Raw genomic sequence first — 576,716 nt, forward strand, 5'->3', positions numbered from 1 at the left:
TGTGATAGGTGGGGTGGGGTTACCTATTTGTTGGTAATTGTTTCCTCTACTGATGTAATCTGTCTTTCAATGTCACCAACTGCCCCTTTTAAATAGTTTAGCAACGTCATGTTAACTTTTTTATGTTTGCTTGGGACTTTAGAAACATCACTCAAAGCCTGCTTCCTTTTCCCCACTTTAACTTTCTCCTGAAGAGTGTAATTCACTGGGCTTCAAGTTGGGTACACACAGCACCTGTACACTAGCCAAATCGCTGTGTGCCCACTTGGTAGGAAGTGCTTAAGTGTAAAAGAGCCCTTACCACGACAGGTACAGCAAAAGTTACAGAACAATTAAAATAAATATATAATTAAAATAGAACAATGCCATTAAACTCACATGGGACCAAGCAAACGCATGCAAAATAATGCAAGTTAAAAAAGTGCAATTTGCAAAATCCCTATTAATTTGTAACGTAAGTCCACCTGAGGTACAGACTGTAGTTCAAATCCAGGCTTCAATAGATGTCCACTGGTATCAAAACATTCTATCAATTCAATTGGAATACCTAGAATATTTGCAGTGTCACAGTACCTTGCTCATGAGTCCCCAATATGACGCCTGAATAGAAAACCTAAGGGTGTGGTTCAGCCCAGCCTCAACCGGCCTCTGACAGGCCTGCCCTTGGCCCGTGCCAGTCCTGCACCGCGGGGTGGAAGCGGAAGTTTTAAAGGCCACAGGGCATGCCTCTCAGTCAGCTGCGGGTGGTTAGACTCCCTTGGTGCACTCTGGGACTGGTATTCCCACCAGAGTGTGGCACAGCCTCGCAGGTGACGGGGAGAACAGAGGACACACCCCTGGGGCAGTAGGTGTAAGTGGGAGCACAAGAGGCCCCACAGTCTCCCTCAGAAGACCAGCAATACTCTGACAGCAATTTGCCCTCAGTGTTGATCCAGCAATTTTTAAATATTGGTGATTGGTGCCTTCTTTTTACCTTCTCCCGCTCGCCGAAAAATTTATGATGTGAAGAGGCAGACAGCAGTCGATCCGATAAGTAGATTTATTACAGGAAAACAAGACACCAGAAACAGCCACCAACAGGAGCAGAAAGCAAGGTAACCGTCTTTTCCAGCACCGTGTATAAAACGCCGCAAGGTTCCCCTCATGACAGCTCTACATTCTAACATTACATACTTAGATTCTAGTAGAATTACATGCTAACATTCTACAATGACTTACATTGGAACACTACACAGAGCACATGACTTTACAGCAATGAGCTCCTGGTTTCATCCACAAGTCTTGAGACTGGTAGGGGTAAGTATTTCGCTTCCCACTCCCTATATTGTATAAACGCAAACTAACAAACTAACACTACTTCCACAGGTATGCTACAGCACCCAGAGCACATCACTTTACAGCAATGAGCTCACAATTTAGGCTCACAGTTTAATCCCCGAGTCTTCACACCAGTAGTGAGTAGTTCACTTCCCAATCCCTATATACTATAAACGCATACTAACACTACTTACACAATTATACTACAGCAGCTAGTATCCTACAGCACCTAGAGCCCATCACTTTACAGCAATCAGCTCGGTTTGATCCCTGAGTCTTCACACCAGTAGGCGTGAGTACTTCGCTTCCCACTTCCCTTATAGTATAAACGCACATTACCGGTCAGTAGTTCGCTACCAACTCCCTGTATGGTATGAACGCCTAATAACACTACTTGCACATGTATACTACAGCTCCCAGGGCCGATCCTTTTACAGCAATCACCTTAGTTTCATCCCCAAGTCTTCACACCGGTAGGCATAAGTACTTCACTTCCCACATACTATCAACACACAGTAGCGGTCAGTAGTTCGCTTCCCACTCCCTGTATGGTATAAACACCTACTAACACTACTTGAACACGTATGCTACAAACACCAGACCACATCACTTAGGAGCATCAACCTCACGGTTTAGGCTCTTGGTTTCATACCCGAGTGTAGCACCATATCATCACCATGTCACTCTGAGCAACATAGCAATATCAGACCGTTAACAGTGACTACTTCACTTCGCACTCCCCCACAAAGCTTACGGTGCTCCTACCCTCCTTTCCTACTTTTTTGGCACTTTTTTCCCCTTACTCGCTTCAACTGAATCACAAAATGGCAACCAACACTTCCTAGTTGCAACAGCATCGCAGCCAATAAGCCGCAAGCTCCTGCTCGTAACGCCTCAAACAATCAGATGGCAGAATTCCAAAATATTGATATCTGTAAATTTCGATATTTCTCAAAAACTACTGAACGGATTTACACCAAATAAACAAAGGCGTGCTTTCTACACCAAGACCCTTCTCCCTGCCAAATGTGGGGTACTTCCGTTCACCCGTTCGACCTGTAGCCGTGTCTAAACTTTCCTATGGAAATTAACATAGAGAAAACACGTTTTGGGACCCCCCCTTTTATCTCAGCCCCCCCTTGATGAATCAACCCCAAACTTTCAACATAGGAGCTGATATGAAGAAAGAATTTGTTTTCGCAATTTCATGAAGATTCATCAAATGACGCCACAGTTATAAGCAAAACAAAAAATGTTCTTCCTATGGAAACTCAGTGTGTTCTATCAACACACTTTCTAGAACATTTTACAACACGTGGCGGTTAAAAGTTCATAAATTATTTTAAACCTAATGATATTTGTTTGCAACATTTTCTCAAACATTTAAAGGCATGTGCAGGCTAAAAGTTCACTATTGTTTTAAGTTTGAACACTGCATTCCAATTGCAAGTAGCAGGTGTGGTTGAGTTGATCAAATGTTAACCTATAATATGTACTCCACGTTCAAACTGCTTTTTCTTAAGCAATCACAAAGATGCTTTTCCACAAAACGAATGTGCACCCTACTTTTAAAAAACAATGCTTTTCATCGCCAATCAGGTACCGTTTTGTATGAGAAAAGAAACTAGTTCCCCATCTTTAAACATATCTTTTATTCTATGAAGGAATTGCATGAGCTACAGACATCTTTCCATACCATCCAGCCATACCTTCATATGCTAGTGTGGACCGTAGGACATATCTATGTTTTGTGGTGCAAGAGGTATGCAGAATAGAGACGTATTGACTTACAGCCAGATTCATGAACGAAAAATCGGCTTGCAAGGGGCCAGATTCTCAGAATCTGGCCCTTTGCGAGCGCAAATTTTGCATTTGAAATTCATCATCCCAAATGCAAAAATCGCTATTTGCGAAATCGCATATTTGCGAGGAATTGCATTTAAGTAATCTCTATTAGAGATTCCTTAAATGCAATTCATTAGCCAATTTTAAATTGCGAATTCGCTATATTTGGCCACTATTTACCACGAAGTCTGACTACGTGGTAAATAGCAAAAAAATAGAAAAAAGCACTTTAGTGCATTTTTCTCAGTTGCATGTTACACACACACATGTCCTTTGGACATGTGTGTGCGCAACACCTGTGTAAATTTGCATGCATTTCAGGGGTGCTACAGGGTGTCCTTTGGACACCCCTGTCCCCCTTGAAATCGCTATCTTATTTGCGATTAGCTCATTGCTAATCGCAAATAAGGAATACTCCCCATTCATTCCTAAGGGGCTTTTAGGCCCATAGGAATGAATGGGGAGTATTCCTTATTTGCGATTAGCAATTAGCTAATCGCAAATAAGGAATGTGTAGGAATCGCAATTTATTTAGCGATTCCTACATGAATCCCGTTTTGCAAGTCCTTAATAGTGATTCCTTAATAATCACTATTAAGGACTCGCAAAACGGCTCTTTCATGAATCTAGCTGTTCGGCCTAGGTTTACATCTCCAGCAACCTGACCTCCTGATTGTGCACTGTGGTAGAAACGACCTAGTCACATTGACTGGGGTAGGTTAGGAAATGCTTATGAAGGGCACCTTTGGGCAATTGATGTTACTTTTGTCTCAAACTGTCTTTGTATATTCCGATATATACCAAAGACAGAAGTGAAAATGGTCCAAACTATTTTGTCCACAGATTGAAAAATCTCGGAAGAAAGTCAACAAAGTTTTGTCTGCATACCTCAGAGACCACAAAATGGGCTCCATCTACAACAACAACATACGTTTTGATATGGCGGATATATACAGAAGTGATAGAGTACACTTCACAGATCAGGGAAACTGAGTTTTACTGAATAACTTGAGGCTGTGCATGTGCACTTACATGTAGCTCCAACTAATGAACACAAGGGCTCTTTTTAGAGCCACCCTATAACTTAGGCCCGCTATTTTAGGGCCAGATAATTGCAACTCTTGGACCCTCGCCAAAATGGATTCTCCACACAGCTGTGGCACAGCGGCAAGACCATCTCACTTTGCACCACAGACCTCTCACTTTGATCCCCGTCTCTACTAACCCATAGGGGTGAGTAGTTTTCACTTTACAAATACCATATTGATTTACCTTTGCACTCCCTATACAACATCACCTAATCACCATATACGAGTGGAACACGTGTGGCACAGCGCCCAGAGCACATGACTTCACAGTATAGAACACACAGTTTAGGCTCACTGTTTCATCCCCGAGTCCAGCTGCAGCTTAATTCAACAGCAGGATACTCTACGTAATACCTCACTTAATTTGCATACCCAGCACTTTCAGACCGGTAGGGGCCAGTAGTTCAACGGCTTTACCCCGAGTCTGTCAGCAGCTCAGCGTACGCCCCCTGTGCCATCAGACCCGTAGGAGTGAGTAGTTAGCACTTCACAAATACCGAATTGATTTGATACACGCAAATTTATCTTCGCACTCGCTATATAACACCCCCTAAGCACCATACACAAGCTACAATGGTCGAAACAAAAGTTCATCCAAGTAGCTATAACTACATGCTCACACTTCTTGGACAGGTATGGCACAGCGCCTAGAGCATATACCTTCACAGCATAGCACACACAGTTTAGGCTCAGGCTTTCATCCCTGAGTCCGGCAGCAGCTGAGGTTCTATAAAATCTGCCTTGTCCTGTTATGTTATGGTTCCGTCACGATTTTGGTGATGTTGTACCGTATTTAGCAAGTACGGCTAATATGGAGTGAATTCGTCATGTTAACTAGCGAGGTCATTACGTATTCATAGACTTTGTCTCGAATATGGGTTCCATTTTGTTCGTGCCTCCATTTTGGTGTTGCCATCACGTAGGCCGATGGAGGTAACTAGATGAACGGCTTAGTTGTTCATGCACTTATTAACTAAGCCTTTTCTTGACTCTAAGGTGCATTGTAAGTAGGCATGGGCGGATTTTGCGGATTGGCAATCCGCGAATTTGCGGATTTGCGAATTTGCAGATTGCGAAAATCCGCAAAATCCGCGAATCCTCGCGGATTTTTTTTTTTGTGTGTTCGCACGGGTTTCTGCAAGTTCGCGAGGGTTTTGTACAATGTCGCAAATTGCGAAATTGTACAAAACGCTCGCGAACTTGCAGAAACCCGTGCGAACACAATGTACCTACTCATGTATGTGCCTCTTGTGTGTATAAAAGGTCAGAGAAAGATCAGTTCAGCAGATGAAGAGAAAGAAGCTCCTGGTCACAGGAACAGCCCGGGCATTGCGCTCGTGAAAGTCAAGGATGCAAAGTCTATCCAGCATCACAGCTGATTTTCCACGGTAGATTTGGGAAGAAGGCACACCTGTCCAGCCTCGACGACGCTCACAATTGTTTTTGGGCTAATGAATAAGTCACTGAATTTGAGCATCAACTAGTTCGAGCGACCATGTGTGTGTTACTATGCAATCGCCCCGAAGGGCGCAGGGGTCCCTTGAGTGAACTGTAACTATTTTACAATGGCGCCAGCAAGCTGCCAGCGCCGTTGTAAAATAGTTACAAAGTTAGCTTGCACAGGAAGCACTTAGGTAAAATAAAGCAGCACCTGCTTCATTTTATCTAGTGGTTCCTGTGCAAGCTAACTTTGTAACTATTTTACAACGGCGCTGGCAGCTTGCTGGCGCCATTTTAAAATAGTTACATGAGTGGGGGTTCAACTTTTGAACCTGTTACGTCCGCGGACTTTTTTTTGCGGATTTTGCGGGAAATCTGCAAAATTCGCGGATTGCGGATTTCCCAAAAATCCGCAAAATCCGCGGGCGTAACGGATTTCCCGCTCACCCCTAATTGTAAGGAACTGACCTCTTTATCTGAAACTGACCCTTTGCGAGGCCAATTTCCTTGGTTGATTGCTATCTGAGATTGCAAGTCAAAGTTCAGGACATCGTTAGTTTTTAGCTTTTCTAGACATGTCTTATCTTGCTCGTTATCTATCATTGTTTCCTTTTTATGTTCCTTCGTTACATACATGTGCTTTCAATTATGGGTTTGTCCGGCTTGTGGAGATTGAATTTGGGACATCCTAATAATTAACTTGTGGGGTTGGTACAATGTAAAGTGAGCCTTTTTGGAATGTGATAATGTATAGAAATGTGTTTCTATTGGTCAGAATTTGCTGCAGTAGGTGTCCATTTTTTAATGTGAATATTGTGTATAAATACTGATGTCTTGCTCTACAAAATTGAACAGTTTCTTGAGTTGTACACCTTGTTGTGTTGCTGGGATTACTGCTACTAGCTGCAGCTAATAAATTTGATCTCTGACGCCACCTAGAAGTATTCCGTGTCTCTGTTTGCCAAGACAGGAGAACCCGAAGACTTTGGGCGTGTCCCTGGCGCCGCTCGGTTCTAAAAACCCGGTTCTTCAGTTGGCGCCCAACGTGTTGGCGACTTCAGCGGTACCGGTCCAAGCCCGAGGATCGTGAGGAGCCACGTGAGGAACTTCTGGAGGAAGGCCGCCACTTCATCGACCCCTGCATGTCGACGTGGACCGAAAGTATTTTCTGCGAGGCTACCTGCTTTCCGATGGCTACGAAGGACTGCTGCCCTGACTGTCGCCCTGTCTTGGACCCTCAATAGATGCTTTGTAGAGCGAGACGATAGACGGTCTTCTGGTGGCGTGACAGATATTTTGGTTAAGTATAAGTGGGTCGCTCCTACGACTTTATTTGGTTCTTTGTTTGGTTCTTGGTTTGATTCTTGGTTTGGTTTGATTCGGCTACTGCAGTAATCGAAGTGGAGGGGCTCGTATATTTGCGAGAGTATCGATAGTTGATAACCCCTTGAAGTTTGAAGTTAGATTAGTGAGTTATAAGATGCCTGGTCTTAGCAAAATTAGGAAATGGTTTACTTGTGGTTGCAACACGGATTCCCGATTGGAGGACTCGTGTCCGATACCTCCGGTTGGAACTCCAACTTATGAGCTGTATTCAAAACACGGAGTGGGTCCTATCACCTATAATGAGGTATGGATCCGCTATACTAGGAAAGATGGTGTCTTACGATGGCCCCAACATGGTAGTTTCGAATCAAATATTTTAGATAACCTAGAAATTGTGCTGTTCAAGAAGAAAGCCCGGCCAGCAATGTTTGACTCTTTCCGCCTTTGACGAAAGGAAGCCAAACAGAGAGAAATTAAACAAGCAAAAAGAGATAGGAAAGATAAAAATATGTCAGTATGACAAGCTGCTATGCAGTTTAAGGAAGATGGAGAAGAACGTATGAGTGAAGTCTCAGATAGACAGCGTTGCATGGCTATCAATAAATGTTATCCGGCCTTGCCGCCTTCCCTTCCAAAAGTGAATGAAGACCCTGAAAAAGATCCGTTGATCTCTCATTTACTGAGATTGCCACCCCCCTAAGTGCAGGGTGCTACTGCACCTCCATTACCCCCGGTTGTTCCACCCTTTGTTGTTCAACCTCCTGCTGTTGTTCAGCCAACCGGTGCTCCACAGATGGTTTTGCCTCCTCCTGCGCAACCCATTCTAGGGTCGCCAGCTTTGCTACCAGCTTTGCCTCAAACTCCTTTGCCTTCTGCTTCTGCATCTTTGACTTCTACTGTTCTTGTCCCTACACCTTCTTTGCCTCAGTGGGAACCGCCTAAGCAAAGGTATGTTTTTGATGTTTTGATGTAATGTGTACTTTTCTGGGAAGATAATGAGTTGGGTCCGATTCCGCAGGATGTGCTTGATGTACAGTCAGAGTTTGCTAAAGGGATGATAGTGGAATCTGATGTTACAGATGCCGTAGAGACGATACTTGCTTTCAGATCTAGACTTTCGCCTCAGACATTGTATGAACCTGATTCCTCTGTTAGGAGGAGAGTGAAACAGTACCCTATGAGAGAAGTTTCTCCTGTATGGAAAGATGCAGTTCAGGCTAATGTAAATCAGGGTATTGTTGCCGCTCCGGCTCATTTTCAGCGAGTATGGGTACATGTCCCTTGGAAGAGAGCAGAGGTCTTGGCTCTTAAGCAGACCTTACCTGACCCTCGTAAGAATCCTGCTGGTTATTACAAGGAGTTGTCCCAGACAGTTGAAGCGTGTATTATGAATTTAGCTGACATCGATATGTTGATGAGTAATGTAGTCCCCCAACCTTTGTGGGCGAAGATTCGTCATGAGAATCATGCTGCTGAATTAGGTGATACCTGGGTGAATATTGTTGCTGCAGATGGTAGACAGGAGGGAGGTGCTAAACCTGAACCTTTAGTTTCAGAATTACCAGGTAGAATTATTAATTTGATGAAAACGATGATGCCCACTTTACGAGTGAATTGGGATAAGTTAGCAGCATGTAAGCAGAAGAAAGACGAGAGTGTATCTGATTTCTTCACTAGGTTTGAAGAGACGTTTATTGATCATAGTGGTCAGGATATTAGTACGGAAGATGGCCAAAGGTTGTTTGTGGATAAATTTGTCTTTAATTTGCTTTCCGAACTTTCTAATAAGTTAAAGGACTCTGAGAGTTCATTGGCTGTTTCTTCGTCGGCCCAGATATTGGCTACTGCGCAATATTACGAGAATAGGGATAACGATGAGAAGGATAAAGTAGAGAGGAAAACTAAGGATCTAAAGACGAAAGTTCTTTTGCAGCAAGCTTATCCACCTCATCAGAATCAGCCTCAGTTTCAGCAACCTCCACAATTTCAGAGATTGTTACAGAAGCCTGAGCCCTATGCTCAGCGATTTTTTCCTGTCCCTAATCAGTGTGCTTATTGCAGGAGGAGGTCATTACAAGAATAGTTGCCCGGCTTTGTTACAGCGTGCGAATGGTGTACCTAGTCAGAGAAGTCGTGGTAGTTTTCAGCAAGCTCCTAGGGGTAGGGGACGTGGTGTGATCCCCCGAAATGAGCGTTCCTCTTCCCTACAGAATTCTGCGAATTATTTTGACAGACAGAATGTTCCGAGTGGTCAGTCTGCCCAGTATTATGTTGAGGATTACTATGTCGAAGTTGAGAGTTCTGGAAATAATGATAACTAGGACAGCCAAGGACAAAGTGAGGGAGTAGTGTCAGTTCCAGTAGATCAGAGTGGACCTTATAATGAAGTGATTACATCAGGTGTGGTAGAACCTTTTCTTTTGGATACTGGTGCGACGAAGAGTTCTATTATGCACTCTAAACTTCCTGGCGCACCTTTGTCTGGCTTTACCAATGTTTCAGTAGGATTTTCAGGCGCCCCAGTTCGTAATACGGTTTCTAGTCCTTTGTCCCTTTCCATTGGCCCTTGTGAATTGGAAGCTCCGCTTATTCTAACAACTGGTTGTGATGAGAATCTGGTGGGTTTGGACTTGCTGAAAAGATTGTATGCGACCTTGCATTGTTCTCCTTCAGGAGTACAACTTACCCTTGATAAGAAAGTGATTTCTCAAATGTATTTGTCTAAGGATTGTTTGCCACTAGAATTGCGTTCGTTTCCTGATACACTTTGGGCCACAGGTCCAAATGATGTTGGTCTTTTGCAGATTCCTCCGTATGTTGTTACCCTTAAATCAAAGGCTAGGCTGCCTCGTATTCCACAATACAGGATTTTGAGCGATGGTGAGAGAGCTCTTTTAGCGATTGTCTATGATCTGGTTGAGAAGGGTGTAGTTCAGGAAACGAGAGGTAATGTGTCTAACAGTCCTGTTTTGCCTGTCCTTAAACGTACTGATGCTTCTCAGCCACCTGTGTACCGGTTTGTGATTGACCTTTGAGAGGTCAACAAGATTGTCGTGCCACAGTTTCCTGTGGAACGCAATGTTATCCCGTGCACTCAAAGTTTCGTGAATGTTCTCAAATCTTTCAAGTTCATGGAGTGGCACTCTAGTCGACGCACGTAGTCAAAGCGTGCCTTTAGAAATATGAAAGTGTTGAGGGTAGAATCCCTATCCAGCACTCCGAACCCATTGAGGCGCGATCTTGTCCTACTACTCACCCCTGACGAAGGGTCATGTTTCTCCAGACCCGAAATGCATTGGGTGTAAAGAACAAGTGGATAATTGTTAAAAGACTGGGATACATAAGAAGTGAATTATGTCAGCTAGGATAATCATTTAGTCTCACAGAATCGACTAACTTGAACTTTTGATGAATTGAATAACATTTATGAACTGTGATTAGAAACTTGTTTTCGTTGTTAAATTGGCGCTCAGCCTTGAGGATAGGGATTCTACCCTCAACACTTTCACAGTTTCCTGTGGTACCTGATATCACTGCTTTGTTGACTCTGATTCCTGCTTCGGCAGCTTGGTTTTCAGTCATCGATTTGAAGAATGCTTTCTTCAGTATTCCTATTGCTGAGGAGAGCATGGATATTTTTGGCTTCTCATTAGGAGGATGAAGCTTCCGGTTTAAGAGAGCTCCCCAAGGTTATTGTGAAAGTCCCTCCATCTATAGTCAAGCGTTGAAAACTCAGCTTGACGGTTTTGTATTACCTGTAGGTGCTACTCTTATTCAGTACGTCGATGATTTGTTGATTACTGCTGATGATGAGAAGATTTGTAAAGAGGCTACTCTTTCTTTGTTGCGGTATTTGTGTGACCTTCATCATAAAGCGTCACCTGCAAAGTTGCAATATTGTCGCCAAGAAGTGACCTACTTAGGTCATCTCTTGTCGAAGGAGGGAAGGAGATTGACCCCAGAACGAATTCAAGCAATTGCGCAAATGAGTGTGCCATCCACACAGAGAGAAGTGCGTGCCTTTTTAGGTATTACATATATTTAGAATACAACAAGGGACCCCAAGTTTAGTCAGCACAACACCTCAGGGAGCAATCATTATAAAAACAACAGTGGTCCCATGCAATATAGGGTACGGCATACAAATGAATACAGACACAATTGATTCTGTATTTGTCTGACTTGTCCAGCCGGACAGAGGCCAGAATGTATTTACTTATAACAACAAATAAAGGGAGAATATCCTTTGACAGTCTCACGTTGTGGGGCACAAACCTGTACCTCATTTAAACACAAAACACTTTAGTACAGTCAAAGTGAAAAGAAAGGGAGTAAGGGCTTTTAGGCAATAAAGCTCAAGTTGTTCTACAAATCACAATATGAACAAATATTTTCAATTGCGCCTTTACATCAACATTAGTACACTATATACACACTGTATAAGGCACATCAATTGGTTGACGGCATTTCGATCCCACTTTTAAATCAAAGGGATCATCATCAGGACATTAGATACATGCCTAATAATTGTAAGCCTCTAAAACCTAAAAAGGAGAATGGAAAAAGGAGAATTCCAAAACATTATAATCAGGGCAACTGTGAATAGGATTCAAGTCGTGGTGATAAGTGCCAAAAGGTGTCAAATATAAGCAGCCAGTGATTGACTCGAGTTGCGAGAGACTGTGAGATGGTAAGAAGTGACTCGGCATTTGACTACAGTGACTAACACTGGTTCCCGTGGGTGGGAATCTAATGTTATGGTTGCAATAGAGGTTGATAAAAAGTTTCCATTTCCACATGATTGAGGAATTAACGTGATTGTAACCTTAACAGAGTCAGGGGGCTGCCCATAGTGATATTGTAAGTTGCGGCAGCCACTAGGGCAATTTCCACGGTGATCGTACCACGTGCTGGTCAACGGCTCAAGACCGTGCAAAACGACGAGCGAATGATTCGTGAAATTACGGCACAGTGAGATAAAAACGGCACAATGGAGAGGGAAGGCTCATCATGAATTTTCAGGGCTGGAGGTTCAGAAGGGGTACGGTTACCTATAAACATTAAAGTGGTAAACAATGAGGAGGGGGTGGAAAGATGCGTACGTGCCGCATGAAGGTAAGGGTAGGAGTGGGGAGAATCTTACCCGAATCAGGACCGGCCAGGCGGAGTCGGGGATCCGATCACGTGCAAGTTGCAGGGGTACCTGGAGTGGGTTCAGGAGAGGATGTTGGGGATTAGGGCATAAGGGCAAGGGGGAGAGAAACTAAAGAGTCTCATGGGTGGGAAGTGACTTACCGGGTCAGTCGGTATCGCTTCCCGCTCGATAATACGGTCTGCAGTTTGCTGGTGCTGGGGCCTTAGCAGGGCACACTGTTATTGGTCCAGGAGGACGCAATGGAAATAGAAGAGGGCTCAAGGATAGGGTGGATAGATGAGGATTTGGGCGGTCATATTGGAACGGGGAAAGTGCCAAGAAGTAAGAATAGAACAAAGTGGGAGGGGTTGAGAGTGGTGCCCGTGAAGTGAATAGTGGTGTTAAAATACAGTGAAAAGAGGAATATTTATAGGAACACAACAACGAATAAAGAGTCCATAAGGTTTCTCTTCCATATATTTTCTTACTAGTGCAATACAATCATTAATATTTTCAAGTTTGGAAATTAAAACATTTCTGTTGAAGCATCGGTTAGACCAGATTTGTCCAGTCTTCCTGAAGTTTGGAAATTAAAACAGTTCTGTAGAAGCATCGGTTAGACCAGATTTGTCCAGTCTTCCTGAAGGTTAAGTCCAGTGTTTAGGCTGTCCGTTCTCAGGATCCATTTTAGCTCTTCTTTATTGAGCATTCTTATGAGATCACCTCCTCTCGGTGGAAGGGTGACTTTTGTGATCACTGTCCAGCGGACATCGTTCTCATTGTGCCCTTTCTCAGAAAAATGTTCAACGAGTGGGGCATTTGCTGTTTTACAACGGATCCTACTGCAATGCTGTGAAATTCGTAGCTTTATCTTCTGTGTTGTCTGCCCCACATAGATCTTATTACAGGGGCACAAAATAGCATAGATCACATTGCAGCTATTACAAGTAGTGAAGGTTTTTCGCTCATTCTTTACATTCTCAAAGACGAATTCTTTACCCTCAATGCATGATACACAGACGATACATGAACCACATTTATGGTGACCCTTAACAGGTGGAAGAGACCAATGGTCATTGAGAGTGGTATTTGGGGTTGTAGTAATGGGCAAGGCTGCCCTGACAAGTTGGTCCCTCAGGCTTTTATTTTTCTTGAACGCAAACATGGGTGTTTCTAGATTTAATGGGCCAGAATTCAGAATGTGCCAGTTCTTTTTAATTGATTTACGTACTTTATTAGAGATTGTAGAGAAGGTGGTGACACACACAAGTTTTTCAGTAGATTTTTTGGGTTTGGGTTCTAACAGTGTTTCACGGGGGCAGTACCAAGCCCTCTTCATTGCATTTTTCACCAAACGGAGAGGGTAGCCCCTTTGTTGTAGTTTGTCTGACAAAGTATTTGCTTCTCCGAAGTAGTCGATTTTCTGAAAGCAATTCCTTCTCAGCCTAAGAAATTGTGAATATGGAAGGCTGTCTCTAAGCGCCCTCGGGAGGCAGCTTTGGTAGCTGAGTAAAGTATTTCTCTCGGTCGGTTTACGGGAGAGGTATACAAGAGACCATCTTTATGTTGAATGCAAAGGTCAAGAAATGGTATACTGATTTTGCTATGAGAAATGGTAAAGGTAAGGCCGCTGCAATTGTTATTTAGCCAATGTAGAAAGGGATTGAGGTTCTCCACAGGGCCTTCCCAAATGAGAAAAATATCATCAATATAGCGTTTCCACTTTGAAATGCCTTGATTGAAGGGGTTACTAGGGAGAAGTATAGTGTTGCACTCTAGCCAATCCATGTAGAGGATTGCCAGGGTCGGGGCAAAAATCGCACCCATCAAAGAACCCCTCACTTGCTGATAGTATTGGGAGTCAAAGGTGAAAACGTTTTGTGTTAAACAAATTTCTAGGAGTTGAATGATAAATAGAGTGGGTACTGTATGGGGACGGGTTCTGTTATTCAGAATGTTTTCCATGACCAGAAGTGACTCTCGTTGTGGAATATTAGTGTAAAGAGACTCTACGTCTAATGTGCATAGAGTCTCTTTGGAAGGGTCAAATGGGTGATTTTCGATTAGATTGATCATAAACATGCTGTCTTGAATAAAGCAGCGTGTTGCAGGCACAAAATCTTTAACAAAGAAATTCACATAATGGCCAAGTGGTTCAAGTATCGACCCACAACCAGATACTATAGGTCGACCAGGTGGTGAATCAAGCCTTTTATGAATTTTCGGTAGGGTATAAATTACCGGTGTTCTGGGATTTGTGACGTTAAGGAAATTCAATTCATGTTTACTTAGGAAACCGGTGTCAAAAGCCTCCTGTGTTGTTTGTCTCATCAGTTTTTGGAGTTCTTTGGTAGGATTCGTTGGCAGTCTACAGTAATGATCTGTATTCGAGAGGTGGCATAAGATTTATGTTTTATAATCATTGACCCCTGCAACACAATCCCTCCCCCCTTGCCAGCTGGTTTTATAACAAGGTGGTTGTTGTCACGAAGGGTTGAGATAGCCAATTTCTCATCCAGCGAAATATTGTACGGGATGAACAGGTGGCTTTTAGCTAATTCATTGGTTTCCTTGAGGATCACTTTTTCAAATGTAAGTATTTCTTTTGGAATCATATTAGAGGATGGAGAGAAGGTCGATTGGGGTCTGAAAGGAGTGGTGGCTGCTCTGGGTAGGGGGGGTTTGAGGTCAAAGAAAGCTCGGAGTCTAATCTTTCTAAAGAAACCCAGCAATTCTGATTGTAGATCCAAGAAGTTAGGGTAAGTGGAAGGGACAAAGGATAGTCCTTTGCTAAGAATCGAAATCTCTGCACTAGAGAGGACATGGTCAGAGAGATTGAATTGGGGAATGGACATGGTTTCAGGGTTAACTACCACTGGTAAAACTTCTGGCGAGTTTGTCTCTCCCCTGGAGGGTTGCGCCACCTTGGTTGACGTTTTACCTTGCCCCTTTTCCCTTGTTCTGTATTGCCTCTCCCTAAAAAATGGGGGTTCGGGTTATGTGTTGAAGAGTTAGCACCTTCTCCAGGGTCGGGGCTATTAGAGGAATCAGCAGAGGAGTCTGTGAAACCCACAAAGGTGTTTCTTCTGTTGAAACTCCCCCATGGTCTAGGGTTTTGCGGGGTTTGGTTGAAGTTTCGGTTCGTATAAAAATCTTTATGAAGATAGGGGTAGGCACGCTCAACTGTGAATGATTTAATATCTTTTTTTACTTTATTAGATTTTTTATTTTGTTCAATACAGTGGAATTCTAGTACTGTTTTCTCTACTTTATCCAAAAGTCTTTTTGCATCAGGAACAGTGTTGTTATCATTAATCTGTTTCTCAATGTCCTTGATAAGTAACTCTAATTTCTTCAATTCCTCGGTTGCTATTTCTATGCCAAGGACCAGCCAATGGCGGGAACAAGTGGCGCCTATCTGGCTAAACCCAGTAATGTATTTTGGGTTATCTGTGAATACTCCGGGAATATTCCTAACTTGTAAGCCCAAGGGTATAGTATTGGATCTTAAGTAATCGGTGAGCATTAGTATCATGAGTTCTAAATGAACATATTTCTTTTTTTGTTTCTCAAGGTCCTCAAGGGGTATTAGAGTCTGAGTCTGTAAATAGTGAGGGACCTTCACAGATCTTTTGGATATACTCAATGGAGTATAATGAAGCTTGATCGGACATATAAGTTGAACTGTGTTCGTGAGTAGAAAAATTGTACACAAAATGAAAGTGAATAAAGAGGAGGAGGGGGAAGTGAACCACTAGTGAAAGTGGAAGGCCAAGTAATTACTCTTGCAATCCAGCGATTGCACAACATATATTTAGAAAACAACAAGGGACCCCAAGTTTAGTCAGCACAGGACCTCAGGGAGCAATTATTATAAAAACAACAGTGGTCCCATGCAATATAGGATACGGCATACAAATGAATACAGACACAATGGATTCTGTATTTGTCTGACTTGTCCAGCCGGACAGAGGTCAGAATGTATTTACTTATAACAACAAATAAAGGGAGAATATCCTTCGACCGTCTCACGTTGTGGGGCACAAGCCTGTACCTCATTTAAACACAAAACACTTTAGTACAGTAAAAGTGAAAAGAAAGGGAGAAAGGGCTTTTAGGCAATAAAGCTCAAGTTGTTCTACAAATCACAATATGAACAAATATTTTCAATTGCGCCTTTACATCAACATTAGTACACTATATACACACTGTATAAGGCACATAAATTGGTCGACGGCGTTTCGATCCCACTTTTAAATCAAAGGGATCATCATCAGGACATTAGATACATGCCTAATAATTGTAAGCCTCTAAAACCTAAAAAGGAGAATGGAAAAAGGAGAATTCCAAAACATTATAATCAGGGCAACTGTGAATAGGATTCAAGTCGTGGTGATAAGTGCTAAAAGGTGTCAAATATAAGCAGCCAGTGATTGACTCGAGTTGCGAGAGACTGTGAGATGGTAAGAAGTGACTCGGCATTTGACTACAGTGACTAACACTGGTTCCCGTGGGTGGGAATCTAATGTTATGGTTGCAATAGAGGTTGATAAAAAGTTGCCAATTCCACGTGATCGAGGAATTAACGTGATTGTAACCTTAACAGAGTCAGGGGGCTGCCCATAGTGGTATTGTAAGTTGCGGCAGCCACGAAGGCAATTTCCACGGTGATCGCACTGCGTGCTGGTCAACGGCTCAAGACCGTGCAAAACGACGAGCGAATGATTCGTGAAGTTACGGCTCAGTGAGATCAAAACGGCGCAGTGGAGAGGGAAGGCTCACCATTAATGTTCAGGGCTGGGGGTTCAGAAGGGGTACGGTCACCTATAAACATTAAAGTGGGAAACAATGAGGAGGGGGTGGAATGATGCGTATGTGCCGCATGAAGGTAAGGGTAGGAGTGGGGAGAATCTTACCCGATTCTTACCCGAATCAGGACCAGCCAGGCGGAGTCGGGGATCCGATCACATGCAAGTTGCAGGGGTACCTGGAGTGGGTTCAGGAGAGGATGTTGGGGATTAGGTATTACAACGTATTGTAGACAGTGGATTCCCAATTTTTCACTGTTGGCGAAACCTTTGTTAGCATTGACTCTGAAAGATACTCCGCATACTCTTCCTTGGTCTGACAAATGTCAGACAAGTTTTTATGGACTACGCGATGCATTGTGTTCGGCTCCCGTGTTGGGTACCCCAGACTATAGTAAGCCTTTCACGTTGTACGTGCACGAGAGAGAAGGTTGTGCGTTGTCAGTGTTGACACAACCATTTGGGGACAAGCAGTGTCCATGTGCGTATTTTTCAGCAACGTTAGACCCAGTTGCTAAGGCATTGCCGAGGTGTCTGAGAGCAACAGCTGCAGCGGCTGTTTCTATCTGACAGTCTGCCAGTTTGGTATTGGATAATACATTGATTGTGATGGTCCCACATGCAGTGGATACCTTATTGAATAGGACCAAGACACAGCACCTTACTAGTGCTCGTTTGTCAGGTTACGAGTTGACGCTTTTGGCTAGCCATGTTCACATTAAAAGATGTAATGTGTTGAATCCAGCTACATTGTTACCGATCTCTACAGAGACGGATCCTCAGGAACAGCATAATTGTTTTCTTCGTACAGAGGAAGAAACGAAAGCTAGAGTTGACCTAAGGGATACTCCCCTTACGGATGTTGATGGTACGCTGTGGGTAGATGGGTTCGTGTTTAAAGCTTCTGAATGGTGAGACGACAGCAGCGTATGCTATCACAACCTTACATACAGTTGTTGAGACAGCACGCATACCACAGAATTCTGCGCAAGCAGCAGAGTTGATTGCACTGACTAGAGCGTGCGTGTTGTCAGAAGGAAAGCGAGTGAATGTTTACACCGATAGCCAGTATGCGTTTGGTGTTGCCCATAGTTTTGGCCGTTTGTGGAGAGAGCGTGGGTTCCTTACTTCCCATGGAACAAAAATTCAGCATGGACCGTTGGTGAATGAACTTTTGGAATCTCTCACTCTCCCAAAGCAGATTGCAATTGTGAAGTGTAGTGCGCATAAGAAAGTTGTGGACGATATTGGTCGAGGGAATGCGTTTGCGGATGAAGTTGCGAAGGAAACGGCGAAAGACATGATGAGCCATATGTATGTTGCAGGCCCAGCTAATTGGGTTATGGCTGGTGGAATGTGTGAAGACACAATAGAAAGTGTGAAAATGATTCAGGCTGAAGCGAGTGAGAAGGAAGTAAGTACGTGGAGAGAGACTACGGGTATGTTGGATCCTACAGGTTACTGGGTTGAGTTGTCAGAACACCAGCGATGGTTGTTGCCAGACGGGTATGTGCTCCCAGTGGTTACTATGGCTCATGGAATGGCTCACATCAGTTCAAAGGGAATATGCAAGTTGTTGGCTCCAGTTTGGCAGAATGCTGGTATTCCGAAATGTGCAGAGAATGTGGTGAAACATTGTATGATTTGTCTGAAGTATAATCCTGGTAAGGGAACTCCAACTCTAGCTGGTCATTTTGCTCCTACAATGTATCCGTTTTAAGTGATACAGTTAGATTACATTCACATGGAGAGTTGCAATAATTTGAAGTTTGACCTTGTGGTTGTTTGCGCCTTTTCCAGGTGGATAGAGGCTTACCCCCTAAAGGATAATACTGCCTTGTCTACAGCCAAGGTCTTGCTCAAAGAATATTTCCCTAGGTATGGTTTGCCCAGAATTGTATGGTCGGACAATGGGAGTGAATTTGTGGGCCAGATCATGAAGAGAGTGTGTGCGGGATTGGGTATCAATCAAAAGTTCCACGCTACAAATCACCCCCAGTCTGCTGGACTTGTTGAATGCTCCAAAGGTACCTTGAAGCTGAAAATAGCTAAGGTACAAGCGAGCACTGGTCTTACATGGCCGGATGCCTTGCCGTTGGCTCTTTTGTCAACAAGGACGACAGTGCATTCTCGTGTGGGACTTAGCCCATACGAAATAGTTTTTGTGGTCGTCCAGCGAATGTTTGGGGTGTGCCTCGTCCTAAAGAATACAGCAGTATTGAATACCCTATGTTGGTGGATTACTTACATGACTTGACTGCTAAATTACGTGTTCTCCACCAACAGGTCTATGACAGTTTGCCAACAGCTACTACAGATCCAGGACATTCAATCCGACCTGGTCACTACGTCCCAGTGCTTAATTTGTAAAATATGAAGTGCAGGTGCTCACCTACTTTTTTCTGGCTCCACCCACTTCCTCCACTGGCTCCACCCACTTCCTATATTAGCTCCTCCCACATCCTCAAATGGAACTGCAAAAAGTCAAATGAATTTCAACAAGGGAGCCTTCCTTCCTCATAGGAAGGTTTTGATAGGAGGTTCCCCTGCCCTGTGAACATTTTGAAAAATATGAAATCAAAATTGCATTTAAAGCACAATTTTTGAATACATTTGCTAAAATCACTAATGCATTGAAAAGGGACGATTCCAGTGCTCTATGTGCAATGTCTGATACTTCTATGTTTCTCTCGTCTTCATTGCTTGATTTTGCTTGCCAGAAAGTTTCATTCATAGTTGTTGAAATGCCACTCATAATTACACTAAATTGACTGAAGCCCATCTCTTGCTACGTCATCTCTCTCTTGGTATCTGACCTCTCCTCTCTTTACCTCTGTCTTTCTCTCTGCTTCCTACCTTTCCTCCTTACCCTCTTCTAACTTAAGTTATTCTTCACCTCACCTCCGACCTCTTGCTACCATGCTTCTGTGGCTTGTACCCTTTCTTCTCATTTCTACCGGGCTGGTAGTAATAATAAAGTGAAGAAAGTAGAGGAATAAATAAACTTAATTAAGCCCCAGGTTTTTCTGATGCAAAAGAGAGGTGTAAATCTGGCCCTAAAGAATATTCCAGAGATTTGATAATTATAGTGTGTGGATCAAGCAGGGTATTGAAACGGAGATCACACCCAGTGGCAGAGAACATGAGGACACAAGCAGGATAGGCAAATCACATAGCATGCATAGGGGCAATAAAACAGAGGTACAAACAGTGGAAGTAAAACAAACGATAAGCAGGACTACTAACACTAGCAGAAGGAGCAAATCAGAGAGCACATGCATGGAAAGTGAAACAGAATAATAGTATTGGCAGTGAAACTGAAGTTCACAAGTTGGAGAACAGAAAGAGAGTACCGAGGAAGAGTGGGTGAAAGAGAGATCACAGGCAGGTGTGGCGTAACAGAGAATAGAGGTAGGGATAAGGAAACAGGTAATATGAGGACAGTGAGGAAAAGACAGAGCACAGGCAGGCAGGAGCAGAAGAAAGAGCATATTCAGTGGAAGTGAAAAAGAGCACAGACAAGGGGAGAGGAACAGTACACAGATATAAGAGAAATAGCACAATCAGGAGAAGAGAAGTAGAAAGCACGGTTAGGGGCAGCAAAAAGAAGAGCACATGTATTGGCAGTGAAATAAAGAGGCTAAACGTGCCAGTGAAATAGGACACAAGTGGGAGAATTGTGACAGATTAACAGGCAAGATCAGTGAAACACAAAACGATCTAGGGCAGTGAAACAGAATAGTCAAATGTATTGAGAGAGAAAACAGACACAGGCAATGAACCAGAGAGCAAAAGGTGTGACTAGAAAGCACTGGCAAAGGTGAGAAACACATGGCACGGGCAAGAGGCAGTGGGTCAGTAAATTCATGTAAGAGGGGGCAGTGGAACCCAGAACACAGTTCGAGGAAGTGAAATAGATTGCACGGGTAGGGGCAGTGAAACAATTGGCGTAGAGAAGGTCAGGGGAGAAGAGGGGCATGTCAGTGCCACCCCTATCACACGCATCACACCCATCAGATGACAACATTACAAAGGGGCAGACCACCTGCAGCACTCCGTTTCATGCAGACAAATGTGCCGGCCAAGCTCTGTGAGTGAAGGGCACTCACAAAAGAGATATAGTTTCGATCTGCCACGTTTATCTAATATTCAAGACAATATCATACAAGAACTTTTCATGCCTGACTTATACACACGCATAGTACCTACATATGAGTGTTGATATTGTAAAATCAGGGGCCTTCTCTCGTCACGGATAGACAATATGCATCATTTAATGAACAATAAGATGTCTTTCAACACGTATCCTTTATTAATGAATAGGCCATTAGCAAACAAAAAGCAGCATTTGTTGGGAATGGGCATGAAATGACCTGCTTAGTTAGTAAAGTAGAATATTACTTCTCATGGTATGGTGGCCGGGCGTCCGGGGCTCTGCCTTATTTATTACACTGACTGAGAGGATTATATAGCAAGGTAAGCCTGCCTGGTGCTGCTGCCTGCCTGCCTGGCCTGCCCCACGTCGTGGGGATGATGATGGCTTGTGGGGAGCGGCCGGGGGTGACAGCAGGGCGAGGCAATCAGAAAAAATCTGTGCGCACAGCGCAGCCTGCCCTACAGAACATCCTGCTTTTCATGTCATTATTTAGTAAAAGCGGAGCCACTGTTAAGCACTGAGGGAGGATATCATAATCATACTAAGTTCAAACAAGGCAGAGCCTCTCTGCCTTTTACTTTAAACCCGCAAACTCGGCCGACCACCGTACTACCGTGGGGAAGCTGCAGGCCAAGCACACAGTGGTGCGTCATCGAATGTTGCCCGAGTCCGACACGCCACCACGCTAAAATAAAACAATATGGAGACATGGCATGATGATGACTGATGCTTATGGAGGGTGTATTACTTACGGTTATGCTCCTGGGAACTGGCTTTATTAACTACTGGGCCCACCGCCTGGTTCTACTGCTGCGCTACAGCCTGCCTCCAACGTGGTCGTGCTGATGACTCGTGGGGGTGATGGGGTGACTCCAGGGCGTTGGAAAAAAAATGTGCGTGCAGCACGCACAACCAAATCCAGCCTATGCCCAGCCCAAATTGACCAATCAGTGTCTGACTCCCGCCCACCACCCGGCAACACTAAACTAACGCCCACCATCACTATGACGCGCCGCCATCACACATTTAGGATTGATGCACTGACTGTCTAAAGTATGCAGTAATATTTGCTCAATCAGTCTCCGGGACTTGGGAAAGATCGAGAAGTTACAACAGCAGTCTGCGCCGAGTCAGTAAGCTCTAACACCATGCAAAATGTGACATCCTCTCATGCAGACTCGTTACCTAGTGTAGACCCGGCCCTGAAAAGTAAGTGCCGGTGCTAAGCACCGGCTAGCCCCGGCACAAATTAAGCACTGCTACGTCCTGGTCAAGAACTTCCAGCGTACCAAGAATTAGGAGCCCAGATGGACTGGTCCTTACTTAGTCCTTTTGGTTACTAGAACCGCTGTTAGAGTTGTCGGCAAAAAGAACTGGGTGCATGCCACCCACTGTAAAAAAGTTCCTTTGCCTTTACCGTATGATCAGTGGGTGAGGGATGGTATAGCTGATACAGATTGCGAGAGAGTTCCCACATTCGTGCCTTTTAGTGATGCTCATTTGACATGGACACGGTCAGAACGCGAAGATGATGATGTTCTGCAAGCTGCTGTGCCTCCTCATCTAAAGATTGACACCAACAATCCGGAACTTTTATTTAAGGATCCAACTGTACCTGATAAAGAAGGTTACGATTTGAGGCCAAGAAAGCCTGTTGCTATGGACAAATAAAACCGAATTTTTTTATATAGTGAATTACACCTTGTCAGATCAAGAGACTTTTTTACTTTTTACTTTTTCGAGTCACCATCCGGACTCAGCTGCAGGGTTGCGGTACAGCCTTAAGGGGTGAGCCACGTATTGACACAAGGTCTGTGGTTCAGGGTCGTTAGTGCGATCTTGGCGCACACTTAAGTGAAGAAGGTAATAGCCGTGAGCAGCAAGTTAGAGGATGGAGTTTTTTGAGTCTGATAAGGGTGTTAGGAAAGTGAATTCTGAAGTCCGAATATGTATATTGATTCGTAGCAAATGTTTTTTAATAATGTGTTTTCTTATGCTTGTGAATATTACGTTAGCTTGTGTGGGTTGGATTTTCTATATCACACAATTGCCGCTTACATCTACATCCCAACCTACTCTTTCTTTTTCTACTGTTTCTCCACATGAGTTTCATACGTTACCTGAACATGAGCAGACACGAAGATCAGAATTTGTGAACAATTCATTTATACAGATGTTGCATCAGCATCAGCTAGTCATAAATATCACAAATTGTTGGGTGTGTGGTCTTATGCCACATACTACAGATAAGGGAATGCCATATTTGGTTTTGCCTTTTTCTCCTAATGGGTCAGTTTGGGCACTCCAATCAATGTTTATCTATGCGAATGAAGCCTCTTCTGTACGTTCTGTCAAAGACAATGCGAGTAATAATGCCTTGATACGGAAAATAGTTGATATGATTAGAGATATCGATGTGTATAGCGCTATCCCTAAAGATGAGGTACGAGCATATGTCGGTTGGAATAAGACAACATATAGTGTTAGCTTGACGGAGAAAGAAAGACAGCGAAGGTCTCCTCCTATTTGGATTGTACCCCACCGAGGTCATCTTTGTTTGCAAGGTAATGGTCAGAATCTGAGAGCTCAGCTCGGTAAGAGTGTGTGTGTTCACACATACGTTTATACGTCCCAGAAATCTCCTCCATTTGTGCCAGCTAAAGGCACGTATTTTGCTTGTCAAGACAGAGCCTACACATGGTTGCCATCTGATTTTTCTGGCACATGTTATGTGGCATTTCTGCTTCCCCCTACATACACTGCTGCTTTCAATTACTATAAGACAAGATATGGTAGAGGTGTTATCGATGCGAAAGATACTGTCGCACAAGAAGCTGGAGACTTCTTTAAGGGTTTCCTGCCCTTTTGGGGTCCTATGGCTAATAGTAGGAATATTCATCAGCTTACGAGAGTGGTTGAGGCCACTATAAATGAGACTGCAGGTGCCCTTAGCAATATTACAGCTGAGCTTCAAGTGGATCGCCTTATGACATTACAGAATCGCTTTGTTTTAGATATTATACTTGCAGATAGAGGTGGGGTATACAAATTGATTAGATCTAGTTGCTGCGTTTTCATACCAGATAATGCCCGACAGTGTACCAAGCCATCTTTAGGTTACGTAAGTCTGCTGAATCTATACATGTAGACGAAGGTAATTGGTCGTTGATGGGATGGTTATGGGAATTGCTTCCAAATGGGGATGGAAGATTCTGATGTTCCTTGGTACGGCGTTAGCTATCCTTTTCTCGTGTTGCCTATGCATCCAGTGTGGTCCCACCATTTGTAGTCTTTGTGCTACAATCTGTGTGAGAAGACCCGTCCCGAGAGAAGTGAAGGCTAATAAGATAATGTTACAGCAACACCTTGATGACCTGATGAGAATAGACATAGACTTGGATTCAGATTGACGTGAGTTTAGGTTCTTGCCTACGTAATGGCAAAAGGAGGGTCTGAGGTTCTGTAAAATCTGCTTTGTCCTATTATGTTATAGCCCAATGGACCCCACGTGAAACACTTCTGGAGCGTAAATCCAAACCTGCCTTAGAAAAGCAAGTATGTGTTACAACCTACTGCCCCAACGCCAACCGTCTAAAAAGGGTGATCAAACAGAACTGGCACTTGGTCAAGAATCTCGATGCTAGTCTAGCAAATGAACCACTATTTGCCTTCAAGAAAGAAAATAATATTGCAAACCATATTGTTCGAGCTGCCATGCCCATTGCCAAACCACAAACGTTACGCCAAATGATGGGGATGCCACCCATTCTTGGACACCACAAATGTGGAAACTGCTTATGCTGTGAATCAACTATGGAAGGTTCTTTGTTCCAGCATAACGGAGTGTCATGGAAACATGACACGATGAGTAACTGTAAGAGCAAATATGTGGTATATGGTATTATATGCCCATGTCAATTGCTATATATTGGCAAAACCAATCAAGAGATCCGGCAATGGATCTCGCAACATAAATCAAGGATCAACAGGAAAGTTGAAAATGCCCCCTTGGTGCAACATTGGACGCGATTGCAGCACACTGTGAGTGACCTCAAGTGGACAGTAATCTCCAAAATAGAGCGAAATCCCAGAGGTGGCGATTTAAATTTGACACTATCAAAACGTGAAGATTTCCTTATCGTGAAGTTTGATACAGCAGTATCTGGACTTAATGAATTAAGTGAAATCTTCAAATTGTAAATGACCTGCATTAAACCCATTCCCCAGTCCTGCAACGAAATGTATTCAGGCAAACACTTGTGTTGTTCGCGCATTTGTGAAACTCCGATCCATAGCTCATCTTGGATCCAGTCCAGTATTCCCATGTAACCCTGGCCCTTCTGCTCATCAGCCAGGTATATAGGCAGAGCAGTTTAACCATAGTCTGCTACTGCGCAGGAGCCGCCGGATAGTGCATGCTTGGACGCTGCCTTTTTGAAGACTCGCCCTGATTAAAATTAGTAAGTACTCTAAACTGCTAAACCGCTAAGTCACGCTCTGTTTAGACAGTTAAAATTAGTTTCTTACCCTGGCTTCTATTCATTTTTCCCTAGTTTAATATCTACCGCTGACCGCGTTGAACAAAGATGTGCCGGTAAGCCCTGAGTTGTACTAATCTTTTATGCCACGCCATGACTGAGCATAAACTAACTAACGCGTCCCACGTGTTTGCCTTCTGCGGCTCCGTTAATGTAATTGACTCTCACACGCTTCATTTTCCACTCTAGCCCACAGGCGTCTTGAACTCAAAACAACCGTGTGCTTTACCTACCATGGTCACACGTAGCTGACTTGTTATGCCGGTAAGCTGCTGTCCCCATTTTAACTTACTTCTTCAAGGAGAATGTGTGCTGGCGGGTAATGGTGTCCACTGTTTTTTTTAGATGAGCAACGCGTTGAAAGTCCCCCCTTTTTTCAGACGGTTTCCGCGAACAAGTGCTACTTTATCTCTTCGCAGAACAACGCATTTTGGTAATGAGTTATTTCAGTTGTGTTTTTTGACCATGCATACGCTTTATAAGGCTATACTGAGTGTTGTGTTCTTCCATTTTCCCAAGACACGTCCAGTGACGAAAAACGGACAGCCTTTATAGACACGGTCTCCTACTCTTTTTTTCACTAGGTGAGACTCTCTCTTAAAACTGGCAGCACTTCAAATTTAATATATAATCCCCCCCTTCCTTAATAAATTCCAATTCCCCCTTACAGGTCTACCACCATCCAACTGTGTCAACCAATCCCCACCTTGAGATTATTAATTCTTCAAAAATACAGAATGTGAGTAAAGCCTTGCTACCTTCGATGTATTACTCCGCTTGCGGTATTTTTAAGACTCATTAAAACAACCTGTGCTAGTCAGTTGTAATTGTACAGCCTAGCGGTTAGTCTGAGGAATTCTGTGTGGCCACTGAGTGTAGGTGACTGATGTTGATCTTGTGACTAAATTTAATCTTGCCTGTCTGAGTTGTTTCTAATTCTTTTTTCCCCTTTCCCTTTCTCTTTTCACTTTTGTAGAGAACCCTAAAGGCCCTGAAGAGAATCCCTACAAGTCATTGGGATTCGAAACGCGTAGGCCCCAGCCACCTTACTGTCTGCTCTAGTGATAAGCGTGAATGCTATGATAATTGTTGCTTATCACTAATTTTTGTACATTATCCTTTTTCTAAAGATCTAAGAAGTATTTTTATATACCTAACTATAGGATTGTACGTTAAAATTGATTGTGTATCAAAAGAAAGTATGATCTAAGTGTTTTGCAGACACTGGCTTTTTTTGTCTTATGTATGGTATTGCATTATATTGTAAATATTGTATGTTTTGATAAATGTTGTAGCTCTCTTATTTAGTGCTCCCCTTCTCCCCATGAATGATTGTTTATTGTATGGTTGTGATATGAGTGACATGATGAATGAGTACCCCCAGTTTTGATTTTGGTCAGTAAATTGTTTTTTACATGTTCGTTTTCACAAAATGAAAAAGTACCTTTTGATAAAATCAGAAATAAGAATAAAAGCTATTAACTAGCATTCAGTCTTGAATATTTTCTCAAGTACTGTGTTTGAATTTATGTTACTGTGGTGTTATCAGTACTGGCAATTTCTCTTTTGTTATGTTCCATTTTGGTGTTGCCATCACGTAGGCCCATGGAGGTAACTAGATGAACGAAGTTGCATGGGCTTAGTTGTTCATGCACTTATTAAGTAAGCCTTTTCTTGACTCTAAGTTGCATTGTAAGGAACTGACCTCTTTATCTGAAACTGACCCTTTACAAGGCCAATTTCCTTGGTTGATTGCTATCTGAGATTGCAAGTCAAAGTTCAGGACATCGTTAGTTTTTAGCTTTTCTACACATGTCTTATCTTGCTCGTTATCTATCATTGTTTCCTTTTTATGTTCCTTCATTACATGCATTGTGCTTTCAATTATGGGTTTGTCCGGCTTGTGGAGATTGAATTTGGGACATCCTAATAATTAACTTGTGGGGTTGGTACAATGTAAAGTGAGCCTTTTTGGAATGTGATAATGTATAGAAATGTGTTTCTATTGGTCAGAATTTGCTGCAGTAGGTGTCCTTTTTTTAATGTGAATATTGTGTATAAATACTGATGTCTTGCTCTACAAAATTGAGCAGTTTTTTGAGTTGTACACCGTGTTGTGTTGCTGGGATTACTGCTACTAGCTGCAGCTAATAAATTTGATCTCTGACACCACCTAGAAGTATTCTGTGTCTGTTTGCCAAGACAGGAGAACCTGAAGACTTTGGGCGTGTCCCTGGCGCCGCTGGGTTCTAAAAACCCGGTTCTTCACAGCTCAGCTTAGCACCATGAGACTCTAGACAATACCTCATACTTTTTCTGTACCCCAGGACTTTCAGACCAGAACGGGTCAGTAGTTTGTCATAGTAGGTATAAACACATGCTGACACTACTTCCACAGGTGTAGTACAGCAGCCACGGCACATGACTTCACAGCATAAGACACACAATTTCAGCGCACGCTGTAATACCCGGGTCCCGTACCAGCTCACCTTAGCAGCAACAGATTCTAGCCAATACCTCACTTAATTTCCATAACCCACCACTTTCACACCGGTAGGGGTGAATACTTCGCTTCGTACCCACTCTATAGCAAACCCTAAACACCCCACAGAGGTTACAGTGCTCCTACCCTCAAATTTCCCACTTTTTTTGCCCTTTTTTCCCCTTATTCACTTCAATGGAATCACAAAATGGTGGCCAACACTTCCTAGTTGCAACCGCTTGCACTGCTTGCAGCCAATAAGCAGCAAGCTTGTGCTCGTAATGCCTCAGCCAATGAGAATTCCCAAATATAGAAATATGTAAATTTCGATATTTCTCAAAAACTACTGAACGGATTAACACCAAATAAACAAAAGTGTGCTTTCTACACCACAACCATTCTCCCTGCCAAATGTGGGGTAAGTCTGTTCACCCGTTCGACCTGTAGCCTTGTCTAAAGTTTCCTATGGAAATTAACATGGAGAAAACACATTTTGGGACCCCCCTTTTTTCTCGGCCCCCCTTGATGAAACTCTCCAAAACTTTCAACATAGGAGTTGATATCAACAAAGAACTAATTTTGAAAATTTTGCAAAGATTCATCAATCGGCGCAAAAGATATTGGGAATAGAATGTTGCAATTTTCCTATGGTAACTAGGTCCTAACTATAACTACCTACTGGCGACTGCCAGTAGGTAATATGAATGTGAGAATATCATGTAATTTCTTAGACAGACTGTTATCCTATTGTGGCTTACTGTCATGAACCTGGGCCCACTGTATTTCCTGGTTCAGACCTTATTTTAAAGTGTCAATGGCAAATATCCAGTATATTTCCTGTTTTTTTCAAATGGGCTCACTGCTTTGATTCTGTCTCTATAGGATCCAGAATAAACCACTTTATGTCATCTTCAGAATGGTTCATTTTGACAAAATGTTCTACCAGTGGTGCAGACATCTTTTTGGTTCGGATCGCAGTGTGATGCTCTGTGAGTCGAGTATTGAAATTGCGCAATGTTTCACCAATATATCCTACGGCGCATGGGCAGAGTAAAAGGTAAATAAAATTTTTGGTCTTGCAGTTAGTCATGTGTGTGGCTTTAACAGTTTGTCCATTTAACTATATACTGTCTTGTTCTATAGCCAACGGGCAACTTTTACAGGTGCCACACCTAAAATTTCCTATTATTGGCGTATTCCCCACAATACTTCTCTGTACTGGTTGGTTGGCAGGGGGCATCCATTATTTTACAATTAGGTCTTTCAGATTCTTGTTCTTGCGGTAAGCAAATAAAGGTTTAGGAATTTTCTCTCCAGGGTCCTTACCAGCATTCAGAATCGACCTACTGGACGAGATGCTCTGTCTTATTTTGGCATTTATCATGGAATTTCTTGTGACAAATACTGGCATCGATGTTTCCTGTTTTCTTTTTCCTGTTAGAAGATGCTGTCTATCATAAAATGAAGCTCTTTTATAAGAGTTTCTAACTAGTCTGCGTGGATATCCTGGAGCTAAGAATTTTTCCTTCGTTTCATTGGCTCGTATGTCAAAATCTGCAATTGTACTACAATTTCTGCGAACACTTAGAAACTGTCCAAAAGGGATACTGTTAATCTGTGACTTCAGGCAAAAATCATTGTTATGTAACAGCGTGTTTCGCGCAGTTAGTTTTGTAAATAAATCTACTCATAGTTTTCCATCAACATGTTTAATAAAAATATACAGAAATTCAATTTGGTTGCTACTCATGGCAGATGTAAATTCTAAATTTTGGTCACAGAGATTAACCATGTGAGAAACTCATGGAAACTTTCTACACTGTCTGACCATATAAAGAAAATATCATCAATGAAGAGCGACCATTTCCAAATTGATTCGAAAAATAGTGCAATTTCATTGTAGATATGTATGTGTTCCAATTTTGCCAAGTATGTGTTTTCCACCGTTGGGGCACAAGACGCGCCCATACTTACCCCCTTTGCTTGCTAAGAAAAGTTATCCGTTAAACTCAAAAACATTGTCTTCAAGAACTATCCTAAGACATTTGATGATAAAGTTTTTGTTACAGTCAATGTTCATGAGTTCAATGAACCATTCCTCGGTTTGTATTGCCCCCTCAATTGGTATATTACTGTAAAGACTTTCTACATCAAGCGTTACTAACCATTGCTGATGTGAATTGAAGCACAAATGAGTTAGGTCCTTAGTCGGGACTGAGAGCGGGCTGGACCGTTATAATTATCTAGGTGCGGGAACAGTTACTCCCCATCTAAAACAGGCCACACAAGAGGTATGTGACACTTTTTGGTCTATGGCAAAACGTTCAGTGATTTCACATTGTAGCCAGGCAGTAAAATATTGTGTACGCATTTTTATTTTAAATAGGCTTATTAAAATAGTGGCCAAGCCTTCACCCCCCCCCCCCCCCCTCCAGCGGCGCCGGTTGGTGTACACGGAGGTATGTTTTTTTTTTTTTTGGTTTTTTTTTTGCATTTGTATCGCGCAACTATGCCCAATGGGCGTCAAGGCGCCTAACTCAAAACAACTAGCTGACAGCAGCCAGATACAGGAGCTTACTGATATGCTTTAGTGAAAAACCAGGTTTTCAACGCTTTCCTGAAGAGATCAAGTGAAGGCAGTGATTTGATCTCCAGGGGAAGTGTGTTCCATAACTGGGGTGCCAGAATGGCAGCGACGGCTCGTGGAGGGAGTTACGGTGGGGCAGGAGGGTGGGGAGGGGGAGGGGCAGGGCGGAGGTTGCTAAAAACCGGCATATGGATAATTGCAGGTAAGTAAACAATTTAATTAATAAAACGAATTTCGTAGCTCGCACTGCATTGCATTTTGCGATGCAAGGCGCACTACGAAATTCGTTTTATTAATTAAATTGTTTACTTACCTGCAATTATCCATATGCCGGTTTTTAGCAACCTCCGCCCTGCCCCTCCCCCTCCCCACCCTCCTGCCCTACCGTAACTCCCTCCACGAGCCGTCGCTGCAGAATGGAGAAGGCCTTGCTCCCCCATCTAGCCTTCTTAGCGCGTGGGATTACCAGTTGGTTTAGCTCTAACGAGCGTAAACATCTGTTCGGGACATACCTGGTGAGCAAGGATCCAAGGGCATCAGCCGGGCCTGACATCAGGGCACTATACGTGAGGCAGAGAAGTTTGAACAAAACTCTGGAGGGAATAGGGAGCCAATGGAGATTCTTCCTAGCCAAGGTCACAGAGGACAGCCAAGGCAGGGCCAGAACAAAACGCGCCGCCGCATTCTGTACAACCTGCAGGTGCTGTAGAAGGCCCTTGTTGGCCCCGGCGTAGAGTGAATTACAATAGTCGAGCCTTGAGCCAACAAGAGCGATCACAACCTGCTTACGTGCCATTGGGGAAAGATAGTGGACGATTCTTTTCAGAGTCCTGATGACACCCCAACAGGTGGCCACCGTCCTATTGACCTGGAGTTCCATGGAGAGCCGGGTGTCAAAGATGACACCTAGGTTCCTAGCAGATTGTGTAGGAGTGGGGCAAACGCCTAAAGATGGGGGCCACCACTCACCTGACCACATGCCCTGGTCTTTGCCAAAGACCAGGACCTCTGTCTTGTCACCGTTCAACTTTAGGGAGTTGAAAATCATCCACTCTGCAACAAGTTGCATGCAGGACCTAAAGTTGGACGCGGTGACATTCACAGAGTGGGTCAGGGACACCATAATCTGCGTGTCGTCGGCCTACGACACTACCTCCATCCCCTGAGATCTTACTAGTCTTGCAAGGGGGGCCACGTAGATATTAAACAGGGTCGGACTCAATGCCGACCCCTGTGGCACCCCGCATTGCAAAGACTTAGCAGGGGAGAGGTACTCTCCTAGCATTACACGCTGCTCTTGTTGATGTAGGAAGGAGCTCAGGAGACTGAGGGCCGGTCCTGCTACCCCTGCCTCCTTTAACCTAGATGTTAAAGTGCAGGGAGACAGGGTATCAAATGCTGCTGTAAGGTCCAGCAGTACAAGCACAGTGGTTTGACCCAGATCTACTTCCTGCAGATATTATCCGTGACTTTAATCAAAGCAGACTCCGTGCTATGAAGCTTTCTAAAGCCATGTTGGGACCCATCCAGAAACCCTGAAGCATCAAGGAAATTGGAAAGATGAGAATTCAAGTGGGCCTCCAGCATCTTAGCAGGGGCCGGCAGAAGGGATATTGGTCTGAAGTTCTTCAATATGCCGAGCTCCAGGGTAGACTTTTTAAGAAGAGGCTTTACAATAGCTCTTTTCCATGCTACCGGGAAAATACCTTGTTCCATGGCTCCATTCATTATTTCCAACATAGGAGGAAGAATGCTGTCCCTACAGTCCTTTAGTATTTTCAAAGGAACCGGGTCCAGAGGAGAAGCTGATTTCGTTTTATCTAGGAGGAGATTGAGTCCCTCCAGGGAGAGCGCCGGGAAATGGTTAAGAACCTGAGGAGTATCCGCATCCCAAGATTCCAGAAGTTTAACTCGAGAGGAGTCCTCCTCACTCAAAGAGTTCCTCTGTGATTGTAGAGCTAGATAGATATCATCTATTTTTTTATAGAAGAAGTCTGAGATGTTGTTACATAGCTCCTGTGAAACAACCACGGGATCGGGTGCCTGGAGAGAGCATAGAGAGTCCATGATCTTAAAGAGCTCTTTAGATGACGTGAGAGAACAGGTCAAGTTGGTAAAGTAATCCTGTTTTTCCTTAATCACTCTGCTTTTGTATTCTCGTAACATGCCCTTGTAAACTACTCGATCTTTAGGATCCCAGGATTTGCGCCATCCCCGTTCCTTCTTTCTGCATTTTTGTCTAAGAAGCCTCAATGCATCCGTAAACCAAGGGGCTGTAGGCTTCTGTCGTGCTACAAATTTAAGAGAGGAGGGGGCTAGCTCATCTACGGCTTTGGTAATAGAGTCAGTGAGTTCTTGTGCCGCCTCATCCACCATCCGCTGGGATGTGATATTAGTGTGTTGGATAAAAGGGGCCAGAGCCTCATTCGTAAGATTCCTGAAGCTTCTTTTGAGACATTTCTTGTTAGTACCCAAATTACCCTCCAGACAGGGAATGTCTAGGGACAGTAGGACTGCTAGATGATCAGACCAGATTATCGGTACAGGCATGCCTACAGTTAATCTAGAGTCATTGGAAAATATCCCATCAAGGGTGTGACCAGCCTTGTGGGTCGGGTGGAGAACCCTTTGGACAAAGTCGCATGCCTCCAGGGAGTTAACCAGGGAGGATGTGTCTTTCGATGCCATATCCTCTAGGTGAAAATTCATATCACCCAGGATGGTAAAATGAGATCTACCGAAGTAAGGTTCCAAAATTCTAAAAAGCTCGGGACAGAAATTGGTTCAGGAGCCTGGAGGTCTGTATACGTGAATTCCAGTGAAGGAACTCGACGGGGCACTCACAATACAAAAATATAGGGCCTCAAATGGGTCCGAGGGGACCGATAAAGATTTTACAGTGCAAGAGAGTGTGGACTTAAAAAGGATAGCCAATCCACCACCTCTACAACGCACTCTATCCAACCTCTGAATTGCATATCCTTCCGGTATAGCCAAAAGAAGGTCATGACCAGAGGAATCAGAGGCCCATGTCTCGGTAACAAAGACCCAGTCCGGTTGCCTCATACTTACGAAGTCGTGAAATTCTATACCATGTTTGATCAGAGACCGCGCATTGATCAGAAAGCCCTGTTTAGGTTGAGAGATGGGCCGACCAGGGAGAGGGGAAGCAGGACTCCTTGTAGCATGTGTAGAAAAATTAAGAGATTTTTTACACGAGGGGCAAGCCCGCGCCTGATGTAGAACCTCCGGCAGGAGCCGATGATGGCAAAGGTGCACAGGGGGTCTCAGAGACAGCAAATCGCGTAACAGGTCGTCCCTGAAAGAAGAAGCGGACGTATCGGGAATCCCAGGGTCCAGCCCGTCCTGCAGTGCGTCCTCAGCGCGGACGGGCGCAGACGGGCTGAACTCTGGCGTAACTCCGGCGTCAATCTGGCGTCCCCGCTGCGCGTAACCGCTGCGCGTCAGCATGACTCACTTATATACCCACCTAGCGTCCTACTGACGACTAGAGCGTGAAACCTACCTGTTAGCGCTGAAAAGCGGCACCATCTACTTCCAAGATGGCGCTACTGCGAGGAGCTACGCCGGGAAGCGGACCCGCCCAACAGCGGTGTGTTTCCCAAAATTTAAAGTGCAGGTGAGGGCCAGGCGCAGTTAAAAGCAGGGAAGAATAACCCAAAACGCAAATAAAATGGACAACGAGGTAAATTTAAAAACAAGCAGCAGCTCGGGTCCTGAAGCGCACAGAGCGCAGGCACCGGTCAGAAAGCAGCTAGAAAGCCTAGAAGTATGTAATTTGCAGACATAAGAATTTGAACACCATGAGATATTGTGCTCAACTTGTACTTTGACATAGTTTGCACTTTAATTTTAGAAACAAAGGTGCATTGCCAGAGGCCCACTAAAATAGTGCGCCCCCAGTAAGACACATGAAAATATCCCCTGCCTGATCAGAAACATACAGGTACATTTTTGATGAATCGATAAATAATAAATGGTAGACATGAGGGGTACAGGTTGTCAATAAAACTTTATTGTTTTCTTGCATCCTATACAGAAAAATAACAAAGCCCTGATGAGGGTTTGGAGACTGGTTACCCGAACCTGAAACGCGTCGGCACAACTACAAGAGCGAAAACATTACATCAAGCCCCTTCTCATTAAATTGCACTGGCTCCCCGTCACCTCGAGGGCAGCCTTTAAGATTTGCTGCCTCACCTTCAAATCTCTATCTGGCTCTTGCCCCGCTTTTCTGAAATCCCTCATTAGGCCCTACTGTCCCTCACGTAATCTTAGATCATCCTATCTTCACCTTCTGGTTGTCCCTTCCATCAAACTCTGTAGATCTGGAGGTCGGAGATTTGCATATCTGGCTCCTAAACTTTGGAACTCCCTTCCCTCCTCTGTTAAAACCTCTAACTCTCTTATCCAATTCCGCAAATCTTTAAAAACCTGGCTCTTCCCCCAACCCAGCTAAGTCCCTTTGTTCCCTCAGTATCTGATCAGCGCCAGGAAACCCATGGTGACAGTGCGCTTTACAAGCACTCCTTAACATAACATAACATAACATAACAAAGAAAAATAGACATATGTTTCATTGCTCTTGTCACTTGACGTTGCTTTGTATGATTTATGAATAAGAATTGATTTTGAAATATTGAAAAACTGAAATTTCAATGTCCATTGTTACTTGGATGTCTTTTGCTTTATTTGTAATTTTCGTAATGTTTGCCTTGTCCAATATGTAATAGTTTTATATGTGTAAATAAGTAATTTATGTGGTTCATGTATATGTATTCCCCCCTTTTTGCCAAAAAGTAAACTTCAAAAAAGGTTTTGCTACAAAAAACATAAGTGAAAGGTATAAATAAAAGTACCAGACCAGATTTAATTAATCTTTCTATTTGGTCTATATAATAACTGTATTACAAACAAAGAGAGTGTGGGCATTTGTTTTTTTTTATGCTGTGAATTGAAGGGCACATCTTCTATGAGATTGATTATATGTCCAGTATCATGGACAAATGCCGGGGTCTTACTCACATGAGGGCGCAGAATGGCATCCAAATATTTCGATAACTGTTCTATAACAGAACCTATCGTCGAAACGATTGGTCTGTATGGTGGGTCTTTCTCATTTTTATGGATTTTTGGGGTACCGTACAGACAAGCCATTTTCGGGTTCTGAACATTAAGTTAGTCATATTTCTTGTCACAGATATCCCCATCTCTAAGTGCTTTGTCTGTAATACATTGAATTTTTCTCTTTATTCTCTCAGTTGGGTTTCTACTGATTTTCAGGTAAAAATTAGTGTCCTGTAACGTCATCTATTTTCCTCACGTTATCTGATGTATTTAAAATTGCAATTCCCCCCACCCTTATCACAACTTTTTATTGTGATGTCTGAGTTGTTTTTAAGGTTAGCTAGAGCTTGATGTTCTTCCAATGGAATATTATAGGGGGTTTTGGTACATATTTAGTTGCTGCAATCATCTTTTGGTGAACTACTTGCTCAAATACAATGGCCTACGGTGGAACTTGTTCTCCCGTAGGTGTGAAACAAGACTTAGGTTTTAGGCCTGATTTATTCACTTGTGTAGAACAAGTTCCATGTTCAGTGAAGAACAGTTTTAATCGTATTTTACGAAACAACGATGTCAGATCATTAAAAAGTTAATTGCTGTTCGCAATGATTGTGAGAGAGCGCAATTTGAATGCAAAGTATATAGTAACCATATCTAGACGTATATGTTATAAACGTAGGAATGAAACGCATATCGTAATGTAAAGTTGGCGACTATAGCATAAAAGCCAATGAATGTGATAACATGGTATAGGAAATGTAAATGTATTCACATGTTAAAATGCATTAGATTTAGAAGACCCGTATACATGATGGGTAAATATATAGAAATGTGTAGAAATGCTTAGGAAATATCGAACGTGCACAATAGAATTCATGTACGTGTGTAACTTTAAATTGGGGAGAAGCGGCGAGAAATAACGTGGAAAGACGTAAACGTGGAGAAACGTGGATGAATGTATAAGCAAGGAAAATGCATAAGTTATATTCTATGCAGTCGTATTCTATGTATTTCATATATTTGATGTAGAATGTATTTAAGTATAACTAGGGCTTTTGCTGAAGTACGAATATAAATGTATGCCAAAGGTTATACTGTGTAGAGGGCTTTTGTAGGAATGCTGGAAGAGTTTAGGTCATTTGTGTTTGTAACCTAACTGGTCAAGAGTTCGAAGGAGCATAGTCAAATGTATGTAATTTAGAGGGCTTGTGAAGGTCGTAAATAGCTTGAAGTGGACATGAGAGCCAAGAAGTCTAGCACTTGTTAGATTTAAGGTGACAATGCCGGACGGAGCTTATTGCTCGAACGTGAGGAGCGACACTTTGAATGTAGACTATGTTTTGACAAGACCATTCACAGGACCTAGCAGGGTCAAGTTAAGAGACATAGAGTTAAGGCCTTGTCTAAATTCATATGTTACACGATCTGAAAGAATCAATAAAAGTCGACGATGAGATGATGAAGATGACATCCAAAGGAGAAGGGTCAACTTAACGAACGACGCAAGGAGTGGACCAATGGAAGAAGCAGGAAGTTGACATCATCGGGGAAAGTCCGTGGTGGGCGTCAAGGGGCGTTCCACCCACACTGTGATTGTGTATTTTAGGGACAGCACCCCGGGGAGGAGAGCAGAACCATCAGCGTAGCAATTGGGAGATTAGGAACAGCGAGACGAATTGCTCAGAGCAAGGGCGAAAGGTAGATGCCTTGAGCAGATGCGCTGAGACATCAGAGCGCAAGGGAGCAGTAGGCCGAGGACCCTTAGAGAGCGAATGGGTAGGCAGATAGGGTACTGCTTCTGAAACTTAAGATTTCCTTTAGAGGCTAAAGAGAGTTTGAACTTCTTTGGAAGTCAAACTGCTGACACCTTTTTAGGGAAGTAACTTGCGAAGTAGGATTGTCACATAGCATAGAGTAGGGACAGATTAACTTGATGATATTTTTTATCTTACTGCAGATGACGCAGAAGGAACCACTTCACACCGAAGCTTAAGCGGCTGATATTGTAATTGATTTTGTATTTTGTATACTTTGAGATTATCCTGAGTGGATTGTATCGCATTCAAATTCAACCTTATATAAACTCTTAAAACTTTATCAGTTGTAAGTGGTTCTTCAGAGTGGCGTCAGTTAATGGGGTTTGTCTAACCAATGCGGGGGTGGTCCTTTCCTCAATGACAGATACAAGCGGTCCAAAACAGATGAATGGGATTCTTTATTAAATTTATCATAATCATAAATTGATATCAAAATCTCATTCCCCGCAGTTGGTAGCAGAGAAATGATGGTTATCTTCTTGAGGAAGACGACCTAGGCCAGGTTAGTTTACCCCAAGGTCCCTAGTCATCGTCGACCAGAAGAAAAATTGCAGCCGAAGACGGTGCTGACGGTGCGTCGAGAGAAAAGCAGCAGAGTCGGTCGAGAGTGAGTATAAGGGTCATGCGTTGGAAGATTGCGGTGTTTTATGTTGTTCCTGTGTTGTAATGTCAAGCGGAGTTGAATGCCTGTAGTGTGATTGGGGGAAGGTTGTGAGCGCGCGCAACCGGATGAAATCTTATGTCCAGAGGACTTAAGTGGTTCGGGTGTATCGAACACCCAGAGTAATTTGTCTACCATTGAAAGGGGGTCATGAGGTACCATTGATTTCCCGACAGACCGATGATAGGGGGAGCGTATGTGTGAGTGAATGAGTAACGGACGCTGGTCGTACGTTTACTGTGTGTAAGTAACCTATCAGTTAAGGCAAGTGTCCGACCGTAAGAGGAAAGACGCTGTGCCAGTTGGGGTAGCAATTACAGTTAGACTGTGGCCGTACAGTCAGAGAAAAGTGATCGCTTGGACGGAAGTAGTCATTTTTCAATGTATGAATGAAAACGCATGTGAGATCGTGAGACGAGTTGAGAAACGAGGGAAGCTGCTGAGGAAGGGAGAAGTGACGTCAGCGTAGAGCCGCGCTGAGATTGGTCGGTTAGCGTAGAACAGTGCTGAGATAGGCTGATTAGCGAGAGTCGTACAAGGACTGGTGGTTGTTATCAAGACGCAAATAAGTAAGAAATATCGTACGTGATCAAAATGAAGTGTTTCAAGGGTTTAGGAAAAATCTTTAAAAAGAAAAAGAGAAATCTATATGCCGGAGAAGAAGCTCCACCAGAAGGCACACCAGCATATCATATGGCAGTAAATGTAGGCCTACACTCGATATTATGGATTTCCGAGTGGCACAGGCTAACCGAAGGGCAAAAAGAACTAACGTTTCCAAGATTTGGAACGTTTAAATTAGAAGTGTTGAATCAACTGAAGGCGACGATGCTTTCAATGAGACCTCTACCGAGGCCAACACAATTTGAAGCTCTTGGTGTGTGGTTTAGAACAGCACACGAAAGGGGCGTAAAGAGGCGACAAGAAAGAGTGAGAAGATCGGTAAAAGCAGTGCAGGATGCTAAATGGGACGATGAAGCTAAGAAATGCTTCCATTTCTAACGATAATGGCATTACTCCTAGTCCTACTCCCTCGCCTTCCTTCCATACAATTGAGGCTCCGCCTCCCACCCAGACCCACCCCCAGCATAAAAACTCTGCCCGCCCCCTCCTCCACCTGTACGTAAACAAGCCGAGCTAGCACTCAGTTGAACCGCACCGGGAGGGAGGGAGGGTCCTCGAAGGAAGGCGAGGGAGTAGGACTAGGAGTAATGCCATTATCGTTAGAAATGGAAGCATTACCTCCCGTCCCTCCCTCGCCTTCCTTCCATACAATTGAGGACATAGCAAGCAGAATAAAACAGAGACGGACAACTGAGTGATAAAGAACACCAAATTTAATACAGTGCCCAAAACACAGCAGATCAACATCCCTGGCCCTGCATAGAGGACAAGACCCTGTGGCCCAGAACATTATCCAAACGTTCCAGACTCGCAATTCGATAGTGGCGGACAAAAGTAGACGGAGAAGACCAAGTCGCCGCCCTACAAATCTCCACCACAGAAGCCCCATGCAACTCAGCCACCGTAGCAGCCATACTGCGAGTGGAACGCCCCTGAACCCCCACAGGAGGAACCACACCCTTAAGATGGTAAGCCAGCAAGACCGTGGACCTAATCCAACGACTCAAAGAGGCCGTGGAAGGCTTAACCCCTTTCCGAGCCGGACCAAAGGTAACAAACAAAGAGTCCCCCACCCGGAAGGACTCAACAACATGGAGGTACCACAGCAAGGCCCGTCGGACATCCAAACAATGCAAGCGAGAATCCTCAGCCGAGGAAGGAGCAGGACAGAACTCAGGCAAAATCACCTCCTGACTGAGGTGAAAAACCGAATTGACCTTAGGGACAAAAGACGGAACGGGAACCAGAACCACCCGATCCGAAAAGACTTTACAAAAAGGAAACTTGCAAGACAAGGCCCCCAACTCCCCCAAGCGCCTCGCAGAGGTGATAGCGACCAAAAAGCAAGTTTTAAAAGTCAAGAGACGCAACTCGAGACCCTCAAGGGGCTCAAAGGGAGGACCAGACAGGACATCCAACACCAGATGCAAATCCCACGAAGGGAAGGACCGAACAGGGCGGGGAAACAAGTTCAACAGACCCCGAAAAAAACGAGGCATCAGAGCCCCCTCATCCTGCAAATTACGCCAGGAGCCCCTAAACGCCTGAATAGCCGCCCACTGCACCCGCAGAGAAGCCACCGACAGCCCCAGAAGAGCCCCATCCTGAAGGAACTGCATCACCAAAAAGAGGTCAGCAAGCGTGGGGTCAACACCCTTACCAGCACACCAGACCGAAAAGACCCGCCAATGCCTGGCATAGGACAGCAGAGTGGAGGACCTACGCGACGCCTGCAAAGTAACCGCCAACTGGGCAGGAACCCCCAACCCAGCTAAGCCCTGCCGCTCAACAGCCAGGCCGTCAGGTGCAGCCTCCGGAGAGAATCCAGGGGAAGGGCCGGAAACTCCAACGGGGACGGAACCACCGGAAGGACCCACTCCCGGTCGCAACACAACTCGGTCAGGAGAGGAAACCAATTCGCCCGAGGCCAATAGGGAGCCACCAACAACACCCGAGCACAATCCCTCCGGACCCGCACCAGAAAGGACCGAAGCAGCGGAAAGGGAGGGAAGGCATACAGCAGACCCCGAGGCCAAGGACAGGTCAAGCCGTCGACCCCCAGAGAACCGGGACACCTGCCCAGAGAACAGAACTGCACCACCTTGGCATTCCCCAGATCCGCAAACAGGTCCACCACAGGGAGGCCCCAACGACCCACCAACTGGAGGAACACACCGGGAAGGAGAGAGAAATCCCGAGACGACGGAATGGCCCTGCTCAACAGATCCGCCCTCACATTGTCCACCCCCCGAATGTAGAGAGCCGACAGACCCAGCACCCAGACCTGAGCCCACCGAAAGAGGACGCTGGCAATCAAGTTCAAGGACCTGGACCGGGTCCCCCCTTGACGGTTGACATAGGACTTCGCCACCAGATTGTCCGTCTGAACCAACACCCAATGCCCCCTCAAAGAGTCCTGAAAGTGCACCAGGGCAAGCACAATCGCCCTCAGCTCCCGCCAGTTCGAGGACCTCCGGGAATCCAGCAGAGACCAGAACCCCCGAACCTGCTCCGACCCCAGCCAAGCACCCCACCCGGACAGGCTGGCGTCCGTAGTCACCACAAGCGGAGCCGGGGGAGTCAGAGAAACCCCTGCCAGGAGGTGTTGGCGGCAGAGCCACCAGGAAAGCTCCTTCCGGATCCGGTCCGTCATGGGCAGCAGGGACAACAGACTCTGAGACCCAGGAGACCAACCCAACAGGATCCAATTGGCCAGGCGGAGGAGATGAAAACGAGCCCATGGAACCAAAAACACCACGGAAGCCATGTGTCCCTGCACCCGCAGCCACTGGACCGCCGGAGAAGCCTCCCGGGACATCAAGGCCCGAACCTGCGACTGAAGAGACACCAGGCGCTTGTCGGACAAGGTAACATGGCCGAGCAAAGTCTGAAAACGAGCCCCGATGAACACCAAGTCCTGAGACGGGACCAAAGAAGACTTTCCCCAGTTCACCAAAAATCCGTGTCCCTGAAGAACCTCCAAGGCCCTCCCGATGTGAGAGAGCAAAAGAGACTCCCCCGCAGCATGCAGCAAGAGGTCGTCGAGATATGGATGAATGAAAACCCCTTCTGCATGAAGGAGAGCCACGAGAGGCGCCAGGACCTTCGTGAAAACCCTGGGCGCAGACCTGAGGCCGAAGGGAAGTACGCAAAACTGAAAATGGGCGTCTCCCACAGCGAACCTCAGGAAACGCTGAGAAGCAGCGGCAACCGGGACGTGGAGATAAGCGTCCTCGAGATCCATGGATGCCAGGAAGTCGCCAGGCTGAACCAAAGGAATGATGGCCTGAAGGGTCAACATACGGAAGTGTACGGGCCGAACCCAGGCGTTGACCCACTTGAGATTGAGGACGGGCCGAAAGCCCCCGGTCACCTTCCGAACCAGAAACAGAATGGAGTAGGTCCCCGTCCCCACCTCCTCGACAGGAACCCGGCAGATGGCAGCCTTGGCAAGCAAACAGGACACCCCGTCCAGCAGAGCCACCCTGCGGGGACCGGAGACAGGCAGAGGAGTCAGCCGAACCCCAGAATCCGGCGGAACCTGCAGGAAGTCTATCACGTACCCACGACCCACAGTGTCCAGGACCCAGCCATCCGAAACGTCCTGCTGCCAACGAGGAAGAAACTGCCGAAGACGACCCCCCACCGGCAGGGAACCGGCCAGACAGTAGTTGTCAGGGACCCTTCTTGGCAGGGCCCTTAGGAGCGGAGGCAGCGTGCCTGGGAGAAAAACGGGGCTGAAAGCGCCGCCTGCGGAAAGAATGACGAGAATCACGCTTCGGGGAAGACCGAGGTGCCCTACTCCAAGGCTTACCAGATGGAGCCGCCCCGCCCTTATACGGCAAGGCATGCTTCCGCTCCTTGAAAGCCTTCGAAATCATGGCAGGCAATTGGTCCCCAAACAGAGCCAGTCCATCAAAAGGCAATTTCAACAGAGCCGCCTTCTCCCCAGGATCAGCCTTCCAGGACCGGAGCCAGAGGGAACGACGAGCCGCCACCAAAGCCCCAGTGGACATAGCCGAAGACTTTATAACATCTGATGAAATGTCCGCCAATAGCCTAGCCTGCTGTTCCATAGCAGCCAGGAGGTCAGAGCACTCAGAGCCCTCCTGAACTGCCGCAGCCAATTTCTCGAAATCCTGAACCAAAGACTGCGCAGAGTAGGCAGAGAAAAGGCTAGCCCTCAGCGCCAGGTTCCCAGCAGCAAAGGAGCGTTTAAGGCCAGAATCCACCTTCTTATCAGTAGCATCCGCCGGGGTACAGTCCTCAGGCTGAATAGCAGTCTTGCCAATCAGAGTGGCCAGGATAGAGTCCAGCTTCAAATTGTGAGGCAAGGGGTCCTCCCCCTCCAAAAGGTAAAGTTTCTGAAGGAAGCGAGGGACCTGCAACTTATCAACCTCACGCCACTCCCTCAGCACCATGTCCTTGACCGGACCCTGAAAAGGCATGCCCAACCTGGATGGAGAAGCATACTGAGGAAAAAGATTCCCATCCGCCTCCAGCTGGAAAGGAGGGAACCCCAAATTGTCCCGCACATGAGCCAGAATATCCCATCTCTCCTCCCTGGAGATAAACTTCCCACCCGAGGAGGTAGAAGGACCATCATCATCCGACAAGGAAACCTCCCTCGCAGGATCCAGTGAGCGTGGACGAGAAGAAGCCGCAGGCACCGGACGAGCCTGGAGAGCCTTAGACACAGCCGCCTCAATCATGCCCTGCACCTCCTCTTTGGACATGAGAGGCACATCACCCCCAGAAAGGCCCCGACCCCAAGGGCGCTTGGAGGGAACAGGAGAGACCTCAGGCGAGGAGGAAGAGGAAGAAGACACCACATGGTTCCGCTTAAACGCCCGCTTGCGACCCATGGCAGAAGCACAAAGGAGCAGAAAACCCCACGCTGCCAAATGAAGGAAAAAATCACAACCGGGAACCAATGACAGCCCCGGCCAGAAAACCCGCCAAAAACGGGCCCTACCCTCATTACATTTCTTTTCATTTACCAGTAAATGTAAAAAAGAAAAACAAAAAACGGGCAGCAACCCGTCCTACCAGGTCTTCCAGAAGAGTGTAGTCCGGGAGGAGGCATCCATGACAGCCCGACCCGGAAACACAGCCCCAGCCACAGGAGGACCGCCCAACAACACTGCGGCTTCCCGAGTCACCGCTCCGCCCCCAAACCACGAGGGAGACGAGGAGAGGAGACACAGCCAGGAGAACGCTGCAGAGGACACCGTCGCCGCAGAGAACCAGCACGAAGACTCCCCGGCACCGCCACAGGGAGGAACTGAAGGTAAGTCCCACTAGGGAGACAAAAAAAAACAGGTGGAGGAGGGGGCGGGCAGAGTTTTTATGCTGGGGGTGGGTCTGGGTGGGAGGCGGAGCCTCAATTGTATGGAAGGAAGGCGAGGGAGGGACGGGAGGTAATGGAGGGTACAAAAGATAGAAGCGGACAAACTGTTCACCATGATAGAGGCTACGGGAGAAAGGAAACCTCTAGAACAAGATGATGAGGAAAGCGAGTCGGAGGAGGATCTAATAGAAAGGTTGTTAACAGATAGACCACCTCCATACAGCGGTGAACTTGCGAGTCCCATATTACCGCAAACAGACGGAGCTAGGTGGGGGGAGTATAAGTCGATCCCAGTAACAGAGTGGGACGCTAATAAGACTGAGGAAATACCCCAAACCAGTTCTGAACAGAGAGTAGTGGGAAGATTTGTGGTCCAGAAGGTGCCGGAGGCGCAATGCGCTAGGTCATACCAAATGCCGGACGCCTTGCAGGTTCCGGTCACCATAGGCCCTATTGTGTCAATCTATAACCCAGAAGGGGTCCAGCAGGAGGAACAGGCACGATGGGACAATGAAAGAGCAGAAGAGGAGAATAGGAATGCCACAATGAATCCCCACAGGCAAATACGAGCACCAATAAGTCGGAGTACCCCATTAGATTCCGCAACGGGTCCCAGGGTAGAACAGGGAGGTCGAAGAGGACCGATGGATTTGAGGGGTCCTAAACCAAAAACCCATAAGGAATTAAGGGAATACCTGAGAGAATGGGACGCTGCCGAAGAGGCTCGGAATAAAAGTTTAGAAACGGGATCCGAGTGGAGAGAGCAGGATAACAGGATTCTCTCTCATTGTGGAGCTGGCGAAAGCAGTCCCGAGTGGGAGAGAGGAAGCCAAGAGAGCAGAAGGGATACTTATCCTGCTGATAACAGCAACAGGCTAATGTGCGAAGACAGAAGTGCAGGGTGTGGCGAAGTGCCTCGTGTCACCTTCAGTGAAGGGGAACATAGGACACAGGAGTACCGGAATACCTTCAGGTGCACACACCATGCCCCAGGTGAGAACGTGAGACATTGGAGTCACGGAAACATGGAGAGTCGCGAAGCGTCTCGACATGCATCCGGGGATAGTGGAAGGAGTCATGAGAATTTAGGGAGTCGCGAAACGTCTCGCCATGCATCCGGTGATCACGAAAGAGATCACGGGAACACGGAAGACCGGCGAGGGCCTTTCATTTTATTAAGTGACACCAGACAACAAGCAAGTTATAATGGGTTAGAACCGAACGGTGGATCCTATCTCACATCTGGAGAAACCGAGCCGAAAAATCGGAACGTAGGGTTGGGGGAAGGAGCCTTATTCCACCATACCCCACGGGACGATGGAAAGGCTTGGGATCTAGAAGGGTGGGAACGAAAAGATGGAAGGAAGACTCCTCATAACTCACCTGTGCTCAGGCGTAGGGCGCATAGTGGAGGTGAGAGAGATATGAGAGAAGAACATAGAACTGAAATGCTGAAAGCTGAAATAAAAGCAAAACGGCTTGACGTGATGAGTTTGAAGGCAGATCTGGATGAATTGATTGATGGCACAGTGCCATTAGAGAGATTAGCCTCGTATACACCAGATGAGATACTGTTCCTATCCAAGGATATTACTCGGAGGGCGAGGTCAGCTCATGAGAACTTATCTAATTTAGCAAACAGGTACATGGTAGACCTGTCACGAACTAAGGCTTTACAGAGTAACCATAGGCTAACTTGCACGGATCAGGATTTGGATGATCGCAGAACGATCGCGCTGAAAGTACACATAAGGGAATTGATCGTAAGTATCAGAATATGGAGAGATCTAGATAGATGGGAGGAAAGATGGTCCAGAAAGGGCTCTGTTAGACGGAGTGTACTTGAGGGCTCCCAGGACACAGGCTTGATGCGTATGGAAGCCTTCCCTTTGCGAGAAATCGCGAATGGAAGCTACGTTCATGTGCCCTGGAGTAGGGGGGATTTGGCGGCATTCACCAATTCCTTCCCAAAGCTTAGGGATAATCCCGTCGAGTGGTATAAGCAGGTAGAAAGATTTGTGAAGATCTCGAAGGTACTGTGGATCGATTTGAACACACTGTTCGATATCGTAGTACCCGGAGACTTATGGACGGCGTGCAAGCTTAGTGTTGAATGGCCCACTTGCGAGCCTCCGAGAGATACCCGGACGAATGGTCCATCAGTCAGAGTCATGGAAAAATACGAGAGAGTAATAACATGGCTAAAAGAGAAAGTGCCGGTGCAAGACATAGACTGGGTAAAGATAGATCGAACTACTCAGGAGCCGAAAGAGACAGTTCATGAGTTCTATGAGAGATTACTGAAAGCGTTCAAGCAATACAGCGGGTTAGATGTGATGGATCCCAAGGACATAGGACAGTTTGTTTCGAAGTTTGTCCTCGGATTAAGACCAGAAATATGTCTAATGATCCAGCAGCATCTGATCTGTTGGCAGAACAAGCCTTTGGATGAAATTCTGAGGTATGCAAGGTACTGTAGTGACGAGATAGACTCTAAGGCAAAGAAGCTTAAAGAAAAGTTAATGCTAGTGCAAATGCAAGCTGCTGGAAAGGATAAACCGCGGCAGCAGGGAACAGGAACGCAGGCAAAGAAACAGAATAATCAGAGCAGAGACGAGGAAGAAAGACCGAGACCGAGAATGGATATCGCGACACTGAAAAAGACGACGAGATGCCATCAGTGTAATGAGGTGGGACACTGGCGACGCGAGTGTCCTTACAATGTTGAGTCAGGGGAATTAGAGCAGGAGGAGGAAGAGGTCCAGAACAACGTGGTTAAGGGAGCCATAGTCCCGAAGGGCAGGTTTGTCAAAGGGGGGACTCAGACTCCTCGAGCCCCGTTTCCTCAACCACCTCGCATCTCAAACGGAGGGAAGACCTACAGACAGATGCCATTGTTTGTAGGAGGAGAGGAATGCTACTACGTTGATCCTCTTACAGGGCAGCGGGCGAATAGGGAGGAAGATTGTACTCTAGGAGCCGCTTTGGAAGTAGATCAGAGGGGACCATACGTAGAGGCGGAAATAGCGGGATGTCCTACGACCTTTTTGGTGGATACGGGGGCCACTCGATCCACGTTGAGATCGGCGGTAGTCCCGGGTCTGCCAATATCAGGAGAAACGGTTCAGGTGGTAGGAGTTGCGAACAAAAGGATGACGAATTCCTTGACCGAACCAGTGTCAGTAAGGATAGGGAATTACAGTGACGAACATCAGTTTGTGATCTGCGACTCTAGTCCTGTGTGCTTATTAGGGAGAGATTTGCTGTGCAAACTAAATTGCACGATACATTGCACACCTGAGGGAGTAGAAGTGCAGACCAATGATGAGGACGCTGATTTTAAAGTTGTAAACTCAAGGGAATGTGTGGAACTTTATCCTACCTTAACAGTGGAGGAGCTTCCACAAGATTTGAGAGAGAAAGTCTCAGCTGAGGTATGGGATTTTACTGGGGAAGAAATAGGATTGATCAAAGGAGTGGAACCGGTAAAAATCTTGGTTAGACCCCATGCTGAGTATCCAAGAACACCACAGTATAAGCTAACGCCAGAGACGATTGCAGGGATCAGGCCTGTGATCGAATCCATGATTAAGCAGGGAATATTGAAGGAGATCGTGGGAAGTCCATGTAACTCCCCGATCATGGGTTTGCAGAAACCTAGTGGAAAATACAGAATAGTGCAGGATCTTCGAAAGATTAATAACATTGTTGTCTCATGTTGTCCGGTGGTACCGAATCCATCAGTCATATTGTTTCAGATACCGTTCCAAGCTGAATGGTTTACCGTGATAGATTTGTGCCAGGCTTTCTTTTCGATACCATTAGACGAAGAGAGTCAGTATCTTTTCGCTTTCAAGCTGGAAGATCGCGTTTTAACATGGTGTCGTATCCCTCAGGGGTATACAGAAAGCCCATCGATCTTTAACCAGCTATTGAAGAAAAATCTTGAGAGTCTAGTACTGCCCAAGAATTCAGTTCTGGTCCAGTACATAGACGACCTCCTAGTTGCGTCAGAAACTGAGGAAGCTTGCAGAGAAGACACCATCACTTTGTTAAATCACTTGGCCGAGAACGGACACAAGGTGTCTCCAAGTAAATTGCAATATTGTAAGACTGAAGTGCAATACTTGGGCCACAGGATTGAAAAGGGAAAGCGGAAGGTGTCTCCAGACAGAATAGAGGCGATTATGAAAATGAACGCGCCTACGACACAAAGAGAAGTCAGGATGTTTCTAGGCATGGTCGGTTACTGTCGACAGTGGATAGCCAACTTCTCACTGAAGGCAAAACCGTTATTACAACTGACGCACAAGGGAGTAAGTGATCCGGTACCATGGGACAAAGATTGTTTGATGGCGTTTTTGCAGCTGAGGGAGGACTTATGTCGTGCCCCGGCTTTAGGAATGCCAGATTACACTAAACCTTTTTTGCTTTACTGCTGCGAGAGAGAGGGATGCGCTTTAGCGGTATTAGCACAGGTCCATGGAGATGCGCGCAGGCCAGTGGCGTATTTTTCGGCTACATTAGATCCAGTAGCCGCAGCGTTGCCCGGATGTCTCAAATCCGTAGCTGCAACGGGTGTCAGCATTGAACGATCTGAAAGCGTAGTCATGGGTCATCAGTTAGAAGTGTATGTACCACATTCTGTAGAACTGTTAATGACCAGGACTAAGACTCAGCATCTGACGAATAGCAGGCTCACACGCTACGAGCAGGTCATACTGGCTGCCGAGAATGTGACCCTAAAGAGATGCTCTGTCTTGAATCCTGCAACCTTGATGCCACTTCCGAATGAAGTGGACGACGACAATTGTACAGAACATGACTGCCTCGATGTGACTGAACTATGTACCAAACCAAGACCCGATATCGTAGATGAGCCATTGACAGACCCAGACGAAATTTTCTTCGTCGATGGTTCATGCGTAAGAAGCGATGTCGGTCAGCTGAGAGCAGCTTATGCAGTATGCACGATTACCAGAGTTATAGAAGCCGCTTGCCTGGAAGGAGTACACTCCGCACAGGTAGCTGAAATTGTGGCTTTGACTCGTGCTTGCTTAGCAGGCGATAGACTTCGAGTCACTATATACACTGATAGTCAGTATGGTTTCGGCGTAGTTCATGATTACGGGCAGTTATGGTCTCAAAGAGGTTACATGACCTCCTCGGGTTCTCCTATTAGGAATGGAGAATTCGTGAAACTACTGTTAGAGGCTTTGCAAAAACCTATGGCTATAGCTGTGGTCAAATGTGTAGCACATACAAAAAATACGGACTTTGTATCACTAGGAAACAAATACGCAGATGAAGTAGCGCGTTACTGCGCAGAGCAGGGATATTCTCACACTGATGCCAAAGTGGGGGGAGTCCAGGAGAGAACTGAATTAACCATGTTGTTAGACACAGTGGATACGTGGGATGAATTGAGAGCTGTACAGGAAAATGCACCAAATGATGAGAAAAAGAGCTGGGAAACAGCAGGGTGTGAAAAAAGTGAGATGCATTTCTGGGTTTCTGCCGACGGAAATGAACTTGTTAGTCCAATGGCAAGGAAATTGCATGGATCAGCACACATAGGAAGAGATGCTATGGTGAGAGTATTCAGACAAACGTGGTTTAACCCTAAATTTAGAGTAGCGGCAGAAGCAGTGTGTCAGCGATGTACGATCTGTCAGCAACTAAATGTGGGAAAGAGAACACCAGTTACCTTGAGTCACATAGGAAGGTCTGGGGGGCCTTTCAATAGGATGCAGATTGACTTCATAGAAATGCCTCCATGCAACAGACTCAGATACGTGTTAGTGATTGTCTGCATATTTTCTAGATGGGTTGAGGCTTACCCTACACGTAGGTGCGATACACTTACAGTAGCAAAATTGTTACTTAGAGAGTTGATACCGAGATTTGGGGTGCCATCCTCTTTGGAATCGGACAGAGGAACTCATTTTAATAGCGAAGTGGTGAAGATGCTGTGTTCAGCTTTGAATATCGATCAGAAGTTACACTGCAGCTATCGACCAGAAGCTTCAGGGATCGTAGAGCAAATTAACAGTACTATCAAGTCCAGACTGGCTAAAGTTTGTTCATCGACATCCCTGAGTTGGCCAGACGCACTTCCAGTAGTTCTTATGAGCATACGTAGCACACCTGATAGAAGAACAGGCCTCTCTCCACATGAAGTGCTAATGGGGAGAGCTATGAGATTGCCATCGGTTCCGACTGCAGCGCTAGTGAACATCACAGACGATTTGATCTTGGACTACTGCAAGGGACTATCTGATGCCGTTAATTCTGTGTCCCTCCAGGTCCAGGCTGCAGAGGTTCCATCAGTACAAGACTTGTGCCATGACCTGAGTCCAGGAGACTGGGTCCTGGTGAAGAAGCATGTCAGGAAGAACTGCTTAGACGTGCGTTGGCGAGGACCGTTTCAAGTCATACTTGTAACGAATACCGCAGTGAAGTGTGGGGGTCTGCCAAACTGGATACATGCCTCACACACCCGAAGAGTGCCAACACCTCCAGAAGACACAGCTCCTCTCTCGGATGAGAATCCGGCGGGAAGCGGAGAAGCCATAGAGGGGGAAAGCCAAGCTGTGGAGGTGATCGAAGAAGCTGAAACTGTGTTGGAACAGGACGACGGAGGTCAGGACACAAGTGGGACCGAAGTCGCCTCAGGAGAGGAAAGTAATTGGGATTCCGACACAGATATCGAGCAAACTGGGAGTGACCAAGAGACGGGTCCTGGAACGAGGAGCGGAAAGACGGAAAGTAACGAAGCCAGTTGGCCGGAGAGAAGGAAAAGGCCAAGTTCGGAAAGGAAAAAGGAAAGAACTCTTGCCCCGATCGCTGAAGAATCGGATCAGGAGGAAGAAACAACAGACTCAGGAACTGAGAGTCCACGAAGATCAAGAAGGGTACGTGTGCCCTGCAGAAGGTACGCCACCCCAGAGTGGACTTATCTAGCAGATGTATTGGGGACAGAAATCTGGGAGAGTGAAGAGCGTGAAAGTAATCGATCTCGATCCATTTGTGGCAGTGGAGATATGGATGTTGGCGCCTGGACTCGAGACTGAGGGGTTACTGACTTTCACACTTCCCATACCCCCACGTTTGAGTAAAATTCAAGATCTAGTGCTAAAAAGATTACAGTTTCCAACAGCTGGTCAGCAAATGTCAGGAGAAGAAGAAAAAGTTATTCGCTTTGAACTATTAATAATTGTTGTGAAAGCTGCAGGTCCGAAAATAATTGTTGATGCATAAAGACTTTGTACGTATGTTATAAAGAAGAAGATAACCTAGCGCCGAGTGGAAAGAAGAATAAAATTAGGGATTACATTTAGAGGACGGAGAAGGGCTAGGGTTGTCTGCTGCTAAGAAGAAAAAAGACATTGTGGTGAAAAGATACCTGTTGATAAAAAGCACTTTAAAGACTGTGAAAGCAAACAAGCAACCAAAGACTGGAAAGAGAATTTTTCGCTAGAGAACGAGGTACGCTGTTTTTGATGACATGGAGAACGGCAACCCAAACCGAAAAGCTAGATGTATAGTAGGTACACTTATAGCAATAGTGATATTTCTCATAATCATAGTAGTAACGATATCTTACATGACAGGACATGAGAATGATAAAAGAATAGCAAATGTAAAAATTGTAACGACTTTGAAACCTGCTCTCGTGGGGAAGAAGGAGGAGAGCAATGTTATACGTGAAAAGGCGTTACTTGCAGATGAAACTCGTAGATTACACATAGACGAGTCACAAGGAAACTTTAGGTCAAATGCATATGCCAAATTATTGTACGAATATATCGATGCCATGGAGGCCAAAGATTGCTACGTTTGTATGCAATTGCCGGCTTCTGTAGACGAAGGCATTAGATATCACCATCTCCCATTGACTTATGGGATAACATGTAGTTTACTGCTTAGTATATTTTATGGTAGAGAAGGATTTGAGTACTACTTTTCAAATTATGATTCGGTACTGCCTGAAGTTCCGAATTATAAGCAAATGAATAAGTGGGACTACTACAAAAAGGAAGATAGACTGGCTAAATTCTTTCTTCCTTGGGACACATTAGATACATCATATGCACGTAGAAATAATCTGACTTGCAAGGTATCAGAAGTAGAGAAAAGGTTTATAGCACAAGTAGATGATCGATGCAGACGGCAGAAGATTCTAAAAATGTCAGGACAATGGAAAATAGATTGGACAGAAGAAGAGAAGGCACATAAAAAGAAAGGTAGCAATGGTCCAATAGCATTGGATAGAACGCAGAAAGGAAAGTTATGTTTAACTCGAAGCAAAACGTATTATGAGAGTGAATTTGTAGGTGAAGTTAGTTGCGAGCACTCTTTTAGACTAGAGTACTACACAAAAGATTTTATGAAAGGGATGCAAGCTATTCCGAATGTGTATTTTGTATGTGGGAGAAATGCCTATGTAAAACTTCCAGACAATTGGTATGGTTCGTGTTACTTGGCAATTGTCTTCCCCAAAATATATCATGCAAAGGATTTAGCGATCATAGAAGGAAAGGCTTCGAGGAGAACGAAAAGGGAAGTAGGAGATGCAGAAGTAGTAGGAGATGTATTTGGAGCGATGTTTCCATTGTTAGGTTTGATTCTTAACGATGTTAAGATTAGAAGGTTAGCGACAGTCGTGGATAGATTGTCTGCCAGCACTGCAAGATCATTAATGTTAGTAGAGGGTGAGATGCAGTCGATTAGAGCAATGGTTTTACAGAACAGACTTGCTTTAGATGTGATATTAGCAAAGGAAGGCGGAGTTTGTAAAGCTTTGAAAGTTCAGGAATGTTGTACTTATATTCCTGATAATTCAAAACCACTTGAGAAAGTCATACAGAACATTACACAGATTCATCAAGAAATTGAAGATTTATCAAAAATAAATGTTTGGGAAAAAGTAGGAAATGGAGTGGGAAAGGTTGGAAGTTGGTTTGCTAATCTAGGCAAAAGTATAGTTTGGTATATTTTAAAGCCTGTATTAATAGTATTAATTTGTATAATTACATTATTAGGATTAGTAAAATTGTATAAATGGTATAGGTCGAACCAGTTACAAAGATCGATGAGAGATCAGGAAAGGAGACTAGCTGTTCTACAAGATCAACAGTATAAAAGTCTGAGAACACTTGAATCGATAAAAAGAGGAACTGATGTAACTAGTTCGGTATAAGAGATGTATTCAAATTGCTTTTAGTGATGACTCCTAAAAGTCATCAAAGGGGGGAACTGAGAGAGCGCAATTTGAATGCAAAGTATATAGTAACCATATCTAGACGTATATGTTATAAACGTAGGAATGAAACGCATATCGTAATGTAAAGTTGGCGACTATAGCATAAAAGCCAATGAATGTGATAACATGGTATAGGAAATGTAAATGTATTCACATGTTAAAATGCATTAGATTTAGAAGACCCGTATACATGATGGGTAAATATATAGAAATGTGTAGAAATGCTTAGGAAATATCGAACGTGCACAATAGAATTCATGTACGTGTGTAACTTTAAATTGGGGAGAAGCGGCGAGAAATAACGTGGAAAGACGTAAACGTGGAGAAACGTGGATGAATGTATAAGCAAGGAAAATGCATAAGTTATATTCTATGCAGTCGTATTCTATGTATTTCATATATTTGATGTAGAATGTATTTAAGTATAACTAGGGCTTTTGCTGAAGTACGAATATAAATGTATGCCAAAGGTTATACTGTGTAGAGGGCTTTTGTAGGAATGCTGGAAGAGTTTAGGTCATTTGTGTTTGTAACCTAACTGGTCAAGAGTTCGAAGGAGCATAGTCAAATGTATGTAATTTAGAGGGCTTGTGAAGGTCGTAAATAGCTTGAAGTGGACATGAGAGCCAAGAAGTCTAGCACTTGTTAGATTTAAGGTGACAATGCCGGTCGGAGCTTATTGCTCGAACGTGAGGAGCGACACTTTGAATGTAGACTATGTTTTGACAAGACCATTCACAGGACCTAGCAGGGTCAAGTTAAGAGACATAGAGTTAAGGCCTTGTCTAAATTCATATGTTACACGATCTGAAAGAATCAATAAAAGTCGACGATGAGATGATGAAGATGACATCCAAAGGAGAAGGGTCAACTTAACGAACGACGCAAGGAGTGGACCAATGGAAGAAGCAGGAAGTTGACATCATCGGGGAAAGTCCGTGGTGGGCGTCAAGGGGCGTTCCACCCACACTGTGATTGTGTATTTTAGGGACAGCACCCCGGGGAGGAGAGCAGAACCATCAGCGTAGCAATTGGGAGATTAGGAACAGCGAGACGAATTGCTCAGAGCAAGGGCGAAAGGTAGATGCCTTGAGCAGATGCGCTGAGATATCAGAGCGCAAGGGAGCAGTAGGCCGAGGACCCTTAGAGAGCGAATGGGTAGGCAGATAGGGTACTGCTTCTGAAACTTAAGATTTCCTTTAGAGGCTAAAGAGAGTTTGAACTTCTTTGGAAGTCAAACTGCTGACACCTTTTTAGGGAAGTAACTTGCGAAGTAGGATTGTCACATAGCATAGAGTAGGGACAGATTAACTTGATGATATTTTTTATCTTACTGCAGATGACGCAGAAGGAACCACTTCACACCGAAGCTTAAGCGGCTGATATTGTAATTGATTTTGTATTTTGTATACTTTGAGATTATCCTGAGTGGATTGTATCGCATTCAAATTCAACCTTATATAAACTCTTAAAACTTTATCAGTTGTAAGTGGTTCTTCAGAGTGGCGTCAGTTAATGGGGTTTGTCTAACCAATGCGGGGGTGGTCCTTTCCTCAATGACAGATACAAGCGGTCCAAAACAGATGAATGGGATTCTTTATTAAATTTATCATAATCATAAATTGATATCAAAATCTCATTCCCCGCAATTGCACAGTGCGGACAAGCATCCGGCACTGTGCAATCACCACAACTGCATTTTTCTACCGAACTCCACCACTTGGGGAGCTCCGCGTAGGGCACAGGGCTTATTTTGCACTTAGCATAGTGCAACTTCGCGAACTCTGCCCAGGGTTATTCAAAATTGGAATCATGTTCCAAAACGAAGCTGATACTATTTGCAAATAGTGATACACAGGGTGTTTTGCCTTTGATTCTCAAACAAGACGTGGATGGAGGGCCTATGTCTCTGGTTTGCCTCTCACAGACATTATTGTGTCAATAAAAAGACTGAACATTGGATGTATCCCCCACTTTCTGAAAGAAAAGAACCTTTTGGCTTTTATAAATATCACAAAAGCTCTTTCAGTTCTGTTGTGAGTGGGAGATTTAGGCAAGCTGGACAGTTTCAAAAGGTATCCTTTGCCGGACCCATGAATACATAATGGAGATATGCGGGGAGCTAGCTGGCTGACAGGAATGTGGAAGAGCCCTTGTGGGTTTCGTGTGAGTCAGATCAGGTTCTCCTGAAGAGTCCCATTCTCTTCAGAGCCCTGCTTAACCCCTCCCTTGCTGGCCATAAGTGTAACAAAGGCCCATCTGTGTACACAGGAGACGGGCGTGCAGTGACCACATTTCCAATCTCATAATCCGGGCATTGCTAATATACCAGGACAAGGAATTTGCTGCAAGCCATAACACGGTTTGCAGTGACTCCTTTACAGAGCGTGCAAGGACACTGGGGCCGTTAGTGCGTCAGGGGGTTACGGCAAGCCAAAGGGACAACCGAGGCTGTGACGCACATACATTGTACTTCAAATTCGGTGCCTGCAACAACCACATACAAGAAAGCCTGCTGCACCACGTGCTTGCTTATTTACTGTTGCTCCGCTCATAACACAGGCGTGTGAAAGTACTCACGGGATTAATTATATTAATGGGAATGGTCCTTAAAGTCGCATGCGCTTTCGCAATCTAGGAACACCCACAAGGCATGCGGTGCAGTAAACTTTCTAAAAGTCATCAGCGTCGTCCTCGATGGTTCATTTATTTGTTTTGACAGGACAACTCCAGATCTGGTACCTGTGTGTAAAAGCACACTGCGCCCAGTGTCTACAGACTCCTGCTAGCGCCTCTGCTCGAGAGCTGCACCTAAATATCAAAAAGAGAAATTATGATTAGGTATTAGTAGAGGAATATTCACACTGTAAATTAGTATCATCCCCCTCTCAGTCACACAGGGTAAGATGAAATGTCTACATGACAATAACGACCAGGGATGCACAGGAGTACACAAGTCACCGTCCGTGCAGCCAGGAGCTGACATCTGGAAGAAAAGCCATTTGTCTCCGCCTCACACTCTCCTGCCATCCCTTTCATTCCCCGAGTGCTGTGCGGTGCTGTCTGGGGACTGCTTTTGGGGAGGGGGCGGGGGCTGGGCTCGCTACTCGAGGTAGGGGGCTCGGCTGCAGTCCTGGGGAGGGTCTTGCCATGGCAGGGGAGTGTCTTTGCAGGGCTGGCGGGCGCTGCCCTTGCAGTCGGTGAGGGTCCTGCCTGGGCTAGAAGTCTCCTCCGGGGGAGGGGCCGGGTTGTCACTCTTCTCTAGGGCGGGGGGCTTCTGTTCGCCCTGGGCCGGCCCTCTGACGGTGGGGCTCTAAGGAGGACCAAAGACACTTTTGCCTTTTGATTAAATCCGGCAACCCTCCTTCAGTCTGAAGCCAGGGCACCAGGGAGGACGCATCGCGCCGGGGCCTGCAGCGGCTGGCACCACCGACACGAGAGAGCAGCGGATCCCAGGCTCGAGCTCCCCCCTCCACCCTGTCAGCGCAACTTTCCTCCTCACCTATGGAAGTCTAGACCTGGAACTTGGATTGTTGACGGGCACGAGCCGGTGCTGCGCGCTTCCCTTCACAGTTGTGGGCTTTCACCATGGAGATGCAGCGGTGGTCCACAAGGTGGAAAACGAAAAGGTGGCCCTGGGACTCGGCTCTCACTGCACTTCTCATCACCCTTCCCTTGTTGCTGCTGCAGGCTGCAGAGGTCAGAGGAGGTAAGAGAGTAGGACGCACGCAGCAGACTCATCTGGTGGATGGGCTAGCGAAAGCCCAAAGAGGCTGAGAGCAAACACAGTGCAGACGCTGTCAGTGTCAGACATCCGACTGAAGTCTGGGCTTCACCAGCCTTTCAAAGAGTCGCTACTACTGCGTAAGTGCCCGGATCCGGCCAGCCGCCCACTCTCGGCACTGTGTTCTGTGGCGCTAGGCGCTAGGGTGCCTAGGAGTCCTCTCGGTCCACACATCCTGCAGAGAAAGGAAGTAGTATTTAGGATAAAGGTGCGACTGTACTTGCCTTATCTCCAATCTGTGGCTGTGCTGCCTATTCAATTATGCGCAGTTCCCCTCTATGCATGGGTAAAACATGGGGCATATCTAGCAATAGTGCACCAGGTGCAGTGGCACCGGGACCCTAAGCTATGAGGGGCTGACTGAAACTTAATCAAATCTGTATTCTGATCCCAAATGAGTCCATTCTCCTTGCTTTCATCGGGGCCCAAGGCACCCGTGCTACGCTACTGGACAGCCCAAGTAAGACCGCCCGGCAACCTGTGGAATGGTCTTTAATTTGCATTATACGGAGATACTTGTCGGAAGTAATGTATGAGTACGTCTCACAGAGCAGGTGGCCTCTTAAGAGCGTCTAAGTAGAAGCACACCGGGCAGGGCCCATGGGGACGTGCCGCAGACCCGCAGCCCGGCTGAGTTGGCTCAGAGCTGCACGCGCAGGTGGCGGCGGCATTTTTTAACAGCGCCTTTAGAGCTGGGGATGAATCGGATGATTGTGGAAGCAGTGAGGGACACGGGAGGCTGGTACGTGGCAGTCGAGGTAACTTGATGCAACCAGCAGAGCACAGCACCAGATGATTTGTCCAGAGGAAAAAAAAAGTTGAACTCTTTTTTTCCCTCTCTCTCCAGAGCACTGCCCTCTGGGACCAGTGGTCCGTTAGGTGTCTGTGGACACGGTTACCAGGATGGCATTCCTAGGAGTTTAACGATCGCCCTCATAGGCGGATTCCTGCCCTGCAGGGGAGTGGGCTGTCACATTCAGACGTGTCTGTGGGAAGGGAGGGGGCAGGGGAGTAACTACCTCAGCAGTCTCAGCCCAGGGCTAAATCCGTCCACTCAGGCTGCCCAAGAGGACCGAGCGGTTAGCTCCGGAGCAAGGAGCAGCGAGCTCCGTGCCCATCTCATCTCAGTCCCGGCACGTGCACCGGCGTTAGAGCCGGCACTGTACGGATCACAATCGGTTGCAACCAATCTGCCCCTCCTCCCCACTCTCCAGCAGTGGAACGTGCGGATTCAGGTCACGTGGAAACGGGTTGGCACACGCAATGTGCTCTCCGACACCACTTTAAAACATATTGTGCTTGTGGCTTCACAGCATGTGCTGCTGTGTGAGCACACCACAGTCAGGGCCATTGCAATTATGCGGCAGAGGAGGGCTACATTATTGGGCAAGAAAGGGCAATCTATGCGGCATAATGCGGCACATTTTGTGATACTATTACTTCATTATTTTGTCATTTTTACACCTGGTAACAGTGTTTGAGGAAAGAGTTCACCTTAAATAGTACCAATTTAACACCCCAGTACAACAATTTGCAACTGAAAGATGATCAGTCAACCTTTGCAAATAAAACTTTGGGGCGCAGGAACTCAAATTGCCATATTTTTTGTAACTTTTGATCCCTTTTAGCAGAAACACATTTTTGGGGGGTTAAAATGTGCTCATTACTTGGCAGATGTTGGATGATGTGCAAATGCGGCAACCATAATTATGCGGCAATTGCCACGGTCGCAGAATCGCACGGTTCCTTTGGCCCTGATTTTAGTGTGGGCACTGCCACTTTAAGGGAGAGTATTTACAGCTTTAGAGAATACACTTATTTAAGCCCCGCAATGCGCGTGCCCATGACCGGTTTCCTGAAAAGCGAAAACAGAGAAGATACGGCTCCCTGATAAATTGTTGCATTTCTTGGCTGTGTGAGGAAAGCCTGGTGATTTGAGACATGCTGGACCTGTAGTCACAGGCTGCCGCCTCTGCGAGGGTGGAGAGTTAGATTTGGGAATGGGTTCTCGATGGTGGAGGCACTGGAGGAGTAGGCATTTCCCGATAATGCCAGCTTTCTAAGCAGCAGCATCAGTGCCCTCACACAGAAGACGAGGCTGTGCCCAGTACCGGACCGTTCCCTGAATCCCCTGTCTGGTTACAACGTTAGGTTGGAAAACCCAGGCATCACCAAGAGGTGGGAGCTACACCTGGTCACGTAGCTGCCTAGGACTTATATTGTCCAATCGTGATCTAATTACACGCAGCTTGCCACCGGTTCGAAGAGGGGTGGGGGCGGGGGCCGGCTCAGCCTTTCATCATTCCAGGTCAATTAAGTTGTTCCCTGGGCTGGGTTATAGTAACACTCAGTCTTTGCAGCGCTATAAAATGCCAGGATTGAGGTAGCAAGCACTATCTAACACGGGCTATCGAGTTATCAATTTTTACTTTTAGTACGTTTTGTTAATTTTCACATTTCGGACAGCCAGGCGAGAATGCGACTTTAACAACCAAGGTTTGGAGGTGGAAGGGGTGGGGCTGGCTTCTTGGAGGCTGCAAGTACCACTTCTCATTGTTCAATTGGATAATTTTCCTATAAAACACATCGCCTTTCTCCTCAGACAGGATGCTCAGGGTGATGATTTCGCACAGCCGGTGATAGCTACTAATTTAAACGCCCTTTGCGCGCAGCCCCTGTCATTAAGGCGTCAGGCCTTCAAAGGGTATGATAAAAGGCTGAGCACCGAAGGGGCACCATACGGTAGCTGAAAATCGTGGATGCGAATAGCTCGCAACGAACTCCACAAACTTGGTGAAAGCTAGATGTTGATATAGGGAAAGGTGAGGCTCCCTATCTGCGGAACGCAGGAGTAAGGCGTGTATCTCCGGATCTTCACAGCGCACTGCATCCGCGAGATTCAGAGCATAGGAGGCACGGTGGCTTCTAGGCGCCGAAAGGGAGCCTAAGCGCACCCCACTGCAAATTGCAACGACAAAGTCCGTTGATGAATGAGAGACAAACTTGGCTCCAAACGTTGCCCGGGTCAGTGCATTGGTGCTGCCCCCTCAGAACACACCACTGTTCATTGTTTGCACACTAGGCTGTCCCCCGCACGAGCCCCCACCCACCTCACCACATACCAAAGGTACCAAGAGAGGATGGGAAAGAATGTCTCATCGTACTCCGAGGCCCCTCGGGTTCCCCACCCGGTGGGAGAGGCAGCATTTCAATATATCTGGACCGGCGGACTTTCAGGGGAGGGGACCTGCCACACTGCTGTACAATTTACGTCTTTACCAACACAAAAAATAGCCCGTGCACTGTTCTAGTTTCTATTTTTTTTAGCACAAATAATACTTTAATAACTCTCAGAGTCAATAGGACAACATATTTATATTTTTAGAATTGACTTAGAAATCGGTTCCTCGTAAAAGATGCGTTTTATATAAAATCAGGCTCAAAAGTGCTACGGAAATAAAGTGAATCAAATTCGTGAAAGTACTGTACAAAAGAAGGAAGCGGGTCATCTATGTGTGTTGGTGGGAGATGTGCCTCATAAGCTTTCTTGTCTTAAATACTCCCCCTTAACTCCGCCTCTTCCCGCCTTATTAATGATGCTGTAATGTCCGATACGATTATTGGGCAAAACTGGCTTCTGCTGTTTACGTTAATCTAAATAGTTATTTTAGAAGCCAGACGGTGTTACGTCATCCTTCAAACCTACCACAATCTGATGACATTTCATCTTTACTGTAACGCAAGTGTTCCTCTTCCCGTTAAAAGAAGTAAAGCTTTTGTTAAAATAGAGAGCTTAAAATAATCGCTAGTGGTTGAGCGGGAGGCCCGCGCGCCCGGAGAGCTGCCGGTGGTCCCTGCTGAGGAGCGTGCCTGAGTCCCAGGGAGCAGCAGGTGAAAGGGTTCTGTCTGCAAGGCACATTCTCCGCGGGCTGCAGAGACAGTAGCGCGAACAGGGCGTCTTATTTAAGAGATTATTGCCGCCCTTTGTAGAAGGGCCGTGCTAAAGACAGGCCGTGGTATACATCTGACACTGAACTATGACTGGTATGCGGCAGGGAGCATCTACATTTCATTCTGAGAGGAGACGCGAAGAGCCACACAAAGGCTGCAGGCAGAGCAGGCTGGTCCGCCCTGCCGCAGAACAAACACTGCTGCTGCCAGAGCGAAGGCAGTGCAGTCAGAGAGGAGGCCACCAGGCAGCCCGGCACTCAGGGATGACTGGGAGCTAGGACGGGAATCAGACAGGCAACGCTCAGGGAAGGCAGGCATTAAGCAGGCACACTAGCAAGTGAAGAAGAAGGCAGTTCGACAGGCTCTGAGGGAAGAAAGCCCAAAAGCAGGCAGGAATAGAACAGGAAGCGAGGACGCAGGGCAGGAGGGAGGGTAGACGGGGATGAAAGCAGACATGCAGGTAGGGAGGGAAGGCAGTCAAGCAGGAAGGAAGGTAAAACAGTGATGCAGACAGGGAATCAGGCAGACTAGCAGGCAGGTAGGGTAGACAGGCATACTGGATGCAGACAGGTACGAATAGCAGGCAAGCTGATATGTAGACAAGGACAAAAGCAGGCAGTCTGACAAGGATATTTGAGATGTTCAAGTAGAGAGGTAGGTGTCCAGGTGTACATCTACACGTTTAGATCACAAGGCAGACATTAGCAGGCATGCGAAAGACTCAGGGCCCAACGAAGTGTAAAGTTACTAGTGCGGAATCTCCGCACTGAGATAGCCCCCTAACCCCCTGCAGCGGAACTCCGTACTCGTAACTTTACGACACGTAAGCCCCTTCATGAAGCGGGCCCAAAGTAAACAGGGACAAAACAAACACTGGCTCCCACTGATGAAACCTCCTCTCGCCAGGCTCATTATTCTATCTTCTTACTCAACCATGACTGGCTACTGAATGGCTTCCAAGTCTTAGTTCAGTCAGTGTACTGTTGCTTGCCAGCACACCCTACTGCTGTCAGCTACTGTGCACTGCAAGCCACAGATGTGGAGCAGCGTTACACTTGGCAAAGGGCTATTGGTTTCATTGACTTATGGCCAGAATACTTCAACAGGCTTTCGAAGCAACAGAGCCAAGGCCTGATACCGAACAATGATGTCAGGGGTGGGGTGTGTTGAGTGATAACTGCTTCCGCCTGCATGTTGCATAGAGAGGTGCGGACAGCTTCTGCATGTAGAACTGGTAAAACCAAAGTGAGGTTGACCCATCAGTGACCACAGACGTGGTCTACTACAAATCTCACCGTGGTTTGCGAATTAGTGGGTTTGCGTTCAGTGTGGTAAAAAAAATAAGCAATGTATGTTGCGCTGATTGTAGTGGTCTGTGGTCAATCAGTTTGGTGTAATACGCAACCACCCTCACTTGCTTTAGCAGTTTTAGTTGTTTTTATTTAACTTCTCCTGTATTTATCAATAAACCCCAGCAATTCATCAAAGGACCTTCTTATGAATTTGGTGATAATACCCCAAGGTTGACATAGATCAGACAAGGAATTTATTTACAATAGATTCCCTGGAGTTCACATAAGTTGAACGCCTTTGTGCATCATAGTGGTGTGAATTAAATTGTCTCCTATACATATTAAGATATCTCTGTGCATTGATTCAGAGACTTTGTCACATAAGCACATTTAATAAATTTGCTTTATGATTTCACGGTGATCTGCGTACAAAGTACTACATGCATTATGGTTCCATTAATGCCAGATAACATCACATCATCTACTGCAAGTAAGACATAACTTCACTTTTCTGTACACAAACTCATACATTATTTCCATTTCTATTCACACTCTTGGATTTTCCATACCCTTACCTGTATATTTCTTACTGATTTATTATTAAAATAGTGATCTATTTTTAGTTTTAATTGCTGAGCTATTATGGATTTAAAACCTGGGCCACTGGAAAGATTTTGACTCATTGCACATTCCAGACAGTCTGAGACCACCCACCCCTCCTCCCGGAAGGAACTGAGTAAGAGTCACAAAAGAGCTTTACAGATGTTACACGAAAGTCTAGAGACGAATGTATGGAAAGTGTGGTGCAGACATATGTTCATGATTTTTCTCAATTTGTCTCCCCGCTGGCAATTGTTCCTCTATGAGACTACTGGTTTTGAGTTTGATGTCAAAGTTTATGACTTTCCCTGCAATTCAGTAGTTTGTGTGTGGCAATCTATGCCATCTTCAAGATTGTTTAGGATTTTGTTCCACAACTCATTTGATAATCCTTTGGTCAATACTTGGGCATTCTCTAAAATCTGTAAGTGAGAGAGAGTATGGCAAAATAATAAACATAGATGCCAAAGAAGAGCAAGCTACATTGAGAGACAGTAAAAACATCCATTAACATGCATCATCCTATATTTGTGTTATTCTCACTCATACCCTGACTGTAGTTATGGATAAACGGAACACTCATATAACATTATGTTGGTTGTGTTTATTAATAGCCTAGCCAACCATTACCAATTCATTACGCAAAAATGAGATCACATTGGGATTGGCCAATAGGATTGTGAATATTGTTTCACAAATTTCAACTGGGTTTGCATTAATCTCTATCCCCTCCTCAACTCTACTTTTCATCACACTTCATTGACAGCCACAAATTTCTTTGAGGAGATGCTGTGTTGCAAATAGTGAGAACTGGTGAGTGACATTTTGTGAAAGATAGGCCCTCTAGTGGATTTGCATCCATTATTTATACTGCATCATCGCAAGGAATCTGGAAAATGGTCTGAAAGCATAGCTGGTGATTCGCTTGTGATTGTAATTCAGAATTGTATAGGTGGTGTGTGATAATATGGTGTTATAGCATTTAATTCAATAACTAAAATCAATGGCTATTTTATATTATTACGGTTGCCTGTGGAGAGGAAATTGAATTGTACAATGGAGCATGCTGTGGCAGAAATGGGAGACTGCCAACAATATAAAGTAACATAGATACGTGGATGTTCTTCACTGAAATTTCATGAAGAAGAAGCCCACAGCTGACCTGAACCAAATGAGCAACTTCCGGCTCATCTCCCTTTTCCCCTATCCAGCCAAAGAGATTGAGAAGGCCACCACAAGCAGCTCACAACCCACCTCATACTTCACCATCTCTTAGACAACACTCAATCAGGTTTCAGAAAGAACCAAAGCACTAAAACAACACTCATCGCGTTCACTGACAGCATTTGAATCATCCTGAACTAAGGAGAAACAGTGGCCCTCATACTGCTCGGCCACCTCCCCATGGCCTTCAACACTATCGCCTATAAAACCTTCTTCAGAAGAATCCATGAGATTGGCATACAAGGATCTGCTCTCAAAGGAATCTCTTCCTTCCTCACAGGAAGAACCCAAAGGGTCAGGCTGTCACTCTTCATATTAGAGACCAACAGACTCTTTTCAACATGTACATGACGCCACTTGCCTACATATTCAAATCACAAGACATCACCGTCATCTCCTACGCCGATGACATCGAAGTTATCCTCTCCCGGACGGACAAGACAGCCACCATCACTACCAACTCCACCAACTCCACCAACTGCATGACCATTGTACCAGACTTGATGTGAATGAACTCCCTTTAGCTCAACTCCAACAAGATGGAAGTACTGGCCTTTGGCAATAAGATATCCTAATGGGACTCCATCTGGTGGCTGTCAGAGCTAGGGCCAACACCCACACCAACAGACCATGCAAGAAATCTAGGGATCATCCTAGACCACAAGCTCAACAAGATGGCTCATGTCAATGTGGTGTGCACCTCCTATGTTCACATCCTGCACACACTACTAAAGATCTTGAAATGGTTTCCTCAGAACACCAGACGGACCATCATGTAAGCACTTGTCACCAGAAGATTGGCAACAGTCTCCACGACACAATCTCCAAACAGCTCCTACATAGTCTCCAGATCACATAGAACACCACTGAAAGACTATTACACGACCTCCCAGGCAGCACCCACATCACACCACACATCAAGAAGCTTTGCTGGCTCCCAATTTATGAGCACAGTCAATTCAAAATTCTAAAACACATATACAAAGCCCTCACAACACAGGACCAGACTACCTGAACAACTGCATACACTTTCACCAACCCACTGTAGCCCTCTGCTCTGCTTCACTCTCACTCACACACATTCGCTGCATTAAATCAAAACTGGATGTCGCTCATTCTCCTACATCACACCTAAGACATGGAAAAACCTCTGTGAACACCTCAAATCATCCTCCTCTCTTCTTCAATTCCACAAGAAGCTCAAGATCTGGCTCTTCGTATACGCACCGTAGGGATCACACACCTACCCACCTATCCAAGTGCCTGGATACCCTCTTGGGTGATTAGTGTACTATACAAATCAATGTAACATAACATGGGGTTGAGCACAGATATGAATTTTTCAGTTCAGCAGAAATATTGCCATGTCATTGGCAAGATTATGAGAAAGATTGACCACAGCACCACCACAGCAATGACTGATTAGCAGAGTTTGCCTGCAGGATAGCCATAGTTATTCCTTCTGGGTCTAACCTTTCATATGTTAAAACATATTCTCCTGTTGTCCTTAAAAAACGATTAAAGCCATCAATGTAGTGCAAAATATAGTCTGGATCTAGCAAAGTGTGGGGCAACAAAGAAAACAATCATACCTCGAAAACATTATCCAAGTCAAAGTTTCTCAATTTTGTGGTAAACATACTTAAAGATGTATAAACAAATGTAGAAGGAAGCAGTATTCTCACACTCTTCCTACCTGGACATGGTATATCAAGTTACATCCTACTCACCCAATACTACTCATTTTATGGTACTGATAACTATACTTGTGCACTGAATTTTGACATGTTTTAGAAAGTTCTGCCTGTTATGACGACTAAAATGTCTCCAAAGGTGCATTAATGTCCTTGAGTATGTACATTAATAATCACCCATTGTCCTCAATATGTCATATTTGTGATGATAACCTTCTCCAATTCATATCAGTCCAGCTAGTGCAATTCATCTCACTGTATTTGACTAAATTAATTTTACGTAAATGTGCTGTTGAGAAATGTCTTCTTTTAGTGATGGGTAAGACATGATGAGTGAACTAATATTAAGTGTGGGTCTTTTGAGAGCTAGACTCCGGATTACCAAACATTAATGCCCGTTTGGAAAATCTTCAACAGATAGTAATATTATAAGTGTGAGTTTGGAAGAAACACACTATCAGAGACCAAAAAGAAATATTATGGCAAAGATAATTTACTAAAGACCTGATGAGACTTGGGTTGCTGTATTTTATGTTATCATATCGGACCTAAAAAAACTGTACTCCATAGTTAAGAAAAGAACTACTTTTATCACAGAAGGGAGATTTAGAACTTTCAATAAACGTGTCCTTAAAGAGAGAAGGGGAAGGAAGTCTATACCAGCAAATTCAAATAAAGAATCACTAAGAGATACAACATATGAAACAAGCAAAACAAACATAGTTAGACCCCGTACCCCTTAATATCCTGAAACTAGTGATGCCAACTATTACCCCATCGGCCACAAACCTAATTAATGCCTCACTTTCTCACGGCACTGTCCCGCCAAACTGGAAAAGATCCATAGTAAGAGCTCTATTAAAAAAACCATCTCGACCCCCTGGAGATGACCAACTACCGGCCTATCTCTCTACTACCAGGAATTAGCAAGGTCGCGGAAAAAGTTGTTAATCAACAACTATCCGCTTTCCTAGAGGCCGATTAACTTCTACGCTGCTCTCAGACAGGCTTCCACCTCGGCCAAGGCACAGACACCGCCCTGATAGCAGTGATAGAGGAGGCAAGGCAGATCTTGGACTCAGGAGGCTCAACAGCTGTGATCCTCCTGGACCTAAGCGCAGCCTTTGATACGGTTGATCACCGAATCTTCATTCAGTGTCTCGGCAGCCTAGGAGTCACAGGGTCAGCCCTCACATGGCTAAAATCATTAATAGAAAATAGAACCCATCAGGTCTCCGAAGGCAGTGTACGCTCCAGGGCAGTCCCTCTCCAATGCGGAGTGCCGCAGGGCTCATCTTTTAGCCCTACACTTTTTAATGCATACATGTCCCCTCTGGAGGATATCATCGCCCCTTTCGGGATCAAACTTATCACGTACGCAGACGAGACACAATTGGTCATCTCACTAAACCAGTCAGACCACTCCCCTGAAAACTTACGGTCCTGCCTCTCAAAAATCTTCAGATGGATGAACAAATCCTTCCTCAAACTCAACCAAGATAAAACGGAGCTACTGTTGCTGGGCTTTAAAGCTACAGTCATCCCCAATTCCATGTGGCTGATATGCATGGGACCAGCCTCCCTTCCAAAAAGAGAAATAAAAAGTCTTGGCGTCCGGCTTGACCAGGACCTCACCTTTCAAACCCAAGCCAAGAAAACTGATGGTGTGTGCTTTGGACTGCTTTGCACCGCACGGAAAATCCTCCCTCTTTTACCACCCCACTCTGGAAATCTTCTCATTCAGGACCTCATCCTCTCCAGGTTAGATTACGGCAATGCCCTATACTTAGGTGCCCCGGAGTCTGTCATAAACAAACTTCCAATCATCCAGAACTCGGCAGCCAGACTTCTCACAGCAGCAAAAAAGCGATTTTCAGCTAAACCCACCCTGAGATCCCTCCACTGGCTCCCAATCCGAGTAAGAATCAAATTTAAGTCCCTATGTATATTGCACACAATTCTCCAGGGCAAAGGCCCCCCCATTCTGAGAGACTTGATCACCCCCTAAAAAGCCAACAGAGCGTTAAGATCTGATCATCTCTTCCTGGCAAACACTCCTAGAATAAAGAAGGCACGAACAGGTGGACATCTCTTCTCCCACAACGCCGCAAAGCTCTGGAATTCCCTCCCCCTCAACATACGTAAAGAGACCAATCTTCTTAAATTCCGCAAACTCCTAAAAACCTTCCTCTTTCCCTAGGCTACCTTTGATCCTTAGTCATGTCCATACACTCAGTGCTGGGACACCCACAGGTAGCCACGCGTTCTACAAATCCATATCCATTCCATAGTTAAGGCTTGCAATGTTCTATCAGGATTATGGGGCTTTACCCCAACAAAGAAAAAAGTGGAACAAGTCATATAATGGCAAACAAAATAGCAGAATGCAAAACACAGACGGTTGTGAACCACAATACTTAAAAAAAATGTATGTGATAGTTACAATTGATTATATAGTTCAAAATACCTGACCACTTACGTGATAATAGGGGCTATAAAATACCAGAGCACAAGAAATTTGTGTGAAGTGAAGATTGTAAGCATAGTAAAAATTGATCTCAGTCTTGCATTCATAACCTCAACTATTAGTTGATATTTGGAAGTTGATACATTCAATTGAAGACTAACATCCATTGCACCCTACAAACCTCACCTCCCCCATCCCTGCAGAATCCATAGGCGGGTGGTCATCCTGTGTCCTGCTCCATTATAAGCACCTATGCTGAGGTAATAAGGCAACAATCAAAGCTGTCTCCTGACCCACTTACTCCTTCACTTAGAACCGAGTTAGAACTAGATAAAAGGAGGAAGGTATATTCACTACTTCTGTGCTATTCCTATTACTTTGGTTAGCATGTGCAGACGTTATGCAGCAGATTTTATAATCGACCAACTATATAGCGAAGTACAGATGATAAATGTCATCAAGGCATCGTTCCTCTGATGCTATCATCAACAATGTCCAGAAGGGAGAGACCATAGTTTGGCACAGAGCCCAGTCATTGCAATTAATATGTGCCTGTCCTGAGATCTATGATGTGTCCAGAGCTCCAAGGGGCCCCCTCAGCATAGTATCCTGGTGTGACAGCTCCTGACTGAGTTCAGAGGGGGGGGGGGGGGGCCCTCCATGTAGTTTGCAAGGGGGGCCCTCAAGTTTTGTTACGCTAGTGGAACACAATAGTAGTTGGCAAGAGGACCCTTAATGGCCCTCTGCTGCTTGTATTAAAAAAACACTTCAAACATTAAGGAGCATACGGAAGAGGTTATGCGGGGGTCTCTTTCCCCCACATTTCCAGTTCCTAATGTGCACATACGTATGGCCACAAATTGGATTTTGTGATGTGGCTGCAAGACTCCTAAGGCACAGATGGCTGAACACACACTCGCCTCTTCATTCACTGTACTGCAAAGAGGAAAGCTAGAAATGTGCTAACTTGCTAACCTCATCTTGCCATGGGTTCAGAGACTTTCTATTTCCTTTCAGTCTCTTTGATTTTGCCTGGAGTGACTAAACACACATATTTACTCCTAGTGATTTCAACTTTTTTGTTTAAAATGTGATGTATAATACTGCAACACGTTTCACTTTCTTTATTTAATGTAACATTAACATGAAAGAGAAATCTAAAAACGGAGTATGCCACAGAAAATTGTAGGGAAAATAAGCTAGAGCAAATTTAGCAATTGGAATTTGGCAAATGCATCTCAGAGCATAGTAGACAGAATAACAATATTTCAGGAAAAGTATGTGAAAAAAAGTTCAAATCTAAAATCAAATATGTTGCGCAGAGATGGTCACATAGCACAAGTCTCTCTTGACTATATATTGCATTGCTGAAGGCATCCCACGTGACATTGTAAATTACACATCAAATTAGATTGTTAATTTAATCACATATGGTTTTCCTTGCTTCCTAGTTGGCAGCATCAGTGTATTCCCAGGGCAGCAATTATTATTGGCACCTGGGCATGTCCAGAGGTCACCATATGTGCTGTGGCGATGAGAATGTCTGTTGTGAGTCCATGTAGCAAATTCTCACACGGGCATCTTTCCCTGTCTAGGAATATCACAGAAACGAACACATGTACCTAATTTCCTGCGTAACCACACTTGAAAGTTACACCGGAAAGGACTTATGTTGTGTGAGTTGTACTGGTGGTGAAGTTCAAACACAAACTAATGTTGTGTTTAATTCAAACCAGTATTACACATATCCCTGACATTTTATGCTTCAAATGGACAGGTAGAAGTACTGGTACTCACTATCCAGAGGACATATTTACTTCAGGTACTCAATATCGGAGAGTGCAGGTACTCAGTACAGGAGAGAACCTGGCCAATTAAAACACTGATTACACATGAACTGCAAAATGAGTGCCACACGTTTTTTCAGGCACAGTAACTGCTTTGTACAGTATTTTAGTACATTTTTTTTATGTTTTACGTTAAATATATCTATGACAGTACATGCAAAATTTGAAACCTATTATAGCGAGAAAATGTCTAAATTAATACACTTTTTGCCACACAGCCAATAGTTATGGTTAAGCAAAGGCGAACCCCCTTGAACAATATTGATCCTCACTTGAATCAACATTTTGAAAGTAACATTAAAATAAGTTTAAATAAAATTAAGTTTCGGTTTCTTGTATTGGACTAGACCGACGTCAATTTATGGCTAACGTTTCCATTTCAGCTCAGAGTGAATCCATTTTTCAGAGGTATTTTTCAGTGTGACTTTTGGAATTCGCACTCAAGAGTTTGAGCAACCACTAAAATAAATTCAGTTTGCATTTTAAGTCTCAAAATGTTATTTAAGGTCTAAGAATGCTAAGTACGAGCAATTTCTTCAGCATTTGAAGAATGGCACACCTTCTCAAACTATCTCCAGATGTAGTATATCTTAGATATTGTCTCCACTCTCCTTTAAATGAGTGAGTGCTGTATACCAATCTCTTATGTGTGGACTCAAAATTATCTGAATTAGATTGGAAGAAAAACATTCGAATGTCCAATTTCTCTGATTTCCAATATCTCAAACTTGGCTTTGCGGTACCTTTGGTGGGTTGGACAGGCCCTTTCCATAATGCCATTTGTAGTGAAAAAAACTGTTAATTTCTGCTCACTATTTCTTTCAACGTCCGCATCATTCTTAGAGGGCAAACAACACATTTTCAATCATCACGTTAAGTGTATTAGAAAGATATAATATCCGTCCACATAGGCTTAGAAACACAGGCACTGATTAAACTCCTAAAAATGAGTGTAGCTGTTATTAACCAAGAAGATAAAAAAGTCTCTAAATATTTCTGGGGCAAATATTTCTGGGCCATGTCCAGGGAACACAAGGATCCCTGGACATGGCCCAGAAGGCTCTATTACTCTTCCAGCCTAGTAGCCATCGACTTTCATGACATTGCTCAATAGCTTTTAGGCAAAGTTGTTTATATGGTAGGTGGGTATGCTTCATTAGTTTAAAACCCTCCTTCTTCATCAAACGTCAAAGCAAATATCTAAGGATGCTTAATCAAGCTTGTAGAGAAACTAGTCAGGAGTCTTCTGTCTTATTATTTGAAGCTCTCTGAAGTTATAGCTGTATGTTAGAATCTGGATATATTGGAGAAATGGGCAATACATTTCCCTGATTTTAAAGAAACAACCTCTTCAGTATCTTGACTGACTCTGACAGCTCCTGCTCCATCCCTACTGGTGTTATGATTTTGTTGGTGCTGAGGATTTTGACCAACGTCCTTAGTTGCTCTGGTTATTCGTAACTCAATGTAGGCAGTTGATGATTGTTAGTCAGAAGTCAACAGCGTGGTTTGTGTTTATTTGTGGTGTACTGCAATGTCCCTACACTCACCGATGCATTGTGTTATGCAATGGAAGCCTGTCTCACCTACTGTGAGTTTATCAGTGTATTCTAATGCTGGAGACCAGGAACAAATATTTCTGTAGTGTTTTATAGAGTTATGAAAAACAAAGACTGAATCCAAAAATGATTCATTGGCAACCGCATTGAGTGATTAACATTAATTATCTAGAGATCTAATCTCGAGTGCCCTCCTTTCCAACTGAAAGCAAAAAGCTACACGATTAGCATCTCTATTTTAGCTGTAATAATTGAGATTACTATTCTACATATCCTACTTATATATGTGAAGCTGTGCAAATGCTGGTCTTGCGTGTTTAGTTCTCTTTTTTTGGCCAACTGCTGTTCCTGTCTGATTTATTCTACATATCACACTTATAAATTCGAACCTGATCAGTTGCTGTCTTTTCCAATTATGCCTTTCTTTTAATAGTTTATTCCACGTATTCCACCCTTTTAATGGCATTGCACTTGTCTCGCCTGGGTCTTCTAGAAGCGCCACCTAAAATGTCTTCCATACATGTAAAGTTCCCCTCCTATCACCATCGTTACCATCCACACTCAGTTTACTAATCCTGTACCCCATTCTACGTAATATGCCATGAACTTGGTTCGCATTTTGATGTGCAAAGACCTGTTAAGCATATCCTCACCTCTCACACTCAGTCGTGCATATTTATGACCAATTGTTGCTTATTTTCAATCAACAACTCCATTTGAAACTTCCACAAGTGTTTGGATGGGGCCAGGCTAAGAAGCCAAATTGTAACTCATTTCTTTCCAAAATTCCGAAGCTTGTCATTGATAACCTCTTCTAAGAAGGACAAGAGACAAAAATTAATTTGGATGTAGTAGATCAGATAAAGCTAACTAGAACATGGATGGTAATGAGTAAAATGATAGTCTAGGCAGGTTTTCATTTCCATTTTTCTGGATAAAATAATCTTTGGTCCCTTAAAGGGACTATTTTTTTCATGAGTATCACCACTCACCAATCTTGAATACCTCATGACCTCTATCAGAAAACATCTAGTTATCAGACAACATACTCGGTCTCTCAAACAGCTATAGGCCATGATGTTGTGTTGTCCATAGGCGTACCAATGAGAGTGAGTCTGACCAAATTTACAGTTTCAGCTAGCAAAGTCATTGTGCCCACACATTACATTGGGCTAGCATTTTGATGGTAAAATCTGCAAGAAGTATTTATCATACATGAGAAAAAACACACAATCACTACCCACAAACGTATAGTAAGTGATCTAACAAAAGGCATCATTTTTACTGTGTAGAGTTCATAGCAAGCAACAGACGTTCTTGTAAATATTGAGATAGGATTTCCATCAAAACACTTCCATGTAGAGTGTCAAAGCAAACCAAAAAGAATCCTATAATGCATCAGCCATGAATGCCTTTCATTGCCACATCAACAACTCTGGCGAACTATAATAAATCAATCAATCAATCGAAAGGACTTTATTTTCGATCACTGTGGATCATAAAAGTACACCATATAATTACGTACTTACAGACACACAGTATGTGTAAAACAGCTCATTATTAATAACTATTTACAATCAATATAAAATGAATCAGTCAAAGTGCATCAGTGTATGTACAAAAAAGGGAGTTCACTATGACAATAGCAGTAAATAAGATGACTAGTTATTTACAATTGCAAAACCTCATCAATGTGTATTAGGGGAGAGAATGGGACATGTTTAAAACTAGGCTTTTTTTAAAACTCAGAACATAGTATAATTAAAAGACCTTCATGGCCTATTTACAGTACAGCAATATAAGTTGACCAAAATACATATTAAAGTGCTATGTGCTTGTACGATGAACGGGAACCCCCGATAGAAACTTTACAGCGCCATAGTAATTGGTGCACCCTAAGTCCAAGATCCTAGAAACTGACAGGGGAGTACTTTTTGCGCCTGACACACACAGCCATTAAAAACTTTGATATTTCAGAATACAATCATATGTGTTGTGTTCGTCTTCAATATTCTGTACGCCTCCTTATATCTCCTGACTCCCAGATTTCTGCAAAGGGGGGCAATTCATTTCAAACGTGATCGGGAGTACATAGGACAAAAAAATAAAACATGTTCAGGTGACTCGGTAACCCCTAGGCAACAGGGACAGTCATCTTCGATGTTCTTTCCTGTTTTACACCAGTTACTTTTAAAGTGATTTAGGGGTAGGCAGCCGTACCTAAACTGTAGGTATAATTTCCTTGCTATTGGGGGATCGATTTCATCCAGTGTGGGCTCAAATAACGGGGTCTGTTTAAAATTCATTAAATCATTTAGAAGTGATCAATTACAATTCATTATCAAATCTGTTTCACTAAAACCCCAATACACTTTTTTAAGACTATACTTATTAATCTGACAGAGAGTTTCTGGTTCTTGCCAATAAGCAACCAATCCTAGTTTAACTCGCAAATTCTTAACCGCAAGCATCCCGGGTATCTTATCCACACAAGATGCTATCATCAGCTCACGAAGGCCAACCCTATAAGGGTGAGTGATGTAGCGGTCCACAATCGATGCCAAAACAAAAGTGACCACAATCAAATGTTATGCAAAATCCTCTTCTGACCAAGATCTAAATAGAGAGGGATCAACGGAGTAGACAACGGAAGATTTACTAGGGATCTTAGAAATTTCAGCTCAGTAAATTAGAGGTTATTACCAATAGAACAACCCCAGAGCTCATGCATGGATATAAAGAAGGCAATAAACTAAACTATCAGTACCTAAATTGATAAAATACTTATATCTCGAGGTGCAGTCATTGGACACAGGTCTACCAATTGCACATTTACATTTACAGACACCAAATGCATACAACCTGATCCAGATCTCCCTGCTCCCCATAAACAACTGGAGTGTCCCAAGTTTCAGTGTTATCAGCACATTGTTCAATATCTACATGGATCAACTGAGAGACATGTTGGCTGTGATGGGCTTTTCACATCACCAGCATGCTGATGGTTCTCAATTACATCAATGAGAATCATTGTAAGAGGGTACCAGGGGTTTTCTCAGGGAAATCAAGGATATCATCTCTATCGCTAACTCTGTTGATACTCAGATTTGTAGTCTGTTCTTTTTTCTCCTTCTCCTTCAGATTATCTTTCAGCTCTCTCCATTCGTGGAACTTCCCCATCTTTGTTCTGCTCCGCAAGATTACTGGATTTCTTTCCTGACTGGAATCCTAATTTCAATTTGCATGTTTTTTTCTTTTTTAAGAGTGTTTTTCTCTCAGCTGTTCTTGCTGCAGAAGACAAAAAAATATATATATAATAACTCAACTAACAGAAGAGGAGGGTTGGCATCCTTATTTGCTGATCAACTGAAGGTCAAACCTAACAGACAAAGTGGCAAAAATTATTCAAGGAAAAAGCTGGTAGCGAGCTAATTACCCAAAGTTCTCCTGTGCATTCATTGACATACACACACCGTCCAGATTCATCCAATTTGAAGGTAACACTTTTAGTTTAAAGTCCTTGTTCATGCATAAATGCAACTTCAACATATAACATCATTAGGGGATTTCTAGAGGCGAGCAAATGACCTAAAACTAGAGAGGGCATGGAGAATGGATGACATACAGGCACTGCCCACTGGTAAAAGAATCAGATATCCCACTCAAATATTAGGCTTTGCTCCTGAATTTGTTTTAAAATGATAATCCGAAATCTTGCTGTCATCACATTCAACGGACAAGCAAGCATTTAAAAAAGCTGTTATAGTGCTTCAGACTACACATCTACAATTTTAAAATACTGTAAATCACGTGTTAGTGTTATCCAATTGGATATTACTCAGTTTATTAACTGGAAAGGGAAGAAGACTGATTTGGCCTTTGTAGTAATTGAACTTGAAGATGTTATCAGATGTCCCTGGTTGGCACTTGGTGGAACTAATCTGTACATGAGCAACTGATTATAGCATTCTCACAGACAAGAAGTCTTGGACTGTGGTTTGGATCTGAGATAGATCTGTTTCCATAAGTCTCTGCAGAAAATGAAGGCGATCTTAAATGTGATCTTAGTTCAGACAGAAGTAACAATAGCTTGTTTTACAAAAGTGAATGTGTTCTCAGCTTGTTGATTGTTAAATAAACCCAGTTGTGTGGTGCTAGACAATTTGAACAATGGCATTGCCGTAATGCAACCTGGGCATTGAGCTAGATGCCTTGAATAACAATTAAACATTCAGACTGGCTATTAATATTTGATGTTGAGTACTTTAATGACATCTTTCATTTGACAAATAAGTGGCAGGCTGTTATTATACATAACATCTTGTTTTTTTTTAATGAAACAGTGAAAATGTTGACTAGCCAGTGGCCATGAATTTGGGGCAGTTGAGTAGAGGTTTTTGTTTAACCTCCATGTCTTTGTGGAGAATTTCAGATTTTGAGTAACTTTCTTCCACATTTGTTATATTTACAAATTGGGTATTATCAGCATATATGTGTTCTACACCTAGACACACAAGGGCTAGGTAGACAAGAGTTCTCATTTAGGCATTAGGCATGACTGGGTTAATGTAAATCATTTGTGATTAAGGGTTTGATGATTTGACCTAAACAATTTGGGCAACATGACCATAGTCCGTTTTGGAGGAGTTTAACCTAATGCTGGGATCATCACACTCTAAGTGCTGGAATACATACCATGGACTGAGAGAGACAGTGGTGCTAGCTCAGAGGGCAGTAGCTTACCTTTGAGCCCAAGGAATTTAAATGCGTGTTACCTGCTGACCATTTAGCCAGTGTTAGCTATCTGGTAAAAGAAAAGCACTGTTGACCGAACAAACACATTTTTAACTCTACCTCTTTTGACTTGGAGATGCCAATAAGGGCTTCTCTATTCATTCCCAGGGACCTACTAGACAATGTGGCTCCATTCAATATAAGGGAGAAAACCAGTTTTGACTCTGTCAGATGGGAGGTGATCTCATCTAAATAGAGGAGTGTTGTAGAAGCTTAAAACAGGCCTGCCTAGTGGTGTCTGGGTTCTGACAATTTGAAAAGGGGGCTCCAATGTAATTTCACATTATGGTAAGGGGGAAGTGTTGCACAAGGAGGTGGGAGACTGCAAGAAAACATTTAGGATTGGGGTAGATTATTTCCAAGCACTGGCTGGTGCACAGGAAAAATCTGCCACCTCAACCACCACCTCCTCAGTACGTTCCTAGATCAGGAAAGACTCCATTTGAAGCAGAAGTCCCTAGTGGAAGAAAACTCCTCACTCCTGTTGGAAGAAGAGGACTCACTCAACAAGGACTCATTAACTCATGAATCCTCCTGGAACCCACAGAATGGAACCTCTCTTCAAGGGTAAAGAGTCTGGCCTCCAGTTTTCTTGCTTTAGGGATACTAAATATGCAGTATTCTTCTCTCCAAGAAGGCCCTGCCAACCACAGAGTCCTGGAACCTGCACATGTCCAGGATGAAGAGAGACATTGGCCCCATAAGCATGCTTTGAGGTGCTAGTGGGTGAAGGACTGTCCAGAAAAGACATTTCCAGCACTTGAAAAAGTTGGATTTAGTAATTGTTTTCTAAGGCTGGCGGACACCGCTTGAGTGCTGAAGCTTGCCCAGAGAAGTTGAACTTAAGGTGGACAAGAAAACCAGTTTTGTTCTGCGTGGATCTTTTTGTAGTGCTGACAACTGATTCAGCAAGACATCACGGCAAAGGTATCCAGGTTCATGGAGAATTGCCTGGCCATGGCTTACAGCTTGTCGAACTGGAGAATTTTAACTTCCACAAAAGAGACTAAGTCTGAATTTAAAAGATTGGAGTGAGGTGAGGCACCAAAGCTATGCAACCGCCAAACTAACCTCGATGGCTACAAAATCCAGATTTGACCAACTCGAAGCTCCTGGTACCAAAATCAGTGGCTTCAGCAAGAGCTTGATAATGGTATATCCAGCTTTGTAGGACCCTTGCCAGCCACAGTCTTGGACCTTGCCCGACTTCAAAATAGTGGCTTGCATTTCAGAAACGAAGTCCCAAGGTAAAACCAGGACAACCCACTTAGTGTAACTGACCTCCGCTGCATCATAGACAACCTGAAACCATGGATAGAGGGTCTGATTTAGAATTTGGATGATGGGTTACTGTGTCACAACATGTAAAATATAGCATCCACCATATTTAAGATTCAATAAGAAATAATGCATTAGTAATAAGGTGGATGTGATATCCATCATGTATAGGACAGAGCAACCCATCCGCCAGACTCTAAATCAGTCCTTAAATGCCATCCAACCACGAAATGTTCTTTTTTTAATTTGGTTTACTTTGTCTTGGCTCTTTTTCCCCTATAAATGTTACAATACATATATCTAGTTCCGCGTGTCCTATTTTAATGTTCTAGGTGTCTTTTTGCTCATTAAATGTTTCTCTTTTTGTCTAAAGTGGTCAAGGAATTAATCTGTTGGCCTAAAAGCTAGGGCGGTCGACCTATAATCTGGGGAACCGGGTTCGAGTCTCTGCAATGACACTGAACATCCTGAGATACTGGGCTAATCACATAATCTCCCAGTGCCTAACAACAAAAAATAAATAAATAAATAAATGAACGTGTCCTAATGTAACACAACTGGTGCTATGTAAAGCGCTCTGATACCCGTTTCGGGTCAAGTTCGCGCTATATAAAACTCTGTATAATAAATAAAATAAAATAAATACTATGAAATATTTTATGCTAGTTGAGCTTAATTTGCACTTCCCTGGGGATTCCCTACTGCGTTTGCCATAGCTACCAGGGGCTGGGTAAAGATTTTCTCAGAACAGTATTTTGACTTAACAAGAGTGGGTTTATTGAATTGGTATTGGTAGCTAGTCCCAAATTAACAATCCCATTTCTGACTCCCACCCTTCTTACTTTATTACTATACAAGTTATTCAGTATAAATGTCCTTGAAATCTAAATTTTTCTGCAGATGTTTAGCAGTGTCATACATTCACTTCTACCACTTTGCCAATCAAAAGAGACCAATGAATTTCTATCCATTACATGGCATGTTTATAGAGTAGCACAAGTACGTCCTGCTGTCCTCATTACATTTGTGCACAAGATGTTATTGGTGGGGGTCATGAAGCCTCTCTTCTCTCTCACCAATGGTAGTAAAAACCACATTTGTTGCATCAGCATTCATAGTATAGGCGATGTTGTTTTTTCAAGTTTAGAAGTTATAAATAAAATTATTAACCCAGAACCAAGAAGAAAAAGGTTTCAACCCCACAAAGTGAGATGAGATTACATTAAAAATGCCATCTTAATTTGGGAAACGGACCCAGATATATTAACATCAATGCAATACATGCTGCATGAACATCTTCAATTGTTCCATGTGTTATTAATGGAAATTTAGTAGGTCTTGACTTGATTCACTTAGGGTGATGCTAAGCGTTGCACTATAGCCTTAAGGTGAGGCACCCGCATCCAGTGTGAGATGTGTACTTGAGATATAAGGTCCAGTACACACTTCTATGTTATGATAGGTAATAAAGGTTACATTAAGTAATGTGCAATTTTGCCATAATTACACATCTTAGCAGACAGTATTCTGCTTGTCCCTTGTGTGCATCAGGTCAGTTCATGCAAATTTTGAAGATCTTTCATTGTGGAAAAACCTATTGGTGTTTACACAGATAGAGATTCATAACGCCCCCTGTGCAAAGAAGTGAAGGGGTTGATTCTTTGCGGATTTTGTTGTGCCTGCATCACCATTTCAGTGAAAATATATTTTGAGCATGAAAAATGATTGGCACCTCAGTTTGTGATTCTTTGCATCTCAAAGAATCGCTTAGCATTATGTGAAAATCTATGCTTAATAATACTAAGAGCCAGATTTAGATATTGGCGGAGGGGTTACTCCATCACATCAATGGCGGATATCCCGTCCCCCAAAATATAAATCCCAAAAGATATAATGGGATTTATATTTTGGCGGGCGGGATCCGTCACTGTTGTGATGGAGTAACCCATCCACCAAGATCTAAATCAGGTCTTCAATCTGGGCCACCAGTGTTTTTCTCTGCAAAATGTTTGTAGCTAGGGGTGGGATAAACTTCACAGTCGCAAGTTGTACATTTGTATCTGTTCCTGCACTGTGAATCACAAAGCTGGCAGAGTTTGAAAATAAATAATATATCAAGATTTAAAAAGAGGCTTTGCTTTGCAGCAGGAACATTACTGCTGCCATTGGGCCTAAAAAGGATCTTTGCTTTGCCGCCATGTACTGCTGGTAGTAGCAGCCGCTTATCTTTATTTCTGGTGGCAGAGCGCTCCATCTCCTTTCCCTGTTCAAGAGGGACTGGAGTGGAACCTTCAGGAGTAAGGAAGGAAGGTGCGGCAGCCAAGTGAAAGCAATTGCATCCCCCCACTGCCACTATGGTGACAACAGGAAAACACAATTATTTTGAGCCTGATGCCCTGTCCATGTTGGGCAGGATATTGAGCTATAGGGATTGTCCTAGTTAGACTGTGCTTGCCTTAGCCAATTTCATGAAATTTTGTACTTTCTTGCAAAGTGCAGAATTCCCCAAATTCACAATTAAAACTTCGCTCTCACCTAACTGTAACATGGAATTTGAGGGTAGTATAGCACCGGTTTCTCTAATTAGGTACTCTGCACTATAGTAATAAAGCTGAATTACCTTTGGACTCCCGTAATAAATATGTGATCCCAGGTTTAAAAGTACATCTTTTTTAATAACAAGGACACATACACACACTAAGACACACATTTAAATACATATTCATACATATATATTGGTAAAAATACAGATGAAGTTCTGATTTTAAATTAAGTTTTCTTCCACTAGGATGCTGATTTTGGGTCCCAATAGTCAATTGATTAAGAAAAAAAGTACAGGCAGTCGTGAATACTTGGCCAGCTTACTATTTAGTAAAGCATAGTATACTGAACTTACATTTTTGCATACTTGCATAAATGGCTCCCGACAATTTAGAATCTCATTATGGGGAAACAAAACAAACATCTAGGACCACATTCTGTCAATACTTTCATGCACTAATTAGTTCATTTTATTAAAATTGATCAGTTAATGTCATAACATTAACTGGTAATTAGAGAGAACTATATTTCAAAGGGCTGAACCATTGCTGTCCTGTCAAAACCTCACTTTCTACAAGATGCACAGGGCAACACCTTCAGAGGGCCATATGGATACATTTTAGGAAGCACTGAATAAATAGAATTTGTGGATATTCTGGTACCCCACACTTGTATTTTGCCGAACAAAGGTAAAAAAGAGCACATAGAAGCAATTTTATAAAGTGGATCATGAATCCCCTGCGCAAAAGAGACGTTGTCTGTGACTCCAGAAAAATATTTATAGTCGAAGGAAGCGTGACCTCAACTTTGACCTTTCCTCTTTGTAGGATGGCAGGGAAAGGGTCATTCCTTTAAACCAATAAGCGCTTTTGTTCAGACGTTTTATTACACAACTGTTTTAACGGGAGTCCCATAATGACCAATGGAATGCACGAATTACCATGGCAACTGAAACCGTTTACAGCTCGTGACACATAGGCAAAGATGTTTGTCTATCCTGCTACAAAAATACCGGGAATGTGAACATTGTAGTTCAGTGGAAAACCTGTGACACAGATGTAAAGTGGCAGAACGATCCCACTCACACAATGAAAGTTTTGTACTTTCTTGAACTTGAAGAAGAAGTTTGAGCAACAGTAGAAGATAAAATACTAAAATGTTTTCTTCTGCTACATACGTATACATATAATAGTATCAGTCTCAAATTTTACATTTAAAATTTAAAACAAGATCTAAATATTTACATGTATTTTGTCCTGTGGTAAATATTGTTAAGGACTACATGAATCATTGTATTGTAGAAACATAAACATTCCACTTTAATCTCCTTTAGACTGCATTTGCATGTCATTGTGCAGCAAAAGTGCCACGAGGCAACGTGTTGGCACTATGTTAAATATCTAAACAAATATTTTCTTCATGACCATTGTGCAACGCTTAGACATCTAAAATGGCCTAGTCTATATTCCACAAAGCCAATTATTACTTACAGTAATATCATATAATTGTCTTTGATGAATAGTTCTTTTTTACGCTGTGCAATGTTTGCCTTAAACAGTGCTTAATTTATGTTTTTGATAGTAGATGGAGAGGTCGACCACTTATTTTTGGGGCTAGGACTTAATTTTCATCATCAGATCTTTCCCCAGCTCAAGACAGACAAAAGCAGAAAAGGGTGAAGTAGAAATTCAAACAAAGGAACAGAGTGATAGATAAGAACCTGTAAGAGTGAAATCAAGTGGACGGAATTGAAGAGACGAGAAACAGGTGTGGGACAGAATCATGATAGGCAGCCTTAGCTTTCGGCAACACTGGCCTTGGGCAGCACCAACTGTTGGGTCCTAAGAAAAACTTTGGACCCTGCGCTAATTCATATTTCTAAATTAAATACTGGCTACAAAGCAGTGACCCATTCTGTTGGAACATTGCTTTTTCAAGGGTTAGGTGGTAAACAAATACATGTTTCTGTCTCTCTCTCTCTCTGTACCTTCACCCCTTCTTTCTATCAATCAATCAATCAATCAATCAATCACTTACGAAGCGCAGCATATCACCCGTGAGGGTCTCGACGTGCTGGATGCAGGAAAATCACTTACCTGAACAGCGGGTTTGAGGCGAGCTCTAGATCTGTGTCACCTTCACAGTTCCTCTGCGCTAACAGGAGCATCAGCTGGGGAGCGACATGCTTGACCAAGGAGGCCAATGGCTACCTCCCACCTTAACCTTCCTGCCTCCTTCCTTTCTTCCTTCTTCGCTCTGCATCTTTGTCACTTCTTTCCCATCTCTTAAGTCTCCTTTTAAATCTAATATCCAATTGCAGGTGCTGCCTAGGGAGAGAAAGCGAGAGCGAGAGAGAGGGCCTTGGCGTTCTCTGGTCTGTATACTTAAAAATATATCTCACCTGCTTTCTCACCAACCTAACAAATGAATAAAACATAATTTGGAATTCATATATGTTGTAAAACACATTGCGTCTCTCTTAACTACAGTGTTACTTGCAGCAGCGGCTCCTCCGCTGTGGCAGAGGAGCGTCACCACTCGCTGAGTGCCTCGCTGCAGACAGAAATGGGAAAATAAAATGATAATAAAACCATTTTATTATCATTTTATTTTTCTTTCTGCTGCAGGCAGGCAAGTCTGGGTGGGGCGGGGCCATGATGAGTGCAGCGGGGAGGAGTAGTGCACACTGTACAGTGCGCATGACAGTTTGGTCTAAGGCTGTCCAAACCGTCATGCGCTTTTTGATCTCTCTTCACCCGAGCTGTGCTGTGGAGCTCGGTGGAGTAGAGGCACAGGCTCCTAGGACCTGAGCGAGCGTTAAACAAGCATGCTCAGGCCAATCATGGAGCTGCTCTCATGAGAGCAGAATCATTATTGGAGTCTAGGAGCCTGCGCAGTGTGCAGGGACCCCGTGCAGAAGTGTTTCTTATTTTTATTTATTATATTCCCATACCCCTCACACCTCCCCCCTTCTCCCCACCCACCACTTGTTATGAAAGGGAGCCAGCCGCAACTGGTTAATTGCTTCTTGTAATGCACATTCATGTAGGCCCTCTGAATTTCAGGAATTATTTAAGAACTTCAAACAGGGGCCTAACAAAGACCTCCAGCATATCCTTTAATTGCGCATATCCAACTACATTCCCAGTGACCCAGCTCAACTCAAATCCTATGTAAATCTGGGAGGCCTTGTTAACACTGCTCTGCTGGTAGAGGCCTAATTACTCCTCAGGAGACAGCAATCTCATAGTCCCTTAAACCATTTTTAGGAATGTTCATCATAATGCAATGCCATTGATGATGATATTTGTGATACAGTATATGTTTTTTTTAGTTTTGCGGTCCGGAGCAATGAGTTAGGAAGAGGAAGTTATGGTTACTCATAACTGGCAGATTAAGCGATTTTTTTGTCTGAAAATAGATTTAGAATGCTTAAAATATCACTTTTTGTCAATGAATGTATCTCTACATACATGTTTCTGTTGTTGATTGGTGATACAATGTCACTATGCATAATAGCGATACCAGTTCCTAATATTCTAGTAGTGCTCCAATAGTGCTCTCTGTGAAAATAGTAAGCTCTCCCCTAAATGTGCGTGCTGTGTGGTGTTTGGGAGTCAAGAGCTGTGTTAAACAGGTTACCACCTACCCACATGCAAGCAATGCAATCTTGTTTAAATTACAGTCTTCTTATTTGACCCAATTTCTCAAACACACTTCAATAGCTAGATAAAAGGGAACTTAATAGTTTTCAATGTATGACACAAATGTTGTAGTGTCAATTATTAAGAGGGAGCCATTGGATAGCTGTATGGACCAAACAAGCAAGCAGGAAGTGTTGCATGTACTTTTATCTTTACAATACTCAACATAATATTAATAGTCTCATTCATTTCTTTAGTAAATCATAGAGCACAACAAAAAACACTAACATTTTCAAATCTCATAGTACGTTCGACCAATGACCATTTAATGAATTATATTGAATGAACTTCCTTTTCCAGAGTGTCAGATGCATATGATGTAGTAAATGATACTTAATAGAAAGTGACCTTTTTCCATAAGGAAGTGAAAAGACAAACACAGCTAATGGCCAGATTCCTAATTTATTGTGGAATGAGGGCAAATTATGCCAATTCAAATTAGAGTCGGGTGTTAAATACATCTAGTAAAAGTTAGTCTGTAGAATTTTTGCTGGATAAAATAGACTTGGTTAGCAAGGTGAAAATAAGTAAATCAGGGAAGGATTTAAATAGGAGAAAAAACTATGATAGTAAAGAACGTAGGCTCGGAAATTTAAGGTAAAAGAGGATGGAGAGAATTTTATATTTAAAAAGATATACAACTAAAACAGGTGATATGGAAAAGAAGCCAAGAGTGATTACTATAGAAATTAGTTGCTTTGAGAAGCAGCTATACATCAGAACCTATGTGGAAAGATTAACAGAAGTAAATATAGTGCCAGCACTTTCCAAGTGTTGTAAATAAGTATGTTAGAGGTAGAAAGGTAAACTATTGAAGAACTGTGAGCCAACATCCATCTAAGACTAGGAGTGGAGAAAGAGGGGGTTTAAAAGTAGAATATGTTGAGGTTTTAAATGGAAACGAATACAAAAATAGTAGAAACCTAAGCTTGAAGGCAAAACAGTAGGGGATCAATATATGCTCGAAATACACCCCTTTATGAACAGTAACAGGAGTTAGTGATTTTGAAAATAAAATGTTCAATAAGATAGCTGAACTACAGATTTGCCTCATCTATCACTTCACAAGCAAAAATAGTGTACAGCATCAAAGGTGATTAGTGAGGGCAAATGGGGTGTATAAGGGGCCGTAGTGTATAAGAATAAAGGAATTATTCATGGTTTCATCTTTTCTAGAGAATGCTGGAATAAAAAATACTAAAAATGCGGGGTGAAGAATAAATAAGCTCTTGAATAGAGCAAGAAGCTGTTAATGTGTAAGACCCATTAAAAGGGAATAGTCTTAACAACTATATGCCAAAGAAAAATACCAAGATGTAGGTTGTTAGAAGATGCTGATAGAGGGTTTTTTGAACAGAGGACAATTATGCTTTATACCTCCATAAATCACGAGACAGTAGAAAAATTACCAGCGCACTTTACATCTCTAAAAATAAAGCAAAACGTGAGAAAGTAAGAAGGGAAAAGGAGGCAGCCGCTGCAGGTAAGAGCGGTGGGGCGGTGGATCCGGGTGGGGGATTTTGAGAGACGACTACGAGGGACAATTTAATAAATAATTAATTTTCTCTTGTGGTCGTCTCTCGAAATCCCTCCCACCCAGCCCCACCTCCCCACCACTCTAACGTGAAGCGGCCACAGCTGAAGGGAGGTCTCATATAGAAGAGTATAAGTCGACTGATTGTAAGATAATGAAGCAATGCATGATTTGCATGTCAAAACAGTGCTAGCCAGTGTCCAAAGAATATCACTAAGAACGGAGTAATAGTGAAAGTGCTGCCATTTCAAGACCCATTAGAAATGACATTTGGTGTAAATGAGTGAATGTGTACAAGGAAGCAATACAAAACTCCGAGGCATTTAATAATACAAATAAATAGATCATTATTGGATGGGAAAGAAAAACAAGCATTGAAAATGTAATAGGTCTCGCCTTTCATTAAGTTAAAACCATTTGCTTTGCTAATGGTATTGCACAGCAAAGAAAATGGCTTTAACTTAATGAAAGGTGAGAACTATTGCATTTTTAATCCTTGTTTCAATACGCCAAGGTGTCTACATGGCACGAGAGGTCTGGATAGATTTTTCTGTGGAGCCGGCTGAAACAGAGACGTGCGGCTACTGCTGGACCCGGATTCCTTAATGTCTGATATCCCGCGTTTATAAGGCCTTGAAGGCTGACAGTAGGATAGAGAGGTCAGTGATAGATAGATGGGTGATTTGCCTGAACAACTCGGGGAGGGAGAGTGGAAGTGAGCCTGCGCCGAAGTCAGGGACGTGGATAGTAATGCACAGTTCAAATTCACCCAATTTTATCATTTACACTGCACCTACTTAACAACTCTATGGTTACATAGGTTTAAAGCAGCACGATCGGCTGTGTGTGCCCGGTGCAGGGTAGAGCAATGTTTCTGCATATGGCGCTGGAGTGCAGTAGGCTACATAGTTACTGGGGGGAGTTACAGCGAGGAATTATGCATGTTGAAGGCCTCGATCAAACATAGCCTACTGGGTGTACTTCCAAACCCCTAAAATGAAGCATAGATTTGCCCTGTTGGGATTGGTGCTGGCTAAATGACGCCTCGCCATTCATTCACTGAACATGGCCCATGCCCCCACACCCGATGTGCAAGTGTGGGGAATAGCAGGTATTGACAAAGGTCGGTTAACAATGACGTCTGCTCCCGGGCTCATCTCAATCAATCTGCCGCAAGCGATTGAGTCCAATCCGCAAAAATCAATCAGACCAAGCGCATCATCTGCCGCCGAACCAAAACTCAGCATTTCTTCCTCTGGTCTGCAGACCCCCTTCCACCTGCACAGAAATATAACACCTTACGCTTTACCCATCAGTTCTTGGGCCTATTAAAGCGTCAGTCCGCGAGGACCCGGCTACAGCGGAACCCTTGACGGGAACCACAGCAAGGAGAACAGGGCCTCAGACCTCTCCAACGCCGGCCCCCACCCTGAGGGAGAATAGACCCTTTACCGCTGAATCACCATGTAGGAGAACAGGGCCTCTCCTGCTCTACAAATGGATCCCGACCGAAACCAGAAGAACGGTGACCCAAGCCCTCGTCAGCAGCCAAACACCTGCAACAACTACAACGCATCCAAAACGCCTCCGCCTGACTGATCCTCAACGTCCCCTGCTGCAGCCACATCACTTCCCACCTTAGATACCTGCACTGGCTCCCCGTCAACAAGAGGATCACCTTCAAGCTTCTCACCCACGCACACAAAGCACTTCACAACACCGGACCAGCCTACCTGAACAACAGACTCAACTTCTACATTCCCGTCCGCCAGCTCCGCTCCGCCAGCCTCACCCTCGCTGCTGTCTCCTGCATCCAACGAACGACCTCCGGCGGCAGATCCTTCTCCTTCCTCGCTGCCAAGACCTGGAACACTCTCCCCACCCATCTACGGCAGACCCAAGACCTGCTCTCCTTCAGAAGGCTCCTAAAGACCTGGCTCTTCGAGCAGTAGCTGCACCCCTCCCCCTCAGCGCCTTGAGACCCTCACGGGTAAGTAGCGTGCTTTACAAATTCACTGATTGATTGATTGGTCCCGCCAGGTAGGGAGAATAGACCCTCTACTGACCTGTGTCAGCATGTGGGAGAACAGGGCCTCTCCACCGCCGCCCCCGCGAGGAGGTAGAACAGGGCCTCTCAACCGCAAGTCCTACCAGGTGGGAGATTGGGAGAACAAACCTTCTTCTATTTGGTTTCGCCATTTGCGAGAACAGGGCCATTACTCAGCCAGGTGTCACCATGCGTGAGGATCTTCCGCCATCTGGCCTATCATAAATACTGGCGCACTTGAGACGGGCCCCGCTTATGATGGAGAACTGGGCCTCTCGGCCACTGGGTCTCACCATGTGGGGGTGCACAGGGACTCTCAGGGGACACAGGACCTCTCGGGGTGCACAATGTGGGGGTGCACAGGGCCTCTCTTCTGCTTGGTCCCACCATGTGGGAGAATAGGGCCTCTACGGCTTGTCATTACATGTGCACCGGAAAAAAATCCAGGCCTGCGCGAATCGTTGTAAATATAAGCATTTATACTCGTGTTTCTTAGTTACTACCAGTCTTCACAGGTGAATTTCACACAGCAGCGGTGCCTCTTATCCACACCGCAACAGTTAACTTTCGTATATATTAGCCACTACATCTCCCCATTTTGCCACCATCACTGTTCTTTTGTGCAACATTTCTTCCCCAGATATGGCTGATAAATAAATATTTAATAAGGCAGCATGATAGCACAGAGGACTCATGTAAGTACTGCATTTGTGTGTGTTGAAAGAGGAGTGCTGGAATGCAACGGAGTCGACTCTGCCGTTCATCTTTTCGGTGCTAATATGAGTACCATTAGGAAAGGAGATCTAAGGATCCTCACTTACATAGCCAAAGGCGGCAAAAGCATGCCAACATACACTATACACAATCTATTAGGCATTATAGACTAGTTGCGGGTGCCAAACCAGTCTCGTCTGGGGATTCTAGTGTGTGCGTCAAAGGCAATTTACAGAAAAGTCTCCACGCCCATTTAAATACAAACTATAACCAGGATAGCATGCCTACATGTTCTATGTCACGGAGGAAAGCCATAAATGCCCATTTCAAATAAACAAAATGCAAGAATTACGTAAGTGATAAAAGATCTAAACTACATAACAAGGAAGTCGGCAAAGGAAAAAAAACTAAGAAACAATGCATTGGTTGTTGCCGCTGAGAGGTGTGCGGCGTGAAGGAGAGTGGTACGCCTCACCGGGGTGGCAGGAAGCGTATCCTGGCTCCCGTGTAGCAGGCGGCAGTGGAAGCGGCGTCGCCACCCACCAGCACACAGCGAGAAGTTAAGGAGGCCATGAGTCGGAAGGGCTGCGAGTTGCTCCGTGCATCGGCGGAGGCAGCGAAGGGGGTGGCCTGAAGGAGGTGTTGTGTGTGAGGAGTAGTAACTTAGGAGAGTGTGTGAGGCCTAGGGGGCCAGGGAGGCACTGCCAGGGCCCCTGAGCGGTCTAGAAGTGTGTGCGCGTGACCGCACACAGTTAAGGAGGAGTGCTGGGCAGAAGAGCTCGAGGGGACACAGAAGGGAAAAAAACAAGATGGCGTCAGACTGTCCACTGTCCATACATACGCCTGCATGTTTAGCTTTGGCTGAATGGCAAGAGCAGGCATCTGTGTCCATCCGTATGTGTGCATGTTCAGCTATGGCTGAATCGATCGCAAAAGGCCCTCACATGGCGAGTGCAGCGCATTTGCATTGCTAACGCCAGGCGAGACCTGAAAAGAACACTAACCAATAGGATAGCAGTCTATAGATTAGGAGTGAGATACACGAGCAAGCCTAACTAATTGTGAATATTCCAAATTTACTGAAGGAGAAACTGTAAATAAGAAGACAAGAATGCACTATTTACTCCAGAGTCTTTGTGTTGGGCTACCAGATTTGCAAATTTGAAGTGCTGCCTAGAAAAAAGCACTTTACTAATGTATTTTATGTATGGGTTCACATAAGCAAAGATGAGAAAGCATTGTTGGGGGAAGGCATTTGTGGGTGGTTCTACAGCGAATTATACTACAAATCAGAAGAATGTTGTGTGATTGTTTTTTTTTTACTTAGAAAGAGATCTGGAGGTATGCTTCTTTGTTCCAAAGTTTCAAAGTGAAAAAAAATCAAGCAAGTATTGGCAAAGACAACAGATATGCCGCGCACTTCAAGTCTTGACTAAAAAATAAAAAAAATGGCCAATGGAGTGAGAAAGTGATTGATTCTGTGTCCAGGACTATGGGTTAAAAAATGAGTATGCGATTAATCAGTGTACATTTGAGATGTACAATAGTCCCTCATGCATTGCAATCTAAGAACCCCATAGAGGGCTGAATGATACTCCAAACAACAAACAACATGAGTTGGGAGAAAAATACTCCTCCGGATGGAGCCAAAGCTCTCTCTGTGTATATTTTAAAGAAGTGTTACAATACGTTCTAAAGACATCTGCGCTGTAAAGCCAGATCTAAAAAGAAAGGGGAGCCAACAATGTGGAATGAAAGGAAACAAGAAAGTTAAGTATGAATATCATAACATAAAAATGAGGTAAATATTATTAAACAGACAAAGAGGGCCGAAAATGTATTTAAAGAATGCTTCAATGAATGATACTTTGATGAATAAAATCAGCAATAAGCTGAGTACCATTCAGTATGTCAAAAGTGTGCTTTTTAGTTAATCTAGTTTTAGATTACTAGATACATGCAAAAACACTGTCAAAATATTATATTGTCTGCCTCAGTTGACATGCATAAGGTAACTTTAAAAAAACAGAACATAGCTCTAATCAACATGAAATAAGTGTTCAAATATATCGATGGGTGAATCTGGGTCAAAGACCTTACTTAGCCCAGGATGCCCTTACGTGCTCCTTTCACAGTTTGATCTTTTAGTTCTGTGCTGACATTGACATGATGTTTTCTCATACACCAGTATCATCTTTCAACCAATAGCGTGGAATGCATTGCCTCTTTCCCCCGGGTTGGCTGTTGCATTTACATGTTGATTCATGATTTGACTGGGGATTTATGACAGCATTAATCTCCGTGATTTATGTCAAACCATCTCTAAAAGAACTGCTAAGAGTTTTTTCTGTTCAACTTCAAAATATTCCTCGAGAACTGAAAAACCCACTTGCATAATTTTGCTATTGCATATTTGCAGATCTATGAAGAGCCTATAAGACGGAATACACATGACAATTATTTTGATCACTATGAGTTATCCTTCTACTAAATTTCCTATTGCTTATTGTTCGGATCATGTCTTTATAGGGAGCTTTGAAAATACTGCCTAGCTTAGGGCGCAGTAGATTGAGGAGCTCAGCAGACTTGTAAATCCCAAGACATTTCCATAGTTCCTCACAAGATTCTTTCAGTAGTTGTATTTGCACCCTATATTATGGGCAGTGACACAGCCAATGTATCAACTAGGTTGGAGCATTTCTTCCTAATGCCTCAAATGTTATGTGTTTCTGTGATATAGACACATTTATGTGTGGTTCTTGTCTATTTTAAAATGTCATTCCCATTCATTCATCCCAAGTCAAGTGTGCATTTATGCTTCCCGTTCCCTAATGGAGAGGAGCTCAATAAATATTATGACCATAGTAGTCCGCTCTTTTATATGTCAATAAACAAGCACTGCTATATTTCCAATCAGAGATTTTAACTTATGGGTGAAAGGCATGGCCTCCTAAAGGAAAATTCATGTATTAAATATTTGATTGCAAATAACATGATTCATATTCAGCAAACTCACACACATTCTTGTGGTATTGTATTTCATATTCAGTACCATGAAATGTCTGAAAGGTCTTAGTTTATCTGGGTTTCCTGTAACACTGTGTTTTTATTTTCTCCAGCAGGACCAGTTGATGTACTAAAAGCATTAGAATTCCACACGTCTCCGGAAGGAGTATCGAAAACAACAGGATTTTGCACAAACAGGAAAGACACACGAGGATCGGATATTGCCTACAAAGTGAACAAACTTGCACAACTGAGTGCTCCAACAAATCAGTTATATCCAGGTGAGTTGCATGTGGCTACACTAAATATATTACTACATCATATCATATGTATAAATAATGCCGTGGATGTTGTGGACCAGGTCAACAGCAGACTTTGAACTGCAGAAAGACTTCACAAGTGCACTTACATATGTGGGTTTCACCAAATTCTTGCCCTTCACATAACAAGGAAGCATTCCCTGATTAAATCTTGTGAACTTCAGTTTGCTGGGTTAACCTTGCTTTCGCCCATGCAAAGATTTTCTGCACTTTACAAGAAAAATTTCCCTGCAAAGAGAAAAAACTTTCACACTATTTGAACTCAGCCAAGAACAGGTCTTACAAACACCAGTGCAGTCCAGCCAGATCTAAAATGTAGCTAAATAGCATGAACGTAATGTAGCTGATTCTATAACACAGGCTTAGGTGTTACAACTAAAAAAAAAGGCTGAAAAAAACATGTCTAAACATCACCAGTGCTCTACCTAAGGCCTCATTCCGAATATTCTTTACTTTTGTAAGTGATGTAATGGTGGTAGGACATCCTCTATGTAGACTATTACCCTTTATGGTCCGCGATTATTCTAGCGCTGTGCAGCAGGAAGTAGTCAATTGTGCTACTTTGTAAATAATGAATCTTTCTTTAAGCCCACTAGAATATCATTGTTGAGGGACATTAGATATCACTGTATGTGCAGCACTTTGTAGCAGGTGGAGGTGAAAATCCACCCCCATTGACTGCTGCAGAGTCCTACTATGCACCCTATTAGGAACCCGTGCCCTGACACATAGCACAGAGATGCACTCAATGTGAGCCTACGATTTGAATGGATGCAAAATAATTGCAACTATAAATACTAGGTTTTTCGAATGTAAGTGTAGTTTTATGCGACCTAAAGTCTGCCTGGTGAACCTGCAGGGGTCCCTCGCAGTGGGGTTTCTTACTGACCTGCCCGGCTGCCACATGGCATGTTTGCAGGGAAGTTCAAACCCTGGGTCCAAGAAAAGTCCAAGCGTGAGCGGAGGTGTGCATTCCATTTCTGCACAGTGTTCAGGATCTGCCTCAACTCATTTGTGCCCCTCGGGGAATTTTTGACGAGGCTGGATGGATGCCTTCCTCTGCTGCTGAGGGGCTTTGAACCAAGCGAGGAGCACTGGAATTATTGCAATAAACTTGCATTTAGTGCTTCGCCTGACATGGTCAATCATGAGTGTGGGCCTGATGTCTCCTCTTCAAGACACAGCATGCATTGTGTACCTAACCTTATTCTAACTTCACTTCTAAAGAAGGTGGATAATTCCAATTCCCTAAACTGATATAACATTGGAAACTATATACACTGCACTTATAATGGAGAAACACTTGCATGTGATCATTTCATCAGTCTGTTTCACCGGGGAAAGATGAGCACTGGAAAACACATTCTGTAAATAAATTGTCAATCTCTGGAAATCATAGTCGTTGTTTCTGTGCATTACATGGTTGATGCAGGCATATTGAGTTCTGAAATCCATTGGGCCTCATTCAAAAAGGTATCTTCAGCTCTAAACCTGTGTTTAGGCTTGAAAAGTGGCTTCTTTCACACCTGACAACAAATCACATAAGATGTCTGGATAGATATAAACAGTTTTAATGGTACATCACATAATTCCACAGTAGTCAGCTGGATGAAAAGGAAAGAGGGTGTGTGGAAGAGTGAGTTGCTAGCCATGTAAGCTTGTGAACACCCACAAATGGGCATTTATGAGCATTAACAACCTCGTATCCTGTGCAACCCCATTGTTGAAGTGGTCGGAGCTGTACTCCAGCAAACGATGAGGTAACAATCTTTCCCAGGTTTGAAGGTGGGCGAGTCACTTCCAAACTCAAAGGTAATGAGGGAAATATGTTTTTCGATCGGGAAAATACACCCTACCCCACCCCCGGAGAAAAAACAAAACAAAAGAAAAATAGTTAATTTATATATACAGCTGAATTTCCTCAGAGCGCAATTGTATACAGACTGTGTAGCCATCGTCACACAAATCTAGCAATATGTGTATTAACTCAATAAGCCCGTAGGAGCGATGGACAAAAAGATGGCAAATGGACAGAAAGATGGACAGGCTGGCAGGATTAAAAATGAGTAAGCAGACAGACAGGCATATAGGTAGGTAAGTAGTTCCCTCGCTTGCAGTTCCACACATTCTTACACTGTAGCTCATTGATAAAGGCCAACAAGTCAGAGGCACTTCTGGAAATACATGTGATCCTTTCAGCAGGGTGTTACCAGCTTGTGGTGGACTGTCCCCCTACAGATGGGGGCAAGGCTGGTCTACATACTATTTAAGTGTGTTTGCAAAGTGGAGAAAGGGCTTCGACGTCATAATGAAGGTGGCTAGCGCTATGCAGATCGTGAATAACAACATAACGAGAAAGGGAGGAAAACACTAATTTGATGAAATCCCTCTCCCATGGTAACCAGTGGATGGAAGTGGATCGAGCACTTCCAGGCATCACTTATTTGCTATCTGTGACAGAGAGGAGAGGGAGAGGAGTTGGCCCAATGGCTAGGGGGAACACCTCCAATCTGGGGAACTGGGTTCGAGTCTCGGCAATGACGCTGAACATCCTGTGATTCTGTGAAAATCACTAAATCTCCCTGTACCTAACCAAAACACAAGTGTGTCCTCGTGTAATGTAACTAGTGCTTGTAAAGCTCTCTGATACCCGATTGGGGTCTAGTTAGCGCTATATAACACTCTGTAAAATAAAAAATAAGAGAGACAGACGTAAAGTCTCAAAGAGACTGCTTGAGACACACGGATAAACACAAGAAGACAGGCAAACTGACGCACGGATAGACAGACACAGTTGGTGACAAGTTTTTCTGAAGTTATTTCCACAATTCGTCACATCATTGTGATGCCATTCCTTTCATTGGTTAACAAGCATCAGTCACGTGGCAGTTGCTTGTCGGTTCTTGAACGCAGGGCGGCCTTACATAAACAGTTTCTGACACGTGCTCTCCAAATCGTTTTTCCCAAAGGCCCTTTTTCGGTGCGCTGCATTTTATAGTTTCGCAGTTCTTTTATTAACGCAATGTTTGCATTTTTGCAAGCTATCCAGGAAGCAATGTCTGCATACATACAGATTCAGATTTCACCATCAATGTAAACTAAGACTACAGTAAGGGAGAAACAAATGAAATTCACTGAAAAGTTAACCAGCAAACCGTCTGCGACCTTTTGCAGAAAGCAGACATGGTGTATTTTTCAGAGTCTCTTATCTGATGAAGGAGATGGAAACCCTGCAAGCACAGACTAGAAGAGGACGGGCCATGCGCATTCGCCTTAAGCCTTTCAGACATATCTCTCAGGTTCAGACATGGCAGGTGTTCGGTTCCTAATCCATCACTCCTCCCAGGCCTCCATGCCGCCATTGACAAGTTCAGAGGAGCAGCATTTGTATATACTTCTGATCGGCAGCAACCTGCCGTTAAGACTGTTCTATTGTTGCCCTCGGCATGCAAAGCAACGAGGCACACCGGAGGCATGACAAATTATAGATGAAAGAGCTGGCTTTGTGTGCAAAGAAAAGGTCTCTCTTAAAGTCGAAGCGCCTGATTTTAGAAGGAGGGGAAAATGTGGGCATGGGTGTATTCACTAACTTTCTAATAAATATATGTTTTTATTTCCAGTGTTTCATCGGTCTAGAAAAAATATATTAACATTACATCAATCACTGCGTAGATAAAAAAAAAAAACAACAAGTGCCAGGGTTCTCTTCATGAGGTCTCTGCAGCTTGCATCACACACTGCCATGGTGCCAATGATAGTAGCAACACAACTACTAACCATCCCAAGTGTGACAATTTGGACTATTTCAGGCCCCCAAAGCTATAAGAATGCTTTGTGTGAGTGTCTGTGGCGAGGGGGTGGGAGGCCAGGGGGGGGCAAGTAAGATCATAGTCAGTTTCTATGTATATTGAATTAGTAATTAACTGTTGTTGTGGTTATCTCGAAATTAGCCAGACAGTGCCACCCTGTGGCAGACTGTCACAAGCTCTGGTGGTGTCAATTAAGTACTGGTGCCCACCACGGAAACCACTGGCTTAAATTAAGTACTCACATCAATACATTAAAAAAATAACATAATGTCCTAGAAATCATGAAACTCTACAATACTATAAAGAGACATACACACATAAAGATAAAATAATTGTGTGAACCATCATGCCGATAATCATTTAAAATATTTGGCCCCTAACAGAATATTTTTTAGTTATTGTGAGTGCCTCCTTTAAAAATATTGTGCTGAAATTACAAAATCCTTCATCGCTATCAAGTTTTCAGATACATCAACAACTGGTTGCCCACCATCATTAAGAAACACTCCGGGGGTGCATAATCAATAAATATATTATTTATCCGCAGATTATACATTCTGTTCGGGTTAGCTGGGGGGGGGTGGATCCACCCCAGGCGGCACTATTTTGAAGGCGGCGGCTGCGTGGGACTGGCATCCTTTCTAATTTATTTGGGGACACTGACTTACACTACTGTCAGTCAGTGTACCCAAATAAATGCGAAAGGCCGCCGCCACGGGCCAGTGATGCGCGCCCGCCATTTGAAGTGCAAGCGCTGTGCACCTGCTTGCAAAAAAGCATCAAATGCTGCCTGCAGTGCACGCACCACCACCTAGCTAAGCGGTGGTGCGGTTCACGACATAACTCTGCTTTTGTGGTTGTCTGTGGGTCTGTGACGTCCGTCCCAGGGCACCAATCTTGTAGCGTGCGAACACTACCAATGACGGCCCTGGGCATCTTTTTTGGCCAGCCCTTGCGCCTGATAAAGTAGCAGCGATGCGTCACGGCCCGTGAGGGACTTTCACTTCTTGCCGCGGGATGATAACATCACTTCAACTGTTGAAGTCTAGGTACTCTAGTAGGAAATGTGTGGTAGTGTTTGGGGTGAATGAGCACTTGGCATCCAGAGGAGCATGTTCTCTTTTGTGAATAATGACTGGTTAGATACAAAGACTTAGGATTGCGTGTGCCCAGGATGCAGGCGGTTTGGTATCACAGTTTATAGGTGAAGGCTGTTTGATGTCATGAAAAGGAACGGTTTGGTTTCCAGAGCAGCAGGGTTTTCAGGTTGGAGATTTTGTTTTTCCAGAAACAGTGTCCTGTTGTAGTCCTTAATGGGACAAGATTTGGTGCCTGCGTCTGTTTGATACCGGATTGGGGGTTATTTTCTTCCAGGAGTGTATGGCTAAAGTTGTCTGTGGGAGGAGTAGTCTTATTTTCATGTTTGTGATGAGACAACAGGACAACAAAAATGTATTTTACTTGTGACAGTATTTTAGTCAGGCAGTTTTTCTGCCTCAAACTATTATACACAATATCTTAAGGGTATATTAAGCCAATACAAACTAAGTGCAGGCGTGGAAAAATACCCTTTAGTTATAGAAAGATAGGCATTTCATGATGATAATGTTGTTATTCATCCACGTCTTATAATTAGTCAAGATTTGCTTTAGCCTTTCATTCAACTATTTGAAAAATGTTTATGCTTCAAGGAGAAACAAGATACGCACCCTTTTGTCTGGCTGCTCTAATTGTCTTACAGAACCTCTTCTTTGAGCAGACACATCCATGGAGTTTGAAAAGAGTTCAGACTTTGTTTGGGTGATAGTGGGGCAATCAGTTTTTCCATACAACCCACAATCTTTTTCTTGCACCAATTAGGTGTTGGTGTTGAATGTGCAACTAGTTATCTGAGAGCCTAATATCGGTGCAAGTATAGAAGCATCTCTCCGACCAACAAGATGGTCAGGGTGACTTTTCTAGTGAGATCTTTTAAATTTAACCATATCAGCACACCCTAAAACCAGTTCTGTTTAATCACAGTTTATGCCTAGAGGAGTAGGTGTTCATGCCGCAGAAGCTGGGCACGTGATGGGGTAGGTGGTTTGAATATTACCAGAGGACAGGGGTCCTGCACTAGCTGTGATGTTATGGATGAGATGTCATGGATGGGATAGGTAAGTGCCAGCGGTCCTGCACGTGCTGTGATGTAATGAGTGAGATGTCACAAACAGAGTAGGCAGAACTGAGTTTTGAGTTTCCTTCTGCTTTTCCTTCAGTGGCGCAGCTAGGTGGGGGTGGTCTGCCCAGGCGGCACTATTTTGGGGACCTCTTTCAAGTGCTCGCCGTTCATTTTTCCCCAGCAGCCATAGGCCCCCCCAGTCCCCCCCCCCCCCCGGGCAGCGTGACACTTTTCTGTGTATTCTCTGCCATGAACTGCTAGTGTGTAAGAATGCCAGCATACCCAGCCTGAAAAACATAGATGATTTTCAAACAGTAGGTGATGATGTCATTTTTAGACAAGAATGTAAAATGTATTTTCTTCAGTTTATAAAATGTTTTATATAGAAGGTTTTCTTTGGCATCAACACTTTTTCTGTACTTGCAGAAGAAGCAACACAATGGGAATGTTCCACAGCTTAAAGCTGAGCCTGAGGTGCATCCAAATAAGAGCGTTCTACAGTTTTCTTAGCAGCCCACCTACCAATCACTCTCTAACTCTGATGTGCTCTTCCGCTGTTATGTCAAAGAGAGCCAAGGTGATCTGATGTTGTCAATTCAATTAGGCACCTAGGGCAGCACCCATCCGAATTCGAGAGAGCATTCCAGGTGCATAGCTTGGGATGGTTTGAAAGCTCCTGAACAGAGGACCACCCCCAATACAGACCTCCAGGTTTGCCAAATTCCAACATTTATACACCTGCCTCAGGTGCCAGTACTTGTGAGGACCTTTGCCTCATAAGCCTACTGAATGGGCAACATTGTGTTGTTAGGCCCAGAGTTGTTATAAAAGTCTGCACCTTTAGGCAGCAACTAATGGGCTTCAGGTAAATTTATGATTGATCATGATGCCTGAATAACAATTAGGCCCAGTGGTTATTTCCAACTTTCTTCCTTTCAAATACGAATTGCAAGTCACTCTTTACATTCCAGAAAAGATTATTTTTGTGTTGCTTATGTCATCCAGTTGATTATTTATTTAGTTAGACATAAGGCTGCATAGCCCAATCCAAGCAGCAGCCCCATCTGGATGACAATGAGCAATATCATGCCATTGCCAAAGAACACAGCTGGAACAAGCTTGCTCTCTAATGTTGGAGGAAAGCTTCACGCCTCTTCTTCCGTAGCTAAACTGCTGCTATAAATTGAAGAGGGGAGGGACATGCACACAGCTCTGTCTCACGCCAAAGTTGCCATAGATGGACCTATTAAAAGGTCGTGTCAAGCGGGTACATAATGCAATTCTCTGTCTCTCTGTGAAGCTCTCTCGGAATGTGGGCAAGCAGTGGAGCACTTTGGACCAGAGCCAAGTCTGAGCCACCCTCTCAAAATCTGTGCAGCAGTCGATATGCAAACATTTTTACATTTTTTTAATTTTCATTAAATGCCATGACTTTTTTGAATTTTCAAATAAGTGAAGCTTTCCATGAGCATTCATATTCATAGTATTTTATGCATGGATAAACCGAGCTGGCAAATGAATAGCAACAGTGCATGTTTGCTTTGAACTCTTTTTTTGTTTGTTATTCACATTTAGAGAAAATTATTTACTTCATGGGGAGCACCTCATCCTGTGCCCACCCCACTTTGAGATATATTCATCCCTTTTCCTTCCAAGGATAGATACGTACTACTGCATTTGGCAGGAGCGAAACCTGGACCCTATTCTGGGAGGGAATTATCCTTAGAAACGTAGTGAATTCCCAAAAACTTGTAGGTATGTTTGTGCCCCCCCCCCAGATTTTGAAGGCATTTTTGTGCTTAAGCACAGACTCCTGTCCTGGTAAAGTTTGCTCACACATAAGATTACACCACACTGGTAGAATTTGATATTTGAGTAAATCCATTTCTGGAGGTACCTTCACGTTTTGTGAAAACAAATTAAGAATTGACAGTTATAAAACAGGCCATTTGTACATATGTACAAATGGCCAATTATTATTATAATTATGGACTATTTATTATATTAATTAGATCCAGGAAGACCCTAAGAGTAAAAATGGTAAGTTTCAAATATAATATATTTTAAACTAGAAATCAAATCGATATCCCCTATCGAAATATGGCCTTTGTACCTTCTTTTAGACATGCAATAAAGAGTTGTTTGAAAGGTAACGTCAGAATAGGATGCAAAGGTAGAAAGAAGAACATCTTAATTGTCTCTGAATTGCCTTTTGTACAGTATCTGGAAGTATATCTGATTACAGCAAAGTATCAACGGAGTCATTGTTGATCATGAAATTATTAAAGTGGAGTTAACATTCTCTGCAGAAAACATCAACGAAGGGTCATCCTCAAGTTGGAAAATAGCTCAGTTTTGCGGGCAGTTGTTGGCGCTACTTCCCATTGTCAAAGTTGGATGAAGTCAGAAATCTTTAGCCCAGTTTTGGAAAGTGGATTTTCTAAATTTGTCTGACTTTGCATGCGAAGACTATTCCCTCCAGCTTTATAGCTGGGGATACATTTCATGCCACAGGCTTATGCAGTGTCCACATAGCATAATGGTTAAACGACCCTGTACACCTGCAGGAAATAGCACCTCACTTTGCCCCACTGTTGCCAATGTCCACTCTCTAGATAAACCAACGTTGATTGAAGAGGATAAAGTATGGAGAAAGGTCATAGGGCGTTCTAGGACCTAGACTATGACATTCTCTCAGTTTGCTCTTGAGATACAAACTTAGCAGCATGCGGTCCGGAAAAGACTGATTATTGAACTATTCAGACTTGCCTTTAACTGACTGCGAACTAGATTAGGATTTGCGATCAAGCAATTTTAGACACGGTTAATCAACTTTAGTCTGGACTATACCCTAGCTATACTGTGGTAGTTTTCACCCAACTGTTAAATGTTGTAAAGTGACAAGAAATAACGATGTGGCGCATTACAAGACTCCCAATTATTTATATAAACCCTGAAATGGATATCTAATCTCTCGAGAAAACAAATGCCCAATGTTCTTGTGCATCTGAGAACATCCTGTTTCTGAAACAAGGCGAACTTTGAAATTGTTGCTGAAGTGACTCGAATTAAAGCAAGTTGACAAACAGCTGGACGCTAAACATGGTTTAAAGTGCTGTGCCTTTATGGGGTGTGATGCTTTCCCAAGTTCTGGTGTACAGCTCAAGTTTTCTAAGGCGCTGTTTATTTGAAAGAAATATGACACTCTTTTCGTTTGAAAAGAAAATGGTATCTGTCAAGTTTTCAGAAGAATAAAATACAGATATGAATCCCTCTGGCGTTAGGTCGCCTCCTAAGGTTTCATTCTTAACCCTTTGTAATTAATAACCCACCAACACATGACACAATGTGTTTTGTTTGCTTTACCTATGTTGCCTTAGGGTCGTCTGCAGTGCTAAATCATTAATGACTGCTATGCTATTTGGAAATAAATGCTGGCGTTGGAGGCTCCAGGCACCCAGAGGTATGCAATGCCGGAAATATTTAACTGAGATCTTGTTCAACATATTAGCAAAAATAACATGCACCCTGTCAACAGGTGGCTAGAGGCACTATCTTTTTAGAAAAAACTCTTTTGTATAGTATTAATTGGTAAAGGCATTTGGGGTACTCCTTTTGAGGTGCAAGAATATTTTGTAGGAATTACACAGAAACAAGCAGTGGACTTCTACTAAGGTGGTGTCATTTTAATGGCCATGACTTTCTTGTTGAGTGTTCTCATGGTTTATAACACTGCCTCAATCAATCCCAAAGCCCCCAATGAAATGCAATGTGACAGAGCTGGGTTATTCTGAGTTTCAAGGTCATAAACATCTCAGATAAGCTCGACTCTTAATAGTACATCCTCTAGATGGGTTAATGGCCAGACCATAGGACATGCCACGCAGGAAGGCCAGATATATAAGCATGGTGGCATTCTACCAAAGGACTCTCTGTTGTCTATCCAATGTAACCCTCAAGGTGGCTAAGAAGTAATAACTTAATAAACCAAAGGACATCATGGCCGTTTTATCCTTCTCTTGACATTTTTTCACACACCCCCAATAAAATGATACCAAAAAATGGAACAGGAAAAATACTCCATGGTAAGGAGATATTATTTATAAAAGTTCACACTTATGAATATATCCCTCCTTTCCTTATCGAATAATTTGACATAAAAATGAAAATACAGCTGTTTATCCAGAGAATCATCACTCAAAATCTCAAACCCTTGCCACATCTACAGTCTGTGTCACTTGTGTTATAGTATAAAGAAAATTGGTCCTTGACTATGAATTACATAGGCACTTAAATGAATTTCGTTTGTTTCTCACGTATGCAGTTAAATTCGCATATATTGATTTAATCAAAACAATGGGAGAGATATATTCAGTAGTAAACAAAACCCAAAGGGGTTTGACATAAATGATTTTAGAAAAACCCAGGGATTGCAATTGCAATTGAAACATAACCACACATTGTGTATTTGTTATATCAAAAGTTCAATTATTTATTTACAGTTAAATAAAACAGTTGACTAAACGGCGCAATAGACTTTCAAGAGTATAGTCAGTGAAGAAAGTAAAGGGGTGCTCAAGTGAAAAGGAAATATGGAGGGAAAGAGACAAAAGCTAATAAACAGTTGTATTATTTACACAGAACAAAGCGGGATAACCTCCGCTGTCTCATATGCCTGTCCCCTATGGTTTTCAATTGGGGGGTATGGGGGGGGGGTCGGGGGGGGGGGGGAGGAACCTGGGAGGGATACAGGCAGATCAATTGGTAAGCGTCGACGTTTCGACCCTGATGCTCTTGGGGTATTGAGGACCTCAGCTGCGGGTCTTCTTCAGGACAATAGGGGGGGGGTTGCGGGTTGAGCAGCGGTATAGCTGGGCCGTTATCCAACAGATCATCTGGATTAAACACCTAGGGTACACGAATGAAATAGGATTTAGAAACTAATTATAACATATTTACATGTGTGGTTAATGGTGGGTATTAAGTACATTACCAATGAAGTGGCAAGAGTATGGACCTCCATCTACGATTCTGTAGGAATGGGTCACCTAATAGGCAGAAAAAGAGTACTGAGTCAGGACCCCTCTCCCAAGGGTAGTGACTCCAAGTAGTTCTTTGATCTACATGTTAATAGACTCACCTAGTGTCTTGTGGTGGTCAAGGGCTGTAATGGCTTAAATTCAGGCTGATGTTCTGAGTTGGGCCTGTAGATGATTGGAAAATGATAATGAGCTCCCCCATTAATGTGTAGACTGAAGCATGTCTATTGGGTAAATTAGCTGGGGGCTTACCACTATCAGTGCTTTCAGGGCGTCCTACCGGCGCCCCCTCGGGCGTTCCGGTGTTAAAGTTATCCGTACTTTGTCCGGTATTAAGAAATGATCTTGGGTACACCTAGTAAATCGAAAAATAGATCACAGTAAGGGAATATTCCATTTGCGTGATGTACTGTTACTTGTGATATTTATTAAAGGGGCGGCTACGGAGGAACTAATGTCGAGTTCTTACCTCGAATGTTCGTTTAAATGAGCCGGGTACCACGGGGGGATTCAAAGGATTAAGCCCGGTCCCTCAGGAACGCTGGTGCAGAGAAGTAGTCTCAATCGGCGTTTGTCCGAAAACAAGCACCGCGTTCGAACTGCACGGATACTTCCGTGTTGGACTGGTCACGTGTCAGGGTATCAGCCAATCAGGAAGGATCGGGTGAAACGTTAAAGATTGAGGAAGGACTCAATTGTTATGAAGCACTCGAGTCTGGATCTGTAGTTCCCTTGTTCGAGTGAGATATTATAACTAGTTAAAAGAAAACACACTTCCATTTCGATATTATAGTGCACTCATGTTCCACACAAACGTGTTCATCTGGATGAGGTTGATCACTTGTGTTATAGCTTTCTCAGTCGAATGCAGAAGTCGCGGAACAATGTTCAAGAATCACAAAACGGTTGTGTTATGTTTGACACTCATTTCTTCAGCATAGATGAGATGCGTTGGGTGTAAACGAGATTGCAAAAGCCACTATTTCAACTACAGCTACAAACAAAATCAGCAGTACTACTTCTGTGAAGTAGTCAAAACAATAGTAGTCTCTCTAGGGGATAGATTTCTAGTGCACCTTCCCGAAACACCTATAGACCCACAAAGTATAAAAAGCAAAAATCAGTGAGACTCATTAAAGGATCCAAAAAATTTCGACTACATCATACCAATCTTCATAAGAAATATACTTTCTTATAATAAAGTTGAGACTAACCTTCAAAATACTATGGTACACATTCAAAGCATATGCTCGAGGTGAAAATATTGTATCTGCAAGAAACAAGAAGGGGTTCAAACAAAACATGAAGTAAATGCTGCCTAATTCTAAAAGCACCCAGAGCTTTAAAAAAAGTAAAAACTATGGCTAAAGCAATCACTGGTCTAGATCCCATCCTCTGGAATGCTATACTGGATACATTTGAATCTCCTCATCTGATCAAAATATTTTTGACTCCCGATTCAAGCAAGAGTGTCCCAACACCACTATCCTTCCTTTCTGTCCACTCACACCTTCTCTCAACCATTGAATTATCAAGAAACAATGTGTTGCTATAATCATGACAGAATGAATAAGCTGTTATAATGTACAGCACACTGATACCGCCTACTATGGTTACACAATATAAATACAATATAAATAGTCATCATGAATTTTTTATCATATGGAAGTAACAAAAACAGAAAATGTCTTTAATCTGGTTCAAGGTTAAAGAGATTAGTTAAACTCCTAATGTGTGAAATACTTTATTAGTGTTTTAAGTACAGAGGTATTGATTGTGCATGACTGCGTGTAATCCGGCTTGCACTGGCCATACCAAGCATTGGATGTTTTACCTGAGGCTTGCTGGGAGGGGGTCTTTTTTTACTGAAGGCCTGTTCACTTTTCTTGTTGGGATCCAGGCAGCTCACTTTTCCAGCCTGCAGCGCTTTACACACAAACAGTGCTAATCAAATGGATTTAAAGTGTGCATTCTACAAAATAATTTATTTTGCATCAGTTTGGCTCCTGATTGCTGCAGGGTCGCCCTGAGCAGCACTGACTTTCAAGGGGAAGGGGGTTAGGGGTCTGCTGATGCTTTGCTCCAGGAGTCCAGAGCATATATGACTATGACACTTCAAAGTTCAAAGCAGTGAGTTTTGACAATGTAGCCATCGAAACACATTTCAGTCTGTATTTTTACTATTATTTTCTCCTCTTTTGACGAGCTTTCTTGCAGATGCTATGTCTAAAGTCAAATTGGGTTTATTAGCTGGCCTACGTCCACTGAGTAGGAAAACATCTTTACCCTGCATCTATAGAACCACCCAGATAACTAATTATTCTCTGTATATTGCATTGTACTCTTTCACACTAGTTCATATTTGTCTAAGTTGGTCCTCCTCCTAAAATACCTGGTGCTCATCTGGCAATCCCGGGGAACCACCACCCAAACAATCTTCTTCCTGCAGCAGCTAAAGTTCTAGTGGGCAATGTTTCCCAGTTTCCAAAGACCTCTGCTCACTTGAACCATGCATCATTCTAGACCGTGTACATGCTGGATTCCACTCCGACCATTACACAGAGACAGGCCTCCATGCTGCCCCTGGGACTTAAGTATGGATGTAATGATTGATGCTTATCTCTGCACAGTGTCAGTGCTCAGTTTTTAATTGATCCCTCTGTGGCATTTGACAACATCTATTCCTCCATTCTGTTGGAACCGATTTATGCAGCGGGGTTCTCAGGATAGGCTTTCTTATTCTTCAGCTCATTCTTTCTCCACAACTTTCAAGCAGCATCCGAACGCCTCTTCTTCCACCTCTGATCTTAAGTGTGGAGTCTCCCTAAACTTCTCCAACTCAGAATACATCGACTACTCCAGGTTCGGCTACTACTTGAATGTTGATGACACTCAACTCACCATTTATCTTGACTGTAAAGTGAGAAGGCAAACTTCATGAACTTTTAAAAGCATGAAAGGAATACAACCCCATCTTTATCAAAAAATGCAAAGCAATTTTCACTCTAGGTACAGAACAAACGTCTAAACACAACTTTTTAACTAGTTATATTTTTTATGCTTGCCTCTCTCATAACCCTCATTATTTCGACCATTGTATCCACCTGCACTTTTCATTTCTACTACTTGCCATTTCCTAAGGAGACTCGCTGCTAATACTGGCTCTTGACCTCTTTATGTTAACAAGCTCTACCTGGTTCTCTATATGTTCCTCCCTCAGGTCCTCCCAGTGGCACCAAACCACAGTGCCTGCCAGGGCCGAACTGGCCATAGCGGGCACCGGGCGTTTCCCCGGTAGGCCGCAAGGGTAGGGGCTGGGTTTGGGCCCCTGGGGGGCCGTTTTTGTTACCGGGGTTCGGCAATGCCGGCTCCCGGTAACAAAATCGGCCGAAACCGGCCGTCGCAAACTCCTTACCTGCACTCCCCCTGACCCCAGGGGGGGGCAGCTGAGCAGTTTGTCAGGGCCGGTTTCTGTTCTCAGTCCGGCCCTGGTGCCTGCCGATACAGCAGGGCAATTATTTTTGCCTTACTCACCTCTTTTTCTATACCCCGCTGTGGCTCCCCATTATGTACTGTCTGACAATCAAGGGGCTCTTTATAGTTCACCAGGCCTTGTATAGACACTCACCACTTTTCATTAGTAGCGGTTATTGAGCCCTTGCACCCTGCCAATTCCTTAGATCTTACAGTTACTCTTCTTATTGTCATGTGTAAATTCCATTGGGCCCACTTTGGAGGCCACAATCAATCCACACCCGTTTCTTCAGAATAGAACCCTAGTGTTTTTCAACTTTAATCTGATACATTCCCCTTGCCATTCTTTAAAGGACCTTACAACCTGGATTTCCTCCTAAGTCTCAAATGTTTTCTGCTTCTTGTCAACTTCTTCATAATGCAGTGATACTGGTCCAATATATGTTCCCCTACAAATAAAACAGATGGGAGTGCATCTGGACTCCCTAAGCATGATTTACATTTCTAGACCCTTATATTTTGGGATAGGGCATCCCAAGTGGATCTTGTAAAAAGGTGCAAGAAGCTCCTTCTCATGTCTTCTGGGATCACTTTGGTCTGCTGCCAGGAGGAAGAGGGAGCTCAAGGCAGTGAGTAATTATGATGTTGTCTTATGCAGGGAGCAAGAGAATGTTTGCACATTTTGGGACAATGTGTGGTGCTCCGTTTGTGCTCTCACAAAGTGTGTATACTTTTCATGTCGCATATATGTGCCACCCACAAGGAGTTTCTGAGACTGACCTTTTCCAACTGGCCTTCTCTATATTTATTCTAAACATGCAGCTAGATGCGATTTTTGCTCTGATTGTCAGAGCACAGGCAAGTAGTAAAACGATGCCAAACAGAGCAGCCACCTTTCTTTTTCTTTTCTCACAAATGGAGCTTGATTTTACTAGGCTCTGCATTATTTCCATGCCACTTCTTTTCATAAATGAAACCTTATATGACGTTGTTAGTCCCTGCCTCACAGTCTGCACTCTGGTCTCAGTTTCACAGTACTGCATTTCATCCGATACACAGCACAGTCAGGATGATCATTTAAGTGCCTTTCTCGGTTCCTACTCTGTCAGAAATAGCTTGTATTATGTTTTTTTCAATAAACACTTCACCTTTACACAATCACAACTAGCAAAGCACTTCCAACATCTCCTGGTTCCCATCTCTAATAATGTTGATGTCCAGACTTTTAGATTTGAAATTCTTTTGAACTTGAATTTCATCTAATGGTCAGCCTAGATTACAGAAACGGGAAACATGGCAGGCAAGAACAAAAGGGCAACTTTAGAGGGGGGATCAGAACGACCCTTCTGCCTTAAGCATGAACCCAGAAGCAAGGCATGTGGGTCGAATGTCTGTTTATTATTAAAAAGCCTGACCTCCAAAGGTCTGCCCGACTGCACGTTTCAAGTTTCTTTCTTAAGTAGCTACAGCCTGTCTCCCAATTGCTGCATGTTCCTCTGTTTCATTTGCCCTTCTTCAGGCCATGACTACTTGACTTGTGCATACCCCTCCCGCATCAGGATTTTTTAAATGGAATTCTATATGTTGATGGTGACTAGAGCCCTCTGAAGTATGTCTTGTTCTCTCTTAGCGTCTTTCTCTCAGGCATCCACATAGGAAGATGTTCCTTGTTGACTGTTCCAACCTCAAATTTGTCCTGGCCTTCAAATCACATTTGAAATGACGCAGCACATTGCCTAGTTCTGCCACATTCACAGGAACATTTTAGCATATGAGCGTGGAAACAACGCAAACGACCGGAACATGAGTGGCTGTTGTCCACAGTCCTGCGCTATTGACGTTTTTTCAGGGCAATATGTTTTTTCCTACCAAGATTGGAAACAAAACAGAATTTCCTGGTGAAAAATAGTGCTAACTGAAAGAATATCATTTTGCGAATTAATCATAATTTTGCATAAATTTACTACAATTCGAATACTTATCTGGAAGCAAATTAACAGCTACGGCCAGGAGTCCAGGCCGACAGTGTACCTGTGTTTGCCTACACTCCACAGCACAGAGCACCACCAGAAAGTAGTGGTCTTGCCCTCCACTCTAAGTCCCTTTATAGATGAATTGATTTGTGGGTTTCCTTTCGATACATCTGCAAATAGTGCTGTTCATTCCCCTGTGCCTTTGGCACACACAGACACTGTATAAACAAAGACACTAAGCAAAGGTTTGCAAAGGGAAGATCACTGATGCAGGTCTATTTGTGGTATTTAACTAAACCGTTTGTGAATGGTTGGATGTAGTTTTGAAGGACATATTGGGTTCGTTCAACGGCAGTAACTTTAATTGCTTTCGCCTCTTGAGCGTGTGAGCAATATGACAAGGTTTACAGAGTCATAGGTTGCAGACAGACTGCAGAAGTGGCAGGCCGAAGGAAGAAAAAACATTAGGATAGTTCATGCTTATCCTTTATGACCTACCAACATTTCCTACTTTGGATAATAAATCATTTCGCATAACTTTTTTATTCGATTCTCTGTGTCCTCAGAAAACAATCGCAGTTTGCTTTGACTGTTCATCTACTTTGTTGGCACGATTGAAGTATGTATTCAGCGCCATAACGTGACCGCATCACTAGTGAACTGAGGTTCATTGTTCTTGACTGTCCTTGGCAGATTGCTGAGCTTTTTTTGTGAACAATTTGTCATAGTTTGAGTTCTTTTTTTCTTTTAGGGAGGAAATGGTAGGTCGAGTGTGTGAGTAATTTTGTAGTGAAGTACTTTCATAGATCAAAAGTGTGGGTTGCGTCTTTTGGTATTAGTGTGACTGGATTGCAGTTATCATGGAAATTGCTTTTACTTACCTTTTTGATCTGGTTGCAGGGGATGTAGATATTTTGTGGCTCGACAGAATGTTGAAAATGGTTTTGATTGAGGAGGTGGGGTGACTAATAAATAATGTGGCATATAAATGATCGAACATATAAAATGCTACATGCATTGTGTCTTTTGCAAATTATTTGAAGCACACTTCTTTCATATTATATGTTAGGTTTGATGCTCACCTATACATAAGACCGCCATACATTTATGTCAATTTCAAACAACCGATGAATGAGAAATATTCAAAGAGCTTTCCTTGATCAAATTGATGTGATTTGTTGTGTCTGCATACCAATGAAATCTTATTTTGAAGACTATTAAACGTATTTATTTTACAATGACTCTTTAGTTGATTTACAGTGATGTCAAAGCTATCACTCTAAGGTGGTCATTATGATGGCGGATTCCCCGCATACTCCGGGCCGGCGGAAGCCACCGCCGGCCCGGAGTATGCAGGGAATCCGCCGAGGAGGCCTGAAAGACCCACCGCCAAATTAGGATGGCTGGTGGGTCTCACAATCTGTCCTCCACTTTCCCGCCGCGGTCGGAAGGCGACCACAGCGGAAAAGCACTAACATGGCTGGCAGTGTCTATTAGACACCGCCAGCCATATTAGGATGTAGGGAAAGTAATGCTTTTCCGCGGCGGCTTTTCCGCCGTGGAAAAGCATACGGACATTCACTTTGGGGGCCCGTTGTGGGCCCCCTGGGTGAAGGTTGCGTGGAGGGTGCACATGGGGGGTACCTATGGTACCCCCCTGCCTTTGTGTGCACGAAGCGGCAGGCACCGCGCGGTGCCTGCCGCTTTGTGCATGCAAATGCACTGCTTTCATTTTTTACATTGCGGCGGGTGCTGCTTCAAGCAGCACCAGTCGCAATGTAAAACATACAGGATGTGACCGCCAGGGTGGCGGTCACATCCTAATTGCCATGGAGGGACCGCCGCTGCCCATGCGGACGGTCCCTCCTACTCAGGGGTGGCGGACGGACGCAAGTCCGTCCGCCATCCTAATCGACCCCTTAATCTGTCAGAAAGTAACTGCTGTTGAAAGAAACTATACTTAAACCACTGTGTAGACTTTTTTACACGTGTGCACAGTAGACCTTTTCAATCCAGCAATTAAATTAAGCCCTTACCCTTAATTCTACCATTGCAGAGCCAAGAATTCTTCCTTACTATGTATTATGTCCACGCCTACAACATTAAGGGTTTGATTCGCACATCTTCTCTTGCACATTTTCAGTCAACTATCTGTTTTTTGACGTTGTATGAGTGCATATTAACCAGGCACGCAACGCCCATGGGGCTTGAAGGGCTCCAGCCCCTCCGATCATGTGTTACAGCCCGGGCTGAGACAGTTTCCCGGGCACACACACAGACAGTTTCTGAGCTGCTGTAGGCTGGCTGGTCTGGCGTCCGTCTTATTGCAGCCGCACCCGAGTACCTCATAGGTCTTTAAAAGACCATTTACTTGTTAACGAGGCTTTGTTGCTTTTCACTCCTTCTTAGAGTCCCTGCATCTCCACTCTGCCTTTTGCTAAAAGAATTAGCCCCCCCCAAAATATTTATAAGCGCCCCCCTTGAAAATGTTCTCTAGTTGCGCCTCTGATGTTAACTGAGCAGAAGTCCCCATTCACCAACAGAACCTGTGTGCAAGTCGCATGCTGGTCTTGCAACTCAAGTGCTGATCAATGCTCATTCCTCTGTAAATAATAAAACGCTGGATGTGTGCGCTCAGCTTGAACACTGGTCACCCCATGATCCATGTAGGCTGAGTTCAGCAATCACACATTCCTGGAGAGGCCTTAGTAGCTCATTCCAGGGAATGTAAAAGGTTTCATTCCCTACTCTGCTTTAAGGGTAGGAATGAAAATCTACACCCGTGTCCATGACTTGCATACACGTTGACTTTATGGTGGCCACCTCATGTGAGGGCATTGCGAACACTGTCTCCAGTCCTCATCTTTCACCTACAAACCAATGATTTCAGGTGCTTTACTCTAGTTATTTCAATTGTAAATAAAAAAGATTACAACACCCAGATTGGTTTGGGATACGAGACAAAAGTGTGCAATAACCTGGAAGGAGGTAGTCATGCGCATTGATGTGAAGGGGCCACAATACCTTTTGACCGGCTATCATTGCAACTTTACCTGTACGGGTCCTATTGTAGAAGAAAACCACAGAGTGGAGGCAATCCAGGTACGGCACAACATGTGGCCTGTTTTTCCACAGAACAGTGATGGACCTCCCTCTGCACTGTCCACATTTCTTGTGGTGTGCTTATGTGTATATTTTCCAGTCATCCTGACTACCTGTGAGTTAATGAATTTAAGCACAGTTTGCAGGCACATTTATATTTTCTGAACACAGAAAATATTCAATGTGTGAGCAGCAATCAGATAAAAAGCTTTGCAAATATTGCCCTAAGCATCACATACCATGTATCCCCAGGAGTGCACACAATTGTTTTTCTACCGCATTGAATTGAACGAAGTTACATTTGCTGAGCCTTTCACAAGCATAGCGTATTTTTGAAAGTGTTTTTTTCTCACAGAGAAAGAAACTTCATGAATGTTGCAGATGTAAATTCATCGCCCTTCACTTACCCTTACATGCCCCTTTGACTTGCCTTGTGCCTTGAACTGCCATATCTTTGGCCTGGTGCAACTATCATATAACTCCCTTTTTAGGGTCAAGCCTCATCAATGAGATGCTCCTGTGGAGTACAGAGAGAAAGAATACTATATGCATTGGGGTTTTGCAGAAACAGCGAAAAATGGATAAACCAAATCGGTTATATAAAGTTAATGAACTATCATTCGACTATGATTGTCCTATTTCTATGAAGCAACCGAGCATTTGACACAGGAGACACTTCCAATGTTAACCTACACTTTATCAAAATGGGAGATGCATACACATGCTTGCACGTAGCCACCTTTATAGTGAGCATATATCGCTCAAATGACCACTTAGCTTCTGAAATGGCTATCTATCAAACCAACATGGATGCACCCTGCTTGGCCTATTCGCTTTATGAGACTATGTTGCACCTATCCTTAATGTCTTATTGATTATGCATTGGAACTAAAATAAAACCAAATAATTAGGTTATTGTAGCAACTGGAATTTATTAAATCTGTTGTGTTCTGTGACACCTTCAATCCATCCAAGAGAGGGCTTAAGTCAAATTTAAGTCAGTTAGAAAGGATAGCAATCAGCCGCGGCCCGTGTAGGGAGTTGCAGTGGTGTGGGGGAGGGGCAGGTTGGGGGGTGCTAAAAACGGTTTTTAGCACCCCCCTCCTTACCCCTCCACTACCCTGCCTATCTGACCCATCGCAACTCCCTACACGGGCCACGGCTGATAGCAATAAAAAGCCAGTGCACATTATTCGCATTGCAAATTTATACAGTATCTTCGAGTGAGTTTGCATCTCAATTGACACAATTTGACTGCAGAGAAAATCTAATGCAGATAATTAACAATATAAGGAATTTCGCTACAATAACTGTTTAAACCCATCCCATAACCTTTATAAGATTATATGTTTAAATGTTCCCCACATTATTTGCATGTTTATTCTAATTGGTTTCTACAGTATATGTTTATGGGGAAATGAAGTGAGACAAGAATTGCATTATGGGTTTGTGGGCTTTGTTGTGACGTTGAGTTATTCACTAAGTGCTGCTATGACAGACCAAAGACATACACCATTTGTCATAGGTGGCACTTAAAGTGGGTCTGCTTGCCCTATGGTGACCAGAAGGTAAGTGCATAAATTAAGTTTCTCGATTTCCTCCCTCCTCATGTTGGAGATGTCCATCTTGGTTCATTCACATCCAGCCATCTATTTTTGGTTGAGGTAAATAAATGAACAAAGGCCATACAATTATTCTCAAATCCTTAATTAAAATTCAATGTTCTGTAACAAATATCACACTTTATTTTGTGTTGTTTCAGGTGGCGTTTTTCCTGAGGATTTTTCCATCTTGTTTACGGTAAAGCCTAAGAAGGGAATCCAATCCTTCCTCCTCTCTATTTATGATGAAAAAGGGACTCAGCAGTTGGGCGTTGAGGTTGGTAGATCCCCAGTGTTCTTATATGAAGATCAAAATGGAAAACCCACCCCAGAAGAATATCCTCTTTTTATGACGGTCAACATAGCTGATGGCAAGTAAGTACAAAGAAGCCTGTGATGGCAACAAGCAGCTATAGATACATTGTCAGAAGAATAGTCTGTTCCATGAATGTTGTAGATACTCGTATGAATGGAAACACAGTAGCCTGTGCAAAATATGCAAGCATCCAAAAATTATTTTCTCCTTTAGAATACATAGCATGTGCAAAGACAATGCTTTAATATTGTTTATCAGAACATGGCCTTTTAGCACAATTTCATTTTCAGTTATGATATTTGACTTAACGTACAGAGTTTATCACTTTAGTTATCCTGGTGTTTGCTAAAGTTAAGCATTTATGATTCTTTTCTACTGGACCAGCTACTGATGTGTTTTTCAGTGGATGTTGTTAGGCCTGGGCGGTGAACTCCACTCCGTTCACAGAGTTTTCCCCTTTCTGCGCTCCATGGAGCATGCAGAGTTCCGAAAAACTCTGCTCCATCATTCAGGGTATTTTTCCTAGCTTATTCTCGCCAATGTTAAGTTTGCGAGTGTGAGGGAGGATAATCCAACGCTAGACTACCTCCCAGTGAGATTTCTGGGTGCAGCGAAGTCACGGATGGTTGCGACTGCTCGCGTTGAGAAACCATCCGTTCGCCTGGAGGAAGTTGCCATTCGAGTAGAACATTTACTCGAGCAGCCGAAAGAAACAGCGCCCTCTTGTGCTGCTCTTGAGCTGCACATGGTGCAGTTCGCACTGATTTTCCAGAGCTTAGTTCTGCATGTGTTACTGAGTGGGACTAATTAAACACACGCAGCTTCTATGCACTTGAAAACACTGCTCACTGGACTACCATGAGTGGGATGCATTTAGATAAAGTAGTTTATTAGCCACACTCTCAAGTAGAGATGGCTAGAATCATACTGGAGGACTCAGACGGGAGCATCAGAGAAAGATGCCCCATTCATTGAAAGCAGCTTTTTTTTAACACTAAAATAATGTGTTCTTATTCTTTGATTAATACGTAGCTGAATATCCAAAAACGCATGTGCTACAACTGTATTCTGTAGAAAACATTTTATCATCTTTAAATGGACAAATGAAATTCAACTTTGATAGTTCAAAAACAAAAATATAATTTTAAACATTTAGGGGGAAGAGCAGTGAAGTCAGAAGAATGATAGAGAGAAATGAAAGTTTTGAAAATTATTTGGTAAAAAGACAATCAAGATTCCACTTTACCATACAGAACATCAACGTTTTTACAGCATTATTAGCATATAGAATAATAGCACAAAGGCTTACAACAGCATCCTCACTGTCACTCTTTTTCTTAACACCAGGCCAGCTTTAGCATGCTTTTGGAGGGCGCTATGGACCCCCTTGGTAATTAGTAATGCCCTGAGTTTTTGAATGTTCATGCTACCACTGACATTTTAGTGAAAGCAAATGTATGTCTCTTCCATTTGTAAATGGCTACCATTCACCTTACTTGTCTGTAGCTAGAAAACCGTTAGCGATCACCATCTGTGAATATGGAACAAATTTATATTCACATTTTGATAAAATTTACCTGAGGCAAATTGAGATTTTAAGCCCAATCCTTGCTACCTCTAAAGCATTTTTCACAAATAAATTAAAGGTCTACACCAATTATGCACAGTAGTAAGTTTAAACAAAGTACAATGTATTGATGCAACATATATAAATATTTCACATTATATTTCAAGAACATATTCCTGTGCCAACTAGAAGAATAAATCAGACTTGAAGTCCCATGCCTTACTTTCTCTTCCAATGACACTGTTTACCTTGTGCAATGTGACAATGATGGTGCTATGAACACCCTCAATCAAATATTATTCGAGGTAATTTACAATATAATGATGCTCCTCTTTTGCACTTTAGAAATGTCAAAATTGCATCTTTTCATGATCTACACATATGATCTTGTCACTATTACTACTTCATAAACAAAGCCAAGAACGTGTGGTAAACTATTGTGTCCTTAAGATCATCTACACATATATCTCCCCAATGGCGATAATAAATGTAAATCTACACCCATATAACAATATTTTCGTAAATTATATTTAGGATACGATATTTGTGTCAGGCAGTATTTCTGAGTTTGATATTCTGAAAAACAGGTATTTTAATACCACTTATCCACTAAATACAACATTAATAGTTATAGTGCCAAAGAGTCAAGCATGAAAACATACGACATCCCATTCAACCACTGCTTGCATGTTTTCCTAAAATAAAAGTGAATATGTATGGTTACAGAAGAGTATTTTGCTAGCATTCTATGTATATAAAAGTAGCGTGCTAAAGATGAGTTGGGTTGTACCCAGTAATTAGTTTCAAGTTGTGGGTAAACATTGCAACTTCAGTAAACACAGTAATTGCACTGATTACATATACTTGTCTATAAAAGGTAAAGCTCAAATCAAGTGGTTACACACACTTCCTCTGTCGCATATGTATGCTTGGAATTAACTGTGAAAGGGCGTCAAATGACACAATATAACTTTTTTTCAACGTAGTAAACGACTTTCCAAATTACAATTGATGATCAGCTCATATGCATGCTGTGATATGAGAATAGGTTTTCAGATATGTAATAATCCTATGCAAAGGTAATCTGACAAAATTATTTAAAATGCATCACTATTTTCACTATCATAGCAAATGTGCTCCACATTACTTACTATTTCATTAAAAAAGACCATCTTGTGATTAGCCATAGGCAGCCACAAGTAAGTGTCTTACCTGCTGGTGGGGCCATGGTCGAGATGACCGCCACTGCGGACACTTCCTTCTGATCTCTGTGATGCACACTGTGTAAACCCTACACATCCTTGACTAAGCAGTGATGCCCGCTGCATCACGTTTGTGGTGGTGTTGGCATTCTCTCCATGATGGTGAAGCCCCTTCTTTAAGGACATTATGGACTACATGGACCTGACAATGCAGAGTGGGAGCCAACTTAGACAGCTGGAAACCACCTTGGGGCAACACTCGGAGCAATTTGACAAAATACTGCAGGTAATACAAGACACCAAAACTACATTGGAGACCAAGATGAACGTTGATGTTACGTTGGAAGTGTCCATGTTACGTGCTGACAACAGGAAGTTCTTCAAGATGGTTGAGGACACAGAATCTGCTATTACGATGATGCACCCCACGTGAAAAAGCTGCGCTCCCAGATGCAACTCATGAGGTCTAACATTGCGTGCCTGCAGCTGAGATCTGGGGACACCGTGGGACGCTTACAATGCAATCATGTTCATTCGTAGGGCCTCCCTGAGCGACCTCAGGGCCCAAATATGTAACTGTTTCTGAAACAATGTCTGATGAACACTCTCCTGTGTGGGAAGGCTCCTGAATTCTTCTCCATTGAGAGGGCCCTCTGGGTGCCGGGGAGGCCCCGCTGCCTGAAGCGTCCCCTCGCCCCGTGGTCATGTGCCTTCTCAATTATAGAGACAGAGCTTTAATCCTGCAAACATACTGAGCCAAGGGACAATGGTACTATGAGGGGGCCATGATTACCGCCTACCTGAATTACACCGTAGTGGGGAGCAGGGTTTCAGTTACTATGTAGCAGTAAAACAGCAATTGCATCAATTGGGATTGAAATATGCTCTCCTCTTCCCCACTAAATTATGAGGGATTGAGAGAGACATGTCGCATGTCCCAGATGCAGCTCAAGAGGTCTAACATCGCACGGAGCCATGATAACAGCCTACCCATATTACACAGCAGCAGTGTAGCAGCGACTAAGTTCCTACATGACGGTCAAACAGCAATTGCGCCAGTTGGACTTGAAATATGCTCTCCTCTTCCCCGCTAAATTGTGAGTGATTGAAAGAACCTTTGTTGCATTTCTTCACAACATCCGAGAAGGCATGAAACTGGATATACACAAAAGGATGGATGGTTCATGCAAATGGCAAATCTCTTCCAGAGAGCTGGGAAACACAAAGACCGGTCACATGCCTGGAAACTCCCGTCCCGGCCAGTGACTAAACAGGCATCTTAGGAGAGGGCACAAGTGGTCGCAGATGTAGTGCTTCATGGTAAACCCCCCTTGTCCGTTTTGTTGTCGGATCATGGCTCAGACACTGAGATTGGCACAAACAGATCCAGCATGTCAGGTGAGGGGGCCGAGGGACTGGTCCTCACTCTTCGCCCAGCCGATGATATAGTCTGAAGTGTTCTGCCCCAGGGGCTGTTTTAAATGGGTGGGTACAGGTATATTTTTCAATATGCCGATGTAGGGGGGGAGCACAGTGGGAATGTGGGACCTGCTGATGTTAAAGGGGCATGACAGCCCATTCCACAGCCCCTACCACTCACCCATTGATTCTGAACTGGATATGTTCAAACTGTTAATGTATGTTTGCCTAAAAAGGTGCTTCATAGATTTTGATGACTGGATGCCCACTGGATGTCTAACCTTGTGCAGGAAATTGGGAAAACTGTTTAATTTGCTGTTTTTATACTTGAGTTTATACAGTGTGGTATAACGTATAACATGTTCTATGAGTCATGCATGGGGATGTCATAGGAGGACACGGAACAAAGTACAAGCACACACAACACATAATAGATGGGTGACAGCTATAAGGTAGTGGCCTCAACATGCAGCCTCCCAACAGGGAATGTGCAAGGCATGGCAACACCCAGGAAACAGCTTGCAATTAAGCATGGGCGAATTTTGCGAATCTGGCGTTCGCGAATTTTGCGAATTTGCGAACTCGCAATCTGAATTTTGCGAATTTGCGTTTTTTTTTTGTGTTCGCAAGGATTTCTGCCAGTTCGCAAGGATTTCTGCCAGTTCGCGAGGGTTTTGTACCAGTTCGCAATTGCGAACTTACATGTCGGCTCGCAACGGTCACGACTATGTTGTTTCTACATCTGGTTCATCATCACAGGTTCCCAGCACCCTCTGTTTCACCCCTGCCACCCTCTGTTTCACCCATGCCACCCTCTGGTACATCAATGCCACCCTCTGGTTCATCATCACTGTAGATTATGGGGGGGAAAAAGCAAGCACACCTGCCTGCTTCAACTGACATGAATTAATTTGGGGTTGATTTATTAATGTGTCACTGTTTTAAAATTCCAGTCTGGCGCCTGCTTCCTTATCTGTAATTTGCTTTCTGTTGCAGTGCAATTTTTTTTCCAGGACCTTTGTGGCTTACTTGTAGCTATTCTATGAGCCTGCTGTGAGGGTCAGAGCAGGGTCATACAATTGTTGCAACTAGCAACTGAACTCTGGAGGGGCCCTTGTCAGGAAGCACTACAGGGAATGGTTACTAATGATGAGTTTGAACTTTTGAACCTGCTGAATGCTTTTTTTGTGTTCGCAAGGATTTCTGCCAGTTCGCAAGGATTTCTGCCAGTTCGCGAGGGTTTTGTACCAGTTCGCAATTGCGAACTTACATGTCGGCTCGCAAAGGTCACGATTATGTTGTTTCTACGTCTGGTTCATCATCACAGGTTCCCAGCACCCTCTGTTTCACCCCTGCCACCCTCTGTTTCACCCATGCCACCCTCTGGTACATCAATGCCACCCTCTGGTTCATCATCACTGTAGATTATGGGGGGAAAAAGCAAGCACACCTGCCTGCTTCAACTGACATGAAATAATTTGGGGTTGATTTATTAATGTGTCACTGTTTTAAAATTCCAGTCTGGCACCTGCTTCCTTATCTGTAATTTGCTTTCTGTTGCAGTGCAATTTTTTTCCCAAGACCTTTGTGGCTTACTTGTAGCTATTCTATGAGCCTGCTGTGAGGGTCAGAGCAGGGTCATACAATTGTTGCAACTAGCAACTGAACTCTGGAGGGGCCCTTGTCAGGAAGCACTACAGGGAATGGTTACTAATGATGAGTTTGAACTTTTGAACCTGCTGAATGCTTTTTTTGTGTTCGCAAGGATTTCTGCCAGTTCGCAAGGATTTCTGCCAGTTCGCGAGGGTTTTGTACCAGTTCGCAATTGCGAACTTACACCGCACGCCGCAAAATTGTATCACCAAGAAAAAAAAATCCGCTGCGTGCGAATTTGCGGATTTTCGGTAAATTCGCGAGCGTTCGCGGATTGCGAATTTACCGAAAATCCGCAAAATCCGCGAGCGTAACGGATTTTCCGCCCATGCTTACTTGCAATACACGCCTTACTTAAGCGTCAACACATTCATATAGCCATACTACAGGAAACACCCTTACTAACTAAGGAATTGCAGAAGTTGTGGGTGAGGTGGAGGGGACAAGTATATGGCACGTCCTTTTCCGCCTTCACCAAAGTGGTGTCGATTTGGACCTCACAGGGGTCCCTTATGTGGGGTCATCACATAGAATAGATCGGGAGGGCAGGCTTATGGCCCTGGGTGGGGGTTTATTGGTTTGGGACCCACTCACACTTATAGCGATCTGCGTACCCAATGCAAATCAATCTGACTTTTAGACATATTGAACGTCGCTATCCTCCACCACCCAAGTGCACCAACTCTCTGCACAGACAACAGCAATTGAGAGCTGGGCATAAAACTGGATGTGTCCCCCCTCCTCTTGGCGGAACAGTGAGCCACAGGTTGATGCAGCAATTCCATCAATGGGTGGAACACATGAGAATACACGATGTGTGGATACTGATGCATCTAACAACACAGGAATACTCGTTCTACTCTCCCGTGCATGACGTGCACATGTGACTGGGCCTGTTCCTTTGTAGTGACATGGTGTGTGACCACATGTCAAGTTCAGGTTACCTTGCATGCACCATTTCTGACCACTGTCCACTGCTACTTACATTACATTTTGGAAATGACCAGGCAAAGACACCAACCTGTCGGTTGCGAACAGAGGCGTTAGGATGTGCCCTACCAGGACATCATGGTGTCACACATTGCACAGTATTTGACACTAACGCAGGCTTCATCTCTGTTAGGTACACTGAATGAGAGGCCTATTAAGTTGTCATAAATGGCCACTGCATTAATACGACCTGGGGGGTAATGCAGACCCTATGCTGTCAATTACCAGAGGCGGAGCGTAGGTTGTATGAAATGGAAAGTGAAACGCCGGCCCAGCAGCTTCGGGTGCCTACAGGTTCTTAGACAAACTAGAGGTGAACTGGCATTTTGCCTATTGTGCCTCGACTATAGGGAGCACCTAGTGGACAAACATGGGGAGGCAGGACTGCTAGTGCTGTGCTCCATGGTTACTATGTGTCGAACAGCAGCACAACCATATAGAAGCTGCTGATAGGGTAATATGCAATACCTAAACAGCTATTACCTCTGCTTTTGTCAATTATTACCATAGCTTATACACACAACAGATGATGCAACCACAGATCAGATAGGGACTTTCTATGAAAGACCACCCTTACCCGCCTCAGTCCGCTCCCTCGAGCGCTACTGGAAGAACCTATGCAGAAGGCCATACAACAGATAGCACAAAACAAGACATCGAGTTCAGACAGCTTCCCTGTAGAATATTATACAGCCTATGGCACACTCTCTACCCCACACTAACTAAAAGTATAAGAGAAGGTGAAGGCTAGAGGAGAACTTTCCGAATCCCTCAGAGAAGCCCTGATAGTTTTGCTCTCATTGCCGGGGTGTGACACTATGGACGCACAATTGCATCACCCACATTTGCTCCTAAACCTGGATTATAAAACATTCTGGAATATCCTGGCAAATAGATTGCTGCCAGTAGTAGGACAACTGCTCCATGCAAACCCAAATGTTTTTATCTCTGGGCACAACACATTCCTGAATATTCATCAAATGTGATGTGGACCAACCCCGGGGAACCTAAGTCCTGTCAGGTGGTGTCACTAGACATAGAAAAAGCATTTGACACCCTAGGGTGGGCATATATTTTTGCAGTGCTGGAGAGTCTGGGAGTGGGACCATCCTACTTGTACTGTACACTGTCCAGAAAACCAATGGCGATGGTCAAGGCTGACCAGACAGATTCAGTCAGGTTGGAAATTCACAGGGGCACTATGCAGGGATGCCCATTATCTCAGCTCATTTTAGTGCTAGTGATGGAGCCCCTGGCAAGCTGGCTCTGTACCAAAGCCCAGATATGGGGTGTGCAGGCATTCAATGAATGGCATATAGTATCTTTCTATGCAGATGATGCTCTGGTATATTTATGCGATGCCCAGACATCCCTAATTTTTATGATGGAGATGCTCAACAAGTTTGTGAAGTTGTCAGACCTCAAACTTATTTGTGCCAAGTCCTGCCTGTTGCCACTCCAGCGGGTAGTGCATCATCAGAGGGAGTCTGTGATGGCCACCAGTCTTGTGTGTCAATTTGATACCTTTAAACATCAGAGGGTTAATATTTACACTCCAATGCCAACCTAATAGAGGGTAAACTGGACAGAATGATAACAACAGCGTGTCACTTTTTTCCCTTCTGGATCTTGTTGCCCCTGTTTACTGATGAGCCGGGTGGCTGTGGCCAAGATGTTGGTGCTACCCTGACTACTGTACCTTTTTACAGCATTGCCATTAATTGTTTTCAAACATTTTTTTAATGGCCTTCAGGGACAGGGAAAAAAAGGGTTGCCCTGAAGGTGGCCCAATGACACTTCCTAGATGAGTACAGGAGGCAGTGGTGGGGAGTAAACACCCACTTGGAACAGAAAGGATCAGGCAGATGAAGTAACTGAGCCAATTCATTGAATGAAGAGACATTTGTATGAAATGCTGATGTCTCTTTTCAAAGACACTAGTCTACTTGGAGAGATACTGCTAGGAAAATGCTTTGACAGCAATACTCCGTGCTACACATTTTGAAGAATGTAAATGTTCTTCTGACCTGCACAGTGCATAGGGTCTGTTAGCCCTCCAGTCCTTTTACTCTGTCCAGAATTAATTCCTGCTTACACAGATGAATTAGATTCCCAGTCACAGTGGAGTGAGGAAGCTTCACATTCTGACCTTAAGATCCACCCATGCAAATTCAATATTTTGGTTACTCTACCCAGAATGCTCTGGGGCAGTTTCCAACACACGTGTTTAAGGCACATTACAAGCACAATACATAAATAACAACCCTACCTTCCCAATGGATCACATGGCTAATACCTGTATCCCCACAAAGAGTGGCAAGAAGGGGCATAGCTCCCAAGTGTCCCATGTCCATGCATAAATGGATAGGCCAGTCCCAGTTTTTTCTTAGAATCCTGTGACTTGTAGTCCTGATTTTATATTAGGTTCAAGTCACAGAATTGTAAACAAAACGGACTGGCCAAATTATTCACGCATGGACCTGGGGAAATAGAAAATGTCACAGTAAGCAAGCCTCATAAGCGATCAGCTCCTAGATGAATACTGCCTTTTCTACACAGAGCAAAGACCGCCACGTTCCAATGATTGGTAAAACAGAACCTTCGTATCTTTAAATAAAAGTCCAGTTTTACAAATTGCTTAATATGCCTATCTCAAGCGGTGTGTGAGAAAACTGATGCGGGATGCAGAAAGTTAGCTAAGTCGCCAATAACACCACAAGATATTATTTTCAGATACTTTCACCTTGATGACTTTTTGTCAAGCAGTTCACATGCGTGTTGTAATACTAGCAGCACTTCTTTTACTTTTTAATACTGTTGGTTTCTGCAGCACTTTGAGGAGGAGCGAGTGGCAAGGCAGGCACTGGCGTAACAGGGACTCGCAGTCGAAGCCGTCTTGGGCGACGGGGCCGATGATTGGAACCAGTCTGCTGCCGTAACCAGTCATTCATGTGACGAGGCAGCCTATTGTGAACTCCACCCCTTACCATCTCATCACTGGGGATGGTGGGGTCAATCAGACTTGCTGTTCCCACACTGTGACCAGGTTTGGAAAGGGAGATCAGAAAACCCACTGATTGACAACTGCCTGGTGAAGCAGAAAGCTGAAGTTTAATACGCCCAGCATGTGCTCAGGTGGCGAGCTCACATCAAGCAGTGTGGCCCTACAGCTTGGAAGACCTTTGAGGGCCAGAGCTGACAAAAGGGAAGCCCGATAAAAATTGTGACGACAGGCACATGCGCAGTAGCGTATGTGCCTGTTAAAAGTGCCTGACTACCTTGGTCAATAGGAGACGAGGCTGCCACTAACGTTAGGGGAATATTACTATCGAGAGGCGGGCCCAAATGCTAATGCTAATGAACCACCCCTGCTGAAAGAAATATTTATTCATGCCAACCCATGTCCAGTATCCAAAATAACAAAGCATGAGTCGTCACAACCATGGACTGACATTAACTTCTCAATCTGGCCAGAGCCTCTGAGGAAGGTCTGATGTAAACCAAAACCACCAGCCACATATTGCACCATAGTCTAATAGAAACTGTTGAAATTATCCGGATATCTGAGCAATGTCTGATGTACACTATTGAGACATGTTACACCCTTGTACATTGTCTAATGTAAACTCAATAAATGAGCCATAACCCTGAGCATGGTATGATATAAACTCCAGAAATAAGTAATTCATCTGTCTCTGAGCAATGTCTGAAGTAAGCTAGACAAATAAGCCAGACCTCTGAGCATGGCTTTATATACACTACAGAGAATGTCAGAACTTTGAGCATATTGGTATATACACGATACAGAGAGGTGGAACTCTGAGCATGGCCGTATATAAACTACAAGAAATGTCAGACCTCTGTATCTGGTCGTATAAACACACTAGAGACAATGTCAGACCTTTGAGCATGGCCGTATATACAATGAATGTTGACATTCTGAGCATGGGGTGTATACACTACAAAGAATGTCAAAACTTTGAGAATGGTCGTATATGCACTAGAGAAAATGTCAGACCTCTGAGCATGGTTGTATGTACACGATAGAGACAAGCGGACCTCTGAACATGGCCATATGTACACTACAATGAATGTCAGACCTCTGAGCATGGTCCTATATACACGACCAGAAATGTCAGACCTCTGTATCTGCTGGTATATACACTAGAGAAAATGTCAGACCTCTGTATCTTGTCGTACATACACTAGAGAAAATGTCAGACCTCTGAGCATGGCCTTATATACACTGAATGTTGACATTCTGAGCATGGTCTTACATACACTACAAAGAATGTCAGAACTTTGAGAATGGTCGTATATGCACTAGAGACAATGTCAGACCTCTGAGCATGGTCATATATACATGATAGAAAACAGCGGACCTCTGAGCATGGCCGTATAAACACTACAAAGAATGTCAGACCTCTGAGCATGGTCGTATATACACGATAGAGAATGGCGGACCTCTGAGCATGGTCGTAAATACACTACAAAGAATGTCAAAACTCTGAAAATGGTTGTATATGCACTAGAGACAATGTCAGACCTCTTAGCATGGTCGTATATACTTGATAGAGAACGGCGGACCTCTGAGCATGGCAGTATATACACTACAAAGAATATCAGATCTCTGAGCATGGTGGTGTATACACTACAAAGAATGTTGACGCTCTGAGCATGGTATTATATACACTACAAAGAACGTCGGAACTTTAAGCATGGTCGTAAATACACTACAAAAAAAATGTCAGACCTCTGTGTCTAGTCGTATATACAGTAGAGACAATGTCAGACCTGTGAGCATGGCAGTATATACACTACAAAGAATGTTGATGCTCTGAACATTCTTTGTCTCAAACTTCTGACAAAGAAAGTCATAACTTTGAGAATGGTTGTATATGCTCTAGAGACAATGTCAGACCTCTGAGCATGGTCATATATATACTACAAAGAATGTCTGACCTCTGAGCATGGTCCTATATACACTACAGAGAACAGCAGACCTCTAAGCATGGTTGTATATAGAATATGACAAAAACAGACCTCTGAGAATATGTTGATCTAACCTTCTGAAACAAGGCTCAAATCTGAGCGTTGTCCCATACAAACTCTGAAACAAGCCACGCTTCTGAGCATGGTCTGATAAGAGATAAGTCACACCTCTCAGCATGATCTAATATGAACTCCGAAACTCGTCACACCTCTGAGTGTGGTCTGCTTCAAACTTTGGAATAAGCCAATCCACCCATCTTGAGCATGGTGTTCTATAAAATGCTTAAACAGACACAAATTGGCATACTGTTGAGCCTCTTAGCGGTATAAACCAATGAAACAAGCCACACGTCTCGAGAGGTGTGATATAAACTACTGAAATAAGTCACCCGTTGTCTGTTTTCTAATTTAAATGAATTAAAGAAGTTACAGGTCGACCGTACGCTGAAATAAAAATTCAGATGCAAATCACAACTCTGAACATAATATACAAATACAGAAACAAGTTGCACCTCTTGCATAATATGACATGAAACACCGAGGTATACACCTGTTACAACGCAACTTTTACAACTACCTACTATTACAACGCAACTTTTACAACGCATACCATTACAACTCATTGCGCTGGGGGGCGCTCTAGGATAGGGAATAAGTATAATTTACTATCCAACACCTTCCCTAGTGTCCACGGGGACTGGAGTTAGAATAGTAAATTATACTTACCACTATCCAGCACCTCAAAGCGCTACGCGTTGTAATGGTATGCGTTGTAATGGTCGCGTTGTAATAGTAGGTAGTTGTAATGGTATGCGTTGTAACATGGTACATCCAACACCGAGGGAGGCCGCCCTGTTGGACATTGTCTGGTTCAAGTTAAAGAAAAAACGTGGGCGCAGCACCTGACCTTACCCAAACTACTGAAACATGCCACATGTCTTGGTGCAGACCTCAATTCGCTATTAAAAAGACACAGTGGCCACGGCATGGTCATCAGTAAACCGCTAAAACAGTCCACAGTGCTAAGCATCGTCTTCCATAATCTGGTAGCACAAGCCTCAAGTCTGGACACAACCCAAAATAATCACGGAAAGACGCCACACCTTCTGCCTTTGTCTGAAAAACCACACGCACAAACCACAGCTCTGTGCACGCCTCGATGAAACGACGTAGACAAGCCACATCTGAGTACAGTCTGAAAGAGACGGAAATATGCTACACCCATATATACTGCCTGAAATAGAACAGCAGCTTTATTTAGGTGAAATAAAACCATGTGATGTTAACTTTCCTGCTGCCGAAGAAGCATATCCATGGTGAGTTCCAACTATTTGCAGCCACGTTCAATATATTTCCATACATAATGCTAGCGCTTTGTTGTTACCAAACAGCCATACAAACCCCAACAATATCAGAGCAGAAAAAAATCTTGTTTTAAACTAAAACACAACATGTAGAAATTTACCAGAAGATTTCTTGCTATGATGCCCACGAATTATTTTCACCAGAAAATATTCTAAGAAAATCTGACATGAGCTTTCAGGATTCAACATATCTGCCTGATACTGTGGATAGGAATTCCCCAATAAGCTAATGAGACTAACATCGTGTTCATGAATCGGTTTCACATGATATATATTATCCTGCCATCTAGTGGGTAAATCCATAATTTTCCTTACGAGATTTTGAAATTATTTTACAAGGCGCAAGGATTTTTCACTAAAATGGAAAATAAATTCGTATTAGTTTAAAGTTTACGGGCCTAAACAAGCTGTCCGGAACAAAGATGCTTTGTATAAATATTTATACAACATAGGGGTTATGCCCACTGACAGGAACCAGGTCCTAGAATACAAATTACAAAACAGAGTACCTGGGTTCCCACTTTTTGAATTTCAGAAAACCACATTATATTCTTTTAGTGGTTGGGTTTTATTATTCAACCTCTTATTTTCTTCAATTTGAATATTTTCTGAATAGGAAATCTCTTCTATTCTCAGAAACACATACAATACAATACCAACACCTTAAATACACATATATACAATTACTCTTCGACGAAGTCAATTTGACAACATTAACACACTTATGTACAACAGTTGCTCCAACTTTTCAATTCAACAGAACCTGCTACTTGATATAATTCATCAATACAAGCAGCATGTCAAATATTTGCCTATTTATCAAATACCATATCACGATATAATTAATTCTTTCAATCTGTGAGGATGTCTTAGTTAATCATGAAAAAAAGGCCGACGCGTTTCCAGCCACGTATATATTCTTCACGGGCTTTCATCAGGGCTTATTATTATAGGCAAAAGATGGATAATCTATGAAGCAACAAAATAAGAATACACTAATCAGCACTATTATTTCTATCCTTTCTCACACTTTTATCAATCCCAGAAGGTCACTTCACATACCTTCTAGGTGATTCCTAAGTTGTAGATGTTTAATAGTTTCCACAGTGTGGGTGGCAGCCAGCGGTAATTATTCTGCAAGAAACAAAGTTCTAGTTCACTCATCGTATGTACTACGCTACATTTCATGTTTCAGACAGAGAACACTGGCACAGCGCCTACCTTGTATCTACTTCTGGTTCGTGCACGCAAATAGTATTTCGCACTGCGTGGTGGTACAGAGGTTCAGGGGCTGGGGTCAGCTCTGTGGAAAAGAGAGTATATGGCATTGCGATTTTCTCCCATCGGTTTACATTCAGAACGTTTGGCTAAGCCTTCAGTTCAGCGTACCTGTGTAAAATTATGATGACATTCTGGACGCGGCTATCTTCTTTTCTTCTGCTGATCCTGTCACAAGAAATTCCAATGCACACATTAATGTGTGTTCTCTCCCTTTAACTACAACAATTTCCCACAGCAACTACCAAACATTCTCACCTCAATCGTTCGACACGCCACAGGAGCCGGTCCCCACGATTTTTTATCCCTGAGGTTTTCCTCAATCACGAGCGGTTTCCTCACTACAAAACACCGAAGCCCCAGTTACTCTCCATTCAGCTATAAGAATTCCGGTATTTAAGATTTATAGTTAGATCTTTTCATACCTATTCCTCTTCATGTCTAACAGACCATCTGGCGTCCTCCCTGCCGGCAACAGCTACTTCGTTTACCCGGAAGAGGTACCTTTTGAACCTTTACAAGGCACCTCTAAGGATGCTGGGAGCTGTAGTTCGATTGCAGTCCCTGATATCTTCACGCGATTTCGTCTCAAATGCCGCCTGCCTTATTATGCAAGCACCGTTGTGGGCATTATATTTCTTGCCACAATTTTAAAATGAGAGGAGGTGGGGGAGAGGGGGGGGGGGTTAAAAACTCCTCTTGTACATCCTCAATTAGAGAATTATTTCGTAGACTGTGCTTAAGGGTTGCTGTATACTCAGTTGTATATTATAAACAACAAAAGAGTGTCACCAAAGGAAAATTTGCACAAAGCACAGGATTGAGAAGAAGGATATGAAATCAACCTATGAGAAAAGTCACTTAGAGATTTCTTGAGAAGCCCTCACTCACCACCCTGGGTGGTGACATGCTTCATCATCGGGCCCACCAGGAGAAGCCAAATGCCTCCCTGGTGTGCTGCAACGCCAGATTACTGCGGAGCTGTTTTTTTTTGTGACAATAGTGTGAAAAAATGTGGGTTAAAAAATGCCAACAAGCTATACCAGACAAAAAACTTTATTCTGTGGTTAGCCAGGCATTAGTTAAAATGTATGTGTTGGGAAATTTACCAACTAATGTGTTGGGTATTTTCCACTTAAAGTGGGGTCGACATGTTTCTGCCCATATGTGTATTAATTTTACTGGGCTTTCATCAAGACCATGTAGTTGTGTACCTCGGTGGTATGGGCACGCTAAGGCCCACCCTTGCCATAGGACGTGAAAGTTAAAAGTAAGGTGTAAAATTAAGTGCAAAAACAAACCAGAAAAAGTGGTGGTTCCTTCGAAATGTGAGGAACCTGTGGTTTGTTAGTTAAAAGATCCACACCCCATGGGTCTCGGGAGGGGTGTGGTGGCGACAATGGCACACCGCCCGCAACGCCAAACACCCGCTCAACACCTAGCGATCTCCTCAAACCGGACATGTGAGACCTATTGCATTGCAAATGTTTGTATAGAGCATGCTTTGAAGTCTCTTGGTTACTGCAATGAGTGGCACATTTCACAAATGTATTAAAAAACATGCAATAACTGAGAATCATTGATTTGTTTTTGCTTTTACTCCATGAAGTGTTTCCTAGAAACACATAATTGAAATGCAATCCATAGAAGCAAAAATGCTTGAGAGAAACTCCAAACGACTTGTTCAGTGTTATATACATAGAGGATTTAATTCAGCATGTTGTTGAAGACAGACATTTCAATGCATGGCTCAATACATTTATTGCAGAGGAGCCATTTCACAAAGTTTTTAGTTCTAGAAGTCAGTTACTTAGTTCTCAATTCCAGGATGAAACCCTGAGTTCTCTTGTCTTACTCCAAGATTTTTCCTCGATTAAGGAACACACTAGTACAACAATCTTTGTGAATCAGCCAGCTGTGTTTACACCACAATCATTTAAGTTTGAACATCACCAGTCGGTTTTACATTCTTAACTGCAATCTTCGGTCTTCATTTTCAGGTGGCATCGGGTGGCTATCAGTGTGGAGAAAAAAACTGTGACCATGATTGTCGACTGCAAAAAGAAGATCACGAAAGAGCTCCTCAGAAGTGACAAACCTGTAATTAACACCTACGGCATTTCCGTCTTTGGCAAACGAATTCTGGAGGAGGACGTGTATGAGGTAAACATCACACGCGTTGTTTAATACTAGTCATAACAGATCCACGACAGTTCAATGAGGTTTTACCGAACTCGCATCAGCAAAACAGAGAGCGGTGTATTGGCAACAGCTTTCCTTAGGCAATACGTTGTATTTCATCCATTGTTTCCCTATGGTTTTCAGTTCATAACTTTGGCGAGCTACATGGGGGAGATGGGCATATATGCGCAGTTGTAGACATAACCCTATGTTGCATGACTGTTTTTTCTCTGATCTTATCTGGTGCTTGTTTATGTTTTTATTTTTCTCTGCTCTCATCTGGTGCATGTTTTGAGATCCATACACAAACGTCACAGCTCCCTAGAATTGTGTTTTTCCAGGTTTGACCAGTTGAGAACGTGGACAATAATAGTGGCCCTTGGTAAATAAATAAACAAAACCGGAGCTCCTCTTTGGAGAGTGTCCTATAATTAAGAACTGTACTAGGAGCACATACTAATCGCTGGTTTTCTGATACATTGTTTCCAAATTACCTTATAATCTTGGTCAGAAATAATAGTTTATGGTCTGCTAATGAATTTAGAGTCAAAATGTTTCATCCCTTTATTTGTATAAAGCAGAGCTTAAATTGAGCCAGTGCTTGCTGATGCTCGGTACCCTACATCACAGCCCACCACATGACAGAGCTGTTTGTCCAGTAATGATGCGAGAGAACAATGTATTTAATAATTTAATATTTGCAAACAATTCATGATACCAACCATACAGTCCATTATTAAAGCTTTGTGTGGCCTAGATTTAATTGTTACACTTGCAAGACTGTGATGCGCTGGCAGGGGCAATGGGTAGAGCAAGCTGCAGTGACCTGAACCTAGCACTTACTTTTTTGCAAATTAAGCACAGGTATAACTCCTTACTAAGTGGGTTGTGACTTTTTGTCCTATTTACCATCATTTTTAAGATCAATGGGACACTTCATATCCCCCAGTCAAAATGCTCCTTACAGCATATGTTCTGAAGGTAAATACATCAAATGCATTATATAATTCACTGTGATCAAAAAGTCCAATTTTTATAGTATCTTTTTGATATGATAAACTTTTTCCTATAATAGTGAAAATAGTGACCCAGAGAATGAAATATTAAACATTCCAGGAAATGTTTTCCTAAATATGGCTAATGTAAATTACATGAGAAAATGACACTGGAAGTCACGAGTATCGGTTTTGCTAACATCACAGTAGACAAGAATGAAGAAACAGGGTCTTATAGAGTATAACTTGGTGTTAGAAATTGGGTTTCTGGTTGGCTGGGGTATGCCCCTAAGACAGCAGAACCCACCACTCTAGTCAGGGTAAGGGAGTTACACACCCAAGACAATCCCTGCTGACTTCCTTGGTAGCTTGGAAGAGAAGTTAGGCTAATCCAGTGACAATGTGTAAAGTTTTTGCGCAACACACATACACCAGTGACACACTACACACACCACAAAAGAGACACCACACAAGGTTATATAAATATATCACTTATATTGTATATAAACACAGGCGCATCTGCTCAACTCCCTCTGCGTAGGCCTTATTTGGGATCGCCAACATTCGGCCCTCCTGCGCCTTGCTCTTTTTTTGGGGTCTTCTCCTGTTGCAGGGCCCCATCCCCTGGAGCTTAGCAGCACGGGGGCTCCGGCACAGGGTTTCCTTTTTCTTTGGCTCCTTTGGCAGCTTCCAATCATGGCCATCAGCATCGCACTGCCTCGAGGAGGGCCAAACAGTACAGCGGTGCCTGCAACACGGTCTCCGTTGCAAGGACCATAGCCGTGAAAGGCAGAGACAGGCAAGCACAGCTTTCCTCACCGGGCCCTGTCCGCCTTGGGCACGCAGAGATCATCAGCTTTTTCCGGAGTCGGACCTCTGCAGCTTCTCCTTCACTATGCAGAAAAGAAATGCAAAGGAATGGAATCACTCACCACGTGCTAGTATTTAACAAATACGCTGAGGATCAGTCACTCGCTGACCCTTTCCTCAAGAATAGCACTCACCACGTTCTGGGCACTTCCAGGGCCAGGGAGCTGAGATACTGCTTCCCACGCAGTGAAATATAAAGTAAAGCACTTTTCATGCACCTTTTTTACAAGGAAAGGTAAAGAACAGTCCAATCCTACTCCTGCTCAAGACAGGACAAGCAACTGCAGGCCAACCTACCCCACACACATCAAGGGTAGTGCTCCTCACACAGCTTTTCAGCTATCCTTTTAAACAGGTTTCCTTTGGGATCCAGCGGGGATCTTTCCTGAAGTCTTTGATTTCCTTGGGACTTCCAACAGGAGACAAGCACACACATGCCCTTAGAGATTCTTCACAAACGGGATACCACAGCAGGGCATAGTCAGCCCTTTTCCTCCACCACAGACAGAAGCAGCAACTGCAGGACAAACCACCCCTCACACAGGAAAGGCAGAGCTTCTCACACAACGCTTCTCCTTGGCAGGGTCCTCTTGTTTCCATATGTAGTTTAAAGTCCCGGGATTTAAGGTCCCATACTTATATACAATTATCTCATTGCTCTCTTTGCTTCAGAGAATCTGAGCTCAGTCCATACTGGTTTTGTCCTCCCTGGTCCAACTTGAGCACCGGGCATGGAGACAAGCATTTTGCAAATGAGACACAGCCCATTTAGGTACTAGCGAAACTCCTCCTACCACTCTAAATGCAGACCAGGTCTATTCAGCCTAGGGATGAGTCTCCCAGGCAAGGCAGGACACACTTCCACCTCCCTTATGACTATCTAGAGTAAATGCACATCCCCAGCTCTTGTTACTCCTAAACCAGACAGTGAATACACAAAGAGTCAGAGGCACACAGAATACTAAAGCAAGAAAAAGCCCACTTTCTAAAAGTGACTTTTTCAAACACGCAATTCAGAAAACACCTTTACCAAAAGGTGTGTTATTAAATTCTGAGTTTAGAGAGCCTAAACTCCATTTCCCTAGCTTATCCCAATTGAAAGCTACTCATGTAAAATGTTTTAGTGCAGCTCCAATTATAGCCTATGGGGCAGACAGCCTTTCAACAGTGAAAAACGCAATACACAGTATTTCACTATCAGGACATGAAAACCACACCAGCACATGTCCTCCCTTTCACATACACTGCTCCCTGCCCACAGGGGTACATTGGGCCTACCGAAGGGGTGCCTTACATGTAAGAAATGGGAAGGTTAGGGCCTGTCAGTGACAGCACTAGCCAGGTCAACATGGCAGTTAAAAACTGTGTGCACAGACAATGCAGTGGCAGGTCTAAGATACATTTACAGGGCTACTCATGTGGGTGGCACAACCGATGCTTCAAGCCCACTTGGAGCATTTGAAATACAGATGCTGGCACTCACCGTGCAATTTACTAGGGACTTATCAGTAAATCAAATATGCCACTCATGGATAACCAATCATAATCGCAATTTACACAGAGAGCATAGGCACTTTAGCACTGAACAGCAGTGGTAAAGTACCCAGAGATCTATAGCCAACAAAAACAGGGTTAGAAAAAGAGGAAAAAAGCAAAATGTTTGGGGATAAACCTGTAAAATGGGCCAAGTCTAACACTTGGGTTTCTCCTGGTTAAATCTGGCACAGAACATACCTATATTGAGAATAGCAGTTATTATGGGGATGTGGAGCATTGACAGGGTATCACGAGTGGGGCCCTGGGGTTCCACTGAGAAAGTGGGATTATAGCATCTGATTTTCCTTACAATTTCTCTTTGGATATTTTCCAGGATATTTTGCCTGCTTTAAGCAGAGGAAATCTCATGGGCAAAAATGTTGCAAGCACAGTTAATCTAAAGACTTTGTAATTTCACATGGGGTTGATAACTCTGATCCATCGGGAATTTCATGGACATTCATACAGAGCTCTTAGTAATAGTTAGGTTATCAGGGTAGCAGCATGGAAGAGGAGGGTACTGAGGGATATCATGAGCAGTTTATGAATGACAGCAGCCAAGTTTGCTGGAGCACACCTATCCTATTGTCTTCCAGTTTGTATTAATATAAAAGATGTGATATAAGGAAGATAATGCTGGAGTATATGGGATTCCAGGTGATATATCATATACAACATCATCACTGCAGAAAGCCAATCTGTTCCTTTGTCACCAATGAACACAAAAGAAATGTATATGTTCAATCTAAGCAACAGCTGCCACTCAACCACATTTGTGTAAGCCACTGATTTAAGTGTCTCCATTTTGGAATTTTAATGCCCTTCAATCTGGGATGCAAATAACACACTCCAGTGATAAATGGATGCACCTTTAGAAAATGATCTTTGACATGTTCTTGACGAATGATTAAGGGAGTTCTAGTTTTCTGAAACAGGCTGTTTGAATATTTTAGGTGCAAAATAAAATATGCCTGCTTTTGGGTGCACGTTGATTGTACAAAGTAACAATTTTGGAGAGGAACACTTCTGCGATGAGTTCAGGGTGCACTGGACCATCCTTTCAAGAGAGTTAAATGTTATTCCTATCAGAATGTGTTAAATTGCGTGGATACTTTTGACATTTTCGAATCTAATATGCCATTTTGAGGTAGATTTTGAGTGAAATTAGATATTTGTGATGCCTGGAAAAAAGTTCTGTATGTTCTACGATATGTTACATTTACTTTTATAAGTAGCTCTGTTAGATCATGTAATCCTTCACATATGCTTAAGATAAAGATCAAAGAAGACTCAGGTATAGCATTGTTTATTTTGCACATTTTACTGAATAGTGGTGTATACTTTTGTACTATCACACTTTGTTTCAATACGTCAATTACTCAAAAATTACATGTGATATTATTTCTTGTATATCTCTTTTTTTTATTGAAAATTCATTGGTACAAAACAAATACAGCTTAATACGAAAAGATCCATTATCTCATAGTAATTTTCGATAAGCATAAAAGCATCATAGATAAAACCAGACATTCAATAAGAAATAGATGGGTGGTTACATATAAGAATAGATATACATATAAGATACTCATCACCGATTAATTATAACTGCCTCTCCCTCCAATTTTTAAAGGGGTCCCATATCTTATTTCCAAAATCACGCTTTTTCTTACCCTTATAAAAATATTTGTATATCTCAGTGAGCAGGTAGTGACTTCAAGGGTATTTAGAATTTGAGCGAATAAGAAAATACTTAAAAAATGGATATCCTATTCCTAGGGCAGATAGGACATCAACCAGTTTTTGCCAGTCATCCTGTATCCACAAAGCTCTATAGAGTCCCCTCGGTTTGATGGAAAAATGACGAGACGGTCCCTGGAATATCACTGGGAGTATCCATCGAAGAATCAGACATTTGGTGTAAAATCCCCCAAAAATGTCTCCACAGGTGCCGGCCTTAACTACAGCCCTCAAATGATGGGTGGGATTTAAGAAGTGCAGAGTCCTAAGCCACTCTCTTTCAAATACCACAGGTTCGAGTAGTATAAACGCATATTTCTAAAAAGCAAGATGTTGGCTCTCTGGAAAGAAATACAGAAAAGAGAGAAAAAACTTATTGCACATATTAAATAGGTTTGGAAAGTGAAGTAAATCGGGGGCATATACAGTGAAAGAAAGGCATAATCATTCAAATTAGAAAACAACCTATCCGCAGACGCAACAGAGTGGAACAATTTTAACAAGCTTTTGCAATGCAATAGGTCTCGCATTACGCGAGTTTGAGCTATTAACATTGCAAATAACAATGCCTTTTATTTTTGTTTTTAAAACATTAATAAAAGGCAGTGTCATTTACAATGTAAATAGCTTAAACAGTGCGATCTACGGAAGAACAGCAATCGAGCTGAAGCAATCAGTACTTGGTCTTTACTCAAGCCGAAAGAAAAGAAAAGAAGCCCGCCTCCACTGGCCAATTAGAAGGCCACAAATAAGAGTGACAATGAAGCCAGATAATGTTAAGCAATGGGCAGGCTGTTAGCCCCTTATTTTTTACAATATCTCATGCAAACAAGATGCATGTAGAGCAGGTGTGCTGTCGCAGAGACCTAATGAGGAAACAGTTGGTCCAACCCTACAGATCACAAGTAAAGTCGAGACTCTCTCATAGTCAAGGTCAGAAATAGGCCTCAAACTAGTGTTACAGAAGGGCTAAATATAAAAAGCCAAGACACCAGATACACACAGTCAGGCACCCAGGGCAGGGAAACAGGAATATGTTCAAAGTAAGGGAGAGAAGGACATTTCAGTTCCAGCATCTTCAACTCAGCAAAAATCTTATTTGGCTTCTACATCAGCTGAGTATCTGCAATAGGGCAGACCACCCAAATGCAGTACAACCCTCCAAAGAGGAGGACATCTAGCCATTCTAGCATAAAGATAGAGCAGAATCCAGAAGTACAAGTTGTTTCTGTCACTGTTGAGAAAGGCTTGTCGTCTACATGAAGAGCACCTATCTCTGTGCTTAAGACTGGTCTGAAAATGGATTGGTAGTTCTATGGAGATTGTTGGAGACCTGCTCCTCTATATGGGTGCTTTCTCTGCAATTCATTCTATGAAGGGTAGAAGGATGAAAAGAGCAGAAGTTGGCGAGGTCTTTAGGATCCATGATTTGTTTTCCAGTAGGGGTGGAATCTGCTCTTTCTAGATTTAGGACCTCTGGGTAGTGGTCTAGGTTGAGAGGTAGATTGGTAATGTTCAGAGGTGTTAGGAGAGAAGTACTATTTTTCAAGGTGAAAGTTCAGATGGCAGCTGGCTGGTTTTGAAGTAGTAACTATTCTTTTAAGTGCATATATATTGAAAGCAAAGAATGAGAATATACACAAGCGAAGTTCCGTGGAGTATGCATCAAGCAAAAATAAGGACAGCCCCACTACGATTGTGCAAGGGCATTTTCACAACACTTTCAATAATACAGAAGGAGCACTGCAGACAAGTCTGCCCATTTCAGCAATGCACTAAGAGAATTTAGAACCCTCAGCTTTTACAATGCTTAATTTGAGCTGGTGGTACAGGTGGAACCCACCAGCACTCATTTTTGGGGACCAGCACTAATGTTTCCATATCAGACTTTGACCCAGTGGAAGAAAAGGAAAAACATGCAAGGAGGATGAGAAACAAGGAAAAATCATAACAAATGGAGAAGGGTAGGACGAAAAAGAAACTACAAAAGTAAGACTGAGGGGTAGGGATTGTCTGGAGGTGAATTAAAGAGGCATGAGGTAAAAACAAAACTACATAATCTTTGTATTCAGCACTAGTATGTTCAAACGGGTATGCAGCATTCTTCTGGCTAAAACGTGTGCCCCAGCACTTATTCAAATTAAGCACTGTCAAATAAACAAATGTTTGTGATCCTATGCAAATCCATTTTTCTTAGTTGTCAAAAATATAAGAACATAGAAAGCAATATGTAGTAAACAAAAGGTAGACATCCTGAATACATGTAAGGGGTACTCATGATTTACTGTAAGCGCAAGAGATTTTAAAATGAAGCAAGATGCATGCCTAAAACGATAAAAACACTGACATGTTATGTACATGCAACAGTACTCACCCATGTTGTAGCCATTGGGTGACTCCGTGGCTCCACCTTGCAAGCTGGCCAAAATCTCCCCTTTGCCCACATCACTGTCTCCAACCAGCAGAAACTTGAGCAAGAAATTGTAAGGTTTCACGGGGCTTCCGCGGTTGGTCATACTCTCCAGGGAAAAAGTAATAAAAAATGCAAATAGTCTGCCTTTTTAGCCCACTGTGCAAAGTGACGTAAGTTGCACCGCCATACTGAATCCAGGGGATGTATGAACAAGAATGGGCATGTTTCACATATGACCCGATCAGACTTTGAAAGTAATATGGCATGTTCGATGCGAACCAGCTAGTATTTTCCCAGATATTCGCTTCGATTAGTCTGGATGTTTTGAATTATACAAATGTTCATGATCCTCTCTCTAAAAATGAGGCATGCGTTTTTAATGACAATCACTGCGTCGTCAACGTCAGATGTTCGTTCTCTAAGCCCACAAACCTAGAAAAAGTTGGAAGCGAAAAACCACTGCCTTACTGAGGTCCAGTATTGTTGCTAGTAGTAGATTGTAGATCACACACAACACCGGCACCGCTGCTGCCCATCCTTTTCACCTTTCAGCGTTCAGGCCAGAAAATAACCACATCCAAGGAAGTGTATTTATCAAAGGTGTTTTGTATTGCGCCACTTGCCGCAGGCTGCTATCATGAAAATCTAGATTTTGAATCCAGTTTGACGAAGTTCTAAAACAAAATGAGTGGTGCGCACGCCAGAGCGAGATGCGTGGTTTCAATTATCGCTCCTCTGTCTGGGCACGATAATTGAAACCACATGGCAGCAGTGCCAGTAACCTACACCAATAGGCCAGGGGCGGAGCAATGCACCTGCCTTTGGCCAATTGGGTGCTGTCTTTGTTAAAAAGATGCACGCAAAGGCCAATAGCGTGGGGCAAAACGAAAAGCACATGCACAAGCATGTGCAATCCATAGGTCAGTTTTGAAACTCCCTACATGAGGTCTCTCGTTGCACGAGCAATGATGCGCACTGCAACACTAGGCACAAGTCCTAAAAAGTACAAGTCCAAAGTTATCACCAAGTGGTTTGCCAGGAAGTTTCCTGAAAATAGCTATTTGAAAAAACAACTTACAATGTAACAAAATAATATGAGAACCAACAGGTATGAGTGGTATTACAGAAAGAAAAGTTCAGATTTGATGATATTCGAAATAAATTTGAATCAATCCAGACAGACATTAGAGCGAAGAAGGACAGGATGCAACAGGAGATGCTTATTAACAAAATGGGCTAAAGAAACATGATTGGGCACCGTGTTGATTACATTTGCATAAAGTTTTATGATGCAGAGCCTAGATTGTAAGGGGCCATGTGCCTGCTTTCTGCTCTCTGAGCATCCTTCTGTATTCAGGAGCAGTCCTCACAATTGCGCTAGTGCACATTCTATGCTTGTGCAATGTGAAAAAGGCATTCTATCATTGGCAAGGGATTGTAGCCAATGCAGATCGATGAATGCATTAGCTTTGAACCTCAACCATATTACAGATTCAAGGGCATGAAGAAACAGGTGATTTGTACTCGAGGGGACACCTTTGGAGGTATCCCGAAGGACTTCATGGGCTGTCAAAACTCCGTCACTTTGATATGTCATAATTAACAGCACCGAATTCCTTGCACTCACTACAATGGCAGACCGTGGCCACGTGAATTAACTAACTTAGAGAATTTGGACATGTGTAGCAAAGAGTGCACATTTCTTTGTTAACAAGTACTTGGAAATAAATCATTGCTTGATGCACCTGGTGAGGGTGTGTGCCAGCCTAAACCGAGACCATGAACCTGGACTTTGATGTTAATGATATATGATATATCAAGTCCCCCTTGGGTATTTGTTTGCAATTTTTGATCTATAGGAAACTTCTAGGCATAACAGTAGTTGGACCATTTTTATATCGTAATAGTGAATGACCAGTATGTCGCTAATTATTCTGTGCTTATGGAACATTCAGCCCCAGTCATATAATCAGTAACAATTCTTTTTGAATAGTAAAATTGGAACCAGCACTGGTGGTGTGCATGCCAAGTTCTGAATGAGAATCCAAGAAACAAACCTCTGAAAAATGCTAAACACTTGCTTAGTACTTATATTTTAATCCCAGACATTGTGATTTCTTGAGTACAACAGCACTGTCTCAGATCTGAATGGTGTGGACTTATTCATAACAGTTGCAGTCTGTTTGCAATTCACCAGTGATCATCTTGTAAAATTCATGTCACACCAAATACACAACATTCTAGTCCTGCTGCCATATGTTTCCAGATGCTGAGTACAGAAACATGAGGCATTATCTTTAAACATATACCATTTTGAAAAGAGGAATTCTATTTTTTTCATTTTTTAATAATACAATTTTTTTCATTTTGTTTTCTTTTTATGATAAACTCATGCGTTCACTGTTCTTCTCATAAGCACATAGGGCCTGATACACAAATAAAAGGCATTTTCGAGAAGGTAAAGTCGTACTCTAGTCGTACTAATTCGGTACTATATTATGCAATTAAAGCTAGGCTTTAGGGATGAATATGGTAATACAAAACACACACTCCCATAAGATTAAGACAGTTGATTTTTATAAAATACACTTTTAATTCTACTACAGCCATAATGGTGAAAAAACAAGTTTACATGTACTCCAGCCCAGCTTTGAAATAAGTCAAATTCACAAACAACACGCACACACATTCACACCCCCCACACACATACTCATACATACCCAAACCTGTGCATTTCATTCATTTTATTCTCTTTCCTACAATGGAAAGCACAGATGTAAGGACTTTTGCATGCCTAGGAGTAAAACTTGGGCGTCCGTAAGTCCTGAACTGTGTGCCATCTTTACCAATTTACCAGTTTGAGTTTTGCAGATTTGAATGTGAGGACCTGACATCCTCAGCACACACTACTACCGTCAGTGTTGTATGGGGAAAATAAGTTAATGAATAATTTGCGGTGCTGCTGAAAGCTGTTCATTTGCTGACCTGGGAAGGGGCAGAGTTTGGGGATATGTTTCCCCTTTGTTCTTCTTCATAAGAGTAAGCCATTAAAATATGCCACACAGATTCAGCTTATATGTGAGGATAATTTGAAAAATCTAAAAACAGATATTTGTGATCAAAATGAGTAAATTTCTTGAAAATGACGGTGGGTAAAATAGTTCCCTTTCACAAAGTAGCAAGCTGATGTTTGTGGACAGTAAGACACTAGCATGTGTGGATTATATAGCCTCTTTCAAATAACAGTTTCCAGAAAAAGCTGTCCACAGAGGGTAGACAGAGATATGACTCCAAAAACATTTTTATATAGTGCTATCTCATGTCTTTAGTAGTAGGTTAAGGCACTGCTTGTTCTAAACAACTTTTACTGTTGCATTATTAAAACAAAACTAGGAAGATGGTTATGTGAGGCAAACATGTGCATATTTTTTGTTTAGCATCTTGTGGTGGTTTTGTGTTCTGTTGTTTTCTATGATGCTGTGTTATTGTGCTGCATTATTGCTACGTCATTTTGTTTTGTTGTGTTGTGTTGCACTCTATTTTTAATGTTTTGTTGTGATTTCCCATATTAGTTTTTAAATTTTTTTGATATGATGCTTGGTGTTATTATGCAATGGTCTACTGTTTATTTGAGGAATGTCAAAAACTGTGACTGCAGTTCCATCTGAAAGCAGCAGATACCTTGAAAATTCCTTTGACAAGCAAACAATTGCCACTGTATATGGTGACATAATAGCACTGCTCTAGCTCTTCCACATATTTAAAACATGAGCAGCCAAAACTTTGTCAGAGACTGAGTTTACCATAGCATTCTCAGTTCTTCCTTGATGGGATTTGCCCCAGAATGTCCACAGCTGATATGGGCCTCAAAGTTCCTAGAAGTGCAGTTAAATAGATTAACTTTTTAAAACTCTGGTAGTAGTCCTTATCAACAGAAGAATTGAAGCTTGAGCGACTTACATGTCGCAAAGGACCTGATTCACAAAGGTAAACTTACACTTTTATGTAAGTTGCATTGCATTACTTGAATTTTACGACTAGTAAATTTACAACTGCAAAAAGTCTGCACTCATAGCGGAGACTCCACATATAAAAATATGGGTCTGCCCTACCTTTTTATGTGCAGAGTTCTTCGCCACAACTGTGCAAGTGTCATTTTACCTTAGTAAATCGGGTCCAGTGTGTTATCCCCACAAGTGTTTTTTCTTTTTAGTCCTCATACATGTCATCAGAACAAATGAACTCTAGGTGGGATCCCTCTGCGCCTTCCACACAAGCATATTCAATAACCGCCCTGGAAGCGTGTGCTGGGCAGACAAAGTTCACCCAGAGGCTAGGCTGTCTCCTGGTACCACTCCCGTTCACCAGACTTGACAAACCACAAGTTACTAGGGAGTACCGGACATCAATCCTCTGGCATAATCATAGGACCAATCTTAGTTCTTCCTCCAGGTCTCTAGAGCTCCCCAGATCTTATTGGTGCTGGATTCATCGCAGGCCATATCCGACTTACTTATCATAATGATGTTTTTAAGACAATCTGCGAATGAGGGTGGAGCCTTCGATTTCCATACTCTACAAATTTCCCTTCTGGCAATAACTATTACGTAAAATACAAATTTCGAAGCAGGAATACTCATACAGTAGTCCGGCAATAGACCAAAAAAAATTAATCTTGGGCTTACTTCAATCCGCCTTAATAAAATCTCCTCCAAAAAGCCACATACCTCAGTCCAGTATGAAGCAATCTTCGGGCAACCCGCAAACATATGTTGGCCGTCTGCAGATGGGTACTTACATCTGGGGCAGTGGTATGTCCTTGAGGTCACCTTAGATAATTTACCCAGAATCTAGTACACTCTATAGGCAGTGTAGAGATGGTTCCTCCTGAGAGTTGCTGGTTTAATCACTGTCTGGGACATAAAAAAGGAATCACACCAGATTTTCCGCACCCCCTCTCTATTATCCGGAAAGACATTGCCCCAAAGGTTCTCCAACTCAGAGTCCAAACAATCACCTGCTCCGATGAGGGCCCTATACCAGAAAGAGACCTCACGTTTCCATGGACCCACTCTAGAGATAGAATCGATAAACATACTGGCATCCTCGTTACCCCAAGAGTGTGTTGCCCACCATGCAGAAAGCTGGTAAAACTTAAATCTTGTTAAAGTCCCATTTGTCAGGTTGAAAAAAGACTCCCAACTCATAAGCTGTGAGTTTTTACAGAGATCACCTCAGACAGTGATACCAGCTAGTTTAAGCAGCGGACACAATTGTTCCCGGAGACAGTCAGGAGTGCCCGGGGAGTCCCAAATCGGAGCCTGTGGAGTATAATACGGTATTCCCAAAACTCTCCTGATATATCCCCAGTTCTTAAGAGCAGCAAACAGGGTCTTAAGCCGGACTTTTTTGTAAAATTTGGGGTCACCAAATTTAAAAAGAAAAAATTCCTGTCCCTGCGGCACATCGTATAGCATTGCCCGAAATAATAGGCCCTGAGAAGAAGAATCTAATTTATTGGCAAGTATTCTAAAATTCTTAAAATGGAAGACATGGCAGTAGGAATGAAATTTGGGTAGGGCCAAACCCCCTAGCTTCAACCCTCTCCTTAATTTTTTCCAAGCTACTCTGGGGTTTTTTGTAGCCCATATGAAGGAACCGAGTTTTCCTTGGCGAATAGCAAGATCCTTAGAGTTAAAAGGAAATGGAATTGTGTTGAACAAAAAGGTTATTTTGGGCAAAATCGTCATCTTTACAAGATTGACTCTCCCATATATGTTCAGTGGCAGATTCCCCCATCTCAGTAATAACTTGCAGACCTCCTTAGATACCTTCTCCCAACTGATCTTGGGTATGTCCATCAGTTTCTGAGCTAGGTGAATCCCCAAGTATCTCATCTGCTCCCTTGCCCTCTGTATAGTGCCCGTGCTGTTCCACCCCATTATATTTTTTTTTTCTATGTTGATCTTATAACCAGAGATTTTACCGAATTCCTCCGCCAGTTCGAAAAGCCGAGGAATCGTATGTATATGATTGGAGGTGTACAAAAGAAGATCATCTGCATATAGGGCGGTCTTAAGTTCCAAGTCTGCAATTCTAAAAGGTCTAATAATATGATCCGCTCTTAGTGCACATACAAAGGGCTCAATGTATACAATAAACAACAGGGGGCAACCCTACCTTGTGCCTCTAAGAATGCTAAACCAATCCGTTAGGGCACCGTTGACTAAAGCTTTTGCCCTAGGATTCAAATAAAGAGATTTAACAGCTTCAATAAAATTAAATTGAAAGCCAAACTTATTCATGGTCTCCCAAATATACTCTATAGAAAAAGAGAGGAACCCCTTATGAAAGTCAGGGGAAATAGGGTACTAAACCAAAGAAAAAACACATCTCCCGTAACTTTTAAATAGAAATATCTATACAGTAGTCAAACTAATAACATCGTAATTACAAATTAGAATATTCATTTGTATTTATTCAAAAAAGTAAAAAATTAAAGATACACATCTTTCTACATAAAACAAAAAAACAATTCATTAAAAGTACATTAAAAAACAATTCAAATCAATACAACAGATTATAACAATTCATAAGTCTTGTAATTTATACATGCAAAAGCTCTACCACACTAGTTATCCTATTTCTTCTCATGACCCGCATAAAAAGAGACAGTTTAGTAGTTGACCTAACCCCTTGTCAAATACTTGTACACATTCTGGAACCTTGAATATAAAAAACCCAACAATCAATATTACAATAACTTCAACATTTGATCATAAAGGGTTGTTCCTTGAATTGTGTGATCCCAGCGTCGACGCGTTTTGATGGTATATGAGTTATTCTCCCATCTTTATCAAGACTCTTAATTTTTTTTTGTCTCTTTATCTTCTATTTGTGTCGGTTTTTCTGTTACCCCTCCTTTATAGGGGTTTTATTTGGCTATATCACTTCCTGTGTTTTGTGCTTTACCAGGGTTGCGCTCTATTAAAGCTGCTGCTTCCCTAGTTGCATCAATCTGTTTTGTGGTTGTGCCTAATGTTCCCTCCTTCAAGCTGTGATCAGAAATGTTTCTTCCCTTTCGATTTATTTTTACGGTGTCCTTATGTTTCTTATAACCGTTGCAAAACTTGAAGCAGTATTTAAGTTGGACTCGATGTTTGGGCACGCGGCGTTAAATCAAAATGCTGTTGTTGTTCCAAAACCCCTCAAATTCAGGGAAACTGTTCCTTCCGCTTCACCTAAACCTCGGTTGAAACGCCGTTTTGGGAACCCTCCATAGGGCAGCACAACATCATCACCAAAAAAAAATAATTTTTGTGTCAAATATTATTCATTGGCCCTTTTTTTCCCTTTCTTTCTTTTTTCTTTTTCCTCCTTCCACCCTTTCCCCCTTTTCTCCTTTTTCTTCCTTTTTCTCTTCTTTTTTTTTCTTTCCCCCTTCCCTTCATTTCCTCTATTTCACTCCTTTTTTTCCTATCCAAAACACCAAGTTCTCACATTCACCCCTGAGCCCCCTACACACAAAAAAATAAAAAAGGGGGATAGCCTCCGTACGGTCTCAGTATAGTCTCAATACAATCTCCAGTACAAAACCCAACACAACCTTTAAGCTTCTAACTATCCTCTCATCTGAGACAAAATGATATCTACATCTTCGGGTTGGCTGAAGTTGTACATCTTGTTTTTCCACATTATTTCTAAGAATGCAGGAAACTTCATTTGAACCTCCGCACCCAGATTTCTTAATTCAGGCATTCTGGAGCCTAACTCCCACTGCTTTTGCGCTGTTCTACCCCCCTATGTCCGAACAGATTAGGTTGGGCCCAGCCTGATGGTGCAGTACCGACCCTGCTAGAGACCTCCCCAAAATCCGCTCTTTTATGCTATAAGTCAGAAAATTAACCAGAATATACCTGGGGGCTTTCCTATCCGGGTGCAACCTTAAAGGCTCCCTATGCACTCTCTGTATCTCAGCTTCTAGATTGATGTCTGGTCGATCTTTTATCACCCCCTCCCTCAGCAGCTTACATACAAACCCCTTAATGTCCCCTATCTCAGCCCCCTCCGGTATCTTGAGAATCCTATGGTTATTCCTTCGGGCTTGCATTTCTAACCTCTCCATATCCATCTGTAAGGATCGGTTCTGGGCTTTTAAGGTGCCTATATCTTTGGAGTTGCCTTGGACAGATTCCGATAATGATGAAACTTTAAGTTCGAGTGATTCAGTACGTGTGCATATATCATCTAGTTTTGATTCGAGGGCATCGCACTTATCATGAATTCCTTTCTGATTTGCTTCAGATATCTCGAATTTGGTCAGGAGGTCCCCCCTTAATGCCTGTAACAGAGAACTCAGGCCATCACTGTCAATATTCGTGCCACCTGATGCCTGTGCAGCGATGTCCATATGATATTTTTTCCTTTGGACTGTTTCCAATACTGTCATGCCTGGGGAACTGTTTCCAGTATTGCCCTCAACAGCTGCTAATTCTTGTAGGGCTTGTGGGGCTGAACTGGCCACAAAAGAAGGAGGGGCAGTTGTAGTATCAATACTAGCGATGGCATTGCTAGGACAACTAATAGGATCCAAGTGGGAAGGCATCAATAAGTTCATGGTGCTATCCCCATTTGCCACACTTGTACTCTTCTCTAAACCCTCCGTGTTTTCAAGAGGTGAAAAATGGTTTTCAAGCGTGATAGGAGGAACACTACATTGCAAGAGCGAGACTGACTCCATGGTCCGAACCGACCCCACTGCCTGCTCCATTATTTTAAAGTAGGTCTTAAGGGTTGGGGTACTTTTTTGGGAGGGGCGAATCACCTTGGGGCCTTTCGATTTTTTGGTGTCCCCAGTCTTTGCCGCTTTCTTTTTGCGTGGAGTTGTTGGGGTCTCCCCTCCTTGCCCCTCCGTAGTTGGTATCTATTCTTACTAGAGAGAGGTGGTCCCCTCTGAGGACCCTGCGTGAGCGGCCCTGCTCTACCTTTGCCACCGCTCCCTCTGAACCCAGACTGCTGACCAGGGCCTCCCACTTCTTCTGAGAGACTTTGTGTGGCTAACTCCCCCCTCCTCCCTCTCCCTCGCTCCTCGAGGGAATAGTTGAATTGTAATAGGGGGAATCCGGATCCATACAATCCCACTCCCAGCCTACCTGTGACCACCTTACTGGATCAATACAGAATGAGGATGGGTGCTAAAAAGATAAGGTGACCACCACTCGCTGCAAGTAATCTCTACATTCCAGCCCCCGAAACCTAGTTTTCGCTGTTGCAGTCCGAGCTCTAATCCAGAGTCTGGACCGGTGCACGCTGGGTCCGTTGAGCACCGTGGGCCCAGCTGCCTGCTCCGCCTCCTGGCCCTTCCGTGACTTTCCCAGGTCCTAGAGTCCTCGAGTCCTCCGCAGCAGCCCATGATTTTGGCCGACCTAGCCGCCGTCGGAAACCGGAGAAAAAAAAAAGAAAGTGAGACAACTCAGCTCCCGCGAACCGCAGACACTAAAATCAAGATCCCTGCTCTTACCAGGTTAAGTTTCTAAGTTTAGCTGAAATCATTAACGCCGTATTGCCATACAAGTGCTGTGCTGCCCACTGAGCTCCCGCGACCGGCGTCAGCCGCCGCCATGTTCCTCCGTCCATCTCCTCCCGAAATTCTGGTCACACTTGTGTTATCCCCACAAGTGTGACCAGAATTTCTTCAAAGAGGCCCCTATTTGTAAAGTCTTGAGATAACTGAATAGTGGCTGTGCTGAACTATTTTAGCACCCAACAAAGGAAATGTATCTCACAAAAATACACCTTGACAGTAAAATGATATACATCTAGCATTGTGGGATTTAAACTCTTGCTGGCTAAATCCCTCTAAGATGCATTTGAAAATTGCAAGTGGTAAATGGCTTCCTCTTTGAAAAGACCAGTTTTAAAAATTAAAAAAATCCTGTAAGTTAAATGTTCCCTCCAAAAAATTCGAAAGCGATTCTTGTTCGTTGTTATAGCAACCATATCTAAAAGTTAGATTTACACAAGAAGAATTCGAATTTGGGAATAATATTAAATGTTAATTTCACATAACTCTTTACTAGACTATGGAAGTCAATCTCTGATTTTTTTTTAATGATTCATTACATTCACAACCACCAAAACTGAATGAAGTGTCAATATGAATGAATCATTTTTTATTAGCAAAGGAGCTGTCCGTTACCCTGGCTGTCAACACAGGGTAACTTTGTTCCTAGCAGTCAGCTTTTTCTAGTTTGAGAATAATACATAATATTTACACATACATGCATACATTTCTTACTCCTCGTGTAAATATGCTGCAGCACAGAAACCTCTAAACATGCAGTTATTTAACAAACTTGAAGAACAGCAGCTTTTCTTGCAGCTTCAGGACAGACAAAGAACACTTCGAATAGACAAATGTCTATAATCTTTTTGTTTACCCTTCAGGCTTTTTATGTGGAAGCGCAAGCCTGGCAGACTTTGTAAACACATATTAATTGACCTCTTCAAAGTCTGGGCTGGTGTGTAGTCATACAGTAAGGGCTTTACACATGGCACACATCCAAAGAATTTAACATATGCAATTTATTATGACTGTTTGATGTAATTAAGTGTGGTATATTGTTCTGATGTTTCCAATTATGTAAATAATGTTCAAAGTTGTACGCTGATCTGAATTATGTACTGGCTTTCATGCTTTGTTTCATAGCTTGGTTCCCTTTGAACTGGTGCTTTTTTTATTTACTGGTGTGCTGTATTGAGTAGTGGGGATTACTTCCATAGTTATTTATTGTGTCATTTTAGTTCTAATCACAGGGACAGTATCTCTCACAAGGCATCATCAATCATCGGCTGTATGTTTGTGATCTATAGAACCGGAACTGTGTACACATGTTGGAGCATAACATGGTGCATTGAAATCCCAGTACTGCAGTATGATATGAAATATATTTTTTTATAGAAACTTTTTATGTTGTTAAATGTTATTGCTCCCCACATGTTCCTTGAGTAAATGGTCAGTTTTTGTGCACTGTCCCACACAAGGATGTTGACGCACCATTTTGTTTAGCACAGAAGTGTGTAAAAGGGTGCCACAACACAGCATATGTCATGATTGTTTAAGGGAAGAGAGGCTTCAATAGGAACATTTTTTTTTTTTGATGAAAAAACAAAACGTATACATTTGTGGCAACCCTATCTTTTCACATTTTGGACAATGTACAGTAGTAGAAGCCTTAAAAGTTATTTATTTGTAACTTTGCCTGCAATGTGTCTTATGCCTTTGTGAATTAAATTTTTTGTTGTAAATATCTGCAACAGTACGGGTTGCCCTGCTCAAGTGAAAATATACAATTTCTTAGTAAGTTTGCCCCGTATTGCATAAAAAAACTGGGCAACATCTCTATTATATTATATGTCCTGGACATAAATTCTGTATTGTTTTTCTGTGTTTGGGGCTATTTCACAATTTTCTTCTTATCTATTTTGAGAGCATGAACTCTGAAGTTTGGTAGTTAATCTTATTTTTAGATAATTCTTCCTCCAATAAGAATAACTATTGATAGGTATAAATGTGTCGGAGTCTAGTACAGACTTAGTGATCTTTCAAATTTTAGAGCTGTTTTACACATGTTGAAAAACGCACAAATAATTACGAATGACTTTTGGAGATTATGCATCGATCAGGTGTTTTGAAGGAAGGATATTTAACTAAAACATGTGAAGAGTCATGACACAATGACCCATTTAATCATGCATGGAATCTCTCACATTGTAATCCATTCAAGGCAATACTATATTTTTTGGATCCAATGAGTGCTGTTGATATTGGTTTACACAACAAGTCCTGATGTTTCAAGCCTTTTTAGATTAGTTTTACTTTTCAAATTATTTGATTTTACTATTGCCTAATACAGGTGAAAACTGCCATTTTTTAGCTGTCACAATATTACACTTACCAAGAAAGGCGATAAAAGGCCCCATACCTCCCTCTAATCCCATAATTTCTATCAGGGTTTTCTCTCACTGCTCTTTTTTAATTCTCAGACACGATTAAACTATTTCTAGCATCATGTAGACAATACTATGAATCTCATTGTAGGAGATACTTGGCATATTTCTGGAATCACTCTGTCATGGTAAATTTGAGAGAACTCATAGAGGAAAATATACGAATGACCTCTGACATTTCAAGCATTGGCCATTCTTTTTAGTCTAATTCAGAAACATATTTATCGGTGGTATTATTCCTTTCTGTATAGCATTCCTGGCACCCGTAGGCCATTTAAAAGGACATTTCTAAGGTGGAGGAGAAAGGAGGGCTTCTCGAATTAGTGTGGTAGCTTCACATTCTCAGAGTTTGAATCTTCTTCTGGAGGATTGATGCTCCAGGGAACAGTGAGGGAGTGTAATGCAAAGGCCTGTCAGAGCAGATACATTTTCAGGGCTTTGCCGAATCTTCATGCCAGATGATTTGTGGCAGTAACAAATGAAGCAGCATTGCACATAGAACATTCTAACCGTAAAATTCTTACATCTCTCTGGATGCAGGTGACTCTCTTTTGGGAGGCTAATTGTTGTAGTCTGGTCAGACAGTAAAGGTTTGCCTGATTGGAAAGTTAAGAAGAAGCATATATGAGAACAGCCATATGCCCAAAACGTATAACATTTTAAATTCAACTAGTTCAGGGGTTATTAGAACGACAGCAGAATCAGTGAAGTGTTATGTAAATCAAGGTTAATAGTGGAGTTAGTGACATGGTTTCCCACCCATGGAAGCTTGACTCTCCACTTGTGTGATAGCCCTCTTTAGATTCTATTTTTTTGTGTAAATCTTTTTATTAACTTCGCTCAGTGACTCTTCAAATACATAACAATGTATACATGGCATGTGCAAGGATAACAACACCAGCATTTGAAAGCATACGATACAGTGCCATAGAACAACAATGCTTATCATACCTGTCCCGCACCCCCGCTATAGGCTCTGTATTTGCGCCAGGGACTCCAAACCTTCCTCCATTTCTTCACACAGCCCCATGCCTTGTAAACTGTCTCCTCCGCCCTCTGACGCCAGTCCAAGCCTCGCTGCCACTGGTCCCATTGTGGAGGCGCCTTCCCCCCCATGAACTAGCAATATTCCTCTTAGCCACTCCAGCCGCCAGTGCCAACCAAATCTCAGCATATCTTGACAAGTCAGTCGGTCCCTGGATCATAAGCAGAAGCCACCTAGCATCCACCGGGACCAGTGAGCCTACTACGGTTGCCATTGTATGTGCCACCCTGGTCCAGAACGGCACAATGTACAGGCAGTCCAAAAGAATATGAAAAAAGGAGCCCTCCCAGTGACACCCCCTTGCACGCAGCGGGGGCAGACTCCTACCTCAAGCAAACAGTTGAGTGCGTGGGTAATACACCCGATGCAGGATTTTTAGTTGAACCAGGCAGAACCTAATCTGAATCGCCACTTGGTGGGGGCTCTGCAGGGCGTCCTGCCAGTCGTCGTCTTCCAGGTCTCCAAAATCTTCCGCCCATCTTGCCCTCAGAGACACCAGGGGATCAGGCATATTATTTATGAGTTTGCGGTAAATAGTGGCCGTGGGTTTCTCTAACAAGGATTTAGCAGGAGCCTGTCTTCCATGGGCGAGTACTCTGGGAACGAGGTGTCAGTGCATATATGCGTGCGCAGGGCATGCACTCGGTGGAGGTAATGGTAGTGCTGGCAATCGCGCATTTAATACTAGTTTTTGAGATAGGCGAAGGATCTAGGGGCATTCCCCTTCCAGACATCCCCAAGGTAGTCTATCCTGATCAGCTTCCAACCCTTAAAACCGGCTAGCCATTTCACCTCTGTCAGCAGAGCTCCGGTCTAAAGCGGGGTCCTTCCCGTTATAGGGCCCACCCACCCCAAGTATTTATTAGCCTCTCTCCAACATTAAAGCACCACCCCAGTATGTGAGGGCAGATCTTTTTGCTGCTTCCCCGAGTGCAACAGGGGCTCGCAGTTGCCCTCTGGCATGACATACCTATCAACCCTGTAGGCCGGTTCCAACCTCTCCCTGTAAGTCCAATCGTTGATGACCAGCAACTGAGATGCCAATTAATACAACTGCACATCCGGGAGGGCCATCCCCTCCGTCGTACACCCCCCTTGTGAGCTTACGTAGTGAAATTCTCGGGTTTCTCCCATTCCATAGCAGCGTTCTCAAGGCCCAAGATACCCGTTTAAACACCCCCCCCCCGGGACCGGATATGGTATGTTTTGAAGGACATAGAGGAGTCGCAGCAGCGCCAACATTTTGAAGAGAGCTGCTCACCCCATTAGGGAAAGAGGCAAGGATCTCCAGTGGGCGACATCTGATGCCAACCATGTCAGGTGCAGCTCGAGATTCTTCGCGAAGAACTCCGACCTGTCCCTAGTGACTACAACCCCAGATATTTAAATCCATTTGTGACCATCGATGCTGGACACCCCGACGGAACTCTTGGGGGGGGGACCCGACAATGGGTAAATCAGGGATTTGGCCCAATTGATCGTGTAGCCAGAGTAACTGCCAAAGAGTTAAAAAAGATGTAGCGCCTGAGCCATTTAATGGTATGGTCTGGCCATGTAGAGGACGATGTCATCGGCGTATAGGGATATATGCTCCTCCCACTCATCAGTCATGGCCAAGCCCCAAAAAGACCTTTCCCTCTTGATCCAATGGGCCAATGGCTCCGGGGTCAAGGCAAAAAGGAGCGGGGATAGTGGGCAACCCTGCCTGGTGTCCCGCCCCAGGGGGAACGTCCGAGACATCGCCCCATTTACTCTCACCCTTGCCACTGGTTATGCGCAGGACCATGAATAGGTATGGCCATTTGATACTATCGAAGGCCATGGAGGTGTCCAGCGCCATTAGGGCTGTTTGGGTGTCGCCGACGTCTCCGTCATGTATAAGATCCATAAAGTCGGCGCAGGTTGTGCCTAGTACTCCTGTGGGGCATGAATCCTGACTGATCTACATGAATCAGATCCAGTAGTACCGAGAGCAGTCTCATCGCTAAGGCTTTGGCCAACATCTTGGCCTCAACATTAAGGAGCGAAATAGGGCGGTAGGACGACCATCGATCCGACGGTTTCCCGTGCCTTGTGTATAACCACAATCATGGCCTCTCGCTGATCTGTCAGGAGTCTCCCTACATCCCTCGGTTCAAGGAACATTCATCTGAGGGGTTCAAGCCCAACACTGGCTTGCCTCTTGTATATTTCAACTGGGTGCCCATTGGGCCCCTGCACTTTCCCGGCCTGGAGTGCATTGAGGGCCTCCCCGAGTACCAGCGTAGGCAAAGCAAAGGTACTCCTCGCAATCCATTTCTGATGACGCAAAGGCCTCTGCTATTTCAGTCCCGGTGGACACCAAGAATCCCGACTCCCCCCTCACCTCCACAACCCAGGATCGCTCTCGGTCCCTGCGCTCGAGCCATGCCAATAAGTTCATGCTTTTATCCCCGGCATCGTATATCCGATGCTGGGAGACTAAGGAATAGGCCCGCACCTCACTCTCCGCCAGCACGTGAAGTTCCCGCTGTATGAGGGCAAGCTTGTGGCTATGCTCAACAAGGGGGCCCCACTCATCTCCTGTTTTAGCGCTTCGATTTCCCGCTCCAACTGCGCCACTTGAAGTGCCTCCTCCTTTTTCTGGGACCCAATCAGCGCCTGAGCCTGTCCCCTCTAGACTGTTTTAAAAACCTCCCACAGGGTTAACTGGGAATTGACCGATCCCTGATTCTCGGCGAAATACAGTTGGGAACCTTCACGTATCTTATCAGCTATGGAGTCGTCTTTGAGGCGCCATGAGGCAATTCTAGGGAAGGCCGCCTTAGCCGTTGCTGCCCCTTTAAGAGTAACCCCCACTGGTGAATGATCCAAGATCCCCCAGGCCATGATACAAGAGTCTACAAAGTCGCCCAATTGGTTCCCCCGGGTCCAAAGATGATCTATTCTGGCGAAGGATTCGTGTGGAGTAGAAAGTGTAGTGTCTTTGTGAGGGGTGGTGTATGCGCCAAATATCGCTGAGGCCCAGTGCTGCGACAAAGCCACTCAAGCCCGCTTCCCCCCTGTGCCCCTGCCTCTCCACAGAATGGTCCAGTTCCACATCCATGACCGCCTTGGCATCTCCCCCCAATATAAGAGTGCCCCAAGGAAGGGCCGCCAAGTGGGTCCCTATTTTAACATAGGTCTGTGCATGTAACCCACGCGGGATGTAACAGGAGCTAAACACCAACATGCGACCCTCCCACCTGATCACCACAGCCACCACACACCGCAAGATCTCTGCCCATGTACCCATGACCACCATCAGGAGAGCCTTACGTACAAGGATTCCCACCCCCCTAGAGCCAGACGTGAACCCCGAGTGAGCCACCATCTTGTAGCCAAACCGGTCCAGAGCCCTGCACGTGTTGCCCCATAGGTGAGTCTCTTGTAAGAGCACTACGTGAGGGGCATGGCATTTTAGATACTGCAGGACAAGTATCTACTTAATCTTGTTACCCAACCCGTTGACATTCCATGACCAAATCCTGATATGCGTTTGATCACCCATTGAGGCACAACAAATTAGACTGTCCCAGATCCTCCCCCTGCACATGCCCACCCATAGAAAATGTCATGTAAACATAGGAAGTAGAGTCTCCATGAGCTAAACATAAACATTCCCCCATATTCCTACTGCCCCCCAACATGTACCCCCCTCCCTGCTAAGTGGGTCCCCAACCACCCACCTCTTAAACATGCAGAGTGCCTGTCGCCCCTTCAACCCCATAACAACAGTAAGAGGGAAACGTCAGCCTGCAATCGCAGAAGAAGACATACTTAAATAGCGGAGTGCACCACTTTACACAGTTTATCTTTTCTCGGTCCTGAAGAAACGCTACTGATCAATAAGACACCACTAGCGTGAAACATGTCGACCTTGTGACTAGTTACACTGGCACATTATAGCCCCACGTAACTCACCAACCTTTCGTTTTTTTAACCTACCAAGAACACCACGAGAAAAAATAACCCGAGATTGGATGCCCATAGGTAGTTTTAAAATTCACTTGCACGCATCACATCTCTCCTTAAAGAATCCCATACCTATCTTGCCCCGCCCCCATACCTGCACACACTTTACGGCGTATTCTCTTTTAAAATATCTCCGTTAAAGAGACCCTACGGGGGCCCATCAGACATTGCAGCTCGGTCTAACGAGGAGCACCAAAAAGCCAGATGGTGAAGCATGACATTCTTCTGGGTGTGTGAGGGTGAAAAAGATGCTAGACTTGGCCTTCCCCTTCGGGATAGGATCCTTGAAACTGGGGATATACATCTGCCTCTTCCCTTCTCTCTTCTAGTCTCTTCCTCTCTCTTCTCTATCTTCTATCCTCCTCTCCTCTTTATGTGGGTGACATGCATGCACCCATAGCCACGGAACAGTGTCCTTTTTGATATAGTCATTAGCTCATGAAACCCAGAATCGCATTTTATTCCTGAAGTTGTCTAATGTGATTGACATTTTTAATAATCAAATGAAAAAGTAAGTCCTATGGCACATATTGTGTTGTGGGCCAAGAACTACCGCGATGACTAAATAACAGTTTTACATTTGCAGAGTTTGGTACTTTGAGCCTTGCCACATTAATGAGGGATGCTTTTCGTTAGCCCAGAGGCACATCCTGTGCAAGTAGATGATGCCATTTCAAAATGTCAAAGGAGGGTTCTAGAAGCTGCACGCCCTGAACATCGACACCAAATACCAGAAGTATTAAGTACTATTCCTGGCTTGCCTTTGGTGTGCCTGGCACTAACCTTGCCATCCTGAGTCTCAGGGCCATGAAAGCAGGGGCTGGACCTTCTGTTGTTTCCATTTCTGTGCTCGCTACTCGCTCCTCAAAAGAAAATATAAAGCAGTTTAGGGACTTAGCATGGATCAAGAGGTTAACCCTGCAATCAATTAATTAATCAATCAGGGGTTGGTAAAGTGCGCTACTTACCCGTGAGGGTCTCAAGGCGCGGAGGGAGGGAAAAAAGCTGGGCTGCTCCGGTCAGTCGAAAAGCCAGGTCTTGAGAGCCCGTCTGAAGGTCTGCAGGGTTGGTGAGCGTCTTATTTCTACTGTGAGGGTGTTCCATGCTGTGGCTGCTGTGTAGGAGAAAGCTCTCCTTCCAGCTCTGCTTCGGTGGATACGGGGGACCTCTGCTAGGGCGAGGTCGGCTAAGTGGAGGTTTCTCTTGGGTGCGTGGAAGCTCATTTGGTCATTGAGGTACTTAGCTCCACTGTTGTTGAGGGATTTGTAGGCGTGGGTGAGTAGTTTGTAGGGGACCCTCTTTTCGAAGGGGATCCAGTGGAGTTCTTGCAGGTGTTGGGTCATGTGTTTGTGGCGTGGGATCCCTAGGATGAGTCGGGTGGCTGTGTTTTTGATAGTTTGGAGTTTGCGCAGTAGGGATTTGTTGATTCCAGTGCTGAGGGCATTGCCGTAGTCGAGCCTGCTGGTGATGAGTGCGTGGATGGCGGTCTTTCTGAAGTCTTGGTGGATCCACTTGAAAGTCTTGCTTAGGACCCGGAGGCAGTTGAAACTGGTGGAGGAGATGGCGTTGATTTGGCGGTTCATGGAGAGGGAGGCGTTGAGGATTATGCCAAGTTTCCGAACGTGGTCCGTAGGGGGTGGTGGGGGTTTGAGGGTGGAAGGCCACCAGGAGTCGTTCCATGCAGAGAGGCATGGTCCGAAGATGAGAACCTCGGTTTTGTCGGAGTTGAGTATGAGGCAGCTGTCTTTCATCCATGCGGCCACGTCTTTCATTTCTTCCTGGAATCTGAGACTAGTGACCTCTGGGTTGCTGGTGAGGGAGAGGATAAGCTGGGTGTCGTCAGCGCAGGACACGATGATGAGGCCGTGCTGTCTGACGATGGTGGCGATGGGGGCCATGTAAATGTTGAATAGAGTAGGGCTCAGAGAAGATCCTTGTGGGACTCCGCAGATGATATTGGTGGGTTCGGAGAGGAAGAGGGGGAGCATGACCCTCTGTGTTCTCTCGGAGAGGAAGTATCAAATCCAGTTGAAGGTGTCTCCCTGAATTCCTGTGTCGTGGAGCTTGGTGGTTAGTGTGCGGTGAGAGACGGTGTCGAAAGCTGTGGAGCACCAGGAGGATGAGGGCTGCGGTGTGGCCCTGGTCGAGTAGCATGCAGATGTCATCGGTGGTGGCGATCAGGGCTGTCTCTGTACTGTGGTTGCTGCGGAATCCAGATTGGGAGTTGTCCAGGATCCAGTTATCTTCGATGAAGGTTGTCAGCTGGGCGTTCACGAGCCTTTCTGTGACCTTGGCAGCGAAGGGGAGGAGGGAGATGGGCCAGTAGTTCTTGAGGTCGGTAGGATCAGCTGAAGGTTTTTTGAGGAGGGGATTCACTTCTGCCCGTTTCCAGACCATGGGGCAGGTGCCAGAGGGCAGGGAAGAGTTGATAGTGCAGGCTAGCTCGGGAGCGATGGCCGTGGAGGCTCTGTGGAAGATGTGATGGGGCAGGGGTCAGTGGGGGCTCCTGAATGGGTTTTCTTCATGATGGTGGCGACAAGTTCGATGGATGCGGGGTTCCAGATGGTGATAGTGGGTTTGGCAGTGGTAGTGGCCGTCGGTGTGAAGGCAGACGTTGGTTCGTTGAAGTTGTCGTAAAGGGTCATGATCTTCTGGTGGAAGAAAGTGCTGAGCTTGTTGCAGAGATCTTGGGAGGGTGTGATGTCAGAGGCTTCGCATGGGGGTTTGGGGAGATGCTTGATGACGTTGAAGAGTTCCCTTGTGTTGGCTGCGTTGGCGTTGATTTTTTTCCCTGATGAAGATTCTTTTGGTGTCCCTTATCAGTTGGTGGTACTCCTTCATGGCGACTTTGTGGTCGGTGTGGGCTTCAGTGATCTTCTGGTTCTCTCACGTTTTCTAGAGGCGCCTGCAGGTGCGCCTGGCCTCTAGGGGTTCGGTGGTGAACCAGGCAGTCTTAGGAGGGCGTTTGGTGCTTGTCTGTCGGAGAGGGGCTAGTGTGTTGGCGCAACTGCCGAACCACCAATGGAGTCTTTGGCAGCGGCGTTGGTGTCGGCGGTGGCTTAGGGGGAGTCGTGGAGGAGGGTGGCATTGAGGAGGTCTTCGGTGACCTTACTCCAGTTCCGTTGAGGTGGGTGCAGGGCTTGTTTGATTGCGGTGCTGGATGCGAAAGAGAAATGGATGCAGTGGTGGTCTGTCCAGGAGTGCCGGGTGGTGTTGGTAACCCGGATGTTTGACCCTCCAGTGAAGATGGGGTCCAGGGTGTGTCCTGCAATGTGGGTGGGAGTGTTTACCAGTTGCTTGAGTCCAGGGTTGGTGAGATTTTCAAGTAGCGTGTTGGAGTCGGGGTCATGGCGGTTCTCGAGGTGGAAATTTAGGTCTCCGAGCAGAATGTAGTTCGTAGAGGTGATGGTGTGGGAAGTGGCATGTTCTGTGATGGTGGTAGTGGGTTGAGGGCGAGGTCATGGTGGTCTGTAGATGAGCGTACCCGTAGCGTAGTTCTGGGGTTAGGGTGGATCTGGAATGTCATCAGTGGTGCAATTTATCCAACTACCCCAGTCATTTTGATCACTCTAACTCCAAGTCACATGCCGGGCCATTTATTTTACTTCCTCAGTTCTACCCAGGGGATGCAGTTACTGACAAAATGTGAGTGTACGCCAACTGCACATGTAACCTTCCACAGTCTGCAGAGTGGTAAATATAAAGACAGCCGCAAGCCACAATCAATGTTGTCCCTACCATCCAACAGCAACCACTTCTTATGCACACTGTGCTTAATGCATTGAGTGCAGGTATGATGCAGTAAGCATGGAGCATTAATATTTGGTACACTTTTCAAATAATTCTTGCCAATATCAGTCCACAGATTGCCGTGTTGGATTCCTGTAAAATTGTTAAAATAATTCCTACTTAAATGTACTCCCTCCTTCTATCACCTTCTGAAATAAGTCACTGGTGTACAATTTAGGATACATTACTAAAATAATGGTCTATCAAATATCAAGTGACAGTGAATGCTTTACTATATTATTCCCTGTGGAGACGTTTTACTTCAAGCAGTAATTTCCTCTAGCAACTGATTGTTAAGTATGCTATTGCAGTGTTTAGGGCACCAAGAAGTACTCTGCAGAGAGAATGGGATAATGACTATTCATTAGATTATAATTATTGCCTTTGTGACATCATAATTCATGGTTAAAGATATTACTTTTTTCTTTTCATTTTTAAATAATATATGTCTACAGTGTCAGCGACAGTGACTGTGAAGGTATGACAGAGTTTCAATTACATAGGAAAAACAAAATTACTTGATTGATAATATCTTTTGTTCAAATTGAATCTTTGTCAAACACTGTTTATTTACCATAAAAAAAGTTTTACTAAATGTTGTTGTAGGAATCTGACTAACTTGAACTTGACCATTAGTAGTATAGAAGAAACTTTATTCATGCACAGATCAAAAACCTGTGCAATATAATAAAAGCAAACGAGTAGGTAAAGAAGGGTTTTACCCCATTGAATTATCATTTTGTGGCTCGTTGCAAATCTGTTGACCCGTTTCTAAGAAATGTAAAGCATGATGAGTGTTCATATAGGACTTTTGAACGCATTACTTATAGTACTACCTGTATAATTTGGTTAATGATCCAGTTTGAGAACCATATTATTTCAAACCTTCTTGGCCAAGATGGTTTTGCTGTTCAGAAATCAGTATTGCTGGTTTGATAACCTCTCCTTATTAGTCAAAATAAAATCAGATTTTTCCATGAAGATGCTATTAGAAGTTTTTCAAATTGGAGACTCGGATTTAAGACCATCATTCTCTAAAAAGAGTTGATGGGACCATCAAAATATGGAATATTTTGTATTGAAGGAGTTATCTGTTAGGAAAGCAATAACTTTCTTATTTGAATCATAACATGCAAAGTTGACAATGAGTATGGTCAAAAATTGTATTCAATTTGAAAATAAAATTGGCTAATGCCCTAAGGGTCACTTTAACTGTTGCTGACTTTAATGAACTAGCATCTACTCCAGGCTCATCACATTCTGCATGATTTGTGTTAAGCATGTGTGATTTCTGGACAAAATAAGGCAACTTGCACATTATTGTGAAGACAATAAGACAATTGTGAATCAGACCCTATGTATAAACTGTGCCTTGACCTATTCAGTGTAACCAATACACTTTTTCAATAATGAAAATATAAAACATTGCATTTTCTCAGTAACCCACCGGCTATCCTTAATTAGAGGTCTGTATGGTTAACGCGACCAACTCATGGGTAACTCTAAAATGGTCTGCTTCAAGTAATTTTCAGGAGCTGCTGTGAATTATTTACTCTGAAAGTAGTTGCTTTTGCCAGGATTTCCCTGTGAGCGTAGGGAAGTTAGGAAATTAAAATGCAACTCTTGATCTCGAAGAGTATGCTGTACTGTACCACACCCCTTTTCACAGCATGTGAGGCATAGAACAGCTGTATATTGACATTGGTACCTTCTCAGCTTAAACAACTTTAGCACATTATTTACCTTCAGTTAGATACTGAATGTAATACTATCTGTACTTAATAACAGAATCATATTCTATGTAGCCAGAAATCACCTTCACTGTGTGAATCTATATTAAAAAACGTAGAATAAAGGCAAAATGTTTTTTTCCTATTTGATTTTAATAGTGTGATTAAATATGTTATGTGCACATTGAAGTTGTTTGATATCTCTCCAAAGTATCTTGGTTATGGGGCCGGATCATAAAACCATTTTTCACATTACCTGGATATATACTGTAGCTGAATCTTTTAGTCTAAAGCGGTCATTCTTAACCTAAGGTCCACAGACTCCCTGGGGTCAGTGACACTACCTAGAACGATTGCTACTGTGTAGAAAATTAAATAGTAGGAGACTTTTAATGAAGTGTATTTACATTAAAAATTATCATTTCAAATTTTAAAATGCTCTGAATGGTAAAGAAAGTGAAACTGGAGGTTAAAAATTAAGTTGTTATCCATGTGGGAGCAGAGCAAGTATGCAAAATATAACCTAGTATGGATAATTACTGGCCTGAATTGAAGCACTAATATGTGCCGATAAAAAGAGTAAATGCATTCAAAGCAAAATAAACAGTGATATACTAAAATTCTAGTTTTTATTTTTGTATTTTTTTGGGTTGTGAATTAAAATATTTCATAATTTGTTTGTTTGTTGAAGTTATACCTGTTTCTGTATTCTGTGTTAAAAAAGTTAATATCCATTGGTCTGAAAATCATGCTGTGTACAATGTATACACCCAATTGACTCAGTAGCCAGCAGGCTTAGTCCATGAGTGATAGGAAACAAACATCAGAACCATGGACCAGTGATAACCACTCTATTTTGCCTCTTCTATCTGTAGCATGCACTAACTTGTCTTAGTATATGTGTTGTAGATAGCCTAATTTAGTTGAAAATAGATACATCATCCCTGCTACACATATGCACAGGATATAATTATTGATACAACACATGTATTTGTTTGCAAGCCCGTAGTGTCTCAGAAAAAAAATTGGAGTTTCAGCTGAAATTGATGTCTGGTGACCCTTCTTGCAAAGTGACAAAAGCTGTGTTCCTGCTTCCTCATTGCTGGCATCCCTTCTCCGAAGTTTTTAGATATTCAGGATATTGACCATTTCTGTCTTAAAGAAGAATAGACATCTAGATTTGCCCCAATAAAAGATAAAAATGTTTTGCTCAAGTTTGGCTTAGCATGCTACCATCACTAGATATTTCCATGACGTGTTGTGCTCTGGGTGGTTAGTCTAAGCATCAAAATAAATATAAGTACTGTTTGTAGACTGACATAGCATAGCATCCCTTTCTGAATTACTAACATGCAGGTGCACTTATTTATGTCATGGTATTACCAATTTAAAGATCGCATTTGAGGTTGCAAACCCTGCGAATTTGTGAATTCCAATATGGTTCAGGATCTCTAATGAGCATTGTACACCTGTCCCCTAATTCCCCATGCACTGGATTAAAGTTGTTCTTACTACTATGGATAGCAGCAGAGATTATGTTAAGGCTGTTTGGGAGTGGAGTTTTTTTGCATGGCTGTGGACAGCATGCTTCCCTGTCCTATGTTGATCTCATGGCAAGGTTATTTGAAAGTACTCTTTCTTGATGTCTACCTCAGGGAACATAACAAACAGACATGTCCACTGAGGGTTTTCCTGTTTACATGGATCGAGACCCTAGAACTTGGCTCTGAGGTTAAGAGGGCATGTATAGTGCATCCCTCTTTTGAGGACAATGGCACTGTCCTCTTTACCCAGGCTGTGGTAAACTGACAGTGGTGGCACTATGAATCTATACTCTAGGGGTCTTTACCCTTTAGGAGGGGCTGTCTACCAGTTCCCTCCTGGTGAAGGCTGTGCAGTGTCCATAACCTGGGTTCTGTATGCCTCTATGCTATCTGAAATGTATATATTGAGAGATAATGGGTTGACTGATTGGGGATGATGAGCCATTATGTTTAATGTGAGACAAGCTTGTATCTCTTCTGCTGGACATTCCAGCTCCTGATGCCCCTGCACGTTCTTTGCTTAGTAGAAGCTTGGTGGGTTAAGTTAGGAACTTGCTCTCATCTGTATTTAGCTAAGACTCCTTCTGCAGGGACAACCCCTTCCATTTCTGCTGGGTGATGATCAGGGCCTCCTGGCTTGGAATTATCTAAGATTCCTCTCTGGGGATAGGACAGAGACTGGGAGAGCTCTACCCAAAGGAATTGATCATGCAGTAAATATGTAGGAAATATGGCCTGGAACTAGAGAGGCACTCATGATTAAAGACCTTTTGATTGGATGAGCCTGTCACACAGGGAATGATAAAAGTCTAACCCATCGGTCAGTTGGTTGTTCAAGGCTGTTCTCTTTTCTGATGAGGCACTCATAAGGGGTCACTGAGGATGCTGCAATCCAGAAAGATAGTCAGAAAATTAGATTGCCTTTCTCCTTTAAGACCCGGGGATAGGGTTTGAACTTGGAGAATCTGTGACAGATTAGCAATGAAAGGAATTTGACAGTCTGACAGAAGGAGCTGGGTTCCAGCTTTTCTGTTGGGGCTTCAGAGCAGAGAAAGAGCTGTCAGGTTTGTGGAGACTATTTTGTCCTTCGGAATACGAGGAGACTTCCAACAGCTGCTCAATATAAGGAAACATGCTGCACATCAACATTGAGGTTCATGTTATTAATTGAAGGTGAGAATGCTTTGCTCCTGCCCCTTTCCTTGTTCTGTGGGAACCTGTAGGTGCCTTGCGCTACTTCTGTAATTGGGGGAAGAGTGCCCGGTCGAAGAACTTACCATTTAAGTTCTTGGTCACTTGCGTAGTCTCCAGCTTTGTCCTTGCTTGTACTGCACTAGTGGTTTATATATAAGTGGGTTACCCAAACATAGTCACTGGGACCTGGGTTCAGTAAGTACTAGGAAGAAGGGGTCCCAGTGTGGACAAGGAACAATTTACACAATTCAAAGAATTAATCAAAAAACAACAATTAGATCCACAGAGTTTTATTCACTGAGGGATCAAATGTAATGAATACACATAGCAAATAGTCAACTGTATTTAAGGTCATACAGTGCCCCGGGGAGGAAGGAAGGAAGTGATCAAGGTGAGGATAAGGGAGTGGTAGGAATGTGTGACAGTAAAATCAAACATTTAGAAACAAATTTGGCTGTGAGTTATATAGCCAAAACAGCCACAATAATAATTGAGTGAATTGGAGAGCTCAGTGCAAAGGCTCGCGTTGTCGCCCTTGCACGGATATCTCCGATTCATTCGGCTTTAACGGACGGCGGATTCACCTCCAACCCTTCCGACGCTGCTTTAAATTTTGCCCAGCACCGTACGAGTGTTCTTCCTGTGTATCGGTGCCGTCTGGCTTTTGATAACGCCATAATAAATGACCATACTGAGGACTCTTACCCAGAGACACTTCCCATAGGATATTCTCTACCGAACTCCACCTATCCAGTTCCAACGTTTAATCAATCCCAGGTTACCTGCCCCCACCCCTTGGTCCTGATGAAGACCCCGCAGCAAGGATACAAACATTCCCTGCACTGATAAGAGGGTCGAAACGTCGACTGTTGTTCTTCTTGTGGCAACTTCACGCCAACATTGTGTAGATTAATTGTACTTTGTGAAGTATGCCTTTTTAAGTGATGGTCACCATTATTATTATTGTGGCTGTTTTGGCTATATAACTCACAGCCAAATTTGTTTCTAAATGTTTGATTTTACTGTCACACATTCCTACCACTCCCTTATCCTCACCTTGATCACTTCCTTCCTTCCTCCCCGGGGCACTGTATGACCTTGAATACAGTTGACTGTTTGCTATGTGTATTCATTACATTTGATCCCTCAGTGAATAAAACTCTGTGGATCTAATTGTTGTTTTTTGATTAATTCTTTGAATTGTGTAAATTGTTCCTTGTCCATATTGGGACCCCTTCTTCCTAGTATGTACTGCACTAGTAGCAATTAGCACTGGCTTCAAGAGTGTCCTGCAATTAGAAAATCTAGACTGTGAGCAGTGACCTCTGTGGTACAGGCCACCACCTATTTTGTGATCTGAGGGCATCAGGGTGGTCTGGCACCCTGACCACCCACTACAATCCTACAGCCAGTCCAGTGGCTAATGGACTAGTGGGACTTCAGTAACTGTGCAAAGAGACCAGGCACCCCTAGCTGAACCTCTGACACTAACAGAGAAGTTTCCTCACCGAGGAAAGATGGCCACTTCTAGTGCTTTGCGTGATGGGACTGTGGGTGGACCTGGAACCTTTGACTTGATATCAACTGATGAAACCCTAACAATGCAATACAAGTATTGGTACTAATATGTCTAGCGTTGTAGAGAACCCCTGTGCAACATGGTCTGTTTGATGCAATGTTAACTGTGTTTTATAGTGCTTAGTGTCTAGGTGCTGTATATTACTTGTTGGGGTCAGAACTTTAGCCAAGAGGGTTGTGGAGACTTCTGGTTTTCACTGTGCATCTTATGTTTATGTGTAGTATAATTTTTATTGTGTGTATCAAAATACTTGCACATTGATCTTATTATCTGGCATAATGATGTTAACTGTATTGTGAATGTCTAACCCATCTCACCTCCTTGAGTAAGCCTTGGACAACTCTGTCTGGCTACCCTGAGAGAGTCAAGTGCTGGAGAGGAGTACTTTGTTTTCCAGTTTTGGGTTCAGTAGTAGTGTATCCTTAGGACACCTCTGGTGAACAACTGCAATTTATATAACTGGGGCCCAGTAACTCCCGACTGCACTGGTGACCCAGGAACCTGATTGTCACAAAGACAAAATATTTTTGGCATGGTATGTGTACTTTACGATCTCAAGTAAATTATTAAGTTGGCATTTCAATGTGCCTTATGTATAGAATTGAACACTAATACATTGATTCATTTTCCTCAACATAAATATAGTGTACTTTAAAGTGTTTTTTCTTTCAAGCAGTACATTATTGAAAACTGTAATCACTTTAACCTAATGTTTTCCAGAGTCAGCAGAGTTTTAACTACAAAACAATGTTTTTGGACTTACAAAAAGTACAACATTCGTTTAACAATTCATAATTTTTCTGAGTAGGACCAGTTCTCTCAGACATAAAATATCCAATTTAATTATATCACAGATAAACTATCAGACATTTTGTAATGCATAGATTTTCATGTGGTTATGCATGATTTTGGTGTTAGACTGTTCTTTGTCTAAATTCATACCTACGAGTTCCACAGTGTACATAGCTCTTTGAATGAAATATTTATCCAGTTGAATACTTCAGTTTGGTTTGAGTGTCTTCATAAAATCAAGAGGGCAGATTTTGGCAAACAGCTGATAATACGGGAACTAGTCAGTATAACCCTGTACAGAAGAAAGCACGCATAACAGCCATGAAGTGCTTCAAAATACAGTTAGTTATAGATTTACTGAGGACACAAATAAAAAACCCTATTAACTATTAAAATGTAAGCACTTTTGTATTTGTATTCTGCATTTGTATTTGCATTGTCTGAAGAACAATACCATGTATATAAGTTCTGTTGTACATAGTAAACCAATGAGGCATAAGGACACAGTAAGCCAGGTGGTTAATTGCTGTAATGCGATAAATGGCCACTAGAAGAATGAGTTGCGAAATATGAGAAGAGATCAAGTTTAAGGGCATTTAATTTACTTCAAACACTTGAGATTGAATACTATGCCACCACATAAGTAGAAACAAATTGGTCAGCACATTATGGAGATCTGTCAGTTTGCATGTAGTCATGCTTGAAGAGGTGATATTTGAATATCTAGTTTTAGAACATGTAGAAACAATCCAGAGGACGGGGCAAGTAGATTGAATACACAAAAGTGAGAATTGACACAGGGGGTTTCAAAACTGTAGGGAAGTGAAGATTAGCGGAGACTAGTATTTGGAAAGGTGGTTTTTGGCCAGGTACAGCAAGGATATGATATGGATTAACATAAAGGTGAAGCCATGGAGCTTCCACCTAGCTCTCCTTTAAGCAGAATATCGGCTAGTCTGTTGTTGAAACAGAGCACTGCAGCACACATTTAAATGATTTAAGTTCATATTTGGTTACTTTTTAATTATCCATTTTGAGCAGAATCAAAAAACATAATTTATTTGCAGATTAGACATGTTCCATGTTTGGCAATTTTTGTTGCAAACAGAACCTTTTTGGTCCAGATCACTTAATATGTGCTCCACTCACAAACCAGCAGAATCTTCCAACTGTGCTGTTGTTTGCACACATGACACACTTTAGCATTGCAGAAGGAGACAAATGACCCCAACTTTCAGCAGCACACTCTCTGATGCTGAGGATGATCTGGTGTCAATGCTTCTCACTCTGGAGGCATACTTTATAGAACAGAGGCAGTCTATGTCACTGGCACCCTGGTGGAGGCGTTTCTCATTATGTCTTAAAAGTCCTCTCTTACTCTGGCTGCCCTCCACAGAGCCAGCATTGTCTGCACCCTTCTAGCATGTCTGAGCATGAACACGCACACACACATGCATGTGCATGCAAGCACACACACACACACACACACACACTGCAGTGTTAGGGAATCTGCTCTATAGGATGATAGCATGAGGCATCACACCCACTTCCAGCATATGTTGATGTGAGTTAGGCAGGGTGAAGAATCAGGAAAGCAACAACAGAGATGTGTGTGCATACCTGATTCAAGTTCACATTAAAACATATGGTACATTAAGGCACCAAGAACACTTTTCATGCCCTGCATCCAATGCAGTAACATTCACTTAGACTCATCTAAGTACTGAGGTTGATGCATGCAACTTGTCAGAGATCCCTTGCAAGATCTATTATTCTACATGCAGGCAAAGGACATACCTCATTAACAGAAAATAGCTAATCTATCCACGTGAATGTCATGATGCAGTTGTGAGTAGACTTTATAATCAATGTGATAAGCAAAACATATTACAGCAAATTCAACTGCTTACAGTACTATTTATGCCTACACTAGTAGGCCTGAAAAGGAGTCTTGACTCTGAGCTAAACATTACACACTTATAAAGAGATTCTTTGTCTTTCCTGATCTTTGCATTTGCCTACTCTTCATCATTACATTGCTTTAAACTCATCTCCATATCTTTAAAATTCTACTTTCTCAACCATGTGCTGCCATATTTCCTATCACCATCCAGTTCCCTGGCCAACCTGGACAGGACACCACAATAAGTTGATCAAAATCATTATGCTTCACTGCTATGACTGAAATTCCTTAGTGACCTGAACATCTGATGGGTGATCTATATATCTGATGGATTGATCCTACTGAGACAATCACTTAAAACATTTACTTTATTCATTATCTAATTAAGTTGACTGACTTCCCAATCCACAAATTAAACATAAAACGTAATCTTATTTTAGACACTACAGGCATCCTAACTGCCAATAAACCCATGCAGTTTGATGAGACGAACATCTTTGCTGTCCCTTAAATTCATTACATCAGAACCGATTTAGAGTTTGGCAGCTGGGATACTCATTCAAAACATGACCTTAGTCAGTCTAAACAAAAACATTTCTCAAAGGAGAATACAATGATATTAATCTTGAAGATATCTCAGTTGTTCTTTTAAATTTGAAACAAAGTGGACAGCAATCTATATGTCATAAGCATTGTTGATTCACTGTGCTTATTTAAGTGGAGTTCCCTGGCTGCTCTCCGTGATTTGGAACTAGTCAAGTTGAAAGGCTACAAACTATACCTATATGCAAGATAATACAGAAATATACAGAAGTGAGCTGGTAATACATACCATATAAAAATGCCTATAAATCTATTGTGATGTTCTGGAATTTGTCCTATCCTTAAAATGTCTAACAATCCCATACATGGATGCACAACATATTGAAAACAAGTCACTTTCAAATCAAGTTTTTTGTCCCCCTAGGGCACACTTCTCCAAGATCAAAGGCAGTACAAACCATTAAGCCCTACACTTGCTCATTCAGAGGAAATCAGTTCCAATATTATTTGCTAAAGATTGAAGAAACCTCTTCACAAACATCCCCACAAGGGAAAGCATAATATAACCACATATGAGTCTTATTTCAGTGGACTTGATATCTGGAAAAAGTGTCTTTGAAATTGAAAAGCTTAATCTGCTCTCCAAGAGTCTTGATCATTTCATTCATACTACCAAACACAGCCTACAGAACACCTTTCAGTCTGGCCCCAAACTCATGAAAGAGCTGTTACTCTTAAAGAGCATAATTATGGCTTCAAATCTCAAATTATTGGAGATGCTCATCTATTAATTCTGATAGATCTCTCAGCACTGATTGTCAAAGAGGGCAAATGTGTTTGGTGTTATGTCTTGTCTCTTGGGATGGTGTAAGGCAAAGGCTCTCTAGTAAATCTACTTTTTTGGGAGCTCTGAAATATTGACTCCAATAATGTGTGGCTCCATTGTAAAGCTTATCATGTCGATATCATACCTACTGTTATATCCATTATATATAGAAGGATTTGAAGCAAAGTAGATGCATGTTCATCCTGGTTTAGCTAGTAGACACCTCTTCTTTAAAACCTCCTTTGGACTCTATTGAAAAATAGATTATCTATTATCTAAAACAAAAACAACAAAAACCGTTTCTCTTTGTTGTCTTCTTTATTTTCTTATCATATTTGATAATTCCTGAACAATCTAACTTCTCTGACCTTCACTTTCATGTGATAAGAGTTCACCAAACAAAGTCATAAGGTTTCACTTTAGGCTCTAAGGTATTGATGGAGAGGTGATATCAGGGCAATAACATGATTTCCGTCATATGAAGAAGATTTCTAGCAATGTAATTCAAACAGTGGTTCTATCACCGAAGGACATCCCAATAACTAAGTCTTTAAAATAAACTCACCAATCCACAATCCAGGGGGCTGGAGGCTAATCAAAGAAAACTTCTAGCTTGCCCTGATTAAATTAAAAAGCAAAGGCATATATCCAGAAACAGACCTTCCTGTTCTCCTCCACAGAGTCTGGGACAACGTACCCACAGTCTTTCAAATAATTTGTGATCTGCCCGCCTTCCATAAAGTCTTCAACACCTACCTCTTCTGAATCCTTTTGACTTGACTAGGCAACATTAGACCTGCAGCCTCATATTCATCATTGATCCTACTCCAAGAAAATAAGGTATTCTGTATTTAGTGATGCATTTCTACTATATTTGCTGCTCCTCATCAGGTCTTTGGCAGTGAATGACAGGCTGTTAATATGATAAGATCTGTACTACATAAATTATAAAAATAGATAAAGTATGCACATTTTCTTCATTTGTTGGTGTGGCTCAGTACTTTTATTGAATATGAGATTGCCATGTTCACTAATAAATACATAAATAGATGTTCTTGAGCTGAGGCATGGGATATCTCTTTTAAAATCTAATGAGTTTATTGTTGAGTGGCTAATTTGAGGAGCAGTTGGTAGAAGTCCATGACTTTATATCATTTCTCATTGGGATTCATTTTATTTCCATCGGTGTTGGTTGTTCTACCCTCACTCTCTTCCCATCCCCTCATTGCATATCTCTTTGCTATACCTGTGCAGTACCAGAATTTATCAAGCAACAAAAATTCTAAAACATTAGACATGCACTGATTTTCTTCAAATCAAATGATACATTTTTCTCTCGCATTGCACTAACCGTAAGTTCAATTACATACATTTGCATCAGACAACCCCTAGGAGATCTCTGCTTTGTGGTTATAGTGCATTTTCTTGGTGGTGAAGATACAGCTCTTTTGCTTTGTAGATAACATTCTGCAAAGTAATGAAATATAATATTCTATATATAAATGCATATTTCCACAGTTTCATGACAGAGAACAGTTATTTCTGGAATGTTTCAATCCAACCAATGAGGTAACTAAATTAGAGTGGTCCTCTCACAAACGTTACAATGAACAGTACACTGAAATCCAAGTACTCTCTTTGATGACATTTCCACAATTTGATGCTAAATATTTCTCCTTGCTTTTGCTTTTCTATAGATGTTTCTGTCCTCTGTACAGAAGAGCTGTAAAACATAATAGTCTATACATTTTCAGAAAGCAAAATTAATAATTTGCTACTATTTCTCTTTGAGCTTTTACAATGTTTACTAATTTGACAATAAGCTCAGTGCAGACTGAATCTCCATGAATGCCACAGTATAATGTACTGTTAGGGTTTGAAGACAAATGCACCTAAGTATAAGCTATGAAAAAAGCCATTTGCCATGGTATAAAGCTACACTATATATGTAAAGAATGTAACGTTCTGCAATGTATACTGGGGTAATAGATTTTCTTACTAAATGTTGATGCCTAATATATTATTTCCTTTTACAACAGACCCTGTACTAGCTGTATAAAGTGATACCTACAAGCCACAAATCCAGTTTATGGTTTTCCTTGAAGTTTAGGAAAAATGCATTCTAGAGTACACTTTATATATTTCAGTTAATTTGTGATGTAGTGCACAAGTACTGGTGAATATTGTTTCCAACTGCACCATATGTGTTTTTCTTCATTGAAACAGCCACACTTACAATATAATGGCATAGCTAAAACTTTTGACATTGTGTGCATATTTCAGCACTGAAATATATTTAAATGAAGAGGATTCTGTACTATTACAAACATCTTTATGCACAATAGTTGCTTTCTTACTAGACAAACTAGCTATTGGGAAAACAAATATTCAGAGAAATAGATGATCTAAAATGTCTACATGCTGGACACACAAAAATAAGCAATTATATTAAACAACTAAATATGAATTGTAAATCCTAGAATGATAAATCATGAGAATTGAATCTGTAGTTTTTCTTAGACATGTAATATTGATTGTCATTGTTCCCAAGTTAATTCTGTTAGTTCACTTTGATGATTAGCTGTGTCGCTGCTCACAACTGGATCTCCGTTTTTGCTGTATTGCCCAAAATAACCAATTAATCTGGGGAGATTGAGTTATCCACCTTAATAGTTTAGTGTCTAAAATATGTTCCTATAAAATTCCATTTACAATGCATTTTACCGTAATTTGTATGCAAAATTACTTGTTTGGGTGCTGTAAGTTATCTAAAGAAACATACATTTCTGTGAGTAAGTCTGTTTCATAGCATGGCCCTGTTACTATAAAATTCCATTTACCACGCATTTTACCATAATTTGCATACAAAATAGGTTATTTCGGTGCTTGTAAGTTATCTAAAGAATTTTTGTGAGTAGGTCTGGTTCATATCATGGACTTGTTATTTAGTGAGTTGCTCCAGATACTACAATAGATTTAACTCTGGAAACAACTTTCTTATATTATTTCGTGTTACTAATTCTCAACATGTGTCCTTTCAAATTAAACCTTTTACTGCTACATGCATCAAAAGTAGGATTTGTAATTCCTAAATAGCGATTTTCAAGGAATCGCTATTTGGGAATCGCAAATACTCATGTATGTAGGAGTCGCAAAATTAATTGTAATTCTGGAACATTTCCTATTAACGATTTGCAAATTGTGAATCGCTATTAGATAACGTCACTCCATTCGTTTTCTTGAGCCTATAGGCCCGTAGGAATTAATGGCAATGCATTTGCATATTGTGATTACCAAATTAGTAATTGCAAATTGTGAATGCAAGTCTAAGGGTGCCAGGGGGCCTAAGGCCCACCCTGATGCACCCCACAAAAAGGTAAGTGTTCACATGTGGTGCACACACATGCTTGCGCCACATATCACTTTGAAAAATTCACTTTTGTGCATTTTTCAAAGAATGCCCTTATTACCATCAACTTGAAGTTGATGGTAGTTAGAGTTTCCTAAATGCATTCACAAAAAAATTGTGTTTACCTAATTTGCAAATCTAAATGGGTTCATGTATCGGAAAAGGGCTTTTTCCAGTTTCAAATCGGAAGATTCTGCGAATCGACTTGTTTGCGACCTGAAAAAATCTTGATGTATGTGGCCCTTAGACCCTGATTATGAGTGTGTCAGACTATGGCGAATACCGAACACACAGGTATGGTGATTACCGGGTGAAGTAAATACCTCATAATGCATGTAATCACCTAACAAATGAGACATACCATTTAAATGACATATTTAAGACAACAAATTCCATGTTTTTACACTTTTCTTGGTATATGTGCAATGGAAAATTCTGGGAAGTTGTACCTACTGAAATATATCATGAGAAATTTGGGTGGCAGGGCAATTAACACATGCAGAAACTATGGCAGCCCTGGACAAATACCCCATATGGTAATTTCAGCATTACTTATAGTTCTGATCTCTGCACAGTAATCATGATTTTGCCATGAACTAATAATACGGTCTTTAGATGCAATTTTCCATAAACAGTCAGAAGCAAGTCTACTGTATCAATTGAGCACCACCACATTGCCTATTTGAGATTACTTGGTGCTTTCTCCTCTTCTATCTCATTATATGTAATCTTTGCAAACTAAGCTGACCCTTTCATTCTATTAGTACCAATAATGCCATTAGGACTAGAATATGTTGAGGAAACCTTAAACATTCAGGGCCGGATTTCTCACAGTCTTGCCATGCCCTTGTTTCACACAAGGTAGCATAAGGGCTACACAACATTAAAGTCCCATTTTCCAAGCAACGAAAGATCACGTTGTGTGGTCCTGTGGTGCTTGGTAAATATGGAGTAACGCAAGGCAGCACTGCCTTGAGGTACTCTGCCCGTGAGAGTCATTCCATGGGTGGAATGTGGGTGTTCCCTTGCATCTACCCATGGATTTTGGCGCATTCCCAGATTTACCATGAGTGGTAGCCATGAGAATGCATAAAAATTCCACGCCTTCCCAGGGGAGGTGTAACAAGGAGAAAAAGTTTATTTCTCATAAATTCTTCTTCTTTCTATGTGCATTCCGCACCACATGAAGACAGAGAAAAAGCCTCAAATGATTGTTTTTGAGTAGGGCAGTGTCCCTTCCTGTATGAAAGTGTCCCACTTTTTGCCCTAGTACTGATGCTTTTCAACTAAAAGTGCACTGGGTTGCCTCGGAGCAGGCCCCCAGTGCCAGCGCTCTTTCCCTTAAAACAGGTAAATGCCTAATTGTAACCCAAGTGACAAAGACTTTGGCACCCATGTAAGTCCCCAGTAAATGGTACCTCTGCTAAACAGGGCATGGGCACTCAAAACGGTGCCTATGGGCTGCTGCATGTAATATGCCACCCACAGGGGACCCACACAAAAACTGCATGCAGCCTGCCATTACAGGATGTATGAAATGGTGCAAACCGTTTTAAAAACACAATATGACACACTCCCTGTGTGCCATGCTCATGCACGCTGCATATTCTATATGTACATCACCCCTACAGCAGGCCTTAGAGCCCTAAGGCAGGGCGCATTACATTACATGTGATGACATATGTGCTTGAGGAGATATGCCCCTGTGATGTCTGGTTCCATTGCCACAACATTTGAAGTGATCAGGTCACAATTTTAAGCATATGTACTGGGCACTGGTCAGTGCGAATTACATAATGCTACATAATGGTTTAACTGAAAAATCCTGATGTTTGGTATCGAACATCTCATTTTAATGAATCCACACTAATGCCAGTGTTGTATTTATTCTGACATGCCCCCAGAAGGCACCCAGAAGGCACCTTAGAAGTACCCCCTGAAACCCACCAGTCATTTTGTGATCTGGCTGACTGGACTTTTCCAGCCTACCACCACAGGGGAGTTTCTGACTCTCTGCTCAAGAGATTCAATGCTTCCACAGGTCAGAAACAATGTCTGTTCTTTCAGGATGGCTAATGGCTTAGCATATCAAGGCTAGAGGTTTTAAAGCCTCTACCACCTCAGATATGTGACACTGGTTTCCTCTAGACCTGGAGAATGCCACCCCCTTCCCCCTTGGCACCAGAGCAGGTGGGGAAATTAGCTAGTCAGTAGGTGTGCTGCACTATCAGGCTAGGCACAGCACTAACATGGGCCACCTGAAGTGGACACTCGAAGAAGGGGTTCACCATCTTGTTTTTGGTGAAACTAGGGACTCTGGGTCAGGTTTATGCAAGGAGTGGTCAAATGGGGGTGTAGTCCCCTCCCCCCGGGTATGTAGCCTATTGGTTACTACCTTATACTCCCCTAAATGTCCCTAAATTCAGTATTTAGGTGGCTCCCTGACACCACAAATTCATATTTGTCTACTGTGAACCGGTCAAAGAAAAGTAGTCACCATGAGTAATGCGGACTTTACCACTACTTGGTGCCAAGTCATGGCTTGCTGCTGGAACCTCTGCAATTGCACCTACCTGACTCATCCAGAAGCTGTTCACCCACCCAAAGCTGTGGAGGACCATCCAGCAACTTCAACAACCAAGCAGTAGCTACCTTGGGGTGTAGGAGCCACCCCCTGCATCTACATGCACCGAAAGCATCTACTCGGTACCTCGTGTTGTTAGCCATTGGTCCCATCGAAGGAGCAGTGCAACAGGAGGTGGTCCCTGAGGCTCTAGTAGGTCATCCCTGTCAAGTTTCAAGACACCAGACCCTCCAGGAGCTGCCCTGCACCAATATCCAAACTACCAGGGCACCAACACACACCAAGGTTTGTTTGTGTTCAATTTGAAAACCAGTGCCGCACAAACGTACCTGTGCATCGAAGGATCTCAGGAGAGAGGAGCTCCACACTGAGAGTGGCCCTGCTGTGTTTGCTTTCCCTCCTCTGCAGGTACCCCAAGAACAGTGAAAGCCTCCAATGCTATGTGGCCAGGCAGCCAGCACCTCTGCATCTGAGCCCCATAGCCCAAGTACTCGACTTCTGCCTCCATCCCTTTGGCCTGGGGGTCACTGTGAACAGAGCCCTACTTTGGGTTCTACCGGACTTGTCCCCATGTCCCCCTTGCATACTCTGTTCTCTTGGCAGGTCCCTTTAAACTTTACCTCATAGCACTCGAGGCTCCCAACACAACCTGCACCTCTGCACCTGGACACACCAGGGTAGTACAACCCAAACCACTGGTGGTGTCGTGGACCCAGTGCCCTAAGTACATTAAACCCTAAAGGGTACCTTCTACAATCATTTGCTAGTTTAATAATGCAGTGCATGTCTTTTCCTCCCATAGGATAACATCAACCCATTCGAGGCTCATGCCTCCAATCTGACAGCCGTGCCTATCTACTGTTTTACCTGTAGAAATTTATAACGTCTAAAGTACTTACCTGATCCTGAAGATTTTTATGTCTAAAACTACATGCAAATCTGTATTATTTTTCTAAATTGGTCTCTAGTTTCTACTTGAGTGTGTCTCATTTATTGACTTTGTGTGTACAACAAATGCTTAACCCCACCCTTTGATAAGCATAAGCTTCTTGACCACATTACCACAAATAGAGCACTTGAGATGATTAATTTAAGCCCTGTGGACCAATAAGGGTTGTCTTTACTTTTTGCATGGTGTGTCCTTACATTGGGACTATCACACAAATATGCCAGCTTCCTACACTTACTGCACATAAACTATCCTCCCATTCAAACAGAGGCCCAAAAGTGCCTCTGTTGATGCAAGCAAGCTCATTGTGTTTCAGCGCAAGGAGAGGATAGGAATGTGGCTTATAATGATAAATATAGCGCATTCCTGTTCTCAACTTTTCACGAAGCCAACAAGGTTTCTTGCTGCGTTGTGATGCGTTAAAGTTTGATAAATCTGGGCATCAGTGATATGGCCATTTTTGATTGACATTTGTGAGAGGTTATGATTTTTAAGTCAATATGCCAGGTGACAGTGTCAGTTCAACATGCTTCCTTTCTTTGTATTTCAACAGGGTGATATCCAGCAGCTTCTGATCGTAGATGACCCCAGAGCAGCCCATGACTACTGTGAGCATTATATCCGAGACTGTGATTCCCCTGTCGTTCATACTGCTCAGGCCCAAGAACCTGAAGTGGATGAAGTGAGTAGATATTAATGTATTTTTGCATTTGCAGCCCAATGGTGAGTACCATGCAGTGATCATCCAAAAAACATTTAACGTTTCTTCTGCATTCCACAGATTTATGTTTTGTACATTCTGACTACTGCAATATGCATTATTTGTAAGTAAAATTAAACCAAGGGCACTATGTTCTCATACCCTATTTATAACTATTCTTCATTCTCCACTTGTGCCTTCCGGTAACACTTCCATCAGAAATCTGACCCAAATTGGTTTGGCTCAATGAAAGCAATGTTTTGCAGTGGCTAAATTTAGGTGACAATAAACTAAATATAATTAGTTGGTACTTGCTAGCCATTTCAGGGCAGTGTAGCTTGTGCAACTTTGATCATCAGAGCAGTTAATGATGAAGCGTGTGAAAAATAGACAGATATCGATTTGTAAACCAAAGCAAATATATAAGACAACACATGAAAAGTAGAATTTGTGTAGGGTTTAAGAAAACAAAGATATTATAATAATATGAATGGTAATAATATGAATGAGAAATATTATATTAAGTTTATATCACCAGAATAGAATTAAAATCACCATCCCGCCTTCTGGATATATTGTTTTATTCTTCTTTTCTCAAAAGGTTGCAGACTGTGCCTTGGGTATTAGAAGGTCTTTTCACAATATTAATCCTCAGCACAGACCTGCCTCTTGTATATACAGTGTTCTTTGCCTGTTCATGCTCATCCATTCAAATCTATATCCTTTATATCATGTGATCTTTCACTCACATTAATTCTCCTGTTCTTGTTTTTCCACCATGCACACTCTACCATAGTGTACTTACTACATGTCCTGTGACCTATTCACATAGGGCTTCTCCTCAATTCTATATTGCATTTCTGTTCATATCCCTCTCCACAGACTGTGGATATTCCATCGTTATTCTCCATTCATATTCCCCCTCCTGGATATTAAACAGCTTCCCCAGTCACAGTTCTATACACAGACTTGCCTTCTGGTCATTCTACATTTCCCCTATTCATAGTCCTCTTGACATCCATTTCTTACATGTAGTGCCCCTCTACATACCATGCGCTTTACCTTTTCATACTATGTGTTACCTACTGCTCTCTCCATAGTCCATGTTCTTTCCCCATTTATAATACACTTGACACACTACCCCAAATATTCAATGCTGCCTCATCTTCCAGTCATCCTCACATATTTATGTTCATATTACATGCCCTTTTCCCAAAATGCTTCTCTCCACATATTACACCTTCATATTTCATGCTTTTTCACCATTCAAACTCGTCTAAACATTCTACCCTCTCAATACTCCATATTCCTTCTACCTTCATTCTCCGATCCAGATACAACCCCTTGAAAGACAACTCTCCTTCATCATCAGTACTTATCCTCAAATATGTTTACTTAACATTTTAGGCTCTTTCTCATTAATTCTTCTTACCAAATCCGGCCCTTTCATATTCCATGTTCTTTCCCATTCATTCTCCACTCCAAGTACCACACTCTTCAAATTCCATTCACTTTCCATATGTATACTCCTTTGCAGATGCTACCCCTTCAAAGGCCATGTTCCTTCCTATTCCAAAGGCATCATCACATACATCCCTCCACATTCTATGCGCTTTCACGCTTTATACTAAAAGTCCTGCCCCTCTGTATTCATTGACGTTTGTTATTTATACTACTTTTTACATACTGGACTCTTTACGAGCCATGCTGTATCCCAATTTGTACTCCTCATGACATTCTTCACCTGCTAACTATTCCATCTTCTTAGATGCTATGTTCTCAATGCTCGAGAGGTAAGTTCAGAAATCTGTTGAGGTAAGGTGGGCTCCCACCCCTATTTATCAGGTAACAGGCATTACACATATTTAACACCATCCTATGTAAATTTGGTAGAATTCTTCTTCAAGGTGTGTGTAATTAATCCAGGCCAAAAAAACAGTGTGTCCTGCATAACAAATAGTTTCTTTTCCTACGGTGGACTTTAGAAACAAAGAAAAGACCTTTGTGAGAAATTCAAAACTAGGCCTGGGCAGAGCTCGTGGAGTTTCACTCTGTGACATTCCACTGAGTGATATAAGTACTCCCACAGATTCCGCAGAGTTCCACCCATGGGCGGAGCTACGGAATTGAAATAGTCTGTTTCGCAGAAATATCGATCTATGCAGACGGCTGTAGGCTTTGAGACAAAGCACCCCTGAAGAGACTTAAAACATGCAGCTGGTCTCATGTTGTTTAAGGCCCATCGCATTGATTGGACATGGCAGGTGTCTCTAACAGAAAAATTATGAGAGTGATATAAAGGAGAAATATATCAATCAGAGGAGTTATTTCAGGTATTTGAAGAAAGCAGCATAAGACCTCATCCAGCACTGATAACTTTGGTTAATAAAAATATTAATTAATAATAATGGTGTACGTAAGTTGACAAGATATAAAGAGGATTACTCGTGGATATAATTCAAGCTAATATATAAATTAACGATTTACCCTGATGAAAAACATTCTCCTGGTGTGCATGGTAAATGCTCACTCAAACTTTCATAAATAGAGAATACCTAAAAGGCTCCAGCATGCAGAAATAAAGCTATTGTGACTGGCTGGCTCAAGAAGAAAGTTTAATTAACTAACCCATTTCAGGCCGTGGTTACTGGAAATCTCAGGAACCGACCGCGGTATGACTGCAGCTTATAGAAAGACTGAAAATGGTGCAATGCAAGTTACTACACCTTGAAAAGCCGAAGCGTGCTATGCAGACCAGTCCTAGCCAATCAACTGTAAATCATTTCTAGGTAAAGCTTGCATTGAGTATCAGCAGCATATTGTATATAATATAATATCCCCAATGAGGTATTATGAAACTATGGATTATAGCTTCAAATACTGAAGCAGCCACTATGATGCCGAATGACTTAAATTAACACATAACCTTGGAAGCACATATGAAGCAATCTTCATGTCCAGACAGTGTGCGGTGCTTCTTTCCTCTTCTAGACTGTCAGCCAAGCCGAGCCCTGCAAGCTTCTCCACCTGCTGCAAGCCCTGGCTGAGCACCCTGACACTCATAAACACTCCGACAAACCACAGCGTCTGAATGCTATAAGGGGGACGACAGAAAAGTGGGTAGTCACTAGCAACATGAGCAGTAGCCCTTTTCACTCTACAGCACTCAGTCCAGCAGTGCCTGAAAGGAGACATAATGCTGCTGTCACATCTGAGCATGCATGCGCACCACCACAGCGACCAGCAGCTAAATAGGCGTGCCAGGCGATGGCATGCCCTGAATCGTAGTTCTCTTCCGGTATTCTTTGCTTTGTGATACTTAGACATGGAAATGCAAATAAATACCAGAATAAGGCTGTGCACTGTGATAGGGTTTGTAAAAAGGGAGGGAAAAAGTAGTGGGTCCCGGTAAACTCCGCTACGCGGCACCTGGCAGAGTTTTTGCCAAACTCTGCGCTCCATCCTGCGAAAACAAATGATGCACACAATGCTAAACAAATCAAACATTCACCCCCCAGTCAAGAGATCTGGGTTAAATCCATCGTTCCTTTGCTCATAATGCCACCCCAGCTTGGCACCAGCCATAAATAAATTAGTCTTGACCTTGCTCCTCTTGGGAACAGTCCAGCCTGAACTGCCAAACCAGGACCTCCCTGGACTGGAAACACGCATCCTGGGACAGTCACAGGGGTTCACCCCTCATCAGCCAGGCGAGCTTGAATCCAGTGGCACAGAGAGCAAGGGACCCACGTCTGGGCATACCCATCCCAATTAGGGCAAAAAAAGCAGTGCAAACAAATGATGGATGGAATGCTCAACAAATCAAACATTCACCCCCAGTTAAGAGATCTGGGTTAAATCTATTGTTCTTTTGCTCACCATGCCTCCCCAGCTGAGACCCAGGGATATGCGCAGTGCAACTCCACACGCCAAGCAGAGGGGGGAGTGTTAAAATTATGTGAACTCCGCTGTCAAAACAGTTTGCCACCCACCTTTATTCAAAACATTACTTGTTCATATGTTAAATAAAACTTGCTCAATGCAAATTTTCTGGTTAACCCTATGTCTTTTTTGTATTTAAAACAGTTCTACGAAACAGTCATTTATTACCCATATATGGCATATGCCTTAGAGCATCATCTTGAGACACAGGTCCACTGTGTGAGAAACACACTTTATGAAGATAATTTGTTCGGCTTTTGTGTAGTTTAAACTTCCATGGAGCCAAGCAGAGTACATTTTACTACAACCAGGTGCAATTTATGCTACGCTGGAGCAATCGAATTTATTTTCAGTTCATCCATCATGTAAACCCCCTAGAGCTTTTCCATAGCTGCCTCTCGATACCTATCAGCAGTTAGCGCGGGGACACACTGTTTTTTGTGTAGCCAGGCGCTCTACAAATGATTTATTATTATTAATATTAATAGTAGTGGTAGTATTTAATTCAATCAATATATGATCATATGTACACACATAAAACAAAATAAACACATTAACCAATAAAAGAAATACAATAAAATATATTACGAAATACATTATACAAACGTTTCCACAATTTATAAAATGTACAGGCATTCAAGGCTACTTCTGATAACCCACCAACTTAAAGAGGCACAGAGGTCTATCTTTACATGGATTAGTGTAATTGATGCAGATACCTTGGGCAACAGTAAACCATTCTTCTTAAGGTGAACAATCAGAGTTAAAAATAATAGTATTTACTGACAGTATTGATCTAGTTGCTATCAATCAATGGTTAGTTCATGTTATTGATTAAATTAAGTAAACATAAATGTAACCAGTTTCTAAAATATCTTTATCAGTAAACTGCAGTACATAAAATGGCAACCTATTTAAGATTTTTCTTTTGAAATGAAACATGGAAACAAGGCGAAGGTGTGTTGTCAGCAAGCTGGTAAGCATCAGCAAATGACAACAAATGCACTGTGTGCACATTACATAACTTGATACTGAGAACACAAGACATTCAGATTTATATGATCTTAAGACACGAATGGCATCAACATGTTGGAAAACAGATAGTAACTGACATACTGGAAATATCCCCTTTCTCATTTGCCTTTATTAGGTGCAGAGTGCTAACAGTTTGCTTTTTACGGGCCAGATCTTCGATATTAATATATTCTGATGATAGTGGGGGGTGAGTTATACTTAAACAGGATTTAAGAACCCCCTTGGTGGACAATTACAAACATACCTGTTCACTAGTCCTATTGCATACTCCAATCTACTTAAATCTAAGGCTATGTAGTCAAACTGTGATTTCTGCAGTGATCCACGTTTCACTTCCCATAAATCATCTCTAATCAGGGAATATCAATGTCTGTAATTCCTCACCCAATGGATCACTTGGTTTTGAGGGACTCACTATTTTCTTTTATTCCTACGGGAAGTTTGTGGACTGTTGATTTTGTACAACCTCCTCAATGTATTCACATTGAAACCGGCCTGAGTTGACAAGTTTTCTCCACTTCTTGATAACCCGATGATCAAATTCCAACTTTGGCCATGGGGTCTTAGTAAACTTGTACTGTCATCAATGATCGGAGATTTCTTGGGCACAATTCTGGGGTTTATGTGAAAGACTATCGGAGCGCCAGGCTACATTATCTCCCTTATGTTTATCTCATTTTGCATAACACTCTTGTACCCTGCCATGAATAGTTATGTGATCCTTATCAGAAAGGGTGTTCCCCTGCTGGCTTGGTCCCCCCGGTTGAGCTCCTGTTGGGGACCTATTTTGCTCCCTTCTGATACCTGGACCTAATCCGAGCATTCTCATTACCTAGCTTGGTAGCCGTACCCATCCTCTCTAATCTACATTGTATTGACATTGTATTAGAAATACTTGTGATCTCAGGCTATTAATTTCATCCCTTAGTTGCTAAATACATTCTCTAATTTCTCGTATGGATTCAACCTCTCTTGCTATATAAATCCGTTATTCCCATGGGCCCCTTCATCTTGTTTACTTTTTTCATCATTATCACTAGCCCTACTAGCAATTAGACTATATTGATTTGTGCAGGAGAGCTCCAAAATATTATTAGTTCCAGGTTCATTTTGTCTTTCCATACTGGTTATAACCTGTCTCTCCATATTAACAGCACTGGGTGTTTAGTTTAGCTGGGTGGAAAATTCACTCGCTTTGTCATGCTTGGTCTGCTCCATATTTCCCGTCTTGGGTTTAACAGACTTCTGCCCCTTTTTAAATATCCTTGTAATTTTTGGTCTGCTACTTTTACAATGCGACTTTTTCCCCTCGCTAAGATAGTTTCTACTTCTTCGATAAGATGATCAATTTCATCAATTACACAGTTTCCAACTGTGTGTTGGGCAGCCCTTTTGCTTTTTACTGTTCCTTGTGGGCTGTTCCAAACTTTCCTTTCCCCATTGTTCCATCAATTAACCAAACAAAATATGGAGACAATAATCAGATGGATTAAAGGGAAATGCACGTAGAGCAAACAACAAGATACTGCTTAATGTTGTCTGCTAAGCCCAAGCATACTTATGGAGTTCTACGCCTGCTCAGTCCACAGAGAGCTAGAGCTCTCTGTTAAAATCAAGATTCTCAACGTACTCACCAGCGTTAACACCACCAATTTGATACAGGGATCTAGAGGGTTGCCCTATCCTCCCTCTTTGTGGTGTTTACGGGCCCAGGACGGGCCTGCCCTTGGCCTGGGCTTTACCGAGCGTGGCCCTCACACATGAAGCGGTAGGTGGATGGGCTATTTCACAGTGTGGGGGAATCAGTGACAGCCCCTCCCTTTTAGCTGCAATGAGTTTTGGGACAGTGAGTCCCTCTGGGCAAAGACCAACACACCAAACATCCATTGCCGGGGTAGATGGACAGGTGGTTTTCAGCACATGGCACAGGACATGTTTTAGAGGGACAGGTAGTTTTCAGCACATGACAGTCCCTCCTCCTGTTGTGGGACTGTGAGTCCCTCGGGTCAGAAACCAGTGACTAGCACACCAAATGTAATTTCTGTCAATTTGTGTTACGTTTGTTGTACACAATTCCCAAAAGTACGCTATTATGCCACACTTCATAACTAAATGCACATTTAATGCAGGTGTACAATAAAAAAGCAAATATTGTGAATCCTAAATGTAGTGAACTTACAGAAAAATTGAATCATTTATCATGTCCACACATTCACCCATGTATGGGTACAGTTTAAAGGTCAGATTGTAGTTGTATAGAGTACATCTGTCAAGGGTTTCACATCACTGACAGTTGAGGCATGAATAAAAACTAGTTCTTTCCCCCAAATGTTAATGAATTATAGCATTCTGCTATTTTTTCAAGGGAAGTAATGGTCACTTTAAGTTTAGTTTTGAAATCATTGTATGTTTTTATTGCCATTATCGATTACCCAAATTAAGAAACGTTTGTTAGCCATCTTGTCTTTAAAATGTGCAAGGATGTAATTTTAATTGCAACACAATGTATCTTGCAGTAGTCAGTAATGTCATCCTCTCGTATTATTTCTACATTTACTGGTCCTTCTATTAACCTTAACGCTGTTTTTATGTACCCAAACGTTGAAATATTAAAGTTTAACAACAAAGAATGTGGATTACTCCTTTTGCTGTCATGAAATAGTTTCAAAGTTCAGGATTCTTTCTTATTGATCAAACTTCTTTTTACTTTGCATAAATAACCCATCTCTCTTGACAAACCTCATGGTTTGAAAAGCAAAGCATTTGTATGTGTTTTCTGATTTTCATGGAAACATACAAAATATAATACATGTGGCTTTCTCAATAAGCGACATGCCAAGAGAGCATCATACCTTCCATTAAGGTATGCTACTTCTGCCCTCAGGCTATATACCCTTTCTGCAAGTTATTAGTTACATATGTTTTCTACCCTAGCCAGCTGTGATAAATGCATGTTGTTGTACTGGTTTCAACAAATCATATTAGGGAAATGCTCATTACAGTCCATGCATATGATTATTATTGGGCATGCTGGTGGCTAGATGTGCATTAGAATGCAGATGCACCCCTTGCTATTGTAGAAACATCTCAAAGTGCAAGGTGTGAAATGCCTAATGAGAATTACAATACTAGAACAAACATTACAATAAAACCTGGCAATTAGGTAGAAGTTTTGTTGAGTACCTTTCAGTTAAGTAGAGTAAAGAATACATCCAGATGAAGTAGGCTGGCCTATGTCGATCAGCATTTTTGTCATCTGATGGACATGAGCCACCCCTCGCATGGCAAATGGGGCACTATGACACTGGCTCCAGGTTTCAAATGACCTGACTCCCGCAGATTTTTAGAGAGTAAAATGTATTTAGAGCTTACCTGCACAGAGGTAGAGTACCAATGAAATGTTTATTAGCTATGCAATAATAGCTTCTGAAATCAATTAGCACAAATTAAGTTCCCATAAAGATAATTAATAAGCACTAATAATTGGACTCACGTCCATGGCAGAACAGTGAAGATAATAATATTCACCAGCCTTCAAAGGGATCCAACCACTATATTACTGAACTGGGCAACTGGAAGTTTCTAGCTTCAGTCAGTATTGAGTTCTTTGCTTATCAGCATTACTCCGTCCACGGAGTTTAAAATAATGAACTAAATTATCAATGGAAAGCCTACTTTTCTAATTAGGTCAATTATTACTGGAGACATTAGGATCATAGTATTGGTATAGTGGGAGCCCTGTTAATTTAAATCAGGGTTTCCACTCAACCAAACTCTAAAAAAAGCTCTGAAGATCTTTTTAAGAGAGAGGAGGGAAACCCCTCCATAGGAATATGCCTCTTTTTTCCTCATTCCGTCACCCTGCATGTTGTTATAACGCGGTTGTAACAACACATACCATTACCCTGCAAGTCGTAATGATGACTTGCGGAGGGGGGTGCTGGATGTTGGTATAATATCATTTACTATTTCAACTCCAGTCTGTGGGGAGAGTAGGGAAGGTGTTGGATTTTGAATCCAACACCTTCTCCCCCCTTCGCAAGTCATTCTAACGCCTTGCGGGGTAATGGTATGCATTGTTACAACGCAGTTGTTGTAAAGACCACGTTGTAACAACTTGCGTGGTGACGGATGCATAGTAAGGGGTGTTTACCCTCCATATGTAGTGCAATTTATATTTATATGAATTGCATTTCCGTTTTAATGTTTTATGAATATACTTTATATCTAATTGTTATAGTACAGCATCCACTGAAGTTAATAATGTTCTATCTTTGTGCATGACATTATAAAAATTCTGTGTGATTTATTTTCTTCCAGAATAAGTCAATCACACATAAATATTTTGCTTTAATTCTAGGCAAATCTATATGCATAGCTTCAAGGGATCTATAATATACATTTGTGCTGTGGAATATTAGTTTTTGAAATAACTGCACTGATTAAAGTTCACCACAGAACAAATCTAAACTGCTGAAAACTATAATAACACTCCTTGCTTTTCAATTCTTAAGCACTGTTTAACATAGAAAAATAGAACATTCCCATAGATGAATGTTTCATGCTTTTCTTATGAATGACAATCAATATGTCATTATGTATTTTGCCTTATTTCCTTTAACATTTACTGACATGTAAATGTTGGAAATAAGGGTTCCAAAGATACTACTTTCATTTGCAGCTACTAACATAGAAATGCCTGGTATTTCTCTATTGTTGTATAGTATGTACCGGAGGAATTAATCGAATATGACTATGAATATGGTGAAGCAGATTATAAAGAGACTGACCTTATAACAGAGGGACCCACACAAACTGAAGAGGTTATACCAACAACAGAGGTAAAATGAGCCTGTCCTGTGTGTTGCGTGGTGTTCTTTTGTTACTGTTTGCATGGCCTGTCAAACGCTCATCATCTCATCTCTTTCCCTGTGCTTAGTCCTGTTCTGTGAATCCATGTTCATTTAGTAGTGGAGCAAGTGAAGGTAGATTACCTTCATTTTGACCATGCTCTCGATTCTTCAATCATACTTTCTGCATTTTCCTTTCCTTACATTCATGTCTTCCATTCCATCTTTCAACGCATTTTTCAGAAGAAGAAAGCCAATTCCAAAAAGAAGAAGAAGGCAGTGTCAGCTAGCACAAAGGACAAACCCAAAAAGGTCACAGCCAAAAAATCTGAATCATTTGCAGCTAAGAAGAAGAAAAGCGTGGCCACTAATCGAGCTACAGCACGAGCCAGACTAGGGGTAAAAGTAGCACAAAGCAATCAAGATCTTTCTCAGCCCATGAGCGGAAGATCTCTGATCTTGAGATATCTATAGCCCTAACCTCGCTAGACTTGCACCTCTCTGGCTAATTCTATAACCCTACTCTACGTTGATCTGCTACGTTATTTTGCTTCTTATTTTACACTCATTAATAGAACATTACTGTTTTGATTGATATTAGGCCAACATTGTTGAAGACATCCAGGAAGAGTATAATGTAGATGAGACTGAGTATGGGATTTCAGAAGCTTATCAGACAGAGACTCCCCGTTTGACCACTGGACCAAATGAGGTAAGGAATAAGAATGCATTTCTCCAAATCCCGGTGAATTACTTTTCAAAACCTCTAAGTCATCATACTAGTCAAATTTATTGACGTTTGACTTATAGATTTATTAAGTCTTTTTAGATGTTGTTTGAATTTGAGATCTTAAAATTATCTTGCTTCTCATTACTGTTGCTAGCTACAAAACAAGGTAGATGCTAAATGTTCCTTTTTTCAAGAGGAATGAAACACTCATTTGCAAGTGCTTTGAAACATTGCTTCCTGCCTACATCATATACTTCAGGCCTTGAAATGCAGAGCTGTGCATATTTAATACAATGACTGCTTCTGACTGTCATAGTTGCCTTCAATAGATTCAAGTTAAAAGGTATAAATAAATTAGTAGTCTGAAATTGGAAAGGAATCGACCAGAAAGTAACATGCTTCTGATACTTCCAGTTTTGTAAAAAGTAGTGCATGTTTGCAAAAAATAAAGTACATTTTTATATTTTAAGTAATGTTCATCATATGATATGAGGTGAACAAGCGCTTCCTAAGCGCGAAACGCGTCACAAGGTTTATGAATTAATAAACCCTTTTTGCTCTGGAACCTTGTCCTGACCTCTGTGATTGCTCGTCTGAGTGCTCACTGGTACGCCGTTTTCGTTTGAATATTGACTCCGGCTGCTCCGCCGGATACGAGCCACTTCTTAAAGCGGTTGGATTGCCAGCAGGAGCTCCTCTGTAAAAGTATATATATATATATATATGTATATATATATATATATATATATATATATATATATATATATATATATATATATATATATAAAATATTAATAATGACAAGATAATTCAGCATATGAATGACCTTGCGATGTTGGATGTTTCAAAAACGCAATTAAAGGTTGAAATTATCTGGGGTTGTGTTATTCATAAGCATTACACCTATTATGCTAACCAAAATGGAACAACCCCTAGTAGCTCCTAAATAGAAACAAAAAAAGTTGGAAAAAAACAACTAAAGGTTGGTTAATATTTTACATATTAATGACATTTTTAAAACTCACATTTAATAGCTGAAGGACAGATTCATATATAGACTTTAAAAATGTATTCCTGCAAGGGCCCTGGAGTACATTTCTGTGGATTCCAAAAATACAATATAACAGCTTGTTTTACATGACTACACCTCATGGCTAATATGTATTCAGGTGCATTTTCCACTGGCCTAATAATCTGCAGGAGTAAATTTGGCATAAATGTGCATTTACACATACAATGTTGTTTTCTCTGCAGAATCTCTACCAGTACACTATTTGAAAAAACAGAAGAACTTTTCCAACCCATTTACCTTACAATTTACTGGAGGTCTTTGGTATGTTAATAAGGTACAAGCCTAGTTGGAAAAGTGCCTGAATATTCTAAACACCACAAAGTTACAACTTGGCTGGTGTTTACAATATTTCAAATAGTCACTAATGTGCCTCTTCTATGCAAACACCCATGTACTGAACCTTAACTTAAATCTAAGAAAGTGAAAGTTCTGCCCTGTTAACACATGTTCCTCCACCCCAGCTGCATCTTAGTATTCTAAAATTCCACTTATCTCAGGTTTGAAAACCTTGATGTGGAATTTAGAAACGAATGGGTTATTTAAACAATACGGTATCCAGTACTGTTTGTGGAACAAGCTCACACTATTTTGTGTGGAACCAGTACAAGACTATCAAATGCATCTGTTCATTTTGATTGTTTGTGAATAAATATCATGAAAATATTTATTCATCACTATGCATGCACATCCCAATCTATTAATATATTTGAAGGACTGAACAATCAGTATTTCAGAATATTATTAAAAGATGATGTGCTTTAAAGATGCTTTTCTTTTTAATTACAGACCATGGTACGCTTACATTGCTTTGACTAACATTAATGCTCATATTCCTCCCATGCACCAAACCTTTGCTGCTTATGTGATAGCAAAACCCAGTTGAAGAAACCTTTGCCGAAGAATATGTTACTGGCGAGGACTATGATTCTGGGAAAACAAACGTTGAGGAAGCTGAATATGGAAGCAAAGTGATAGACCCCACAGAGGCTGATCCTTTGGTAGATGGAGAGTTAGGAGAATATAATTTTTATGACTACAAAGAGTATGAAGAAAAACCAACCAATCCCACTAAGGAGGAGTTTGGCCCTGGTGTGCCGGCTGAAACGGATATCACAGAAACAAACGTAAGTGCGTGAATCCTACACTGTGTGCTTTAAAACAAAATTATTGTTTGTCAGTTCTTTAACAATAACTTTGTATTTCTTTCTGCATTGCCTATGTAAGGGAGTAAATTCTTCAAAATTATACTCATGTGCATTCAGGACATACATGCACATGTTCATTTCAATTTACAGTAACTAATATAAATAATTACTTTCTTCACTACAGTCTGAGTAAACAAAATACAATAATTTGTTTTGAAATAATTGCGGAGAAATACCTAGACTCGTTTTACACTCTGGATTTTAGTGACTCACAAACCAGTAATCCTCTCCAAATCATGAATGTCAAACCCCTTGATCTCTAGCCTCTGTATTTTTGTATGTAGTCTATTTGTTACCCTTAACATAGGGTAATATTTGAATATTTATATTGTATAATATAATGTGTTAAATTGTATATTATGACTATGACATGTAGCTGGCATTTACAACTGTGTATATGCAAGGATTTTAAAATAATTTCTTTCAACTTAATGAGAAAAAGAATGCAGTTATACCAGCCCATACACAAAGATTCCCACTTATCTGAGTGACTAAATGAGGTGAGCAATTGGGTTAGATAGTGAAGGAATGAGCAAGTGCACATATCTTCATGTGTGAAACTGAGGGATGGAGTCAGACAGTCAAGAAGAGAATGAATAAAGAATGTGATTAGCATGGGTATGGCACTACAAAAGTAAAGGAAGCTTAAGGATGTCCATAGTTTGATGAAGAGGCTTCAATTTGTATGGACAGGGTGTGTACTTGCACCAAGACATCAAATATATGAATAATCTGATCCAGATGGGCTGTACCCCATGCAAGGCAGTGAATATCAGCTTAGTCTAGTGCGTGTTTCCATAGGACATTCACTGCTGAACAGCCATCTGAGGACAGAAATATGCAGCAGTAGTCCTCTCAAAGTAAGCCTATGGTCACATTAGGGTAGGTATGCTGCGTGGCCAGCACTGTGAACCCTGGCTTGATCAGGGAGCACATCAGGGAGCACACCAGCAAATGGAAGGGGACCCAAAGCACAGTGATGCAGTCAAGAATAGCTCTCACCCTCGCCGATAAATTGTGCTGACGGCTCTTTGAATTTAATTAATTTGCATTTTATATAGCAGGTCACCATTTTATGCTCAATTCAGAGCATAGTCAGTGGCTGGGGGGAGGATATTGGCTTTCAGAGGACACAGTTTGTTTAAACAGAACTCAGTAGCCCAGCTATTAAGAATATAAATAATGTCCACACACTGGGTATAGTAAAAATATTTTAAAATCACTCTATCTAGCCATTTCCTCAAGAAAGACCTATAGATGACTAATCATTTTCCGATATAAAATTCAAAAGCAATGAACTGGCTTTTTCTTTAAGGCCAATGATGTACAAATCATTTCATGATATGTACGTTGGAGTACAGTCTAGTCTGTGTAAGGAAGTCACAGGAAGAGCAGAGGTGTAACAGGAACTATTGGTTTACTGTGCTGCTAAACATCCACTTCACCCGACATGCATCTATACATTGATATTTTGTCACCCAATGGCAAGTTAAATCTTTGATATCTCTAAATAAATGGCTTAGCCATGCACAAGTGGTGGCCTTGGTACAGTTGCTAGGTGGTGCTAGAATCAATAAGCACGATTCGATACAGTCAAGGGTTGAAGAATATAATCATCAGTATAAGATAGTTCCAAAAAAGAAAAAATGCACTAATTAGATACTAAATATTTTAAAGCTGGACATATGAGGAAATTGGGCAAATAAGGCAGTACTGCTTTGTACGGTTAGGATCAAACTACAGCATATGCTAAGAAGCAGACCTCAGTCTGTCAGAGAAAGTGGTCTAGTCTATTCTAATAAGAGAGATATGGTAATGATTTGTGCCGGTGCTCATTCAATGCAAAGTGATGCAAAGAGCACAAACTAAAGCAATGATCAGATTTCACATGGAATAAACATTTGTGCCAAGAGATAACCCTTTTTGTAGCACTAAACCTGCTTTTGTGCCATCTTCGTAATTTATGTCACGCAGGGGTGGAACAGATCAAAATATACAGGCTTTGGCACATATCCAGATGTACTAAAGTACATTGATCTGGATGATCAGATGCAACCAATGAATCAAGCAGTATATTGGTTGCCAAAGCCAAATGTAACATATGTGCTTCAAAATAAAAACATGTTGCACATTTCCCCCTGTTCGGATGACTACAGTTAGGAATTGGTACTTGATGCTGTATCACAATTAGAAATCCTTGAATAGACACTGCTGGCTTACCTTTACGGCAGTGTGCAGAGTGTGAGGAAAGAATCTTCATGCAGAATAACCATTTTCTGTGACAACAATGGCATTATCAGCTTTCTCACTATTTGTTGTCCTTCACACAATGCAGTGCTGCAATGCTTCATGCAACACTCTAATGCGTGGAGCATAGTAAATCTTGATCTTAGTGTTATGTAGTTAAAGAAGGACCAGTACTTTCAATTAAAATCATGTGTATGTTCATAATGCAGACTTGTAGGCAAACAACCTATAGTGTACAAAAATATATTAATTCACAGGTTCATAAGCATTTTAGCTGTGGTCAATGACTATAAAATATACAGTAGTAAATTAAATGTGTTCAGACAAATGTCTTTCTAGGTTGCTCACTCTCTGAAATCAGTCATGAAGAGACCTCTTCCTATAATTTGGACAATTCATAATTTTGATCCATTATAGAATGTATTTTAAACATTCTCAGTGGTTAACAAATTGTATTACCTAATAAAGAAACAAGCATTTGCAATGCAGTAGGTCTCACACTTGCAAGAGTTTAAGCTATTGGAATTACAAATGACAATACCTTTTATTTATCTGATTTGATAATTAACACATAAATAAAAGGCATTGTCATTTACAATTCCAATAGCTCAAACTCTTGTAAGTGTGAGACCTTTGCCACCATTGTCTCGGGCTGCTTGGAAAGTGAAAGCACTCATGGCATGCTGAATATTGCAGGAAAGCATGTCATGCCAGCAGAAGGAGAAATGCATTAAAGAAAATAGTGCTTACAGACTAAATAATTTAGAAAAGGGGGTGGTGATGAACAGAGTGTCTGAGTTAAACAGACCACTCTTACCCAGTCCAAAGATCAGGGCTTGATCCATCACCGTTATTTATCTCACTGCCCCATCCCAGCTCAGAACCTGGCTATATGCAAATCAGTCTGTCCCTGGCCCAGTGCATCATGGGAACAGGGCAGACTAAACTACCAAGCCAATTCTTCACCAGAAAGGAGACAAGCTACCGGGGACCGGTCTCTGGCATTTCAGCCTTCTTCGGTCCGGCTTGCTTGAATCCTGATGGAGCAGTGAGAAAGGGACTCATGTCTGAGTATACCCTGCCACACCTATAGTGGCCAAAAACGATTTAGAAAAGGGGGTGGTGATGAACAGAGTGTCTGAGTTAAACAGACCACTCTTACCCAGTCCAAAGATCAGGGCTTGATCCATCACCGTTATTTATCTCACTGCCCCATCCCAGCTCAGAACCTGGCTATATGCAAATCAGTCTGTCCCTGGCCCAGTGCATCATGGGAACAGGGCAGACTAAACTACCAAGCCAATTCTTCACCAGAAAGGAGACAAGCTACCGGGGACCGGTTTCTGGCATTTCAGCCTTCTTCGGCCCGGCTTGCTTGAATCCTGATGGAGCAGTGAGAAAGGGACTCATGTCTGAGTATACCCTGCCACACCTATAGTGGCCAAAAACGATTTAGAAAAGGGGGTGGTGATGAACAGAGTGTCTGAGTTAAACAGACCACTCTTACCCAGTCCAAAGATCAGGGCTTGATCCATCACCGTTATTTATCTCACTGCCCCATCCCAGCTCAGAACCTGGCTATATGCAAATCAGTCTGTCCCTGGCCCAGTGCATCATGGGAACAGGGCAGACTAAACTACCAAGCCAATTCTTCACCAGAAAGGAGACAAGCTACCGGGGACCGGTTTCTGGCATTTCAGCCTTCTTCGGCCCGGCTTGCTTGAATCCTGATGGAGCAGTGAGAAAGGGACTCATGTCTGAGTATACCCTGCCACACCTATAGTGGCCAAAAACGATTTAGAAAAGGGGGTGGTGATGAACAGAGTGTCTGAGTTAAACAGACCACTCTTACCCAGTCCAAAGATCAGGGCTTGATCCATCACTGTTATTTATCTCACTGCCCCATCCCAGCTCAGAACCTGGCTATATGCAAATCAGTCTGTCCCTGGCCCAGTGCATCATGGGAACAGGGCAGACTAAACTACCAAGCCAATTCTTCACCAGAAAGGAGACAAGCTACCGGGGACCGGTTTCTGGCATTTCAGCCTTCTTCGGCCCGGCTTGCTTGAATCCTGATGGAGCAGTGAGAAAGGGACTCATGTCTGAGTATACCCTGCCACACCTATAGTGGCCAAAAACGATTTAGAAAAGGGGGTGGTGATGAACAGAGTGTCTGAGTTAAACAGACCACTCTTACCCAGTCCAAAGATCAGGGCTTTATCCATCACCGTTATTTATCTCACTGCCCCATCCCAGCTCAGAACCTGGCTATATGCAAATCAGTCTGTCCCTGGCCCAGTGCATCATGGAAACAGGGCAGACTAAACTACCAAGCCAATTCTTCACCAGAAAGGAGACAAGCTACCGGGGACCGGTTTCTGGCATTTCAGCCTTCTTCGGCCCGGCTTGCTTGAATCCTGATGGAGCAGTGAGAAAGGGACTCATGTCTGAGTATACCCTGCCACACCTATAGTGGCCAAAAACGATTTAGAAAAGGGGGTGGTGATGAACAGAGTGTCTGAGTTAAACAGACCACTCTTACCCAGTCCAAAGATCAGGGCTTGATCCATCACCGTTATTTATCTCACTGCCCCATCCCAGCTCAGAACCTGGCTATATGCAAATCAGTCTGTCAAGCAAACCGGGCCGAAGACGGCTGTAATGCCAGAAATCGGTCCCCGGGAGCTTGTTTCCTTCCCAGTGTAAGAATTGGCTTCTGTAGTTTGGTTTGCCCTGCTCCCATCATGCACTGGGACGGGAACAGACTAATTTGCATACAGCCAGGTTCTGAAACTGGGATGGTGCAGTGAGCTAAAAAACGGTGTTGGATCTAGCCCTGATCTCTTGACTGGGTGAGAGCTTTCTGCTTAATTCAGAGACTCTGTCCCTCACCACCCCTTGTTGTAAATACAGACTAAATAAAACATACTGTGTAACAACAAAGTAAAAGGGCCTGCCCTCACGGAAGGTTAAAAATGAAGACAAGGCAGTACAAAAGAGGGACTAACAAGCCTCTTAACGTATCAGAAGTCAGCATTTGCAAAGAACAATGACAAACGGCAATAAAATATATGGGTGGAGATGGGGCGGAGCTTCAAGTCCATACTCAAATACAGCATGCCTCGCAGAGCATAGCATGTGCTGCCATTCTAGACCTAAAAACCCTGTCCTACCATATTATATTCATGCATTAGGTCAAACAACTATTTGTGCTCAGGAAAGCTGATTCTTTACATATCACTTTTATTTATTGATTCAGTTTGTCTCAAAATAAACTCCCTATATATACATAATAGTAATCTGCAGATCACATTACAACAAATGTGTTTCTTATAAACTACTACATCACACTCACTACCATTCATCCAACATACCAACTACCCCTCCCTTTCATTACATCCTTTCACTTTCATAAAAACATACATCTTATGTAAACACCTTTCTCATTTGGCAGGAATCAATGTGGTTATAATATACAATTACATCAATATGTTCTTTCTCAATGTATAACTCGTGTACATTTTCCTTAACCTCTCCTTTCATGACTGTAAACAATATACATTTGTTCAGTGGCTATAGAGTTTATTCTACTCTACATGGCCCATTAATTAATTAATGTATTTATTTATTTATTATTGCATGATTAATAAAAATCTTTGCAATTACTCTTTGTAAAAGAAACTTGAAAAGATACATAATCAAAAATTTTACAAAAAACAGTTAAAAACAATAAAAGAAAGTTAAGAATATGGATAAAAGATCCAAGTAAACTGGTACAATATGTTGAATTTGTAATAAAAGAGAAGAAAAAAAGGCATTCAACATTTGCTGAGTCTTTGTTAGTTAAAAAAGAGGTATCTTAAAGTGCAAAAGCGGATGGTTTTTAAGTTCAAGTTCAGTCTCTGGCCTCTAAGTTCTTGATCATGGATCTTTGGTAGTAAAAAAAGGGTTTTCTTAAAGTGCAAAAGCGGTTCTTTTTGAGACAAGTTCAATCACTGGCCTCTAAGTTTTGAAGCGTGTTGACTGATTTCATGAAACGCACTAGTCTACAGGCTAATTGGATATCTTCTCCCTTAAAGCTGATCAACAGGGTTTGTCTGCGAGTTCGCACGCCATGTTGATTCCAGAGCTGAGTTAGTTGGCCCCTTTGGGTACTATCTAGAGCTTTACAGCTGCATAACAAGTGTAAAACATTCTCCTTTGGATTGTCGTAAAGCCTGCATTTGAGATTAAATTCCACGTGTTTCCATAGGGGAAGATGTACTTTTGATGGGATTATCCCCATCCTCAGCCGCAGGATCTCTTCCTTCACCTTCCTTGAAAAGCTGGTACTGAGGTATGGCTGCGGTGAGGCGCTAGTGTAGCCTTGGATTACGAACCACCCATGTGATCTCCTAGTAAATGCTGCTTTGTCTTCTTCCATGGAAAGAATTTTCACTGACTTGTTGACCAGGCGTTTGAAGCATTTTTGTGAACAGCTCGAGTCCCAGGGATCTTTTAGTACAAGGGATTTTATGGCTACTTGGAGATACACCATTGCAGGGGATCCCTTGTTTGTCTACAGCTCTTTCCAAAGGTTGGCGTTCAGGGAGTCTGTTACATCGTTCTTTACTATGTACCAGCATTTTGCATACGCGCCCTTGCGCGCAATTTGCTGCTTCTGTAAACCAAACACCAGCCTTAAATGTGCTGGGGAGGTATACGGAAGGAGTGAGAAAATTATTCGAAGTGTTTTGCTGACCACGTTATCTAAAATGTCTTCATCTCTCCCTCTCATGCATTCGCTGCCATATGTTATTGATGGTAACAGTTTTGCGTGAAATATGTCCAGCAGGGGGATTAAGTTTGGGCCCGCTATTTTATTCTTGATATTTTTTAAAGCGATGGCCAGTGAAGTCCCTCTGTTTTTTATTGTTGCTGCATGTCGCTTGAAAGAGCCGTTGGAATCAAAGGTTATCCCCAAGTATTTGTATTCTTTAACTGTTTCAATTTTGTAGTCATGCAGAGACCATTGAAATGTTTGCTTTTTTAATTTTTGATTAAAGACCATCACCTTTGTTTTTTCCGTATTTATGGTCAGGCCGTTTGTTTCAGAAAATGTGCTAGTTGTGTTAATAAGTTGTTGCATGCCTACTGGGGTGAGGCTGATTAGTATCAGGTCATCTGCATATAATAAATTCGACAGTGTAAGACCTCCTAGCTTTGGGGCATGATGGTTGCGATTGTCCAAATCTTTAGAGAGGTCAGACATAAAAAGGTTGAACAGGGTCGGTGCGAGGACGCACCCCTGTTTCAACCCTCTTGAGGTTGGAATTTCTTTGGATAAACAATTGCCGGACCCCAATTTTATTTGGACCCAGGTGTCTGAATGCAGTAAAATCAATAAGTTGAGTAGTTTGGAGTCCACCTCCCACTTTGAGAGTTTTGACCACAGTTTCCCTCTGTTGATGCTGTCAAAAGCGGCTGAGAAGTCGATATAGCACGCGTATAGTGTTTTTTTGCGTTTAATGGCGGCATCTATCAGCAGGGAAAGGGCTAGAATGTTAGTCGAGGTCCCTAGATTCTTTTGAAATCCAGTCTGGTTGATGGGGATTAATTTTTTGTTTGATGCCCAGGAGGTTAGTTCTTCCAAGAGTAGCCCAGAAAAATATTTAGCATCTATATCTATAAGAGCTATGAGTCTGTAGTTCTTAGGCTCGTTCTTATTGCCTTTTTTATAGATTGGATCTATTATTGAACCCCTCCAGGATGACGGAAGTTGTTCAGCCTTCCAGATATCGATGAAGATCGGGAGCACTTGTTCAGCCCAGTAGGTTGGATCTTGTTTATAGATAATAGAAGGGATGCCATTTGGGCCTGGGGCTCCCTCCTTCCGTCCTTTCGCAATTCGTCCCTTCAACTGCTCAATCGTACCTGGGAAGTTGGTGACCGCAACTGAGGGTTTTTGAGTCGTCGCGAACAGCTTGCAGAATTCAGAATTTCTATGGCCCATGCTTGGCATTTCATCGTTAAAGTGTTTGAACAGGTAGTTTACCCAGCTTGCCTCTGTAGTATGGGAGTTCACTACGGGGACATTCGGATTATCTATTTTATTAACAGTGTTCCAAAATCTTGAACTGTTGTTGTTTTTTGAATCGCAAAGTAGTTTTACCCAAGTTTTTTCAGCGGCTTCTTGTTTGATTCGCCACAGGATTTTATTCTTTTTGCATTTTGGTGTTCTCAATTTGGAGACTAAGCCGTTGACTCTTCCATCTTTCCTCAGTCCACGAAGGGTGCTGTTGATCGCTGTTTTTATTGCTCTTAAATCAGGCGTTAAGGAGGATTGGGGGTAATTTTTTGGCTTGCTGATCGAGCAGTGCGATGTTATTTTTTGGCATGTCCGTTTGTCACTTTCTTTAATGAAATTGGGCTTGGTGTTCATTAGGCCAAAGGATTTCAAGAAGGATTCCCAGGCGAGTATTTTGTTGTCGATCTGCTCGACGGTTCTTTCCCAGCTCCTCTTTGCTTCTTGCGTTAATCGATCCGGATCACTGATGTTGCACTTAATTCTATTGCATTTTGCAGAGGTCAGTAGCTTTGCGCCATTTGCTGGAAGTGTTATCACTGTCCCTTGGGCTCTTAGTGTTAGTTCTTGCGGAAGGTGGTCACTGCAGTCAGATATTCCGATTTTAAAATTTTGTACTAATACGAAAGTGAGAAAGACAGGAAGGTATAGTCAATTGCTGTTGATGTCGTCGAGTTGTGGAAAGTTGCTGCTTGGGGACGGTCCCCGGCATTCGGCCATTTACCGAAATCAGACCCAAGTTGGTTAGATCCTCTGATAAGCTCTTTGATACATTTGTTTGTTTGCCCCAAGGGCACACTTCCAGAGGTGGAATCCCCCTAACATGCAAATAATCTTCCATTGGGTAGTTCTTTCCTGTTGATTTCGAAAGGAACATATTAAAGTCTCCCGAGACAATTAGGTTCGGCTTGTCCACTTCCGTTGCTAGTTTGTTCAGTTCTGTCACCAGGGTAGTAGCAGCGTTTTTTTTCTTTCCTTTGGGTGCAGATAGGTATTAACCACGATTAGTTCTTGCCTACTGGATCCCGGTGTTAATATTTCCAACTGGACTGCAATGATCCCGTTTTCAGATCCCGAAATATTTTTATTTAGCAGTTCTTTTACGTGGTTTATTGATTGAATCGAAGTGTATATTGTTAAACCACCTTTCTCGTGACCGTATTTTGAGGTTTTCCTTACTGGGAGGTGAAATGATTTGAAGCCCTGAAGATGAAGCGGCTCTGCTGACCAAGTTTCTTGTAGCAGTATTAAGTCATACTGCTGAAAATATAGCAATAGATCTTTGTTGGTCATTTTAGCTCCTAGACCGTTTATATTCCAAGAACACAATTTAAGTGACCGATTTATATTTGAAGCATTGTCAGATTGCTCTGCAGACTGTCATTGGCTGGGCTGTCTAGAGTTAATTGTTATTGCGATCCAGTCCCAGTCTTGATTTTGGGTCGGAAGATCGTTGATTTTTTGTAGAAGGGGTATACCGGGTTTTCGTTCAATTGAGCTTACTCGTGCTCCTCTCAGTATAGATTTTATGGGAATATCCAGCGGGCGTTTGCTCAGACTCGAGTTAACGTTTTCTTGAGGATTGCCAAGTAATGGAGCTGGGTAGCCTGGATTGAAGAACGGTTTAATTCGAATCCCCCATGCTTTTAATTGATTTTCCTCTCTTAAGATTTTTTTTGCTAATTCTCCAGAGTTCCAAATTGATTTTGTTATTTCCTGCTCTGATAGATGTTTGAGTGTGATAAATTCGATAGCCTCTAAGTCGTGAGTAGTTAGCTTAGCTAAAGATGTAATTGAGTTCAGGACTCGTAAGATATTACTTCGGTTTAAAATATATTCGCGGACTTTGGATCTATAGTCCGGAATGAAGGGTATTGTTTTAGGCTCTTCATGGTTGGTGGCCTTCTGTAGCTAGTCAATGTTTGATGCCCGTTCTGTGGTCTTGCAATTATTATATACTTGTGAGCTTTGGTCCCTTTCGGTCGGCGGACCCGAATTGGCAATTAGTGCCCATGCTATGCTGTTGCAGTTCCTGTAGTCTAGAGGTGGTTGATCTCTTTGCGTCGGTTGTCCCAAGTTGACAGTTGGGTCACGGGGATCATACTTGTTGCTGTCCTGTTTTTCGCCCGATGTTAGTTCAAGGGTTGTGCTTTGGGATGGCCCTGGGCATTGCTTTCTTAGGGTCAGAGATTCCTTGTCAAAAATTACATTAGGTTCGTTTTTCGTTGCTGTTGAGGTGATACTGATCACAGTATCCCAAGGATTCATTCCTCCAGTGGGTTGTGCCTGGGATGGCCCTGGGCATTGCTTTCTCAGGGTCAGAGATTACTTGTCGAAAATTACATTAGGTTTGTTTTTCATTGCTGTTGAGGTAATACTGGTGGCAGTATCCCAAGGATTCATTCCTCCAGTGGATTGTACCACCGGGTTGACCGCAGTTTGTTGACCCGTTGATTTGATGTAAAGGGGGTTTTCTGTACTAATGCTTGTTGCCCCAAAGTCATCTTGTTCACCAATTACCGCCAAAGTCATCTTGTTCACCAGTTACATGAGTTTCGGTCGAAAATGCCTTCACCAGTACAGATGCTTTTAGGTGGACAAGAATTGGCCTCCAAACGACCGGGAGTCAATGAAATGGACTCTCAATCACAATCTGTGGTAGTATTGCACCATATGCATTATTTGTCTTTACAGCTTTGGTGTCTCATCTGCTCATGCCAACATAAAATGACCTACTGATATTTGCACCGAACTTCAATGATATAATCCAACCATCCACATCACAGCTTTTTAGCTTTATCTTAATATTCATTTAGTTCCAGTACTTATCATTTTTACTTATGTGTTCCTCTACTGAACCCATGTGGCCTGCTTTGCTCTCCAATTGAGGATCATAAAGAAATTCTTTAACATCCTCAATTGGAGCAGTGCAGGTATACATGGATTCAGAAGAGGGAAGTTATTTCCCATTCTCTGTGATCCTTGTCATTTATTGAGTATGTTTTATTGAAACTCATTCGTTTGGAAGCCAATTCTGGTTCAACGAAAAGTGGCTGTCATGATTGAGGCATTTTCTGCGGGCACACAAAATTGTCCAAAATGCTTAAATCATATAGAAATGCCACTTCGCAGAATGTATTTAAGTGCCTTGGTTTAAGCTTAAATTAATCAATTGAAATATTTCTTCGCCAAATAAACCTCTTTTATGTGACTTCTTGTAACTTTTTTTCCTCTTACTGGCTGCACCCAGTCTTAGTATATCAATTAAAATGAATTGTTGCTATTAAAGATTGGTATTTCTTAAACCTCTTCAAGTGCGTGTAGCATCCTGGGCTTGTAATCTGATTTGAAACATATATCTTGGATAGTCTTATAGCAGTATTATGTAGAATGAAGGTTTGTATATGGACATCTTCATAAAACTTGAGATAGGACTGATATGTTGAGACAATTTTTTGTTTACGAAAAGAAACACATTAAGCACAAAATATAGTTATAATGAAAGATTCCCACTTTGACAAGTGCTAGTCACTACAATTCAAACTCTGAAAAACATTAGATTATGAGATTATTGTATCAAAATATTTAGAAGCATGGTCTAGCATTAGGTTAGGTTCCATTTTATTGAGTTTCGGCAGCACTGGAACACTTTGAAATGAAGAGCAAATTTTCTTTGATTCTGGGGCATTTTGACAAATGTTTCATCACGAAAGAGAAGAACACAAATGATAATGATTTACCCGTAAAAGGAGTTTTTTTACTATAATCAGAGTTTACATATATGAGACCCATACTATTTTTTTACAGTATTTGCAATAAAATAACCACATACATCTACCAATATTGTTCTCTTGATAAGAGAGCCACCAAGCTTTAGGATGTATTATCAGCAAGTTACTTACAGATATTTAATAACATTAAAAAAATAGCATGGCTAATGTATACAAAACATTGACATATTTAACAGCAGATATTCAGAACCAATTGGCAAATATGGATTCTTTCTAAAGTTAAAAAAGATAAAGCTAGGAGCTAAACGTTTTGATGGCACTACATCCTTTTTTTCAACAAAAAAAACCATAAACTCAGTGTTTGTTGATACTGCTAAAATTTGAAACATGCTGGTACAGTGATTGTAATATTGAGAGTATTTTTGAAGACCAGGAAGTGGCTCAGGGCTAATAATCACTGATGTAAGCCTTCTGCTCAAACATTCCAATGTTTGTCTTTCCATTTCTCCTTTTATAATTTGGAACATTCTAGCATGAGTGGGTGGAATGGTCTACTAGCCTTATAGTCTTCTGCCCAGGCTATACTAGTTGTTGAAATCCCTCTCTCTCTTTTATAGCCTTAACCACACCTTTTTACCGTTGCATAATAATTGGCAGGGAGCTATAAGGCTATGGTGGAATTCTCACGCAAGAGACACAAACACTGTAGTCTTGAAGGTCTCAAGATAAAAACATCTAGTTAAGACTAATTTCGGAATGGCAAGTGTTCTGAAGCAAACACCCAATTGGCACAACTTGTTCTTCTTGAGCAAATGTTGATAATGGGAACAGCCTTGGGATTGTTTTTTTGACACACAGTCCTCGCTAGCTTATTCTACTCACCTCAGTTACAGTGGATTTGTATTACAAGAACTGAATAGTCTGCTGGGTCAGAGCGAATGCCCACATACTTTTGTTAGAGTGAAGGCTCCGTGACATAGAACAAAAACATCTGGTGCGGACAGAAGGAGACAGAATGCTAGTTTACAAGTCAATAGTTACAGAAAAACGTATTTTTCACTCAGAAGGATTGTTTAGCTTTAATTACAATCTTCAATAGATTGTTAGTGGAGTAATTGGTTGTGTATGCCATGTACCAGAATATAGGGTCATAATATAAAGAAACATCATGATTCAAATAATTGAGTACTATGGCATGGGAACAACTAATTAGTATGTTACAAATTACATTTTCCTTTTCAAACCGCAAAATGATAAAAACAAAATAGAGAAAGTGTATGAAATACTACAATTACTCGTTATGTAAAAACCATACATTTAGTTTTCAAATTAACCCCTTCGATGCTGATGACGAGCTCAGCTCGTCATCACCCACGGGTGGCGTGTGCTGATGACGAGCTGAGCTCGTCATGTAACGCTGTATTTTAAAAATTGCCGCGCAGCCCAAAAATCGCTGCAGCAGCGATGCGGTTAAAAGCACCATATCTAGTCACTGTAGATTATTTATTTGTATGTTTAGCTCTGCAAACTCCGCCAATTTAGCAGAATTCGCTGCCCAGGTCTAGGTATAGCATTGAATTCCAGACAAGAATTAAAGCACAATGCACAACAGACATTACTCTGACTCTGGAATCAAAACAGGTTTGAAAGAGATCGGACAACAGAAGTAGATGCTCTTGATTCATCATCCATTGCCTTTTTATTGAGATTTAATGTCATAAAAAGTGGCTACTGGTATAGTTAATTTTCATGAATGGATGGGTAGGACTTTCAAATACACTGCCAAATTTAGACTCAAAATTATATCTCCAGGGCATAATTTATGCACTTATCTTATTAAGTTTGCATGCAGAATGAACAGATGGTTTAAGGAATGCTTTCTTCTGCTAGTCAAAGTGCAACAATATGCAATGCTACAAAAAAAGTCCTTCTACTTTAAAGTTCAAACAATGTAATTTTGCATTGTTTAATTGTGTCACTTAAGCTGTTCTCCAGGAGCTCCAAACATTAAAAAAGAATGTGAATTAAATGTAGAGCCTATGTGGCAATGTACATTCAAGTGCATCCCCAATTTTTTTTATCTTGTTCAAATTTCCTCAGATGTAGGATACAATAGTTTAATGAAGTATAAGATAAGTTGTGAAAAGAATGGGGTAAATCCAATGTATAGTAGTTTTCCCTGTAAATAGGATCATCAAGATCCCACAGTCCTTACAGTACACACATTATGTAATCTGTTCCATTGTCAGAAAAGATGGTTCCAACATCGTACTATATTTAAAATGAAAGATTACACACTTGCTTCCAAACATGCATTTTCTTTATGTTTCAAGACATGAACAGTATAATCATGTATCACATAAATGTGTCTAAAACAAGATCACATCTACATCATAATTTATTCACAAGACACATTTTAACCCAATACTTTCATAAACTGCGGAAGTTTAATGCATTATTTTGAGAGCATAATTTGACTTCAACATTTCAACATATTATGTATTGATTATATAACTGTTGTTCCTTTAAAAATGGATGTGGTTACATACACCATGAAAGGAAGATTTGCGGGTAAAGTGTTATTTTTTATGACTCCAGGTGAATGGTTACGGCGCATATGGCGAGAAGGGAGAGAAAGGAGAACCAGCAGTTATTGAGCCAGTAAGTAAATATGTAATTTGCAAGGATCTGAAAAACAGTACGTTTTACAGAACATTTAATCTAATACCATTTTTAAGGGTTAATGAAATGGTTAATGAAAGCAATAAAATTAATTCAGATTGAAAATGATATACAAAGTGCATCTTTTTGCTGTGTATGCTGTGCAAAACAGTTGTGTTATTTGAGATTGAATTATTGTAACCTGTTTTTTACCATATATCAGTTATGAAGATGCATCACATACAAATAGATGCAAGACTACATCCGCGCAGGATTGAGAGTTATCAACTTGTCCTGGTTGAGCTCTAGTTTAGCATTTCAGCGGTATTTTCTCATTATGTGTAGCTGTAGATATTAGGGTTGCTAGGCAGCGTTATAAACAAATTCTTTGGGTGGCCAAGAGGGATTGGGACGACTCTCACTGGCTCGCTCTTCTTAGGGCCTGTGAGTCCTCCAATCCAACTGAATTTTGGCTGATTGTGAGGAGGGGAAGGGCTTCAGTCGCCCAAACACCCAATAATCACGTGTCAGCGCAATCTTGGGTTAAATTCTTTGCAGCACAATTTAATGACCCAAATATAGCCCTAGATCACACAATAGCAACCATCCCACAGAGTCCTCTATATTTGCCAGGAGATAGACTTATCTTTCTGGAAACTGATGCCTCACAAGCCTTGGAGTCAGTCCAGTCGGGAAAAGCCCCTGGCCTCGATGTCATTCCCGCTGATCTTTTTAAGCTAAATCCTGGTTTATGGGTCCCTTATATCACGCAATTGGCTAATTACATAGCCGCAGGCGCAGAGATCCCAAAATCCTGGAAAGGTGCGGAAATCCTGCCAGTATATAAGAAGGGTGATCGCTCCATCCCAAATAATTATCGGCCAATCAGTCTGATCGATGCACTTCAGAAGATTGTGTCTAGGATGATTTTAGTAAGAATCCAGGAATGGATCGACACCAATAACATACTTTCTCCTATGCAGGCAGGTTTCAGGTTTGGCATTAGTACTATTGACCAGGTTCTGCGGTTCTCACTTCTTTTCTGGAAAGTGGTCTTGCTGGGTGGTGGCGTAATTTACGCCGCGTTTGTCGACCTTAAGTCGGCTTTTGACTTAGTTCCAAGGAAGAAGCTATGGGAAGCTCTTAGATCAATGGGTCTTCCCTTAGAGCTTTTGAGTTTCGTTCAGCGCTTACACGAGGATAATTTCGCCCAGGTAAGATGGGGCAGCCAGGGCCAGGTAACAGAGTGTTTCCCTGTACAACGTGGGGTGCGACAAGGTTGTGTCCTGGCTCCCACCCTGTTCCTCTTGTTTATTAATCAGGTCATCGATTATTTTAACAATATCCAGTCCGATGCACCAATGTTGGGTGGTCGCAAATATCCTATGCTTATATTTGCTGACGACACCCTCCTTCTTTCTAAAACAAGAGGAGGGCTCCAGGTTGCCCTGAATAGATTTTCGGAGTTTTGTAATGCAAACGACCTACAAATAAATGTTGAAAAGACCAAATTTATGGTCTTTTGTAAGAAAACCCCCCCAACCTGTACGGTGTCTCTAAACGGGGTCCAACTTGAGCAGGTCAAAGTTATGACTTATCTTGGTGTGACTCTTGATCAGCATCTTGATTGGAACTCCCAACTGGAGACATCTAAATTAAAATTTAATAGGCTGGCCGGTTGTTTGGTTCTTGAGCAAAAGAACTCGTTTACAAAACGTATCACCCCCGCCCTTAAGATCTATGAGGCAAAAGTCCTTTCCGCAACCCTATATGGAGCCGAAGTCTGGGGTCATAAAGACCTATCAGGTTTGGCTGTGGCACAAAATAGGTTCCTACGGAACCTGGTTGGTCTTCCACAGTCTGCACCTATAAAACCTTTGCTACTAGACCTAGGTTGTAGACCAATTAATGATCTGGCCCAGTATCGTATAGTGTCACTTTGGCGTCGCCTTTGGTCCACTCCCGAGCTTAGTCTCTTTGCCCGGGAACTGGACGAGGTTAAATCACTATGGGGCGCGCAAAAATTACACTGGTTTAGGGAAGTTAGAATCACCCTACATATGATGGGCCTTCCAGAGCTCTGGTCAAATCCAGGGGGGTCCACATTTCCATCCAAATCTGAGTTTAAAGCTCTTTTTTGGGCATGGAAAAAATCTATTTTGGTATCCCAATCCCTGGACACTAATCTAACAGGAATATTTCTGTCGCACAAGGTCACTCCTGCACTAGAGCAGTATTGGGATTTGATACCCAAGGTGTTAGATCGTAAGCTTTATCATCAGTTTCGTACTGGCACCTTGCCAGTCAACTCGTTTACTGCTAAATGGGATTCGAAGTCAGGAAGCAAATGTCCTTGGTGTTTGGACCAGGAAGAAAGCATTGGTCATTTCTTCTTTGGTTGCCCTGTTTATCGTGATCCTAGGAATAAGTGGCTAAAACCCATCTGTGCATCCCTGAATTGTAGTGGTTCTCGTGATGCACTTAGGAAAATGCAAGTAATAAGATCTGAAATAGTGGTGATTTGTGTTGCAAGATTCCTGGGATGGTCTTGGCTGATTCGAATTAAGAAACTGAACGCACCCTTGCATTGATCGTTCCATTTTGATGTATTTTATGTATACTGTCATGCTTGTGCTTTTTTAGTACAAGGGACTGCTAGTGAATTTTATAGTGTATATGATTGTGTATTGTCTTTTATGAATTTTTACCATTCGAAATAAAGACTAATCGAATCGAATCGTGTAGCTGTAGCTATACAGAACATTTCATCATTAGACATCATTAGTGCAATCATGATATCTTCATTGGTGCTTTTATAAAAGTTCTGAGGTTCAAAAAGTGAGGAAAGTGAAAGGTTTTCATTAAAACCAAACTGTAGCACTGTTATGCCAGCACTGGTTTATGGCTTTAGATGGCCACTATGTTTGATTAATTTAGCTTATCTTATTTTCATACTTAACAAGGACTGTACATGCTACTTGCTTTTTCCCAATATTGCATATAACAGCTTTCCCTTGCAAATTCAATGTAATTAATTACAATAATTTCTCTTCATCAACCAAGGTCAATCCTTTGGGGCAGCCATCATAAATCCCGTAGTACCAATAGCTGTTTTTTTGATGATCTACTCTGGACAAAGAAATATAAGAATTTTACCATAAACCTCTCCATTGTTGATGGTGTTTTAGTTTAGCTTTTAATGTCACTAAATCTATTGTTTTTTTCTTGCAGGGAATGCTTATAGAAGGCCCTCCGGGAGCGCCAGGACCTGTTGTACGTGCACATTAACTAAGTTTAACTTATATTTGGTTGTCAGATATGTATGTCATCGATGATCATATACCAATCACTTGGCTGAGCCATTAAAGGTCATGTCAGATACAAATTCTAATAATGCCAATGTAGAAAAATATAACTAAGTTTATACAGCTGCAGTCCCATCTGTGAGGGGAAGGCCATCAGGGGGCCTTTTAATATGGGTCAAAGTGGACCTTAACATTCTTGTCACCCAATTAGCTATCGATTCACTAGATATCCTTGGAATTAAAATAGTAACAGAAGATAGAAGAACAGTACACTTATACAATATTTATAATAGACCAAGCCCACATAGAGTCTCCAACAATAGAAAAATTGGACTTTATTTTGAATGCTCTAGATCCGACCATAAGCATTATAATACGTGGTGATTTTAATTGTAATTGCGAACTTATTACAGGGCTTGGAGAAATCTTATATGAGGGAGATAGTGCCAACAAGATTCCTATAGTGAATTATATAGAGATGGTTCCATGTACTAAACTAGCGCTGCAAATTATGAGAGTTATGGTAGGGCATGGCTTGAGACCGTGTAATGGACGTTTATCGTCCGATGCACAACATGCGCCCACATTTTTTTAGAAGTAAATGCCAGAGAAAAATTGATTATATAATTTTATCTACTGACATCTGGTCGTATGCTATGGATTTTGAGATCATGCCAAGAATAGAAAGTGATCATCGCCCGCGTGAGCTCCGGTTTGAGAGCAGGTTACTGCATAGTACAACTGCGAATGAAAGTATGACCTATAATAGTGTGGACAATACTGTAATTAGTCATAATCGGCACTCTGTCAAGTGGCCATATTTGCTGGAGCATGACAAACTATTGGCCAACTTTTACAGTATCTTTGCAGAAACCTTTGGTTCACAAGAGATTGTATTAGACAAAGGTAATACATTCCTAGACCTGCACAAGGGGTTCGTTAAAAAACTGATACCTTTGTTAACAAAAAAAATGAAAAAGATTGGTATAAATGGAACCCCCCCAGATACTAGGGGAACCTTGGTATAACAAGGAATGTCGTACTGCAAAGGCCGAATTAGTCCATGCTATTAAAAATAAAAATATGGTGGAAGTTAAGGAGGCAAGGCGAAAATATAAGAGAACCCAAGAGAAGGCAAAAGCCGCGTGGGATGAAGAAGTTTGGTCTACCATGATAGCAGCCGCAAAGAATAGTGACCAAATGTTATTTTGGAAAGTAGTGGCCAAAGGAAACAAGAGAGAAAAAAGATCTAGGGAGGTTTTCTTAGGTGAGATGACATGGACAGAGCATTTTTCCAAATTGTATGAAATTCCCCCTAATGAAAAGTCTCCTTTGGAGGATGAATTATTGCCAATCTTAAATGGTGACAAATTAGACTTTGATCTACAGGAAACTGTGTTGGCCATTCACTCAGTAAAAAATGGGAAGGCCCCTGGTCTAGATAAAATTCCTGGCGATCTTTACAAACACGAAATAAATGTTTGAGCCCCTTATATTAATTGTATATGTAATGCTATAGCGGCCGGAGCTGATTTACCGGAGACATGGAGGGTGGCAGAAATCATCAAAAGTTTTAAAAAGGGCGATAGAAGCGATCCTGCTAACTATCGCCCAATTAGTTTAATGGATATTCTACAGAAAATATATTCAAGGCATATTTTAAATCGTGTAAACATTTGGATGGAGGAAAGCACAATACTATCAAAATATCAAGCAGGGTTTAGGGCCAAAATAAGTACTATCGATCAGGTTTTGCTGTTTGTGTTGGAAATATGTGAACATAAGAAAGGGCTATTGATATGTAGCATTTGTGGACCTTCGGGCTGCTTTTGACTTGATCCCACGAACATTGTTATGGGGGACACTTAATCATCATGGGCTACCTCCTAACCTCTTAGAGCGGATCATCAAGCTGCATGAAAACAACTATGCAAAGGTTAGGTGGGGCCCACAGGGGAGTTAACAAGCCAAATCCCTATTAAGAGAGGGGTCCGTCAAGGTTGTGTGTTGGCACTTAGCTTATTTTCATTGTTCATTAATGATCTACCTTCCTTCCTAGAAGGCTGTATAAATGATGCTCCAAAATTGGGGGGAGAAAGGGTCTCATCCCTACTTTTTGCTGACGACACCATACTTATATCACAAACGCCCAAGGGTTTACAATGTCTTTTAAATACATTTCAAACTTATTGTAGTAATAAAGGCCTTGAAATCAACACTAACAAAACAAAGCATATGGCTATAAATCCACATAAAACTTTTAGGGAACAAATGTTTTTAAATGACCAAAAACTGGAACATGTTCAGAACTTCGTCTATCTAGGGGTTTCATTAGACGCTAGTCTTTTGTGGAAAACACAGATAGAAAAAAGTAAAATAACTCTAACTCAAAATATGTTACCAATAATGAAAAAACATGGTAATAGTTACAGTAAAGCGGTCTTGTAGGGGCCATTATTTTACAGAATCGGAAAATTTACCGAATCTGTAAATTTATCGATTCTGTAAAATACCGAATCTGTAATTTGACCGGCTCAGTAAATTCCAGATGTAAGTAGCACTGTTTACAGTGCTACAGGCCTTCAGAATTCGGTATTTTACCACCCAATCCAATTGGGTGGTAAAATACTGAATTCAGGTGTACATGCACATCTGTGCATGTACACCTGTGCAATGTGACACACAGACATGCCCTTAGGGCATGTATGTGTGCCACATGTCACACAAGCCTGTACTTGGGGTACTAGAGGGTATCAAAGTGACACCCCCTGCACCCTTGCAGGATTCGGTATTTACCGATTCGGTAAATACCGAATCGGTATTGCCCATTGATTTCTATGGGCTTCAAGGCCCATAGGAATCAATGGGCAATACCGATTCGGTATTTACCGAATCGGTAAATACCGAATCATACAGATTCGGTAATTCTAAAATAAGAATTACCTACATCTGCCCCCTTCCGATTTACCGACTCTTAAATACCAAATTGGTATGATTCAGTATTTAAGAGTCGGTAATTCGGAATTACCTACATCTGGCCCTAGATTTGAAGTGTAGATATGGTATTTTGATGACAAATTCATGTGTAGCAAGGTGGTCTAAGGATAGGGATGATTCATGCATTCTATGCTCAGGTGAGAGTAATGAGGATGATTTCCATATCTTATTCTTCTGTCCGGCATATGTCGCTCCCAAAAAAAGATGGATCAGACCACTCTGTTTAAATATACGTGTAAGAATGTGTAAAGAGGAAGGCAGAATTTTGAAAGCTAATACTACCCAAGTCATTATATTTGGAGTTAGTAGATTCTTGTTAGCCACTTATTTTATAAGAGCTAAACTTGGCCTGAAACTTTAGATTCCTCCAGGATGTTATATGCTTATTATTTATTTATTTATTACATGCCTTTTTAAATTATTTAATGAATAGTTTTTAATGAGATGATACTTCCCCCAAAAAATGTCCCCATATAACTGCACTTTATATTTCTTTGTCTGACATGTGATAATTGGTAATAATGTCATTCTTGTTTACTGTTTATGTCTATGTATGTTTTTTTTCATGCATCTTTTATGGTAAATATGTATCGAAATAAAGATTATGAATGAACTAAGTTTCAAAATATATAAGAGTTGTGCACATTAAAAGTAGTAGGAACAATTTGTCTGCAGCATATAAGCGCACCATACATTTACAACCGGTATTTGCCTCAAAACTAAACACACCCAGAATGGATAGACCCTTGATCCAGACAGTGGATATCTACCCTTCCTCTACAGGATCTCTACTCCAAAGTAGAAAGTACACATGATCGGCAACGATGTGTTGTGCATTTGTTTGCATAAATATTACCAAATGTTTGCTACATATATATTGTAGCGGCATTTTCATTCACTGCAATTCTCAATTGACCAACAGGGCCTGTGATAAGGGGATTCTTGACTATCCATCTACTCAAAATATACCCTCTTCTCTGTTAGGAATTGCCTCCCATGAGCAAATTGGACATGGTAAAGCTAGCCTGATGAAATAAGCAAGCTTTCAATCCAATATTGACATTGCCCACAGCTGTAGAATTATTAGCTAAAGGATTTAAAGGGCTCTTCCCACTAATGCTTAGATTTAAATTTCCATGACTTTTTTAGGGGTGGGAATGTAAGTCAGTATGGCATCTCTCTCACAGTTAGAGAAGTAACATCTATAGTGCACTTGTGAGCCATTTATTTCCACTGCCTCCCTTGTGCTTTTTCTAGAGAAAGCGCTGCGAAATGCAAGGACTGCCACAGGGAATACTTGAATTGCTAGATGCATAGTCCAACACATCTCTCATTGAATTAAACATGTCCTGAAAATTGCACATGCCTTTGTATATCTCATAGGTGCAACATAGGTGCATCCAGAACATAAGTACATGCAAACCAATTAGTGCACAGGCATCACATTTTGTTCAAGCTCATGTTCTCCTTAGAATGTGTACAATGTTCAAAAGGTGCTGGAGAATCTGGTCCATAATATTGTTTTGTAATGTAAATAACTTCTAAGTGGCCTTCAAAAACAATAATGACACTAAATAAACCACATGGAATAAATAACATAAATAAATATGTAATGCTAAAATATTTGGCAGACCAAAGGCAGACAACGTCCATAAGATTTATCAAAGCAATAGTCTTATGACTCAAATTCAGCCACCAGTGATCTTGTTAAATTGTATTATTGGGGCAATAGGACAGCCTCATTGTTATGGTGATGGATTACATTCGGGTGCAGATACTTTATGTTGACAAAAAGGTACCATAATTGAAGTGAAACATTTAGATAAGTCATTTTCTACAGCCCATATGCTATGTATTGCTGAGTGAGACTATTCAGTGCTTAGTATGTCTGGTAAGCTTTTGTGAATTCATGGGAAAATGAATGTATGGATTTTCTTCATGTCTCTTCTTCCTAGGGTCTTACGGGACCTCCAGGTTTACAAGGACCCGCTGGCATTTCTGGTGACCCTGGTGAAAGGGTAAGTGGAAAACTAATATTTATTTCACATATAAGTGCAATTTTCTGTAATGCAAAAAGCATAACTTCAGAATATATAACTAAATATACCTTAAGACCAGCATGCGATAACACACTTTTTCAGCTCTCTTTTAGCAAAATGCCAGAAGTTATTACTTTTAAAAACACAAACATGCAATATAATTTAAGGTATAGCATTTAAACCTCCCTTCACTTCCAATATCAAACCATTGTATCCTTTGTAATTTGTTCATAAACATGTTTGAATAACTGTCTGGACTTAGCCGTGTAGTGGTTGCAAATAGTATGGTAAGCATTTCCCATCCATGTAGTCTGAGGAATGTTGCAAGCGTTTCAGCTTTCATATATCCAGTGAAGTATTTCATTTTCAATCTTACAAATCCTCAACAAACTGTCAACACTCAGATGTGTACCTTCTGTACAATTCCCAAAACCAACACTTAATTAACCCTTTGTGCATTGCCCTGTATGCCTAGCTGTGTAAATGCTACACTGTATTTCTGTCACATTGCATCACTGGTAACCCTAGCTTTAGAGTCCGATAAATGGTGATTATCTACATCTTGATTTATAGACAACACGATTTAGAGATATCTAGGAATAAGTGTCCATTGTGATAGAGTATGCTTACTACCAAGATGTTAATGTTCCCCTTAGTTGTTTTTGTACTCCTATTGCTCCACAGGCAAAATTAGAAAAGGGGTGAATTTTATTGATTTTGAGTTTATTAAATTAAATGTCTTTTATTAAATTATTCCACCCACCCCTACTTATATAAAATATTTTTACCTTTTTAGTGGAATTTAGTAATTTGTTTAGTTTTAGAAGGAGATTGAAATTGGGCATGACCACACAGGCTTTATGGGTAAAACAGAAGAATAGGACTTAAAGAGAAGTACTACAACACTATGAATTTCAGCTGGGGGAACCACAGCAAAAAAGATTTAGAAAGGTCAAGCATGACACCAAGGAACTCATGAGTGGCCGCCCCCCAGTGAACCTGATCTAGGCTTAAATAGAAGTTTGTGCCAAAATCGAGATTATTATTTGTGTGTAAACTTTGAGGTAATCTGGAATTTTTTTCCTTGTGAAAACATTGACAGATATATTCTGGAAAAACTTGTACATGAAAATACCAATATTCTTAACATTACAGCTCAGAGTTTGGCAAAAATGCAGTATTACTGCAGTATCCTCCATTCTGTCCTGTAGGACGCATAGTGCTGCTGCAATACTGCACTTGGGAAAAACCAATCCCTGTGGAGTTGATCTTTTCAAATGTGTCATTATAACACCATTTTACTTAGTCAATTAGAATGATTCCATAAGACATTTGGGAGGAAAGGAAGGTAACACCCTTTGACAACACTCACTTCAGTACTGCCAAAAGTATAAACATAGAAAATATAGTTGTCTTTCACTGTACGAATCTTAAGTAATTTCAAGACTCACCTCAGATCAGTGAGTGGCAGATAGACACAGACTTTGCGCGTCCCTCTTTGAATCAGATATATGCCTGGATCTCAGTGTGCCCCATCCCTAGGCTTACTGGCGATCATATTTTTGCAATTTTGTGACAAGTGTGTATTTGCAATTGGTTTACTACCATAGCTAGCCCTTTTGATGAATTTTAAAGTGATTAAGCCAAGGAATTTTACCAGCTCATTTTAATGTTAACCAAACATTTGTGTTGTTTTAAGGGCTACAAGAAGTTAATGCTTTGTGATAGCACACCCTAAAGACTTAAAGATGTAATCAGAAGAAAATTTTTATATTTCAAATTTACTACAGTGACTTGTAAGCTGGTGATGAACTGTAGTGTGCCTCGGTCAAGGGATTCTGCAAAAGCATTTTAATGGGCACTAAAAAAAGTGACCATTTGTAGCTTATTCATATTTGCCTACAATAAATCTTTCTAATAACAGTAAATAATATAAGTATGTTTATTTTTCATAGCATTGGATTCTTGTCTAAACATATTTTTTTCTCATTTCTAGGGTCCACCAGGGCGTTCTGGTCTTCCAGGTGCTGATGGATTGCCCGGTCCACCCGGTACCATGCTTATGTTACCTGTAAGTAATATTTCTACAATACTATAGTTGCTCACAATATTTGCTATCAGATTTCCTTGTCCTTTAAAGAGATTATAATCTTTAAAATAGGACAGAGAAACAAAGAAAAAAATTATAAAGCATTATACAGGTGGTGAATTTTTAATACATCTTTTCCTCTGTCTTAATCTTATACACAATTTTCGTAAGGCAAAGAAACTTAGGGTTCGTTTGAACTGCTGAGTTTCTTTTGTCTCGGCTAACCATCTACACTTAAAGAAGTTAACAGAGATCAGAAAAATATCTACATAATGTGGAACTTGAATCATATGGCTGAAAACTGCAAACATCGTAAGAGTTTGATAGTATGGCAAAGTGGGCAATACGCTTAAAGTGGTCTGAAGTTCCCCTAGTAAAGCTTTTGCCTTACCAATGTGCACACCACCTTTTATACAACACTCACAAACTGGAGTCATACCCCATAAAATAAACTAGCTATATGCCACAGTCTCTCAAAACTAAATATGAACCTTAAATGTAATACTTCTATGGAAAGTATTAAAGGAATGAGAATGACGGGGAGACTGAATTACTTAAGGATGATTTCAATACATGGAAATATTTTTATTTGCTTTAAGGACAGTCTTTTTCAGTTAATTAAGGAAATATCAATTGTTGTCTAGCCATTGTTATGATTATTGTATCATATAATAGTTGATGATTATATTGTAATTTATATGGTTATCATTCTTGTCTAATTGTGCATTCTAGATAGTGATGCTAATTTTAACAATGAAAAACCTTTAAACCCAGCTAACAAAAGACCTATCTCAAACCTACCATTTGTCTTGGAGTGAGTAGTTAAGGATGAAGGTTGAAAACTGATACAATTGAACTCCTCACTTGATCTATTTCGTACTGCCTTCAGGTTAGATGAATACATTGGTGAATTATGTCACCACTGCTTCCACCCATGGTATTGTTAGATGTGCTTGTACAAATTGACAGTGTCAACACTGTGCCATTTGGAGATGGTTAATTTTTTAGAAGGGATAGTGGGGCATATTAACAAGATGTGTGTTAATAAAAGCACATCGCACATTTCCATATCGCCTGATCTAATCACCGTGATAGCGCGTAATTATCAATGCGCAACACGTAGGCGAAATTAAATCCGGCAAAAGTCGGCAATAGGGAACATTAGCACATGAAAACAAGCGTTGTTTTCACGCGCTAATGTGTGCCTTGATAATATGGGGGGGTGGATTCAGCTTTATGATCACACCCCCATGTTATCAATGCCTAACACCTGATCAAAGCAGGCGTTGGGAGACCTGCGATAAACGAGTTTATCGCAGGTCTTCTTCTCCCAAAGCCTGCCTTGATAATAGGGTGTTAACACTTCCAACCACATTTTACATGTGGTTGGACGTGGGAATGCCTACCCTGCATCCCATTAGCGTTATCTATCGCCCCCAGCGCGGGGCGATAGATGACGTCAAGAATACGTCTCTAACTCAGGTTAGAGACGTATTGGGAATAGTGCGTTAAAAAAAATGCATTAGCGACTTTAAAAAGTCGCTAACGCATTTATCGCGGGCTTGGTAATATGCCCCAGTATTCTTTAAGCTGATCAATTACTTTTTAAAAGATAGAGGTTATCATCTGGTTTGCCACCTTTATCATCCAAACCTAGTGCTCCCACTTGTGAAGTTTAAAAGGGCAATCAAGTTGCCAATTTTGTATACTTTCCGTTCAAATCCTTTAGCAGCAATCTTTATTGGACAGTTGTATGAAACATTGAATGCAAACCAATATTTTTGTGACCAGTGTGAAATTTTGCAAACCGACCTGTACTAACAGATACACAATTCCAAATCATAGTGGATCACAATCTAGCCTACCTTATGTTATATATGGGGCAGTTCACAAATTGCAACTCGGTATGATTGGCAGCCATCACAGGGATGATGGCCATGCCTATGGGCACTTTTTAACTGCATCGCTGCGGCGGCTTTTCCCGCTGTGTGCGGCAAATTACCAAAAGCCGCGTTAGATGACGAGCTCAGCTCGTCATCTGCACTCGACCACCGTGGCTGATGACGAGCTGAGCTCGTCATCAGCAGCGAAGGGGTTAAAATGGCCCATTTTTCTTAAAGGAAATGGGGATTTATTTTTATTAAAGTCTGAACCCTTATAAAAATGTATTTGAGAGTAGACAGTGGTTGCAAGAAAAGGTGTTACTTTACATTTGTGGAAGGAAAGCGCTCCAAGGGGACCCCTTCCATTTTGTGAACAAGTTTTCTGTCTGGATTTTGGTTGTAAAAACTTGATACGCACTATAACCAATATTTATTTGGAAGGAACTCCATAAACAAGCCTCTTACAAATAGCGATTTGTTAGGCCCTTCTGAACTCATTTTGTGATTCAAATCACATAGTTTGTGACTGGTTAATGGCACCATGCATCTTGTTCTAAAAAAATTCTACTATTTATGTGTAAGCTGACAGTAACCAGGGTCTCCTGATATATGTCAGTGATAATGTTCAAGTTATGATTGAGATGTTAAAATGCCAGACAAATGATTGCTGTCCCCGATTTATTGACTAATGCTTTCCCCCTTCCACCTCACTGGAATCTGAACAATCTGGAGTTCTTGTTAAATAACTCTCTCTCTCTTTGCCCTCCACCCAAAATATAGATGGTTTGATGAGTTGGAGCTTCTGTCATCTTAAGTTATTTTCTCTCCTTCTCAATTATCGAAGTTTGTGTTCTAATTTAATATTGGTTTCTCTACTACCATAATCTCCAACCAAAATTGTAATTTTATTTGTTTTCATTAACTCTACTAATGGGTCCAAAATAATGTGTTCCATTGATCACAATATTTTCCCAGTTGTTGTCTACCCACTCTGGATATTAATGGTGACATGGGTGATAATTTCAGAATTTTGCACTGACTGGAATTCTTTAAATTCAGCAAATTAATTTTTGTATTTGAAAGTCAATTTTCATATCAATTAATTTCTAGATAACGCTAAGGGAAACTCCTGTACATTATTATTCTAAAGACCCGATTAAAAACAGCATGCATCACTCAAATTGTTTTAAATCTCAAATTAAAAAAAGACACCAGTGACACTTCAGTAAATGACAGTTGTTTTTTGTTTTTCTTTGGCCTAGAGTGTAAGCATCATTCTACTGTCCAAAATCAGTAATTCAGTCTACAATTATTTATAAGGAAATAATTTCATGCTATGGTTATAACTCACCTTTTCTCTTACATAATATTTTCCACATGGCAGGGTTTATTTATTTTTATGCTTTCAGAATTCATGTGCTTTTCTAAAACTGCCAGTTTTTTTTGTTTTATTGACACTGAATCACTGGAAAATAAATTAATCTACTTCTGCCCAATGTCTTCCTACTGAATGTGTGGAATAAGGAAGAGTGAATGTAATGTCTGCCATGCTTTGCCAGACTCATCACTCAACATAAATCTGTTTTTAAAAGCAAAACAGACTAACTTTTTCAAAATCTATAGTTGTAGCTGTATTGCATCTCAAGCAAACTGTTGGAAACGGCACAGAGGTTTTCTTAAATGCATAAATTCTATGTGACTGCATGGGTATGTAGAAAGTTTCTTTGTGAGATACACATAACTTCAATTAAACAACTGTGAGGTATATCTTCCTCATCTTAAGTGTGAGTACTGGTGAAGTGTATACACAACAATATTCAAAAGAATAATACCTAATCATCTTTTGTGTTATGTTTATCTTAAGATTTAGTCTATCAAAATAAGTAAAAAAAGGTTTTGTGCATCAATCTAGATACTTTGTGAATTCAAAATGTAATTGATTGTTTTTATTTATAGTTCCGCTTTGGAGGTGATGGTGAAAAAGGTCCAGTTGTTTCTGCTCAAGAAGCTCAGGCCCAGGCTATCCTTCAACAGGCCCGGGTAAGAATAACCCGTAAATAATATTTATGACATCATTCAATTAACATTATAGGGAAGTAGGACATTTATTGTCAAAAATACCAGGATTCATGTTGTGCCTTGATACTGTATAACAAATTTAGGTATTTAGCAGTAGGACAATGGTATATTGTTTTCAGGATTTGGGTTGGTAAAACGTTCTTGCCTTTTCTGTGAACCTCATGTGAGTAGGTTGGGGTAAAATTTCAAAGTGATTTCATATGGTTTTTTACTGTCATCCGTTGAATTTGGTGAATATGAATTGTAATTATATACATTTTATTTTAGTCAGCCTTTTACCTATTCTGATTTGTTACGAATTTAATTTAACTCATCTTATATCAACTAATCTTTTGTCTCTTACACAATGCTTAAAAATCAAAGGGACATAATTCAGAACTACCCTGATTTCTGATATATACTGTCAGAATCCAACTTCAAAATATGCCCTATTTATGAGCATGACTAGCATTAAAATGTAACATAATTCAAAGAAAGATCAACTGATTCATGATTTCAGAATACTTAAAAATATTAAATTCTAAGTAAGCATTACAAAATAAATGTATGATTTTCATTGTCCCACATAAAATGTAGCATGTGATAATAATTAATGCACTGTTTATCCTGTAAAAGAGAAAGAGTAGTTTGCTTTCCAAAAACCCTCCAGAAAACACTCTTCATTGGCATTTACTTTCATTATCTCACCTTGAAGGACTGGGTTCTTTTGGACCCAGCGGTGCCAGGGCACAACACCTGAAACCTTCGTGGGTAACCTGCTCCGGCGTACAAGTCACAGAGACACGGGACACTTCCTTCGGCGTCAAAGAGTCAAGGTTTATTTACTGCAGGGAACACAGAAGTCACAGGAAGTACATCGAGTGTAGTTCGGGGAGACTGCTTCAAATTGTATTTGTGGATCGCTCCTTTTATACAGTTTTTACCCATAGGATAACATGATACACAATAGTTTACAACCTGGTTCCCACAAGTTGCTCTCAGAGGGGTCGCTTTGGTCACTTTGAAACACACAAGGTCCGGAACATAAGTGCGGAAACATTTGGCGGTTCCCAACTGTAAAAACCCATCTTCCCACCATTAGCAAATTCCAATCAGCAGTAAAGTAGATCGAAATAGGAACGAAGACAGGTGCAGAGGAAGACGGAAACAGTAGGGAGATCGGAAAGGGTGAAAAAAGGGAGGTATCGAGAAGCACGAGATACAGGCATCAAAGGGACGTGCCTAATGAGATGCACGGCTGAGACAATGAGTCCGTGCGGCAAGATGAGCCTCGAGCGGCGTCATCTGCCTTACAGCAGCAACCCCCTCGTCATAAAGACACTTTCAAAGAACATGTGTCTTCCGCTTGGGAGTCCCAGGGTCGCGAAGCGGACAGCGTCCGTTCGCTGGCTACTTGAGGGCAAGAGACAAAATGGATGCCGTATCTAAGATGGAACCCGTGGGTACAGATGAAAAACCCACGTAACAAACGAACGGTTTAAGTTAGCACAGCGAAACTGCGCACACTTACTAAACTCGTCATTTGCGGTTCATAGATACTAGACTCGCCCATATTCGTGCGAGTCGAAAACACCACTTACAATTGTCACGGAACCTCAGACGCTCCTTTTGCCCTCATGTAGGCAAGCACTAGTCGGAATCATATTCGATATTCATCAGACCATCAAGATGTCGTTGTAGCATAGCTCTGTCCGATCGAGTCCCCTTGGTAACAGATGGTTGTCTCATACACGTTGTAGCACAGAGGCCACATAAGGCAGGACCACACTGCACACAAAGGCAACACGTGAACAGGAACACTACCACAACCCCGATGATCGTCAGAATCTTCCAACCCCAAGCCGACACCAGGCCCCAAAACCAACCAAGTAGCGTCCAATCCCCTACATCCACGTGTATGGATTCGGAGATCTTATGCAACTTCGAGATGGCTTGATAGACAGTAGGAGCATTATCTGGAATGAAAATGCAACAGCTCGAATGGATCACTTTACACACCCCACCACGATCTGCTAGGACAACATCTAAAACCATACGGTTTTGTAATGTCATAAGTCTCTCCGCCTGAAGTTCTGTGGTGATATTACCAAGGGCACTGGCAGTAATATTAGCTGTCGATTCTACCACTCGAGTCAAATGTCTCAGGTTCCTACTATTAACCATAGGTCCCCAAAACACGATCATGACAGATAAAGTATGTACCCTTGGCAGCCAGAAACACAGGGGACGGGGACATTGGCAGAACGTAACTTTCAGTGCAAGCACTTACTCCAAGTGAGGCTTGCGAGCCACGACCCACAAGACAAAGATTACCAGTGTGGGGTACGACCCATATTGGAGACGAGCTTTTAAGCTGCTTTTCATTAGTGAACATACTATATTCCCCTCTACTTAGGACCCTATAGGCTTGTACCTCTTCTCTAGGGATAAGAAAAGGATCATGGATCTCATCTTCCATATCCTCTATAGCCATCGATAGCAGCCTCTGATACGAGGTAGGACCAAAGTTGGGGGAACGTTGTTCTTGCGTGGGGTGGGAACCCAGTGCGCTTCGAAACATTGTTTGGAATGCTCGAGCTGACCCTTGGGAACTATACGGTAACACCAGATATGGAATTCCCTTACCCGTAGTATGTGGCATCAACCCACACACCCAACAATTAGTAGTGTTAACCACTAACTGATGCTGATGGAGGAGCTGGATAAAGGAATTATTGCGGAATTCTACACGTCTAGCCTGTTCGTGTTCTGGTAACATATGAAAGGAATGAGGAGAAGCAGTAGAAGTAAGGTTAGGGTAAGGAGTAGGAGTAGGAGGAGCAAGGAAAACGTAAGACATAGTGTAATACACCCCACCCGCCAAAAATGCAGAAGCAGTTAAAAACAAAACAAACAATTGGGATACAAAACATTTCGTACGACTAAGTTTCTGCAGCTTGACTCTATACGCCTGAGCTCCTTCCAAATCATTCAGCTTCGAAAATGCCATTTCCCTACGACCGTCCGCAACGTTTCTTGACACACTTCGTTCTGTGCAGCAATAGTCAATCCCCAGGAGTTCCTAGGAACCGACGGTCTTTAACCTAGCGTCAAGACCTACTGTCCAGAAGGAAGTACGCGCGCGGCCCTACGGCCCTCAATACACAACATGTATTTATTTAGCACAATATTTCTCAGCTGTGGAAGGAAAAAGATACAAGGAAGAAGCTTGATATATATATACAAAAACTTTCAATGATATGAATGTTCAAAATTGATCATGGGAAACGAGGATATTGCAGTTATCAATCTCAGCAAAGCAAGCAAATTTATTTGTCCTTAGTGTGAGATCGCAAAGAATATCGATGTTTCCCTGGACGTGTCTGCTCGTCGAACAAAGGATCTGTTGAAGAGACAGCGTCCTGCTGATCAGTTCGTTGATCTGGTCTTGAGTCTTTTGCTGACAAATGTTCAACAGTGGCTTTCTGCTGCGCTGAGGGTTCTCCAACAAGCTGTGCGTCGCTAAAAGGTACAAACGCCGGCAATGTTTCTGTTTCTGTTGACGCGATGCCTTTCCTTATCCACGGGTCTGCCGGCAAAGGAATAGGGACTCGCTTACAATGGGTAGCATGTACCCAATTTTTCCGCCCCTCAAGACGAACGGCAGTCCTCGTGGCCAGGAGCACCTGGTAAGGTCCGGTGAATCGGGGGTCCAGATTGTTTTTTCGTGAAAAGTTACGAGTAACCACCCAGTTCCCGGGATGGAGCTGGTGGCCTGGACCCTCCGTCTGCGTCGGCAAGGCGTCGTAAACCTGTTGATGAATTAACCTCAGTTTAGCAGTCAAGTCATGTAAGTAATCGATCAACATCGGAAACTCAAGATCAGAGAATATTCCTGGCCTAGGAACCCCCCACACATTCGCAGGACGGCCGAACACTATTTCATAGGGACTAAGCCCTATTCGGGAGTGCACAGTCGCCCTAGTTGACAGTAATGCTAGGGGCAAAGCATCAGGCCACGAAAGTCCAGTCGTAGCTTGAATCTTCGCTAATTTTAGTTTAAGGGTGCCATTGTACCCTTCAACCAATCCAGCTGACTGAGGATGATTGGCGCTATGGAATTTCTGATTGATTCCAAGGCCCTTACACACACTCTTCATCACACTTCCAACAAACTCACTTCCGTTATCTGACCACACGACTCTAGGCATTCCATACCGAGGAAAGTATTCCTTCAGTAGGATTTTCGCAGTAGACAAAGCAGTATTGTCTTTGAGGGGATAGGCCTCAATCCATCGGGAGAATGCGCAAACCACAACCAAAACGTATTTCAGGTTATTGCATCGCTCCATATGGACGAAGTCCAATTGGATCACCTCAAAGGGATACGAAGGAGGAGCAAAACTGCCAGGAGGAGTTGGGGTTCCTTTGCCAGGATTGTACATTATACACACCATACAATTCTTCACCAAACGTTCAGCACACTTAGTAATTCCATCATTCTTCCACACATCAGCCAGCAACTTGCAAATACCTTTCGCGCTAATATGTGCTAACCCATGTGCCATTTGCACAACGGCCAGTACATACGCGTCAGGCAACATCCATCTTTTCTGATCCGACAAATCAATCCAGCAACCATTCACATCCAACCTTCCCGTACTTTCTTTCCACTTCATCTTTTCAGTGTCGGTGGCCTCATTCTGAATAGCTTTCACACTCTCTATGGTATTTTCACACATACTTGATTCTGTAGGCCACCTAACCGAACTTGTCACATACATTCGAGTGCTAAGGTTCCGAGCAGTCTCCTTAGCAATCTCATCTGCAAACGCATTACCATGACCAACATCATCCGTCACTTTACGATGCGCACTACACTTAATAATTGCAATTTGAGCAGGCAAAGTCAATGCATCCAAAAGATCGTTCACAAGCTGGCCATGCTGTATTTTCGTGCCATGCGACGTCAAGAAACCACGCTCTCGCCACAACCGTCCAAAACTATGCGCTACACCGAAAGCATACTGACTATCGGTGTACACATTCACACGTTTACCTTTTGCTAATACACATGCTCTAGTGAGAGCAATCAGCTCTGCAGCTTGGGCAGAATTCTGATTCAATCTCGCAGTCTCAACAACAGTATTCAATGTCACCACAGCATAAGCAGTAGTCACATCACCATTCGGCAACTTAAAACATGACCCATCCACATACAGGGTGCCATCCGGGTCTTCCAATGGGGTGTTTTTAAGGTCCACACGACCTTTTGTTTCCTCTTCTGTCCGCAAGTAACAGTCATGTTCTGCTACTTCATCTGACTCTGCACTAACTGGTAACAAAGTTGCCGGATTTAGGACATTACAACGTTTTATCTGAATGTGGCTTGCCAAAAGCGTCAATTCGTACCCAGACAACCTCGCACTCGTCAAGTGCTGAGTTTTCGTACGATTCAAAAGAGTATCGACTGCATGCGGAACCATCACCGTAAGCATATTATCCATGACCAATCCTGCTGATTGTCGGATGGAGACCGCAGCTGCCGCAGTTGCTCTCAAACAGCTCGGCAATGCTCTAGCTACTGGGTCTAAGGTCGAGGAAAAATATGCACATGGACGCTGTTTACCACCAAAAGGTTGCGTTAAGACACTCAAAGCACAACCTTCCCTCTCGTGAACATATAACGTGAACGGTTTACTGTAATCAGGGGTACCTAACACAGGAGCCGAACACAATGAATCACGTAATTCAGAAAAACTTTTCTGGCATTCTTCCGTCCATGGTAAAGGAGTCGAAACATCCTTGCACGTAAGAGCCACCAATGGTTTCGCTAGCAATGAAAAATTGGGAATCCACTGCCTGCAGTACGACGTGATACCTAAAAAGGCACGCACATCTCTTTGGGTTTGTGGCACAGCCATGCGTGCAATCGCTGCAATTCTCTCTGGGGTCAATCTCCTTCCCTCCTTTGACAATAAGTGACCTAGGTAGGTTACTTCTTGACAACAATATTGGAGTTTAGAAGGTGACACCTTGTGATTTAACTCACAGAGATGTTGCAGCAACGACACTGTAGCGATTTTGCAGATGTCTTGAGTATCAGCAGCCACCAATAAGTCGTCGACGTATTGGATTAAAGCCGCACCAACCGGCAACCTAAACGCATCTAGTTGACCCCTCAAAGCTTGACTGTAAATCGATGGACTTTCACAGTAGCCCTGAGGAGCGCGTTTGAACCGGAAGCTACGTCCACCAAGAGAGAAACCGAAAAGGTCCCTACTCTCTTCGGCAATCGGGATGCTGAAAAATGCATTTTTCAAATCAATCACCGAAAACCATGAAGCAGTAGCTGGAATCAGAGTCAGTAGCGCCGTGATGTCAGGCACAACAGGGAATTGAGGAACCACAATTTTATTTACCTCCCATAAATCAATAACAAAACGATAAACAGGCGGTTTGGTAGGATCAGTACGTTTAAGAATGGGCAGTACAGGACTATTGCACACGTTTCCCCGAGTTTCTTCAATGACATCTTTCTCGATCAAATCATAGATGATCGTTAACAAAGCTCGTTCACCATCAAGGGAGATACGGTATTGGGGAATACGTGGCAAGCGCACATTAGATTTCAACTGAACAACATAAGGGGAGATATCAAGTAGGCCCACATCATTCGGACCCGTCGCCCACAAAGACGCAGGAAGAGAATCCAATTCCGGTGGAAGCTTATCGAGAGACAAGTACATGGGAGAGACTACTCTCTCTCCTAACGTAAGCTTTACACCCGCAGGAGAACAATACAAAGTTGCATACAAGCGTTTAAGCAAATCCAGACCCAAAAGATTTTCGCCACAACCAGTAGACAAAATCAATGGAGCTTCGAGCTCACGAGGCCCAATTTTAAGGGGCAAAGGGCGCGAAACTGGATTGCTAACGGGGGCGCCAGAGAATCCAACGGAAACATTTGTTAAGCCAGACAAAGGTGCGCCAGGGAGTTTCGAATGCATGATAGAACTTTTCGCTGCACCAGTGTCCAACAGAAAAGGCTCAACAACGCCCGATGTAGCAACTGCGACGTAAGGCCCTCTCTGATCAACCGGAACTGATACCACTCCCTCTCCTTGTCTTTGGCTGTCCTAGTAATTACTATCGTCAGTTCCCTGATCGACGTAATAATCGTCTACATTGTACTGCGCAGATCGTCCTTGCGATGATCCACGTTGATCGAAACAGTTATTAGAATTTGATGAATGGTCAGAGCGATCATTCTGAGCACCACGACCTCTACCACGTGATGCGTGCTGTGCACCACCACGGCCTCCTCTAGACGAATTACCACCACTACGGTCATTTAAAGCAGGACAATTGAATTTAATGTGTCCCTCCTGTCTACAATAAGCACATTGGTTGTACCCTAATGAAGATCTTTGGAAAGAAGAATCATTACGCGGCTGCGATCGATTCGATTGCGACTGCGATCTATTCTGCTGAGGCGCATTCTGATTAGAACGCGGCGGATATACTTGTTGTAACAACACTTTAGTTTTTAGCTCTTTTGTTTTTTTATCGGCACGGTCATTTTCCTCTTTTTCTCTATTTTCGTAATATTGTGCCGTAGCCAATATCTGAGCTGAGGTAGAAACGGCCCACGCACTTTCAGAATTCCTTAATTTATGGCTCAAGTCGGGCAATAAGTTTGACACAAACTTATCCACAAACAACCTCTGTCCACCCTCCGTACCCATATCCTGTCCACTATGATCAACGAATGCTTCCTCGAACCTCGTAAAGAAGTCCGAGACACTCTCATCTTTCTTTTGCTTACAGGCTGACAACTTATCCCAATTTACCTTCATAGCTGGCATAAGCGTTTTCATTAATGTAATGATTCGCTGAGGAAGTTCAGCAATCAACTGATCGGGTTTAGTGGCAGCCACTTGTCCAGCGTCTGCCGCTGTAATGGCATTCCAATCGCCACCTAATTCATTTGCGTGATCTTGGTGACGAATCTTCGCCCATACCGGTTGTGGTACGATATTACCGAACAACATGTCGATATCGGCAAGATTCATTATCGTAGCGTCTACGAGCTGCGATAATTCCTTGTAATACCCAGCAGGATTTTTGCGAGGATCGGGCAAAGTTTGTTTCACCTGAAGCACTTCCGATCGTTTCCATGGGAGGTGTATCCACACTCTCTGGAAATGTGCCGGAACTGGCTGGGCACCAGTATTATCAATTGGTATCCAAACTGGCGGAACTTCACGCATAGGATATTGGCCAGACTCGGTTTGTTTTTCAATGTCCTCAACGAACAATGCATGAGGAATAGGAGCGGGACGAAGAGATAGTAAGTGCTCAACAGCACGTCGAACATTAGTGTCGACTATCAGTCCAGTTGCGAACTGGAGCCGAAGTTCAGACAGGGCGGTCAGCACCTCGTCAGGCGCATTAACCACTATCTGATCATGTAAGAACTTGCACATTTCATCAAACACATATCTCTGAGTTGGTATGTTGAATTGATCAAACGTTTCGAGGACAACACGAGGTGGATTTCTAACAGGGTTTATCATCCAACCCATCGCCATATTGTATAGCGCAACACGTTCTCTATTACCAGGAAGCTGGCTACGTCTCTGAGGACCATCAGAACCAGCAGACCCAAAAACAGGTCCGAGCGACTGGAAGAAGTTTGTCGCAAGGGGAGAATTACGATTACGAGTAGAGGGAGAAGAATAAGACACAGGACTAACAAGAGAAGGAGTAGAGACATTAGCAGCAACAGGGGTTAACAACACAGGAGCAGTAGCGGGAACAGGAGTATGTGGAAGCGGAGGAGCAGTAGGAATAGAAATAGGCAAAGGAGCAGGAACAGGCGGAAGAGCGGGTGCAGGTTGAGGAACTGGTGGAGGAATAACAGGTGGAAGAACAGGTACGGCAGGGACCACAGGAGCTGCGGTACCCTGTACGTACGGAGGTGGCGACTTCATAAGATAAGACATTAAAGAATCCTCAACTGCCTCTTCCTTCTTATCCGACTCCGTAGGCAAAGCAGGATAGCATTTGTCTATGGACATACGCTGTAATCTCTCAAACACTTCCTTATCCTTATCCTCCTTATCACGCTGAAACTGCTCAGCTTTCTTCACTATAGTAGCAACAGTATCTCGCTGACTACGTTTATTTTGTCTGATCTCTTTCTGTCGGGCTTCTTTGCGCCAGAACCGAAAGGCATCAAACATGGCCGGCCTAGATTTGCGTTCGAACAACTTTATTTCCAAATTATCTAAGATCGACGCTTCGAAGCTACCGTGAGGTGGCCAACGAAGATCGCCGTCTTTCTTTGTATATTTTATCCAATAATCGTTAAAAGCAATCGGGCCTAGCCCATGTTTGCTATATAAATCATAAGTAGGAGTTCCAACCGGAGGTATCGGACACGAGTCCTCCAGCAGGGAATCCGCACCACAAGGTCTAAAGCAACTGAACAAAGTACTACGACCAGGCATCTTGCACACTAGCCGAGTTTCACAAACTTCAAGGGTTACGGGATTTCGGGATTTACCAAGTCCCAGCAAAGAACTAAACCCTCGGTCTTTGGCGGCTGCAGGCGTCAAACAAATACAACAACAACGAAGTACGCTAGCAAAGTGTCACCGACAAAAACACTCACACAGCGTGTACAACAAAGACACCCGCTAAAGTGTCAACAACAAAAACACTCGCTAAAGTGTTTACAACAAAGACACTCGCTAAAGTGTCTACAACCAAGAACTCTGGGAGCGACCCACAAATACTTAACTCAAAGATCAATGGCGTCCTCAGGAAGGCCCGTCAATCGTCTCGCTATACCAAGGTCTACGCCAGGCGCCAAAACAGGTCTACAGTCAGGGCAGCAGTCCGTTGCAGCCGTTAGGAGGCGGGAATCTTCGCGGGAAAAGTCTTCGGGCCACTTATTTCGACAACAGGATCGATGAAGCGGGGTGCACCTTCCCTCGGAGATTTCACACGAAGTTCCTCACGATCGTCGGGCTTGGACCGGTACCACTGATGAAGCCCCACGTTGGGCGCCAACTGAAGGACTGGGTTCTTTTGGACCCAGCGGTGCCAGGGCACAACACCTGAAACCTTCGTGGGTAACCTGCTCCGGCGTACAAGTCACAGAGACACGGGACACTTCCTTCGGCGTCAAAGAGTCAAGGTTTATTTACTGCAGGGAACACAGAAGTCACAGGAAGTACATCGAGTGTAGTTCGGGGAGACTGCTTCAAATTGTATTTGTGGATCGCTCCTTTTATACAGTTTTTACCCATAGGATAACATGATACACAATAGTTTACAACCTGGTTCCCACAAGTTGCTCTCAGAGGGGTCGCTTTGGTCACTTTGAAACACACAAGGTCCGGAACATAAGTGCGGAAACATTTGGCGGTTCCCAACTGTAAAAACCCATCTTCCCACCATTAGCAAATTCCAATCAGCAGTAAAGTAGATCGAAATAGGAACGAAGACAGGTGCAGAGGAAGACGGAAACAGTAGGGAGATCGGAAAGGGTGAAAAAAGGGAGGTATCGAGAAGCACAAGATACAGGCATCAAAGGGACGTGCCTAATGAGATGCACGGCTGAGACAATGAGTCCGTGCGGCAAGATGAGCCTCGAGCGGCGTCATCTGCCTTACAGCAGCAACCCCCTCGTCATAAAGACACTTTCAAAGAACATGTGTCTTCCGCTTGGGAGTCCCAGGGTCGCGAAGCGGACAGCGTCCGTTCGCTGGCTACTTGAGGGCAAGAGACAAAATGGATGCCGTATCTAAGATGGAACCCGTGGGTACAGATGAAAAACCCACGTAACAAACGAACGGTTTAAGTTAGCACAGCGAAACTGCGCACACTTACTAAACTCGTCATTTGCGGTTCATAGATACTAGACTCGCCCATATTCGTGCGAGTCGAAAACACCACTTACAATTGTCACGGAACCTCAACCTTATGGCCCATTAATATCTTCTCTCATTGAATAGATGGCCAGAAGAACAAGTACCAGCAAAGCAAATTAATCTTGCCTGGCCAACGGGTGATTTTTTTTATTTTTTACGAGCATATGCCAAAATGAAAATGAAAACTGAAAAGAAAAAATGCTTCCATATACACATGGCTGCCATATGTTTTCAATAAACATTTCAAATTTAAGCAAACATTCACCGATGCAGCTGTTTATTTTGATGTTTTTAATTTAAAAGCCATTCAGTTATGCCATACATTTTAATATTATTACTTGTGAAGCGGACGAGAATAAATCACTTCCTAACGAAGGACTCAAATACCAGGCAGTAACAATGTTACAATACCACTTTTTAGCAACTTTAAGAAAGAGTTAGAAAATAAATCACTGTCGAACTTGCTACCCGTATTGCAGAAAGAATAGCTGATATTTAAATACAATTTAAAGCAGCTTTGTCAATGAAGAAAATTGAGCTATCTTTAGATGGCTGTGAACAATGTGCAAAGGCTTTGTGCAGTCACTTAATGCTAAAGGAGAAAATGATGTATGCTATGAAGGGACAAAGCAAAATGTGAATGACAGTTCAACAGACCAATGGATAAAGCCATCTGACCGAAAGCACCTCTATGTATGTATATTATATATGATTTTTTTTAAAGTTTAATAGATTAATGATGCAGTTAAAGTTTTCATAAAGGCCAGACCTAAAAGTGCACTTCCACACCTACACAGTCATTTTGATTATAAGATGTCCCTGCTAAATTACTGAAGCCATCTATGATGAAAGTAATTGTCTCAGTTGAAATGTTTTAAAATAATCCTAAACATGCTAGAATCTGAAAGTAATAATTGCCTTATGTTAGTAACATCAATATAGAAAATGGTATGATACCACAAAATTGTAAACAAATATCCCTGCCGAGAAATATTGTAATTTTAAAGTAATTCTCTCAGTTGAAATGTTTTGATTACATTCCAAACATGCTTAAATGTGAAAATAACAATTGCCTCATGTTAGTAACGTCAATATAGAAATTGCTAAGGTACCACAATTTTGTAACCATATTTTCCTGATGGGAAATACTGTGTCCTAAGTATTATTTACAAAAAATATTGACTCACTTGAGTTACTAACAGAAAATCTACATTAATTGCCAATATTTGTATTTTACAGATTGCAATGCGGGGCCCAACCGGACCAATGGGGCTTACTGGGAGATCAGGCCCTGTGGTAAGTTGAAACAATGTGTAAACCCATTGACTACTTTACAATCCTAAACACTCTCCGAGAAACTGAAAATTGATTCTGATTCAGTTTATTATTAATGCACTCTAAATGATAAATGAAATTATAGTCTATTATTCCTACATAACATGTTTTATATTAAGTAACATACTTCAAATATCTGTATATCCATCCTCTAAGCAGTGTTTGCTGCACCCCTGTTGGAATGATAATACTGTAACCTATCTTTCAATATATATATATATTAATTGCCATTCATTGTAGGTTTATATAAGTAAGCTAATTATTACTTTAAATTGCACACACAATGTATATTTCCATCATTAAGTAATCAGACATTTCAGGGCACCTTTACCACCTACGCAAATAGCAACAATAAGGTGGAAGACGACAAAATTTGACCTAAAAAGTCATGAGCGCTACAGAACATGTAGTGCGAATGGTAAAACCAATTTTTCCATGGGACCTGAAACACCTTCAGTGGTCTAGAATGCTTATTTTATCCAATTTATTTTAATTAATGCATTTTTATAAAGCGCAGACTTTACCCGAAGGTGTCAGAGCACTGTACAATTCACGAAGTATGAGTCAATCGAATGTAAAATCCAAATATATGAGTTTTCCAAGACGATTTAAGGGACTCGTGATGTCACTGTGAGCAAGGGGGAGAGCGACCTTCTCTCAGCTTGAAGTAAATGGTGCGCGTCGGTACAAGCACTGTGTGTGTAGCAACAGTTTAAAAAAAACTCAATTCACTGAGAGAGTGCTTGGGGTCATGTTATAACTTACCTCATTGTCTCTGGAAAGGAATGCAGGCCGTTTAAGGCATCCTGCAGGAATGTGTGGAGCAAGTCCAGCTAAAAAAACGAAAACTTTTCTTTAATTGGCAAACACTAAAGAAACTTCTTGTTTGCTACTCTACCTTTCACTCAATAAAGTAATAATTTTTGTTTTTCGAATGGACCAATGATGATAATTCTTAGACGCTGCCTAAGGGGCATAACTTTATGTGCCACGCCATCATCAATGTCCGTCTTTGTAGCCTGCAATAGATTGCATACTGGGACATTAAGTTTGTTTTTTCATAATTGAAAATCTAAAAATGCAAAGTGCTCTGGGCCATAAAGTATGGTGTCATACATAGCACATGCCCAATTGTTGGGCATTTAATGTGTTTACAAAAGATCAAAGCAAAGCCCATATATTATTTGGGATAAAATACCCCCTTTACTCAACATTATAAGGATATTACAAGTCACCTGAGAGTTCTGTGACCAGCTGCTTTTAACACTTATTTCCATTTTATTATCCAGACACCAATGTAATGACATGCAATTCACAGTTGAATTATCTTGTTTAACCAATTTGCATCTTTTCTTGGATCAATCCGAGCAGATACCCACATGACCAGAAACCAAGGTTGGCCGTTATAGTATGCTAATAAAAATAACACTAACGATCAAACCGGCTACAACTTGAAATAGAGTACTTGTACTTGATCTCCAATTGTTCATACATTGGCTGGAGACAGTCGAACAGACGATCTAACAAAATGCTCTTGCCATTATTTGAAAATATTACATCCCACTGGATATCTGAAACCTATAGTGAACTTTTTTGAAGGAGAGAACCTGAATCAAAAGAAGGCTTGCTTCACAATAAGGGGGAGAGCGTACGTAGCTAGTGCTGCATTCCATAGCTGTCCAGAGAAAATTAAGTAATAGTCATGCTTTCAGTACCAGAGAGAGCATTTGCTTCCATGACCATGTTGATAGACAGTGACTTTCTGATGATCTCAGATCACTGATTCTCGACCCTTGTATCTTCACTACATATATCCATGCACATATTTAAAATACTGGATAGAACGGTAATAATTTAAAGTCAGACAATTAAACTGGAAGATGGCATACCTGTCTTTGATGATCTGCCAACGTCAGGCCCATTTCCAATCGTGCCTACATTTTCAGTAGGTCACGTGTCTGATTAGCAAAAGGTTTTTGCTCTTGTGTGTACTGGGTTTGATTTCCCTCCTCTACAATATATGAAGACTAGGGTGAGCTGTTCATTTGGTGACATCTATGCCACTTGGCACGGGGAAGCAGTAATGCTTCACCTGGTAATGCTCACTGCAAAATCTGTAATTCAGGGCCAAAAGACCATTTGCATTGGCATCAGATTTAGTGAGTTCAACTGACATCTCAATGCTCGTGTCGTACAGTTATCACAAAACTGGCAGAAAACATGTCTTTGAGAACTGTAGTATCCCACTGAGCCATCTCTCTGTGATATCCTCCAGGTATCAGAAGAAGATTAGCTCATATCTTCTCAGTATTTATAAAGTTCGAAATTGTTACTAATAGCAGCATTCTGCACTGTGCATAAGGAGACAAATCACACCTCAACTAAACATTAAGTTGAGTTAAGGTTAACAGGAACATAGCATTCCTTGAGCCAATGCCATTCAATATCTGTGCACATCCATAAGGGACACACTCTATAATGTAGAATACTGGCCCCAGAAACATGCTGTTAGCCTCAGGTATGGAACAGAGTCTCTGCTTACCAACAACATGCTACGAAATCTTCAACAGATAATATCCAGGTATCTGTTCTGAACATCACATAGCAACATAACATAACATAACACATAACTGTAAGGAGCACATTCAACAATTGGGCCTCTTGGCACTGAAGTAGCAGATATTTATTGTTACCCAACTCAATGGTAGTCATGTTATCACCCTCAGAAGGATGAAAGGCTGGGTGAGTTTGCCAGAATATAAACATGAGACCATGAACTCAAAAACAGATCTCTGGAGTGTATATATTAAGCCGCTGTGGCTCCAGACTCTCCCCACCCAATGAGCCTGTTGCAAGACATAGACATCCCTATAGCGGATGCACGATCACCCTGTAAATAACATAAAGGATGACTCATACCTTCATATTGACTGAACCTTCACACTAACCAAAACAATCTGTCACCTTCCCCTGCCACATAAAAATGTTTATGTCCATCGACCCTTGCCTACCCTCCACAGGCTTACAAATGACTCTCCATTCATTAAACTAGCTTTTTCTCTAGTTAGGTGAACATGTATGTTGCCTTCCTAACAGGACAGCATGGGTGGATGTTAATCATCCAACTCATAGACTTATTAGGTACACTGGAATCCTATGCATACCCCAGTGGAATCAAGATTTGGATTCATATCAGCTGTGCCTTCTTGGAAGATAGCCCCACCAACAACTCTGGTCCTCTGCATTCCATTCTTCAGGACAGTGATCCCCAGGGTCACAATAACAGTGTGCACAGCCCATCTATTCGTCTCCATGTGCACAGAGGCTTATCCATGGACCTTCAGGATTCACCAGGCACCTGCCTCATTTTCTCAATAATAACCTTGCACTGAAACTCTTCCCTGGGAGAAATTATAACATTCGTCAAGCAAAGAACTAACATTCACATTCGGGAAAAACCCTATGTATTGTAATGAGAGGGACAATGATAAGCATGGATAGTCTTGATGAAAATTTGGCGGAAGGATAGTTTCTCAACATTATAGAAACTATTAACAACACCATCTCCCATACAAATCATTTGTGTACAGTCATTCTGCCTCAGTTGACTTTTGCACATTGCTATAGTGAAATATCACCCATCTTTCATCCCATGGAATGAAAACAACAATAATGATGTGTCATTTAAGGCGGGAACACTTTGCCTGTTGCTATGTTTTGAAAAGCATGTCATCAGAAAACTCATTGGTGGTATTTATAAGTCAGAAGAATTAGCTTACGTGTTTAAGAGAAGTTATTTTGGTGTGTAAAAGAAAAAACAACTGAAAGTGGTTCCTCATAATACACTGAAAAATCCACGTAATATTAAGGTACCAAACATCAGACCTTGAAATTTCACTCAGCTGCATGTGGTTTGAAATGCCCCTCCCCTTTTGAGAGAAATTGTATGGATACACTAATGGGTGGTCATTCCTGTCACTAGCAAGTGGCAGCTGCTGTACATTAGGAAAATGTGAAAAACTTCCCTATTGGGCAATTGATTGGTTTTTCTAGACTCCTATGTGGGCGTTTTCTGCATGAGTCATGCTTTATGCTAATTATGCCCATCCCTAGGTGTGAAACCTGTTGGTACTAGTGGTAGAAGAGGTAATATTGTCAGCATAATATTAACTTACTGCTGTTCAAATATTGAGTGGTGATGCAGTGCTGAATGTGGTGTCTCCCAGGTGTTATGTCCTGACAACATAAAATACTATCTGCCAATAACGATAATATCGTTTATGTAATATCAAATGTGCAGTCCATAGCGGGGAAGACATAAATCATCAAATTCAACATTTAGCCTCCACCACATGGGAAAATACACAATTTTTTACGAAATGAGGCTACCTCTGTTAGCTAATATAAGTTTGGGTGCACGAAATAGGCATAAAGCTTAGTCACATATGTAGTTAACCCCTAAAGGGCAGGCTAGGTGGTGATGTAAACGTATGCTTTTGTGGTGAGAGCTGCAGCGGTGACACCACATATAAACTTGCAATACTGGAATGTTGAGATCAAGAATGAAAAGAAAGAAAATACTTCTCCTATTCTATTGTTAACAGCATTCCAGAACGGTAAGTAGCCGCATGAAGATAAAATGTCCTGGGTGTGCATGTGGGTCATGATTCGGCCTTGATGAGCACTTTAGAAAAACAAATGTCTCTTGGTCACATGGTCACAGTAAGCAACAATTTAAGGTACGATTCACTGTTGCTCAATGTTCATGGAACCACTTGCTACTGGTCTGTAACACACTAGATCAGTGATTAAGTGCTCTGTATTGGGGTGAGCACGTACTACAGAAGTTTTAGCATCTTTATAAAGAGTGCCATGTTGTAATGAAGTAGGACTATCTGGCTTCAAACAAAGGGGTCGAATATGATTGCAGTGAATCTGCATCCTCCGGGCCGGTGGAAGCCACCGCTGGCCCGGAGGATGCGGATTCACCGCCGCGTTCCGAGAAAACACCCCCCGCCAGATTAGGATGGCGGTGAAAACAGCGGCAGACAACAGGTCCATCCGCCACTGATCCGCGGGGTGTTGACCGCAATTTCGTGGCGGTGTCAGCAAGACACCATCAGCCAAATTAGGCTGTGTGTGTAAACATGCTTTTCCGCAGCGGCTTTTCTGCCTTGGAAAAGCATGTGGACCTTTGCTTCTGTGGGCCCCTTGCGGGCCCCCAGGATGAAGGGGGGATGGGGGTACACATGGGGGGTACCTATGGTACCCCTCTGCATTTGCATGCACAAAGCGGCAGGCACCGCGCGGTGCCTGCCGCTTTATGCATGCAAATGCAAAGCATGCATTTTTAACCTTGCGACGGGTGCTGCTTCAAGCAGCACCCGCCGCAATATTAAAGATAAGGGATGTGACCGCCAGGGTGGCGGTCACATCCTAATTGGTATGGAGGGAACGCCGCTGCCCCTGCGGACGGTCCCTCCACCTCGGGGGTGGCGGACAGACGCAGGTCCGTCCGCCATCATAATTGACGTCATAGATTTATTTGTTTTATTTTTTGCAGCTCGTACGACTATTAATATTTTGCTGTTAACTGAAGTGCATGTTCTGGGTTGTATTATGCAGCTAAAGAAAGCTTCATATGCTCGTATATGAATATATTTTTATGTTACATTTTTATACAGGGCTCACCTGGTGCTCCTGGGATCAAAGGAGATGGTGGTGAAGGAGGTCCACAGGTATGTATCATCGGTAATGATTGATTATGACTTCTCTTTAGTTTCTTGCATTGAAAGTCACTCTCACGCTGTTTAAAATCAGGAGGTTTAGCCAGCATTTAATTGGTGCTGATGCTGCATTTGGCGGTACTGGGACTCCTTTTTAAGACTCAAGACCTCTTTTCAACACTAGACTTTGACCCGGTGCAAGCGAGAGAAAGGCAGAGAAGGCAAAACTGAGGAAGAGTAAGAGATAGCTAGGAAAACACTGGCAAAATGATAACGCAGGAATGAAGTTCAACCTGTGAGAATGAGAAGTGCATGCTGTTTGGAAGAAAGATGCACTGAAAGCAAGCGCCTAAGAAAATATTTGCAGCCGTAAACTTATTTATTTATTTATTCATATTTTTTTTCTTGCAAATTGAGCACTGGCAACTACATCCTGTTAGTAACAGAACCCGCACAGTTACAAGTTGCCTTTTTGAAAATAAAAATGCCATGAATAATGATGGGTAAGATTTCCTGGCAGTTAGATTGCTTACATTTCAAACCAGGAAGTCAAAAAATGGCTTCAGCGAAAAATGAATATGGATATTGCAAATGAAATCCGTTTTTCCAAATATGTCAACAAAAACTATTCATCACGAAGTGTAAAGAGTGGTCAGTCGCACAACGACAAATTAAAAATATTCAGGCGATGCAAAAAAAGTTTAAAATCCCCTTCATCCATAGTATGTTTCGGTTTATGTAGAATATCTCTCTATACATATGCATCCATATTTTCATGCTTGGAAATATATGCACGTCATTTTTTAAATTGCAATCAATTTCCTTTAACAAGGCTTTATATTTTTCAAAAATGTTTATTTTGTTGAATTACTCATTAAAAAGGCATTTTATATATTCCTAACAATTATTCTCTTTTCATTAAGGGTCCTCGAGGCATTCAAGGCCCCCCTGGTCCAATTGGAAAAGCTGGGAAAAGGGTAGGTGTTCTGCAGATCTATTTGGAAACAAGGCTTTCTCAGTGGTTGGCAGTTTCACACCTCCAGCAGCACATGGCAAGTTAAAAGTCGATGTTTTATATTCCCTAGGGCCGCCTTGGTGCTGATGGAGCTAGAGGGATGCCAGGAGAACCGGGATCGAAAGTAAGTATTTTTAGGTTTCTAATAATGTTTTCACTTCCGCGTAAAACACATGCCATGAAAGGTTGAACTAAGAAAACGCAGCATATTATTATTTTTGCACATAAAATGCTAAGTTAATATTTTTGAGGTAAAATATTGCTCTGAAAGCGCCTCCTTTGTAGCAGATAGGTAGTTGGTAAGAGCACGCTAGGAAAAGAAAACGTTCAAAGTGAAAGTTCGCATTGGTTTTCACTATAATTCGTGTAAAATGAATGAAAAGTAGATAACATTGACAGATGTTGGTATGCGACGCTTTGAATTTATATAGTACTTTAAAGAGCATAAGAAAGCTTATTTTTGTAAAAAAAAAAAAAAAAAGACCTTTAACCAGGCAAATCCAGAAGAGGAAAAGGAGATGTGTTAAAAGTGCCATGCTAACCTCCTTAAAAGTTGAGGATGGCTGGACTGCTTGTACAGCTAATGTGCTTCTGTGCCATATCTTTTTGTAGTTAACTTAGCAAAGGCCACGATGGGAACCTTATTCAAAGACTTTAGGTACTACGATTATTTTTTTTTTTAAATACATTTATGTTTGAGATTCTATTTGAAAACGGGGAGAACGTCAATATGATGAGGTTAGAGGCTGCCGTGATGCCAACAGATATGCAGATAAGGGTAACTTGCAATGGATCAAGTAGAGACAGAAAGATTTCCTGTCCTTATTGGCTCCTGCAAGTCCAGTAGACCTTTCATTGAACAGACCTTAAACGAGATCGTCAGAGTGCTAGTGACTACACAGAATAAAACTTTTGCCCAGTCCACATGAGACAACAACGAGTAGAAACCAGTAGGTAGGGTATCACAGTGCAATTTCAAAGGTAGGAAATCCTTTTATTCACACATGAATGCTACAGATAGAGCTAGCGGTAGAAATCCTTGTGAAGGCCTTTGAATCTTGACTCATCTATTGGCACATGAAGGGCTGAAACATGTTGGAACTACTAAGGATGTTTGGCTCATTATACCCATATTTATCTGCTTCTCATCTTTCTTTTCAATCATACCTCTGGTACCCACCCATAAAGGAAAGTCTCTTTCAGTTAAGGTATTTTATATATATTAATACTATCCAGTATTTCCTATCAAGAACTCTCTCCCACTGAGGTTGAGTCCACTAAAATATTATCATCTTATCAGGGTGGGATGAGCTTGCCTATGCTGAAACATACCGCAAATGTGTGGATGAGACTTCCTTATCCAATCAATACTGTATTATTCAGTTAATGGGGATGTAAAAATCATCAAATACCATTGCATCTCTTTGCAGTTTCATGTTATGGTATTGGAGGATGTACAATGTGTTTGGCTCCTTAACATTCTCTTACTGATATAGGAGCTGTGAAAAGTAGCATCACTAAAACTGATTTTGTTATAACTCCAAGATAGTGAAAGTAGTTTCAAAGAGGAGTTTAATGATTCTTGTCACAACCTCATGCCACATCAAGTGACAGCTGCCACAGAGAATAAACATTATGATAAAGGAATGTTCCAAGGCTAGGAATAGGTAAGAGGAACAAGGGCCAAACCAAGTGAAACAAAATCTGGTGCATTAAAGATAAATATTCGCATTGTCTATAAAGCGTACTAAAAGAGATAATACTAAGTACAAGAATATATATTTAGCATATACGTAATTCTAATCATAACAGATTTCATCAGATTGCATTGTACTCCTTTTGTGTCTCTTTTTCGACCATTTCCTTCAGATGTATTTCTGACAGTCATTTTGTTCTCAGCAAGAATACTAGTCCTGTGTAAACACAACCAAAAACTTTCGTTTTTGGCCAGTGTTATCCCCTATACCTATTATGCAGCGGCCTTGAATTGCAAAGTGCACTGAAAGGACGTACAAGCAAACTTATCACCTAATTATATACCCACAGTCAACTCAATTTAATTCAATTGTCTTTATCCGATCTTCCAAAGGCAGATCATAAAAGATACACACGATAAAAGAAGAATCATGCTAAATACCCACAGTCATATATACATGTTGACGAATGTACAAAAAGTGACTGTCAAAGGCTGTTCATGGGTCCCAGGGCAAGGAGGGGCTTCTGGGCCTAAACTGCAGGGGCTGAGGTCATTTGCTTCTGACGTCCCAGGGTGTGTCCTACTATTGCTCTGCACACCCAGCCAAGTACAAACCCTCAGGCATTTGACTCTCAGGGGTAGTGATAATGAACAGTCAAAAGCTTCTCAGGAAGGTAGTGTGGTGGTGCCCAAGCTCAGTATGCAGCAATCACTCAACATCTGAATGACCAAGCCCATGCTGATCTTTCAAGAAAGAATGGTACTTTAGTTCACACTGTAATAGAAAACTACACATAAACAAAGACAAAGCACAATTCTGTGTCCTGTGTACTGGTTGGCAGGCCTGCACCTCTGTTTGCTATCTCTCTCTGGTACTCTCCTTTCTGGTCTTGGCAATTGCTCCTTGGGATTAGGCCAATAGCATGATTAAAGCTCAGGTATAGATACTCCCCTTAAGGTATTTGTGCTCAGTTTCATACAGCACAATAATGTTAGTTCAAATGTAGTACATTCAGGCAGCCATCCAGCATTGTCTCACCATGCATTTCCTTCCCACTTCTGGAAAGAGGTGTGCTCACTGGCAGATTTGTCTGGAGGCCTTCTCACTGGTTTCTGCCACTCGCCTTCCTGGCAGACATTGCTTTAGTGGTAATGCTGCTACACGTCACTGCATGACAAAAAGGTTGATCCTGGCATAGGAGTGGTAGGCTCTCTACGGGCAAGTTCTCCAGGATCAGTGTATCCATGTGCAGGCGAATCTCCTTCCTGTGGTGCTACCAAGTACTGACGAATCTCCTTCTGGTCACACACAAGCCTATCTTTTACTGGATAACACAAATATGCACAGACCGATCCTCTTTTGGGCAATATGGACATGCAGAGTCTGATTCTGGCTCTGATCGCAGCCCAGACATGGCTTTGATGATCTCAGGATGAGCCATCAATCAATCAATCACAGCATTTGTATAGCGCGCTACTCACCCGGAGGGTCTCAAGGTGCTTGGGGGAAGGGGTCCGCTACTGCTCGAACAGCCAGGTCTTGAGTTGTCTCCTGAAGGCGAGGTGGTCCTGGGTCAGCCGGAGGTGGATGGGGAGGGAGTTCCATTTCTTGGCCGCCAGGTAGGAGAAGGATCTGCCTCCGGCGGTTGCTCTTCGGATGCGTGGTACGGTTGCGAGGGCGAGGCTGGTAGACCGTAGCTGGCGGGTGGGCATGTAGAAGGTCAGGCGGTCGTTGAGGTACTTGGGGCCCAGGTCATGGAGAGACTTGTGTGCGTGGGTGAGAAGCCTGAACGTGATCCTCTTTTCAACTGGGAGCCAGTGCAGGTCCCTCAGGTGGCCGGAGATGTGGCTGCGTCGGGGGATGTCCAGAATGAGTCGGGCGGAGACGTTCTGGATGCGTTGGAGTCTTTTCTGTAGCTTGGCTGTGGTTTCGGCGTAGAGGGTGTTTCGGTAGTCCAGTCGGCTGATGACGAGGGCCTGGGCGACCGTCTTCCTGGTTTCGGTCGGGATCCATCGGAAGATCTTGCGAAGCATGCGAAGGGTGTGAAAGCATGATGAGGACACAGCGTTGACTTGTCTGGTCATCGAGAGGGAGGAGTCCAGGATGAAGCCCAGGTTGGGTGCGTGGTCAGTTGGCTTGGGGGTGGTGCCCAGGGCTGGGGGCCACCAGGAGTCGTTCCAGGCGGAGGGTGATGGTCCCAGGATGAGGACTTCAGGACGAGCCATCACCAGGAAACACATCTGGAGAAACTGTAGACCCTCGGGCACTGGAGAATATGTATGGCTCTTCAAGAAATCACACTATCATTGGAAACCCACTGCACTTCACTCCCTCTGGACAATTTCCTGTCCTTCAGGGTTGGCATTCTTTTCAACTTTCTCAGAGAGATGCGTACCTCTTCCAGTAATGGGTTAGTCTCAGATGATCTCTCCTCAACCCCAGGAAGTTGGCTTTCAGATAGACAACAGCTCTGGTTGAACTGCAGCCCTCTGAGTTCTCTGCAGAGCTTTCTCTTTCTTGGACTTGGAGGATGTGGAACTAGAACAGCAAGTGAGGCAGTGAAGCCCCACTTTTATTCAACAAAAGAAGACTAGAGATGTATATTTACTGTCTGCAGTTTCAGAGCTGGTGTAGGATGGCACGTCTTTCAAGTGTCCTTTACAGGCGGCTTTAATAATATAGCCTTTGTGTACAGTTATGCTTCTCACAGCAAGGGTCTCTCCAGCCTGAAGCACCCACAACAGAGGCACAAAAAGGTGTGAGGTTCTGGCTGGCCAGGCTTCATAATAACTGAACATGAAAATACATAGACCAGAAGCACCATCTGAATCTTTTTTAATCTCCACTGAGATTTAAAAATGTCCTTAGTTGGGATGTGGGAATTGGATTGTGGAGATCGTATATTTAAAAAGATTTTCAGGCTGACTAATAGACCGCAATAAACAGATTTTAAATAAATCCAATCACTATCTAGGAAGGATTCTTGTTTTCTTTCAACCGTTGGGGAAATGTTAGTTTGTGTTTGAATATCTATAGGACTGGGGCAAACAAAATACCACCTTGAAACTGTACTAGGGCTCAACTCTAGATTAACTAGATGGTTTACAGGGATCAGCTCTAGATTGAGTATGCTAGAGTAACTCTACAACAAGTAGATTGTTTACATCCACATGTTGAAAGGTTGTTATCCTTCACAAACCTTCAGACTCTGTAAATCAGAAGGGTTTGTGAACCCTGAATACCTTTTTTAAATGTATTACCAATTCCAAAAATCGTTTCCGAATCTTTAAACTGATTCACCAAAACCAAAATCATATCGAATTGGGATTCAAAAAGGGTGTATTTTGTGCGTCCCTTCCAAAAAACAATTAATTATTGTATGTATTAATGTTTTGGACCTGAAATATGGTTGCGAACCATAAATAATCTTCCAATACCTCAAAGAAGGTGGTAAGCGATTCCCAAACGAGAAGGGGTTCTGAAGGGACATCCTTCCCTTTGTGATTGTTTAAAAACATTATTAATGCTTACCCCTAAATCACGTTTGTCAAGTTTTACATTTTTTTTAATGCTTTATATTTCACTATAACGAAAACTAGGACCATTAAAAAAATAATTGCTTTTGTTAAACAGACATGGTGGTGTGCTGACATGAACAGGCCAAGATCTCTGTGATGGCAATAAGTTATTATAATGAGTTATGCTGAATTGCCACCCCCTACTATTCAGTATTTTGTGAACCAACCTATTTATACATAGCGCAGTTTGTAAAATACCAATGCATTCGGTAAATTGCGACCAATCTGACAGAATGCATTCTAGGCACATCTGGCCCATGCTTCCTTCATTGTGAAGTGCTACTCAGTTTCAGTAGCTGTGGGTGGATAAGGTGTTTGCTTCTGAAATTTTAAGTCGCAGCATCTTTCAGGTGAGAAAGGCAAAATATCTTAAAAAGAACACAGTTGTGGACAAGAAAATAGACCTGAATTAAGTGGATACAACTGTGAAACATTTTCAGAAATTGTCAGAATAGTGGGGTGCCACTTCTTAAGAGCTTTGCCAAAATTGTGATGATATCTTTTCATAGATGTTCTGCTATTGCATTGTCCTAGTTAGCAATTGTTAGTGGCTTCATTTCACTGAGAGGTTCTGAAGAGCCAAATCTCTGATGCTCATGGTTTCTGGGAACGGAGTGACAAGATGCTATACTTTGAAAGAGACTTCATGTTTGGAGCTGGTGGTTGTTCCCATTGGGCTTGCTCCATAAGAACATACTCCTTGGAGGGGAGACAAAAAGCATTGTTTGTGAAGCACTCCTAGTGGTGCCCTGCTGTTGACCCATTTTTCCTAATGCGTTACACTCAATACTCCATCTGGACATTCACCAGAGAGTCTCCATAGACACTTCCAAATTGACCAATTACAACTCCAGATAGAGTGGAACATGTGATGGACTGTTGCTCTATATGTGTTGTGTTTCTCCTTCTGATGTACTTGCTCCATAGATTTGCAGTGCTAAGAACTGCAGGGATATTCCTGGTTGTGAATTAAATCTTTGAATGCCTGGTAATGGGATTTTGTTTTTGACTTGTTAGAGTTAGGGCTTTATTCATAACGGTATACTCCATCCAAACTTTGCAGATATCAATCAGACACCATATTACAGGCACCGAGGACAATAAAAAATTTGTAATATGGCGGCTGGGACAACTATCACCTTTGTGATGGAATATCCTATCTGCCAAACTCTAAATTAAACCATTAGAATTTTCCATGCTTGGAGCTCTGTGTAAATTCCATTAGTGCATGGGACCAAATTTTCTGCTTGTAAAACCACACAAAATTCCCTACCCTGTGAGGTTTTCGTGCATGCATGTTCCACCTGTTTTGACCAGGCGGTAAATGCAAGCAGGGGGCTGTGGGTGAGCTGGAGGAATACAGGCAAGGTTCTATGGGGGGACTGGAGGATGTAGGAGTGTGTGAGAGGAGAAGAGAGGGAAGGGGAGGGTTTTTTACTGCCACAAGGGAGCATTTTATGATCCCCCTGCCAAAAACAGGGAATGAATCTTGGCTGCTGCTGTAACGAAACCCTCAAGAGATTCTTCATGGTGTTCCCACACCTGGAAAAAACGGGTGTGAAAAAACCTACCCACAATGAATTAGGTGGAGCAAAATGCCATGTAGTAGATTTCATTCGTGTCTCCCTCATTATTGTGACCGTAGATGATACTGTGTGAAGTGGGGCCCTATACTTGCTGTGTCTCTGAAATTGCTAGCGCCAGGATGCCTGCCAGGTGGCAGTGCGCTTTAGAAATATAATAAATAAATAAAATAAATACCATGTTTGAGATTTTAAGAAAAAGAAAACATGGACAATGTTTTAAGAAACTGGACCTTACCTACGGGTCATTGTGTGAAATGCATAATTTACCTTCCAGCATACACTTTATGTTAATTTCTTCAGCAATATGTTGGCAATGACACTTGCTGTAATGCTGATAACGAGGGAAATCCTCCAATATTTTTTCAATTTGTGAGGAAATTGCCTTCACATATGTTGTTCTTGCTTTACAGGGTGACAGGGGTTTCGATGGCCTTCCTGGCCTACCTGGCGAGAAAGGTCATAGGGTAAGATTCAAAATGTTGTCTACATATGTTTATTTTAGATGTATTTTTGCAATATTACTATCAGTGTAATGTACGTTGACTGCTCTGTGCTGCTTATGACTTAATTAAAGAGGAATAAATTGGAAATTCATACTTGTCAATTGGTAAAATATAATTTGATGCTAGATGTCTATTTTTTGCTCCTCGCATTTCGTTGTCAAGGACATACACTAGACTTGTATTGTTGCTCCCGAACTATGCTTTTAAAAGTAGGCTGTCTGCCCAATAACTCTGCTCTAAGGTAACAAATCAGAATGTGCTAGTTCAATATATTTCAAATCTAAAATGCATGCACAACCATTGGTGCTTATGTGTCGTCTTATCTATAATAAATGACATCGCAAATCCTATTTCGATAACTTGTTGGAATTATTGTTATGTTAATAAATGTTATACAGCACACGAATATCAAGCGTTGTCTTGGCCCTAACAGTCCTGAAGTGAGCTGGAGCTCTGTTCATTCAATAACCAGGTCTTAAGGGCTTTCCTGAAAGATGTCAAATTTGGGAGACTTCTAATTGAAATGGGGAGGGTATTCCAGACCTTTGTAGCACCCACTGTGAAGCTTCTGCCACCCCAGTTAGGCTTACAAAATCTCTGAGAGAGTATCAGTTTTGCCCCTTCTGACTGGAGGCATCTGTTTGGAGAGTTCCAATGCAGTGACCGCCTCAAAATCTGAGGACCGGTCCGTGCAGTGCCTTATATGTGATACATAAGGCGTTGAACTTAATACGAAACTCTTGACTGGAAGCCAATGCAATCTCCAAAGGGGCTTTCCCACTGATTGAAATTTGGGGATCCCCAGGAGGAGCCTTGCAGCTGCATTCTGGATCATCTGAAGCTTATGTAACTGCTTCTTGGGCATACCAAGATAGAGTCCATTGCAATAATCCAGCGTGTAAAGGACTAAGGATGTAAATACCGATTTCCTGCTCTCTGCTGGGATCAGAGATAAGATTTTCTTAATCGCCTTGAGTAGAAAAAACTGGACGTAGAAACTGCTTTGACTTGAGCTTCGAAGTTCATTCTCTCATCTATCATCACTCCAAGATTTTTAGCTTTAGGGACCAGGATAGGTACTGCTTCCAGTTGATCCGGCGACCAAATCTGAGACCAGCTGGGGGAGTAATTGCCAAATAGGATTTTCTCACTTTTTCCTAAGTTGAGCGTCAGGCAGTGGGAGCTCATCCATGAGTTGACTGCCAGGATGCAATCCCTAAATCTTTTTACTGGTGGCACAATATTTTTACAGAGGGACATGACATTTTGAGTGTCGTCCTCTTAGGATGTTAATGCCATCAAAAAGGATCTAATTAGTGCAGCCGATTCAGATGCGTATACATTAAAAGGTGTAGGGCTCATAGAGGACCCCTGAGGGACCCCACATGGGAGAGTGAAGGACGGGGAGGCGTAGTTGCCCAAGGTAACTGATTGTATCCTATCGGATAGAAAAGAGGAAACCAATGCTAAAGCATTATCCATAATGCCAAGTGTATTCAGACGGTAGACCATCGAAAAGCAGAGATCTTGCAGAAAGTGCTGTAAAAAGCACATCTTTTCACACTGTTTTGCTGTCTGTGTAATAGGAAACGGAGCAAACAGTATTTGCAATGGGGTAAAAATAGCACTCACTGATCTCACACTTTTTAGCTGTCTTTACAAAATCAGAGGTGTAGACAATATATTTTCTTGCCTTGATGTTTGAAATATAATTAATGGGGTTATAAAGCTGAATCCATTTTTAGCACATAAGTAGAAAAAAGCAGAAAATATATTCCCTTCTTTCCACATTTAGGAATATATCTAAAAATGGGGGTAAATTACCACACCCTGAGCACACAAAAACAGTAACCAATATTAATCTCAACTGAATTATAGTTGCATAAAAATTATAATTAGCTGGCAGTCCACTTTGTATCGTAATTAATTCAAGTCCATTCTTCAAACGCTGTAGTCACTATAAATCTTCAAAAGTTTATTCCAATGGGATTTGACTGTAAATTCTGTACATCTGTCTCTGTGTATAGATGGTACATCAGCCTTATAAATAAAGTCCCGGGACTTTATTTATAAGGCTGATTAATGAAGATATATAAATCCCACTTTTTTACATCTGGCCGGATTCCACCTATGGGTTCTCTACAGATGATTTGGACACATAACGCAATGTATGGCAAGCATGCGCAACCATAATGTGATTCTTTCATGAAGTGCGCATGCGTGTACATTTGCTTTTTCCAGCTGTAGGCCTGATTTATGATTAGGAAAAATTTCAGTGAATCAGCCCATTATTCGTTTCCTGAAAAGCACAGGATGAAGTGGAGAACGTCTGAGTGCGACCAAAAGAGGGAGACAGCTCGCACTTTTTCTCACTTACCAGGGCAGACAGTGTGCAGTTGGATTTCATCACCAGGCGTTCTGCCAGCAAACCTTGATGCAGCAGACTGCTTGCCTTATCAAAGCAGGCCTGTGTTGTTATGGCTCATAAATATACATGTGTCCATAAACTTTTGGAATGCACTGCCATTATAAAAGTAAATAGACAGATGTTAATGAGTAGGTCGTTATGTATGATGCTTAGGCCGCAGTAAAGACTGATTTGATGCAAACCCAAGTAGGAGCATAAAGCAGATGGTATAAAACAAGGAGATGGTTGACTCTAGGTTTTTGTTATCGTGTGCTTTAATAAAATAAATTTTCACTTCGCATGGAAATCGCCATACTGTCCAAACATTTGACAGTGTGTCTGTCTGGCTGGCTGGTTCTTGCAGGCACACATTTTTAGGCAAGCAACCAAAGCAAACACCTGGGTTTCTTGGTTTGAGTATGTGATGCACTGTCTGCCTGAAGACATAACTTTCTGTAGATTTAAATAAATGTTGAGAGGAGAACCTCAAGGCAGATGGTTGAGGACCCATCTTTTCAAGCAGCAGCTTGTCCTCTCTGCCACTATAGTCTCTGTGGTGTACCTCCTTACCCTCAGCCCTGCCACACTTGAACCGGCCCTTTGATGCCTCTTTCTGCTTCCAGGCCCTTTCTCATTCGCCCATCCTGGTCCCAGCTGATACCTTTATCTGGCCCTCTTGCCATCCTCCTTCTTTAGTCAGTGCTGCCGGCCAGCATTCTATACCTCAGTGTTGTACAGGCCTCCATTTCTTTGCAATTGTAAACCATATTGGGGACTACATTTGACCACAGCACATCCTTCACTAATTTATATTATGTGATATGTATTTTATTTAGCACATACTATATCCCTGGGAGGTATCCAAGCAATGTGCAGGTGTGAGATATAAGCCCCAGGAGGGGAGGACTTACCTGAAGACTCTTGCGCTATTTAAGAAGAGAGGAGGTGGCATTAATGTGTCATAGAAGGTTCTCCATAGATTAGCCTAAATGTAAGAGAAGGCTCGACTTCTGATTCTACTTTTATGAATATGGGGGATGCATGCTAGTAAGAGGCTGGCTGAGTGGAGTTATCTGGAAGGTTGGTGAAAGTGAATGTTATCATTCAGGTAGGCTGGACAGGTATTGTGTAGTGCTCTATGTGGGGGTGAGGAGTTTGAGTTGTGTGCGCTTGTGCTTTGAGAGCCAGTGGAGCTCTCCTATGTGTGATTTTAGACTGGTGTGGAAGGTTGAGGACAAGTCTAGCTGCTGCGTTTTGAATGGTCTCTTCAAGAGATGATTGGTGATCCCTGCATAGAGAGAGTTCTCATAGTCCAGCCTGCAGGTGATGAGGGCCTGGGTGACAGTCTTCCTGCTGTCCTTTGGAAGACACTTGTAGATTTATTTCAGAATTCTCAGAGTGTGGAGGCATGACACAGTGACGGTGCTGGCTTGAATGGACATGTCCAGCTTGTTATCAGTGATGATCCTGAGGTTTCTTGCATGTCAGCTTGGGGCGGGAGGCTTGGGTCTGAGATCTGTAGGCCACCAAGTGGAGTCCCACGTTGAGGCATTCTTTCTGAACATCACCACTTATGAGCTGTTTCCACTTCTGTGTTGTCGGTGTTCAAACTGAGACAGTTAGCCTTCATCCAGGATGCAACTTCAGTGATGCAAGTGGGGAATTTGTTCCTTAATTTGGGGGAATTGTCTGAAAGGGAGATTACAAATTGTGTCATTGGCATAGGAGAGGATGTTGATGTTCGCAAGGATAATCTCAGGCAGAGGGGTCTTATAGATGTTGTCAAGGGTGGGGCTTAGTGAGGAGCCTTGAGGTATACCGCAGATTAAGTACTATGCTTCAGAGTAGTAAGTTGACAGGTTAACTGAGTTCTTCTGGTTTGTAATGTCCAGATCCATAGAATTGCAGGTCCCTGAATTCTGGCCCTGCGCAGTCGTCTGATCAGGACCATGTCAAATACTGCTGAGAACTCCAGTGGAATGAGGGCTGCAGTTTCCCTTCTATTAAGGATCCGCCAGATGCCATCTGTTTCTGCAAGAAGTGGTGTCTCTGTGCTGTGGTTGGCACTGGTCTCATGTGGACGGGCAGCTAGTACTTGATGAGGTGTTCGGTAAGGCATCTGTTGATCACTTTCACCTTTGCTGGGTAGGGCAGAAGGGACACTGTTTAGTGGTTTGTGGACTTGGCTTCTTCAGTATGGGATTGAAAGTTGCAGGGTTTCAGGCTTCCAGCAATGTGGCTATGTTGATGGAGGAGTTGCAGATGCGGGCTTTGCTGATTTGAGTGAGTCTTTTGTTATATCATGATTGGGTCCCAAATGGTCATGGTGCGCTCTTCGTCCAAGATTGGCAGACTGGCTGCAAGGTTGCTGGGGTTAGGCTGAGAGTTGGAGTTGTCATATATGACTGCAGGTTTGTTACTGAAAAAGTAAACAAATTGCGTTGCCCCGTTCTTGAGATGGGATGATGTTTCTTGTGGTGGCTGTGGGTGTGGTGCAGTCCTTACAAATTAAGCAGTGCATCAGTAGCTTAGCCACACCAGCCATGGCTGTAATGCCCACTCCTTTTCAATTGACCATGTGCATGTGATCAGATGCAATGCAGTCGCTCATTGTGCCAGTTTTAACCACATGGCTGCTAGGCGTTTTCCCGTCCTGCGCTAAAAACAACAAAATCCCATAAATCATGACGAGCTGGCCTTGTCATCCGCGCACGGCAGGTAAGCGCCATGACGAGCCCAGCTCGTCATTAGCTTCGAAGGGGTTAAAGAGACGTATTGCTGTGTTTATGTTACAAGCAACCTCCATAAAAAAGTTTCTTTTAGATCAAAACAGGATCTCATATATTAGAAATCGGAGCGTGTCATGGGGATTATTTTCAGTAATATTAGTGAGCAGCTGCTGTGTTACAATATTGAAAACACATCAGCATCCCTGAATATTAGATGTAAACACATTTAGAATTATTTGGTCAAGTGTGCCTGTGCAATGTCAGTGACCTGCTGGCCAACGAGGGCATGAACGAGCTGAAATTGGATCATACACTCAAATCTCTTCCGAAAAGGCCTCCCCAAATCCTTAAAATGTCCCGAGGTATTATCCTGCGCTTGATAGACATAATTTTGTGTTTTTTTCCAAGATGGAAAACTACAGAGCATATGATGTGTGAAAACCCACAACCTTACACTCTTGTATGTGCTCTTTCTCGTTTAATCACAAAAACCCAACCCATCGCTACATTTGCAGATGTAGATATTCTGCCACAGTGGCATCATTTCCTTATGCGCCAATCCACTTTACACACATGTTTACGTGTGCAAAGGGAAATTGTAAATGAGGAAATTATGCTAATTCCTTTCAGATGCCCCTCCCCTTTTGAAGTTCACCTGTCTGACCTCATTCCGAATGCCCTCATAACCAACCAAATCTCCCCTCCCCCACAGTTAGTGATACCGAGGGTACTGGTAACCCAAAGGATGTGGAGTTGCTAGAAAAATAGAAGCGGTACTTCGAGAGCCCCTTTAAAAATGCGGATTTGTTAGGGTAAGCTATGATTCCAATACTGATTGGAGGTATTTCCACAGTTTCTCCTAGAATTTCCCCAGACGATATCTGCAGCCTGGGACTCCAGGTGAAATACACTCGGTCTGCTATTTTACTGCCGACCTTGAAATTCCTAAGGGGCCATTAACAAGAGTTACCGACCCCTTTAGAATTAAAGGGGAACTTGTAATCGGGGCCTTAGTGCTAGACTGGGAGCGTTGCCAACAAACAAATACTGATCCACGCATTGGACTGCCCATTTATGAAACTCTCAGCCAAACGTATAAACATTTTGATTTGCACATCAAATACAAAATTAAGCTGAAAATTAATGTAGTTGGCACGTGGAACTGAAGTTTTTTAATCATCGTGAACAAAAAGCAGGTCTGCTTGATGTTTCCTAACACAGACTTGCACTGCAGCTCTCTGACTGTTGAGCTCACCGCCTGCTAACCTATCTGTGACGCGAGCTCCCCGCCTGATTTTAAAACCACGCTTTTGTCTTTTGTGCAGGGAGAACTAGGCCCATCTGGTCCCCCTGGCGCACCGGGCGAGGACGGAGGAAGGGTATGTTAACAATTACTTTTCAACTTCCTAGCTTCTGTTTGAGTGTATAAATGTGCTTTGCTTCTGAGAAACGCTTGTTTTTACAAGAACAGCTTTCCTTTCTTCTTGCTTCGCTTAACAGGGAGAAGACGGAGAAGTTGGGCCCAGAGGTCTCCCCGGTGAGCCTGTAAGTAGAACTTTTATGTTTACAGTGTGTTTGTTGCATGAGAATTTATACTGCAGTTTGTCTGGGGCTGGGAAAGAGATCACACATTGTAATGATATATTTTACCCCTGAAAACATTGCAGATTACTTACACTTTCCTTCGATGTGGCGTTATTTTGGGGATTTTCCATTTTAAACTTTTTTTTGCCCATCAAATGACTGTTAGGAGTGTCTTTGCGAGCTTCTGACAAAATCTTTTTATAGAGCGTTTTGATTGATTTTCGTGAGACCATAGAGTGACTTGCCCAAGGTCACCCATTTTATCAGTTCATCTATGACCTCTGCAGTCGATAAATCACATTTCCTGTCAATAGTCACACGCAGCATGCCATTCCCTCCTGACTTTTTCCAGGAATGTGCAACCTCTGTAATGTAAGCACAGAGCACTGACCCTGCACACACAGATTTTCACAAAAGGGCCTAAACGGAAAGAAAAAAAACCCTCTTGCCTCCACTTCGAGCCTAAACCCCATCGAATGACTTTTGGTGCTGGTTTATGGCTCGTGGCTAGAGACACACGATGATATATATGTTTTCACACATCAAGCCGCGGCTCTGAGTTGTGAATAAAAGAAAGAGCGTTTAGAACATTCCAGATTTTATTTCATTTCTGCAGATCCTGGCATGCTTTAGGAGATGATATATGTAGTAAACTCTCTTCTTGGCAAAATAGTCCACCTGTTTAAGCTATTTTATTGCCTTACTGTGCTTTTATAAAACTGTCGATCGTAAAACATGACGTCTGTGGCTTGCTTTGAAAAAAATATCATTTTGACATGTGCGCAGCAGTGAAGAGACGTGATTACTCTTGTTAATGTACAGTGAAAAAACACTTAACCTCTTACCATAAATCTTAGGCCTTTGCCTTCATAAAACTAAACCGCACTATACAGAATATTCCTAAAATCACTCAACCCCCACCCCTAAAGTACCCACCCCCTTTAAAATCTATATCCTACAACTTCCTAAATCCTACCCTGCTATTTGATATGTTTCCCTTTACTTCTCCTACCACTTAACCTAATCTATAGCAAGATCAAAGTATGTACATTCCACAACATCATTGTTTTTCTTGTTTTATCAAAAGGTAACTTTTGGTTGACACCCCCAAAGTGTCCTACTCACCGATGTGAAAGCAATAACCTTGCTCTATGATCATATCAACTTGACGGCCCAAGAACAACAAAAACCTGCACACCACAAAACAAACCAAGTTAGCCGAGAACAAATGGAAAAAAATTGACATGAACAGAAAAAAAACTAGGATAAAGTAATTTGGTAAACTGTACCGCCGCCGAGGGACCGCACCAAAAATGGAGTGGATAAAGGGGGAAAATGGCAGCACATATGGGGCACAAGTAGCCCAAAGTTATAGCAGAAACATGCATCCCAAAATAACCCACCTAGAAACGGACTGAACCATTCCCCCAATATACCCTGGTGGGGGGGGGGCAAACCTCCCTCCCATCAGCTGCCCGCAAAACACATTGGGAAAAAAATGATTGTGTGGACAAAATGTTGTGTCAAGAATATCGAGGACTGTAATTCAATACAATAATATCAAGAACGAAAATATCACGAAGGTAAGTTTCTATAGGTAAGGAAAGTCTTACTATGTATAACTCCACATGTATCTACCTTGAAATACATATCTTCAAGGTATACATAGCTGTGGAGTTAAGAACAGTAAATCTATACTTACCTATTTGCACGAACCTTCTCGATATTTTGGCATGACATTCTGCCCAAATGATACTTTGGTTACTGTCAGTGATCCCACATTCCACCAGGTTTCACTTCATAAAATGTGTTCAATGGAAATGACGTCAGTAGCGTAGCATAGGCCCTCCACTGTCCCTGCGCTATGAAGGGGCCCGAGCTCCAGGAGCCTTCTTCTTCAAAAGTGGTAGGTGGTGGACCAGGGGTCCCCCTCCGTGTACTTTGTATGGGGACCCCCTCAAGTTCTGTTATGCCAGTGGGTGTCGTATTACCTCACATTCTGGTCCTTTCCACCCAAATTGTGAATTCTGTGATTCTTTTCAACAAGTGTTGGTTTAAATACTGATTGGGTTTTTATTCATTTCAGTGGAGAAATTAGCCACTGTTGATTTTGTAATTGTAATCCTAACACACAAGGCTCCTCAGCTGTTATGTCAGTGTGGATTTTAACCTACTTGGGCACAATTCAAAACTATTGGTATGTTTTGTGCTGTTGAGCCTATCAAATCGAGTAGCAGGCTCGTCCATGTGTAATACATAGGCCCTGAACACAAGTGAGGAATTAACAGTTCTGAAGATTTCAGGTGGCCTTAATTACGTTTCTGACTGGTAAAGGTGCACATGTTTACAAATATTATGAGTTAAACTGCCCCAAAAGGGGAATATACAGTTACTGCACACAATATTCCCTTTTCCAAAGCATGCTTTGACAGAGAAAAGAAATGAGGTGGAGGAGAGGTCGAGGCCTGTTTTCTGGACAGCCAAAGTCTCATGCATTTTAACTAGCCGGGATTACCATCTGGTAAGATTGGGCTCTATGTCCCTCCTGCTCGCGGAACGCTACACTAGGAATGATCAGGTGATGCAGAGTTCCAGGAAGGAATTCTGCTGTGCCTGATTCATAGTCACAAGAACAGAAACAGTGGTTCCTGTAGAAGAAATATATGTGATAATAATACTTATATGTGCAATCGCAATGTAGATAAGGGTTAGGTTGATGTCCAAAGGAGAAAAACCATATACAACTCAGTAATTGATGGAACAATAGTTGATTATGTTAATATAAAAGTAATTTTCTTCAAATCAACAGTGCAATGTGTCCCCAGTGAAAATGGACCCTAGAGAAATTAGTGACATATTCATGACATATACATTTGGTTTCCAACAACTAGTTAAAGTCGACCATCAAAAGAAATTCGTAATACAGAGAGAGTTCTTATACAATAGTAGGTGCTAGTGGATGGTTTGCTTTGCTTCTGTCAATGGCGTTTCGATCCCAAAAGGAATGAGGGGTCTCTTCAGGACCTAATAGTATAGTGAAATCTGAGATGGAGGATAGTCTGACAACGTTAAGGGTGTGCAACTCGGGGTAGTGAAAAAGTGTAAAAATGGGTTACTCACATGGGACCCAGTCGGGGAACGGAGTCTAAGGCACCGGGTTGTGCTGCTGAATGAGCAGAGGAATGGAGACAGGACAATCCATGTATACCAGTACGTCCTCCAGCAACAAGGATATATGGCATCAGCATTTCCAGAAAGAATGTGAAACAGGGAGGGAGCACACTCCTGACCTCTCATTTCCAGAAAGAATGTGTGTGCTTTGAGAAACCATGAAAGCGTGCAGCCGCTATGCGTCTGGGAGGAACTGCATGAGTCATTATCCCCTGGTACACCTCATTGTACCATGGGATACTGACACACGCGGTTCTTCCCAGTAGTGTAGAGGCTGCACACGTTCATGGTTTATCAATCCTGATTAATCAGACAGACACACGGATTGTCATGACTCTGACCCCGTTTTCTGCTTCTGTAATATGAAGCACACACATTTTTTCTGGATACGCTGATGCCATATATCCTTCTCGCTTGAGGCCATACTGGTATGCACAGACTGTTGTGTCTCCATTCCTCTGTTCATTCAGCAGCACAACCCAGTGCCTCAGCCTCCCTGTCAGCCTCCCTTTCCCTCGCTGGGTGCCCGTCTGGGTCCCATGTGAGTAACCTATTTTTACACTTTTTCACTACCCCGAGGTGCACTCCCTTTCTAGCGTCAGACTATCCTCCATCTCAGATGTCCATATACCATTAGGTCATGAAGAGACCCCTCATTCCTTTAGGGGTCGAAACGTCATTGACAAAAGCAAAGCGAACCATTCACTATGGCCCATTATTATATAAGTATGCTCTCTGTATTACAAATTTAATCTGATGGTCGATTTTAACAATTTGTTGGAAACCAAATGTATATGTCTAGAATATGTCACTCATTTCTCTGGGTTCCATGTTCACTGGGGACACATTGCACTGTTGATTTGAAGAAAATGACCTTTATATTTACATACACAACTATTGTTCATACCAAATACTAAGTTGTATATGGTTTTTCACCTTTGGACATCAACCTAACCCTTATCTACATTGCGATTGTGCATATAAGTATTATTTTCACATATATTTCTTGCACAGGAGCCACTGTTTCCGTTCATATAATACTCACCCTGGTTCCGTGTGAGTAGGGTCTCCCTTGTTTTGGTTCTTGATTCATAGGCAGGCACATAGTGTTATCTATGATGACTACAGTAAAACTAAAGTTATTACCCTGCAGAGCACTCTCTTCCCTGTAAAAACAAACCTGCAAAAACAGCAGTAAAACTCAAATTGGTAGTTTATGAAACCTTCCCTTACATCTTACCGGGGCTTGATAGTTTCCCACGATGACTAGTAATTTACATCACTCCTAACCTGCACTTTTCGTTTACATCCCTTGTTGTTTAATGATGTTGTTGGTTTCAGCACCAATGCTACTTTTTAGGAAATTGGACCGATTAGCACACTCTATCATTTTGACATCAATAATCCTGTCTTTATTACTAAATAATCTGTGGCTTATTTGAAGGAAAAAGCAGGATAGAAATGTAGCATTTTTCATTTCACCAAATGTATCTCACGACTGCTGGTCTGTATACATTTTAGAAATGTGCACAAACGTTAAACTATCACAAATACATGCAATTATAGTTATTTATACTAGAAAAGAGCAGGAAACTGATCAATATTTTTTCTTAAGTGAAAGCAAACTAAAATATAGTGCACTGCATCAGGATACAGTACAGTGTTTTGGCTGCCATCCTGATAATTGCTCCTTTTTTGTGAAAGGCGTGAAATCTAATAATAAGGAAGGAAAACACACCTCCTCTAAATGAAACACATCCCATTCACTGCAATTAACTTAACCTCCCCATATCATGACGACCACTCGATTATTTAGAAAAATATAACTGTTGTGTTTTTACTTTGCATACAACTTAGTTTTTTTCTGATTTGAACAGGAATTACTGCAATTTGTTTACCATAAACTAGCATGTCTTTGTAAGGGATCTCAGCGGGTTAGTGCCTCTGATGCATTGAGCTGTGGAGAGACCATAGATTGCCATTTCAAAAGCCTGCAGCGCTATCACAGACTTTCATCATTGCAAGGCTGATAAAATGCATATCTCTAAAGGGGTCATTCTCATCTAGGTCTCAATTTGGTCCACAAGAGCACCCGGTCGCAGTTAAACTTTCTACCGGTTTTCTGGTGCTGTTAGCCTCCTATGTTTACCTATTTGCACAATAATGAGGCAAAGCATGCACACACGATATTTCGCCTGTTCTGACCTCTTTCATACACAGTGTCCTTATTTGGATTTTCACTTACTGGCAGGCAGAGCCTTTTGTGTTTTTCACAAAGTCACAAGAGTACATTTTAATCACTTAAGAGGGGCTAGTGTGAAAGAGGCACAACTACCCGTTTACATCCGATTTCACACTAGCGACTGGATCAAAAACACACCGTAAGGGGGCTGGGGTTATTAGAAACATCTGTAAATAGAGCGCCTCGAGAATTCGGATAATTAGCACTATGTAAAAAAAAAATCAGAAAACAATTGCACTTTGATCAAACACCTCCATTTTACTGTGTGAGATTAACTAAGTATTGCCTCCCGTGGAATAACATCTAGACGGGTCGGTATGGCTGGCCAAAAGGCATATTTATTTTTCAGCGGTTGATAATGTTTCATTTATTTTCTCCCCTTTTCAAGATCATATGCGAGGAAGCAGTGTGAGAAAAATGTGTTTCTCCAGAGTTGTTTGTATGTAATACTTCTTATGCCCATGGGGTGGAGATATCTGCAAAATAATACAAAGAGATCAAAATAAAAAAAATGTCCAATGTAAAAAAGGTTTTAATATTGACTTCACGGCTCCTTTTAAATTTAATTTAGACTCATTGTTTGATACATTTTGCCTAGAGCAAATTTTATATTAGAATACAATCTGTGCTTTGGCATCTGTCAAGCTATTAAGTCAGACTTCATGGCTCGTTCGTGAACCATGTCTTACGTACACAGCTCCCTAAAGCATAGTCTACAACCTCCCCCTCGCCCCCCACCCTCCTGTATGTAGGAAACGTTAGATCTTCAAGAACAGCATTTTTGTATGAATACCAATGCAGTTTGACGTCTTGATTGCTTAATTCAAACACACGTTTCCATACTTTCTTCAGGGACATTGTGTGATTGTTTAAAGTATTTTAACTTTGAAACTTTCTTTTTGTTTCAGGGTCAAAGAGGATTGCTTGGACCAAGAGGATCGCCCGGCCCTAGTGGCCAACCTGTATGTATTGCTTGAGGGCACACTTGAGAATTTTCTTTATTTAATATTTTATTAAACATTTGGACTAACTCATGCTTTTGTTTTCATGTCTTTTAATTAAGGGTGTCGCTGGAGTAGATGGCCAACCCGGACCCAAAGGAAACATGGCACGTAGAAGAAAAATAAAAACATACAAAGTGTACTACATAAATTGTGTTGAACTAGAGGCTGAGATTTCATAAAATGTGCTTAGGGCTGAGATAGAATCTAGTGCTGTGTTGCGCGAAAGGTGCTCAATTGTGCAGCTCTGTATCTACAAAGAAGGGCTCTCTGGTGATGTCATCAACAGAGCTTGCCCAAAAAAGCAACCTTGTGAAACGCTAAGAAAGGTGCAGAGGCGAGCAGGCGAGGTCTGCGAGAGATTTGTTCTCGAGAGACAGCCTGCCCTAAAAATGTCTGCATGATGAAAATCGCCCATGAGTAAATCTATCATATGTGTAATTTAATGTATATTTTATGTACTTTTATGGTTAAAACTAACCGAAATAAAGTTTATTGAATGAATGAATTAATTAATTTCAGGTAAATGTGGGCCCAGATTTATTAACATTTCATGCAACGCAGTGCAGCGAGGGAAATCGTTGTGCTGCGTTGCGTGAAAAAGAGAGCGCTGAACTGCACCATATTTACAAAGATATTGGCCGTTCTGCTGTCTCTTAGCGCTGGCACACTTGTGCTCCCCTAGCTCTAAGGCAGGCACCCTTGCGTCTTGTCACAAGGATGCTTCTGTTATGGTCATAATATTTTTTGTGCGGGAATGGATGTCTTACTGCACTAAAACTATTCTCAGAGGTCTTCGAGGCTTATTCCTCTTGGTATATATTCTGCAGAGTGCAGCACACATGCAAAGAGGAAGAAAATAGAAGAAATAAAGATATATATTCTCCTCATTAAGCCATCCTCGGGTCGGCGCACTATTGTGCCCAGAGACCCATATTTACTGACTTTAGTAAATATGAGTTTGCATCAGAATACATGGGTGGATGCACGGTATCACACATGCTCCACCCATGCAACGCCTCCGTGGCGCAAGTTGCATTGCATTTAAGTGCTATGTTGTATTACTTTTTTTTTTTTTTTACAAATCCATGCAAAGCCACACATATTGAGCTTCGTGTGACTTAGTTAATATCAAAATAGATTTTGCATCGGGTCAGTGCCCCAAAAAAAACCCGTAATCCTGACACAAAATCTTAGCAAATTTGGGCCCTCTTGTCTCCTTCTTTATAGTCTAAGAAGGGTTTAGCACTACACAATACAAAGCTCATTTATGGTGAGAGCACATCCACTTTTGTGGGGTGAAAAAACACATCAACATGAAAACTTGATTGATGGTTCAGTTTTTGCTCCTCTACGTAGCGAGAGAGGTAGAGAAGAGCATAGTATATACGTCTGAGCCAACGTGTCGCGCACTGCAGTGCTTTGCCCAGTTCAGGAAGAGACAACTGATTATTCATTATTGTTCACTTAATGGGATGCATTCTGGACCTACAATACACTAAAAAATTCAACAATAACCCCTCCCATGCTTGTGACGGAACCGTTCCGTCACGAGCCTTGGGTGGGCTGTGCTGGTGACGGAACGGTTCTGCCACGGCCCGCTCCCGCGCCTGCGCGGCGCGAATTCCGTACCTGCGCTGACGTTCTAAAGAGTGGGCGGGGCTGGGACGGAACCATTCCATCACAAGCACAGCTCACCCGCGGGCCGTGACGGAGCGGTTCCGCCACTGGCACAGGAGCGCCGCGCAGCCCCACCACCCCCTTAGCGCTGCGGCAGAATAGCCGCCGCAGCGAAGGGGTTAATAGCAATGAAGGGCTTCCTATTCCTAGATCCCACAAACGTAAGCACTTCACATGGTTGGAAATCTGAATGTAAGTGTAGTAGGCATGACAAGTGAAACTTTTGTATTTTGGGAGATATGTGTCCAATAATATCCCTGTTTTTCACCCTAGGGCCCTCAAGGTGAACCTGGGCCATCTGGCCAACAAGGAATTCCAGGCCCACAAGTAAGAATAATCCATTTTTGCTTTTCTAACCATAAAAAGTATGTGTTATTTTGTTTGGTACATGTGTGCACAATTGGTAACGAAATTCAGGTTTAATGAATACAATACAAGGGTATGTTCGAGGTTCTCATTACTAGCTTTTGTTATGCCCGGAAGAGGGTAGAATATTTATCGCATCCGACAAAATACAACGCTGCAGGGGTCGGCATTAGGGGATAGGTGAAATGCCCTTTTTCCCCAAGAAAGTAAGCAGATGCAAGGTATTGCGTTGTTTTCAAATCCACCTCTCTGGGGTGGGAAAAAAGGAGGAATGCAGAAGAAAAGTGCTGCAAAACACGAATTCTTCATTTGAGACATTAAAGAATGTAAGAATTGAGGAATTCTTGTGCAACCCAGCTCTGTCACAGACAGGCCCTTGAATTACATAATAGCAATCACAATACGTTCACTACAATGTCTTTCCCTTGACACTGCTCTTCAACAGTGGCATAGCTAGACCTTTAGCTGCCCGGGCCGATCCCTGCGTTTGCTGGCTGCGGCAGCTGCATGTAAATCCAGGGGAATGGGGGAGTGCTGGCGATTCCTGCCTTTACTGCCCCACAATGGGCGCAGGTAAGAGCGGAGGGGTGGGAGGCCGCGTGCCCTCCCCAGCTATGCCACTGCTCTACAAAGGAACCCTTCCAGTACGGTAGCTTGAGTGTGGCACCTGCCTGACAGGGGTTTGCTGAGGCAGGCGATGCTCACAGACTTGCCTGCTGGGGAAGCTGCCTTCAAGTAGGGAAGCTTGAGTGTGGCACCTGCCTGACAGGGGTTTGCTGAGGCAGGCAATGCTCACAGATTTGCCTGCTGGGGAAGTTACCTTCCCAGTAGGGAAGCTTGAGTGTGGCACTTGCCTGACAGGGGTTTGCTGAGGCAGGCAATGCTCACAGATTTGCCTGCTGGGGAAGTTACCTTCCCAGTAGGGAAGCTTGAGTGTGGCACTTGCCTGACAGGGGTTTGCTGAGGCAGGCAATGCTCACAGATTTGCCTGCTGGGGAAGTTACCTTCCCAGTAGGGAAGCTTGAGTGTGGCACTTGCCTGACAGGGGTTTGCTGAGGCAGGCAATGCTCACAGATTTGCCTGCTGGGGAAGTTACCTTCCCAGTAGGGAAGCTTGAGTGTGGCACTTGCCTGACAGGGGTTTGCTGAGGCAGGCAATGCTCACAGATTTGCCTGCTGGGGAAGTTACCTTCCCAGTAGGGAAGCTTGAGTGTGGAACCTGCCTGACAGGGGTTTGCTGAGGCAGGCAATGCTCAGAGACTTGCCTGCTGGGGAAGCTGCCTTCAAGCAGGGAAGCTTGAGTGCGGCATCTGCCTTACAGGGGTTTGCTGCAGGCAGGCAATGATCACAGACTTGCCTGCTGAGGAAGTCATCTTCCCAGTAGGGAAGCTTGAGTGTGGCACCTGCCTGACAGGGGTTTGCTGAGGCAGGCGATGCTCACAGACTTGCCTGCTGGGGAAGCTGCCTTCAAGTAGGGAAGCTTGAGTGTGGCACCTGCCTGACAGGGGTTTGCTGAGGCAGGCGATGCTCACAGACTTGCCTGCTGGGGAAGTTGCCTTCAAGTAGGGAAGCTTGAGTATGGCACCTGCCTGGCAGGGGGTTGCTGCAGGCAGGCAATAATCACAGACTTGCCTGCTGAGGAAGTTGCCTTCAAGTGCACTATGATGAGCTCTGCTATGTATTTTCCCAGATGCATTTAGCAACCATGGTTTTTGTGTTTTTTGCTGCCCATGGAGCAGCAGATCAGTCCCAATTCCACTTTGTGATGAAAAAAAGCAGCCAAAATTCTGGGGTTTTGCTTCCTGCGAGGGTATTTCACCCATACCCAATCAGAATTTATCCCAAGTAATGGGGATCAACATGCAGATGTTGGTACTTACTGTCAGTTTATTGCAGGGCAAGTGATGTTAGAGTTAGGGTTCATTGTAATTATGTAACGTGCAAGTACACTGTTGGCTGCTTATTTTAATGTATTGTTTTTTTTCCTATCAGGGGCTCCCTGGTCCTCAAGGCTCCATTGGTCCACCTGGTGAAAAAGTAAGCTATACGTACAATGTATTCATACTGAGTGCAGTGCCCCTTTGGTGTTCCGTTAATGCACCCTCTTTGCTTTCAAATAGGGAGATGCATTTCTTACTGTAGCATAGATCAGAGAAGTGCTCATGACTGTAGGATTATCAATACATGCCGCATGAAAATTCAGAGAGGCAACATTGACCCCAAAAATACATTGCAGGAAGAGAAGCGTATTAAATATGCTTTCGTGGAATAACACGTTTTCACATGAAAGGATTTGATTTTCTTGCCTCTCCTCATACATATCATCTCATTTTGCCTCTCTGTACTCATTCCGTTCTTCTCTCTTCCTGTGTACTTTTCTCTTTATTCATCATCCCTCTCTTCTGTTTTCCTGTGCATGCCTCTCTCCATTCATCACATCTTGCTTGGTTAATCGTATATTTCCCTGTGCATTTCTCCAGCTTTCCTTCTCCTTCATTTTGTTTTTTCAATCTTTCTGCGTTTCAGTATTTACCTTTCCTTTCTTCTAGCACCATATATTTCTTTCTTTTTCTATTTCTTTCCAGTACTCAGTACATTAATAATGCACTATCCTCCATCTTCCACGGTCTTTGGGGTGAGCAGAGACGTGCTTTTTACAAACTACGGTTCAATCATCTTAGTGTTGGCGGTTTCCTTTCCGAGTAGTTCATTCCACTGCCCCTTTGAGCGCATACTTTCTTTTCCTGATGCTTCATATATTTTGGCTCCAGGGGAATACGAAGACTGAGCGCTTTTATAGCCGAGCTCTTCTTCCCTCCTGGGCCGATGCTGTACGATGGTTAAATATGTGCCTCACATTCCTCGATCAATCATACCTTTCAGCTGTCAGTAATTATTAAAGTCAACTCTGTTTAGTTCAGCTCATGTTCACAACGACTGCCCAGTCCCACTTGGCTTAGATGGAGTCACTCACAAAGTATGACCCATCTCTCAGAGAGCACATTTTGACAGACACACACTCTTTTGCTACTATATATATATATATATATATATATATATATATATATATATATATATATATATATATATACATATACATATACATATATATATATATATATATATACATATACATATACATATATATATATATATATTCGGTAAGCACACACGTCACAAACAAATTGATGTCTTGAATGACGAGGCAGGACCCATAGATAGTGCAGGTTTTTCAATTTACACCAGTCCGACCATATATATATATATTTTTTTTTAGGGGTTCATTCAAAGCTTTGGGGCGGTTGAAATCTGCAAAAACGTCTTCACGAGAGAGCAGACAAAACTTTGGTCATTCTTCTTGAAACAAAAACAAAGGTTCAATATTATTTTTGGCTTTTGTTTTCAGCAAGGAGAATACTATACAATTTCTTTGGCTTTGATAAACATGTCGTAACTAAGGTACAGCAAAAATGTGCAAACAGACTGACTGCCTCCACAGGGGTCTTTCAAATGTTATTGTGTTGTATCACCTACAGCTTTAAGGGTTAAGAAACATCAGCTTAATTCCCCCTTAGAGTTGCCTCGACTTTTATGACTGAAGTTACTCTATTCCAAGTATAGGCCACCTCGAGTCCAATTCTTACAGTCATTTGTGCACCCAAGTTGAACGAATAGACTACACTTTACCTGTGTAAATTTACAAAATGCGAGGTTTCACTCAGAAATTGATTTACTCGCATGTGACATAACAAAAGTGTAGTGACATTTTAAGCATTAGTCAATCAGGTAGGGAGAGGAGTGGACATTTCATGGAGGGAATGCCTTGGAAAGGTAGAGCTCCGAAAATTAGTGTGGGTATAAGGGAGGGATTTTCTCTATGGGAATTTGTGTTCTTACATAGGAATAAAGCAGCAAAAAGATTTGAAGTGCAAATGCACATCTGTATGCATTTATACATACATAATTTACACCTGATACATTTACATTTAGGTCAATGTTAGTGCAAGCAAGGACTCATGGGAAGCTGTGACTTTCGCAACTTTATAGATATATTCATGAAACTTTTAAAGTGTTTTAAAAATCCCAGTACATTTACTCCAAACTTACAAGTATAACAGTGGGCGTAAAAATATCACGTCTTTCGAAAACTGGGCCCTTGAACTTTACCACATTTAGTGAAACTTGAAACTCAAGAAAATTGCCACTGGTCACCTGTGTAAAGTGAGGGATGGCAGGGCCAATGTATCATATCTCACACAAGGGGGTTCTGGTCGGAGTTACAGCCACCCAATCCAAATGTACTATTCCACTATACTTAAACTCACACTATGTACGAGGGTGGGGAAAAGGGGGGAGTAGAAAAGGGACTGTGGAGCACTACTGTGTAAAGACGAGAACCCTCACTCACCGAAAGGTGCATGCTTCATCATAGAGTCCCCTCTTCAAGGCCAATGTATCAAAATGGATTATAGTTTGAGTTCGCTAATAAGATGTAGACAATAGGTCCCGATAACAATGATAAGAAACCAGCCCACATCATCTCAGTTGGTGAAAAAGGCTCTGGATTGACTATACTATAAAACGCATGCATAAAAAGAAAAACTTAATATCACCGTATCCTTGATGTTACTCTCCTCTTTCCAAAATTATCAGGGCCTTCGGATTCAGAATGTGAGATCATTTCATTAATGTCATAGGGACTGATTCCAAAAGGCATTTTTGCACTTGGGTTGAATTCACATGCTCATAAAAATTAATTTACAAGAGTAAAGTTATGCCCTTCACAAACTTTGAATTTACACAATTAGATGGATTTGCTTTCTCATATAATTTGTCCTGTCTGTTGTATTTTGGCATGGGAGCAACTACTTTCCTAATCATAGGTTAAGAGTGAAATCTTTCAGTTGGTCAGTTGTTTCCTGTGGAACTGGACCATCTAAGTTTCCCAGAATTTCAGGAGCTTTCAGACATGCTCTGAAGAAGATTGTCTTAGCACAACACCTGACTGTGTTCTTGGGCACAGACATTCAAGATGGCCAGCCCACCAGTATGCCCTCCAACATTCAAGAATGGAATATTTTCAGTAGCAGGCACTCTTTTTCTTAAGATTCAGTGAAATGGGAAGTTAATCACACATGGGAGAAGTTCAACATGTGTAAAAACAAGAATGTTGTTGCCATTTACAGTCAAACTGTTCTATAAGTACTGCCCACATCCACTTTATACAATGTTTGATGTATTTCCTGCTCTGGGAAATCATCTTAAGTTGTATAACAAAGTTCCTAGCAGCAAAATCCTACATGACAGAAAATTAGTCTTATTGAGAAATGAGATCAGTTTCCAAACCCTAATCCCTCATCTTAGAAAGCCAGCTAGCCTCACTAATCTACATTAAAAGTCCAGTATATTCTGAAATTACACTCCAGGAAGCTAACCTTTAAAGAAAAAGACCCACTGAGTATGAAATGAGCACAGTTACTCGTGGGTGAGTGCAGAGGTATACAATGTAGAAAAATCCCAGAGCATGAGGGGATGGAGGGAGAAAAACACACCAGTGAGCTAAAGTGAAGAAGACGAGGGTCGTGCCAAGGTGAAGCATAGAGATAGGGAGAGAGTACTTAGGAGCAAGCAACACACATGTAAGAGGTCAACAAGGGGAGAGAGCTGGAAAACATATGCACTCTCATGAGTCCTTAACCAAAAAGAAAAATGTAGTTCACTAAAAGTGTGCATTTGAAGGACAAAAGTTAAGGTGGCTGTGCAGGAGGGAATGGATAAACACAAGATGGACAAGGAAAGCCATCACAAAATTAGCAAGGAAATGAGAGTAATAAAGTTCTTGGTAAGCTCACACAGGTCTTTTTCAACCAAACAGCTAGTAGGATCAACCTAAAAGCAATAGTCAAAAGTTAGAAAATTATGGAGTGTGCCCTTTGCGGATGAAATTCTTATACTTAAGTTTACCTTTATTGAACTTTACAAAGTCAAAAGTGTATTCCTTGTAGTTCAACTTGTAATACAATCCAACCCATAGATTTCTAGTGACAAGTGTAGTGAATGGACACGCACTCAGAGCTGCAGTACAGTTTGATATGTTCCCATGGGGCTATCACACCTCTAAATCAGAAATGTGGTTTATAACCATTTCAATGCATCGACAAGTGTATTTCAACCAATCAATTATGGACAAACATGTCTTCCCCTTTCCAGATGGATCTCCAGTTTTATGCCATTGGCATATCCCTAAAAATTCAGATTATGGCAAAAAAGTACTCCAGCAAGTGGATGGATAAAGGTATTGAAGATAGGCGAAGAAATGGAACAACCAACTGGGGGCATCGTATAGAAATGTATAAATCTGGTGGGGTGCAGGTCGAATTTTCTACTGGCTTTGCTTATTCACAGAGAAGATTATCAAATCCTTAAACTTCCCTAAAAGGCCTTAGACAACGAAAAGTATTTTCACCAATAGCTGATGTCTACACACTATGAAGGTAGCTATAACATAAAATAAGTACCAACCACGGTCCTCTGTCTGAACGTATATGTATATATACCTATTTCTTACATCTGCCCCTTCATGTTCATGGCCATGACCGTGACAGATTGGCATGTATAAAGAAAGCAGATTTCCTAAAGATGATGCAAACATCATCTAGCAATGACAGTTCTATCATCTATCCACAAACCTGTTAATTACTGTAAAGCAAGCTAAAGATTAATAATGTGTTGAACCCTAGGATTGTAAGTTGAGCCATTCCACATAAGTATCCACAAATGTTCTATCACTGTAGCAGCCACACCTATTCTTAGGCTTTGACTAATAACTATGCTGCACAAACCTTTGGATACAAATAGGGGGGCAAAGACAAGTTCTAAAATAGTTCTAAAAAAGTTCTAAAATAGTTCTAAAATAGCGGCTAAAAGTTGGCTAAAATAGTGAGAAATCCAGTGAGAAAAATCAGTTTAAACTGTTGATGAAGAGGGCTAAGAAGACGATTCTTGATCTATAGCTTTGCCCAGAGCTGAGTTGATTTTTGGTCCATAAAGAACAAAGTTATCTGGCTAAAGCATGTCCGTGATTTGTTGGCCTTTTCTCACACAATTGAAATGCAGCAGGACTATTACAAAGTCCTATTAGATTTTTGAAGAATTTAAAAAAGGTAGCAGTGTTACTGCCAAATTCTCTTTAGCAGAAGAGTAATGCGTCCAATCTTACATTACATCTTTACTGATTTCATGTTGGATCCCTCTATATGCCACATGGTCTTCTGTCGTCCCTTACTGCGCCAACCATTTGTCATGTTCCCTAAATCTCTATTCAGTAGCCTTAGTGCAGGAGAGAAGAACGTATTCTTAGAGTTTATTACTCCAAACAATGAAGAAGCCAGACATTTGAAATACCATGCTCATTGCCTCAAGTCCCATCAGATCATCAAAGCAAGTAAGCCGTGCCCAGTCTAGATAAGCTCCCTTCATCCCACCTTCCATCCAACTATCTCTCCATTCTTGAAGATGTTCATGCCAAGATGTTCATGCATCCATGCATCTATCAATCTTTTCATGTTTCCATACAGATATCCTTTTGCCATTTCATTACCATTCTGTCTATTCATCTTTCATCATTACTGTCTTCCGTCAATCATTCTGTCCTTCCACTTCCACTTATTCATCCATCCATACATACATATTTTTTATTCATCATTCATTTCACCCTACTTTAATTAATTCGCCCATCCATCTAGACCTCCATTTATCCATCCACTCATTGATCCAGCCTTTCATCATTCCAGTCTTTTTTTCACCCACCCATGCAAATATTGTTTTGAGTTTACAACCATTAGTCCTTTCACCCTTGCATGCATCTTTTCATGCATATTGGTCTTCCTTCTTGTAAGTTTTTTCTTCTTTTTATTTGTCGCTCTTTTCACTCTTTCTTCCAGCCCTCCCTCTCTCACAGCCTCAGTAGAATATACAGTGTATTGTGGCCCTTATTTTATGGGGAAAATGGACCTGCTTTTATTTAAATGATAAAATACAGCATCAATCAGAGTTCAGTGGGTCGCTTAGGCCTCTGGGCCTCAGTGGCACTGCAACATCTGCCCCATTGGAAGCTATGCCTCTGCAAACTATTTTCCTCTTTTTTCCTCATAATTTCCTCGTTTGGGCCTCGTTTTCTCCTTTCCTTCTCTGTTACAGTTTCCCCTACATTGTTTTTTAAGGGCAACTGCCTGCAGTTACAGACATACAAAGCTTGCAAATAATTATGGGCCACCATCACCCCCACTTAAGCTGTGAAAGCAGGGGGTTCACTACACCACTGACTCTAAATGTGCCAATTGATTACAGTCTTGATCAATGAATTCTTGGATATAGTCAGGCAATTTTCAGACAAACCACTCTCTGCTTCCCAGGTGGCCTTCAGAGAACTAGTATATGACACTACTTACCAATGTATACATATTTTTAAAGTGTACTGGGTGGATAACATTTTGTGCAGGACAATAGCTTTACTAACTTTGTTACTTGGATTTGTATTCTGATGTTATCAAAGCAATGTACAAATTACAAGAAGTACATGCTAGGCAAATAACAAAGAAATGCATGGTTTGGGGGATTAGTAGGTGGTGTAGGCATCATCAAGGATAAAGAGTTCCAAGTGAGATTTAAAGTTGTAATGAAATAAATAGGAGCACATTTCAGGGGGAGTGAATTCAGGAAATATCAAAGTGTATATTTAGTAAAAGGCTGACTGGAAGCCAGAGAAAGAAGGGAACAAATACAATAGTTGATTTAGAGACATTGCATTTACATAGAAAGCGAAGCATAAAGAAATGAGGACCCAACGGAGAGAGGCAGATATAGAAGTTGTGGACCATTAAACAGAAACAAACTATGGTCAATAAATGAAACCGAGAAGTGATGGATGGAATGCTTGAAATAATCTCAGCCACTAGTAATTACTCTGGGCCACATTCCAGACCATCTTTTTTGCCCACAATGCCAACTCACATTAGTCCCAGCCATATGCAAATCATATGTGGTCCTACAGCAGCAGGAATAGTCCAGCTGGAACTGGCAATCCAGGACCTCGATGAGTCAGAGCTCATCAACATAAGATGGGTTTCTCCTTAGTTGAGACTTTTCAGGCGGGTGCACCTTGGTTTCGGGGGCAATGTGAGCATGGAACTCTGTCAAGGCATACCCATCATTCCTAAGGAATTGCACTGAAGTAACCAAAAAAGCAATCAATGTTTGCTTGAATTACTCTCAGTAACTGGTAAGTACTCAGAGCCGCATAGTAGCTCAACATTTTTTATTTTTTTATTCACAATGCCACCTCAGTTTAGATCCACCTTTATGCAAATCAGCCTTGGTCCTGCTTTAATAGAACAGTCCAGCTTGACCTGCCAAGCCAGGTTCTCTCTGACCTGGAACACAAGCAACCCAAGGTCAGTTTCGTGGTAGTTGATGCCCTTTAGTCGACTAGTGGTCAATAGACAAGTAAAGAGATAATGAACAACGTGAATAAAGAATTTGATGGATAATGTTAAAAAGACAAGGAGGTAATAAACAATGTGAATGAAGAATTTGCTGGCATATACATTGAAGAATGGAAACATTTTAAAATTCATAGTGTTGCATCCAAGATATGTAGAGGTAGAGAATAAATTTGCGTAGGCTATATGGGGCATTGGTCAATGATAAAACAGAGATCATGAGCTCCTTTGGAAAAGCAGACATAACGAGCAAAACAAGTATATGAATAATATGAATAAATGTTAGGAGTATAAACAAAAACATTTACTTAAGGACAGAGTAATTATAGAACTTCAATGTGGATTTGGGGATCAGCAATGCTGATAAGTTGAATGAGGTTGAGGGCATAATTAAAATGAATAATGTTTGCATAGAATAACAAATCACTAAAATGTTATGAAAATTGAACAATAGTCACTTTGAAGTGAGCACAATGAAAATCAGGCTTGAGTGGGAAGTGTAATGAGCGAGAACATCTGGAAATGAACCAGTCACTTAAGATGTTCTGATTGTAAAGTTAAGAGATAGGGTGGATAGCAGCAGCAAGGGATGGAACAAGGAAAGCTATTGGAAAGCAGGATTGCTGACACAATACTGCAAAGTAACATTTTGAAATGTAGTCCAGTAGACATGGTAAGATGTAGAAAGAAGGATTTATGGTATTCTAAAATGCTTCATGGAGTGAGTAGGTGGATCAAAAAGGGAAAGAGCTGGAGAAAATGTTGGCTATATGTACAAGGAAAAATAAATCAGAGATACAATGGGATTTGAGGACCACAGGAGGGAGAATGAGGATGGTATAAACATGGGCAGGTGGATGTACTAACTTAAGAGTAGGAAGAAAGACCATAATGTTAAAGGTAGAAAGCAGACAATGAGAGAGGGAAAAAGAAGATAAAGTTGGCCAAATTGAAGGTTTGGAGAGCAAAGAGAGCTGTCAGTAGTAGAAATACGAGATCAGAATGTAATAAGATGAAATATGAAATCACGCCAAACTAGAATCAATTATAGCAGATCATCAAATTAGATTTTATTTGCTGTAAAGATTCCATTTTACATATCCTTCCCTATCTGCAAAAATACATGTAAAGACTGGGCAGCTGCAAATAAGGTGACCAATAAATACCAATAAAGTGTCTTATTTAATTCACTGCATAGTCCGACATTCCCCTTCTGGAACTAAAGTTTTTTTCTCCAATTCAGAACTACAGGAAATCCTTGTAATATTATGTAATTTCACATTTATAATGCAAACAGTGCTTTTATGTGTATTTTCAGAGAACATGCCATCTGTCACTGCCGTCTCCTGAATTAGTATCGCTATTAGGGATGAAAGAACATGTCCTGGGGGTAGCTGTATTATGTTGCCTTTTATTGGATTAATAATTAACAACACAAAGCCATTTCTAAATGTTTTTCAATATTATTATGTATTTTCAGGGTCCAAACGGAAAATCTGGACTTCCTGGACTTGCCGGATCTGATGGTCCCCCTGTAAGTAGCTTCACATATGTACAATTTGAAATGACAACTGATGGCAAGTACATTCTTGGTCAGCAGTCAGCAGTCAGTGAATATATTAATGAACCAATCCTCAATGACCATGATCAAGAGCATATCTGATAACTTATCAGGAGGACATTATGTATCGATGGGGCTGTGTCAATATGCATTCTTTTTTCCAAGAAAGTTTATGTGAATTGACGTGCCCACCCACCATTTGCTTTTCTTTCAATAATTGACACCCAGGGCCTCATTTATGAGGCTGTGCATAACTTTTATGCCGCTGGTGCGTCACTTTTTGTGACGCACCAGTGGCGTAAAAAATGCACCTTGTTGCACCATATTTACAAAGTGACGCATCTAGGTAGATGCGTCACTTTGTAAACCCCTGCGCCACATTATACCTGCGCCAGGTATAATGTTTCCAAGGGGGCGTTTTGACGCAAGAAAGGGTAATTAAAGTGACTCAGTGAAATCTATAAGATTTCACGGTGCCATTTCTTGGCCGCTAATGCGTCAAAATCTTACGCCTGCTTCATGGCAGGCGTAAGACTGATGCAGGCACTAACAACATAGGACTTGCCCATATGAAAGTACACATTGCTGGTGTTGTGTCACTTTTGTGACACACTCCAGCAATGCGTCACTTTTGCGCCTACAGATACGTCAGAAATACTGACGTATCTGTAACTCCTTGTGCCATGATGCATCATATTATAAATAAGATGCATCAATCATGACGCAAGGAGGGCGCACTGAGAAGTGACGCATTGCTGCTTTCACGCAGCGATGCGTCATTTCTCATAAATAAGGCCCCAAGACTTTTGTGGTGTTTGCAGCGCCTGGTTTGGCCTCTACGCCCCTGTTGTGCTCATTGGGTGCCGTCTACGGGGTGGAGGGGGAAGTTAGCCGCCGACCCTCCAGGGTCACTGCGCCTCCCAGTCTGATTGTATATTTTCCAAACATTAAATTCAGCACTTGATGCATTCATTTAAACGCAAAGCATTTAGGAAATGTCTTAATGGGCCTTATTTAGCAGACATTGACCATGGCATAACATCAGGCATACCAACCCACCCAGGTGGTACAAGGGACCATGTTTTAAATTCTGCAGAAGAGGATTTTGTTTATGTCAGGCGCTGAGGGACTGTAACATAGTTCACAAACACCCTCTAATGAAGAGTTTTGATGTACAAATGCAATCTGATATGTCTTTATTTCTGCTAGTTACTACTTCTCAAAGGCAATGAAGCTTTTAAGTGTCGGTTTCTCAGACATTATCAGTTAAATAGAATTAGATGTTCAGCTGGCTCCTTTTTAGACTCTTTCATTTCATTTTAATAACCTTGTACATATGTTGGTCATGATTTATACTTCAAACGTATTTCAATAATTACCATGAACAACGAGGCACTAAACCTGTGTACAGTCGAGCAGTAAAGAAACCAGTGCAGCATGTGTCCAGCCTGGTTTGAGTATTCAAAGCGGGCATTGATTGTTGTTGATTGTTGTTGTTTCCCTTGACAGGGGCGTAGCTTTGTCAGTAAGATTGGGGGGGGGAGGGGGGTTGAGCTTCAGATTTCCCAATAATCACTCTAGATGAAATACATAATACGAGAAGCAGGACAGGAGGGAAGGAGAAGTAGGGAAGAAGAGGAGTGCGGATTGTGAGGGGTTCTGATAACTCAATATTTAGCAAAATACCCGTTTTTAAGACCTTTGAAACAGAGACAAGAGAGTGTGTTTGAGTGTGTGTGTGTGTGTTTTTATCTGCTTGTATTAAAAATCCCAAGTGAAATCTACAAACACCTCACCATGCCGGCCTTAAGGCACCTGTACCCAACTATTTACTATAGAATATATTTATTATTACGGTGGTGTAACACCCAACCCCCCCCCCCCCCCCCCTCTTGAAGCTACGCCCCTGTGCACCAAAATTACAAATGTGTGGCTTCAGTTACATGTTCTACTGTAATTAAGGTTGGCATGAAAGGAATCATCTGAATATGATTAAAACAGGGGCACTTGGTACACTGCGAAATACTCATGGAGATTATCCTGTCATGGAATAAACACACAGAGTTACTCGCTTATGGAGCCAGTGAAATAAAAAGGCATTCACTTAGACACAGATTTAAACAGAAGCATTTCCTTTCTACAAGAATTGTGGGTAGTGGTGAAGAGTTCATTCCACTCTTTCAAGTTGCCATAGATCATGTTTTATTATAGTATTGGACTTTAAGAGAGGCAGTAGCCCTCATGCTTGGTGGTGGGGAGTTGCAGTGAACAAGTACTAGCTGCAAGAAGGGCTGGAACTTAGATTCACAGAAGGTTAGTTCGGGATTGGCTAGGTTATGACAAGATGATCCAACATGAAGGTTATGGTTATTTGATCTAAGATTTTGGCGTTTAGCAAGTAAGAATGTCTAAGAGACAATTATTTCAAACGTTGTTGAACAGGTGGTCTAGGCATTTAAACCCCTTGGTGGGGTTTTTATATTTAACAGTGATATTTCAAGATGGCATCTTAGCATTGTCAACATTAAGTCCAAAGATCTGGAGCACACTTGTTGGGCATGCAAACACATACAGTTGTTTTAAATAATCTCTCGTTTGGGAGCTCCAATGCCTCAGAAACTCTAACATTCTTTGTAACCATGCTTTCTCGGCTGATTGTTGAAGGAATGAAAGTGGCAATAAGTATGACGCAGAATACATTAAGAAACTGTATTCCTACTTACTTTCTCTCTTTATAAATGCTGTATAAAATATATACCAAAATAGTCTGTTTTCATTGCACCTCCGAAACAATATTTCTGATTTTGCCTCCGGGTATTTTTTTGTGTCAGTTTATTTGCTTGGTTATTTTTTAATTTCTATCTTGTGTTGTAATTGCAAACTTTTCCCATTCGCATGCCTCTCCAGGAAGTGCTTAGACTGCAGAGCATGACTTTCCATACAGTGTACAAGAATTTTTTTTTTTGCCGTGGATCAAATGTCACTCTATAAGCATGTACTCTTCTGGTAATTATCACATAATGATCTCATATTTTAATGTGCTTCTTGACTTAGGGTCATCCTGGAAAAGAAGGTCCGTCTGGCGACAAAGGTGCCCAGGTGAGCTTAAGACCAGTTAGCTTCAATCACCCACATACAGTGGAATTCCTAATATATATTGATACTAGAACTGAGTAATTCATATGCGCTATGGCACATTTTGAACAGCTTGAACTCAACATTATAACCTTCTAGCTCGTTGTGAAGGGATATACCACTTGTTAGAGTCCCTGAATGCAAGTTGAAGGCCCAAGTATCAGGGGAGATCCTGCAACAAGAGAAAGGACCATTACCGCCAGTATCAATCAAGGCAGAAGGTCTATTAGGCTATTAGAACATTTCATCCAATGAGGGTAGAATGTTTTATATTAAAAAGGAGAGACAAATACACAAACATTGGAATGTTAGAACATAAGTCCTGTACCAGTGATTATTAGCCCTGAGCTACTCTGTTATCTTCAATAAAGCTTTCAACATTCCAAAGTTCTAAAATAGCTTTATGGCCCACTGTAGAGGGCTATACCAGCCTTTAAAGGCCCGGTCCACTGTTAAAGGCCTGAGCCAAAAAACGTGTGTTTTTAACAAGGGGGAGGGCCTTTAATGGCCGGTGTAGTCCAACTAGGGTGGGCTATAAAACTATTAGAACATTCCACCTCATCAGGGCAGAATGTTTAAATTAGTAGAACAAAGGCCTCATGGAGCCAGAGCGGGTTAAAATCCCCTCAGGCTTCATGAGGCCTTTGTTCACAGCTCCTGCTGTGAATATTCTATAGCTGACAGCCATGTGCAGAGCCACGGATTTTAGCTTTTGAACATTCACAGCAAGAGCTGTGAAAAGGCACTGAAGTCAGCCCCTTGTTCTCCCCGACTTGACAGAATTGCATTTTTGCAGTTCAGCCAAACTAGGGAGACCCAGGAGATGAGCAGCATTGCCCCTCCCTCCTTCTGAAGCTCAAGTGACTCTGACCTAGGGAGGAGGTAGGGAAAAGGCTCCTCTGTGTCATGCAACAATGGAGCTCTCAACATTTCAAGTTCTAATATTACATATCCTATTTATTCAAATAATATATAAGCCTGACCATTGTAGTTGCTGATTGAAGGTTTGAAAAAGAGTAACACATTTTTTTAAGCATTAATGCAGCTTGTTTGAACATATAGTGAGTCAGACAGATAGACTGACACTTCTGTAGATTAGCGATTTCACGGTTCCTGCTAGCTGCCCTTCTTGAGTTCCTTATTACGGATGAGGGTGTCATGGAACACATCCAGCAGGTACATGTGATGTGTTGGATACACTCGACAAACTAAATTCTATGGCAAACAATTTCTTTCCAGTCATTAAATTGTGCACGCATAATTAAAGTTACCAATTTCAAAATGCAAAAAACTCTCTTTGAAGTTTAATTGGCTTGTTTATATACCTTAAGGGAAATCCACTTACCATTCACGTTCATACACATGTACATGAGATAACATGTCCTCAGAGAGGCCTCGGTTAAGCATTTTTTATGGCACTTAATGTAAGTACCACACACAGTAAGCAAAATTGAACTGAACTAATGCCTCATGCTCGTAAAAGCTATGATATATATCAATATGGCACTTGACACAGAAGTCACATATATGAAGTTAATTTATGTTAGTGGCTTCCAATATAGGTTTAGTAGGGATATATCCATGGCAGCTACTCAGCATAAACATGTAAATTAGTTGAGATTCATTATGCAGTTTGAGTGGATAACTACAAATATGGCATAGATACGGTTCTCCAAAATTAACATTGGCCTCTCATGTTATATATATTCCAGACAAAATCTTTTCACCACAATTAATGGCAAAATCGAGCCACTCCAGACCAGCTGAATCAAATAGTTTGCTTTATTTCAATCTACAAAACGAACAGATGGTGTGTTTTGACCACAACGGGTCTTGGTCACATGACCCAATGTGTGACTCATGGCTTTTTCAGCGCCGGCGCTGTGGTGTATATTTTCACCCATGTACATGATGGTTAAAGACATATTATACTGGATAAATGCACACATTAAATGAAATACATTATAAATTGCATATATATGTAACCTCCCATGTTAACTTTCTAAGTAGCTTCATTAATCAATGTACAAATGAACCATTATGTCTTTCTTATCAATTAAGGGTGAAAGTATACAGCACAGTGTCCAGCACAGGCTCTTTTGTTTATACCTATAATGTCCATTAAGCCTGCGTTTTTTCAGAAAATGTCAAAGATTTGTTTAATTTGTATTACCTAACTGTAACCTGTATCCTTTGAGAGTGTGTATGTGAGTGTTTGTGTGCATCTTTGAGTGGGTCTCTTAGTGTCTGTGTGGGTCTGAGAGTGTGTAAGTGGTTCTATGAATGGGTGAATCACTGACTGTATGAGTGTGTGAGTTGGTGCATGAGTGTCTGAACGGGTCTGTGAGTGGGTGCATGGGTCTCTATGTTTGGGTCTGTGAGTTGGCACATGAGTGGATGGGTGTGTGAGTGGGTGTGTTACTGTCGGAGTGGGTCTGTGAGTGGGTGTGCCAGTGTCTGGGTGGTACTCTGAGTGGGCACATGAGCATTGAGTGGATTGCTCTCCTTTGAAAAACATGAGGCCCTGTGACCAACACACCTGCTATTCATGGCCGAAGGATGTGTGCAGCAGGGGTTTGCTTTCCTTATGGTAAAAAAATATTTTTTTGTGTTAAAGACATTCACTGAAAAAACAGAGGTTTTTAAGATGTCATCAGTGATGTCATAAATGATGTCATAGAACATGTCATGAGTAATGAAGCTCTGCTAATTATAACTGGTGAATTTCTGCATTTTTTTTACTTCAAAACGTTAATATTGTAACTGACATATTCACCTAACTATAATGTTACTTTAACCTTTTTTTGTCAGTGAATTTTGAAGTCTTTTTTCCCACCTAACTACTTTAACCTCTGATTTTTAGTAAAATGATATAAATTAACATATAGATAGATAGATAGATAGATAGATAGATAGATAGATATCATGCACCCTCTTTAGCAGGAAAGGTTTGAATGGGCCATGCAGTTTTCTGATCTATGCATCACTCTAGATAATCAATAAGGCCTCACGTGTGCCTCTAGGTAAATTATTATAGACCAGCATGGAGCATCATTTCAGGGGCTTACTACCTAATGGCCCCTATTGGTGCTTCATAAACCCGGACAGAAGCACTTATTTCTATTATAAACTATTCTTTATTAGTCGAAATTTGAAACTTATAATGGGCAACACGAAGTTGTAGTTTACATAAAAAACAATAATTTTGGAGCTGAATAGCAAGTTCTTTATAGCAATTTTCTCCTCGAAAGGGTAAACCAACCGCTTAATAAGGCTGTCTTAGACTAACATATACCTTTCCTTAAAGACACATTTTTCTGTTTTACATTGAATAGTGGCACTGGGGAATTTGATTCAGAGAACGCACCACTATCCTTTTTAATAATCTTTTATTCGGTTTAAAACAAAACCTTGAAAGATACTATCCTTCTTCCCTGTCCACTGGTGGTTCCAACTATGTTATATTACTTCATGGCAATTTTATGTTGCGCCTATAATCTTGAAAGAATAGAATCACATTTTTGCAGCAAGAACACCACTGATCTTTTTAGACTCATATAGACATTCTATTTTGAAACATCCTTTCATAGCGGCATTCCATCAGAGTTCTATCCAGAAACAGTTCAAATGTCATGGAACCGCGGCACTGTGTAACCACTTGCACTGTCTAGGTTTTCTAGGAAACTGCTGAGCTGTCCCACCGCAATGAGTTTTTATCCTTATGTTGGTTCTTTCGGAATCGTTTTCTGTGGCTCAGGTTTTGGATGACGGTTGCACGTAGGCATTCATTTCCCTGGGTATCTTTAAGTTGCAGCAGCTATTTTGCTATGCTGGCATTGCTCCAAGGACAATGCGTAACGATTGGCGGTCAGTTTCTTTATGCTACAACGCTTATGTCCGCAAGAGATGTCAGCAAAATGAAAATGAATTAAAGCCTGCCTGGGTCTGACAGAAATGGTGAATTTACCTTCTGGTGTGTGGTTTGTGTTTTATTTGTAGGGGCCTTCAGGTCCGCAAGGTCCGATCGGATATCCTGGCCCTCGCGGGGTGAAGGTGAGTATCAAACACTATTCAGACATAATTACTCACTCTCGTATCTTACAATGACAAACATTGCCTCCTGTCTGGTTGCAGGGCGCCGATGGGGTCCGTGGTCTTAAAGGCGGCAAAGGTGAAAAGGTAAGCGCGTCATCGTTTGCTCGTCACTTTGTCTAGAATTGCGCTCTTTAAACAGTGGTGCATTGCGTTTGTGTTTTAGAGTGGCTTTATGTTTTTTTTTACCTTTGTTGTGCTCTGTCTCTGTCTTTCTTTTCCCTTGGCAACTAAGTTCTGAGACCGCGATGAGAAGCAGGCTAAGACTCTCCACCCACTTCCTCTGCTTTTTTCATCCGTGAAAATCTGTCTCTTGAACTTGGAGGTTGCAGGTGATTCTCTGGGGCTTCCCCTCCCAGCTCATTTGTGCTGTTAGCGCCAGTTCTTAAAGTGAAATTAGGACTCGCCTGCAGGCAAAAACAGTCAGGAAATCAAGCTGAGATTTCCTGCAGTATGTTTCAATTGTGGCAGGCATAGTTTTGTTTAAGAATTGCTATGCCGTTACCAATTGTGTACATACCACATTGGTAAAATCACAAAGAATGCAGTAAATTATGTTATTTTGGAAACATTAATGACTTTTATGTTTTTTTGATCAGGTGACACAGCTTTGCTCTGCAAATTCTAGCCAGAACATCTTTTTTTCTCATTTTGCATAAATCCTTTCAGCATCGAACAGTGCAATGTCGACTAGGGATGCACATTTTTTTTAATATAACACAGGCATTCTCTTGTGTCAATCCGGATCATTTGATTTTTCGTATGTCGCATAATTTCTAGGTTTCTTATACTGTTTGAGTAATTTTCACTGTTGGATACCAGCAGGCATATTTACTTAACTTTTAATATTTCACACAAAGTGGTGAAGCAAGGGGACTTGCTGTGAGTTTTGGGTGAAAGGGAGAGCAGAAATCCTCTATATTTACAAAAATATGGAGCCTTTCTGCTTTCTCCTTCTGATGGTGCACTGTGTGGCCTAGTGCCAACCATAGTGTAAGGGTGCCTGCATTACCGGCATGATTGTTTTGTGCAGCAAGGGATACCTTCCTGCACAAGAGCAATCCAAAGAGGCATATCATATTCTTCGTTCTATTCTGCTGCAGAATGCAGCACACAAGGAAAGAGGAAGCAACAAGGAGATATAAAAATATTTCCCCTCGTTACGCCTCTGTCAGATAGGCACACCATTCGGTGCAAACCCAGGTTTACAAGACTTTATAAACCTGGGTTAGAGTCAAAATGCATGAGTGGATGCATGGGAACAACCATGCTCCACCCATGTATTGCCTACCCAATGAAATGTAACGCAAGGTGTTGCATTATTTTGTATTTACTATACCTTGTAAAGACATGCAAAATGGCTTTTCGTTGCTTTGTAATTGCCATAAAGGATTTTGCGCTGGGGCTGCACCACAAAAGTGACCACCCCAGTGCAAAATCATAGCAAATTGGGGCCTTTATTTGAACCAAAATTACTTTTAAGGACACTGTGGAACTGGACGTGTGCTGGATGTTTTCTGCAGATGCGTGTGCTGCATTAGCATCATTCATTGGATTACTTTAGAAGGTAAATGGACAATACATTTAGCTGGTATCTCACTTGCCTTTGGAATGAAAGGCAGGATGTCCTTATAATTTTCATGGAGATGACTGCTTCAGCAAAAATCACATTTTGCCTGTAAGTCTCTCAGGAACTATTTATTTTAATGCATGAAAAGGATTAGCAAATAATACATGTGATACAGTGTTCAGATGATATTAGAACCTGAAAGTGGAGGATAAAGAGAAGTTCAATCAAACACAAGTCAAAAGTCAATGAGAAATATTTTAAACAATAAGAGCCCAAAAACACATCCCTTAGGAATTTCTGAATAGTATGAATCTTATTAAGTTGCAAATTGTCAAATGTAAGTCCAAGTACCTTTAGCTGCATTCGAGAAAATAAAGGTTTCTTGCATTCCCATGCTCAGCATTGTAGACCACAGCAGCAAACAATTTACAAAATCGAAGGCTAAAATCAACAACAACCACATATAAGAAACGCATCTTGGACCAAAAAGGTACAGCTATAGCATTGTTGAGTGTAGTAACTCAAGTGTTAAAGCCAGTTTAAAAAAGCTGGATTGTATAATTAGCTTAACACAAGGTATTACATTTTTATTGGAATTTGAGTACAAACCTTTGCTGGTGGATTTATCATGGGAAGCAAACTATTTTTTGGGGAGTCCGGTGTCAATGGGAACTGTTTCTAAGCTCTGCCAAATCTCTAAGGCATTTATACAGTCATTCCTATCCTTGAATTCCTCACCGCAATTGCTGCTTCAAATGCTCGGGCTGGGGTTTAGAACCAAGGTTGTTGATTCACCAACATACCAAGTGAAGTGAAAATAACAATCAAAAGAAGGGGGAGGTAGAGGTCAGAAAAAACAGAGGACTCCGCATGCTATACGTTCTGTAATACCAAAGAGAGTCTGTCTGTTTAATTGGCTATATTTCCACTCGTTATATTAAATAGGAAACTGAAAGTTTTTTTAAAATAACCCTCACCCGCCAGGGTTTCCCTTGGTGGCATGCTTCATCACAGGGTTCTTCCCTTCTCGCTGCGGAACTTACCTTATACCTTGAAAAAAAAGGCGCAAAGGGGTCCAGCATCATTATCAAGCTCTGTCAAGCCACGCAGAGTACCGTCATCAAGCCGCACATGCTGTGGAACCGCTGTCCTTGAGCGGCCACTGAATCGTTGTTGAAGGGCAATGCCCAGAATTTCTCACTCAGTCGAGGCAACGTGTTGGTTTTTGCAGAAATCAGCTGAGAACCCACTTCTGAGATCCAGGACTGGAAGGGGCTCTTCAGGCAAGGGTAGCACTCACAGATGGCAGAGTCCAGCAGCACCAGCAAGATTGCAGGAAGTCTTTTGTGTCCCTCATACTTCAGAAAACAGGAGGAAAGCCAGCAAGCTCTGGTGTCACTCTGGATTCAAGTGAGATAGGTCCAATCTTTGTCATCAGCAGAGCAAATATCAGCAGCAAGCAAATCAGCTTAGCAAAGCAGAGAAGCAGTTTCTCAGAACAGTCATTCAAGGCAAAGTGGCAATCCTTACAGCAGAGTAGTCTTTATTTCAACAGAGTTCTTCCCAAGTCCAGTAATGAACTGATTTGGTAGGGTCAGAGCCTCAGTATGTAAACCCAAAAGTGCCTTTGATGTATGTAGTGGGTGGTTTCAAAGGAGCTCTCTGAGGTGCAGAAAGATCCCTTCCAAACCAGTCTTGCCTTCAAGGCTAACTTTGGGGGGGGGGGGGGGGGTGAATCAGTATTTTGTGTGTGGACAGGACACTACCTATTGAAGTGAAAGTGTCAGCCCCTCCAATTCCTTTCTGTTCAGGAAGACTCATCGGAATGCAGATGAATGCAGATGGTTGCTCAGAATGCAGATGAACCTAAACCTTCCTGTGCTTGTGGCTGTGTAGAGGAAATGCACAAAGTTTAGCTCTCACCCAGCCCAGACGTTCACTGGAGACAGGCTGCAGGCACATAGAGCAAAGTTTGAAGCAGAGAAATGTTCACTTTTTAAAAGTGGCATTTCTAAAACAATAATGCCAAATCCAACTTTACCACTAAATAGGATTTTTTTCTAATCATTTCAAAGATATGAAACATGATTTAGCTATTACGTTCTAATCAGAAATTACATCTTAAAAGTATGGAAAGGAATTCCAATGATAGCCTATGAGAGGAGTAGGCCTCACAGTAGTGAACAAGCATTGGTAAATGCAATAGGTTTTGCTCATGTGATTAACACAAAGTTGTTGTTGTTGTAAGTTTTGGGCTGGTGAGTGGTTGTGCAATATAAGTTCCTGAAACTACGTAAAAGTGTTAGTACTTGTTTAATGAGAAGAGCAATAAATTGTGCAGTAACTAGTGGTAATATACGCAGAAATATTAGTTGAAGGGCAGATGATTGAACTAAAATGAAATGCAGTACTCAACATTCTCCAAATAAGAATACGGTTATGATTTAGGGGGTGAAAAGGGGCACTGTAGATACTACAAGACGCTGAGTTCAAAGGTATCGTAGAAAAACTAAATCATGCAGCTCACAAGCACACTTAAAATACGTGCTGACACAAGGAGAGTCATTTGAAAGCATCAGACAAACCCAAAAAAATACAGCCGAAAAGCACTCAAATCATATGCAGTCTTAATGAAATAGTTCTTTAAGTCAAGAAGGATTTGGCCGGAGTGCAGAAGAAACTTTTATGTTTTAAGTGCTATCACCGACAAATAAGCAACACGAAGGAGGGTGAGATTTTTCCTTTTTTGAGGGAAGTACACTGGTACAATAGTGTAGACCTAATTCTCACCATACTCTAAAAACAATTGTTTCAGAATATCATTGACCGTTCTTCATTCCTGTGCTCCAAATATACATTTGCAATTGCATTTTGTATTTTTTACAATTGAAGTTAACTACAGTAGGTATCATATGTTTAATATTTATTAAAACTTAATTATTTTAAAATATATTTATGGCCAGTATAAAAAACATTGGTAGCTGGTTAAACTTATGGGATCACAGTTGTGAGTTTTCATTCTCCTTGTCAATTTATGTATTACTGTGTTTCTATTCCTCTCTCAAATGCATACAAGGATAGAAATCCACACAGAAACAGAAACTGAATTTTGACTGGTAAAAATTGAAGGGGTGTAGAAAACATATTTGGGAATCCCCCACTCTTAAGTCACAGAGTTGTAAACTCAATGGTCACGATCGTATGCCATTTATATATCATGAATTGCAAATGAATGAAGTATTAGAGTTTTTTCCCAGCAAAAAAAGTACCCACCATTCAAACAATACACTCTGGGAGATGAAGCATATACCATTATTATTGTTTACAATTCTTTCTTATATCTTCCGAGCTCTCATTTAAATTTATTTTATTTGTAAAAGATGCTAAAGAGTCTATGTTTTAGTTCACATATATTTAACAATTATTTTCTTAGTGCGTTTTATAAATTGTTTATTGCACTCTGTTTGAACACACATTTCATAAATTTAGAGATGCAATACATGCACACTTTAAAAAGATGGAACCAAGAAAACAAGTTTGTAGAGCTTCACATTAAAATATCAAAAAAGTATATTACCAGTCTCTAAAGGAAAAACGATTTATTGATTTTAATAAGAAGTGCAGAATTATCCATTTGCCTACTGCAGCAGCATTAGTTTGTTTGAGAAAGCTATAGTATTAACTCTTTCCTGCTGTCGGTTGCTATTTTTTTACTTGGGGACAAGTGGATTAAGGACTATAAGAAATGCATTTTCCAGAACAATAGTCAATATTACACTTTCACTTTGTTCTAATCATTTTCTGATATTTTAGCCATAAGCGTAGAGAATCACTGAACTTTAGCTTGGAAACACAGCGTCAGACTCGAGATTAGAGCACATACAATTGCTCCTGTGGTGTTTACTTTGGAAGACCCATATGTGAATCCCTGCATTCGGTGTGCACTGGGCTCACTTTTCATCACAGAGGCTTGATTGTGCCCCGCTAGGAACAGTTTAAAGAGCATCTGCATGAATAGAGGCAGCGCACAGTTAAGCAGCTGTAGTTACCTGCAGATGTCTTCCATTGCATGCACATAGTGCCTTTTTACATATGTCAGAGCTCTACGTAAACTTTTTGTGGAATTCTATGAATATATCGAAGACGCATATTTAGAGCATGTGGAAATAGTGCTGATTGAATCAATCACAGGCAAATTGTATTTCTGATCGGGAGGAAGGCAGGGTGGTGAAATAACAATGAGCATTCTGGTGTGCACCGGGCTTAATTTGCACTACAGAGGGTCGATTACCTCTAGCTAGGAGTGTCTGCGTGAACAGAGGCCGTGCACAGGTGATTAACTGTAGTTCCCCTCAAAGGTCTTCCATAGCACGCACATAGTGCTATGTTACAGATGTCTGAGTGCTTTATAACGTTTTGAGAGAATTGTATACATATATTGAGGCAGCATTGGTAGAGCATGTGTTGAGGTTCTGATTGACTAAATCACAAGCAAATTGTATTTCTGAACGGGAGGAAGGTAGGGTGGGGGTGTGGATGAAACAACAGTGAGGTCTGAAGACACCAGGTAGAGGGGGAAGAGGGCGGTGTGAAAGAGAAGAACTGCTTGCTGAAAAGTGAAGTAGCAGGGGTGCTGACACTCTTGCTCACAAATAAGATAAGATAAGAAAGAAGTTCAAACAATGCAGATGAATACGGGTACTTGTGCATTGGGACACTGATAGGAAGAGCACACAAAGAACAACAGGAAATGGTATTCAACAACCAATGGAAACAGAGGAAAAATAAGTTTCAAGCACAAGAACAAAATGAAAAGGAAGAGCGGGATGTAAGCCCCTTTTAAGTATATTAAATACAATAGATTTTACAAGGCAAACACAAGTGCTGTGAAGGTGAACTAAAAACACATTTAGCTGTGATTCACTACCAGGACATGTAAAACTTGAAAGTACATGTCCTAGTTTTTAGTTACACAGCACCCTGCCTTAGGGGTGACGTGTGTGTAATAAAAGGGGAGTTTAAGGCTTGGAAACTGCACACATAGGCATTGGAATGGCAAGCCTGAGACAGGTTTGAAAGGCTACTTGTGGGAGTGTCACAATCAGTGCTGCAGGTTCACCAGTAGCATTTAAATTATAGGCCCTGGATATATAGTATACCCCTTTACAAGGGACTTACATGTAAACTATATATGCCAATTAGATATATACCAATGTCACCATGTTTTTCGGACAAATCACATGCACCTTAGCACTGGTCAGCAGTGTGTAAGTGCTCAGAGTCCTAAGGCCAACAAAACGATACAGAAAAAAGTGGAGGTAAGCAGCCAGAAAGTTCAGGGAAGAACACTATCATGCTAAACAAATACAGTCAAGAGAAATGGGCCTAAAACTGATATGTGGCCTCAGATTTTGAGATGTAGCCATTACCTTTGGCCAATATCTGTGCAAAATAATAACTTCTTATGCTTGGCCTTGTACCTCTTAGTGACTCAGACCTGGGCTACCACTCCTCTCATATTGGTAATGATGTGTCTTGAACTGGTAGGCTGATGTCCACTTTATTAGGAGGAAGCCCTGATTAGAGCACTGGTCTTGATATGGGAGATCTGGCTTTGTTAGTTAGGCCAAACTGAACAAAAACGTTGTGATTGCAACCATTTGGTTTTGCATATTGCACTGTATATTGCTTTCTATTGGCAAAATGAGTTGCATGCTGCTGGTTAATCTGCTATTCTTTCAAATGTTTTAATATTTGTGGGCTAATGGGCTGCTGATCACCTACTATATTTTTGTGAAAAGAAATTTCAATTTTTTTACTGTTTTGTATTCATGATAGGTGGATGACATGTGTTGGTTGAGTTGAATTAATTAAGTGCTAAGTACTGCTGATTTCATGATATCTGTAAATATATATGTCAATGAATTGAGTAAAATGCAATATTTCTGTAGGAATGTATTTCTTGGAATTAAAGAATATTGCATTTTTAGCAGGCATAGTTATTAACCAGTGGTGTCCTAGGAACTACTGCCCTAAACTTCTATGATTATATCACAGTCCACAACTAGTGAGGTCGAGCAGTCAAGGCCTACTCCAGGAGACAGCAGGTTTAAAAGTCATCTATAGCAACAGTGTAATAAAACACATTAGTTTTTCATCAGTAGTCAGGGCAGTATGTTTTAAAAAACAGGTCTATTACACACAGGAAATGTAAAACCATTAAAAAGATAATCAACAATAAAACAGTTGAGAATGTTAAAGCTCAATCTAGGGCCAAGATGTTACCTGCAATCTCTTAAAAGAGTCCATGCAATATGCGCTGTACTCCAAATAACATAAGAACTTTTGGATAATGTTATCCTACGTAGAAAGGATAGAGAACTCACAGTTGTCCTCTGTAACATTCAGGCCTGGCTCTCTTAAAATGGTTTGGGTATGTTCAGAGTAGATATCCTTCGCCGACTCCAGCTTCAGAGAACATTCATCCTCAGGGACTGGGTGAAAACCCGCACCCAAGACAGATACTAACTCCTGGAGTTTTGCAAACACCACACCGCGAGTATCTTCGCTACAGGGCCCGACCTCGAGCAGAGCCTACGCTCCAAGGCAGGAAACCTCCAGGGCTCGGGAGGAGCCTAAGGTCCACGGCACGAAACCACCTTGAGAGAGCGATGTCTTACGCCCAGAACATCCCCCAAAATGCCCTCCACAGTTGGCGTAAGCCACATTTTCAAAAGCCCTTAGCCACAAAAAGCAACATTTGCCAGTGGTGACTCCTCAAACTCCAGATCCGAGGCCTCAATGCTAAAATAAGGAGCTTTGCACCAAAAGCCTGTGCTATCCGACTTGGAACCGAGATCTATTTTGAAGACACCCTTGAGGCAGGCACCAAGCTCAACTACTAGAGAAGCCCTACCTGCTGAGAAACTAGGCATTCAGCATGGCCTATGTGAAGGGAGTACCTTCACTAATGTAATCTCCTGCCACAGCCACCAATGGCCTCCCCCCACTCGGTTCTTATTCTCCATCCGACCACCCCTAAGAAAATCAAAATATGCAAAGGAAATGAAGATGAAAAGACCATCTGCGTGCACGTCGTTTGCCCTGCCCTGCTTGCATATGTTTCCTAGTAAAACATTTACATCATCAAATTGGCGCCTGCCTTGTTTCCAAAATGAAGCCAATCAATTTCCATCTTCAAGTAAATGATTCAAAAACCACTTGCTTCTACCTTTTTAGAATGTTTTCTCCTCACACTTCTTAGATTGTAAAGCCAACTCTGCAATACTCAAGAGACCTATAAAGGTTCTTTTTGAAATTTCATACCGCAGGGTTCAGGGAGCCCTTTAGATTTTAAAGACAGAAACAGATGTAAAAGGTGAACTTTCAAATTGTTCATTATTCTAAATGCTTGCCTAGAGGCGAGGTTTGCCAGTCACTTAGTACATTTCGTTCGCTAAGTGTATTTGGCTGTCCTTATATTGTTGGACAGCGATCAGATGTCAGGATATTTGGTACATGTGAAATGCATCAAGGTTCATTAACTGTCGCCCTTTTCCACTAGTATGTGTGGCTGAGATCGAGACATGCACTGCCCTAAATGCCATTGCAATAAATGAGCACAAAGGAAGCGCAATGCCATTTGGCACTACTGAGGGATCATTAGGTACTCACAGACTACCCAATAAAATGTGCATAAGCGTACCACATATGTGCCACACGTACTGCACAAATATGCAGCAATGAGGCAGAAAATGATATACTCAGAATTGTGTGCATTTCCAGCACGTGCATAATGAGGATGTAAGTGAAAATGTACATTAATGGGGCAGAAAATGAGATGTGCATATGCGCGTACACTGTAAGTGTGTTCTGATTGCAGAATTTAGATGCGTGCAGCGCAAGGCTGGACTGGCCATTCAGGCATCAGGCGTTTCCCCAGGAGGCTGGAAGGGTGGGAGTTGCTTTATTTTTTACTGGGGGCCACTTTGTTGCAGTTTCAAAGCACTGCGGATCTCCTTGCATATCCAACACTTTTCAGGCAACAATAAAAGTGGCAATATAACTCTGGAGTTTTGTCTAATGGCAATTTTGGCTCATTTAAGGTAGTGAAAAGGGTTAATATGCCTGCTGCAAAGAGCGTGTACTATGCATATCACAGAACAGTATTTTATTTTCAGCTCAGTGGGTTACTGCTTTTGTTACACTTATCTTTTTGTAACTGTGCAGTTCATATTTACAACCCGTACTCTACTTTAGAAAGTTTTCTTCTTTTGTCCCAATCTTTCATTAGCCTAATTTTGCTAAAAAAACGTTTTTTTGGGTAGAAATAAATTCCTTTTAGTAAAGTACCACTGTGTTACTTTCTGAATCATATTTGTGTGCCTCCCCAACCAAGCACTCTTAGAAAATGTGTGGCGTTTGTCCTGCAAAAATGTGCATTAATGGGGCAGAAAATAATCCGCTTAGATTTGCTTGCACTGCACATGCACTTTGTTTGCATGACTCAGCTTGTCCAGGGCCTGGATGCAAATTGTGTCACTCTGCCATTTCACTGGCAGAGTACTAGCCTGGAGTCTACTTTCAGAGCAGGGTTGGCTGCCATAACCCAACCATGTTGCCTACTCCTTTCCATTTGTGGACTTACGTAGTGTGTGGCTGGTTTGAAAATGTTTGCCAAAACCGGTTTTGGCACGTTCTCAGGTCAGCCATGATCAAGTGTGGGCACGTTGTCCATCACTGTTCTGAAACTAAAAATCACTATCAAGTATAATCCATGCATAAAACACATAAATGGCCCGGTCATATTAAAAAATATATACGTTGTTATGCTTTGCTTTCCTCACACATTAGAAACAAGTCAAAGTCACACTTTTAGAAGACGCTTCCTTTCAGAAACATACTATCTATTATTCTGTGATCCAACCTCAGTTTTCAGGACAAAAAAATAAGCAAGCTTCCAGAATGTCACATAAAAACAAATATACAATCCAACAACTATAAGTGTAATATGGACACAGACTGATCAGAAAGTACACAGGAGGTTCAAGTAGAGGAGAGGATGCGGCCCATGTAGATGCAATAGAGTACAGTTAAAATAATTTTGACAAGGCAAAACATGTCTCTGTCTTACAGAACCCAAGTACAAGCTACATAATTCATCTGATGGGCCATTGGCAGAGTTGCCAATGCTATTGGGAATTACAATGTCCTTGGCAAATTTGCAGACTCAGTAAAATTCACACCAGAACTCCAGCTGCTGAAAACAGCCAAAAGCTTCTGGTGACACTATGAGGGGAAATTAAAAATTCCCGACGGAATGGGGTCAGAAATCACTGCTTGGGGGTGGGAGAAAGAGTCAGAACTGACTAACTAACATCAAACATTTAACTTTTTAAATGTTAAAACAAGCTTTTTGTTTGCACCCTTCCTTGATTTGATTACACCTCCTCTTGCCAAGAGCCTGTATGTTAGATTCAGATACAGCAACCTGCTTCTGAAATTTCCGGGGAAAGAGGCGACTGGCCTGGTTTTAGATCTTTGTCCTGCTTGCCACGAAGCTCACGAGTCTGAAGAACACATCTTGTTTTTTTTGTACAAAGTATAGGCAGCTGCGCCGGAAATGGATTAGACCACTATGTCTCAATTTGGGAACTAGGCAGCACCAGATCGCATTCAGGATCTTAAAATCGGATACATCAGGGCCAATAGTATTTGCTCTTAGTCGTTTTTATTTTCCTTTTGGTTGATCCATAAAAAAGTTTTTATTATAGTAATGAAGTCTTTATAAATCCTTTTTCCTCCTACGTTGTACATGTATTTTAAAAATGAAGTTGGTATACATGGTCCAGTACTCTAAATGATTGGTAGACTGTATAGCATACTCTTTTTTAGCTTGACTATGTAGGACGAACTTTTGTATGTTGTTTTACCCTGTTTTGGGATGTCATCTGTACTCATGCTTCAAATGGTTTAATACTATTTTAATTGTGTATATGGTTGTGTTTTTATCTTTTGTATACTTTGATGGTGTTTTGTACAAATGACCGAATAAATTAATATGATGACGATGATGAGTCAGAACTGGGGACCTGGTAAAGAGACTCCTATTTTGAAAGACTGTGAACGGTTTCCTATCATATACACTTGATCAGAGCTTTTTTAATGCATTCAAGAATTACCCAAATTATCTCTACTCCAAATCATGTCAAGTATTAATGCTAGCTGTGCTATTGTAGCGCTATTCACAAAGCAATTCAGTGCACAATGTTGGAGAAAATTATTATTGGGATTGTCATGTATATCTCTAAAGTAGTCTGAATTTAACACATTTTCAGCATCCTTACGTGCATTTTACTGACAGGTGTTTTGAATTTCAAACATGAGCATGCAATTGTCCTGCTGCATTGACATTTTAGAAGTCACTCCTTCCTTACAAGATTTCACCTTTGATATTCGCCTTTAGTCACAAATGTCTTGATTTTCTCAAACTGCATTTTGCAAATCAGTCCTGTCAGTGATAGGGATGATTGATTGGTCATTATTTCCCGCCCCTAACATTTTAAGATGGCCCTGCACCCATGCTGCAAAATGTATTTATTCATTTTGGGGCAGAGCTGCCCTGTTTCTAAAGGATGAGGCAGCTAACGCGTGTAAGGCCACTAGATGGTGGCAGATGCTAAATCTTTTGTGTTTCCTCTTTCCTTGGCGAACTATTTTAAACTTTAAAAGAGGTCCTTCGCCTATGAAAAGCCCTTCTTCAGTTTGCCTCCTCAGGCCCCACCAGAACCTCTGATATGCCTGGAGGTGAATGGCACATCCAGTTTCTGCAAATTGTACAGAACTTGTGTGTTTCAGGTGTGCCTCAGTTGTATAATCATATTCCTTTAGGTTTCTTGTTTTGGTAAAGTGAGAAAGCCATTTGTTTTGAGCTTGTGTTTTTTATTGATTATTTTTTGTATTCTCACAATATATTTTTCAATGCTATTGACCACGAGAGGAGTGCGATGAGTTTCTTTCCGTACATAAATCTTTTTCAGTAGCCACCCGTGGAGGGAGTGGTGCGGGGCGGTGGGGCGGGGGAGCGTCAGGGTGGGGGGTAGTAAACTCTGGCATACGGCTGAAGGGAGATAAGCACATAAATAAATAAAAAGAATTACATTGGGCACGCTGAAACGCCTATGGAGTTTCAGTGCGCACGATTTAATTTGTTTTATTTATTTATTTATTTACTCATCTCTGTTCGGCCTACGGCGTAGTTTACTACCCCCACCCTGCGTCTCCCCGTCCTGCCTCACCTCCCCACACCACTCCCTCCACGGGCCGCTACTGATCTTTTTCCTTTTCAAACAGTATTTAGGCTCAGAGTGACTCATGCTTAATTTGAGCCGATGGTTTTCAGTGCTTGGCACCAGCACTTAATTGTCGGCACCAGCCCTTATAAAAGTCTGCTATGTAGTGGCGCTGATTGTCTGATTTAGAGTGAGCACAACAGCTGTTTATTAATTCAATATACGTTAAAATGACTAATACCTGCTGCCCAAGCTATTCTTATAGCTTTGGGGGCCTGGAAACTCTGAAATGTCACACTTGTAGGATTTTGATGGTTAGTAGTTGTTTTGGTACTGTCATTGGTAGCGCTAGCAGGGGCAAAGGATGGTGCAGGTTGCAGCGGCCTTTTGATGAGAGGCTTGGCACTTGTTCTTTTTTTTTTACAAATTTAGCACTAGAGGGACTAAATATTTCACTATATTGGAATTTGCAGAATGCAATTGGACACATTTGTATTCGATAAAACACTGCTGGCAGCAAGGAATACTGTGTGATTTAGTGTAAATAGATGATAATATTGGATTCTACTCAATTTACAAGTACAATTTAAAATCCCCTAAAATTGTTATGGGATTAGGCCCCCTGTGATAAAGGCAAACAATCGGATCTACTTTTTAAACCTCATTATTTTTAGCTTTGTCTCACAAATGGCAGGAAACTCGGATAGATTGTTTTCCCTACAAGTCTGTATAACATGCCTCCCTGCAGTGAAGTGTCCTGGTCGCAGCATTCAGGCGACTTGTAAGGAATTTGAGCAGGGTCTGCCAATACAGGCCCCCGTCCCCTGCAGGCTTGTGGGATCTGTTGAAACTTGAAACATCGAGCAGAGACAAAATGTGGTCAGGGACTAAAAGCATGAATTGCTGCAGGAAAACAACTTCACACAATCTGTAACACGATTTTCGTTAATCATTTGAAAGCACCTGGATTCGTTCTGTCTGCCCCTGGCAATTTAAGAAAAAAACACATGGGCAGGCATTTGACACAATTGAACAGACCATTATTTGTCAACCATGTGCAGACTGTTTACAGCAGGTACCAAATAAAACATTGTTTCCTACAGTAGGTGAACTTTAGCTTTACAATCAGGTATCTTATAATACCCCAGGCATAAATACTATTATTAGGAGGCAGAATTGTAGAGTATGTTTTAACATCCTATGTTTTATTTCAAATTCAGCCATGTTCGGTTAAAATCTCTAAACAAATAGAGACGGCTGGAACTCATGTTACAGTGACAAATTCACGAAAATCCAGAATATTACAAATTTATCAATTGGTCATTTTAAGGTGGAAAATCACCAAACTTGAATTAACAACTAATATTTAATATGTTCATACTGGTTTCATAACAAATCACTTAGGACAGTTTCATATTTTTTTTTAACTATATGTTTTTCATGAAGGATCCATTTTGTACACTAAATGTCACGTTACAAGAAAACCAAACTGCAGGAATAAAGAGCAATACAATATTATAATAAAGGTACAAAAAGTGCCCGACGCACCCAAAAATGTTCATGCAGAAAACATTTAATACTTCTATAAAGAGCCAAATGGGGCGTTTGCAGCTACTACACATCACGTATTGGTGTATTTTAAAGAAGGTGTTAAGAGCCCAAGGCTACCAATCAGACAACTGACATTAACTATGTATCTTTCTCTGGTAGCTCCAGGCTGGTACTTATCTGTACTTCCATGTGAAAAGTCAATGTTCCATAAGGTTCTTGATAGAGGATGCAGGAGCGGCCCATGCAGGTAAGAGCGGTGATGCCGGGTTGGTCGGGGATTCAACAGACGACCATGATGGAAAATGTAATAAATAATACATTTTCCCTTATCCATGTCTGTCGAAATCCCCCCCAATCCAGCCACTCCCCCAACCCTCTTTCCTGCACGGCCGCTGCTGAGAGGATGGCTCATTGTTCCCTCCCATTGGAAAGTTGCATGCTGTGCTAGCACAAGCTCTACTTTAATGAAGGTCTGATCCCAAAATGGAATTCTAGTCCCAGCCCATGGTGGCCCTACTCTGATATAAAACACTCGAGTTAGTACCTGAAAACGACAGTTCTTTATTATAACCTTATAGCTCGCAGTAGAGGGCTATACCAGCTATTAGAAAATTAGAATGTTGGGAGCTTCATTGAAAACAATGGAGTGCTCCGGGCTTATAATGGCTGGAGCTCCAACATGCCAATGTTTCTTTGATCACAGCTCTGGCTGAGAACAAAGGCTTCAAGGAGCCTGAGGGGATTTCAATCCCCTCAATCTCCCATAAGGCTTTTTTCTTTTTTGTTAGAACAGTGTGCCCTCTAGTGGCAGAATGTTCTAATAGCCTTATAGCCCTTCGTAGCTGTGCTATACCGGCTATTAAAGTCCCTGTCCCTTGTTAAAGGCCCTCGCCAGGGCCTTTAATAGCCGGTATAGCCATATACGGCGGGCTATAAGGCTATATTAAAGGCCCTCTCCAGCGTTAAAGGCCCGAGCCAAAGGCGAGAGCCTTTAACAAGGGAGAGGGACTTTAATAGCCGGTATAGCCCAGCTACGAAGGGCTATAAGGTTATTAGAACATTCGTCTACTAGAGGGCAGAATGTTCTTACAAAAAAAAAACAAAGCCCTATGGGAGCGTGAAGGGATTGGAATCCCCTCAGGCTTCCTGAAGCCTTTGTTCACAGCCAGAGCTGTGAACAAAGAAACATTGGAATGTTGGAGCTCCAGGCTTATACCAGCCATTATAAACTCGGAGCACTCCATTGTTTTCAATGGAGCTCCCAACATTCCAATGTTCTAATTGATTCTAAACCTTCAATTGAGTTAAAGGGTCCACAGTTCCAGGCAATAGTTGTTCCAGAATAGTTGGCTTGGAGTTCTCGGAATTCCTTCTGATGTCATTTTTTGACCTCCAAGTGCCACAGAGTATCAGTGCAATATGTAGTAACCCTTAATTTACTAACTGATAGATAGTATGCAGTAAATGTCTGAAGGCAGCTCTAACTACTGTCAAAACATACATTATGCATTGTGCATGAGACCGCGAGTTCAATACTTCATTTCACCAAGGTCAACTTAAGGGATTTCCCAGTGCCCCTTAAACAGGTTTTCTACATTCAGCCACACCTTGGTTGTCTGCTTTCGAACTGTCTGTGCACACCTCATATAAAATACTCTTTAATTGTCATAGGCTTCATCATTAGAAATATCATTGGAAGAAGGGTGTGTACCTAACCCTCAGAGACTCTCAGTATACATAGATCTTTGGGCCTGATCCACAAACGTTTTTCAGTGACTTACGTTTGTAGTACTTCTGTCATACTCCTCTTTTACTCTTTGAATTTAGGAGTAGGATCAGATTACTTCAAGAGCAAGTCACACATATCAAAAGCAAAACGTCTTTGAGAAGGGGGGCAGTGGTGCTGGTGATGTAAAACAAAATGATTGGGATCCCTTACAGAATGTGATTGGGGGCCCCTGAGTCCCCAATACCTCACAGATATTCATTGGCCTTCGACTTAACAGGGATGCCTGAATGGCTAGGAGACCTCTAGTTGGGAGATTGGGGGCCCACCTGCACTGCAGGTGTGTGCCGCACAGGCCTGCATTTTGCTTCACAAGGGGGCCAATGTTTTAAGCTCAGTAGTAAAGGGCGTAAACAGAAATTTTATAGTGGCAACATCATTTAAATAAAACGTTTGGCTTATTTTTATATAGTACCTCTGGTTAGAATTGTTTTTCATATAAAACTCTTTAAATACTAAAAAGGGGAATGCTATCTTTGTGAAAGGCAATATTTTAAGAGAGACATTTGAAATTGAAATTCCACTTCTGCAACTCTGTATTGTAAGAAGCATAAATTAATTAAACAGACACATTTGTGTGAATATGCTGGTGGGACAAGCTCATCCGGTGGTTAAATTATCACTTCTGATTCCTGTGAACTACACAATCAATCCACAACAGCCCCTTGTTTCAGACAATTCAACTCATTTAAAAGACTCATTTAATTTGCCACGTTTATGGTGATGGAGAGCAAAGTGAATGCACTCTCTGCCTCAGACCCCCTGCAGTTGTTGATAGAAAGTCTTGCACCATAAATTCACAACAGCGAAGTGTTTATGCTGGCCTTCTGAAAAATGAAAGATATGACTACTTAAAGCTTGAAATACAAGCCCATTACATGCAATGCCAAATGCACTTGGAAAAATATATTGCTCGTTGCTTTCAGTAAGAGCTTCCGTACACCCTTCATCAACTTGATCCTTACTAGAGTCTCAGCTGCAGAAACCAAATATAGAGAATGTAAAACAGAAATTAGAAGCAGCCGTGGTATAATGAGTAAATGTGACATTTAGTTGTGTCAGCCACTTATGCAAAAGGGACCCCTTCAATCATAAGCCACCATGAGAATATGGTCCCTCAACAGCCCTTGAATAACCCTCCTTCCACCATGGTGGCTGTTAATGAATGACAGCTGCAACAGGTGCTCACCTGCTGCCATGAGTGGCTACTGCCAGTGGCGTAGCTGGGATGGTGGAGCGCTCCGCCCCTGTAGCACTCTTTTTTGGGGCGGCTGAGGTGAACAAGTCGTGCCGACTAACACCTTCCCCCCCGCCCCGACAACAAGTCGTCTTTGTGCCGCTTACACCGCCTGGTTTCCCTCGTGCTTTCTGTCAGTGAATTAGAACTGAACCATGAGCAGGTTTTCACTAGGCCTGGACAAAATTTACGCTACAGCAGCATGATCTCATGTAATTTCTGCACATTTTTCTTTAGCTTGTAACACAAAATTCCTGAAATTATCCTAATATTTTGTTGAAAAAAAATTGTGCAAACATACAGGAAGAGGGGGAATGACCAAAACACAAGCAGTCTCCGTTTGCATCACTTGTGTTTTTAGCAATATTTTTTTGAGTGTAAAATGAGGCCTAGGGCCCTACTACTATAAATAGGGCACACTTTACCTTAAAACAGTTGTGCCGGGCGCAAACTGATCAATTGTGCCCTATTACATTGAATGTGCTGTCTGTAGGGTAGCTGTGAAGTTGTGCTTCCCTGGGGTTAGTGTATTCAAGTAACAGGCCACACAATATCTGTGTTTTTTCTGTAATACCAAAGTGCCTCGGGACGCGCAAAGCGGGAACCCATGCCTGCTGCTCTCCCGGGGCACTTTCCATAATACAGCCCCTAGAACCCAAAATGGACGCATAGATGCATTTCATGCTAAAATATAGCACCAAATGCCAGTATCACACACAGTCTTATAAAATCGACATAAGAGTGCAAACTAGTTCCGCAGTCTGCCGGATGAGAAGATGTGATTGCTGAAAGTCATATTATACATTCTCTAATGTTGAGGCTAGGCTTATTAGACATATTTATCCATCTGCCTTTTTCATGAATCAGGAGAACATACCCACTGAATGCAAACTTGAGTGGAAAATCAACACCACCAGTCAAATGCCTCGCAGATGAAATTTGCATAATGAAGTTGATCGCCAGCCAAATGCAGTAGAAAAGCATTCACAGTGACTTGTTGATATTACAAACAGCTGTTTCGTACTCAGACTATAACAAACTAAAGTAAACGGAAACAGATGACTGTCTCTGTCAAGCATGAGAACTAAATGGAAAGTTGGAAGCAAAAGATTTCTTATTATCTAATTTTAAAATCACAGTCCCATAAATCTGTATCTCATACCATTCATCACATTGCATCTACCGTGCATTCAACCGTCAGATAAAGAGCTGATGCTCAGGCTGCCATTTCTCATCTGTTAATTACGATAACACTATGAATCGAGCCTACAGATGAAATAGTAAAGTAACCTGGTGATAATCCCATCATGATTCCTGACGGGCCCAGAAGAATTTTTTTTATGGCAGAACAATCTTGAATAATTTCAAATTTTTAGGATATGTATGTCTATTGCTATTTTTTTTCTCTCAGTTACAACTTTTTTTGCATAATTTTCACCCTCAGAGAAAGTAGCAGAAAATGTCTTGCAGTGCCTATGAATCTGATCTGTGTCATGGCCATGAGACATTTGCTAGTTGAACTAGCCAACCGCTTGTATCTTGCACGCCATTTATGGAAAGGAAATATTTTCACTCAGACTGACCAAATAAATGGATTTCAAATATTATTTGTAACTTTTATGAAAATTGCACAGCGTTCTAAAAAATTACACTTACCACACAAGGGGAAACATCTACCTGTAGGGCCAGATTTGCAAAGCCCTTGCGTTACCCTTGGGCCTAATTGTGATTTACTAAGCTATGCTAAGCCACCTTGCGTGCCTCTGCATGGCTTAGTCAATCCAGAGCAGCTCAAGGTAGCACAAATCATTACCTAGCATTACTCTGCATTAGGGAGACATTCCATGGGTGAATCGGGGGCATTCCCATGCATCCACCAATTCCCACATTTAGAAAGACTTGTTAACATGAGCATGTGTTAAAACCTTACGCCTTCCCAACAAAGGTGTAAGGAGTTTCTCCTCATTATTTCCTCTTTCTATGTTTGATACATTCTGAAGCACATTTAGAAAGAGGAAAATGCCTCAAAGGATTGATAAGCAGGTGAATGTCACCCAAGTCAAGAGGGTATCCCCAGTGTAATGTTTTATCATTCACCATGGATAGTTAACTAATATAAAAATGGCTTTCTCTACTTTGGTTATTCTTTCCATTGCACTTTCAATCCTACTTTCTGCAACATTGATTTAATATTAGTCATCATGTGTACATACTAGATATATATATTTCAAACACAACAATTCTGTTTTCATTTTAAATTTTTACAGGGTGAAGATGGTTTCCCTGGATTTAAAGGAGATATGGGCATTAAAGGAGACAGGGTAAGTGAAACAAGCTGATATATGTTATATTTACCCAAACCAACTATTTGAATCAGGATCCAAAATATAGCAGTTCATTCTCAACGATGTATGTAAGCATTGAATTAATGGTTATAGTGAATACAATGATATGTGCTGCCTGCTTTTGTGTGGAAAGTATTTTTGCACTTTGGTGCACCCCTGATCTATCTTATAGTCAGGCATTACTGTCAATAGAATGGACCTTATTTTATCAGGTTTAGACAAATTATAAATATTTTTACGTTTCACCGTTCATTTTTCTATGGAATGTGGTTTAATGTTTGGAAATAAAATTGAGATGTCATTCATAACCTTCAGCCTTCCTTCATTTACATTGAAATGTAGTATAGTCAGAGTGTCACTTAGATACAGCTCGCTCATTGACGGTTACACTTGTATCAGAGCAACGGAAGAACACCAGTGTTTTCTGTTAATGGAATTCACAAACAAACTAGTACTGGTAGAAGCAAGATGGATCACTTGATGTGCGTTTTTCAATTTAAGCTAAGATTCAGTATAGATATTGATGCCAGCTGCTGTGAATCTGGATGGTTACTAAGTAGTAGCACATAATACTAAAGGGTTATTGTCTCAATGGAGTCGATGATGTAGGCATGGAAGAGGTCTTACAGACAATTTTTGGCAAAGTTTATTCATCTGTTAGAAATCATCCATCTACAGAACAACTGTTAATTCCAGGTTCATGTATCTTGCTGAAAACTAACAGACTGGTGGATAAAATAAAGAGTTGCTTGAGACAGCTTTCTGAACTGTAAATATTATATTGTATCATGCTAGGCATGTTTCGCCATTTCCATTTTTCTTTTAATGTTCTCTGGCAGTAAAGCATAATAAATGCAAAAGTAAGCTTAGTATTTTAAAGGCCACAACATATTTCTCATGAAGATACATGAGCAATGACTAAAGAGGTTAAACTCCATAGCAACACAATCATGTATAAGAGTGAGTGTTCAAAATCATAGATAAAATCTAAAATGTCAGTTCTAAGTTACACTGGAAATCCAAGAGGAGAGGTGGTGGTTATATTTAAGATCTGGGCTGAAAAAGCTAGAAAACTCTTTTACTTAATATGATCTTGTACATTGTGGATATCCTGAAAGTTACTTAACCTGAACTTGTCTTTGCCAGTCTGCATATTAAACAATCTTGGAAACGGAGTTTGCCTGACTGTACCACCTTGTAAACATGAAACAAAATTATAAATGCAATTTATAGAACCATCAACTACAAACGCAAAGGCGTGAAGCTTTGGGCCTATGCTAACTTTATGGTATGAATAATAACCGATGAGTCTCACCAGGAAGGAGCTTTGTAATGAATCTTCACATTTTCTCCAGTACACCTTATTGATAAAAAACTGAGCAAAATCAAAATTGCAAGACCATATTAAAATGAGTGTTATAGATGCTTAATATACCAGAGCAAGGTTCTTAAAATTATATTTCCAAATAAAAAGATTCATGTTTAAGCAAAAGACCAACATAACAGAGGTCTATAACCGACTCCACCTGCTGCTAAGTGTTCTTCTTTGTCTAGATCAATGTATGTGATAAACTGAATCCCTTTAGGTATTTTAAGGTGCCATAGCCTGAAATCAAAATGCAAGTATATTTTATAAGATTCAGTTTTATAAGTGGTGGAGAAAAATTATAATACACTACTTTTATACAGCTCATATAGGGAGTAAAGTCTCAGTTATGTGATGATAATGGCCTACATATCAAATTATTAAGATGAAAAGAAATAATGGTATTTAGCTTAAGAATAACATTAACTCTCCTAATTTTAGAACACTCAATATATGTTCCGTAAACAGAGACCCCTTACTGTAAAAGTCAAATACATTTTAGTTGTAGCTTGTAGGCTCATAATATTGCCTGGCCAATTTCTAATTTCACATGTCAAGAAGATGAGTTCTATTTAATGTAGTTGCATGGAAGGTCTAAAGGTAAAACTTTGTTTTGAGCACATTAAGGCAATGTAAGGCTTGCACAATGAGGCACAAGAGGATCTACTAGCTTTATCAGGTTAAGACATGACCCGTGTTAATATAGGGGCCACCATTTTACTGAACATGTAGGTCTGTTTTATTATGTGTCTGTTGTCTAGGGTACATATATGGCCTTGTGAATGAAATAAAAACATTACAATATGAAGTAACATACCTGAATATAACATGGTTGAAGAGTAGGTTTGGCTGACGTTGATGATCACTGTTGTGTTTTTAAGGGTGAACTTGGAACACTTGGTCCACGAGGAGAAGATGGTCCTGAGGGTCCTAAAGGTAGAGCCGGCCCAACTGGAGATGCTGGTGGTCCAGGTCTTGCTGGGGAGAAGGTAAGTGATTTAAAATGATTTGATGCAAGGTACCTTGTTAATATACTGAATTACAAAAAAAAATAAGTTCAGCTAATAGGAGCACATTAAGAGATAATCTATTTTTGTACTCCCATAAGTCACGAGATAGAAGTCCTTTCATCTTATTGACCCTGGTGTTGGCATTTAAGTACCACTTAAAAAGTGAACATTGTCAGCAGGCATTGTCTGTTAATTTAGATGTGTTTCCGACTGTTCATCTAGCTGTGGTTTAGTTATTGACAATTTGGCAATTAAATTGAATTGGAACCAATTTTCTATCAGTATATTGCGACAGTACAAAAAAACCACTAACTTCCCTAATTTCCTGGATTTAGAATACTAGGAACATGAGAATTCTACTTGTCTCAAGATTGAGAGGAGATGATTGTGGGTGCAGAAAATGTTTTGATGGACAATGTTGCCAAAACATTAATGTCCGAATTTCTATCTAGAGAATTGTCTTGGGGCAGGAATGTTGGGTTACTCGTGCATTTACATAATAAAAAAGAACTAGGACAAGGACACTGGGTAATAAAATATGACAAATTAAGTAGCAGGTTGATTTTAGCATTCACATATTAGTAAATCAATAGCATTGGGCAAACTAAAAGCAAATTCATCTTCTCAAAGTGGCTTGACATACAGGAAATTGCAAAAAATAATGATGAGAAAATTCAGAGGTCTAATACAACCTTTTGAACTCTTTCAAACCCATAGTTAATATAATCCATTGCGGTCTCGTTGAGTGCTTGGAAAACTCAATAGGAGCGTATCATTCACTTTAATCTCAGGAAATATAACTAACTATACTATCTTTAGATATCTCAGAGGCCGTATTCAGCTCTTTCCCAATGGTCATGAATGCCTCAAGAGTGCCTTAGCCTAGAGGCCTCCATTATCATTTTATCTAAGCATGCTCCCTTATTGCCCCCAAGAGGCGGTCTATTGAAATGGGCTATTAAATGTGTAGATGCTTGCCTTCTAAGCTGACAGGGAGTTTTATAACGATTAAGCACATAGAAGTAAAAATTAAAAAGCACTCTGAATATAATTTCTGGAAATAAAATGGCTTCCATTTGGCCATGTCTGAGGTATAATTTGTACTACTAAATGTGTAGTCTTATAAACTGATTTTTACAGACAACTAATTTCATTAGTGGGTCTGGTCTGAGATTCTATGCTTTGGGCGCTCCAGAACAAACATTCCAGAACAAACATTTCAATTATAGGAGGTCTGGCTGATTGCTCTTTGGATATCCATCCACACAAGACCCTCACATTTGCTGGAAGGCCCTAGAATATGGATGAGAAAAGAAAGTCTCAGACTGCATCTTACTCTCTAGTGAGCAGCATTCAGGTGTTGCCAGCATACATTCTAGGCATCCATCTGTGAACATGCTGCCCAATACTGCTCCTGCAATATCCCTGTCAGCAGAAGTGCACATCAGGTCTGAGAATGGCACACAATATATATGCAATTGCTGGCAATGGGCATGATTGTATTCTGCAAAGGACAGATTGTGCTACACCCAATAATATTATACACGATGGCCATATATTTTAGTGTGGTTCTATAATTGTTTCCATTATAGGAAGGTTTTCTCTGCTTGGAAATTAAGATTGAAAATTATATTGCATATTTTTTCCTTGTGGGGCCATTACATTGCTTTTCACCGTTTTCTTTATTTTTTACTGAACTAGGGGAAATTAGGTGTTCCAGGATTGCCAGGATATCCAGGAAGACAAGGGCCAAAGGTATATTGTTATGTTTTTTTTTATTTCTTGTTGGCAATATTACTGGATTCAAAAACAACGCTCAAAGAAATACACTTTCTCGGTACCAGAGGAATAGAAATAAACATCACATTGCTCATGTAGCTTGCAAAACACAGAATTTTAGAGTACTTTTCCTCATCTGAAATTCTGCCGAGAGCTAAGATGGAAATAATGCATTTGCCTTTCCACTGGGGCACACCGCCATTGTGACCTACACTTTCAAAGTGTTTTATATTGTTTGACCCGCTCAAATAACTTTCGATTCCTTGATGGGTATTTTACACTGGAGAACTCAGGTGCCCAATTACACTTAGCTTTCATCTGTTCCCAATGCCCAAGCTGACTGATTTCGCTCACCCCGAGCACAGACATGCTGAAAGTCAATCCACTAAAGACAGCATGTTTTTCAGAAAATGCCATGTTTGCAACACATTAGTGAAGCTTCTTCAAAAGGGCACATCAATATAATTTCCCAAAAAATTGCGAATAATTTGAGCTAGTGTGTATCTTCTGAGAAGAGATGTAAGAGGTACAATGTCCCCTTCGGTTGAGAGAAAGCTAAGCTACCTTCACTGTGCTATATTACCCAAGATCTTTGATTGAGTCACTAGTATTATATTCATCAAACAGCAGTACCAAGAATGCCAGTGGTCACGAAACAGCTGGATTTCTAAACCTTTATAGAAACAAAATTGCAGCAAGTCTTCAAATAGGTCAAGGTAAGCTCAATGGCCCTCCTTATGTAAAGGAAGCAAGTGTACCAGTTGGAGGTCAACTTGATTATCAATTTCCCGAACCATAATATCAACTATAGAGACCTGTGAGAAAATAGTCTATATCAGAGTACATCTTTCCTCACTTTCTCTTAAGCATCCACTGTACTACCAAAGGCAAGGCAAGAGTGTGTGGGAACCCAAGGGGCCACCTCTAAGAGATCAGCCTCCCCAAAGAGCCGAGATCTAGGAACCTGCCCCTCCCCCGCTGAGCAGGCACGTTTCATCCCTGTGGTCCAGTGGAGAATTTGGCACGAATGAAGTGTATTGAACTGAAATATCCAATGAACTAGGCTGGCAAGAAATACTTCTATAATCTGCACTTAATTCACATGTACCACTTATCATGAAGATGCACTATACCTTCAGGTAAACAGTAAATCTTTTGGGGTTGAGGGCAGAAATGTTATACATTGAATTACACTGAATTTGAAAATGTCTGAAATCATCTGTTTTGCCTCTGTTAGGACAATAGCTGAAAAAGGACACCCATTTGAGGGCTATGTCACTGTAAAGGCAACTGCAAGTATCACTAGCAGTAACCATACCGCCACATGTGTGATAAGAGCGGGGGAGGCCGGCGCCCACAAAACTCATGCCGCCCAGGGCGGACCGCCCAGCCTCTCCTGCTACGCCACTGGCATGCACACTCACACACACATACACACACATTTTTTAGTATGATCCTGGGATTTTCTACACCTCATCTATTAGTTTTCCTTCTAATTCTACTCAGCAACTCGTTTTTCATTGGTAAAAGCCCTCCTATATAACCAATGAAACATAAACACAAGTGGCGAGAAGGGGCAACATTCAGCAAGGTGGCAATTGTTTATCTATCACCTTCTACTTATTCTATTTTTTATTTATTGAACATTTGAGGTCTATTTTTCTTTCCAAACTTGCCCACAAAACGTCTGGAGGCCATATTAAAACCGTCCATCCCATTTTTATAAAGTGAGTGTGTAAGCTCCGTGCAACACACTCCTACATTCCTTGCTTTACGATGTTTTCATTTAGATAAACGCTTCATATTTGTGTGCCTTCTACTTTTTTCTCCAGATCAATCCTCCTGGGTAAATCTGTTTGTAACAAATGCACACACGTTAGGTAATGTTCCCATCCACCTGTATAAGTTGAGACACTCACATACTTATGTAGGTTTCAAACCAGAATTTAATTTATCCATCTGTTCGTAGAGCTCTGCGCCCTAAAGCACTTTGTGAGCATTGATGAATTGTACAGGACTTGTCTGAGTCATAGTATGATAAATAAATGTGATTATGAGGGGGAGTTTAAGCTGTCTCTGCTTCTGTTTACTAGCTTATAAGCAAAATGACATTAAATAGATATGACAGTCATGGTCTGCCTGCCTCGTCAATCATCATACACTGCAGAGGCGAGGCCAGGCCGAGTGGCCACACATAGTCCAGACTGAATAGAAAATTGTGTTCAGTGAAAATGATTTCAGAGTTTTATTCAAAAAGCGCAGACCCATATTATAAGCGTGAGAGATCTTATAAAAATGTGAACCGGTTGAATAATTCTATTGAAATTCTTAGGGCCTGATTCACAAAGGCCTGAATTAAGAAGTCACAGGTGTACACTCTTTCGTTTCCTCTTACCTTTGAGTAGGTGTGTGCCTTTATGGGCATTTGCAGGGGCAATATTAGAGAAACCCTGCCATAAAGAAAATATGACTGCAAAATCATTGTGTACTGCTCTGTATTGTATTGTATTGTAATTGCATTTATATAGCGCTTACTACTCCTGACGAGGCGTCAAAGTGCTTTTTCGGCAAGTAGTACGTTACTCCAGAACCCATAAAGGATTAGTGTTGAATTAGTATAGTGAAATATGAAAGTAATTTGAGTGGTGGATAGGTTAGTCAGTTATTTGGATTCAGAAGGATAGAGGAAGAATAGAAGAGGGAAAAAAGGTTTGTATTTATGTAGCGCCTGTTACCTCTGATGGGGTGTTGAAGCGCTTTTTTTGGCGAGTAGCACGCTACTCTGGAAACCCATACAAGATTTGTGGTGACTTATTATAGTGAAATATGAAAGTAATTTGAGTGATGGATATTAGTCAGTTATTTTGAATGAGAAGGGTAGTGGAGGGATAGAAGAGGGAAAAAGGTTTGCATTTATATAGCGCTTGTTAACCCTTATAGGGTGCTGAAGCACTGTTAAAGTGAGTAGCACGCTACTCCTGAACCCATATAGGATTAGTGTTTAATTAGTGTAGTGAAATATGAAGGTAATTTGAGTGCTCGATATGTCAGTCAGTTATTTGGATTGAGAAGGGTAAGGGAGGGATGGAAGAGGGAAAAGGTTTGCATTTATATAGTGCTTGTTACCCCTGATGGGATATTGAAGCTCTTTTTTGGCGAGTAGCACGCTATTCCTGACCCCATGAAGGATTAGTGTTGAAAATCAGTATAGTGAAATATGAAAGTAATTTGAGTGCTGGATATGTTATTCAGGTATTTGGATAGAGAAGGGTAGTGGAGGGATAGAAGACGGAAAAAGGTTTGCATTTATATAGTGCTTGCTACCCCTGATGAGGTGCTTAACTGCTTTTTCGGTGAGTAGCACGCTACTCTGGAACTCATAAAGGATTAATGGTAAATTAGTATAGTGAAATATGAAATTTGAGAAGTGGACATGTTAATCTGTTATTGTGATTGAAAAGGATTGTAGAGGTATAGAAGGGTGAAGGATTTAGACTTTTTTGTTTGTTTTGGAGGTCATAGCAGTAGGAAGAGTCTTGGTATGAGTAAAAAGGGATGTGGAGGGGAAGAGTCAGAGGGAAGGGTTTAGAAAGGCTTGTTTGTATGGATCTGTATAGTAAAAGAGGTGTCAGATGATGTGAAACAAAATTGTGCAAACTACTTTAGCCACAGTCCATGTTACAGTAACGTTTTTGTTCGAGAGCAAAAATGAAAAAAATAGATCGTGTAACACTTGTTAAAGATACAAAACTCACTTGCATTTGTTTACAAGTCGAATTCTGTGTGTAATAATTAATTTAATGCACAATCCATAGCCTGCAAAAGATAGCTCTTTATGAGTGAACAACATTTTTTTAATACAAATGGTTTGGCAAATATAACCCCATCATTCACATTTGATAAGTGCACAAATCTTATTTCTACGTTTTTTAGTAGTAAAACAATGGAAAAATAAGAACAATATCAATTTAGGTCTTGTTTGCTCTTGTGCAGATAGATATACCATACCTTACTCCTATTCATATCACACAGTCACAAACCATGATTTGAATGGATTTGTGATGGGGTGGTTGTTCCAGTCCAGGCACTATAAAAATCAGCTCGTGAGTGTTCCTACAAATGCACCATAGTCCGATATCTATGAATGATCCCACTTCTTAAAAGTTCCCTTTGGTTTAAAATCCTATTGGCTAATTAGGTTGAAAAGGTCTATTTTCCAATGTGACATTTCTAAGTAATTTTTGCAAAGGAGAACTATGTTTTTTTCAATCATATAAATCCATTGGTGTAAGATGAGTTTGTTCCCAGTGCTTATTTTGTACGGTTAAATGCAGGTGGAGGATATTTCCCCCTACTCCTGAACAACCGAAACTTATTTTTATACCATGAGCCATTGACCCAGAGCAAAAGAGTGAAACGTGGAAAAAAGATTTAAAAAATGAGGCGAATGATAGGAAAATGGTGAAAAAGGGAGAAAGCAGGGGTGGACCTGCTACAGAAACATAAATAGACAGGAAATGGAAGCTAGTGGAGGAAAGAGGCATGCTCTGACATCAAGAATGTGCAGCCTTAGTATTTGTCAAATGTGTCTGGGCTCCAAAGAAACAACATTGGGCCACAACACTTTTTTTTTTCCTTTCATTTTTTATGTTCTTTTTGTTACCGTCCTTTTTTCAGCCTGAAAAGACAACCACTCCTACCTGTGACGTGCATAAATTAGTGTGCGTTTCTAAGCTGTACAACTACCTGAAAAATGTTTGTGACTACAAGTTTGTGGGTAGTCATTGCTTTTGGCAGAGCTACCTTTCTTATAGTGAAACACACTCCTCTTTGCCCCTATCCTAAATATATGACAGTTAAAAATCTAACATGCAGGTTCATTTATCTTCATATTAGATTCACTTTACAGTCGTAAAATCAGATGAATCAGTAGAATTCACTAGCTTAAATTCATTTGTGGCTCACATGTCATAGAAATAGTTTGTGATTCTGTTGCACAGTGGCTTGTTACAATCCTGAACAAGAAGGCATTTTTTTTCACCAGTACATGCTAGTTAGGATGCACCTCAATTGCAGCATAGATGTAGATCTTGCAATGATAGGGTGAGCTTACTTCACATTTTTGTTTGCACTGACTGAAGTATAGCTAGAGCATTAAAACCTTAATTTATTCTTTATGATCTTGGGGCAGAACCATTGCTTAATTTGAGCCGGTGGTTGCAGTTGAGATCCAGAGGCACTCATTTTTGGGGACCGGCACTTATTTTTCCTTATCAGACTTTATCCAGCTCAAGAGAGAGAAAAGCACAGGAGGAGGAAGAGACACACTGAAAAGGTGATAAAGAAAGCAAGGGTGAAAAAGAGCCTGCAATAGTGAGATTTAGGGACACAGAGTGTCTGGTGGTGGATGAAGGAGGCATGAAGGGGAATCAAGGCTATGCAGCCTTAGAGTTCAACATACTGACTTTCAAAAGCTCTGGCCACAGGCTTTTGAGCTGAACTTTGGTCTGCATCACTCATTCTTTTACAAACTAAGCCCTGGGTCAAACCCATTGGGAGGTCCTGCCTCATACATCAGACTCAAACAAAAACATTACTGTGATGTGCTAAGGTATTCACCTGCTTCGGTTTGTTCACTGTCATTGAACAAAGTCAAGCTTTGTCTTCCTGCCTCCATTTTCTCTAAGGTCATCACATGTCAAGGTTTTATAAAAAAAAAAGCCATGAAAGAAATGCATCAGCATAGTGGTCTGAAAGGTCACAGTGCAAAAGGAGAGAGTGGGTGGTCTGTAAAAGAAACCAAGCATTGGGGCACGTTTCAGTGCTTTCAGGAGTGCATTGGGTGCAGTATTCTATTTCCACGTGTCCAAGATAGCGTCAATGTACGCTGCGGCTTTATGATAGAAGCCTTTGTCTGAGGGGAAACAGAGATAGTGTCTCACTCAGCAAACGGAAATAGGAAAAATGCACTGCTACACTAGGACTATTACACCATTACCAAGAATGTTGACATGCTGCAATTTAAACATAAGATGAGATCCGCATTGACACACACCGTCTGATAGCAGCTGTCATTTCATTTAATAGTTCAATCTATATGGAAGTTTGAGCTCTGCTGTTTATTTCTGAGAGATAAAATAACATTTTCCAATGTGTCTTATTCTATCGCTGTTTTTAATGCACTCCGGATTTGAAGGTTTATGGTAAGCTATTTTCTCTAATTTTCCCCGGGTCCGCAAAACAATATTAAAGACTATTTGCTCTGACCTGGGTAGAGCACGCGCCGCCTCATCAATATGCTAATCTTTGTCAGACGCATGTGACTTTTTGAATAACTTAAGGGCTTGCATTTCACAATTTGTTTCCCTCTCCTTTCCCCTCCAGGGTTCCACCGGTTTCCCAGGATTCCCAGGTGCCAACGGAGAGAAAGGTGCTCGGGTACGACTCGCTGCGTTCCACCAAATCTATTATTATTATTGAAATGTTAACGAGTTGCATTGCCGCGTCCTGCCCTTCAAGGTCCGCCAGAGTCCTTTCATTATCTGCCTTTGATAATGGGAAATGAGTTACGCACAAAATGGAAAACTCCATTTTATCAAATGAAAAGACGAGACCTGACTTTGTTCTGCTTTGTTTATACGACGCAGGTGGAGAAAATGTAATCTGCATTGCTTCTATTCATTCTGTAAATGAGTTGTAGGCCCAGGAAAGGTCACTGCACCGCTATGTGGCGCGAGTGGATGCGATTGGTGGACAGAGCCAATGCACACGTGCTTGTAAAAACATGCATGTGTCCTATACTATGTGTGTAAGTGACTGTGTGTGTTCTTACTTTAATGGTATTCCAGACATAATACAGGCAAGGCATGGAATTGAACTGAGTGGATGTAATGTAGGCTAATATTTTATATGCGCACAGCGGAAATCTTCAACCATTTATGCCCCACTGTTGCATCCATACTCTATTTTGGGTGAGACCAGGGAAGGGAGAAAGAGAGCGGAATTTTTTTAATACTTATTCTCTAGAAAGAGAAGGTGAGGAGAAAAGATAAAAAAAAAAATTAAAAAAGAGGAACAAAGATTTGTCCCTGATACACATCCTGGTGTTTAAAAATGAAAACGGTGCCGAATTTTTAGATATGCTCAGATCCAAATGGGGAAAATTTATGAAGAGCCCGGTGATAAACTCCAAGAAAGGTAGGCACTCAATGAATAGATTATTATATTATTATGTTGTAGAAGATAACAGACTGGAACAAATTGCGCTAATGCAGACATTATTTACACCCAAATACCTATCCAGTCTTCTGGATTCAAATGCCTCTGGGAAAGATACCACCATACCGAGAAATCTATCCTTTGTTTCTTCCTTCTCTTCCCCTTTACGCTGCAAGAAGCCTTCGGACTCTGCGGAGGACTGAAGAGCCACCTGTCTGTTGACACATTGCTGTCAGATATGCAATTGCCTGAAAGAACAGACACTCAGGGACAGGCTTATTAAGTCTTTACACTGCTGCAAAGTCACACAAATTGATGTGAAACTGTGCAAAGTCTTGATAAAGTAGTTACCTTCCAGCACAAAACTTCATTTGCGCTAGGAAGTTGAGCTTAAGGTAGCGCAAGTAGCTCTTTATGCTGATATTTGCCAACTTGCATCAACGGGGCGGTTCATGGATGGTACTTAGGTGATCCAGTGCTACCTCACATGGATTTTGGCTCAAAGCCATGGGGCTTACTTACAAGCCCCTTGCGCTGGCGGTTTGTCACGTTGCATGACGCACCGGCGGCGCAACCTGCTGTCCAATAGTTACAAGGACCCGTAAAGCCACCCTGCATGTGTGCTTGTAAATATCACTCTTTCTCATGCAACCCTTTGCGTGTAAGGGGCGTGACATTGTTGTTGCTGTGGGTGTTCCCTCGCAACACCCATGTATTCCGATGCTTTTCCAGATTTACGAGAAATCATAAACCTGGAAATGCATCAGAATGCTATGCCACCCCAGGGGTAGTAAGGCGCAATGAGGAGAAAGGTTTACATTTCTCCTAGTTTTTTTTCTCTTTAAATGCGTGCTGCATTCTAAGGCACGCACGTAAGGAGAAATTCACCTAAATTGATTGATTTTGTGCAGGAAGGTGTCCCCTCCTGCACAAAAACAATCTCCCCACGACGCAGGCATCCTTGCACCATGGTGCAAGGGTGCCTGTGCCGGCGCGTGGCAGCAGATTGTGCGCCAGCCCAGGGGAAAGTACAGGGATGCAACATATTGTTGGAACTACGTCGCATCCCTGTGCTTTCTTAGTGACTCACTGAGTCACTTTCATTCTAAATATGGCCCCATATCTATATTTTCAGGTTTTGCATTAATATTAATGCTCTCTTGAGACAGGTGTCAAGTAGGAGAAATGAATTTATTTCTTCTATTTCAGATGTATCACGTGCACTGCACTGGACTGCACACATATAAGGGTGAAATGTTTTAACATTTCTCTAAACGGTTTCACAATGGAAGATTACCTCTCTAGTGCAAAACCTATGCTAGACACCATGCACACACCCTTGAACCATGGTGTAAAGGTGTATGCATGGCCCTAGGCAATCTGTTTGTGCATCAGCGCAAGAGAAGAGGTCAGCAGTAGGCCATATACTACATATGGCTCTGCACTGCGTTATTCCACTAGGGCAGCACATCACAACTACTTTGATAGCTACATTTCATTGAGTTATTTTTATATCAAACCTATCACTCAATTTGGGATTTTCATTCAGCCCCGTTCACCTGTACTCCTCCGAAGAGCATCAAAAGTATATAAAAAGTCCTAATGAAATAAAATAGGACCCCATATTATCAATGGGAACAATTCCATATATGAGCAGGAAACACGACATAGAGTTCTCAGTTAAGAATAATAATTATTTGCAATTCTGGGCTCTATGTCATCCAGATTGTGTCTGCGTTCCATTACAGACTCATAAAGTTATTCCATAACTACATGAGAACTTGTGGTAAGACATTGACCATCAGCAATGAGGTAGAAATAGAGCTGAGGCCAATGAGAGGCCATGAGCAAGGCAAGCAGTGGTTTGTTCTTAGGCAGAACTGACAAAGCCTTCTTTACCCAATGTGAAACCACACTGCTGAAGCACAACATTCATTCTTTCACAATGACTCTTACGACTCCCGCCAGCTTAAGAGAAAAGTCACCATTGCTTAAAGAAACCGGCACATTTGGAAAACAGCTTGGAAATGCTGTGCTAGTGCTGTCCTAGGCCATCATTGACTGATGCATTAGAGTAACTCATGCATCAAAGGCCTTTGGACTAAATGCTGATAAGGAATGCACTGCATTGATTGAGAAAATGAATGCTGCATAACTTAAATTAATTTCGAAAAGGTATTAGTAATATCAACTTCTCTTAAAACCTTTCCTTCAATGCATACAGCAACCTAAATCCGACACGCTATTTTGCTTTAAAAAAACACATCTCTCCCGAGCATGAGACCGGGAGAGTGCTAACCAAGTCAGACAGCGAGACATGGTGCCTCAAGCAGCCTTCTGGTCTCCTTGTCTTCCGTTTCCTCTTTTCATGCTCGCTTGGCCTTTTTCCCCTCGAACCAAGCTGCCAAGCTGCATTCCATTCCGAGGCAACATTTGCAAATCTAGATGTTTATTACTCCGGAAATCCAGCCATGCCCTCCTCATGGGTGCGCGCCTTGTGGCAACAAACAACAACTGTTGTGCAGAACTACCCTAAAAAAAGACTAAAAAGTCTGTATGAAAAAAGCATCTTGCGGAAGCTTGTTCATCATCTTGTATGCATGACTTGTACAAGTGTGAAAAATGTCTAGAAAAGGCATATGAAGGCGTTTGCTTTATAAGGAAATAACAGCTAGATTCATCAAAGAACCGTTTTGCGAGTATTTAATAGCGATTCAAAAGGAATCGCTATTAAGGACTTGCAAAACGGGATTCATGTAGGAATTGCAAAAAATATTGCGATTCCTACATCTTCCTTATTTGCGATTAGCAAATTGCTAATCGCAAATAAGAAATAACTCCCCATTCATTCCTAGGGAATAAAGGCCCATAGGAATGAATGGGGAGTATCGAGTATTCCTTATTTGCCATTAGCAATTAGCTAATCGCAAATAAGATAGCGATTTCAAGGGTGCCAGGGGTGTCCAAAGGACACCCTGTAGCACCCCTGAAATGCAAATTTACACAGGTGTTGCGCACACACATGTCCAAAGGACATGTGTGTGTTTAACATGCAACAGAGAAAAATGCACTAAAGTGCTTTTTTTCTATTTTTTCGCTATTTACCACAAAGTCAGACTTCGTGGTAAATAGCGACCAAATATTGCGTATTCGCAATTTCAAATTGGTTAATGAATTGCATTTAAGGAATCTCTAATTCTCAGAATCTGGCCCTTTGCGAGTGCAATTTAGCTTGATGAATCTAGCTGTAAATTTCCACATCCACGCTCACACACACACGCATGCGCCCACTTGAATCACTCACCCACACGAACAAATTTACACACAAACGCACGCTCCCACATTCTCCCTACCTTCACACACACGCACACATACACACACACTATTGCAACACCTTTTCGACACAATGTGTATCTTTGTGGTTGAGAGAGCTCTAGCTGCAATGACGCTTTTACCTGCACACATTTGTCAAGGGCAATTATAAGCTCTTCTCTTTTCATGGTCACTGCAACACAGAGGGACAAGTACAGCAAGCAGTGCAGATGAAACACGGCCATCCTGGGAGCAGGGCGAACCAGGTTCCACATTTCTTGTTTGGAGTTCCGCAGCGCGTTGTTTGGTGACATTTGAGCGTGCTGTCAAGGCAGATCAAGGAAGCAGCGGCTTACTCGAGCTAGTTAGAGGACAAGTGCCCAAAGCATTCTTTTCCGAGTAGCATGCTCGTGGGGGGTTCCTAAAGTTGCATTTCGACAGCAGGGAGGAGGTCTGCTTGAAAGACTCCAGCGTGCTTCTGATGTGCAGGTTTAAGTGAATGCATGCTGACTCGCCTGTCATTCTGCCAAAGTGGTTTAGACAACTTAATTTGGCTCAGATTAACATATAAGATTGCTCCTAAAATGTCTGTGGGATCATAAGTACTACACTATTGTAATATCTTACCATATTTTTATATTCACATTTAAATATAGATTGATGTCATGTGAATATGTTATAAAATGGCTTTGGCATGGGATTTATCGTGATATTTGTGGTGCAGCCCTATTGCTAGAAACCTATCTATAGCCCATTTTGCAATATGACTGTGCAAATTATTGCTGCCTGCCCCACTGCATTTATGCAACAGTGTCTCTGTTGACAGTAGCCTCACAAGCATTAAGCTTCACAATAAAATTGTGAACCCTTTAGACTCGCGACGAACTAAGACGTCTCCGCAAATGATTAATATTGTTTTGTTTGTTTTTTGTGTCACTAAGATTACTATTATATGTTCTTCCATAGGGTGTTGCTGGCAAACCAGGCCCAAGGGGACAACGAGGTCCAACGGTGGGTAACATTTTCTTTATGTGCTTGCTTTTCAGTTGCTGATCTGCCATCGTCAATTCCCCACAAAGGGCAAGAGAGCAGGACAGTACCATTAGACTGATATTTAGTGACATGTATTTTAAATAACGGGCTTATTGAAGATAATATATGCTAGCACTAGTGGTGCAGGGTAAAAAAAATAACAACCTCAGTCTCATTTTATCAGTGGACATTGGTTCTAGCCATCTGAACCAGAGTCGGTTCAAGGTCAATCATGCAATGGTCCAAGGTCATTGGAAAATTGTGTACTTTAATGCACTGCCTTATTGTGTCCTACAGTATCTAAATTACCACAATAAGCTGGAGGTTCTCTTTTAACCATGTCTCTTTCTTTATGAAAGAAAGGCCTTTGTCTTGGACAGATAGTATTTTATTTAGGTGGTGGGAAAAGCCGGAGTTGAGAATGGTCACATAAAGTAATCCATCTTCTGTCAGGCAAGTGGAAAAACAAGCAAAGTGGCATTTTCATTCGCCCACAGAGTAGTCTCTACATGGGTGCTTAATGAAGAGGCCTGTTGCAAACAATGTCAGAGGTCGCCAGGTCATTACACCCCAGTTGAGCTCTGCCAGTCTCTCACTGACTCGTCCAAAAATTAGAATAGAAAATGCAATGAGTAAAAGTCCTTCCAGCAGGCTCATAATACCAAAGGACTGCAGAGGGAGGGATTGTAGTATAATTACATGGGGCAAACCCTTGTCTTTAGCACTCACTAAGTGGTGCTGAGTGTTGTGTTTTTCTCGAAGGCTGAACCTTCTGATAGATGACACATTGCTGATTTGCTGTTAATGGGTCTTAGCTGTCACCCAATGACAAAGACCACTCATCTATAGCTCCCACCTAGGAAGGTCCACATTTCTGTTGTTCATAAAACATTTGATTACTTTTTTTACGATCCACAGCTAAAATGCACATGTAAACAACTGCTTTGTCTCACCTACAGGGTCCACGTGGTTCTAGAGGTCCAAGAGGTCCAACCGGAAAACCAGGCCCTAAGGTAAATATTATGGAGTAATACACACTTGTGATAGTGATCGAACTCACGTGGCAGCATATTATGTTTCAATTAACCATACCAGTCAGCGTGCACAGACCTCACCTTCCTTTTGTTTATTTGTCATTTTCTAGGGTACTGCGGGCAACGATGGTCCTCCTGGCCCGCCTGGTGAAAGTGTGAGTAACTAAAAGTGAATGTCTTTTAAAAGCTGTTAGAAATGATTTGAGTATGCTTTTGTATTTCTGTAGATAATCATACCCCATTGTGAGTCTGCCATGGGGTAAATGCCATGAAATAAATGCTTCATACCTCTGTGATGTAAATAAGATTTTAAGCACACTGCCATTTTGCAAAATTTGATAGCTAAAATCCTGAGTCTGTACTCCAAGTGTGATGTACTACATGTTTGTCAATGGGCTTGACCAGACTAGGTCTTTAAGGATGATTTCTCTGTGCTATACCATATGATTTACACTGCCCGAATATTATATGTTGATGTACACACCCACTTTTCTACAGTTTGACTTTATTTCCAACTCTTGAATAATGACTGAACACTTCCTAAAAACACAACAATTTTTATTGTTGCTAATTATTAGTGACAATTCCCTCTACTTGTCAAATATGCCGCAAGAGATTTAGAGGACTTTTCACAAACTTTTTTAGTACATGTAGTAGCAATGCTATATTGCTACATATATTCTAAACATGGTATTCACTAGCCTACTTCTTGAGGCCTATGTCTCCGCCTCTCTACCTCAATTGTGGAGGTCTCTGCACATTTATGTCTATGTTTTAGTAGTATTTGAGGGATCACAAGGGTGGCATGTAAATGGGAATATTTTCCACAAATGGCAGGAGTTTAGGATTGAATAAGTAGGGGTTTACAGAGGGTTACGGGGAAAGAGGGGATAAGAGGGACATGCACCCAACCACAAAATCCTAAGCCGATTACTATTCGCAAACAGCACTTCTATAGTTACTATTAACAACAAGCATTGTCAAAGCCATTCGGTCTCATCTATGCAAGAGCACCTATTGGCTTTGTGATGTGTTTTAACCATGTGGTATACCAGCGTGGCTGCTGTTCAGCATAGCTAAAAGTTAGTGGCATAGAGGAAAGTGCTGTGGAGTGGAGTGGCATACAGTTGAGTAGAGTGGAGTAGGGTGTCATGGAGTGCCGTAGAGTGGTGAGCCATAGAGAGGAGTGTCATAGAGTGGAGTATTTTAGAGTGCAGTATCATGGAGTAGAGTGGAGTGGAATAGAGTGAAGTAGAGTGGCATATCGTGAAGTAGAGTGCAGTGTTGTGGAGTAGAGTTGGGTGTAGTGGTGTAAAGTGGAGAGGTATAGAGTAGAGGGGCATAGAGTGGAGTAGGGTGTCATAGATTGGAGTGGCATGAATTGGCGTAGAGTGGGGTGGTATAGAGTGGAGTGGAGTAGAGTAGAGTGGTGGAGTAGTGTGTTGTAGAGTGCAGGGGAGTAAAGTGGAGGGGCTTAGAGTGTGGAGCAAAGTGGCTTGGAGTGGTGTAGAGGGGATTTTGTAGAGTGGAGTAGTGTTGTAAAGTGGAGTGGCATAGAGTAGAGGGGTATAGAGTGGAGGGGAATATAGTTGAATAGTAGAGTGGAGTTGCATACAATGGATTAGAGCAGAGGCTTCTAGAGTGGGGTGGCATAGAATGGAGTGGAGCAGAGAAGAGGGTTGTATTAGAGAGTGTCCTAGAGTGTAGCGTTGTAAAGTAGAATGTAGTGTTGTATAGTGGAGTGTTATACAGTGGAGTGGCATTAAGTGGAGTAGAGTGGAGTGGGGCATTGTAGAGTGGTGTAAAGTGTTGTAGATTGGAATAACGTGTAATAGAGTGGAGTAGAGTGGTGTTGAATGGTGTAGAGTGGTGTAGAGTGGGTTAGAGTGGTGTAGAGTGTTGTAGAGTGGCATAGAGAGGAATGATGGAGAGTGTCTCAGAATGGAGGGGCGTACAAGTGCCTCGAATGGAGTAAAGTGTCATTGAGTGGAATGGCACAGAGTAGAGTATGCATGGTATGGTAGTGCTCTGCCATTATAGACAACACATGTTCAATTAAAATGACCATTGCATTTGCACAGACACAGTTTTATTACTAAAACTATACAGCTCACAAACAATATTGTGTGGCAATGACCTCACCCAGTGTATTGATTTGGTTTAATCGTATTAAAACATTTGTTTCCAGCACACTTCAGAATTGTAATAAATGTGCTTCATGTGTGCTTTTCTAATTCTGATATATTCTGAAATATTTGGAAAGATCATTTACATTTTGTTGTGTGCTAGAAAAAAAACTTTCCTTTCACACACCTAGATTGTCAGATAAATCCTCTCACTTCGAAATCAGAGAAAGTAAAGTACACACCATTTTTCCTCTGAAGGCAGCCCGCCAGTTGACCTCTGTCTTTGAATTCACATCAAATGTGACAAGATAAGAACAACATTTATAGGCCTAGAACGGTTTATAGAAAGGGAACACTTGTCGAAGACTGCAGTAAACAGGCTAAGCTCCACGGAAAGGACAAAGACAGACTAGACAGCCTAAACCCTAAAACAAATAAAGCCAGCAAATAGATAGCAAACAAATGTGAGTTCCAAGTTACAAAGCTAGTGGTAAGAAATGGGTGGAATGCATTCTCAGGTCAGCTTTCAGAATGCCACTGAGATGTTTTTAGCAACTGGACATCTGCACTGTCAGGGAGGCTTCGACCTAAAAAAGGGCCCAAGACAGTAATACATTTACTCCACCGCAGAACTGGAGAAAGTCCAGCACCACACATTTCCAACCCATTGTATTGCAACATATCCGCCTGTAGAAAATAATGAAGGTAGGCAATTAAAATAATATTAAACTAAATGAATTGAATTCAACCTTTTAATTTAAGGCTAACATGTATAAATATTAAATACATGAATATGAATTTATTCTAAAATATTTTAGTAACCATTTTTTAATTTAAAAATAAATGAAAACATTGGTTTAAATAATTAAACTGAGTGAAATGTATTCATGGCCATGTGTGTCTAGGGTTAGGATAGGACTGGACAGCTGTAACTCCTGAGAAGACGTCTATTGTTACAGGCTTAAACATAGCAACCTAGTAGTTTCCACTTTTTGGCCTGAAACATTTGCAGCTTGGTAAATTGCAACACCCATTTAAAGCACTATTTTTACAGGAGTTGCGGAAATGAGTATGTTAGAGAAAAAAGACAGTCAGATTTTTCACCCAACACACGTAAAGTCAAACTTGCATTTTCTTGGTAAGAAAGACATAGTAAATAACGGGGCATGCAAATAATGTGGCACCAAAATCACATTATGCCCATTTTCAGTGCAAAATTAGGATTTTTCACTATTTATTGCACACAATAAGTAATGAAACTCAGGATACAGTTATTTATTGGATGCAATAAATAAAAAAAGTAATTACAACAGAATCATATTTGAGGCGAATTATATTCTGCTGGTGGTATTTATCACTTCTTGTGAAGTAAATTAGGGAGACGCTGTGGGTAATTTGAAAAGGTTAGATTGTACATGTGTTGCACATATACCGAGGACAAGCAAATACAATTGCTACAGAAAACACGATACAATTAAAAGAATCTACATTCAGATGTTAAGTAATAAAGAGATGTAACTGTGAGCCCAGAGAGGATGCATTCTGACAATGTGGCATTGAGACACTGTACCACAAAAAACATTAAAAATGCCTCTGCTTGCATAATCCAAATAGGCCGAGGTACCTAACGCATTATGAACCACTAGATGCTAAAATAAACGGACTCTTTAGGTAATGTTGATGGCAGAAGCAATTTTGGACACAGAGACCACTTGCAACCTATCCCGTTGCTCAGACAAATACTTAGGAGCTTACACCAGACAAAGTGATACAGACTGCCAGTGGTTTTAATGTCACGTGTATCAGAGAGTATGTGGCACCCTTGTTGTTCTGGAACACTCTGCTCACCATATACTTCAATGACATATCTATCCATCACTTCTGGGTGTAAAGCAGCACTGAGAAAATACGATAGATTACAAACTGTGTGCGTTAGCTAGACTTAAAATATAGACTATGTAATGTCTTACCAACAGTGATGCAAAATTTACCCATTTGAACAAGAGAACAAACTACCTATTGATTTAAGGAACACAACTCCTCTCCAGGGTCTAGCACGTCCACACCCACCTGCCCCACAGCTCAACTCTTAATAGCTTGGCTGGCCTTTTGGATTGGCCAGTCAAAATCAGGAATGTCCCCAATGAAATTCAACTGAGCTGTGCAGGCGACGGCAAGGAAGGGGACAAAGAGAAGACATGTCTGCATCGACTACAGATTACAACGAATAGCCAGTCTCCTGCTCACTTGCTTGTGGTGATGCTGAGCAGTTGGCACTTTGTTACAGCGCAGGTCTTTAGAAGCCATACCAAAAGGGGCATAGTGGAGGTACTGAAAGCTATATGCCACTGCTAAAGCCTCGGTTTGAGAGAGAGCTTGTGATCACAGTTTCAGAGCAAAATGCAGGACGACCAGTTACATTCCATCTACACGTTTTCCATGCAGTCTTTGCCGTTGCTGTACATTTTTACACTAACATAGCACATTGGCTATTATTGAACGTAATTTAAGATATTAATTAAATAAATGCGACACGGGAACAGCCACTGAGAGAAATTATAAAAAGACTGCCAGTCTTATTCACATTTCTTGAGAGAATGCATTGTCATGCTTGAGTTTTACAGCAGCCCCCTAATTTTAAGTGCAGCCAACATTTTACAATTTGGCACAATGCCACCTGAAAAGAATTTCGATCATGGGAAATTAAGCACACAAATTGTTTTCCAATGTTTACCGAGCACTGCAGATGTTATGGTTGTGGTAGGCAAAGTCATTAGCACCCGGATGAAATGTGTTTAACCTCTTTCCTTTGCCTTTGACCCACTTGCCTTCTTAAAGTCAAATGTTTAATGCTTAATATCTCCCTATAGACCACGAGAGCAGAGCAATTACTGAAGTCATTTCTAATTGGGATCCAGGTGTATTCAAAATGGATTCCGTCTCTCCTAAATGCAGCTGAATATGTTGTTAATTATTTGGGATGTAAACAGCAATTTAATATTTATCATATTGGTAACCAACGCATTAGTAATAGCCCTCATGAACAAATTGAAGCCGGATATGTTCCAAAACGAGAACGAACTGCAGTTTCATCTGTTCTTGAAAACCAACATTTTGTCTTACAGCGCTGAAGAAGTACACAAAATGCATTCCATTCATCAATTTGGTTGTTGGTAGCTTGGGATATTTGCCCACTGTACAGTTTAAAACATGTGCACTACATGTCATGGCCATTCATAAGGTCGCTTGGCAAATCAACTAAATTAGGGTTGGCGCTTACACTAATCGAGTATATTCTATGCTTCTATATTACTGCTCTGCCACGTCATTGTTTTTTGCTTTTATGGGATTATTTCTATGCTACATGCTGGCGTTCCAATAATTGACAGTTCTTAAACTGTGCAGCTTGCTTGTTTGCTGTGCGGCATTAAGCAGAACCATCATGCATTTTAGTCATAGCAATTGCTGACAAAGCAGCATGTTAAATGTATGGTCATATTTCAGTCCCCAAAGTACACTGTCAATGTATATATGATGCCAACTGCGTCCTTAACTTTCCATATGTTTGTATTTTAGGGACCTCAAGGGCCTCAGGGCCCCGTTGGCTTTCCTGGACCGAAGGGCCCCCCTGTAAGTATATAGCACTACCCGCTTTTATTGAATGACTCCAATCAGACAACACTGTTTGAAACATTTCAGATGAATCGTCCAGGAACTTTATAGATGATTTACTGAATTCGAAATAAAGCAAGCCTTTTTGATTAGTTTACTATTTAACTGAAAGCAAACCCAATGTGTTTAGTCGTTTGAGGTATCCGAGCAAGAACTCTTTCGTGTGACCAAACCCAGGGTACGGAACCTACAGAGACTATAAATAAATGTGTGGTCATTATTTTCCTTGGTGAATGTTATTAGACAGAATCTGAAGAATTGCCTTTGAAAAAGGCAGGCACGGATGATACTGTAAGAGCGGTGGGGCAGGGCGTGGGAGGGGCAAGGCGGGGGGGGGGGGGGAGATTCAACAGATGGGAAAATAAAAATGAATAAATAAATAAAACCAATTACCTTCAGTCCGCCGCATCGCCGACTCTGCGATGCGACGAGTGTCAGGTAAGTGGTTTTATTTATTTATTTACATTTTCCTATCCTGTTGTCTGTCGACTTCCCTCGTCCCATCCCACCTCGCCCCACCATTCTTACCGGTATCGGCTGCACCTGCACCTGAAAGACAAAGTAGCTAAGAACGTAAAAAAGGGCAGTCTACGGTAAACTACAGTAAACAATGGGCTGTCAGGCTCTATCTTTAAAATATTGTGGCCCCGATTTACTTAAAGGGAAAGTAACACAGCGCTGCAACTAATAATGCTGTGCTGCATTGCATGAAAGGGAGAGAGGAGAACACCGCCATATCTACTAAGGAGCGGCCCCGTTTTCTTCTATTCCTGTGCTTGGGCACTTTAGGCTGCCATGCACCAACACACACACTCTTGCGCCATAGTCCAAGCATGTGTGACTTCTGTAAGGAATAGTTTTTGTACTGGAAGGGGACCCTTTCAGTGCAAAAACTATCTTTTAACACTTTTCCTACTTTGAATGTGCATTGTACGATGCTGCGTGCATGCAAAGTAAGAAAAGCGAGGAGGGACTCATTGTGTCTGCTTCGAGGATGCGTATGATTTTCATGCAAAGCCCTATCTATGATTGTTAGTAGATAAGGATATGCATCAAAACACATGGGTGGTTGGATTGGAACACTCATGCCACACCCTTGGAATGCCCCCTTGACGCAATGTAACCCAAGGCAGAGCATTGTGCAATGTTGCATTACTTTGGGAAGCTATCCAACAAAAATCCTGATTTGCATTGGGGAGTAAATCCCCACATAACACTTTGCCATGTGTTTTGTTACAGAAGTAATGCACGTAAGTAATGCAAGCCCAGCACAATGTGTTAGCAAATCTAGGCCTGTGAAATTTAACTCATGGTTACCTAAAGGTAGTTTAACTATTGTCACAAACTGAAGTAATGTTATTACTAGAATAGTAGCTTGCGGCACAGAGACATGTGGACCCAGATACTCCTTTGAGAAGAAATTTATTTTATGACAATATAAACTATAATATCCAAGGCTCATCACAGGGCTCAAACAAATTAGATCCGCTTAAAAGAGCTTGGGTCAAATGTACAGTCTAATTATCATGTCTGCCAATGTGAATAAAGTTCTGCATGCAGAAATGCTTATATATTTCAGTGTTTCTGAAATTGTTTGATTTTTCCAGCTTACTACAATACTCCTGGAATTCTTTCTGAATTCCAAGCAAATCAGGTATATGCTCCTATTGCAAGAGTAACCGCAGCTGTACCAGATTTCTGAGTTTTCTTCACGGGCCCATCGAGACTCTGTTAAAAAATTCTGTTTTCCTCAAAAACCTGATGAAATTGGACCTTATATACAACTTTACCAGACTGAAACGTGTATTGAAAGCGTTGCATGTTGTTCAGAGTAAATGAATTCATGTCTCAGAGTGAAACCTAATGCACGTATTTTTATCCTAATAGAATGTCATTTTCTAGCCAGAATAGCACTGAGTAATTCTGTTTGTCTCTGTAATTTCAGGGACCACCTGGAAAGGATGGATTGCCTGGCCACCCTGGGCAGCGAGGAGAAACTGTAAGTATATCTATTCAAGCTTTGGATTTAAGCTGTTGCACACCTGGTCGCCTCACTGAGGGGCTTCTTTTTGTAAACATTTATGCTCGGGTAGGAGAAGATGTTTCAAGGCTTTGGGCCCAGTATGGCAGCATAAAGAGATACATGTTTTTGTACCTGAGTTGATTTGTTTATCGAAAGCAGCCATCTTTTCAAGCTCAGCGGGGCAGGTGTCAAACAGCTTAATATTGTGCCTTGTCTGCAAGGTAGAAATCCTATTGATTGCGTGCCAGAATGAAAAGCCTGGCACTTAGCATAAGAATGCCATGCAATTCAAAACAACAGCCTATTAAAGGAGGTGAAGGAGGCGTTTCAGCAAATGTACATTACCGCTTGCCCTTCTCGCTGAGTGTCATATCACATTGGCGCAAAACGCAGCACTGCGTGCCAACACTGAGAGCCAAGCCCCTATAAGCACGGTCCGGAGGGACTCAACAGGAAGGCTGAGCAGATTGTTCGCGTTTACTAGATGGCATCTGTTGGAAGGCACATGCCACTCCATGCTGGCACCAGAAATTGCAGGCACAAGAAGCATTATATCCATTCTCGATATTGTAAGACCGTATGGTTCCCTAAAGTCAGCTTCATAATGTCTTTAATGGTGCACTTCCCACTTTACAACTTCATATCCTAGTGCTGCATTTCCTTTATTTGATGAAAAAGGTGCTTAGAAGCTGAAAAAAAATGGCTTGAAGAGGGAGCAAAAATAAGGCATGAATGCTTCCAATTAAAGGTCACAAATTCATGTAAAGCGTTATATAGTTGATTAGTATTTGATAATGCCCACACATAAAGTGGCCATATGCCCTGAATGGGAATAGGATACATTTATCTATATTCACCTATCACTTCTCTCTCGCTCTAAAATTACTCAGTCTTGTAGTACTCGTTCCTGTTGTTGTTATAGCAACAGGAAACAGTACCACGAGACTGAGGATTCTTACCACTAGGCAGAAGTGAAAGGTACATTCAGCTAAATACATCTTAATGAGAATTTCTCTGAATTCATCCTGTTAATTTCCCAAGAAAGAATAATGCCACAGAATACTTGATAGATAACTATGTATTCATTTACATAATAATACCATTTGTATTGCACCAAGGCACAAAGCCTCAAATCCACTTATGGGCGCTTTGAGACAAATTAAATGGGGCCTAAGTTAAATTGAGTGGATATTGGTGATAATAGAGTTTTCTAAAGATTTCTGCCAGTTAAGGCCTGAACATGAAGTCAGCTTGTAAGATAACGATGGCGTGTTAATACTTACTACTAAAATATACACTTCGAAGAAAGAAAAAGAATGCAATCCAGTCAGTGGCTTATCTATATAGCCTAGTCAAAAAATAATGGCCCAATAATATGAGAAATTAAAATAATTTTTAGTTTTGGGTCAAATTCAACACCTATCTGAGAAAAGTAGTGACTCATGGGTCTCTTGTAAAAAGCCTTTTTGTGATTACAAACCTTGCAATTTTCAAAACCAACAGGTTTGCAAATGGAATGGGACTTTCTTTATTGGTTAATGCCTTCTCATGAGTCATAAAAGTTTGGGCCCCTTCCCCATGGAGAATCTTGAAAAAATGGCAGTAGTCCACTAGGAAACTTTTATTTTTTAAACAGAGTTCTGTTTCTTTTATGGAAAATGTGCTGCATTAAAAAAAATCTCTTTATTTAAACATAATCCTAGTTATGGTGGTCTCCAGATCCTAGCAGTCCACCATCCCTGTGATTGTGGCCAATCGCAGGGGGTCGCAAATGGCTACCTGCTTGATGAATATTAGTTAGGCAGGTCGTTTTGCAACACTGTAGTTAAGTATATTTGTGAACCGAATTAGCTGAATATAGGTTGGTTCGTAAAATAAGACTGCGTTCGCAAAAACTCAGCGCGCACTTTGCAACCACTTTATGCAAATGTAATTTTTGCATATGATGCCCTATGTTCCTGAGTAATTGTACTGTAAACCAAAGTGATAGCCCTGTCTTTAAAATTTGAATCGGAATACAGTCTGTCTTTGGAATTAATTGACAGAAGTTTATAAAGTTATACACAAGCAACCTTTGTATTCATTTGTGGTTTTCGTACTGAAATGAAACGTTGCTGTATTGATCCTCAGAAACAGCAGCAGTTGCTTATGCAGCCATCAGTGGGACATCGTTCAGCCAGCCATGTGATATGACACTCATTCTGTTGCTGTCCGTTAGAAGGTCACTGTTTTTTTTGGCTTTGAATACAACTAACTTCCACGCCATGCTTTATTTCATGCATTAGCTGCCCTAAATACCCATTTTCACGTTATGCTTTTTTGCACTTTAGAATTATTATGACCTATGCCTTTTTAGAAATTGTAAGCTTTCAGTGTGACTCTTTTGTGTAATCAACTCATCTATTTAAACTTTATTTCGGCTGCTTATGTCATTTCAATTGATTTAATAAACAATCAGAAAGGCTTTCTAGTGCATTGGTAGCTATGAATCTGTCCCCTAAAGTTGTTCATTTAGTCTTTAATGGAATGTACGCTGTTAGGAAAAATCTGTCAATAACAGAGCTTTATTATTTTAAAAACAGTATTCTCATATCTTCAATAACGACAATGCCTTCATTTGCAATATATGATACTTCAGGTTTAGGAGAGTGGCAAGCCCCTCTAGAGATTTTCGAACAGGCATTATTTTGTGTGTCACACGACTATGAAATGTGCACTTCATATCACATGCCTCCCTCTTAATAGACATAATAGACGAACTGAAATGTCTTAATGAGACAAGAGGGAAGGTGAATGTTGGGCGGCTCTTTTTATGTTTATATGTGTGCATTATTCTTAAAACGCCCCAACAAACTCAGGAAAATGTCTGCCATACAGCAATTCACCAGATATTCTGGTGAATTAAGTTTTGTGCAAACATGTAGCAGACCTATCAGTGGTGAACTACTCTACAAATATATGATAATGATGGTCAACTTCATATAAAATCAAGCACCATACCTTAGACCTGTTTTATTAGATGAGAATGAAAACTAGATGTTAAACAGACACATTGACAGTGACCACATATTCATATTGTATTTGTTTAATCAAATCTGGCTCAGAGTCTTTGTTCAGGGGTCTGCTGTTGATTAAAGTTGACTAAACAAGAGAGGATTTATTTTAATTGTTTAGAACAATATTTATGCAAATTTAATAGGTTATCTAGACCAACGAGACCAGTCAATGCAGCATATAATTACTACTGCATTAGAAATACTGATATTTATCTGATTTAAAGGCAGAATCAGTTTAAAATAGAACAATGCAGTTTACGCTTGGACGCAAGCTCCTATCAAAGGGAAGCAAAGGAAAAATGCTTGAGGACCTGAGTCAGTGTTCTCTACATAGCACTTCTCAGAAACACTCTCAAGCCTTGTAGTCAACATTTGAGAGTGGGCTGGTGCTTCAAAAAACACCATCAAGACATTTAAATGTCTGAGGCTTTTGCTTTCTTGAAAGTTTACCGAGGGTTAGTGTATCAGCGATAATGCACATCTTGCCCTATCATAGATTAGCCTAAACTGGCATATTTCCCATGGCATACTTAGAATATGTCTGCCTGAGGAGTCACGTTATCTTTCGCAACAAAGGAATGAATCTGTTTCGCCCTTTTGCAGACCCCATCATTATTCATACTGCAATCCTTCTTGTATTAAATATGCTATGTTCATGATGCAAATGTTAAAATATGAATGCTTTTTCACATTTAAACGATTTGTATCCTATTGAAATGCTAACAGATTGAGTTTATTGCTTTTAATTACTAATTGAGGTATCTGCTTCTACTTATAAAGAACATGTTAGTAGCTATTCATGTTAACTTCTGCTCCACTGCATACCTGCTGCTACTCTAACCTGATTACTTCCAGCCATCTTTGCCGAAGCTATTCATGCTTCAGCTTCCTCTGTGTAATGTACAGTATCAATGTTACTTGTCGCTACCTCCCGACTGGTAAGTATAAGGAAAACCTTCTGACTGCCAAACGTCCTGTATGTTACATAATGCAGGTTATTCATGCACTTGCTTGTAAATACTCACATAATAAAGTCTAAACAAATTAAGTTCATGCATGGATAGGTAATGCTGAGGAGTCTGGCAACTACTGAGTAAAATGAAAGTCCAAACAGTGAAAATACTATATCCTAAAATGATTGAAGTGGTTTACTCATTCTTTCCCTATAAATCACACGGGGACTTATTCGAGTAACAGATCCTTATGCAGCTCTAATCGATAAAACATAGGCCCAACCTTATACATGACAAGACACTAATCATATGGTATTTGCAACTTACTATTTATGTGTGCAAAATACCAATTCCACCCATCACATATCTTAGACAGGTAAGTTCTGTGCATATATAAATGGTTAGAGTAAGGCACAAAATTTGTTGAGCATAGGTTTATGGAGTTCCTCAGCATTTGGAAAGTAGTGTGGCCTTAATTTACATAGGTAGTACAAAGTCTAATCTACCTTTTTTCAAATTTATCCCAATAAAGAAAAGCAAAATAACCCATCCTGCCCTAAGCTTTGGTGATCAGGACAATTTTACTTTACCTATCCCTAACACTAGGAGTATGTTGGTACAACCCGCCAATGTCTTGCCACTCTACAAAATAATCTTACCTGTATGTTTGAAGGGAGTCTATACCTCTGTGTAAATTGTTGCAATGGAAGTAATGTTTAACCTTACATTGATTAAATCCCCTTGTCTTTACAGTCCTGGTCTACCCAAATTCTAGTCACATTTTCCCAAAGAAGAAATTCCAACTTAATGAGGGTCTCTTTATAATTCTTCCATCCATTTGTTGACTTTCATTTGAACCTTTTCCAATTCCCGAACACCTGTTTTCATATATGATGCCTGAACTATTACACAACATGGTAAATGTTTATGTGGCAGTTCAACATCTCTCCTCCAGCGCTACTTTCCATGCATGACCTGCACTGTTTATTTTCTGCACATCTATTATTGACATTGCGTAAAGATTACTCATATTATGCATATCAATGATTTCGTTTTTGACTGAAATGTATGGCAGTGAATACTATAAGATCTAGAACAATTTCATAAACTAATGCTAAAGCAAAAATCATTTATAGAAATGTATTTTTCAACTCCTGGGGATGTAAATTCCCCTTGTGAGTCTATTTTGTTTTTTGTTGATTAGATGTATAGTTTTATATAGGCATAACGTTGTCTTAGAGGACTGTGTGGTAGATGCAGGAGAGGATGAAATGACGCATCAAGATACTGTTACTTTCTCTGTACATACTCATTAACATTGAAAACGCATGACTGTTAGGCACCATGCAAAGGATGAGCTTTTGAAAATCCCATTTCAATGTATTAGATTATTTTCATTGCTTATTACCACAAATGTATTTTGTGTTATTTATTGTTTAAAGAAGTCTAATAGCATACAATTATATTTCTTGTTAGTATACTTGAGCTGAAGTAAATGTGTATATATTTGGCATTTGATATGGGGTTCAGAGGAGCTGATTCATCTAAATTACATTTTAATTTATTAAATGTACTACTTAATTGCAACTAATTCTTCCTATTCTTGATGTTTTCAACCTCCAGGGTTTCCAAGGCAAAACTGGCCCTCCAGGCCCAGGTGGTGTTGTTGGTCCACAGGTACAATTTTCATCAATTCCTAACCAGTAGGATGTTGTGTGTCTATAATTATTCAAAATATATTTCAAACATCAAAGTTGTGGTACAGTCAAGCTTATTTTCATTCTATGGTGCTTTCTATTCCAGAATTTATCTGCAAGTGTCTAAAACTGCTTTTTGCAGGTCTGAGCCACTGAAAAAGACTGATTGTATGAACTGGACACTTATATATTTTTTTAATATAAAGTTACCCTTTTTGATTATCAAAAATCCCTAAGGATCCACACATAAAAGAGTGCAATCCTTATTAAAGTTAACTTGCATAACCTTAACACTAAATTAGTGTGTGTTCCACTCATGGGAAGTGTAGTAGTTTACACTTTATAATGAGATTACGGGTGCACAAAGCTAAATCCTTGGCCAAAGTCGTTGTGTAGAGATAGTAAACCTTTCCATTTGTGAAATCTGTCAAATTTCCTGACTTTGCTAGAATTCACCTGAGACAAAGTTTAGGTTACCCATCCCTCTGTTGCTGATGACCACCAATTTCAGGATGTTCTAGTCATGAAGGGCAGCACATTCTATTGCATTAGACAAAGCAGTGTGTGTGGAGCCTGAATAGTGATACAAGGATGGGAAATGTCCTTTTGCACTACCATCCTGGACTTTAACTAGTCCTGATGGCATTGACTAAACACACCTGTCACTCAGGAGCATTGTGATCGTGAACATTATGGAGTGGGAGGAATTCTTCAAAATGGCATTGACTAAACAAACCTGTCACTCAGGAGCATTGTGATCGTGAACATTATGAAGTGGAGGGAATTCTTCAAAATGGCTACTGTTCAGTAGTGAAGGTTTATCTACTGGTACCTGTAGCCCAAAATAACAGTCAGAACAGTTTACCTTATCAAGAAAGGGCACTAAAGCACTTCTCTTCTATTAAAACACCTCAAGCTTTACCATTTATAAACTTTAAGTAAAGTTGTAAGTCAGCAGAGTTTCAAAATGTGCACACTCCCAAATAGGATGCAGCTGTGTCTTAAATCTTTCTTTTTACACTTGGAAAGTAACTTCCAAGGTGAGAGATCCCGTTCCATACACCACCAAAATGAGTTTATTGAAATATACATGTCTTTTCCATATGTTTTTATAGGAAATGGCAATGAACATAATAACTATTTTTAATTGTTCCAACTAATGTCAACTTTTATATGAAAAGGTGCATTAGATTTTTAAAATTATTTTAAAGCAAGCCTGTGACACGCTAGATCAAGCAATTTCAAGATGTATATTGCAGCTAGTGAGTTTTTACTACTCGCCTAGGCACATATTGTACTGCCTCTTCGAGACATGCTGTATTCAGGATATGGGCATTCAACACCCTAAGTTCTTCCGGTTGGTTAGCTGCCCTGCCTTTCTAAATTCCTTGACTCTGGTGGGTCAATACGTTCCATCTGTCCCACCTTTGGGGGCCTGGTTCCCTCCCAGCGAACAGAACCAATTGTCTTTTTTTTTTTGGTTGGCCTTCTCTGGCCAGCTGTTGCCTCCTTGCTCGCACCCCCTTCCTCTTGTCATTGCTGCCGTCCTTCCTGCAGCATGCTCCCCCCCTGCCTGACACTGCATTGACTTTTGTGACAAAGGTGGCACGCCGCCCTTTAGATTTAAGCAGCTGAAGCTGAAGCATGGCGTGACAGACGCAGCATTTCTCTTCCATTTATTTACTTTTATAGGAATGGGGCATGCTGCACTTTAGCTTTAAACATATAAAGCTAAAGCATGACGTGCCACAATTGCTACAATAGAAAATGAACCCCCCCAAAAGTGCAGCCGCACAACTTGTTTTTTCTATTTATTGACTTTTTTAGCAACAGCAGCATGCCAAGCAGTAAGTTTAAACATCTGAAACCTAGAGCGATGCGTACCGCGATTGCTACAAAAGTCAATAAATAAAAAATGCAAAGGGAGCCAGACACCATATTTATTTTACATTTGCAAACCAGTAGCTCAACATGTAACTAATGCAAGACCTTGGTATTGTGATTGCTTGTTTTATTACTTTGTACAGGATACCACATGTTACCTTGTGTTGTGCATCACATTATATAGTATTGTCTTGAGGGCAATATCAGATGAAGGAATCTACTTAACACATTTTAGTTAGTGCCTATTTGTTGACAGACGTAATTTTTTTGTGCACTATTTGTATTTTCTATTTTTCAGCTTGGAAATAGACAATGAGTATTAAAGCACTGTATTTTACTCTGACTGGCAATCTCTGTCAGACCAGACATTGACTACTGATTATGTTTTTTGTGTTTAGGGCCCTACTGGGGAAACTGGCCCAATTGGTGAAAGAGGCCATCCAGGTCCTCCTGGCCCACCTGGTGAACAAGGTCTGCCCGGTTCTGCAGGAAAGGAAGGAGCAAAGGTAGGGTTTTAAATAGTACACAGAATGACATAAAATTGTCTTGTTTGTTATTTATTTTACATTGTTTCAATTATTTTCATTAGAAGTTGCTTTGGAATATTATCCTGCTTTTATCACTTAATTTAACAAAAAAACAGGATAATGCATTTCAATGTTAATCTCTTGTACTGATGACTTGTTGAAATATCCTCTCATAACCATATTGTCATCATTCCCACAGGGAGATCCAGGTCCTCAAGGTGTATCTGGAAAAGATGGACCTGCTGGACTCCGTGGTTTCCCAGGAGAAAGAGGTCTCCCAGGTGCTCAGGTACAGACATGTTTGAATGCTTTCTCCCTCACAGAATCCTTACCTCAACTGACATTTATATATGTGCTTTTCAGCAAATCAGTACTCTTGCTCCATAAACAAAAAAAGAGAGTTTTGTTTTGTTAACACAACTGCTGTTACCAAAAAGACCTCTTTCAAATCAGCCACATGAAAGACTGTATTTAAGTAATGGTAAATACTTTGTCTTAAAATTAGTTTCCAGCAATGCTTATCAAAGAAACTTATTCTGAATCTTGCTATACTATTGAAAGTACGCCTATCCAGATTTTGAGACAAATTTGACTTTCTGAAGTACCCACAAATGTATTACCTGAAATTAGTTATCAAAACAGTTTAGAAAGTATAATATTGTGGTGTTTACCAGTTTGTAGCACTGAAAGTCTACATTATTGTCATTCTGACATCTAGAATTTGGATTCAGACTCAAGAATTTGCAGGCATAATAACTTATCTCTATATGAATGGAAAAGCTAATATTTTTTGCTCATATTTCTGTCCCTCTAAGAATGAGAGGCTGATAGTCGAAGTTCCTGAGGAGACCCAGCATAATACTGCATAATTATTTGTCTGAAAACTCAATATATATACATATATATATATATATATATATATATATATATATATATATATATATATATATATATATATATATATATATATATATATATATATATATATATATATATATATCAGTTTAATGTGTGTTCTGAACATTAATAATCAAAATGTTTTCAAACAATATAAAGTACAGTATATTTAATCAAAATTTACAGAAAATGCTTAATTTCAATGTGTACATTTCAATTCACTTTGCAGGGTGCTGCTGGACTCAAAGGAGGAGAAGGCCCACAGGGTCCCTCTGGCCCACTCGTAAGTAATCACATCATTCTTTGTTGCCCCCAAACCATGTTTTTTTCACCATTTTCTCACATTGTAGTTCTCATACAGTTTTATAAAACAGCATGTTAATGTTTACATGTTTTTAAAAAGCAGTCTCCCTATTCCTCTGTACTGCAAAATCAACAAGGTGATTAAAGAAATGCTTTAATTAATCAAAGCCACTGACAATTGATTGCAGCCTCATTCCAGGCCACCATTTTTTCACCCACTCGGCCAGTCTACACCCACTTTTGCTAATCAGTCTTAGTCGTTCTCCAAATGAAAGAGTCCTGGATGGGGACATTACCCAAGTAATTACCAGTGGCTGAGATTAATTTAAGCATTTCATCCATCACTTTTGAGGTCTTACCTAAGGGAGCTCATTTGCTGTCATTTTCAAGATATTTTGTTACTTATAGGGGAGTTAAAGGCCTCCAATTGCTGGCATTGGTTGGCTTCATTCTCACTCTCATTTGCTTGTTTTTCACATGTTGGTGTGTGTGGCATTCACTTTTTGTGTTTTGTATTCCCCATAGAGCATAGGCAAAGCACTTCTGTCATTCATCTGCTCCCTTACTTGGGCACTGCATGTTTTCTTTTTGTTTAGGCACTCAACTAGAGTGCATGTATTTTCTTGCACTCTCCCTTGTGTACTCTCTTTCAGTGTTGCACCCACCCGCCCTCTATTTTCTTTCACCCTCCATGTTGCATCGCCCTCCGTATTGCTTGACCCCTCACATTTGTGTTGTTTTGCCCCTCCTCCCTCCTATTTGTAGCTTTGCACATGATCACCCTCCCTCTTTGTGGCTTCCTGACCACGCCATGTTGCATCCCCCTACCCACCTTGCTATTTTTTCACCAATTCACTCAGATCCAGAAACAAAATGAAGAAAAGGGCTTGCATTGTTCTGTGTGTGTTCATAAAAAAAAGACTGCGGGTCATATCCTCAACATTTTTTTTATTTTAAAGCCTTGCTATGATAGACAGCTGGCTAGAAACATTTAAAAAGCCAATATGTCCTAAGGGTGAGACATATTGGCTTTGCCAGTGCGTGTTTGTATTCAGCTGTTGTGTGTGTCACCACTTTAGTAATAATTTGCCCTCATTCTCAGTGGCCTGTTGCCACTTTGGACCAAAAAAGGAATTTCTACAAAGCTAATTTTTCGAAGTAATTCAGTGACTTTGCACATGTTCATCACCACCAGTGAAATAACTACAGTTTTTTTCAGGGCTGAACTTGCAATGTGCACACTGAAGTTATACATCTATGGAAACTGGTCCAGAATACATTAATGAAATGCGTAAATTAAAGTGAAGCCGTCCATTTCATATGGTAGCCCCCAATTTATTAAAGGATGCCAAGGGATTACTTGTAATCCAATACTAAATTCCATCCTGGATTTACTGTTGATAAATTTTTCCTTCTTTAGATTCTTTTCTCATCCTGCTTGTTATTTTCTCCACTCACTACTATGTCATGACAGTAACTATTGTTTAACCATTTCTGAAGCACCTTCAAGATCCCAATGTCTGGCACTGGTCCTTCTTCAGGGAGCCTTTCATCATGTGATAACTAGGCTTATTGAGCAGCACACAACCTTTGTTGCGAAATCCAGTCCTTCTCTCATTTTGTCCTCTGAAAATCTCTTGTAGAGGTTGTGCTATTTTTCAGTCCTTCATTGATGAACAAAACATATTTTTGTAATTGAAGTTCTTCTGCAACATCATCCTGGTAGTTAACATTTGGTCCAATTTTGCACTGTAATTTACTCATACAGAATGTGAGCCAAGATGTGGTCCCTCAGGATAGAAAGCCACTTAATCTTACACTGTACTGCATTCCTTTTGCTTACCAGGCATCTACAGTTGAGAATTTGTATTTGTGTTTTTCTTCTCCATTCCAACTTTTTCTATTGGTAACCTCCAGAACATCAGCAACAATGCATTATTTGGGTGTTCAGACCTTCATGTTAGTTTCCAGCCATCGATCCAACCAACACCAAAATCATATCCTATTGCTGATCTCATGCATACCTTTTCATTTTCTTTGTGGAACATTAACGTTCCCATTCATGTTTAATTCATTTTTATGGTATTAACATAATATTAGCTCAAACACAAGCAGATGATGAACAGAGTGCTAACATTTTCCAGACACTCACCCCCAGTCACAGATCTGGGTTGAATCCATCATCGTTCTTTAGCTCAATTTGCCACCGAAGTTCAGACACAGCTATATGCAAATCAGTCTTGGCCCTGTGCCTCATGGGAACAGTCCAGGCCGAACTACCAAGCCATGTCTTCCCTGGACTAGAAACGAGTATCCTAGGACCATTATTGGGTTACCACCCCTCATCCGCCAGGCTAGCTTGAATCCAGTGGCAAAGTGAGCAAAGGACCCACGTCTGGGCATACCCTGCCAACCTAGGGCGACCAAAACATACACAAGGAGATAATGGATTGTGTGCTGAAACTTTTCAGACACATCCCAGTCACAGATCTGGGTTGAATCCATCATCGATTTTTAGCTCACATTGCCACCCCAGTTCAGACACAGCTATAAGCAAATCAGCCATGACCCTGTGCTTCAGGGGAACAGTCCAGCCCGAACTACCAAGCCTTGTCTTTCCTTGACCGGGAACAAGCTTCCTGGGACCGGTTTCCGGGTAACACCCCTCATCATCCAGGCTAGCTTGAATCCAGTGGCAAAGTGAGCAAGGGACCCACGTCTGGGTATACCCAGCCAATTTGTATAAAGCTGTGTCTGAACTGAGGTGGCGAAGTAAGCTAAAGAACAGTGATGGATTCAACCCAGATCTCTGACTAGGGATTATTGTCTGAAACGTTTCAGGGCTCCGTCCATCATCTCCTGTGTTTGCTTAACATTTTTAATAACCATTCCCTCTAGGGTCTGATTTAACCAATGCCATTCCAAAAGGGGACAGCAGTGGCCTGACTCACCACTAAAAACGGCTATGCCAATTTCAGGACTATCACAAAAGGTGGATTTGCACTGCTGCAGCTGTACAGACATATTGCACTCAACAAGTAAACTACTAATGCACTTGATGCATTTTGCAAAATGTTCTTGTTGACACCTCCCTGACCAATTATTGGAGCCCTGGACCTGGGTTCTTGTGAGTGATGGCCCCTCTTCACACTCAACAACAAGAAAGAGCAAATTAAACTCTGCACATTTCCCTATATGTTTGTGTGTTTCTATTTATTAAATTATCATCATTATAATTATTATTATTATTATATCATTATGTATTATCTATTTTAGTCCCAAATTAAAGAGATAAGCTCTGATCCTCATGCAAACACTAGAGTAACACCCAAATTGTCATAATCTTAAAATTGATTTACCCACAAAATACTGTCAACGTTTATCAGGGAACAGCACTAGTTAAACCACAAATATGGTGAGACCCCCTCAGACACTCCGGACCATCAAAGTGCTGAGAACATGTTTTTCCTAATTCCAGCTTGGAACTGTGGCCGAGGTGTAGATTTTAATTTTAAATACAGTATTCTGCAGTGTAACTCCTTCTACACATGCATGATTAAAACACTCAAGGAGCTGGTCACAAATGTAAACTTACAATCGTTAATACTTTACATGTGTCATTTAATCTTACACCTTTCAGTAACTTCATAATTTTGGCTATTCACAAAATTTGAGAGTAAAGTTACTCAAAAGTGTAAACGTACACTTCACACCCCTGGGTTGGAACCAAACTTATGAGTTTAAGTCACTAACTCCAAAAAAAGAAACAGTAGTATGTCCAGCACCACACATGACCAGCTATTGGTACTGAAACACCCACCCATAGAAAATAGGATTTAAAGAAAAAGCACGACAAAAATAAAGTTACATTAAAATAATTATTCTAAATAAGTAAAACTATTAGTAAATACAACTTAATGGTAAACATGTACAAAATGAAGCATATTTATTTAATTATAACATGTTTTGCTTAGTATTTTAAATTTGAATATAAAATTTAATTTTAATGATATGTAAAAAAGAAGAAATGTCATTAATCTTGTACCACCACGTTTAATAATTATTAAAGTATAATATATGTTTTTTACTTTTTTAATTCAACAAACAAAAATTTCCTTTAGTACATTTAGATCAGGACAAAAAGAACTATTGATGGACAGAATGCAGAACAATGTCATACATTCACCCGAGTACAGATATCTGGGCCTAAATCCATAGTTTTTTTGCTCACCATGCCATTCCTGTTTGGACCTAGCCATTTGCAAATCAGTCTTGACCCTATTCCCAATGGAAACAGTCCAGCTCGACCTGCCAGGCCAGGTCCTGGATACACACTGGCAGATCCAGTACCAATTGTGCCCCAAGGAATCACAGATGAATCCGGATCGGCGCCGGTCATTCTAAGTTGGCCTTCCCAGGCAATGGTACAGAAGCCGGCCCTTTCAGCACCCCGAGTGGTACCATCATCCCTGACTCCAAGTCCGGAGTTAGAAGGGCATGTTCGATGCCAACTCCGGTGCCAACTGAATTCATGCCATCAGGCTAGAGACTGAGCTCTATTCCTATGGGCTAGGATTCATGGAAGAATGGAAGGGGTCGTGGGACCCTGAGGAATACGAGCCTTATGATTCCTTATTATCTGGGTAAAGCCAGCAGACTGGATAACTCTGGAGAAAATGGCATGCTTTCTCCAACTACACCATGGATATGGAGCAGTAAGCATCATTTGCAATGGTGGTGAAGAGGGAAGTTGAGTTCCTGGACCTTAGCTTGCCCTTGGTGGCAGTCAAGACTAATGTCCTGATGGAAGTGCTCCAGCCAGGAGTGTCCCCTTTTAGACTGTTATCCTTTTTTAATAAAACACTTACTGATGTCATGCTTGGAACCTTGTACAAGCCCAGCACAGGGGCTCCTGTGAATAGGACTATTACTCACCACCACTGCCCTGCTCTTGGGGAGGCTGGACAATTTAAGCAAGAAGATGTTTTTTCCACCACATCGGCACTGCTGTCACTGAATGTTGCATGTGTTTTGGCCCACTATTCCCACACATTGTGTGATACGGAGGCCTTGGCTGTGTTCTCCCAGGCTGTTGCTGCTGGGTTCGATGCAGCTAATTTAGCATTTGCTGTGGACTAGACCCCACTGGCTCACTAGGCAGACCAGTTTCACCGACAATGGCCCTTGGTTAAAGACTACTAGCTTTTCTGAGAATGTTAGACATTTTATGGCTCCCGTCCCTTTGGAGACAAGGCGGAATAGGCGCTAGAGCACTTTAAGGACAGTAGGTCTACAGCCAGGTCCTTGGGCCTTTATATGGGCCCTTGTCACCCTCAATTTGCCTTTTGCTCCTTTCATAGCCATGGAAGGGGTATACAGCCATGTCCTTACCCACACAGGTACCACAGGAAGCATGTTTTTCAGTTCTGGCGTGGCTGAGAACACAGTACCTACCAACCATGTGGGTTGGGTGTCCAGTGCTCAGGTTACTCCACCACCCTCCCAGCAGCCGCAGCCTCCAAACCCTTCCAGTCTGCCCATTTACCATCATGGCCACCCAATGGGCAGCAGGATTTGCCATCTCCTTCCCCACTGGCAGTCCATAAAATCAGACAGGTGAGTTTTGCAGATTGTCTGTAGAGGCTTCTCCCTCCCCTTCAAGAGTATCCCTCCCTCCATGATACCTCTATATGCCAGGCTGAAGGAGGACCACCTATTTCTTGTCTAGCAGGAAGTGACAGCTCTTTAGTCCATAGAGAGAGTGCTGATGCCAGAAGTGGATTGTGGTTGTTATTTCCACTACTTTCTGGTTCCCAAGAAGGACGGAGGCCTTCATCTATCCTAGAGCTCTTTCAACTTCTTCCTCAAGAAGTTCAGAAGGCTTACTGTAGCTCAGATCCTATCTGCCCTTGACCCAGGAGATAGGAGATAGGATGGTAGCAATGGACTTGCAGGACACATATTTCCACATTCCTGTCCTGCCTGCCCACTGGCATAATCAGTGGTTCACAGTGAACCACAAAAGATTTCTGATTTCTGTGCTCTTCTTTGGCCCGGCCAGCGCCCCTCTGATGATCACCACATTGATGATGTCGGTTGCAGATTATCTATGGAGATCATGAGGGCTAGACTTCCCCTATCTCAATGACTGGCTGTTGAAAGTGAATTTTCCCTAAGCTGTCATCTCCGAAATTCACTATGGCAGACAACGTGCCAAAGTCACACCTGACTCCCTCTCAGATGCTTCCTTTCATCACAGCTGGCCTATCCTACTGAATGGCAAGTCCAGGATATTCAGGCTATATAACAATGTTTCAGCCTCTGTCCTGGATGTTGGTGAGACAGACTCTGAGACTGCTGGCTCTTATAGTCTCCTTAATCCTGCTGGCAACACATATATTTTGGCATATGCAGGCCCTGCAGTGGCACCTGGAGGTCCAGTTGGTACAGCATCAGGAGAATCTCTCTGACATGGTCCAGATCTCAGATTGAATTGCAACAGATCTACTGTAGTGGTAGTTAGCAAACCGCAATTGGGTCAGTTGAAGACCCCTCTCCCTTCCACAACCAGATGTCACCACAGTCTCAGATGCATCAATCCTGGGATGGAGTGGCCATCTGGGAGATGTGGAGATCAGAGGACTGTGGCTTCTGACAGAATCCAGACTGCACAACAACCTGTTGGAGTTCCAAGTGATCCAATTGGCATTGAGAGTAGTTCTACCCTCCTCCTAGATAAGGCTAGTGTAGCTGTTGACAGACAACACTACTGCCATATGGTACTGCAACAAACAGGATGTTGTGGGGTCCTGAATCCTTTGTCAAGAGGCCCTGCATCTCCTGACTTAGCTGGAACAGCAGGATACATCCCTGGTGGTTTAACATCTGGTGGTTTCTCTGAATGGACAAACTCAGCCAGCAATGCCTCACAGATCATGAAGGACTTCTCCACCCAAATGCAGTGCAAGGTCTCTTCTCAGCAGTGGGGAGAGCCATAGTTAGCTTTATTCGCCACCAACAAGAATGCGTAATATCAGCAGTTCTCGGTGCTGGAGTTTCTAGGGTGGCTCTTGCTCAGAGACACTTTTCAACTTGAGTGAAGCTCAGGCCTCCTGTATGCCTTTCTCTACATAGCACTCCCACTCAGAGTTCTCAAGAAGATCAGGAACGACCGGGCCAGTGGCTCCAAATTGAGCATAGAGATTCTGGTATCTAGATCTGCTGAGCATGGCCATCCATCCTCCAATCAGGCTGCCCCTTCAAGAAGATCTTCTGTCACAGCAGCAGGGGAGAGCTTTTTACTCAAACCTGTCAGCGTCCCACCTTCTTGTGCGGGGTTACACCAGCGGCAGTTGACAGCTTTCAACCTTCCTCCTGAAGTCTGTAATGCTATTTTGGTACAGTTTACAGAAAGACAAATTGATCCCCTTTCTGCCCCCCTTTCTCATGTTGCCTGACCAATCTTCCCTTTTCCAATCCACTATTGTACATAGGTTTTTGAAGGGTAAGCACCATTTCCTCCCTCTCTTTTTATTATGCCACGGAGGGATCTGGTACTGACATTCCTGAAGGGTGCTCTGTTCGAGCCCTTACATAACTGACCTCTCAGGCTCTTTACCATCAAGACAGGCTTCCTGGTGGCAAGCATATCTGCCCAGAGGGTCATTGAGTTTCTGGCCTTGTCATCCAAGCCTCCTTATCTTAACAATTTCCCAGACAAGCTGTTGCTTTATGCAAGAGATTCCTTTCTTCGGAAAGTGGTCACTCCATTTCATGTAGGCCAAACCATTGCTTTGCCTACTTTTTATGCTCCACCATATCCCTCCAAGGTGGAGGAACAATTTCACCATCTGGACCCAAATAGAGCAATGTCATTCTACCTTGACCACACAGCAGAGTTCCTGGTGGATAATTAACTCTTTGTGGTGTATGTCGGAGCGAAGAAAGGGAGGGATGTACAGAAGAATGATGGATACTCCTCTTTATCAAAATCTGCTATTTATGGCTAAGAAGCAGCCCCCTGAATGCTTGGTTTGCGTGCTCCTTGCATCAGAGCTAAAGCTTCCACAACTGTGTTAGCTTGAGGAGTTCTGGTCCTGGACCTCTCCCAGGCAGCAATGTGGACTTCCCTGCACATGTTTACAAAACACTACTGTCTAGACAGTCAGGTCTGCAGGAATTGGCACTTTGCCCATTCAGTTTTGCAGGACTTCCTCAAATGAAATTGGTCTGCAGACCCATCTCCAGGGAGGTAATCCTTGGATATCTATTCTAAGGTAAGGAATCTACAGCAAGAGGTTTCAATCAGATGAACACTTTACTTACCTTCGGTAGTGCCTTATCTGGTAGAGACCCTATCTAGCCACAGATTCCTTACTGACCCACCCATCTTTGCCCTCTGCGAACGGAGTTCTAGGGACAGGGCTTTCCCATTTCAGGGCCCTAGTTTTCCACACCAAGGGTCAGTGTACTTCGTGGCTCTGCAGTTCTGGCATGGAAAATCACAAAAATACCCACACAGGTAGCTCCTATATAGACACTGTGCACTTCACTTCCAGCATGGACAACGCCAACAACAGCAGGTGGAGCTGAATAATACACACTGCTCTATGCCGCTGTACTCTACAACACTCTATTCTACTTCACTCCACACAGCACACTCTACACCATTTCACTCTGCTCCGCACCAATCCACAGCACTCTATGCCTCTTCACTCCACTCTGACACTATTTATTTATTTAATGCCTTTATATAGTGCAACTGTCACAATACAGGTATCCTGATGCTGCACACATTCATCTGAGCAGAGACAGCAGTGAAGGGTAAAGACAAAGGCAGTCAATAGATTACTTTGAGAAAAGACAGATCTCCAGAGCCTTCCTTAAACACAGTAGGTTTGTGGAATTACTTAGGGCAGAAGGTAGCATGTTTCAAAATTGAGCTGCCTTAACTGCTAAGGCTCACCCGCCTTGCTTAGTTTTGTGAAATCTTGTGATGCAAAGAAGGTTAGGTGAGGCTGAGAGGAGACACTGCCCTGCTGTGTATCTCTTTAGGCTCCATTGCATGGGCACAGGACCAAAGCCCTGCAAGGCCTTAAAGACAACACTGTAGCCACTTTACTCCATTTTACACCCTGACACTCTACAACACTCTAGTCCCTACATGACACTCAATATGATTGCATGTCACTCCACTCCACACCACTTCATAACACTCCACTCTACTCTACAACCCTCCACGCCACTCTCCTTTACTCTCCTGTATGCCACTAACATGTAGCCATGCTCAACAGAAGCGCTACTGGTGTCCAACAAGGCTAACGCATACTGGCAAAGCATATAGCTCGTTTACTGCAGTAACTTTAGAAATGCTGTTTGTGAATAGAAATATACTTCGTTGTTTCTTGGTGGGCAGAGATCCCTCTGTGATCTTCCCTAAACCACTCCTTACTCTTCCCTCTCAGCATCCCCTTTAGTAGTAAGTATACACCATTTTCCTATCACTCGCTCCTGCCCCTCCCACATTTAATACAAAAAAAGGTAAGACAGACAGGGGCAGAAACGCTGCACTTAGGTTTGTGAATAGAATCTTGTAGTACATTTGTAGTACTTTTCTAGTATTACAATACATACTACAAAAAGCAGATTTTGAATAGGCTCCTCTTTGAATAAATAGACCATTGCCCCTCAAATAAGCTATTGATTGACTTCTGAAAAGAACTATGATAAATTTAATAAAAGGCAACAAAAATAATTGAATCCAAATGATGCATTCAAAAGAAATTCTAGAAAGATACTCTGTGAATTTCTATCACAGATTGTAGCACACAGTAATATTTATTTAGCTCTTTGTATAGAAGTCAGACCCAGTAAGCGCTCTCATGTATTCGATTAAATATATACAACAGTTAAATGTGTTTCACACTGCCAAATTGCTTTGCCCTTTTCATATACTGAGGATTCTCTGTCAAAACTTAGACCTTAACAATGCAACAGGGACATGCATTAAAAAATGTGATAGTATAACTGCCTATTGTCTAAAGTCAAATTTTGGGGCTTGCATTTGTCTCTTTTCCACTGGGTAAACAAAGATTGTATTCACCCTCTTTCTTACTGTTCTCTTCTTTTTTTACTCTTATCCTGAGCTTAGGAACCTTTTTCAAGCTATTGCTATGCTCTTGAGTTGTTAATACCTGATGCAGTTCATAGGGAAGGAAGACTTGTGGTTACACCACACACAGAACAAATATTAAGAGCTCCAAACGTTTCTAGATGACAGGTCATTCAGTATAATGTCACAGCCCAAAGGGGTTTAGAGTGAATAGCAAGAACCATATTGTGCTAATTTTTGGCCCTGATATCATTAAATTTGTAAAGAACCACCATTTTTTGATTGACTATCTCAAGGTTAGTGAGTAAGGACCTGACAGCCAGTAAGATTTTGTTCCTGTTTAACCATGGTTTTGGAGAACCAGGTACCTTAGGTCATCTAATTTTTCAAAATCTCTGCTCAAAGCATATTTATGAAATTAGAAATATTTTCAGTCTTTGATATACAAGCGCATTTTTTTCTTATAATTACATTTTGTTTATAGGGGGCTGCTGGTGAACGAGGAGCTGCAGGAACTGCTGGTCCAATTGGTCTACCTGGTCGTCCTGGTCCTCAAGGTCCTCCTGGCCCAGCTGGCGAGAAGGGAGCTCCTGTATGTCATTTTTGGAAGTTTGTTTTTTAAACATTTCTGGCATAATGAACGAATAACTGCTCATTCCATAAAAAAATGTAAAAAGCTATCTTAAAACAGACTAGTTGCAACAACTCAATTGGTCTGCTTTAAGAAAGGTATATCACAAATGGACTGTAATATCTCCAAAAGTTGTCATATTTATACAGCTATGACATTAGACCATTGAGCAAAGCATCATCATGTGGAGCACATAAATGTTCTTTTTACCACAGATGAGGAGGTATAATAAATTATATAAACCAAATCCTGTGCATAAGTAGTATATGATCTTGTGGTTGTTCGACCTTCAACAATCAGTTTAAGTTTCCTTTTTATAAGGTCATTGAATCCCTTGGTAGTTTGCAATATTCTCATTTGCAATGGTGGGAGAATTGGATCCCATATTAAACATTTGAATATCTATTTTTATAGCACAGTGCCACTTGTCTAATCTATGATTTCATTGCAGTCTGCCTTGAATGTCTAGTTATATGTCTATTATTGTTACTCTGACTCACCCAAGTGCTGCAAATCTATTTCTCAGCAATATCATATTTAATTTGATGTCCCCTTTCCCAAAATATGTCCATCAAACATAAAGTTTATCTATTAAACACAGGGTTCTAACCCAGTTTATAAGGGATGTAATGCATTGCTTATTGAATAATGTATGAAATAGAATATGCAGTTTTGTATTGGAAGCCAAAGAGGAAGCATTGCATCTGTAACCCAGCATGTTTATATTTATATATTTATATAGCAGAACCCATATGACAAATACCTGCATTCATACATTCTGCTCACTTTTACAGTAGACAGTAACTGCTTGTTCATTCGTGACCTCTTTCATTTTTCAGCCTAAGCCCAAAATGTGCTTGAAATAAAATTGAGCACGATTTTATTTATTTATTTTTTCTATTGTTTGAATATGAGTTACATATTTTGAAGCAAAAATATCCAAATACGGTAGACGTAGTAAAAGATCATCTAATTTAGTGATTAGATTTCATCAATATTTATTTGATTTATCTCCATTGAAAACATAAGGTGCTTGTCAAATGTTGCTATACTATGCACAATGTTGAATAAGTGAAAGTGTATGGACTGTGTCATCCAGAAACTTCACATCATTATAGAAGATCTTAATGTTATCTTTCTTCATATCAGGGCGAGAAAGGTCCTCAAGGTCCAGCTGGACGGGATGGAGTACAAGGTCCTGTAGGACTTCCTGGTCCTGCTGGTCCACAGGGACCTCCAGGAGAAGACGGAGACAAGGTATATTGTGTTCCTTGGAATTCGTCAATATTTGTGTTATTTTCACTGCATTCTTTCTTTATTTCTAAATGGTCATCCGTCCATCACATTAAAGAATCCGACAATCTAGGAGCAGTCCTTTGACACTTAGATGGTAGGGAGCTATTCAAGCATTGCTTGGTTAGACTGACAGGGCATTCATTATGTTGAAAATAAATTGATCAATAAATCAACAGTTCCAGCATTGATCCAATTTGCGAACATTGAAGTGAAGAAGTTGGTGACTACGGGCCAGATGTATCAAGGCTTTTGCGACTCGCAAACGGCCTTTTTGCATTTTTTCATATGTATGAAAAAATCGCAATTTAAGGAATCGCAATAATTTGCGATTCCTTATTTTGCCATAGCATTTAAGGAATCGCAAATTTTGCGATTTCTTAAATGATATGTATGAAACATTTTTAAATTGCGATTTTGTGTTAAGGAATCGCAAATTACCACCAACTTGTAGTTGGTGGTAATTTGCGATTTCTCTTAAAAATGCCCTATTTGGCATTTGTGAGGGTGGCATGTGACACACATACATTCCCATAGGGCATGTATGTGGGCCACATGCACACACATGTAAATTTCAGGGGTGCAGCAGGGTGTCTTTGAGACACCCCTGCACTCTTGAAATTATCCTCAAATTGCGATTAGCAAATTGCGAATTCGCAATTTGAGAATTATTGCACTATCATTCCTATGGGCCTCCTGGCCCATAGGAATGCAATGGGAATTATTCTTTATTTGCGAATTCGCAAAAATGCGAATTCGCAAATAAAGAATAATAAGGAATCGCTAAAAAATTGCGATTTTGTACATACATTCCGTTTTGCAAATTCTAAATAGCGATTCGCAAAAAATCGCTAATTAGGATTCGCAAAATGGATTCTTGATACATCTGTCCCTAAGTCTTTCAGCCTGATACTTTCAATGCCCTGGCATCTGCTAAAAGTTCAATAAAATATCCACTGACGTTTTAACCATGTCTCACTATTGGAGGTGTTCATATTGCCAATAAACACCTGTTTAAAACAACTAAATTAACAAATGCCATTGTTAATGGCTAATATTTGTTAAAACAAGTGGGCAAAGTTGTTCACCCAAAGCACACCATAATGGGTTTAACACTAACAGAAATTCGTTTCCTCAACTCAAGCGCAAGATACAAAAACGATTAAAGATTTTCATGTTTTTAAGACGTCACATTCTCCAATACTAAACGGTTTTATTTTTTCTCCTTCAAACGTTACCTCAAATTTCAAACAAAATGTAGAGAATTAAGTCTTTTCATGTAGTCACAACATTAAAACAGCATATATGTTCCTTCAGAGTATTGGTTGCTTTAAAGGACTTGTGCCAGCTAACAGTGTGTCACAATTGTGACATACATGGGTGGAAGGAAGCAGAGGTTCCCACCTGCAATTTAAGGGATGCTGGCACCCCAGCCTCGTTCCACCTCCTCTGTCAATTAACTAAGAACATCAGGCAGCCACTTACTATTCTTTATATTGTAACCGTATCATGTACCAGGAAGAACACGAGATTTGAAGAATGCAGCCGAGGCATGTCAGCAAAGAAGTTGCATTCACTACAGCTCAGAACTGTGCTTTTTCTGTGCAGGTCCTTTTCAGAAACAAAACCCGGCACTGATCGTCACCTACTGGATATACATAGAATGCAGAACAGGGAGATCCCCAATGGGGACATGCCCTAAAGAAGTGAAACTGTGGGCTGGCCCTGTAAATCCTGGCCTCAAACAAAGGAATGCATATTAAATGGAATCAAATATGAGTCTTAATAACCACATTCAAACAGCAGCCATTTTCAGTAACATGGAGGGCAAAGGGTACATTTATTTTCATATTCGTTTTCAATCAGCACCTTTTACCTTCAAATATACTTGTTAAAACCCTCATGCCTTGTAATTTTCAGTTGAGTTAATATGTGGAAGAGCGACAATTCCCAGATGGTGTAATCGTTTAAGCTGTATAATGAATTTTATTGAGTTTTCAGTCAACACTCATTAAGCAAACATTAAACAAGAACAATACAGTCATTATGATGTTTCACAATGTGACATCTGCACACTGTCGTATTAGTAGTTTCAATTCGAGCACTTTTTTACTTACACACATTAAACACAGTAGTAAACCACAGGAACGTGTTCACTCATTCTGGCAGGTCTTACACTGTGCAAGTATCACCTCAATTTGTCACCTCTCCTCATTTCAAGCACCCAAGCGTTTGGTTCGTGGCTGCGTGCTAAATCTCTCTACATTTTCCCTAAATGAAGGGATGATCAACATTTCCAGGTAAATATTTTCCGCTAGTTGCATATTGGACATATAATCCTCTCCTCAGCTACCACTTTAATCATCTCTAAATTCAGCAAAGATGCTTCTTCTAGCGATTTTCCTCGGAGCTTGTCCACTTTCAGAATTTTTTTGAAGGTCACACTGTGAACATATATTCGACCTCAACTAGGCACAATACTTCCAGCGCTAACTTTCAATATTATTCAAGGTGTTGAAATTTCCAACAATATATGTAGAATCCTGCATTGTGGCCTCCAACATTTTGCATAAAATAAAATTCTTTATAAAGGTTTTCCTGGAATGACCAGGTTCATTCATGCAGCAATTCCAAGTGAACTCCTTATGGCTGCCACTTATTCATATGCATTCCTCAAATTGCTTGCCCATGGGGTTCTCCCGGTAATTTTAATAATTGCAAATATTGTAGCATAAACCACACCTTTCACTGTTCTGAAATATAACGTCTACCTATCTCATTGTACGTGCCCCATAACTTCCAGATCATTTACAATCTATCAGCTACGGCCATACGTCATCACTTTAATTGGCATTGCTGCTATACTTTGCACCAGCAGAAAGGAAATCCACTTCTGGCGGTCAAAAGTCAAAGGACCATGCCTGCAGGCATCTTCAAATAGGCTTTTCTGTAGAAATATTTTGTTCGCTGGATGGTCTAGAATGGGAATATTTTTTTCATTTCATCTGAGACAGTGGGGATGTATTCATCCTCTCAATAGTCTACTTCAAAAAATAAAACCTATTTAGAACATACCAACCAGGCCAATGCTTTCAAGTATGCTGCCTGGAAACCTTCAGCAACATTGAAAACATGTTGCATGACATTGGTAGGGTTTCACACAATTTATTTAGTTAAAGATTTACTTTACCAGTGTCAGCCCACGGTAGGGGAGCCTACCAGAGGACCGAAGGGGTTGCTGGACGCCAGTTACGTGTTTTAGCTGCCCACATGTTTTACACATGCCTTTAATAAGTGTCAACTTTAGTCATGCTCCACCGCAGTTGGCGGGTTATTTCAACATCTATATCAGAGAATCCATGAAGCTTCATGTCAGAGATCTGACCTGACTGCGTCCTTTCTTTTCCTTGTAGGCACAAACATTCCATTTTTGGATTTGCCTGGCACATGTTAAATGGACGCCATCTTAAAGAAGGGTTGTTCCCTATTTTGTTCATTTCGCGATTTTCTCATTCACACATTTTATTTAGTTAAAACTTTAGTTTACTAGTATCAGCCCCCAGCAGGGGAACTAACCAAAGGACTGAAGGGATTGCTGGACCCTGTTACATGTTTTTTGCTGCCCATCAGTTAGACCCACGCCTGTATTAGGCATCAACTGTAGCCACACCTCTGCACTTGGCGAGCCATTTAAATATCTATGCCAGTGCATCCGTGCATCTTCATATCGGAGATCTGACCTGACTGCGTCCTTTCTTTTCCTTGTAGGCACAAACATGCATTTTTTGGAGTTGCCTGGCACCTGTTAGATGGACGCCATCTTAAAGAGGGGTTGTTCCCTATTTTATTCATTTCATGATTTTATCGTTCACACATTATATTTAGTTAAAACTTTAGTTTACTGGCATCAGCCCTCAGCAGGGGAACCAACCAAAGGACTGAAGGGATTGCTGGACCCCGTTACACATTTTTGCTGCCCACCAGTTACACACGCCTGTAATAGGCATCAACTGTAGCCACACCTCTGCACCTGGCGAGCCATTTAAACATCTATGCCAGTGCATCCGTGCATCTTCATATTGGAGATCTGACCTGACTGCGTCCTTTCTTTTCCTTGCAGCCCCATACATGTCTTTTTTGGAGTTGCTTTGCTCCTATTAGGAGGCTGCCGCCATGTTAAAGAGGGGTTTGCTCTCTACTTTATTCATTTCATGATTTTGTCTTTCACATGTTTTATTTAGTTAACTCTTTACTTTACCAGTATCAACCCTCGGTAGCGGAGCCTAAAGGACTGAAAGGGTGCTGGATCCCAGCTATGTGTTTTTAGTGGCCCATTGGTTAGACACATGCCTGTAATTGATGTCAACTGTATCCATGCACCCACACTTTCCGGTCTATTTAAGCATTTAGGCCAGCGCATCCACGCAGCAGATGCATGCAGCGAGTGCGCCAAAGGCAAGCCTATCTGTGGCCGTTCGCACCTGGACTGTGTCTTGCTCTAGACCCCCTGACGGTTTCAGCACCTAAAAAGGACAAAAGAGAAAGTACGCTTGCAAGGTTCTTATAAGATTGAACCCCATAGATAAGCATAATATTTGCTCAAGATTTTGCCCTATTGCACTTACTGAAAGCACGAGTCTAACTTGTCCTAATTGCAACCTGTTGACTGAGATCATCCGTATAAGAAGTCTCCAGCATGCGTCCATTGAGGCACACACCCCTTCCTTGGAGTAAGTATATCCTTGTCACATGTGCCCTATTTAATGCGAGATCTCTGGAAAAACATAAATTAGAGTTTGCTGACTTTATTGATGCCCAGAAATAAGACATAATCTTTGTCATAGTACATGGACAGATCAGGCCTCTGGGCCTGAACTAGTCTCAGCTATTCCCACTGGATACTCTCATTACAGATTAGATAGACAGCACAAAATGGACGTGGGTCTTGCTATACTTTAACATGATCATATGCAAGCCTCCTTTTAACCAGCTCCTTCATTAGAATGTGAGGCACTCGCATTTAATATTAAACTTCTTTATCGGCCTCTGGGCCCTAGAAGCAAGTTCATACAGGAGTACGCTGCTCTCCTAGAACCGTGTCTACACCACACAGAATACACCAATATGGGGATTTCAATTTTTATTTCGGCGGTCTTAACAGAAGACACTGAGATGATGGCCTGTGCTGGTCTCATCCAAATGGCTAATGTCCCCACCCACCTGACAGGGCACACACTTGGTGGTATTTAGGCAAGCTAAGATCTCTAAAACAAAAAAGTAGGAAAGAAGAACGTATATGAAGAATGCACTACAACAACATGGAAAAGCAAAAATATAGACAACTAACAGAATACAAGGCATTAATGGTGGAAGAAAAATCACACTATTTCACGCATAAAATTAAGCAAGCCAAAAACTCCACAAAGAAGCTATTCCTGACAGTAAACAGATTTTGCTCCCCACCTGGGACTAATTCGTCAGAAAATAGTCAATCATTCTGTAATATACTAGCCAAGTTCTTTCTTAATAAAGTAGAAGTGGTTTCTAATAATGATCATTCCCACACGAAGTCCGAGTCAGTTGACAGCACTGCATGTCACCCTTAACATAATGCCCCTCTTAAAACCGAACAGGTAGCCAAGCTGATAAATTCAGTGAAATCATGTTTGCCAAGAGATCCCTGTCCGCCGGTCAAAAATGCTATGACGATTATTGCTGATCAACTGACGACAATCTTTAATACTATGTTTAACGCCAGTCAATTCCCAAAACAATGGAAAAAAGTGTCCATGCTGCCTTCAATAAAAAAATCAAGCTCGAACCCTCAGGATCCCAATACCTATCATCCTATTTCCAGGATTCCCTTCCCTGCTAACATAATAGAGAAACTAATGAATCAACAACTCTCCACATTTATTGATAACAACCACTTCTTTGACCAAACTCAAATTGGGTTCAAAAGCTGGCACAGTACAGAAACCACACTGATCCTGACCACCGAAGAGATCAAAGGAACCATCAATAAGGGACGAATGCTGCACCGATTTTGTTGGATCTCTCAGTGGCTTTTGAAATGGTCAATCATAAAACTTCGATTGACCATCTCGCTAAAATATGAGCAAAGGACCAGTATTTTAGCTCCTAAGTTCTTTTTGGAGTGTGAGAGAACAATCAGTTGCAATTGGGGATTTTTAATCTGACCTCCTTTTTCTGCCTTGCAGAGTTCCACAAGGGTCTTCATTGAGCCCTACCTTATTTAACGTACATGTTACTACGTTGGTGACACTGATTAAATCCTTTGGTAACTCTCTCACTTCTTATGCAGACAAGACTATGATTGTCATTTACTTAGCTAGAAACACAGGGAACACTAACATCAGATTCAGCAACTGCATGCTGCCAATCAGTGAATGGATGAGCTCAAATCACCTCAAACTAAATTCATGAAAAACAGAGGCTATCCTCTTTCACAAAGATACCTCCTTCTGTTCCCCCAGCTGGTGGCCACAAGAATTGAGCAATCTTCCGGAACCAGCAAAGATGCAAAAAAACTTGAGATTTCAGGTGCATAGCACGTTGAAATATGGCAATCAAGTTAAGGCTGTCCTCTCTTCTACCTGCTACTCCATCACAATCATAAAGAAAATTCTCGCATATCTTTCTGAGACCTTAACGGAAACCAACCATGACAGCTCAAGTCATGTTCAAACTGGATTATTGTAAGGGCCTGTATCTAAACATCCAACAGCAGTTCCTTTTCAAACTTCAGGTCCTCCAGAACTTAGCCACACATATCCTACTGGGCGTCCCTAAATTCCAATCAGCCAGAGAAGCTTTAAGCACGCTCCACTGGTTGCTGGTCAGCCAAAGAACTGCCTTCAAGACACAATGTTTTACCTACAAGGCACTCCATTGTACAGGACCAAAACACATGCAACAGAGTTTTAACTGGTATTTCCCCACCAGACAGCTACACTTACTTATTTCATTGTTCCTAATTTTAGACATGCTTCTTGGTGTGAAAAAAGATTTTTTTTCGGAATGCATCCACATTTTGGAATGCCCTCCCTGCTAAAATTAAATTGATTTCAGGACTCTGACCTTTGCAGAAATCTCTGAAAACATGGCTTTTGAACCATTAAAAAAACCTATCAGTTCAATGGCAGTTTTCAGTTTTGTTAAAGCTGCTCCAAGACACCTCAGGGTATTCATGTGCTAGACAAATCATTCTTACAAAACTTTGTAGGTAAATCCTTTTAATTGCTATATTTGTGGACCTGCTGAAACAGACTTTCACCAAAGACCTCCAAAGATGTCTTGCAAAATGAAGCGATTGATCAGAAAAGCACTAAGTTAAAATTGAAGGGGAAGTAGGTATAACATGACAGGGGTAAATTGTGTTTGGATTCAACATGGAGCACTTCCCCTAACTTCAAAACCTAGCAAGAAAAACTATTCGCACAACCAACAATTACTGTACAACATGTTTGGCAAAGCTAGGTTAGATACATCAGCTGTTCCCACAACAGCCCCATGCAGCACAAAGAATTCCTGAATTACTGCTGAGCCTACACAATTGTTATAGTTATCTTTTTTTCATCTTACTTGTTTTATTTGAGGTTTTCACTTTTTGAATTTTGCTCACTAAACGTGCAGTACAGTTTCTTTTTTTAAGGACATTTTAAAAGTTTGATATTTTGAAGAGATGCAGACCAGTAAAAAACAGTAGCAGTACTACATTTAGGGCCAGATGTAGGTAAAATCAATTTTTCGAAACCTTAATAGCGATTTTTACCGAATCGCTATTAAGGACTCACAAAATTGAATGTATTCCTTGATTGCGAATCGCAAATTGAGATTTGCAATCCAGGAATACAATCCCATTCATTCCTATGGGTCAAGAGGCCCATAAGAATGAATAGGATTTGCACCCGCAATTTGCGAGTAACCAAGAGGCAATCGCAAATTGCGGGCGCAATTTCAAGGGTGCAAGGGTTCCAAAAGGACACCCTGTTACACCCCTGAAATGTGCATGGCTGCACATGTGGTGCACATACATGCCCTAAGGACATGAATGTGTGACACTTTAAAAAAAGTAAAAAAGTGTTTTTTTAAAGGAAATCGCTAACTACCACCAACTTGAAGTTGGTGGTAATTAGCAATTCCTTCAGGCTAAAGTGCACTTTCTGTATTGCTACTTACATTGCATTTAAGGAATCACAATTTGCGATTCCTTAAAAGCAATCGCAAAATAAGGAATCACAATTTTTGCAATTCCTTATTCTGTGAGAAGTTTTAATCTTACCTACATTGCTCAAGCCAAATTGCGATCTTAAAGGCTGAAATTCAGCGAATGTTGGCGTTTGCGGTCGCTATTTGGCTTCCTACATTTGGCCCTTGGTCTTTACAATTAGAACAGACAAAATTGATACTTCTAGAGAATCTCGAGTGGTTACAGATCATTTGATGGATCTACAATCAGTTGCTGGCTTCTTTCTGTAGACCAGTTGACAGTGAGATTTTATAACTTCCGTCCAAGTGTCTTCTTTTAATATCGTAGTATCTCTCCTACTAGAAAAAAATACATATTACATGCAGATTGCTGCTTGATGATCCAAGTTCCAAGGCTTTCAATGCAGTTTAATTACCTTACCATTGATTATTCTGAATGTCTGTATGTTGCTTTCCAATCCTTCTTCATCAATGAGAGAATGACTACTCTGCTTAAGACACCACAAGGGAAACCTTTTAGTAGGCATAGACGTAATGAAATATTTGGGTAATTTCGTGTTAGGCTTGTTATGGGAAATTCCCCAAATTATGTTATTACGTCCATTGTGAAATTATGCAGCCCCTGCAACATGATAGTGTGAAAGCTTAGAAAAAAAGTAACATTCAGAACGTGAGAGGCTGTTGTTGACAGCAATTGCTATTATTCAAGGCTAATCCTCGTCATCATGTCAAATATTGAAACATGAATGCATTTCACACTACAAAATAGAGATGAATGATGGATTCACAATAGTATGTGAAAACAAATTACGTTAATTATGCACAGCTCTATGATATGACCTGGGCCAAGAAAGAGGAAGGGATCCAGAGAATTATTAATATCTGACATTACCGTTCTCTTTGCTGCTAGCTATAGGAAACATTTGCTTCAGAGATGAGGCCAAGAATAGATGGAACTAAACCCCGATCTTCTGCTTAAAAAAAAGTCATGAAACAACTAACAAAGTCACATATCAATTTCATTTTCCCCAAGCTGTTAACATAAAAGAAAAGGCTCTGATTTAGAGTTTGGCAGGCAGGTTACTCTGCCACTAATGACAAATAAACAATCCACTATATTACATGTGCCATATATTAGTATGCACTTGTAATACAGCATATGAGATATTGTTCAAGGAGAGATTGAACAGGAGTACCACGTCCCCCAAATTCTAAACCAGGTGCTAAATTCCTAATAGTAGCAAGTTTGAATTTGCAGCAATCACCAATGTTCAAACGAGAAGAAAAATAGATGTTTGCCTTTTTTATGCTATTCTAAGCTAAGAATTCTGACAGTTGCATTAAATAATGCATGCTGAGTTATGTCTGACAACCATCAGGAAGGTGAAACATCGTCCTACCTCTGTTCTTTCTAATTAGTGCATAAACCAAGGTACTGTGATTAGCAGTGCACACTGCAGATGACATGACATTAGCCCAGTCTCTTTATTTAAAACTCAGCAGTAGTTTACTTCAAAGCCAGGCCATGTCACTCCCCAGCGTAGGAGTCAATACCGGGATTAATCTGTCAACACAAGCTGATTGATCGATGCAGAAACACCCCTTAAGGCCTTTACTCTTGAAGCAACACTATTAAAGAAACCGGGCTAATCATGTGAAAGGTGACATTTGAAGATACTTGGGTATTGACTGCAGTTAAATGGAAGGCGGGATGTTCTGAAAAAAGAGTTTTAACCTCTGTCTTCCAATTACAGGGAGAAATTGGTGAGCCTGGTCAAAAAGGCAGTAAAGCAGACAAAGGAGAACAAGTAAGTTTGAATCTTATTTATGGTGTTGTTTTTGGTTTAGATCTCTACTTAGTTTGCAAAATTGTAATGAGGTGATGCTAATAGCAAGCATTTAAAGGTTTTGAATGTACAAAAGTTGTGTATACAGCAAGAATGCATTTTCCAAGTAAATTGATACCACACCACCTGTGGCTGTATTTCATATTGAGTGTGAGATTTAATGTTTCTGAACTGCTGTGAGAGTGTTGGTTGGTGCAACGCTAGATTGGATTGCAAAATCAGCTTCGATAAAAGAGTTGTTGGCCACATATGAGTTTATTGATGGGTTAATGGCAGCCCACCCTGCTCTGAAAGCACTCCCCAGCCTAAAGCCACTGGGAGAAATGGCATAGTGGCCTAATGGCTAGTCTGGGCTAGGCAGTACATGTTTAATCTATTGACTTGTGCATCATTAAATTGATTAGAATCGATAAAATCTGACCATTACATGGTAACATGGAAAATATCCACTGGGTTTGTGTGAGGAAAATAATGTGGTTCCGGTTGCCGAAGAAATTGAGATAATCTCTGTTAAACATTATTTACTTCTATAGTTTGCAATGAACGGTGGTGGCATTTTATCTATTTATTAAATCATTGATGTTGGTTGCATAACTCCCTTTACATTATTATTCTCGAGAAATTACAACTACTCCGTTCTGGGATGTCTCAAAACAGATTACATCTGCTAGTTATTGAGTAACCTTAACCGTTGAGTGATTTAGTCATTCATGTTGAAAGTACCACTGCCTTTTAGTATTGCCATTATTAGTGGGTGTTGCTTGGAGCAAATGATCAAATAAACAGATCTAGATTAATTGATTTGCCGATGGTGCCTCTTTTACACAGGTTTTTCTGCACATGTTGTACTTTGCTAGTAAGGCCGGATTTAAAGCATGAAATACACCGGCATGTATATTGTACTCGTGCATTAGTGTGGTGATTTTTTCCACAACTAAGAACCTGGAGCCACTAACACAATTGAGATTACAAACAGACAGCCTAGGGTATTGCGGGGCATATTCACGAGGAAGTAGCGGTGAGAGGCGTTAGCCTCCTTGGCTTAACACCTCTCACCTCCACTTCAGAAACGCCAGGCTGCACCCTATTCTCAAGAATGTGGTGCAGCCTGGCGTTTCCCCTCGCGACGGTGCTTAGACTCACGACTTAACGCCAACACAGGCCCCCTTGCACCAGAGTGCAAAGGTGTCTGCGATCAGGGAGGTTTTTTTATGTACAGGAAGGTGGCCCTTCCGGCACATAAACAAAACCTATAATGCTTACATCTGTGCTGCTTCATGCAGCACACATATAAGTTACAAACCGGCATTTTATAAAAGGTTTGTTTATGTACAGGAAGGGACACCTTCCTGTACATAAACAAACCATGGAATTTTGCTAGGTCCATGTGTGCTGCACAGGGCCGCATTCATGGAAATAGCAAAAATGAGGAGGAATTAAGCATTTCTCCTTGTTTCCCACCTTAAGACCAGGAATTTTCCGGTCTTAAGTTTGGCGCTGCCACCTATTATCGCCGCCCTTGATAATAGATGGCAGTGTTGAATTCAATGGGCGTTGCGGTGGTAAGCCCACTGCAACAGCGACTGCACACCCCCTTTCACGCTAACTACAGCGTGAAAGGGACCCTATTCTCAAGGCAGCGTTAAGCCACTTAACGTGGCTTTAAGTCATGTTAAGTGGGTTAACTCTGCCTTGAGAATAGGGCACTGGCCCTATTGCCACGGGAACGTAAAAAAAATGGCATTCCCAAGGCAATGGGGGCTTGAGAATATGCCCATGCATGTATGTTTTCATGATGTGATGAAGAAGCAGAGCGGCCCTCACCCCTCTTGCAGGGCCATCAGGCCCAGCCATAATGGTAGTATTGGTCTATCCTCTAGTGCCCTGCTCCTTGAAATAATGCAGAGCGCATAATAAATATGCTTCTGTTGTATTACACAAATGAACCCTAATAATTACTCTATACAAAAACAATGTAAAGTACCAAAACGCATGATCCCATCTGAAATATTTTTCAATACCATTTGGCCATTTAAAAATCAAATGTGTTGCACGTATTTTTCATGGGGTGAAAGCTGTTATTCATACTTGCAATGTATGTTCTTGCTCACTGTAGACATGCCCATACCCACCATCTTTATATAATGTCTACCTGGCACCCAGAAATAATTTTGTAAGTGCGAAAGAGGCAATCAACTAAATGGACTCTAATATTAATGTTTGTGGTAAATCAAATGCTAGTGAAACACAATGGGGTATTATTCGTGCATACTTTGTCCATTCTAATTTTTGATTTCAAAATGTGAAAAGAGCATTATATAGTTCTTGTAAGTCTGTCAACAAAATCAAGTTTATGATTGGCTAAAGATCCAAATCTTCTTCCTTAAAATTTCTTCTTGGTCCACAAGACCTCGAACGTTGCCATACATTCAAGTAGATTCCCGAAGAAAGCACTTAACATTATGGGACCATAAGGCAACATAAACAAAGGCACCTTAATATACGGTTTAGTAAAAAAATAAAGAAATATAAAGATATATGGTCAGAAAAAGTGAGCAGTCCACTGTTGATATTATACTCAGACTAACTCATTTAAATAGTACTGGCAAGGGTAGAACTATTACACATCCATCTGTCCTGAGTTGAACCTTGTAACATTTTATGATTGTCAGTTCGCCTCAAAGATAAAACAGATTCATAAAGTCATGGTATTGGAACAAATCGTGGAGCATTTTCTTCAACCATATACCCCGTTTTAATGTAGATTATAAATTAGCATGTGGAAGAACTCTGGTAGACAATGCCCACCTAGCACTAAAATGTGTGCTATTGCAATATTTAATACACAGATCATTTGATTTACAATGAAATACTATTCACCAAAAGATATCCCTAAAACCATAGCCCGCTTCTTTAAGTATTCTGTGGAAATATGAAAGAGAAATGCAATGAAAACATGTCAGTCATAAATTTAATCATAACATGAGTGAAGACCATCTTGGAGCATTAAACAAACTGGAAGGCTGACTGGCGAAAGGCAAAAGGCTTTTGACTACAGTGTTCTCAGAAGAGCCATGTCGTAATGTGCAATGCAGTTAGAAAATAAACCATATGATCTCCTGAAATGCTGTCTTTTAAAATGCTTTATACAGTAATATTATTCTCTCTTTCAGGGCCCCCCTGGTCCACCAGGCCTGCAAGGTCCAGTTGGTGCCCCTGGTCCAGCTGTAAGTAATAATAATGTTTTTACTAGTTTCTTATTTCTTTACATAAAGAAGTGGCACAATTGCTTTATTTATGATCAAGGCTTGTAGTGTATTACTCACCATGGTAATAATATAATACATGCATATAAACAAGTTGTGAATATCTTGTACATTTCAGATGGTGTGCTGTGTGTTGCCAGAGGGAAGCATGCAGTATTGTACCTTTTTTAGTATTAGATTTGTAGGTGATACAATTTACCAGCTAAACAGAACAGCTTTTTATAAAGTAAACTGTGACCTCCAAAAATAGCATGTCTTGAGAATGAAATAAATACTATTGCATTGCCATTTTTTGCTACCACTCATTTCTTTCTCGAGTGCCTTTTATGCTCTCACAGAATGTTGGGATCAGCCTGAAAATAAGTTCCTTTGTATCTTTGTTAAAAAGATCTCTAGTTAGCCTTTACCAAACATGAACATTAAAGAATTTGAGAAGGAGTTGATCATTTGTTGGAAACTTGACAAATACACGTGTCCTATAAATATGGAGCTGTTTCTACTTTCAGTGTCTTTTTTAGATATGGTAAATTCAGTTTCTAATCTATTACTGTCATTGTTCTAAGACAGGGGAGTACAATGTAGGTTAATGAGGCCCAGATGTATGCCACATTTTGAGGATGACCATTGGATATTTACCATTGGATATATATTCGATTATATATAGATTAATTGCTTATCTTGTATGAATATTCTGAAAGTTTAGCATAGATCGGCTCCCGGATTTACTTGGGCCACCTCGCCTCTAAGATAGGTTTACACTTATAAAAGAGTCTGTAAACCTCAAAGGGCCTTATTCGAAACCACTGTATAACCCAATTGGAGCTATCACCTTGATGGCATTGGTATTACCACACAATGATTTTGAAACCATCAAATGCACCAAGATGATGTGCCATCAGCAATAAAGTCGTAGTGCTTCAACAAGTCATCTGGATCCTCAGAAAATGTGTTTCCAATATGTACAGGTTATAATGCTGAGTCAGACAGGATTAGGTGCCAGCAACTTTGTTTGCTTTTTACACAATTGTTCACTCACTCTTACTTGTTTAGGCTTTCAAATTTGTATTCTTATTCTTTGTAGTAGTTACGATAATTCAGTCCAGATTCTAGTGAAGTTGCACATGAGAGGACACACAGTGGAGAGAAAGACTGAAGAACAAAATGTAAAAATACCAGCACAATGTAATTTTGTGTCAGTTCTTACTTTACCTATTTTGCACATATAGCCAAATGTTACTGATGACATCGGAAAAGAAGAAGAAACACATGTGAATACCAATATTACATTCTTATCCACATATAAAAACCGCAGGTCACTAAACTTACTATGGTTGAATTAAGTATTAGTGTTAAAGGCAGAGCATTCCACTTGCATGCCCCTCCTATTCTGGAATCTCTGCTGCCAGATGGTACATATGCAAATTCTAGGGAGCCTAGAGTTAGCTGTATGAAAGACTTAATTGTTTATTCTGGACAATCAAGAATTTTGAGGAAAGGCCTTTACGTGCTCTTCAAAAACTTTTTTTATGGATAATCACAAGTGTTTGAGCATGGCCTGTCTACACACAATTGTACTTTCAAAAATATTTTTATTCAAATGCCTCTTTATGCGTGGGCAAATGTCCATGTTTAAATGTGCATGTAAAAATCGGAACTTTAAGAGATCAGATGAATACTGTTAGGGTTGAATTTTAGGGGTGCTGCCCCACTATTGTGATATATCCATAATGTAGGCTGGTGCTTTGGAAAAAAGTTGCACCCTCTGGCCTCATTCACTTATGGGGAAATGCAGAGAATCATGAAATTGTGATCAATCCTGATCCCGTGTAGTGTGTGGCACTCCAGTGTCATTTTGGATCTAATGTTCAATATAAGTGGCTTGAAAATAAATTAATTTGTACAGCAGCAGACGCTACAGAAACAATTTCACTGAGAGTTAACTTGAGATTTGTACAATACATTAAAATGAGATTAAAGAGTCAGTGTGTTAGACTCTGTTGTGTTTAAGAAAAACATCAACAATATTAGGGGCATTTCAAAGCTCTTGTAAGAACTAATACATATCCATACGTTTTCAATATTCAGGTGGAGGTTCCTTTAACTGTGTACTCATCAAACAGCATATTATGGACAATTGACCACTGTGGAAGATTTTGCAGAATGTGTTTGGAATGCTGAAACTCGTTATCAAGCAGTTTTGTGGAAGAAAGGGTTCCTGGTGTTGAAGAATTTACTGAAGAGAGATCTTCTGAGACTGTCAAGGAATCCCTGATGTCTCAGATATCATTTGAAACACTCACTAGGATATGTTCAAGTCCAAGAGATTGATAATTTTGGCAAAATGAGAGATATAGCAATTGTGTAGTCGACTGGTAGCACTATTAATTTTTAACTGTGGATGTGAAGCCTTATCCTAAATTAGATTACAGTGCTCAGGAGTCCATTTGGTTTTCTGACTTGTACGCACACATACACAAAATGTAGCATGAGGAAAGTTGTGGTTGAATCCCAACAAATCCTGATTAACAAAGTTCCAGACTTCTGAATCTATTTTCCAATCGAAGAAAAACAAAACACGTTTTCAGGCTGTCCTGGATTTTTCGTACAGCATACACATTCCAAAAGCAAATGCTCACAAACTATGCCGATTTGTGAGAATTCCACTTTAAGAAGAATTTTATAGTGGTTTGATAGGAAGGTGTACATTTATTACAAATCTGCACTTTTATGCAATGATGTCAAAATGAAACCCTTAGAACATTTTAACAGACATTAAAATGTGAACACTATAAGAGATCTTCCTGTATTGCCCAGGAAAAACAACAACATATGTTCCTTTATTTAACTTCAGAATATTTCATACAAAAAGATTTATCCTTGCAAGCTTTTGGCATTTTGCATTCAATATGCTCATGATGTGATTACATTGAAGGCATGCCAAAGATTCTGAATGAAAAATGTCACAATAGCATGCCTAAACACCACCGCCAACCAAGTGCAAAATATAGTTAAATAGAATGGCAAGCAATGTTCAAGTATTGATTATGAAGAATTAAGCTGCATATATGATTATTATCATAAGTAGTAATAGTAGTAGTAGTAGTACTAGTATTAATAATAATAATAAGAATAACAATAATGATGATGATGGGTAATCAGCAGATATTCTATTCCTACTAGAAAGCAATCACAAGATTACATCTTATTTATAATCTAACAATTAGGATTTTTGGGTATCTCACACTATTTTGCTGCAATGATGAAAAGTTTTGGGACAATACATCTTCACATCTTCTATGACAAGCTGATTAAAAGTAGCCATTTCACATTCATTGATATCCACAACATAATCCAAAGTAATTTGTAAAGTCTGCTTTATTTGTTCTATAGGTATTTATGACTGTGAATGTTAGAAAAATATTGTGCTTCGTACCTTCCACCGGATCTGCTAAGTGGTGGTCTGTAGTGTTTTCCCCCAAGTGATCAATATTATTTCGAATTTCTGTTTTAACCACTGTTATCATTTAAGACAGGGTATTTTTTGTGCCTGGACAGATTACTTGAGTGCCACCGTATGACATGCTCTATTTCTTAGATATCCATTCTCTGTAATTATGCATGGGTGTGTGGAAACTTCATATAAGCTATGTTTGCCAGCTTTACATTCATCACTCACAGTTCTATTGGGATCTTTAAGCCCACCCTGGAGGCACTTGGCTACTGGTCCTTTTTGTGTTTTGGTTTCAGTGGGCCTGATTAGAAGTTGCCATTAAAATAGGGAAACAGACTCCCAGAGTTATGTGGGACACTTTGGGGACTACCACACTACTGGAGCCTATATTAGCCATACAAGAGGGTAGATGTTACAGCAACCAAGAACCAAGTTAATACCAATTAATTGATGGTCTTTGTGAAGGGTACCCAGAGTCACCCTCTGTAATTATGGAGCAAGACATTACAGCATAGTGCAGGCATGCACCATTTTCTGATAATACACTGCTTGCAAATTATCCACATTTCAACCACTAAGTTTTTCTTTAATATATCAATTCTCCAATTTTAAAAATGAAACCCAAATATTTCAAACTGACATGCAACCTTATAGCAGGAATTTGTGGAGTTTATTTCATGAAATCTTCGAGCAATGGAGACACATCAAAGTTAAACCTGCAGGAACAATTGTCAGAGTAGCCTCATTTGTTATCAGATTGATCATATTCAACACTTTCGAAGCCATATTGAAAATCACTAGTGGTAGAAAACAGAATAAATGCTCTATTGAAATAAACACATTTGATTTTCCATTGCCTGAATGAGTCCAAATTTAGTTTGTCCCACATTTGTATGAACATTGCTAACTCATGTTAAAGTGATAGTAGTTTACATACTTCAGAAAGACAGTAAAGAATTCCATTGCGTGGTTGGCAGAATGACTAAAAGATCCTCATTTTAAAGCACTGAAAGTGTACTATGTATGACAGTATAATAGTATTGCTTAAATTAGTAGTTGGTATAGGTTGTCCAATTTTTAAACAGCATCTTAATTTTTTGACCAATTTATGATGAAGGTTTATTCGGTACCAGTTTTTAAGATATTCATGTAAGCTAGTCTCTTGTTTTCTTTATGTCAATGAAGCATGTTCTCTTGCTATGGAATTTGTTGGGTCATACCATAATGTTTTGGGATACGGTTTTTAGGGATCTGACGGAGAACCTGGACCAAGAGGCCAGCAAGGAATGTTTGGACAGAAAGGTGACGAGGGTTCACGTGGATTCCCAGGTCCTCCCGGCCCCATTGGACTTCAAGTAAGATTTTTCACTGTTTGGTAGATGTGCACATTTCTTGCAATATTACATTTCTTCCCTCCACAGTAATGAATACTTTGTAATATTGACTGTACAATAAAAATATATATCTTTTAAAAGTATCAGGTACCTTGAGCAGGAAAGTTCTCATAAGAAATGGTTTAATATTGTAATTCCTGATAATGCACTAATTCATATTTGTGTTTCCTGTGGTAGAAACAATCCACAAAACAAAACCATATATGCATGTCATATGTTTTGTTACCTTGCTTACCTACAGTAAAACCTTCTCTTAGCAAACAGTAATGAGTTGATATGACAATGCGATAAATATTACAGCTTTTGATATTATGGCCACACAAGGGAGGTTGTAGCAGCTGTTACTGGCCCCATCAGAATGATGATAGCTGCAAGAAAATGGCAGAATATTTGCATTCTCCTGAAAATTTTGGCTGCTGAAAGTAGTAAAAGTCTCCTGATAAAAATCTGGGGCAAAAGGAGGAAGTGATATAGGAATCAGATTGACAAATAAAGATTCCTCCAGTAATTTCACATTTCTTAATGGGAAATCAGGGTCATCTCATAATGCACCACGTACTCGCCAGCCTAGAAGTTACCAGTACCACGGGTGTCGGTAACCCCCGGGTTGGGGAAATATCAGTCTCTTTCCCAAACATAGTGAAGGTCAAGGAACCCCTTATAGGAAAATAAACATGCACTTTACAGAAGAGCTAGTAGGCAATCCCCACCCTGTGCTACAGGTGAAATGTCCTGGGTGCCACACTAGAAATCACGCTTCACCACAGAGCCTCGTTAGTGAGGGTAATCATAACTATCACAAAATGGGTTCACTTTGGATGACTTTTGAAATCAGAGCCTTGCTCTGATGATGACAAACTTCAGAGTCTCTATTAAGCTGCCATGATTGTCAATCTCATTAGGTGAAATACAGACAGGGCATGTAGAAACATGCATGGACAGGGCGCACACCTTTACAAAATGTGAAAGCACCTCAAACTGCTATCAAGTGTAACCTTGCTCCATATAAGTACTTTGGATATGTCTTGATGCCATCCATTTTTAAGAGTATGTGCATTAAAAAAAAGATTACAGTTAGAGTAAACATAGTTAAGCATTGCTTAAATGTTTACTTTATTGCCTAAAACATCTCTGAAAAACTCAAGAAGGTTTGAAAATGCTTAGTTTTTGGCCAGGGCTTGGAACAGGTTGCAGGTCTCTATTCACATACAGTCAACTGTTTTGACCCATGTAATAAATAAGACTGGTTACATAAAATGGTCACTAATTATGCATTGTTTTTCTGTGGCCAGTCTTTAATTTTGCAGTGCAACCTGTTAATTATTAGGTTCCATCTTAAAATGTCCTGTCGCATAGGGCCTGAGAATGACATGCCTAATTAATGTTCATGCTGCAAACACACGGATGGTGACTCTAAGGAACACCAGACCACTGTCCCTGTGTTTGTGCTCCCAAATGGAAAACGTTTTTTTACAATGGTCTTTGTTTCTTAAAAGAACCCATACAACTTTATAAAAAGGCTTCAATTTTGGAAAACGTCTGGGCGTTGGGGCAGTGTTTCCTGGACCACTGCATACAGGGCTGGAATGGGAACCGAAACCATCCCTGGCAAACTGCTTGGCTGGCCGCAAGAGTGGGATGTAGGGGGGTGAGGTCAAGTTGCTTGCTAGGGCCGATTTCAGCTGATTTTGTTACAGGGGGCCGCTATTGCTGGCCCCAGTAACAAAAATAACCCCTCCCCCCCCCCGCCCCCCCCCCCCAGGGACCCACCCTGCCATCCCACCGGAAAAACGCCCGGTGCCTTCTTCGGCCAGCCCGGGCCCTCACTGCATACCCCCACTAATGTTGCTAATCTCATTCACAAAGGAGATGGTGCCCAAGGGATCCCCTTCTCCTTTATGAATCAGTTACCACCTTCAATGAGGTGTCAGTAACTAGTTAATGGTTTAGAACTACAATTGCAGATGCAAACCATTGAGACATAAAAACTGGGTTGCAATTAGTAAGGAATGCCCTTTTCACACCTCTTCCTAATTTCAATTTGGTATGGGTTTATAAACCCATTTTGTGAGTTGAGAATATTTTTCCAACTCACCAAATGTGGTTGAACATAATAAAAAGTCATTTGTCTGTGATTTTGTGAAGACATAGTTTTCAATTGCAAAAAGGCCTTATACATATGACCATAAAAGTAAAAGAAATATATCTTTTTAGTTCACGATTGGGGACTTCCTCTACAATAGATGGGTTGCACAATGTATATAAGTAATATTAATATGGCATCAATTTTTTATTCCTGAGTTTTTCTTTGTTGAAAAGTATATTCCTGGTCAGTCCTACTTATTATTAGATATAGAAATGCATTAGAACATCTTATAAAACGTTCCCTTACCTTATTCCAACCAATTTGAAATTAGTTTGATGAAAAATGTGCAATCTTGAAGAAAATGCCTTATGCTCAGCGCACTGGCTGTGTCTCAATCTGATACAATGGTAGGCAGGATAAATAGTCACCACTTTAATAGCAAGATCAGAGCCAAACCCAGTAATTATTTATTTAGCAGGCTTCACATGAAACAATATTGACGAGAGTGCAGCTATGAGGTTCCAGATCTTAATGTGACTTGAGATGACATTTGACATTTCTCAACTTTCACTAAGTCATTCAAGGTGAGAATCATTACGACGCCACTAAGCAAAAACCCACTGCAAACTCTGTAGATGCATTTTACAATAAAGCATGATCAGTGATATTTTCTGTCATCATTATTTGAAGACACTCTCTTTACGATTATGCAAAATCATGATCTAAGCAGAATAAGAATGTTGTTACTTTGTTGGAATGATGCCATACATTTTTTGACAATCGGAGACTCCAAAATCAAATCATGCAACCTTCCTCTTTAAACTTTTTTGGTTGCAAAGCATAGATAAGACAGACAGATTTCAATAATGCTGTGTGCCAAGCGTTTCTTCCGATTAATTTTATTTAAAATATATGAAATATTTTATATATAGAGATGTGGACTTTCGATATATATGTATATCTTAAAAGTCCACTGGTCTCATGGCTCAGTGGAAGGACATTTTCACTCCAAAGGTATTTGCCTTATAATTTTATAAAATAAGAAAATGCCCTGGCATCCCAAGATACGGGGGCACAGCAAACCTGATGATATAGAGTATATTATATTATATCATAGATGTGTAAATCTTTTTAAAAGTGTTTAAAAGTGTTTATTTATTCAAGTTTGCCTAGTTTAGAATGTCTAAAATAAATCTATTAGGTTCCATAAAATATTTGCAGTATGTATGTAAAGGATAACACATTAAGGGACTCATTACGATGTCGATCGGAAAGCCTCCTTGTTGGAATCTTTGCCAACTGACTCAGGTTCGGGCAGTTCAACTGACCAATTATGATGGTTCCGAACACCGTTCGGTCAGACTCCGATAGACTTTGATGGGAGCCTGTGTTTCGACCGACAAAACAGGCTCCCACTGAAAAACAGGGTGATTGAGGAAAACCTTGCACCCTGTAGGGGACACCCCATGGTGCCTGCGACACTGTGCATTGCATGGTTGGAAAGAGGGGACCCATTGGTATAGCCATGGGCCTCAACTGGAGGTAATGGTTACAAAAAGTTGCTGGGCTGTTCCTCAAATGAAAGAATGTACGTGTATGAATCCTGTAAGGCCACCAGGGTCTTTACAAATGGGCATCCATTTTGTTGGATTTAATGCCCTCACACACCCTTTCAGGTGTCATGCTTCATCATCTGGGCTGCTCCTCGTTGGGTCGGCGGTGCAATACCCAACGGGCAACACCTCAAAGAGGGGCACTTTGACGGAGATCTTTTATCCAACTGCCGTAAGATGAAGTGCGGGTGTGGGGCCAGACAGGCGTAGATGTGTGTGTGTGTGTATTAAAATAAAGCTAGGAGAACCAGGATCAAGTTTATTCTGGGGGTCCCCTGCTTTAAAAAAAATAAAGGACCAACCTGTACTCACTGGAATACTATGTTTCCTTAATGAGTGTAGGTTAGAAAGTGCTCTAGACGGTCATCATGTTTCTCGCTAGTGTCTACTGACTCGCGATTCTTCAGGACCTCAATAATGAACGTATTATCAAAGGAAAAAACTGTCTACGTTACTATGTGATCAAGATATGTATCTAATATATCAAGTAAAATCTCACAACTGGGAAAGTTCCTCCATGTGGTAGTGTGCCTGTGTTGCGCTGCATCTGCCTAAATTGGGGAGAGAAATGAGCAAATCACAACAAATCATTCTTGGTAAGCACACAACATCGGTGACTCAGTACATTCCTTGTAACATGCTAGACTACGTGCAGCTAGCAAAAAAGGATTAAAAACAATTCAAAATCAATGTGGGTGTTTATACTTCAGTGAGCAAGGTGGTGAGCATGCTCCTGTGTAGAAACGGTAAAAACAACAGCAGCAAAACAGTGAATGGATTGGACAACCGACTCACCTAAAAGGTCAAATGTAAATGCAACAACAGTACCCAACGGGTTGTACATCGGGTGTAGACATCCAAGATTTGGCTAGATCCAAGAAAAAGTATATTAAGTGTAGAAAACAGGTTTACGTCTATTACTCGCTTTCCATGTCAAATTATTGTTTTCCGTTTGACAAAATTTAAATCATAAATGTTTACGTTTTCTACTTGTCAGGAGTCAAAAAACGAAGAAGGCGTTTAGTCAAGTGTTCTCATTTCTCTCAGTTATGTGCCCCAGTGGACGAAGATTAATACTATAACAACCCTTTGCCTAAATCTCATGTCTGATAATCCCCAAAAGAAATACTGCAAAGTGCCCTCAATTCCTAGTAAATAGCGTAAATGTTAAGAAGGGGTTCACTTCATTAAAGCGAGCAGCATTCAAGATACGGTGTGTTGAATGTAGGGAGTGCCACAGAGATAAAGTATGGCTTGTCGCTGGAGTGTAGGAATTATAGCCAAAGACATGAGAGGCAATGGTCGCTCACTGTGTAGCGTATCAGCGTGTTATCTAAATGGGTGGTGTCCCGTGCGAACAAGGAAAACAATGTCTGCTTAAGGGCCTTATTCCCCTAGAGTCAGGAAAGGTCTCCGTACAACCTACAACATACCCCTCTAGTGCAATGGTAGCGACAGGGACCCTGGGTGCGTGCCTCCCCATCGGGCGAATGGTCCGGCTGTGTTTAAGCATATCGCTAGTTATTTAGTTAAGGCGAAGCGTGCAAGGCTAAGAGTCATTGAAGTTAAGGCGTCGTCATTCCCCTAGTAAGGGAAATGACTGTAAATCCCATCAGTGTACTTACTTATAGTCTCCCGTGTAGTTTCTTCATCACCTACCCACGCCGCCAGATCCGGGTGGGGAAGTGTTTACCGGCGGCCATGGATTTGAACCAGTAGGCGGTGTCACATGTCCATGGGGTTAGAGTTCACCTGTGTCACGTGAAGGGGGAGTCAGGGATATGTAGGTCACATGTCTCCAGTGGTTTCTACGGCGGCCATTGGAAATGGAGTGATAATCTTATGTTTTACCAGAATCTCCCCTGTATGAGAATCACAGTGGAATGAGTATGTGTCAGAGTGGTGTCTAAACAGTTTGTACCGGCATTAAAATAAAATAAAATTAATGACTTGTGGGTCGATGGTCACAAAGTTCTTGGGGGTGAAGTAGCGGCCATGTTAGGGTGGAGTGCTTGTTGTGTGACGTACATGTTAGTGTAGAGTACTGGGTTTTACAGTTGAATGGGCACGTATATCTCCGCCAAAGTGCCCCTCTTTGAGGTGTTGCCCAGACAATGAAGCATGACACCTGAAAGGGTGTGTGAGGGCATTACATCCAACAAAATGGATGCCCATTTGTAAAGACCCTGGTAGCCTTACAGGATCCATACACTAACAGTGCACGTACATTCTTTCATTTGAGGAACAGCCCAGCAATTTTTTGTAACCATTACGTCTTTAGGGCACTAGCCGGGACTGAACCTACCACTCTTCTTGATTGGGAATCGCCCAATCGTAACCCTCTCCCTCTTATTGTAAACAATCCTCGGCACGGCTAACCACCGTGGGAGTCTTTCTAGGTGGGTAAGATCTGTTCTATCCCCCATCCTGCACCCACAACTACTTGTAGTGGTACCAGTCCACCGCAATAAGGGTAGTGTTTTATTCTTTTTATCTCTTTCTTCACAAAGTCCCTGTGCCACCGATAAATGGAGGGCCAAGGTCTGAGCTTTGGAGTAGATGATGCAGCAGCAATCCTCAGGACACCTTCTATCCTCGGTCTGGATAATGACGGGCCACAGGTAGCAACTCAGCTGACTGGCAGACTCTATCAGACCTGAAAAGAGAATGGGTAAGGATTACCCTCCATGGAGCACTCATGGCTAAGTACTTCAGGGCCAAGATCGCACCCAACGGATTAATTGTTAAAAACCAGGATAATCTTCTTCAGCCTACCTACTGAAGGCTCGCAGAATTTGAAGATCTCACTGGGGTGGCCCATCCACTTCCTTTTTGGCCCCCAGACTTTGGAACACTGTGCCTCTGGAACTGCGCTTACTGGATTGTGAGCTTCCTTTCTGAAAAGCTTTGAATACCTGGATTTTTGGCATTTGAAGCTCCCTGTCAGTTCTATGTCTGACCATCCACAGTGTCTAAAGCAGCACTCGTAGGCCATGCACCATACAATACCACAAGAATAGAATAAAATAATGCGAATGAAAACCTCCTTTGTACCCTTCCTGTCTATGTAAAATTGCCTTGCTCCAATATCACACATGGCTCTGAAACATATCTCACCTCTTTTCTGAACATCCATTCTTTCCACCCCAACCATATGTATATAAATATGTTAATTCTCTTTGTATCCAAATGTTCAGTTATAAAAGGTGTAATACAATCTCTCAATTTTTTGGGCATCTATAGCATATATTGTCTGAGAAATACCAGAGAATAATTTGTGAACAAAGATCACTAGTCTGAAGTTACGATACTAAGGGGCCGATTACGATGTCCAAATGCCATTGTTGTGGGAATGAGACTGGCTGACAGGTAGTCGGCGGCCTTGCCTGCCAACTTACGATCCAACCACCATGGAGGCAGTCAGAAACATGCCTCTTTGCATTGAGGCTTGTACTGAAGCCTGGAAAAGGGCAGCAGCACAAGTCCCAATGGCAAAAGGCATGTTTACAAACATCCCTGGTTCCTAGTGGAGGGCCACAGTGGGCAGGGGCCCTGCTAGGGGGCCCAAAATAGCCTTTTTGACAGCTTTCTCACATCTGAAGAATCAACGGGAAATGGCTGGCAAAAAGGTGAATCGTAATCCCCACAGCAGTGCCTGAGAAGGCATCATCTCCATTGTGGGGAATGTGATCGTATTGACCATCTGAGAGTCTCCTTGCGCCCATCAGAAGTTGTCGATCGGTCCCTGAGCCATTGCAGTCCGACAGACCACATCCTTATGAGACGATCTGACCCTGGTTAGAGACTTGGTGACAGACGGCACGTTGGTGTCAGTTCCACCGACAACTTAATGGGGCCCATAGAATGAAGAATTCATCTCCACATTAAGTTCCTTATTTTCAAGAAAAGGTTTTCTTTGTATGAACCTGTATAGATACAGGAAAAAGCAAATATTATTCTAATAAGTAAATTAATCTACAACTCAAGCCATTAATTTTCTTTTGTACCTTAGCATCACCCTCCCTTTTCTGTGTGACATAGGCAGCAGAGAGAGAGAGGCAACTGGCTTACCTTAGATTTCAGGATAGTGGGTGCAGCACATGCATGATTACACATATATGCCCTAATAGTGCACTTTATTATCAGTTATCTGAAAAAATGAAGAAGAACTAAAGACAATCCCAATATTTCTTATTTTCATTAGAAATCCATAACACATTATCAGAAAGTCCATGTCAACCTCTAAAAGAAGCAATATGCATTCATCAGGTTTGAACTTTGTGCCCTCTCTATAAAATGTGAATCACTGAAACCAACACACAGGGCCTAATTTGTAAAGGTGTTCCAAAACTTAAAAAAGCATTAGGAATAGAAAATGTGACTTTATGCACTTTTTCGTGGATCAATGTATAATGTAAATGTAAATGTATTTGAGCTTATATAGAGCACAGCTACCCGCAGTGGGTGTCCCGGCGCTTGCTTAGGGAACCCGTCCTGGTATTCCCCTGTGAGATAACCCCAGCAGGGTATCCACAAGGTGAAAGCCAGGCATCCCGCCGCGAGGGGCCGTTGTGGAGATTAAGCAAGCTATTGCCCAGAGTCGCAGAGTGTGAACCCGTGAGTCGCGAAGGCACCGGAGCGAGAATTATCGAGTTCGTGGAATTTTTAGCCCAAGACCCGCCGAGGCGGGGTATTGAACCCTGGTCCAGGGCCGATCTCAGCTTCCGGGTCTGCCGTCTCTAACCCCTGAGCCACACTTAGCTGTCTTCACTTGACTTGACTTGACTTGACTTGACTGAGCTGTCTTCAGCCACAAAAAAGCCTGAAAATTATTGTAAGACAGCTCGACCCTCTTCCTAAATCATGTCCATCTTTCCTCTTTTCAGAAAGCCTCATGTCCTAAAACATTAGGAAAACAGGCTAGACCATACATGGTTCTTAGCATTTTGTAATACGCACCATCTTCTGAAATTTCTAGGTTGTTATTCATTAGATAAGGCAAAGAAATTTAACAAATTGAGCCAATGAAAATTGACCTTACAGAAAAAACATCAGTGGAATCGTAGAGAGAACATACGATTGAATTTTGTTTTTTAAAATAGCCCCTTAAAATGGAGGATTTAGAATAAGGCACTTGATTGCAGTACTGGATGCAAAACACTCAGTATATGTTATGTAACAACTGTATATAACCATTTTTATAATTTGTACAGATAATTTCTATTCACTTAAAACATTGTCTGTTGTTGATTTATATTCAAGCACTAGTTGTAGGGATTCTTTAGAAGTTGGTTTATTTATCAAATGTCTGCATCATTGAATTAAATTCCCAAAACGTTTTTGATCATTATTACACTACATTGAAACGGACCACACCTGTTGGTAGTGATCATGCTGTATGTAGCAAAGGAAAATATCCTGTTTACTTTATGTTTCTTCAGGGTCTGCCTGGCCCACCCGGTGAAAAGGGTGAAAATGGTGATGTTGGACCAATGGTAAGAACATTGATTTAGAATATATTTTCGATATTTTTGGTGAATAATTATATACGCATCAATCTAAAATATTATTTTTATTTCATTTGGAAATATCTCTGCAGGTTCCAAATGTTCCCCATTCCATTGCATGCCATTGGTTTAATTAAACAACTAACAGTGATTATTTGAAAACAAGCTTAACATTTAATCCAGATTTAGTCACCTGGCAAAGTGGAAAACTAGGATACCTTTAATTGTAGCATTATTTCAAATTTTAAAAAGGGTGGAGCTACTAATTAATTATTTTGTACCTATAGACAGATATTTTGCTGACTGGCAATAACTTATAATTTGGGTACTGTGTGCTTGTATGTTCGTTACTGTGTCGTCTTTGATGCTACATATCTAATGCAATTTTTTTTGTCACTTTTCATTCTTGTTGACAGGGTCCTCCTGGTCCTCCTGGCCCCAGAGGCCCCCAGGGTCCAAATGGAGCTGATGTAAGACACACTTTCGGCTACTTAGAAATGGACATCATTTAACATTTTTAGATTGCACATGAGAACTTCCCATTTCTAATGTAATATTTCTTTCAGGGCCCTCAAGGACCGCCAGGTTCAATTGGCTCACAAGGAGGTGTTGGGGAGAAGGTACGTTGAATTATGCAAACTAAAATTCTAGTTAGGATTTCAATAATTTTGCTTACAATAGGATTCACAAGATTTCTGCTCACTTTTACAATGTGGTATGGCTGCCCCCTCAGAGGTTTCCACAGATACATTTCACCCAGAAAATCCTCTTGGAATATGTCTGTATGAATCTCATTAGAATATAGGGAAAATGCAGACATTGGTGTGGAAAAACTGATTTGCTCAGTTAATGAACTGTAGGACCTTTAGAACGAGAATGGTCCTGCAATTTCTTATGAGTGTTAGTGCATTTCCTTTAAACACACTTGCATTAAGATATTTTGATATGTCCAAAGTCATATACATATGCAAATCCTACATGATGTAGTCCACGTGGTATTTGTGCCTCATGTCACACCATCACTTGCTCTTCAAAGTTCTCTGTGCATCTTATTTATATTTATTTATTTATTTATTTGAGAGGTTTTATATAGCACTGGCTGGACCCGTGGGTATCAGAGCACTTTACATGAGCATTGATTGTTATAGAGAAGACAGTTGTTCAATAGAATAAAAAAACATAAACGTCTGGATAAAAAATAAAATATTACAAATATGCAAAAAAGCTAGATTGTTACAGTACAACAGTTTTTCCATAGGATACAGAAAAAGATGCCAGGATAAAAGACAATTTAAATTAACAAGTGGGCAAAAAAGCTATTTAAATGGGAGCAGGGTTATCAAGAAAAGCTACTTGGCATAGGAACAGCATCAAACTAACAGGAGATAAATTACATGAGTAAAGGCTATCAAGCAAAACTGTTTTGGTACGATAACAAAAGCACAGTAGATAGCTCATAGTTGAGTGCTGGGGGGACGTCAAAGTTGGAGGCTGATTGCGAGGAAGAAGGAAAAGATTGATAAGTAGAGAAGAGGGAGAACAATTTGGGGAGAAAGGAAGTAAAGTCAGAGGGAGATTCAGGTGGGGAGTCAAGAGGGCAGAGGAGTGGAACCAGAATGGTGGAGTCTTGTAAGAGGGGGCAGAGGGGAGGTTTAGGACCCCAATATTTGTTGAGAAGGTGCGATTTGAGTTTTTTTTTTAAAAGATGAGGTAGGAGGAGTTACAGCGCAAATCCCTAGGGAGAGCATTCCAGATCATAGGGGCGTTCCCGGAGAAGGACCAAAATTGTGTGGTTTTCTTTTTTAACAGAGGGGGACAAGGAGTAGGGCATTAGCGATTCTCATTGTATGGGAGCAGCCTGCTTTTTTTAGTTTATTTGTAAGATACAATGGGGTTTGTTGGTGAAGAGCTTTGTGTGTTATGCATGCAGTCTTGTGGGAGGCTCTTTCTTCAACAGGGAGCAAATTGAGGGCTTTGAGGGAAGAGGAGATATGATCAAAATGTTTGCAGTCCCTGATTAGCCTGGTAGCTAGGTTGAGCACAGATCTAAGGGGGGCAAGGTGTACTTTGGGGGCACCGGAGAGGATAGCGTTGCCGTAGTACATTTTGGAGTGATTTGACAACCCCTTAAAAGTCATCAGCTGGAATGAAGAGTTTGATTTTATTAAGATGTCGGAGAGTGAAAAGAGCTCTTTTACCTGAGTTTTTTATGTGGTCATTCAGAGTAAGTTTGTTGTCAATAGTGAAACCAAGAGATTTTGCTGACTTTGATAAGGAGAGCAAGCAGTTAGGAGCATTTAGGTCAGATAGCCAGCTTTGGATGGGGAGCTGGTTGCTGCTAAGAGAGAAGAGAATGATTTCTGTTTTTTTGGGGTTAAGTTTGAGGTGGTTAGAGAAAAACCATGTGCATGTGCAACACTGATCGGTTTGTGAAGAGCATTAGTATTCATAATGTTTACTTCATTTACAGCTTTTTCACAGTTTTTTATACTCAGATTCCATTTTAAACATGCAAACTGCATTTTAGGTGTTCTTTGACCATGTTACTTTTAACATACCATGAGCAATAATACACCTTGCTAAATTCTCCACTTAATTAACTGGAGGCTCAGTCCTAGATCACAGACAAGTTACACACTAGGTCAGATCAGATCATGTATAATTGTCATGTGCAGTTTACTTTTAATTAAAATCTCGAGCAGAAGAATGTGGATGTTTGAATTGAAGCTGCTAACACGGGCCTCTGAAGAGAATCACAAAGGATTCGAAACGCGTCAGGCCGGGGACGTTCCAGGCCGCGTGGGACAACGCACCGCCGAGAATCAAAGGACCCGAGGAGTGAAAATCTCACCTGGTCACGGGCGCAGAAGGCACATGGAATGTAGGCATCCAAAGTGTCATCTGTTAAGCCCAATGGAGGGCCACAAATATGTCCCAAAGTGCGTGCTAGCAGATATACCCACTGGAGGGTTGTGAAATAATAAAACAAAAGGACTACATCTCCCAGAGTACTGAAAATACAAATGACGTTGTCCTATTGAGAAGGCGCACTAGATTTCAAGCCAATCAAATAAAAGCTCAAGCAGGAGAAAGTGGCAGTTTGAATTGAAGCTGCTAACACGGGCCCCTGAAGAGAATCATAAAGGATTCGAAACGCGTCAGGCCGGGGACGCTATGAGGGGATGCCAAGTTGGATGCCTTTGTAAAATAAAGTGAGATACTTACCAACTGCAGTGTGCGGTCTCTAATCTGGGCAATCTTGTTGTGTATATATATATATATATATATATATATATATATATATATATATATATATATATATATATATATATATATATATATATATATATATATATATATATATATATATATATATATATATATATATTGTCCATGGATGTGAAAACATCTGAATGACAAGGGTATCGGAAGTAATACTATCCTCTCTCTGACCTAGATGACTTCACTTGTTTATGCCACTGCCACACCTGTAGCATCTCAACCATTTTATTCTTGCTCAGGTATTAGAGGAAGTATATGCAGTAATAATGAAAGAAGACAGAAAAACATGAAGCACAATTTACTTCTTGTTTCATTTGCTGCCTTAAGACTCCTGAGACCACCAGCAGCAAGGGTGGATATTGTGCTGAACTATCCATAACTGACATTCATAGTCTTGAGTGCTCCTTCCTAGTCCAGAGAAGTCACATCACCCCTCCACCAAATACTGATACTTCCCAGGCACAGCCCATAGTCTGGTCCACCACCCTACACAGCATTTCGAGCTTCAAAATGTCAGCATCAACCAAGCGTTTGGAAGACATACCCTTTGTCTGCTCCAGCCATCCAAAACTGCTTTCTTGCCGCCGAGATTTCAAACCAAGTCCCTGTTATGACTACTGCCAGACTTCTGCCTGTTCTCCCTTTGTCTCTGTGCGAATAATGTTCCGAGACTTGTGAGAGGGAAGTAGCTAATAATCTCTTGGAAATTGCTCCCCTGCCCCCTTCGTTTCTTAGGAGAGGACTAATTCTGCCAAATTATCCTATGATTTAGGGAATAGATTTGTAATGGGAGTTGGCAAACAGAGTAATTAAAATGGAATAATAGGATAGTTAAAACACAAATCCAATCTAGGACTGTTGAGGGAAATATAGCAAAAGTCAAAGCAGATAAAGGAATTGATATTAGTCCAAACTGATATAATGTATGTGCTTGGGATACAAGGAAATATAACATCAATGGCTGAGCATAAAGCCCCTTAACCAGGTTATGCAGCAACACACCTTATATTAAAGGTTGAGTACTTGTAGCCACTGATCACAACCATTTTAACAAAAGCATATATGGAGTGATACTCCATTTAGGAGGTTCCCTCACAGTTGAGATCTAAAAAGATGGAGGTCAACAAAAAAAAGGGAAGTTTACAAGTTGGAACTCACAAACTATTAGTATTTAAATGGGAAAATAGTCAGCAACTATTCAGAAGAAGCTATTATAAGTGGTACTAAATTAATACATTTAAAAAGCTTTAAATAAATTGCATGCAATTGGAGGTAGGCAAGACTGACATGTGATATCAGCAAAAGGATAATGGTGAGAGGTCATATTTTTAACTTAGTGTTGACAGTTAGAATCTGCTTGAGAGGGGTTCATAAGACGAGATGACCCTTTAACCATGAATTTATTTTATAGGAAAATGTCCAAGAAATGACAAAATCTACTTTCACCACATTATAGGTAATAGTACACTACTGGCTAGTGGCTTATTTCAATATAAAAATTATGTTGATTGATTCTACACACGTGGAGTTACAAGCAATCACAGAATAAAGTATGATGTGCATGAGAAAACAAACACACTGTTATTTCCCTCACATACTTTTTAAATGGTTTTGGAAATTTTAACTAAGTTTCTCATTCAGATGCGTATTGCCAATTCCATCAATAATTCAAATTTAGGTTCCAATCAGATAACATTTGACACAGATAGAGAGACCTGAAATTGGTAGTTACTTAAGGAAAAACGTTTGTTGAATACATTTTTTTAGCTCTGTCTCTAAACACCTTCTGTGGATCCTGTGTCAATTGACTGAACAAAACAGCAGAGGCAAGCAAGGCACAGCATGGATAAATATCAGGGAGAAGTCTATCACTCTCGATGAAAATTCACTAGGGTAAACTTTTCATTGAATCCTTTTGTTTTGTGACATTGCCCATAAGGTACAAAAAGTTAAAGTCAGCAAATTATACAATACAGAGATGTACCTCCCATGAATAAGGAGAGCATCACATAAAAAAATGCACACAGATCTATCATTTTGAATAGATTCACAAGCAAACCTTTTTGTTCATCACATGTTACTACTAAGCTGCATCTCTAGACGTGCTATAATGGTACATGAAATTCATTCTATAGGAGAAAAATTGCATAATCATTCTTAACGACTCTCTCCAATATCACTTAACCTCTGCTTCACCATACCATTACATCTGATGAGACACGATGTGATACTATATATGCCCCAGACACCTCCGCCACCTATCATTCATGGTGGGGTAGGGTCAGTAAGCTGTTTAATTAGTGGGTTCATCTCTACCCTTGCACCACAACTGGTTGAGATTTGTAATGTACCCCACCATTTCAAACCAGGCACCATCTATCTTGGAGTCCATGTTTGTTATATGTTCTTGATTACACTGAATTTATAAGTTTGGTTCCTTAATAAGGCCTGTTCTTGGTTATAACTTTTGTCCTATCACCTCATTCCAACACTAAGTAGGCTCAAGATATTTTCATGACAGACCGCTCAAAGGCCAACCCTCCACCTTTGTTTTATAATTCTTACTCATACAAATAAGTCTCCTTGTAAGGCTTTATTACTTATTTTGCATGTTTTAGAAGCTTTCCGAGAAAGTGGCCTATAATAGACACGTAGATTCCTAACAAGTAGCAAGTAAATTCACATAAATGTTAGCTTCTGAATTGCCTGATAAAAGCATTCATTGCTTCATTCAATAAAACCATTTGAATCGTTAATAATAGATGTAAGAAAACAAAGTTTGGGATATTGCTTAAAACACAGGAGTTCATTGAATCGATGCCAATGGGGCGTCAATGTGAGTCTCCCAGCTTCCTTATGAAGGACTGCATTAGGATGGGCTAATTAGAACATTTCAAAGAAGTGGAGAATGTTTTATCAAGACACTCATCAACCTACTCTTCATTGTTTACATTTCCAACAATCAAATAGTCAGACACAAATATTTGGAAACAATTTCCTAAGCTCAGTCCAGCACAATCTGTTATTGATCATTAATTCCCAACCAGGCCCATAGCAAAAGTGGCATGCCATTAACAAATGAGAAACACAACTCTCCATGGAATTTCGTTAGCTATGAACGAATCTCTCAGATATGCCTTATCTTCCTGCAAGGGCACTGTTAGCATATTGAAACCCACATCTCATTTATTGTTGTCTCATGAGACCCATGTGAATACAGTGAATAATACCTTCTTGCAAAAATCCCTGAATGAGAGCATAAAAACAACAAAATATGTCCTTGCTAAAACCTGGAGAATACTGTGTAGTTGTATAAGGGTGTGCACCTATGTAACATTGCATTACACTTTAAAAGATACAAGTTAAAACCACACACAGCCTCACATTTTCCATTGGAGTTCTTTTATTTTCACAAAGAAGGCTTCTGAGAAATCATGGTACAAGATACATATTAAGGACCCAAATGATGTTTTCAGCACAGTCTCTTTACATGAGTGAAAGTAGCAATAGATGTGGTAGTTAGAACTGCTATGTTTGTTTAATAAAAATAGTATGTTAGTGTTTTTCATTTACTTAGACACAGTGGGGTGATCTGTGTTGATCAAACCAAATAAAAGGCGAATCTTACTAAATCCAATGATAATTATACATAGGAAGACAAATGGTACAAGAAAAAAGATTTTCACGCTTCAAAGAATTTGCAACTGCACATTAAACATATTTCTGTATTGACTGACATACTTATAAAGCACTCGATTGTCGAGTTTTCTTCGCTCTAGAAGTGATTTTTTGCCATTGCACAGGCTCGCTCGTTGACCAGTTTCTTAAAAAGAGGCCTATTTGACTGTAGTCTAGTGGTAGTAGGTAGCATATTCCATAATTTTAGTATTTTAGGAGGCTGTACTAGCCCTGTGTTGGCTGACCTACGATTCCATCGTGGGGAGTACCAAGAGAATACATTCTGAATGTCCGTGGCTCCCCCACCATATAGTGCTTTATGCACCAGACAAATAGCTTTGAATTCTAATCGGTGTTGGACTGGGAGCCACTGAAGCTGCCTTATACTGGCGAGCATGGGATGGTATTTGGGAATATGAAGTAGTGCTCTTGCTGCTGCATTCTGCAAAGACTGCAATTTGGCAGTCTGTCTTTGTCAATTCCCAGAAATAGCGCATTAGCATAGTTGATTTTCAAGAGGACAAGAGCTCCTATTACTGTTTTCCTGAGGTTCAAAGGAATAAACGACATGATTTTTCGCACAATTTTTAGTGTGAAGAAACAGGAGGAGGTTAAATGATTGATTTGTTTAGCAAACTTTAATTCGTTGTCAAATATTATTCCAAGGTTTCTTGCCTTAATAGGAACGGGGCAGTTACCCACCTCAGATGGCCACCACAATTGGCTCTATACAGAAGGACCCTGCCCAAACTCAATGACCTCAGTCTTCTCAGTGTTAAGCTTGAGAAAGTTTAGGTTCATCCAGGCCATAAAGGATTATGGACAATTCTGAATACTAGCGGCTGTGGCGTCCACCCTCTGCATGACAGGTACAACTATCTGTGAATCGTCCGCATATGAGATTAGCGTAAAACCATGATTTTTAATTAATCTGGCCAGAGGGGTGACGTATATGTTGAACAGCGTTGGAGACAAAGCCGATCCCTGTGGTACTCCACACGGGAGACAGATGTTTTCTGATTTGCGATTATCCCCATAGATCATCTGTCCCCTGGATGCCATAAAAGATGATAGTTAGGTTTAGGGTGTATCTTTGACACCCATTACTTTCAGCTGCTGCATCAGTACTGCATGGTTAACAGTATCAAATGCTGCTGATAGGTCAAGCAGGATGAGGACGGCTGTTCCCCCACATCCATCTTTCTACAGATCTCCTTTGTGGCCATAATCAGGGCTGACTTGGTGGAATGGCGAGATCTGAAGCCATGTTGGGGGGAATCTAGGTGGTTGTTACTATCTAGGTAGTTGGTGAGTTCCATGTTAATTGATTTTTTTTAGAATTATAGCTGGTATTGGAAGGCCTGAAATTAGGTGAAATGGTATCACCTCAGTAGGATCCAAAGTGGCTTTCTTCAGGATAGGCCTAATACTTGCCTTTTTCCAAGACTACGAAAAGGTCCCCGAGCTGGTAACCTCGTTTAAGAGCACTGATTTTTCTAGAGACCGATGCAAGATGGAAGGGGGATCTAGGTCAGTAGGAGTTCCAGACTTGGGCAGTAGTAACAGATTATTTACCTTCTCTATCGTTAGAGTAGAGAACCTTGACAAGCTGCTATGAGTTGGATAATCCTCCACGGTATCTTCATTTTTTTCAATAGAATTAGGTAACGTCTTGTTATAGACTGTCTGTACTTTAGTTTGAAAGAAGATAGCAATCTCATCAACATAGTTTTGGTCAGGTGTAAATTGCTTATCCTGCTGCCGCTGAGATAAAACCGTCACTGTTTAAAAGAGCTCCTTCAAGGAATTTTTGGCGGCATTTATTTTTGTTGTACAAAATACAGTTTTCGCTTTTTTTATAGCTGACTTGTTTTCCTCTAGAACTAGATTATAGGCCCCTTTACCGTCCTCACTGTAATCTGTCCTCCAATGCTGTTCAAAACATCTACATTTGGATTTATTGAGTCTAATGAGTCTAAGAACTGCGTTATACCAGGGTGCAAAGTCCTCGTTTCTTTGAAAATTCTTTTTTACTTCTGGAGCTAGCAGACCTACTGATGACCTAATCCAGTCATCAAATTTGCTAGCTGACCAATTGGGGTCAGAGACATATTTAGGGGGGTTCCTTGCACGGACTGCTTACAATTAACTTTTTTGAATTCTGTTCCAAGGTCGAGATTTGACCCAGGGTAATCAATTTCAATGGGGACTGCTAGTTCTAGGGATTAATATGTTAAAATATATAGCTTTATAACAATTCCATACAAGGGCAGTGTATTAACCAACACAATGTTAGGGTTATTAGTAAATATGCCATCCAGGGTATAGCTTGCCTTATGCGTGGGTTCAGACACAATCTGGGTTAGACTGTATCCTCTAAAATAGTCCACCAACATGGCAGTAGCTACGTTGTGGTTTGCTTGTAGGTGGATATTGAAATCTTCTGGAATGGTAAAAGTAGGAGAATCAAAACAAGATTCTAAGAGAGTCTGGAGCGAGTGTGTAAAATAAGAAGTAGACCTGGGAAAGACAGGGAGTTGTTACTTTTACTGTTAAAAATCACAACCTTCGCTTCCAGTTGTTGAGTGCGCTCAATCCCAACTTTATAATAAGACCGATATATTATTTAGCTATACCCTCCCGTTTTTTCCCTTGCCTTTCTGCAAAGGCTTCTTGATAACCCGCAGGAATAGAGATATTCCAATCAGGTTCAAATTCATATCTATGCTTTATCACAGATCTAGTGTTCAGCAAAATACACCTAACTGGATCTGCAGTAGAGCACTGAGCGGTGCTGCCACCTGTATGGGTGATCGCTGGACTGGTGTCTTGGTAAGTTGGTGTTGCCAGAGAGAGGGGCAGTACCCTTGTTGGCTTGATCAGATGTATATTTGCTAAGCGAATACATAGCTGTAAGGCCACACAAATTACATTTAATTGGACCTTTGTTCCCATACTCTATCAGTATGGTCGGGATGTGGCACTCACTGGTATTGCAACTGAGTAGGTGATCTCTTTTGTAGCTTTGGGGGGAAAAATGGGTAGTGGTCCTGGTGCTGGGTGCACTCTGGGCACTGACGGGCGCAGACGGGCTTGCTTTTGCACGCAGACGTGCGCAGATAGGTATGCCCGCAGACAGGCAGATGGGCTTGCTGGTGGCGCAGTCGCGCCATTGCATGCTTTAGAGATCTGGGCAGAAAACACCTACTGCGCTGACCTGTACAGGTGGGCCTGCTCTTACATACGGGCACTGCGGTTGCGCATGCAGAGATTAAAAAGATTTAAAAAACTATTTAAAAGAGAAGTTTTGCAAAGTGCAAAGTGGAAGCTGATAATGTTTCAGCTCTCATCAGTGATAAAGCAAGTTCGGCAGAGCGGTATGGCTAGGGCATTAATCACATCACCCGCAGCGCGGTCGTGCCATTGCGTGCTTTAAAGATCTGGACAGAAAACAGCTAGTGCGCTGACATGTCCAGGCGGGCTAGCTCTTACATACAGGAACCGCAGTTGCGCATGCAGAGATTAAAAAGATTGAAAAACTATTTAAAAGAAAAGGAACATATTTATTCCTGTATATAATTTAAACATTCAATTACCTACCACATTAATTTACTTCCATGATAAGCAAGATTGTGCTTTTATAGGTGAACACTATCCTCAGACATGAGAGAGCCTTTTCAGACATCTCCGAAGAACTTGGAGAATGTGTATTAGTGCAATCCAATCCTTCACCTGTTGGACACCAGAGGGATCATAGAACGATTCCTCTGGGTTAATATTTGAAAAGTTTCAACAATTATTTTTCTATTGGGACTACAGTTTCAATGTACAATTCGTTGGGTTATAAGGTTGAATTTTCCTACAGGCATTTGGGAACTCGATCACATCACAAATGGAAACATGACGAAGAGTCAAAACATCTTGCTCTCATTGCTCACAGCTCTACCTGCCATCACACAATTCAATGCATTTAAAAGATCTCCACATGATGTTGTGCTTTTCAATGTTTAATCCTCTAGAGAACCTTACCAAGACAACTATGTTCCTTAATTGATTGAATTGTGAAGTTAAAATCTAGAGTTCCTTAATCATATTTTTATTCGTTTGTACTTCTGTGCTGTTGAATTATCCCATGGAGGTGCTGCACAATAAATGTTCCATTACTTTGAAATCCAGAGTCTGGAAATAGTTTTAAAATATTAGCAAGGATAAAAGGGAACAAAACATATTTAGTGTTTAGATACTAATTCAATCTAATGTTTTCCCATCAGGGTGAGGCAGGTGAAGCTGGTAATCCCGGACCGCCAGGAGAAACGGGCATTGGAGTAAGTATGCAGCAACGGCAATTGAAATGTGTGCTTAAATATAAGATATTAGAAATGTAAGTACTTTATTCATGCATTTCCTGTGACTCTTTATTCATTTGAGTCCTTATTCTTATTTGTAAAATAATGAATGCAACTGATTTGCAATCAGAAAAAGTTATGTTAGGATTATTGTGGTAGAATTAACATTTTCTGGTAAGAATCAATGAAGTGCATGATAAATGTCCTACATTTAGTTTTTCACAAACTTTGATACATTATACATCATTTACATTTTGCAGGGCCCTAAAGGTGAAAGAGGAGAGAAAGGGGAAGCTGGTCCACCTGGAGCTGCTGGACCTGCTGGTCCCAAAGGACCACCTGGTGAAGATGGTCCTAAAGGAAATCCAGTAAGTGAACCACATCACACGTATCTAAAGACCCTCATGCACACACACCTCCACACACACACATAGGCACTCACATCAATAAGATGCTGAATCAAATATATATTTTGTATTCTTCAATGAATTTCTATTTAGAAGCTGTGAGGGACATTATTGTCATAGAGTTAATTTCCGTAAGAGCCCATAAGTACGTCAATGGATGATGTTCTTCACCATTAGTAAGAAAGTCTTCTATGATATTTGCAAGTGTAGAATGTGTTCTTCTGACTTTGTCTAAAGGCTGACTGCTAGTTTTGTAAAAAGGTTATCACCCTTGTTATGCGCCTTGAGTTGCTCATTGAACACTCGTTATATTATTTGATGTAGAGCTGTCAGGAGTGGACAGCCTGGTAATTGCTTAGGATGTTGAAACTGACAGATTATCATTTAGTGATGAAGTAATTGCTGCATGTTTCTTTTAGTCAGGGTCAGGGTTGGATTAAAAGATTATTCAAGTATATGATGTATGTTGCTAAGGACAAGAGAATTACACTTTCCACTCCTACATAGAGAGGAGCCATAGGTTATTTAGGTGTTTCCACTCTTTGTATGTAAGAGCCTCACCAGTAGCCAATGTCAGTTTTTTAAAAAAGATACATAAAATAGACACTCTGCTACATCCCACTTTTGAGTGTTTTGTTAAGACTAAGATTATAATATAGGGTTGATTTATGATTGTGGAAATATAACAAACAGTGAGTCATATATTACGAAAAGTTTTGTAAGTGGTTAAACAGTTAAATATCAATTGGAACATGGAGATGGCAATTCTGTACAACTCTATACCGTGATTTTATTCAGAAATCAGTAACAAAGGAGCAGCTAATGACGATGCATCACACAAATCACCAAAGGGGTCTATCTATCCATAGCCCTCCATTTAACTCACTTATTATACTGCTTACAATTCACTGAAATCTACCCAATTAGTTCAAAAGTGACCCAATTCTCTCCTTACCTAAATAATTACCATTGACCACACCACTAGTAGCTATACCATCTGTAATACCCTGAAGTCAGGCTGGAGAAGACCACATGTTGATGTGAGTGCCTCGTATATTTTGGGCTTCATACCACTCCCCATCACAATCACCTAACCTCCTTCATGATGTAATCTAGCTACATCTTTGATACCGTCAACCATTGCATACTCTTTGCAACTCTGCTAAGATAGGCATCGCTCACATAGAAATGTATCAGGCTATACTCCTGTCATATTGATCAACTTTATTTGGTTCTTTATTGCCCCCCCCCCCCCCCCAGCGTCATTCACATCTTCCACAAGAATATCCCTTTAAGAGCTCATTATATTCCACTCACCTTACATTAACATGCTGACATTTCCTCAGATGGGCTTACATACTGTCTCTTCTTCCTCTTCCCATCTATTTCCCATCATAAGCATTTGTAACTGGCTATCTCAATATCATCTGCTACTGGAATGCCACATGTTATAGCCAAAACGGACACACATAAGAGCATATTTCTCATAGTATTTCTGCTTTTCTACTATTAACTCCTGGAATATGTCCTCAGATTGGACACTGACATCATGTGCCACCTTTTCAATCCTCTCATGGTCATCCTTTAATGACAGGCTGTCTCATTACATGAGCAGGTTCCACTCTAACTCTGCCATGTTTAGGGCTTGATTTACAATTTGGCAGATGGTCTGTACTCCATTGAGATGCTGCAGGGCAATATCTATACCATCCCTTCAACCATTCAATGTAACCAGGGTATTCAACCGTATCTAACGTATAGTTTGACCAACTATGAAAAATATATGTTGACACGGTTTAGATTTAATACCCTCTTTCGCCTGCTTACATTTCCGAGGACACAAGACTGGTCTTCCTCAATTATTAGGTGTCCATGCAATGGTATCTTGGAACAATCTAACATTCATGTAGTACTGTTCTGTAAGTTCTATGATGTACCACGCAAACACTGGTTACTGCCAATATTGCTGACTCAAGGTCTAAGGAGATGCCGACCCGTGTTTCTGGTTTTACAACATCTAGAAACTGCATCAAATGCCAAAAGTATTGCTATGTTACTTAAATTTCTTTTTTAAATACGATGTTCTTACGACCAACCATAGTCTCAATGTTGTATTATAATATTTTTCCCTGGAGTCTTGAACTGTCTAATTGTTTCTAATTCTGAAAATATATTGTTAACGGGCAGCACCCAAACTTTTTATTTCTTCATCTGTAGTTATAATAAGACTCTATTCGGTAATCGTAATTAAATCGTTTAATATTGATTTTAGCTTGTTTTCATGTTAAATATGATGAAACTGTATAACATGTTGAATGCTTTTATGATTTTATCCAGTTCTAAAATCGAATAAAGCTTTTACTTACTTACTATACCATCCCACGGGACATCCGCCTACCAAATTTATAGTCAACTGCCACACCAGCAGACCACTCTCTACATTGACCAGAACAGCCTTTATAGTAGTTCCTGTGAATATTGGAACATTTCAGTGCCTTCTGTCTTGATGGCTGACCATCAAACCTTTCACCTTTTCAACAGCAACCTCCCGGAGCAGGAGTTTGTTTTATAAAATGACCAATGGCCTACATACCCTGGTAGTTTTCTCCCTGTGTTTTGGGGGCACTATTGCTTTGTTACTTTTACTTACCATCAGGTTTTCCTGTTACACAAGACCTTATACTATCCAACCTAGATGGGATGGACAGTGTAAAATCCTTAGGTTGTTGGAAGAAGTCTTCTGTCGGTGGTGCTGACGGGCTCTGTTGATGGAATACTTATTGTCCCCCCGAGTCTAAATGAGGCAGACGGCCTGGGGTTTAGCAGACAGGGTGCTCCGTCATGTTTGGAAAAGATTATCCGTTGTTCAACCTCTAAATCAGGCCCTAACTTATGCCCTCTCTCTAATAATTTAACATATACTTACAACATCCACCAAATGCACTGCCTCATGTATGACATAATATGTATGTTGTACTGGCACTTAACCACTAGAACATTCCCCCACTGAGCCTAAGTCCTCAATGCAACTGAAACATCTGTGGAATTAACCTGAAGAAAAGCGACCTAATACTACTTGGTATTCAACTGGACAGACCTCTTCCCTTATCCATAATTAATGCCACTTTCTTTTAAGTATATCACGATTATTCTGAGTACTTTGAGCTGATACATCAATTGTCTTATACTGTCTTGCTTTCTGCTTCCTTTCCACTATGCATTGAAAATTCACATATAACCCTTGCAAAGCATGAATGTTTAAGAGGTAAGCCAAACTCATATATGTTGCTGCTGAGGAACCCAACTGAATTGTTTCACATCCTTAAACAACACCTCTTTATAGAGATAGGCAAAATTCCTCAAATTGCATTGTCTGCTCTAAAGACAATCTCATGAAATATCCATCAGACACATTTCTAGAAAAAATGTAAATATTAAAAATTGCAAATAAAGTCCACTATTTCCCCCTTTCAGAAGGGAGCACATAATAGCTTGAAAAATGCTTTGTTCTGGTATAGGATGGGGTACAAATATCTAGATTCTGAAACATCACAAGAAAACTACTCGGGTGGCACTTCCACAATAATATACATATTAGCCATTATCCCACAAACAATATTTAAACGTGTTGTGAAATTACAGTCATGTGGATCACAGGGGTAGATGCTATCTTTATTTTTGGTTGATTTATTTATAATAAATTACTTAATTCCTGAACTTATATGTATACAGGATTGCTATAATAGGGACACTGCTTACACATATGTGAATGACTTTATTTACCTACTTTCTTTGCCTATGTCTTTAGGGTCCAGTTGGCTTTCCTGGTGATCCTGGTCCTTCTGGAGAACCTGGTCCTGGTGTAAGTTTGTGAAATCTATCTAAGTCCAATAATTGAAACTAGAATAAAATGATATGTTGAATATTATAAATCTACAGTATTATTAGGAAGCACACAAAGATGAAATGATTTGAGGGCCTTTTAAATTGGGAGCCACTCATATTCAGAACTAAAATTAAAGTCTATCTTTCTTTTTTCCATCATTTTTCTCTCACAAAAAGTAAGCATGTTTGTTCTAATTTTGACTTAAATGAGCAACAGTCAACATGATGTTTACCCAGAAATGTTGGCATAGAGAAGAAAGATTCTTATTTTTCTGTCCAGGTACTCATTTTCCTCTGACTCTAGAAAAGGTTGTAATTACATATCTACTCTTGTTTATTTTTCTGTTGTGAAAGCTTATTTCACCTATTTATACTTAAATGAGAGAAAGTTTGCCTTTTATTTTCTAGAAATAGTGTTAATGATTCTTCATTGAGCTGCTCCATCTCCTCTGCCTCATGGGGCGATTCATATACATTAATGTGTTCTTCCCTTTGAGGAAAATGCATTCCTTTGCATGTATGAGATGATACTTGAAAGCAAAATAATTTCATACTTAAATATGGTTTTCCTTCATTTCCTAGGGACAAGATGGGTTGTCCGGTGACAAGGGTGAAGATGGGGAGCCTGGCCAGCCTGTAAGTACTCATACTCACATGATTGTATCACATTGTGATAAATTAATACAACTCAGCCATGTTTTAAACAACACACCCTTGTTAGCAGACTTTAGCACTTTCAGGTTTTAAAGCTTTATAACAAATTGCGGCACTCTTTAAACATTCCAGAGAGGGAAATGAATTCAATAATTGGAATATATAAACACATTGGTTACACAAAGATCTTTTGTGTTTGTTGTATTGATAACATCCAAAATTCAATGTCCTTTACAGGACAGAGGCATAAAGGTTTGCTAGCAGTGGGAACTAATGGAGTTTATCTTACACTATAATAGCATCAGGCGTCTTACAGTGGTAATCATTCTATATGGCATCATTTCAATAAACTATGGTCCATTTTTGCTGAGGCAAAACTGTGTATCTCAGTAAAAGTCGAAACAATTTCACAGACTGATGGTTCAAACTCAATATAAGGGTATTTACATCCTTGTCAAAATTGCATTTCCACTACTTCTGACCCATTCTTATTCCTTATGATATTTTCTCATCCTGTGTTGTGTCTGAGCTGTTTTCCTGCTACATGCAACAATCAAATAAACATAATTAAAACAAGGGCCATTAATAAAGCAAAATAATGATTTGAAGAAATAATCCCTGGGTTCAATTCACAACTTTCTACCTATTTTGCATCTAAACTCTGCTCTGATGCTAACAAAGCATGGTTAAATGTACTTGACACAGCATGCTCAAATAAATATATTGTGAGAATATATTTTGCATTCTTGCAATATTTCAAAAGAACTTTAATATCTCTCTTCCCCTATTCTTCTCTGAACATAGCATTATGTTCTTTTACTCACTGGAATAAACAAATCCTGCCTACGATTGTTGGTATTCCTCAAGTATCTTTTTTCTGTTAGGAGATTAGTAATGGAATTTCACTGAGTTACCAAAGTGATAAACACATTGATAACACAGTATATTCAATGCCAAATGTTTTTACCTCTTCATAGTCCTTTAAGAATTTCCACAATTCACTTCATTGCCTTTAAAGAAGCTACAGTCATTTAAAAAAAAATCAGATAAGATAAATGAAGAGAGAAAGTTGATGTAAGGACTTTGGAGATAAGGCTTCACACACAAATGAGGACAGTTTACTTTAAGGGCCAGATGCACGACTCATTTTACCTGTAGCAAATGGCCCATATTGTCATTTGCGACCGGTTAAATGCATTTTCCTATGTACAATCCTATTTTACGAGCTGAGGATGGAGCCGATGCCCATGTGCAATGTGGTCCAAAGGAGGAGTCACCTATCCCGTGACTTCCAAAGACTTTTCAGGACAAAAACAAACTGTAAACATCCGGGCCCAACACTAGGTGGCGATCTATGCACAGTGTGTAACTCTGCAGCTCCACCTGCCAAGAACAGATGCATACTGGTAGTTAGCATTTTCCTTGCAAGGCGTTATTAGGAGTGGGCATGTAAAGGGCGTCTCTTCCTAATAGTGAGTCGCATTGGTATGTATGAATGTTTTGCACCTGGGAAAGCAGTCCCAAAACATGTGCATATTACCACCAATTTTAAATTAGTGGTAAGCCATTCGCAAACAGGAAGGGGTCCCCAAAGTACCCCTTCCCCTTCATAAATGGTGGTGGCAACATTTTATCAGAGCTGTCAGTGGCCCCAAGGACTACTTTAAAGAAATGAAAAAAATACTTTTCATTTTTTTTTTAAATGCATCCCATTTTCCTTTAATGAAAACAGGCTGCATTTAAAAAAAAAAAAGCATCTTTCATTAAAAAGCTCTCAGACCTGGTGGTCTGCTGACCCCAGAAGGCCACTTCCCTTCGAGTGCCAACAATTCCCAGTGGGTCGAAAATTGTGACCTGCCTCATTCATATTCATGAGACAGGTCCCCTGCAACCAATTTGGGAATCACAAACAGTGTCTGAGACACTGCTTTACATCAGGTTTTGAGACATACAAATTATGAGTTGCTAAAAAACGCAATTTATTAGTTGTAAAACCTGACGGTCGTACACATGGCCCCATGTCTTTTAAGTTGGCTTGTATTGTTGACATGAAGTAAACTCTCCTGAAATGGTTTTTGCAGATCTTGTTGTAATTTATCTGAGCAATGTTTGATGCGTTCCAGTCTTATTGACCTTATTTAAAATGTAACAGGGCACTCTTTAGGCATACATTGGACCTGATGTTGCGCTAGCAAAATGACCCTCACTAATTATTGCTTTTGAAGAAATAAATTTTCTGAAGACAGATAGATAGTACACTGAGGACTTTGATCCGAGAGAAAACTCTTTCATGAAACTTTAGAGGACATTGATGCCGATCCTAAGATATTCAATCCACACAATAGTCTTGTCTCATAAAAATATCTAAGCCCATTTTTGTTTGTACTACAGTGCCTGTGTTCTTGATGATATTTTAATAGCAATGGCACCTGCTTGAACAATGCTGTTTGGAATAAACCCCAGCATTTCCCCTGTTGGTGTAATCATATTCCTCAACTTCTAAGGTCCTCAATTTGAATATCCCTACTAATCCCCATTATTTCCCCACACTGGTCTCACGATTATTGGTTGTCCTAGTAATTCTTTGGGTAGGAAGCTGATCGGATTACTTAATCTTTTTCGTTTTAAACTCTTGATGATATCTTGGTGGTGCTGCTGATTAAGTAAAATGCCAGCATTCACTCTTTTTGGTGTCTTCAGATACCTTATCTTCAAAGGCCCTCCAATATAAGTGACTGGTATTAACCCCATGTGTGTTTGTATTTGAAATATAATATTAACTCCTTTAAGCATCACCTGTTCTTTGGCACCCCCAAATCAATTTGTTACTGATGTTAATATTAAATTCAACTTAATGCTGTTGAAATGCTGGAAAGTAAGGAACCATGAATTAGTAAGCTTATTTACTGTATTGTCTGTAATGAAACATTTTAAGAAAGAGTAGTAAATTGTAATTTCTTGTGCACCATATTCAATCATGATTAATTAAGTATTTCTTTAATTCTACAGGGTCCTCCTGGTCCTTCTGGTGAGGCTGGTCCACCTGGTCCTCCCGGCAAGAGAGTAAGAAATGAATTTTAATTTTACTATTAAATATTTGCTCAGAAAGAAGTATGAAATGTGAGCTGCACACTTGTTTACATCTTCACAGATAAATCACTTGTTTCCACTTTCTCAACCAGAAGTGCTTTTTCTCTATGTTTGCAGCAAAACTCAGAACTTTTTTGATCTCTCAAGGAATTTCAGGAGTACTTCAGAAAAAACTATGATAGTCATCATTTTCTAGGAGGACTCACATGAGTAACTTTCATGCATGCAGAATTTACAGTTGGAAATTTGTGACGACGAGATTGTAATGAAAACATGCATTAACGCAGTGTAGCATTTTTGTATTTCTTCATCGTGAAAGCATTGTTTCTCAATGGAGAAATGCTGGAAGCAACAAATCCATTAGTATGAATAGCTACATCTCCATTTAAATCCTGGTAACACACTTATTTCAACCCTTTAATAGAGTAAACTTGTATACCTTTGCAGGGTGAGACATTATTTGCAAATTGTTGTTGACTACCTATGAGTATGTGGAAGTTCACCAGCTGTAAAATGTTGAGCCACCAATAAACACCCACAAAAGTGTTCCTATTATTACATTTGTGAATGTTTAAATTCCACCATATTAATGTACTTTCTAAATTCACAAATACAATCTTAAGCATGAATACTTTCCATACCCTTATTAGAGATTTTGTTTACTCTTAATTTGAGCTTTGGTGCCCCAAACCGATGGTGAATTGGAAAATAGTCCTTTTTTATTTTAAATATTCATCAATTAAATTTCAAGTTAACATCAATATTAATTCCATCAAGTGCATTCCTGATTTAATGGCATGTGGTCAAATAACCAACAGAATAATTACCACACACAATTTTTTTTTAATAGACCATTCTGATACTTAAAAAGGCTAACATTTTTCAAATGTAGGGTATGACTAAACTTGACCTGATGACTTTCACATACAATTTCACATGTACTTCCATATGGAAATTCACTTTGGAGACAGAAATATCAGTCATCCATAAAGGTGAGGCAGTTGACAACAGAATGACCTTCTGGTCACATGTTTGAATCACTGAAATGTCACTCTGGACATCACTTGATGCACCTACCAGTATTTCCCTTTGCTTCTCATCATATACAGCACACAGTGTAGGAAAGTGCCCCTTTTTCTTTACATGGTCACCCCCACTTTTGCCTGGTAAGTGATGTGATTTTGACTGAAAGTGCACAGAGGTTCCAGCTAACCAGGTCCCCTGTGTGTGCCAGAGCACCCTCTGTAAGTCCCTAGTAAATGGTACCCTGGTACCTAGGGCCTGAGGTCCTAAAGAGGGCCCCTAAGGGCTACATCATAAATTGTGCCAGCCTAAGGGACCCCTCACCCACCCAGCACATGCAGGCTGCGTGTCTTGGTGCAAACAAAAATAAAAACACAATATGTCACACATCCCTGTGTGCCAATGTCCCCTAACACTGCATGTGAGATTTGTAAGTCACCCCTACAGCAGACCTGACAGCCCTAAGGCAGGGTGCTGAATATTACATGTGAGGGAATATCTGCATGAGTAGATATGCCCCAGTACTGTTCAGTTCTATTACTACCAGCGCAAGGGAACTGGGAAGGCATTTTAAAACATGTGCTAGACACAGATGAAAGTGAGTTCCCAAGCTACACGATGGCTTTACTAAAAATAGGGATGTTTGGTATCAAAGAAGTTGTATTGATAAACCCACTGATTCCAGGGATGTATTTACCAATACATGCACTCAGAGGACACCTTAGAAGTACCATCTGAAAACCTACCAGCCTCTGGTGAGCTTGCTGACTGGTTTCTGCCAACCTGTCACCAGAGACACTGTTCTAATCTCCTAGGGTGAGAGCCTCTACTCTCAGGAGACCCAGAACAAACGTCTGTCCAGAAAGAGGGTGTAGGATAATTTGGTGGTTAGTCTTCCTTGGGCAGCAAGTCTCAAAGGGCTGCAACCTTTAAAATGCAAATCTGATTTCCCCTCACAGGAGAGTAGGCCAACCCCTTTGTCCATGCCCCCTTGCCACATGAAAAGGTCGGGGAATTAGCTAGTCAGGTAGGTGTGTCTTCTCTAGGCTAGTACCATCCCCTAAGGGGGTCTAGCGCAAAATGGACATGACTTTTCAGAAGTAGACATCTTTATGATGGCATACTTATGAATTTTTAGTCTGGGTTATGCCCACTTCCGACAGGAATTGGTCATATAAGGGGCAAAGTGATCCCTAGGATCAGTGGACCATTGGTTACTATCATACACCCCTCTAACACCCCTAAAGTCAGTATTATGGGGAGTCCCTGGCACCAGAGAAGCAGATCCTGATGACGTAAGAAGAGAGAAGACACTGAAGAGCCACAAAAGCAGAGAGGAGAGAAGAAGCAGCTGGCCTTTTACCAACCCTGCCTGCCTGTCTCCATCCCTTGCAAAAAACTGTCCTGCAGTTTTTGACTCCAGCAACTTGGGAGGGCTGTTTGCCTTCGATAAAGAACCAATACCTCTCATGGGACAGAGGAACTGCTCCTTCTCCTCCATCTTGCAGCAACTCTAAAAGAAAGAACTCGGAGGACCCCGGAACTTCCAAAACCCAACACCTGAAGCAGCCACTGCACACGTCACTCCAAGTCCAAGTCGAAGTTGGCCATCAGTGTCATCTGGGTCCCCCAGCCCTCCAGAGCCTGAATCTATCATGGTTTCACCCTTTGTTGACCCTCCAATGTCGCCAGAAGCTTCTGCACATAGGCCCAATCAACTGCGACTGCTCCAGTAAGAACAAAATTGACGCCTAAGGACACTGCTGCACCTGTCCTCTCTGGGACGTGGAGAAAAAGACCAAAGGTGTCGCTATGTCCCTGAACATTGTGAGGCCCGAGCCCCACTGTTAGTAAAGCTCAACTCACTGCCTAGCCAGAGACCACAGCCTCTTTTCGCAGAGCCCGGAGATTGGTCCCGTAAGTCGCTGTACTGTACCTGTTTGCAGAACTTTTTCTCCCTTCCATAGGATAACATAGCAGAACCGAAAAATTGCTATGTGTCCTTTTTATGAAGTGAAAATAATTTATATTTGAACATGTACTTACATGAACAATTTTTTTCTTATGCCTAAACATATATAAAGATATTTGCTATTTATATAAAGTGTTGTGGATCTCCTTCTAGAGTTGCGTGTGTCATTTATTGATCATTGTGTGTATTTGCAGATGCCTTTCCCTCCTCTGTGTTAAGCCTAAGGCTGCTTGGCCACACTAACCCCTATCGGAAGCACTTTGCAATGGCATAGCAAGCACCTATCCACGCTTAAGCTAACACCTGCACTCTTTACATGGTATATCAGATTTTCAATATATCACATAAAAGCCAGCTACCTACACACATACTTAAACTACATATTTCAATGTTGGTGCAACGAAATGTAAGTGGTGCTCACATGACTGACCAAAACCTTGGCAAGTGTCTCCTTTTCTATCAAAGACACATTAGTGCTGATTAGTTTAGTACCATGTATGATTAATTACATTTTTAATCTATTTTTAAGAAAGTGGCTACAACACTATAGCATATTGATTGTTCACTCCTCAGTCACTATTGCTAATTAATTAGACATACTTAAATGCAAGGGTCTGAAAATTACTTAGTTAGCATTTAAGAATAATCAATCGAATATTAATTACACATATGGATTCTTGCTTCCTGCTAACCAAAGGCAGAATTCATTTCCAACATCTTAACAGGAAAATGAAATCTTTAATTAGTAGAATGCTAAACAGTGATCATAAAGAATAGTTTTAGATCTCCTTTTTCAGCACATCAACAGCTACTTGCATTACAGTGACTACTGCATCCTTTCACTGGTTATGTAAACCTTTCCCATTAACAATGCCATTCATCAATGCCAGAAAAAAGCATTGCTGTAGACAGATCAACATTTAGCACTGCCCCCGAGAGCAATTAGATGCTGGTTTTACACTTTTTAAAACCAATGTCATCATTAAATTTCAGTAGGCAGCTGTTTAAGCCAATGTGTTAAATTGCCCCTTCATGTGCATAATATAGCATGCATAATTGGTTTGTGCATTTCACAAGAACATCTATTTACTTACTTAACGTGCAGCATATCTATCATAGCGTCCATTGCAGAAAACATACAAATGGACCTCTAATGTTTATCCTCTAAAGGTGATTAATTATTGTGCTAAGAAACAAACACTTCACATTGTTTGTTAAAGCAGATTAAACTTTGCAACTAAACTGAACATGTACGCAAACTCATTTATTACAAAGCGTCCACAAACAATGCAAATTCAGCATTTTAGCTATGGCATGCATGCTAGTGGAATTTTTTTTTTGCAATATTCAAATATGTCACATAGAGTACACCAGTGCTGAAACAATATTTTATGAAAAACAACTACAGTAGTGCTGGTGAAAAAAAGAAAGTTAGGCATCTGATGCCCACATTATTGCAGCAAAGTGTTATATATTATTTAAGTCATAAAGAATATTGTTTTCCACAGGAAAGATATCAGTGGCAAATGTGTTGTGAGATATTTTTATTTCTTATTTACTTGATCCGTTTTTGTACCTATGATGTGTCTGGGAGTTGTACAAATTACATTGTCGAGTAATACAAGAGTAAACATAGCATATTCATAAGCCAGTCAGAACTTGGTGATAAAAGAAATATGAACAGATTGTATATTGTTCAATATAATATTACTGATAATGTATAATTAGGCAAATTGAGAGAAGGAGAGGTACTGCTGGTAAATTGCGTCTGTAAGGATCAGGGAACTACGAAAAGTTGAATCGCTAGTAGGTGATAGGAGCATGCAGAAAATAACTACTAAATCAAAAGACTGTGGATCTGGTTTTAAGTATTGATGGCTGCTTAATGTCCTTCGGGGTGGCAAAGTCACTACTAATTCTCACCATATTCTGACATCTCCACCGGCCATGTGGGGATCTTGTACCTTCAGCGGAGCCACTGTCTCAGTGGCCCCTCTGAAGGCTCTGAAAGATTGCTGATTGACCACCATGTTTTTTTGGCTACTCAGCAAACATATTCTTTTGCCCAAAAACAAACACCGAAAGGGAAAAACTAAAAATAAATGACACTCACATCCTGGGATGTTTTTTCAGTTTGGGACTACTAGGGTTTCCGTGGCAGTTCTGAACTGAACTAAAAAAAGCAAAAACTCCTTTTCCTGAACTTTACAACTAATTTCTATTACTTTGTCCCATAAAGAGACATTCCACATTTACACATTTACAAACTTTTTGAGTGTCAGACTGGGTTCAACTTGAATGTATTTACAAACACAAATTTTAAAAAGTTCTCATTCATTTATTAATAATATTTAAAAAAACAACAACTATACAGTGTCTCATTTACATTATACATCTTGTACACAAATCAATTACAAATATTATTTGACTTACTTTAAAAACTTGAATATCTAAACTTTGCTAATCAGCATAGTTCAAAAAATCTCACTCTAGTGTTTTTTATATTAAAACTGAGAACAAACAAACTGTCGACGCGGCGTTTCGGTGCCAAAGACAATCTTGCACCTTCTCCAGGACTTGTTCGTTACAATGATATCCAGGTTTCTATTTCCTTCCTGGCACACACTTCCTAGTCTTAGGAGCAAGTAGTCTTCAGTTGTATAGGCAGAAGATGTTCGTTGTTTACTCTTCTGTATACGATCTTTCCTTATGGTGTCATAGGAAGTTTGGGGGGAAGCCTCTGGGAGCTACCACTTGCCGTTCTTCTCTCATTTATTAAGTAATGGTCTGCTGATGAGTTGATATCCTCTTTTTCTTTTGTTAAATATGAAATCAGGGACCACTATTTTGGAGTATTATCAATCTACTGCCAATTGTTTGTGGTAGCTGATCTGCACGGCGTCCTCCCTCTTCATGGATTTTCTCTGAACTTTTTAAAATTTGTGTTTGTAAATACATTCATGTTGAACCCAGTCTGACACTCAAAAAGTTTGTAAATTTGGTAACCTGCGCATAGACGAGATCCCTTCTCCTACCTGTGGAATGTCTCTTTATGGGACAAAGTAATAGAAATTGGTTATAAAGTTCACGAAAAGGAGTTTTTGCTTTTTAAGAACTGAACTAAAATACATTTCTCTAAATAGGGTGAATGGTGCAAAGCATCTACACCGATAGCCCCAACTCAGTCGGGCAACTGGTGTAAGGTTTCCAATGGCAGAGCCAGAGTGGGAATTGGGCCAGAAACATGACTCCCTGCCAGGTTCACAATAGAGAGGGCAGAGGGTCAATGTGGTGGACAGGGTACTCTGCCAGTTTTGTGACAGTGCACCTTGTCTGACAAACTGAAAATCAGGTCCTGTCTTTTGTAGATGCACTGCACGCAATATACATTCAATGGTGTTTGCTGAAAAAAGAACTAGAAGAAAAAAACACTAAAGTAGGGAGATTCCATTTTTGTTAGATGAAAGTAGCATTTTTTAGGAAAAAAGAGAAAATAACACTACCATGTCTTGTAAGAATGCTATCTTATTTTTAAGTGTTACGCATATGGTAGAAACACCTAAAAACATCTACCCGTGTATGCGCATGAATGGGAGCATATGGTAGCCATCTTGAAATGTGACACATGGTTCCTGGAAGGGAAATCATTCAGTTGAAGTCATGGGTAGGGAGAAAGCTCCCTGTTCGTCTGGGCTTAATTTGCTCAGCAAGATCTGATTCCAGCTTTGGCAGTTTATTCTTAGAGAACATTACAGAAATTACACCAAGGGCACTTTTTGTGATACAGTCTCAAAGGTCCTACTTGAAAAATAGCATATATGATTACTCGGCATATTTATTAGCAAATACTTGAATAACCGCACACACCACTTGAAAACAATTGCTGACTAAATAAATAACAGGTGGATAAACCCACATCTCCAAGGAACAACAGAGCAGACCAGAGGCTTGAAATCTTTCACAAAATGGGCCTCCTTTACTCCATGCATAATAAAACAAAATTGTGTACAATACGTTTTGTGCAAGATGCTGATATCCTGTCTCACCTACTGGCCACGCTGAAAGTAATAGCTGGCCGTTTTTATAGCCGACCCTCTGACAGTTATGAAAACATCAGTTCCCTTTTGACCTTGATGGCACTGACAAGGATGCTTTTCCACACGCCTTCAAGGCCAAACTGTGGCAATGTACAATTCTCTCGGAGAGACACACTCAGAATTCATCCTCTAATTTTTTGGGGGTCGAATGTCACACTAGCTTTCAGCATATACTAATTTTCACATTATCAAAATTGTAGACATTGAAAGAAACATCCAAAGAAAATCGATTTCTGTCCCAGCCACGAATAACTTCCAGCAGTCAAAAACATACCTACCTCTAATTTCCTAAGAAAAGGGAGAAAACTCTGTTGCTCCCTGCTGTGAAGTAGGCTTAGCCGCTATTGTTAAGTGATTAGACATCATTAAAACTAGGAGTTATTTAATTTTACATCATTGAAACTAAGTGCCTGAAAAGTATTCAGCAATTAAGAATAATCAATTGAATATTAATTAAACTTATGGATTTGTGCTCCCTGTCAAAGGAAGGAAGAATTTATTTCCAATACCTTACCAGAGTAAATTGAATCTTTGAAATGTAGAATGCTAATGAATGATCATAATGTTCTCCCATGATGCTGCTCGTATGATTAGAAACATGTTCCCTCGTGCACTCTAGGACGGGGCTCTAAGGCACTTACCCCTACCAACGAAAATAGGTGCGGTTAACAAAACCACCGTGGACGAAGGCAGCAACATGGCACTTCATAAAACCTATAAATAAATAAATACGTAAATAATAAAACTCAACTGACGTAGATAAAAAGTGGGACCCATCAATAGTAGACAATAGTACATATATTTTGTGCCCATACTAAACATAGGTCTAGAAGTCAGGAGCTGCACCGCCTGAAGTCACAGAGAAAGTCGTAAATCCCCACATTGATGTTGGAAGCACATTTATATGGCTGTAAGTCACAGACATTTCCAACACAATTTTTATCATCTGCATTCAAAAAACACAAAATGACCTCTAAAGTACGCAATCGTGTAATATAGGATGTAGAGAATGAATTTACTATTTCTCAATTAATCTAGTTGGTGTATTAGAAACCATTTTCGGGAAACATTTTTTTCTTACTTTCACTGTTTTTTTCTAGATAACTTATAGGTGTATGTTTTAATAGAATATTGATTGAGCACTCTTTATGATAGTGGTGAAAAATCCATACAGAAATACAATTATTCCTATGGAGACAACAAAATAAAGTTGTCATTTTCAGCACTTACAGAGCCTGTGATCTACGTTAATGCTTTGGAATAATTGCTCTTTACTAGGGATTCTGCAGATACAAAAGGTTCTGCCGGCAGGAAAAATACAGTGAAAGCTAATTATCAAAGTCTAGTTTCTCCAGTTATTGTAATATCGATCTGCCTTTACAGTTTCTCCCCAAAGCTCAAAAACGCCCTTTTTGTGGGGAGAATGTCATATACATAGGCACTTTTTGTTTAGTAATCTTGTTCTAAAAATATTCTACCATTATTGAAACAATAGATTGCAGCAGTTCCCACGTTAGTAAGAGTAAAAAACAGCTGAAGAGACATAAAACATTCAGAAAACTACTAGCTCATATTTAGTTTAATAACAAAGTAGCAAAAATTACATATATCAAAATGCAGTTGTCCTATGGCATTATAAAAAGTGAGAATCTTTTTCCTATAAATATGCGAGAATTATTTTGTTATTAAAGGCACTTTCTGATTCTAGAACAACACACCTGTAATTAGAAAATGGTCTCACCATTCGCTTATAATAACTTTTTAAAGGCAACTAGTGTTTGTGCACAAGCAACAGTTGTTGAAGTTTCAGTGCGCCCATCTCCTCTCTCCATGGCCCAGCCAGGGTTAAAGGAAGCACTTTTAGTTGATAAAAAAGAGTTCTCACGAATGCCATATGAAATCACTGCCTGTCACCCTTCCACCTCCTCTTAATGTCACATGTTGCTGTAACTAGTCAACATTTCCCGGTTTCTCGGCCCCGCCCACGACTTCTTCTGTAGGAGGCTAGTCTTTTGTCAGTGGCAATTAAGAAAATGACAGAGAGCACTCTGTGCAGGTTGATGCCTCTGGTCAGGCATTGAATCTAGCCTCACTTCTACTGCTGCCTCTAACTTGGCTTTCAGCTACAGTTCTACAATCTCCACAACAGACTGGATGTGTAGAGCGGATGGTTATTGCCCGTCCACCCAGTAACTTACCTCCTACTGATTCTGACTCCATGGAAGTACTGCCCCAAGCTATGACGTGGAGCATTGAGTTTGTGTAAATCCCTCCTCTCCTAAAGGAAAGCATTGTTATGGAAAAAAAAGCCCTCATATTATTTTGATTAAATTTCATCAGTGATTTTTGAGTGTTCTAAAAATTCTATTCCCTGGGGATGGAAGATCCCTGGAGGTGGAAAAGTAGAAGCAACCTTGCTGTTTTCCCTTGTGCATCTCAAACGACAAACACTCCAGCCTACTTCAACGTCCAACGTGGATGGTCTTCACACAATATTAGAGTGACCAAGACCACAGATTTAAATCTCCTCGCCAAAGTACTTGCGGCTGGTTACATTATCATTGTGGATTGAGGAACATCTGCTGAGCTCGTCATATAATATTATACCCTGCATAGTTAGTATTTTGCTAAGGACAGCTCTAGCTGTCTGTTACCAAGCTAAGGACACGAGCATTACCCCTAGGTCCCTCTGTCCTCGACACCTTCATCACAAAAGAGATTTACATATCTCCGACAGAAAAAAGAAAGAAGGAATGCTGGACCTACCCCCACCCCCCCTCCCTCCAGGAGTACAAAAGGGTACATGTCCCAGCATTCCCTCTGTTCTTTCTTTCTGTCATTCTGACAGGAAGGATTGGAGCGCGAGGGGCTAGAAGACGCTCCTGCGCTGGACTTACGTTTTTGGATTCTTCGTGGATCTTTGGCTTCTTCCCCCCTGCCGGGCTTGGGGGGAGTGGCGGGGGCTGTTCTTTTGTGCTTCTTTGGCTGCGCGTGGTTGTCTGCAGCGCGTGGGCTTGGCGCTCGCCCGATGGCCGCCCCTCTTGGTCTGCCGGGCTTACTGGGGGGCGTGGTCTCCTGTGCGGTTCCGGATTGGCTGCTGGCTGATGATGCCTTCTGGTTTACGCTGCCTGACTTCTGCCCTGGAGGCAGTCAGGCGCTGCTGTCCCGGCGTTTTTTTTCACAGTTTAAAACTGCATAGCGGTTTTTGCTGTTTATTGCTGCTATTTGCTTCTTTTTTCGTGCTGTGGGTGTTTTTGTGCCTTTGTGAAGATGGGCAAATGTTCAAAGAAGAGGCGCCATAGGGAGAGGTCCTCTTCCTCTTCATCCAGTTCCTCTTGTTCTCCTTCTCCTGCCAGGTCCGGGCACCATGGTGGGGGTGACGATGCGTGCTTGAAGCGCTTGATTCGGGAGACCATCACTGAGATGGGTGCTGGCAAGGCTCGCAGCAAGGGGGCAGTTTCTGCTCCTGTATCTTCTGATTCCTCTGGTGATGAGTCTGCGGTGGCCGGTGACTCTGACCTCAGAGGGAAGTATATTGACAAGGACGCTCTTCCTGAGATTTTGCAGCATGTCAAGGAGAACATGGCTTTCACGGATGTGGCGACTCCCAGTACATCTGGTGGTTCTTTACTGTGGCAATTTCAGAGTTCTGCCACGGTGGATGTCCCGGTGCATCCTTTTATTAAGGATGTTCTGAAGCGTGAGTGAGCTGATCTGGATCGTATTCTGGTTCCACGGTTTATCTCCCACCTTTACCCCCTGAAGGATATGGCTACGGAGCTCCCGGATTCGATCCCCATTGACTCCTTTGTGGCGAGTTTGGTGGGTCGCACTTCCTTGTCGGAGGACGCTGTGCTGAAGGATCCGGTGGACAAGAAGGCCGACGGGGCTCTCAGGAAGGTGTATTCTGGCTCCCATCTAGCCTTGAAGGCTGGCTCCTATCTAGCCTTAAGGGCTGATGTATATGGTACTTATGTGTCGCAGTCGCTGCTATCTGACATTAAGTCCCTCTATCAGTCGATGGATGATGGCACGGACTGTTCTGCTCTTCATGGGCAGATTGAGCGTCAGGTGGAGCTCCTTTCTGACGTCTCTTTTGACGTTGTGCGGGCGGCTGCCCTCTCTGGCGGTGCTTGTGTGGCGGCTCATCGCAGTCTTGTGCTGAAAGACTGGAAGACGGACTCTGCGCAGAAGGCTTGTGCTTTGCATTTGCCCTTCCAGGGTTCTATGCTGTTTGGGGGGGGAGTTGGAAGACAAGTTGCACAAACTGTTTAAGGAAAAGAAGCACTCTTCTTCTTTTAAAGCTTCTCCTGCTGCTCTTGCTCCCTTTAAGCCTAAGCCTTTCTTCTGCCCTTCCTCTCGTAGGTTGTTTCGGAAGGGCCAGGGAAGGTTTGCTTCTGGTCGGGGCTGGGATCGTAAGGCTAGGTCCCCTCCTCCTGCTAAACCTTGTACCTGACTCTTTGGCTTGGTTTCTGGGTTGCTGGTAGGAGGACGGCTGCACTTCTTCCTGGATGCCTGGGTTCAGTCCTGTTCCGACGCTTGGGTGTTGGACGTCCTGCGCAAGGGTCATGTGGTGGAGTTCTCTGTTCCCCCTCCAGAATTCGGTGTCCGCCCGACTCCCTGGCCTCCTTGCCGGTCCAAAAGAGGTCATCTCTCTCAAGGGGTGGAGTCTCTTCTTCTGAAGGGAGCCATTCAGGAGGTCCCTCCGGCAGAGGTGGGGTCGGATTCTATTCCCTGATATTTCTTGTGCCCAAGGTTACGGGGGGTTACCGCCTGGTTCTGGATTTGAGAGTTATGAACTGTTGGGTTCTAAAGATTCCCTTTCACATGGAAACTCTGCAGCGGGTGATTCCTTTGGTGCTTCCGGGTCACTTCATGTGTACCCTGGATTTGCAGAATGCCTACTACCACGTCCCGGTGCATCCTCGGTCCCGTCGCTTTCTGCGGTTTTGTGTTCGGGGGCATCACTTTCAGTTCCGTGTGTTGCCCTTCGGTCTGCGGTCTGCCCCGAGGGTTTTTACAAAGGTGGTGGCTCCTTTGGTCGCTTGGCTTCATCTCCAGGGGGTGATGGTGTATCCCTACCTGGACGATTGGTTAATCCATGCTCCATCCCTGGTCCTGTTGTTGGCAGCCAGGGAGGTGGTTTGCTCTGCGTTGTGTCAGCACGGGTTTCTGATCAATTACCGAAATGTCAGTTGTCCCCGTCTCAGGACTTGGTGTTCATTGGGGCCCAGTTTCGTACGGACCTCAACCGTGTGTTCCTGCCTGTCCCGTGTATCCTGACCCTTGTGTCCCTGGCTCGGCTGTTTCGGGCTGGGGGTTGTTTCCCTGTGCGCCTCTGGTTGTGTCTTATGGGTCTGATGGCAGCGACGGTCTTTATGGTGGCTTGGGCTCGGTTCCACCTGCGCCCCCTTTGGGTTTATCTTCTGTCCCACTGGAATCCGTTGTCTGGGAATTTGGAGTTCCTTCTCCCTGTTTCTCCTGTGGTCCTCCCGACTTTTCTTTGGTGGTCGACTCGGTTGCATCTGTCACGGGGTCTCCCTCTGCAGCCTTCCCCATCTCTGGTCTTGACTACGGATGCAAGCTCCCTGGGATGGGGGGCGACCTTGGGGTCTTGCTCCCTTCAGGGTCGTTGGTCCATCCTGGAGTATCGCCGTTCCTCCAACTGGAGGGAGCTGACGGCGGTTTGTCGGGCTATGATGGGGTTTCTTTTCCTGCTCCTAGGTCGGAACGTTCTGGTCCGTTCCGACAATAACGTGACTGTGGCGTATCTCAACCATCAAGGGGGGTCCGTTCGGCCTCTCTGAACGCTGTGGTGGTTCCCCTGTTCTGTTGGGCGGAGGGTCATCTTCTGTCTCTGACGGGGGTTCACATTCGGGGTGTAGACAACTTTGTGGCGGATGCCCTGAGTCGTTGCTTTCCGGGGCTGTTGGAGTTGTCTCTCACCCGGGTTGCGTTTCAGCTTGTGTGCGTGAGGTTTGGGCGTCCCTTTCTGGACCTCTTTGCCTCCTGGCAGAATGCGCAGCTGCCTCGCTTCTGCTCCCGGTTCCAGCAGGAGCGTTGTTGGGGCGTGGATGCCCTGTCAGTTCCTTGGCCGTCTCGCCTGCTTTATGCCTTTCCTCCCCTGGCTCTGATCCCTCGGTTTCTGTCCCGCCTGTGTCTCTGGATGTGATTGTGGTCCTGCCATTTTGGCCTCAGAGGTCTTGGTTTCCGACGGTTCGTCTGTTGGCGGTCCGGGGCCCTTGGTTTCTCCCTCTGTCCACATCTTCCCTGCGTTCGTCCCCGTCCCTGTCTCTTCTCTGGTTGCGGATGTTGATGTGGAGGTTGAGAGGCAGGGGTGGCGGCGTCATGGCTTCCCAGAGCATTTAGCTGTGGCTCTTCAGGGTCCCCGTAGGCCTTCTACCCTCCGGTCTTATGATCGTCATTGGGGTAATTTCTCTCGTTGGTGTGCGGGGCTGGGCCTTTCCCCTTTGTTGTGTCCCTTACAGGCTGTGCTTCAGTTTTTGTGGGAGGGTTTCGAGAAGGGTTGGGCTGTGTCCACTTTGAGTGCGCAGTGGGCGGCTGTGAGGGCGTTCGGTTACCCATGGGGTACCCTGTCGGATGATGAGGACTTGGTTTCCTGTCTTCTGCATGGTTTTTCTCTTTTTCGTCCTGTGCCCAGGCCTTATTTTCCTTTGTGGGATTTGCCTTTGGTCCTTCGGCTTTTGCTTGATCCTCCATTTGAGCCCTTGTCGGACGTGGCTTTGAAGTTTGTCACCTTGAAGGCTGTGTTTCTGGTGGCCATCACCTCTGCTCGGCGCCTTGGTGAGTTGGGGGCCTTGACGGCGCGTTAGCCCTTCTTCTCCTTTTCGAAGGGTGGGGTGGTTCTTCGCCTTGATTCTTCCTTCGTTCCTAAGGTCGCTTCTCAGTTTCACCGGTCCCTGGAGTTGGTCTTGCCTGCTTTGGGTCCTGGTTTTGATTCCCCGGGGGGGTCCTTGTTGGTCCTTGCTGGATGTGTGCAGGGCTCTGCGTGTGTATCTGGAGCGCACTTCTGACTTTCTTGTTTCTGATTCTCTTTTTGTCTCTTTTAGGGCTGCTTCCAGTGGGCGTAAGGCTTCCTCTGTCTCAATTGGTCGCTGGCTGAAACAGGTCATTTCTTTGGCCTACTCTCTTTCTGGTTCCCCATCTCCGGTGGGTGTCCAGGGTCGTTCTACCAGAGGGATGGCAGCGTCTTGAACTGAGGTCCGGGGATTTCCTCTCTCTGAGATTTGTAGGGCGGCCACTTGGGCTTCTCCCAATACTTTCATCCGGCATTATCGCCTTCCCAAGTTGCTGGTTGAGGAGGGCGGTTTTGCTTTGGGGGTGTTGGGTTGTGTTCGCCCTTGATTTCTGTGTTATACAATAAATCTCTGGGTTTTCTATACTGTCCTGGTGGTTTGTTGTGATTTTTTCTTGTGGATGAATGCCGGGTTGCTGCTTTGGTATGTCTCTTTTGTGATGAAGGTGTCGAGGACGGAGGACCTGGGGGTAATGTCCTATTACGTATGGTAATCTTCATTACTCCGGGTCCCGTAGTCCTCGACACCTTCATGACTTCCCTCCCTCCCTCCCTCCCTTTGTGCCGGCCTTCATCTTGGGCTTGGTATTTCAGAGGGAATGCTGGGACATGTACCCTTTTGTACTCCCGGCGGGAGGGGGGGGATGGTGGGGGTAGGTCCAGCATTCCTTCTTTCTTTTTTCTGTCGGAGATATGTAAATCTCTTTTGTGATGAAGGTGTCGAGGACTACAGGACCCGGAGTAATGAAGATTACCATACGTAATAGGACATTACAGTAGAAGCAACTGCAAATTACATATGCATACACTCTGGCACTGACAATGCAGTGTCATGAGTAATGCGGCCGACTTCATATCCCAATTGAGGAAAGAGGAAGAGGGAGAATACCCTTCAATTTATCTAAATTATAAAAAGTACTCGATGCTAAAGAGTAGAAGTTCTCTTCAGCTATAGAAAACATATATGTTCTGTTTAGGACGAAAAGCCCTCACTCACCCAATTGGTGGCATGCGTCATAAGGGGGGTCCAGCCTGCCACCGGTCCTTATAATCTAGGTACTATCCTACTGTAGGGGTGCCTGTTAAGTGTTCTTAAGGTTGGCTTCAGAGTGGGTATTGTGTGATGAGCGCCTATGGTCATTTGGATGAAGGGCTGTGTTGCAGAGGAAAACAAATATGGTCTAAAAGTCATTCTTACCCTACAATTAAATGGCTGGGTCTAATGGAACCTCTCTGTGGCTAAGACGGTGTACAACAAGCTCACTCGTTCTAGCTCTAATGCTGATATGTGAGAATTTCTTGTAGAAGAAGTCAAAGGTTTATTGTCTTGAGTAAAATCAAAAACCATATGTAAGATGCTATATCCTGTAATCTAAAACTTAGGTCCAGCTTGAATAAAAGGAGTGCATGCTACGTTCTGGAACACATAATAAATAACGTTAAGATAAATTGTTTCGAAGTGATCCTTTATCCTACTTGTGTTGTTGTTGAAGTAAAAAAGAATTCCAGCAGGATTGATTTATGAGATGAATGTTGGCCACTGACCTCGGCTGTGACCTGCGGGTCAGGAGTCTGAATTCTTAACAAGGTCAATTTTCCATTCTTTCAGTGATAGGAACTATTTATAATGCTTGGAAACAGAAGAAATAGCACAGCAACACACAAAAATTATGATTATTACTATTCCATTAATGATGATGATGATAATAATAATAATAATAATAATAATAATAATAATAATAATAATAATAATAATAACAACAATAACATGAGTGACAAAATCTCCTTCCTGTTATGAAATAAAGGAGGAAATTTCGATTACAAATACAAGCATAAACCAAGCAAACACCAGGCACAAGTGCATACTTGTTGGATCTTTACTTAGTTCTGTTTTCTTAACATGCTCGGTGAGCGCACAAGGAATCTGAACTTAATCTCATTTCATTTTTATGCCTTCATATTGCCATAGTGTTAAGCACAATTTAAGAGCCTCTATAAAGCAGACTATGGCTTTAGTTGCCGCGTTTAACGTTTTAATGATAGCACCGAGCTCAACAATGGAACAAAGTGCTATAACCAAGCAAAGTTAAACACCTCCCTGAGCTGAGCGTGCGCCTTTTATATGCATTAATCTCGTACCCACGAGCAAAGTTAAATTGGATGAATGTTCAGCCAATGCAAATTGTAAACAAAGTGAACTGCAAATAGAGCTGCCCTTCGAGGGTGCTGCTTCTGGATTCCCTAATGCCACTTAAAATTCAGCAGACACTACAAGTCAAGAGTAGGAGGGGGATTAATAACAATCAGGAAGCTTTCTATGCAGATGAACCATCTGCGCCTAGCCAGCAATCATCTCAAAGAGAGCTGCTCGTTTGAGGTCTTGTTGCTTAAAGCATTACTAGCGGGTTTTATTAACGGCAATACCCCCTTTCTAGAGCAATCATGATTCATTCAATTTATCAATTATTTTGGATCACAGAGGGATTGCGCTGTTAATTGATACTTTGTCTCCATTCCTATAGGAGAAAGAGCATTTTGTCTTATTGTGAATTTTAACAGTCATGGACTTTCAGCTTATGAACTGACCATGGCTGCTCTTTGGTAGAAGTAGAATAATTAAAGAGAACTAAAAAAGAGTGACATATGGGTAATTCAGCTGGTACAATCCTTAGTGTACTTTTTCCTGCACCAAACTTTTCCTACTGGATGGCCAAAAGACTAGAATGCCAACCTTTGGCGACTGAGCCTTCTCTGTACTAAGCACCCAGACTTAGAATTCACGTTCATTAACCAAATATACTTAGATTCTTAAAGGTCTGAAACCCTAGCTTTTTGGTTAGTAACTGTATCCCTTTGGCCTGCGCTACACAGGGCTTTTTCTTTTCCTCCGTACTTTTCTTCTGTTTCTTCCACCTTTTTTCAAGGTTTGTGATTCTTATCATGCTTTTCATCCAAATAATCTGCTGATTAAGAGTTCTGTCTAAATAAATATAACAATAACATAACGTAACATAAGGGCAAAGGCATGGAGAAAAAAGCAGTCCCGTATGTAGGTATAAATGAGGGAAATGAAAGATGTGTCTGAATAAAAATATTGAAATGCTATCAAATGCCTGCTGTCTTGCACGAATATTCTGCCCACCAAGGGACTTTAGTGAAAAATTAAATAAGTGATGTCAAAGGGGTTGTGGTTGATTACGTTCAGAAACCCTGAAAACACCCTTTTTAGGTTTCGCTGGAGAAAGGAGCCGTTAGGCTCCTCCTCCAGAGAAATCTATTGAGTACAGTAAGGCACTATGGAACACGCCCCCCGTCCCATTGGCTAGCTCCATAAATGGAGCCTAGCCATTGGACGAGGGGCCTGTCCATCAATGCCGGACCAGACACGGGGGCATTCCCGAGATTCTTTGGCTTTTGCCGACGTCACGCGACGCCGGGAACGCCCCCGAGTCTGGTCCGGCCGGGCCGTGCTTGCTGCTGTCCTGCCTTGTGTCCCTCCTCCCGCCGTCCCCACGTTTCCCGCCTCCCTCCCGACGTCCGTGTCCTTTCCCGCCCCCCTCGTCCTCTCCCGCCCCCCTCGTCCTCTCCCGCCCGCCCCCCTCGTCCTCTCCGAGGTTTCTCTGAGGTTTCTTCAGCCGGCCGGCCGGCCAATCCTAGCACGGCCGGCCGGAAGTGCCCGCCCCCCCGCCGCCCAGGGGAAGAAGGAAGACGGCGGCCCACAAGAAGTATGGCGGCCCACGCGGGGCTCCCGTGGCCTGCCTGGAGGGAGCCCCGGAAGAAGCGGAGGACGTTGCCGGGCAGGTGTTGCCGAGTAGGACAGCTGCAGCCCCGCGCCTCCGCCCACGGTGAGTGCTGTGTTGCTCGGGTGTTGCGTGGCTCCGCAGGTCGTCGCTGCTCAGCTTCAGCTCCTCCTCCAGCTCCTTCCTCAGCTTCTCCGGGGTCCCTCCATCCATGATGTACCTGTCCTTGGAAAACTAGGGAGAATGGAAAAGAGCCGGGTTAAAACGAGCTGCCCATGCCTCGGCCTCACCTGCCTGGGAGATCCGAGCCTGCACTTTGCGCGCCGCGCCGATGACAGCAGCTTTCATTTTCTTTCACCCGGTGACTTTCCCGTGGGTGTTTCGTTTCACAGCCGGCCCCGGCACTTTGATGTCGAGCAAAGGTGAACTCGAAGGGAAAAGGTGCAGCGCTGACAGTAGTCACAGCGTGTAAAGGAAATACACGTGCCGGTACTCACTGCACACAGTGCTTGTTCCTTGTTTCTCCTCAGTAAGGGGAAAAAAACGTCGCTTGCAGAACAGCTGCGCATCTAACTACGTTCAGTGCTAACGCGAAAAATCCCTTAAAGATCCCAGAATTTGTTTTAAACAACGGTCTATTTCACACTGCAATTTGCAGTAACAACAGTGAAATGTAACAAACCTGTTTTGATCTGACAAGCGAGTGCCAGATATCACGTTGCTGGTTATCGTTGCATCCTTCCCTGGCTGGACACGATCAAACAGGACATGGTCAGGGTATTATTGTAGAATACAATCACAGACACCCACTGCTGCTCCCCCACTGTCGGGAACAGACAGGTACGCAGGTTTGGTTCTGAAGAGTTGATCTGTAACATTTTCCAATTTCTCCTGTATAAGCAAGTTCCTTGCATTTACTTGTTCACCAGAGCTTGGTACTTTAACCGCGATGTAGGGCGATGGTTGATTCGTAGACAAACCCACCCCCGCCCCTTCAGTGGTCCCTATTCTGTTTATTAAACACCACAGTGTTGTTACTCCACCTGTCACTGGCAAAGGGGAGGGCTTTATTTTCCCTAATAATTTGAATAGATATACACTGTAACAGCGGGGCGTTTAATTGTTGAATGTATCTATGTTTGTATACTTTTATGTATATCATGTATTTGCTCTGAATTCTACTTAGTGTTTCCTGCTGGTCCCTGAATAGGGAGCGGGGCAGGAATTTTCAGCAAGTAATTGCTCGCCATTGCTTTCTGCAGTGGACTGCCACTCGCTTTTTGTATATGTAGAATTATTTGTTTTGTGGTTTATCTCTCCATCACATGATAGATTTTTTTTCAGTGCATATCTGATTTTGCCACAACGAATGCATATGTTATATGTTGTTTTTTTGTGTGTTTGGGACGATCTCTTTTATTCTCTCTACATTCTTTATGGGTTCGATGAAAAATGATAAAAATCACCGAAAGGAAAATAAAACAAGTAACTGTGCGCCAATTGCATGAAAAAATATACATTGGTTTAAATACACGTATCCGAGTTAATTGCTCCTTTTTAAAATAGGGTTTCAAGCTACCTTAGTTGTGCAACGTGAAAAACAGTTTGTCCAGTTTTGAAACGTAAAGGTGAAAGCTACTGAACAAAGTTAATATTTTTTCAGGCATTTTCGAATGATAATATTCTATTCGTTTTGGCAAAAAGCTTGTTGAAAAGCAGTCTCAGTGAGGTATCATTGGTGATAGACTGAAACATGTTTGCCTTGGGTGACTTACGTTTATTTTTGTGAGCTTTCAAGCACAGGTTCCTGTTGCATTTTGTTTTCAGGCAGGGGGCCTAATTTAGAGGTCAGAATGAAATGGGTTAAAAATGCAAACTATTTTTGTGCATGTTTTCCATCTTCCATCTAATGCTTGTTGAGAGGAAGCTGTTTTTGTATGCTCATTTTTTGCCCTTAGTTTGCAACCAGCTTACTACATGATGGTGATAAAACATAGTGCACAACGGACGCAATGAAATGCACAAAATCAATTATACCTCATTCACTTTTAGTGGTACAAAATGCAAATATATTCATGTAGAGCACAGTGTAAAAACTCCTCTGTCAACTTGGCCTTAGCACCAGTTGTTTTCTCAATGCTGCTTGCATTCACATTACTGCAAAAAAAAAAAGAAAATATGCTTTTAAAATTCGTCCGTGTTGTTTTCTGCCTACCCCCACCCGCTGTCTGTGTTGCTGCCTGCCTACCCCCACCCGCTGTCCTTGTTGTTGCCTGCCTACCCCCACCCGCTGTCTCTGTTGCTGCCTGCCTACCCCCACCCGCTGTCTGTGTTGTTGCCTGCCTACCCCCACCCGCTGTCTGTGTTGTTGCCTGCCTACCCCCACCCGCTGTCTGTGTTTTTGCCTGCCTACCCCCACCCGCTGTCTGTGTTGTTGCCTGCCTACCCCCACCCGCTGTCTGTGTTGCTGCCTGCCTACCTCCACCTGCTGTCTGTGTTGCTGCCTGCCTACCCCCACCCGCTGTCTGTGTTGTTGCCAGCCTACCCGCACCCGCTGTCTGTGTTGTTGCCTGCCTACCCCCACCCGCTGTCTGTGTTGTTGCCTGCCTACCCCCACCCGCTGTCTGTGTTGCTGCCTGCCTACCCCCACCCGCTGTCTGTGTTGTTGCCTGCCTACCCCCACCCGCTGTCTGTGTTGCTGCCTGCCTACCCCCACCCGCTGTCTGTGTTGCTGCCTGCCTACCCCCACCCGCTGTCTGTGTTGTTGTCTGCCTACCCCCACCCGCTGTCTGTGTTGCTGCCTGCCTACCCCCACCCGCTGTCTGTGTTGTTGCCTGCCTTGAGGGAGCTGTCTCTCAGAACTGAAGGTCCGCTCTCTGCGAGGTGGCAGGGAGTCTGCTGAAGGCACTGGAAGCTTGCTCCAGATAGTGGCAAGGAATGGCTGGACACAGGTCACATTGAGCACGCATCAGTCATATTCCATATCGAAACAAGGTGTGTGGCTTATTGCGAGTCTCCCCTCAAATCCCACGGCTCCCAATCGAAGCTGTACAGATTGTGAAGTCTTATTTTGGGAGTCAATACTGGATGTTTGGCCCACCTGTGCAAATTCAGCAGCACACCTGACAGAGCACTGCGGAGGCCCGTGATTAGTGGGTGGATCTCGTTGCCAGGCAACAGCAAGGCACTTTCAACTTTTAACCACCATAATAACTGCATTTTTTCTCGAGGTTTTACCTACACCTTAAAGAAGACAGCTGCATAGTTACCACATCCTTGTGACTGGGGGTGAATGTTTGCATTGTTCAGCATTCCGTCCATTGTTTGTTCTTTTGCTTCCGTTGTCCTAAGTGGTCTAAGATTGTGTGTCACATGGTGCAAACCTGGCTGGTGATGTTAGCCTCTCATCCTTCCAGACTGGGAAAACAATCACCAGCGTGACTGTTCATGAAGCTAACACATCTATGGAGTACTACATGCATGTTATGCTGCTTCATGGAGTGTGCATATGCTGTATATTGTGTGGTAATCACTTTTCTCATATGTAGTGCTGTGCTGCCGACACATTAAAATGTATAATTTACAGTGGCCCACTATTTGCCCATCTTAATAGTGAACAGAATGTTAGGGTAAATATGTAGCAGGCTGGAGAAATAAAACACAATACATTCTACACTGTTTAAACCTTTTCGTGTTTTGGTTACACTTATTATTGGAATGAGTGGTCGATTAATATATATTTGAGCCCTTCTTAGAGATTTTATGTTGGGGTCATGTTCTTTATGGTAATATATCTTCCGAAATCCCGATCACTGGTCTTTAACGTAATTATGTTTGATTTTGAGGTTTCAAAAACAGCCATTTCCCAAGGGACCGGGTGGCACAGCATCCGGAGTCTATACACCTCTAGGTGATAGCTCTAAAACTGCCAAAGTCAGCAGGGAGTGTTTTTATTAAGGTGCGGAGGTGGGAGGTGCGTCTGTGCCAATGTACCTGAATGCGTGCGGCGCGAGGGGTGTTGCTCCGAGTGCAGGGATTTCTGTGCCAGTGCGGGGTGAGTGGTGTTCTACAGGAGAAGGGGTGGGCCTGTGTGGATGCAGGAGAAGGGGGTGGCCCTGTGTGGATGCAGGAGAAGGGGGTGGGCCTGTGGGTGTAGGAGGACAGGTGGGCCTATCTGTGAGTGCAGAGGCAGGGGGGTTTCATGTGTAAGTGCTGATACAGGATGTGTGCCTATGTGAGTGCAACAGGAGAGGTGTTTGTGAAAGCCAGGGGAGGAGAAGTGGTTTCCCTGTGCAAGTGCAGAGGATGAACAGTGCTAGTGTGAGTTCAGAGTGATGAGTGTGTCTTTGATAGTGCAGCCCATTAAGGTCATACTTATTTGTACTGGCCATGCTTGTTTCTTAACTTCCTGACATTTTGACGCAGCGTGAACACATTACTTTTTGTGGTCCAGCCCACGTAGTTTAACTTGTCTGATTGCAAAATGCCTACTGTGTGCCTACAACCTGTCCATTGCTTACCATTGGTTGTGTTTATTGTCAATCTCATTTATTTGCTTCTTATTCAATGACTTTTTTTGTCTCGGATTGTCTCGGATTTTGTCTCTCACTCCGTGAGAGTGCATAGGTTTATCAGCTCTTTTCTTCTGTCCCCAGTGTGATCCCCACAAAATTCCCCCCCCCCCCTATGTTCAATGTTTCTCTCTCAGAGCTGTTGGCAATGTAAATAACAATGCCATTTATTTATAAGTAAAAACAAAAAAAGAAATGTCATGAGCAATGCCAATAGCTCTAACTTTTCCAAAGGCGAAACCATTGCATTGTAAATGCTTGTTAATCTAGGGGCCACTTTCTATTACTAAAGTTCTTTGTTAACGGCTTATTCAGCCTATCTTATCTACATACTGCCTTCATCGACTGCATGCCTCAGACCTCACCCATGCCTTGTAGGTTTCAGGTATAAATATATATATTTTGGTGATGTCTTAGTGAAAGCACCGAATGTGAACATTAATGAATACATATGCAGTGTTTTAAACATACACCGATATTCTAATCTTCCTTAGCATGCACTACAACCCACTTAAAACAATAACAGAAAAGTATACGTGTCCTTCTCACTTATAGAAATTATGCACATATAAAAATCTATACATGGATTATTAATATAAATATGTATGACTCACATATGGACGGGTAGGGAAGGCAGACATACAAGAACATAAGGATGAAGTCTAAATATATGATGATTCATTGTCAGATTTACTGTAGACAGCTCCACTATTGGGCTAACACGAAAGGGAGTACATATATGTTTCTCAATAGAAAATGCTTCACATTGAAGGTGGAAGATGACAGCAGTGATTCGCGGTGGCTCAGTAGCAAATAATGTACATAGAACAGAAGTGACAAGGTGCTGAAATATAGTTTGTGGACATTAGATTTTAGGTCTTTCGGCACACAAAAGCAATATTTTGTTGAGCTCGTGTATATCCTCAGCCTGCTATTATCAAAATCCTTTTAGGTTATAGCGCAGAATCAAATATTGAGGGTAATCTTGCAGCAATCCCTTATAACGAAAAAAGATTGCAAAATAAATGCGGCACTTAGAGGCCACCGTAGCATCCCTCACAATCCAATACATGTGATGTGGGGATGCAGGGGAGCACGGAATAATCACTGTGCTCTTAAAATAGAGTGGAAACGCGAATGAATGGTTGAAGTGTTCTCCACGTCCGTCCGTCTTGTACGTAGAGTTCAGGGCACATTGCCAGAATTTTCCACAAAAATTCGTGCGAAAACTTCAATTAGCAAAATAATGTCATTTTATATTATTTCCTCATGCCAAGTTGGTACTGTACAGCAAATTATTCCGTTGAACAATTAACAGATCAAATCTCACCTTAATCTATTTTTTATTTGAATTACATAGGGTCCTAACGGAGCTGCTGGAGCTGAAGGAAGGCAAGGTGAAAAGGGTGCAAAGGTACAGTTAGTAGAGTGCGCCGCATGTCAACACATTTGTGACTAAATGGTTTAATGGTTTACTGTGATCATTTCCTGTACAGCTTGCCAAAACGTTTGACACTGAATGTAATTTTTTCTGTTACACATGGAGAAATTGCTGTGTTACTAATAACACAAATAACATGCTAATCTCAGCCATCCTATAATTTCATATTTTGAGAATTATTTACACAAAGTTCATTTGACTGCCAGGTTACACTGCTAGTGTTTCATAGGGAAATTGGCATGTCTTAACTGCTGGTTAGAACTGAAGATGGCTGTCCAGATGATGTGTTCAAAATTACAGACAATTCACTAAAGTTGCTACTGAAAAAGAGAGAGCGTTCAAAAGACACATAAAAAATGACAGTACATGGGGGGTCAGCATGATGGGAAGTCTTTTCGTTGTGGTAAAGATAGTGCAGATATCGTCCACGTTTTTTTTGCGTGTGAGGTATTGGACCTTCTGATAGAATCTATAGAGAGGTTTTTGACAGAATTAATCGGTGATGGTGTTAAAATCTCTCAATCCATGATGTTGCTTGGTATTGGGGAGGAGGTCGGTAAGGGGCAGTCATTATATAAGCATCGGTATTTAATCTTTATGGCCACGGCAGTTAATCGGCTGATAATTGTCTCTTTGTGGCTACAGCAAGGGCCCCGCCCTTTGAGAGATGGCAGGCTAAGTTTCTCAATGTTTATAATTTGAAATATAGTTTATATGCTGTTAAGGGATCTAGGAAAAGGAAATTAGGATTATTGATATGGGGGCTGTGAGGGAGTATATGGTGAGGTAATTAAGTCCATCATGTATAATACAGGGGGTATCTCATCTAATTTAAAGCAGGGGACATCGGTTAGGATGGGGCCTAAATGTGTAATATTGGTTGTCTTGATATAAGTGCTTTGTTTTTTACTATGTATGTTTGATTGTTATTATCTTGCTGCTATGGAACTTTAATAAAAAAAAATTAAAGAAAATAATTATAGAACATGGAGAAGACATTCTGTGAATGACATATGGTCTTGAACTGAGATATATTGCTTAACATCTGTCATAAAATAAGTTAAAAAGTCAAAATCAGAGGAGAATGTCATGATTCCCTCAGTGTGCTTTGCAGAGAGCCATTTATAATGTTCATTTCTGCACCAGTTGTCACTGAAGACTACCAGGAGAGTATAATTATTTTTCAACTTTTTATCACCAGATGGTGCTCAATCTCATTCAGTTGTATTACTGATTTGGTGCACTTTCTATGTATCCCTTAACTTTGTGTCCCTGGTGCAGACAGGCGCACAATGTCCACAATCACAAAAGAAAACGTTCTCACTTCAGTTCAACTGCAAATTCTGACACTTCACACCTGGGGTGAAGGAAGAGTATCTGTGAAAAGTAGAGCCATAGTCTCAACTGAGACTCTGCGTTTCACTTCCAGATGATCTGGCCTCGTTCTTAGGATGGGGCACAGAATCCCCCTGTTTGCGCGTGCTGTGAGGGACTGTACACTCCCTACAAGGGAATGCTTTGGGGATTCTGGGATCTCATGATTATCACATGGGGCTCCTTTGGAGGGGTTCACAGTGTGCAATCTCTGCAGCACAAAATCAGTGAAACTGCTGATGGCCTGTTTGCCCCTTTACCCACATCTGTATTATGGCACCGATGCAAAGAGTATCCCCATTTGAATAGGACCATGCCCCTCTGCAAATGAGAGAATAACACCATCCATTTAGCTTTAATGCATTATTAAATTACAGACAGGACCATGCAAGCATCTGCAGCCCCTGCTGTAATACCAAAGTTCCCCAGGGGCACACAATCTGAAAGTTGACACACATTCTGGGCATGAAGGCTTGTCTGAACTGCTTGAATCTGTAGGTGAACTAATTTCTAACCATTAATACATTTCTTTTGGTGAGGTTTGTCAGCCAGTTCAAACATATCTAGGTTTGTAAATTGTTTATTAATGGAGCTTATATTCTCATAGGGAGAGCCTGGCTCTGAAGGCCCCCCAGGCAAAACAGGACCAGTCGGGGCTCAAGGTCCTTCAGGAAAACCGGGTCCAGAAGGTCTTCGGGGTATTCCTGGCCCAGTGGTGAGTGCATAATTCATATTTAAATATATTTTCTTCTAAAATGAAGAGTGTCTTGCACTTAACAATTATGTGTTTTGTGTATCCATAGGGAGAACAAGGTCTACCTGGCGCTTCAGGCCAGGATGGTCCACCTGGTCCTATGGTAAGTACACTTTCTCCCAGTATTGTCTTCCAGTAAAACCAGATTGCTGAAACGTCTACCCATCATAATAGTGCATTCTAAATTAAGAATACAAAGAAACATAACTGTTGAAGTCGCATGAAATTGCAATTTTGCAATCTTAAAATAGTCTCCATCACCCCCATTCCATTCTGCCTCAAATGTAATTATGCTCCGTAAAACGATCTGGCTTGGAGTGTCAAGTCTTTTGACTAATACTTCAGTGAGTGTTTGTATTAGCAATAACTAACACTGGTTATGTCTGATGCACCAAGCCAGACTTTGCGAGATTCCTTCAGGCGTCTACCTTGTTCTTACTTCACTCACTCCCTTTGCTGAACAGAACACCCTCAAGAAATTTAGAGTCGGCGATGTCTTATTTCATCATATGTGATAAATATCTCACCAATTATTAGAACATTGGGATGTTGAGAGCTCCATTGAAGGCAGCAATGGAGTAGCAGCAGCCTATATGCACTGATATAGGCCTGCTGCTTTCAACAGTACAGTGCCCTAATACACAGCCCCTGCCTTTCTCTTCTCTGCCTCTCGAAAATATATTAATTAGGCAGAGGAAGGAGAAAGGCAGAGACCTTGCATGAGAACACACGCAGCCTTCACCTTTCCCTCCTTCTGCAGCTCAGTGGTACTAGGGATCCAGATGGAGGAAGGGGTGAATGCTGCTCAGCTCTTTGCTGTCCCTGGCTTGACTGAACTACAGAAAGCAGTTCAGCCAAGCCAGGTGAGAACTGGGGGCTGACTTCAGCCCTTTTTCACAGATCTTGTTTTTGCGAATGTTCAAAAGCTAGCAGCCATTGCCCTGCGTGCGGCTCTTAGATATAGAACATTCACAGCACCAGCTGTGATAAAAGTCTTCAGAGCTGGGGGATGCAAACCCCCTCGGACTCTTTGAGGCCTTTGTTTTTACAAATTAAATCATTCTGCCCTGATGGGGCTGAATCTTCAAATAGCTTTATAGCCCGCCGTAGCTGGGCTATACAAGACATTAAAGGCCTGCTCCCTTGTTAAAGTACCATGTCAAGCAGAAGCGAAACATTGATTGTGACGCTGCTGTGTGGAAACGTACATATGGTTCCACATCCTCAAACGTTGGTTCAATATGGAGATCTTTAGATCCAACAAGTTATTGAGTGTCAGATTTTCACACAAGACAAATGTGTGTGTCTTTACATTAACTTAACAGCAAGTAGCAAAATGTCTGGATCTTGATATTTGTAAAGCATTACGCATCTCACTGTTTTATATATAATAATAGCCATTTATCTTCGTCTACCCATCTAGCTGCATGCAATATCTAAATCTGTCGCTAACTATCTGTGTGTATCAGTGCCTTTTTCAATTTACGTGCACAATGCTAAGAAATGGGAACATGTAGTATTGAATTCTGTTTACAACGTATTACTATAAACCATATTTATTGACATATCTTCCTAATATCCATCATATTTGTCCACCCATATCTTTATTAGTCTTTATATGCATGAATGCATTTACAGCTATACCAATCTCTAGCGGTATGCCTGTATACTTTTGTACCTGTGCGTCTGTTTACCTCTATCTTTCTGTATCTATCAGTCTACCTCCCTCTACAACACTTTTCCACTGTCTCGTATTTTATTTATAAGGCTCCCTCACTATAAACAATCTCCATTGAAGACATAAACTGCCTTGTGTATGCCGACCTTGCTGATGGCTGAATAATTCTATATCATCTTTTAAAATATTGAATTTTGATGAGCCTCGGTTGCTATAGAACAGCATTGCATTTTCATCACATTAAATTAAACCATATTTCACATACAGAATGAAAAAGGTATCATATGATTATTTGGTTTAGTTGTTGACTTTTCCTTGAGTGAGGCATTTCTGTAAATATATATATGAAAATCAGACATTTGGGTGCTCAAAAACAATGCTTCATTGTTTTAATATTCCCACTTCTTCATGAATTATGGATCTTATCTGGTCTCTGTATTTAATTATAAGTCATTATGGAAATGAAAGCAGACTGCTCAGATTGATATTGTGTACTTGAGAAGAGGAGGCACCTTTGAATATGTGCCAAGGTCAGACGGTTGCCATTACTTCAAACTTGTCCTCTGCCTGGAGTTGCCAATACCTTTCTCCTATTAACCTCACACCCCTAACACTTTAGTATGAGGCAAAGAAAATGTATACTTACTCAATTTCTTTATAATTTCTTCTGTGCTTTCTCTATACTTTTTGGTGCTAAATTTACTTAATGTTGTGAGTGAGTTCGCATTGTATTGCGATTTCTTATTTAAGCACAGTGACATTGCAGTTCATTTTCAGTTTTGTTTGCACTGAGGGAGATGCTATACATGGGGAAAAGTGCTGCATGTTACTTATTTGTCAATGTTGGATTTAAATACATGGAGCAATATGTGAGAAGATAAAAGTGAATAAAGTGTGCCTTATATATTGCCATTTTATTTTAATCTCTTAAATAAAAATGTCATGGCAATGTTGAACACAGGGTCCCAATACATTCAGAGCTCACAAAATTGGGCTAAGAGCCTAACCTCCAAAGCATCCCCTAGTGATAAATATTGATTAAATCCTGGTGTAATTATGGATAAGACATGTTTTGTGTGCGTCCAGTGAGGTGCTTTCGCAAGGCAGACTCATTGTTGTAGTTTTAGCTCTAAACGTAGGAGTCAGATAAAGTTACAGTTCATGAAACAAATTAAGTCAAGCAACAGCAATTGGGTATAATATTGTCTTGACAATTTGTGGTATACAAAGTTGTGAATACTGCATACTTTTTTGAACATTTGCTCCAAACTGAAAAAAAATAGCTTCAGTTGTGCTTTGCAGCAGCAAGAAACTATTCCTACTGCTGCTCAAGTCTAATTAGCTAAATAGACAGACTGCTACTGCTTCAGGGCTGTTCGATCTGTCAGTCTTAGGATGGTCTCCCCCCAACCTTAAACCTTTTGCCTTCAAGCTCCTATTTTTCAAAATGTGCTTTTGTTGGCTTTAAGTCTCTGCTAACCAGTGCCGAGGGGCTCGTGCTCACTCTCTCACATGGTAAAGTTGGCTTACACCTGATTGGGACATTTAATTTACTAATAAGTCCCTAATAAACTGGTATATCATATACCTACGCCTGTAAATTAAATGCTACTAGTGGACCTTCAACACTGATTGTGCCACCCACTTATGTAGCCCTTTAAAATATGTCCAAGGCCTGCCACTGCAACCTGAATGCAGTTTTAAACTGCCAGTTCGACTTGGCAACATAACTCCCATGCCAAGCCTTACAACCCCCTTTTACTGCACATAAGTCACCCTAATATAGGCTCTATGTAGCCTATAGGGCAGAGTGCATGGTAAATAAAAAGATGGACATGTAACTTTAAGTTTTAAATATCCTGATAGAGAAAAACAATAACATTTGCTTTTCACTACTATGAGACCTATTTATGCCATAGGATATTAGGTTGCCTTATTACATTTAATAGAAGCTAATTTTTTAATGAGAAAAGGTAAATATGTCATGTTTAGTGTCTGACATTTTTTATGTAAAAATCCTTCTTAATAGTAAAATCGGTTTTAAGTTACAATTTAGTTCCTTGACCTCTCCAAGCGGTCCCACATCTCCCCCACCTTAGGAAGCTCCACTTGCTCCCCGTTCAGAAGACATGCCACTTCAAGATACTGATCCACTTATACAGAGCCCTACACAACAAAGGACCAGCATACGCCAGCCTTCGGCAGAGCTTCCTTCAACCCTCCTGACAACTGCGCGCAACCTCCCTCCACCTTGCTCACACCCCCGCATGCTTCAAAGCCGCAGCGGAGGTTGTTCCTTCTCCTAACTTGCTACCAGGTCCTGGGAAACCTCCCTCTTTGCCTCCAGAACTCACCCACACTACTGTAATTCAGGAAGGGACTCAAGACCTGTGCCTGGATACCCTCAGGTGTGATTAGCCACGCTCTACAAGTCATGATTAATTGATTGATTGAAGAAGGGTGGTCACCTTTATGTTACAGAAGGAACCAGATTCTGGAAAATGACATTGTTCACAGAGGCTAAAGCGTTGAAGAATTCGATCTATCCATAACACCTTGCTGTTGAAAGCAGCTGTGTCAACTTTAACAAGGCCTCTTTTAAGAAGAAGCCATTCTGAGTTAAGAACAGTATGCACAGATAGTATGTGGAGTCATGATATAAATATAAAAGTACCTCATAAAAACCTTAATTATGTCATCCCCTAGCAAAATGTATACCAATCATCCTTCAAAAGGGGCACACACATTGACATTTTGTCTAGTCGGATCCTTTAGTTTTCAGAATTATGGGAGCCACATGTTTTTTTTGTAGGGGTATGAGTTTGTCTGCTTATTTTTTTTCTGTTACTTTATTTATACTTGACATCTTAAAGTAAGTGCCCTGTTATTCTCAAGGGTGATGGTAATAAGAACCCCATCTGAGTTTTTCACCCTCAGACTTCACATACACAAAATAAGAAATATGCCATGGTGAAAATCTGCATGAAACAAAACGTGGGAATTGGTGAGAAATACTGATTCCTCCGTCTTATTCAACATTAATTTGTAATGACGAGTAATCCCTAGTCCCTGGATTTCTGATTCCTACTGTATCAATAGATCAGTAGGGTCGGTGAAATTCTTAGCCATAAAGTGTCCATCTACTGGGCATCTAAGGCCCTGATTACAAGTTAGGTGGATTCCATGCTGAGAATCCCAGCGGTCAGAATTACTGTTACTGGCCAGGATCTCCAAAATAAATGTCTATTATTATAACTGAGTCACTTCAGAATGCGAAATAACTCTGCAGACATGGAATTATCAAGCACTATTCTGAAGAGTAGTCCTTATGCCAAAGGGTTAAACGCACTCATGTATCAACTACTTTTAGCGGGTGCTAAATGTGTGCAGTTGCTTCTGTGTGGGGCAGGGTGGCAATAGGAGAGGTAGGGAAAGTAGGGGGAAACAAGGAATAATAGTTCTAGTATTGGAGAGCATTTAAACTCTCCGTTTGTGAGAGAAAAAAGTTGGTATGGATTGAGAGGCAAGGCTTGGCTGCTGTAGCCTCCAAGTGTTCATACAGTTTTACTTTCTGGAATTGCTGGCCAGTAAAATTGGTTACAGTGTGGGAATACCGCTCAAGTCATTATCAGCCAGACTAGAATTCCATACAGTTAATCTGCCTGATTCGTAATCAGTTCAGTAGTGTTTTTAATTGTTACATACACATAATTGAATATTATATTACTGTTTTTAAACTGCATTTATTATTTGTTGTGTTTGTAGGGTCCACCCGGCCTGCCTGGACTGAAGGGCGATCCTGGTACTAAGGGAGAGAAGGTAGGTAACTCTTTGTATGTAAAATGTTATATTTGATCAACAACTATTGGAAAAGCCTTTAGGTCTGTATTTAATTTGCTAACATCTATAGAGCTAGCACATTATAGCAAGACCCCCAGGAGAGAGGTACATGGAACGCACAGTGAAGGCTATAGTTTAAAAGTAGTCCCTTAGGCACTTCTATAAAAGCACTCCAGCAGAAGTGGAAGAATACATCCATGCAGCCAATAGCATTAGGTGAGAGAAGAATAGTCTACTTGTCTAAGCCAACATCTGGCAGCCAAAGTCTCAAGCGAAAGGCTGAAGAGGCCAGTGGAAGAAAACCAAAATGGGTGAATTAAACCCCTGTTTATGTATATTGTTAACATTAATTCCAATAGCCGTGCTGTAAAAACCCATACCTAAAAAGGTTTTATTCGCTTTTTGTATTCAGAAACAACATAGTATAGGCAAACTGATGTCAGTGGGCAAAGTTATGTTAAGTTATATTGTCAGTATACATTGAAGACCATAAGCAATACATGCTAGCAAGGAACTCGCAAAAAACATGTTTTCTCTTGAATAAATTAATACTAGGATACATGTACAACAAAATCAGTATTCATGAGAGCACTAAAGAAAAAAACTGAAAACTATTTATGACACTTGTTTTCTTGAAAAAAGCTTTATTGAGGAATTATTCAGCTCTTCCGTCATTAATTTGCCACTGAAAATATAAAATACTGAAATTCTTTTGAACTTTGAGAACGGCATGAGTGTTCATAAAGTCTGAGCCTTCAGATATGACAGCATCATTGTTCACAGTGTGGCTGCAGGAATCCGTGTAAAGAGTGCCAGTGTCATGTATATGTAATTAGGGTGCTGTTTTTAGGAAGCCAGGCGTATAGCCAGCATACAGAGTAAGGTTAGCAGAACAAAAGAAAGGGCCTGAGCAGTTTTCTGAATAGGTAATCATGCTGTGCAATTCCAGAGCTATACTTTGCTTACTGAATGCTGGCTTTTTACTGTTTAGAATCCATAAAGAGAGGTGTTGTACTAGAAGCAGAACACCACAAATTAAATCCATGCAGAGAAATGAAAAATCATTAAACAGGCTTTGTGAGTAAGGGATCGCTTGTTTTTCACAATAATATGCTTTTAGCAAGGACTCTACAAGTAAATATGGAGTAATTTCTCCAGGAAAATAGACTATACAATGGAATTTGAACTTTTCCTGCTGTTGGGGAGGTGTGTGTGTGTGTGTGTGTGTGTGTGTGTGTGTGTGTGTGTGTGCGCATGCAAAGGCACGTGGATGCGTGTGTGCGTTCATGAGTATTTCTTCATTACACGCGTTGTCCAGATAAGGTATGGAGAAACCTATGCATGACGGAATTTAGGGTATTCTATGAGTGTATTAACTACATATTTATGAATGTATGTGGCTAATGTGTGTGCAAGAATATCCACTACTGAATTGAAGAAAAAAAATCTAAATCAACTTTCACTGCAGAGAAACATGTAAGTATCTTTGTTAAACCTTTATTCAAACTTATGGCAATCCTTCTTTTTTTCTAGGGACATCCAGGTTTGATTGGTCTGATTGGACCACCCGGTGAGCAGGGTGAAAAGGGTGACAGAGGACTTCCCGGTTTGCAGGGAGCACATGGTGCTAAAGGTGACGGTGTAAGTAAATCATACATTGTTTCCTAAACACCTCACTAAAATGTATATCTTTCATGGAAATAGGAATATTTTATAATATGGTATAATAAATACAATAGCCAACACTATCAAGGGCTAACTCTCTATCGACCAGTTCAGATAGTCGTTTGTTCTGGGGGAAGGAAACTGATGATGTAGATCAAATGTGTTCATCTTTGTGTTGACATGGATTCATTTTGAGAGTTCTATTTTCCCGGAACAACCTAGTTCAAGCTTGAAATAATTGTACTTAATGCTGAGATTGTATCAATCAATCAATATGCTTAGAATGCCGGTACTAATTATTGTCGCTGCTTGCAGTCTAGATTCAGTTGACATGTATATGAAACAGACAGTGCTGTTCATTGGCTGGTGTGAAATTAGATGCCCTATCCTAGTAGTGTTAGCTGGGTTAACAACTGTTAACTGCCTGTTCACTCATTATGTGCCCTCACTTTCGACTCAGGCCCATAATGTGGGGTGGGCCACTGGCAACTTACTGCTACTGCTGAGGAGTTACATAATATATTGCCTTATAGCCCTCCGTAGCAGGCTATACCGGCTATTAAAGGCCCTCTCCCGCATTAAAAGCCCGAGCCGCAGGAGAGGGACTTTAACAAAGGATGGGGCTTTAATAGCCGTTATAGCCCTGCTATGAAGGGCTCTAAAGCCATTAGAACATTCTGCCACCCGAGGGCAGAATGTTCTAACAAGTAAGACAAAGGTTTCTCGAAGCTCTAGGGGATTTAAATCCCCTTGAGATCCTACAGGCCTTTGTCAAACATTGGAATGTTGCTCTGCGGGCCTTTGCCGGCCCGTAGAAGCAGGGAGCACTCCATTGTCTTCAGTGGAGCTCCCAACATTCCAATGTTCTAATCACCATTAACTTTCAGAGTAAAGGTCAATAACACCTTTCATCAAAGAGAAGTAACACTCTTTGCTCAAAACCCTTAATTTACTTGCTGAAGTCCTTTCTGGAGGTTACCAAGATGGAGTAGATTTACTATGGCACTTTAGGCCTCACGCATAGTAAATGAAATGTAAAACCACATATACAAAAAAGGAAAGTATTTAGCCAGCACTTCGTACAGCATTTTTTATTCAAAATTAGGCTTGGTTTAGATTTTTATAAACTTCACAGTGCGTCGTCAATACCAAAAATACTTCTGGCTCCTTAGATGCTAAACTCTTTATTAGGTACTTTTACAGAAAACATGAAAATACCACTGTCTTAATATATTTAACATTTTCAATATAATTTCTAAAGAAAATGTAAGTATATTTTCCTGTGTTTATCTTTATTTAGGGTATTGGTGGTGCGGCTGGCCCTCTTGGTCCACCAGGTCCTCCAGGTTTACCTGTAAGTAACCCCACAAATAATCATGTTAGTGTATTATTCAATGAAAAGTTATAGCAACAGATTTTATTTTTATATCTTTGTAGGGTCCTCAAGGTCCAAAAGGTGTAAAGGGATCATCAGTGAGTATTTTCAATTAGCAAAATGTTATGCAATGCTTCTCGATATTTAGGCTCATATTGGTTGCATGTATGAGTGATCGTAATATATATTCTTTAAATTGTTTGTAGGGTCCTTCCGGTCAAAAAGGTGATGGTGGCTTACCTGGTCCTCCCGGGCCCCCTGTAAGTATGAGAGAATGAGAACAGTCTTCTATGTGACTATTGTGTTACTGGGCAACTAAGAGACATATTTAAGAATGTAATATTAATGTTGGTCTCAAAGAGGACAGCTCAACAAATGAAGCAAAAAAGGCTTTGATTTGTGAATATTTTAAGATGTAAGAAATAAATGGATTACCTTTCTAAAAGTAACAATACATAGTGTGAAAAAAGGAAGAAGATCGCAGGATATTACACAAAGATTATGGAGAGTATTTATGGTAGGGCTGTCCCACAAAAATTCTAAATGTATGTGAATAGACCAGTTGAAATTTATGGTGATAATGTAGCAATATTCATTATGAGCATAACAACGGATATTTTGGAAAAGTACCCAAAAACTATGAATATCAATCAGTCAACTATACATTAGGAAAGAAGGGTCTGTTCAATCTATTTAATGAACTTGGCTGAATTCAGCATTCCTGGAGGCAAGCATTTTATGGTGGATGCTTAGTTATTACTTACTTGGAAGATTATCTATCTATCTATCTATCTATCTATCTATCTATCTATCTATCTATCTATCTATCTATCTATCTATCTATCTATCTATCTATCTATCTAGCTATATATATATCGAACTATCTATCTATCTATTGATCTAGCATATATATATCTAACTATATATTCATGCATATATATATATGTGTATATATATATATATATATATATATATATATATATATATATATATATATATATATATATTATACATACATAGCCTTCTCTCTCTCTCTCTCGCTCTCTCTCTCTCTCTCTCTCTCTATCCCTCTCTCTCCTATAAATATATATCTAATAGCAGACTACTTGAACTGAATAACAAACAAAATCACTGGGAGCATGACTAAAGAGTGACTTTTCTTTAGCAGTTCCCGCTCCAGGGTGCTAGCAAGAATTAGGAGTCCATATGTCTCTTTCTTCCAGCTGGATTTTCTTCTTCAGGTTTAGAGTTACCACATCTAGGATTGCACCAGTCACTGAATTTTCCTACCCAATCCGGTCTACATTTTCACCCTGTGCTCACCTTCTTTTGCAACTCTTTCACTTTGCTTTAGTGTTCCAAATTCTCAGAATCCCTATATCCAAAATCAAAATTTCTAACCCCTTTGTCCATTGGAAGTCTCTCTCTTTCGCTCTATCTATCCTATTATTTGTCCATCCCTCTCTTTCTCCTCCTAAGCCATCCACCTATTTAGAGTAGATGCATACCAAGGTAAGGTCCAAGAGCCACAACCTGTCTCGGAAGAACCTGCAAATGAATAGGACAAGATCTTGTCAGCCTCATTTGGGCTCTCCAAGTCAAAAGAAGTAGTGTGAAGGCTGCATTTTTTCTGCAAACTGTTCCTATACCCCTCTCAGAAGGCTAACTCTGTAAAGGAACCAGTTGTTTACAAGATCCCTGCCTTCCTAAGCTCAAAAGCCAAGCCATTTCCCTTTGAGTAAAGGGTTGTTAAATACAGTCTGACACATATATTGAGCCTCTGCAAGTGAGAAGAGTGGCAAAACTGGGACTTACCCAGTTTTGACTCAGGCAGCATAAAATACCATTGCACTAAAGTTCTCACAAACCTGATTTCATCATTAAATTAGAACAAAATAAACTGTGATTCATTTCACTAATATTTTCCCAAGTCAAGATAAAAATTAAAGATATTTTATTTGCTTAGGGCTGTTCATGGAGAAGCTAAACCTGCAGAGTGAAAACAACATTTGCACATTCAGTCATTGTGGGGACAGACTATATCAAATCTATAGTGTGTATTTTTTATACATTAAGCACTCTAGACTTACAAGGCACATTTTAGAGGTGACTTGTTAATAGCTATAAAATAGGTTTGATTACATGTCAAAGATATTTTTATGCAAATGAATACTACAGCTCACATATGACATTTACATCTGCTGTCCGTGCCATTGTTGTATTTTCTGTGCCCTTTTCTATGGCCTTAAACATTTTTGAGTATATCTATTGAGTAAAACCAATGTTAGAGTCAATGTGCAGACACTACCGATCAGCATAGTAGTGGGACAATGCACACAGTCCTAATACCATCATACATAGTACCCAAAAAAGGATGGCCATACATATAAAAAATAACAATCCTACAAATGCTTCTGGAATTAGGAATCATGAACAAAAATAAAGCCTGTATTCTGCAAAAGGGACTGAATATTAAGCGGTCACCTTACTCATTCATAATTTAAATTATTGCTAACACCACTACTGTACTGTTGTATTGTTGTATACTTTTTTGACTTGACCCACATGAATCTTCACATGTAGTTTGATGGTACTTATTCACATCTCCCTAAAGCTCTCTGATACCCTCGGGTCTAGCCAGTGCTATATAAAACAAAAACAAAAAATTATGCACATTTGTTTTCTAAATCTCAAAATAAAAAGATACTATGTTTCAAATCAATTAATGCATGGCATTTTAAATGCCAAAATTTCTTTTTAGGGTCCCCCTGGGGAAATTATCCAGCCTCTGCCTATCCAATCACCAAAGAAAACAAGACGATCATCTGATGACATGCAGGCTGATGCAGCAGATAACATTCTTGATTATACTGATGACATGGAGGAGATCTTTGGCTCACTGAACTCTCTGAAACAAGATATTGAGAGCATGAAATATCCAATGGGCACACAGAATAACCCAGCCAGGACATGCAAAGATCTGCAGCTTTGTCATCCAGAATTCCCAGACGGTATGTTGGTATCGTTATATTCATTTGCATTTGCTATGAGGTGTTTTCATAGAGTTAATCTTGTTTTACATGACAGTGGGGGATCCTGATCAAAACAAACAAATTACCATTCAGTGTGATATTTAATTGCTGCCAAAATGCTGTTGGGTGGTTATTTCTGTTATTAATCAAATACATTCCATGTTGGCTGTCTTAGACAATTGATTACACTTTTTCTAGATTATGGTGTCTGTTATGCATAATCAGACTTCTTGGAAGGAGATAGAGAAAAAGAAAAAGAGAGAGAGAGAGAAGTAGATAGAGAAAGCACGAATGAGCACACAGTTAAAATAATTGTCTGGTTATGTAGTAGTATATGTGGCTGTGCTCACATGTTTTTAGCAATGCTTGTAGTCTTTCCTGCAATGTTTTACGAAGCCAGCGGAAGGCAATGTTTCATACACAATGTTAAGTCTCAACTCTGTAACTAAAGTTCTGAGGCTCAGCAGATTGACAAATGTGTTTGGTTCATAATGTTCCTTAGATGCTTCCTTACCGAATATATTTTTGCTCAAAAGACTATCTTTATCAATTTGAGTAGAATTCAATTGGGAACAACCCACAGATCGACTAGTATACAGCTCCCTTGCTGACATTTACTGAAAACTCTATGAATACATCCAATAAATACTTTTAGGTACTTCTGGTTAACACATTGCAAATATGAACTGAAATTAGTGAGAGGGAAATTGTCAGGATACGTTCTTGCCTTTCTCAACCTTCCAACGAGAAACCATGCCTCACCAGTTGACGCATGTGAATATTGGTCCCAAGTGGCCAGACGCATAAAGCACTGTGTGTATCTCATCAATCCTTCCACAGGACTTGACCACTCTTACTTCAACCAAAACTCAATCTCTTTTGACTAAAGAGTCTGCTCCTAACTAAAGAGTCTGCTCCTGGCAGTAGGTCATTTAGACACCTCGCCGCAAGACTTTGGAATGGACTCCCTATCCATATTCGAAAAATTGAAGGACTTCTACCTTTCAGGAAAGCGATAAAAACCCACCTTTTCTGCTAATGTACAACCACCTCACTGTGACAGAACTAACACTCTTTACTGACACACTTCTTACAGCAAGCGCCGGGACATCCCTTGGCTGGGGCAGCTGTGCGCGGTACAAGTTCATTTAACATTTAACATTAACATTAACATTTTGTCAAGCTAGAGATGTGTGCTCAAGGCTTGCCCCCTTAATGTTGGAACCTCCATTTAAAAAAAGCCATAAACAGGTAGCGTCTCTTTCTTTGTTCAGTTAGTCAAATTATGCCACATCACGATTGAAGCAAATTTCACCACAATCAGCATTTCCCACATGGGGTAAGCCACATCTAACATCCTTCCAATCATACACTCTGAAAGGACACCCGGATACCGATGCAATTTGGATCACTTTGTGACCCCATCATGAGTATGACGTCCTATACAAATGTGAAAATCCAATTGTATACAGTAAGGTCCCTGTCTTATTCTTAAAGTGCCATGGGTGCTAATTTTTACCTGCAGCAATAGGAATGAATCGTAACAGTTGCATTAAACAGTCCCCCCCTCTGCAATTCATAACTTTATTAATGAATTTTGTATGGCTCTCTATCTTGACTTTTAGTAACATCAGATTACTAAGCATGAGAAATACGTCTGGATGTTGTCTTGAGTTAGAGCCCAATTAAAATAGAGTCCCATCCTGATGTTCTTTCTTCAAATGTAGGCTATCTGGAACATTTCACTTTTTTAAACTTTTCCACGCGCAAGTAATTTCGCATACGTTTAGTACATTCAACAGCAGGAGGGCCAAGAAGTGGCAAAAGCCTTCTTCCATATTTCTGCCTCCCCATGGTTTGTTGGCTAATTGGATGTGCCATTGAGGAGCACAGTGTCCCACGGAGTGCATAGTGTGATGTTAGCTTATTAAGGTAAGCATGTCAGTTATAAAGATAGGTAAAACTGTGTATTTAGTCAAGCAGAATTTTATAAACCTCCATCACAAATTTGCAACATTAGGCTTTTTGCTTGAAATGTTGGGTTGGTATATCATGTGAATTTTTCCTCAGGAGCATGTACTTTGGGTTGAAAGGTTTTGCAGGATACCGGCAGGATACTTGTTCAAGCAAAAAAATGTCTCTCGGCAATATCATTTCTGCCCCTCATATGGAAATAATAGTATTTAATAGATAAATGGAAAATTTCAAAAACAAAATTGTCAGCGAATATATTATTTATTCCAGTCTGTTATGTCAGTCGTCAATGTGGACAGTGTGTAGGACGTTGTTCTTAATCCACCCAAACCCTTGGAGCTAGTAATATGCATTATGTCAATGCAGGTGCAAACGTAATCTCTTCACATGGATTTTGAACATTTTGGAAAATTGTGAGATGTACCTTCTCGTCAAAATACAATGTGCAAATGAAAGAGTTAATTTAACTTAGGTGCCTACTTGATTTGACAGTGGTCAAAACAAATAAAGTAAGATTATTGTTTCTCTGAATGGAATCTGCATTCCTAGGAATAGTGAATAAAATGTTGAATATTGAATCCCGCTCGGCTTTAAGAGTTCGCTTCTGCCACGCCAGAGCAATCAGAATTGATATGCATTCTGTAGATCCTTCTTTTCAATTAATGGCCCATTCAGATCTCTGCTGCACAAATAAATTATGTTGGTTTTGCAAGTTTGAAGATCTACTAAACAATGTATGGAAGAAAATAAGTGAGGGGCGGGAACACTGAACGGGCCGCGTTCATAGAGTGAGGTGTATTTATTTGAAAGACTGAGCTATTTCCCACTGGAGATATTTTTTAATTAGTGCATAGGCAATTACATTTCTAATTCGTTTTTCGGTTTTAGATGAGGCTCAATGTGATACACTTGCCAAAGTTCTGTGATGAGAATGAGGTGCGATTTTTCGGAGTCCAACATTATTCATTAGCATAATGATTAGCATAATGATGACATCACGCGAAATGACATCAAATGCCCTTTGCTGTGATGATGGCATCACTGGAAATCATACCACGACTCAGGAGTTAGCCCCCCCGGCCTGGTGTCCTGTTAAATGATGAGGAGACACTGACTGGCGTTGTGTTTTCACCGTAATCCCCAGCCAAGGGCCTCTTTATGTGCCCCTGCAGTCACCTATTTAGGTGCCTCCTTTCCTTGTGCCCTTCCTCCAATGGTCCAAAGTGCCCTCTTTGCTTCATTCCTCGTGTGCCCAAATGCCACATGCCTGGCTTCCATAGTCACAACCAGGTGTAATTCTGAACTTTTCTAAGAAAGAGGCAAAATGCAATGTCGTCATCAATGTATGTGCAAACAGAACACCAGCAGGGCTTGACTAAGGTTACCTCGGGTTAACTTTGCTATTTCTGTCACAGCTTCTCCATCCCATCGCTGCACTTAGTTTTGCCGAGCATGATCTCGCGAATCTTTGCTGTGAGGAGGGGCCAGCCCTTTAAGACTCTTGCAGTCAGGGCATGGCACAAACTCAACCTACCCATTCTGGCATTGGACATCTCACCTCAAAACCGATTGCGGAGGAGGTGTGAGAGGCTGTGGTGAAACAGCTGAACTGCAATGTTCCAGATCCAAGCACCAGATGTACTAACATTAGGAATACCGATTTCCTAAATACAAGTATCTCAGGATCACAATTAGGAAATCGGGGTTCCTAATGTATGAAACTCTTTTGTGTTTCATAAACAACTTGCCTCATGGATATTAATGAAGTAGGTCACAATTTGCGACCCATTAGGAATCGTAGCCATCACAGGGATGGTGGCCTGCTAAGGACAGCAGACCACCATGTCTGTGATTGCTTATAAAGCAATCTTTTTTTTTTTTAATGCATCATGTTTTCCTGCTTTCCTTAAAGGAAAATGGGATGCATTTAAAAAGAAAAAGTGAAATTTTGAAGTTACATTTTTTAAGAGCAATATTTGTTTTCCATTTTTGTATTTGTTTCCATTCTGAAAGGGGACGGGGTCTCCTAGGGATCCCTTCCCATATGCGAATGGTTACCATCTCCTTCAAGCAGTCAGTTAAATTATGATTGTTTTGCGACTGTAACTAGGTCGCAAAACATTTATATATCTCATTCAGATTCAGTATTTTGAAGGGATGCACTAAACATGCCCCTTACCAAAATACTAAATTGCAAACACAAATTGTGATTTTGTTAACATGTTACCGAATCACTATTTGTGTTTTGTACATGTCAGAAACGCCCCTATCTGCAAAAATGCACAGGATATGTGGCATGAAGTCACTCCTGAAGCCTGCGTGGAAGAATAGCCAGTTGAAGCTAGAGGAAAACAGACTTAGATAGCTTTAGATGGGACGGTGGCAAGAAATTCTCCCATCAATAGAGGGACCTGGATGCAGGGAAATCTTTGTTTAATGACAGCTTCGTTAGAAGCTCTAACGTCATTCAAGGTGGCCTCAGCGAAGGTGTACAGATCACTAGCCAGGGAATTTTTTCTTCACATTGCTCACAAGCTAAAAGCAATTTCTCTGCACCATGCCTGGGCTTTCATGATGGCAAGTGCTCAGCGTTGCCCTTAATACCACATGATTGAGTGATTAGTTACCACAACACTTTGATTGGCCAGCTGCCCAATGAGCGAATATCAACCTGGGCACGGTCAGACGTAGTTTGGATTTGTAGGCCTAGACTGCTATGTCTGCCAACATGGAAACCATATTGTGCCCATAATTAGTTCTCATTGTGCCCAGAATACAATTCGGTTCCAGCTGATAAGAAGACAAATGTGCCCAAGATAGACGCGTGTCCTCAGAGGTTGGGAAAGATTGTGTTTTAAACATACTTAGATTTAGAAAGATAGAGCAAGGGGCACAAGAAGGGGCCAATGAGAGAAAGCAAGACTTAGAGCAAGCAAGACTCAACTTGTTTTTCTATGTTTATTGAATGCACTAGCAACAGATCTAATGTAATGTAACTGTAATTGATGTAATGCTGTAACACGTCTTAATTCTCATGTAAAGTGCTCTGATATATTCGGGTCTAACCTGGATTTCCTCATCTCCTCGTTGTGTCTCCTACCCCTTCCCCACCTCTTCCCGTCTTCATTCTTTGCTTGCCTCCCGTATTCCTTTCCTCACTCCCCTGAATCTCTTTCCCCCTACCTGCTTTGTTTATCCTTGTGCCGATGGTCTGCTCAATATCCCTCCCCATTGCCCTTTTACATTATCCCCTTACCCTTCTACATGCCTTGAACCAATGGATGTAACGCGCAATTGACATACCTTTCGTAACACTGAGTAACTTGTAACCTATGCAACCCTACCAACCCGACTCCCTACAATGGCCCCCTCTAGTATGCCCTTGTCCAAAGCACTCCTAATCCCCTTGTTGGGGATGGATCCAGCATTTTTGCCCTGGAGTCTCAGAGACCCTTCTGAGATAGTCCACAGTGACAAGAGAGTCTCACATAGTGGAGGACTGGGATTGATCCCCTTACCACTGGGAACCGTCTCCTACCCTGCTGGACGTCAGACACTGTGTTCACGCTAAATTTTTTACCCCCTCCCCCTCCTCCTCCCTCCGTCATTCTTCTAAGTGTGCCCATGACCAAAGCACTCCTCTCCCCTTGTTGGGTAGGGATCCAGCATCTATGCCCTGGAGTCTCAGCGACCCCGCTGAGAGAGTCCACCACAACAAGGGAATCACACAAAATGGAAGACTCGGAATGATCCCTTTACCGCGGGAAGAGGTCTCCCACCCAGCTGGATATCATACACAGTTACTTCCTTGTCCCCTTGCTGTGTCTCCTACCCCCTCACCTCTTCCCTCCTTCATTCTTTGCTTGCCTCCCACATTCCTTTCCTCTCTCTCCCCTGAATATCTCTCCCCCTGCCTGCTTTGTTTTCCCTGTGCCAATTCTCGGCTTAATCTCCCTACCATCGCCATTTTACATTAGCCCCTTACCCTCTACATGCCTTGAACCAACAGCTGTAACTTGTAATTGATGTACCTTCTGTAACAATGTGTAACTTGTAACCTATGTAACTCTCCTCATGTAAAGCGCTCTGATACCTCTGGGTCTAGCCAGCGCTATATAAAACTCAAGTAAATGAATAAAAGTAAATAAATAAATAAGAGGGTCAGAGAAAGTGACAGTCAAAGAGAGGAGCGGGACAGTAAGAGACAGACGGGCAACTAGAATAAAGACAAGAGGGGATAGACAAATAGGTGGATAGAGAAACATGGACAGATGGAGAAAATATAGAAAGAGATGGCTAGCTAGAAAGGTTCAGCGAAAGACAGATTAATAAAATGCTTCAGGTCATTCTTCTGCCATTTGTAAGTGCTGCAAATAACAGATGTTATAATGTCCCAGTTTGATGAAAGGCTAAGTTGGCCTTACTCGGATTCAAACAAGTGATTTGCAGATCACTACTTTGTTGCAGCAATGATTGTTAGGCTCATTAAGCTATGAATATATATATAACTAGGCAGGCCTATAGCCAGATACAGACACAGATATATAGACATTGTTAGTTTCACTTGTAAACGCTGAAACATATCTTTGAATGACAGCACTTCTCTAGGTTTGTTTCAACATTATCATTCTGGCAAAAAATACGCTCTAGTATGTTAACAGCATGCTTCTAGGCCTGCTTAGATGGCGTCTAAATAAACATCACTGGGTGCTAGCAGAATCTGTTCGAATCCTGCTTAATCGACCCAGGTGTACCTCCATCTCTTCCCATCAGCAGCATTAGAGCCCGATGACCCAGAGAAGCTTAATCAAGAGAATCTATGAGGTCCACTTAGCGTTTTACAATAGGGGCCCTCATTTTGTGACACAAAAGTGTAGAAAGTAGACACTCAAATCCTAACTTTGATCAGCGAGTCACCTCCTGACTCAACTAACAAAGATTTCATTTATAGAAAACAGTGGTTTTCATCGCAAATGCAGGTGCCCACCGATGGAACTCCTTGCCCTTACACTTTCAAAGAATAGACCATCACTGTTTCTTACATAAACTACTTACATCACATTTATTCATCCACCCTAACTGATAAAAGTATATTTATGACAGCCCACGATCCATTGCACAGAGATACAATTGGCAGGTAATTGATGCACTTTAAAAGTGCACACTAAAGTAAATAAGACACTGTAATAGTGTAGGAAACAGTTTTTTTTGTTGCACTAGTCCCCAAACTTTATGCCTGGTATTTGATGCAACTTTAACTGGAGTGCACTGGGTTCCTGCTAACCAGGTCCCCAGTGCAATGTCCTTTCCCCAAAACAAGGGAAATGGTCAATTGATCCCCAATTGACCAGGTCTTTAGCACCTCTGCTAGTCCCAAATTAGAGGTAGCAATAGGTAGTAAAGAGGGTCCCTAGGAGCTACAGTCTATTGTGTGCCACTCTAAGGGATGCAGCACCTAAGTTAAAAAAACATACAATTAAATTTGTTAACACATATATAAATTAACATAATAATAATTAATAATATACAATATTTTTACTGTTGGATAGCGTAGGGGTAAAAATTACTATTCCCACTCCAGTGAGTGCAACAGTAGGGAAAGTGTTGGATAGCGTAGAGGAAAAAATTACTATTCCCACTCCAGTGAGTTCAACAGTAGGAAAAGCGTTGGATAGCGTAGGGGTAAAAATTACTATTCCCACTCCAGAGAGTGCAACAGTAGGGAAAGCGTTAGATAGCATAGGGGTAAAAATTACTATTCCCACTCCAGAGAGTGCAACAGTACGGAAAGCGTGGATAGCGTAGGGGTAAACATTACTATTCCTACTCCAGAGCGTGCAACAGTAGGGAAAGCGTTGGATAGCATAGGGGTAAAAATTACTATTGCCACTCCAGAGAGTGCAACAGTAGGGAAAGCGTTAGATAGCGTAAGGGTAAAAATTACTATTCCCACTCCAGAGAGTGCACCAGTAGGGAAAGCGTAGGATAACGGGAGAGTAAAAATTACTATTCCCACTCCAGAGAGTGCAACAGTAGGGAAAGCGTTGGATAGCGTAGGGGTAAAATTTACTATTCCCACTCCAGAGAGTGCAACAGTAGGGAAAGCGTTAGATAGCATAGGGGTAAAAATTACTATTCCCACTCCAGAGAGTGCAACAGTAGGGAAAGCGTGGATAGCGTAGGGGTAAACATTACTATTCCTACTCCAGAGCGTGCAACAGTAGGGAAAGCGTTGGATAGCATAGGGGTAAAAATTACTATTGCCACTCCAGAGAGTGCAACAGTAGGGAAAGCGTTGGATAGCGTAGGGGTAAAAATTACTATTTCCACTCCAGAGTTTACAACAGTAGGGAAAACGTTGGATAGCGTAGGGGTAAAAATTACTATTCCCAATCCAGAGAGTGCAACAGTAGGGGAAGCGTTGGATAGTGTAGGGGGAAAAATTACTATTCCCACTCTAGTGAGTTTAACAGTAGGGCAAGTAAAGATTTTATTTATTAATACAAATAAATTAAATATCAATACCAATACAAAATTTATTCAAATGAATTACAAATTTAAAATTATGTAATAATTAATCAATTAAAAATACAAATAAATATTAGTTATTAAAATTAATTTCATATTAATACAAATTAATTACTAATTAATTAACAATAAATCAATACCAATAAATAAATAAAAATGATTTATTTAATTACAAATAAATTACCACCCACCCTATTCCCAAATAAACACACAATCCACTACCAAAAACAAATTAATAAAATAACATAATTGTCAATTAATCAATTTAAAAAAAGTAATTACCAATTAAAAATTAATTATTTACAATGCAATAATTAATTAACAATTAATTCAAAATAAATGCCAATAAATAAATTAACATATTTGAGTAATCACAATTAAATTACTTCCCACCCTATTTCCCTATGAACCCACAACCCGCTACGGAAAATAAAATATTTAAATTAACATAATTATCAATTAGTCAATTAATAAGAATTAATTACCAATTCAAAATTATTTAATTACCAATTAAAAATTAATTAGCAATTAATTCAAAATGAATACCAAGAAATTAACATATTTAATTAATTGCAATTAAATTACTTCCCACCCTATTCCCCTATAAACCCACAACCCGCTACAGAATTAAATTACGCAAAAATTGAATAACATAACATAAAAAACACTAAAAAAATCGATATTATTACAAATTCGATATTTCCTAATAACTATATCATATACTTCAATATTTTATCATTCTATATTTTAAAAATCGATATTACATTACTTACCTTCAAAAAGATATTTTTCACCACTATATTCTGTCCATTCCATATTTTGGCCATTCTATATTTTTACTTCGATATTTCTGCAATTCTATATTTTTTGCTCAATATTATGTCTGTATACTGAAGGCATATTTGCAGGAGTAGATATGCCCATGTGCTGGCCAGTTCCATTATTGACAGTACAGGTGAACAGGGAAGGCATCTTAAGTTATGTACTGGGCACTGGCCAAAACGAGCTACCCAGTACATAATGGCATCACTGAACCTATAGTGTTTGGTATGAAACACCTTGTATTTATAAACCCACACTGATTTCAATGAGGGATTTATTCATAAATGCACCCAGAAGATAACTTGTTACCCCCTGAAAACCTACCAACCTCTAGTGTACTGGCTGACTTGTCCTGTCCAGCCTGCCACCACAGATATGTTATACATTAAGTTATCCCATTTATTACTTTCTTTCTTTCTCTCCTTTTTTCTCAGTCTTTGTTGTCTCTTTCTTTCTTTCTTTCTTTCTTTCTTTCTTTCTTTCTTTCTTTCTTTCTTTCATTCTTTCTTTCTTTTTTTCTTTCTTACTTTCTTTCGGCATGCAGCCAATGCAAAGAGGTTTGAAGTCAAAGTCAGACTGATTGATTTGTTTAGCTCTGTATTAGCCAATACCTTTTGATTTTACTAAAATGATGTGTTCCATTAGTCTGTGGTTGGTATCATTCACATTTTTTTTTCCCTCACACCAGTATGCATTAAGGGGCAAGGTATCAACCCACTTCAGCTATTGGCTGACTTCACTATGAGTTAAGGCATTTCGCAAGGGAGGCATCCATACACAAAGTAGTTCCCTTCAGTGCCAGGGAATACTATTGTGGTGTGTGTCTTTTGAGACCAAAAAACATTTTTACCTGTAGTAAATGATTCTTTTTTAGCTTCATGAGGGCCCAGTATATTCCAAACGATAAAGTTTTGCAAAGACAAAAAAAGAATTTCCAGAAGGCTGGTGGCCAACGCCGGACCTATTGGCTTTGCCAGTGCTTGTTTCTTTTTCCTGTTAATGTATGTGAGTATAACAGAGCAATGTGTCACTGGAGGTTAACTGCAAATTATAATCTAGTTTAAGGCTAAATTCAAAACAGATATTTCTGTTCTTGCGGAAGAGATTGTATTCTTTACTTAAGCCACAGAACCTAATGAACCATGTCTGCTAATGCCCCTCTAGGTGAATATTGGATTGATCCTAACCAGGGTTGTTCTGGAGATTCCTTCAAGGTTTACTGCAATTTCACCTCCGGTGGGGAAACTTGCATCTATGCTGACAAGAAGTCAGAAGGAGTAAGTATGAATTTGTACTGGGCGGGCTGCCATAGAGTCTTTGCAATGTTTGCTCAGGAACAAGCCAAGCTAATTAGTCACTGATCGGTTCGTTTATCTCTATTCACAGTTGCTCTATGGCACAGTACTTTGCATGCTTGCTTCAAAGGAGCTATTAGATGATGTGCTAACATTATATAGCAATATGAAAAGGATTTGGTATTTCTATGCTTCAGTAGGCTTAAAATGGCTGTCTAATTCAGAAATTCTGTCACAGCCTGCACCCCAACACCCAGTGTTCCCCAAATATCTACCTTATATATTATTTCCAGAATATTTGGCTGCATTAGCTAGCACTCTTCATCTAAAACATAAGCTGTTCTTTTACCTAGGGTTTTGATAAATGTGCTTTTTTTCTGCAAAATATGTATAATTTTTGAAATACTACGCATATTGTGTGAAGTATATGTGGGCAGTATTTATTGCTATTTCTCTCTACAAGGGTATAGGTCGCACAAAAATGCCACATGAGACAATAGTAGGAAAATGGGTCAATGAGAAAATGTCTCCGTCTAGGAAAAAATGTCTCAGGGCAAGACATTTTGTACTGAAACTATTCTCCTGTGGGAAATCTTTACACAACATTTTTTATGTAAAATGAAAAAAAATGTTTTACATTTTGCTTAATGCAAAATGTGTGAGTTATATGAGATGAGCCAGGCATACACGTTAGTGCCATAGTGCTAGGATGTGTTCCTGAGTCTAGCATAGGTTCTATATAGGAAGCCTACCCTTATTTTACAAAATACTATGCCTAGACAAACTTCAAAGATTTTCTTTTTTCGTATGTGTGCTGTACAGTTCAGCATGCAGGCACAGTCGGAAAATACTGGAGAAATGAAAACATTTCTCCTTTTAATGCCTGCTTTACAACAACGTTAATTTGTGGCGCGAAACCCTGTCTACTAATGTTAGTAGATAGAGTTTAGTGTCAAAACGCATGGGTGGTAGCATGAGAATGCCCACATGCCACAAATGTAACATCCCTTGGTGCAAAGTAATGCAAAGCAGAGTTTTTGTGCTGATTTGCGTTACTTTTCCATACAAACCAACGCTAATACCAATTAGCTTTGGTTTATTAATCCCCAAATAGGTTTAATTTAGGGTTAGAATTACAAAAGCAGCGCCAACCCGATGCTAAAGGTTTGTGAATTTGGGACAAAGTATGTTTAGCTGGTGGGCAAACACGTAGTAAGATGCCGCGCCACACACGGCTGACCGTAAACATTTTAAAGTTGCTAATGCCTTTGAGCAGTAGCGGCTGCTACTGGTTGCGGGTGGTAGGGCGGGTGGGCTGGTGTAATGAAAAAAACACTTACCTGGGTACGGCAGGCAGCCGCCTCTCCTCCATCCTTTTCATCTTCTTCGTATCTGGAGTACGGGCAGCAGGAAGCACCCAGGCGACCCTAAGTCATACACAGCGCTGCAGCATTGTGATTGGTCTGAGCACCATGGTTCAGCACTCAGAGAGGGACTGGGAGCCAGGGCATATTCTCCACCCAGGCTGTACAATACAGCCGGTGGAGAACATGCCAAGTGCACATGACTGTTTGGCCGGCCCAAGGCGGCCAGCCGAACCGCCCTGCACACTTGGAGAGTGTCACCAGTCCTCCACCTGCAGTTCTCTCGTGTCATGGAGCCCATCCCCGCCTGCATGAAACAAACTGAGCCACTGCAGTAGGAAAAATTAAATTATAATAATGTTGCGTTATTATCATTTTATTTTCCCTTTTTGAACTGCTCGGAGAGCACTGGGGTGACACTTCACCACCTTAGCGAAGGAGCCCCAGCTACCTTTGAGGTGAGTTTGATGTCTTCTGCAAGACTAAGGCAGCCACGGACTGCATCATTTATAACATTTGATCCCTCCACCGTTCGTCCACTCCAAGGGGACATACAGCAACAACCAGTACTCGGCAGGGTATAATTATTGTGAATGATGACCATGTGTATAGCAAATCTGTATTCTACAGCAAGGGACTGAATCCAATTACACGCATGTCTGGGTACTTTGTCCTAAGTGTTTTTGAGGCGAGAGATGGGAAGATTAATTCAACTAGGTCTTAACACCTAGATTCACTTTATCTGCTAATTGTTTTGCACCTGTTTGAACACATTTGAAGCGAATTCCTGTAAAACAAAACATTCTTTCTACTTGCTTTTTTTTCACTTCGGTACTGGCAAAGGCTTTAATGACTGTGATTTCTCATGTAAGACATTGTAATGTAAACAAATTACATTATATTTCTTCCTATTTCTACATGGATTGTGGATGCATGTCATTTATATTTTATAGAGAAATTTACTTAGAGATGTATTTCCACACAGGTCAGAATATCATCGTGGCCCAAAGAAAACCCAGGGACTTGGTTTAGTGAATTTAAGAGAGGAAAACTGGTAAGATTTGTCTTCACTAATGCTCACTTCCATTCCGTGCGATTGCGTGAACATCTCCATTTCCATGCAGAAGGCTCGTATGATTTTGAGTGACCAAAGCTCGTGTTCTTCAATTTGACAGAATTTGCACCGTAGGTGTTTTGTTACAGATAAAAATCCCTTTTAATTCAAGCAAGCGTTACAGGTTTTAGGTCAAATAATACATGTCCAGAATTTTGGGAGAATACACCTCTATAATGTAATGAAGGAGAACCCAACGACTGATAATGCTGCTGCAACTCATTACAGCATTGATGTGTGTTGATGGTTGCTAGGTACTGAAAGACTTCATTCCATACTTTTTTCTGTCTGGATTTTTTAGTTGCCTGTCTACAGTCATGGACAGGGGTAGCAGGGGAAGCAGAGTAGAGATAATCCTCCTTGGATCTACACACTTTTCTTTTCAGCCTAAAAGCTGATGGGTATGGGGCTGCGCAATAACATGCTTGCCCTCATTTCTACAGATGGTGTTTAGAACCTGCATGGAATATGAGATATGTAGTTGTACCTTGACATTTATCCACAGAAAAAAATAGCTAAGGTTGGGCGCTGGTGAACATAAAGTATTAACCTGCTAAAGCGTGAATTGTTAAATTTGTATCCAAAGTGAACGTGCTAAAGCGTGAATTGTTAAATTTGTTTCAAAAATGAAATTTCATGATTAAGATTACGAATGAAGGCATTAATTACTATTACCACGTGGAGTACATGGATTACATCGTTGGGAGCTGCCCAGCCAATCAGAATCCTATTTGCTTTGCTATTGGTACTGTTATGTGCCTGCTCGAGTCCAAATGGATCCTTCATTTGCATACTATGGGGCATATTTACAATTACTGGCGCATCCCTGCAAATTAGCAGGGATGCACCAGTAACTGTGCGCCATGCCTCCGCCACCCATGATGCGCCGCATTTACAATGCGACGCACCATGGGGCAAAAACGGCACAGATGCGTCACGCATCTGTGCCGTAAAGGTGTCGCATTGCTGGGGTTGCATCGCATGCGTGACGCAGCTCCAGCAATGCTCTGGGGGGGCCCATTCTACTAATGCTGCGTCAAGCCTTATGCCTGCTTCAAGCAGGCGCAGGGTTTTGATGTAGCATTGGCCTAAAAGAGACTGAGTGAAATCTTGTAGATTTCACTCAGCCACTTTTAGGAGGCGTTTCTGCGCCGGAACACCCCCCCTGCACCGGAACGCCTCCTCAAGGCGTAGGGCTTTACAACGTGACGCATCTCCCAGATGCGTCACGTTGTAACTAGCCCGCACCATGGCGCATCTTTTGCGCCACCGCTGCGTCACAAAAGTGACGCGACAGCGGCGTAAAAGAGGTGCAAGGGGCTTGTAAATCTGCCCCAAAGACTTTTGTTATAGTCCTGCTCATGGTCGGTTCCTAACATCCCTCGGGTGTGCTGTTTGAGCTCTGCCCTTGGGCTCAGGCTTGCCCCCTTGACGATTTGCTTGCTTCAAGGAATGACGAAGCCAAACGTTTCTTTTCTGCATAGCTTTTGTTTCTCTCCATAAATTACTGCAGAAAGAAGCAAAAACACACTGTTCTGACTCTACACAGTCATATACTTTTTTTCATGACCCTCGGGAGAGGTGTTAAGAGCAACATTGCCCTCACCTCTGTACCAATAACAACACGTCACTAAATCCAATGCAGTTGTAGGAAATAATTCCTATTTGATAGCATACAGTTTAAGTCCCATCAAGATCCAGTTCGCAGAGGGGAAAAGATGTGTGTTCGCCTGCATTTATGGTTTTAGATGGGAGGATGAGTCTTAAAGTCTAATTGAAAATGGACTGCCATGTTTAACAGATGATGATTGCCCCTTTGCCTCATTCCGTGGCCCATTTTCTTGCCTTGAGTTTTAGCCTTTAACCAGGGGTTGGGCAAAAACAGCTCCCTCTGGTCGCCATGTTTGAGTGTCATGAACAATGTCGAACAGGGGAAAATAGGAAAAGTCTTTCTTTACTTTTTATTATCGCAACCATTTATTGGAGGTAGTATTACTCAATTTTAACAGGGAAGCTGTATTTCAGAGTGCAATATATTTATACAATTATAACTTTTTAAATCTCACAGAACTGTATAAATGTGACTCAAGTTGCTCTTCTGGTATGGAGCGTTCCTTCCTGCGTAGGATGTACAAAGGCTTGACCCGTTTACGTTTATTTCCAGCTCTCATACGTGGACGTTGAAGGAAATTCGATTGATAGCGTGCAAATGACATTCCTTAAACTCCTGAGTGCCTCGGCAAGACAAAACTTCACTTACAACTGCCACCTGTCAGTGGCTTGGCACGACGCGACAGCCGACAACTACGACAAAGCGCTGCGGTTCCTGGGGTCAAACGATGAAGAAATGGCGTATGACAATAATCCCTACATCAAAGCCCTGCATGACGGCTGCGCGGTAAGTATTAACGCAGACACTTTTTATTTTCTCCAGCTTGTCAAGTCAGCTGAGAGGCACCGTGGTACTCTGAAAAGATCTGAAGGTTTAGCTAAGTGGATATAGAAAACTCGGTTTTCCATTTAGACAGGTTTTAAAAACCCTACTCTTCACATTTCAGAAATCCATAAAAAGCACCGTCTTAAAATATCGGCTAAGGAAATCGCTACGAGTGGCCCGTACAAATACTGAGTTGACTTTGTACTGCCGAGTCAGTAATGTATTCCTTGTGTAACCAAAGCATAAAATGTTTTGAAGACCAATTTAGACAGGAATAAAAGTCGGGAACGAAGCTGTGCATGTGTTGGCATTTAACGATGGTGGTTGTAAAAGTACACATAAAAGCAATTTTAACAGAGGCTGTTCTGTGATTAGCATTTGCGGCAATACGGAGATGGAACGTCAGGAGATGGGAACAGAAGAGAAAAAAAAGCGGGGTCGGAACACATAAACTGCACCCACATGAGGCAATTTTGAGCTCCAAAAAGGGGATTCCCCTCTTTTTTGCTCTCCTCTACTACACTCACACGGCTTTTATTTTCCCGGGGAACTTTGTACCCTCCTTGTGTTACTAATTTTGAGCTGCCGTCAGGCAATTTTGCGTCAGTTTTGCACCAACATTTGCACAGGTCGATTGGTACAAAATGTTTGATCCTTATCAAGCCCATCAATAATCTGCAGGAACAATTTCACTATATGGATGGCATGAGCTTTTATCGATTTTCTACAAAAGTTTATCAATAAAAATTTGAGTTCCCGGACTTCCTATTTTAAATTTTGCACTTTCCGGGGTTGAAGACATACGCCATTGGGGCTAATTTACAAGCCCCTTCCGCCGCTAGTATATCACTTTTTTCCTAGTTCGAATTCTTGGGACAGTTTAAAATGTAGCATTGTCAGTTGAAGCGGTCGCACCGGCCGCTATAATGCTCACACTAAGCAGGGCCGTACTTTAGCCATCATTTAGTGTCCAGGAGTCACTCTACGGACGTTGTTATACCATGCATAATAGAAGTGCCTGACTAGCTTGCTAGTGTAGACACGTGGTAAGATTTAGCTGTTAATCTCCCATAGCAATGTTCTGCTCACTTAGAGGCATATTTACAAGCCCCTATTGCCACATGAACATCACTTTTAATGACTTCCTGCAGCGATAGAGGCTTGGCCTTATTTACAACGCGACTTCAAGCCACTTAGCGCCACCTTGTAAATAACGCACCATTCCATGCTATACTTAGCATGAAAAGGGTGGACAATAGGTTTTGTTCTGGGTGGTCTGCTGCAACACCATTGATTTTGATGCTGCCCCCTTTTTACATAGGAGGCAGCTCCAAAATTAAGACCAGGCAAAACCTGGTCTTAAATAGCGACATGAGGAGAAGTGCTTTATTTCTCCTCGTTTTTGCTGTGAACAGCAAAACACATACATGATTGTTTATGTGCAAGAAGATGTCCTTTACAGCACATAAATAATCATTAAAAAAATGACAATTTGCAACTTCTATATGTGCTGCAAAATGCTGCACACTTAGAAGTTACAAATCCACCATTAGTGATTGTTTATGCGCAGGAAGAGACACCTTCTTCCACATAAAAAATCATTCCCTCAGCGCAGGCACTAGGCAGCTGAATTAAGTGCCTGCGCTAGAGAAAACGAAGGGATGCGCCTTATCTTTGTAAATACGGCACATCACTCTGTTTTCGGAATGGCGGAGTCTGGTGGCATTAGCATTTTGCGCTTAATTCCACGCCCCGCCATTCCCTTGTACATATGCCCCTTAGTCACTGAGGGCAACTGCACACTCCACATTATATCCAAGCTATTTCTCTGATGAACCAACCAACGTTGAACAGTGTAGATATATTTCAAGGTGCATTAGGCACCAGGCAGAAAGTGCACATATCAATATAAAACGTAAGAGAGGACAGTGACCCGCTGCTTTTATTTCATATCTTGTCAATGAAAATTATAGAATATAACTTCATAAAACGAAGATTTTAGTGCTCATACGTCAAATAAAAGCATGATGTGGGCAGTGTAAATTAAAGCCATTACACATCTTCACTCCATTGCCCTTGCGATCCACAATAAATCTATAAAGCAGTTATTGTGCTCACTGCTTTTGAGAAGCTTCATGACCAGTAAATTGCATCCTACCATGTCCATGAAAGGGTTTATAACCGCGTTTTACACTATTATTTTTTTTAAAGAAATGTTCACATTTTTAACACCTACTGATTTGCATTTTAATGTACTCTGGTGAATGTTTCTGGCACTTTTTAGTAGCAAAGATACATGATTTCAATATGAAAGCCATTTGTGCATGATTCAGAAGTGCAAAATTACAGTGTCCAATCATGAAACATGAACTTCCATAACTTCATACATTTTCTGTGATGCACTGTTACTTGAGGTGAACTCTTCTCTCAGGTGCAGGAAGTGTGCATTCTGGGACTGGAATGCCTTGAAATGTATATAAACACCAATAAATGTGACTTAATTGGTATTCATGTACCAAGGCTCCTTCACACATTTGATATGATTGAGATTTACCTCTGCCACTGGGAGGAGTAGATCCGTCTCCACGCTGTTTTGTGAAGGAAACGTTCTGAAACTCATCTGTGATAAAGAGGTTTCACTTGTTACAAACCTGGCCACATTAGGTAGCAAACCTAAGACTCAATCAAGACAGTTGCCAGAGAAAATTAGTATGTGCACCCTAAGCCACTATATTTGAGTTTAACAAAAAATCAAATAAGTACCAAGTTAGGCAAGATGTTTAATGAGAAAAACACAAACTTTAAACATCAATAAGGCATTTATAAGCTTTAAAGAAATTTATTTAAACCTAATTGGAAATAATTTGTGATTGAAGTAGCCTTTGTGCACAACAACAAACTCAAGAATGCCTGTTAATAAAAACAGCCACCGTAGGGTGGCAGGGCGCCAGGTATGTTTGCCCGGGATTCCGAGTGAGTCTCAACCCTCACACACAGGCTGATTGATCTGTGGAGAGTCAGTCCTCAGTAGTTGCAAACTGCCTACCAGTGCCAACATATGGAGAGTGTCTTTTACATTTTCTTCTTGTAGTTTATTTCCTTCAGATGTGGTTCCCAAGTTTCCATGCAAGCTCATTGGTTTAATGTTTCGAAAATAATTTCATCCCTGGAAGTTACAAACAAGAGGCTTTCAACACACGCAACAGACGTCTCCTGATGCTTATAGAACGCTCCATATCAGGCTTTCTCAGCCCATAGACATTCTGAATGCAAGATCCCCTCCAGGGTCACACAGTCTTCCGAAAAGCAAGCCTCTTCCACTAGCTGCCACCACGAGAATGTTCATAGTTTCTTTGACTTCCATTTATCTCTGAATTACTCCACAGGCCATTGATCACACACAGATCATGACCTTCTCGGGCCCTTCGCTCCTCTGGAATCTACAGGAGTTAAGTTCTCCCCTAAGGACACAACAGCTGTCCTCAGACTAGTAGGCTCTAAATATCCTGATGTGATTTCCGAGCTTTTATCTTTGGAGCAGGGATTTACGTAGAGGCAGGGCCTCTTATACCTCAGGCTGTGGCTACTCATCTCTCTGCTCACAAGGCCTCAACTCTCCAAGTGTTGTTCTTGGAGTCTCATGGCAAATGCCTCTTTCATCTCTCCTCTCCTACCATCACTAATAAAAACTTAATTTACTAAAATGGTATGCACTGGTCAGATTGTCCATACGAACATGTCAGCTCAGTGACCAAGGTTTTGCAAAGATATGGGCAGCCCACTCCTCCATCGTGGTGGTGTGAACTGACCCACACACTCAATATCTTCTGCTGCAAGGCCTCGAATTACATCCTTTTGAAATTCCTAAGTGGGTAAAGGACAGAGAGCCTCAAGGAAAGATGAAGTGAACCTCCCTGACTATAGTAGAAATGTTTCTTAATATAATGAGTAATGCTGTCCTTACTTCCCTACCCTTGGATAAAAGGATGACAACTATCATGGCCAATCAGAGTGTAAAGCTTGTTGCCTTAGGCCACTTAGTCATGCTTTTCCTTATTCACTCAGCTCCCATCCCAAGCTTAATTCCTGATTAAGGACTGGCTTCTGTTTTTGGTACAGAACTGGTCATAAACATACACCAATCATCTGTAAAGCTGCCTAACATGTATTTACACAGCAGAGAAGACCCACATTTCTCCATGCCGACCAGTGACTATGTTAGGGTAAGGGTGCACTACACAGTCTGCGTTGTGGTGAACATTTAACAAGGAACACTTGGTGAAGACAGGGGCAGTGTGCCATACTCCCAACAATGTGCCGCCCTCAGGGCAGTAGTGAAATTGTGCCGGCCTTGGGATATTAGTGAAAGGCAGAGAAGCAACCCGAAGCAGCCTTTCCTTAGTTCACTGTGCAGGAGAGAGATCTAATTGCAGGCAGGAGCAGTGGTGACTGTGCCCCCTTTTGCCTTTCCAGAAGTGCACTTTCTGGGGGGTACACCAACTGTGCACCACCTATTTTTAACACACAACAAGTGCACTTCCTGATGGCCTCTTTGCCTCTGTATCCAAGTTCATAATAAGGCACAAGCACAGAGGTTATGCCCACATGCTTATGAGAAAACAACCTCTCAAGACAGAGCTGGTGCTGAATGTGTGCTGGTGCTCTCACTATTACAGAAGATGCCACAGCTCTTCAGTAATACAACAGAAAACAAGAGCACGTTGCAACCCTGGGGCACTGACAGTATTCTGGCCCCTGGTGCCTTTTTAGGCTAGCTTGGACACCACAGAGGGGTGCACATAACAAATAGGAAGATCTTCTTAGGTTGGCGGTCCTCAGGCCCCATTGGAGGTCAAAAACAAGGGTTTCTTGCACCACAGCAGAGAGAATTGTCTACATTTGTGAATTTGGAAAGTATTACAAATGAACTACTGATGTAGGAGGAATGGAAACATTTTAATGGAGGATATAGCTGCTGTAAAAGACCCAATATTTAGAGCTGTAGATATCGGAATTGTAAACCACTTTACATAAAAAGAATGGGGATTGTTGTAATGTGTTTTGTTTCTTCCTTTGCAGACGAGAAAAGGTTACGGAAGGACTGTGATTGAAATCAGTACAACTAAAATTGACCAACTGCCCATTACTGATGTGATGATCAATGACTTTGGGGACCAGAATCAGAAATTTGGCTTTGAAGTAGGCCCTGCATGCTTCCTTGGATAATATTAAAGCAAAGGACAGGTCAAGAAGCCAATTGTGCCTTGGCGCCACCAGCCCACTTCATGCCACGTGCAAGGTTTCAATAAGGATGGTGTAGAGCATCTGTCTTGCTGTGTATGCATTAAATAGAAAATACGTGTTGCCCTTGTAGGGCCAGAATCACATGACTTAAACTTATTTGGCAAATCATGAAGGATATCACACGCTGTGGCAAAGGAAGACAACATAGGGTTTATTCTGTGATCACCCCCTTTTTCGGATTCATTTGGTGCTGTACGAATGAATGTCATGGCGCTCCTTCAATTACAACAAAGTGGTGCTAAGAAGGCGCGTTAAACAAACTGTAATTATTCTGTGTACTATATTTCTATTTTGTGTCCGTCTCCCAAACTTGCATGTGTCTCTGGAACGCATCTGGCTATTTCCATTAACCGCAGACTTGCTGTCAGTGAATGCTATGTATGTATTATAAAAAAGGTAAGCGGCCATTTTGGATGGCACGCACTCCATTGCTCGGTTCTAATAAACTCCCGTTGTATATATTGATGTTGAAGAGCTCTTTTATTTGCAGTCAACAACAAATGCTCAGGTGGCAAATCTGGAAGATCCTGGACGGCACACTGAATGCTGCAAATGATATGACGCTTTTTTCAAGTGTATACAAGGAAACGCACCTGATGTGGTGCAGTTTTCCGTGGTGCTATACCTCAGATTTTTCTCAGATTCCAGGACCTCCTAAAAAACTGTACATACCTAAAATCAATAATTTTATATTTTTGGGTGGGGAAATTTGTATTAAAAAAAGATAGTTATGTATGAGATATATTTGTCTACGTTTATGTAAAGTAAATAGCTAGACATGCAGCTTCCCTTTTTTGTATCGCTATGAATTTGCTTTTAATATGCTTATTTGATCCATATAAATATTAAAACTGGATTTTTATCAATTATTTATGGAATGGTGCAGTATTTACTTAGATTTGTTTAACTAACGACTGGGGAGCAATTTCTCGACTGGATGCCAGAGCCCATTGCAAATGCCTATCGATATATGACCTTCCCATTAATATGAAATATTTAATGATGCCAAATGTCAGCCAGTGACAAATAAGTTGTCTAGGTCATGTGATTCTACCAAGTTGCAAAGCAACACTTAAGGGGGGACTGCTAACTACAAAGTTCGGTTTCAGGCCGAAGTAACCAATACCATTTACATCCGATTTAAAAGAAATGATTTGAGCCTCATTCTAAATTTTGGAAGCAAGAGATGACATTTCTATTTTACAACACAAATCCGTTTTGTAATTATTTTTCATAATATATTTGAGACTTGAAAATAAATGTTTGTTTCTCTTTCTTATCACTTGTAAATTTATTGGTTCCTTTTTCCGCTGGCTCATTTGCAACTGGTGTTTGAACTGGAAAGAACATGCGTGTGCAATTTAGACTGAAAGTGCCCCTTGTGTTGTCTCTAATTTCCTTTATTTTCAAACCTAATCCTGTACCTGTCACCTCAAAGAGGAAATACAAAGTTTACAAATAAAGTCAAGTCTTGTCTAACTGGGACGTAATTCTGTTTCTTAATGGTTAAGAAAACCATAATATTTTAAAACATATTTCTGACTCCTTAGGTTCACTTGCAGCTACACACAAAGGACTCATTGGTAACAGGAATGCGCGAAACAGCGTCACAAACTGGTTCATGTATGGTGACGCCATTTTGAAAGAAACAGAAAAACTACAAGCACACCAGAATTTGTTCTTTTTAGTGGTTTATATTATGCCAATCAAGTCACTCAACAGATACTTCAAAGCACTGGATGGTGTTTATATTATAGCCTTAGACTCCACCATAGTAGGCTCTACCGACCATTAAAGGCCTGCTCCAGCATCGGTTCGGGCCTTTAACAAGGGGAGCGAGCCGTTAATGGCCGGTAGAGCCCGCTACAGAGGGATTTAAGGCTGTTAGAACATTACACCACTAGAGGGCAAAATGTTCTAACAAATAAAACAAAGGCTTCACGGTGCCCAAGTGCATTGAAATCCCCTCGGGCTTAGTGATGTCTTTGTAAAACATTGCAATGTTGATGCCCCAGGTCTCTACCGGCACTTAGAAACCTGGAGCACTTCATTGTTTTCAGTGCAGCTCCCAACATGCCAATGTTCTAAAATTGGTTATTAAGTATATCCCTATGTAGTACATAATGTTGCTTTCAGAGTGGAGCTGTAATTCTCAGGGGTTCAAGAGTCAGCAACATCAAGAGAGTGTGTGAGGTTGTGTCCAGAAGGAATTCTCTCCAAAGGTTACAACTTCTCTTTCAAATACGTTTCTATTACACACTGGTCAGACGATGGTCAGGCAATGCAAGTGGGTATTTAAGTGCTCATTTAAAGTGGAGTAACAAGGAGGCCTCTTAAGTAGGATCGGGACAGCTGTTCTTGGTTGGTTACGTGTTTGACTGCAATGTACTATTTAAGTTGGGATGTAAGTTGTAAATCATAGAGTAGTAACCAGGAGGCCTTTACATGAATACGGTAAAGGACAGCTGGTCTTTTTTAGTTATGAGTTTGTCAGCAACATGATAAAATATGGAATCTTCGTTATATCAATTGGGCAATAAAAGATGTCAGTTGCCCCTCTTCCTTTATGTCCACTCACCACTGAGGCACATATTCTAAAAATGTCTGGTAAGAGATTAAAGGCCTGATTTAGAATTTGGTGTACAGATTACTCCATAACAAACATGGTGGATATCTCACCTGCCTTGCTACCAGTGCTTTTTATTCTGTGGCACTTGTAATAAGGCAGATGGTATAACGGCCAGGTTTGTGGCAGAGTAACCCATCTGCCAAACTCAAAACCAGTCCCTTAATTGTTTTACCTTCATCATAAGTTTGCCCTTAGCTCCATGATTCCTAACACGTGTTGAGAGGAGTCTGTAAGTAAGTCTTGGATGCACACTACATATTTATATATTGATCGAACAAGAATATAGGCCTCATTGAGTTCATTAGATGACATGGATGATGCACTTACCATCCTAGTAATGATGCCATTCTTTTTGGGTTGAAAGGGTTATAGTATTTGTAGCTTTTAGATGCAAGATCATATCGCGGGTGCACCATTTTGTTTAGAGTGATGGTTATGGGCATTTGTCAGCTGGGATTCAGTTATCAATCTTAGACAGAGCTGTCTGGAGAATCGTGGCTTTATTGTTACTGGTAAAAGAAATTGTGAGACAATAGATGAAAATAGTTTTCAAGTGTGATACATTAATGCCGCTCTCCCCCAGGCACTCAATGACATGACCTAGGCAGGGAGCAACAAAAGAAGGACAGAATGGGGCACGATTTAAATTTTGCTCATGGGCAAAGGAAACACTGAATGTTTCTGCATATGAAGTCTTCACTTCCACTGAAAGAGAATTTGTATAAAAGTGAATCTTGGAGGAACCCAGGGGGCAGAGCATTCAGCGTTGGGGAAGCAAATGTCTTTTTGCTCATGTTTAGCTTCAAAGTTGGGCTATAGGGTGGCCTGTGACTCAATTGTACATGCACATCGCTTGCCACGTTATATTATCTTTCCACCTCTTTCTTCTACACAGCAGTTCTCTGGCCTATTTCTGCCGGAAAGTTATTACTCCCAACATCTGTTGATCAATCATGAAAGTTATTGTGATGGAGCAGTCAGACACACATACTTCACCTAAAATGTTGTACCTTAAGATGTGCTTTACTTTGGGACTGGTACGGCTGGCTTATTGAATTGAATTGAATGGGGATTTATAGAGCGCATAGTTACCCGGAAGCATCCCAGCGCTAAACCAGAACAGAGGGACCAAAGCGAATAACAGAGAAGTAGTATAAATCATAATTGAATTGAATGGGCATGTGCAAGTTGTTGACAGATCTAAAGAAAATCTTTTTTAGAGGTCAGATATTTTTACTTCAGCTTCTCATGATCAGTTAATCTTGTTTTTAGAAACACAACATATATTAGTGCTAATGCTGCTGTCCCAAATTTTGAAAGATAGGGTTTAGGAACATTAAAGGAAATGAGTCAAAGCAAACACATTTTGATCACAGCTTTTTATTTTCAGAAGTCAAGCAAAATGTTGATATTGACATTATTTTTAGGTCTAGGTGGTGAACTCTGCTCCGTTCGGTGAGTTTGCAGAGTTTTTCTCACTCCGCGGAGCACACGGAATTCTGAAAAACTCCGCTTCACGAAGCAAAGTTTTTTTCCTTATTCGCCAATATAAAAGTTGGCAAGCGCAACCAAGGAAAATGCAATGCTAGACCACCTCCCAGCGTGTTTTCTCAATGTTGGCGGTCACAGATGGTCACGACTGCTCGCGTAGAGAAATCTTCCATTCGCGTTGAGGAAGCTGACACTCAAGTAGAACATCTATTCGAGCAGCAGAAAGAAGCCTTCTTGTACTGTACATGGAGCCATTTGCACTGGTTTTCCATTTTCAGGACAAATGCCCAGTGCTAACAATTATCTCAAATGGCATGAACCAATGCACTCCACTGCTTGGGGAACACCACGTAGCGCAGCAGAGTTTTCGGTCACTTACGCAGAACTCTACGAACTCCTCACAGACCTAATTAATTTCATCTCTTTGTTGTCTATTTAAAACTAAGGGCCCTATTTACACCTTTGGAGATGGATCCTACAATCCTTGGGGTGGCAGGTATCATAACCCTAGCCACCGTGCCAGAGGACAGTCAGCCATATTTAGAGAACTCCCTCTCCCCCCCTGTGAGAAGTTGGCCTGGTATATAATGCTCACTAGTTCTAGTGATCACTTTGTACCATGCCAAGCAACCCTTATGATGATGGTTGTAATTCAACCTTGTAGACCAGTTATCCTAGTGGTAACGTGGACAAAGCAGTCTTAGGCTAAACTCTGAAAGGCATGTGAAGCCAGCTGTTATACCATACACAACCCCCTTGAATACCAAATGAAAGGGACACCACACAGATATATATTGAAAATATATATTGATTTATTAACTATAAAAATCCCCTGGACTCTTTATGAGCACAGAAGCACAAGCGTTAAATCACAAGACAGTTTAAAATATACAAAAGTTGCACAATATGGATGAGCCCTAGGGGCCACCTAAACCATATACTAAATAAGTGGTATAAGGGATACCAGGAGGAAAGTGAAGAGGCCTAGGGCCTTGGGAATCGCTGGAGCTATTCGAGACTGGAGTTAGCTAAGTCGGGAAAGGCCCACGGGACTCGGGTGCAGTGTCCAAAGTGCACGCACTTCTCAATACAAAGTCTATGGTGCGTAAAAAGCACAAAGTTAGAAAGTTAGGAACCTTCCGAGTGACCTACGGAGCTGAAACTTAAAACACAGGCCCTTGGGATGTGTACCAGTGCAGGAGCACCGGCGGAGCTGAGTTACCTCACCCACAGGAAGCGGGTGCACAGGGTCGAAGATTTGTCGGGTTTCGTCACGCTGGTCGATGGTGCTTGGAGCAGGAGATGCTGCAGGCGGCTCGATGAGAAGAGTTCCGGTGGATCCAAGGGTGGATCTGTAGATGTGAAGACCTGAAAGCAGAGGGGACAGTGTTCAAAGTCACTAGCCAGTGACTGCCGTGGAACCAGAGTGGAACCAGGTGATGTCGGGTGCAAACAGGCGTTGTCGGGTAGCTTCTTTCTGCAGCCACGTGGATACCCGGGGTCGAGGACGTCCAGGAGTCGGTCACGAGCTGTCCCACGTAGGCTTCTCGCTGTTGGCGGTGTCGGCGACCTGATCGGAGCAAACAGGCCTTGGCAAATGCAAGCCACGCAGAAGTTGAAAGATGCTGTTCACTCGGACCAGCAAGGTCAGAGCGGGTGCTCCTTTTCACAGGAGCTTGGGTAGGTCTGGAGCAACCAGACCTGCTGTTTAAATCTTCGGGTTCGTCGCCAAGATGGCCGCTGGCCGCGTGGCTAGTGGCCGGGATGGCGCGTCGAGTGGCACAATGCAAAAGGGCCCCACGCAGATCGTGGAGATGCTGGAGGGCTGATCTTCGGTGCAAGGGCTGCTCGGTGGTGGGGGTTCTCAATCCCCAAAGCACAACGTCGAGGATGCCTCAGAAGCTGCGCAGTCAGCTTTTCGGGTGTCTTTCAAGAGGTCCGGTCCCACGTCACTCGGTGCCTCCACGGGTCCCTTCTTCGCAGGGACTGTGGATCGGGCTCTGAGAGGTCTGGGAGTCTGGTTCTTGTCGGGCTCTGGGCTCGGTCTCCGGCGGGAGGCGGCGGCAAAGCAGACGTCGAGTTGCTGGTTGGTGCCTGTGTTCACAGGGTGGTCACTCCTTGGCCACAAGGGAGATTCTTCTTCAGTCTTCTGTGCAGCAGAATGTCGAAGTCCAGTCTTCTTCTTAGTTTTAAGTTGATTTCGGGATGATCTGCTGTGCAATGGCACTGCTCCCCCTCTTATTCCCAAACTGGGGGTGGATCACCTACTAGGTCCCTCCTCTGGGTGGAACCAGGAAGGGGGGCGGTTACACCCCCTTTCCTTTGTCCAGCTCCGCGCCAGGACTGGGGCTGGAAGGCCCCAGAACCGGTTTGGACTGGCCTATGCACGGGGACACCTTGTGTGCCCCGGGCATGTCTGATTCTTTTCAGCCCTGTCCTACCTAATACACAAAATCCTGTCTGGGGTGGTGCTCGCACCTCCCAAGGCAGGAAACCCTTTGTCCAGGCCGCCATCTGCCGAGTTTCGGTCAGCAGCAGGAGGCCAGACTTGTGTCTGTGGTGGCAGCGTCCATTTTGTGAAGCTGAGGCTCTGTTTAACTTTAACCGGGGTTAAGGCTACGCACATGTCGTGTCCCTCTAGAAGGGTGGAATGCTATCCCCGTCGCCAGAATTGGCGAGGGGATAGTATTCCAATTCGTATGACACCTTACTCGACATGTTTTGATAAAGCCAAACCAAAGATAGCATTTAACCGCGAGGATTATAATGCACTTAAGAGTATATGGTATGGCAATATCCCGGAACGGCTTAGGGAGTTGTTCCCGACAGCTGCAGACAGGCTCAGCTCATGCCAGAGCACCATCTCACATATTTCCAAGCACTCTGCCTCCAGGATTGATGAGGCCTTCCATAGGAGTGGCTGATAGGAACATATGTGTCCAGTTTAGGGTTAGGCACAGACATACTGTACCTAAGTAAGAGGTGGTTACACCGACTTACCCCAGCTGAGTGATCAGCCAGTTGTGTCAAATATGGAGGCCAGGCCAGGGGTGGCACAATACGTGCTGCAGCCCCTGGTAGGCCTGGGATACACCTATGCCCTGGGCACCTAGGGTGCACTAGTACAGGGGCTCATAAGGTGAACCAGTTCCAATTCGTAATGCACCTAAAGTGCATTGGCATTAATTTAGAGAGAGAACAGCAGGCTGTGGGTCTGATTAGCAGGCCCACAGCCACATTAAGTCAGAAACCAGTGAAGCAAAAAGCAAAAATTTGGGGTGACCATAGGATAGCAGACCCTACTCTCCTACATAACCCCCCCCCAAACGCAGGGACATTAGACTAACCTTGACCAGTTGTGTCTTCATGTTCTAAGTGGAAGTACCTGGAGAGACCATCTGCGTTGCCATGGTCAGTCCCTGGGCGGTGCTCCACTGTAAAGTCCATCCCCTGTAGGGAAATGGACCACCTGAGTAGTTTGGGGTTTTCACCCTTCATCTGATTAAGCCATAGGAGGGGCTTATGGTCGGTCTGAATCTTGAAGTGAGTGCCAAATAAGTATGGTCTCAGCTTCTTCAGGGCCCACACCACAGCAAAGGCCTCCCTCTCTATAGCTGACCAACGTTTCTCTCTGGGGGTCAGCCTTCTGCTAATGAAAGCAATGGGCTGGTCCTGGCCATCTACATTAAGCTGTGAAAGCACTGCTCCCACTCCCAACTCAGAAGCATCTGTTTGGACAATGAACTCTCTTGAGTAGTCAGGACTCTTCAGGATAGGTGCAGAGCACATGGCCTTCTTCAGGTCATCAAATGCCTTTTGACAGATTTCTGTCCACTGAACCTTTTTGGGCATCTTCTTGGATGTCAGATCATTAAGAGGAGTCACAATGGACCCATAGTTCTTAACAAACTTCCTGTAGTACCCAGTCAGGCCCAAGAAAGCTCTGACCTGAGTCTGGGTGGTTGGAGGGGACCAGTCCTTGATGGTCTGGATCTTACTCTCCAGTGGTTGAACTTGGCCTCCACCTACAAGGTGGCCCAGGTATACAACCTTGCTCTGCCCTATCTGGCACTTTGTTGCCTTGATAGTGAGGCCTGCCTTCTGCAGAGCCTCAAGCACTTCCTTCAGGTGGATCAGGTGATCCTCCCAGGTGGAGCTAAAGACAGCAATATCGTCCAGATAAGCTGCACAAAAGTCATCCAACCCAGTGAGGACTTGGTTCACCAACCTTTGGAAGGTGGCAGGTGCATTTTTCAAACCAAAGGGCATCACCACAAACTGATAATGCCCACTAGGGGTAGAAAATGCTGTCTTGGCTTTAGACTCCTCAGCTAACCTGATTTGCCAGTAGCCAGCTGTCAAGTCAAATGTGCTCAAATATTTGGCAGAAGCCAACTTGTCAATGAGCTCATCTGCCCTTGGAATAGGGTGTGCATCTGTCCTGGTGACAGCATTGAGTCCTCTGTAATCCACACAGAACCTCATCTCTCTCTTGCCATCTTTGGTGTGAGGTTTGGGGACCAGAACCACTGGGCTAGCCCAGGGGCTCTCTGAAGGCTCAATGACACCTAATTCCAGCATCTTTTGCACCTCAGTCTTTATACAGTCCCTGACGTGGTCAGGTTGCCTGTAAATTTTGCTCTTTACAGGAAGACTGTCACCAGTGTCCACCACATGTGTACACCAGTTAGTCTGACTGGGTGTCAAGGAGAACATATGCCCATATGCCTGTAGAACTTGTCTGCAGTCATGTTGCTGATGCTCAGTGAGGTTGTCACCTAAGGCCACACCATCAACTGAACCATCCTCAGGGTTCTGAGTGAGCAGGTCTGGGAGAGGGTCACTCTCTTCCTCCTGTCCCTCATCTGTAGCCATGAGCAAGCCCATGTCTGCCCTGCTGACATATGCCTTCAGTCTGTTCACATGGAGCACCCTGTGGGGGCTCCTGGGAGTTCCTAGGTCCACCAAGTAGGTAACCTCTCCCTTCTTTTCCAGAACTGTATGGGGTCCAGACCATTTGTCTTGGAGTGCTGCTGGGGCCACTGGCTCCAACACCCATACCTTCTGTCCAGGCTGAAACTCAACAAGGACAGCCTTTTGGTCATGCCAAGCTTTTTGTAATTCTTGGCTAGCCTCAAGGTTTTTGGATGCCTTTTCCATGTACTCTGCCATCCTGGAGCGGAGACCAAGTACATAGTCCACTATGTCCTGTTTAGGCTTTTTGAGAGGTAACTCCCATCCTTCCTTCACAAGACACAGGGGTCCTCTTACAGGGTGCCCAAACAACAATTCAAAGGGGCTGAATCCAACCCCCTTTTGAGGGACCTCTCTGTAAGCGAACAAAAGGCAGGGCAGAAGGATGTCCCATCTTCGCCTGAGCTTTTCAGGTAATCCTTTAATCATGCCCTTTAGGGTCTTGTTAAATCTCTCAACAAGCCCATTGCATTGTGGGTGATAAGGAGTGGTGAACTTGTAGTTTACACCACATTCCTTCCACATAGCTGTCAAATATCCAGACATGAAGTTGGTACCTCTATCTGATATTACCTCCTTAGGAAACCCCACTCTGGAGAAAACTCCAAGTAAGGCCCTGGCCACAACAGGAGCTGTTGTGGTCCTAAGGGGAATTGCCTCTGGGTACCTGGTGGCATGATCCACTACCACCAGTATGAATCTGTGCCCAGATGCTGTAGGGGGATCCATTGGACCAACAATATCAATCCCCACTCTCTCAAAGGGAACCCCCACCACAGGTAGTGGTATCAGGGGGGCCTTTGTTGTTCCACCTGCTTTACCACTGGCTTGGCAGGTTTCACAGGAGCGACAAAACTCCTTGGTGTCTTCAGACATGTGAGGCCAGTGAAAGTGAGGGACAAGCCTGTCCCAAGTCTTGTTCTGGCCTAGGTGTCCTGCTAAAGGAATATCATGGGCCAAGGTGAGTAGGAAGCCCCTAAATTGCAGAGGTATAACCAACCTCCTGGTAGCACCAGGCTTGGGGTCTCTAGCCTCTGAATAAAGGAGTCCATCGTCCCAATATACTTTATGGGCACCTTGAGCATTCCCAGCAGCCTCAGCAGCAGCCTGCTGTCTGAGGGGTTCAAGAGAAGGACAGGTTAACTGAGCCTGCCCCAAGTCTGCCCTAGAAGGTCCCCCTGTCCCCAGAAACTCAACCTGATCAGGTTCAAGTTCTTCAGGGACAGTTCCTTCAGGGGTCTCTAGATCAGTTTCCTGTGAAGCCTGATCCTCACTTGTAGGCAGTTGGGAAGGCACAGCCTTAACCCTCCTGTTCTTCTTCTTGGGAGGTACTTGGTCCATTGTTCCAGGATCCAAGACCTGAGGTTCAGAGAGGCACTTTTTGGCCTGTGACCTGGTCACAGCAAGGACATGTGATGATATCCCTAACATCTCTGCATGAGTCCTGTACTCAACTTCTGACCATAGAGAGTTCTCCAGGTCATTGCCCAACAAACATTCTACTGGGAGATCAGCACTAACCACAACTTTCTTTAGGCCAGTTACCCCTCCCCAGGAAAAGTTAACAAGTGCCACACTATGTGTAGTAGTGACATTGCTGGCATTGGTCACCAGGTAATCATCGCCTGGCATGTACTGTCCAGGGTCCACAAAGTTAGGTGTCACCATAGTGACACTGGCACATGTGTCCCTGTAAGCTTGAGCCACTTTGTTGTTAATCAAAGGTGTCTGTCTGTATTTGCCCAGGTTACTGGGACTTATGTCAGGGGTCAAATCTATGTCCCCTTCACAAACCAGAACAGCCTGTGTAAGGGTTCTGACTAGGTCAGAATCTCCTTCAGTTCCCAAAGTGATTCCCACTAAACCCTTGGCTTGAGGACCAGCACTGCTAACTGTACTAGTGGGTGCAGGTGCCTTAGGGGCTGCAGTGCTGGGGGCTCCACCCTTTTTACACTCACTTGTCCAGTGAGAGGTGTTCTTACAAGTTTTACACCAGGGTTTCTTCTGACCTTCTTTCTTCTTCTTCTTGGAAGTTTGGGACCCACCCTCTGTCTCAGTTTGGGGCCCTGTTGAAGACTTCTGGTCTTTAGCTTTCTGCTCCCCACCCTTCTGGTCTGTTTTCTTCTGGTCACCACCCTGGTTCTGGTTCTGGTTCTTTTGCTTAACTCTGGTTCTTACCCACTTATCTGCCCTCTTTCCCAATTCTTGGGGAGAGGTCAAATCTGAGTCAACCAAATGTTGATGCAACTGCTGGTTCTGACAATTATTTAAAATTTGTTCTCTCATCAGCAAATTGTACAATCCTTCATAGTCTGTAACCTTGCTTCCCAGCAACCATCCCTCCAGAGCCTTAGTGGCACACTCAACAAATTCAGACCAGTCCTGAGTCTGTGTCTTCTGGGTATCTCTGAACATTAACCTGTACTGTTCAGTGGTTAAGCCTAACCCATCAATCAGAGCACTCTTCAGGACCAGGTAGTTTCTAGAATCCCCATCACTAACTGTGAGGAGTCTGTCTCGGCCTCTACCTTCAAAGGAGAGCCACAAGATTGCTGCCCACTGCTCCTGAGGGATCTGCTGTACTCTGCAGGCTCTCTCCATTGCAGTAATCCATTTATGGATGTCATCCCCAGCTTTGTAGGGGGGCACAATCTTACTCAGGTTTCTATTATCAAAAGACCTGTCTTTATCCTTGTGGATATTGCTGCCACCAGTGGGTTCTATTACCCCACTCTCTCTAGGCTGTCTTGCTCTAGCAAGTTTCTCCTTAGCCAGGGCAACCTCTAACTCTTGCCTCTGGATCCTAAGCTCAGCCTCTCTCATCTTGGCCTCATGTTCCCTTCTCTGAGGGCTAGTCATCTCCTTTCTGGAGTGACCATGAGAGCCTCTAGAGACATGGGAGGTGTTGGATTCACCTGAGTGATGCCTTCTCCTCCTATGGCCCTGGTTAAGTCCACCTGGGGGTCTGAATGGGTTGTTACCTGATTCATTCCCAAGTTGACTTAAGTTAGCCTGGTTCAGTCTACTGACCAGCACCTGACTATCTCTGTCATCATCTGACTCACTGCTTTCCACCTCCTCCTCCTCTTCTTCTTCTTCCTCTTCATCTACCTGAGGAGCTCCAGTGGTGGAGGCTTCCTCATCTACTAGGATGATAGGGGTAGGGGTGTCTACAGTGTCATCCTCTGAAGGATGGCCTCCTTCAGCATTCCCTGTGGGGTTTGCTTTAGAGGTCTTTAGAGCCTCAGACTGATCCAAGAGCTCTCTTAGGTGGTCTGTAGTAGGGGTAGGCCCTGTCTTCAGACCCCTTAAGACACAAAGCTGTCTTAATTCCTTAAAGGGAAAAATAGCAAACTGGGATGGTGCCCTTGGAGGGTCACTCTCAACAGGAGTAAGTCCACTGGACCCCTCTGTTCCAGACATTGCTCTAGTGTGGGTGGATGTGTTGCAATCTACCTACACTGGTGTTTACCTACTAAACCTATCTAGTAGTTGTAGCTAGGGTGTGCTACTCCCTTTGCTCTACAACAACTAAGTTCAGTAGAACTTAAGTATACTAGTCTTGTTTTATATGTACCTAGCAGGTACCTGTATGATCTTTCAAATGATAATCTCAAAGATTGCAATGGTAAAACAACAGCAAGCTCAGATCCCACCGCTGCTCACCAATGTGAGAAGTTGGCCTGGTATATAATGCTCACTAGTTCTAGTGATCACTTTGTACCATGCCAAGCAACCCTTATGATGATGGTTGTAATTCAACCTTGTAGACCAGTTATCCTAGTGGTAACGTGGACAAAGCAGTCTTAGGCTAAACTCTGAAAGGCATGTGAAGCCAGCTGTTATACCATACACAACCCCCTTGAATACCAAATGAAAGGGACACCACACAGATATATATTGAAAATATATATTGATTTATTAACTATAAAAATCCCCTGGACTCTTTATGAGCACAGAAGCACAAGCGTTAAATCACAAGACAGTTTAAAATATACAAAAGTTGCACAATATGGATGAGCCCTAGGGGCCACCTAAACCATATACTAAATAAGTGGTATAAGGGATACCAGGAGGAAAGTGAAGAGGCCTAGGGCCTTGGGAATCGCTGGAGCTATTCGAGACTGGAGTTAGCTAAGTCGGGAAAGGCCCACGGGACTCGGGTGCAGTGTCCAAAGTGCACGCACTTCTCAATACAAAGTCTATGGTGCGTAAAAAGCACAAAGTTAGAAAGTTAGGAACCTTCCGAGTGACCTACGGAGCTGAAACTTAAAACACAGGCCCTTGGGATGTGTACCAGTGCAGGAGCACCGGCGGAGCTGAGTTACCTCACCCACAGGAAGCGGGTGCACAGGGTCGAAGATTTGTCGGGTTTCGTCACGCTGGTCGATGGTGCTTGGAGCAGGAGATGCTGCAGGCGGCTCGATGAGAAGAGTTCCGGTGGATCCAAGGGTGGATCTGTAGATGTGAAGACCTGAAAGCAGAGGGGACAGTGTTCAAAGTCACTAGCCAGTGACTGCCGTGGAACCAGAGTGGAACCAGGTGATGTCGGGTGCAAACAGGCGTTGTCGGGTAGCTTCTTTCTGCAGCCACGTGGATACCCGGGGTCGAGGACGTCCAGGAGTCGGTCACGAGCTGTCCCACGTAGGCTTCTCGCTGTTGGCGGTGTCGGCGACCTGATCGGAGCAAACAGGCCTTGGCAAATGCAAGCCACGCAGAAGTTGAAAGATGCTGTTCACTCGGACCAGCAAGGTCAGAGCGGGTGCTCCTTTTCACAGGAGCTTGGGTAGGTCTGGAGCAACCAGACCTGCTGTTTAAATCTTCGGGTTCGTCGCCAAGATGGCCGCTGGCCGCGTGGCTAGTGGCCGGGATGGCGCGTCGAGTGGCACAATGCAAAAGGGCCCCACGCAGATCGTGGAGATGCTGGAGGGCTGATCTTCGGTGCAAGGGCTGCTCGGTGGTGGGGGTTCTCAATCCCCAAAGCACAACGTCGAGGATGCCTCAGAAGCTGCGCAGTCAGCTTTTCGGGTGTCTTTCAAGAGGTCCGGTCCCACGTCACTCGGTGCCTCCACGGGTCCCTTCTTCGCAGGGACTGTGGATCGGGCTCTGAGAGGTCTGGGAGTCTGGTTCTTGTCGGGCTCTGGGCTCGGTCTCCGGCGGGAGGCGGCGGCAAAGCAGACGTCGAGTTGCTGGTTGGTGCCTGTGTTCACAGGGTGGTCACTCCTTGGCCACAAGGGAGATTCTTCTTCAGTCTTCTGTGCAGCAGAATGTCGAAGTCCAGTCTTCTTCTTAGTTTTAAGTTGATTTCGGGATGATCTGCTGTGCAATGGCACTGCTCCCCCTCTTATTCCCAAACTGGGGGTGGATCACCTACTAGGTCCCTCCTCTGGGTGGAACCAGGAAGGGGGGCGGTTACACCCCCTTTCCTTTGTCCAGCTCCGCGCCAGGACTGGGGCTGGAAGGCCCCAGAACCGGTTTGGACTGGCCTATGCACGGGGACACCTTGTGTGCCCCGGGCATGTCTGATTCTTTTCAGCCCTGTCCTACCTAATACACAAAATCCTGTCTGGGGTGGTGCTCGCACCTCCCAAGGCAGGAAACCCTTTGTCCAGGCCGCCATCTGCCGAGTTTCGGTCAGCAGCAGGAGGCCAGACTTGTGTCTGTGGTGGCAGCGTCCATTTTGTGAAGCTGAGGCTCTGTTTAACTTTAACCGGGGTTAAGGCTACGCACATGTCGTGTCCCTCTAGAAGGGTGGAATGCTATCCCCGTCGCCAGAATTGGCGAGGGGATAGTATTCCAATTCGTATGACACCTTACTCGACATGTTTTGATAAAGCCAAACCAAAGATAGCATTTAACCGCGAGGATTATAATGCACTTAAGAGTATATGGTATGGCAATATCCCGGAACGGCTTAGGGAGTTGTTCCCGACAGCTGCAGACAGGCTCAGCTCATGCCAGAGCACCATCTCACATATTTCCAAGCACTCTGCCTCCAGGATTGATGAGGCCTTCCATAGGAGTGGCTGATAGGAACATATGTGTCCAGTTTAGGGTTAGGCACAGACATACTGTACCTAAGTAAGAGGTGGTTACACCGACTTACCCCAGCTGAGTGATCAGCCAGTTGTGTCAAATATGGAGGCCAGGCCAGGGGTGGCACAATACGTGCTGCAGCCCCTGGTAGGCCTGGGATACACCTATGCCCTGGGCACCTAGGGTGCACTAGTACAGGGGCTCATAAGGTGAACCAGTTCCAATTCGTAATGCACCTAAAGTGCATTGGCATTAATTTAGAGAGAGAACAGCAGGCTGTGGGTCTGATTAGCAGGCCCACAGCCACATTAAGTCAGAAACCAGTGAAGCAAAAAGCAAAAATTTGGGGTGACCATAGGATAGCAGACCCTACTCTCCTACACCCCCCATCAGGCAGAAAATACTAAGCGGTGAAGGAAGCCTCCACAACAGTGGCTTCCTTCATACTATAGAAGGTGTGCAGAGTAGGACCTATATTTAAAGCGTCAGATCAGCAATTGCATTACAGAGAAAACCAACTCACGTAGAGAAAATGTGTTTTCTCTGAACAAAAGTGAATAGCCTCCACTAACAGGAAGGTTTTTCCCTGTGTACGAGGGCTACGTAAGATTTTTTGCCATTACCATTCCTGCCATGTCTCCAATTGGACGGGGCAACATAAAAAGAAGCAATTGTCATTCCACTCTCAATAGGGAAGGATGACTGCCACTATGGCCAGTGGCCTTGTTGTGGACAAACTTCTGGATCAGGTTTTACCATCCTTGAAGTCAGCAAGGCTCTTCTGACAGTACATTTGTGGAGAGGTGTGGTGCAGTGGCCAGGGAAGCTGACTTTGGAACACACAGTTCACGGTTTGATCCCCAGCTCCGGTGGCAGCTCAGCTCACCACCATGTGACTCTGGGCAATAGCTCCCTTTATTTCCACAACGGCCCCGCGCCTTGAGACCCGTAAGGGTGAGTAGTTTGCATTTTACAAATACGGATTTAAATTAAAATTTTTACATTTTTGGTCCCCCAACCTGTAATTGGGATGAGGAAACTGCACCTTTTCGAGCAGGATGAGTACCAGTTTCTTCATCTTTACTAAACCCTAGTTGAGGCCATTAGTAATGAGCATAGTAATGAGCTAAGGATGCAATAATTATCAGATCTGACACTATTCAATAACTTTAGGATAGACATTTAACAGCTGTGATAATGATCACCTCATCTGAATATACCCTTGTAAAAGAGGCATAAAATGTAGATTTTATATATTTGTCAAGGTATTTTCCAAACATTTTCCCTCAGTAAACTATAGCAGGTTTAACATACAAATATGTACCTGGATAAAATTGTGGCTTTGCTGGCTAGCAGGTGCAATGGGTGCAGCCTTGGATGGTGAAGCCTCCCTTTGCAGGCGCCACGGTGCAGCAGGTCAGGTGCAGTCAGTCAAGATCTGAGTTCTTGATGCCAAGGTTGCCCATTTTTCTTCAGATAATTCCCCCGGGGTACAATGTGGTTGGTAGCCAATGGGCTACCAGGTTCCCTCCCTCCTGATGACCACTTCCTGGGATTTGTGGCAACTGGCTATCCCAGGTTTCACCATTCTGCCCACTGCCAACATGGCAAAACCCCTCTCTTGACTCTCAGAGCTCCTTAGTCGACCTCCAAAGGTGTGGCTACCAAGGGGTTACATGTCCCTGGAAAACCAGTTTGACACCTGGATTCTACTACCCTGTTCCCAGTGCCAGCCTGTCTGCCTCAAAAATAGAGTACCCCTGGCCTAAGTGTTACACATTCACCCTTCAAAGGCAGTTTCTCCTTGCAGCTTCTCTTTTGGCCTAAAACCTGTGTGGCTTCCTGCAAGCCCCTATCCTGGGAGTCATTAGTACACTTCCCCATGAGGGCAGAACGCTGTCTGTAGGATAAGCTCAGTGTAGACCAATAAACAGGCATTGGAAACATTGGGCAACTAAAGTGGCACCTTCTAAAGTAGCACTTTGCCCACCAGTGATATTAAATACGATTTAATCATTAAATCAGACTTAATCACTGAGACTTTTGATACCAAACAGTATTAACCCTAGTAGTTCCATTCAGACGTTAGCAGGGTCGGGGTGCCAGCCTGTAACTCAAAATTGCCATTGGAGCTTTTATCCTTTCCACAGTAGAAATTACAATTTAGGGGTTTTACTATTGGGGCATGTAAAAGCTCAGGTTCCGCTTTTTAACATACAGCCCCCTACTTTAGAGTCTACTTTACGGGTGACTTACATATACCAAAAAGAGAGGTTTGGGCTTTGCCATTACTTTAAATGTCAAAGTCGAGTTAGCAGTTTAAAACTGCTCTTCCAGTCTGTACTGGCAGTCTGAGAGCCATGGTTTACCTTGTTCCTCTCAGTCCACCAGGGACTGCAGCACAACAAGTGCTGCAGTCCCTGGTGGACACTCTAAATTACAGGTCCTGGGTAAGGCTGGTACCATATACTAGGTACTTATAAATAGGTTAGGCTATGCCAACTAGGGACAAGCCAATTACATGCACACTATTTTAAGGGTCAGAGCACATGAACTCCTGTTTATCAGAGCTCAGGGCTTTTCAAAGCCATTACACCAGTGCCTAGGATTCAATATGGGGGCAAAGAGTGGGAGGTGAACCTTCAAAAAGCCTGTTTCCTTACTCTAACTTTACAATCTTGATAAACCAATCTATTAGAGAGACCTGAAACCCCTTTTCTTTCTTTTGTTTTACAAAAGCCCCTGGCCTTATGAGACACGACGTTTTAATCTTCAATCAGCATTCCTCAGATTGCCAGATGAAAATAGTGGCCTGACTTTGAAACAGATATGTTTCAACGATGTTATTGAGCCCTTTGATCTCAAAACACCTTGGCTATTACAACTGGTTTAAAATGAACTTCCCTCAGAAAGGTGTGATGTTTGTAATAATAATGCTACACTGTTTTTCCCTGTGCTAATAAAAAATGCCAATGTAGGAGCCCAAATGTGATATATCAATGTGCTCGATGATCTCACCAATTGAATGCTGGCTATAAAGTTTGCACCAAGCCAATTTGCTGTCTCCTGTCATTGTATATACAATCAGGACTGGATTGACAAATCTGTCACTCTAGAATTTTCCCAGTGGGCAACAAGCTATAGGGCTCTGTTCAAAGTTAGAGGGTCTGCCATGATATTGCCATGGCCCCTTGGCTCCATGCTAGTTGTGGCTTTCTGCAGCATGTGGCTACTTTGAACATTTATTCAGCACTGAATTTTATTTACATTCCGATACTGTTTATGAAAAGGCGCCTCAACTTCTTCTCAGGGATATGATTGTAATGGCTTAGCACATAAAAATGCTGCTGCACACAACCACTCTGAGAAATTCCTGGGCTGCACTCTTATTGCATTTCGCAAACCAGGGAGATGGGGCTCTATGTTGTGTTCATATGTTCTTTCTGAGAAGGTTCCCAGCAAGTGAAGGGGTTAGTTGAGCTCCTCTCCTGAGTCTCAGATGTCTGCTTCGGTTCTACTTCAGTCCTCTATCATGGACTAACAGAAAATCTATTGCCTGTTATGGGTGAACAAATGTTGAATGACCGATAGCTACCACATAGCACTAAATAACAAATAAAAATTACAACCAGTAACCACTGGTAACAGGAAGGTACACACTACGCAACGCACTTTACACTGGACCACAGTAAAAAAGTGCGCAGAGACCTAAAATCACCAACACCAGGTTACAGAAACAGGCTAGGCAAAAGCAAAAAGTTTCGGGGTGAACCTGCCAAAAGGGCTGGGTCCAACACCTGTTATGGGTGAACAAATGTTGAATGACCGATAGCTACCACATGTTGAAGAATTGTATCTGTTAGAAATCGGGTTCTCTAGTTGGCAGAGGTAGGTACCTTTGTCCAAATAGGGACCCTTGCTTCTAGTCAGGGTAAAGAGGAATACACACTTTAGATAACCCCTGCTCACCTCCTTGGTAGTTGGGCATTAGCGGAAAGGCTTATCCCAAAGGCAATGTGTAAAGTATTTGTACCAACACTCACAGTAACATAGTGAAAACACTAAAAATGGACACCACACCAGTTTAGAAAAATAAAATATATTTATCTGAACTAAACAAGACCAAAACAACAAAAATCCAGCATACACAGTTACCAATATGACTTTTAAAACATTTTAAGAACTGGTACCATAGAAAACTATGGATGCATGACTTTTCACCAAAGTACCTGTAGTTGCGTCAAAGTTCATCAAACCAAACAGCTGCAGGGTTAGAAAACAATTAGATGCAACATTACTGAGACCTGGAGGAGGCGATGCAACAGTCCTGCTGCATGCAAAGGAAGCGTTGTGTTGATTCCGGTCTGTATGGGGAGTGATGTGTCGATTTTTCATGCTGGTTCCGGTCCGTAGGTGATATATCGGGAAAGCGCGTCACACAGATATGATGCATGGAAATTCAGGATGTATCGGCGATCGATGCGGAGTGGTTGTGCGGCACTGCATCAGTCCTCTTCAGCGGCAATCCCTCGATGTGTTGACTCTTGCAGCGATGACAGGTGCTGCAAGGGTTTTCACAGTGGCGCGGCAATGCGTGGAAGGTCTTTTCGCACCGTGAAGATGCATCAAAAAAAGAGCCGCAAGAAGAGCGATACATAGGTTTCTGTAGTTCTTTGATTTTCTTCTCTCTTCCAGCTCCCAAACAGCAGCAACAACCTCCAGAGGCCCAAAACTGACATAGGCACCTCAAGGCAGGTCAGAACCCACAACAGCAGAGTTCAGGGGAGGGGGGGGGGGGAGGGTGAAGTCTTTGTGTCCCTGGGACACACAAGGGCAGTATATCTACTCAGTCTATCCAGCTCTTCTCCTTAGCAAAGGTTCCTCAGGAATAGCAGGAATTGTCTAAAGTTCACGGGTCTTAGGTCTAATACTTATACCCCAAAAGTCTTTGTGGCATATTACCAACAAGTAGCAATATTTATCGCTAAATAGGGTTAGCGATGATTTTTTTATCACTGCCTATCGCTGGATATGTTAGTGGAGAAAAAATGCTATTAGCAACGTTTTTCTCCATTGTGCTAAAATATCCAGCGATAGCGGCGAAATGCGTGAATATCGCTGAGAATACAGCTATATTCACGCATTAGAACGAAATGGTCTTAGCCATGTTATCCACCTCCTATTGGATAACATGGCTAAGAACTGGTCTGGGCAGGTGTTAGTATTTGGAGATATTCACGGTTAGCGCGAATATTTCCAACACTACGCCTGCCTTGCTAATAGGCGATAGCGACGTTAGCGACTGCTTTCAGTCGGTAACTGGTTGGGTACGCCCACTTTGCACGTCATTAGCGATAAACATTGCTGACATGCAAAGCGGGCCCCAAGCTGCTCGCTATCAGCTAAAAGCTGTCGCTAACATCAGTTAGAGACAGGCTGCTAATAGGGTGATAGAATTATCGCCGCTTAGTGGACGAAAACGGACGCTAAATCGGCGATAATTGCCTATCGCCCCCCTTGGTAATATGCTCCTTTGTTCTCTTTGTGCAAGGGGCTCTGAGCCCAGTTCTGGGGGCACTCTGCCAATGCACTACAACTTCCTTTATTAGAGTGGGCCTTGGCCCCAGACACACACTGGGGGGCAGAGACAGCATTGTGGAAGGCAGGTACAGCCCTATTCAGGTACAGGTTCTACTACTCCCACACTCCAAATGCAGATCAGGCCTATTCAGACTAGTGCTGACTCATCCAGACTCCTGGAGCCACTGCAAATCCCCAGCACCTGTCACTCCAAAGCCAGACAGTCAATCCACAAACAGGCAGAGGCACACAGGAAGGTTGGTCAAGAAAGTAAACCATCTTTACTAAAAGATGTGTTATTTATTTCTAAGTTCGGGGGTACCAAACTCAATTTTTAATCTTATCCCTATGGGAAGATGTTACAAAGCATTCCCCATTCCGTCCTAAGGGCAAGAGATCCTTTCAAATTAAATTGGCAGTATTTCACTATCAGGACATGTTACTCACACCGGTACATGTCCTACTTTTCACATACTCTGCACCCTGCCCAGTGGGGTACCTTGGGCCTATCATTGGGGTGTCCTATGTATAAGAAAATGAATTGGGAAGGCCTGGCAAGTGGGTGCACTGGCTAGGTCGACATGGTAGTTAACAAACTGTGCTCAAGCACTGCAGTGGCAGGCCTGAGACAACTTTTCAGGGCTACTCATGTGGGTGGCACAATCAGTGCTGCAAGCCCACTAGTGGTATTTGAATTACCCGCTCTGTCACACTTAGTGCACTTTACTAGGGATCTACTGGTAAAACAAATATTCCAATCAGGGCAAACCAATCACAATGTCAATTTACACAGGGAGCACTTGCACTTTGACACTGATCAGCAGTGGTAAAGTACCCAAAGCATCTAAGCCAGCAAAAACGAAAACCAGCAAAGCATCAAAAACACAGGAGGTAGAGGCAAAAAGTCTGGGAAAACCACACCAAGGATGCAAGGTCTAACACGTGTCCCCTCCAGCTAAAAGTGGGGAGAACTACCCACCCTATTGGGAGTTCTCATCACAAAGGCAGAAGAATCTGGATAGACCAACAGCATTGGCGTGTTCTGTTCTGGGGTGGTGTTCCACCGTAAATTTCATTCCCTGTAGGGAGATGGACCACCTCAAGGATTTTCACCCCTCATCTGCATCAACCATCTGAGGGGCCTGTGGTCTGTCTTAACCCGAAAATGAGTCCCAAACAGGTAGGGTCTTAGCTTCTTCAGTGCCCAGACCACAGCAAAAGCTTCCCTTTCAATTGCACGCCACCTCTGCTCCCTGTGAAGTAGCCTCCAACTGATGAAAGCTACAGGTTGGCCCAAGCCTTTGTCATTCAATTGTGGGAGTACTGCTCCCACACCATGCTCTGAAGCATCTGTATACACAACAAATTCTTTAGAGAAGTCAGGTGCCTTAAGCACGAGCGCCGTGCACATGGCAGATTTCAGGGCATCAAAAGCAGTCTGTAAGGCATCAGTCCAGATAACCTTCCTGGGCTGCTTCCTTGAAGTCAACTCTGTCAAGGGGGCAACAATGGTGCCATACCCCTTGAAAAATCGTCTGTTGTACCCGGTGAGACCTAAAAAGGCTCTAACATGCCCTATAAACATGCCCTATTAAAAAAAACACACACACACAACCTTGGGACTCCCTAACAAATTGGGAGTCCCAAGGTTCTGTGCGTGTTTTTTTAAACATTTTATTTTATTATTTAATTTTTTTAATTTTTAATAATTAGGAGCTTGCTCTCGAGATCTCAGCTTCAGCCGCCCTGAACATTTACACCTTACGATAGGCCATTTCTAGGAGGACAAAGGGATTGGTTTACTGGTTAAATTGAAGAGTTTAGTAATCGGGTGGCTGGGTGCAAATCCCTGCTTCTTGGGTGACTGAATTGTATAACTGTAAAGTCTGACTGCTATACTGAGGTAATCCAAACTGGTGTGCTGAGGGCACCACGAACAGATTGCTCCACAGGCTGTTGTGCAGTAAGCCTGTAAGGCCCCTGGGAGGCTCTCCAGACAGCAGCGCAGTAGGGTCAAACGGATTTCCCAGAATGCTGTACACCCGGCAGGCAGCTTAGTTTGTTGGACACCCGGGCAGGGCCAGATTGCTGTGTGACTAAGACCGCTTGACTGTTGTGCTACAGGCATCCTGGGGATGGTATGTGTTTGGCATGACCGATTTATGACCGGCAAATCTCACCTATTTCTCAAATAACAAAGGACACATAATGAATGGCATTATATTGTACACCAAAAGGAGAACACAATGGCGGAAAGCCTTTCTCACCCTATTCTCAACTACATCTACTAAGAAAACTGCACATGGTATTACTCTATCCATCATTCCTGCTCCGTTCTATAATGCAACTGCCACAATTACCTTTTTTCATAATGGGATCATCCTCATGCAGGCATCAGACCATAATCTTAATCTACTGGATAATATTTTCCCAATCATCAAAGCGAAGGTTACAAGACCCTATCCCACCTCTCCTAATCCTCTGAGGGTCTCTCTATCTAATCCCCCTTCTAGACCTTCTCCCTCACTATCCCATAGCACAAATACATCCACCACAAGTCCAACTGTCACCCCATTGAATAATACTCATCTGCAGTATATATGCTCCCACCGTAACACCAATATTCCTACTACACCCACTTCACCTCACACGCGTGTCACCCCATCCGTGGCCCTCCCACACACTCCTTCGCCCCACGCTACCACTCCCCATCTCCACACCCACTTCTTCTCGACCTCACCCCCCACACTCACCCTTCCCATTAACTCTATTCCAGATCCTACCCCAATTTCACCATACACAACCAAACCCGTCATGGCTGCAGTCTCCCTCGCTCCCTGCAATCTGAATCGCAACATCATTCCTCCCACAGCACACAACAATACACCCGCACATCCACGCTTCACTCTCCCCCTGCCAAGTGACTTCCATTCCACAACAATGCCACACAAAAATTCAGATTGTCCTAAAGCACTCTCCACCCCTCCCGTCCCCATGGGACTCGTCACTGTAAACCCACCACCCGTCGATCCAACACACGTCTTACCCCGGGACACCACGCAAGCCACAACACCTCCCCACTTAACCACAGTCCAGAGTAGACCATCAATATGACAACCCTATCACCTGACCTCAAACTAGACGAGATAATACTATCCTTACGACAAATAAACAAAGACATTCAAACTCTTCACGATCTGATCCGGCAACAACCCAAGCCCAAAGCGAAACCCAATGCATACACTCAGTAAGTATAAGAAGGTCACAATGTGGCCATAAACAAGTTTACAATTAAGCGCAGAGAAACAACAGTAATAAACAAGGTAATAGGCTGTTGGTACAAATAAATGGACATATATTGGTAAAAAGGTCTTGATCTCCTTGTTTAATATATCACAGCTTGAGAACAACCAGCTGACACGTGTTTCATCGCATCTCGCGAATCTTCAGGGCTCTGAATGGTTGTGCTTGGACCAAGAGGTCACTCTTCCGGTGATAATTCCGACCCGGAGGGGCCCAAGACCAGCATTAAATTCAATAATCGAGTGGAATTAATTAGCTTACAAGCGTAATGCGCTCTTATAGGTCACCCGGGAGATGGTGTGACGATCAAATAGTGTCAGTTCACTCAGTATCCAAGTGTTCCTAGATCGAGGACTAATAGAGGTTGTTCTATGGCCTCGTACACAGTTACTGTCTGAAGACGTCTTGTTTCCTTCGGTTCTCCCGGGTCTTTGTGTTCGAAGTGAGTACCTTGTTTATTACTGTTGTTTCTCTGCGCTTAATTGTAAATTTGTTTATGGCCACATTGTGACCTTCTTATACTTACTGAGTGTGTGCATAGGGTATGTCTCTTTTTGTAGCTTTGGATTAGTACAGCTTGCTGACTTCTCCTTTGAGTGGTTATATGGTTGTCCACTCACCCAGTTGCACCACCTTCCACTTCATCCTATAGTGCTTCCATACTGGCAGTGCGCCCATTCTCTGACTTCTAAAAAACATTTTTTCCTCAAAACCAAAGCGAAACCCATTCAGCAGCCTTGCTCTATCCCCTCGCTTCAGGAGCCCCGAAATGGAAAACACTACCTTACCCCAATGCTTCATCCCGGCCGACCAAGGAAATGAGAACACTATCACCCAAGGACCTTACTTCCCTACTTCACTCCAACAAACCTCCATCCCTACCTGGTAGGCCAGTTCACTTAGAGATTTCACAGAAACGGTCCATAATCCAACCTATCCTTTCCAATGCCGCTAGATGGACAAGAGACACTCCCAGAGGTATTGTTGAAAGCAACCTCACAAGAGTACCCATCTCCCATGACCAGAACACCACCTCGACCATGGCCCAGTTAAAATGCCTCCTATTGAATTATAGATCGGCAGCACATCATGCTACTAACATAGCTGACCTTATTCTAACCAATTAACCCAACCTTATAATTTAACGGACACCTGGCTAACTGAATCATCAACACCCATTCTAGACATATAGTTCCCCTAAACTACTATATCACAAGACTAGATAGACCCGATAGGATAGGTGGTGGTATTGCCTGCATTCATAGGAACAACATCTCTGTGAACCGCTCTAACACCCGATGTTCTCTTCCTGTGAATATCTTTGCCTACATATTACTAGCAATAGCAAGCCAATATACACACTACACTCTTTCTACCATCCTCCTGGTAACAACCCCACCTTCATCGAACACATGATGGATATTTTAGCGACAAATGTAGGACAACAGAATACACAGATCTTCCTGGGGGACTTCAACCTCCACTGGAGCGATCTTGACAACCCAGAGGTCAATAGCCTCAAAGCTTTCCTATCCTACCTCAATCTGACCCAAATTTGAGACAGCCCCACGCAGAAAAATGGACCAATCCTTGATCTAATAATTTCCAAATCAGACTCTACTCAGCTGGAATCGATCCTCCCATGCGACTGGTCCCACCATTACATTATCACTTTCCATATCAAGGAAGTAGTTAAACTACTCTCTGTCCAACCCAAGAGAACAAAAATCTGGAAGAGGAACCTAGAAAACATCAATCCGGTCGATCTCACATCCGCTAATCACACCCTCGCGCCCCCACCTGATGGATCCAATGATGTTCATGTTTTGACAAATCACTACTTCCGCTCGATGAACAGGGTACTTGACACCGTAGCTCCCCTACAACTAAAAAGAGTCAACACCAAGAACTCAAACCCCTGATATGATGGTAGACTAAATGAAGACAGGAGATCATTGGGAGCTACAAAAAGACAATGGAGAGCCTTCCCATCCACAGCCCACCTCAAATTAGTAAGAAAGCGATACCAAAGGGGATGATGGACAGAGCGTTTGAGCGAATCAAACACTCATCATCCCAGTCAACTGATCTGGGTTTAATCCATCAACATTCTTTAGCTCACTCCACCACCCCAGTTCAGACATGGCCATTTGCAAATCAGTCTACCCTGTGCCTCATGGGAACAGTCCAGCCCGAACTGCCAAGCCATGTATACCCTGGACCGGAAACAAGCATCCTGGGACCGGTTTCGGATTCATAATCCTCATCAGCCAGGCTGTCTTGAATCCAGTGGTAGAGTGAGCACGGGACCCATGTCTGGGCATACCCCGCCAACTTAGGGCGAACAAAGCAATACCAAAGGGGATGATGGATGGAGCGTTTGAGAAAATCAAACACTCACCACCAGTCAACTGATCTGGGTTTAATCCATCATCATTATTTAGTTCACTCCACCACCTCAGTTTAGACATGGCCATATGCAAATCAGTCTGACCCTGTGCCTCATGGGAACAGTCCAGCCCGAACTTCCAAGCCTTGTCTTCCCTGGACCGGAAACAAGCATCCTGGGACCGGTTTCAGATTCATAATCCTCATCAGCCAGGCTATCTTGAATCCAGTGGTATAGTGAGCAAGGGACCCACGTAGTAAGAAGCACCAGAAATGCCTACTACAGAAGGATTAGATGATCCAATGCAGATTACATACGCACTCATCTAGACCAAGTTAAGAATCGCCCCAAAAAATTATTCAAAATAATCAAAACTCAGTCTAAGGGTGTCCACCACTCCCCCCAAGCCAACCCAGATACACTCCCCAAATGTGAGGATCTTACCTCCTTTTTCACAGCAAAGACTGAAAAACTAAAGACAGACCTACTTAACGATCTAGTATCACTTACTGATACACACACAATTTCCTCATGGACCACAGTGGGGTCCCCGTCCAACAGCTCCATAACACTCGACCTCAAAAACAATGCCTCCTGGACCACCTTCAACCTCTACATCAAATAAACTATCCTTAACACGCTCAATACTCTGAATCCTTCTAACCATTTCACAGACACCCTCCCAGCATCACACCTAAAGAGCTTCATGCCACTGCTAGTGCCCCTATGGACGAGGATAATAAATACCTCCATCATGCAAGGAACCATCCCTGACATCCTCAAAGCTGGTCAGGTATCCCCCATCCTTAAGAAAGTATCAGCAGACCCATCTGACTTGAATAACTATTGCCCAATATCCAACATCTCGACCCTTGCCAAACTACTTGAAAAATGTGTCCACACGCAGCTTAGTATCCACATAGACCGCTTTAACCTACTAGACCAATTCCAATCAGGCTTTCAAACAGGACACAGTACTGAGTCAGCCATGACCCACATAATTGATGATGTACTACAAATACTGGATCAAAACAAAGTCTGCTTGCTAATTCTCCTTGACCTTTCCTCAGCCTTTGATACAGTCAAACATGACAACCTACTGGACCTCCTGAAGAATAGAATGGGGCTATCTGGAACAGTATTAAACTGGTTCACCTCTTTCCTCCAAAAAAGATCAACCAATCATTATCTAATTCCACCCCTGTAAATTTGGGAGTACCGCAGGGATCTTCCCACTCTTCAGTCTGTTTATGGAACCACTCACAGAGCTTTTCAACTCCGCAAATATTCAATATCACATGTACGGAGACGATACACAACTCTACATTAAGGTCCAATCTCTTGAAGACATCAAGTCCCTTAACTCAACACTCCAAGATACACAGATCTGGCTAGCTAAGAACCATTTAAAACTAAGCACACTAAAAACAGAATTCCTCTTAATCGCCCCTCCCAACAAAACAACGATCATCCGCGAGTGGATGGAGCACCTAACAACACTAGACGGTCAACCTGTCATCATTGATTCCGCTAAATCTATGGGACTAACCCTAGATAATAAATTAAATATGCTGAAACACATCAGCGCTGCAACAAAGGGTGCACATTTTCAGATAAACACACTAAGAAAACTGAAACCCTTCATACCCGCAAATGACTTCAAAACAGGCAGTTCAATCTCTAGTAATTCCCAGAGTTGACTATGGGAGTGTCACACTCTGTTGGCTACCCAAATCAACCACTGCACGTCTCAGAGCCTCTATCAATACAGCCGCCAGACTCGTCACAGGCACCGAACGCAACTGACACATTTCACCTGACCTTCAGGCCCTCAACTGGCTACCTTTTGAGTCCAGAGTCCAGTTAAAAATTGGCTGTATGACACATAAGTCACCAGAGATACCTAGCGGAGAAAGTAGTTCTGTCAGGCGGCAACAGGTCTACCAGGAGCTCTAACAACCTTCTACTGAAACCACAACGTTTCTCCAAGAAAAAAACACACAATTGTACCTTCTCAGTAATGGCCCCCAGGATATAGAACGCTCCACCCCCAGAAACGAGACTTAATCCGTCTGCTGCCTTTTTCAAAAAAGAAGTGAAATCGATTCTCATGTCCAAATTCACTTGAACTTGTCCCATACACTACTGCAGCATGTGCTAATCTCTAACCGTTCACAGTACTGTATTCACATAATCCACTGTATTTATATGTATATGTGTTTATATACCATTACCTATATTTGATCTGTGAAGCGCTCTGATAGCCGCAAGGGTCTTGTTCGAGCTGTATAAAACCACCAAAATAAAATAAAATAAAATAAACCTCTGTCTGGGCCTTGGGGGCCTTCCAAGCCAGAATGGTGTCAATCTTTGCTTGTAGGGGCGCCGCCTGGCTGCTCCCTACCTGGTGTCCCAAGTACACAACAGATCCCTGCCCTATCTGGCACTTACCCACCTTGATAGTGAAGCCTGCCCTTTTCAGGGCCTTCAACACTTCACAGATGTGTTGCAAATGTTCCTCCCTGGAGCTGAACACTGCAATGTCAACCAGATAGGCGTCACTCAATTCCTCCAGCCCGGACAGTACCTGGTTGACCAGTCTCTGGAAGGTGGAAGGGGGGTTCTTGAACCTAAAGGGCATAACACAGAACTGGTAGCGCCCCTCTGGTGTTGAAAATGCTGTCCTCTCTTTGGCCCCCTCGGTTAAGGCAATCTGCCAGTACCCAGACGTTAAGTACTGAGGTAAGGGGCAGCTCCTAACTGATCCACAAGCTCATCAGCTCTGGGGATGGGGTGTAAGTTACTCATTGTGACCGCAGTGAGCCCACGGTAGTCCACACAGAACCGAAGTTTTGGAGTGGCACCGGGTTCAGCAGCTTTTTGCACTAAGACCACTGAGCTAGCTCAGGGGCTGCTTGAGGGCTCTATCACATCTAACGCCAACATCTTGGAAACTTCTTCCTTGATGCTGGCCATGACCTTGTCAGTTACTCCTTAAAATGTCTGCTTCACAGGTAGACTGTCCCCAGTGTCCATGTCATGGACGCACCAATTGGTGAATCCTGGTGTCAGGGAAAACAGGGAGGTGAACTGGCCCAGCATCAGGCAACAGCCCCTCTGCAGCTCTGTAGTCAGGGTAGGAGAGAGGTTTACCCCTTCCACTGATCCATCATGTTCCTTTGCTGACAGGAGGTCAGAAAGCGGCTCACCTTCCTCAGTTCCATCATCTGTGGCAAGGAGCATAGTTACCTCAGACCTCTCAAAGTTCGGATTGCAGCCGTTCATGTGTAGGACCCTCAAAGGGTTCCTAGGAGTCAGCAAGTGAACCAGATAGGTCACGTCACTCTTGTGCTCCACCACCTCATATGGACTAGTCCACTTGTCTTGGAGCGCACAAGGCTCCACTGGTGCCATCACCCACACTTTCTGGCCAAGTTGAAATTCTACCAGAGTGGCATTCGGGTCATACCATCTTTTCATTTATTCCTGGCTAGCTTCCAGGTTCACCTGAGTGAGTTTTATGAAGCGCTGAGTCTGGTTTCTGAAGGCCAGCACATATCTGAACACATCTTGTGGGGTCTTACCAAGAGTTCTCTACCAATCCTCCTTCTCTAGACTCAGAGGTCCTCTCACTGTGTGATCGTACAGTAATTCAAAGGGACTGAACCCTCAGGACTCTGGGGTACCTTCCTGTATGCAAACAACAGCCAAGACAAAGAGACGTCCCACTTCCGCCTCATGGGCTCTGCAAGACCCTTGATCATGCCCTTCAGGGTTCGGCTATGATTGTCTGAGTGGTCACACAGACCCACTCAGGCAGACCCAACATCTCCATATGAGCCTAGCGTTCCACATCCATACAGGGGGACCTCTGCAGGTCATTTCCAACAGACAATCTACAGGCATGGATGGACTAACAATGACCTTCAATGATCCAGAGACCCCCCCCCACTCAAAGAGAACTAGCACCATCTTACATACGCGCTCAGAGTTCTCTGTTGCAACTACAGGGTGAAGTACATTGGGAATAAGCTGCTCTTCAGACTCCCATTGACACCTGACAGATGTCAAACTGGCTCCTTTGTCTCTAAGACCCTCCACCATCATCCCATTGACGGTCACCCATTGCTTGAATTTCTTAATGTTCTCAGGCCGATAGGATTCCTGGACCATCTCTCTGTCTCCTAATGAGGCAAGGGTCATAACTGCTTGCTCCCCCCCTTCACTAGGAAATATGTCCTCCCCCAGCGCTACACTTACTATCCCCAGTGACAGAGCACCAGTGGGTACTAGGAGTGCGTTGGGCCACTTGGGATCTCTCACAATGTGGCCCACCTGACCACATGAATAACACCTGGGGGGACCCTGGCTGTCATGTCTGCCCTTAGGGGATCAGGAAGGACACCTTAGGCTTGGGGGGCTGGGACTCCTTACCCTGGGAGCTGTTTTGAGGCCCTTTTGAGAACTCCTTTTAGTTACCCTCGTCACCCTCACTCTTCTGCTGGGGACCCTGCCCACCCTTGGCGGGGTTACGCACAATCCCCTGGAGGACTCTGGTGCTAGTCCAGTGGTCCGCATTCTTAGCAAGCTCCCTGGGATTAGTTAGATTACTATCTAATAGATGTTGGCGCAGCTCTGGAACAGAAGTCAAAAAGATGTCCCAACTTACAGGCACAAAGTTCCCCAGGCTGTATCCACAAACCTTGTGAAACAACCTATTGCCTACTCTAGGTTTTACAATTTAAGGTATGTCAGCAACAACACAATATAATTAAGGTACAGCAACAACAAAAATAGTATAAAAAAGTTTCCATGTATTTATCACAATCAGTTTTCTCTATTCTTAGCTGAGTTTCCTCTTTATCAGGATTACCTCAGAAAAATGAGGATGACATGGGATTTTGGTGATACCCCCAAGCATTAAAACCATTGAGTCAATTCACAGAATAATAGGACATTCATTGGAGCCACCGTCTTATCAGGATAAAAACATACACTATATAGTTAAAAAAAGAAGCAGGAAGACCAGTCAGGGAGACTGTATTAAGTCAACTGGTAAGTTGCGACTGGTTACCGACGTGAAATTTGAACCATCCCTGGATTGTGTACACTTTAATCGATATCTACGTCAGTCACTATGCTGGATTGTTTTTAAAATTTCTCCTGGCAGGTCTTGAGAATAGTGTACGGCCTCCCTGCGTCCAAACGAAGTCACTTCCGGGTGTCGCCGATGCATCGGTGATCGTTGCAGCAGCGTTGCCTGGCGCTGCGTCGGTCCTCTTCAGCCAAGATCCCTCAATGTGTCGATTCTTGCCACGATGACAGGCACAGTGCCGGTTTTCGCAGTGGCGTGGCGATGGGTGGAAGTTCTTCTTGTGCGCGTTGCAAAGATGCGTCGGAAAAACAGCCCCAAGAAGAGCGATGTGTCGATTTTTGTAGTTCTTTGAGTTTCTTCTCTCTTCCAGCTCCCAAACAACAGCAACATCCTCCATAGGCCCAAAACGTACATGGGCACTCACAACAGCAGAGTTCAGAGGAGCTGGGGGTGAAGTCTTTGTGTCCCTGAGACTTCTTAACAGGAGGCCAGCTCACTTCAGGCCCTTGGAGATCTCCTTCAAGCAGGGGACTTAGCAAAGTCCTTCTCCTTTTCTTGGCAGAAACAGCAACAGCAGGCAAACTCCAGACACACAGCAAGGGCAGTATTTTTCCTCATTCTCTCCAGCTCAGGGGCCCTAGGTCTAATACTTATACCCCAAAATGTCTGTTCTCTTTGTGCAAGGGGCTCTGAGCCCAGTTCAAACCAGTTCTAGGGTCACTCTGCCAGTGCACTACAACTTCCATTGTTGGTGTGGGCCTTGGTCCCAGACACTCCACAGGGGGGTGGAAACAGCATTGTGTAAGGCATGCACAGCCCTATTTAGGTACAGGTGCTACTCCACCCACCACTCCAAATGCAGATCAGGCCTATTCAGCCTAATGCTGGCTCATCTAGACTCCTGGAGCCACTGCATCACCCCCGCCCCTGTCATTCCAAAGCCAGACATTCAATCCACAAACAGGTAGAGGCACACAAGAAGGTTGGACAAGAAAATAGCGACTTTCTAAAAGTGGTATTTTCAAACACACAATTTAAAAACCATCTGTACTAAAATATGTATTATTTAATTCTGAGTTCAGGGGTACCAAACTCCATTTTTCTATCTTATACCTATGGGAATATATGATTGTAAAATGTTACAAAGCATTCCCCATTCTGTCCTAGGGGCAAGATAGCCTTTCAATAGTGAAAAAGTGAAATTGGATGTATTTCACTATCAGGACATGTTACACACACCTATACATGCCCTACCTTTCACATGCACTGCACCCTGCCCAGGGGGGTACCTCGTGCCTAGCATAGGTGTGTCATATGTGTAAGAAAAGGGAAGGGTGAGGCCTGGCAAGTGGTTGCACTGGCCAGGTCGACATGGCAGTTAACAAACTGTGCGCAGGAACTGCGGTGGCAGACCTGGACATCTTTTCAGGGCTACTCATGTGGGTGCAAGCCCACTAGTAGCATTTGATTTACCCACCCTGGCACACTTAGTGCACTTTACTAGGGACCTACTGGTAAAACAAAAATGCCAATCAGGGCGAACCAATCACAATATCAATTTACACAGGGAACACTTGCACTTTGTCACTGATCAGCAGTGGCAAAGTGCCTAAGACATCTAAGCCACCAAAAACAAAATCCAGCACAGCATCAAAGGCACAGAAGGTAGAGGAAAAACCAGGGAAAACTACGCAAAGGATGCCAGGTCTAACAGTATCCCTGAGAGAACAGATCCTGGAGGATTCAATAGGAGACTCATGAGTTGGCAAATGGAAAAGAGATGCGTGGTAGTGCACAATGAGAAGAGTGGATAGAGAAGTCAAAGAGCTGGCAGACTATTCTGTTGAGGGCCAGACTGGCCGTAGCAGGCATTGGCCGTTTCTCCATTGGGGCGCTAGGGTGGGGCCAATTTTGGGCCCCAGGGGGACGTTTTTTGTTACAGGGCCATTTTTGCAGCTGGCTGCAAAATCAGCCCCCGGCCGGCTGAGCTCTTTGCCTGGGCCAGTTTTGGTTCCCAGTCCGGCCCTGATGTTGGTCCACAAAAAAAAGACAACAGTTCGGTAATGGACAGTTGAGCAGTCCCTCCAGTTTGCTCAATATTTCATTAAGAGATCTCATTAAGAGGTCTCTCTCATCTTCAAGGAAGTATGTCATTAGAATGGCAAGTCATTTTCTGTTGTATGTCATCCAAATAGAATTCACATAGACTACAGAGGTAAAGGAGAAAGACAAGGAGCCATGGGGAGAGCTGCTAAAGTTGTATAGTGAATCCCGTAGTAGAAGAGAAGATAGGGGTCATGCTATATGCATGGAGAGCCAGACATGATCTTAGAGTTCTGATCCCTGAGTCTAAGATGGTCCTGCTGTGCAATGTGAAACAGAGAAACTCTGGGGCAGATTTGCAAGCCCCTTGCACCACTTTTGCATCACTTTTAACATGGGCAAAGTGTTGCAAACATTTCGCAAGGTGCTCTAAATCTGCCCTTCTGTATCTTAGAAAGGCTTGCCTCCTGCACCTTTCCCACCCATGCTCAATCCCAATTAGAGATTTATGCTTGTCATCAAGAATGATGTAATCAAGGAGCAAAAATATATTTAGCACCCCTCATCTTTAGGCACGGCTTCAAAACTGCAACTGCCAAAACGAATATATAAATCAAAATAACTGGTTGACAACTAAGGATTAATTATATGCTGCCTCCACATTCCTGCTCGGCCAACAAGCTATCACATTTAGTGATCAGCAGCTTTACTTCCATGTTGTTAGGACATTCAGAGGATTTGTTTTATAGCGTTTTGCGAGGAAACCATGAAATGTTGAAGCATTAGATATTGTGCCAACAAAAGATGGATGTCTGGAGGAATGGTGCGGGGATGGGTGAGGAAAGTATTGGTGGCATAGTGATAAGCCTCCGTCAGATGCACAAGCAGGTAGAAAAGGAACGAATGTACAATGCAAATAACAAAAAAGATGCAAAGGATCTAATATTTGTTGAAACAAAGCAAGAGGCAGGTGAAGGAGGGAATGTCTATTATGAGGCTTGAATTCTGTTCCAACCCTATAAATCAACCCCTTGGCCTGATCTCTGTACATGGCAAATGGAAAGTCCCTAGACGATTCACTATCAATGTCAACATAATGTTGGTTAGTTTCCCTACATGCCTTATGAGGAGGCTGCCACTGCAGTGCCTGTTTGTAAAACACATAGGGGCATGGACTCAAGGAGCTATCGCTGAGTTAACAGCACTTCATTGCAGCGAAAGTCATGATAAAATTATCACCCCATTCACAAGCTGGTGCTAACAGCCCATAGCACCAGTTTACCAGCGATAGCAGGCGCAAAATACATCGCCACAGATGACCCCAGCAACTATTGCTAATGAGATGCAGAGTAGGCGTTCCTGTGCAAAAAGCCGTGACAACACCACTCAGCCGCATTCTCAACGACCAGCCAGATTTGTGATACGACCACAAAACATGCGTTAAGGCGCATTAGCAGCAGGTAATTAACTCCAGCTCTGAGCTGGTGCAAAGCCGGACAGCAGCCTGCAACACAAAAGGCAACCCAGACGACAATCACACCTGAAGAACAACAGATACCATGGAGCTACTGATCATGCAGCTCGGAGCACCAACTTGCCCACAACACCCACCGCCACCACCCCCAGGCCCGCCACCACCCCCGTACCCCTCCCACATCACCTCCTGGACCACCACAGAGGCAGCGCAGACACAGACCGCGGACCTTCAGAAAATGCACCAGTCTCACAGACATGACACCAGAATATGTCATTGCCCACTACAGGATCAAAAGGATAACCATGCTCCGCATCCTGAACCTCATTGCCCACAGGCTAACGGTATCAACACAGCGGACAACCAACAACCCTCCTAAGACAAAGCTGCTGGCTGTGCTGCATCTGTAGGCCTCTGCTACCTTCCAACCAACAACTGTCAGAGTCGGAGCAGTCTCACAGCCAGCCCTATCAAAGTTCCTCAAACCTGTCCTGGATGCCATCATCAGCTTGGTACCCCAGTAACTATACTTCCCCACACCGTGCAGGAACAGCTGGAGACCAAGCAAGGCTTCTACGCCTTAGCTGGATTCCTGCATGTTTTGGAGGCAATAGACTGCATACATGTCGTACTTGTGCCCCCTGCTGACACTGCAAACACTTACCACAATAGAAAGCGCATGCATTCCATCAATGCACAGCAATAGTGGGCCACCGGGGACTCTTCACCAATGTCGTCGCCAACTACCCAGGCAGTGTGCATGATTCCTTCCTTTTCTGACAGTCCATCCTCAACTGGCGCTTTCAGGATGGCTAATACAAGGCTCCTCCACTTGGGGAGGGGCACCTCTGAGCACAACTTCGGGGGACTCAGACGGTCTTATTCCATATATCTGTGGATCAACATAAGTTAATTCCAAAAAGTTCATTTCAAAAGTACCATGTAGTTCATCCAACGTGTGAAATTTATTAAACTTATTGCAAATTCATAGTTTAAGTAGCATCACGATGTTCAAAAGACTCTGGATGAATAATGCGATGTGACACATATTAGCAAATCCCGATGCATTTCGGGCACAGCCCTTCCTCAGGGGATTACTCTACAAGCAAACACAAAAATCTAAGTATCAGTTACATAACCTCATCTTCACATTAAAACAGAAGCGATTAACAGGTCTCCAATCAAACGAAAAGCAATCAGACAGATGAGGTAAAGAAAAAGACGGTGCTATGACCGTAAAGAGGTGAATCGAAGATAGGAAAAATGTTGACTAGCCCGTGAAATAACAAGAGATCTGAGTTGATAACTGACGCCGATGAGTCCCAAGCTGACGAGAGGTCACCCAGTGAAAGTAACTACATGGTACTTTTGGAATTAACTTTTTGGAATGAACTTATGTTGATCCACAGATATATGGAATAAGACCATCTGAGTCCCCCGAAGTTGTGCTCAGAGGTGCCCCTCCCCAAGTGGAGGATCCTTGTATTAGTTCTCACAGATTCTTTCACTGTTTGGCCAGACAGTGTTACCTTTTTGAGCACCCTATAGAACATTACAAATCTACAACTTTTAGATTCACCTGCTGTGCGAGTTCCATTCTCTTCGTGTTTCCAATATTTCTGACCCAGGAGCTCAGCACGCTGTTGAAAATGAATTTCGATTCGGTCTCTGGTATGACCTATCAAAAGGCAAGTACATTCGCTTTTACAACAGAGGATGCAGATAAAATTAAGGGTTGATCCGAGATGAAATCACCTCCACTGGAAACACCCGGAGTGTGGAGAGCAACATCAAACAATTACTCTACTTGCTAAAAAAAGAATCGAATCAAAAACTACATGCTAGCACCCCCATAAGGTACCATCGTGCGCAACTGTGACGATGCCATGTTCATTGAAGATCTCACCAAAATGTTGGAGGATGTCAACACCCAACTGGAGAAACATACTCGTGAAACACAGGAGAGAAAGTTTCGGAAATTTAAACGAGACACCATTGACTATAAGCTCGGCGAGGTGTACACCTGGGCAGAGGTGTATGCCCGCCGACGCCCCAATAAGCCATATAATCCTTTCTCAGGTAATGAGACATCCTCTTCTGAAGAGGACAACAGACAGAGACCCACTTGCACAGCACCTAATACCGAGTCTCAAACACCCAGCACATCCACTGAATCTGCGGTTCCTTTTTTAGAACCAGGCCAAGATCAACCAACGGATCCCGGGGGGGAAAAACCTGCGGAGGAAAGAGAAAAAACGCCGCCAGCCACAAAGAACAAAAAAACTCAGAGAAGACGATGAATTTGGACAATAATTTGGTGATCAACATCTCCTCTACGGAATTATCCAATGATGAGATTAATGCTCTACAAAAGGGACAATCATTCGTGCCTATCACTAGAACCAACACCTTAGAGCTAGAAGTTAGTGCATTCAAATTGGTACGGACTCTCCGACTGAGACATTACTTTCAGAACATATGTCCTACGTCCGGACAAGAAGAAGACATGCTCCGTGGACTACGTCCACACAGTACCTTCATGGCACCACAAAGTCACAAAATCATTGACTCCTTCGAGAATCTTATCAAACAGGAGATTTTGAAATTACCCTTCCAACAACCTCTGAAACATGGGAACTTGTCTAAGAAAGAGAGAAACATCTTACAAAAATTAGCGGACAATCCACGATCACTTGCCAGAATGCTGACAAGGGTGGCGCCTTGGTGATCATGGACACTACTTTTTACGATGAACAGATTGAGGCTCACATAATGGATACCAACATTTATGACATTCTGCCTGGGGACCCTACATTGGAATTTTCCAGTAATTTGACCAACATCATCAACCGTGCATTTGATAATGGCACAATCAATGATAAAACCAGAAGATATCTGGTACCTGTCAATCCGAAACCCCCTGTGCTTTACATGCTACCTAAGATGCACAAGCATCCCACCAAACCTCCATTTCGTCCCATCGTTTCTACCAAAGGCAGTATCCATGAGAACACAGGAAAATTTTTAGACAAATATCTGCAACTATTTGTCGTGAAAACCGGGTCTCACGTACGTGATACCACAGACTTCATCTTGAAGTTGGAACCTGTTTTAGAAAAGTTGAGAAACACAGAACTTATCATGTGCACAGTGGACGTCTGTTCACTGTATACCTCTATCCCCCACGACAGAGGTATTGCAGCCATTGAACAAGTCTTAACTTCATCTGATTTAGATCAGGACTTTCAAGTATTCTTGATGCAATTGACTATATTCACCCTATACCACAGTTATTTCACTGTACAGGATAAGTGGATACATCAACTCAATGGTACGGCCATGGGCAATTGCGCAGCTCCTTGCTACGCTAATATCTTTATGAAGCAATTTGAGGAGACACACATCTTGAATCACAGTAGCTGGTTGGAACATGGAAATCTTTACTTACGATATATTGACGATATCTTTTTGTTATGGAGTGGACCCATTGAGACTCTGGTTGACTTTCTCAGAACATGGAACACCTTCAATAAGAGAGTGCAATTCACTTGGGATTACAATGAAAAATGTGCTCATTATCTGGATGTGGAGATACATAGAGAAGCAGACAAATGGTCTACCACCATTTTCCGTAAACCCACAGATAGGAATTCTACCTTATACTATGAAAGCTTTCATCGTTTAGGCCTCAAGAACAACTTACCCTATGCACAACTGTTGAGAGTTAAACGCATTGTGTCCAATGAACAGGAGAGCAAAAAAGAGATGAAAATTATGTTAGAGAGACTACGGGCACGTGGATATCCTACACAGATCCTTGATTTGGCTACAGACAGAAGTGAGAAAATGAATAGGAGAGACCTCCTTCAAACTAAACCGAAAAAACAAACAGATCGTGTGGTGATAGTCTCCAAATATTCAGTGATTTCGAATCAGTTTCAACGCATCATCCGTAAACACTGGCCCATTTTGACGATGGAACCTGATTTTAATGGACTGTTCAGCCAACCCCCTATGTTTGCTTTCACTAGAGGTAGAAACATCAAAGAAATCCTGGACCAACCCAACATCTCAGACACACAAATCACATACAAGGGTCTAAGACCTTGTTACAATTGTAGCAATTGTAATAACTGTATCCAGGGGAACACTACCAACCACCCGATGAAAGGCTACCCGATTAAACTCCGAGTCAATGCCACCTGTAACAGCAGTAATGGCATATACCTACTGAAATGTCCCTGCGGGAAATGTTACATAGGTCACACCGAAAGAAATATCCGTGTGAGGATCCTAGAACATAAAAGTAACATTCGAACCTTGAACTTTAAGTCCACAGTGGCGACACATTTTCATGAGAACCGACACAATGCTGCTCAGTTGAAATTCCAAGTATTGGAAGAAGTGAAGGTTACCCAGAACAACAAGAACACTTTACTTAAAAGAGAGAACTTTTGGATCCGATTTATGTCCACAATGGTGCCCCATGGGTTGAACGACCGTATGGAATTCTGATTTCTTGTTATTATTATTTGTTGATTACATGATTACTTCTGATATATGTTCCACCTTTTGGTTTATTTGGTTGTCTTTCCCTTCTTTTCACATTCCGTTTTTCATTATCTTGCCCGTTACAAGATGGCGACCACCTACAGGCTATACTTTGTTAGTCCCTCTTCGGTGTTGATCACCCTGTACACCCTTATACGCCCGCGTAGTTGTGGGCCTGGTTCACCTTTCTGATGCGGAACTCCGCGGAGTTCTAACGAAGTTCTGACACTGTAAGTACCCTACCGGGACTTCATAGTTTAAATCGTCACATTTCACGATTGGGTGTGGGTCTGTTGTTTGTTTCACACTGCTAACACGCTATAATGCTTTTAGACACTGGGGGGTTACTTTCACTGGGTGACCTCTCGTCAGCTTGGGACTCATCGGCGTCAGTTATCAACTCAGATCTCTTGTTATTTCACGGGCTAGTCAACATTTTTCCTATCTTCGATTCACCTCTTTACGGTCATAGCACCGTCTTTTTCTTTACCTCATCTGTCTGATTACTTTTCGTTTGATTGGAGACCTGTTAATCGCTTCTGTTTTAATGTGAAGATGAGGTTATGTAATTGATACGTCGATTTTTGTGTTTGCTTGTAGAGTAATTCCCTGAGGAAGGGCGGTGCCCGAAATGCATCGGGATTTGCTAATATGTGTCACATCGCATTATTCATCCAGAGTCTTTTGAACATCGTGATGCTACTTAAACTATGAATTTGCAATAAGTTTAATAAATTTCACACGTTGGATGAACTACATGGTACTTTTGGAATGAACTTTTTGGAATGAACTTATGTTGATCCACAGATATATGGAATAAGACCATCTGAGTCCCCCGAAGTTGTGCTCAGAGGTGCCCCCCCCCAAGTGGAGGAGCCTTGTATTAGTTCTCACAGATTCTTTCACTGTTTGGCCAGACAGTGTTACCTTTTTGAGCACACTACAGAACATTACAAATCTACAACTTTTAGATTCACCTGCTGTGCGAGTTCCATTCTCTTCATGTTTCCACTATTTCTGACCCAGGAGCTCAGCACGCCGTTGAAAATAAATTTCGATTCGGTCTCTGGTATGACCGATCAAAAGGCAAGTACATTCGCTTTTACAACAGAGGATGCAGATAAAATTTACGGGTTGATCCGAGATGAAATCAACTCCACTGGAAACACCCGGAGTGTGGAGAGCAACATCAAACAATTACTCTACTTGCTAAAAAAAGAATTGAATCAAAAACTACATGCTAGCACCCTCATAAGGTACCATCGTGCGCAACAGATCCCACGGGGCCTGAGGGTCCCCTTAAAACCACTTCTCTGCAAGAACAATGTGAAGTTTGTTGAGCGATGGTATTCCATCCTCAACAAATGTTTTCTCGACCTGATTCTTCTCATCGTTGAGGAGCTATCTAAAACACTAGAAGAACTATCTCAAGAGATAACCAGCGTAAAGAAAGAGCTGGACGATGCCATGTCCATTGAAGATCTCACCAAAATGTTGGAGGATGTCAACACCCAACTGGAGAAACATACTCGTGAAACACAGGAGAGAAAGTTTCGGAAATTTAAACCAGACACCATTGACTATAAGCTCGGCGAGGTGTACACCTGGGCAGAGGTGTATGCCCGCCGACGCCCCAATAAGCCATATAATCCTTTCTCATATACTGAGACATCCTCTTCTGAAGAGGACAACAGACAGAGACCCACTCACACAGCACCTAATACCGAGTCTCAAACACCCAGCACATCCACTGAATCTGCGGTTCCTATTTTAGAACCAGGCCAAGATCAACTAACGGATCCCGGGGGGGAAAAACCCGCAGAGGAAAGAGAAAAAAAGCCGCCAGCCACAAAGAACAAAAAAACTCAGAGAAGACGATGAATTTGGACAATAATTTGGTGATCAACATCTCCTCTACGGAATTATCCAATGATGAGATTAATGCTCTACAAAAGGGACAATCATTCGTGCCTACGACTAGAACCAACACCTTAGAGCTAGAAGTTAGTGCATTCAAATTGGTACGGACTCTCCGACTGAGACATTACTTTCAGAACATATGTCCTACGTCCGGACAAGAAGAAGACATGCTCCGTGGACTACGTCCACACAGTACCTTCATTGCACCACAAAGTCACAAAATCATTGACTCCTTCGAGAATCTTATCAAACAGGAGATTTTGAAATTACCCTTCCAACAACCTCTGAAACATGGGAACTTGTCTAAGAAAGAGAGAAACATCTTACAAAAATTAGCGGACAATCCCACGATCACTTGCCAGAATGCTGACAAGGGTGGCGCCTTGGTGATCATGGACAACACTTTTTACGATGAACAGATTGAGGCTCACATAATGGATACCAACATTTATGACATTCTGCCTGGGGACCCTACATTGGAATTTTCCAGTAATTTGACCAACATCATCAACCGTGCATTGATAATGGCACAATCAATGATAAAACCAGAATATATCTGGTACGTGTCAATCCGAAACCCCCTGTGCTTTACATGCTACCTAAGATGCACAAGCATCCCATTAAACCTCCATTTCGTCCTATCGTTTCTACCAAAGGCAGTATCCACGAGAACACAGGAAAATTTTTAGACAAATATCTGCAACCATTTGTCGTGAAAACCGGGTCTCACGTACGTGATACCATGGACTTCATCTTGAAGTTGGAACCTGTTTTAGAAAAGTTGAGAAACACAGAACTTATCATGTGCACAGTGGACGTCTGTTCACTGTATACCTCTATCCCCCACGACAGAGGTATTGAAGCCATTGAACAAGTCTTAACTTCATCTGATTTAGATCAGGACTTTCAAGTATTCTTGATGCAATTGACTATATTCACCCTTTACCACAGTTATTTCACTGTACAGGATAAGTGGATACATCAACTCCATGGTACGGCCATGGGCAATTGCGCAGCTCCTTGCCACGCTAATATCTTTATGAAGCAATTTGAGGAGACACACATCTTGAATCACAGTAGCTGGTTGGAACATGGAAAACCTTACTTACGATATATTGATGATATTTTTTTGTTATGGAGTGGACCCATTGAGACTCTGGTTGACTTTCTCAGTACATGGAACACCTTCAATGAGAGAGTGCAATTCACTTGGGATTACAATGAAAAATGTGTTCATTATCTGGATGTGGAGATACATAGAGAAGCAGACAAATGGTCTACCACCATTTTCTTTAAACCCACAGATAGGAATTCTACCTTACACTATGAAAGCTTTCATCGTTTAGGCCTCAAGAACAACTTACCCTATGCACAACTGTTGAGAGTTAAACGCATTGTGTCCAATGAACAGGAGAGCAAAAAAGAGATGAAAATTATGTTAGAGAGACTACGGGCACGTGGATATCCTCCACAGATCCTTGATTTAGCTGCAGACAGAAGTGAGAAAATTAATAGGAGAGACCTCCTTCAAACTAAACCGAAAAAACACACAGATCGTGTGGTGATAGTCTCCAAATATTCAGTGATTTCGAATCAGTTTCAACGCATCATCCGTAAACACTGGCCCATCTTGACGATGGAACCTGATTTTAATGGACTGTTCAGCCAACCCCCTATGTTTGCTTTCACTAGAGGTAGAAACATCAAAGAAATCCTGACCAAACCCAACATCTCAGACACACATATCACATACAAGGGTCTAAGACCTTGTTACAATTGTAGCAATTGTAATAACTGTATCCAGGGGAACACTACCAACCACCCGATGAAAGGCTACCCGATTAAACTCCGAGTCAATGCCACCTGTAACAGCAGTAATGTCATATACCTACTGAAATGTCCCTGCGGGAAATGTTACATAGGTCACACCGAAAGAAAGATCCGTGTGAGGATCCTAGAACATAAAAGTAACATTCGAACCTTGAACTTTAAGTCTACAGTGGCGACACATTTTCATGAGAACCGACACAATGCTGCTTAGTTGAAATTCCAAGTATTGGAACAAGTGAAGGTTACCCAGAACAACAAGAACACTTTACTTAAAAGAGAGAACTTTTGGATCCGATTTATGTCCACAATGGTGCCCCATGGGTTGAACGACCGTATGGAATTCTTATGTTACCTGTAACATGCTCCCATCATTCCTTGTTATTATTATTTGTTGATTACATGATTACTTCTGATATATGTTCCACTTTTTGGTTTATTTGGTTCTCTTTCCCTTCTTTTCACATTCCGTTTTTCATTATCTTGCCCGTTACAAGATGGCGACCACCTACAGGCTATACTTTGTTAGTCCCTCTTCGGTGTTGATCACCCTGTACACCCTTATACGCCCGCGTAGTTGTGGGCTCGGTTCACCTTTCTGATGCGGAACTCCGCGGAGTTCTAACGAAGTTCTGACACTGTAAGTACCCTACCGGGACTTCATAGTTTGAATCGTCACATTTCACAATTGGGTGTGGGCCTGTTGTTTGTTTCACACTGCTAACACGCTTTAATGCTTTTAGACACTGGGGGGTTACTTTCACTGGGTGACCTCTCGTCAGCTTGGGACTCATCGGCGTCAGTTATCAACTCAGATCTCTTGTTATTTCACGGGCTAGTCAACATTTTTCCTATCTTCGATTCACCTCTTTACGGTCATAGCACCGTCTTTTTCTTTACCTCATCTGTCTGATTACTTTTCGTTTGATTGGAGACCTGTTAATTGCTTCTGTTTTAATGTGAAGATGAGGTTATGTAACTGATACGTAGATTTTTGTGTTTGCTTGTAGAGTAATCCCCTGAGGAAGGGCGGTGCCCGAAATGCATCGGGATTTGCTAATATGGGTCACATCGCATTATTCATCCAGAGTCTTTTGAACATCGTGATGCTACTTAAACTATGAATTTGCAATAAGTTTAATAAATTTCACACGTTGGATGAACTACATGGTACTTTTGGAATGAACTTTTTGGAATGAACTTATGTTGATCCACAGATATCTGGAATAAGACCGTCTGAGTCCCCCGAAGTTGTGCTCAGAGGTGCCCCTCCCCAAGTGGAGGAGCCTTGTATTAGTTCTCACAGATTCTTTCACTGTTTGGCCAGACAGTGTTACCTTTTTGAGCACACTACAGAACATTACAAATCTACAACTTTTAGATTCACCTGCTGTGCGAGTTCCATTCTCTTCGTGCTTTCAGGATGGCACCTGCAGAACAGCACTGCTCGTTGGTAAGTACCAAATGAACATATCACACACCTCAACTTAACAATCATGCAACTTACGACTCTGGGAATGCACATGTTACAAACTCACATACAACATGCCAAACAACATGCCTACCCACCAGACACGACAGCACAACTTACTGTGGAAACCTGGGGTAGAGATTGTACACAACCCATCAACGGCATGGCACCTCATCAAAACAATAGCAGTTTTTGGGGAGAGATGGGAACCAGATATGTGCAAAGGAGGCAAGCGACACATGAATAAGCATGTACACAATGCCAAGTGTAGCAGGGATGTGCTGGCCAGACTGCAGTATGCAGTCCACACACATATCCATGTCGACACACACAGCTGATGTTTGGAGTGGTACAGAACGGGAATATCGTTGCAAAAATATCGACTTACCTAAATATCGCTGCAAAAATATCTACAGGAAGAAATATCGATGACAAAAATATAGTCTGACCAGAATATCGACAGACAGGTAAGTAATATCGATAACATTAATATAGTTGTAATAAATATCGTTTACAAAAACATAGTTTACAAAAATATCGTTTTTTAAATAATTATAAGTAATGTAGTGTATTTAATGATTATTTGTAGTCAAAGTAGTATTTTTTGTAGTATTTTATTAGTTAATAATGTATTTTATTTTGAATTTAGTATTAATAGTTCCGTAGCGGGTTGTGGGTTTATAGGGGAGTAGGGTGTGAAGTAATTTAAATATAATAAAATATTAGATTAATTAATGTTTTAAATGAATATAAATAGTGTAATAAATAATAATTAATTAATTACAATTAGTTAATTGATTAATAATTATGTAATTAATTATGTAATTTTTTTTAATTACTTTTAGGTGCGTGTCCTGGAATATTTTAGTGAAAATGTAGTAAATTAATTAAATTTTAATTAATTAATTATTTAATTAATGAATAAATAAATAAAAATAAATATTTGTTATTTTATAAATGACTAAATACATTTAGTAATTTTTACCCCTACACTATCCAACGCTTTCCCTACTGTTGCACCCCCTGGAGTGGGGATAGTAATTTTTACCCCTACGCTATCCAACGCTTTCCCTACTGTTGCACCCTCTGGAGTGGGAATAGTAATTTTTACCCCTACGCTATCCAACGCTTTCCCTACTGTTGCACCCCCTGGAGTGGGAATAGTAATTTTTACCCCTACGCTATCCAACGCTTTCCCTACTGTTGCACCCCCTGGAGTGGGAATAGTAATTTTTACCCCTACGCTATCCAACGCTTTCCCTACTGTTGCACCCTCTGGAGTGGGAATAGTAATTTTTACCCCTACGCTATCCAACGCTTTCCCTACTGTTGCACCCTCTGGAGTGGGAATAGTAATTTGTACCCCTACGCTATCCAACGCTTTCCCTACTGTTGCACCCTCTGGAGTGGGAATAGTAATTTTTACCCCTACGCTATCCTACGCTTTCCCTACTGTTGCACCTTCTGGAGTGGGAATAGTAATTTTTACACCTACGCTATCAAATGTTTTATCTAATAATATATTGTATATTTTAATTATATGTATGTATTATTGTTGTTATATAAAGTAATGTGTTAAATATATGTATATGTACACATTTATTAAGTTTATAATGAAAAAGTGTAGTTAATTTGTTTTAAATATTTAAAAAATAAAAGTAATGAAATGTATTTTGTTAATAGTAGTTATATTTATTTATTATTTAATGTAATTTTAATTAATTTAAAAAGTCAATATTTTTTACATCTATAATAATTACAATGATATTTTTGAGTAGATATTTATGTACTTACCTGTTTAAGTATAGGGTGTCGATATTTTTGTAAACGATATTTTTACAACTATATTTATGTCAGCTATATTTTTGTAATCGATATTTTAACACCCTACCGTTTGGAGTGTAGTCGACAGTGGACGCAACCATGACACTCCAGCCAGTGGGGAGGATAGTAGAAATGTAGCTTGTTATGTCCCCCCTGTAAGCGTGAGCAGAGTGTGCTAGCCCGGCGTACACCAGCAAGCATAGGAGTGTGAATAAAAATAATGTAGCTCTGGGCGTGGTTCTCTTCCGGAACGCCCAACATGTCTGCCAGGGCGGTGCCTCTCACCCTGCTATGAGGCCGATGCCATCGCTGTGAGCGGTGTTACCTGCGATCCTGTGCTCCTGCTGCACCCCGGGCCGCTGGTCCCCAAACCCATCTTGCCCGCCCCTGTGCACCCAGGCCTAAATGCACATCCGCCAGCAACGGCGTGTGTCGAAGAGGGCCCACCACGTGCCCGTGCAAGCTCCAGGCCCGAGGCCCACAACCTTGGCAGCCTCCTCGGACCATCGCAGCCTCCACGACATAGGCGCACAGAACTCCATACTCATTGACGTACTCCACTGGCATACACAGTGGACAAGTAGGACTCACATTTGAAAGTGATTCTTGATTACACCATAGCACAGTACATTATTTAAGGCTGAGGTAATGTGACTAAACTCCCTTCAATGTGGTACCACCAAGGCTGTGTATAGGACTCACACCAAACGTGTCTGTGGGCACTTGCAGACTGCGGCCTTCGGCCTACACTGCAGTCCTGCAGGCCTCACACCAATCCAACCCAGTCCGTCACTGGCAGGACACGGCATCGTTGCTGGCTAAACACACGCTCAGCTCTGGTGCCACTACCTAAGTCACCCAAAAATCTAATACAAATGCCATTCCAACATCATGTGTTAGAGATGCAGGATGAGATGTCTGGATAGTGGTTAACCCGCGCTGACTGCAGACTCCGTCCGACACTGTGGCCAACTAGGTCGCATTTTTGGAACTGAGTCTTGATATCTTCATGGCAGTGTACATGTCACAGTAACCAATGAGATGAGTAAGGGATAGACACGCTTCAGTCGGCAGGAGGAAGGCTCACCTTTACAGACGTGATGCAACACTATCTACAATTGAGCTGGTGCCACTGACTTTGTGCAGCACATGCCTACTACACATAGCTGTGGGCCCCTGATGACGGCTGGCTCTGGCACACACTGCGGTGGAGTAGGTCACACTTTTTGAACTGAGTCTTGCCCTCTACTAGTCAATGTCATCGTACAGGCCTCATCGCAGACTTCATCCCCTTCCAGCTCTGGTGCCCCTGAGTGTGTGCCATGAATTTCATGGTCGATCTATGTTTGTAAGTTGGTGGCGTCTGGGCCCATGGGCTAGAGGTTGTCTTCCTCTACATGTAGCTCATACTGACAAGCTGAAAAAGTGGAGTCTGTAGCATTCAACTCAGCCATTTGCCTGTTCCTGCTTGCTTCTGCCCTCTGCATCATGCCCTGAAAGGACAGCTTCCACTGTCCTCCGCAACCCTCCACAACATTCCCCATGGACATTGATGAGTACATGCTCAGCCCGCGTAGCCCTACCTCAGTGCACTGCAAGTCACTGTCCCGTGGCAGTGAGCCTGTGCCGGCCTCTGTGTATCTGTGGGCACAAACTCTGTGCTGCTCAAGTCAGGGGCAAATGATGTACATAACTTGTAATGCTGATTGTCTGCTCACTGTTGTGGTTGTTGCCTGCACGACCCAACCCCTGAGTGGTGGCTTACACTACCCAACACCCATCCAGCACCGGCTTCACTGGAGATGCGAGCCCAGGCAATAAAAGGGGCCGGGCACACGTGCCCATAGCCAGTCCCACAAAGTCACTCAGTGTATCCGTGTGGTCATTATGTATGCATGTGGGACCAGGGCCATTCCACATTACATTGTGCTGTGTACAGTGTGCACAACCATGTAACCGCAGGCAGTGTTGCAGACCTGGGACATGTAACCATTTCATATCTTCATGTGTGGGGAAGTGCGGTGGTCAGGTGTATGACAGTACTGCGTAGGGGTGTGGGCCCTCCACACATGGATCTGGGTGTGGTTCAGTGTGAGCCTTGCCAAGGATATGGCTGATGCGTGTGTCTCTGTTGTAGTGTCTGGCCCACCCGTTTCACAAAGAAGAATGTTCTACATCTGTGTCAGACCTGTCCTTGCAATGGGCCTACACACACGAGGCTGGCCACATTCTGCCCAGTATCATCACTGTGTCGTACTCTAGGCTTGTAGACATGCGTAGACAGGCATGTCAATGGTGTGCCATAGGGGTGCATGTGACAAAAGAGCGCTGCGCACACTAGGTAATGGGCTCGGGGGGGGAGGTGCAGCAGTGTGGCTATGTAGTACACAGTGATGCAGCTCATGTGCAACACACAGTACATGTCATTCAGGAACCACTAGGTCACACATATCACACACCAATGAACCAGTGAGCCTGCCAATCATGCAGTACGTAGTCGTGACTCATGTCTCTCTGCACTGTCACAGGTGACCAAGGATATGCACTTTGCGTTTGGATGATAACACCCCTCCGAGCCCCGGACACACAGGCCCAGAGGCAGTACAATCTGGCCCACACATGCACCAGGGGCATCGTGGAGCGCACATTTGGCGTGTTGAAGTCACGTTTCTCTGCTGCCTGGATGTCACAGGTGGTAAGCTCCTGTACAGCCCAGACCTCGTGTGCAAGATGAGCACTGCATGTTGTGTGTTGCACAACATATGTGTTTGCAGCAAGTCCCCATGGATACGAGTGCCAGATGCACCGGACGATGATGATGAAGATAAGGCAGGTGGACCACACCCCACTGCAGCTGCAGCAGGATTATCCCATCATGCAGCACATGCCTACCACACATAGCTGTGGGCCCCTGATGACAGCTGGCTCCGGCATACACTACGGTGGAGTAGGTCACATTTTTTGAGCCGAGCCTTGCCCTCTAGTTGGCAGAGTTAATGTCATTGTACCGGCCTCATCGCAGACTTCATCCCATTCCAGCTCTGGTGCCCCTGAGTGTGTGCCATGAAATTCATGGTCGATCTCTGTTTGTACGTTGGTAGCGTCTGGGAACATGGGCTGGAGGTTGTCTTCCTCTACATGTAGCTGATACTGACAAGCTGAAAAAGTGGAGTCTGTAGCATTCAACTTAGCCATTTGCCTGTTCCTGCTTGCTTCTGCCCTCTGCATCATGCCCTGAAAGGACAGCTTCCACTGTCCTCCGCAACCCTCCACAACATTCCCCTTGGACATTGATGAGTACACGCTCAGCTCGCGTGGCCCTACCTCAGTGCACTGCAAGTCACTGTACCGTGGCAGTGTGCCTGTGCCGGCGCTGTGCATCTTTGGGCACAAACTCTGTACTGCTCAAGTCAGGGGCACATAATGTCCATAACTTGTAATGCTGATTGTCTGCTCACTGTTGTGGTTGTTGCCAGCAACACCCAACACCTGAGTGGTGGCTTACACTACCCAACACCCATCCAGCACAGGCGTCACTGGAGATGCGAGCCCAGGCAATAAAAGGGGCCGGGCACACATGCCCGTAGCCAGTCCCACAAAGTCACGCAGTGTATGCATGTGGGACCAGGGCCATTCCACATTACATTGTGCTGTGTACAGTGTGCACAACCATGTAACCGCAGGCAGTGTTGCAGACCTGGGTCATGCAACTGTGTCATATCTTCATGTGTGCGGAAGTGCGTGGTCAGGCATATGACAGTACTGCGTAGGGGTGTGGGTCCTCCACACGTGGATCTGCGTGTGGTTCCGTGTGAGCCTTGCCAAGGATGTGGCTGATGCGTGTGTCTCTGTTGTAGTGTCTGCCCCACCCGTCCCACAAAGAACAATGTTCTACATCTGTGTCAGACCTGTCCTTGCAATAGGCCTACACACACGAGGTTGGCCACATTCTGCCCAGTATCATCACTGTGTCATACTCTAGGCTTGTAGACATGCATAGACAGGCATGTCAATGGCGTGCCTTAGGGGTGCATGTGACAAGAGAGCGCTGCGCACACTAGTGAATGGGCTCGGGGGGATGTGCAGCAGTGAGGCTATGTAGTACACATTGATGCAGCTCATGTGCAACACACAGTACATGTCCTTCAGGAACCACTAGGTCGCACATATCACACACCAATGAACCAGTGAACCTGCCAATCATGCAGTACATAGTTGTGACTCATGTCTCTCTGCACTGTCAGATGTGACCAAGGATATGCACTCTGCTTTTGGATGATGACACCCCTCCGAGCCCCGGACACACAGGCCCAGTGGCAGTAAAATGTGGCCCACAAATGCACCAGGGACATCGTGGAGCGCACATTTGGCGTGTTGAAGTCACGTTTCAGGTGCCTGGATGTCACAGGTGGTAAGTTCCTGTACAGCCCAGACCTCGTGTGCAAGAGGAGCATTGCATGTTGTGTGTTGCACAACATATGTGTATGCAGCAAGGCCCCAAGGATACGAGTGCCAGATGCACCAGACGATAATGATGAAGATGAGGCAGGTGGACCACACCCCACTGCAGCCGGAGCAGGATTAGCCCGTAGGGACTACATCATTGACAATTTCTTCTCTGGTTGACGTCACATTGTATGGGTACTTAGCACTCATGGCACAGTATGTTGACTGACCACAAGCACTGCATGTGCTAATGAAAGCATTCCGATACACAATCCCGAATGCATGTCACTCATCTGTACAGGCACTTCACTCAGACAAGTGTGGGTGCGACATGTTGTGCTGTCAATTGATGGATTTGTTAATGGATGGTGGGTGTGTCACCTCTGTGCAGGGAGGCTGTTTATGGTGTCACATATTCAAACTGCCAGTTCTGTGTGTCACAGTTGTTAAGGTATCCCACTGTTGGGCATTTCACATGTGTCCCAAATCATTCCATTTTGGCTGTCATATGTGGCTTACAGGTGACAACAGGGCTTTTTTGTGCTCTGATATGTGCTGCCATGATGCAGGGATGCACCCTGTGTCTCAAGTCCCACGACATGGGCAACAGGTACATAAGGGGGAGTCACTGCCCCTACATTAGTCTGTGCTTTCATTCTTGTTTGATCATGGGCATGGCACGTCGGTGTGCAGGGGGTGTTGTTTGTAGCTCTGTAATGTTAGGGGGATTTGCGGTTTCACGGTGTGTACCATGTTTGTTTGCGCATTGGCGCAGGTTACATACTGAATGCATGCCCATGTATATTGTTGCTCTTTGTGGGGAATTGCCTATCTGATTTGGACAATGATCATTTGTTCTGTGTCACAGCTGTGGGGTTGTGCTAGCACGTTGTCATTTCACAGTTTATTCACTCTGCTTTTATGGTGTAATGTCATATACCTACTGAAATGTCCCTGCGGGAAATGTTACATAGGTCACACCGAAAGAAAGATCCGTGTGAGGATCCTAGAACATAAAAGTAACATTCAAACCTTGAACTTTAAGTCCACAGTGGCGACACATTTTCATGAGAACCGACACAATGCTGCTCAGTTGAAATTCCAAGTATTGGAACAAATGAAGGTTACCCAGAACAACAAGAACACTTTACTTAAAAGAGAGAACTTTTGGATCCGATTTATGTCCACAATGGTGCCCCATGGGTTGAACGACCGTATGGAATTCTGGTGTTACCTGTAACATGCTCCCATCATTTCTTGTTATTATTATTTGTTGATTACATGACTACTTCTGATATATGTTCCACCTTTTGGTTTATTTGGTTCTCTTTCCCTTCTTTTCACGTTCCGTTTTTTATTATCTTGCCCGTTACAAGATGGCGACCACCTACAGGCTATACTTTGTTAGTCCCTCTTCGGTGTTGATCACCCTGTACACACTTATACGCCCGCGTTGTTGTGGGCTCGGTTCACCTTTCTGATGCGGAACTCCGCGGAGTTCTAACGAAGTTCTGACACTCTAAGTACCCTACCGGGACTTCATACTTTGAATCGTCACATTTCACGATTGGGTGTGGGTCTGTTGTTTGTTTCACACTGCTAACACGCTATAATGCTTTTAGACACTGGGGGGTTACTTTCACTGGGTGACCTCTCGTCAGCTTGGGACTCATCGGCGTCAGTTATCAACTCAGATCTCTTGTTATTTCACGGGCTAGTCAACATTTTTCCTATCTTCGATTCACCTCTTTACGGTCATAGCACCGTCTTTTTCTTTACCTCATCTGTCTGATTACTTTTTGTTTGATTGGAGACCTGTTAATCGCTTCTGTTTTAATGTGAAGATGAGGTTATGTAACTGATACGCAGATTTTTGTGTTTGCTTGTAGAGTAATCACCTGAGGAAGGGCGGTGCCCGAAATGCATCGGGATTTGCTAATATGTGTCACATCGCATTATTCATCCAGAGTCTTTTGAACATCGTGATGCTACTTAAACTATGAATTTGCAATAAGTTTAATAAATTTCACACGTTGGATGAACTACATGGTACTTTTGGAATTAACTTTTTGGAATGAACTTATGTTGATCCACAGATATCTGGAATAAGACCGTCTGAGTCCCCCGAAGTTGTGCTCAGAGGTGCCCCTCCCCAAGTGGAGGAGCCTTGTATTAGTTCTCACAGATTCTTTCACTGTTTGGCCAGACAGTGTTACCTTTTTGAGCACACTACAGAACATTACAAATCTACAACTTTTAGATTCACCTGCTGTGCGAGTTCCATTCTCTTCGTGTTTCCACTATTTCTGACCCAGGAGCTCAGCACGCCGTTGAAAATGAATTTCGATTCGGTCTCTGGTATGACCGATCAAAAGGCAAGTACATTCGCTTTTACAACAGAGGATGCAGATAAAATTTACGGGTTGATCCGAGATGAAATCACCTCCACTGGAAACACCCGGAGTGTGGAGAGCAACATCAAACAATTACTCTACTTGCTAAAAAAAGAATCAAATCAAAAACTACATGCTAGCACCCTTATAAGGTACCATCGTGTGCAACGGATCCCATGGGGCCTGAGGGTCCCCTTAAAACCACTTCTCTGCAAGAACAATGTGAAGTTTGTTGAGCGATGGTATTCCATCCTCAACAAATGTTCTCTCGACCTGATTCTTCTCATCGTTGAGGAGCTATCTAAAACACTAGAAGAACTATCTCAAGAGATAACCAGCGTAAAGAAAGAGCTGGACGATGCCATGTCCATTGAAGATCTCACCAAAATGTTGGAGGATGTCAACACCCAACTGGAGAAACATAACTTGAAACACAGGAGAGAAAGTTTCGGAAATTTAAACGAGACACCATTGACTATAAGCTTGGCGAGGTGTACACCTGGGCAGAGGTGTATGCCCGCCAACGCCCCAATAAGCCATATAATCCTTTCTCAGGTAATGAGACATCCTCTTCTGAAGAGGACAACAGACAGAGACCCACTCGCACAGCACCTAATACCGAGTCTCAAACACCCAGCACATCCACTGAATCTGCGGTTCCTTTTTTAGAACCAGGCCAAGATCAACCAACGGATCCCGGGGGGGGAAAAACCCGCAGAGGAAAGAGAAAAAACGCCGCCAGCCACAAAGAACAAAAAAACTCAGAGAAGACGATGAATTTGGACAATAATTTGGTGATCAACATCTCCTCTACGGAATTATCCAATGATGAGATTAATGCTCTACAAAAGGGACAATCATTCGTGCCTACCACTAGAACTAACACCTTAGTGCTAGAAGTTAGTGCATTCACATTGGTACGGACTCTCCGACTGAGACATTACTTTCAGAACATATGTCCTACCTCCGGACAAGAAGAAAACATGCTCCGTGGACTACGTCCAGTACTTTCATGGCACCACAAAGTCACAAAATCATTGACTCCTTCGAGAATCTTATCAAACAGGAGATTTTGAAATTACCCTTCCAACAACCTCTGAAACATGGGAACTTGTCTAAGAAAGAGAGAAACATTTTACAAAAATTAGCGGACAATCCCACGATCACTTGCCAGAATGCTGACAAGGGTGGCGCCTTTGTGATCATGGACACTACTTTTTACGATGAACAGATTGAGGCTCACATAATGGATACCAACATTTATGACATTCTGCCTGGGGACCCTACATTGGAATTTTCCAGTAATTTGACCAACATCATCAACCGTGCATTTGATAATGGCACAATCAATGATAAAACCAGAAGATATCTGTTACCTGTCAATCCGAAACCCCCTGTGCTTTACATGCTACCTAAGATGCACAAGCATCCCACCAAACCTCCATTTCGTCCCATCGTTTCTACCAAAGGCAGTATCCACGAGAAGACAGGAACATTTTTAGACAAATATCTGCAACCATTTGTCGTGAAAACCGGGTCTCACGTACGTGATACCACGGACTTCATCATGAAGTTGGAACCTGTTTTAGAAAAGTTGAGAAACAGAGAACTTATCATGTGCACAGTGGACGTCTGTTCACTGTATACCTCTATCCCCCACGACAGAGGTATTGAAGCCATTGAACAAGTCTTAACTTCATCTGATTTAGATCAGGACTTTCAAGTATTCTTGATGCAATTGACTATATTCACCCTATTATGTAACAACAGGAGAGGAAGGGCTTAAGGCAACACTCCTATGCCCCCAGTCAAATATGTAATAACAACAGAGGAGTGAATAGCACGCTGCTCAAAATATATTATTAAACTATAAAAAACAATGTGTCAATAAAACCCGATGTGTCGAGAAACCCACACATCTCACAGGAATAGCAAACACCTACCCCAGTTGGGTTGTAACTACACCTGGGCACCCGTATCCCACATTGTAAAACAGGACAAGGCTCTCCCTTTTGTAGAAGGACCCTCACTCACCACTAGCTGGTGACATGCTTCATCATGGGGTCCCCGCTGGGGTGTTCTAATACCTCCCCAGTGTGCTACAACGCCTGTTTACAGCGGAGCAGGATGTGGTGAATGCAACAGTGCCCAAATCAAAATGTAGTGATAATAAGTGCGGATTAAAAAATACTAGGTTGTAGTCTTTATACCTATATTAATAATGACCAACCCGTATTTATTAAAAACAAGTGAGCGGACTGATAGGTTCTATGTTAGGAAACCAGTGTCCTCAATAGTTATAGAAAAATTCTGGTCAACATGTTTCTGCTGTTAGACTGCGATTTGCTCAGCATTCGTCAGGACGTACAAATAGACCCCCAGTGCTATGCGCGCGCTAAGGCGCACCCTACTGTGAGGCACAAAGTGTGAAAAACAATTAACAATTAACCATCACGGGCAGTCTCCGTGATAAAGGTCAGTACAAAATGTAAGACCTGTTCAAAAAAACCTGTGAAGAAAAAAAGGAATTAATGACATATAATGCACATGCTTACACAATGCTCAGTGTAAAGACAATTGATCCTTAAGGAGCATCAGGACTAGATTAATGCACCAAATCCTCAGATAGCAAAACAGAGGTCCCACAGTGTCACAAGGTGAACGCGTGCACCCTCATAGTCTTTTGCCAACAACCCTTGTGGGTAAGTGTTTCTCATACGAACTGAATACTAGTTTGCAAAGAAGGCTGATCAAAACTTCACTATATGCCTATCTTGTAAATATCGTGCCTAGTGCTCGATAATGGTTATATGTAGTACTTTCAAAATTATATGGTTAGTAATTGCGTGGTTGGTATAATCGCTAGGTCAGGGAAGCGGTGGTATGTCCAGGGTGATACCACATCAATGAGCATTTAGTGTCAGACAGGGATTAGACACCTGTACTTATTGTGCAGTGCTATGTTGTATAGATGCCAAGCAGACATTTACAAACAAACACGGTAAATAGCTTAATCACGTTACTGGCAATGTCAGGTCGACAGAGTGCCATGCAAACGAACACAACGCATCGCGGATTAGGTAATGATTTGTGTAAGCCAAGCGAACAAATGAGGTATATCAGCAAGCATGTGGACAAAAAACACACAGCAAACAACAAACACTCTCAGTGCCCGGATACCAGGGTCTACTCACGCCATTAGCGAAGTGTGATGTCTCCCATAGGTGAAGACAGCACGGGTAATCTTCACGCGGTAACTGTCTACAAAAAGAAGCACGCGTGATTGTCAAAAGTAAATAAGGCTAAGTGATACAGAAACCCCGCTCTATATCGCGGAATTCAATCAACTTACTGCCTTACTCGCGGCTCCCCGTTCGAGACCTAAACTCCAGGCTGCCGTCTCCCCCGGAAGTAGCCCAAGGACCCACTGCTCACCGCTATGTGCTGCTGCAGATAGGTGGAAGGCGGTGACGTGCAGGGTAACGTCAGGGCACGCCCTGTTGTCTCTTAAAGCAGTACGCGCTAATAATTAATGAGAGGAAACTGACAGTCAGGGTTCGAGACCCCTGGTCCCAACTGAAAAAAACGTAAATAGTGCATAATGGTGCCGAAATTGGGCACAAATGCAGTGGGAGAAGCCATGAAAATAATAATAAATTAATTATTAAGATTGTATCTATCATGAGGCATGAATCACTGTCATGTTAACTAAGAATGCCGCCTAAGAGAGGGGGATAGAGGCTACAAGAATAGATTGCCGTCCCGCCTTCATGAGGAAGTAAAAACTGCATTTAAACAGCGGGGTTATATCGACAGCCTGGTATTACTGTTAAAGTTTCTAGAACTGTTACCGGATGGAAAATTTCAAACCACGCAATAGGATGTGATGGCAACAAGGGAGTGCCCTAGTAAGTAGTGCCAAGTGGTACAGAGTGTTAGGTGCAAATGCAGTGGGGGGAGCCCCGAAAGGTGCACATTGATGGTTAAGTATGTATCTAGGGGCTGAAATCACTGCAATGTTTACTTAGAATGACGTCTAAGAGATACTGGCTGCAGGGATGAAAAGCCATATCGCCATAATGAGGAATGAAGATGAGGAAAAAAGAGATTGCATTACACAGCGGGGTTAACACAGTAGCCTGGTATTACTGTACTGTTACTAGTGAAAGTAATCAAATCCACGCAATTGGGTGCAATGGCCTTAAGGGAGTGCCCAATTATATGGAAACCCCAGGGTGAGTACAGGTTAATACGTAATGCTGCCGAAAGGGATGTCATCGTTCAGCCTTGTTCTGTGGGTGCCTAAACGGTAGACTCACCGTTGTTCCTTTTCAAACAGTTTCTGCTCAGAGCCAGAAGACAGGTGCTCCAGTATTGTCCAGTGTAAATCATTTGGTGTATGACTGGACTGTAAGAAACACGTCGTTAGTTTTGTCGTGTTTTTTTACATCGAATATTACTTCGATGTTCACATATCCTGGTCTTGATACGTCTGGTGGTCATGCCCACGTACTGGAGGTTACAACGACACATGATCAAATATACAACGTTCGAGGTGTTGCAATTGGTGTGTCTTATATGTTCCCACCTTGTGCCATCTGGAAGAATATGGAATTTTGTTTCAGTGGTGAGATGACACACATTACAATTCCCACAGGGGAAATGTCCAAGAACTGGGGGTAAACCCCAGGCATTCAATACACTTGGAACCTGTCTGTTAGATGGAGGACTCTGAGGGCGGGTATGCACCAGCGAGTCTTTTAAACTCATAGCTCTTCTGTAAGAAAAGAGGGTTTTTTTCCAGTCTGTTTTATTGCTAGTAATGATCCTCCAATTTTTCGAAATACATTTGCTAACTGCATTAGACAGAGCATTAAAAGTGGTAACACATGTCAGTGGGGGTTCTGCTTTCTCATCTTTCTCACTGTTGTTGTGATCATCCAATAATCCATCTCTCGGTTGGTTTCTTGCTCTCTTTTGGCTTTTATCTAGAATCCCTTTGGGATAACCTCTTCTCGACAATTTATTTGTCAAATCATTTGCCTGTTGTTTATAATCAGACAAGTTGCTGCAATTTCGCCTTAGTCGTAGAAATTGCCCATAATCATAATCTCCCTTATGGGCAATTTCTACGACTAAGGCGAAATTGCAGCAACTTGTCTGATTATAAACAACAGGCAAATGATTTGACAAATAAATTGTCGAGAAGAGGTTATCCCAAAGGGATTCTAGATAAAAGCCAAAAGAGAGCAAGAAACCAACCGAGAGATGGATTATTGGATGATCTCAACAACAGTGAGAAAGATGAGAAAGCAGAACCCCCACTGACATGTGTTACCACTTTTAATGCTCTGTCTAATGCAGTTAGCAAATGTATTTCGAAAAATTGGAGGATCATTACCAGCAAAAAAACAGACTGGAAAAAAACCCTCTTTTCTTACAGAAGAGCTATGAGTTTAAAAGACTCGCTGGTGCATACCCGCCCTCAGAGTCCTCCATCTAACAGACAGGTTCCAAGTGTATTGAACGCCTGGGGTTTACCCCCAGTTCTTTGAGATTTCCCCTGTGGGAATTGTAATGTGTGTCATCTCACCACTGAAACAAAATTCCTTATTCTTCCAGATGGCACAAGGTGGGAACAAATAATACACACCAATTGCAACACCTCGAACGTTGTATATTTGATCACGTGTCGTTGTAACCTCCAGTACGTGGGCATGACCACCAGACATATCAAGACCAGGATATGTGAACATCGAAGTAATATTCGATGTAAAAAAAACAAGACAAAACTAACGACGCATTTCTTACAGTCCAATCATACACCAAATGATTTACACAGGACAATACTGGAGCACCTGTCTTCTGGCTCTGAGCAGGAACTGTTTGAAAAGGAACAACGGTGGGTCTTTTGATACTTTTCATCCCTGCAGCCAGTATCTTTTAGACGTCATTCTAAGTAAACATTGCAGTGATTTCAGCCCCTAGATACATACTTAACCATCAATTTGCACCTTTCGGGGCTCCCCCCACTGCATTTGCACCTAATACTCTGTACCACTTGAAACTACTTACTAGGGCACTCCCTTGTTGCCATCACATCCTATTGCATGGTTTGAAATTTTCCATCCGGTAACAGTTCTAGAACCTTTAACAGTAATACCAGGCTGTCGATATAACCCCGCTGTTTAAATGCAGTTTTTACTTCCTCTTGAAGGCGGGACGGCAATCTATTCTTGTAGCCTCTATCCCCTCTCTTAGGCGGCATTCTTAGTTAACATGACAGTGATTCATGCCTCATGATAGATACAATCTTAATAATTAATTTATTATTATTTTCATGGCTTCTCCCACTGCATTTGTGCCCAATTTCGGCACCATTATGCACTATTTACGTTTTTTTCAGTTGGGACCAGGGGTCTCGAACCCTGACTGTCTGTTTCCTCTCGTTAATTATTAGCGCGTACTGCTTTAAGAGACAACAGGGCGTGCCCTGATGTTACCCTGCACGTCACCGCCTTCCACCTATCTGCAGCAGCATATAGAGGTGAGCAGTGGGTCCTTGGGCTACTTCCGGGGGAGACGGCAGCCTGGAGTTTAGGTTTCGAACGGGGAGCCGCGAGTAAGGCAGTAAGTTGATTGAATTCCGCGATATAGAGCGGGGTTTCTGTATTACTTAGCCTCATTTACTTTTGACAATCACGCGTGCTTCTTTTTGTAGACAGATACCGCGTGAAGATTACCCGTGCTGTCTTCACCTATGGGAGACATCACACTTCGCTAATGGCGTGAGTAGACCCTGGTATCCGGGCACTGAGAGTGTTTGTTGTTTGCTGTGTGTTTTTTGTCCACATGCTTGCTGATATACCTCATTTGTTCGCTTGGCTTACACAAACCATTACCTAATCCGCGATGCGTTGTGTCAGGATTAGGGTTTCTCAGGCCCCCTTGCGTTTCTCAGGAGCAACACTCACAAACCCACTCAGACACTGAGAACTTTAGATTCTCTCGATTCTCTGGTTGCTAATAATGTAGACTCATTTCCTGATACCTAGAAAGAAGATTGATTTAGGACTAGTAAAAACGACTCCCAGCTAAAAGCAAACAAGGTTGACTTTTTACCATAAAGTATTTATAATCATTTATACTCAGGTAGTAAATAGCGACATGATTTATAGATTACGCATATTGATTCATTCAAGTTTCAACATTATAATCATTGTTATTCTGCGCGCCTTTTACCACTGTTTGTTTCACAGTTTAGCTAAGCATAAAACACTCTACGATAGCAATCTCAGTTCGACTTTCCAGCACCAATAGTAAAATATACAGAACATTGCAAGTTCAATCAACAATCAACCTAAGTGGAAACCAAACGAAGGTAGAAGCTGAATAACTTACATCTAGACCTTCAGCCGAGAAATACTGTTGATAACGCTCCAAATACAAACTAAAAACACATTAGCAAGTCCCAAACTAAAAGCAGGAGTCCAGAAATTCTGTTCGGTAAACAATTGTCCTGATCGTTGCTAGGGAAACGCCCTTCGCGTTTCGCCCTACGAGCGTCTTGAAGTAAACACCAGCCGGCAAACAGAAAAAGGATCAATCCTACCTGCGTTTTCAGCAAGCGGATTTTCGTGGTAGTTTACTACCATTGAACTGCAAACAGAGCTGGAAGCCTCAGCGAAGTCCTCCGTCGTTGAGAGCGAAGACCGGCCAGGAAGCAGGAGACCTCCGATCTCGGGAATCAGGAAGGAATAATCCGCACGGCGTTTTGGGGGTGGCCGCTTATATAGTCCAAAGCCCAAAGAAGTGCAGAAGCTGCAAAGGGAAAAAAGACCTCGGCAGCAAACTCAAAATGGGAACTCCCGAAGCCTAAGGCAAACAAGCACTGGCAAAAGCGGAAAGCGCCCAATGAGACGCGCACATAATAAGCATTGGCAAGTTCAATACATTGCCATCGCGCAAAAGGCAAAGTGGCATAACAAACACTGGTAAAGCCAAATAACATAATGTACATACATGGTCATAATGAGAAATGGTGGAAACACAGGGAACTGATGCACAACAGACTTAGTAGAGAGGACAAATCCTGACAGTGCCCCCCAACAAAAATGGAGACACCCCCCCCCCAAGCTCTAGAACTGAGAGGCCGGGTGTAGAGCATGAAATGAGCGCACCAGGCGGGGAGCATGAACATCCATCCCAGGAACCCAGGAATCCTCCTCGGAACCATAGCCCTTCCAGGAAAGCAGGTACCAAAGCTTCCCCCTAACTCGTTTGCAGTCTTTAATACAACGCACCTCATACTCGTTCTGACCCTTCACACGAAGAGCTGGAGGACGAGGCCTTCGTTTGACAGTCGCTTTCTTTAACAGAGAAACGTGGAACACTGGGTAAATTCTCATGCTTTTAGGAAGGAGCAGCTTGTAGGTCACAGGATTCACACACTGAACAATTCTATACGGACCAATAAACTTAGGGTGGAATTTGTAACGTTTCCTGAACTGAAAGTTCCTGGTAGAAAGCCAAACCACGTCGCCAACATGAAGATCTGGACCCTTCTGTCGCTTTCTGTCCGCAAACCTTTTGTATGTGGCCTTGGCCCTCAGTACATTAGTTCGTAAGACTTTGGTAATGCGTTCCATTTCACTCAAATGCGAATCCAAGGAAGGTATATTGGTCTTTTGATGAGCCAGCAGCAAAGGCGAGAAATGGGGATGTCGGCCATAGATAGCAAAAAAGGGCGATAAGCCTGTAGAGGCATTCTGCAGATTATTGTAAGCGAATTCAGCTTCCCATAGTAAGGTTAACCAGGAACCCTGTTTTTTGAAAAGAAAACATCTTAAGTATTGTTTCAGGACCTGATTGACTCGTTCGGTTTGCCCATCCGACTCAGGGTGGAAGCTAGTGGAGGTGTTAGTAGTAATGTGAAGCGCTTTACACCAGGCCTTCCAGAACTGCGAAACGAACTGAGGACCACGGTCTGAAGTTATGGACCTAGGAAGGCCGTGCAAACGGACCACATGTTCCAGTATTAATTGAACCAGTTGAGCGGAGGTTGGAAGTCTAGGACAAGCAATGAAGTGGGCCATCTTAGATAAACGGTCAACCACCACGAGAATGGTAGTCATCCCCTTGTCTTCTGGTAAATCAGTTATGAAATCCATTGCGATGTCCTCCCAGACCTGAGTTGGAGTGGGAAGAGGAAGTAAGAGTCCTTTCTTTCGACCATGTTCTACTTTAGCTTGAGCACAAACATCACATCCTTGAACGAAAGATTGAACATCTCTACTCCAGGTTGGCCACCAGAAATTTCTCTGTAAAAGTTCTTTGGTTTTTGCGATTCCAGGATGGCCAGCCAGTTGACTAACATGACACCACTGTAAAACCTGTGTTTGCAGTTCTTTAGTTGGAACAAATAAGAGATTGGAGAAGAAGGGCAGATTTTGGTGAATTGTCCTATTAGCCCCTTCTCGCACCCAGGATAGCAATTGAGGTATTGGCATTGCTTGTCTTATTTGCTGGAAGAAAACATCGGACATTGTAGCACCTACTATTCTGTCTTCAGAGAGCATGCTTGTAGGCCGGGGGGGTAGTTGAAGGTCATCTGGCTTAGGATCATACCGTGACAAGGAATCTGCTTTGTTATTTTTCGTTCCGGGTCTGAAAGTTATGATAAAGTCAAATTCTGCAAAAAACAGGGTCCAACGGAGTTGTCTGGGAGTTAAGGCTTTTGCACATCTTAGGAACTGTAGGTTACGATGATCCGTGTAAACAGTAACAGTATGCCTAGCCCCAAGAAGGTAGTGACGCCATTCTTTGAATGCATGACGAATGGCTAAGAGTTCTTTCTCTGCAATGGTGTAGTTGGTTTCTGCAGGCAAAAATTTTCTGGACAAGAAAGCTATGGGATGTAGTTCATTGGTTACTGGATCCTTTTGTGAAAGAATTGCTCCAATGGCGAAGTCAGAAGCATCAGCTTCCACAATAAACGGCAAGTCTGAGTCTGGATGCCGTAAGACAGGTGCTTGTGTAAAGGTTCTCTTGAGAGTTTGAAAGGAAGAATCAGTGTCAGAGCTCCAAGTGAATTTAATATTCTTCCTTAAAAGTTGGGTCAAAGGTGTGGCCAAGGTTGAAAAGTCTTTAATAAGACGGCGGTAGAAGTTAGCAAAGCCTAAAAAGCGTTGAATATCTTTCACCGAGGTTGGAGTAGGCCAATCAAGGATTGCTTGGATTTTTCTTGGAGCCATTGTGATCCCAGATGGAGAAAGGATAAACCCAAGGAATTCGACCTTTGTGGTGTGGAATTCGCATTTAGACAATTTGCAGTACAAGCCATGTGATCTTAGGGTGTTCAAGATGATTTTAACGTGCCGAACGTGTTCCTCAGTAGAAGACGAAAAAATCAAAAGGTCGTCAATATAAGCAATGACGAACCTATCTAAGAAGTCCCGAAGGACATCGTTGATAAAAAATTGAAAAGCAGCCGAGGCATTGCATAAGCCAAAGGGCATTACACAATACTCGAACAAGCCAAAGCGAGTTCGAAAGGCTGTTTTCCATTCATCACCTGGTCTAATACGGACCAGGTGGTAGGCGCCTCGTAAGTCTAGTTTGGTAAAGATTGTGGCTGAGCGCACTTGATCAAGAAGTACAGGGATCAATGGTAGAGGATATCTGTTCTTGATAGTGATGTTATTTAGAGCTCTGTAATCAATACAGGTGCGCAATTCTCCATTACTTTTAGGCACAAAAAAAAGCGGAGAGGCTGCTGGAGACTTGGAGGGCCGGATGAAACCATTTTTTAAAAATTTGTCTAAATAATCTCGAAGGTGAGTGTTCTCTAGATCTGTCAAGGCGTATATTCTACTACAGGGTATCTTGGCTCCTGGTACTAGATCAATGGCACAATCGTAGTCCCTGTGTGGGGGTAGAGTTTCTGCCTTTTGTTCACAGAAAACATCTGTGAATTCTTCATAAATGTGTGGTAGAGTTGTGTCTTGCTCAGCCGCTGTGGAGATGTAAAGAGCTGAAACAGTACGCAAAAGGGAACTTGGGGAGACTTGAAGATTCTTTTCTGGTACCCCGCAACATTCCTGTTTACACCAAGAGGATGTGAAGTCGACTGTTCGTTCTGCCCAATTGATACTGGGGTTATGCGTAGTTAGCCAGGGGATGCCCAAGATAACCCCAAATTGGGGTGCATCAATTACATCGAAGGATATGATTTCCTGATGTTGTCTGGAGCCTACATCGCAAACCATAGCTATGGGAGAGGTACAGTGCGTAATCATTCCAGAAGTTAGTTGAGTTCCATCGACTGCATAAACTATTTCAGGTTTTACTTTTTCAATAATGGGAATATTGGTTTTTGCAATGAACTTGGAATCAATGAAATTCCCGGTGGCACCTGAGTCGATCATTGCTGCTACCAAGATTTGTTTCATGTTGGGTACCCTAAAAGAAACATTCAAAGTGAGATGAGGCACAGTTAACTGTAGAGTGTTTGCGATGGTTTGTTCAGGAGGAGATAACCAACTCGAAAAAGTCTCCTGATCCAAATTCGAGTTCTCTAGTTTTCCGACTTAGTTTCCTTCTTGTCTCGGGGCCAAGAGTTCTTAGGTTTGAGTGAACACTCTCTGACAAAATGTCCCTTTTTACCACAGTAGAGACAAAGACCATTTTTTCGCCGAGTTTCTTTTTCCTCTGGAGTTAATGATTTCCTCAAACTTCCTATTTCCATGGCCTCAGTAGATTCCTGGGAATTGGGAAGTGATCTTTCTTTGGCTCTAGAAAAGATTCGGACATCTGTTCTTTTCCTATCTCCTTTGCGGTCAGCTACTCGATGGTCCAGACGAAGACTGAGTGCTATGAGGTCTGCACAAGTTCGAGGTTGGGGATCGATAGGCGCAATAAGGTCTTTCAGCTCATCTCTTAGTCCTTGATAATAAAGAGCTGATCTCTTAGCCTCTGGCCAATCTGTTTCTGCTATAAGACGATTGAATTGGGTAAGGTAGTGTACCAGTTCCTTATTTCCCTGTTTTAATTCCAATAATTCTCTATCGGCAGATCCTGTTATGGTACGTCTATCAAATATTCTTTCGAATTCCTGTTTAAACTGCGCCCAATTGTATAAAATTGGATCATCAGACTGCACTAGTGGGACTGCCCACATTGCCGCGTCACCACTCAGGAAGGAGATTAAAAAGGCAGTTCGTGATTGAGCATTTGGAAACGAAGCTGGCTTAACCATAAAGTGCAACTGAACCTGTGTTAAGAATGTCTGAAATTTATTGGGTTCCCCAGCAAACCTCTCAGGCTGGGCCAACGGAACAGTTGTAGGAACAGTTACTGACACAGAGGGTGATGAACCAGATACATTTGCTTTAGTGTTGACCAGAAGATGGTGTTGAGTCCAGACGTGACTGTAAGTGAATTACTTTATTGGCTAAAGCTGCAGTTTCTGTTCTACTAACCGTTAATTCAGTCTGTAAATTCCCTATCATGGCACATAGATCATCCATGGTGGCATTCATTTGGCTATTGCTCGGGAGAAACAAAATTCGTGGGCGGATTATTCTGTCAGGATTAGGGTTTCTCAGGCCCCCTTGCGTTTCTCAGGAGCAACACTCACAAACCCACTCAGACACTGAGAACTTTAGATTCTCTCGATTCTCTGGTTGCTAATAATGTAGACTCATTTCCTGATACCTAGAAAGAAGATTGATTTAGGACTAGTAAAAACGACTCCCAGCTAAAAGCAAACAAGGTTGACTTTTTACCATAAAGTATTTATAATCATTTATACTCAGGTAGTAAATAGCGACATGATTTATAGATTACGCATATTGATTCATTCAAGTTTCAACATTATAATCATTGTTATTCTGCGCGCCTTTTACCACTGTTTGTTTCACAGTTTAGCTAAGCATAAAACACTCTACGATAGCAATCTCAGTTCGACTTTACAGCACCAATAGTAAAATATACAGAACATTGCAAGTTCAATCAACAATCAACCTAAGTGGAAACCAAACGAAGGTAGAAGCTGAATAACTTAAATCTAGACCTTCAGCCGAGAAATACTGTTGATAACGCTCCAAATACAAACTAAAAACACATTAGCAAGTCCCAAACTAAAAGCAGGAGTCCAGAAATTCTGTTCGGTAAACAATTGTCCTGATCGTTGCTAGGGAAACGCCCTTCGCGTTTCGCCCTACGAGCGTCTTGAAGTAAACACCAGCCGGCAAACAGAAAAAGGATCAATCCTACCTGCGTTTTCAGCAAGCGGATTTTCGTGGTAGTTTACTACCATTGAACTGCAAACAGAGCTGGAAGCCTCAGCAAAGTCCTCCGTCGTTGAGAGCGAAGACCGGCCAGGAAGCAGGAGACCTCCGATCTCGGGAATCAGGAAGGAATAATCCGCACGGCGTTTTGGGCGTGGCCGCTTATATAGTCCAAAGCCCAAAGAAGTACAGAAGCTGCAAAGGGAAAAAAGACCTCGGCAGCAAACTCAAAATGGGAACTCCCGAAGCCTAAGGCAAACAAGCACTGGCAAAAGCGGAAAGCGCCCAATGAGACGCGCACATAATAAGCATTGGCAAGTTCAATACATTGCCATCGCGCAAAAGGCAAAGTGGCATAACAAACACTGGTAAAGCCAAATAACATAATGTACATACATGGTCATAATGAGAAATGGTGGAAACACAGGGAACTGATGCACAACAGACTTAGTAGAGAGGACAAATCCTGACAGCGTTGTGTTCGTTTGCATGGCACTCTGTCGACCTGACATTGCCAGTAACGTGATTAAGCTATTTACCGTGTTTGTTTGTAAATGTCTGCTTGGCATCTATACAACATAGCACTGCACAATAAGTACAGGTGTCTAATCCCTGTCTGACACTAAATGCTCATTGATGTGGCATCACCCTGGACATACCACCGCTTCCCTGACCTAGCGATTATACCAACCACGCAATTACTAACCATATAATTTTGAAAGTACTACATATAACCATTATCGAGCACTAGGCACGATATTTACAAGATAGGCATATAGTGAAGTTTTGATCAGCCTTGTTTGCGAACTAGTATTCAGTTCGTATGAGAAACACTTACCCACAAGGGTTGTTGGCAAAAGACTATGAGGGTGCACGCGTTCACCTTGTGACATTGTGGGACCTCTGTTTTGCTATCAAAGGATTTGGTGCATTAATCTAGTCCTGATGCTCCTTAAGGATCAATTGTCTTTACACTGAGCATTGTGTAAGCATGTGCATTATATGTCATTAATTCCTTTTTTTCTTCACAGGTTTTTTTGAACAGGTCTTACATTTTGTACTGACCTTTATCACGGAGACTGCCCGTGATGGTTAATTGTTAATTGTTTTTCACACTTTGTGCCTCACAGTAGGGTGCGCCTTAGCGCGCGCATACCACTGGGGTCTAATTTTAGGTCCTGACGAATGCTGAGCAAATCACAGTCTAACAGCAGAAACATGTTGACCACAATTTTTCTATAACTATTGAGGACACTGGTTTCCTAACATAGAACCTATCAGTCCGCTCACTTGTTTTTAATAAATACGGGTTGGTCATTATTAAAATAGGTATAAAGACTACAACCTAGTATTTTTTAATCCGCACTTATTATCACTACATTTTGATTTGGGCACTGTTGCATTCACCACATCCTGCTCCGCTGTAAACAGGCGTTGTAGCACGCTGGGGAGGTATTAGACCACCCCAGCGGGGACCCCATGATGAAGCATGTCACCAGCTAGTGGTGAGTGAGGGTCCTTCTACAAAAGGGAGATCCCTGTCCTGTTTTACAATGTGGGATACGGGTGCCCAGTTGTAGTTACAACCCAACTGGGGTAGGTGTTTGCTATTCCTGTGAGATGTGTGGGTTTCTCGACACATCGGGTTTTATTGACACATTGTTTTTTGTAGTTTAATAATATATTTTGAGCACTGTGCTATTCACTTCTCTGTTGTTATTATATAATATATTATATATTCACCCTATACCACAGTTATTTCACTGTACAGGATAAGTGGATACATCAACTCAATGGTACGGCCATGGGAAATTGCGCAGCTCCTTGCTACGCTAATATCTTTATGAAGCAATTTGAGGAGACACACATCTTGAATCACAGTAGCTGGTTGGAACATGGAAATCTTTACTTACGATATATTGACGACATCTTTTTGTTATGGAGTGGACCCATTGAGACTCTGGTTGACTTTCTCCGAACATGGAACACCTTCAATGAGAGAGTGCAATTCACTTGGGATTACAATGAAAAATGTGTTCATTATCTGGATGTGGAGATACATAGAGAAGCAGACAAATGATCTACCACCATTTTCCGTAAACCCACAGATAGGAATTCTACCTTACACTATGAAAGCTTTCATCGTTTAGGCCTCAAGAACAACTTACCCTATGCACAACTGTTGAGGGTTAAACGCATTGTGTCCAATGAACAGGAGAGCAAAAAAGAGATGAAAATTATGTTAGAGAGCCTACGGGCACGTGGATATCCTCCACAGATCCTTGATTTGGCTACATACAGAAGTGAGAAAATGAATAGGAGAGACCTCCTTCAAACTAAACCGAAAAAACACACAGATCGTGTGGTGATAGTCTCCAAATATTCAGTGATTTCGAATCAGTTTCAACGCATCATCCGTAAACACTGGCCCATCTTGACGATGGAACCTGATTTTAATGGACTGTTCAGCCAACCCCCTATGTTTGCTTTCACTAGAGGTAGAAACATCAAAGAAATCCTGACCAAACCCAACCTCTCAGACACACAAATCACATACAAGGGTCTAAGACCTTGTTACAATTGTAGCAATTGTAATAACTGTATCCAGGGGAACACTACCAACCACCCGATGAAAGGCTACCCGATTAAACTCCGAGTCAATGCCACCTGTAACAGCAGTAATGTCATATACCTACTGAAATGTCCCTGCGGGAATTGTTACATAGGTCACACCGAAAGAAAGATCCGTGTGAGGATCCTAGAACATAAAAGTAACATTCGAACGTTGAACTTTAAGTCCACAGTGGCGACACATTTTCATGAGAACCAACACAATGCTGCTCAGTTGAAATTCCAAGTATTGGAACAAGTGAAGGTTATCCAGAACAACAAGAACACTTTACTTAAAAGAGAGAACTTTTGGATCCGATTTATGTCCACAATGGTGCCCCATGGGTTGAACGACCGTATGGAATTCTTATGTTACCTGTAACATGCTCCCATCATTTCTTGTTATTATTATTTGTTGATTACATGATTACTTCTGATATATGTTCCACCTTTTGGTTTATTTGGTTCTCTTTCCCTTCTTTTCACATTCCGTTTTTCATTATCTTGCCCGTTACAAGATGGCGACCACCTACAGGCTATACTTTGTTAGTCCCTCTTCAGTGTTGATCACCCTGTACACCCTTATACGCCCGCGTAGTTGTGGGCTCGGTTCACCTTTCTGATGCGGAACTCCGCGGAGTTCTAACAAAGTTCTGACACTGTAAGTACCCTACCGGGACTTCATAGTTTGAATCGTCACATTTCACGATTGGGTGTGGGTCTGTTGTTTGTTTCACACTGCTAACACGCTATAATGCTTTTAGACACTGGGGGGTTACTTTCACTGGGTGACCTCTCGTCAGCTTGGGACTCATGGGCGTCAGTTATCAACTCAGATCTCTTGTTATTTAACGGGCTAGTCAACATTTTTCCTATCTTCGATTCACCTCTTTACGGTCATAGCACCGTCTTTTTCTTTACCTCATCTGTCTGATTACTTTTCGTTTGATTGGAGACCTGTTAATCGCTTCTGTTTTAATGTGAAGATGAGGTTATGTAACTGATACGTAGATTTTTGTGTTTGCTTGTAGAGTAATCCCCTGAGGAAGGGCGGTGCCCAAAATGCGTCGGGATTTGCTAATATGTGTCACATCGCATTATTCATCCAGAGTCTTTTGAACATCGTGATGCTACTTAAACTATGAATTTGCAAAAAGTTTAATAAATTTCACACGTTGGATGAACTACATGGTACTTTTGGAATGAACTTTTTGGAATGAACTTATGTTGATCCACAGATATATGGAATAAGACCGTCTGAGTCCCCCGAAGTTGTGCTCAGAGGTGCCCCTCCCCAAGTGGAGGAGCCTTGTATTAGTTCCCACAGATTCTTTCACTGTTTGGCCAGACAGTGTTACCTTTTTGAGCACACTACAGAACATTACAAATCTACAACTTTTAGATTCACCTGCTGTGCGAGTTCCATTCTCTTCGTACTTTCAGGATGGCACCTGCAGAACAGCACTGCTCATTGGTAAGTACCAAATGAACACATCACACACCTCAACTTAACAATCATGCAACTTACAACTCTGGGAATGCACATGTTACAAACTCACATAAAACATGCCAAACAACATGCCTACCCACCAGACACGACAGCACAACTTACTGTGGAAACTTGGGGTAGAGATTGTACACAACCCATCAACGGCATGGCACCTCATCAAAACAATAGCAGTTTTTGGGGAGAGGTGGGAACCAGACATGTGCTAAGGAGGCAAGCGACACATGAATAAGCATGTACACAATGCCAAGTGTAGCAGGGATGTGCTGGCCAGACTGCAGTATGCAGTCCACACACATATCCATGTCGACACACACAGCTGATGTTTGGAGTGTAGTCGACAGTGGACGCAACCATGACACTCCAGCCAGTGGGGAGGATAGTAGAAATGTAGCTTGTTATGTCCCCCCTGTAAGCGTGAGCAGAGTGTGCTAGCCTGGCGTACACCAGCAAGCATAGGAGTGTGAATAAAAATAATGTAGCTCTGGGCGTGGTTCTCTTCCGGAACGCCCAACATGTCTGCCAGGGCGGTGCCTCTCACCCTGCTATGAGGCCGATGCCATCGCTGTGAGCGGTGTTACCTGCGATCCTGTGCTCCTGCTGCACCCCGGGCCGCTGGTCCCCAAACCCATCTTGCCCGCCCCTGTGCACCAGGCCTAAATGCACATCCGCCAGCAACGACGTGTGTCGAAGAGGGCCCACCACGTGCCCGTGCAAGCTCCAGGCCCGAGGCCCACAACCTTGGCAGCCTCCTCGGACCATCGCAGCCTCCACGACATAGGCGCACAGAACTCCATACTCATTGACGTACTCCACTGGCATACACAGTGGACAAGTAGGACTCACATTTGGAAGTGATTCTTGATTACACCATAGCACAGTACATTATTTAAGGCTGAGGTAATGTGACTAAACTCCCTTCAATGTGGTACCACCAAGGCTGTGCATAGGACTCACACCGAACGTGTCTGTGGGCACTTGCAGACTGCGGCCTTCGGCCTACACTGCAGTCCTGCAGGCCTCACACCAATCCAACCCAGTCCGTCACTGGCAGGACACAGCATCGTTGCTGGCTAAACACACGCTCAGCTCTGGTGCCACTACCTATGCCACCCACAAATCTAATACAAATGCCATTCCAACATCATGTGTTAGAGATGCAGGATGAGATGTCTGGATAGTGGTTAACCCGCGCTGACTGCAGCCTCCGTCTGACACTGTGGCCAACTAGGTCGCATTTTTGGAACTGAGTCTTGATATCTTCATGGCAGTGTACATGTCACAGTAACCAATGAGATGAGTAAGGGATAGACACGCTTCAGTCGGCAGGAGGAAGGCTCACCTTTACAGAGGTGATGCAACACTATCAACAATTGAGCTGGTGCCACTGACTTTGTGCAGCACATGCCTACCACACATAGCTGTGGGCCCCTGATGACGGCTGGTTCTGGCACACACTGCGGTGGAGTAGGTCACACTTTTTGAACTGAGTCTTGCCCTCTACTAGTCAATGTCATCGTACAGGCCTCATCGCAGACTTCATCCCCATCCAGCTCTGGTGCCCCTGAGTGTGTGCCATGAAATTCATGGTCGATCTATGTTTGTAGGTTGGTGGCGTCTGGGCCCATGGGCTAGAGGTTGTCTTCCTCTACATGTAGCTCATACTGACAAGCTGAAAAAGTGGAGTCTGTAGCATTCAACTCAGCCATTTGCCTGTTCCTGCTTGCTTCTGCCCTTTGCATCATGCCCTGAAAGGACAGCTTCCACTGTCCTCCACAACCCTCCACAACATTCCCCATGGACATTGATGAGTACACGCTCAGCCCGCGTAGCCCTACCTCAGTGCACTGCAAGTCACTGTCCCGTGGCAGTGAGCCTGTGCCGGCATCTGTGTATCTGTGGGCACAAACTCTGTGCTGCTCAAGTCAGGGGCACATGATGTACATAACTTGTAATGCTGATTGTCTGCTCACTGTTGTGGTTGTTGCCAGCACCACCCAACCCCTGAGTGGTGGCTTACACAACCCAACACCCATCCAGCACCGGCTTCACTGGAGATGCGAGCCCAGGCAATAAAAGGGGCCGGGCACACGTGCCCATAGCCAGTCCCACAAAGTCACTCAGTGTATCCGTGTGGTCATTATGTAAGCATGTGGGACCAGGGCCATTCCACATTACATTGTGCTGTGTACAGTGTGCACAACCATGTAACCGCAGGCAGTGTTGCAGACATGGGACACGTAACCATTTCATATCTTCATGTGTGGGGAAGTGTGGTGGTCAGGCGTATGACAGTACTGCGTAGGGGTGTGGGCCCTCCACACGTGGATCTGGTTGTGGTTCAGTGTGAGCCTTGCCAAGGATGTGGCTGATGCGTGTGTCTCTGTTGTAGTGTCTGCCCCACCCGTCGCACAAAGAAGAATGTTCTACATCTGTGTCAGACCTGTCCTTGCAATGGGCCTACACACACGAGGCTGGCCACATTCTGCCCAGTATCATCACTGTGTCGTACTCTAGGCTTGTAGACATGCGTAGACAGGCATGTCAATGGTGTGCCGTAGGGGTGCATGTGACAAAAGAGCGCTGCGCACACTAGTGAATGGGCTCGGGGGGGAGGTGCAGCAGTGAGGCTATGTAGTACACAGTGATGCAGCTCATGTGCAACACGCAGTACATGTCATTCAGGAACCACTAGGTCACACATATCACACACCAATGAACCAGTGAGCCTGCCAATCATGCAGTACGTAGTCGTGACTCATGTCTCTCTGCACTGTCACAGGTGACCAAGGATATGCACTTTGCGTTTGGATGATAACACCCCTCCGAGCCCCGGACACACAGGCCCAGAGGCAGTACAATGTGGCCCACACATGCACCAGGGGCATCGTGGAGCGCACATTTGGCGTATTGAAGTCACGTTTTTCTGCTGCCTGGATGTCACAGGTGGTAAGCTCCTGTACAGCCCAGACCTCGTGTGCAAGATGAGCACTGCATGTTGTGTGTTGCACAACATATGTGTATGCAGCAAGGCCCCATGGATAAGAGTGCCAGATGCACCGGACGATGATGATGAAGATGAGGCAGGTGGACCACACCCCACTGCAGCCGGAGCAGGATTAGCCCGTAGGGACTACATCATTGACAATTTCTTCGCTGGTTGACGTCACATTTGATGGGTACTTAGCAGTCATGGCACAGTATGTTGACTGACCACAAGCACTGCATGTGCTAATAAAAGCATTCCGATACACAATCCCTTCATGCATGTCACTCATCTGTACAGTCACTTCACTCAGACAAGTGGGGGTGCGACATGTTGTTCTGTCAATTGATGGATTTGTTAATGGATGGTGGGTGTGTCACCTCTGTGCAGGGAGGCTGTTTATGGTGTCACATATTCGAACTGCCAGTTCTGTGTGTCACAGTTGTTAAGGTATCCCACTGTTGGGCATTTCACATGTGTCCCAAATCATTCCATTTAGCTGTCATATATGGCTTACAGGTGACAACAGGGCTTTTTTGTGCTCTGATATGTGCTGCCATGATGCAGGGATGCACCCTGTGTCTCAAGTCCCACGACATGGGCAACAGGTACGTAAGGGGGAGTCACTGCCCCTACATTAGACTGTGCTTTCATTCTTGTTTGATCATGGGCATGGCACGTCGGAGTGCAGGGGGTGTTGTTTGTAGCTCTGCAATGTTAGGGGGATTTGCGGTTTCACGGTGTGTACCATGTTTGTTTCCGCATTGGCGCAGGTTACATACTGAATGCATGCCCATGTATATTGTTGCTGTTTGTGGGGAATTGCCTATCTGATTTGGACAATGATCATTTGTTCTGTGTCACAGCTGTGGGGTTGTGCTAGCACATTGTCATTTCACAGTTTATTCACTCTGCTTTTATAGTGTATTTTCCCACCAAACGCGTGTGATTTGCAGGCCGATTGCTGGTTTTCGGGGCTTTTTGTACCGCGATTGGCCTCATCGCAAGATTTTTTGTGTTTGCGATTCGTATTTTTGCGACATTGCATTAATTTTAATGCTGACATTTGACGTGTTTTCTGGGGACTATCGCATTGTAACGCTGTGTTGCGAATGCTTGGTTAATACGGCTTACTTTTCCAGCGATATGCTGCGATGTTGGAAGTTGCGTTAAGTTACTTTTCTGATGGTTATCACACGTTCTTGAGAATATGCCTCTAACTCAGATATGCTAACTATCATCCCAACAGCCTAATTTTACTCTCATATTCTTATCTGATAAAGTAGAACCTCTAAAGAAATCCTGTTACTTTAGGAGGAGTTCTACAGAATGACCAGCATCAAGAGAAAATCTCTGTGCCAAACTCAAATGCGAAATGTGCATTAAACCATGCCAAAAACATCACACTGCCCCAATATCTATCACATAAGAAACGGAATCCAATTGAATATATCAGAGAATTAGTTAGAAGATGAACCAATATTTTTTGTCCCCCACAAATCAACACATTTTATTATTTGCATGGGTGCACTTCTCTGAAACGTCTGGGGTTGGCCAAGCTCACTTGCATGGATAAGAAAGTTCAGAGATATCTGATAATATGGGTTATAACATTCATAGCTTTCTGATATACAAAGTTCCAAAACAGTACACTCTACCCCTTAGTGGAAATATGGAATTACGTTTAACGAAAAACAAGGGAAGCATTTTTATGGAAATTAACCCCAGACTCACAGGCCTTGAAACTAGAAATTCTCAACGAAATAAAACATTTGGAAGTCCAAGGACGGGTTTTTATTGGTACGTTGACTCTGCAAGGTGACAATGCCACTCAGTGACACTGTACACTTGCTCAGTCTCATGTTGTAACATTGGCGGCACCCAACTGACTCTTATAGCTTTCCAGTACTATCATGTTATGTTGGCACTGAAAATGCACGACTGTGCAAGTTAAATGACAGATGTGGACTACAGTGTTCGATTACACCACCTATAGGTAAGAATGAAAGGTATGGAGAATGAACAAATGAAAAACGAAAGCTCAACAGAACATGGTCCGAATAGTAGTGTAGGTCCTAGGGAACTGGAGAGATCCTGTCACATATACAATGCCTTCGAATGATTTTTGAGTGAAAGGTTGAGAAACAGGGAGGCATATTCACAAGCCCATATCGCCACAGGAACGTCACTTTTTTTGACGTTCCTGTGGCGATAGGGCCAGAGCCCTATTCTCAAGGCAGTGTTAACTCACTTAACGTGGCTTAAAGCCACGTTAAGTTACTTAACGCTGCTTTGAGAATAGGGCCTTTTCATGCTAAACTTAGCGTGAAAGGGGCATGCAGTGGGCGTTGCAGTGGGCATACCACCGCAACACCCTTTGAGTTTGATTATACCGCCTATTATCAAGGGCGGCGATAATAGGTGGCAGCGCCAAACTTAAGACCTAGAAAAATCAGGTCTTAAGGTGGCTAAACGAGGAGAAAAGCTTTATTTCTCCTCGTTTTTGCTTTTTCAATGTGTGATGCATGTAGTTGCACACATGGAAAAAGCAAACTGGCACTTTTGGTTTGTTAATGTACAGGAAGGGACGCCTTCCTGTGCATTAACAAACCTCCCTGCCCGCAGACACTCCTGTGCTCTGGTACAAGGGTATATGTTTTGGCGTTAAGTCGTGAGACTTAGTGCCGTCGATGGGGGAAACGCCAGGCTGCACCACATTCTTGTGAATATGGTGCAGCCTGGGGTTTCTGAAGTGGCAGTGAGAGGCGTTAAGCCAAGGAGGCTAATATCTCTCACCGCCACTTCTTTGTGAATATGCCCTAGTGACAGGGATATCTGTATTACCCTTGAAGCAGTGAATGGAATTCAATTGAAGAGTACCAGGATGATTGGAAGCATTGGAGCATATCAGCATGCTCTGTGAGGCAGAACAGCTTCTGACTATAGTATGACTGTTTTGGTGTTCATTTTTGGTAATGGGCATAGTAGACATGAACATTTTAGAGATTTAAAAAATAAAAATCTTGGGGCCATATGTATCATCATCACCATTTGCGATTTCTAAATAGTGAATTTTAAGGAATCGCTATTTAGAAATTGCTAAAAGGTATGTATGTACAAAATTGGTATTTTTTAATAATTTCCAATTATTCCTTATTTGCGAATTCGCAATTTGCGAATTCGCAAATAAGGAATAATTTCCCATTCATTTCTATGGGCCAGGAGGCCCATAGCAATGACTGTGAAATAATTCTCAATTTGCAAATTCGCAATTTGCTAATCGCAATTTGAGAAGTATTTCAAGGGTGCAGGGGTGTCTCATGGACACCCTGCTGCACCCCTGTAAATCACATGTGTGTGCATATGGCTCACATACATGCCCAATGCGCATGTATGTGCATCATATGCCACCCTCACAAATGCACAATTGTGCATATTTACAAGAAATCGCAAATTACCACCAACTACAAGTTGGTGGTAATTTGTGATTTCTAAACCTGAAATCGCAATTCTAAAAAGCTTCATACATAGCATTTAAGGAATCGCAAAATTGCGATTCCTTAAATGCTTAAGCAAAATAAGGAATCACAATTTTTTGCGATTCCTTTTTTTGCTAATTTTTCATACATTCCAAAATCGGTAAAAAGGCCGTTTGTGATTCGCTAAGGCCGAAATTCTGCGAATTTCGGCCCTAAGGAATCGCAAAAGGCTTGATACATATGGCCCATATGTTCTATTCTCTTTGATTAGGTTGTAGCAGTTTTGTGTATTAGAGTTTCCTTGATGTTTCGAAATTTGTTTGAGAACTTTATATATTTTTTTTGCTATATTTTATTACAAATTTCTCTAGAGAGAAAACCTTCTTGAGCTGTAAGTACCTGAGGTCGAGAAGAATTTTGTCAGTGAAAGCTTAAAGTTAGCCCCTTTTAAGTAGTCAAGGACATCCCTTCCGAAATAGTTATTTTCTCACAGTCAACAAGGTTATTTAGAAGTGTGTTTGGATGTGTCTGTCAAATTGTTGTTGTTGAGGCCATGTGAGCGTAAGTTTGTATCTGTTTGTGAATGCATATATGCTAACAAGCCTACTGTAATGTCATCCAACATCTTGCAGGCTTTGACTAGTTGACAGCTATACATTTTAGATTCAGGGTTCAATGGAATTTAATCTAAAATGATTTTGAGGCTAGTTTAGATTCTTGTGAATGGTCCACTTTTCTACCAAGCAGTGGAGGGCATGATCTACATCATATGGTCCGGGATGCCCGCGACCCCTTCCACCACCAATCCCAAAGGTAGGAGACAGACACAGTTGGAACTTTTGGAAGGCAGGGGGGCCTCACGACCCCCCCGGCCGTATTTATTAAAATATGAAACAAAATTTAAAACTTTAAATTAAAACGTTTCATGTATCATGTACAAAATTCAACTTTCATTACATTTGATGAAGACAGACATCCAGGCTAACCTTAACAAATCTCTAATACCAAGATTTTCCTAACCGAGTCTAACATCATGACATAATGCATTTCAGGAATTTTGTACATCCTATCGTTAAGGGGCCAACGGCAAGGTCTTAACCGGTGTCAGATCCCTATCACCAATTTCCGCCCTCACGTGTGAGTGGCGCATGCACAGATTACCCTCGTAGCCAACTGTAACTTCCCTTGTCGTGGGGGCCCCCTTTCACTCGACGCCATCTTAAGGTCGTCCGAGTTCCCGTGCGGGGTATCCGTAAGAAGGACAGCGTGGACTCCCCCCCTTTCCCCGCACTCTCTTCAGCCGGAGCGGATATCCGGCCCCCAGGAAATTCGTGGGAGGGGCATATAGCCGTCTCCCCCTGGGAGGGGCCTATGGCCGTCTTCCCCTGGGCAAACCCATCCGTAATGCGTGCCGCCCCCGTGGAAGGGGCCAATGGGCGCCTCCCCCGGGCACTCCCATCCATGATGGGTGGCACCCCCCCCTAGGGACCTTGAAATCACTGCTCACCGATCATGACCTTACCGCCCGACCGAAGACTAAATAAATACGACAGTTAGTTACCTACTAGGGGAGAAAAAAACTACGCTTAATCTTAAATTACAGCTAAGTATAATGGACTATAACATTGCTACAAAGGAGAAAAGGTCCTATAGCAGAGAACGTTTTTATTGCATACATTCCATTACATTTCTACAAAGGAAAAAAGGCCTATGGGCAAGTATTCAGTTGCATGCATACTCATGGCATCGATATAAGATGAGAGCAATGATTCCAACAAGACGTTTATTCATTACTGTCAAGTTGCGACTCAGAATTTTGTTAACTCGCAAACTTCAGCAACAGGGGCTGGTGGGTGGGTAAAAAAATGCAGCTTGTTCCCTTGAGGGCTCAGGAGAGACGTGTGGTGCAGCCGTCAGAGCGCAGGAACAAGAGGACGCTTGCCCGGATTCCTGCGCCTTTTATCTTGCAGCGGGAAGGCGGGGCAGTGTCCCCATCCCGCCCAGAGGTGCACGGACTTCCAGGCGGGTGTTAGGACAACCCTTTTAGGTGGCGGGGGCGTTCTCCAACCACGCCGCTATGGGCATACCGGCCGGGACACGCCCCCGCCTGCAAAGGTTTCCCGGGGGATCGGGGCACCCAGCCATACGTTCGGGGTGACTGAGTGGTCCCCCCTTTCCAACAGCCTTATCTACAAACCCCCTTGCTGATGAAGATAACGTGGTAGTGAAGGGAGCTACTTTTGCAGCAGGTTTTTTTCCTGCACTGAAGGTTTCTGAGTCGACATCATGTAACAAGTATTGGGTCGGCTACATTTTTGGTATGGAGAAAATATACTCCCAAAGTGAGAGTTTGTTTACTAAGTAAAACGAGAGCTGTTGGCCGCATGATTGAAGGAGGGACTTGCGTGGGTAATCTCTTCCCACAGTCCCTGTCTGTAGTAGTCACTGGGCTTAAAAAATGAAAGTAAAAGCTCGCTTAGTGCTGATAAAAACCCAGACAGATATGTATATCTATATTTTAATTAAAAAAAATTGGAAATAGAAAAAAAAAAACGTCCATTAGTGGTGTACGCGGCGGCTACTGCAAAAGCACAGACATGCAGGGATACTTAAAAAAAAATCAAAGTGCGCACCGAAAATAAAAAAAGCACTGGCAATGGCGGAAAGTAAAATGTTTTTAAAGAAATAGATCCCAGTCATAACAGCTCACAAAACAAAGGGTAAGGAAACTGTATTTAACAGTGTGCCTCTGCCCGAAGAGAAGTGACTTATCGGCAAAGCCAATGAATTATGAGGCAGTAAAGCAGAAGGACAGTCGAGTCGAGTGAGCCAATGATAAGTAGCTGACGGGAAAAATGTGAGATTATGCATTTGGGGGTCTGTCTGCATTTTCCCTTTCCCTGTCTGCTGTGAAGCCTGGCAGAAATGAGGGGAGAAAATGAGTTACAGTAACACTGCCATAAATTGGGGTGAACAACTAATAACATTTTCTGTGACCTTTTGCCCCTTTTGCAGAAGGGTCACCAGGTCAGATATTTGCACTAAATGGAACTAACTCTGTCAGTATGAAGCTGGCACCTAACCCGAATCGAAATAGAGCTTGGAACCATGAAACCCCACTAATTTATGGCAATACTCATGCTCCTCCAAACTATAAATAAAAATGTTAACATATTTTTAACTGTTTTTGCAATGTAACCGATTTCAGCTAGTAAGGCAAGTAGTTAGAACGTTTTTGACTATTCCTCCAATATGTGCAACTAAAGATAATATTTTATTAATTAAGGATTCTACATCGGTAGCTCTAAAACACACAAAGAAACAGACACAGTTTTTGGATGCTTCCAAAAATGAAGGGAAAGCCCGGTAGTATTTAGTAGGGAACGCCAGTCATATAATAAGGCCTATGTGAATAAGTATATTGTTATGCCACCATCACAATCTGCTTCTTGTAGCATGTGAAGACGGAGCAGCAAAGTGAGGAGAACTTTGGCTGCACATCAACATAAGAAGACAGCTTTAGGATCTCATAGGGGGATATCTACAAGAACGGGCGAAAAATATCGCTAGCGTTAGTTAGCGGCAAAATTTTCATCACTGCCCACCACCGCAAACTATCACCATGTTAGCAACGTATGTACAAGCCAATGCTACGTGACAATAGTTTCTCATCTCAGTGTAAAATGTCAACATTAACAACAGCGTCACAGTGATAAAAAGCTTGCCGCTAACGTGAAAAAGTGGCAAATTAGTGTGATGCCACTTTTTTTCACGTTAGGCCTGAAAAGCGACTATAAAACGCCTGCAAAGTATCAAAAACGGAAGAAAAAAAAAGAAAAAACTTAAGAACCATGGATGAAGCTGGATCCAGTACTGCAGGAGAAAACAACCCCCCAAGAAGCCAGGAGGACCAGCCAAAGAGCCAGGAGAAGGGCAAGGGGAAGAGGAAGAGGAAGAGGAAGAGGAAAACCAAGTTCAGCCAGCAGGAAAACCAGGTCCTGATTGCGAAGGTGACAGAAAAACCACAGCAGCTCCACTGTGTCATTGCATTGACGACCAAGAATGTAATATGGCAGTCCATCGCAGCCAAGGTAAATGCTGTTGGAGAGGTGCGAAGGACAGTAAATGACTGCCAGAAGTGCTGGCATGATGCTAAGCGCAAGACCAAGGACAAACTGGCGGCCAATCGCAATGCAGAACTGCAGACCGGAGGTGGGAGTCCAGCGCCACAGGAGGAGCTGGATGCGTTGGAGGAACAGGTGTCCGCAGTCATCTGTGGGGAGTCAGTGGTTGGAGTCCAGGGACAGGATACTGCTGAACATGACCAGCAACATCAGCAACACAGTAAGTAACAACCAGGGAATGTGGCGACGGATTGGATGGGCCCAATGTCACTCATGCACAATTAAATATCTACCAGTGCACATCCACAATGACTGTCACAGATACTCTTGTCCTTGGGTGTAGAGACACATATCACTATACACAGACATTTAATTCTAAACCTAGCCAAAGATTCATATCAGACCACAATATAGGAGCAACATTAAAGAGTTAAGTGGAACATTGCCTGGAGATGTGGCAGGCTGGCAAAATGTCCCCCTTGCCTCAACACCACATACATACAGTTGCCTGCACAGGGCTGCATCTCAATGACAAAATGAAGACGTACTGTGAATGCGACAGATGATGTGCACAAGTGAGCATGCCCCCACCATTGTCAGCACACATGAACCATCCTCATTTTCTTGTCAAAAAGATGCAGCCTGGTGCAGACAATTGTATGTGCGTGGTGTTGAGGAAAGGGGACATTTTGCCAGCCTGCCGCATCTCTAGGCAATGTGCCCCTTTCCTTGTTCATTAGATGCAGCCCTGTCTACACCAAGTGAGAAAACATGGAATGAGTTTGCATAGTGATCATGCAGCCTACTGTCTAAAAGGTGCATATCCCACAATGCACACATTCAGCATAGTTGAGTCAAAATGTAATGTCATACCATAGGCAGGGGCGACATGACTTCAACTGTACAGTACATGGACTACATGTATCCGGAATGTTTCACCATAATGTTTTACTACGTGTCTTGTCTGTGTACCATAGTCACAGAAGTAAAAGAGTCCCTGTAAAGAAGTATGATAGGTTAAGTATGACACCAAGCAAGAATAGCAATTTAGCAATTTAGCAACCCAACAATCTCTAATAGATAAATGGCCCCATCACCCCTTAGCTCAAAAAGCACTCCTATATTCTAAAGTACACACATGTGCCATACCTAAAAATGTACCATACATTAGTCCTGTTGTGACTTGCCCATCACACATTGATGTGCCTGTAAACAAGTATCTTGGGAAAGTCAACAGTGTCAGTGAACAAATATACAGTCAGGACTGTCATCATCTGCACACAAACACTGGTGACAAAAATTCTGATATAGTACAGCATGCATCATCCATGTCATTATGTGCGTGCAATATTCACAAACACATATCACTCTGCCAATCGCACATGATGTGATGTGGGTGCAGCGTGATAGGGTTGAGCAGCACAAATGAGTACTTTTTGAATACACAGCCCAGAAATCCAGGCCCACTTACACAGTACATATGGTGTCAACGTTGAGGGTAATGGGTGTTGTAACTGTCTGTTCAGCTGGCAACAATAATAGAAAATCCGGCTGCAACAGTCTCACAACGGTTAAGCCAACAGGAGGGCAGCAAGCAATGCATGCATGGAAAAACATGCATGATGCCATGTAGACAAGAGAAATCACAAGACCCAAAGCTATTTGGATGTACATGTGCACTACATTGGGCAGCAGAAATTGAAAAAGCTAAATTGAGGCAAAATAATGCATTTCTCCTTGGTTTCCCATCCTAAGAACAGTTTATATCTGGTCTTAATTTTTGCACGTCCTCCTATGAATGTCACCCTTGTACATAGGGGCAGCGTCAAAAGGAATTGGTGTTTTGGTGGAATGGCCACTGCAACACCCACTGCCCACCCCTTTCACAGTAAACATAATGTGAAAAGGGGCCTTATGTACAAGGCAAAGTTAAAAAAACCTTAAGTGGCTTAAAGCTGTCTTGTACATAAGGCACAGCCCCAATTACCACCACAACATCAATGTAGGTGACATTGTTATGGCAATAGAGCCTTGTACATATGCACCTATCAATGTACATTGTTATGCTATCTGCTTGTTCATCAATCCAATGCAATATCATACTATAAACACACATACAAATGCATCTCACCTTTACGTTGATGAGGGAGAAACATCACCTCTTGTAAAGCAGCCTGACCCACTCTTCAATTATGAAGAGGAAGACCTAGCAACCATCAACCAGGACACACTCCAACATCTGCTTGACTCAATTAGCACCCCATCTCCGGAAGCAGGGCAATCTAGCAGTGTTGTGGAAACTACAGCCCCTGCACAAACAACCCAGCAACAACCACCGACCACCACAGCTGTCTCCCAGGAGCTTGAGGACCCACTTCTGGCATTTCAACGTCATGTGGTAGAGGTCCAGCAGGAGATAGTTGGTCAGGTGTGGGTGGGGTTTGACAGCTTGGCTGCCAAAGTAGATGGGTTGTGTGGGTGTCTCAGTCTTAATCAGGACCACCTACAGACCATCACAGACACCCACAGTCCGCTCCATGCTCTCCAGCATTCCATGGCTGACATTGCTGGAGTACTGACTCGGAGATAAGGACAACTGTCCTGTCTGAGTGGCTTCAGCGATGTCAGCAAGGGGTTGCGTCACATGCAAATGAACGTGGAGAACATGGAGCAGATCAAGCCTTGCTAATGGCAGCCACGGTTGAACACCACAGACACATTGCTGGAATCTTTCATGCCCTGCAGCTGCTCATCACAGCAGTGCTGCCTCAAGGTTTGGCACAGATGAATGCTGCTGCTGCTTCAACATCCACTTCTCTGCCCCCTGATATGTCAGTGCCTCTCAGTGCCACTGACAATCTACCACCACACACACTGGAGGCACATGACACATTAGAGGACGAAGATGTTAATTAATCTGCATCATTGCTAAAAAGAGAGTGGTATAATTCATCAATGCCGAATGGTCAGTTTTGCCTTAGATCTGTGCTTAGCATCATGCCCCGGAACATCATCTTCCAATGTCCTCTGCTGCACACAGTGACACTCACCTTTGAACTCAATAAGGACTGCCATAATTTGTGTTGTACCCAAAGATGCTGCAATCAGCCTGCTGACTGAAGTCTGCCTCTTCCTCTAGACATGTTCCACACAAAGGACTTTGTCAGGCCCTCCACTGGACATCTATGAAATGTGGTGATTGTTTGACCAAGTACTGTGGCAGTCTTCACCAAAACCAATGCACATGCTAAGTAAAACTTACAATTTACACAGATGTATGTTTATCATGACGATTCAGGTATGGAAGTCTCGAATAATGTTTGAGCAGTGAATCCATCCAAATGTACACCGAGTGACATATGATAAAAGTTCATGTTTAACTGTGTCTTTGATAGGTAGTGAGATGACTGGACATGTGAGATCTAGCCATGCCTTCATTGATCAAATATGACCTACTAGCAATATCCCAAAATTGCCCACCGGATATGATGGCAATAAGCATGTGTGGAAATAGGTCCAAGTCTGTTGCATGCCACAAGTAGTATCTCCATTTAGTATTGAAAACAAGTCTCACTTCGCAGATCTTCTCACAATCTATGGGGTGGACAAAGATTGTTGTGATGGTGGTCATTGCATGGCACATTCCAAGATAAAGCACACCATATGCACATAGATGACGATTCGTTATGGCACATGTCACCCACTTGCTATTGGAATCACAATGTCTGTTTCAGTGAAGCTGTGTTGCCAATAGGAATAGCCTTAAGTGCAAGTCCACAGTAATACACTTACTGTGGCTTAAAAATGCCTTCAAAACAAGGAACCCTCTCATGCTATGCTGACTGTGAAAGGAGAGGGCAATGTGTCCAGGGATGTGTAGTGCACTTCACTTAGCACATAGTCTGATGCAGTATCACCATTTCAAGTGTGGCATCACTATGAGGCAATGTAACAGCATGGTAAATTGGGTATGACACTGGCACTACAGGGAGCAATGCTACATTTCACCTCCTGTGTGTTGCAGAACGGTGTCCTGCCTTGTGGCATGCACATTTGATCTTCAGATTTACAACATTGAGCATGGGCAGGAGGGTGAGCCACCAGCCACCGGAACAACCAATTTCCATCACAATGACACACTTGCAATATGCAGCAAGTGTGCCTATATCTGTGCATGTTAGATGGACTCAGCGGCAGTCTCTTGTGATATGAAGGGTGTGAACGTAATCCGTGGAACACAGTGCAGACATCCATCATCATGATGGACAAGAGTTGCAATGTCAATGTCTGTGCAAGGCCATGTTCCAACATTGTGTTGCAAATATGCATCAATGTGCATTGTAACTCTGTGAGTCACACATAAGATGTTCAACTTTACAATAGAGTGTCCCTAGCCGAGGCCATACCTCCAACTTGCCACACCGTAATGCATACAAGTTCACCATGCTCAAATCAAAAGTATCCTGACAATATCCGTCCAGCTAAGTAACATGTCATGACCACACATACACTTTCAAATGATTGCTAATAACCTTAACTATCTAATGTAACCAATACGAAACATGCAACAACATATCTGAGACATCAATCCCCTCTCCCACCCTTACAGCACATCAGATGATAGGACACATACATCTTATCTAAACATAAACTAACTACACAGATATCATACACAAATATATATATTTTTATTTTTTAATGATTTTTCTGAAGAACAAAGACATTAACCCCTCACCTAAAGGAAATGGAAACTTATCCACAAATTCTAGAAGATAATACATATAAAACTATTCTAAAATCTAACACTACCTATTACTACACTACAGCTACACTACCTAATGATTAAACAACTAACCTATAGCTAACTAAGTATACATTACATTGGGGTGAATGTAAAAAAGGGGGATGGGTCTCCATTGGCAAGTTCAAAATGGGAGCCCCAGGGCAGCCTTTATGTCCTGCATGTGGGTGGTCTGCTCAGACATCTCGCGGTCTAAACGTGCCAACCTGACATTTATGTCCATTATAGCATGGTCGCCCCGCATGATAAAAGGGACCACCTGATCAGATCCTGCAGCGGCCAATGTAGCTTGTCCTTGGGTCTGTGCGGGGCCACCAGAATGTGTTACGGATACTGAGGTTGCAGCTTGTCTCAGTGTTCTTCCAGGGGGATGTGAAGATCCCTGCCCATGTTGAGACCCATGCCTGTCACCAGAAGTGCTTGGTATGGCATATGTCACAATCTGGCTGCGTCCTTTGCCTACACTGGGCACCGATTACCACCTACCAGCTGCTCAGTCAGCTTGATACCTCCTTGACATGTTGCAGTATCCCTTCGTCCCCTTCCAGATGTGGAGATACCGGTCCTTCCTGACCTTGAATGCATGGGCTTCCTCTGGCAACATGTTGTCTGTCAAAGAAGAGCAATGACCGAATGTGAGTCATGAAGACTACGTCAATTCTCTCTATTTCACAGAGAAACACTAGGTCAGTTGAGCATGTGAGTCTACACACTAACAAAAGATTGTGAAGTCTGAAAATAACATGTACAATGCAATATAGACTCAATGATCAGTTACAACATTCTCGCAACACAGACATGCCAGTGCATGATATGTGACTGGTAGTGTCACAACCCCATGAGACTGTCGTAGGCATATGTACAAGCCCCTATCCCCACCACTTTCAGTGACAATATTGTGGAGCCAGGGGTTGCACCTTATGTACAAGGCAGCATCAAGAAACGTAACATGGCTTAATGCTGCCCTGTACATGTGGAGAAGCGTGTCTCAGTGGTTAGAGGCGGCAGACCCAGAAGCTGAGATCGGCCGTGGACCAGGGTTCGATTCCCCGCCTCGGTGGGTCTCGGGCTCAAAAATTCCACGGAGTCGACAATTCTCGCTCTGGTGCCTACTCGACTCACGGGGTCACACTCTGCGACTCTGGGAAATAGCTTGCTTAATCTCCACTACGGCCCCTCGTGGCGGGATGCCTGGCTTTCACCTTGTGGATACCTGGCCGGGGTATCTCACAGGGGAATACCAGGACGGGTTCCCTAAGCAAGCGCCTTGAGGCCCCTGGGTTAAAGTGCGCTATATAAATCGAAACACATTTACATTTACATTTACATCATTATACAACAGGAGTAAGCCCTTCAACCGCGTTGGGATTGGGGTATATATTATTATAGAAATATGAGAAAAGGGAAAAAAACAATAAGCAGGATAATTTGCAGTTATTACAGCACTGCAATGTGCAATGAAATCACATTAAAATCATATTGAAGTCAATATTTCAAACAAATGTGGAACCACATTGAGTCTTTTACTCACTGTATATATTGATCACCAGACACTACGCGCCGCCGTCGCTAATTATTGTCACTTGTGTCGCTACCGTGTCTTTCACTCACTCGCACTGAGCACCAAGTACGGTTTGGGTTACCTACAATTGTCTTACATTGCACATTGCAGTGCTGTAATAACTGCAAATTATCCTGCTAATTGTTTTTTTCCCTTTTCTCGTATTTCTATAATAAATATGATGCCACAAGCACATATATGAAAAACCAAAAGAGTCTCCTTATCTCCTTGTGATAATGTTATATACATATCTTAACTAATTGTCTTTAAATTATACCAGTTGGGATGCCATATGTTAATTCCATGCCCTGTACATCTGGCACCCTTTCACACTATGGTTAGTGTGAAAGGTGCATCCTGTGGTTGTTGTGTGGGTCCTTCCAGTGCAACACCCACTGTATTTGACGCTGCCCCCTATGTACAATGGTGACCTACATATGAGGCACACTTCAGCTTCAGGAGAACCACGGCCCACCACCACCCGCAACAGGGTCCCCGCAGAAAATGGAGTAAGATCACTGCCGACCAGCTCACCACCGCCCTCAGCCAGAACCCGCCCACCAACACGACGGACCCCAACAAAGCAGCCTGCAACCTCACACAGTGGCTCATCAACTGCGCCGACAAACTCGCACCACTGAAGAATCCTCCCAGCAGACCCGGCAGCAGGAAAGCCTTGTGGTTTACCAACAAACTCAAAAACTCCAAGAAAACCTGCCCTCCCTCGAGAAAGCCTGGCGCCACGACCAGACAGCAGAGCACATGACCGCCCTCAAGAACGCCACACGCAAACACCACCTGCTGATCCGCACCACCAAGAAGACAACATTCAAAGAAAGTCTGGACAACAACACCCACAACAGCAAGGACCTCTTCAGCATCGGTAAAGAGCTCTCCAACCCCAGCGCCTGCAACAACAACATCACACCCTCGCAAGACCTCTGCGACTCACTCTCCTTGATCTTCCACCGCAAGATCGCCGACATACACAACAGCTTCGGCGTGCAGACCACGGACCCAACCACCAAACCACCACCACCCTCTGCACCTGGACCCCGGTCAGCACTGAAGACACCACCCGCCTGATGAACACCATCCACTCCGGCTCCCCTACCGACCCTTGCCCACACCACATCTTCAACAAAGCCGACTCCATCATCGCACACCAACCGGAACATCATCAACAGCTCCTTCGCATCCGCCACCTTCCCGGAGACTTGGAAACATGCCGAACTGAGCGCCCTCCTGAAGAAACCCACCGCGGACCCCACGGACCTCAAGAATTTCCGCCCCATCTCGCTCCTCCCCTTTCCAGCCAAAGATCCCTCGACCCCTCACAGTCCGGGTTCCGAGCAAGCCACAGCACCGAGACTGCCCTCATCGCAGCCACCGACGACATCAGGTCCCTGCTCGACAACGGAGAAACTGCTGCCCTCATCCTCCTGGACCAAACTGTATGCCACCGCACCCTGATACAGCGCCTCAGCAACACCGGAATACAAGGAGGGGCCCTGGAGTGGATCATCTCGTTCCTCGACGGAAGAACCCAGAGAGTCTGCCTCCCCCGTTCCAATCCCTGGCCACCGAAGTCATCTGCGGCGTTCCACAAGGATCCTCACTCAGCCCCACCCTCTTCAACATCTACATGAGCCCTCTCGCAGCCATCGCACGACAACACAACCTCAACAGCATCTCCTACGCCGACCTCACCCAGCTGATCCTCTCCCTCACCAACGACCCCGCCACCGACAAAGCCAACCTCCAGGAAGGAATGAAAGGCATCGCGGAATGGATGAAGCTCAGCCGTCTGAAACTGAACTCAGACAAGACGGAAGTCCTCATCTCCCTCCGCCTGGGATGACTCCTGGTGGCCCCCTGCCCTGGGCACCTCACCGAAGCCAACGGACCACGCTCGCAACCTGGGCTTCATCCTGGACTCCTCCCTCACGATGACCAAGCAAGTCAACGCCGTCTCGTCATCCTGCTTCAACACCCTGCGCATACTCCGAAAGATCTTCCGATGGATCCCCACTGAAACCAGGAAGACGGTCACCCAGGCCCTCGTCACCAGCCGTCTGGACTACGGGAACACCCTCTATGCTGGAACCACAGCCAAACTCCAGAAAAGACTCCAGCGCATTCAGAACGCTTCAGCACGACTCATCCTGGACATCCCTCGCCACAGCCACATCTCAGCCCACCTGAAAGACCTGCCCTGGCTCCCCGTCAACAAGAGGATCATGTTCAGACTCCTCACCCACACACACAAGGCTCTCCACGACACGGGCACGAAGTACCTCAACAGCTGACTCACATTCTACACACCCACCCGCCAGCTCCGTTCTGCCAGCCTCGTCCTCGCCTCCGTTCCACAAATCCGCAAATCCACCGTCGGAGGAAGATCCTTCTCCTACCTGGCAGCCAAGACATCGAACTCCCTCCCCACTCACCTACAGCTGACCCTGGACCATCTCTCCTACAGGAAACAACTCAAGACCTGGCTGTTAGAGCAGTAGCAACCCCCCCCCCCTTCAGCGCCTTGAGACCCTAACGGGTGAGTAGCGCGCTTTACAAATTCTATTGATTTGATTTGATTTGATTTAAAGGCTCTGTAACTGTACTTTTGCCCTTCATGTGGCATACACAATTGTTTTGAGTTTGCCTGTCATTCCAACAAGACATGATAATGCGGAGTGAGGGCAAACACGACAATCATGCTTGCACATTCACACATTTTGCACAAACGACTTGTGTGGCACATTTCCAAGGCCTTGTTTGCCCAAACATAATCATATCCTCCATGCTCTTTTGACAATAGCATTGATGGAGATCGCAGAAGGGTGTGTCAAAACTATTGAGGGTGTATGTCACTCTTGAGAAGTCATATGCTACATGTTTTAAGTTTCATATCTCATACAATATTTCCCTGGACAGAGGTACAAGGGCAGCCGACATAGCAGTGTGCTTCAACATGGAATGTTAGTGAATAGCTGATCCTATCCCAGCCAAAAGCATTATTTCTCATTTGTTATGATCTTTACATGTGTGCTACCTTGTGCAGCATACATGCAATGATCAAAATGCATTGGATTGTTTATGTCATGTAAGGTCACACTTTAGGTACATGAACAATCTTTTCCCAGGACGCAGACACACTTGCACTATGGTGCAAGGGTGTCTGGGTTGGCACTACACTGCAACTTCTTTGCACCAGCGCTGGTGGAAACGCAAGCCTGCACCATATGCTTGTAAACATGGTGGAGCATTGCATTTCTGCCGTGGGAAAGTTAGGCCTGAAGGCATGATGTAGAACACCTCACACCACAAAAGACTTGTACATGTACCCCATTGTGTTACAGACAGCATTTTGTATTAGTAACAAAAGTGTTCAATAAACTATTTTGAGATTGTACTTACCACCTTGTTGGCCAATGAGGACTCCAAGGTGGTCCAACATGTCACCCTCATGACCAACGCAATACTGCCATCGATGGTTCGATTGTCGGACAGTTCTGTCCACACCGAAGACCCGCAGCATCTGGCTCCTCACATTTTCCCACCACACCTTCCTCACATGTACCGCATAGCCCTGCAGGATCTGACCCCAACTTTCGATCATTAATGGCAGGTAGTGCTTCACTAGCCAGAGGAAAGCCTCCAATGCCCCCTCTGACATCCTGCCCTCCCTACCCACACCCACCATCTCCCAGCACACACCTAAACCCACTCCTAAACAAATTAAAACTCCAATATATACCCCCAAAACGAATAATAATTGAAAATACCCCCTGGACAAACATCCAACAAAATATAGTGCTAGACACAATAATCATGTAAGGACAACTACACTGGACTTCACAGGGACAACAAGGACAGTTCACAGGACACAACCACACTCTCAAAACCAAAGCCAGCAGCACACAACACCAAGAACTTCCAACACTCTCTACAATCACTAGATGTGTGCTCAAAGTGACACAGTACTCCTCCAGACAACAGGATGCATGCTGATATCACTTCCTGTGTGTTTGTGGCCCGTATTTTGACTCAGCAATCATCTGCTGCACGCAAATTGGGGTACTATGTTTTGTTTTCACATGTATTTAGCAACATTTTCGTATCACGTTATGAAAAAATTATTGTGTTAGCGTTAATGCAGCAAAAATCTAGACGCTACCTGCAAGTTTTAACTGAGATGGACTGTATTCGCTGTAATTTAATCTTTGACACCAAAAGACACCCTTCATTTAATCTCTGACCCTAAAAGACACCCTAAATTTAATCTCTGACCCCAAAACACATACCCACCCACAAACATACAATTCAACAAAAAACACATTGTTCAAATGTCCCTTGTCAGTTATATGTACTCATGCATAGTATGAACATGCACACAAGGTTTTTGTGTTGTGATGTTTTATTTAAGCATGGGCTGAAAATTTGTTCCGCTCGCAGAATTTGCGGATTTTCCACGATTTCACAATCCGCGAATCTCGCGAAATCACGGTAAAATCCACGAATTAGCGGGGACGAATTTTCAGCCAAGCACTTACAGGGTTACAGCAGCAGGTGCAAAAGTTGAAGCAAATCTTTTGTAACCTTTTACAAAAGGGTTACAAAGAAATATTCTCCAACTTGGTTACCTGCTGCTGTAAGCCTGTAAGTGCTTCCTGGCGCCTCGTTGCCTACTTGCAACTATTCTCTGACCCTGCTCTGACCCTTAAAGCAGGGTCAGAGAATAGTTACAAGTAGGCAATGAGGCGCCTGTCACGAAAATTAAACCTCAACAGGAAGCACTGACAGATATAAAAACAAGCATTTGTAATGCAATAGGTCTCGCATTAGGAAAGTTTGAGCTATTGGTCTTGTAAATGACAATTTTTTTTGTTTATGTTTGGTTTTGAAAATAGCTAAATTAATAGCTTTGCCATTTACAATGCCAATAGTTATAACTTTCACAAATGTGACACCTATTGCATTTGTAATGCAACATGTTTTGTATTTACGCGACTTAGATGTATTGATATTACAAATTACAATGGCTTTTAATTTTTTTAAATGATTAATACTTAAATAAAAGTGATTTTAATTTATAATGGCAATAGCTTAAACTTTTGTAAATAACGTTTGTGAAGATTATGTTCAGTGTATTTTATTGTGACGAAAACCCAAGAACAGAAGTGAAATATTAACATCTTTTTGTGACATTTGTAATAAAGCTTGAAAAATTGACAGAACATATTTGAACCAGTTGTTGTTGAATGGTTGCGCAGATTGATGCTGGGGTGGCACTGAGTGGTGCTGTGATGGTGCTTAGTGGTGCTGTGGTGATGCTGAGTGGTGCTGTGGTGGTGCTGAGTGATACTGGGATGGTGCTGAGTGATCCTGGGGTGGTGCTGAGTGGTGCTGTGGTGGTGCTGAGTGATGCTGTGGTGGTGCTGAGTGATGCTGTGGTGGTGCTGAGTGGTGCTGTGGTGGTGCTGGGTGATAATGTGGTGATGCTGAGTGATGCTGTGGTGGTGCTGAGTGATGCTGTGGTGGCGCTGAGTGGTGCTGTGGTGGTGCTGAGTGGTGCTGTGGTGGTGCTGAGTGATAATGTGGTGTTGCTGAGTGATAATGTGGTGGTGCTGAGTGATGCTGGGGTAGCGCTGAATGATGATGTGGTGATGCAGAGGGCAGGAAGGCACAAAAAGCAGTCTAACAAAGGGCAAAAGGGCAGAAAAACAAGGGAAAAACGAGTCTAACAGAGGGCAGAAGGGCCCAAAAAAACAGTCTAACAGAGGACAGAAGGGCAGAAAAACAGGGGAAAAACGAGTCTAACAAAGGGCAGAAGGGCAGAAAAAACGAGTCTAACAGGGGGCAGAAAGGCACAAAAACGAGTCTAACAGAGGGCAGAAGGGCACAAAAAACGAGTCTAACAGAGGGCAGAAGGGCAGAAAAACAAGGGAATAACAGAGGGCAGAAGGGCACAAAAAACGAGTCTAACAGAGGGCAGAAGGGAAGAAAAACAAGGGAAAAATTAGTCTAACAGAGGGCAGAAGGGCACAAAAAACGAGTCTAACAGGGGGCAGAAGGGCAGAAAAACAAGGGAAAAACAAGTCTAACAGAGGGCAGAAGGGCAGAAAAACAAGGGAAAAACGAGTCTAACAGAGGGCAGAAGGGCACAAAAAAATGAGTCTAACATGGGGCAGAATGAATCCCGCCCTGCGTGTTTGTCCACGAAGATGCCACCGTTTTGTGCAATACCTCTACTCAACTGGAGTACATTCTACTGTCAAATCAGTAAGTGCTCCCTCGTTGGCTAAATGTGTAGGGGCAGATTTACAATAACTGGCGCATCCCCAGGAATGCGACAGTTGTTGTGAGCCGCAGCTCCGCCACCCATGGTCCGCAGCATTTACAATACGGCGCACCATATGGCAAAAACGGCACAGATGCGTCACTCATCTGTGCCCTAAAAGCAGCGCAATGCTGGAGCTGCGTCACAAGCATGACGCAGCTCCAACAATACTCTGGGGGGCCCTATCTCCCCAATGCTGCATCAAGTCTTGCGCCTGCTTCAAGCAGGCGCAGGGTTTTGACGCAGCATTGGCCTAAAAGTGACTGAGTGAAATCTTGTAGATTTCACTCAGCCACTTTTTAAAGAGATGTTCCTGCGCAGGAACGCCCTCCCCTGCGCCGGAACGCCTCCTGATGGTGCAGGGCTTTACAACATGACGCATCTCTCAGCATTGCTGGATGCAGCTCCAGCAATGCTCTGGGGGGCCCATCTTCCCAATGCTGCGTCAAGCCTTGTGCTTGCTTCAAGCAGGCGCAGGGTTTTGACGCAGCATTGGCCTAAAAGTGACTGAGTGAAATCTTGTAGATTTCACTCAGCCACTTTTAGGAGGCGTTCCTGCGCAGGAACGCCCTCCCCTGCGCTGGAACGCCTCCTGATGGCGCAGGGCTATACAACGTGATGCATCTCTCAGATGCGTCACGTTGTTAATACCCAGCACCATGGCGCATCTTTTGTGCTGCCGCTGCGTCACAAAAGTGGCGCACCTGCGGCGCAAAAGAGGCGCAAGCGGCTTGTTAATCTGCCCCATAGTGCTTTTACTACCCTGTAGCTGCGTAAAGGGCCAGAAGATGTGTCTCCAGTGACCATCTGTGCCTGTGCCTGTGTTACAGCAACACATGGTCACTGGAGACACGTCTTCTGGCCCTTTACGCAGCTGCAGTGTAGTAAAAGCACTAAACATCTACCCAATGAGGGAGCACTTACTGGATTAGCCAGTAGAAAGTACTCCAGGGCAAATCGCAAAATAATCTGTGATTTCGCGGGAAAATGTGCAAATTTCCACGAATTCGCGCAACGTGAATTCGCAAATTTCGCCCATGCTTAGTTTTATTAGAAGAACTATGCTCATGTGCATTTTGCACAGTCTAAGCCAAGAATTGTCAAATTTTTACGTGGTCATGTGAAAAAATTGTGGATTATTCTGTCCCTTTGTGCTGTTCATGAAGCCATGGCTGGGGGTGTGCAGCATCAGCCTCCTCTTCTTCGTCATCCTTAGGATTGAACGCTTGGTCCGGAACTTCAATCCATGGTGCATTGGTGTGGACACATTTGTTGTGCTGCACTCAACATGCCCCGATGATCTTACCGACAATTTCAGGGCTGTACAGCAGTCTGGCATCTGAGATGTCGAGGCACCTGAACCGTGACTTGAGTACCCCAAATGGACCTGGTGCGTCCAAGTGCAACATTGTAATGTCTCTATGCCTGGGTGTTTGTGGCTCTGAGGGGTGTCACCAGTCATGAAGATAGTGCATATTCTTGATCACCTGTAACATGAAATTGAGAGATGTGGTGGAATGAAACCTTGCCTCAAAGCAGCATGGCTGAAGCCCACCAAACATATGGTTCCATTAACAAGAATATGGTGCAGCCTTGCATTTCCCTCTGCACTGGCGCTACACTTAGCTGTGTAGCGACAATGCAGGCACCCTGGCACCATAGTCCAAGGGTGTCTGCGTTCAGAGGAAGATTGTTTATGTATAGGAGGGTCCCTTTCTGCACATAAACAATCTTGAAATACCATTTTGTCACTTTTATTTCTGCCCCTTTAATGCGGCCCACATGGAAGTTACAAAATGTCATTTTTTTTAAAGATTGTTTATGTGCAGGAAGGGACACCTTCCTACATATAAAAAATCCAAGGTATTTTGCTCTTCCCATGTGTGCTGCACAAGACAGCACACATGGAAAGAGCAAAAACGAGTAGAAATTAAGCATTTCTCCGAGGTAAGACCAGGTTTTCCCTTGTCTTAATTTTGGCACCGCCTCCAATTTACACTGCCCTTGTAAACAGGGGGCAGCGTAAAAAACAATGGGTTTTGCGGTGGAACGCCGACCGCAACACCCACTGCCCACCTCTTTCATGCTCAGCATAGCGTGAAAGGGAGCCTTATTTACAAGGAACCTTAAGCTACGTTAAGTGGCTCAAAACTACCTTGTAATAAGACGAAGCCCCTATCACCACAGAAACGTCACAAAAAGTGACGTTCCTGTGCCATTAGAGGCTTGTAAATATGCCCCCTAGTTTTTTTAACTCTAAACCCAGAGGCAGCTTTGAATTGATCTAGCTCTTCCAACACCACTGGTAAAAAGTTCATCGCTACAATCAGGGTTATCATCATAATGTCTCCAAAGGGGCAGATCTTATAGACCTTCCCCACTAATTACATTTTCATGATTTGTCTTTGGGCTCTAAATCTCACCATGAAGGGCTATATTGCAAGGGCAAAATCAAGAAGAGAGAGTGGACAGCTCTGTATTGCACCCCTACTCAAGGTAAATGTGTAGGATCTCAATATATTTACTTGATAGCTGCTCTGTCAGATTGTACACACAGCAAGTATCCCATTTTTCATTCTCATGCCTGTACTAACCTTTGGAGGAAAGCGTCTCCAAAGTTTCAGTTAAACTGGTCAAATACCTTCTCCATGTTGAGACTGCCTTGTCTTTGTTTAAGGAAGTCCATCTAGTAAAGGTCCACCAGGCATTGTAAATGAGCTTTGTGCCTGGTAGTTAGGATGCTTTAAATATCCCTTTGTTACTAACTAAAAGGACTGTGGGTCTGTAAGCCAAGCAAGAAGAGCCTCCCCAGGCCAGATGGATGCACCACAGGACCCACTGGATCCTAGGCCCGGGTCCCGGTCAGTGCTACTAAAGTCAAACAAGCCAGGGGAGCTTCCCCAGGACACTTGCAAAGTAGCAGGCGGCTAGAGGATGGTGCCATGGACTAGGGTGCCCTCCCTCCACCCAGTGGGAGCCCCCGTCTAAATTCTCTGAACCCAGCTGCATGGGGCATCATCCCCTCCCCTGGTGGGCTGGCAGATCCGGGCCTGCTGGCTCTACAATCCTGTCCAGACCCGTCCACTCTGCTCTATGGCTCGGTAACCCTCACCAGGTCCACGATCGGGTGTTTCTAACCAAGCAGCTCAAAGTCGCCACATAGGCCCAACCTCGCACAATCAACCAGAGTACAGTCTGGACTATCCCTGGGCAGGGACAACCCTGCCTGTGGCCTCAGAGCCCATTTTCCCCTGCCAACTTGGTGGTATGGAACCTAGTCCCTGCTGGAGCTCTGACTGAAGTGCGCCACCACGGACTCCCTCCCTGCTGGGGAAGAGGGCTACTTCTTGTGCCTACTGCTTCCCCTTTGCCAAACCATTCTCGCCTTTATGAGAAGGGTAAGCCCTGCTCCAGGCCTGCCATCTGCACCTCCTGGGCAGTACGGGACAACTACAGTCGCTGCCATTCCAGACTGAGCCCAGGCATCATCTGCTAATGGCTTCTTAGAGTTCGCCTGAGCTCGTGCTCCAGCTCAGGGATGGGTCTTCATGCAGGGCTGGCCTCCCTTCTATCCTTGTCCCAAAGCCAGTGGGGCAGGGAGCAAGGGAGTCCTCCCTCTTCTGCAGCTGCTCTGTCCAGGCTAGTGACTGTCACCTCCATACCAGGGTATTGACTCAGGTGGGTGCCTTCAACCTTCCTGGAGCCTTGAGGAGCCAAAATGAAGGCTTACAGAACCCCGGGGTGGACAAATGTTAGAGTTAGCCCAGCTGGCTATCTGGTTGCACAACCCACCTGGCCATATGGTTGCGCAGCCAGATGACCAGATGACCCGACATGACCCGGAAAACAATGGGCCTGGGAAGGACGGACCCAGTTACATGTCAGCTTGGCAATGGCAAGAGGTGCCAGGTGCTTTGAGGCCAGTAATTCATGAGGACTTCTTCCCATGGCTGCTCGCACCCTCCTGCGACTGGTACAGGAGCAGTGGGAGGGGGATGATCCTGGCCCGGCCATCTGGTCACCCTGCTTACCTGCAACGGATCCTGGCATTTGTCCTTGCACATTGCAGTGCAGAGTGGGAGGCCCCCATGGTGGAGGAGGCCTCCCACGGCCCACAATCCCCCCTTCGTGTCCCTCTGCCACCCTGGCAGCAGAGTGACCCCCCCACTGGGTGTGGTGGAAGAGTGTCTGGGGGTGCCTACTGACAGTGATAAAGGCTTGGCTCAGAGGATGACATTTAATAGATCGCAGCGAGGTAGCTGCTCTGCTACTCATGAAACCTTGACCCAGAATCAGGTAATCTACTAATTATTTAGCACCAGGTGCCCCACAAATATGCGGTGCACTAAGAGCAATGGAGGCAGCCGCCTACATCTGTGCTCCGGTCCCCAAGTTGCATCTTTATGCACCGGCCACAAGAGGCCAGCTATCCCAGGCCAACCAAGGCTCCATGGCACTGCAGTAGCATTACGATTTAGGGGAATTCTGACTTAGAGGCGTTCAGTCATAATCCAACAGATGGAAGCTTTGGCTCATCGGCTCCTCAGCAAAGCACATACAACAAATATCTGAACATGTGGTTCCTCTCATACTGAGCAGTATTACAATTTAATTGTCCATGAATACTTGGCACATTTTAAGAGGGTACATTAAATTAGTCAGGCAAATATTCCTCTTGAATGGTAAAGACATTTGCAAGCCTAGATCAGCCAGAGCAACATCATTACATTGAGGCCAAATACCTTGACTTCCAAAAATAAAGCCAGGAACTTTTACAGTGTAACAGTTGCTAAGATCTTTGATTTGCTGTGATAGATCCTGATAATATTTAGCTTTACTCTCAAATGCTAATTCAAGGTAATTATGTGAGTTTTCATATTGAATTGAAACATCTATCACAACAGCAGTATCATCTTTGGTAGATACTTACATCTGGTTTTCTTAGTTCGCCTTGATTGTTTTTGACATGAGGTTCCCTATATGCCATTCACGCACAAACATTTTTGCTCTATCAATGAGCAATTCCAATATTTGTCATGCCTTTTTATCCTTATGTCCTTTGTTTTTGAACATGCACCTGAAATGTGTGAAATTGTTTTGCAAACATATTTACAGTGTCTGCATGTAGCAAATGTTCAATTTCTTCCCCTAGTGATGCTTTCTCTGGTATACAAAATATTTGCTCTTAACATCAGCGCAACTATGTACTATTTTTCTTTCATTTTGTTATGCTTGCTGATCCAGAAATTTTAGGTTGGATTATTTGCTAAATATTTAATGCCATCAACTTGGACAGGGAGATTAGACAATTTCTCAAATTATTCTTTCCTCCAATCATATGTTGCTAACAAATTAAAATCATAATTCAGGAATTTACTGTATAAAATGTTGAGTTTGTGTGTTTTGGTGATGTTATCAATTGTTTCATTAATTAGTTTTCCTTTATACATGAAGGAATGAGCTATGCAAATATATGGAGGTTTCCTGAGGTACAAAGAACCAGTGACTTAGTTTAGTCCAATTGTAGTACATAGCTTTGGTACATGAAGGCCCCCATATGATCATTTCGTATACAGGAGACCATTACATGTGTATGCAGGTAGGTGTAGGAAATGTTTGACATATTTCTTTATCACTTGATCCAAAGTGTTTTCATTTTTTGCTTTGGTTTCTGTCTTTTCTAATTTGAATGACAATTTAGGGATCAAGACTTGACACAATATTTCTATTTTCTGTTTGGGCTTAAGTGGTACATTGTCAGGTTTTTGAGCCCAATTTGAGGGAACCTCATGAATTTTCTTGTTGCTTGTATGGCTTGTGTGTGAATCAAAGTTCCATCCGAGGTATCTCTCACTTTCTCCAGGATGAATATTTTCAATATTTTGTTTTTCAAATTGTCATGGTTTGCAGTTGTTAACCAGGATTTTATCTTTCTGGTGACATATAAAATCCATGTGTTTTTGTCACATTATGTTTTAAACCTGTTGCTTTACTGAATTTTTCAATGATTTTCACATTTGTACTCATTCCTTGCCAGGTGCTGCTGAGTGCTGCCATATCATCGGCAAAGGCTTGAGCGTTCATCTGTTCAATGGACCATCAGAGTCGAATGTGAAGCCCGTGCCTGCTAACTGAAGATCACATATCATAGGATACATGGCAATGTTACACAACAGGAAGGATAAAGAGTCACCTTGCTTTACTCCAGATTTCTTTATTATTTCTTGTGTTGATTCTTTATTCTTTCCCTTGGAAAACGTTGTTGAATCAGTATATAAGTATTTTATTATGTCTCTGATGTATGAAGGAACTCTGTGCCTTTCAAGACACTGTAGAATGTACCCATGGCTGACAGAGTCAAAGGCATTGGAGATGTCTATGAATACCACTGCTAATGAGTCTTACAGCCTGATTCATGTACGGGCCGTTTTGCGTGGCCCTAATAGCGAATCATAGCGACTCGCTATTGAGGACACGCAAAACGGCATTCATGTAGGAATTGCTAAATCAATAGCGATTCCTACATGTTCTCTATTTGCGAGTAGCAATTTGCTACTCGCAAAAAAAGGAATAACTCCCCATTCATTCCTATGGGCCAAAAGGCCCATAGGAATGAATAGGGAGTATCCCTTATTTGCGAGTAGCAATTTGCTACTCGGAAATCAGATAGCGATTTTAAGGGTGCCAGGGGTGTCCAAAGGACACCCTGTAGCACCCCTAAAATGCACATTTGAACAGGTGTTGCGCACACACATGTCCAAAGGACATGTGTGTGTGCAACATGCAACTTAGAAAAATGCTTTTAAAAGCATTTTTCTATGTTTTTGCTATTTACCGAGAGGTCTGACCTCTCGGTAAATAGCGGCCCAATTTTGCTAAATCGCAATTTTTGCAAGTGTCATGAATAGCATTTAAGGAATCTCTAATAGAGATTCCTTAAATGCTAATCCTCGCATATTTGCTAATTCCTCATTAGCGATTTTTGCATTTGGGATTGTGAATCCCAAATGCCAAAATTGCACTCGCAAAAGGCAAGATTCTGAGAATTGCGAGTGCGTCTTTTTGTTAGTATTTTTGTGAATAACTTCATGTATACTGTGTCAATTGTAATTGGTCTCCAGTTACTAATTTTCTTAAGTTTACTGATTGGTTCATTCGTTGATCTCAAGATCAACCAGCTCTTTTTTATACTTTCTGGGACTCTTCTGATAGATAACCAAGATGCTAAGATTTTGAGCAGCAGTCTTGGTTGTTTGTTATAGACATTGTTTAAATCATTCAAGCCAATCTTGTCAGGCCCAACTGCTTTCTTTAAGTTTCAGTCATCGAAGGCATTAGTTTTTTAAGCAGTGTCATTTGTTTACAAAGTCCTCCAATTTCCCATTTATCCAGTATCCTATCAATGATATCTTTATAGTATTGGAAGACATCACCAGCACTGATTTGACAAGTGGCATCTTCTGCACCATCAGTGATTATCCTGGCAATTTTCTTTTTGTCTTTTTTTAAACATTGCATGGTACTCCTTCCATTTTTCTTATCTTTCTTTAAAATGTTGTTTTCCACTGAGGCATTCTGGTGCTCAACTTGAACAGAGTTCATAGACTCCTTGTTGGGTTTACTTGTTGGTTCATTTCGATTTGCTGGACTTATATCACTGGTGTACTCTGAAATATAAGTCACAATCTCATCCTGCAGATCCAGAGCACCATCGTGATTGTTTTTGTTTTTAAAGTATTTCTCGACTTCTGAGATTCTATCATTCAGTTTATCAAAGTTTTTGATTTCTGGCAAATGTTTTCGATTGATAGAGTGTTTGCTCCTTTCTGTTGTTACTTTCACTGAAACTTCAGGTTCATCGCAAGAGTCACTTTCTGTGTAAATGGAAGCTTGAAGGTCATCCTTTGCTAGTTTATTTGCTTTTAACTCTTATATCTCTTCTTTTTTCTGCAGTTTGTTGCTGTTTTTATGGCCAAATGCGGAACAATCAGTGCATTAATATTTCATAAACTTTTTCCAATTCTGCTAATAACAGTACTTCCTGTGACTAAAATTTGGGTGGTTTACTGCTTGCTAGAGCTGAAAGTCTATCCTCATTTTGCACTCTTGGATGCACATGCTGAGCATGTTGTGAATCTCAAATTTTTGTTTCAAATCCGAGGTCATGAAAGCTGCATAGAAATGGCAGTTCTCCTTTTTAGGTCTCGGCCTGATCCAGCACATGCGCTGGCCTGTCCGAGACATTTAGTAGCTGCTTTGAAAAGTGCTTCTTTCCCGGCGACCAGCTTACTTTCACAGACAAGCGCGCGCGTGCACAGCTGCCATCGTGCACAGCTGCCATTTGGCTTCTTTTATTGCACGGGTGAAGGCCCTCCCTTACCACGCGTGCCTCCCTTCAATGCCTGCGTCACTCTGCTGGCCTTCATGTCTGTCCTTCTTTCTCTCACACTCAGCGCAGGCACTTTGCCCTTCCCCACCACAGAGCGCGTCTTGTTATAGGACTTGTGCCCTGTGTACCACGGTATTGCTCACGACATAACACTTGCAGGTTAATCGAGCGGCTTCACAATGGTAATGGATTTTCTAAGATTAAAAAAATGTAAGATTGCCGTCTTCGTCTCTTCATCATAGCACGCAGTACAGTTCTGATGTCTCTGCCAAACCGGTAATTCTGCTATTCCCTCTCGCTCTTTCCCTTTCCATCTCCCTCTCTCTGGCCCTCTAGCTAGCTTTTCTCTTGCTCTGAACCTCAGCATCAGTGAAGCACACTGAAAGGACATTAATTTTATTGTGCCCAAGATCACACGTTTTGGCTTGCGGGAACGCTGAAATTATGCTGCAGCTTTTGCGGTTAAAGCCAGAAGTGATGTCACTCGCACATGCGCGTTGGAAACCCTTCATATTTAACCCCCACTTTAGTCCTATCTAGATCGATAAAATGTGCATGTTTGATCTTGGTAACAGGAACACCTAAATATTATGGCAAGACACAGGCCATAAAAATTGCACTTTCCAAGTGTTGAGTAAAAACTCAACTTATTATAGTGACCTTGAGCCAAACTGCCCGAGGCAAGTCTCTTTTAGCATGTAATAGTCATTTGCAGATGGTCGGAAACGGGGTTGAATTACCAGAAGCCAGAAAGTGATTACAGCCTTAGAGTTACACATTTGGGAACTCTTCCTTCAGTACAATCAGTATCGCCAACCTCCGCAATTTTCTTATGTGTGCTGTCAGGTGGTGCTCCGCAGAATTCGGTTGATGCTGGTAAGGGTCCACCTCCAGACGTTACCAACACCCTGATAAAATATACAGGGTGTTCAAACCATCAGGGGAGGGAAGGAAGGGAAGGAACAGCATGGAGGGAGACCTGAAACAACAAAGGACAATTTTATAACCAATGCGTAATTAGCATGACTACACTAATTTGATCTCACTAAGCTCACATATAACGGACTAGCAGTCAATATGCTTTCTTCCCAAGACCTTTTCCATGATTCTATAAGTAATCTGAAATACACAGAAGAAGGTTTGAAAAAAGCTCCAGCACAATAACAGTTATACCTAGCCACCACTCTTGCAAATCATAAACATACCATAGACTCAATGCAAGCCTATTCAATAGATCAATGCATATGTCTCCCTAGTTAGGCCTCTCCATTTCTTTGTTGGCAAATGAAAATAAGTTGCAGGATTGTAGAATCATCCATAAGGTATCTCATAAAGGATTCAATGTTCAAGAATAACTAATTCCCTAATAAAGTAATTTGAGAGCAGTGAGGACTCCTCAATTGGTTCTCATCACCAATAAACATCCCTTCCTGTTCTCTTCAGTATCCAAGAATACTGCAACGCCTAGCAGCCACCACTGCATCCAGCTTCTTCTCCAGACGAGAGAAATAAAGTTCACTTGGTAACACGTGGCTTCCTACCACTGCGCTCCCATTTAAACAATAGAAAAGTCTCCTCAATACTATATCTCGGTAACGCGTGACTGTGACTATCACTGCGCTCCGGATATGTCAAAGCCTGAGCCTATTCATCAGCACACCGGTAACGCGTAGCTGCGACCGGCACCGCGTTCTGGAAATATGCCCAGAGTAAACCACAACACAATCCTAGTAACAGACAGCAGCACATAGCGAAAACACTACCACGCTCTGCCTAACAATCCAGAGTGCTTTGAGCTATATAAATGAAGAAAAGGCACTGCAGTAACAAACGGCAGCGCGTGGTGAACTTACCACAGAGCTCCGCTTTGTGAAAAGTCTCCTTCCTAACGCATCTTCAAACGCCGATTGCCGCTTCCCCCGAGATGAGTCTGGAAACCAATGCAGGGAAACAAGCAAAGTCCACACGAAGTTACGGGCAATCCAAACGACCGCCGAACTGGAACCAGGAAACCAAGAATTAGGCGCATCCTCCCATACGCTGCACATGCCTAAGTACTTCTTTTCCCATGGAATCATGGGAAATGTAGTTTTGATTGTATTTAGGTAGGCACCGCTATGTCAGTCCTCACAATAGGTCCTCCCCCCTAGCGCCTCCTAGGGCCATGCTTTGCAGGGAACCTACGATGAAAAGAGCGCACAGCAGCAGGAGCATGCACATCCAGATACTGCTCCCAGGAGTCGTCCTCCGCTGAATACCCTTTCCAGGACACCAGGTACCACAGAACACCCCTCCTGAGTTTGGAATCTTTGATGCTCCGGACCTCGTACTCTAGACTCCCCATCACAAAGCACTGGCGGGGGGGCACAACGCCGGCCCGACAACGCAGGTTTCAGTAAACTGCAATGGAATACTGGATGGATTCGCAGTGTACCAGGCAGCTTCAGTTTGAATGTCACAGGATTAATTCTCTTCAGAATGACGTATGGGCTGATGAACCTAGGATGGAAAATGCTCCTTAGCTTGAAATGGTTATTCTTGGTGAGAGCCACACCTTATCCCCCACCTGGTATTCTGGCCCTTCTTTCCGGTGTCGATCTTCCTATCTCTTGTAATCTCTTTTTGCCTTCTGAAGATGTTTTCTGATCTTCCTGTGTACTGAGTGTAGACTTCTCAATTGCACCAGAACCGACGGCTGATTCTCTACCTCTTCCGGAATGTTTATGGGAAGGATTCTTGCATCAAACCCATAGGTTGCATGAAAAGGTGACACCCCCAAAGATCTATGCCAAGCATTGTTGTAGGCTACTTCTTCCATTCACATCATAGATACCCACGACTCTTGAGCCTCCCCAGTGTAGCAACAGAGAAACATATTTAGGGTTAGGTTAAGTCTTTCTGTCTGAACTAATAAGGAGTGGCTGACACCATTCTTTACAAAACTTGGCTATGAATTGAGGCTCTCGGTCTGAGACTATTACCTCAGGCACTCCATGTAAACCGATGACATTATTCAACAGCAACTGCGCTGTTTGGCCTGCAGTGGGTAGATTAGTACAAGGAATGAAATGTCTCAACTTGGTGAGACTATCAATGACCACCAATATCGCAGATTTCCCTTGATACAGTGGTAACCCTGTGACAAAATCTAGACTGATGTTCTGCCATGGTTTTCTGGGAGTGGGCATAGTCACCAGCTTCCCTTTCTTCATGGCTGTTTCTTTCTTGGCTCTGGCACATACCTCGCAGTGTGCCACCCAAGATGAAAGGTCAGTTTGCATAGTACTCCACCAAAAATACCTTTGTACTAAGTGAACTGTCTTACGTATCCCTGGATGTCCTGCTACTGGAGAATCATGACACCAGGAGTATGCTCTCTTCTGCAAAGCAATTGTGGGCACATATAATTTATTGTTCACAAATGGAAGCCCCTGTCTTATCTGACGGCCCCTTACTTTCCTGGCCAAGGCCAACCACTGTGCTGGGGTTTTTGATTGCCTAATCAGATCCAAAAAGGTTTCAGCCTGCACCACACAAACCACCTTTGTAGGTTCTACAACCGCCTCTAGGGTTGTTTTTTCTGTATGTTCCCCCAAGCTCAACTGGCGGGAAAGGGAGTTCGCCTTCCGGTTTTCTACTCCAGGTCTGTAATTACAAAATCATACTCAGCAAAGAATAGCATCCACCTCCTTTGCTGCTGAGTGAGGTGCTGTGCTGTCTTCATATATTGCAGATTCCTATGATCTGAATACACTGTAACCGGGAAAACCGCTCCCCACAAGTGCTGTCTCCATTCCTGAAAGGCTTTTTTGATTGCCAGTAATTCTTTTTCTGCGATTGTATAATTACTTTCGGCTGCACTTAGTTTTTTAGACAGATAGGCCACCGGATGGAGCTAGCCGGTGATTTGGTCTCTCTGAGATAAAATGGCTCCAATGGCTTCATCCGAGGCATCCACCTCGACTATGAAAGGGAACTCTGGTTTGGGATGAGCGAGTACTGGTGCCGATGTGAAAGCCTGCTTGAGATACGCAAAGCCTGCCTCTGCATCACTGGACCATTGGAAAGGGATACCTTTTCTGAGTAGACGTGTCAAAGGGACTGCTACCTGAGAGAATTTGCGATAGTAATTCGCAAAACCCAGAAAACACTGAACATCTCTTACATTTTTTGGAGTGGGCCATGTCTGCACTGCCTGTACCTTTCTTTCAGACATGAGCAAACCATCTGGACTAAGCATCACGCCCAAGAATTCCACTTCAGTCACCCCATACTCACATTTACTTAATTTAAAATAGAGTCTGTGATCTCGTTGGTTCTGCAATACATTTCTCACTTGCCCTGTGTGCTCCTATAATTCCTCAGAATAGATCAAAATATCGTCAATGTAAACAACCACACATAAGTCCGCATAGTCCTTCAAGACATCGTTTAAAAAATACTGAAATGCCGCCGGGGCGTTACAAAGGCCGAACGGCATTACAGTATACTCGTACAGCCCATAACGTGTCTTGAAGGCTGTCTTCCACTCGTCCCCTGCACGTACTCTGACCAAGTGATAAGCTCCCCTTAAATCAAGTCTGATGTAAATCCTGTCATTTCTCACTTGATCGAGTAACACAGATATAAGGGGCAAAGGATACCTTTTACGTATGGTGTGTTTGTTTAACATACGATAGTCCACACACACCCTCAAATTGCCATTCGCTTTAGCAATGAAAAATAAAGGAGAGGCGGCAGGTGAACGGGAAGGTCTTATAAACCCTATCTTTAAGTAACATTCCAGATACTCCTTTAGATGTTTGGTCTCTGGTACCGACAGAGCATATACCCGACATGATGGGATGGTAGCTCCATCAACCAGATCTATTCTGCAGGCATACTCTCCGTGAGGGGGCAACTGCTCGGCCTGCGTTTCACTAAACACATCTCTGTAAGAAAGGTATTCGCTGGGCAAAACCACCTCCTTTTCCACTGTCGTAGCTACTCTGTAAGGAATCATTAGCGGTGCGGTGTCAGCGGATTCGTGAGGAATTAAATGGTTTTTGCATTCCTCAGACAAAAATTGCACAGTCTTGGTTTTCCAATCAATGGAAGGGTTGTGAAGACTTAACCATGGCATCCCCAAAATGACTTCGTATTGTGGGGCTTCAATAATGTTCAGAGACAATTCATCCCTATATCTACCGTGGACAACCGGAATGGTTAACACCACCACTTCTGTTTGTTCGGCAATAATCCCAGACTTCAAAGGTTTGCCATCAACTGCCACTACCTCCTCAGGCGTTTACCTGGCCATCCTATCTAAGGCAAGACTTGTGACCAACCCACTGTCGATAAAGTTGCCAGTAGCCCCCGAGTCTATCATCACCAATACCTGATGTAAACCCTGATTACTCTCTAGACTCATGGAAATGACTATGTGTGACTCTGTATCACTGAAGGCCATAATAGTCAAAGAAGGGATCTTCCAATTCTCTTTTGTTGTGGATTCTCCATTATCATCAACAGGATTAACCGATGATACAGCTACTCTTTTATTTCTGGACCAACCCCCTATGGCCTTTGGTTTGGTAGGGCATTCCCTTACATAGTGACCCTTTTTGCCACAATACATGCAAAGTCCTTGCACTCTGCGACTCTCTCTTTCCTCTTTAGATAAAGGAGCTCGAACCGCACCGATTTCCATAGGTTCACTACCTGTTTCAGGGGTCAACAAGGGCCTGCGTGGATTCGTGTCTGACCTGAACAAACCTCTTTCCCACTTTCGTCTTTCACCACCTCTTTCCAAAAACCTCCCATCTAATCTCAATGTTAGGTTTATCATATCGGCACAGGTTACAGGTTGTGGGTCTATTTGGGCTATGATGTCTTTTAACCCTTCTCTTAAACCCTGGTAAAACAAGGACATGCGATTCTCTTCAGGCCAAGCAGTTTCGGCCGCCAACCTATTAAAGGTGGTCAAATATGTCACAAGATCGTTTCTGCCTTGTCTGAGTTCGAATAACTCCTTATCTGCGCAGAACGTAGTGGCTCTCCAATCAAATACTCTCTCAAATTCTGTTCTAAATGCTGCCCAATCCAATAACACTGCATCGTTATTCCTCACTAGAGGTGCAGCCCAATTAGCAGCATCCCCTACTAAATATGATATGGCAAATGCTACCCTGGAATGATTGTTAGGGAAGGAAGCAGGCTTACAGGAAAAATGTAACATTATTTATGTCAGGAATACTTGAGTTTTTGAGGGATCTCCTGAATATCTTTCTGGACTAGCCAAAGGAATCGGGGGCGGAACCGTAACCTGTATTTGAGGGTTTACTGGAGAAACATCAAACAGATTCCTGGTCAATTTATCAACTTTCTCTCTTAAAGTAGCTGTTTCTGCCTTGGAGGAAGCTAATTCTTGCTGTACCATGACTAACGCTTGGAGGATATCCTCCATGGAAGCCATTACTCTGATCAAGCAAATCGGGAAGAGCAATTTTCTTGGGCGCGTAATTCTGTCAGGTGGTGCTCCGCAGAATTCGGTGATGATGGTAAGGGTCCACCTCCAGATGTTACCCACACCCTGATAAAATATGCAGGGTGTTCGAACCATCAGGCGAGGGAAGGAAGGGAAGGAACAGCAGGGAGGGAGACCTGAAACAACAAAGGAACATTTTATAACCAATGTGTAATTAGTATGACTACACTAATTTGATCTCACTAAGCTCATATATACCTGTAACAACAAACGGACTAGCAGTCAATATGCTTTCTTCCCAAGACCTTTTCCATGATTCTAGAAGTAATCTGAAATACACAAAAGAAGGTTTGAAAATAGCTCCAGCACTATAACAGTTATACCCAGCCACCACTCTTGCAAATCATAAACATACCATAGACTCAAAGCAAGCCTATTCAATAGATCAACACATATATCTCCTTAGTTAGGCCTCTCCCTTTCTTTGTTTGCAAATGAAAATAAGTTGCAGGATTGTAAAATCATCCATAAGTTATGTCATAAAGGGTTCAATGTTCAAGAATAACAAATTCCCTAATAAAGTAATTTGAGAGCAGTGAGGACTACTCAATTGGTTCTCATCACCAATAAACAGCCCTTCCTGTTCTCTTCAGTATCCAAGAATACTGCAACGCCTGGTGGCCACCACTGCGTCCAGCTTCTTCTCCAGACAAGAGAAATAAAGTTCACTAGGTAACGCGTGGCTTCCCACCACTGTGCTCCCATTTAAACAATAGAAAGTCTCCTCAATACTATATCTCGGTAACGCGTGACTGTGACTATCACTGCGCTCCGGGTATGTTAAAACCATGAGCCTTTTCATCATCACACCGGTAACACGTAGCTGCGACCGCCACCGTGTTACGGAAATATGCCCAGAGTAAACCACAACACAATCCTAGTAACAGACAGCAGCGGGTAGCGAAAACACTACCTCGCTCTGCCTAACAATCCAGAGTACTTTGAGCTCTATAAATGAAGAAAAGGCACTGCAGTAACAAACGGCAGCGCGTGGCAAACTTACCACAGCGCTTCGCTTTGTGAAAACTCTCCTTCCTACCGCGTCTTCAAATGCCGGTCACCACTTCCCCTGAGATGAGTCTGGAAAGCAATGCAGGGAAACAAACGAAGTCCACACGAGTTGCCGGCAATCCAAACGACCGCGGAACCGGAACCAGGAAATCAAGAATTACGCGCATCCTATAATGCGCTGCACATGCCAAAGTACTTCCTTTCCCATGGAATCATGGGAAATGTAGTTTTGATTGTATTTAGGCAGGCGCCGCTATGTCAGTCCTCACATGTGCTAACAAATTGTTAATTTGAACCGTCGCTGACACACCATGCTGTAAATTTATATTACACTACACAAGGCTCGAAGGTGTTCTTACAGACCTGCATCAAAAGCGCAGCACAAACTACAATGCTTTACCAATTACCCTGCCTCTCGACTTATAGATCATAACACCAAGGGCACAAGTCCTAAAACAAGCATTTGCAATGCAATAGGTCTCGCATTTATGTGTGTTTGAGCTAGTGGCATTGTAAATGAAAATGCCTTATTTATGTTTTAGTTTTTAAATCATAAATAAAAGGCATTGTCGTTTACAATGCCAATAACTTAAACTTGTTTTGTTCTTCCTTTACATTTGGCATGCAATAATGTGGTATTTAGTTTCTTTTTTCACATTTTGAACAATACGTTATCTGATAGAAGCCCTTATATTTTTTTGTAGACATGCTATCTTAGTTCTTTAAAAGTTCCCACTATGTCTCCACATAGATCACATTTATATTTGTCATTTTGGTTTTTCCAGCTTGTGACCTTTTTTTGTGTAATCACCTTTCTTGTTGTTCATTTCTTTGTTGACCTCCTTAAACATCAGGCAGATTTTCGAACTTGGATGCAATAGTGTCACTCTCAGTGCTTCATTTGTAAAAAATTAATACCAGGGCCAGGGTATGGGTGGTCAGCCTGCACCACCCATACCCTGCTTACGCTGCCAATGGCAATACCAACATAACACCTAACCATCACACTCCTACAAGTGTAACAATTCAACCTATTTCAGGCCACACACATGGCATGAGAGGCTTGTATTATTAATTTTCATTGTATATTGACTTAATAAGCACAGGTGTACTTATCTCAAAATTAAAAAGACAGCACCATCATGTAGTGGACTGTCACTAGAGCCAGTGCTGACTATGAAGTGCCGGTGCCGAGCACCGGAAACCACCTGCACAAATTAAGCACTGGTCACTCATAGCTGAGGAGGTCATACATTTGATGGTTTCACTGAGGTCTACTATTGTGTCTTTGTATGTTGTTGCTGAGGGTAAACAGGGTGCTTTATTGTGATCTGAATCATTGTTGCTAGTTGCATTGTTTGAAGCGGGTGCTAGATTGACAAAATTGGTAAGGAGAATAATTTCTGCAAAAGACAGCACTTCCTTTCACCATCTTAACTGGGTTTTTAATCGCCAGGAACTAACCCATCTGGTAATGTGTTTGTTTGCGTTGCCATTTCTCACTATCATGCCGCCATGATAGCACCTTGTTTGGCCTATCTCTATAGACAATTTCTACGCAATAGAGGCAGTTTTCCAGCAGGACCACTAGGAGGTAAAGGCCACTATGACTAAGAAAAGGTCAAGAGAGTCATTGTTATTTCTGCCGCTTACCCATGCTTCATTGAATTTCTTAACTTTGACATTCAGAGCACTGGACAGAAATCACATCATGTCACACCCACCTCGGGCCTTTGCAATGCTAGGTTTTAATTAAACAGTCAGATTCCCCTGGACCACACCAGTTCTAAGACAGCAGCTAGGCGCTGGCCGAAGCAGGACGCTGGCCCGAAACCCCGGGAAAGGGGCACGGTGAGAGGTGACTACTGCAGCTGGGGCGATCCACAGGAAGGACCTAGCTCAAGTCCAGAGTTGCCACCTCCTTTGAGGGCGGTAGCTCATCTAGCCGTGGTGCACGCTCAGTCCCGCTTCTCACCGCAGCCCGACCAACAGAGCCCTTAGAGCCATTCCTTACCCTGAAGTTACAGATCTGACTTGCCGACTTCCCTTACCTATATTTTTCCAACATGCCAGAGGCTGTTCACCTTGTAGACCTGCTGCAGATATGGGTAATTTTTTTTTATTTATCAACAAGGGGTGGTGATGGACAGAGTTTCTGAATTAAGCAGAATACTCTCACCCAGTCAAGAGATCAGGGCTAGATCCAACAACGTTTTTTAGCTCACTGCACCATCCCAGCTCAGAACCTGGCTATATGCAAATTAGTCTGTTCCTGTCCCAGTGCATGATGGGAAAAGGGCAAACCAAACTACCAAGCCAATTCTTACACTGGGAAGGAAACAAGCTTCCGGGGACCGGTTTCTGGCATTTCAGCCGTCGTCGGCCCGGCTTGCTTGAATCCTGATGGTGCAATGAGCAAGGGACTCACATCTGAGTATACCCTTCCACGCTTAGGGTGGACAAAATATTTAACAACAAGGGGTGGTGATGGACAGAGTTTCTGAATTAAGCAGAATACTCTCACCCAGTCAAGAGATCAGGGCTAGATCCAACACCATTTTTTAGCTCACTGCACCATCCCAGCTCAGAACTGGCTATATGCAAATTAGTCTGTTCCTGTCCCAGTGCATGATGGGAACAGGGCAAACCAAACTACCAAGCCAATTCTTACACTGGGAAGGAAACAAGCTTCCGGGGACCGGTTTCTGGCATTTCAGCCGTCGTCGGCCCGGCTTGCTTGAATCCTGATGGTGCAATGAGCAAGGGACTCACATCTGAGTATACCCTTCCACGCTTAGGGTGGACAATATATTTAACAACAAGGGGTGGTGATGGACAGAGTTTCTGAATTAAGCAGAATACTCTCACCCAGTCAAGAGATCAGGGCTAGATCCAACACCGTTTTTTAGCTCACTGCACCATCCCAGCTCAGAACCTGGCTATATGCAAATTAGTCTGTTCCTGTCCCAATGCATGATGGGAACAATGCAAACCAAACTACCAAGCCAATTCTTACACTGGGAAGGAAACAAGCTTCCGGGGACCGGTTTCTGGCATTTCAGCCGTCGTCGGCCCGGCTTGCTTGAATCCTGATGGTGCAATGAGCAAGGGACTCACATCTGAGTATACCCTTCCACGCTTAGGGTGGACAAAATATTTAACAACAAGGGGTGGTGATGGACAGAGTTTCTGAATTAAGCAGAATACTCTCACCCAGTCAAGAGATCAGGGCTAGATCCAACACCGTTTTTTAGCTCACTGCACCATCCCAGCTCAGAACCTGGCTATATGCAAATTAGTCTGTTCCTGTCCCAGTGCATGATGGGAGCAGGGCAAACCAAAGTACCAAGCCAATTCTTACACTGGGAAGGAAACAAGCTTCCGGGGACCGGTTTCTGGCATTTCAGCCGTCGTCGGCCCGGCTTGCTTGAATCCTGATGGTGCAATGAGCAAGGGACTCACATCTGAGTATACCCTTCCACGCTTAGGGTGGACAAAATATTTAACAACAAGGGGTGGTGATGGACAGAGTTTCTGAATTAAGCAGAATACTCTCACCCAGTCAAGAGATCAGGGCTAGATCCAACACCGTTTTTTAGCTCACTGCACCATCCCAGCTCAGAACCTGGCTATATGCAAATTAGTCTGTTCCTGTCCCAATGCATGATGGGAACAGGGCAAACCAAACTACCAAGCCAATTCTTACACTGGGAAGGAAACAAGCTTCCGGGGACCGGTTTCTGGCATTTCAGCCGTCGTCGGCCCGGCTTGCTTGAATCCTGATGGTGCAATGAGCAAGGGACTCACATCTGAGTATACCCTTCCACGCTTAGGGTGGACAAAATATTTAACAACAAGGGGTGGTGATGGACAGAGTTTCTGAATTAAGCAGAATACTCTCACCCAGTCAAGAGATCAGGGCTAGATCCAACACCGTTTTTTAGCTCACTGCACCATCCCAGCTCAGAACCTGGCTATATGCAAATTAGTCTGTTCCTGTCCCAATGCATGATGGGAGCAGGGCAAACCAAAGTACCAAGCCAATTCTTACACTGGGAAGGAAACAAGCTTCCGGGGACCGGTTTCTGGCATTTCAGCCGTCGTCGGCCCGGCTTGCTTGAATCCTGATGGTGCAATGAGCAAGGGACTCACATCTGAGTATACCCTTCCACGCTTAGGGTGGACAAAATATTTAACAACAAGGGGTGGTGATGGACAGAGTTTCTGAATTAAGCAGAATACTCTCACCCAGTCAAGAGATCAGGGCTAGATCCAACACCATTTTTTAGCTCACTGCACCATCCCAGATATGGGTACAGCCCGGCGCAAGATATACACCATCTTTCCAATATTTTCAAGGACCAGTGAGAGCTCACTGGCCACTGCCAGATCCGCAACACTTTCCAAGGCTTGGGCACCTCTCTCGGGGCAAACCCATTCCAGGGCACCCTGCCTTTCAGAAAGAAAAGAGAACTCTCCCTGGGGTTCCCGCTGGCCTCTCCAGGATCATTTGCGTTACCACACTGGACGCAGCGGGGACACCCATCTCCGCCACTCCTAGTTCGGGTACTGAACCCGACTCCCTTTCGATTAGCCGAGGGCAACGGAGGCCATTGCCTGTACCTTCTGAATAATGTTCACCCATCGTTTAGGACCGGCTGACCATGATCAACTGTAGCTCAAGTGGAACCCTCTCCACTTTGGCCTTCAAAGTTCTTGTTTGAATATTTACTACTATCACCAAAATCTGCACTTGCAGAGGCTCCACCTGGACACTTGCCTGGGGCTTTCGTGTGCACCACAGAGGTCTTCCTACTCGTCACGCCTTAGCCCCTGCATCTCTCAGTTCCGGCGATGGACGGGTATGTGCCCGACACCCCAGCGCCATCCATTTTAAAGGCTGGTTGATTCGGCAGGTGAGTTTAAACACACTCCTTAGTGGATTTCAACTTCAATGGCCACCGTCCTACTGTCTATATCAACCAACACCTTTTCTGGATTCTGATGAGCGTCGGGCATAGGGCGCCTTAACCCGGCGTTTAGTTCATTCGACCTCACTAGTTCTGTTTACCAAAAGTGACTAATAGGCACACGCATTCCATACCTGGCTCCACAACAGCGAGCCAGGCTTCGTACTTGTAGGAGGCTGGCTTAGTATATGATGAATAAAGAAAAACCAAAGGAAATGACGGACGTAGCGTTGACAATACAAACACTCACCCCCAGTCAACTGATCTGGGTTTAATCCATCACCGTTCTTTAGCTCACTCTGCCACCCCAGTTCAGACATGACCATATGCAAATCAGTCTGACCCTGTGCCTCATGGGAACAGTCCAGCCCGAACTGCCAAGCCATGCCTTCCCTTGACCGGAAACAAGCTACTGAGGACCGGTTTCTGGCATTTCAGCCGTCTTCAGCCCGGCTTGCTTGAATCAAGTGGCAAAGTGAGCGAGGGACTCACGTCTGAGCATACCCTGCCAACTTATGGTGAACAAAGAAAAACCAAGGGAAGTGATGGACGGAGCGTTGACAATACAAGCACTCACCCCCAGTCAACTGATCTGGGTTTAATCCATCACCGTTCTGTAGCCCACTCTGCCACCCCAGTTCAGACATGCCATATGCAAATCAGACTGACCCTGTGCCTCATGGGAACAGTCCAGCCCGAACTGCCAAGCCATGCCTTCCCTGGACCGGAAACAAGCTACCGAGGACCAGTTTCTGGCATTTCAGCGGTCTTCAGCCCGGCTTGCTTGAATCCAGTGGCAAAGTGAGCAAGGGACTCATGTCTGAGCATACCCTGCCAATTTATGGCGAACAAAGAAAAACCAAAGGAAATGATGGACGGAGCATTGACAATACAAGCACTCACCCCCAGTCAACTGATCTGGGTTTAATCCATCACCGTTCTTTAGCCCATTCTGCCACGCAAGTTCAGACATGGCCATATGCAAATAAGTCTGACCCTGTGCCTCATGGGAACAGTCCAGCCCGAACTGCCAAGCCATGCCTTCCCTGGACCGGAAACGAGCTACTGAGGACCGGTTTCTGGCATTTCAGCCGTCTTCAGCCCGGCTTGCTTGAATCAAGTGGCAAAGTGAGCAAGGGACTCACGTCTGAGCATACCCTGCCAACTTATGGCGAGCAAAGAAAAACCAAAGAAAGTGATGGACGGAGCATTGACAATACAAGCACTCACCCCCAGTCAACTGATCTGGGTTTAATCCATCACCGTTCTGTAGCCCACTCTGCCACCCCAGTTCAGACATGCCATATGCAAATCAGTCTGACCCTGTGCCTCATGGGAACAGTCCAGCCCGAACTGCCAAGCCATGCTTTCCCTGGACCGGAAACAAGCTACCGAGGACCGGTTTCTGGCATTTCAGCGGTCTTCAGCCCGGCTTGCTTGAATCCAGTACAAAGTGAGCAAGGGACTCATGTCTGAGCATACCCTGCCAATTTATGGCGAACAAAGAAAAACCAAAGGAAATGATGGACGGAGCGTTGACAATACAAGCACTCACCCCCAGTCAACTGATCTGGGTTTAATCCATCACCGTTCTTTAGCTCACTCTGCCACCCCAGTTCAGACATGACCATATGCAAATCAGTCTGACCCTGTGCCTCATGGGAACAGTCCAGCCCGAACTGCCAAGCCATGCCTTCCCTGGACCGGAAACAAGCTACTGAGGACCGGTTTCTGGCATTTCAGCCTTCTTTAGCCCGGCTTGCTTGAATCAAGTGGCAAAGTGAGCAAGGGACTCACGTCTGAGCATACCCTGCCAACTTATGGTGAACAAAGAAAAACCAAAGGAAGTGATGGACGGAGCGTTGACAATACAAGCACTCACCCCCAGTCAACTGATCTGGGTTTAATCCATCACCGTTCTGTAGCCCACTCTGCCACCCCAGTTCAGACATGCCCTATGCAAATCAGTCTGACCCTGTGCCTCATGGGAACAGTCCAGCCCGAACTGCCAAGCCATGCCTTCCCTGGACCGGAAACAAGCTACCGAGGACCAGTTTCTGGCATTTCAGCGGTCTTCAGCCCGGCTTGCTTGAATCCAGTGGCAAAGTGAGCAAAGGACTCATGTCTGAGCATACCCTGCCAATTTATGGCGAACAAAGAAAAACCAAAGGAAATGATGGACGGAGCGTTGACAATACAAGCACTCACCCCCAGTCAACTGATCTGGGTTTAATCCATCACCCTTCTTTAGCCCATTCTGCCACGCAAGTTCAGACATGGCCATATGCAAATAAGTCTGACCCTGTGCCTCATGGGAACAGTTCAGCCCGAACTGCCAAGCCATGCCTTCCCTGGACCGGAAACAAGCTACTGAGGACCGTTTTTTGGCATTTCAGCCGTCTTCAGCCCGGCTTGCTTGAATCAAGTGGCAAAGTGAGCAAGGGACTCACGTCTGAGCATACCCTGCCAACTTATAGCGAACAATGAAAAAACAAAGGAAATGCTTGATCCCGGTCCAGGGAAGACATGGCTTGGCAGTTCGGGCTGGACTGTTCCCATGAGGCACAGGGTCAGACTGATTTGCATATGGCCATGTCTGAACTGGGGTGGCGGAGTGAGCTAAAGAACGGTGATGGATTAAACCCAGATCAGTTGACTGGGGGTGAGTGTTTGTATTGTCAATGCTCCGTCCATCACCCCCTTTGGTTTTTCTTAGTATATGATGCTCACTTATGTAAGTGTTGCACCCTGCTCCAATCCAGACAACGCTATGATGATTTTGTGGTCTTAAACAACCTTAGAAAGTTCTCTAACTGGTAGTGGTGGAGAACAGCTCTTAGGCTTTGTCCAGAAGGAGTGTAAAGCAGTTTGTTTCACCAGATCTTAATATTATTGGCATATGTTAAGTGAAAAACAACCACACAGTGTATTTATAAAAGTAGGTATTTATTATAAGGCACTCACTAACACACAACAATAGCTCCTACCTCGAGATATGACACAATGCACACAACACTTTGCAATAAAAACAGGTAAGTCAACTGATCTGGGTTTAATCCATCACCGTTCTTTAGCCCATTCTGCCACGCAAGTTCAGACATGGCCATATGCAAATAAGTCTGACCCTGTGCCTCATGGGAACAGTCCAGCCCGAACTGCCAAGCCATGCCTTCCCTGGACCGGAAACGAGCTACTGAGGACCGGTTTCTGGCATTTCAGCCGTCTTCAGCCCGGCTTGCTTGAATCAAGTGGCAAAGTGAGCAAGGGACTCACGTCTGAGCATACCCTGCCAACTTATGGCGAGCAAAGAAAAACCAAAGAAAGTGATGGACGGAGCATTGACAATACAAGCACTCACCCCCAGTCAACTGATCTGGGTTTAATCCATCACCGTTCTGTAGCCCACTCTGCCACCCCAGTTCAGACATGCCATATGCAAATCAGTCTGACCCTGTGCCTCATGGGAACAGTCCAGCCCGAACTGCCAAGCCATGCTTTCCCTGGACCGGAAACAAGCTACCGAGGACCGGTTTCTGGCATTTCAGCGGTCTTCAGCCCGGCTTGCTTGAATCAAGTGGCAAAGTGAGCAAGGGACTCACGTCTGAGCATACCCTGCCAACTTATAGCGAACAAAGAAAAACCAAAGGAAGTGATGGACGGAGCGTTGAAAATACAAGCACTCACCCCCAGTCAACTGATCTGGGTTTAATCCATCATCGTTCTGTAGCCCACTCTGCCACCCCAGTTCAGACATGCCATATGCAAATCAGTCTGACCCTGTGCCTCATGGGAACAGTCCAGCCCGAACTGCCAAGCCATGCTTTCCCTGGACCGGAAACAAGCTACAGAGGACCGGTTTCTGGCATTTCAGCGGTCTTCAGCCCGGCTTGCTTGAATCCAGTACAAAGTGAGCAAGGGACTCATGTCTGAGCATACCCTGCCAATTTATGGCGAACAAAGAAAAACCAAAGGAAATGATGGACGGAGCGTTGACAATACAAGCACTCACCCCCAGTCAACTGATCTGGGTTTAATCCATCACCGTTCTTTAGCCCACTCTGCCACGCAAGTTCAGACATGGCCATATGCAAATAAGTCTGACCCTGTGCCTCATGGGAACAGTCCAGCCCGAACTGCCAAGCCATGCCTTCCCTGGACCGGAAACAAGCTACAGAGGACCGGTTTCTGGCATTTCAGCCATCTTCAGCCCGGCTTGCTTGAATCCAGTGGCAAAGTGAGCAAGGGACTCACGTCTGAGCATACGCTGCCAACTTTTGGCGAACAATGAAAAAACAAAGGAAATGCTTGATCCCGGTCCAGGGAAGACATGGCTTGGCAGTTCGGGCTGGACTGTTCCCATGAGGCACAGGGTCAGACTGATTTGCATATGGCCATGTCTGAACTGGGGTGGCGGAGTGAGCTAAAGAACGGTGATGGATTAAACCCAGATCAGTTGACTGGGGGTGAGTGTTTGTATTGTCAACGCTCCGTCCATCACCCCCTTTGGTTTTTCTTAGTATATGATGCTCACTTATGTAAGTGTTGCACCCTGCTCCAATCCAGACAATGCTATGATGATTTTGTGGTCTTAAACAACCTTAGAAAGTTCTCTAACTGGTAGTGGTGGAGAACAGCTCTTAGGCTTTGTCCAGAAGGAGTGTAAAGCAGTTTGTTTCACCAGATCTTAATATTATTGGCATATGTTAAGTGAAAAACAACCACACAGTGTATTTATAAAAGTAGGTATTTATTATAAGGCACTCACTAACACACAACAATAGCTCCTACCTCGAGATATGACACAATGCACACAACACCTTGCAATAAAAACAGGTAAGTAGCACTAATACACAGTGGTCGCCAGGGTGGAGACCAAACCATATACTAAAATAGATGGATACAAATCGCTACCAGAGCCAAGACTGTACCCAGAAGACATAGAAGTGCTGGGGACGCAAGGAACCCCACGGAGGCTGTGGCAGATTAGGAACACAACTGCATACTCAATTCAGGTCAAATGGAAACTCGCGGTTGAAATTTTAAAGAAGAAGCACCCCTCCCAGTGGACCCTGAAGAAACCCTATGGAACACAGAAGGTTGGAGAAGTGTGGCTCAGGGGTTAGAGGCGGCAGACCTGGTAGCTGAGATCGGCCCTGGACCAGGGTTCAATTCCCCGCCTCGGCGGGTCTTGGGCTAAAAATTCCACGGACTCGATAATTCTCGCTACGGTGCCTTCTCGACTCACGGGTTCACACTCTGCGACTCTGGGCAATAGCTTGCTTAATCTCCACAACGGCCCCTCGCGGCGGGATGCCTGGCTTTCACCTTGTGGATACCCTGCCGGGGTTATCTCACAGGGGAATACCAGGACGGGTTCCCTAAGCAAGCGCCGGGAAACCCTTTGTGGGTAGCTGTGCGCTATATAAGCTCAAATACATTTACACATTTACAGAGCTACCCCACCAGTGGACACCAGAGGAACCAGGTTACCTACACCAGGAAAGCAGGGTGCATAGGTGTGAAGTGGTGTCGGAAACCGCATTACAACTCAATGGAGAACTTTAGGCAGATGCAGCTGCTGGGGAAGTTGAAAGTGTCCGGTGGAACCCAAAGGTGGATTAAAGTTGAGAAGTACCTGCAATCAGAAGGGACAGGCTCTTTGCCATTCAGGAATGACCAAGAGGTATGTAAGACAAATGATCACCAATGTTGGGAAATGCAGAAAGTTTGGCGATGATATTGGAGCTATAGCTGTGTGGACAAGGCGATACTGGGGAAGACCAGGAGCTGTTAACGAGCTGTCCCAAGCCGGGTGATGAGAGCTGATGGGCCTGTGTTCGTCAGGAGCACCAACAAGTCTTGGCACCCACCAGCAAAGTGCCAAGCAAAAAGGTGCATAGTTGGGACCAGCATGGTCCAATGGACTCACCACAAGCAGGGAGCCTGAAGATCTCTGTTGAAGAGAACCAACAAGCTTTGGCAATGGCAAGTCAATGCGGTGCACAGGGGTTTGGTTCCTGCAGTTCCGACGATTGACACTGGCAGCAAACTTGGTGAGAAGACAGTGCAGGCCTTGAAGGAGTTTCAGAACCTTCACCTGTGTTGCTGAACCGTTCGGAGTCGGGGAAAGCCCAGGAGCAGCAGTCTGTCACCTTTGTTGCAGTGCTTGCAGATGCAAGGAGGGGACTCCTTCACTTCAAGGGATGTTCCTTCAGGGTTCTTGGATGTCCACAGGCCTTGGAAGGATCCTGTATGGAGCAAAGGCACAGACAGTGCAGCAGACGAGCAGGATGGCGAGACAAAGAGCAGCATCAATCTTCCCGGTTGCAGTCTCGGTTCCCAGAGCAAAGTCTAGCGAAGTCCAGAGTGCCCAGATGGTTGAAGATGAAGTGGTGTCTTGATCTGAATCTTGTCCTGGGGTCGCCTCTTAGGTGGATTTCCTTCTTCCTTAGTAACCGAAACCAGCCCATCGGCCTTTCCAATTTCTCGGCTGAGAAAGTTAGACTGACCTGCGGTGTCCCCCAGGGATCCTCCCTCTCCCCCTTCTTTTTAACCTGTACGTGACTCTCCTTATCCAGTCTCTACGCAAAAGTAAGGTCCGGCTGGTGTTTGACATTGACTCAGACTACTCAGTCAACAACTTCCAGTCCACCATGTACCTCATTAGCGATTGGATGGTGGCCAATCAATTAAAACTCAACCTCGACAAGACAGAGCTGATCCTGATCAGAGGCACCTCCAACCCGTGGAATTCTAACTTCTGGCCCCCCCCTCCTAGGCACTCCTCCCTGTCCTGTAGAATCTGCAAAAAGCCTGGGGGTTATAATCTGCAAAGACTATCCATGATGCCTCAGATTAGCGCAGTGGTGTCATCTTGCTTTTTCCACCTTTGCAGAATTTGAAAGATCTCTAGATTCTTAACCACGGAGGCCCTAACCCATTGCTCTCCTGGCCCTGGTCATTTCCCGCATTGACTATACCAACTCACTTTACGTTGGCATCCCTGTCTACCAGCTTTGTCATCTGCAACTGGTGCAGAACCGGGCCGCAAGGCTCATCTTTTACCAACCTAGACACCACCATGTTCGTCCACTGCTTAAGAGTCTTCACTGGCTCCCGGTGGCCAAACTCTGTGAATTCAAATTAGGCTGCATCACCTTCAAAGCATTGGCCGGTCTTGGTCCAGCTTTCATTTCCTCTTTATCCACCGCTATCTCCCTTCTCCCGATCTTCGCCCCTCCCACTTGGCCTTGCTTACCACCCTCACTTTCAAACGTAAGAAACACGGTGGTCTTAGATTTTCTTTCCTTGCCCCCTACTTTTGGAACTCACTCCCCCTGGAATTTAGATTAACTACATCCTATAACAACTTCAGATCCCTTCTGAAAACCCTGCTGCTCTGTCAGGCCTACGAGTAACACAATAACCTCCTTTCACTCTTCTGCTGCCCCCGTTCACAGCGCCATGAAACCGCCGGGTGAAAGTGCGCTCTATAAATAATTTTAACATAACATAACATTGTCCCATGATGAATCTAGGGACCCACACTAATGTAAGACCTTAAGAAACCAATCTGGGAGGTATTCACACCTCACTGTGACAGGATACTTATTGTTCTGCTTTCTCCTGCTCGAGCTTGGTTCAGCAGCTGGAGGGCAGCATCGCGTCTCTGGTTGGCAGCAGCTATAGCTTCCTATCCGGTTCTAGAAAACTTGTACTGGGAACACACAGAGCCTCCCGGAGGACCTTAACGTGTGTGATACCAAAGATGACAGGGTTTGTTATAGCCAGTTTAGAGATGGTCATTGTGTAATGATGTATGGCCACTCTATATGCTGTAAAGGCTGATGACAACCTGAGAGAATGGACTCAAGCGGTTGTAAGTGGCCATATAAGGAAGGTCCTGCACTGACATGGATACTCCCTATGTTATGGTCCACTGAGAAGTTCCTCCCCTTTCGGAGCTTATATCCTCTTAAAAGTTCAGGGTGTCTACCCAATAGCTGTTTAAGTCTAGAGAGGCCTTGTGGTGTGTCTGAGTAGGTGTTAGAACTGGGGGTCTCTAGATGACACCTTTGACTAAATAGGGACCCTTGCTTCTAAGGAAACCACAAAATTCCCAGACAATAGCCCAAGGAGGGAACAAGAGACAGTAGCGTACTGGGAAACGGTCAGCCTCCAGACAAATATAGTGAACACAATAGAGACCGTTCCCAGCTATAGACCAAATTAAATTTAAAGTGAGGTGCCTAGTGAGGATGGGTCATCTCACAAAAAGTGATAGACTAGCATCACACACCACCAGGTGTCATGCTTCATCATCTGCCAGTCCTCGCCCTCCAGAAACCGCGTTTGGTGGAGGGCGGGCATGCACCTGGAAACAGGGATGCACTTCTAAGTGAGTGGGGGCCCAAAAAGTGAAAGTCTGCCCAGGCAGGACAGGTCTGACCTCCTCTGGGGCAGTTTCTTTATAAGGGGTAGTTTCAGTTCCCTGAGGAGGCTGACCCTCACCTAAAGTCTGGGGAAGAAAGACTTTTCTTCCTTCCTTGTGCTCTCTGTTGGAGTAGGGTGGGCCATTCCTTCAGGTTCCACTTCTCCTACATTTCTTTGTGGTTGGACTGGAGCCCTAAGGCTCACACTAACCTGCTGAGGGAGGCCTAACATTGGTAGATGGGTCTTCAATTCTACGTCAGCCCAGGCTGTAGTTTCTAGATCATTGTGTATGTATGACAAGGAGAGCTGTAGGGAGAGTACTCTGACACTCTTGTTCCCCGGTCAGTATTCAATAAACAAAAGAAGAGTGTCCATAGAGAAAGGACTATGTCGTTCACGGGAGCACAAGAACAGCCACACTGGGATGTTAAGGAAGGCCCTGACTCACCACCTAGTGATGACATGCTTCATCATCGGGCCCCACCAAAGAGACCGAGTGTCTCTTTGGTGTGCTGCAACGCCAGGATTACTGCGGAGCGGGATGGTGAGTAGAGGGCGTGTTGAGTGCAAATGAAAATTAGTGAGTGATGGAGGTATTAAAAATGTCAGTAGTGTATCTGAAGTAACAATTTATTAAATGATCACTAAAGACAATAGATCTTAAAAGATGTGAGGGACCAGTCCACTTTAATTGAGTGGTGGGTTCCTAAAGAGTAGTCGACATGTTTCTTGCCGTCGAAACGGTGTTAATTTACCCGGCAATTCATCAGGACTGGGTGTGATAAACCCCGGCGGTATGGGCACACTAAGGCCCACCCTTACCTAGGGACGCGAGTGTGAAATAATAAAAAGGGTGAAAAGTGCAAAAAAATTAGGAATAGTGAACTTATTCCTAATTACTCCTGGTTTAGGAGGCTTCTACTGATCGTTTCTGCACTTTTAGGGTGTTGGGAATAAACACCATGGGTCTCAGGAGGGGGGTGGAAGCGTATTCGGCACACCGCCCTTGACGCTCGGCACCCGTAGTCCACCTACGTCACCCTCGAACCGGACCCTGAAGATCTAGATCATTGCCAAGAGGCGTGGGAACACTGCATATCTTTTATGACCAGTGACCTCTCCCCAGCTGAGATTGACTATGGCCATGGGATGGTCTGCCCTAACACCATCAGTGGTGGCCACCTGATACATGTACACAGGTAAAAGCTGAAGTGGGGTCACCAGTTTCCATGTTACCATGGTGACACTAGCCCCTGTGCCCCTACAGGCTACAGCTTTCTGACCATTATTCAGAGGCTCCTGTCTGTACATGCCGAAGGTATTGGGACTTACAGTAAAAGTGGCAAAACCCATGCCACCGTTAAAGATTAAGGTGGCCTGTGTGGAGGATCTGGCTAGGCCAGTATCCACCTTAGTACCCCCTGGGAACCCAACTAAACATTTGGGTTCACTACTACCACCTGGAGGGTTACTACTTGGGCTACTAGGGGGTGGTGTAGAAGTAGTATTCTTATTGCTGGCCTTTGGGAAATTAGAGTCCCATTTCTTGTGGCCTTTCTCTTTGCAGACATAGCAATCAGGTTTATTTCCAGAGGAAGGAGTTTGGGACCCACTCCCAGAGAAAAACATTTGGGGACCTTCAGAGGAATTCTCTTTAGATGTATCCCTACCTTTCTCTTGGGCATTTAAAGAATCCTTCTTCTGGTCACAAACACATCCATGGCCTTTCTCCTTAACCCTGGTACGGCCTGTTTGTCTGCCTTCTTTCCCAATTATACTGGTGCAAAAGCTGGTTCTGACAGTTATTAGGGATGTCCTCCCTCATTATCAAATTGCACAATCCTTAATAGTCCTGTACCTTTCTTCCATAAAGCCAGTCTTTCAAAGTCTTAATAGCACTATCATTGAAATCCATCCATTCCTTGGTGTGCGGTTCTAGTTCTCTTTGGACTTAATCCTGGGTTGCTCAGTGCTTAAGCCAAACCCATCAGTGAGTGCACTCTTCAAAACCGAATAACTGTCAGCTCCTCACTGTTAGAGAAGATGGTACTGACAATGATTGCCTGTTTGTGCACCTCTATTGGCTTTTTCTGCACCACCCGTGCCTCTTTCTGCACCTCTCTTGCCACTTTCTGCAGTTATTTTGCATCTTTCTGTACTTTTCTTATCTCTTTCTACAGTTCTCTTCTTTCTATACATATCTTGACTCTTTCTGCACCTGTTAGTTCTTTTTGCACATCACTTTCTTCTTTCTGCAGGTCACTTCTCTTTCTGCACTATTCTTCCCTCTTTCTGTACCTCTTCTGCTTCTTTGTGCATTTTTCTTGCCTGTTTATGTATTTGTCTTGTTGTTTTTGCACCTCAATGTGTTCTTTCTGCACCACTTTTGCTATTTTCTTTTTGTACTTATCTTGCTTCATTCTGTACCCCTCCTGCCTCTTTCTGCATCCCTTTTCCCTGTTTCTCCACCTCCCTTCCCTCTTTCTGCTGTTGTCTTGCCTCTTTCTACATATTTCTAGCTTCTTTCAGTACTTCTCTTGCTTCTTCCTCTACACTCTTTCTGCACCTCTTTTAGTTCTTTTGACACTCTATTTGTTTGTTTCTGAAGCTCACTTGCTTCTTTCTGCACTTCTCTTGGTTCTTTCTACTCCTCCATTACCTCTTTCTGTATCTCTCTTGCCCTTTCCTGTACCTCTATTGCTTCATTTTGTATGTCTGGTCTCCTTTTTTTCACATCTCTTGCCTTTTTTGCACCTTTGTTGTTTCTTTGGGCACTCCTCTTGCCTCTTTGTGTAACCTTATTACCTGTTTCTGAACACGAGTGCGTGCTTAATGTTAGTCAATAGGTAAGTTGTGATTGCAATTTTAAAGAAGAAGGACCCTTGCTAGCAGACCCTGAAAAACCCTGTGGAAGATGGAAGGTTGGAGAGTCACCCCAACTGTGGATACCCCAGGAACTGCCTACACCAGGAAAGCTGGGTGCATAGGTGTCAAGTTGGAATCCGTCGTAGACCACAATGGAGGACTTCAGGAAAGATTCCGCTGGAGAAGAAGACAAAGGAGTCCGGTGGAACCCAAAGGTGGATTCAAGATGAGAATTACCCACAAGCAGGGGGGACAGAGTGGATGCCACTTAGGAGTGGCCAGGAGGCACGGGAGATGAATTACCACAGATGTTGGTGATGCAGGAAAAGTTGACAGTTCCCTTGAAGTTGTGATCCAGTGTCACTATAGAAATTCTGTCTCATATGCGTCACCATTTACTACCTAATACTCACCATACTAGTCAAATCCAAGGCCCATACAACTATGACAGAAAATCATGGAGCTGAATCATGTGGCCTAATTAATCACACTATCAAACTTATATGTACATTATTTACAACTGCAGTATAACATTTATATTCATTGATAATCAAGGAAACATTTAATTAGACCACTATGGCCAATGAATCTGCTAATGGTAACGACTAAATAATCAAGACCAGCTTGACGTTTAAGTCTTTTATTTTTGAAAGTTTCAAAGTTTCAAAATCTTTATTAGCTCATTTATTAATTTCAAACATTTTTATTAAATCAGTTTTAATCATTAGATTATTGGCTCAAAAGGTCTGGCACTTCAACATTGCACAAAATTAAAGAATTAAAATAAACATCAACCCTAAATCCCTATGTTAAGCTTTCTGACCTGAAAAAGAAAAGTCATTTATTATGCATTCATAAATCCTTACGTGTCCAAAGGAAAAACGGACAGCACTTCGCCCTCAGGAACAGTCAGCACCGCTCCCTTCAAGAGGCCAAGTTTTATACCTTTTCTTACTCACTAATCTAACTAAAAATGATATTTTAGTAAAAAGCAGCAACCTAATTGGTTGTTGTCCATCAGACCACCGAGAGGCCAACGCATCAGTTCTCGTGACATCATTATGTCATTGTCCATTGACACGAAGCAACACTGGCTTCCTAGAGTTGCAACATTAAACTAAATGTTTGAAGCTATTTCCTCCAGGATTTTAGCCAAGCTGCCTCTACACGCTTCCTTGGCCTTGACGTTTTTGCTTTCGGAGCATGATGCACACATCATCCATTGTTTGAGCTTCTGCATGTTTCCGTGGAAGTATTTTCTTATAAAGCACCATCACTGCTTTGCTCAGCTCCTTTCAGTCAGGCCAACCAACTTCCATTAGAACTAGGCCTCAAGCCTTTCACTCGAGCTAGTATTTAAACAAACACAAAAAGGTGATTAATTCAAGTAAAATAAACCCTTCTGTTACCCACCCTCCATTGCTAATATTTAACCCATTAATATATGTCACCTAGCAGAAGCACACAAATAAAGCAGAACATTTAATATCTACCATTCTTCTTAAAGTCCAACTGAAATCTTCATATATCTGAAAGAGTAAAAAGATTGACGAACAAAACATGGATAAACAGTCACAACATAGACAAACACATAAGCACA

At 42.5% G+C, this 576,716-nt stretch overlaps 1 protein-coding gene across 4 annotated transcripts; it reads left to right on the top strand.

Annotated features, from left to right (window-relative positions):
- The first annotated feature begins 56,808 nt into the window (after positions 1-56,808).
- COL11A1 (collagen type XI alpha 1 chain) lies at positions 56,809-450,258 on the top strand. 4 transcript variants are annotated; one of them, XM_086954309.1, is made up of 67 exons: positions 56,809-57,235; positions 91,679-91,843; positions 113,203-113,416; positions 129,823-129,985; positions 175,997-176,125; positions 186,214-186,369; positions 186,572-186,682; positions 188,642-188,896; positions 203,618-203,680; positions 206,912-206,953; positions 211,938-212,000; positions 214,018-214,092; positions 217,950-218,033; positions 230,234-230,290; positions 236,014-236,067; positions 236,979-237,032; positions 237,141-237,194; positions 244,342-244,395; positions 250,896-250,949; positions 251,071-251,115; positions 257,476-257,529; positions 257,631-257,675; positions 259,522-259,575; positions 261,606-261,650; positions 270,594-270,647; positions 273,729-273,773; positions 277,809-277,862; positions 277,944-277,988; positions 297,604-297,657; positions 299,929-300,036; positions 301,759-301,812; positions 308,221-308,274; positions 313,333-313,377; positions 314,358-314,411; positions 314,543-314,587; positions 320,135-320,188; positions 322,176-322,229; positions 327,886-327,939; positions 330,242-330,349; positions 330,570-330,659; positions 331,497-331,550; positions 342,166-342,273; positions 343,462-343,569; positions 353,592-353,645; positions 356,858-356,911; positions 361,649-361,756; positions 370,936-370,989; positions 371,418-371,471; positions 371,568-371,621; positions 382,233-382,286; positions 382,568-382,675; positions 386,523-386,576; positions 387,182-387,235; positions 390,263-390,316; positions 414,143-414,196; positions 416,205-416,312; positions 416,401-416,454; positions 421,795-421,848; positions 423,403-423,510; positions 424,835-424,888; positions 424,972-425,007; positions 425,116-425,169; positions 427,671-427,920; positions 438,430-438,542; positions 440,910-440,978; positions 443,203-443,436; positions 448,555-450,258. In XM_086954309.1, the coding sequence occupies exons 1-67, from the start codon at positions 57,115-57,117 to the stop codon at positions 448,699-448,701; spliced, it is 5,490 nt and encodes a 1,829-aa protein (XP_086810435.1). In that variant the 5' UTR covers positions 56,809-57,114; the 3' UTR covers positions 448,702-450,258. The 4 variants fall into 4 exon arrangements, with proteins under 4 accessions (XP_086810435.1, XP_086810432.1, XP_086810439.1 ...); XM_086954306.1 differs by having other exon boundaries at positions 56,810-57,235; positions 91,676-91,843; XM_086954310.1 differs by lacking the exon at positions 186,214-186,369 and adding an exon at positions 185,845-185,961 and having other exon boundaries at positions 56,814-57,235; positions 91,676-91,843.
- The last annotated feature ends 126,458 nt before the right edge of the window (positions 450,259-576,716 follow it).

Source organism: Lissotriton vulgaris, chromosome 1_1 (genome assembly GCF_964263255.1).
Source record: "Lissotriton vulgaris chromosome 1_1, aLisVul1.2, whole genome shotgun sequence".
NCBI classification, from domain to species: domain Eukaryota; kingdom Metazoa; phylum Chordata; class Amphibia; order Caudata; family Salamandridae; genus Lissotriton; species Lissotriton vulgaris.

What these genes read in the sequence shown, in the direction of transcription:
- COL11A1 (XM_086954306.1), top strand. Translation starts at nt 57,115, where the DNA reads ATGGAGATGCAGCGGTGGTCCACAAGGTGGAAAACGAAAAGGTGGCCC. An exon ending in CTGGTGACCCTGGTGAAAGG is followed by an intron (nt 212,001 to 214,017) that starts GTAAGTGGAAAA and finishes TCTCATTTCTAG; the next exon opens with GGTCCACCAGGGCGTTCTGG. An exon ending in CAGGAGAAACGGGCATTGGA is followed by an intron (nt 382,287 to 382,567) that starts GTAAGTATGCAG and finishes TACATTTTGCAG; the next exon opens with GGCCCTAAAGGTGAAAGAGG.